The 438396-nt window shown below is 38.8% G+C and overlaps 8 protein-coding genes, 2 non-coding genes and 5 pseudogenes across 42 annotated transcripts; 10 read left to right on the top strand and 5 right to left on the bottom strand.

Moving 5' to 3' along the window:
- Positions 1–6308: 6308 nt before the first annotated feature.
- On the bottom strand, positions 6309–20519 carry RAB11A (RAB11A, member RAS oncogene family). The gene is made up of 5 exons (XM_016141016.2): positions 20339–20519; positions 13870–14065; positions 13446–13639; positions 12444–12524; positions 6309–8203 (listed from the first exon to the last, which is right to left on the bottom strand). Exons 1-5 carry the CDS (start codon positions 20376–20378, stop codon positions 8064–8066), a joined length of 651 nt encoding a protein of 216 aa, XP_015996502.1. The 5' UTR covers positions 20379–20519; the 3' UTR covers positions 6309–8063.
- Positions 20520–20850: 331 nt separating this feature from the next.
- Positions 20851–20922, top strand: TRNAQ-CUG. Its single transcript has one exon. It is a non-coding gene; the product is annotated as a tRNA-Gln (tRNA).
- Positions 20923–45954: 25032 nt separating this feature from the next.
- On the top strand, positions 45955–47789 carry LOC118615100 (annotated as a pseudogene).
- A 27449-nt stretch (positions 47790–75238) lies between these two features.
- On the top strand, positions 75239–180593 carry DENND4A (DENN domain containing 4A). 10 transcript variants are annotated; one of them, XM_036217902.1, is made up of 34 exons: positions 75239–75454; positions 95991–96067; positions 102548–102879; positions 107162–107411; positions 114454–114523; positions 116115–116284; positions 117117–117355; positions 120631–120697; positions 123896–123954; positions 127011–127155; positions 127422–127597; positions 130909–131009; positions 139473–139691; positions 141059–141204; positions 151309–151442; positions 153855–153990; positions 154576–154782; positions 154874–155002; positions 155254–155395; positions 155782–155910; positions 157886–158002; positions 158568–158699; positions 164677–165776; positions 170002–170191; positions 173483–173577; positions 174790–174965; positions 175062–175208; positions 176166–176370; positions 176609–176863; positions 177821–177938; positions 178049–178075; positions 178566–178728; positions 178891–178955; positions 179977–180289. In XM_036217902.1, exons 3-34 carry the CDS (start codon positions 102569–102571, stop codon positions 180111–180113), a joined length of 5757 nt encoding a protein of 1918 aa, XP_036073795.1. In that variant the 5' UTR covers positions 75239–75454; positions 95991–96067; positions 102548–102568; the 3' UTR covers positions 180114–180289. The 10 variants fall into 10 exon arrangements, with proteins under 10 accessions (XP_036073795.1, XP_036073794.1, XP_036073797.1 ...); XM_036217901.1 differs by having other exon boundaries at positions 155779–155910; XM_036217904.1 differs by having other exon boundaries at positions 75240–75454; positions 176172–176370.
- Positions 125292–125410, top strand: LOC118601500 (annotated as a pseudogene).
- On the bottom strand, positions 125940–126718 carry LOC107508900 (annotated as a pseudogene).
- Positions 154164–154282, top strand: LOC118601330 (annotated as a pseudogene).
- Positions 180594–184621: 4028 nt separating the features above from the next.
- Positions 184622–217681, bottom strand: SLC24A1 (solute carrier family 24 member 1). The gene is made up of 11 exons (XM_036217911.1): positions 217338–217681; positions 216905–217063; positions 209235–211242; positions 199698–199751; positions 198211–198319; positions 194162–194248; positions 193037–193128; positions 188907–189941; positions 188085–188174; positions 187044–187210; positions 184622–186095 (listed from the first exon to the last, which is right to left on the bottom strand). Exons 3-11 carry the CDS (start codon positions 211113–211115, stop codon positions 185846–185848), a joined length of 3765 nt encoding a protein of 1254 aa, XP_036073804.1. The 5' UTR covers positions 211116–211242; positions 216905–217063; positions 217338–217681; the 3' UTR covers positions 184622–185845.
- Positions 217682–217790: 109 nt separating this feature from the next.
- On the top strand, positions 217791–245383 carry INTS14 (integrator complex subunit 14). 5 transcript variants are annotated; one of them, XM_036217913.1, is made up of 14 exons: positions 218092–218184; positions 219844–219993; positions 221692–221975; positions 223284–223391; positions 225208–225240; positions 226211–226366; positions 227215–227333; positions 227765–227907; positions 229533–229625; positions 231332–231476; positions 232784–232917; positions 240692–240810; positions 242789–242854; positions 244558–245383. In XM_036217913.1, exons 3-14 carry the CDS (start codon positions 221754–221756, stop codon positions 244807–244809), a joined length of 1590 nt encoding a protein of 529 aa, XP_036073806.1. In that variant the 5' UTR covers positions 218092–218184; positions 219844–219993; positions 221692–221753; the 3' UTR covers positions 244810–245383. The 5 variants fall into 5 exon arrangements, with proteins under 5 accessions (XP_036073808.1, XP_036073805.1, XP_036073809.1 ...); XM_036217915.1 differs by lacking the exons at positions 218092–218184; positions 219844–219993 and adding an exon at positions 217791–217811; XM_036217912.1 differs by lacking the exon at positions 219844–219993 and having other exon boundaries at positions 218077–218184.
- A 445-nt stretch (positions 245384–245828) lies between these two features.
- On the bottom strand, positions 245829–279632 carry HACD3 (3-hydroxyacyl-CoA dehydratase 3). The gene is made up of 11 exons (XM_016141028.2): positions 279391–279632; positions 265528–265570; positions 263619–263692; positions 262278–262442; positions 260852–260903; positions 259086–259196; positions 253891–254018; positions 252273–252385; positions 250970–251076; positions 250241–250372; positions 245829–247502 (listed from the first exon to the last, which is right to left on the bottom strand). The coding sequence occupies exons 1-11, from the start codon at positions 279475–279477 to the stop codon at positions 247426–247428; spliced, it is 1089 nt and encodes a 362-aa protein (XP_015996514.1). The 5' UTR covers positions 279478–279632; the 3' UTR covers positions 245829–247425.
- Positions 279633–287913: 8281 nt separating this feature from the next.
- Positions 287914–338649, top strand: DPP8 (dipeptidyl peptidase 8). Of its 7 annotated transcripts, XM_036238820.1 has the most exons (21): positions 287914–288116; positions 289800–289936; positions 292065–292334; positions 295680–295792; positions 305390–305563; positions 306364–306532; positions 310910–311020; positions 312171–312299; positions 312859–312920; positions 314466–314566; positions 315244–315421; positions 316279–316438; positions 319585–319664; positions 322085–322237; positions 322485–322620; positions 323704–323849; positions 328833–328979; positions 330213–330365; positions 331644–331786; positions 332191–332302; positions 334419–338649. In XM_036238820.1, exons 2-21 carry the CDS (start codon positions 289900–289902, stop codon positions 334539–334541), a joined length of 2697 nt encoding a protein of 898 aa, XP_036094713.1. In that variant the 5' UTR covers positions 287914–288116; positions 289800–289899; the 3' UTR covers positions 334542–338649. The 7 variants fall into 7 exon arrangements, 6 of the variants coding, with proteins under 6 accessions (XP_036094713.1, XP_015996516.2, XP_015996517.2 ...); XM_016141030.2 differs by lacking the exon at positions 289800–289936; XM_016141031.2 differs by lacking the exon at positions 289800–289936 and having other exon boundaries at positions 287914–288220.
- LOC118601155 lies at positions 328110–328240 on the top strand. The gene has a single exon (XR_004950240.1). It is a non-coding gene; the product is annotated as a small nucleolar RNA SNORA38 (small nucleolar RNA).
- Positions 338650–350265: 11616 nt separating the features above from the next.
- Positions 350266–389359, top strand: IGDCC4 (immunoglobulin superfamily DCC subclass member 4). Of its 8 annotated transcripts, XR_004949959.1 has the most exons (21): positions 351571–351677; positions 360372–360722; positions 361240–361381; positions 367464–367600; positions 368960–369100; positions 371651–371806; positions 372627–373040; positions 373580–373744; positions 374288–374425; positions 375326–375496; positions 376496–376732; positions 376890–376991; positions 378891–379074; positions 379786–379913; positions 381423–381593; positions 381846–381983; positions 382720–382825; positions 383278–383506; positions 384277–384438; positions 385007–386614; positions 387078–389356. XR_004949959.1 is itself a non-coding variant. In XM_036217711.1 (20 exons), the coding sequence occupies exons 2-20, from the start codon at positions 360512–360514 to the stop codon at positions 385409–385411; spliced, it is 3540 nt and encodes a 1179-aa protein (XP_036073604.1). In that variant the 5' UTR covers positions 350266–351257; positions 360372–360511; the 3' UTR covers positions 385412–389358. The 8 variants fall into 8 exon arrangements, 7 of the variants coding, with proteins under 7 accessions (XP_036073604.1, XP_015996518.2, XP_036073602.1 ...); XM_036217711.1 differs by lacking the exon at positions 351571–351677 and adding an exon at positions 350266–351257 and having other exon boundaries at positions 375323–375496; positions 385007–389358; XM_016141032.2 differs by having other exon boundaries at positions 351383–351677; positions 385007–389358.
- A 948-nt stretch (positions 389360–390307) lies between these two features.
- IGDCC3 (immunoglobulin superfamily DCC subclass member 3) lies at positions 390308–430288 on the top strand. 7 transcript variants are annotated; one of them, XM_036217778.1, is made up of 14 exons: positions 390308–390662; positions 392901–393206; positions 421374–421518; positions 421893–422023; positions 422461–422598; positions 423920–424078; positions 425247–425412; positions 425682–425929; positions 426134–426298; positions 426590–426781; positions 426908–427012; positions 427475–427613; positions 427766–427985; positions 428275–430288. In XM_036217778.1, the coding sequence occupies exons 1-14, from the start codon at positions 390557–390559 to the stop codon at positions 428494–428496; spliced, it is 2442 nt and encodes an 813-aa protein (XP_036073671.1). In that variant the 5' UTR covers positions 390308–390556; the 3' UTR covers positions 428497–430288. The 7 variants fall into 7 exon arrangements, with proteins under 7 accessions (XP_036073671.1, XP_036073670.1, XP_036073673.1 ...); XM_036217777.1 differs by having other exon boundaries at positions 428272–430288; XM_036217779.1 differs by having other exon boundaries at positions 390415–390662; positions 426614–426781; positions 428272–430288.
- LOC118600953 lies at positions 415778–415896 on the bottom strand (annotated as a pseudogene).
- Positions 430289–438396: the final 8108 nt, after the last annotated feature.

The following is a 438396-nucleotide window of genomic DNA, read 5'->3' as shown; positions in this document are numbered from 1 at the left end:
TCATTAGTGTACCTAATACCTGAGTCATTCCATGGGACAGAAGATTCTGAGATGCTGCTTTAAGCAAGCAAGCAGTCAGACTGTTAAGAATTAAGTGTCTCTAAAAACGGCCATTTGGCCTCCCAAATTTATTTGGCTGGCATTTCTTGACTTAGAATATTTGCTTTCAAGCATCTTTTTTTTTTTTTCATAAATCTTGAGCTTGATATAATATGGAACCTAAAAGTGTAGATAAAATTAGATAAAAGTCGACATAGCAAGTTTAAATTAATTAAAGTACATTATACTTTTTGATGGAACTAAATTGAAATGATGAAAGAATGGACTGTAATTGGCTGCTGTAACATGATGTAAAAACCTTATAGTAAACAGCACATAAGGATATGAAGTGCTTGTACCTCCTACATTAAAAACACCACCTACTGAGATAACCAAAACTGAATTGCAATGAGCTAATGCTCCAGATCCCACTATTCAGTTGTGTCTATGCCTTCCAATACTAATGAACACAGGTAAACTCAGGCTCACATGAGTCAAAGATGGAGCCAACTCCCGAGCCTGAAAGAGGACCTTCTCACAAGAATTAAAGACCAAAAGGGCAAACTGAGGAAACTACTGGCCACCTACACACCGCTCCATTCTGTTAACAGTCCAACCAGTAAAAATACTTGCAAAAAAGTGTATAGAAGAGGAACTAAATGACTACAAAGCTGGAATAGCTGCTACAGGAATGTGGGAGTTCTGAAGCCCTTGATACAAATTGGAAGTGTGCCATGGAACCCATTATTTTGAGCAATAAACAGCAAAAGCAAGAAAAAAAAATGAGTAAACCCCCTCATCCCCACTTCACTCAAGGCTTAAGCAAATGTTACTGTTAGGGAAAAAATATCTAATACTTACACGAATGCTGCATGTGTGCATGGGAGCAAGTGATCAGCAATAGCAAATTTACTTTCCAAAAAAAGCCTTATTAAAATATAAATACTAGAAAATTACTTTGTAGACCCAAGTAAATATTTCTCATACATATGGAGAAAGAAATAAAGATAAGAGACTTACCTCAGTACTTCAGGGCAGCAAGTGCTCAATTATCTTTGTGAACCAAGGATCAAGAATCATGGCGAAGTCACATCAGCAAGGAGAAACTTCATCTCACTCCCAGGTTTTATCTTCTCCCCTTACCCTGCATGTACAGAAATGGCTGCCTGGCGAACTGCAAACAAGCAGCATTACTCAAGTTTCAAGTTTCACCTCTTTTTTTCCGACTATCTTCTGGGCAAATTGAACAAGAGGTGGCATGGTAGAATTGCTAAAGCACTGGGTCAAGAGATCGAGTGTTGCTTGCCCTATCTGGGCTTTTTCGCCTCCATGTGTAAAAAAAAAAGGGGGGGGGAGCACAGAGGGGTGAGGGAACACTAACAACCTTTTAGCTCTAGCATTTTGATTTTTAAAGAAATGTATCACAAATCAAATCAGACAACACAGGAAAAGGGAAAGACAGAGGGTGTGATTAATCTCTGGTGACAACAGCTGTCTTCACATATCTAAGAGTTACTGGTAAACGACAATTCAATCTTACAGAGCAACTGTTAGGAACTTGTCTACACTGTTGCAAATACATAGGGTCAGGGTCAACCTAAACATGGGCATTGTGCAGTTTATTGGTAACTTGGAAAGATCTGCTCAATTATTTTACAGAAACTAGGTTTTCACTCCAAGTGATGTGCATATAATGCGAATGAATAAAGAAAATAATTATTGTACAGTACCATAAATGAGATTATAAAATGGCAATACTTTTTTAAACAATCCAGATTTGTAATATATTTATTCACTGTGCAGAAGGATCATACCTTGTACAAAATAAAATTAATTTCTCAAACTAATTTATAGGAGTGCCTACTATTGTGCTGCAAACCAAAAATGTATCTATAATTTACACCTTAGGTGTAAGGGTAGAACTATTCTATGTTTTGTGTGGTCACTTTAGACAGCCAGAGAAGTGAAACTTATCCCAACAGATGCTTAAAGTTAAAAAGTTCTATCAAATTTATAACAAGAGTATCTTCCTTTAAAGTAATGAATGGGAGCAACATATTCTTAATTCCATGTCCAAAAATTATTGAAAAAATCTCATTAACATCAGTATACTTAGAGAATTTTCCAGCTTTCACAAAGATTTGGAAAGACAACTATTACAGCTTGTGCTCAGCTCCAGAGACATAAAGGTAATTCTATGGAATGAAATAGAGGCAAGTATATGGGCCACCTACTATACATAAGTGCAATGAATAGTTTTCCACTAGTAGAAGTAGTCACCCAGTACGGCAGTAATCAAGCAGTACTCTGAGTGAGTCTGTTTTAGGACCTTTTACAATATAACCTTGTGACCTAACTAGTAAAGCAGCAGCAGAATTGTTATAAAATACAGATGCTAAAAAATATCTTATTGAATGCATTCAATGGTATAAGCTTGAAATTTCTCCTTCGTACTTTCAAAGGCTTGTACATAATCCTCATACTTAAGTCAAATTAAAACCTTTCAATTTGTCAGTTCTCAAAGTTTAGTGGATAATCAAAAGCTATTCCCATTTAATAAAATGGTTAAACAAGAATACATTTTTGCTAGTTAGAGATTATTAAGACTCATTCAGAAAAGATCCTCTACTAACAATCTCAAGAGCTGGAGCTTGACATGGTGAAAGATAAAACACAATTAAGAGTTTTATAAGGCTAAAAAGCATATTTACTGAGAATAGTGTAAGATGATAACTTACAAAGGCTCAGAATACTACCCAATATCACAAATGAAAACCAAAGGCTGCAGGTTGTGTACACAGTACTGAATACTCAAGAATGACACATTCTATTAGTCATTCATCTAACCAGGAGAAAGACAGAAGAGGCCCATTTAATCAGTACAGGGCAAAAGAGAAGAGAAATCTTTCTTAGAAAGAATGGATGGATACTTAAGGATTCATTATACTATTATTTATAATTTTGTATATTTCTTAGTTATAATTTTTAATGAAAAAAATTTTAATCCGTAGGGTAATTCTCAGACTATAGCTCCTCAGGCTAAACTTGAATAAACTCTAGAGTTTGATGGTTCTTCTTTATCACTATGACATGGGGTTGTAGGGGGACAGATAGTAGGAATACAAATGTGAACAAAGCACATTCCCTGTCCTTGTGGATCTTACAATGTGGCAATTTCAAAAGGACAGGAATAAATGGAGGGCCCTGGTAATTAGTTGGAGTGCTGATTATACAGTTTCTTCCATGACTTGCAGAGCTAGAAAGACTCTGAACAGTGGTCCAATCCAAACACACAGAAGGCATCAGGCTCTGGTCTATAGCTACAGCTGTCATTTTCCCCTCATTCTAGCTTCTGCCTCCTAAGACATTGTCCAGCTCAGCAGATGAACCTCCACAGAGTCTTGGGTAAGAGAAAACATGGGGGCCTGAGATCTTACAAAGTACTGTTATTTAGGTATCCACTTAAATACAAACCAAAACTGAGGATCCTGACATCCTCCTCCAGAACTGGTTTCATACCAAAGATAGCCTACAGAAAGTGTTGCTTCCTGGAGATTCCCAGACCGTCCTGTTTCAGGCATGACCTCTTACAATATTCTTAGGCCCATATGATGAAATGCTTTGGCATAGAGGCTAGTAAAATAGTCAGGAACATTAAAGTTAAGAAACCATATCACTTCCCTAGAGAGATGAGAAAATGGTATGCTGAGAGACTGGAAGTTTTCAATAAGGGAATGGGTGCTAAAAGCAGTAATTTATTCATTGGGATGGAGATAATAAGATCTGAGATTTTGTATGTTAGGCAAAGTTCCACTGATTCAAACACAGAAAAGGAATCTTGTTGGCTACTAATTTTTACTACCATCACTAGTACTGGTAACAGAGTAGTCACAGCTAATATACATGACATCTATGCCAGGACCTACCATTCTATGCTTAATAATTTTAAATAATGGAATTCAAATGTTCAGACTACTAATAGATTACTATACTAACAGCCAAATAATGCCATTAATACCATGTGTGCACACAGAAACCTAAATACTTAGATTTAATCATTGGTTCTGTTGGACAGCTAGCTCTGTGGATTGATCTACCTTCTTGCAGATTCCTATTATAATAAAAAAAATTAAACACAAAATGTTTTTAAAAGTTCTCTCCCAGACATGAATATATTTTAAAGTATATATTAAAAGCCAGCAGAATTTTAACAGTTAAGAGTCAAAACACAAGCAGTTCTCAATTTACAGTTGACATAGCAGCTCATCAAGTGCTCCTCTCCCCTTTGCGCACATATGGTACTTTGATGCATATTGTTGAAATTGACAGTCATTTTGCAAATGTTCTGAAAGTATTCATCTTATTTAATGGAGTTAACATGGAAATGAGGGTAACATTCTAATTAAGTTATAAGACCAAAAACATCTTGCAAAGTGTACACTTGATTTTTACTTATCTATTAAATTTAGAGTTGGACTGTATAATTTGGCTCTAGTACCTGAAGAGAGAGTTCATTCACAGAAATACTGAATTAGAGCTGGGATGAACCCAGAAATGATTTAATACAGTCCCAGGTCCCCTCATTAACTGGAAGAAGGTAAGGCTCAAATAAAATGACTACAAGAACTGTGACTAGAATCCAAATCAGTCCACTGCTCTATTGTACCTAACACTTTCTACCTTTTAACTCAGAGAGTTTGCATATTTTCTGATATATGCCTAGTATAAAGGACCTTTCACATATTTTTTCTCTATCTTCCAATTCAATTTTCAGAGAAATAGATATATCAATTAAAATTATCAGAATAACGGTCTCCCTTACATAAATTACATTGACCATACATTTTGTATTACTTTATTGTTACCACCAGTCTCCTACAGTTTGGGGAAACACAACCATTCTTTAAAACTTGACAATGACAACTCTAGTTTTTTTGGTACATTGTATAGGTGAATGTAACAGGTTACCTGTAAAATCCCAGAATACTTCTATGGCACCAGCACAGCCCCAACCAGGAGTACAAAAGTTAGTCCTCTTCCTTTTAGCACTAGTCTGGCTGTTATGCTAACCCATTAAATGATGTGGTGGAAGAAGATCCTTTCACCGTCTTTGTTCACTTTTTTTTTTTTCACACAAGGAATGGATGTCATGTACAGTCTTTATATAAAATTCATATTTTGTTTTGAAATTTTCTGCAAGCTTATGATGTTTGTGAAAAATCAAATAACCAATTTCCATTTTTCTCCTCTGTTTAAAAAAAAAAATAGCTCAATAAATTGATACCTAACAGGTTTTGGGATGAGTTTTTAAATATCCACCCAGTCTTTGAATTATTACACTTCTGGTGTTGGCCAAAATTGTCTCAGTAGGAGTTTCATCTCTTTAAGATAGATGGAAGAGATGATCACAATAGCTCCACCACTGAGAGCATTTGTATTTTGTAAATATAAGTCACTAAAAACAAAAATCAAGATATTCATTTTCACAATAATGCAATAAATATGACTAGCTTTGACAGGCAATACAAACTCTTAAGAAGTCTAACGTTTCTGCAGAACCCTGGAGAACTTAAAATACCTCTTGCATAAGTAACCAGCTAGCATCCCTTCTTAGAATTTAGTATACTCAATACAGTGGCTAAATTAGAAAACTTACCTCACAACTACTATTAGAGAAAAATCACATATAGCACTTGAGAACATTTACATACAAGTTTAAACCAAGTCAAAATGGCTGACTTTTCAGGAGAATAGGTTAAAAAAAAAAAAAAATTTAAAGTTAAACTAACTGAAAAAAGCATGGTCAAGCAGCAAAATACTTCTATAAACTGCCTTGAGCCTCAAGTTGTTGTATTTTAAAACTTGAAGTTTCTTACTTGAGACAGTTTGTCTCCTGAGATCCTATTCAGAATGAAGACACTTGTTGAAATGCAATCAAAGCCATTTTCTAGTAGCGCTTCCAGTTTCTTGAAATGCTCCCAAGATCTAACCATGCCCAAGGCAACATTAAGTCTATACTTTGTAAAAATTCACTTTATTCATTTTCAATTCACTACCTAATTTCTCCACTTAAATGATTTTGTAAAAAATACTTATTACCAATTTTCAGTAAAATAAGTAGTGATGAATGTTCTTCCTGGGGGTCTGGTGACACTTATATATGAAAGTACTAAGATTAATTATTTCCCTTATATTTTTGGTTAATACTTTTCCCAAGAAAAACATAATTGAGCTACATGTCTAAAATCAAAGCTGAATTCACACAATGGTGCCTCCAATTCAATGTTTACTCTGTAATGTAAGGACTTATATGCTCTCATTCAACAGAATCAAATAGTCTACAGCTGCATCCAAAGCATGCAAAGGGAAAATGTAATCTGACAACATAAAGAATAATCCCCCTATAACTGTTTATTAGAATGTGAATATATTCAAAATCAAAAACTAAAAATAAAAGTTGTTACAGAGCATGCATAAAATACAAAGTAGCAATTTACAAATAGATAATAGTTCTTCATACCAATACACTAAATAAAATGACTACAGAAGGAAACCAAAATGACCTACCACAGCAATGCCTTCAGTGCACCCCACACGTCATTAGCATTGCTATAGAAGATTAGCTTTAAAACATAGTAATCTATGCAAGCCAACACACATATATATTTGGGGGATATTCTACCATCCTGAATAGTATCACTTCAGTTGACATAACTTTCAGAATACTGCAGAGTAAGTGCTTAATATTATCCACAAGAAATTAAAACTAAATATTAGTAAGCACATTTCTGAATGAGAAAAACTAGTTGCTCCACTGATTTCAATAATGTAGTGGAAGAAAACTATTTCAGGTCTGTATAAAGGTCTAAATGCATTCTATTTAAACTCAGGATACTATTTCATCTATTTCGTTTTAAGTACTAAAAGAATACATGCCATTAAGTGGTACCACTTGAGCAGATATTAAACTCTCACTTTATTCTTTTGACATACTGAAACCAGATATTTAATTGGACTATATTCCATAATATACTGCAAAACTCAAAAATCGGCATCATTAAAATAAGTATCCATGTCTGCTGGTGTATATGGTGATAAAACTAGGTTGCATTTCATTTAGTGGGAGGTTTTAAGACAAAATTAACACTTCACAATTTGATACTAAGAGCATTAAACCAGTTATTGCCTGAGCAATAAAATGCCACATAATCTACTGCTGGGAAATTAGATAAATTAAATGACTTATCATTAACTTGCACTGCCTGATCATTGCCAGAGGCAACTCAGATGGAACTCCACCAGTCTCTCTAGTTCCCAGACCACTAGGCAGCACTGTTTAACATATGGCCACATAACCATACCACAACTGAAACCATAACAGTCTCTGTGTTTATTAATATAATTCTTGTCCAGAAAAAAGTACCCCTATCTCGAATCAATTTTGAGGCTTACAAAAATCAAAAAACAAAATTTACTGAACTACATAATTCTATTAAGGCATTTTAGATATTCACTTCTAGAATAAGGGAAGAAAACTTTCAAGCTCTCAAAATCCTGCTATTTATAGGGCAATTCTTAGATTTACGGACATAACTGCACTGACAAAAGAGTGTATGAATTGTGAGCTGCTCCTTACACACTACTCTGTGGCAAAATGATAGCTTATTTCTAAAGTCTTCTTAGTTTGATTTGATAAAGACCAAGAGGTCTGAGCTTCAAGTGATCAAGTTCTATTATGTCCTACAGTGACAGGCTCCATGATGAAAGTAAACAATAACTGAGGAATTCAAACATTCAGTTTATTAAACTAAGGCTAATGAAGCCATAGCATGAAAAAAAGCTGCAGTCATTTGGGACGAGTGGATAATTTTATAAAGCTAAAATCAAAAGACTTAAGACATGGAAAATTCATAATATGAGGAAGTAATAAAACACAAAAGTGACCACAAGAATTACAAATATATTTAAATCTCAGACCTGGGAAATGGACTATACACAGCCTTCTAGGGGAGAAGAAAAACACCTTATATGTTCTGACAGCATTGCACCTTTGGCTTGTTTTCAGTGGTTGGTGGAACATGAATAGGAACCACATTGTTGCTTGGAGACATGTCATTTTCACGTCTGTCTGACATCTGCTTCTGGGAAACAATGCGGTATATCTCTGGGGGGAAAAACAAACAGCAATACTCAGTGTGAATAGACCCATCAATAGTGACATAAAAAATACATAGAGGTAGGAGATATATTTGCAGGAAAAACTTCAAGTAACTGCATAGAGAATGCATAAATTTAAAGTTTTATTTTCAAACAGCAACTATCAGAGTTAACCCATATTTTAACAACTTTTCTTAGGGTAAAAAGAGAAACAAAGGTTTTCCATTTCATAGGGAAAGACTGACCAGTCAATTAAATAAATCTTGGTTTAAAGAGATATCGTTTATGGGCTTATATGTAAATTAAACGATGAGAGTATTTTCATTCTACCCTTCCCAAGAAAACCTACATACACTGACACTATTACCACAGAAAAATAAAAATAAATCTGCGCTATCAGACACATTAGGTATTTTTCTTGGCTGTGTAGGGAAATGCACAAACTTCATAAACATGCCAAAATCCCAAAGGACTCTTAGAAAAAGAGGGAAAGATAATGTTTATCAGTGCCTCTTGAACTAAAGCTAAACAGTAATTAAGTACTTATTCAAAACAAGCAGCATAAGATTTTATATGACACTTATCAAAAGTAATAGTTTTGGTCCTAGGACCAAAACTTGTGTCTACCTTACTCATTGCTGTATCTCCAGCATTTAGTAGAGGTTTGATAAATAACTAACTGCATAAATAAATGTTATTAAATTCCTCTATAGCTCGTATCTTCGACATATTTTATTTGGTCTTATATTGCACTGCCTAAGAGTAGTTTCCTCTGACTGGACTGTAAACTCCTTATGAACAGAGATTGTATCATATTTATCCTTGTTCTTCTGGTGCTATCTCCCTCCCCCACCCCTAAAAATAACTTCGAAAGTAAGAGAATACTAAAAATGTGGCAAATTGACATGATATGCCTCCTAGTATGATGTCCTATGAAAAATATAATGTATTCCTATGAATGACATCTATGTATTCCTACCAAAACTGTTTAAAATGAATTTATCATAAGGAAGCAACTAGATAAATTCAGATTAAGAAATACTCTATAACAGGCCAAGACACTTCAAAAAGTTATTTCATACAACACATTTAAAAGATGGGATAAATGTTCTAAACCTGTACTGTCCAATACAGTAGCGACAAATTTAAATTAACTAAATAGAACAAAATCCAATTCCTCAGTCCACTAGCAATATTTCAAGTACTCAATAACAACCTGTGGCCAGTGGCTACTCTATTTGATATCGTACATATAAAACAATTCCATCAATGCAATGTGTGATTCTTGACTAGATCCGAGATTTAAAATGCAAAAACCAAATCTATAAAGGGCATTATTAGTATACATGGGGCAATTTGAATATGAACTGCACATTATACAACACAGTGTAAACATAAATTTTTTAGATGATATATGTATTATGTAGGAGAATGCCTTGTTCTTAGGAGAGAAAATACTCAAGTATTTAGTAGTAAAGTGCCACAATGTCTACGATTAATTTTCTAAAAATTGAGCAAAGTGGGAAAAAAGTCACATGTGGAAATAAACCAAATGTGACAAGTCGATTCCAGATGAAGGGTATTTCAATGTATTATTTCTGTAATATTTGAAAGATTTTTAAATATAAAGTTATGGGATAAAGAGAAAGTGGAATTATTTTTTCAAAATGCTCCAAGACATATCAGCCAACTGCAATATGATCAGCATTTGAATTTTAATTTAAACTGTAAAAAAAATTTGACATAGGAAATTTTAAGTTTGTATAATAAATGATAATAAGAAATTACTGCCAATTATTAAGTGTTTTTGTTGTTATGGGATTAAGTCTTAATCTTCTAGATATACATCATGAAGTGTTTACAGTGAAATGCTGTAATACCTGAGGTTTATTTCAAAATAATGGGGGAGGGAGTAAATGGAAGAAAGACAGGCCATGAACTGATGGATAGCTACATGGGAGTTCATGACACTATCCTACTTTTAGTATGTTGAAAATTTTCCATAACAAAAGAGAAAAAGAAATGTACTAATTGAATTAATACATTTTCTCCAAATTAAAAACTAATTTCTCTAAAGCTGAACAAGCTGTGCTAGTCCACTGAATACGTAAACTAACAAAAACAGTGATAGTGTACCTTTTCTTACGTCATTTTTTTGGGGGGGAAAGGGTGCTAAAATTTCTGTTTGAGAAGGCTGATAGTGGTTCAAAGCTGAAGAACTATCAAGAGGAAAAAAAAGATTACAATAAAGGTTATTAACTAGAATTTTTAAAAAAACGAACAAAAGATACGGAGTCTTACATTATTTTCATTGAAAAGATATGAGACTGGATTGTGTCAAGGGTAAAGAGAAAGACAGTCATTCAGTTAGGCTAGTGGGTAAGGAATAAAAATAATCATTGACTTACTGTGAAACTACGCCATTCATTCTTTATTCTTTGTTTTCTCTCTAATCCCAAACTGAATGGCTCTTCTTTTTCAAGTGCAAATGATTAAATGTGACCCCCTACAAATTTTAACGTCTCTACAAGTTGGTTTGAACATTAAGTTAGAAGCAAAACAAAAAATATTTTGCAGGTTCTTACATGAAAAGCAAATACTGATAGAGAGGAAAAGGCAGATAGATCTCAAAGAACATAGAAAGTTAAATAATTAAATTTAGAGATCTCATTACAAAGCAAGAAATTTGAGCAGTGTTGTATAACTGCCTACAAGTACTACATTCTGTTTTGGAGAAATGGATTATTGCTATACTTGCTCCAGTCACAAAAAGATGTCTGCTAATGAAAATGGTAACAAAACAATTTAAAAAAAGCAAAGTGTTGGGCAGAAAATTAGAAGAAAATCTTTCTTTCAGGTAGAATGGGCACTAAGAGGTTGTACAACTAACTTACTTAATGTCTCCTGTGGCTAGATGTGTCACTTAAAAAAAACTTTGATAAGAAAATAGAAAGCAGATACCTTTCTAGCTGGTATCTGACTGAAGGTTATTTAAGTTGGGGAAAGGAAACATGACTAGCAACTTGCTAAACCAGATGCAAATATTTTCATCTCTCAAGGGCATGTTCTCCTTGAAAACCAAATATGTATGATATACCAATTCCTGTGCAGCTCCTTTTCAAGATGTCCAAAGAATAGGTAAGGTTAAAAAGAAAAGGAATTCTGCTTTATTATTATTGTATCAGAATCTCTTATAGATCTAAATATAAAGTAAAACATTAACATAAGACAACTATAACTATAACCAGTAAAGTAAAGTAAAAAAGACATAGGCCTATTTCTACTCTAATGGAACTATGGGTCAAGTTGCAAAGTAAATTCGAAGTAAGTTAAATGCAACCGTTCCAAATTGGGGAACAAAAAGAGCTAAAATTCTTCAGTGCCTCCAAAAATTGTGAAAATAGCAGAGGCCTGAGTTATTCCACTATAGCCTAGGTCAGAATTTTTTAGTTCTTCTTCAAACCTATTCATTGCTCACCATGTAAGTTTCTCAAAGGTCAAAAAATGCACCAATTTTATATACTGACAAGTATTTAAAAGTGCAAAGCTACAACACCTTGCTTCTTCTGTAACACATCATGAGAGAATTTTACTTTTTATATTTTCATTTAAATTTTTAAGAATATATTTTCCCCTAGCAGATTCTATAACACATCAGAACCAAGAATGCCTTTTCTTTACTGAATTTCAGTAGGGTACTTATATCTTTCCATAGCGAGGATTGCAATCTTTAGCTTAGAAAGTACATCCAAGCATTACTTTGTGCTTATGACCACGAATTATGAAATACATGGATTGCAATATCAGAAGTGAATAAATATTTTTCAAAGTATTTTTCCCACTATTAATGAGATGACTTAGGATGATTAAACAAGAGCTGTAACTAATTTTGTACTCTAACCCAGGGGCCCCCCGACCCGGTACCAGTCCATGGTCTGTTAGAGGTTAAGTGGCAGGCACACAAGCGAAGCTTCATCTATATTTGCAGCCGCTCCCCAGCACCAGCATCACCACCTCAGCTCCATCTCGAATCATCAGACATTAGATTCTCATAGGAGCACTGGCCCCTGGTGCCAAAAAGGTTGGGGACTATTGCTCTAAAAAGCTCTTGCTATAGTAGCTCTCAAATGATAGTCATTCTCAGATACACAGAGATACATAGTTTGGTTTCCTGATTCATTTGTTTAAATTACCTTCCTAAAACTTCCAATTCCCATTGGAATAATCTGAAAACATATAAGTCTTACCTGTCAGAATTGTCTGAAAAGCAGCTTCTACATTTGTAGAATCTAGAGCAGATGTCTCAATGAATGACAAACCATTCTTTTCTGTGAGGAGACATAAAAACTTCAGTTTTGTCAAATATTAATACAAGGAATATGATATACTCAATCCTTTAAAAAGAAAACACTTTTCTAAAACCTAAAGCCTCCCCAACTTCTTGAGCAATAAGGGTACATACCATTCTACCTACACTTTAGATTAAAAATAACTGGGAAATTTATATTGGCTTCTTCATTAAAATTATTACATCTAAATACTACCACCAGAATGAATAGCACTACTCAAAACGTAGTACACTTATCGACTACCCAGTTACTTCCACTCCTTACTGTCCTTCTTCCCATCAGCCGCATAGCTACGGTATGAATATGGATGGGTATAAGTAATCCACTTAGTATTCTATAACTATGTTATTTGAAATACAGCTTCTTGCCTGAAAAACTAAAAAACTGTTATAGAAAACGGCACAATCACTAGTGGAGAGTCACAACTTTCACTAAAAACAGGTTTTTAAAAACAGGTTCTGATTAGATGAATTTATTTGTTAAGAAGAGGGGCAAGAGATAGGCTACATGTCTATTGGTCCTTGACACTCCCTGGTCTACTACTTTTCAGATGTACATAAGATCAGCCTTGGTAAAACACAGAGACATAATGGAAAAAGAGACAGGAAGCACAGAATAAGGGTAGATTTCATCTACTCTATCGAGGGAAAGAAAAAATGGTCTTTATATTTAATTTTTGGCAGCAAAAACTCAAAATGGTACAGTGTTTTTTAATGACTCAAAGTTAAGTGAAAGAGCCACAAAATCGTAACACAGTTTCAAAACAATCCTTGCTGAACATTCGTTTGTGTTTACCTTTCTAAAACTGCTGTAATCAATTATCCTCACTGGGTTATCAAAACTGTAAGATATAACAGTAAGAAAGATTCACTATAATATCATAGAATTCATATCACTAACCTGCAAAAGCTCTTGCTTCATCTGTAGGAACTGCCCTGAGATGACGTAAATCACTCTTATTGCCCACAAGCATGATAACAATGTTACTATCAGCATGATCTCTCAGTTCTTTCAGCCATCGCTCTACATTTTCATATGTGAGATGTTTAGCAATGTCATAAACCAATAAGGCACCTACAGCTCCACGGTAGTATCTGAAAACATAAACATGTATTAAACTATCAGAAAACAACCACAAAGTGAAAGGGAACACCAGGAAGAACTAAATATATGGATTATATATATTTTTAAAACACATACATTTCAAAATCCTAATACTGAAATTCTTAAAAGAAAAAAAACCAGTACCTTTTCCATTACCAAACTTCAGCTAATTCACTTGATGGCAGCCTATTTAACAGAGCTTAAAAACTATGCAACTTACGCTGATGTTATAGCTCGGTATCGCTCTTGCCCTGCCGTGTCCCATATCTGTGCCTTTATTGTTTTCCCATCAACCTGGATGCTTCTTGTTGCAAACTCTACTCCAATGGTGCTCTTGCTTTCGAGATTAAACTCATTTCGAGTAAATCGAGACAGGAGGTTACTCTTTCCAACACCAGAATCTCCAATAAGGACAACTGGAAAGATAAAGAACTTTATGTCAGATGAATGAGGCAAACACATTCAGAATATCAGCATGCTTTCTAGCAAAAACAACAGGGCACCTGATTTTTAAAAAGGGATGAAGTGGAACAGTTCTCGACCTATTACCAATTGATAAAACCCTTTTATTCTTTTTAACCTTTTTCTACCAGCATAATGACTTCTACACATCATCTGCTTAGCACATAGTATCCTATTTTACACATGCAATTTTAATCATAGGTCTACTAGGCACTGATGACAGGCTAATGGATTAATTAGCCATCAATGCTATACCAAGCTTACTACCTTGGAAGGTAGTAATTGGCAAGATAAATCTTAACCCAAATGAACAATTTATGATATTAAAATGTATCAGACATGAAAGCAACAAAGGATGTTAGTGGGTAGTGGAAAGGGAAAGAATACTATGTTCTACTGAGTTTTATCAAAGACTGGGTGTGACCTCAGGACTCACATCTAGGCAAAATGAAATACATTTAACATACAAGGAATCAGGATTATAAACTTTGCCACCCAGATCACAGAAACTACAATGACCCTTTAATAGGCAGGAAACAAGAGATCCCTTCAAAAACAAACACCCCACTAAGTTTAATAGGGTCCCTAAGGAGTTGTTCAGTAGATCTGACTTACTCTGAGTCAAGGCCAAAGCAAGGCAGGCATGCACTTTCACTTAGGATTTCATAAATTTTTTTAAAAACAGGTTCTGATTAGATGAATTTATTTGTTAAGATTACTGTTAGGAGGTAGTTTATTTACTAACTAAATACACAGAAATATTTTTTCACTGAAGGCAGTTCTATACTTCAGAATTTCAAAAACAATGGGGAAACAGGCAGTTATGTTAAAGCATTTCTACCTAAATTTAAAGAACAAAATGAATCCATATATTTATAAAATCTTAGCTTGATAACATTTTTTCCTTTGTTATTTTATAACATTTCAGAAAATATTATACTTATCTCTATTATTGACTACTAATGCTTCCTCTTACTTTTTACTAATTGATTTAGACACCAGTACTAGAAAATCAAACATGCAAGAATAATACCAAGGAATAAGACCATATCTTACTAAAGAGATTGGAATTTGGTGCTGGAGGTGAAGAGGGGGATAAATACCAAAGTTCAATGCCTTCTGGTCAGAGGGCAAAGAGACTCTATTATGCATTCCTCCTTGCCACAAGAGTGATATAAGCTGGCCTCTGGACAGTCTTGTAGGGAGTATATTATCTTTCTCACTTCTTCTATCAGCTGATTCAGTAAGAAATCCAGGCAGCAGTGATTCCATGCAATGCAAGTAGTAGTTATTTGTAGCTGTATAGTCAATTAGTGGGGTCAACCACATTGTGGCAAACACAGATATTATAATAAGTACTTTAATTTGGATACCAGGGAAGATGTTAAGCTTATGAAAGTTAATATACAAAAACAATGTACTTCTAATTTTATAGGAAGGTTGGCTGATATGTTAGTTTCCAAGGTCCACCACTCTGGACGTGAGGTTAAATTGCAGTTTCAGTAATAAAAGTCTACCCTATTAAGAGGATATACTCACTACTGTCTCTTAGTAAAAAAGGCTGGATGTTCTGCTAAGGAACTTCTGAATCATTTCTGGCCCCACACTAGCACTGAGGTATAAAAGCCTCACTTGAAGTAGGAATAGGAAAGAAAAGAAAAACCAAAAAGTTGAAAGTTTCTACTTTATAGGCACTCAGGTATCAATCAGTAATTCAGGAACCAGCCACTTAGTTTAAAGACAGAAAGCAAGACGTCTAGAATGACAACGCCTTTGGTAAATAAAATAAAATAAAAAACTCAAAGAACATCTCTCTCCCATAAAAACTCCAGCACTTTCAAATTTTTGGTTTCTTCCCTTTTAACCACCTCTTTAAATGATTATATTCATCTTCTCCCCATCTTCAAATCTTTATGTCATCATAAAGTAAGTTAGCAAGGTCATTTTCTCCTCCTAAATGTAACCATTTTAACATTATAAAAAATGGTACATTTATGTGAAAATAATTCAAGACTCATTAATGCTTTACACAGTATAAATTATTTCAACTAGACAGGAATGAGAATGCCAAATTAACTAGCAACCTGTTAAAGAATTATATCTTAAATGACAACAGAAGATACCGATTCTTTAAGAATAGTGCTGCTAAGATGACACAATAAGGAAAGCTACTTCTATTCAGTTACCAAATGAGAAACCAAACCAAGAAGTAAACATTTAAAGCTCACTAAAAAAATAATTTAGGATAGATTAAATTACCTAAGCAACAGAAGAGAATTTACTGGCTAAAATTTTAAAAAACAAACCAAAAAACCAAAAGTTCATGGACTCAAACTTAATTTCTAATAACAGTTTCTCTCATTAAGATGGCAATATTTAATTTTTTTTTAATGTGACAAAACTATATGATCACATCCCATAGTTCGAGACAGGAACTTGCAGTGATGTTCCTATTTTCCGTAACTAGTCAGCTTAGGTTGAAAGTGCTTTAAACATTTTATAATTACAGCCATCTATATAATGTGTGTATATACATTACATACACATAAATAATAGCATCTATACATGAACTAGTTAAAGCAATTCTAAAATAATCTGATATTTATTGCCACTTGGTTTAACCTCATTTGATGAATTTTAAGTATCATCTCAATACCTAATACAAAATTTAGTTCACTACACATCCAATATTAGGCTACTAAATGCTATTAAAATTAAAATATACATACTAAGTATCCATTATTTAAAATTTCCACCTCTTCTTCAACCACATGTAGTTTTATACATTCTCTAGCAAACTAATATACCAGACTGAAAATTAATTCAACAAATCAATCATAGCACATCAAACCTATAAGTTATTACCTAAAGGAATAACTGAGAATTGTTTTTTAATAAACAAATTTGGAGATATTTCTCTCTTTCAACTATATTCATAGTCCAACCTCACCAAGAGTCTTTAAAATAAAATATTCAATAAGGCTGAAGTCTAGACATGTTTTTCCAGCCTCAGCAGAATTTAAGTTGCTCAACCAAAAGTTGTGAAAGAAAAACTACCAAGATGCAAGACAGCAAAGTTCCTATGATCATTTCCATTTGACGATCAACTGATGGCTAATTACTACTGACCTGTTCAGTAAGATTAAAAAAAAAAAAAATGGTGCAGATGATGTATCCAGATATTTTCAGAAAATATGATTTTGATTGATGTCTACCACAATATTTGTAAATAGGAACTATGACTGATGCTTATTTCATTTATGTGTCCTACAGAGCCTTAACCACTTTGTGGAATTAGTGTTTAAAATAAAAAATCATTTTTAAAAATAAAATGAATCTTTTCCTCCCAAAGTCTCAATGTTCAGCTGAACGAAAGGTTAAATGCTAAGAACAAATACATAATTTAGAATAACTGTCCTGCCATCCCCACTTTACATTCCCATTTGGACCACTCCATCCTATATGAATCAAAATGTCCCTTCATTTTCAACTGGTTAGAGTTACAAACTAACTTCTGATTCCCTCAACTGTTACGTTTTCTAGGTAAGCCTTCTTCCAAGTAGAGAGCTGCAGCTCATCTTGGTGAATAAATTTCTGTAGAATAAAGCCATTATAAATTGAAATTACCATTGCTTCATTTTAAACTATAATAACTGTACAAATAAAAAAATTGGCTAAATAATCAGTACTGAAGTAAAAACAAAAAGTGACTCATATCCTGTAAGAGATTTTAAAAAGTGGAAATCCTTCTCAGCAGAATTTTTTAAACAGCCCACCTTAAACAGCAAAATGTTCAACAAAATGAAACCATAACCCATGGAAATATACAACACTTTATAAGTTCCTAGGCTTTGATTTCTTTACTAATACTTAAATGCTCTTATAAAGATTTATGGTTAAAAAACTTACAAGAACCACAGTAACTTCTTTCACATTACCATTTACTGAGTACTCACAGAAGCTAAAATTTTACAACCAGTCTAATTTAATTCTCACAACAGTCCAGAGAGGAATATATTATTTCCCTTTCATAAATGAGGGAACTAAGGCTCAATAAAGTTAACTTTATCAAGGTCACGAAGCAAATTTAAGACCTGAGTCAGAATTTGAATCCAGGCTTCAGTGAGTCCAAAGTTCCATGCTCTCAATCCTTGTTAATAGGATGGTCTAATTCCAAAATTAAAATTCCTTAAGCCAATCAAGGATAATACTCTTTGTGAAAGAATAAATGGCTTCTATAACCAATATCTAAGTTCCAAACAAAACAGGAGAAATACTGATAGTCTATCTTGTTTTGAATTAATTATTTCAAAGGTAGCTAGCTGCCCACTGCTACTATACCTCTTTAAAAAAAAAAAAAAAATCTCCTTTTAATGGCTAACCCCAGTCTCGAGTCTCACTTAGGTAATTTCACCAGACCTCAGATAACTTCAGCTAACAGTATGTAAACTAATTCCCGTTTTCATGTTGTATTTGTAAAATGCATTAAGTACCCTCTTCTCTGTAAATGACTTTTCACTATGGGGGTGGGGGTGATACTGAAGCTACTCATCCAATATAATAGAACATTTTTGCCCAGCAGTGTAAGTGGTGATAAAGCTATATCATCAACTAGTATGTCAAGATTTGCAAAGTACTGATAAAGCAAAGAAATATTAACAGCTTCATTTAGTCATTCTTAGCACCCAATGGCAAAGTCAGAAACTGCCATGCTTAACACTCTTTAAACTCCACCCTCCACTGTAAAGCTTTAATAGCGTTTCTTCCTCCCTGGTAATGATCTTTGTTCAGCATCCCACTAATGACTGCCCTCCTAATTCAGGAGCAAAGAAAAAGCATCAGAGTGAGAGTGCATTCACTGGAGGAGGAAAAAAAAAAAAAGCATTTACTGTACTCTTTTCTCATTGCAAACTGTACCCTTTATTGGTCAGTTAAAACACACACACACACACACACACACACACACACTACTAGGATTCTTTCTGGACCACCTAATAATCAGTTCTTTCCATCCACTCCCCACCCTCCAATTTGTTTGGACCAAGGGCATTACAAGTTTCCCTGTCTTATAATAAACATTTAATTTGACCAAAAAGCACACGACCTCCCCACGCAATCCCCCACCTTTTGGGAAAGGTATGTAGCCAACTAGGACCTTTCCCTTCCTGTTCTAAAAACACCGAAAGGTTGAATCCTCCCAGTGCAGCAGCAGGAAGCAACCAGTTCATATGATAAAGCGAGCTAGTATTTGTACAGCACACAACCTTTCCTGCTCAGGAACTGGGCCTTCAGGTCTGGCAAGGATAACAGCCACCACCCATCCGCAACCCCTTCTCGCCAGCACTCAAGAGTTATCCCGGGCTGGTAGCCGCTGGGTAGGGAGGGTAGGGAAAAAAAGGCTAGGTGGGAGACCACATAACTCTGCCCGGTCACTGCGACAAGTACGTGCGTGGGTGACGGACAATCACTCTTGCCCTACCCTCCCCCCACCCTTGGGGTCGCACAGGAGACGTGGGAGAGCTCCAAACTATTTGGGGAAGGAAGGTAGAGAAAGAGCTACCAATCCCGGGGGCAGTGAGAAAAGATTAGTGACTGCGAGAACTGTGGGGCGGGCAGGGGGCGATGGCTCGCTCAGATTTTAACGAGGGCCTAGCCCGTCGATGGAAGATGACCAGGAGAGCTGTCCATCCGAGCAGAGAGAGGGGCTGTGAGGAGACGCAGAGTATCAACTAGCCAGAGGGGAAAGGGAGGCAGATAAAAATTTTTTAAAAGACCTGTAGTGGGAGTCTGCGCTGAAGGCAAGGTGAGGAACGAAGGGAAGGGCGGGTCAAAGCGGTTCAGGAAGGGGAGCAAGCCGGACAGGATGTATATACTGAGGGGGAGGGGGCGCCAAATCCGAAAAATAGATGGTGGGAGGGGCGACCCCTTTGAAGGGGCCCCAGGACCCGAGAAAGACGATGATTTGGAAGAAGGCAACCCGCCGTGGGAAGGGCACCGGTGAGGGGCTCTGATGCTAGCGAAGGCCTCTGTGGAGGTGTGTGGCGAGGACCCCCTGTCTGGGGGAGGAAAAGGGGCTGAGCTTGGAGACCGCAGGACAAACCGCACAGAGAGGGAAGGGCTGAGCGAGGCCGATTTCAGTACAAGGGTAGCCCCCACGCGGGTCCCCCGGGAGCGTCCCGGGCCCGCGAACCAGACTCGGTGGAGAGTGGGAGAGCCCATGACCTCACCTTTGAAGAGGTAGTCGTACTCGTCGTCGCGGGTGCCCATTGCGCGGCCAAGGAGCGAAGGGGCGGGAGCAGTAGTGGTATCGGTGGGACCAGGGGGCGTCGCTGCAGGGGTAACCCGAGCGCAGAGCTTCAGCTGCCGGACCGGGCGAAGAACCCCTCCCTGTCGTACGCCACTTCCGGCGAGCTCCAGGCCCGTAGGGGAAGTACTTCCGGGAGGCGGAGCCCCGACTCTGTGCCCAGGAAGCGGGGGTCGGGAGACCACTGCGTAGGTCTTCAAATTCTTACCTTCCCTAGTAGGCCCGGAAGAGAAACTGAGCCTTTGGACTCTCAACTGATCACACCCCTGGTGGCCACCCACCACATTCTTAGCGGCCTCGCCCTCGTTCCTTGCGCTGTCCTGCCAGAACCGGGACTGTGGGGAGCGCGTCAACCACGCTTTTGAGATTTAGCTTTGTGGATGGGGCGGGGTTCTCTAATAACTAGAGAGCTGAAGGCGGCCCTATACGTGTGGTGGTTCCATGGTGTAATGGTTAGCACTCTGGACTCTGAATCCAGCGATCCGAGTTCAAATCTCGGTGGAACCTACACTGTTTGCTTTTCCTCTGATCAGGTTTTTAAATTTATTTGTTTATTAAGTGATTGCTACACAGCTGCAGTATATATCACCTATTATCGCCTTGAACTAAGTAGGGAAAGAACTTCAAAAAATTTGGCCTTCGCCTACCAAGACCTCAGATTTTCCTCGTTGATTCTGTACTTTCTGTCACCTGAGTGATTCCTAAGGGGTCTTTTCTTTTCTTTTTTAACCTGGGCCCTCTGCCTCAAACCTAATTGAAAAGCTTCGATGAAACTTGATTCTTTTTGCTAGAATTTTCAAATTCCAACCTGAATTCTGGCAAGGGCAGGCGCTTTTCACTCCATTTCTCGGAAATCTCTCTATCTCATTTCATTCAGAGAATTTCTGTCACCCTCCTCAAGATTCATCAAGAACTTCCTGAACCCCAATGTCAATCTCTAAGGCTAAATTATTTTTATAATTAATTTCATTTAACAAGCAGAGCTAAGGATGACGATTTCTATTTTAGTGGAAATGTGATAGAGAGGAGTGATTTGCTGAAGATCATGCAGCAGGGACCCCCCCTCTCCCGCCCCTCTGTATTTGAAGAGAGTTTTGTTATTCCAAAAAGCTTTTCCTATTTATTGCCACACCCTCTATCACCTATATGCAAACCCTCAATTTAGACTTTTGAAACAAGGGTGACTTTAACAAGCAAAATGATGGCTCCCAAGATGTCCACTTTCCAATCCCTAGGAACGGTGACTGTTGGATTACGTGACAAAGGGAAATTAAGGTGCAAATCAACTGATTTTAAAATACTGAGATTATGCTGCTTATCCAGGTGGGTCTAATGTTGTCACATGGATCCTTAAAAGTGGAAACAGGAGGCAGAGGAGGTCAGATGTGGTGTGAGAGGACCTAGTAAAAAATAATTTAAACAGCCAAATTGGGAGTCCAAGCTACCATCCCAAAAAAACTACCTCGAATATCTTATTCCTCAACCTTTTGATTTTTAAAAACTAGACAAAATAACCTCTAGACTGGGCCTAAAGAAGCATTGTATTCCAAACGACTGTTTGCAAAACTAACAGAAAAGCAGACACTATGATCACTGGATTGAAAGTAAAGCTCCTCTTTAGAATTAGTATCACTTTGCCAGCTTATCTGCACCTAAAGAAAGGTCTACCTTCTATTCATGTAATTATTCCCCTCTCCTTTCTCATAAATATTCCTTGCCTTCACTTCCTAATCAGAACACTATTTGGGATTCTTTTTGAATCAGTGTTTTTGAATAGCTATTCTTTTGGATCTCAAAGGCTTATTGCCTCTCACCTTGGCCTTTTATTTATAGGTGAACAAGCTTTAAGAAAGAAAGAAAGACAGAAAGACAGACAGACAGAAAGGAAGAAAGAAAGAAAGAAAGAAAGAAAGAAAGAAAGAAAGAAAGAAAGAAAGAAAGAAAGAAAACGAGAGAGGTGGTAATCTGAAGTCCAAATCACAACGTTCCCTCTCAGGCGACTCGCTCTTCCTCCCGCCCTCGCCCCCCCCCTCCTGTTTTTCCTCCTTCCTTCCCCTTCCTCTCTCTCTCTCTCCCTCCCTCCCGCTCCTCCCTCCCTCCCTCCCTCCCTCCCTCCCTCCCCCTCCCCCGCCCCCCTCCCTCCTCCCCTCCCCCCCTCCGCCCCTCCAGAGCTCACCGAAAAGGAAGAGAGAAGGGGGAAAAAGAAATGTCAGTAAACTAAAACTTGACTAACCTAATTGCAGTTTCAACATCTACCAGGACTAGAATTTTAAACCAATCAGTCTGGAATTTCCTGATCAATAATGTGAAGTAATCTGCATGATGTAAATAAAAGCCCTGCCATTTTCTGTCCCCAAAAGAATGTGACCTGGCCTAAAAGTAATTCATTCTTTTCCTTTGGTAATAATATCCCCTGTCATACCTTTCTTCCTATAAAAGTTTTCCATTTTGTACAACCTCTTGGAGCTCCTTTCTGGCTGCTAGATGAAGTGCTGCCTGACTCATGAATTGCTTAATAAATCCAATTAGATCTTCAAATTTACTTCGTTGATTTTTGTTCTTTAACAGCCTTGACTAGCTCCTGTGGTTTGAAGATGGAGGAAGGGAGCCAGGAACCTAGGAATGCAGAGGCTTCCAGAAGATGGAAAGGGCAAGGAATTGGACTTTTCCTTAAGGCCCCCAGAAGAAACACCGCCCTTGATTTTAGTTCCTATCACCAAGTTCGTAGTAATTTGTTACAGCAGCAACAGAAAAAAACTAATACAGTACCATTTTCAGTGCTTTCTGTGACATTGTAAAGCAATGGAAGATTTATCTAGGGTCTAGATACTGCCTTGTGCAGGGGTGAGCATTATCCACAATGAGGGAGAAGCACAACATTATTCAAACAGCTAAATATAATTTGTACTGCAGACTATTTATAAGACACAGTCCTGGCACTAGTCAGGTAGGTACACAAGATGGGCCCTAGAAAAGGGGAATATCAATAACTATATAGTTTTGAGTAACTAACGAGAGTTCTGGTGATAAGTGCCACAGTGCAGAGACTGAGATAATTAGGAAGAACTCCATGAAGAAGGAGGAGCTAGCATTAACCCCTGAAGGAAGAAGCAGGGAAGGGAACTCATTTGGGGAAGTGAAGGAAATTAGATAAGAACATGTTGACAAGGCCATTAATGTCAGAAGAATAATTATAAACTTTTTCCTTTAAGTCATTTCTCAATGTGTATTCTGAGGTCAGTAGTGTTCCTTAAAAGGATTGCATGGTCAAATAAATTGAGAACTACACACTATCTCTCCCCATCCCCTTAGAAGTTCCTTAGTCCACTGGCATTTTAAAGACTAGCTATGCCGCTCTGAAGACGTTTTTTTAACTGTGTTGAACACAGCATTTACCAGATTCACTAGACCACAGAACTCTTTTCCCATGAAACCCTTGCTAGTACCCCTCTGAAAACTGGGGGAACCATCAAATATTTGTGGACAGAGGGTTGATTGAAGTAACCCTGGTCTTAGGAAAAATAAGCTAGCTGTGGACTGTAGGAAATGGGTAAAGAAAGGCTGGAAGTGTAAATATTAGTTAGAAAGCTATTAGAATTAACCAGACACAAACTAATAGAGAAGTAAGAAAAAAACAAAAGTTGTTGTGGAAAAACATGGCGAGTGGATTCCATAGAGAAGAGAATTAGGATTTTTACTTTCTTGAGTTTTTGAGAAGAAAGGTAGTAATTGCTTAATGTATCTTTTTCAATCTCTCAAGAAATATAGGAATTTAATGTAAATGACTTAAGTAATACAGAAATATAGAGTAAATCCTTAAAGTCTTCTTCTACCTCAATTCCTACTTCAACCCCAGAGATAAAATTACTGCATTTTCTTTTACTACACAGTCACATGCCACATAACAATATTTTGGGGTCAATGACAGACCACATTTATGATGGTGATTCATAAGATACTGTACAGCCTTCACATATACTAGGCTATACCACCTAGGTTTATATAAATGCACTCTATAAGGTTTGCACGACAATGAAATTGCCTTATGATGCATTTCTCAAAATGTATCACTGTCATTAAGCGACACATAACTGTTTATAAAATCAGGTATGCATACTGTCCCTTATCTTGAAAAATCTTTTCATATCAGCCCATACAGACGTATCTCAAGGTAAGAAACAACCAAACCTATAGAGAATTTTAATGAGTTTATTTGAGCTGAACTAAAGGTATGCACAACAATGAAATTGCCTAATGATGCATTTCTCCAAATGTATCACTGTCATTAAGGGAAGCATGACTGTTTATAAAATCAGGTATGTGTACTGTTCCTCATCTTGAAAAATCTTTCCATATCAGCCCATACAGACTTATCTCAAGGTAAGAAACAGACAATTGCCAGGAAGCAAAATCTCAAGGAATTGAGAAAATACTCCAGAAAATGGATGTTTTGCAGCTTATTTTTTTACATTAGAATCAAAGGAGGAGAAAGAAGGAGGGTTACATGAAATCCATTAGGGAGGTGGGAGAAAGCTAGGCGGGGAAATCTCTGGGATTGGATAAAAAGTAAAATGGAGAGACATAAACTTCTTTTACATTGGTGGATATAGGAAAGTTAATTAACATTGACTTCATATAGAGATGGTATGCAGGGGACAAGATACCCATGAGGGGTTTTGTGGTCTCACTCTCTGGTGCAGCGGGTTGTGCCCTGAGCGGTCTGGAAAAGGATTACTCTGATATTCCAAGGGTTATCTTACATGCAAAAAGACAATAGCCTCACTTAAGGTAATGATTAATCTTTGTCAAGATAGTTTCAGGCACATGATGTGACTACCTGCCATGACTTGCTTTTAGTTAGGAAGTTTTATGTTCAGACCATCCTACGTGGTTACTTTTGGTCTCTGCATTTGTAGAGCCCAACATGCTGGACCCTCCGAGCTTTTCACGTTCAGTATGTGGCCCCTTTTTTATCGACACTTATTTTCTGCATAGTTTTCTTTTGCAAGGATGTACCATAGTTAGTACTACCATTCCCTTTCCTTTACCTTTATCTGTGGATATGGTAAACACTGAGAGTTCACTAAATTAAAATCTCTTCTTAAGTCATTTCTTCCTTCCCCACATCCCCTTTAGAGGCTGGAAAAGCCGAGTATTCATTTTGTTTCCAGCTCCTCTGGAATATTTTATATAATAGTGTAAAAATGTAGTAGTAATAGTTTTAAATTTTACACATCTGGTTTGCTCAATAATTTCCACTTCTCTGATAACCAGTGACTGTAAACACTTTCTCCTATGTTTATGAGCCATTTATATACTGTGAATATCCTTGTTAATTTTCTTGTGTTGTTTTCTTACTGATGTGGAGGATCTTTTTATATTTTGCCTTTCAATCCTTTGTTATATATGGCACAAATATTTCCTACAAATCTACCACCTGATTTTTAATTTTATTAATGATGTGTTTTTCCATGCAGAAGTTTTAGATTTTTAATCAAATCTCTCTCAGTCATTTCTTTTATGACTTCCAGGTGTTGCATTTTGCATAAGAAGCCTTTTCCACAACAAGATTATTCAAAAATTTTTTCTTCAATTATTTTTATAATTTTTTACTCCATCTGGATTTATTTATATTGAGGATGATGTGAAGTAGGGATCTAAATTAATTCTTTTCACATGGATAGCCAGTTATTTCAACATCATTTATTTGATCTTTTTCCCACTGATTTGAAATACTTAATTTATTATAAATAAGTTTCACATGTATAAATGAATCTCTTCTTGAATCTTCACACCATACCTCTGGCAGCCACAGAGGAACACTGCTCATATGTCCCTCTAAGACAGAGCCTATTGTGAGAAGTGTAGTTGGCTGACAGTCTTCAGCTGCCATACCTCCAAGATCCACTACAGTGTTCACGCTGAAGCCATGCTCCCTCTGGTCTTTTGCCAGATAATTACTGAGCACAGTAGGGGGACTAGAGCTGGACCAGTTCTGTCCAAAATAGGGCTCTTCTATGAGCAATCTTTCCTTTGGAGCTCTCCATTGGCCTGACTGAGATTTTCTCAGAATTCCATCACAGTCTGAGGCTCTTCCTACTCAATTCTCCTTCCTTCCCTTTCTCCTTGCATAGGTGTTGGACCTAAATTGTGATCTGAAGGCCCTGCTTTCCCTTTTGTCCTTCACAGGCATTTCCCCCAAATGAATCTCTTATTCTAATTCATCTGGTATTGGTTTCTAGAGGACATGACTAATACAGTCTCATTGGTCAAGTTTTCTATTTCTATGCTAACATCACACTGCTTTAATTATTATTGTTTTGTAATCTATGTTGATGTCTCATATGTGGTACTAAATGAGGAAATATTTGTACAGTGTTTAGAATAGTGCCTGCCACATAATAGGAAGCATGTGCATTTGATAAATAAAAATAAATATGGCAACTCCCTTTCACTTTTTTTTTCTAAACTTCGACTATTTTTAAGGACCTTCTTTTTCAGAGGAACCTTAGAATAAACTTCTTAAGTTCCGCAAAGATTCATATTGGAATTTTGATTAGAGTTTCATTATTAATCATTAAAAATGCTTTTTTTTAAAGAAATTAAATATAGAATTTGGACAGGGTGTACAAAAATGTGAGATTCTGCCTATGAAGGTAAACAGAGATAACTGAGGTTTAATATCTATTTAGAAGAATGATTAACGAAAAAAAAATTGAGAAAGAAACAGGAAAAGAGCAAAAATGATGACTTTAGTTTCAGGCATGTTTAGTTTAAATGGTAGGAAAACCAAAAAGAAATATCCAGTCAAAAGCCCAGAAATACAGATTTAGAAATGTCTTAGCCTTGGACTATGTGGAAAAGCAAGAACTGGAATATATCCTACCCTCCACAGTCTAGGAGGCAAATTTACATGATTGTTGAAAACAAAGTGAGGACTGATAGGTATGTGTTTAAACTCCAGTTTAGCCATTCACTGTATCGCCTTTAATAATCCTACTATTCATGCTGAAGCTCAGTTCCTTATCTGTAAAGTGGGCACAAACATGAAGATCGAAATAACATGCATTGTTCTTAGAACCACACCTGGCACATAGTAAATGTTCGGTTAATTCATTGAGTCTCAACTGGGGTCATTTTGCTCCCCTGGGAATTTGATAATGTCTAGAGACCATTGTAGTATACAACTGGGAGGTGTCATTGGTGAGTGGAGACAAGGGATGCTGCTAAACATCCCACAACACATAGGATAGCTCCCTCACAAGAAAGACTTATCTGGCACAAAATATCAATCGAGCCAAGGTTAAGAACCATGAGTTGATAGTAAGGATTACCCAGAGGCCAGGTTTGGAGCATCACCTCTCCATCCTACTTCATTTTCAAGAGGCTGAACATACTCCCACACCGCAGGAATAATGCCCAGGACAGACATACTTCCCTTCAGTATCCCATAACACTGAGTCCAGGGATTCACCAGCTTGACACAAAATACTTAGATATGTGGTTCCTGTTTATTAAGTAAACAGAACTCAGTGTTCTAATTCTTGACTCAAAAGTATTTTTACAATATCATTTACTCTGTAGCTATTTATGAAACTCATATAAGTTTCATGTACATTTTTATAATTAGGTTTATTTCACATAAAAAAAATTTCGAGAGACGTAAACAGACCTTACGAAGTGGTCGAATTGGTTTCCTATGCTTTTTTTTTTTTTTTTACTTTTTATCTTTTCTAATGAGTATATTATAAGGTAACAAATTTTATACAAGATCGGGAAATTCTCAAATTAGATTCTATCTGATTATAGTTACTACAGCACCAACTAGTCTTTAAAAATGCTAAAAATAAATCTAAATATATTTAAGTTATAAATATATATAAATGTATAAAATACATGTATATTATAAATAGCTTAATATTTATACCCAAATGCTAGGCAGCTTAATTATAGATTTTTTCCAATATTACAAAATATGAATCAAAGTAACCTCTAACTTTTATAACAGTTTACTCTTCATATATTCTTAGTCTCCAAGGTTTGATACTCATAAATTATATACTCATATAGTCAAATTATATAGTCATCTTTCAAATATTAAAAGGAAGGACACTTGAGAGTTAAAAGATAACCCACAGTTATCTTTATTTGGATAAAATACTTACAAATCACATAGCTGGTAAACAATTAATATCTAGAATGTATAAAGAACTACAATTCAACAACAATAGAAACAACCCAATTAAAAAATAAGCAAAGGACTTAAACAGACATTTCTTCAAAGAAGGTATACAAATGGCCAATATGCACATGAAAAGATGCTCAATCTCATTAGTCATTAGGGAAATGCAAGTCAAAACCACATGGGATACCACTTCATACTCATTAGGATGGCTATTATTAAACAAACAAACAAACACAAAATAACGAATGTTGAAGAAGATGTGAAGAAATTCGAAATCTTGTACATTGTTAGTGAGAGTGTGAAATGGTGCAGCTGCTGTGTTAAACAATTTGGTGGTTCTTTCAAAAGTTAAACACACAATTACTATATGATATGGCAATTCTACTCCTAGGTATGTACACAAAAGAAAGCACAAACTCAAAACAGATACTTGTACACAATGTTCATAGCAACATTATTCACAATAGCCAAAAAGTGGAAACAATACAAGTTCCATCAACAGAAGAATAGATAAATGAAATGTGTTATATACTAACAATAGAATATTATGCAGCCTTAAAAAGGAATAAATTTCTGATATATGCATGGGTGAATCTTGAAAACACTGCTAAGTGAAATAAGCTTGGTACAAAAGAACAAATACTCTATGATTCCACTTATATGAGGTACATAGAATGAGTAAGTTGTTAGAGACAGAAAATAGAAAGGGGCTGGAGAGCTATTGTTTAATGCAGGGGTCCTCAACCCCCAGGCCATGGCCTGTTAAGGAATTGGGCCACACAGCAGGAAGTGAGAGGCGGGAGAGCAAGTGAAGCTTCATCCGCGTTTGCAGCCGCTCCCCAGCACTAGCATCGCTGCCTCAGCTCTATCTCAGACCACCAGGCATTAGATTCTCATAAGAGCACTGGTTCCTGGTGTGAAAAAAGTTGGGGCCCGGTGGAATAGGTGCAGAGTTCCTGTTAAAATGAAAAAGTTCTGGAAATGGATAGCGGTAATGGTACCAGTACAACACCATGAATGTACTTAATGCCACTGATCCACCTACAAGGGTTAAAATGGTAAATTTTATGATATATATATCCAATGCACACACAAGACTAAAAGGAACTGGATCCCAGTGTTTCAAAAAGTAGATAAAAACGGAAACAGACGGTCAGAATAAAAGGGCAGATAGTGACATAGGCTACGATGAGTTCCTCAGTCTTCCAGGATCCCTGACATTCTGGGGCTGTTTGCCTCTTTCCTGACAGTCTCCCAGAATTTCTATGGGTTGGCTAGCTGTCTAGACCAAATTTACCTTGTTCATCCTCATTCATACAGCCCATAAATGATACCCCTATACCTCTGAAATTCCATCACAGAGTAATTTCTTCGGAAAAGTAATGATTATCAGCCCCCTTTTTCCTCCACACTTACCCTGGAACCGTATGTGTGGTTATGTGGTTACCACTGCCCCACATAAAAGTGTATTGGCTTTGGCATTGTGAGATTCCATTAAGTTCATGCAATCTCCCACATGCATGCTCACTTAGAAGAAAAAAATACCAGACCACCATTTTTTGTTTGTTTGTTTCTCAGTTGTTTATTTGGAAAAAATTAGTAATATAAAAATAAAAATATCGCAATACTAATTCAGTCAGGAAGAGCAAAAAGAAGAGAAAGGCGCACTTTTAGATATAGAGCCAAAGTTTAGAACAGAAGAATAATTACTGGATAGCCCAGTCAATCTACTCCTATGTATTTATTCAAAAGACAGGAAGGCAAATCCACATAAAATTTACATAAAGATGTTTATAGCCGACTTATTTGTAACAGCAGGAGACTAAAAATAACCCAAATGTCCATCAACAGGAGAATAGATAAACAAATTTTGGCATATCCACACAATGGAATACTACTCAGTAATAAAAAAAGAACTACTGATACACACAATAAAGTGGACGAATCCCAAAATAACCATGCTAAGTGAAAGCCACAAGACAAAAAATACATATTGGGTAAATCTATTTATATAAAATTCTACAAAACGCAAGCTGACCTATAGTAACAGGAATCAGATCAGTTCTCTAGAGACGAAATAGGAAAGGGAGAGAGGAAAAGGTCTGAGAACATTAGCAGGGTTGATGGATGGATGTTTGTTATCTTGATTGTGGTGATGGCTTCGCAAATGTATATGTATATCAAAACTTATTGAATTTTACACTTAAATGTGTGGTTTATTGTTTGTTTTTGTTTTTGTTTTTAAAAGAGAGCAATAGAGAGAGAGGAGAGCAAGAGCACGCAATAGCAGACAAAGGTCCTCCCTCATCTCTAATGTTCTTGAATGCAAGATTGGAATACACAGATGCCAAAAAAATAAAACAAAACAAAATTGCTGCTCTCACCCACACTAAGTCACCCCATGTTTCCTTTACCATATCTCTCAGTAGTGTCCCTTTCCATTTCTATTGATCTGGTCTAAATCTTCCTTCCCCATTGTTAGATTACAACCTAGTCCCACGATAAATCCAAAATGCAGATGGCTGCCAGAATAATCTTGACAAAGGACACCTCCAATGACATGATTCCTATTATCCAGAGCCACCATTTGAAAATCTCTATATCTATACCCATGCCTGAAAACGAAAGGATGTAAAATAAAATGTTAGCTGTGGTTATCCACGGGAAGTAGGATTACAGGTAATTCAAAAAAAATTTTTTTTGCTTATCTGGTTTCTATATTTTGCAGTAGCTTTTCAATAAAATATCCTTATTTGTTTTGCTTATACAAAAGGAATGAATATTCATTGTAAAATATTCAAACAACATGAACAATATAGGAGTATAATAAAATTGCAAAGTGAAGCTTATTTCTTTGTTTCCATCAGCACTGTGGTTGCCTTCCCAATATCCACCCCATCCCTGCTATCCAGGAAGAGCCAGGCAGTTTGAGTGGGATTATCACTACTCACAGCTCCAGCAGTGGCTTCTTGAATGGTCTAAACCAGAGGTTCTCAAACCTAACATCCAAACTCTGATATTGTAACAAACATTTCATGAAACTGCCTTATCATCCTTACTTATAAAATCAAAAGATCATATATTGTATCTTATAATCTAAGGAGAAATAATAGAAAAATAATTTTTACATTAGAAGGGATAAGTGTTATTGCAGAAAAAAGTGGAACAGGATAAGGGGAAACCAGAGTTCAGAGCAGTAGGAAAGTGGGTAGCTGGTTACAGTTTTAAATAGAGTGGTCAAGGCAGGCGCCACTAGAAGGTAATAGTTGAGCAAAGAGTTGAAGGAGTTAAGGGACTAATCAGGTAGATATCTAGGGGGAAAATACCCAAGCACAGGGAATAGCCAATGCAAAGGTTCTAAGGTAGAAGCTTGTCTGGTGAGCATGGAGCTATTTTATAAGTGGCCAGTGATATAAACTGGAGTGACTAGTATTAAAAAAAGCAGAAGTAGGAGAGTGGTCAGAGAGGTAACAGAGCCAGATCTCACAGAGACCTCATAGAACATTGTAAGGCTTGTACTCTCAGTAAAATAGTGTGACATTAGGTTTTGAGCAGAGAAGTGTGACATTATCTGACTTACATTTTATTTTATTATTATTTTTTGGTATATTTTTTTATTTGTTTGTTTGTGGGTTTGTGTGTGTGTATGTGTGTGTGTGACATTGGTTAACAAAATCCAGTAAGTTTCAGGTGTAGAATTTAATAGCGAGACATATATATATTACTTTGCGTGTTCCCCTCCCATAGTTAGATTTCTTTCTGTCACCACATATTTGATCCCTTTTACCCCATCTACCTCTCCCTGCCTCCTCCCTACCCTCTGGTAACCAACCACTAGTCCATTGTCTATGTTGATGAGTCTCCATTTGTTTGTCCTGTTCATTTGTTGCTTTTAGGTTTATATCCCACATATAAATGATATCATGTGATTTTCAGCTTTTTCTGTCTGGCTTATTTCGCTTAGCATGATTATCTAGAGGTCCATCAATGTTGTCACAAATGGCAGTATTTCATCTCTTCTTATGACTGAGTAATATTCCACTGCATGTATGTACCACAGCTTCTTCATTCAATCATCTGTCGTAGGATGCTTAGGTTGCTTCCATGTCCTGACCACCATTAACAATGTTGCTATGAACACTGATGTGCAAATATCTTTTCAGATATGAGTTTTCAAGTCTTCGGGGTAAATACCCAGTAGAGGAATTGCTGAATCATATGGTAGATCAATTCTTAGTTTTTTGAGGAACCTCCATACTGTTTTCCATAGTTACTGTACCAATTTGCAGTCCCACCAGCAAAGTATGAGGGTTCCTTTATCTCTGTATCCTCTCCAACATTTGTTATTATCTGTCCTGTTGATAACAACTATTCTAACAGGTGTGAGATGGGATCTCATTGTGGTTTTGATTTGCATCAAAATAGCTAGCGATAACGAGCATTTTTTCATATGTTTGTTGGCCTTTTGTATGTCTTCTTCAGATTCTCTGCCCATTTTTTGATTGGATTGCTTATTTTTTGTTGTTGTTATTGAGTTGTGTGAGTTCTTTGTATATTTTGGATATTAGGCCCTTATCGGAGGCATTGCTTGAATATATTTTCCCATTCAGATTGTTATCTGTTTACCTTGTTGATAGTTTCTTTTGTTGTGCAGAAGCTTTTTAGTTTGATGTAGTCCCATTCATTTATTTTTTATTTTACTTCCCTTGCCTTTGAGGTCAAATTTATAAAATCCTCTTTAAGTCCAATAACCTACATTTTAAAAGGAAAATCTGGCTGTTCTGTTAAGAATAGATTGTAAGGTGGAAGCAGGGAGACCAGTCAGGAGGTCGTTACCAGAATCTAGGTAAAAACTGAATGCAACAGCTACAAATGCAGACTAATATTCAGTACTGTATTTCATGAATCTAAGATGTTTTTGATTGGCAGATATATCTTGATTTCAGAGATAAATTATGCAGTGTGAATTGCATTATGCAGTGTGAATTGCAATAGGCATAGCTGAACTGGTGACTCAAATACCATAAGTGTTGTTGGTTGTTGAAAACGTGATTTTCTGAAATAGTGAACAACCTTTGGTAAAGTTCCAAATGAAACAAAGTACTATTTTCTCTCAATTTACTCATAATTCTCACATCTTTAAGTTCAGTTTATATTAAGAACATGCAAAATAGTTCATGTTTATATATAAAATGGAGTTAAGGTCTAGGTTTAGGTTACTATAAACAGGTTTTATAAATCTATATTAATGTCTAGAAAGACATTAAAAGTCATATAAGATGTGGGAAAATTCTGTAATGTATTGGACTGTCCTGTAAGTTATCAGAAATCTAATTATCTCTGGCCCACATTCTCTAAATGCCCAATCACTGTGACAACCAAAACTGCTTGCTAAATTTCAAAGAGGTCCCTAGAATGTGATGCCAGCATAGTGCATGATTTGAGAACAGTCATGTGACCATCCTATTATGGTCCAGTCAGAGGGAAGTCCTGGACTGTTGGGTGAGGGGAGGGAGACACATGAATGGGCTGGACCTGAGGGAAGAAACCCAAAGGCCCGAATGCACCGGCTACCCTCCCACCACTAGGGGGAGCCAGCTTCAGGATGAGGATTTTAGCTTCTTTTTTTATGTAATATTAAATTGTGGTAAAATATACAAAAATTTACCATCTTAACAATTTTTAACTGTACATTCACATTATTGTGCACCAATCTCCAGAACTCTTTTCATCTTGCAAAAAGAACCTCTAAACCCACTAAACCACAACTTCTCATTCCCCTTTTCCCCCAGGCCTTGGCAGTAAACCATTCTACTTTCTGTCTCTGGGTTTGATGATGCTAGATACCTCAAATAAGTGGAATCATACAGTACTTGTCCTTTTGTGTCTGGCTTTTTTCATTTAACATGTCTTCCAGAAGATTTTACCTTTGAAAGCAACGGGCCAAACAGAGGAAAAGCTGGCAGCCGAATGACGTGGTTTAATCCCTGCCATTAGCCCTTCACCAAAGTACATTTTACCTCTAAGCATTTTTGTTACTTGGCCAATATAGTCCACGTATTATTTAGGCATATTTGTTTCTAATTTTTATCACTTGCAAGTGAAAACACAATAAATGATACCCTCCCCTTCTTTCCTCAAATAGTATTAAAACTTCGGTGCATTGTCTTTCAGACTTTTTAATATACAAATAAAGATGTGTATTTTATTTTTACATAAATGAAATTCTATGTACTGTTAAGCAACTTAATTTTTTCTCTGACAATTTTCAATATTAATAAATATAGATCTAGCTTAAATTCTTTTAGAGCTCCACTGTATGGATGAACCATGGTTTATTTAACCAATCTACTATTAGTAAACATTTAGAATCTTCTCACTGTTTTGATACTGCAAACATGCTATTGTGAACATCCTCTGCACATTTATTTCCTTTGAATATATTTCTAAAGGAAATGCCTTCCCAGTAGTTGTACCAATTTCTATTCCTAATAATAATTTACAAGTTCTTGATTCTCTATATATAGTCTTAAAAATGTAGAGTATTATCCATAACTTTCATCTTTGCTAATATATAAAAATAATATTTAACTTTTATTGTAATTAGGAGTTCTCTTTTGCAAGTGAAGACTTTTAAAAGTGTGTATTGGTTATTTTCATTTCTTTTTGTGTGTGTATTGTCTGTTCAAATCCTTTGTCCATTTGTCTACTTGTGTATTCATTGTTAGCCTAATAATTCATAAAAGCTTTTTATAAAATTAGGGATATTAAATCTTTGTCAATAAAATACATTAAAAATATTTCCACTAGCTTGTTACTTATAATTTAATTTTTTAAATGGAATCTTTTCCATATAAAAGGGTTTTTTTTGCATTATTTATTCTTACATGAGTATCCAATTGTCCCAACATCATGTATTAAATAATCTATTTTTCTCCACTGTTTTGAAATGCCATCTTTATATTTTAAATCTCCACACTAAAACTCCATAGTACATGGATCTGCTTTAGGGCCTTCTATTTTATTCTATCAGTATTTTTTTATACTTGAATGTCAGCTGCTTCTTACAATTCTTTCCTTTCTTTCAAAATTTTCATGGCTTATCTGGAATTTATGTTTTCCAGTTGAACTTTAGAGATAATATGAGAAATTCCAAAGAATCTATTAGGATTTTGTTTGGAATTACATTTCAATTATGGATTAATTTATGAAGAAATGACTTTTTTTGTTGTTGTTGATATTGACTTTTTCCTTCTGGGAACATATATATCTATTGTTCAAGTTTATTGTATGTATTTTAGTAAAATTTTACATTCTTTCTGAAAAGGTCTGACACATTTTAGGTAAAGTTTATTCAGAGGTATTTCAAAGCTTTTGCTATTAATATGAATCAAGTATTTTTATAACTGGCATATGTGAGTGAGTGTGTTTATATACAAACCTATATAATATATATCCCCTTAGCTACCATATGAAGTCTTTAAAAATTTTTTCTTCCTTTTTGAAGTTACCTCAATAGATAATAAAATTCTCTACAAATGATTTTTCCAAATCTCTTTCAAAAGGTATACCTTCTATTTATTTTTTCTATTGCAATAGATAGGGCTTCCAGAAAAACATTTAACAGTAGAAGTAGTGACTGGCATCTTTGCCTTGTTTCCTTTTTTTGAAAATAAGTTTTATTGGAATATAATTCATGTACCATAAAATCTACCCGTTAAAATGTACAATTAGAAAACTAAGGTGGATTCTAAAGGCAAGAACAGCTGGAGGCTGTCAGCTAACTACAACCCTTGCCTCTGACTGAACATCATACTTTTTGCCACATTTTTGTTGTAATCGCTTATGTATATTATCTCACTAAGTTTGGAATATTCTCCATTTCTTAAAATAATATTTTGAATCCCCCAAAGTACTTAGCATAGCTTCTTGCCTAAGTACTTTGGGGGATTCAAAATATTATGTGTAGAATAAATTAATAAGTACCGATCCATTAAGTTCAGGACCTTTAGATAATTCTAGGTGGGAAAGCATACAACATAGCCTTACTAGTAATGTGCTGGTAAATGTTTAACAATTGGTTCTTCAAAGTCCTGATTTCTAGTGTTTGCTGATTTCCAAGGTATAAATATTCCCACCATGGTCAATTTCAATACCCATATGATGTTAACCAAGATGTAAAAGTCCCGAAAGTTTAACAATCAGTCCTTTCAATCTGATACAACCCAGCTCTAGTATACCACTGGTCCTTGCCTTCAAAAAGTTTCTTTTTGTTTGGTTTTTCTTTCCTTTGAGTTTTTATTTATTGAAAGATAAAATTAGAATAATATTAAATGCAGCTTAAAAAAATAATTCACCCATAATTCAACTACTCTAACAGCTAACATAACTCTTTATTTTCCTGTGTTCTCTCCCAGTCTTTGCTTTATGCATACATATTTTAACTAGTAATCATGCAATTTAAAAAAAGATTTTATTGTGGCAACTTTTCAATAAAGAATAAAACAAGGAACCCAAGAACCCATGTATCATTACCTAGCCCCCCAAACATTAACCTGTGGCCAACCCCATCCCATCTACAGCACTAGCTACTTGCCCCCCAACCAACATTTTTTGAAACAAACCCCAGACATCATATCCTTCCATTTGTAAATATTTCAGTAGTAATCATTCAACATTTTTTTCTCCTTTTTTTCACTTGTAGTCTAAAGAACACAAAGACATTAATTATTCAACTAAAAAATATTTAGGTATTCTGATATTGGCAGTGAGAACTGATTTGGCGAACAAGGGAGGAGTGTCTAATAGCTACAGCATCTGAAGAACTTAACTAATGACTCTTTTCTCCCATCCTTCTTTCTGTGATAGAACCTAATTAAAATTTTACATGTTATCATATACACACCAAATCACATATAACATGGACCAAGTCACAGTGTCTCTACACACAAAAATTACCCATCAAAACAAATTTTATTTAACACAGCTAAATCTCAAGGCAGTCATTAGTTATCTTCTCCAATATTAGCTTTTTAAAAAAGGATTTCACTATAACCCCCTTGGATATACTTTATTTTTTAAACTTTCCTTCTGATTATTTGTTGGTCCAAGACAAATTACTGTCTGTCTCCTTCCCTCATTCCACTAATTTATATTACAGTGTCACGAATGCTGTCATCCCTCAGCTCTTTAGAGAAGAGCAGCGTAGAGGAGGCAACATTGAAGCCTAGTTTGAAAAAGAAATTTGGCAAACAAGAAATCCTCATTATTCCCACATTTTCCATATATGGCATTTGACAGCCTTCAGCTGTCAGTCTTTCAGGAATTGCCTTGGCTGCAGAGAGCCACCTCATCCATGGTTACATCCCTCAAGGAACAGTCCACAATACTGAAGTTGGGGTATAAAGGTCTGGTCATTTCGGCCTACTGTTGAGACAACTCTAGGGCCATTTTCACTCTAGAGCTCCCTGCGGGACTAACTGAGGCTGTTGCAGAGCCTGCAACACAGCTCACTTTTCCTGTACCCACTTCTGTTCCCCACCTCGTCTTTCCATAGGTCTTGATGCCAAGAGAATTTTAAAAAATAATCATCCCTAATGCTAAACTCAGTCTCAGAGTGTGCTTTCTGGAGAACTCAACCTGTGACATCTCCACTTACCAATTCTTTCTGACTCCAATGTCCCACATTCTTACCCCACCCACTAAATGTAATTATGCTTCACTATGACTTTTTTCAATTGTATTAAGATACATAAAATTTACCACTTTAACCATTTATAAGAGTACAGTTCAGCAGCATTAAGTACATTCACATTCTTGTGCAACTTCATTATGGCTTTTTATAAGCCTTTAGAATTACAGATCCATAGAATATTAGAACTGGAGAAGACAGAGATCTTTACATGCTCAACTATGCAAATCAAACTATCAAAACTTAGCAAACATAAAGAGCAAAAAACAGAGAAAAGCTGATGAAGCAGGATGAGAGAGAAATAAATAAAGTAGGCATGTCCTTGCCCCCCAGGGCAAGTGAGCCAGAAGTATAAATCCACTTCTCCTGCAGGGACCCCAGTTCCCTCCTGCCTCTCTTAGGCAGGAATCTCTTCATGCTGAGGGTGACTGGATTTGAGGTTTGTATTTCGCTATAACATGTCACCAAACACAAACCAACCATCTCATGTGATCTCAATGAATAAACAGTGATTTGCCCTGATACTAGAGAAAAAATTGTCTGGGTCAGACTTAATAAAAGATGATGTGTCAGGGTTGGCTCGAAGCCTTCCTAAAGGATTTTCAAGGGTAATTTTGACTATATCCAGTTTTCACCTTTTATTTTAATTTTAAAACTTCACCCAGGTAAGATACATCTCCTTTTAAATGTGCCTGCTTTATGGTAGCACAGCATTAACTTATAACAAAAATTGTAAAAAAAAGAAAAAAAGAAAAAAATGATAAACAGAAGCACAAGGGAAAATGACAAACTGAAAGTTCTTTAATTAGAGTACTTACAGGTTTCCCTGCTCATAGGACTCTATAGCAGCACCATCCAACAGGAATATGCTAGCCGTATGAGTAATATTAAATTTTATAGTTAGCCACATTTTTAAAAAGTAAAGAGAAACAGGTGAAATTAATAATGTAATTCATTTAACACACTATATATCCAAAATATTGTTGTTTCAATATGTAATCAATGTAACAATTATCAATGACATATTTTACATTTTTTTCATACTGTGTATTTTGCACTTACAATGCATCTCAATGATCTGACCACATTTCAAGTGCTCAGGGGTCACTGTGGCTAATGACGTCCATATTTGATAGTGCAGGTCTCGGATTTATTCTCTGATAACAGAAATCTCTCATTTCTCTGGAAAGTTTGGTCTAATTGGGTAACATTTGAAGGAAAGATGTGGAAATATATGTAGGTCTGTATCAAAACTTTACATACCAAAATTGAAGATTTCCATGCATCCTAGATTTAAAAAATGGAAAATGGTCTGCCAGTTGGCAGAGTGGGAACCCAAATCAATCCTATTATATACCCTTAGCAGAAGGAAACAACATTTCCCAGGATAGAACATGAATCAATAGTTTCAATTCCCCAACAAGTAATGAATCATTAAGGTTTATTCATTGCAAGGATAATTTACAGTGCCTTCCAATCAAGTCTGTAAATTACAGACAAGAAGTCTATTCTTCAAGCCTCACTGCCTTCCATTCTGGAGGAGAAAACAATGGTTAATAGAGAAGGGATGAAAAAAATTTCCAAGTATTGAACAGATGATTTAATTTAAAACAACAAACTACTTTTTACAACATAAATAAATGAAAGTAAGAGTTCAATTTTTACCACTTCAAAACAAAAGTGAAATATGGAACTGAAAATAGCTTTAATAAAAATGAGACATTTTAAAAGCTTGAACTCCATTTTACTAATTCTGTGACTACCTAATACCAAACAAAAGAAAGGACTGTTTATTCATATACCTTTAGGAAGACACACACACACCCCCCCCACACACACCCACAACTTGGCATCTGACACAGAAATCTTGAATTAAAAATTCAACAAAAAACTCTTTTATAATTAGTGAAACCTGCAAGGTCTTGGCAGCAGCAAACTGTGAAACTGACCTGTTGGAAACACCTTCAAAATTCATGGCAAATAGAACTCCCTGGGAAATAACCCTGATGCAAATAAGCTCAAAGTCAAAAATTACAAGTCACATAAGGAAATAAATCACTGAGAGGGAGATTAAAAGAGGGAGAGGCAGAAACAACAGGAAAAAAAAAAAACACTAAAAAAATGTTCTTCCAAAATTCAAGATAATAGAACAATCTAAAGAGATTTGAAAATAAGTTTTTTTCAAAAATGTTAAGAAAAATTTATAGAAAAACAAGACACTATATAAAAATAGCAATATTATAAAAGAACCAATTAGAAAGTTCATAAACAAACAAAAATAACTATTGTGAAAACCAATAATGGACAGATTACACATTATATTAGGCATAACTGAAAAGAAATTACTGAATTAGATGCTAGATAGAAACAAATGATAAAAAATGCATCACAAACAGATAAAGATATTTTTAAAAACTTAAGAATAAATCATAGACATGAGGGATAAAATGAGAAGATCCCACATACATCCAAAAGAAGTTACAAACACAGAAAATGGGGAAAGATAGTATTTGGAGAAATATGGGTGAAATTTTAAAGATTTGGTGTTTTAAATTGAAGTCCACCAACCAAACAGGAAAAATAACACACCTTCATCTAGACACATCCAAGTGAAACTGTTGAACATCAAGGTCAAAGAGAAAAATCTTAAAACTACCAGAGAGATGATAAACTTATCTTCAAAAGCATGACTACTTATTAGACTTAGAGCAGATTTCTCATGAGCAACAATTGGTTCCAGAAGACTGGCATATCATCTCCAAAGAGCTGAAAATAGACTCTTCTACACTATTATTCAAGACATTTCCAGACATACAAAGATAGAGAGTTACTTTTTACAGGTCCTTATTGAAAGAGTTACTAAAAGATATACTTAGGAAGAAAGAAACTGAACTCTGAAAAAAGAAATAGGTGCAAAAATCAACTATGAGCAAGGGATCTGGTAAATATACTGGTAAACCTGCAAATAGCTTAAAAAGAATAACTAGCTGATAATGTATTACGAATTAAAATTTTAAAAAGAGGCAAATATTCTGAGAGATGCACACAGTTGTAAAATCACCTCACAGTGCAAAAAGTTATAAATACATAAACAAATGGGAAGATACAATTTTTATTAATTCTTCATTCTAACAAAATTATTTTCTACCAATTTTTTTAAATCATGTCTTTAGCCAAATCACTAGGTACCTACTCTCTCTACCCCATCTCCGAAGACTTTTAGTTATTAAGGAACAACAACAACAAAACAATAGTCTCATTCGAAAGCCTAAATTTTAAACATCATTCTGGGTACTGCACAAGGCACATTATCTAGGTACAATCTCAACATTTTAGGAAAGAGATAGACAATTCCTTTCCATTCTCAGGCCACATTTGGCTCTTATCTTAATTCCATCCTGAGATATGTGACTAATAAAGTAAATAATAGCATCTGGCTTTAAAGTCTTTGTTAGTGATAGCATAAGAGCCCTCAAGATAGGAATGATTTTCTGAGACCATTTTTTCCTATGGAATGTGACATTCTCTACTTTCCAAGAGTAACAGTAGAGATTTTTCTAACTGAAATTCAGGAAGATATGATTTTAAGAACATCTGTATTTCCTAACTTGAGCAAGGAATAAAAATATTTTAACTGATATTTTAGCTATGTTTACCTTTGAAATTACTAACTCAAAGGTGTACATTTTTAAAAGAGGGATATCTTTGTGCAGACAATATCTTTTGTGTATCTGTCTCTGTGTATAAAACTCTAGGAATTGTGTTTTAATTTTTAAAAAATACACATCTATTTCTGTGCCTTTCTTTCTTTGAACAACTCCATGTCTCTATCTTAAATGAAACCAACGGAGACTTTCTTTCTGCTTTTCCCTTTTTTGCTCTTTTTATGCCTCTTTCTTCTTTTATTTTCTTTCCTTATCTTTCCTCTATTTCTTTCCCTTAACTTTACCATATTGAAAAGCATTTTAAAATGATTTGTTTGAGAAGTGATACAGAAGAGTACAATTTTCAGATCACATGGACTGGAATTCAAGTCCTACTTCCTCACTTCCAAGCACTGTGGACCTTGAGTAAACTATTATCACCTCTAAGCTTATTTCCTCACTTGTGAAGGGAGGAAATAAAGCCTTCCCCAGACTCATCTGAGATACTTTACCTGATATAAAGTATGTGAAACAGCCAATACGGGGTAAGTATCCAAAAAATACTGGTTCACCTTCATGCTCAAATAGGGTTTTATGATCTTTGTTTTTAATTTTGAAAGCAAATAAATGAAATGTCTATTTCTTCTCAAAAACTTGCTTTATACTTAGCAGTCCTGAACTTAATTTCTTCCATTAATAATTAGTGGGTATTTTGATGGAAAATCTTTTCCCACTCATTACTGTTTCCTAAATTGTGTTCCATAGAACACTAGCATCCTATTAGACATTAAGTCTGTATGCTATACATTCTTAGATTCACAGTGCGCACTAGCCTATTAAAACCAACTCTTCGAGCAATTTCTGTGGGCAACTTTAACTCAGTGTTTTCCATCATTAGTTGACCATACCCATTTTTCATGTAATACCTATTAATATCCTGCAAACATCCAAGCCACCCCTTTTAGAAAATGCCAATCTAAAGAGATGGGTGGACTACACTTCAAACAATTTCCCACAAATATAATTTCTTTCAACAGAGAGATAAGAGCTAAACAGCATCCAATTAAAAGTATGTAATCCTTGGCAAGGGCCTAAACAATTTCAGTTTGGTGTTTTGGATTGTCTTGGTTTTGACTGTTTTATTCTTTTTTTTCTTTTTTTTTTTTTTTAATATGGCTATCAGTTAAAGGACACAAGCTGAGTGCACTCACAGAGTACCAATCACAATGACAAATCACACACTTTTTTTTAAACCTCAGTTTTCTTGTCACGAATGTGGGAGATCAGAGGCTTTTTTACAGGCTGGCTGTGGGGACCCAATGAGATCACTGATATGAAAGTGTAGTCTATACCAGAGCAACCTGGACTGGTTACAAAATAATATTCTTTAGGATGTTGTCAATTGTGGGAGCGAAAGTGAAGGATGGACATTTAGTGGTTCTAAACGGAAATAATCATCACTGCCTAATTGGACAGGGGGAGCTCTTTGAGCTCAGAATCGAATAGGGTATGATTTTTCTTTCCAAAGAAATAAGGGTACACAAAAGACTCAGATTAGATGACCCAGGCCTGGAGATATGGGATAGTCGGAGGAAGAAAAAAAAAATGCACTGCCACCTATCTCATAAGTTGTTCTAAGAGCACAGTAAACATACAATAAAGTTTAGCTATTATTAGAGAGCAGCAAATACTATACTGTTTCAGAAAGACATGTCTAAGTATCTAATAAAAGGTACAGATGCCCACCTATAGAACTAAAATCAGGCAAAATACCCTTAAAATTACCAGAAAGAAAAAAAATCCAAGGAACATACAGAGATCTACTGAAAGAGAAAAATGAAGATATGTTAAGGAAGCATAAAAGTAGAAAATAAAATATGATTGCAAACTAAAATTATACATGATAATTAAAACAATAAACATGAATGAGATGAACTTAATGAAAGAAAATACTCAAATTGAACAAACATACTGAATCAGTCTACAAAAGCCACATATGAAACCGGAAATTGATAAAAGCCAATGTTGGTGATAGTGGGGCAAAGATGTTCTTAAACCCAGTGTTTGTGGGAAAATAAGTTGGTATAACATTTCTGGAAGGAAGTTAGCTTAATTGTATCGAAATGTAAAATGTACACTCTATTGTATTGAGCTAGTCCACTTCCAGAAATTAGCCTGAGGAGAAAAAGGCACAAAAGCAAAAAGCTGAACAGAGGATGTTTATCATTGTGTACTTTATGGTAGAAAAAATGCGAACAACCTAAATGCCCAACAATAGAAGACTGGTTGAGCAAATCATGGTTTATAAATATCCCGGATGGTTGGTGAATATTAACAATCATGGTGTTTATTTATAGTTATTGAGTTGGACATCCATCCACTGCATATTCTGAGTAAAAATAGCCATTACAGAAGAACACGTAAATTATGATCCCATGTGTGTGAAACAGTATACATATACTTCTAAGTGTGTATACTGCCATAGAGTTGTCTAAAGGATGCTCACCAAAATTGTTATGGTTTTTGTTCAGGGTGGTGGGATATTGGGGGTGATTTTTATTTTCTGTTTTGTACTTTATCTTGGGTTAAAGCATTGGTCATAAGAACTCTGTTTTTGTGTAAAAACCTATATGCCTTTAAAGTCACTTCCAGCCCTACAAGGTCTCAAAAGCCTATATGCCTCATTACTATCATTCTCCCAATGATAAACATTAGGAAGGGCAAAATAACGAGTGGCTATCAGGAAAGCCATGCCCAGGCAGGCTTCCTGCCGGGAGAGACCAATAAGAACTAGTTATGTAGACCCGGCCACCATGTCATCTCTAGGGCAGTATTTAAAGCAACACTTAGGACAGGAATTGAAAAGTTACTGAATGCAGGCCCTTCTCTGTTTGTACGTTTGTTTATAAAATTTCTTGGCTTCTATGATGTCTAAAATAGAGCAAGTAAGGGATCTCCCACAAATCAGAAGTATACATTGGCTAATTTCTGGGACTTCCCGAGGCTGCTCTGTGCATTGGGTAGCTGCGCAGGGTAGCTGTCTAGCAGCTGAGGGATATTGCAGTAGTGGCTCTGTCTGCAGCAGTGAGATAGGGTGAGCCTAGGAGAAGCCTCCTAATGCTTTTATTGTTTGACTGTTAAAAAAGAAAGAGAGAGAGCATCAATTACTTTTATAAAAATAACCAAGCTATTTTATAAAGGACAGAGTGGTCAACAGTGCCAGAGTATGATAAGGACTAAGACAGGGTACACTGAATGTAGCAACTGGGAGGTTAATGAGGGACATGACCAAAAACAGTGACTGTGCAGTGGGGGTGGGGGGGAGGTAGAAAAGAGAGGGGAAGTGAGGAAGTGGAGAGAAAGTTTGGACAACTATTTCTGGAAGTCTGGCCACAAAAAGAAGGCAGGAGATAGAGTAATGAGTGACTGAAAGGAGGAATGGGGAGGCAGGAAGAGGTATTTAATTTTTTGTTAGGTTTTGTTTATTTCTAAGATCGGAAAGAGCCTGTAGATAAGAAGTGGATGATTCAGCAAGGAAAGGGGTATGCTCCATAGTGAAAAGGGGGAAGGGAATGAAAACCAGGGCACCAGGAAAGGAGCTGGCTGACCTTGAACAGAATGAGGAATGTTGTAACTGTGGGGAAGGAGGAAAAGCCATGTAGAGGTCAAATGCAGAGCTGACTCTCCAATGATAATAGAGATTGGAATAAAGACAGCCCTGCAGGGGCTAGAACCACTATTTTTCAGAGGAAGGTAGGTATTGCTTTTATCATATAGTTTTGAACTAGGAGCACTCACCCTGTTCAACCCTGAAATGGAAAAACTATCTATGATGGAAATGTTCATTATCTTGACTGTGAAGGTTTCACAGGCATATATACATGTTAAAACTCATCAAGTTATCCACTTAAAATAGTACAATTTATGGTATATCAATTATACCTTAATAAAGCTATAAGCTGTGCTTTAAACTGTCATGCATCAGTCAATAGGGGGCATGATTGTGCATAAGACGGAAAATGGTTTTCCTGGGCTTTAGTTTGATGCTTCTATTTTTCCTGATCTTTTCTCAGATGACAGAGTTCCTACTTACAGGTACTAAAAGAAAGCAATTAAATAATTACAGGCATGAAGATATAAGCAAATGGATGTGTGAAAGTTAGAGTAAAGCTCAAAGCTGCTAAAATACTCTCAGTGCCTAAGTAGCAAGCATTTACAGGCTCAGCCTGAGAAAGAATGAGCTAGCAGGACAAAAACATTTCTTCACAGTCATGTGGAAACTGTGTACGGGATTCTCTGATGGCAAAGATTATAGTTGTTGCCTCTCGGGGAAAAGTTTCGTTACTCATTTTTGTGAATAGGTCAATGCCAGGATGGATATCACACTAGTGGCTGATTAGAGAAACAGAACTGAGAAGGCTTTTTTTTTTTTTTTTTTTTTTTTTTTTTTTTTTTTTTTTTGGCACCACGTGCAGGTTTGAGGACTTTCCTGCATCCTGGGACAGAATAAGCCTTGGCCCCTGACCCACAGGGACATTGTTGTCTCCTCTCCCTCAGTGTAACATTGGGGGCAATTGGTTTCTTCTCTTTGGGTCTCTGTTTTCTCATCTGCAAAATCAAATTGATAGTCTTTATCTTGTCTGCTTCTCAGAATACAGTGAAAGATTCTAATGAAAACACTGAAAAAGTAAAAGGAGCTATGAATGTAAACTCTTAATGCAACTGCAACAATTTGGCAACACAGGTGGTAGTCCCTGGTTTATGAAAAGGTTACACATGCCCTGGGCCTACTCTGCCTCTCCCAGACATTTGTGTACAGTTTTGTTGAGGACACTGGTAAATGACTCTCACCCTGCCACAAGGCCCTCTCTACCATACCTATCACAATAACAGCTGTGCAAAAAGGTTAAGTATCTCTCTTTGGATTACAAACTAATAACATAGAATAGCTAGAATTTGAACCCAGGATTCAAATACCAATGTCTGGCTTACTTTTCTTTGCTATCTTTTAAAACACTAGTTTCTCTGCGGTGGCTTAGCAGTCCTGTGGACCTGTCTCTTGCTTCAAAAGGGTTTGGACTTAATGCACCCAGGGTCATCTCTTTTTCTATCTTCTGACCACCCTCCAACCTCTTTCCCATTTGTAATCTTAAGAACCATTTCAGCCATCCTCTGCCCATGGGACCAGTCAACACCATTTTTTGAGCTTAACTCCTTATTGCCTAGCAACCAGGAACTCCCAGATTCGTTAGAATTATTCCACCAACGTAGAGGCCGTGGTCAACTACCTGGTTAACCTACATCTGCAGGCCTCCTACACCTACCACTCTCTGGGCTTCTATTTTGACCACAAATGATGTGGCCCTGGAAGGTGTGGGCCACTTCTTCCACGAGTTGGCCAAGGAGGAATATGAAGGTGCCTGGTGTCTCCTGAAGATGCAAAACCAGTGTGGTGGCTGCACTCTCTTCCAGGATGTACAGAAGCCCTCCCAAGATGAGTAGGGTAAATCCCAGGATGGAATGGAGCCAGCATGGTCATGGAGAAGATCCTAAACCATTTGGATCTGCGTGCCCTGGGTTCTGCCTGCACAGACCCCCATCTTTGTGGCTTCCTGGAGAACCACTTCCTAGATGAGGAGGTAAAACTCATCAAGATAGGTGACCACCTGACTTACCTCCAGGCTGAGCTGGGCCAGTAGCTGTTTAAAAAGCTCAAGCATGACTAGGAGCCTTTGGAGTCCAGAGGCCTTTGAGGGGGCCCTCTGCATCACCCTGGTATCAGGCTTCTGCATGGAGTCCTCTCTCATGCTTTGGACCAAATGGAAACAATAAAGCTTTTGCAGCAAAAACAAAACAAAACAACAACAAAAACATTAATATCTCTAGTATAGTAGTCATGAGTCACATTGACTAAATTTAAATTAATTCAAATTAAACTAAATAAAAACTTCAGTTCCTCACTAGCCATACATCAAGCACTCAGTAGTCATGTGTTGCTACCATGTTTGACAGCACAGATGTAGAACATTTCTGTGAGCACAAAAAGCTCTAATGAATAGTACTGCTAGCATTTTACAGTCATGCATCAGGAAGATATAGTTAGCACACGAAATACTTCTCTTTACCTGATTCTGTCCCTCTTTTATCATTATTGTCTAATTCTGAATATTCTCTCTAGACTACCTTGAGTCTTCCTCTTAAGTATCTAGAAGGCATGCCTGGGGCTGGCCTGTTGGCTCTGCCCAGCACACAGGGCAGACACTGGATTGTGATAACAAAGACTGATAGCGACATTTTGCCCAAGACCAGGAGACAGCAGCTCTGAAGCAATCTGCAGCGACAGCACCAGTGTGGGAAGTGAACAGACTGTTTCTGCAAATCTGCTGTATTTTTGCCAGATCTGTCAGAGCAGACAGAAGCAGAAAGGATAAAGGGAGGAAGTCAGAAGGGAAGTGAGCAGAAGAGAATAATGGGGCTACAGACACAAAACACTTGGTAATCAAACCGTCTTCTTTTAGGTCTTCCAAGCACAGAAGTTTATCTGTCAAAACCAAGAAGGAGAGAGACTTTATATGCCATTCTTACAGTGGGAGGGACTTAATAGTTACTCACTTTCTTAAAACACCCATAAAACATGAATTTATACAACCCTGGATTAAATGATCTGTGAAAATTACATCCTCCTGATGATGAAGACTCTAGAATTAGTGCTAGAATGAGATGCTAAAAAAAAGGCCATGGGTGACCTCTTACCTTACCTGTTCCTGTCAATACCCATTCTTTTGCCTTTATTCTGTACTGCATATTTAGAAGCCCCCAACTTTGGTACTCACCCTTCCCCAGAAATCCTTTATACCCATGGGAGAGTTATTTGAGGACTGGTAGAGCTTTTGGCGCTCTTTCTAACATCATACAATCTAGGCCACAAACAGTCCACCCCACCTAAATGTAACAAGTTTTACCTGCATTGCTTCTCTGGCTAAGTTCCGCCAGCTCTTTGTGTAATTTAGGAAGTAGCGTCTTCAGAATGTTATAAAACACTCCTTAAGTAATTTGGAGGTACTCTTTTGTAAGGACCTGCCTCACTCATGTGAGTAGTATTTTAAAATACTGCCTCTGGATTCTTGGTCTTTAATTTGAAACTTTTGTAGCTGCTTCAGTACTTTCTTCACATTTGAGAACCTGTGGCCTTACTCCACGTAACACCACACATCTCCCCCTAAGTAACTCGGTTTGTTTTAGTTTCCTATGACTGAGCTGTCACTCTCTGAACTACTGTGGGCAAAGCCCCCTGGAAGGAAAACAGAAATGGGCCTTTGTGGCACCACAAAGGAGATTGGAAACCACTTAAAGGAGCAGCTGGGTGAAAAGTAGCAAGCCTCCTTGGGGTTCCTGGTCCTCCCTATTGGGACACAAATGACACTGGAAGCCTGTGCCTATAGTTTCTCAAGGGTCTGACACTTTGCTCTGTTGTCCCGATGACTCACTGATCATTTTTCAGGCCTTCAAACTGGGTCAACAAACTTTGTTTGTCCAGAGAGCTCCCCCTGGGAGGCCACTCTAAGAAAAGCAGGCGGAATGGGGATTTTTGGCCAGGTGATTCTTTTTGCTGGCTTTTAGCCTGAGGAAATATTATCATTATTCAGGCCAGGTCTGCAGAATTAAAAGCTGCCAAGCATCTGGGCTGGATCAACATACACTAGTGTTATTTGTTATGTGTTAATCACATTGCTAATGCTGGCTCTGACCATTCAAGAACTGAAGAGATGACTTGGTAAGGCCCTAAACCAAGATGTCCACCTCTTATGGATAAGAAAGACAACAAGCTTGTACTCTGAATCAAGCCACGGAAGCTTTCATTGACTCTGTGAGTGTGACCTGATCAATTTCTTTATTTATTAAGCAATGGAGTCATCCTGAGTCAGTATTTCTCAAATTTCAGAAGTCACAAACCACAAGAACATATATATGACTTACAGACCTGAATTTTTATAACTTAAAAGTTTCTCATAGCAGCATTATTCCTAATGGCAAAAAAAAGTGGAAACAAACCAAATGACCATCAGCTGATAAATGGATAAATAATGGAATACAATGGAAGAAATATTTGGCCATAAAAAAGAAATGCTACAATATGGGTGAACCTTGGAAACATGCTAAATGAAAGGAGCCAAACACAAAAGGCCACATATCATATGATTCCATTTATATAAAGTGTCCAGAATAGTGAAATCCAAAGAGACAGAAAGTAGATTAGTGGCTGCTAAGGGCTGGGAATGGGGGAAGGGGAGAGAGAAATAGGTAATGACTGCTAATGGGCATGGGGATTTTTTTTATCTGATTTTAAAAAATTAATTAATTTTTTACGGTGACTGGTTATCAAAATTCAATCAGTTTCAGCTGTATATTTTAACAGTAAGGCATACATATATTTACACTGTGCGTTCACCTCTCATAGTTAAACTTCTTTCTGTCACCACATATTTGACCCCCTTTACCCCATCTACTTTCCCCCTCTCTCCTCCCCCCTCCCCTCTGGTAACCACTAGGGCATGAGGATTTTTCCCGGGGTAATGAAAATGTTTTGGATTTATATAGTGATGATTGTTGTGAATCATTAATCTTGTGAATATATTAAAAACCACTAAATCGTGCACTTTAAAAGGAGGAATTATATGGTATGTGAATCATATTTCAGTTTTTAAAAAGTTATATATTATTTTAGTTGATTACTGAGTACCAAGATAAATATTTTGTCTTTATATCCAGATTCACTTATGAGGTGTCTAGTCAGGTAGTCCAAAAAGTGTTTACATTAACTTGAGATGATCATAAAAGGATATCTAAAATTAAAAATATTCGTATATAATTTCTAGACCCCAAAAACTCATTAGTGGAACTCCCAAGGGTCCATGAACCCTGGCTTGAGAAACATTGACCTAGATAATCTCTCAGGATTTGTTACTCTTTTGCGTGGTGTGTGATGTAGACTTTTCATAAGGAATTTTCCAAAGACACGGCTGGCCAGAGATACTTTGGGATTTATAAAAGTTCCTTGGCTAAGCCTTGGTAGCAAAAGCAAATTATTCCACCTATACTTTAGGTAGTTGATCAAACATGTAATCTGTGGAGATGGAAATTCATAAACCTCATCGTGAAATGAAAAAGGAGTTTGATACCAGGTAATCTAATATGGAAAATCTTCTGAGGAAGGCCTCCCTTTAGGGCCTCACTTGAGTCATGGGTTGACTACCCCTGATTTAAACACTATGCCCTTTCTAAAAAGGGTCCCTAACAATAGAATAAAGATGGATGCTGCCAACTGAAATCAGAGTGGGAAGGCCAGTGGGCATTTATGCAAGCAAGGAGGCTTTCCCACATGGTCTGTTTGGTCATGGGCAAAAGTCAAGGAGTATAGGATGTGGTTTATGGCTGGCTCTCCTACTTAATAAACCGGAGGGCAACTATCTTGACTCTTTCATTTTTTGTTTCTTCGCCTAGAAAAAAATCAGACACTATACCACTTCTTGGCGGTGGTTGTTCAGATGAGTTCAGTTCATCAAACTTTTACTGAGCACCTGTTTTTATGTATTGGAAACTGAGCTACTGCTGGAAGGAAACTTGCATGGTCCCTGCCCTCAGCTTAGTGGGCTGTTATGTAAAGAAACTTTATCTTTAAAGGACTTTGAAAACTATTGAGTGCTATAAAATATATAGTAATGATGTATCTTGATTATCTATTGTGAGTCAATAGTTGGTCTGATTCCTAAATCTGGGTATTTCTCTAATGAGAATATTTTGTAGAATTAAGAATTGAGGCAGTCATTGAATATCATTTACCTAGGTATCGCTCACCATCTCCCATAAAGACATTTTCACATTGTGCCCACTAGATGTCTCATTATTTCGCAAGAAAATGGCAAAGCACAACTTTTCCACCTGTGTCACCAGCCAACTTGGCTAAAATTGCAGCCACTTTCTAGTAACCATTGTGTAAGATGCCTATAGTATAGTTGCCTCTCATTTGAGAAATAAGGGAAAAGATGTGTTCATGGATTCTTTCTTCTTCTCAAAATCCATGTACCTGCAAACTGCTCTCATAAGAAAGCCAGGACTAAGAAGACTAAGTAGAAATTCTTCCATAAAGTGGGTACTAAGACTTTAACAGGCAGCAATACTACATCCTCACTGGTTTTCTGGGCTAGTGTTTAGCTGTTGTCCGCATATGAGCTGATGCCCCCAAACCACACCATTCTATCTGCATGCCCAGGCAGAATGTGTTCTTCCCTATTCATAGGTGTCAGCCAAAGGAGTCATTTTCACAATGCAATCCAGGGTTTCTCCTTGCATTGTGAATTTCAGGTTGTAAATGATTTACCACTGCTTATCCCAATATTTTCACCTTTGTTGTGCATGACTTTTCTTTAGATGGCCGATGGCAGAACTCTTTGCTTATGAATGATCTCAGAGAGGAAGAGACTGATGCATTTAAAAATCTATTGCAACTTTAAAAGCTTTCACATGCTACTAATGGGAGTGTAAATGAATATAACCTTTCTGCAATACAATTTGACAGTATTTATCAAGAATGCACTTTAAAAGTTTGTGTCTGTCAGGATCCCAAAAGGAAACAGATTTCATCCAGGATGGTTCAAACGAAGAGACTTTAATAAAAGAACTACTTACAGATGAGTAGACCAGCTTAAGGGAGTAAGTAAGGGATGCTGAGGTGCCTAGAGAAGAACAGTGGGAAGCTGTTACTATTCCTAGAGATAAAGGGACAAATAATCTTCTGGAATCCAGGAAGAACTGGAATGGTGGAGGAGGAACCACCAAAAAAGGGGGCCGGGCTGGAGGTGGGGAGGAACATGCAGCCACCGACTCAAAGCAGGAAAACCTTGAGAAGGAAATACCTCAACTTCTCTCTAGTCTGGCCTCTCTAATCTCCCTCCTGGTGCTACGCATTGAAACTCAAGGATGCCAAATGGTAAGGGATCCTGAAGATGCAATCTGTAAAGATAGCATAAGAAAAGCAGAGAAAGTATGAGGTTAAGAATACAAAATAACCAGCACAATCCTATAAGTCCATTTCTAGGAATATATCCTAGGGACATAATCATAGATGAAAGCAAAGAATTATGTGCAAGGATATTCTTCACAGAGTTAGATATAAGAGCAAAAAAAAAAAAAAAAAGCAAGCTAAATTTCCTATGGTAGAAGAATAGATGCATAAATTATAGTGTATCCATCTTTTGGAATACCATTCAGCCATTATAAACTTTTTTGAAGAGTGTAATGATATGTGGAAATGCTTACAATAAAATGCTAATTGAAAAAAATAACACAAAATTGTATGCATAGTATTAGCTCGATTCCATGAACACCTATATGCAAAGGGAAAAACACCTAAAAATGTTAACAATATTTCTTATTGATGATGGGACTACATTTTTTCTTCATAACTTCAGTGTTCTTCCTTTTTCTTTTCACAATAAGTAATATGATACTTTTGTGATCAGAGGAAAATAAGTCAATTCAAAAAAGGAGAGTCAGTCTAACTGAAATGGACTCTGTTCAATTTAAAATATTAATAAGAGACACAATGATTGTTTAAGTAATTTAAAACCAGTGAAATGAAAGGTAACCCTTAATCTGTATATATTTGATATCTGGACAAAAAATGAAAAAAAAAAATCAGTCCATTTCAACATAACATAAAATATCCATATACTATTTGATTTAGATTTCTGACTAGACTATACTCTTCTCTTGAATGACAGATGTCATATTAGTTCAGCTTTAGTTGGTACTTTATCTTGCTACTCTGGAAAATCCAAGATCTCTGTAAACTAAAAGTTGTTCCTCATATTGAAATAATAATGTTCTTTCTTTTAAATTTTATACTTCAATGTTAAGTGTCACTTTTAAACTACATTTTATTTTTTACCAATTAGCCAACTAATACACAAATACATTCTTGTTTTAAAGATTCAAACAATACAAAGAATACGAAAGTTTCCTTGTCCACTTGTTCACACTTAGTCTCTTTCCCCTAGGTAACTTGTCTTCAGTTTGTTTATGTAACTCTCAAGACATTTGCTTATCATTTATATGCATATATATGCATGTAGAAACATAGTTTTATTTTCATTTTTTTCTAAGTAAATGATGTTATGTTATACACATTATTCTAAAACATTTTTTTCTCATGTTGAAACTCTACTTTATTCTTTTCCAATGGTTACATAGTTTTTCGCGGGTTGGATATTTTATATTTACCTGACCACTCCTCCTGTTGATAGTTATTTAAGTCATTTTTAGTTACCTGCTATTTCAGACAATGCTGCAGTGAAGAGAATTCTACATGCTTCCATGTGCATGTATGTGAGCATTATTTCTCTATGGGAGCTACTGAAAAATGGAATATCTGGTTTGAAGGCTATGAGCTCTTAAATTTTTCTTGGCACTGTCTAGCCCTCCATAAAGCTTTATCAGTTCACATTTCCAATAAAAAGATGAAAAGATGCCAAGCTTCACTAATAATCAGGAAAATACAAATTAAAATAAGAATAGAACACCATATTTATCATTTTGGGTTTATAAATTTTAAAAAAATTGATAATGCAAAGGATAGAGACATGTATTCCCACATAAAAGTTCTTTTCACAACCAGCATCCATGTATCAGGGAAGGATATACTTGGAGACTTATTAAAAGTGATTACACTAGACTGTTACAATAAATAAGGACATTTCTGTTACAAGATCATAGACTTTTAAATGTGATAACAGCAACCCTGCTGTTCACATGAATTCACCCAGAGCATTTTTATCAGGTATTATTGTTTTATACTTTCTAATTCCTTAACTTACCAAGTAGATAAAAACTTCCCTGTTTTAACAATCACATTTTGTTTTACAGCACTTTTCATACAGCACTTTTCCATAAGTTACTTCAATTGATCTCTGCCTCAGTGACAGTATGAGATGTTATTTCAGATAAGGACTATGAGGGTCAAAGAAATGAAATGGTTTTTCAAGGTCACATAGCCAGTTATAAGTAGAAGGGCTCTGGTCTTCTGACTCACAGTTCCATTAGCTTCCCACTTTCTCAACTGTTTTTAAAACAAAAGACAGTGAAAGTCTCCCTGCCTCTCTGGTAGAGTTCAAGTCATCCAAAAGGAACCACAGGGGGCAGCCTGGTGCAGTGGGAGATATAACAGGCTGGAAATCTGAGAACTGGCTTTTTGTCTCTATCCTTTGCTCCTCCCAGCTCTGTGACCTTTTTTTGAGGCCTCACTGGGCCTCAGTTGACTCTTTAGAAAAATAGACATGATGCTCACACTTATTAGTATGGAAAGAAAAGATGATGCCTACAGTTCCTCCCAGTAGTGAGATTTTATTTAAGCCAAACTTCGACTAGTGTTCCTTCTCAGCTCATACATTTTATGAAATATCATTTTCTGCAATAGATTTATTCTCTGCAAATATGAATCCACAAAGGAAAAACTTGCCATATAATGCTTTCTTTGACTGAAGTCTAAAAATGTTCCCTTATCTTTTCCTTCTTTCCTTCCTTCCTTCCTTCCTTCCTTCCTTCCTTCCTTCCTTCCTTCCTTCCTTCCTTCCTTCCTTCTTACTTTTTTCTTCTTTCTTTCTTTCTTTCTTTCTTTCTTTCTTTCTTTCTTTCTTTCTTTCTTTCTTTCTTTCTTTCTTCTCTCTCTCTCTTTCTCTCTCTCTCTTTCCTTTCTTTCTTTAAAAAAAAAAGCAAACAAACAAAACAAAACAAAAAACCATTATTAAGTAAACTCCTTGCTGAAGGCAAGGGAAATCCCCAGAAAATAACAGCAAATGGTTTCAGGTAGCTAACTGTATCTGAAAAGATGTTTTCTGCCTGGATCTCTTACTACTTGGCATGACTCCAATTCCACCTACATTTTTTTGTTGCCTATTATTACAGATTTTTTAAGTAACTCACTTCCAATAGTGTAAAAGCTTGAAATAAGCCAAAGAAATCAGGAGCTGGAAGGAATCTTAAGAGATCACTTAATCCTATTCTCTATCTTTAAACAGATAGAATATTTTTCCATTTAACAGAGGAAGCATCTGATGCTCAGGAAGTCTGTGACTTATTCAAGGTTTCACAGCTAGACAGTCTCCTCATACCGTACTTATTCCATTCTTACTGCATGACAGTTTATTGGTCATCTTGGCTCTCCCAGAAAGTCACAATGAAAGTCAAAATGAGTAAAACATATGATCATTGGTTGTTTTCATTTTATCACACATCACAAATTCTGCTAGTCTAAATCATATTTTAATGCATTATTTATAAGAGCCAGCTGGTCACAGGTTCAAAGAGAAAATTCTGGAATTTTAAAAGCGTGCTTCGTTTTTCCAGGAAATACACTGCATAGCTTGGATCTATCCTTTACCTATCAGTGATGTGTGGGGCAACCGGATTCGTTAACTTGCATTCTTTTTTTAATGGAGGTATTACTTACATTTGGAAAGGGTACAAATCTTAAGTATATAACTAAAAACATTTTTACATGTGTCCTATAACCACCACCCAGATCAAGATATAGAGATTTAACAGCACCTCTGAATACCGCTTGTGCCCCATGCCAGTCACCACTCTCTGAGGGCAACCACTATTTTAACTTTTATTTTCAGAAATTAGTTTTGAAGCCCAAAACTTCTGTTTCAGAACTTCACATTAATGGAATCACATAGTGTGGACTGTTAGCTTTCTTTCATTCAACATTATGTCTGTGAGATTGTTAACTGCATTCTAAAAATGCAATTTACTTTCTGGCTCAAGTCCTCAGGGAATCTCTCAAATTTCGGTACATAATATACCAGCTGTACATTTAAAAAAAATGTACAGTGGAGAAAAGAACTTTTAAAAAATGATTAGAATAGAATAATCTATCCTGCTCCTGTCACTTTCTACTCTTGCATCAATTTCTCTCTTCATCTCTGCTTTTAAATGGGCTCTGATCCATCCAAGTATTCTCTTTTCTTCTTCCATTAATGGATAAATAACTTATACAATTTTCTTTATTTATTTATGTCCAGCATTCCATAATCATTGGTTTATAGCTGGAAATGACCTTAAGCTATCATCTAACACAGACCCCTCATCAGCAAGAAAACACTATTATCTCCTATTTTCAGATTCAGCAGATATTTACTGAGTGAATATTATCTTCAATGCGTTTTTCTAGGTATTTATTATAGGGGGACTACAAAAACACAGCAAGCATGAGCCCTACCCTCATGAACTTCCAGCCTAGCAGAGAAGCAGCATAGTATAAATATCTACACAGAAGATCATCATAAGATAAGCTACAAAGTGTTAAGTGACACCATTGAGTTAAAAGAGGAAAAAATGCTCTATGAGATCAGAGGGAAAGGTAACTTCTAGCTGGGATGGTGTCGAAAAAGCTTGGTAGGGGAGTATTTGTATTAGAAGGATTTTAAGAAGCAAGATGCCACAGCTAGGCAGAGTTAGTACTGCAGTGATGATGGAGAAGGCATTTAGATAACTGTAAGGACAAGGACATTGAATTGGGAAATCATGCAGCATGTACAAGGAGCAGCAGTGCAGTTTGACCCAAGAGTAGGGCAAGTGATGAAGAAACTAGGGCCCAAGTTAGTTGTGGATTACCCAAGGCTGTAGCACTAAGGGACCCCAGAATGGGGATTGAATCCCAGGCATCCTTCCTCCTTAATGTCCCTCAAATAATTTGATCAAGTCAACGTTTTAGCCACTGTATGTTTTCCCTATAACAGCCCAATATATACTGTCCATTAATTAATTGATTTAACAAACTGATACATGGTGTAAAATATTTTTTTCCAAGCGGGGCATAGGGCTAATATAAAACTGAGCTAAGACAAATTTCCTTTCTCTTTAATTTCTAGAATTATATTGAGTTATACTTTAGAGCAAATACTATAAATAACAGAGAGAATTAAATAAACCACAAAAAAGGATCTCTGCATTATGTTTTTCTACATGACATCAATACACTGAGTCATAGCATTGACTACACATGTGGTTTTTCCATAACTACTTTTACTTATGTTTGAGCAAAGAGTAATATAGGAGGATCTGAAATCTTCTATTCTTGAGCGAAAGTTTAAAAACATTACTAATACTGTAGTACAAGACTCACTTCCTTTTAGCTTATCAACCACCAAAAGACATTTCCCTTGTTATGTCTAACGTAACTATGGGGACACAACACTTTCCATGCAACTGACACACATTATTCTAGCTTAATGCACTCATTTTCTGTGAAAAATTTTTTAAAATTGTGGTTATAATTAAACCCTTGAGCTACTTCGGTATTTCAATGTAAACCCAATACATGCATTAATAAAATTCTTGAGGGAATAATTAAATACCAGGGACTATGGATTCTTTATAATTCCATCAAACTGTTTCTAATTAAAGCTTTGGTGAGAAAGTAAAAAAGGTAATTATTATTTGAACAAATTAGGCTATAGGGTATATAAAGTTGAGTTTTGAGAGTTCTATATCCAGGCACATGGCAGGCCAGACATTCAGACTGCCCTTCCCACTGGAAACAATTTTAAAAGGCTGAATTTTAAAGAATCCTAAACTTCTTAAAAGCACTAAAGCATGGACTAGAAAATAAGGAATTACAAGCTGAAAGAGAAGTTAAGTAGAAACCTAGACAGGTATATGGACAACACTGTCCAGGTGTATAACACTAGGAGGCACCATTTACAGTCTCTTCTTCTAAACAATGCCACTATGACCCTGAGGTCACTTTGCTCAATCTGGTGAACTGCAGCTTTGGCTTCATGGGGAGTGGGGTGAGGGTGAGAGGACAGAGAATAAAGCCTAAAGCTTATAGAATCCTATAGGAGATCTCCCTTCTAATAAAGCTTGGACCCTTTAGATGGGGATAAAAAAAAAAAAACCCCAAAATCAAAAAAACCTTCGTACCCATTCACCCTCAGACAACGAGGAAAATTCCTGCAGAATTAAGGACCAAAAAATTCTGTCCCTGAAAGACCATAAACTTGTGAAAATCTACAGCCAAAACTTGTCCAAATAAAAGCCACAAGCCATTACTATAAATTAAGTAGGCCTCAGGCATATGGGAAAAAATGCAAATCTTCTCTAAAAAATTATCCACAAATTATTTTCTAAGGAAAATGAGCAGCTCACAGTAACAAACACTAATCACCCAAAGAAATAAGTTACTATGTGTGAAAACCAGCAGAAACAATATCCAAGAGAAACACAGAAAACTCCCACAGAGACTTCAGATATTTGAATCATTGGACACAAGTGAAATAACTACTTCTTTTTTTTTTTAAGAAATAAAATACAAAGTGGAAAACACCATTCAAAACAAGAAACTATAGAAAATAGCCTAGTAGATTTTTAAAAATTAGAACTTCTGGAGATGAAAAACAGAGAAACTGAAATCCAAACACAATGGGCAAAAAGATTTGAGTATAATTCATCAAAGAAGAGGCATAGATGGCAAATAAGCCATGAAAGGTTGTACATCATGTCGTTAGGGAAATGTAAATTAAAACCATAATGAGATACTGCCACACACCTGTTAGAATAGCTAAAATAAAATAATCTGACAATACCAAGAGCTGATGAGAATAGGGAACTACTGAATCCTTTCATATTTTCTCAGACATTTCTGATAGCCAATGCACAATGGTACACCCACTCTAGAAAACAGTTTACTAGATTTTATAAGGTTAAACAGAATTACCACAGACATAACCACCTCATTACTAGGTATTGTATCAGAGTGAAATTAAAACTTATGTACACTCAAAAACCTGAACACAAATGTTTATAGTAGTTTTATTTGTAATAACCAAAAATTGGAAATAGCCCATATGTCCATTGACTGGGAAATGGATAAACTAAAGTGCATCTATATAACGGAATACTACTCAACAATAAAAAAGGAATGAACTCTTGATATACACAAGGACATAAATGAATCCCAAAAGCATTTTGCTAAGTGAAAGAAGCCAGACTCAAAAGTCTATATATTGCATGATTCCATTTATATGACATTCTAGAAAAGGCTGTAGGAACAGAGAACAGATTAGTGGTTGTCTGGAGTTTAGGGTAGGGTGATGGTTTGATCACAAAGGGGTAGCACGGAAAAATTTGGGGCACTATATTCCATATCTTAATTTTAGTGGTAGTTTTACCACTCTACACATTTGCCAAAACTTATTTTTACTTTATGTTAAATAACTTAAAAAACAACAATAACAAAGGTTGTCAGACTGGGTAAAAATATAATAGGGTCTGACAGTCTCTGTTGGCCAAGGGCAAACTTGGCTCAAGAAAAAGTTCAGTTCTCATTGTGAACTTTTGAGACTGTGTACCAAAACCTGATTTAAAAAGTGAACAGTATTTCTATTTTTAGACTGCTAACGTCTTGCAGGAAATAAAAACCAATGTGTAGTTAAATATACTTTAATATACCATAGTTGTATGTATCTTATGCCACTGCAAAACATATAGAGACTATGAATCAAAGAATCTTTTTGCTCATTATGTTATTGATTTCAGCTACTGTATTTTTAATTTCTAGAGGTTCTAATTTTTTTAATCTACTAGGCTATTTTCTATAGTTTCTTGTTTTGAACAGGTGTTTTTCACTTTATATTCTATTTCTTTAAAAAAAATTAAATATCTGAAACAGCAAGATGAGTCCTTGAATTTTTCACTTTTAATCCAGCTGTTTTGCCATCAGAGAGCTAATTTTAGAAGGAGCAATCTTCTTATAAAATACAGTGTAATTAAGAAAAGTAGGTTTGGTCTTTTAAAATTTTTCTGAGACTTCTAATTCAGAGTCGTACAGGGTGCTTGGTTTTCTGAACCAAGCCAACAGCCCGAGAATAATCTGAACCACAAATCTAAGGCTAAGCCACGAAACTTTTAGCTAAGGAATCGGAGTTAGCTTCTACTAGAGCTGAATTCTAGTTCCTTCACATTAATGGGCTTTAAAATTAAAATAAAATTGCAAATAATTTTTCTCAATCCATGAAAAACAATATAAAATAAAAATCACAGTGCATGATGGATTATTCTTCCCTGAAAGCTGAATGACTATATTTGCTTTGTAATGTATGTGAGAGGGATATGCTTGCCTGTTCTTGCGGAAGGCTGTGATGGCTCCTCCCCTTGCTTTCTTTTTCTGATAGGATTCGATAGTTGCATGGAACACATTACCACATTTTTTGAGTAATAGTATTTTGTTGTTGTTGTTAGAAGTTAAACCCAAATAGTCTAACCCAAACCAAATAATTTAGTCCACAAAGGCCAGGCTAGCTTTCCCTGTTCTCAAAATAACTAGAACTGAGTACCTACCAAAATCTCCACTTTTCATTGTGCCATGTAGACATTGCCACAAATACAAGATTCTTCACTTTTCAGGTCAAAAGTAGGCCATCCTTTTCATCCCATTACATAGATAACAATAACTTTTCACCTATTAACTAGGAAATAAAATAGATTAAGAAAAGACAATTTCATGTAACTCTTCACAGTTTCCAGTGCTATGTGAAGAAGGATTTATGTGTTAATAACAGCTTATTTATTGATGAGTTTCCACTAAACTACTTTTAAAGATCCTAATTTATAGACTAATTCAACCAACTCCAAGGTTACCTAAAATAAAGTAAGTTATTCCAACGAGCCAAGAACCCAAGAAACTTTTGGTCTTTATATATATATATAAGAAACTTTTGGTCTTTATATATATATATATAAGTTTCTTGGCTTTTGTATCACCTAATTATCATAAAATAGTGCTCCAAGTCACATTATAAGATCATGAGACCGGTGACTGGCTGAACATACCTTCGTGTGGTTAGGAAACCATATTACTGAACTATTGGTCACCGGCTTGTGACATTTTTAAGAAATCTGACAATTTACCCACAACTACTGAAAAAAAGTTTTTTAAGCATTGCTTCAAGTTTCCACATTAAAAATGATCTTATATGTGTAGGAATGGAGAAAAATGTTGAAAATTTACTCTTGCTAGGCTGGCTTTGAGTGGACATATCATGTTTACAAAATGTTTTGAGATGGTCAGATAAGCAGTTCTAATGACAGCATATTGCACAGTTATCATGAGCCATGTGCAGCCTAAGGAGAATTTTCAGTCTATCAGAGTGGCCCACATGTTGCTATTTGTCACTTCAATTTCATATCAGAAATAAAATTGAAAAAAAGAAACTTTGAAACCCAAGCAAGTCATCTGTGGCCAGAGCAAAGAGGCCTCTTCCAAAAAAAAAAAAAAAAACCAAACCAAACCAAAACAAACAAACAAAAAACACAAGAAAAACCAACCCAGAGATCAACACATTTTTGAGAAACAGGCTTTGGTTTCAGAACAGTATTGCAGTTGTTTGATTTATTGCTGTTGCAACTCAAGTACAAAGACATTTATAGTAAAATTTTTAAAAGGTTTATATGCCCTCAGTGATTTTACTATTTTTAAGAGAAATGAGAAATACTAAGGTAGTTACCATGTAGTAATACTTACTCATTTTCGGAAGCTGCATTTTAGTGACTAAAGCAGCACTTGAAGATAATAGAGTTATGTCTTAGTTGCAGCCCTATAACTAAACACTATAGCAACTGAGATACAGACAGGGTACAAGGTAACTTAAAGAATATTCTCCTAAAAAGGCAATAGCTTTCCTTATGAGAAGGAACATGTAAAGTCTAGCAGATACGGTTTCATTTATTCTATTTTGATTGCCTAAGTTTTCAACTGGGCAGTATTCTATTTCGAGGCCATTCTGTTGCAAAACTTTGCTGTGTGGTTATAACACAGCTGCGTCTGTTGTAAACCAGAGAGGACAATAGGAAAAAAAAAAAAAAGGAAAGAGTACTTACTCCATGTAACTTTTCACATGAAAGTCTTCTAGTAGGTAACTGATTTTTAAAACAAAAAAAAAAAATTCTAAGTTCTCTAAGCTTCTATCCTGAATGAGCCCTGTTTTTATTAAAGTTTAAGGTCGTTCCTGCAGAGACTTTAAACTTTTTTTTTTTTTTTTTACATTTTATTTATTTTTCCCCTCCCCACTCTCCTCTGGTAACCACCAGGCCATTTTGTCCGTCCATGAGGCAGAGACTCTAAACTTTAAGACAAAACTGGATTAAGGACAATTAGTGTTCTAAATAAATAATTGTCATCTTTATGATATGAAAAATATGAAGGCCAAGGCAATAACAGCAATGGATCATCATTTATTAAGTACAGATAAGGTATGTAGTCCTATGCGATTTCTCTTGAGGTTTTAAGATTTGAGGTGGGGTTTAGGGATAAAAATGGGTGACCAAAAATTTATCATGTAAAATAATTATCTTGTGTTAAGTTTATTTTTGGCTGATGGAAGAAAGGGAATATGTCTGTGATATTTCTTTTGTAAATACCTGCTTGTATGGATGTATTCAGACATCTGAATGTTTTTGATAATGATGATAATCAATCATTCTATCCAAATACATAGGTTGTCATAAGCTATGTAATTAAAAACTGAGACAACATATATTCACAAAATGAATGATAGGCAAGGTGATGAAAAATTTGAAAAGCCCTTCAATTTCAAGTCCAACAACTGTAGCCATGGTCATAAAATACTCAAAAGGGGAAAATGGTTAAGATGTAGTTGGCGTTGTACTTGGAGTGGAAGGGAGGTAGTTAAATGAAAATTAAAGGTGAGAGCTTTCCCCTAGCACCCCAAAATCTAATATCGTCAAGTCTGGGCCTTCTTCTCTAATCTTCATCCTATGCAAAAATCCCCTTTCCTGGTCCCTCTAAAGTTATAGATTTTTTTAACAAGGATTTTTCAAAAGCTTCTCAGAGACATCTGCAGTTCTTGAAAAAAATTAGGATCAAAATTTCCCATTCTAAGGAATTTAACTGGCCAAAAAGAAAAATATTGAGTGAGGTTTCTTAGGCTTTGGATGTGAAGTTTCCCTGGAACTACAAGCTAATAATAATGGTCCAAAGGCAGTCTTTTCACAAACAAAACATGTGTCACAAACATGTTTCCTGTTCCAGTTCCAAGAAGTAGCAGATCTCACTCTACATGTGCTCAAAATCCAGAACAAACCTTGCTTCATAGACTGTTGCTCTCATTCAAGCCATGAATTTTTTTCTGGCAATTCAAAGCAGTAGTAGTGACAAGAGCAATTATTTTGGAAGATATTTTCTGACCCATTCTAGTTAGCAGTGTAGATATGTCCAGTCTAGATGATATTCTTATTTACTCAAATCAGCTCCTGGTCCAATTATTCAAATTCTTTGAATTTCTTAGTTCTGCGGATTGAGGTGGGCCTTAGCAATCCTTCCTCAAACTTGCATCTGCAACTATTTCTAATAGACTCTAACCCCCAAAAGTACTTGTTTCAACTTCCCCATTGCTTTGGAAATTTCTATGCATCATCACTTTGCATTATTAGTAAGTAGTTCCTTATAAATAGACTCACTGTGTTCTAATCTCTAGGTATCAAGATTTGTTTTCTCCTGATTGCTTTTATACATAGAACTTACTAATATGCTAAAATTTTGCTTTTCTTTAAATATATGTATTAGTTGAAATATTAATAAAGCTTCTACATTAAGTTTTGTGATCATATTAAATTGACATAGGCAGTGTTTCACTTTGTACATATTCTGTAGAAAGATAAAACTCAACCTAAGTAAGTGAAATAAAGGGTCAAGTAAACAATCCAGCAGAGACTCTCCCAAAGCCACAACCACTTTTTACTTTAATTTATAGTTTCATTACTGGCCACACTTTTATTCTGCTTACTTTTTTTAGTTTTCTTCCTTAGATCTATCTCTTACATATGCTTTTGGATAATAACACTATCCTCTACTGAATTCCTCCTTCTAATGTAAGTTTCCCAGTTTCTTTTGAACTCTAGGTGCCCCATAAGATACAAAAGGCAATGTCCTGAAGACCTAGGAATATAATGGTAATGATATTTCTTTTGTCTTTTCAGAGACTTTGCTTACATTGTCAATTATATACTCCTGCTTGTTTTGTTTTATTTTAATGCTCCTTTGTTGGCTTCACAGAGTATAACAGTTTTCAAGCTCAGAGAAATTTTCCTCTATCATTTTCAGTGTAGAAAAGTTGATTTAGTAATAATCCGATCTTTGACATCATTTCTTGTTTAGAACTCCATGAAAACTTAATTAAATCATTAGTCATTAGGAAAATGCAAACTAAAACTACAATAAGATACCATTATACCACAATGAGATACCCCTATATCATTTTAATCAGTTACAATGGCTTAAAAAAAACCCCAAAACCCAAATAACCAAATAAATCAAAACATGGTGATACAAAGTGGAGCAACTAGAACTCTAATACTACATTATTGGTGGGAATGCAAGAGAGAAGAGCTACCTTGAGGAACAGTTTGACAATTTCTTATAAACAAATTCTTATCATAAGACCTAGTAAGCCCCCCTCCTATGTATTACCAAAGAAAAATAAAGGTACATGTCTACACAAAATCCTGTGTACAAATGTTGTAGAGGGTTTATTCATAATTACCAAAAACTGGGAACAATTCCACATGTCCCTCAACTATAGAATGGATAAACAAACTGTGATTGGAATACCATTCAGCGATACAAAGGAAGAAATAACTGATGTGTGCAACATGCAACATGGGCAAATCTCAAATGCATTATGCTAAGCAAAAAAAAAAAACAAAAACAAAAAAAACCCTAAAGGCTACATATTATATAATTCTATTTATTTGTCATCCAGGAAAAGGCAATATTATGGGAATAAAGGTCCAATCAGTGGTTGTCAAGGTCTAGGACTGACCACAAAGAGGCATACGGGAACTTTTTAAGGGGATGAAAATGTTCTACATTTTGATTGTAGTAGTGATTCATAGATGTGTACATCTGCCAAAACTCAACAAACTGTACACTTTAGAAGAATTTATTTTACTATATGTAAATTTTATCTCAATTAACATGATTTTTTAAAAATTGCACAAAAATCTTTATGAAAATGATGGCAATGATGACTATTCTTGCCCCTTGCACCTAGGGATTTGTATTTCCTCATACTTAATTACTGCAAAACTCTTCAAAGAGAATGTCAGCAGAACTCGATGAACTGCTGAAAGATTCCAGTATTGTTCTTATTACATGGAACTTAATAGTAATGAAAATAGGGGAAGAAAAAAATGATTTACAATAAATCAGCCAGTTAAAACTGAAATGTCTATTTCATGAGCCATTAAATTTTGACCAAATTTCTTGTATAAGAGGAAGTGACCTTGTTAACTGTCCTTTCACTACTTCCTGATAATAAGATAAAGTTAAAAATGCTTTGCTTTTGTGTATAGATTTTCTGCAATAATAATTCATTGAAAAAATTTAATTTTAAAATATTTTAAACATAAAAAAAGTGATAAAAGAAACCGATGTACACCCATATACATTTAATAAATGCTATATATGCCATATATATTTAGATACTTCTTAAAGCAAGACAATGCTACAGTTGAAGCCTCAACTTCATCCCATTTTCCAGGCTCCCTCTCCAGAGGTACACACTATCCTGCAGTCGGTATGTATCTTAGTATTTTAGAGATTTGTCCATGTTGATAGATGTCAGTAGATTTCACTTTTTAAAAGTATTGTATAGTATTCCATTGCATGATTATAGGTGTTTAGTTTCTCTCTAGTCATCATTACTACAAACAATAACTTAATAAACATCCTCATAGTGTCTCCTGGTGCATATGTACAAGAGTTTCTCTAGTTGCAGGGGTTTTCCGGTTTTTATGGCCAATACACATGGTAAGAAATAACTTTACGTTCAGACCCTGTAAATGCATATATGCATATAGCATCACAGACTCAGTTGCTCAGGAAGTAGATCTGAGACAGAAATATGTGTGTAGGACTTTTATTGGGGAGTATCCTGGGATCAGCACCTGTGGGGGAGTGAAGGCAGCTGAAATGGGCAGAGGGAGTTTTGAGCTCTAACGAGCTGTAAAGGCCTCAGGTGATCCTGAATTGGCTGCAATGATCCCCCAGAGTAATTTCAAATTGGGACAAGGGGTTCAGGCGTTGATCGGTTACTCAATACAGTTGACCCAGGAAGAGGGCCTGAACTTGGGCAGAGAGTTACTTGCCCAAAGTTAGGCCCTCTTCCTGGAGAGAGTCCTGGAGAAGGACTCATCTAAAAGTTGTTGGCAGCCAACCATTCTAGCAGTTGGGTGAATTAATGCTTCAGTCGTGGAGAGGGAGAATCTAAGTAGCACACAAAAATTCCCAACACAATCCTTACCTTGATAGTTTCAGTTCTATTTCATTTGTAAAAAATGTTGTAACCCTTAAATCGATTTCATAATCCACTAATGGACCATGAATCAGTTTTAAAAAAAGCTTTAGAGTATATAACCAGAAATGGAATTGCTGGATTGTAGGGTATATACATTTTCAATTTTACTAAATATTGCCAAACTGCTTTCCAAAAAGGTTGGGCCATTTGACATTCCCACCAGAAGACCGTGAGAATTCCAGTTTTTCAACAGCCTCAGCAACCTTTGGTAATGCCAGACTTTTTAATGCTTGCCCATCTGATAGATGTATTACTCAGCAGAGAATCTGAAACTCATCCTTTGGTGAAAGTGAAACATTCCCAATATTGTAGCAGACTCACTTCCTGTAAGCTTATCAATCACAAAAAGGCATGTGCATTTCCCTGATAACTGGGTAACATTCAATTTTTAGCTAAATAGCAATCTAGTCTGGCAAAATAAATCTTTCAGTCTTGTAATCTTTGTTACAGTACTTAGCAGAGTGTATGTGTGTGTGTGTGTGTGTATCTGTGTATATATACATGTTTATGTATATATACATACATATATGTATATATATACACGTATGTATATATATGTACGTGTGTGTGTGTGTGTGTGTGTGTGTGTGTATAAAACAGTACAATGTAAAATACCTGCAGGTTGAAGGCAAGAATATGCCCAGGTCCATGGCATCGAGGATTTCACCAGTTTTCAATTTCAGATGTAGTGTGGTTTGGTAGAAGCCTATTGGTCCAGAAATTGTGAGGCCTGGACTCTGGTCTCGTTCACCCATGTGATTTTGTAAATTCACTCCACTTTTGTGATCCTCAGTTTCTTCATCTCCAAAAGAAGGGTTTTCCTGTGTATCCAGCTTACTTTATGGGAACTTTAGAATACTGAATTCTCAGAACTGATATTTATGTAGTAGAGGAATTCAAGAACTGGGAATCTGGTGATCTGGATTCTAGTCCTAACTCTCCTTCCACTTTTGAATGTGTATGACCTAGGACAAATCACAAGTAGGCAAATGGTCATTTTTGGGAAAATGAAATGGTCACTAGATGATCGCTGTTTCCTTTCTGCTCAAAAATCTTTTCTTCTGGGTCAGAGAAACATGAAATTAATTTATGAAAGAGTTATTCTCATAAAGCCATCGTGACATGGGTCAGGTGATACATTTTAAATCCATTCCTAATTGCCTGCTGCACCTCAATTGCTCTATAACTCCATCCATCTAGCCCTACCCTTATCCAATCACCCTACATGTTACCTGAACTCCACCCTTGAGATTTTCCTTTGCAACCAATGACCATTTTTATTACCTTTAAGTAGTTCAATTCCTGCTCCTAACCTTGTGGCAAACAGAGCCTTACAGTATGTGATCATCAGGAGAATGTGAAATAGAAGAATACGTTTCTTCTCTCTTTTTATAACTCCACTAACTCCCCATTTTCTTTTAGCATGGTTTGCTAAAAGTGAGCTGTATCATATATGCTCTTTAACCCAACATCAAGGATTCTATGGCTCTCCTTTCTTCACTGTACCATCCACCACCTTCCAGACAGCACTGCTCAGGCGAACAGGAGTTTGCTAGCACTGCCCTATTTTGCCATCTCTAAAAGCCTTTCTTCCATTTCAGTTCCAATACTTTCTGATAAAAGCCTCATATCAACTTCCCTCCGTTTTCCTTTTCACATAATTTTAAACTCTATAAGTTACTAAACAACATCTAAATTCTATTAAATCAATAAGGTAATGTTTATTAAATTAAAAAATGCTGTTAAAATAATTACAACCAAATATGAAAACATGAAGGGTTATAGCAGAGAATATAGAGAAAGGATGTTCGTTTCTAGGAGATAGTAAAGCGATACTGACACTAGAAAGCCTAAAATAGCCTTAGGAGTGGCTTTGAAAATCTTTTTTTGTTGTTGTTGTTAATTTAAATCTTTATTACTAAAAGCTCATTATTCTCCAAATCTTGAACAAGCGAATTATTAGAGTTTTTCCCTTCTGGATTAACTTTGCCCTTAATATAACTAGCTTGATATAACCGATCCATTTCTTTGTATACACTTTTGCAGGAAAGGAGAATATGGTGCTTATGAACTGCAGAGGCTTAAATTCTTTCTCTCAGTTAAGAGCCTTGTGTCCTGAATCTGAATGTGTTTTGACTGAGATGCTGTCTCCACTATACTAGAGAGGGGCAGGGAAGAATGAAGGATAGGTCTTAATGCTTTCCTCTTCTTAGGTAATATCAATAGTGGACATTGATGAACTTTTCCACTGAGAATAGAAAGAAACAAGGAAGCAAGCAACCTCAAACTATGTCTGGAACAACTGATCATATTTTTTCTTTAGAAAGATTGGCCTGGCAACAAAGGGAGGGATGGATCGAAGAGGGAAAGACAGGAGTTGGGGTATCCAATTAGTTTCTTGCTGCAAAATTTCAGGTTAAAAAGCAAAAGATGTGGGATAGAACTAGTTTGGTGAGAATGGAGATGGAAAAGTGAGGAAGGATACAATTGATGTTAGACAGGTGATAGCAATTGGTTTTGATGGTTAAGTGTTAAAAGAGGAACAAAAGAGGATTTGTTTACTCATGGGTTTTGACTTTTCTGACTGGTGCATGGTGAGTACTATTCAAGAAATTAGAGAATATGGGAGAAACAGGATCGGGAAAACATAATAAGATTACTTTAAAACCGTTGAGTTTCAGGTGCACTTGGGACTGAGCTATCTGAAGTCAGCTGACTACATGATCCTGAAGCATAGAAGAGAGGTACAGACTAAAGATGTGTCTTTCTCCTAATCTGAAGGATTAAATAGAAAGTGGAAGTATTTTATTTTTATTTTTTCAATTGCAGGTGTTTCCCCCTTACCAGCAGGGTTCCTTAAGCCTTGACAATAAAAAATGCTATCCCTGTTGTCTACTCTTGCAGGATGCATGTCTTGGACAATTAATAAAAATAAAAGATTTACAGTGTTTGATTTGCTCAGCTTCATGTTTCCCAAATATCCTAGTTGTAACAACAATGCTGAGTACATGAGAAAAGCTGACTCATATTTCCTGCATGTCAGTACAGATATCCATCCTTCCAAATTATTTGAATTTATGGCCACTTTCAAAGAGAGTTAAAATGTTGGAACAATTTATGAGTATCCCTTTCATCTGTTGAGAAGAATTCTAATACGTCTCTTTTAAAGATTCAGAATAATTTTTAAAAAGCTGTTCCTGCCTTGTACCACTACCACACCCCAAACAATGACATCCTGACTTTTAATAGAAAGTTTAGGTTCTCTCAGGACTGGTTCAAATTTCATCTCTTTGTCACCTGCAATCCCCACAGTAAGAATTATTCACTGAACTCTCCCAGGCTCCCCAGCAACAAGTTTATCCATCTCGCGCAGAACTTCTAATAGTCTCATTTTTAAATTAAAGTTATATGCCTGGTGCTTATCCATCTTTTTTTCCTTCTGTCCCCAGCACAGTGCTTTGTGTATAAATATTGACTGAAATGAATTTGTTAAAAGTTATAAAACTACCATCCTACCATTTAAAAAAAGTCAGGAGGCATACTCAACTGTGGACAATGACAATTAAAAAGACACACTGTATAAAAATAACTTTCCTTTGCTGATCATTTAAAAACTGGAAATTGAATTTAGAAGGAATTGTTGAAAAAAGTAAAAGCATTCACTTGAGGATCTTGAGAGGTGAAAATTTTCAAATTTGTGAAAAAGTGCTGAGTCAAAGTCATGACTCCTCAACTGGCCACCAAGAGGGTAGAGACAGTAGTGGCTCAGACTGCTGCAGCCCTCCTATCCCTGGACACTCCTCTCAAGTTTGTCATTTGCAACATGACATTTCTCACCATTATTCTTATGAGTTATTCAGATAATCTGTCTTTCAAAAGTATTTCATCAAATTTGTGTTGTTGAGAAATAAATTGATAATTTGACAACATTGCTATTAAATTTCAGTTTGCAAACTTAATATACTGGAATGTCATTCTAACACTGTTTCATAGTGAATAGAATTTGGCAACGTTGTTCTGCTCTGGGACACATCCAAAGAGTTTCTAAAAGACTGTAAATTCCTGGTGGAAGGCTTTCTCACCCATAAGGAAGCCCCACGGCATAGATATCAAGAATTACTTTGTAGAAGGCTCCAGATTTTCATTTAAAGGTGTGGGAAACTTCTGGAATAGCAATTGAAGTGAACAGATTTAACAGATGGAGAGGATTAGGCTGTGCAACACCTTGAGGTTCCAGTGCTTTAAACTGTTACTGGTTTCATAGTTTTCCTTCATGCATTGTTCAAACCACAGTATTTAAAAATAACTTCTAAGAAATAGCCAAAGTTCCAGGTATAAACGATTACATAGTTTCAGAAATGGCATGGGGCCCAAATTTCTAAGGCACATTTTTGTATCTGCTGTGTCTGCATTGTTAGATTCTTTTGCCCAAATCACACTTAGGGTTTAGGTTTGTTTAACTGTGACTACAGTGACATGTGCCTAGGATGTTGAGATTACTAATGAGATGACTGACTGTTAAAGGCTCTGAGGTACTTAAAAGCACTTCCTGAGCATGCAGTCAAGTACTGCTTATGTTCTCTACTGCTTTTTAATATGTCTTCGGAAAGTGTTTTCTTTGATTAAAAAAAAAAAAATTCAAACCTTTCAACTTCTGAAACTTTTTAGAATCCCATTCTGTAAACTGTGCTTGCAACTAACTATAGGTCTATAATATTCTGTAATGTAGATGAAAATATTTGAATCTTTTTTTTGCCAATAAAAGAGTGCTTTTTGTTGCTAGTCAAATTATTTGATAAGCCAAGCTACTCCTCAGAGAGGAATTGACCTAAAGTCTCCCCAAAATTAAAACCAATGAAAGGCTAAATCTGTGTCCAATGGGGGAATAGGGGGTTCTCAATTAGACTACTACTCATTTTTACAGCTTTATTGAGAAATAATTGACATACAGAGGACTACCCATGGTTAAGGCATGCAGCTTGATAAGTTTGATGTGTATATACACACGTGAAATCATCACTACAATCTATTTAATGGATATATCCACCATTCCCAAGAGTTCCCTTGTGTTCCTTTATGCTATAACCCCTACCTTGCATTCACAGGCTGGCTATAGCCATGCCCTCATGTTGGATGACATGGGCAACCAGGAGGAATGTTTCAACCTGGAAAAGAAATTTAGCTCGTTTATTTGTGTTAAAACGCTGTATCTAGGATGTACTCAAAACACAAAAAAATTATCAACTCAGTATTTTCAAGTCAAATCTTAATCTTTTGAACTTCATAAGTTTATAGACTGCTGGGTTATTTGAAATGTAAAAACTTGCTTTCCTCTCTCTTGTCCTTTTCTAATCCATTTTTCACAGATGAGTGATTTCTAAAATTAAATTTACCCAGAGGTGGAATCACTTATTTTTTTTTTAATGAAAATTAATAGCATTCAAAAAATATGCATTTAGAGAGGAGCAGGTTGCTGGGTCATTTTGAAGCATACATTTACGAGATCATAGAACATATTTTATTGTTAAGGAACACGGTTTTTCAGTACTAAAAATTAATTGATCCTATGTTAATACTTCTCATTAGTATGTGTTAGCCATCTGAGCTAAAAACTTAAACACTAATCCTTATTTCTTGGGTGGTGGTTGCAAAATTTATATGGTACAGTCCACTGAACCCTTCAATGGGAGCAAATAATCCTACTGATCACCAAGGCCATTTGCTATTTTGGGGTGGAGGGAACTCACCAGAAACCTTTAAAAAATTCATGTATTAGAAAGTAGAATAGGACTTATCGTTTACTGAGTACGGTTTTAGTTTGGGATAATGAAAAGTTCTGAAAATGGATAGTGGTTGCACAACAATGGGAATGTACTTACTGCAGCTAAATTGTACACTAAAAATAGTTAAAATGGTCAGTTTTATGTATATTTTACCACAATAATTTTTGTTAATTCATATCTCGATAGCAAATTTCATTAGAAAACTCAGAGCTAAGCACTTAAAAATAGATTTGGAACTACAATATTAAGAAACTACATATTTATAATAGTTCATATTTTTTTCTCTAGTGGCATATTATGCAAAAATGACTGGTTTGGATTGCTACTTGTAATCAATAAAAAGAGTAATAACTGTGTTTATTAAATAGCATTGATTAGGTTACTATACACAACATTAACATAACATACAAAACACTTAGAAACAAATTACATCATTTAACAATTTCAGTGAAAGTAGTATTTTTCTATACAGTGTTGTGATACTCACACATTTTTTAACAATAAAGTAACTGAAAATTAGAACATATAATTTGACCATTTTAGTGTTGAAGAGGCTCAACCCCAGGCTGTTGGTTTTTGTTTGCTTTGTTTTACTTTAAATCCAGGTTTTTTCCCCCATATATTGCCTGAAATATAGATATAGATGTTAGACCACAAACATCACTGTTCTCGACTCCTTTCTTCTTATAGTCATTCCCTACTCTTCAATGTCTTTCAGTTGCAATTACTATAAAATCCAATCTTGTTTGTGTTTTCCTAGACCTTGGGAAATAAGCCCCCACTCACTTCTTTAGTCTCATACCAGGCTCCTCTTTGCACTATGTATTCCCCTTGCACCATGGACTCCACTCAGTTCCAATATCCAAGCTCCTACCACCCGTTTCTTTGTACAGCCATTGATTCTGCCTTAAATATTTCCTCTTCGTCTCTCACATTTACTGGCTCCTTTTCATCACTCAGATGGGGTTTCCTGGCCACCGTTTTTTTTTTTTTTTTAAGCTATCCTTTTCTTGGCTTGCCCAGAATTCTGTTCATAATCTCTGTAGTATGTTTTCCCCAAAAATGTGATTAAATATTTGTTGTCCCTATTTCTCCCACCAGATCGTCAGTTCCATGAAGGCAGACCTTTTCTGTTTCCCTTACCACTCTGTCTCCTCAGCCTTTGAGTTTCAATGAACGTCTGTTGAATGACTGATAGTAAATATTAGAATAAAAATTTAGGAAAGCTGACCTGAAACCAGAGGGATTTTTTAGGGTCCTATTTCTTCATTTGTCCATGGAACAATAACATTTATTGAGTACTTTCAGGCACTACGCCAAGCACTTAACATGTATTACAGAATTTAACCCTCAGAGCAATCCTGTAGCGGTAATCAACCTTTATCATGCTCATTTCTTTTTAGCGACAACTTGCCAACAGTCACTAATGGTGGAGCCACAGGCAGGTTTAAGTAGGCCATTAATCCAATGTAATCTACACCCTTTCAGTCAACAATAAGTGTTTTAGCCACATACTTTTAGAAAATCCCCTAAATTCCCCATTTTACCTGACCTTCACTACCTTGGGATCGAAACCTACTAGGGGGTTACTAACCCTTCAGGTGTTTCCTAGGGAATCCGAGCACCCTTAGTGGAGGAACCGCCGCTCTGAGAGACACGCAGAGCTCCGGCTAGGCAATGTCAGTATTCCCCTTGCTGCTGCGCAGGAAGGAGACAACAGGGCAGTCGGCTCTACAAGGACCCCTGACCCTCTGGGTAGTGAAAGGGGAAGTGAAGATAAGTCTCGCCCACAACTCCCTCTGGTTGGGGAATCTCCCGACAGGACGGGGAACCACGGCGCATTTTCCCATCAACACCATACGTCACCCGCTGAGCCCCGCCTACCTTCTCTTAGCGTTAAAGTCTCCGGAGCTAGGACCCCGCGACTCTCAACTCCGCCCAGCCTCGCCCCCTAGGGCCAGATCTGGCTCGCGATTGGTCTTTGTGGGCTGTGATCCCCGCCCCCTCCCCTTCCGTCACTGCCAAGATGGCGTCAGTCGCAGCGGCGGTGGCTGCGGCTGCTGAAGCCAGAGCAGGAGGCGGAGGCAGCGGCGGCCGCAAAGGGAGGGGGAGTCCCGTCTGACTGAGACGGCAGGCCTGGGCGGGCGGGGGTGCCGCGCAGGGCGGAGCGCAGGGCTAGGGATGAGCTAAGCAGGCTCAGAGCGCCGCGGCATTCAGCCCCTCGTGTCCCGCCGCCGCTCGTGAGGTGACTCGGCACCGCTCTCCAACCTCGATCCGCTGCTCGCGCGGAAGCCAGCGGTGAGGTGAGTGCGAGGGCGGCGACGTGGACAGCTGTGGCTTTAGGAGCTGTCACGGCCCGGAATCGTGACAGCCGTGGGTGCGGGAGCGGGGCCGACCGGTCTCGGAGAGGTGGTGCGGATGGCTGCGACCTCCGCCCGGGTGGTTTTCAGAGCCCGGCCGTTCACCGCGGGTTCGGACCGCTCCGGGATGGCGCGGCAGTGCTGAGACTAGCACCCGCGCGCCTCTGCGTCCAACGCGTGGAGGGCTCTGGTGTTTTCATTCGGATTTTCCATTCGAGGCTGGCCTGGGGCTCTTGTTGCTGGAAGATGGGGGTGGGGGTGGGAGTGGGGGCGGTAAGAGGGGAGGTCCTGGAACTGGGATTTTGACATACCCATTACGTAAGACGGAGGTGGCCTCCCGGAATCCCACCTGCCTCTTATTTTCAATAGACGGCAGCGGGAGCTTGGCGGGCACCCAGAGGCCGGCCAGGTTTTCTTCTAGGGGGTCTGCTTAGCTTGCCCCGGCCAGGGTGAACTGGGTCAGCGTCTAAATTGGCCAGTCCCCCCACTCCAGTCTTTTTTTGGGGGGAGGGGTGGTGGTGAAACAATTCTTGGTCGCCACCATTACCCGTTGAAGTTTATCGCATTCTGAGGGGAGGAGAAAAAAAAGAAAAGCTTGTGACCTAAAACTGGGTCTCAGCAACAGCTTTTCATTATCGTGCTTTTAAATGACATGTGCTGGGAGATTTCTGTTATTGTCTCAGTTTGCTTTTAATGCAAACGTATGGTTACGCCTTGGAGCCTTAGAGAAGGGTTTTTGTCCTACAAGACAGTTATTTCTTGTTTGCAACAGTAGGACAGGCATCAGTCAACAGGCATATATTTATTTGGGGAGAAAACGCGTGTCAGCTAGCTAATAGACCCGTGAGGGCAGAAATTGTATTACTCTGTGAATATGTTATTCTTGAAATAGTCCACATGTAAAAAAGCAATTTTACAAGATTACAAGCTATTGTTTGGTGTATGTGGTCTCTTTTCTGCCTGTCCTAGTCTGTCTCCTCTCCTCTTGGTGGAAGGAGGTGGAGACACCTGTAAACAGTGTAGCCCAGGTAACACTAATCTATTGTAATACATTTGATATTATTGTAAAAAGTAATCTCTGGGATACCTAAGAATAGGTAGTAATAAGGACTCGGGCAAATTATTTAGTTTATATGTAGAGTAGATAGTTCTGGGATTCAGCTTTTGAAACTTAAGTATCCAGAATTTTTGATCTGTTTGAACCTTGTTTGAATTTATAATGAAACAAAAGATTGTATTTGGCTTCTTTTATGGGATTTCGTTTTATTTTGGCCAGAATTAAACATTTTAGGCAACTTTTACAGCATTTTCACAATTTCCCTTTGAACTGCAGCTCTCAACTATGGCATATATCACCACCATCATCATCATATAGACTATATGTTATATAATTTTCCTTTCCTAGCTGATCAAATATAGACTTACTTCATTGTGGAATTTTATAAGAATGTACTTCTTATGAAAGTAGTAGTAGTGCTAATTGATCTTGACACCAGCCCAATACTGGAATAAATATGAGTAGATTTTGGCCTGAGTTTTGAATTTATGTACACAAATTTACACTTTTGAAAACTGGTGAAGCGATATAAATTTTCCGTTTGTGCAAGAGAGCCAGGAAGCTGATGCTAATTTGTTCTGAACCTTTCCACATGAATTACCACAGGCTTAAATAATTATTGATTCTTAAGCTACTGGAGCATTGGCCTATTTATGGCAACTTGAATAATATTTGGAATAATTAGGGGACTAATTAGAAGAAGGAAGAGATAGAGTATATGACATTAATTCATTAAAAATAATAAAAATGATGGCAAAATTGTAGAAGAAAACTTACTGTTTTCTCATTGATTAATATTAGTTAAATTTTTGGTTACAGAATTTTTCAAAGCAATTTACTTACTGAGAAAACCTAAATTTAAGCACTGGTACAGATAGAGGTATTTGATATGTTACAAATCTTGTGCTATTCCTATTTAAATTCATGGTTTATTATTCTAAGTGAAAAACAAAGTGACTCTAGCAGGAAAATTGATTTGTTCTTCTTGTCCTTTCCGATGTCAGAGACTTATCTTTGTGGGACATTCCTCTTTCCTATCAGATATAGAAGAGAATGACTGAAGGAAAATTGATGAAAATTTCTTTTCTTGTTTGTTTAATTCCTATAGATTATTGCTCAATGGAATTTGCGGGTTGAGGAGAAGTCAAGCACTCCACACTTTATTACTATATATCATAGTTATCACTTTGAATCCTAAAACGGCAATGTAGAACTTCATACATAAAGGATTAATTTATATAGTGTGTCACTATAATAGTGAAAAATTTGTGACAGTCAAAATGTCATATAGAGGGATATTGAAATTAATGACAATTTATGTGATGGATGCAGTTATTAAAAGTCATATTTTCAAAAAATATTTACTGACATGAGAAAGTACAGTATGTTGGGTGAAATATATGCTTTTATTTATATACCATATATATTGCAAAATAATTGGCAGGAAATAAAATAAAAATGCTATCTCTGGATGATAGGATTATAGGTAATTTTTATTTTAATGTTTCTACTTTTCTATGTTCTGGTTTCTGAGTAGTATTACTCTAATAATCAAAAATTGTGTAAAAATGTTTTCAAGGGTCATAGAAGAAAACCCTGAAAATTCCACATAACCACTGTTCCAACAGACAAACTATCTTATGATTTATGTTAGTAAAACCGAGTTCTAAAATATGGTGCTTATGCAATACACAATAATCTTAAGAGCTAATGATTAAGGTTAAGGCATTTTCCTGGTCACCAGCACCAACCTGGTAATAGTTTTACATATGTGGATGCTAATAATAATGAACATTGTTAAACTCCAACCTGAATTTGTGGCTTACACCCAAAATGTTCTGTGTTGACAGTGCCACCTATCGATGGACTGCTTAGCTTAGTTTTTTTCTCATTTCCTCACTGGTCAGTAGCAGCGGTCTTTGAATGTTATATATAAGTGCAAGGTACAGTTCACCCTTGGACAGCGCTAGGGATGGGGGCACTGACACCCCTTCCCCCTGCAGTTAAAAATCCATATGAAAAATCTGTATGATTTTTTGACACTGCAAAAACTTGACTACTAATAGCCTGCTGTTGACCAGAATTCTTACCGTTAACACAGTTGATTAATGCATATTTTGCATGTGTATTATATACTGTGTTTTTAAAATAAGGTAAGCTAGGTAAAAGAAAATTATTAAGAAAATAATAAGGAAGAGAAAATACGTTTTCCATATTTATTGAAAAAAATCCACTTATAAGTGGACCTGCACAAGTTTACACCCCTGTTGTTCAAGGGTCAACTGTACTTTGCTAGTCACTGAGGATACAAAGGTGAATGAGACATGATTTCCATCCTCAAACTGTGGTTGAGAATACCTTCTTTTCTTCTTGGGCTATCAAGGAATATGCTTTTCCTGTTTCACTGCTCATGGCCTGGCACTTCTGGCAATATCTTTTTCCTGGTGCTCATATCCTCTTTTTACTTTCTTTATGGGAAAATGTGTTCTGAGTTCCAGACAGCCAATTTACAAGTACATTTTGGGGACATTACTTGATTGTATGTTGGGGAATTTTATATTCTGAAGGGCTGCATATGTGTTCATCTCTGGCTATTATTATTATTTTTAAGGTGTGCGACAATTTCTTGGCACCTTTTTGCTTCCTTTTAAAAAGCACAAACAAGTAGAAAGAAACAGGGAAGGACAAACTATCAAGAAAAAAGAGGTAGAAAGATATCAGGGGAGTTTTTCTGCTAGTGCTAGTTTAACTGAGAATAATGAGTCATCAAAAACGTATAATAAGAGATACTGTTTCTTCTATATTTTTGGTATCTCTTGGACTCATGTAAAAATACATTTCCATCTGTATATTTAGTGTATATACATACATAAACTCACAGTTTAGCTGTTTTCATTTCCAAATCAAAGCTGAAATATGGAGATTGGAAATTTCTTAAATTTCTTTTTACTTTTGTTGTATCATTTTATAGATGAGACATTTTTATTTTTGAAAGGTTTTTAAAAATACAGAAAATTACAAAAAAAAAGTAGTAAACCTCTTATACACCATACAAACTATTAAAATTTTTCATTTTTGCTTCAGGTATATGTTTAAGATAAAAGAAGTACATATATCATAGTTATCACACTGAATTTTAAAAGAGCAGTGTGGAACTTTATACTATACTGCCGATCAGGTTAAAGTCTCTCTTGTTCTCCCCAATTTCATCCTCTTTCCCCCTCTCTTTGGATTCCCTCCCAGAGGCAGTGGTTATGGATAAATTTGATGTGAATTCTTCCAGTTTACCTTTTCCTGAAATATATATATACGTGTGTGTGTGTGTGTGTGTGTGTGTGTGTGTGTGTGTGTATTTCTCCAAATGCTTTTAAAAAGTGGATTTTAGAGCTATACTCCCTTGGTTTAAATCTTGGTTCTGTTACTTAATAGTTTTGTGACCTTAGGCAAGTTTTTAAATCTTTCCATTCCTCCTTGTTCTCATCTGTCAAATGGGGGTAATAGAAGTGTATACTTATTAAGGTTATTGTGTAAAGTAAATGGTTTATTTACAGAAGATGCTTAAAACTGGGCCTGGCACTTTTTTTTTTTTAAACGTGCTGGTAAATTTAAGCAGCTATTAATGTGATTTTGTCATGGTATACATATTTTGAAACTTGCTTTTTTCAGTTTACTTGTTTCCCCCTCAATCCTTGTTAGCCTTATATGTCTAGTTCATTCATTTTGACTGGTGTGTAGTGTTGTATTGAATGAATAAATCGCAATTTATTATTTCTTGGTGAGCATTTAGATTGTTTTCATGATAAATAATGCCTTATGAATACCCTGAAGCAACATGCCAGAGTTTCTTCAGGTCATATACCTGATTGCCGGGTCTTAGGGTATAAACATTTTTTCATTTACAAGATATTTGTAGGATATTGACAAACAAGTTGTTTCTCCAATTCTTTGCAGTTAGTGTTGTCAGACTCTTTAGTTTTTTTTTCCAATCTAATTAGTGTGAAATGGTATTTCATTTATATTTTTATTTCCCTCATCTTATGTAAGAACATTTTGGTTATCTCTTTAGCGATTTGCCTGTACCTATCCTTTATACATTTTTTATTGAGCTGTCTTCTTCTTACTAATTTGTAAGGATGTTACCAGTCCAAAGCCCATGTGCCTAACACTTCAAAAGACCAAAATTCAAGACGTCAGGGTTTGGAGTAAGAAGTTTATTAAAACTGAAGAGATGGGTCTTAGTGGTGCCTCAAATCCATCTAAAGAAAGTCCAGAGTTCAAGCTTCTTTTATGTCAATGGAAAACAGAAATGGGAGGGGCAAGAGATTATTGATGACCACAGACATCTAGGCAACCAGTAGGAATCTGAGGAAGATTGTGCTTAGTCTGTTGACTCTAGTTGATGTGAGTCCAGTTATGAAATTTCTGTAAATCTTTGATAAACAATATACTCCCTTTATCTTCTCAAGAGAGGCACTTTCTGGAAAGGGGCTATTTTTGAAAAACTCAAGCCACAAACAATTCCTTTAATGATCAGCACGTCTGTATGCAAGAAGCTGTTCACTTGAAGGCCATGGGAACAAAGCAGGCTTGAAAAAGATGGAGTCAGAAAGGCCAAGCAGATTTTTTGTTTGTTTTTAAATGTATTCAAGACAGTTACAAATGTTAGTAAAGTTTTTATTTATTTATTATTAAGTTTACATATCTCTTGAATGATGACCATTATGGACCCAGTTATTGTGAATTTTATGTTATAGTATATTGCTGTTAGTGAACTTTCCAATATACTTTCTTAAAATACATATAGTTAAATTCCTCTCCTTCTGAAACTATGAGATGTTTCAGTAATGTAGTGTAAATATATATATTTTACCTAAAACTATTTAAACTTTGTGAACTTTAAAAATTAATGGAATTTTTATTAATGTAATTCGTACCATAATTTTTCTTTAGTCCAAAATCTGAGTGGCCCCCTGCTTTGAATAGCATTTTCTGTCTCTAAAGTGCTTACCAACTAAGGAATGGAAATGTATACATATGAAATGACTTTAGGCACTTGCATGTAAAATATTATAAACTGTTCATCAGTGTTGAGATTGCTTTGCACAGAACTAACTATAATTTCTATTTTGGTCCACCCCACTATACATGACTTAAAAGACTAAAATCAAGGTTAAGGCAATATTAGCAGCAGCAGCAGCAGCTTCATCATCATCATCATCTTAATTTAGAATTGTTTTACATTTACAGAAAAGTTGCAGGGAGTTAACATATACCCTGCATCCATTTTCCCTATTGTTAATATCTGACATATTTATGTTATATTTATCACAACCAAGGAACCAACATCAGAATATTGCTATTGACTAAAGTCCATACTTTGTTCAAATTTCATTAGTTTTTACTTAATATCTTTGTTTGGGTTCCAGGATTCCATCCAGAATACCACAGTACATTTAGTTGACATTTCTTTTGGCTCCTCTGGGCTCTGACAGCATCTCAAATTTTCCTTGTTTTGATGATTTGACAGTTTCAGGGTCAGATATTTTGTAGAATAGCCCTCAATTTGGGTTTGTCTGATATTTTTTTCAGAGTTAAACTGGGGTTATTGCTTTGGGGGAGGATCACCACAAGAGGTAAAATGCTGTTCTCGTTACATTATATCAAGGGTACATACTATCAATATGATTTATTTCTGCTGTTTTTAACCTCAATCACCTGGCTGATCACCTGGCTAACGTAGTGTTTGCCAGATTTCCCTACTGTAAAGTTTTCCCATATTCTGCTTTTTGGAAACAAGTCACTAAGTGCAGATCACCTACTCAGTGAGTGAGGAGTTCAGTTCTAACTCCTTGAGGAGGGCAATCTACAGAATTATTTGGAATTCTATAAGGGAGATTTTCCTCTTCTCTTTCATTTATTTGTTTATTTATTCAGTCATTGATATCAGTATGGACTCATTGATATTCATTTTATAACTTTAGGGTATAATCCTATACTACTTTATTTATTTTGTTGCTCAAATTATTCTACGTCTTTCAGGTTGGCTCTTGTGACCAACAGAGCATATCCTGTTTTTTCTTTATAGCATTTCCTTAGTTTTTGGCACTACAAGATGCTCCAGGGTCATCTTATATATTCCCTGTCTCAGCCTTACAACCATTTCTATAAGGATCCTTGGTTACTTCTATTAGAGAATAATACTAGAAACCAAGATCTGGGCACTGGGGGTTCTCGTTGCAGCTGGGGTGTCATTGCTTCTGAGCCCTTTCTGTATACAGACCTAGGAAGCATATACTAACCCATTTATTCAAACATATAACTATTTTTCTATCCATCTTTATTTATATGAAGCTAAACATGCATTCATACTGCTATCTTTAACTCTACTTCAGCACTATGTGGTTCCTTTATCTCCTTGCTTATCTGTAAGCCCCCCTTTCTGAAAATAAGAACCCTGGCTCTCACCAGACTGTCTGAGATTGAAATCTGGCTTTGCTATGTGTCTATCTGTGTAGCTCAGTTTCTTCCCTTGTAAAATAGAGATAATGATGTCTTCATAAGATTATTATGAAGCTTAAATTTGTTAATGCAAGTAAAGTACTTAGAACAGTGGCTTACACTGAGTAAATGTTCAGTAAATAACCTATTATAGCTATTATTGCCCTTAGAATGTTTTAATTTATGTATGTATCCTGCCCTCTACTCCCAATAACCTAGAATTAAAGAATGAATGAAGAAACCAACTAATCCTGAGTTTTAAAATGAAAGATACATTCCTAGCTTATGAGACTGTCATGGCAAGTTGACTATTAATCTTTCTAGTAGCTCTAACATTTGGTGTTCTGTCACAAATTTGAAATTGGCATTGATGATTAGCATTTCCTAATTAGTTATTTGAATTTTAACATACTTTTCTTGTTAATAGCACTGTTTAAACTCTAGGAATGCTCTTTATTTACTCTTACTCTTCACATAGGTTGTACAATAGCATTTACCAGCCTTTCTTTTTGGATTAAGATGTGAGGGTGATAGCTAAGCTAAGATTGTGCTATTTGTTAATTTGAGACATAAATCGAAGTGTGTTGTAAAGAAAAATTGAACAAAGGGGCAGAATGGAGAAATTGGAGAACTTACCAACTAGTCTGAGCCAAACCAGCACAGTACCCCTTCACTATTTGGTTTAAAATAAATTCTCAGAATATTAGACACTCATAATCAAATGTAATTTCAGTAAACATTCCAGAGGCAATATAAGTAATTAAAAATTATCAATGCCTCTGCCTTCTGTTATTATAAACAATTGAGACTTGTTTACTTACAATATTTTTTATGGCAATCACTGTGTAATTTTTCATAACCCTTTCCTTCTATCCTAAATTTAATGTCTCCCCCCTCTTTTTTTTTGAATACCAGAATTGTCTATATAATCTTGGTGAATTTGATAGACGTATTTTTGTTTATTCTTGTCTCTGAACTCGCTGTTACATTTGTAGATTTTGTAGTCTGGCTAAATTTTGATTATATGAAACTAGTCAGTGTTTCTTAAAAATGTAAGCTTGTCTTGTTTTGAGAGTAGGAACAGTACAGTTACTGGTATTCATTCTTCTTTGCTATCCACTTGGCAAATATACTGTAACTAGTTTTTTTTTAAAATCTGTATTGAAAAAGGAAACCTTTTACTAACAAACTATCAAAATGAAATAGAAAATCTAATATCAGTCTTGTTTTAGAAGCTAATGTCATGTAATGATTGTGCTATTGGGAAATGCTTCCTGTTTTTTATAGGTCACTATCTTCTGCCGAATATTTTAGTTGAGGACTCTAAAGTGACATGTTTTTAAGAGAAATGGATGTAGATGGATAAGAAAAACTGTATAATGATATTTAGGCTTGTTAGCCTGGACCCAACTATTATTACCATAAAAGCTATACTACCAAATCCTTTTTTTTTTTTTTTTTGGTCAAAACTGTAAATGTATTATTATTATTTAAAAAATAGTTTGTTCTAATAAGCTCTAAGAGATTCCCTGTTCCGCGATCTCACTTTTTTCTGAACTTTGAAATAGAATTTTATTCATACTGACTCACAACTATGCTGAAGTCGGATTTATAGGATGTTGTTTGAACCTGTTACGGGTGCTGAGTATTTTTCATTTTCTTATGCTGAGGAATGCCTGAAGATACCAATGTAACAGTCATTTTTTTTTTTTTTTAAACAAGGCTTTTTCTCCTTCTATGATTAACTGACATTTTGATGTTCCTACTTGACCTTTAACTTCTTCGAGGTTTTTAAAATCAAATTTCTTTGGTTTGTAAGTACTAAAAACAACATTCAAACTAACTTAATAAAAAAAAGAGAGAGAGAGAGAATGTTAATGCCAAGAATACTGAGAATTTCACAGTACCTATAGAAGTACAGCAGGCTTCATGAGGGGGAGGGGAACCAAGAACTGGAAACTTATCAGAAACTCAGGCAACTATTTTCTCACTACCCTGGGGCAGCATGGTCTCTCTGCTTCTCCCTACTTGTCCACTTTATATTTCTCTCCCTGCATGCTGTCTTTTACCACTGTGCATGGCCGAACAAGTCCTCTAACTCTTAAATTCATACATGCACTCATGGTTCTGTGATCCCATTTAAATTCCTGGGAGGAAATTCAGTTTGAAGCAAGTGTCTGTGTCTGGTCCAGTCAGCTATGGTGGATGAAACCAAAGTTTCATTTCAGACCCCATTTTTATGGTAGGGGAGTGCGTACAGGGCATACAACTCTCAGAGGGAGAGGTAAATATACCAAACGAATATCCTAAAAGGTGGTGATTACAAAGGAATACTAAATAATATGAAATAAAATTCAGATTTTTTTTTTGAAAATTAAAAAGAGACCACTCATTGGCTTTTATACAGTAGAAAAGAACTTATTTCACCCTAAATCCATTTGTGATTATTGTGAAAGCAGTAAAAATATCTCCCCTTTGCAAGTAAAAATTAATGGAGCTGATTTTTTAGCTTTTGAATGCAGAATTTGAAGTTTGAGTCATGCTATTTCATGAACACAAATAACCTTATGTTAATATCATTAATACGCTATGTCATTCTTTATTCAACAAGCGCTTACTGACTGCCTATCCTCTGCTAGGGACTGTGCTAAAACAGATATCTACAGATGTAACATTGCCTACTCTCAAAGAGTTCCTAACATAGTTGGCGAAGAGTAGATGTTCACAAAAATGGTTATAGTATTTGTGTGATAATCATAATAGAAAGATATATAGTATACTCTTGAAATATAAGAGAAGAGAATGACACTGTCTCCTGACGAAAGACGTTAGAAAAGGCTTCAAAGAGCAGGTCTCAAATATTATGCAGGAGCTGTCCATTTGAACAGGGGAATTCTGGCAGAAAGAACTGAATTTGTGAAGGTGGTGTGGAGTTTGGTATGACTGAAGTGAATTTTTACACTATTTAATTTATTTGAAACTGAAATGAATATTTATTTTTTCATCTGCCCTTTATATGATAGTGAATACTACTTTTTTCAAAGGAGGGCTATAGATTTTAGACTACTCAAATCATTTTGTTCTATAACTTTGTTCAATAACTGTTACTTTTGAGAATGAGATGTCACTGATCATTTGCTTTCAGACTCCTTTATCAAATTTTCCAATATTGATTGGATGGTTGTTCAGTTTACTTTTATGGTGATTTTTCTTTTTCAAGCATAGACTTCCATACAGTGGATAACGTAAAATGCTAGAGCTTCTAAATCTTATGAAGATCAAAGTTTTTATAAAAGTAAACAGTAAAAACAGTACATAGTATAAGCCTACTGTAATTTAAAAAATAAATCTCTAAATATGATCTATGTCAATACTGAAATTTTACTATTTTAGAGGACAGAGCGTACACACACTATTTTATAAAATGTTATTTTCCATCAGTTTTTCTCCTGTAGAATTGCGCCTACCTTTAAGCAAAACTAGTGTATGCAGTTGTCAGACTGCTTTGTGCTTTTCTACTCTAATCAGTTCATTAATACCTTTACTTCTCTTTTCAATTCCTTTATCCACTCATTCATGATTCCTACACAACCCCCATCACAAAAAACCAACCAACCAAACAACCTCCCCCTCAAACCCAGAGCTCCATAGGTGACTTTTCTGAGAAGTGCCTGAGGTAGATAAGAGAAAAAAGGAAGGTAATTGTGGCCCACTTTGCTGCTTGTGGCAGTGATGGTGGTGGGTGTATGTGTGTTTCAAGCATGTGGTGCATTTTCATATAACAAGCTCCAAAATACCACCATTGTCACCCAGGTCACACTTTGGGATTGTTTCTTATCCTCTACAAATCCATCAGTCTGTGTCTTTTGGTGCTTTTGTCCTTCAGATATGCTTTCAATATACTGTGTAGGAAGAAGGTGATGTATATGGAAAAGGTTATATGCCTTTTATCTGTTGTTCTCTTTGTTTGGAATACCTTTCCATCTCTCTGTTATTCTACTCATATTTCAAGATTTAGATATCTTTTTCTTTTCCGATACCTAAGCTTAAACTGCGTGTCCTTGTGTTTTCTGTGACCATTCCTGTTATATAGACTTATCATTTATTGTAATTGCTTGTTGTCTCCCATCTCTATTATACTCCTGGAAGGCAGGGACATATCTTATTTGCCTTTGTGTTTCCATTGCCTAGTACAGAGTCTGGCACATGACATGATAGGGTTGCCATTTTGGGATTCTTGTATACAAACAACAGAAATGAACTCTGGTTAGCTGAAGAAAAGGAAAAGGAATTTATCGGAAGGATAGTCGTTAGCTTACAGAAATGACTGGAAGATTGGATAACTAAACTCGGAATAAATAGGAAACAAACCAACCAGCCAACCTCCATGCTAGACCATAGCCAAAGTTATGCCCTAGAAATAGCCTTTTAAATAAAGACAACAAACTAATATTTTAGAGAGCTCAATCAGAGGAATGTTTCTGTTTACAAAATTTTTTAATTTCTAAACCATCTTACCCATCAAATATAAGGCCTTATTACAACCAATTTGTAACATTGGCATTATGTACCAGAGTTGAATATACATGTATTATTTGTAGGTATTTTTTTAAATGCATACACTTGTACATCAAAAGACATGTACAATAATTTATGCATGATTTTGTAATTATTATAACCAAATATTAGAAACAAGGCAAATGTCTACTAACAATAGAATGGATAAATTATGGTATGTTCTCAAAATGAAAAGCTATGCAGAAATGAAAATTAATAAACTGCTACAAGTATGACTGAAACTCAAAAACATTGTGGAGTGAAAAAAGCTAGAGCAAAAGAATACATACTATCTGAATCCTTCCATGTTCCATTATATAATAGGTTCAGAAACAGACAAAATGAATCTAATGTTAGGTGTCTGGATACCATTCTTTGGGGAAAGGTTAGAGGAGGATCGGGAGCTTCTCGTTACTGGTAGCATTTTATTTCTTGACCTGGGAGGTATTTATAGTGGGTGGTGTGTTCTCTTTATGGAAATTCCTAGAGTTATGCACTTTTCTGTATGTATGTTATGCCTGAATTAAAAAGTGAAAAAAGCAAAAATCAAAAAACAGACTTATGTATGTGTTAGCTTGAGGAGCACAGCTCAGCAAAAGTCCTAAAGCTGTATGTAAAGTTTTATCTGAATATCTATGTGTATTTTAAGGGAGAGATGATCCATAGCACTAATCAGATTCTCAAAGAGGTTCATGACCCAAAAAATGTTAAGAACCCACATCACCAAAGCCTGCATAGTCAGAAAAATTATCGTTAAACATTATTATGGAAAGCTTGTCTTAACAATGCAATAAATCCTTGCCTCTATGATCAGACCCTCTATGTTTTGGATCCCATCTCTTCTCACTTTTTAAGGTTTTTACTTTTACAATCATGCTCTTTTTCTACTTCATCCTCATTTTCTCTAGCTGCTGGATGATTCCCATTGGTTAACCTCACTTAATTTCATTCATTCTTTTAAAAATCCTCTGTTGATTCCATGTCTTCTACAAGTTATCACTCTATTTTCCTGCTCCTCTTCACATCAAAACTCCTATAAAAGGCTGTATGTCCTTCCTCACTTCCCATTCTCTTCAGTTCTTACAGTTGGGCTTTCCTCTTTTAAACACTTTATTAAAGTGGGTCTTCGCAAGGTCATAGTGAATTGAGTTTTGCTGAAACAAGTGGTTAAATTTTTCTGTTTGGGAGGAAGTTGGGTTAGAGCATCTTAGGTATAGAGAATTGATTTAATCACATTTCTTGTTTCATGGTACACTTTTGTTAGTGGCCTGTGGAGGGCCCTGCTTTATTTTTATTTTATTCTCCTTTATTCTCCACCTTCGCTCTCATTTCCTTTCTCCCATAGGTATTCACTTTAATATGTTTAGCATACCATCTGAATGTATCTTTGAAAACTATAATGCTATTTTGAATATGTTTTCAATTTATATAAATGATATTTTTCTGTAGATTCCTTATTTCCTACTATTTTCATTAAACACTAAATTTTAAAAAAATCTTTGTTGCTGTGTTTACATCAAGTTCATTGGTTCTGACGGCTACACGGTATTCAAATCATGGTATCTGCCTCATTTAAAAATTATTTCTTTACTTATGGACAACTCAATTTGTTTATTCATTCACTCGATGGATATGGACCATATAATATTCTCCAGGCACTGTTCTAGATGCTGATTATATAGCAGTGACTAAAACAGAAAAATTCCTACCCTCATTGAATTTGCAATCTTATGGAGAATGAGAGAGAGATAGTAAATAAAATGAATGAGTCTAGTATGTAGTATGTTTGATAGTGAAAGGTAGTAAATTGAGAAAATTAAAACAAGAGAATATGAGTGTTGGACATGAGAGGTTGTGGACATTTTAAATAGGGTGGTCATGGAAAGCCTCACTGAGAAGGTAACTTTTTAGAAAGAAAGATGGGAAGATATAGCTGGCTTGGCACCTGAGATGCATCTGGCTGAGCGGCATCAGGAAAGGCTATTCCAGGCAGAGTGAGCAAAAAGTATAAAAGTCCCTGAAACTAGAACATGCCTGGCTTGTTCAAGAATTAGTAATAAGGCTAGCATGTTACATGTAAGAGTACTTTCTAAGAGATTTTTTAGTGTGCTAAACTTTGCCTCTTTATTACATTGAGACTTATTCCTGTCATTTTATATTTTCTATTTATCATATTCTCTTATTTCTTTTTTACTATTTTCTAAGGATAAATAAATTTTTTAGAAAGTTATATATTTTTATTCTTCTGGTGGTTGGTTACTCTTTATGTAGTCAGATTCATGTTTATATTTACTTTTGTCTATCAGTTTTTTAAGCTTATTGATATATCTTCCCCTTGAACAAGACATGTATCTTAGTAGGCCCTCATAGGCCTTGATTCTTTCCTTATCTCCGTCCCTACCATGTTAGAGTTCTTTAGCCTTTTGATGTTCAGGATTACTTCCCTTTGGTTTTTTTGTTTTTTGTTTTTTGTTTTTTTCCTTTCTTCCCTCCCCTGACTCCCATTGTTTACTTAACAATAATGAACCTTTAAGTTACTTACTCACCCTTTCTTGTCATATCTCATATAGTCTGCTAGATTTGGTTATCATCTTATTACAATATGTTCTCTCACAGTGTTTCACTCTAAAATTTTGAGTCTTTAAGGATATGCAGTTTAAATAACCTTTGAACAATAGTTTGATTTTGTGTTTAGCTGCTTTTTTGGTAAACCATCTGAGCACTTATATTCCTAATATCTTTATTTCACCGTTGCATTCAAATGAGTTTAGCTATATATAAAATTCCCTTTCTTTCAACACTTTAAAAATATGACTTTATTATCTTCTTAAATCCAGTGTTACTGATGAGAAATCTTGAGTTAGATTTTTGTGTGTATGCGAGTGAACTAATTTTTCTTTTTCTTGCTAGGAATTTTTAGAATTTTCACTTTGAGGTGTTCTTAGATTTCTCTATAAAGTGTCTAGGGTTTTTTTTTTTTCCTTACCTATTATACCAAACTGACATATTGTATCTTTATTATTGGAAATAATTGGTGATTATTTCATAAGTACTTCCTCATCTCCATTTGTTTTTCCTCACCATTTGAAAGTACTGTTATTTAGATGTTGACTCTAATTTTTCTAGCCTCCATATTGGGGGTGTTCAGAACTAATTCTTTTTTTTTCCTTTTAAATACATTTTATTTTTTAGGGCATTTTTAGATTCACTGCGAAATTAAGCAGAAAGTACAGAGTTCCCATATACAGTATATACTTCCCATGTACTGCACCTACACAGACACAGCCTCCTTCACAATCAATATCCCCACCAGAGTGGTACATTTTTTTAGTCTATAAACCTACACTGACACATCATCACCACCCAAAGTTCATAGTTTCCATTAGGGTTCACTTTGTGTTGTACATTCTGTGAGTTTTGACAAATGTATAGTGTATAATGACATATATCCACCGTTGTAGCATCATACAGAACAGTCTCACTGCCCTAAAAATCTTCCTTGCTCATTCTGTTTATCCCTCCTCCCTCACTATTGGCAACCCCTCATCTTTTTACTGTCTCCATAGTTTTGCCTTTTCCAGAATGTCATATAGTTTGAATCATAGTATGTAACCTTTTCAGATTGACTTCTTTCACTTAGGAATATGCATATAAGTTTCTTCCATGTTTTTTCACGGCTTGATACTCATTTCTTTTAATGCCAAATACCGTTCCATTGTCTGGATATACCACAGTTGTTTATTCATTCACCTACTGAAGGACATCTTAGTTCCTTCCAAATTGTGGCAATTATGAATAAAACTACTGTAAGCATCCATGTGCAGGTTTTTGTGTGGACTCGTTTTCATCGCATTTGGGTAAATAACAAGAAGTTTGACTGCTGGATCATATGGTATGAGTATGCTTACAGTAGTATTATGCTACTTCTAGCAAGTCAAATTTGCCTTTCTGTGCTTGAATTTCCTCATCAGCAAAATGATGATATTGAACTAAAAGCTTTTTAAGGTCTTGTTCTGTTGTAAAATTCTGTGAACCTCTAAAGAGGGTATGGTTGTAAATAATCTAGACCAACAGTTTGAGTTTTAAAAAGTATTTCTTGAGAGGATTTTACCAAAATAGAATTAGTTGATAAGAATACAGTTAGTTTTAAATGATTTGCTGTATTCCTTTTCAGAAAAATTGTTCTAATTCATAATGCCATCAACAGTTTTTAAGTGTGCTTGTTTTTCTTACAGTACCAGCATTAGGTTTAATGTTTTTTATTCATATTTGTTAATTTACTGGATATGAAGTAGTACCTCAAAGTTTATTTCTTTAATTATTTGGAAGGCTAACAATTTTTCCACGCATTTTAGTGTATTTGGATTTCCTTGTGTATGAACTGTTTGTAGTTTTGAATTATCTAGTAAGTCCTACAAATCAAAAACTTGTATCAATCAGGTGCTTGTAAACAAATAAATTTGTTATTTGTTACAGTTTTTGGGGAAAAGTGAAAAGGGATTTTTTTTAAAGGTTTAAAGTGTATTTAAAAAGGTAATTAAATAGTTAAGAAATTGAAATGTTTAGCATTAATCAAATGACAGAATTATAAATCTGTGTGCCTACTTTTCAAGAAAGGTGATATTGTCAATCAATACATCTCATTTTAATATAAGTTAGTATAGCTTTATTTTAGATTGCTTGTCTTATGTAAATGCATTTTTAATTACCCCAGTGAATGCTATATCAAGTAGCTTGTGTACGACAGTGAAATAGGAAGAAAAACTAATTATGTGTGTTTGAGAGAAACTTTTAGGAACATTCCAATGGAAACAACAATTCATTTTAGACACCAGCTAACAAATGCTTATCATAATTCAAAGAGGAAATAAGAACTTTGCAATATGAGAGGGGTATGCATATGGGAAATTAAGTTAAAAAAAGATAGTGTGAGAGACAAAATTTAAAACCAGATTTCCCTTTCACTCTAGACTGGTAAGCATCATATATTTGCATTTCATATACAGCGTTGATTATGAACAGATTTTCAGTACAAGATTAGTAGTTGATTTTTGTAGCAATTAGTTTACATGGAATTTGATTTTTCTGTAGAAATGGTAAATCTCATTTCTAAAGTAAAGTGTTTTTACTTTAAAAGAATATAAATAGCATTACAAATTCTCCAGATACCATTTCCCCATTCTTCTTTAACCACTTCCCACTTTTCCCCATTTCTGCAGTTGTTTAATTTTATCTTGTTTATACTTTCCTCCCTTCATCTTTTTTATTCCTTTTCTCACCATAGCTCTTTCTTCAACTTCTTTTTTACTTTACCCTTTTTTCTTATTTTTCGTCATCCATTCTTTTTCTTAACCTTTCCCACGCTCTTCAACCAGTTTAACTTCTTCCACTTACCTATTAACATTTTTTGTCCAACAAAGCCCATTTTCACTAGTTAACACACAGGTCTTCCCAGGGAATTGTTTTCTTCTTCCATTCTTGAAGTATGATGTATTAGAATTTTGAATTAAATGAGAATTGAGCCATAAATTGATGTATTTGATCTTAGGCAAGCTGTTTAACTTATATGCCTCAATTACTTTAATTATAACATGAACTGAAACTAAATCACCATCTACCCTCCTAGCTTTAAAATCCTATGATTCTGTGCTTTTTTAACTTTACCAATTTTTTCTACTGTGCCATACTTATTCATTTAGTAAAGATTTATACACCTACCATGCATTTATTTATATCTGCTGTAATTTATGTGAGGGAATTAAAAGAAATTAAAGAGTTCCTACCTTTCAATTGCTTATAGTCTGCTTGGAGAAATAAGAGGTATCCGTATGTTAACATTCAGTTATTTCCAGCCTGTGCTTGTTCTGTCCAGACGTGATCCATATTCTCAAGAGAAAGCCAGCTACTCTAGTTCCAGCCTATTTTTTACATGAGGGGCAGGATCGCCCCTAAACACAGTAAAAGATTCCTTTTTATGTTCTTGTACGTCTAGAAGTTCCCATTGTAGTTGTTCTATAGTATTATTTTTTGTTGTCCACTCGATTCCAGTCTAGGATTTAACCGTATGGAAAATTTTATCTCAGAACTGAAGAGATTGATCTTCACTGTGATTTAATAGATACACACTCTCTGTCCTTCTCTTTTATGTGCATACATATGTCTATACATTTATGTTTGTATAAGCATGTTCAAATATAGTTTTCTAGATGTCTGAGTCATGTGACTAATAAGTCTTTCCAAACCATATATGCTTATACTTTTTTCTTTGATTCATTTTTTCACCTATTTTGTAAGGCAGTATTGCTTTTGAAGACATTTTCTTTCTCTTTCATAGGCTGTATGTGTTTTCTAGTAAAAACATACCTCTTCACAGAGATTAGAGTAGTGGGAGGAACAGGACTTATAAAAATATAAAAGGTCAACACTAGGGATCCTTGTGATGGAACTGTTTTGTATCTCGATTTTGGTAATGAATACATGAAGCTGCTCATGTAATAAAATTGTGTAGAACCAAACACATCCAAACACACAAATGAATATAAGTAAAACTAAGGAAATCAAAATAAGATAGGTAAATTGCATCAGTGCAGTATTCCACAATGATATTGTGCTGCAGTTTCGAGAGATGTTACCACTGAGGGAAACTGAATGAAAAGTATATCAGATCTCTGTTAGGTCTTTCAACTGAATGTGAATCTACAATTATCTCAAAAGAAAAGTTTCAGTTAAAAATAATGGCAATTTAGAGGAATCTTGCTGAAATATAATTTAACATATGTAGCTGCAGAAAACACATTCACATCACTATGTGAATATGAATTCAGTAAAGTTGTAGGATACAAAATTACTGTACAGAAATTCATTGTGTTACAATACACTAATATTTTGTGAAATATTTGATATTGAAAATGCTACTGTAAATTAATCTAAAATGTTCAACATTGAAGAAATTTTGAGTAATAAATATTAAATTTAGTGGACTATAATCACGGTCAAAACAATTTTCTTACCATATTAAGAAACTCAATGTAGCAGAAAATGTATTTGAAATTGGCTATAGTACATTCATAATTCATAATTGCATCTAAACAAGCCTGATATTCTACAAATAAAATAGCTGTAATTTTCAAAACTTAAAAATATTTTTATTTACATAAAGTATTTCAACAAGAAAATTTTTGTGATAATCTGATTGATGTTGAATTTAAAAAATGTTTCAGCAAGTTAGTATTTACATTGTTTCTCTGCTTCCTGTCGGCAATGAGTTTAGAAATATTTGAAAAAGATATATGCCACTCTACATTTACTGACTGAAAATTTTCAGGGAGTCTGGGGTAGAGTGATGTCCTGGTTTTTAAAACATATATCCATCCTGATCTGTTTTAGCAGTCCAAAACATAACAAGATTGCACTCACATTATTTCTCATTTATTCTCACTCTCCATTCCATTTCAAGACACTTGTTATATCAAGTACCAACCAAGTATGGTAAATCTGTTGCTGCTACTATTTCTCTGTTGTTAGTAGAAAATCCATATTAGCTAAAGCTATGGTTTCTTCCTCTTGATATACTTGTGATTGCTGCGTGTCAACTTGTTTTCCTGAAAAAGCTTTTGACTCTTACTGAAAGTGTTGCGTGTATGTGTCTTCAGCATTATAAAGCTAACCTACAATGTACTTTAAGACTTTGTCAGTGTCATCATTATTCCATTTGTGTTTCGAATTACTTGTAACTACAACTTACTAAATTACTCAACTTTAAGAAAATATGATGATGGCATATTGAGTCCCGTAATACAACATTATTTATTTTGGACAGAAAATCTACCTTCCTTGATGAGATCTTAACCATATCTTCTTTAGGGTTTCTTATAGCGGATTCTATTTAAATAGTATTTTAAAAATTTGTAATAAATGGACAATACTTTCAGGTATTGACTTCTTTGAAACTTGTTATATATATGGAAGGTACTTGAGTTTATATTTAAATTGTTTTAAATGTGTTCATTTTTTCCCTAGGAATAAGACAGTATATATAATACCCCATAAGTGTCATGTTTTTCTTACACTCTCTGCTTCTGTATATTTACTCTTTTGTGCCATTAGTTATTCTTTGATTTTTTTTGTTTTTCTCTCATTATCTATGTGTGTGTGTGTCTGTGTGTCTGTGCGTCCTTGACTGAAATGTGTTTTCTGGAAAAGCTGGAATTTGAAAATAACTTATGGGCTCTTAACTACATGAAAATAATATATGCAGGCATTTTATTTGAAAATTACCATTGTTAACAGAACTTTAAGTATCCACAGCTATCTTAGAAAGATTTGATTGGAATTAATTAAGCTCAATTTTTATTCTTTTCAATACAGTATTGCTCAAACTCCAAGTCTTGCAGAATTCACAAAGTGAAGATCTGGCATTTTGAGAGAAAGACCTTCAGTAATGTGTAAGTAGTTTTTGTTTTTGTATTTTGATTTGTTTCTGCTAGCTGTTTTCTGTATTAAACATTGAAGGTATAATTAACTAGACTTCTTAACAAAAGTTTGGCATATATTCATCACATCATGATTATGAGTAACAAGTGACACAGAAGAACCTATTGAAAGAAGATGTTGTAAGATGTGCCCTGGGTCAATATTAATGACCATTTATTGGAGGCAGCATCCTCAAATGTAAAGAACACAGGATTGAGGGACTTGAGTTCTTGCCCAGGCTCTATCACTAATTGGCTAGGTATCTTTAAGTAAGCTACTTTCTTTGGCTATAAAGTGAGGGATTAGACTATGACTGCTCATAAAATCCCTTTCCCTCTAAATGTCTATTATTCCTATCTTAACTTTTTTTTTAAATAATAAATCAAAGGTTGGTAGTCTTCCAGAAGGGTGCTATCAAATTACATGTTTGCATTTTGATATTTCCTTGTTGATTTTTGTTCGGAATAGGTGTTAAGAGGGGGGAGGTGGTTCCAAAGTAGACAAAAGAACAAGTAAGCTCCCCTTGCTCAAGAAATTTTCCCCACATAGTCCATCAGTTTGAGTTAACAAAACTTTTAAAAAGTTAGATTTGCCTTAGGTGGGTTAAACCTTTTTAAAAGAAAGTTAACATACTATTAAATATGATATTCAAATAAGATTTCTTTCTTTTTAGAATCTCCATAGGATGCTCATACTGAAGGAGTGCTAGTTGTCAAGAAGAAAGGGAAAAGGGACAATGTAGTAGGAATCACATTTATGCATATGAGGCTTTGGGGGAAAAATGATAGGGAAACTTCGGTCATAGTGAAGGCAAGTTTCTGGAATCTGGAAGGGCAATAGGAGAAAAGATGGCTAGAGATTGAATAAAAGTATAGAAAGAGATATGGTAAAGTAGAACTAAACAAGAAACACCTTCAAAGCAAGGGTATTGCTTTCATCAGTATCACCACAGACTCCTAGAATAGCGTCAGATTTAGTACGTATTTATCAAAAATTTATTAAATGAATGAATCAATTACTTATTCAGTAAATTTCTAATTTTGCCAAAATCCTGTTGGTTTTGGTTTTTGTTTACTAGACACGAATCATCTAGTTTATCTATATCTACCCTACATTCAACAACTACAGTATTTAAGGTAATCGAAGTTCAGAAAATTGATTCTGAATTATAAAAAAAAGACATTTCATTTAGTATAACATGCTTGAGAAGGGTTACAGGGTGAAGTATTCATTCGTTTAACAAGTATTTTTTATGCACATACTTATTATACTTTGGATACTATCTGGGAATGGAAAAATGGGATACTGGTTATAGTGTATGTTATTTCTATTTGATGGAATATTATGTATTCATTTAGTATAATTATAACTATAATAGATTAGAAAAATGCCTATTAAATAAAATATATAAATGTTACCCCACATTATAACTGCATTGAGGATTAGAAGGATATTTTCTATTCTCAAAGGAAATTAGGAAACATTGTCAAATATAAACTAAATTTTTTATTGTGAATGGGATTGTTGAATTTCTTTTTCCTTCTACCATTTCGTACAGTTCATAAAGTTTAAATGAAAATCCACATAAATTTAATTTTTTGGAAAAATGTAATGAATGTATGTTGACTAGAAAGAGGAAATATTATAGTGTATTGGTGAAAAGGAAAAGAGCAAAATTACGTTTAAAGGATAACAGATTACCTTGGTTGGAAGAAAAATGAGAGATGAAGTTTAGAAAAGATGGGAATGAGAGTATCTAGTTTTGACACTGTAAGGAAAGAATAACTAGATTAGGCTCTTAACTGTGGAATTATGTTTTTTTAAAAAATAAAATTTCTTCTAGCTTATTTAAGTGAACAAGAGTGAGGAACAGTCAAATTGGTCCATTGAGTTATCAACCATTTTTGTATATGTCTTGAAGTTGTGACTGTTTATCAGGCTATATATGAAAGATATTTTGCTCCTTTTATAATTTTAGTAAAGTTTATAATTTGATAAACTTTTATATTCATATTTTTGTTTTTTCATATATATTTATTTTTATTTTATTTTGTTTTTTACCCCATATACCTCCCTCCTTCCCCCCTCCCCACCTCCCCTCTGATAAGCACTAGTCTATTGTCCATGTCTATGAGTCTCTGTTTGCTTGTCCTGTTCATTGTTGCTTTTAGGTTTATATTTCACATATAAGTGATATCATGTGATTTTCAGCTTTTTCCATCTGGCTTATTTCGCTAAGCATGATTATCTCAAGGTCCATCCATGTTGTCACAAATGGCAGTATTTCATCTTTTCTTATGGCTGAGTAATATTCCATTGTGTGTATATATATATACCACAGCTTCTTTAGCCAATCATCTGTCATAGGACATTTTGGTTGCTTCCATGTCCTGGCCACCGTGAATAATGCTGCTATGAACATCAGTGTGCAAATATCTTTTTGGATATGAGTTTTCAAGTCTTTGGGGTAAATACCCAGTAGAGATTACTGGATCATATAATAGACCAATTCTTAGTTTTTTGAGGAACCTCCATACTGCTTTCCATAGTGGCCATACCAATTTGCAGTCCCTCCAGCAGTGTATGAGGGTTCTTTTTTCTCCTCATCCTCTTCAACATTTGTTATTATAACATTTGTCCTGTTGATAACAGGGATTCTTTAAAATGTTACCTTTGATTTCCACTCTTGCCTTTTCTTGTCCTTATGGTTAGCCTAAGTAGGAAATGCTTAACTACTCTGACCTAATGGAGTGGTAGAAGAGATAAAAAAGAATCTGAATTGATTGGGCAGAGATTGAAAGGGAGAAAAACAAATCAGTCTCCATTAGTTGCTGAATGGTTGTAATGATTTCTTAATTTAGTTCTCATGCACCTTTTTAGAGAATACATATTTCTTGTTATTCTCAAAGAAAATAGATGTGATTTGAAGTGAAATACTAGCTAAGCAGGTATCTGAAATTATAAGAAATGCTATAAACATTATATGAGCTAACTTCTTAAGTTATCTATGTCACATTGAACAAAGAATTGAAAACAATGATTGGTTAATGATGTAGTATTACCTATTGTTACGTCAGCCTGAGTAAAGTTGTTTCAGCATTTTATATGAGTGTGATTATTTAGAGAACTGTTGGATCAGATGCTTGTTTTGTATGACTCTGGGTTCCAAAATGAGTTTAAAGGAATTTACCTCCAAAAAGAAGGAAGAGGGGCATGCAGCGAGGGTAGGAGGAGGGGGAGAAAGAGAGAAAGAGAAGAAATTTACCTCTTCACTGTTTAGAGGTTTTTGCTCTGATGTACTAAACTAAAAGTCCAAGTTTTATGTGTGACTAAGAACGCTTTCTTCTGATGCTCTTTCCAAGTAATTTTTGGTGGCTCTTGCCAATATAAGGTGTTTCGTTTTTATATCTAATTAGTATTTTCCATAAGAATTATAAATTTCACATGTCAATGGAAGTCTCTTGGTTTAATGGAATTGTTAGAAAATACTGTTAATTATTCATTTCTATATTAAAGATTTTCAGTATTTTCTTTGCTTTGTAATTTTTAACAAGGTCTTTCTCCTAGCTTCTAAACCTCAAACTTACTTTAAAAGTAATTGATTTAAAATAAAAAGTAGAGGTGCATTTTCAGAATTATTGACACTTCACGAGTGAATTAAAAAGCATTTAGATCTTTCAAGAAATCACCTGTAATGTTGCCAGCTATGTTCTTGGCATTATATACTTTGTCAGCCTTGCCTTAAAATGTTTTGCCTTCCTTCCTAAGCACTATTCATCCTCAGATGAACAAATGGAAATAACAACAACGACAAGGCAAGAGAACTGTGGTGATGCATAATTTACTTTTGTATCAATAAATGTAAGAGGATTTTATCACCACCTTAAAATTGATTGTTCTCCTATGTATTGATGAAGAACAATAGTTTGTTCCCTTTTAGTAGTTATTTACTATATTCAGTTAGGAATGAAAGCATATTATTATTTCAAATGGCTAAGGCAGTAGCTTTCAAAATGCCTTATTAAATATATTTTTATGTTTTCATGGTAGTACTATTTCCATTCTCTTTCCCTTCTTTCTGATAGCAAGACCTAAGACTAAGTATGAAACAGTGACTATATGCTTTAGTTTAAGTAATGTGAAGTTAGCATCTAGGAAAAAGGAAAATATTTAAATCTCTTCATTATGAAGAGAGGAAAGTTCTCTACCAAGGTAAATTTAAGACTAGTGTCTATCAAAGCTTATAATTTAAAATTCATACACACATAAAAGCACATAAACACTTATAGAGGTCGATTATGGTAATTCGACCTAGTAATTCAACTTTAGTAAGTTTATCCTGAAGAAATGAGTTGTAGCCAGAGGTTTATGTTCAGGTTATTCATCATAGCATTTAAAAAAATTACCAAAATAAGTAGAAGTAATAAATGATCAATAATAAGGAAATAGATCAATAATATTATATCCATAAATAGTCATTAAAAATTATTTAATGAAATGAAAAAAAATTAAATACAGAAGTGCTTTTTAGAAAAGTGCTTTTGTTCTACTCTTTGAGAATGAATAGATAATTAAATGAGTAACACTGCTTGTTTTTTTTGTGGAGCACCTATTATATGCAATCAGCTGAGAGTGACTATTCAATGTTTAACAGAATCTTCTCAGTAGAACAGGTTATTACTTTCTCTTTACTGTCAGTCTAGGAGGCATACCTGAAAAGTTAAAGCCCATTATTTTATGCAAAATTCTTATGTGTAAGGGAATTGCTACATGGGAGCCATATATATCTAAATAAAACAAGAACATATGATCCTTGTTTAGGCTTGTTTCCTAAATAAATGGGGATATTTATAGAGTATATTTGAGCAATAGATTTAGATTTTAAGAAATGTGGCATGAATTCTGGAAACTTATGACACTAGCAATATAGAAAATTAAATGAGTTTGGAATTATGAAAATGGTGATAATTGTATCATAAATAAGTATACTGCATAAGAATGTCTTTGCTCTCAGGTATTTTATCCACAAAAAAAGATTGTTTAAACTAGCATTTTCTAAAGCATGTTCTGAGGATTTTTTCTAGTTTAAGTGGGGAAATAGGGTTCGTTGTTCAAATAGACTTAAGAAATCCTGGGTTAAAGCAAAGTTAATCAGGTACCTTTACCAAAGAACTGCTGACACTTTATTATTTTTATATATTATAAACATATAAAAGAGGCATGTAGTATATATACCTAATTTATTTTTCCACGAAATAATTTATTTGCATTTATTGGAACTAAGTCTAACATGAGACACATGTTGGGAAATTTCTGTTTTAGATTAAGCTTTTTTCTATAACTGTTAGGTAAGTAATGACAGTCTGTGAGGGGGTTGTATTCTCCTAGTTAAAGAAACAAATAAGATTCAAATGATACTAGACAACTGAAGTGTTTGCAAATACATGATGGATTCTACTTTGTGTATTTTTTCTTTAAATTTGTTATAAGCATGCATTCCTATTATAATTTCTGCCTTTTATTTGAAGTTTTGTTTGTTGTATCTGCCGTAACTCATTCAGAGTGGATTTTTCTTTGTGTGTTTCTGTGGTTTTAGAATAGGAGGTCATCTTCAGTTGTGCTTTATGTGTGATAAACCTGGGTTGAAGTGTACCCTCTAGAGCTGTTTTTGCATTTGCTTCCCCAAGGGTATCACTAGCCTGGGAACACAATTAGTGTTAATATCTCAGTTTGGAGCTTCCTGGGACCATACAGCTGGCTTAAGGTCAACCCTCAAATCCAAGTATGAGTAGGACTATTGCTATACATTCACAGAGAAGACTTTTTACCCCTCCAAAGTAGGACCCAGATTGAGGCAATCTTTATCTCCCTGTACCAGTGGATGATTTTTTTTTTTTTTTAAATCCATTCTTTAACTGGGGATACGGTCTTTTGAGGCTTTTGTCTTTATGTAAATGTCTCAGTTCCAGTTCCCTATCTTATGTGGTCGCAAGGCCTTTGTCTCCTGTCGTAATACCTTTTAAGGCACAAACCCCTTGATGACTGAGGAAGTCAGCAAACTTCTTCCACCTATGATAAGCTTACATACGCATTCTGGCCTTTGGTTTCCTCACTCACTGTTCGGGGGCCCTGGGAATTTTTATTACATTTTTACATGGTAAAAAATGTGGGGTTTTGGGTGTTTTTTTTCCTGTCTACTTGGGTAATCTAGGCATCCATATTGCTAAAAATGGAAATTCTTGCATTACTTTTATGATCATAAATAATACTAAATATATTCCCATTTTTAAAAAAAGGCACGCTTTTACCAGTGAAAGTGAAATATATAATATGGATTTGTTTATCAAGGAGGTAGTGCTCTTGTTGTACTTTGTCATTCTTATTTGCACACAAATCACTTGAATTTGTTTGGCTAGATGTGGGAAAACATTAGTCTTTTACTTTCCTTTTAGATGTAACCTCTGTACTGGAAGATGATTGAAGATAAGGGACCTCGTGTTGCTGACTACTTTGTTGTAGCAGGATTAACTGATGTTTCAAAGCCCCTTGAAGAAGAAATTCACTTCAATGATGCCTGTCATAAAGTAGCTAAACCAAAAGAACCTATCACGGACGTTTCAGTTATTATTAAATCTCTTGGAGAGGAGGTGCCACGGGATTTTATGTGTATTGATGTTACCCCAACTGGATTGTCAGCTGACCTCAATAATGGAAGTCTTGTGGGGCCACAGATTTACCTTTGCTATAGAAGAGGAAGAGATAAACCTCCACTTACAGATCTGGGGTAAGTCTTTTAAAAAAAAATAGTTATTGTTATGGATCCAAATAATATCCCTTGTAGATTTTGAAGTTAACTGTTCAGTTTTTTTTTCATTAATAGATATATGGCAGCTTTAGAAAAATAGACACGTTTATTTCTAGAATCCTGTATTCTCTCAATTCATTATATATTTTCAGTGTCCCTTTGTCCTACAGGTTCCCAGCACTTTCATCTTGTCCGAGTTTCTTTCTGTTGACGGTAGGGGAGAGAATTTGAAACACACTTATAAAAAAGTACCAGAAAATTAATGTATTATTTTTATCATAAAATATTTAATTATTTTTAAAGTACTAGAAAAACAATGGCTTTTAAGCAAAGGTTATAATGATCATTGTAGATGGATGCTAAGTTTTTATGTATCAGAGAAGGATCTTGGGATAAATTAGTGCTTTACTTAGGATACTATATTGAATTTGGGGTTCTTTTATAAAACAGCTTTATTGAGATATAATTCATATATCATACAATTCACCCATTAAAGTGTACAGTTCAGTAGTTTTTAGTGTATTTATGGAGTTGTCCAACCATCACCACAGTAAACTTTAGAACATTTTTATCATGCCCTAAAGAAATTCTGCACTCATTTTAGTCACTATTCAATTCTCCCTAACCCCTCAGCTCCAGGCAATCACTAGTCTACTTTGTCTCTATGGATTTGCTTTTTATGGACACTTTATATAAATGGAATTATACTACATATATTTGTGTGTGCGTGTGTGTGTGTGTGTGTGTGTGTGTGTGTGTGTGTGACTGGCTTCTTCCACTTAGCATAATGTCAACATTTATCCATGTTATAGTGTGTGTCAGCACTTTATTCCTTTATATGGCTGAATAATATTCCATCTTGTGGATGCACCACAGTTAATTTATCCATTCATTAGTTGATGGACTTGTGGGCCGTTTCCACTTTTTGGCTATTATAAATGATGCTGCTGGAAATATTTGTGTACAAGTTTTTGTATGGACATATGTTTTCCTTTCTCTTGTATATTAGAAGTGGAATTGCTAGGTCATGGTAACTCTGTGTTTAACCTTTTGAGGAACTGCCAAACTGTCTTTCAAAGCAGCACCACCACTTTGCATTCCTACCTATACTGTATGAAGCTTCCAATTTCTCCACATCTTAGCCAACATTTTGTATTGTCATTTTGATTATAGCTGTCCTAATGGCTGTGAAGTGGTATCTCATTATGGTCTTGATATGCTCTGATAGCTAATGATGTTGAACATCTTTCATGTGCCTATTGGCCATCTATCTGTATCTTTGGAGAAATGTCTGTTCAGAATTCTTTTCCTATTTGTAATTGGGTTGTCTTTTTTTTATTGTTGAGCTTTGAGAGTTCTTTACACACTCTAGGAGCAAGTCCTTACCAGATACATGATTTACAAATATGTCCTCCTATTCTTTGTGTTGTTTCTTTATGGACTCCTTTGAAGCTGAAAAGTTTTTAATTTTGTTGAAATCTGAGATATGTTTTGGTATCATATCTCAGAAGGCTGTTACTAATCTAAGGGTCATGAAGATTGACAGCTAAGTTTTTGACTTAAGAATTTTACCGTTTACCTTTAAATTTAGGTCTTCGATCCATTTCGAATTAATTTTTTGTATATAGTTGAGTAAGAATCTTACTCTTTTGCATATGGATATCCACTTGTCCCAGCACCACCTTTTAAAAAAATGAATTGGCTATAGATATATGGGTTTATTTCTGGACTCTCAATTCTGTTCCATTTGTCTACGTGTCTATCCTTATGCCAATACTACAGTTTTGATTACTGTAGCTTTGTACTAAATTTCTACATTGGAAAGTGTAAGCCTTGCAACTTTGTTTTTCTTTTTTAAGATTGTTTCAGCTATTCTGGGTCCCTTGATTTCCCATATGAATTTTTAGGATCAGGTTGGCAATTTTTGCAAAGATTGTTTTTCTTAAGAGGAATATAACATATATATACAACATATAAATGTAAAAGGATTATATAAATTGAAAGATAAATAATATTTTTAGTAAAGGAGAAACAAAATTTTAAAAGTAGAAAAATAATATTCTCACTAGAAAACCGAAAGGAAAAGACCAAAGGAAGGTTGTAAGTAGCTCTACTTGTGTCTTCAAAATAGATGGAGTGTATAAAGAATGAAGATTAGCCTTCTTATTCCATTGCTCTGTTGCAAAGGGGATTAGCTTTACTTAAATATTATTGTTAAAAATAAGGAAGATACTGAAACCCCTGAAGTCTCATGAAGGGGGCTATAGAGGTTTCATCTCCTAAAATATTAAGTCTGAAAGTGGAAACATATTCATGTTTACAGATGCCTAAGGGAAGATAGGATGAGCTCCTGAAGTTTTTTCTATTTTTAAAAATTCTGTCATCTAATGGTTGATATCAAAAAGTTATTTTAAAAATCAGTCTTTATTCTGTCAATTTATGAGTTAATCGCAGTAATTTTAAATTGGTTTGAAATAGCTACTATATTGTTTCATATGAAGTTTACATATTTAGTAAATGGCTTGGGAAAGTAAGCCAGGCGTCAGATCTTGTTTTCAAAAGATTAGGTAAGTTGCTCCAATGACCATCATCAGAATTCTAGCTTGTGGATAAAATGAAGGGAATGCTGCAGATTCTCTTTAGGGTGTTGGAGTTTCCTAGAGTAGAGGTGAGGAATTTTCCAGGCATGAGAAGGATTCTCCAATAGGAAAAGACTTGCACTGAAATGAATAAATTAACCACTCTAAAAGCTACCCTCATTTGATTATCATTGTGAAGAATATGACATCATTCTTGTTTTTAAAAGCTTACAGTTTAGTTAGACAAGTTATCTAACAATGCAAAAATCAAAAATAATAATACAAGATATATTTAACAGCCCAGTACCTGATTAGAGAAAATAGGTATCGTGTGTATCAAGTATATTTACATTCCATATCTTTTAAGAATTTGAGATAATAAATGGTGGTTCGTTGTTCTCTATATTGTTTTTTTATTGTTTTCAACTGAACAGCTATGTGCCAGGCACTATTTTGGAGACCTTACTTATACTCTCACATAATTCTCTCAAGAGCCTATGAGTTAGAGTTTTAAATATTATATAGCTTAGTAGTATAAGGTTCAGAGAGGTTAAAGACCTGCCTAAGATACTATTACTTGTAACAAGTGGTAGGAATTTGAATTCAGATGTGTCTAACTTCTATTACAATGCCTGCTTTTAAAAATTTGTTTAAAAAGGCAAGATGAAAAGGAGGAGGAGGAGTAACCACTTAGGCTAACATTAGGGTAAACATCGGTGCTATGATTAAGCATCCAGTTTAGCTCTGAATTTTCAAAATAAAATGTTGTGAAAAATATTTTTTCTGATAACCAGGACATAAAGAGAAATTAAAAATTATATTAGAAAAATAATTTGATCAATTTCTGGCACTAAATTTTATTTATATAATGGGATTTTATGAAAGGGAATACTGATTAATGTTGGGGTCGTTGCGTGTTACAATTTCTATAGCAAATGTCCACTTTTTGTCGTAGACCTTTAAATATTTTTTTGACTGATGCCAAGGACTTAGCATTAAAATCAAATCGGTGAATTCTGTGAAAGAATAAATTAATATTATTCAAACATGTCATTTTCTTTGTATCCCTGAGTATTTTAAGTATAGTATTTAGAAGACTGAAGGAATGGATGCCTGACCTACCCTTTATTAAAAGCCTATGATTTTTACCACAAGAAGAAAAAAAGCCTATGTCTTTCACTTACAGTTTTGATTAAAGATAGATTTGATGTCATTTTCTTTTGTTAAAGGCTAAAATTGTCTCTTAAACCTGAGGGAAGTATTGGAGGAAAAGTGTAAAAGCAGGTTCTATATCTTCTGGCAGGAAGCCTTTTGTAAAATTTTAATTTTGGCCATAGTACAAAGTTGCTTTTTCTAAAGAAGATGCTTGGTTTTAGAGACAAAAATAAAAAAAATTAAATCTATTAAACGGAGTGCAAAAACAAGCGCCTAATGTTTAATTGTTGCCATTCTGTGGTTTATATCAACAAACACAAAGGTTAATCTGAATTTTTATTACATTATTTTAATTTTTGGTAGGGATAACAGTTATCTTTTAATTTCATGTGGGACTGCTGTTAAACTTACAATAAGATTGGAATATCTGCTATATTTAAGGATCAGTGCGTGATACCTGTTAATATTACCTTTTATATTTGAGGGTGCTTTGTGTTTGTGTATTTATTTTAATTGATTTATTTTAGGGTTTTATATGACTGGAAAGAAAGACTGAAACAGGGATGTGAAATTATTCAGAGTACTCCCTATGGACGCCCTGCAAATATTAGCGGTAGTACCTCATCACAAAAAATTTATATCACTTACCGAAGAGCCTCTGAAAACATGACTCAGAATACGTTGGCTGTCACAGACATATGTATTATTATACCAAGTAAAGGAGAAAGTCCACCACACACATTCTGCAAAGTCGACAAGAATCTCAACAACAGTATGGTAAGTGACTCTTTTGCACTGATAAAATTAGCCACTGATGAAAAGACCATAATCTAAAATAAGTCTTTGGAAAAAAACATAGCACTGAATTAAAAATATGTTCTTAAAGATGTTGGATATTTTATTTTTAGGAAAGTACTTTAATTGTACTTTCAAAAGGAGCTATGCAAAAAGCCTTTTTTTTAAATGAAAAAAAAAAAAAAAGATTTTTCCCCTTACTGCGAAACTAATGTACTAGCCAAGGTTAATCCCTCCCTCCACTTGTGTATGACTTTTTTGTGAATCATCAGTTTTTCTCTCTACATTGGATTATTTCTTCCAGCATGCAAACCATGTTTTAGTATCTTTTATCTTTTCAAAACTTGACCTTTATATCTTTTGTCTACTGCCTCATTTCACTGTTCGCTTTTACAATAAAACATTTCAAAAGAAGTGACTACATTCTGCCCCCTTCCTCACTTTGACTCTTTTCAATTAGGCTTTTGTCTCCATCATTCCACCAAGATTGCTCTTATTGTTGAATACAATGATCAATACTTAATATTTTCAGTAGGCTTCGACATAGGTAATCACTTCTCGAAACAGTGGCAGGAAGAAAAGATGTAATCTTTTTCTATGTACTGTCTTGCTTTTTCCTCTCACCTCACCAATCATTCCTTTTCTGTCTTTGCTAATTTCTTCCCTACTCCCTAACCTCTACACAACATAGTGCCCCAGGGTTCAGTCCTCAGGCCATTTATCTTTATCATCTAAACTCACACCCTTGATGATGTAGTCATTTAAATACAGGCCATTTGTGGACTACTCGTAAATGTTATGTGTCTAGCCTGGATCTCTCTAATTCATCATCTCTTCTTGGAAATCAAATAATTTAGGTTTTGTGAGTTGTATATAGTCTCTGTTGACATATTAGTCTTTGTTTTTTTTTTTAACAACTTTTTAAAAATGTAAAACCCAGTCTTGGCTCAGGTGAACAAAAACAGGACTCAGGTCAAAGGAAGGCCATAGTTTGATAGACTCTTGGTCTAACTAATCAGTTTCCATTTCCTCTTCCTACAACCTGTTGTTCACATTTAAAACATATTTTACATCATATCATTCTTCTGATTACAACCCTTAAATGGCTTCCCATATCACTTTTAGTAAAAACCAAAGTCCTTTCAGTTGCCTTAAGGTTATATATGCGTGATCTGCAGTTGTTTTTGTCTTTACTTTTTTATTGCTGTTTTAAATTTTAAAAAGAAATGTGTATTCATAAAAAATTTGAGGGGGAACAAATTATAGATCTATGAAGTAATAGGTGTTTCTACCTCCATCTTTTGGAGTCCTTTCCCAATATTAACAATTAACAATTTGATATATGTCCTCCCAGAACTTTTTGTATGTGCATATGTGGAGTATATATAATATAGACAAATTCATCTTTTATTTTTCAAAAGTTAGTAATTTCTATATATTCTGATATAACCTTTTTTTTTTTACTATCATCCATCTTTATCAATATAACTCTCTGCTTAATTCTTCTAATGATTGTATAGTGTTCCATAAAAACAAGTGAAGAATAATGAATACATTATTTCTATTTTTTTCTCCATTCATAATAATGTTGTTTTGATCAATTCTGTACCTTTTTCTTTGTATATTTATTGGCATGTCTCTGGAAGAATAATTACAAGTGGAATTGATGGGTCTATGGGTATGCTGTACATTTTAAAAAATGTTGACAGTTTCCTCAGAAAAGGTTGTGGCAGTTTATATTCCCAGTGGTCATACTGTATAAGAATACTCTTTCCCGAGTTCCACACCTTACCAACACTGGTTGTGATCAACCCCTTTTTAATTATTGACTAATAAGCAAGAAATCATTCTAAGTTTAACTTGCATTTCTTTGGTAATTGTGGAAATCGAGCATCTTTTAATATTTAATAGCTTTGAATGACTGAATATTACCGCACTTTATTTATTCCATCTTCCATTGTAAGACATTTAGATTCTAATTTGTTTATATTTCGAGTAAAGCTATTATATGTAGTTAAAACTAATCTTCAATAAGTTAGGTTTATTGAGCTCTTAGTGCTACACACTATTCTAAGTATTTCACATTCATTATTTACTCAGTTAATTCTCACAACCACTGTGATTGGTATTTTTCCCCCATTTTACAGAGAAGAAATTTTGAAAATTAAAAAGACCATAGACACAAAGAGTTTAGTGGTGGGAGGGTAGGTAAGGGTAAAGGGGGTTAAATATAGGTGACAGAAGATTTGTCTTTGGGTGGTGAGCACACAATGCAATGCACAGAAAATGTATTATTGAATTGTACACTTGAAACCTATATAATTTTATTACTAGTGTTACCTCAGTAAATTTTTTAAAAATGTTGTTACCTGCCCAGGGTTATACCTTCAATAAGCAGTTGAACCAAGATTGAAATCCAGACTATAAGACTCTAGAATCAGAATCAAACTCCTAAAAATTGTTCTGCATTGCTTAATTATTTCCTTATATATCCTAGAATTTCCAGATAATGCACCTGTTTGCTTTTAAGATTTTTGTCGAGAAAGGTTTAACCAGTTTATATTCCTATGAACAAAGTCCGAAAGGATTGATATTTTTTTGCAATTTTGTCAACAATTGAGTTTTTAACCACAAATTTTTGAATTTAATTTTTTAATGATCCTAGAGCAGTTACATGCATTGCCTTATTATAGCTGTGGGGATTAACACTTAGCTAAGATTTAAAAGATTGTACACACATCTCGTCACTTATTAAGTTTTCATGGGAAGTTGATTTTTAAAAGTGTTTATCCTCTCTTCTCTTAAACTAGCAACATGAAAAACACTGAAGGTTTAGATGAAGTTAAAAGAGGAAGAACTGAAGTGTATTGATATATGGCTGGATACAATGCAAATTGAACCTTCATAGCAAGATAGTAAAATAGATCTGTATTTTGTCGTGGTTCAGATCAGTATGGCCTAGTGGTTCAGAGCACAAACTCTCTGGAACCAGAGTGTCTGAATATGAATTTTATCTGACACTTACTGGCTGTATGACTTTGGGCAAGTAACTTAACCTCTGTGTACCTGTTTCATGGTTTTAAAATGATAACAATAGCATTTACCTTATGAATTAGTATGATGATTAAGTAAATTTAGAACTATGTCCCAATACATATAAGAAAGCATTATATATGTGTCACCTTGTTATCTGTAAGTATGTTTCAAATCCAGATTTTCTTAAAGAAAAATCTGCAATTTTAAGGTAGTAGCAGTATTTGTTTAAAATCATTTAATTTTTCAAATGGATATTGATGATATCTAAATAATATCTTAAAAGAATTATCTGCAGCTATGTGCCCCCCTCATTAGATGACTTTTTTTGTTAACAGCTATTCATATACAGAACACCCTATTTTTTTGGTGGAGGAAGAAAATCATGCTAGCAAATAGAGTTTTACCGATCTTATGTGGTGCTGATCGTGATGGCAAGAAGGATTTTTTAACTCTTCCATAACATAATGTCCAGCTTAACATCATTTCAGATTTGCTTTGGTCTTTAGCAAGACTGTACAGGCTCACAGATACTTCCATTTACTATTGGTGAAAAGTTATTTTTGTAGATGTTAGTTTTGGATTCAAATTTAATTGATTATGTCATTAAAACCATTTCTAGATCTTATTAGTTAATCAGAGTGTTCAAGGTTGACTTATAGCATTGAAACTAAAACCTGAGATATGAGTTTCAATTTTTCCTTACTCTAAACATTATTGGTTCCAGTTTTGTCAGAAAACATTTATTCTCTACTGAAAGAGTAAAGGTAAAGTATAACATAGGGTGAACAGAATGAACTCCAACTAAACCTGCTGGCTTTGAATTCCAGGCCTGTGTTTTGGCCAAGTTCCTTTGTTCTTCGTGCTTCAAGTTTTCTCATTCACGAAGTAGGGATAAAGTAGCACTTTATTTCATAGGCTTTTGGTGAAGATTAAATTAACTAATATTTGGAAAGAACTTAGGATAGTGCCTATCTGAATGTTAGCTATTATTAATTATTCTTTTGCTTAATTAGTCCCTTTTATGTACATTTAATGTCTGAGGAAGAGCTTTTCTTTTCAGTTTCATTAGATATAATTGATATACAATAAGAAAGAGCTTTTTATTTTACTTTTCCCCACTGTTTAAGCTTCTCTTAGTTTCTTCTAAGAAATATTACAGGAGTACAAATCTCTTAAATGTTTATTTTCTTATTCTTAAATCTCGTGTCAACCCTAAATATAGAAAAACTTCTTCGATCTTAGCTGTAGGTGCCTTTTTTTAAGCAATGGGTTGTGGTTCGTATCTCTTAATAATCTTTGTTTCCATTGACTTTAAGAGAGCAAATTTAGATCTTTGACTCCGGAATAGATGTACAATGACTTATGACTTATGACTCTCAGAAAAGTTAAAATAGGGAACTTACTTTCATGTCTGCCTAATGTATATGTAAAGAATCAGGAAGTGGTTGGGATTAAATTATGGACACATTGATAATACCCAGTAGTATGATTATATACCTTACTCTTGTTTTGGAAGATTAGGTAGCTTGAATGAAAGCCATCTACTAAGTTCTCAAATGAGGAGAGAAAAAAAAAAAAAAACCAAAAACCAATCTAATGGACATGAGGAAATATACGTTAAATTGTTCAAGTTTCTACATGATTTTCACACCAGGCTTACAGCTTTGGACTCAAAAAAAATCTCTTCCACCTCTCCACCGCCCCCCCCTTCCCCGCCCCATTAAGCTTTTATTTGGAAAGACTGTCAAGAGTTATTAGTTTTTAAACTTTGGATCATAAGTCTTAAATGATTTGGACTTTGATTGAATTAGAATAGAATCACAGTATTTTAGAGCTAGAAGAGAACTTGGGAGTGGTCATGCGGTACAAAAATGCAAAAAATTTTTGGTAAAGATTTTAATCGAGTTTGGATTCACACAGCTAATTTTTGGCAAATCTGAGACTCTCTCTTCAGTTTTTGACTCACTGAGAAATTTTTTATACTCCATCTAAATGGCTCTTGTTTTACAACCTTTCAAGAATGTCAGTATTTGATTTAACAAGTTTATTTAGAAAAATAGAATCATTAACAAAGCAGGTTATTAAACAGTGCACCTAATTCCTTGGTTGTGGGAGAAGGCATCTGAAAGTCCTTATCAGGGTGATCACTTTGTAAGTTATATAAATGTCTTACCACTATGCTGTATACCTGAAGCTAATATAATATCGAATGTCAACTGTAATTGAAAAAATTTTTTTTAAAACAAGACATAAAACATATATTCAGCATATCACCATTTGTTTTAAAATTTGAAAGTACATAGAACAATAATACATACTTTAGATGTCTGTATTTGTATAGTAGAAAGTTTTTAAATGCATGTGAATGAAATACACTAGCTTCAGGCTAGTAATTAACTCTGGAGGACAGAAAAGAATGGAAGATGAGGCTTTAGCTAAACATAATTTTTGTTTCTTTATAAATTAAAATCTGAAGCAAATATGGTAAATCGTTAACATTTGTTAAATATTAGTGGTAAGTAAATGGATGTTTGTAGTCTCTTAATATTGAAACTGTTAATATTTCTTAAAGTAAGTTTATTTTCTCTATATAGTTGTCTTCAGTGCTATGAATCTGTCTTCATGTACTGGTTTATGCTGGCACTCTATTGTATATTCACAAACATGTCCTGTCTCATTCAATAAACAAATATTTTTTAAGTATTTCTAAATGATAGGCACTGTTTTCAGTGCTACATATATAACAGTGAATAAAACTAAGCCCTTACCATTATGGAATTTATATTTTAGTGGTGGAATAATAAATTAGAAAATATACTATATGCCAAATGGTGGTAAGTGCTATGGAGGGGAAAAAGGCAAAATAAGAGAGATAGGGAAGACCAGGCAGGGTAGAGGGAGGCTTGTTTTTGCATATAATGTGAAGAATGAAGGACTGTAATAAAGTGGTCTTTGAATTGAGACCAAAAGGAGGTGAGGAAGTGTGGATATATCTGTGGCCACCTAATGTCATGTGGTGACTGACATCTCCCAAGTTACGTCTTCATTTCAGACCTCTCACCTTAGCTCCATTTGATTCTTCACTTGGATGTCTAATAGATGTTTTAAACTTTATGTCTAAAACTGAACTCCTTTTCTTCACCCCAAAATTTGCTTTACCCACAGTCCCTATCTCAGTTCAAGCTGGGACTAGAAATTTGAGACTCCTTGGGGGAGTAGCTGTTTTAAAGCTATGGGACTAAACGTATGAGATCATTTAGAGGAAGTAAAGAGATCACATTTAATGATCAGGAAGAGACAGGATGCTACAAAAGAGACAGGAGTGGCCAGAGATTTGGTGAAGAGGGACCAGGAAAATATGATGTCTCAAAAGCCAAGAGAAGAAAATATTTCCAGAAGGGGGTCACTAGTGGCATCAAAATCTGCTGATAAGTTAAAGTAAGATGAAGACTAGGAATCAGCTATTAAATTTGGCATCATTAAAATGTTCAAGTGTTCTTTTAAAGAATGGTGGGAATAAACCCTAATTTGGAGTGGATTCAGGAGAGAATGGGAAATAAAGGAAATAAATGGATGTGGCAAATCACAACTCTTGAGTTTCAGTATAAAGAGCTGCAGAAAAATCTGGCAATATCTGAAAGTGGGTCTGGAATCAAAAAGAAAAATATACATATGAGTATATATTAGTTTATCATTTCTGCCCAAAGTTTGGATTTAAATAAAGTATAAATTGTGGTGGCTCACGTTTGTTTTAAAGAGTCAAGTTTTCCTCATATTATTTTTGTTACAAGGGAAAAATATGTTAAATTTTACTTCTGAGAACAGTGGACAATAACGTCAATAAAATGCTGACAAAAATAGCCAATTGAAAATAGCTAACAGAGAAATATGTTACATCTTAGATGATATATACTAGAGAAATTAAAGAAATTTCATTGTATTAAGTTACCGCCTTTTAAAATTAATACTTTCTTTTTTTTTAATTCAGTGGGGATCAGCAGTATACTTATGTTATAAAAAATCGGTGGCAAAGACTAACACTGTATCTTACAAAGCTGGTAAGTATAATTTTTCATGGGATACTTAATATATAAATGTATTATGGGGGCTAGTAAGATTAAAGCAAAAAACAAAACCCGCCTTACAATGTGTTACTGTCAGGACTGGAAACTACAATCCATGTCTTTCAATTCTGTTTTGTTTATATCAATATATTTATTGGATGCATAATGGAAAATTAATATTAAAAGAAGGCGGGGTTTTTTAAACATTAAGTTTAAATAAATAATAAGTAGATGTTCTCTTTAAGTTTTTATATTAGTAGAAAATGTAGAAAAATATTTTTCTGTTAAATTAATGTTTCTTTAATATTTATATTAAGTTTAGTCATCTGTAGTTCATATGTAATTGTTTCAGAATAATAATCTAAAATATAAGAAACTAATTCGTGATTTTATAGTACATAGTTGAAATTTTCAATTATCAGAAACTTCAAAATATCAAACACACTGATCTTATTTGCAAGAGAGCAGATTCAGCCTTTTAAATAATATATTTTTAAAATTACCTTCCTGGACTTTTCTGCCTTTGATATTTTAGGATCTGCATTTCATCAGTGTTTTTGTACTTATTTAAAGCCTATACTGTTGCCTCACGACCCAAGAGAGTAGTGGACAGTTAACTATAGATCCTCATGGGATCTACTGGCTGCCTAGCATATAATTAGAGAATTTTAGAACTGCCTTGGGTGTTAGTATATCCAGTTCATGTCGCTTTATAGCTGAGAAAACCAGAGTCTTTTAGGTATATGATTTGTCTAAAATAACGTAGATATTGGTGACAGACCAACCACTAGTATTCTCAGTTTATCATTTTATCTTTAAGGTTATATCTAGTTAGGGTTTCCACTTGACTTTTACTGTTCAAGGTTAGGGAACCTATTTCCTATTTCTAGTTCTATAAAATCCCATATGAAACTCTGCTTGGAAGATGTGCATTCAAAAGAGGATTTCTGGACCACTTTCTAGACTAGTCTGTTTAACATGAAATCATAGGCCATAGAAACTGTCTTCATATAATTTGAAATTATTCAGAAGCTGGGCTTGAATTGATAGACCTCTGAAGACATTGTTAATATGTGACTCATATTTTTATTAGTATTTTTCTTATATTTGTGCTAGGAGTCATATATATAATATACATGCTCCTGTAGGATATGTTTTTTAATGTGTAAAAACACCTGAGGGAAAATTGTTGAGAGCCGATTAAATGAATATATGCATGTAACCATATTGAAAATTTCAGAGAAAATAGTATATATATATATATATGCTTTAAGGTTGTGTGACTACAAACTTAATTTTTGATTATGTGTATATGTATGTTTCTTTAGGATAATCTTTTCTGTTTTCCTTCCTTAGCCTTTGTGGATGAAGCTTGATAAATATTAAGCACTTAATATAAATAGTTATAATTTTGGAGCATTAAAATATATATGAATCCTACTGAAGCATTCAGTTATTTGATGAACATTTATGTAATGTTTTGTTATTCCAAATGTGTTAAATAATAAAGCATTTCAGAATCATTCAAATTACAGCCACCTAAATTCAAGAGATGATAACCTAATATCTGTTGTTGTTTTTACAGGTCTAATTTGTAGATATCCTCAAGAAGATTATGAGTCATTCTCACTCTCAGAATCTGTTCCCCTATTTTGTTTACCAATGGGTGCAACTATTGAATGTTGGCCACCAAATAGTAAATACCCTCTCCCTGTATTTTCTACGTTTGTGTTAACTGGAGCCTCAGCTGAAAAGGTACTATGTTTTAACCAATAACATCTGCAAATTTTTTGTATATTTTTATTTCTTAAGTTTTACATAAATTGAAGAACAATAGAAAATAACCGACTGATAGAATCTGTTATACATACCTCTTCCATTTGGTTAAAATAACCATATCTAGGGACATCGAAAAAGAATTTTCATTCTGTTCTATATACCCAAATAAATGCTTTTTTTTGTGAATATAGTGAAAGATACTTTTTATCATCAAATGATGATCCTAAATTGCCTCATTTTCTGTGATATACAGAAGCTTTGAAGTAATATAAAACACGTTATTAAATATACAATGCTGTTGAGAATCATAGACAATTACAGTTGGGAGGGACCTTGGAAATCATCTTGTCTAACATCTTTATTTTATAGATTGAAAAACTGATGTCCAGAGAAATTCAGTGAAATGCCTGAAGTTGGAATTTGTATTTCCTTATCTAAAATTTTATCCCACTGTCTACTAAATAATTAATTTCAATCATTTTCTTACAGAGAGTATTGATAAAATTGCTTTCACTCTTTATGCAACATGCAGTTTAATTGAAACACTTTTTTTTCAATAAGGAGTTGTGAGACTAGCACTTGTATAGTTTTTAAAATTTAATTCTGTTTTTTAATGTGCTTCAAGAAAGCAAAGAATAATGTCTTTACTACTATGTTCCTGGTACCTGGCACCTTGCCAGACTCATAAGCATATAATGGCTCATAATGGCCTAGCTCATAATGGCTCATCCATTAAATATTTAACTAATGATGTGACTTGAATAAATGATATAAGGTGTATTTATTAAGCATATTACTTGTTTTCCAGGTTTATGGTGCTGCTATTCAGTTTTATGAACCATACCCTGAGGAGAATCTCACAGACAAACAGAGACTTCTTTTGGGTTTAGCATCGGCAGATGGGAAGTTTGATAGTTCGAAAACAATTCACACTAATAAATGCATCTGTCTTCTTTCTCATTGGCCTTTTTTTGATGCATTCAGGAAGTTTCTGACTTTTCTGTATCGTTATTCCATCTCAGGACCTCATGTCCTTCCAATTGAGAAGTAAGTTTGAAGCCTTTTAGGTTCAAAATTAGATACATCTTTCCATTATGTGTGGTGTATTTGTAGTGGCAATTTAGTAAATTTTATATGGAAACTAAACTTGTCAAGAATTATTTGAGAAAAAAAGTTTGATTGTTTCAATCAGGAGTATTTCTCTGTTATACTTTTACAGTCATGTTATTTTAAATAATTTTATCTCTAAGAAAATAAGTGTTTTATTTTTGGATGCTCTTACGAAGTTTGGAGATCCTAATTGGAATTTTTTTAACTGGCTTGTAATTCTTATTTTACATATAATTGGATTCATTATGAACCTTTAAAATTATTTCTTACAATTTTTAGATATCATGAACTTAAAGGAAAAATTAGATAAGCTCATTCTTTATTCTTTTTAAAATTTTAGTGATTTAAGATTACTAAAACTGAATGTTTCATATAGAAAGATCTGATGCAAATGATATCTAAATATCTCCATTGGCTTATTATTGTTTATTTTATACCATCTATCACTTTATATCTTTCATATTCTTAGGCAGAATTCTCCATCTCTAATGGCAGTTAGAAAGTGGTAGAGTTATCATAAGAACATTTGGTGTACAGGATTATAATTTAATTTTTCCTTGTACTTTTCTACTCTCATCTCAGTATTCTAACACAGCAGTTCTCAAATTTTGTGGTCTCAGGACCCCTTTATTCTCTTAAAAAAGGAGGACCACAAAGAGCTTTTTTTATGTGTTATATCTGTCGATATTTACTATAATAGAAATTAAGATTGGAACTTGTAAAATACTTATTAATTTTTAAAAATAATAAGCCCATTACATGTTAATTATCTTTTTTGAAAACTAATTGTTTTCCAAAACAAAAAAATTAATGAGAAGAGTTACATTATTTTACATTTTTGCAAATCTCTAATGTTTAGCTTAATTGAAAACAGGTAGGTTCTCATATATGCTTCTTTATTTAATCTGTTGCCATATGTTGTTTGGTTGAGTTTTATGAAAAAATGCTAGGCCTCACATGAATATGTAGGTGGAAAAAGGATGGTATTTGAATAGACCTTTTCAGAATATTGTGGAATTTTTTTTTTTTTGGTCGCTGCACCCAACCTTAACCAATGGAGTTTAGTATAGGAATTAGCAGATAATTTTGTCCTGTCCAAAACATTCACGGAGACATTTGGTACATGTCAAAGGGTCCTTGATAATTGGCCTGTCCAAAACATCCATGGAAATACTTGATCCACACCGACCCATCTACCTAACCCCATGTGCCATTACCAGCTAGGCTACTGAGGCAAGAAGGGTTATTATTGTTAATACAGCCACAACACAGTTATTGGACCAATAACACATAGTATTTTTTATGTATTAATCCTGTAAACAAAAAGTATAAATAAGTGTTATACTTTTATACTTTTACCATCTGAACCTAGGAATATTTTCTAAGCTTAGACATTTTTGAAAGAACCAGACATCATGGACAATTTGGTTGGACCAAATATGCTCATGAATGTTTTTCATAAGACAAATATCAAGGACCTTTTAGCATAGACCAAGTGTCTCCAGAGCCATTTTGGACAGGACCAAGTGCCCTGCAAAGATAATAGGTTATTTGCAGTGTGGAATCTAAAACTTTAGTGATTAATTTCCTTTCTCTGTTACATTAAAATCTTTTGGTCTTTCTTATTCTTTGAGTGCAACTTTTACACATGCATGATTTGTAGCATTGTATATTGGTTATTTGGAAAATACTTGTTTTCTGAGTTAACATAGTAAATTTCATTATCAACATTATATACAAAATATCTGCTGAATACCCAACATTGGATAACCTTAATTTATCAGTTGTTCTTTCAAGGAAAAATAGCATTCCGTGGGGAAAAAAGCAGCAGTTAATTTATTTATAACTCAGTCGCACAAGTGCTTTTTCTCAAGATAACTATCATACTTCTATGCACAGCAGAAGTGCTTTATACCTACTTCCCCTTTCATTACACAGATTTTTTTAAATGTACACTACAATGTCAAAATTTAATAAAATTAATATTTACTGTTGCATCAAAGACATTAAGTGAAACAATACAGCTACTAATACAGTTTTGTGCCACTACCTTGATGCATAATAAGATGCCAGAAGTTTCATCTACAATGCTTTTACAATGTCAGTGCAGATATCAACACAGTGAAAAAGGCAAAAGATGTTCTAATATTATTATAAAAATAGTTTTCTGCTGTTCTACTTCAGATAATTCCAGCAAATATGTGTCCTTTGGAACTCATTCCCCTTATCTTTTTTCCTTAGCTTATAAGTACCTTTATGGTAGAAACTGGTAGTATCTGCCTTTTTATAATTCAATTAATGTCTAGCAGTGTCTTATACATAGCAACCAATCAAAACATATTGTAATTTTATAAATTTATCTTGTAATGTTCTCAATCTAGTTGAATATATCTCAGTTCTGAAACCAAAATGATTTTGAAATGTTGTTTAAAAGAAAATTAATGCAGAAACAAAATAACTTATTCCTAAAAAGGTAGAGGATTTTTCAGTATGGTTGCCTTTTTTTTCTTTTCTACAGTGTTCAAAATAAAACCCATCAATCTAACTTTTTATCCATTTTCTTCTAGTGAAAATAAAAACCCCACAAAATTAGTAATCCAATTGTTAACCTAAAAGTGTTAATAGGCATACTCAGAGATACTGCAGGTTCCATTCCAGACCACTGTAATAAAGCAAGTATTCCAATAAAGCAAGTCATAATCTTTTTGCTAGTGGAGAGTCTTGCCTTCTGCTTGTAAAAAAGTGCAATAAAGCAAAACAAAAGAAAAGGAGGTGTATCTGTATATTCATCTTTTAGAAACAAACTCATTTTTCTAGAGCACTCTACGTAGTGTTTCGCTTTTAAAATATGAGCAGTTGACTAAAAAGTATATTACAAATGCAAGAATTAGCTGCTTTGGTAATGTCCACATCTCTGATATGTTGTGTGTTATCTACTTAGAGGGAAAAGTTAAAATAGCTTCTGAGACATTGATAACATAAACGCCGTTGCATGTGGACAACTATTAATATGAAAAGGTTTTGGATTTTAGTAAAAGCAACCTTAATGAGACATGATTTTTGTTTTTTTGTTCACTTGTTTTCATAGTATCAGGGATTTTGATTTTATAGGTACACAGAGAGCTTTTGACTTGGACTTGTGACTTGTTGACCTTTGTAGCACATGGTACTCACTTTGGAATCAATTGGCTTTTTGTTTGTTTGTTTTTAAGGCATATTTCTCATTTTATGCATAAAGTTCCTTTTCCATCTCCCCAGAGACCACGGATTTTAGTTCAGGTAAGATTTTTCTTCTTCTAAGTGCCCTGTTGAATGAGTATTGGCTCTGTCAAAATGTAACATAAAAATAATTTTAAATGGATGTGAAATCAAATTAGATCAAAAGAGAACTAGATGCTATTTCATTTTGGAGTTTGGGCCCTTATTTTTCATTTTTTCTTTTTAACTTTTTCTTAAATAATTTTTTAAATTTTTCAATTATAGTTGGGATACAATATTATATTAGTTTCAGGTGTAGAGTGTAGCAATTAGAGATCTGTATAACTCACAAAGTGGTCACCTCAAGAAATCTAGTACCCTTTTGCCCCATACATATTTATGGCAATATTATTGATTATAGTTCTTATGCTATGCTTTGTACCTCCATGACTGTTTTGTAACTGCCTATTTGTACTTCTTAATCCCTTTCCCTTTTTTCAATGACCGCCCCCCAACCGCCTTCCTATCTGGTGACTCTCAAAATATTCTCTGTATCTAGAGCTTGTTTCTGTTTTTTTTTTTTTTTGGGGGGGGGGTTGTTTGTTGTTATTGTTGTTGTTGTTTTGTTCTTTAGATTCTACATGTATGTAAAATCATATGGCATTTATCGGTCTCTATCTAAATTTCTCCATTCAGCACAATACCCTCTAGGTCCATCATACAGTATCTTTTTCCATCTCTTTACCTTTAGTCTCTGTGTTTCTTAATCTAAAGTGAGTCTCTGTAGGCAACATATGCAAGGGTCTTGTTTTCTTATCCATTTAGCCACCCTATCTTTTGATTGGAGCATTTAATTCTTTTTCATTTGAAGAACTTGTTGATAGATATGTAGTAATTGCCATTCTTTATTCATATTGTTGATACATATAATTTCTTCTTCTTAAAGAAATCCTTCCAACATTTCCTGTAATACTGACTTGGTGGTGATGAACTCCTTCAGTTTTTTCTTGTCTGGGAAGCTCTTTATCTGTCTTTCAACTCTAAATGATAGCTTTTCTGGATAAAGTAATTCTTGGTTGTAGATCTTGGGTCTTCATCACTTTGACTATTTTTTGCCAAGCCCTTCTTTCCTGCAAAGTTTCTTTTGAGAAATTAGCTGCCAGTCTTATGGGAGCTCCCTTATAGGTTACTAACTGCTTTTCTCTTGCTGCTTTTAAGATTCTCTCTTTGTTTCTAACCTTTGGCATTTTAATTATGACATGTCTTGGTGCGGGCCTCTTTGGGTTTATTTTTTGGAGACTCTCTGAGCTTCCTTGGTTATATGTCTATTTCCTTCACCAGGTTAGGGAAGTTTTCCATCATTTCTTCAAATATGTTTTCAACTTCTTACTCTATTTTCTCTGTCTAGTACCCCTATTACGTGAATGTTGTTACACCTGATGTTGTTCCCATAGTCTAGTGAAATTATCTTCATTTTTTTGGATTCTTTTTCTTATTACTGTTCTGATTGGGTGTTTTGTGCTACTTCACCCTCTATATTGGTGATTCAGTCATCCTCTTCATCCACTCTGTTGCTTCCTTCTCATGTGCTCGTCATCTCAGATATTCATATCTGACTGGTTCTCTATTATAATTTACATTTCCACTTTTATGTTTTTTATCTCTTTGTTAAAGTTCTCGCTGAGTTCATTTACTTTTCCCCTATGTTCATTGAGCATCCTTATAATCAGTGTTTTGAACTCTGCATGTGTTAGATTACTTGACTCCACTTTGTTTAGATATTTTTCTGGAGCTCTGTTCTGTTCTTTCATGTCAACCCATTTTGGCTGCCTTTCTGTGTCTGTTTCTGTATACTAAGTAAAGCTCCCAAGTCTCCTGTTCTTAGTAGCATGGCTTTGTGGAGCTTAGTGGCACAGTCCTGAGAGGAGTACAGCTGCAGGCCAAGTTTAGCCCCAGCTGGTGCCCCTCTGGGGGCTACCTGGTAAGAGTCAGCAAGCAATTGACAGATGGCTGCCACTCATGCTGTGCTTAAAGTTGACTCAAGAGACCATGCCAGAAAAGGCTGCCACCAGTGTGGGACTTGGCAAAAACGGGCCCTTATTGTTTTAACTGCCTCTCAGACAGACAACCCTTAAATAAAGGGTTGCAGAGTTATAGAAGTGGATAGTAGTAGGCATTTTGAACACACAAAAAGGAAGTTCTTTTCCTAAATTTGTTCTAAATATTTGAAAGTTTGTACCTTTGGCATTTATTCCCTAGATTAAATGATTAAAATAGATAGAAGGAAAAATTGTGTGTTTTCATATATCACAGGAAGGAATGTTCATATCTTTGTGACAGGGGAAGTTTAAAATGAATACAAATTATTTTCCCCATCTCTTTTCCCAATTGACTGTATCTTTTCTCTTTTGCTTACCTTTATATTTTTATTTGTACTCTTGATATGTAAGTTTCTGCTTATGTAATTGTGTAGGACATGATTTAAATAGACAGTATTTTCATGTGTCATCACTCCCTGTACCTTACTGTATTTATCACAGCCCTTAATGGGGTGTCATTTAAAATTAGAGATCGTTTATCAGATATTCACAAATTTGTGGAACTCTGCATAAATTAAAAAATCTGGATAAAAATAATTGCATTATTATATTGACACAGATAAATGTATAGAAAAATATTATTTTAATAAGCTTTATAGTCAGTTTGCATATTACTTATCATCTCTGTCTTACTTCTTGGTATTTAATGCCAGAATATATATAACACACAAAGTTAAAGATTTGTTTTATAGCAGAATTGGTAAGTTTTTTCTGTTGAGGACCAAACTAAATATTTTAGCTTTTATAGGCTATACTATCTCTTTCGAAACTACTCAGCCCTTCTGTTATTGCACAAATACAGCTATAAATAATATGTAAAAGAATGCGCATGGCTATCTTCCAGTAAAACTTTATTTATAAAAATGGGTGGCCTGTGGATTTGCCGTAGAGGCCATTGTTAACTCTGGGTTTATGATATTAGATGAATAATTTAGTCTTTCAATACAGACTTGTTAAAATAGCATCAGAGAAACATTGAACAGAAGAAAAGTTACAGGATTCAGAATAAGAAGAGTTAGTAGTCAGATGAGGTCAGTGGTCAGGACATATTTTTAGGATCTTAAGTGATATTACAGTTCCTATACTGATGAATGGATATATTGAAACTTCTTGGGCATCATTATTAGTCTATATGTGTTCATCAGAAAGTGATGTTTTAAAGTTTATGTTTGTATTCCAGTTATCACCGCATGATAATCTGATTCTCAGTCAACCTGTTTCTTCACCTCTTCCTTTAAGGCAAGTAAAAATTCATTTTTGTTAGTTTCTCTAAATCTAGTGTGAGCTAAAGTAACATTCAAATATTTTCTCTCTTTCCTAAGTAAAATTTCAAATTTTTATGGCAATACCTATTTAACTGTTTCTTATCTAAATTATTTTTTCTTAGTATGTAAGTTAAAGTTCTAAAATAAGAAAAACTTTTACAGTTGTGTTTGGTATTTTGTATATCTATTTGTTATCATCAAGTACTTACCATTACATAAATAGGTATGCATACATGTAGATTTTGAAAGCAATTATTTTTAGCTTTAAATGTCCTCTGAAGAACACTCAAATGCAATTAATTTTAAATTTAACTTCAAAATAGAAAGAAACTTATAAATATTATACCATGGGATAGAACAATATATTTCATCACCTTAAAAGATCAGATAAATTATGAAGTTTGTTTTTTCTAAAGTACTATTTCTTAAAATTTAATTAACTGTGTAATTTTCCTAGCAGAGACATAATTAAAATATAATCAAGTTATTTTGTAGCATATACCTAAGGGAGACCAGCTGCCATCTTGTACATTAATTTTGTAAGAATTGCAGGTTATTTCATTACTCTCACCCCACAGTGACCAGAGTTTTCTTTACCTTTGTTTGAGCAGAAGATAAACTAGAAATACTTACTGAGACTATATGAAAACAATTCTAAATTACCCTAGGTCCTTTTTTATGGTAACAGCTTTATTGATATATAATTCATACACCATACGGTTCATCCAGTTAAATTGTACAATTCACTGGTTATAGTCACAGTTCTGTAGCTATCACTATAATCAATTTTAGAACATTTTCATCACTCTAAAAAGAAACCTTGTACCTGTTAGCAGTTTACCCTCCCTCATTCCTCCCATTTTTCCATGCGCGGGCGCGCGCGCGCGCGCACACACACACACACACACACACACACTCATGCACACATACACACACACCTTCCCTACTCCTCCCCAACACCAGCCAACAACTAAATCTGCTTTCTGTCTACAGATTTTCCTATTCTGAACATTTCATGTAAATGGAATATATAGTATGTGGTCTTTTGTGTTTAACTTCTTTCACTTAGCATAATGTTTCCAAGGTTTATCCATGTATTAGTACTTCATTTCTTTTTATTTACAACAAATATTTCAGTGTGTGCAAAACCACATTTTATTTATTCATCAGTTGATAGATATTTGAGTTGTTTCCCCTTTTTGACTACTATGACTAATGCTGCTATGAATATATGCAAGTTTTTTGTGGGCATGTTTTCATTTCTCCAAGAAACTTTTGTTACTAGTTTTGCTTTATTTTTTAAAAAGTTAAGTCTATGGCCATGCTACCCTGAACAAGCCCGATCCTGTCTGATCTCGGAAGCTAACCAGGGTCGGGCCTGGTTAGTACTTGGATAGGAGACTACCTAGGAATACCAGGTGCTCAAGGTAAAAATAAAAAATAAGGGATTATAAGATGACAAGGTCCTTGTAATCTGAGGTCAACCAAGGGTTGCCTCACCTAAAAAATAAAAAATAAAAATAAGTAAAAAATAAAAAGTTAATTCGGTGAAGCCAATTATTTAGCGTTATATAGACAAAATACTGGTTGCCTTTCTGCATTATTTACAGTTTAGTATTTTGTTACTATCACAGTCTAAGTTTTATTTATTAATTTGCTTTGTATATGTCATCATTTGGGAGCTCTTGATTTCATATTACTATTACTACAGTAATAAAAATAATCTATTTATAAATCTAAATTTAAATATGTGTATTTACCTTAAGGTGGGCCTAAAAGTTACATAGTTTTTCAGATAATTACAGTGGAAGATGAGCCATATTAAAAAAAATAAAAAACTTCTACTAAAAGATTTTCTTTACTTGGACATTATGTATCATAGGTTGTTTTATGTAAAACAAAGCAGGTGACTTTTTAATATCACAAATAAGTTTAATTTGTCACCATGAAAAGTCTGAATTAAGCAGATTCTTGGACTTGGGGTTCATATCCACCAGCCTATTCAACTTTAGCACTTGTGTCATTATCAAGCATTAGAACTGCTACTTTGACCATGAAGCTTTGTTAGTTTTCCCAATTAAACTTGAGCTTCTTCACCATTTTGACTTTTCTAACAGACATCAAGGAACAGATAAAGAGATTGGCAAGCCTTTTCTAGGTCTTTTCCAGTGCTGTCTGGAGTCAGTTTATTGACCACTTCTTTCAAACTATTTGTCTGCACTTCTCAGGTCATGATTTCCATCATCTTCAGATTTGGTGGACCTGTTGATGATGAGCATAAGAGATCCTCTAATTGTTATGATTTTTAGTAAAACCAATACAGAATAAATGAAGCAAATAACCATCAATAGTGTTGACATGAACATGAGCTTCAGTCACGGTCTGCCATTTTTTGACCATGGAGCACATTTTGTCATGGGTAAGATCCATGCTATGGAAATTAGTCAGACAGTTTTTTCCTGAACATTCTCAGTAATTAGCTTAAATTTTCTAAATGCAGCGTCTTCATTTTGCAGATCATCTAAGCTCACTTCAAAAACATAACCCTTGAGACCACCAGATGGGATTTTGGTTCCTTGAGTTCTCCTGACTAGTGTTTTCCCAATATTTCTTATATTGAACATAGTTGTTGCTTTCACATCTTACCAGTTTTTCTTAGAAAATGAGTCAACAACTCTCTTCTTGGCTCCCTTTTTACCCAAACCTTTCACAAGGCACTTGTTCTTTCCAACCACCATGGTGCTTACTCAGCCAAAAGGGGAAGCAGATGACTTTTTATTTTCCATTTGAATCCAATGCAGAAGAATTGAATGATTTTGAAACCTTATAAAACTTCATTGATTTCATAGTATGTTTCCGATATAGTGTTTTCCCTACATAACGGTAGTAAGCATGTTTCTAAGTTGTATACATAATACAAATCCTACCCTGATGAACTTTTCTTCCATTATTTTGAATAATGAGGTGTTTGGATATTTCTTTCTTTTTTTTTTTTTTTTTTTAATTATATGTTTTTGTTTGGATTGACAGTGGTGGCAAGTTTTCAACACTACTTCAGAATTTAGGTCCCGAAAATGCTGTGACACTACTGGTGTTTGCAGTAACAGAACATAAGATTCTCATCCATTCCTTACGGCCTTCTGTGCTTACTAGTGTGACAGAAGCATTAGTTTCTGTGAGTATCACAGTTTCTTATTGGCAATCAATTGTTTTAAACCTAATTTAAGGCTATTTTAATGTGTAACTAAAATTCATAGAGTAATGAATTTATATGTTGCAAAAAACAATTTTATTTTTCTGACCGTTAACACTAGTTATAATTAATTTGTTATCAAGCATTAGACTTTTAGTATGAATATTTAAAAGACAGGTTTTTTTATGTGCTGATAAATTATGCTTCACTATCAAACAGCTAAATATTCTATTTTTTGTTTATCCAAGATGATTTTCCCTTTCCACTGGCCATGCCCATATGTTCCTCTCTGCCCACTGGCTTTAGCAGATGTCTTGAGTGCACCATGTCCATTCATAGTAGGAATTGATTCAAGATACTTTGATCTCTATGATCCTCCACCAGATGTTACTTGTGTTGACCTAGATACCAACACCATTTCTCAGTAAGTAACATTTCAGTGTTCCTAAACCCAATAGTTTACAACTTCATAATATATGCGTGTAATTGTGTATTTTTTCAATAATCGTTAGAATTTCTTGTAAACTATATTGTTTTTGAATTTGGGGTTATGACCATCTTTGAATCAGCTCTTACTTTGAGAGGATAGATTTAGAGTATTAGATGAGGTTTTGTTGGAAAGATCTTTAAATATTTAAGAAGCTTTATAATCTTATGCTTACTTAGAAATTTAGCAGAAGAAAAATTGAGGTTAGAAATAGAAAAGTTTATTTCTCTTTAATCAAATGAGCATGGGTGGAATCACAAATTGCATTAAAATACTGTTTCCTGATTAATATTTCAATCCTATTTCTAATCTTGTAAACGATTAGAATGCTAATACTTCATAGCAAAATTAATGTTTTTAAATTTTTAAATAACTTTTAAATTATACATAATTTTATCAATTTTATACTTTAGGAGTTTAAGGATCTTATAAGTTTCCCTCTTTTTATTGGAATAATATTTCAGTTGTAGCTACTGGAGCGATACCTTTTATAGATTTTTCATAATTCAGTGTTTCTCTTGTGTCCCTTATTTGCATTTTAATCATAGTTATGCTATTCAGGGAAGAAGAAGTTGATGCAGCGACCACATTAGAATCCACAGGACATACTTAAAATAATGACAAGTTAGTCTATCAATAAAGCCCAAAAGCTAGTATGCCTTTTACAACTTAAATATGTATATGTGAAATAGGTTTTTCTTAATTTTTAAAAGCATGTGTTATATTAAAGCCTTTAGATTTAATTCTGAAACCTTATATTAATTCTGGTCTTGTCATATGTCAAAACCTCAAGTACCTAAATCATCAGAAAAGTTTAGTAAAAAAAAAACTTTTGTTATAAAGTATATATGCTGTCAAAAAGCTTTCAGAGAAAGCCTAACCGAAGTAATGTGGGATGTACTTTGTGCATAAAAGCCGTTTTATATATGGGATCAATAGAATCGAAGATTCTTTACTAGGAACATTTAATTCTTTAAATATTAAAGTAGTATCTCTTTTCTTTGCCAGTTGTTAATGTTACACGACATTGTTTTTAAAAACTGAAATTAAGGGTGGTTAATGAGTATATACTGTGTTTATTATAATAATAAATTTCTTTTTCTCTCTTTTTATATGTTTCCTTAATTTGTTAGAAGAATTTTTTCTTATTTTATCTTACTGTTTTGATCACTAATGAGGTAAAGCATCAAAGAAACATGCATAGTTACATTATCAGTAGTAGTCTTCCTTCTTGATATTATCATCCTTACAAACCTATGGGAGGAATAAACTAGTGAACTAAAATCCTCTACTTTCCTTCATCCAAAATTTCTGGAGCCTCAACCTGAAATTTGAAAGAAAAACAAATCATGAGTATGGAATTTTGGGGTTCCTTTTCCCTCTCTGACTCTTAGGTACATGTAATACAGAGTATATAATGAATATCAAGAAATTTCTGAAGGAATATTAATATCCGATGTGTGTTAGGCATAGAGCTGTATGCATAGCTTAAGTTATTGCATATTACTCTGTATTTTGTGAGGTAGTTTTACTGACCCTTCTGACATAAAGAAACCAAAGCTTAGATTTTTAAGTAATTTATCAAAAGGCACATAGCTTATATTGCTAGAACTGGATTTTGAAATCATCACTGACTGACTCTAAAATGAATACATCTGCCACTCATTATTAGCTATTTATATAATAGTAATTTTGTAAATAAAGTTACCATGAATGAAAATTCAGAAGGCTATCATAGATACAAACTGAGGTACTAAATAAAACTGTCCTACTCAGCCAAGTTTTAGAGTGAAGATGTCAAGGACAAGAGAAAGAAATTACTTGAATAAATAGCAAAAATTAGATGTAGTGAAATGATATCAAGGTATTTTTCATTCATTCATTTATGTTGCAGACATATCTTAAGTCCGCTTTTTTTTTTTTGCTAGGCACTGAGAATAAAAAGGCAAACTAAGTACACTCTTTTTAAATTGCTCATAATCTAGTTTGGTAAGGCAGGCATGCACACAATGAATGATAAGATGCAGTTGGGAGTGCCGTGTTGCAAAGGTTTTCCAAGAAAATAATGTAAATAGTGTTTCTATGTTGTGTTCTCGCTGTAATTCAGGATTCCATTCTTCTGGTCACATTATAAATGAAATAAAACCTTTGCAGCAGGACATCTGTAATTTGACCCTGCCCTATCTGTATTTTTATTCTCATTTGTGGAAAGATAGGAGATATTCCAAGACAGTTGTTCTTTGTCAGCTTAAGCTTTCCCATCCACTCTTTTTTTCTTTGTTTACTTTTCAGAGTGGTATTTGCCCTTTTTGTTCTGTGGGAAGTTCAGGGAACATTAAAAAAATAGTTCAACAAGTTCCACTACACACCTGTGCTATGTTGTCTTTGGTGGTTAGAACATGAGTGATTTACTTTTGCTTTTTCTCTACATTTTCCAAGTTTTCTAAAATGAGTATTCATTGTTTTTGAAATAGAATAAAAGATTTAGTAAATAAAGAATGCAATAAAAAAAAGCTATAGTTGAGTCTTGTCATATCACCATGCTCTTTTTTTCTCCTACCCCATATATAGTTTAAAGAGCATCCGTGTCATAATAGTTATAATAAAAGAGATTATAGGAGTTTGTCGTAGAAACAAAAATAACACTCCTCTTTTATAGTAATAAAAGTATTTTTGGAATGTCATACTTTATTCAACTAGTTTAATATTATAGATTATTTCTTTTCTGAAAGAAACAAAAATAAATTTTACTTATAATTTTAGGAAACTAAAAATCTAGATATTTAAATATACCAAAGCATTTTGATAGGCTTTAGGGATCATAAGTTCATTGAAAGTTTTCTGCAATGCTTTATCATGGAATTTATAAGAAAAATCACAGAGGAGGATTTTCACAATATTTTAGTATCTAAAGACTCTTAAATGGGGTTTGAGTAATGACCACCACATTAAGTTTTGTAATGATTAGTATGATTACAATGCAATGAATCAGTACCAACATAACTTCAGATTTTTGAACTATATTTCATCCAAGGTTCCACCCTCATTTAAATCAATTTTAAAATAGTCAACATTCTAATTTACCCAAGTAGTGTTTTTCTCCTTTTAACTGGAATATTTTGTGTTTTATTTTTTGTTCAATGTGCTTTCTCTCTTCCCTTTTTATATATAACAAGTATATACTCCCCCTACCCCCCCCCAAAAAAAATCCATCTAACAAATATATTCTTTTTGTTATTTAATCTCAGAACTGGTGACAAGAAAAATGTAGCCTGGAAGATACTTCCAAAGAAACCATGTAAAAATCTAATGAACACATTGAATAATTTGCACCAGCAACTGGCAAAATGTAAGTGTCTAACTTAATTAAAGGAAGTAATTTAATCTGAGAAAAGGACTCCAATTTGCTTTTCTTATAAAAGGATACTGTTTATCTAGAGGAACGTGTTTTTATAATCTGAAAGGTGAATGAGCATTATTGCAAAATTTGTTGAAAACTTAATGGGAGATTTATAAAATTTATTTTTGATATCTATCACATTTTCATGGAACCATTGTAGAATAATAAAATTAAAGAAGAGTTAAGGTGGTTGTTTTCTTTAATTTTACCACTGCTGAAATACCATAGAAAAAAAATAAGCATTTTCACTTGTATATTTTCTTCATACATAGAATAGAAAAAATTATTTTTGTAAACATAATACAGATGGTTTCAGTTACATTAGAAAGTGCCGATTTTCAGTGGGGTGAAAGCTAGGTCATATGCTTTCCATCCTCAGTGGATCTTATTTTCAAATATTTGAAAATAGAAGCTTACTGAAAGCATTAGGAAATTAATCAAAATGAAAATTGATTAGGATATGGAATATTTCAGTAAAAAGCTTGTATAAGAATATCTTGACTGTGATCCAGAATTACTAATAAGAAGAATTAAATCTTTGTTTATATAATCCTCTTGGTATTTTATAACAACGGTTCATTCAGGTTTCAAATTTAATACTTATTGTATGAAAAATGGTCAGTAATGGTGTTGCAGTATTCGAGGTTCTCATTTATATATTTGGTGATGAAATATAAACATAGGAGGTGGTCTACATGCTTGAGAGTTGAAGGTGCCTATTAGTATACTTGGAAACAGACATGGTAGACTGTTTACAAAGTAAACCTCACAGGTAGATAATTCAGAAGTGGCTTATCAATATTGGGGTATGAGAAAAATGGCATTATATAGAATAAAATTTTGTCTTATGGAACAAATTCGATGGAATTTAATTTTATCTACCATGTTAATTACTTTCTTAAAGTGCATGCAGTTCTTTTGAATAACAGAAAAGTCCAGCAGCTTTTGTAGTAATATTGTCTTTGCAACTATGAGGATAATAAAGTTGAAAGAAGTACCTTCTCAGAGATCATGCAATTCACAAGGATGAAGCTAATTATTAAAACCTAGACATTCTGTTCAAATGTTTGCATTCTTTCTGATATCCTTTTTCTTAAACTATTTATTTATTTATATATTTATTTATTTATTTAGCCTTTTATTTATTTTTCCTCCTTCCCCCTCCTCCCTCTCCTCTGGTAACCACTAGTCCATTGTCCATGTCCATGAATCTCTGTTTGTTTGTCCTGTTCATTTGTTGCTTTTAGGTTTATATCCCATATATGTGATATCATGTGATTTTCAACCTTTTCTGTCTGGTTTATTTCGCTTAGTATGATTGTTTCAAGGTCCATCCATGTTGTTGCAAATGGCAGTATTTCATCTCTTTTTATGAGTGAGTAATATTCCGTTGTATATATGTACCACAGCTTCTTTAGTCAATCCTCTATTGTAGAATACTTCAGTTGCTTCCATGTCCTGGCCACCATGAATGATGCTGCTACGAACATCGGTGTTCAGATATCTTTCGAATTTGAGTTTTCAAGACTTTGGAGTAAATACCCAGTAGAGGGATTGCTGGATCATATAGTAAATCAATTCTTAGTTTTTTGAGGAACCTCCATACTGTTTTCCATAGTGGCTGTACCAATTTGCAGTCCCACCAGCAGTGTATGAGGGTTCCTATTTCTCCACATCTTCTCCAACATTTGTTGATAAGATGTCCTGTTGATTATAGCCATTCTTACCAAGTGTGAGATGGTATCTCATAGTGGTTTTGATTTGTATTTCCCCAATAGCTAGCGATGTTGAGGATCTTTTCATATCTTTGTTGGCCATCTGTATGTCTTCTAGGGAGAAGTGTCTGTTCAGGTCCTCTGCCCATTTTTTGAATGGGTCGTTTGTTTTTTTGTTGTTTTTAAGTCATATGAGTTCTTTGTATATTTTGGATATTAGGCCCTTATTGGAGGTGTTACTTGCAAATATATTTTCCCATTCAGATGGTTATCTCTTTACCTCGTTGATGGTTTCTTTTGTTTAGCAGAAGCTTTTAGTTTGATGTAGTCCCATTCATTTATTTCCTTGCCTTTGAGGTCAAATTCATAAAATTCTCTCTAAGTTCAAGGACCTTGAGTTTAGTTCCTATGTTTTCTTCTATGCATTTTATTTTTTCAGGTCTTATATTCAGTTCCTTAATCCATTTTGAGTTAATTATGGTGTGTGGTGATAGACAGTAGTCTAGTTTCACTCTTCTGCAGGTGGCTTTCCAGTTTTCCCAGCACCACTTATTGAAGAGGCATTCCTTTCTCCACTGTATATTTTTGGCTTTTTTTTGTCAAAAATTATTTGCCCATATAAATGTGGGTTTATTTCTGGACTCTCAATTCTGTTCCACTGGTCCTTGTGTCTATTTTTCTGCCAATACCATGCCATTTTGATTACTGTTGCTTTATAATATAATTTGAAATTGGGCAGAGTGATGCCTCTAGCCTCATTCTTTTTTCTCAGGATAGCTTTGGCAATTCAGGGTCCTTTGTGCTTCAATACAAATCTGATTTTCTTGTTCTATTTCTTTAAAAAATGTTGATGGGATTTTGACGAGGATTGCATTAAATCTGTATAATGCTTTAGGTAATAAGTTCATTTTAACTGTGTTGATTCTTTCCATTTCTTTGTATCTTCTTCAATTTCCTTTAATAGAGTCTTTTAGTTTTCATTGTATAGGTTCTTCACATGTTTTGTTAGATTTATTCCTAGGCGTTTTATGCTTTTTGCTGCAATTGTGAAAGGAATCATTTTTTCCACTTCTTTTTCTGATGCTTCATTGTTAGAGAATAGGAATGCTATGGATTTTTGAACATTTATTTTGTATCCAGAGACTTTACTGTATTTGCTTATTGTTTCTAGTAGTGTTCTTGTGGAGTCTTTAGGGTTTTCTATATAGAGAATCATGTCATCAGCAAATGGTGACAATTTGACTTCTTTGTTTCCTATTTGGATGCCTTTTATATCTTTCTCTTGCCTGATTGCACTCACTAGGACCTCTAATTTATATTAAATAACAGTGGTGATAGTGGACGGACTTGCCTTGTTCCTGATCTTAGAGGGAAGATTTTTAGTTTTTCACCATTAAGAATAATGTTGGCTGAGGGCTTGTCATATATGGCCTTTATTATATTAAGGTCTTTTCCTTCTATACTGATTTCGTTAAGTTGATGACAAAATCATAAATGGGTGCTTTATCTTGTCGAAGGCTTTTTCTGCATCTATCAATATGATCATATGATTCTTATTTTTTTAAATTTGTTTATGTGATGTATCACATTAATCAATTTGCATATATTGAACCATCCCTGTGTCCCTGGGATGAAGCCCACTTGATCGTGGTTTATAACCCTTTTAATATGTTGCTGTATTCGGTTTGCTAATATCTTATTTAGGATTTTTGCATCTGTGTTCATGAGAGATATTTGTCTGTAGTTCTCTTTTTTTGTGCTACCTTTACCAAGTTTTGGTATCAGGGTGATGTTGGCCTCATAAAATGAATTGAGAAGTATGGCCTGCTCTTCAATTTTTTGGAAGAGTTTGAGGAGAATAGATATTAAATCTTCTTTGAATGTTTGGTAGAATTCACTAGTGAAGCCATCTGGTCCTGGACTTTTACTTTTTGGTAGGTTTTTGATGATTGTTTCGATTTCCATACTGCTGACCAGTCTATTTAGATTTTCCTATTCATCTTGACTCATTCTAGGAAGGTTGTATTTTTCTAAGTGCTAGTTCATTTCTTCAGGTTATTAAATGTCGTGTTATATACTTTTTCATAGTATTCTTGTATGATCCTTTGTATTTCTGCAGTGTCTGTTGTAATTTCCCCTCTTTCATCCCTGATTTTGCTTATTTGTGTCCTTTTTCTTTTTACTTAGTGAGTCTAGCCAGGGGTTTGTCATATTATATATTATTAACCTTTTCAAAGAACCAGCTCTTTGTTGCATTTATTTTTTCTATTGTTTTTTTTGTTTGTTTGTTTGTTTTCAATTTCATTTATTTTGGCTCTAATTTTGATTATTTCTTTCCTTCTGTTGACTTTAGCTCTCATTCGTTCTGCCTGTTCTGGTTTTTTAAGATGAAGCATTAGGCTGTTTATTTGGGCTCGTTCTTGTTTTTGGAGGTAGGCTCGTAATGATATGAACTTTCCTCTTATTACCACTTTTGCCGTGTCCCAGAAGTTTTGATATGCTGTACTACCATTATCATTCATTTCTATGTATTTCTTTTTATATATGTGTATTAATGCTAACTGCATTCTCTGTGCCATGCTCCCCATTTCTTGATCTCTCTTTTTATTTCTTCTCTGACCCAGTTATTCTTCAATAGTATGTTGTTTATCTCCATGTATTTGTGGTCTTTTGGCTTTCTTTTTACAGGTGATCTCTAGTTTCAAAGCATTATGATCAGAGAATATGGTTGGTTTGATTTCAACCCTCTTATATTTGTTGAGGCTATCTTTGTATCCCAGTATGTGCTCAATCCTTGAGAATGTTCCGTGTACACTAGAGAAGAATGTATAAGCAGCTGTTTGAGGATGAAAGGCTCTGTAAATGTCAATTATGTCCAGTTGATCTAATGTATCACTTAAGGATGTTATTTTCATATTGATTTTCTATTTGGATGATCTATCCATATCTTACAGTGGGGTATTTAGGTCCCCTACTACGATAGTGTTTTAGTCTTAGTAATTGTTTTATGTATTTCGGGGCTCCCTGATTGGAAGCATAGATATTAATAAGTGTTATGTCTTCTTGGTGCATGATTCCTTTTATCATTATGAAGTGTCCCTGAGTATCTTTACCTTTTTTTATTTTGAAGTCTATTTTGTCCGATATTAGTACTGTTACTCTCACTTTTCTCTGAATGCCATTTGCTTAAAATGTCATTTTCCACCCTTTCACTTTGAGTCATATTTGTCTTTGGAACTGAGATGTGTCTCCTGGAGGAAGCATATGGTTGGGTTTTGATTTTTGATCCAATCTGCAACTCTGCCTTTTTATTGGTGAGTTCAGTCCAGTTACATTTAGGGTGATTATTGAAATATGAGGTCTTCTTATAGCCATTTTATCTTTTGCTTTCTGGTAGCTCGGTGTTTCCAATGCTTCCTTGTCCTTGTGTTTCTGTTTTCTTTATTTTGGTTGACTTTTGTGGGTTTTCCCTCTGGTCCTTCTTGTTTTATGTTAAATACTTCAGTTGTGAATCTTTGGTGTATGGTTACCATTACCAATATGTAAAGAATAGTTGTATATATACAGTCGTCTCTTTTCTTCTGCACATGCCTTATCTCCATTCCCCTTTGTGAATTTGGATCTTCGAATCCTCCTGTTTTCAGTCATTATTTTCTCATTTGTCCCTGTATGTGCTGAGCATTCATTACTATCTTGCTATAGCAAATCTCTTTTTATTTTAAGCCTATAGCGCCCTGTTCTTAGTAAGGGTTGTACTCCTCTGAGTTTATCAGCCTGCTAGTCACCTTACTCCTAATTATGTTGGTGGATTTTTGTTTTTTTGTTTTTTTTTTGTCATTTTATTTTAGGTGAGCTGACCCCTTTCAGTATTTCCTGTAGTGCAGGCCTCATAGTGGAGAATTTCCTCAATTTTTGTATGTCCGGAAAGATTTTTATTTCTCCTTCATATCTAAAGGAGAGCTTAGCTGGATACATTATTCTGGGCTGGTAGTTCCTTTCATTTAATAGTTTGAATATTTGATTGTACTCCTTTCTGGCTTGTAAGGTTTGTGCTAAGAAATCTGATAATAATCTAATGGGTTTCATTTATAGATTACTGCCTTCTTTCCCCTGACTGCCCTGAGAATTCTGCCTTTGTCATTGACTTTTGATAATTTTAATACAATGTGTCTTGGTGAAGGCCTTTTTTCAGTTGAAATAACTGGGTGTTCTATTGACATCTTGAATTCCAAGCTCCAGCTCATTCCTTAGACTTGGGAAATTCTCGTCCACTATTTGTTTGAAAATGCTTTCTAATCCCTGCTCCTTTTCTTCTCCTTTGAGAAGTCCCATTATTCTTATGTTTCCTCTCCTGCTGGTATCAGCTAGTTTTTGAATTTCTCTTTTATCATTTTTCATTCTTTGATTTCTCTCTTCTTCCTCCTAATTTATTTCTAGATTTCTGTCTTTGATATCACTGATCCTTTCCTTCATGTGGTTGGCTCTATTTCCCAAGCTTGTTATTTCATTTTCAACTCTTGCAGTGTGTTCTTTATCTCCAGAAGGCCTATTCGGTTCTTTTTGAGGGTTTCAGTCTCCTTGCAAAAGAATTCATTCTGCACATCTAGTTTTTTCAATTCCCAAAATTGTTGGTATGATTTGTTTCGGATCTCATTGAGTTTTTTCAGAAGTACCATCCCGAATTCTCTGTCATTTAAGTTGCATTTTTCTATGTCTCTAAGCTTATTTTCTCGAAATTTTTCTCCTGTCTGCGATGGCTGGTCATGTTGATTGTTCATGGTGTTTAATGGACTATTTTTCCTCCTGGCCATTAATGGAAGTGTGTTCTGCTTTTTTTCTTTTTTTCCAGAAAGATTTATTATATAATGGTCCTAGCCTGTTGCAAAGAAGGTGTTTTTCTTTTGCTTTCTAGTAGGTGGCATCTGAGCCTCTTGGATCTCTGCTTTATATAAAGTCTTAATAATGTCTTTTTTTCCCCTTATAGATGTTTAATCATGCTCACTACCTTCAGTCTCAGTTGCTGTCATTGTTAGCAACAGTTTGCTCAGATTCCCCAGGGGCTCTGCAGTAATTGGTCTCAGGGTAGAAGGGGAGGGGCCCTCGAGGTTGGGGGATGGGGGCTGTGGCTCAACCTCAGTTTTGCAACCGAGGCTGGTAACAGTTAACTATTGTTTTTCTGCTGTCCTTGCTTTTCTGCCTTGTGTCCTGATGACGAGGCACTGCCACTGGCCAGAGGCACTGCCACTGGCTGCGTGGAACTCATAGCACTCCGAGGCAGGGCTGTTCAGGGAACTCACCTCTCTTTCTTCCCTCCCCCTCCTCCTATAGGCTGTGAGAGGCAGCTTCTTTATTTCTCCCAGTCTACCGCCAGACACCCGTGGTAGCTCTTATCAGCAGATCCCATGCTCAGACATGCAGGTGTGCAGTTTGGGTGTTTTTATTGAGTTTTAGATGTTCAGTTTATTGTCATTTCAAGGGGAGAGATCTGGGAACGCCTCTTATTCTGCCATGTTTAATCCAATCTCCTCTAATCTGCTTTTTTAGATAATAAGAACTCAAACAAACAAACAAACACCTATCTTAAATGATTTATTGTTCCTTGTATTTTAATTAAATTTCACATTTTTTGAAGCAATCACAAACTTTTTCCCCCTGACCCTTTGAGAATAGATGCTCCATCATTTTCAAATGGAATGTATTTCCTACCAACAAGTGCATCCTGCTACATCGCTACTGCATAACCATGAAAATTAGGAAATTAGCATTCAGCATTACTGCTATCCAGTTATAATAATGTTCTTTATAGTAAAAGAATAAATTTCTGAATCAGATGTTTTGTTTAGTTTCAAGTCTCTTTAGTCTCCTTTTCTCTTAAACAGTTCCTCTATTCTTTTATTTTCTTGACACTTTTGAAGATGACACTTACCATTGTAGAATGGTCCATGATGTGGGTTTGTCTGAATGTCCTCATGATAAAAAAAAAAAAAAAAAAAGATCATGCATCTTTGACAAGAACACTGCAGAAGTTACACTGAGTTCCTCTCATTGATTCCTTATAAGATGGAGCACTATGTCAATTTGTCCCATTATCATTGATGTTCACTTTGATCACTTGGTTAAGGTGGTATCTACCAGCTGCCTTCTCTACTGTAAAGTTACTCTTTTGCTATGTAACAGCTTTAGCACTGAATTGTTCAAGAAGAGGAAGAGGTTTTTTTTTTTTTCCTTCACATTTTAATTCCTGAGTATTCCTCCTATAGGCACTTATATTAAAAAAAAAAAATAGGGAAGGAAGGACTGTTGGTTGCATTTAATAACCCTGTGTCTGGTTGATGTGTTTGTTATGATCTTCATTTATTAACCTGTTTACAGTTCTTTTGGAATATGAACATTTTTTTTCTGATGGTAGTCAGCTAAACAGGGATAATTTTATGTTTGATTTGGATGAAGTGTACTCAGCAGAGCCTGAAAAATGATATGGTAAGCTTTGCTAGGACTTACTGTTATGAAGTTATATAAACAAATAGTTAAGTTAGCTTTAAATTTTATTGAAATATAATTGACATACAGGACTGTATAAGTTTAAGGTGTTCAGCATAATGACTTGACATACACATACAACAAATTTATATTGATACCATTATGAATATTAGTTTTGACAGTTTGGAGAAAGCACTAACACTTTATTTCTTTACAGTGCAGCAGAGACCAAGGGATGATGGACTAATGGACTTAGCAATGAATGACTATGATTTTAATTCTGGAAAGAGATTGCACATGATAGATTTGGAAATCCAAGAGGCATTTTTGTATTTCATGGCCTCTATTTTGAAAGGTTATAGATCATACTTAAGACCAATAACACAAGCCCCATCTGAGACAGCCACAGATGCAAGCTCTCTTTTTGCTCTACAAGGTGAGTGATTGCATAGCTTTACAGCTGTCATATTATTGAGCTTAATCTTGTGATGATTTAATTGTTTTTTGGCTTAATAGCTCATATTTATCAAAATATATACCAATTTTGAGAATATGTGAATATCAACTCTGTTGGTAATCCATTTCCATAGGACTGGTTATTTCTCAGGCACCTTAAATGTAATCCCATTGGGAAAATATGCAGAAGAAACACTTTTAAAAGTACAGAGCTTCCTAAGCATGTACTACTGCACTTATTGTATCACAGGTGTGTCAATATTGATGCTCTTAGCTTTGAGGGCAGCCAGGCAGTGTTGAGTATGCAGAGGATCTGCTGGATGCTCACTTCCAGGCTTGAGCAGTCTCATTTGTTTTACTTCAGTATGCTTAATAAATATTATTTTCAGTCTGTGCCACAAAGTAAAAAGGTTGGGAAGCCCTGGAATATATTTTGTGTCATAATATTTTCACTGTCAATATTTACTTTCTTTGTAGCATTTAACATTTAAAATAGAAATTGATTTAATAAACACATATTGAGTACCTCCAAATGGTAAGCATTGGATATATAGTGGTGTGCAAAAGATACATAATCACAGGAAAAAAAAAAGGAAAGGGAGACATGGTCACTTCTTCCATGGAGCTTATAGTCAAGAAGTTAAGCAATTTGAAAATAATATGACTGAATACTACAGTTCACAACTTTACATCACAGAAGCCCTCGGAGGAATTCACATCGGAGCCTTGATTGGAAGGAGGAGTAGAAATTAGCCAGACAAAGGGAAAGTAGAGGAGTGTTTTAGGCAGAGAGAACAGTTTATACAAAGTCCCTGAGGCTGGAAAGAGTTTGAGTTCATGGTCCCAAAAGAAGACCCAGGTGTTGTATAACTGAGCATAGTGAGCAAGGTAGAGTGTGAAATCAGAAAATAAACTTTTTACTCTTTTTCAGTAAGTAAAATACAAACATAAATAAATACTAGAGGGGATATAACTTCTGCTTTGAAAAAGCTACATAGATATGGAAAGAGAGCATACACCACATGCACATAGCATGCAACACATAAGAGAAAAAAAATAGCAATTTTTAAAATGCTTTCACATTTATTAGTTTATGTTTAATCTTCAAAGTAATGAGGGGATGACAGAGACAATTCTGGATGAGGACTGAATTAAAATTTCTTTCCTGTTGCTCTCTTTGTCAGGTTACTTTCCCTCTCAGAGGTCTTAGTTTTTTTTTTTTTCTGAAAAATGGTGGGGTGTCAGGGGATATAGATAACATGATTGATAAGGTTCCTTCTGGTTCAAAAATCCTATGACTCTTTAAAAATGTTACATATTCTGACATTATAAATTTATGTTGAACAGCTTTCTTAAGAAGTCGGGACCGGTCACATCAGAAATTCTATAACATGATGACCAAAACACAAATGTTTATTCGCTTCATTGAAGAATGTTCTTTTGTCAGTGATAAAGATGCAAGCCTGGCATTTTTTGATGATTGTGTAGATAAAGTAAGTAATAATATGTCTACAGTGCCCTAACTTATTTTGTGTGTTATAAATGTTAGAAATTATAGTTTCTATTTATAACTTTTACTAGCTTTTAACAAAGTCTAAATTATGTTTGGTAGCCTACTAGATATTATAGAACATAAAAACCTCTCAGGAATACCTTGTAGGATCTTACTAAACCATGAGTTTTATTTTAGCAGTCAGGTCTATAACCCTGCCTGCCCACTTACAGACTATCGGAGTTTCATTCAAGCCTCTGGACCTCTAACTTGAGCATTCTTAATTTTCATCTCTCCTTTTTGTCTAAGATGCATTGTCACATGCTGAGACATATAGGCATAGAGCATAATGAATATTTCACATGAGTATTTCCATAATTTGGAAGTGAGTTTGCAACATAAATTAAGTGAATTAATTCTATTTTAAATTCATGTGTGAAACCTTCCCTTTTCCTTCTGTCCTAATATCATTAGGTGGGATAGAACAAGGTGGGTATCCATGCTGGAGAGAAGAGGTTGGGGAATAATGGCTCAGAGAGAGATATCAAAATCTAAATAGAGTGAAGAAGGAGAAACAGCCTAGCATGGGGTGTCAGAGCTCAAGCCAGGTGAGAGCATCCACACAAGCAATAGCCTAACATGGAGAATCAGACGACAAGCAAGATAAAGAGAGTGTCCATGCTGGGGCATAGACTGTTGCAGGGAGTCAGAACCTAAACAAGATGAGAAAAGCATCCATGTTGAGATGAGGACAGCATGGACTGTCATTCTGAGAGATGGTGGGGAACGTGTCCCATTGAGTAGAGACAGCAAGGGGGTATCAACTTGATCTGAATGGGGTGATTCCAGGTTGGTTGGGGCAAGGGATTGGTCTGGAAGGAGTTGTCAAAGCCAAATTAGGGTGAAGAAATCATATGCATGGGAGAGGGGATTGATCAAATAAATAAATATATTAAAGATAAGCAAGTGTCTCACTGTCAGAGAAGAGATTTACAAATAGAGAAAAGGAGAAAACCAGAATGAACCTTGTAGTATTAGAATGGAATTGGAGGTTTGGTGTGATATCATTGGTTTTCAATATGTATAAATAAGTATAGAAGAAAGTATAGGTGTAAGTATTTGTGTCTATGTTTATAAATACATATATGTTCCCTAGCTCTGTGGCCTGAGAGGAGCTGGTATTGTTACCCCCTATAACAATGAGTATACCTAATGCACAAATTTTGGCTCCTAAACACTACTTTTCACAAAAAGGAATGCAGGACTCCTTGGAGAAATGATTGGTCCCAAGTCAAGAGCAAGGAAAGTACAAAATGATCCCTGAAGTAGCTTAGGCTAGAAAACTAGAAATTGCTCCAAGAATGATAGAGACGTGTTTTTATAAAAACAGCACATACATACACAGAAACATAAGCCAATTTGAAAGGACTCCCCCTGGCTACATCTGGAACAATTTGAACATCAAAAATTATTAATAGATTATAACCCATTGAATAAAATAGGAAACTATAAAGTCTACACAGATATCAATTAAGTCTGATGTGAAACAGGGTTTTGCATAGGTTTAAGATACCTCCACACAAAATACATATTAAATACAAAGAGGAAAGAGTAACTTTTTGTGGAACAGAAAGCCTTGCAGGCACCACTTTAATCCAGTGATCAAAGTGAACATCATCAATAATAGGACAAATCAACAGCATATGCTTCGATTAGGCTCCAGTGAGAATACAACATTAATTCTATGATATTCCTGTCAAAGATACATAACCTGTATAATCTCAAGAAAATATCAGACCAACTCAAATTAAGGAACAATCTGCAAAATACCTGTTCTGTAATCCACAAAGTGTCAGGGCTAAGAAAATAAAGGAAAAATTGAGGAACTGTTCAAAAGTAAAGGAAACCAAAGAGATTTGATAACCAAATACAATGCATAGTTCAGAACAGGATGCTTTTGGTATAACATTAAGATAATTAACAAAATTCGAAAGAGTTTGAGTATTAGGCAGTAGTAGTATAATATGTTAATTTTCAGATTCATGTAGTTACATAGGAGAATGTACTTGTTTCTAGGAAGTACACACTATTCGGAGGTGATGGGTCATAAAGTCAGCAACTTAACTCTCAAAAGATTAAAAGGAAAAGGCATTATGTACTTGAAAAGTTATCGTACTTGAAACTTTTCTATAAATTCATAAGTACATTTATAAATGTCATGATTTTATGACCATGATAGTAAAAAAAAAAAAAAAAAAGGAAGAAAGCAAAGCTTTGTCACATATTTTTCTCAACAGTTTTTACTTGTAAGTTTACTTAAAGAAGTCCACCACTTTCAAATTTATGTGACTGTGAAAGAAAATCAGCAATTTTTTTTTTCGGCATAACAGCATTCAGAAATTGGCTCAGTTCTTAATTTGACATGAAAATGGCACTTAGCAGTTAATAAATAAGTACCAAATATGTCTCATAAAAATGAGAAATGATTCTCACTATGCAAGGTGTATGTAGTGGGAAAAGCACTGCATTGCAAATCAGGAGAATTTTAACCCCAGCTCTTATTATACTTGTGACTTTAGTCAAGTCATTTAGTCTTTCTATGTTGGTTTTCTTGTCTATGTTTTTAAAAGCATTGTGAGAAGAAATCGTTATAATTGCATGTCTCACAGTGCTCAGAGTAGTATTAACTAAAAATAGAAAACATGACTATTTTTATATTTTGCTGGTTTTTATTCAGGTTTATAGATTAGTAGTTCATTTGATTTTGTCATCTCACAACAATGTTCAACTTTTGCATGACTTATACATATGAAGAGCAGGAACAAGTTCAGAGCCTTGTGTAGGCATCTACCCTTCTATTTAGAAAACTTGAGGGGTGGTTGATGTAGAGAAATACTCTTTCTCGTGCTGATAGAGAATTAAAAACTAAGGTGCTTGACATCCTTGAAATGCGTAGGAATAGGGAAAAGATGGATATATGCCATTATCTTCTTAGAACTCATAATTTATTTTCTGATAGAAACACTGATGTAAATGGTGATTAGCTGTAGTTCAAATGGTGCAGGGCTACAGCGTTGTGCTAGAAATATGTATTAAATTTATTTTTGGTAGAATGATACTCTAACCACCTTTAGGGCATCACTGAGATATAATATACCAACAATAAATGTACCTTCAAAGTGTACAATTTGATAAGTTTTGGCAAATACAGATTTTCATGTAAACTTGACTCCAAATATAGAACATTCTACCACCCCAGAAAGGATTTTGTGGGGGGAGGGGGGGGAGTTTATTTTCTATATTTTAAATAACCTATTTACAAATGGACTTTTAGAATCATGGCTTTTTATAAGTTGGCCTCTGCCTATGTAGAGCTTTGAAAGCCTATTTATTTTGAGAAGTAATGTCATAGCTCTTTGACAGTTTTGTCTTCCTTACAGCATAGTACCAAGAACTTGGGTTTCAATATTTTAATCAGATTTTTAGGTTTGCCTTATTCAGTGCCTATAAAGTTAAATATTAAGAGAAAAGAATAAATAGAAAAGTATGCTTTAAAAAAGAATTTCTCTAAATCCTCTTTTACAGGAATAATTATGTTGGGTTTTGTATATAAAAAATGATATTTCTGACTACCATTTTGCACTTTAAATGTTTTTCATATATGGTGCTATGGGCTTCCACTGATTATCATATGTACTTACTGAGCTTCCCTTGTGAATAGTGGCATACACTTATGTAACAGTTGTTCCCTGTGCCAAGCTAATTGAATCATAAAGGTCCAAATTAGTGACCAGGATTTTGCTAAGAGCATGCTTTAGCCAATATATTTATTTATAAGGGAACACTGAATTAGTTGTAGGAATCCAATTAATAATGTAGAAGAGAGAAATCTTGTATCGTTCCCTTTTATATCTCACTCATTTTATGCATTTTGTTCACAATTTTGTTTTAGCTAAGAACTCATATTGCAGTATCACATGGTTTAAAAAATACTCATTAATAGTGTAAGGCATACAAGAGTTGTAATTTTGCTAAGTATCTAAGACATCATGTTCTAAGGATTTTTTTTTTTTTTTGCTGATAATTACTGCATTATTTTGTCGAGGATTTTCTGAAAGTAGGTCACCTGTTCTTGATAAGAGTCACTGCAGGACATGATTGGAGTAATTGCCTCAAAAAAAGAAACAATTCCAATAAATATATATAACCATTGTTTCCAGGAAGACTATTTTCCGAAAATGCTATTTACCTATTTGAAGTTAGATCCAACAAAAGATCACTTATATAAAATAGATTAATATTGTACTTAAAGATTTTAATGACTACTAAGAAAGTCAAAACTGAAAATTAAAACATGGTTACTTATATTTGCTTTATTATAATTCAAAGAACTCTTTTATTAGAGAAAATAAAATGTCACAAGATTTAGAATTTATCTTAATAACCTTCATATATAGTTAGAGTAGAGGTCAGTTGTATTCTTGGTACTATTAAGCAGAACTCTCTGAAATAGTAAAAATTATACAGTGCTGTTACTACTTTTCATATTCTAATACCACAATTTAAGTACACTCATCACAGCAAGTCAGTACTTATAATCTGCAATGTCTTCTGAATATCAATAATACTTTCAAAATAATCATTAGTGTGGGGTTATTCCTCAGTTGAGTGACTTTGTGCTTAATTTTTAAGTAAACAGATCCTCTTACCACTGACATTTTAGCTATGGAAAATAAATAATATTAGATATGCATTAACTGCATAAGCCAGTCAATACCTAAGATTGAACAGAAATTAGACATATTTCTCTTTTGTTTTTAGCATATCCAGACAGAAAACATTTGACTGATTTTTCAAAGCTGGATTGGTTAATTCTGAATAGGAATAACAAAAACAATGTATGAGAATTATTTGAGTTTCATGTATGACTAATTTAAGAACCATGTGTTCTTGTTCTTCATATGGTTATATTTTAAATCCCTACAATCTGTTCTTATAAGAAGGAGCTTAACTAAGGGCAGTTTTGTGTAACGGATAGTCTAGTAAGATTTTTCTTGGTCTCTCAAGCATCCCTCTGTGTTTTCTGAGGATATTAATGTGAAAAAATATGAAGAAAATATAAAAATCATTTTATTTTATCCTGTGGGTGTTGGATTTTTTTTTCTTCAAATAGAAGCAGATGTCACTGTGCATTCCACATGACAGAAGTGTCCAACCGATAAATGTAGGAATTATTGCATAGCTATTTTTATATTGTTGGAATGAGATTTTACTGGTATGAAAGTTAAGAGAAGTGTATTTTACCAATGCACTGAATCTACAGTACAACATTTTAATAGACTTTAAAATAATGAATTTGAGAATTAGAGCAGTTGTCCTTGTCCACAGGTATTTTTTGTGTGAACAAAGTGGCTGGAGAGTGGAAAGTAGTTACGTGTCTGCAGTGGGAACGGCTGTTAAATAAATAAATAAAAATTTAAAAATTCGCTCTGTGCTCATAGATAAATAGTTCTCTTGTAATATTCCCTCATGGAGAGAGTAGTTTCCAGTTTCCTTTTTAGTGACCTTGGGTATTTGTTTTAACCTTTTTATTCTGGTCAGTCTTTTCTATCTCATTATCATTGCTACCCTTATAATTAGATTAACCCTGTCTTATCTGTATAAAAATGTTTGCATATGGAGCTTCTCATTTGTTCTTGGGTCATGCATGAATACCATATCCTACTAGGAACACCTATGATTTATCACTTATGTGTTATCACTGACATGTTTCTAATAGTTTAAACAATATTTTTAGGTTTGCTAATAATGTTTTAGGTGTCCTCTGTTTTTATTGAAAGTTTAATTTTTTAACACTTTTTTTAAATGACTAAAGTAACAGGAAGTGTGGAAAATAAAAGGGAGAATAAACTTGGTAAGGCAAATGCCCTAAATAATATTCATTTTACATTGACTTTCAATGTGTTTTACACAATAGTAATATAGTTTCCTAATTTTTTACATAACCAGGTTTTGTAAGCATTTTTAACATTGCTGCCAAATCTCTTAAAATCTCTTTTTACCACATTGAAAGATAACATAGTTTAGAAAGTCAAATAATTTTACAAGACTAGGTCCTATTCTCTTCCACCCCTACTTTCTATTCCCCAGAGAAAACCAATTTCTCTTTTAGCTATTTCTTCAGTCGTTTGCTTTAAGATTTCCAAATACTGTTTTTATTACTGCTTATTTTATAAATTATCTGTTAATATCATATCTAACCACCACCAGTGCAATTCTCCCAACACAGTTATAACATATATTTTAGTTAAATGGTTGTTCAATAGTAATATTATTATCACTTTCTATATAATTATACCTAGACCGTATATATATTATAATTAAACTTCCTTTCACATATGGATTTTATTTTCTCTAAAGTTAATTACTATATTCCTTTGTGTCTACTATTAATTCATCTCCGAACTCTTCTACAAAAGTGAAAAATCTAAAATCTCTCAATTTTCCCAACATATCAGGTAATCTATCCACTTGACTTTTTTTTTAATACTTGCTGGAGCATTCCATTTTTATGTTCCAATCTGATCTGATTGTTTTCTAGTCTGTCATCCTGGGATTTTCCTTGACCATCATTTTGGGAATTATATTGACCTCTCCCTGGAGTTGGATCACCTGCTTTCTGGCTTCAGTAACTTCTTTCTTGGTTTATTTCCTTGTTACAGTGGAACACATCGTCCAGTAGCTCCAGAGAAAGAGTACATGGGAGATAAATTTTTTGATCCCCTGCCTGCTTGTATATTTCTTGATTCTCCTCTAATATTTGATTGCTAATTTGGTTGGATGTAAAATTTTGAGGACATTACTGCATTGTCCTCTAGCTTCAAATGTTATTGAGAATAATGTCTAGTCTAATACCATCTTGATTTCTGATCTTTTGTGCCTGATCTCTTTTTTCTCTGGAATTGTTTAAGATCCTTGATGTTCTAAAACTTCATAAGGAGATGCCTGGTGTAGGCCTTCTTTTCTTTACTGAATTGGATACCTAATGGCCCTTTTAATCTGTGGACTCACTTTAAATTCTGGGGAATTTTCTTGTGTTTTTTTTTCTTGCTTCAATTTTTTCCCCTTCATTTTACCTGTTCTTTTTTTCTGAAATGTGTATTTTTTGGTTGTTGGCTCTCTTAGTCTGATCCTCTTAATTTTCTTCTTTTTTCATTTCATTTTCTGACACCCATATCTACTTTTTGGGAGATTTATTAGATTTTATCTTTAAACCTTTATAGAATACTGTTTATTTCTGTTATCATTTTTGTAATTTCCATATGCTCCTTTTATTGTTTGACTGCTTTTTTTTCTTTTGATAACATTAGTTAATGAAAGCTTTTTTTTTTTTTTAAATAGCATCTTGTCGTTTCATGGATGTAGGCCTATTCGTTTTAGTTATTTTGAAGGATTTCTTTCTCCCTGCATTGCCTTTGCTCATTCTGAATACCTTTTAATATTTCTTTTATTCTCTTTCAAGTTACTTGTTTTCTTTGTGTGATCTTTGGTTGGGGTGAGGCACAAAGAACTCATTGGAACTCTTTCTGGGCAAGTGAGGCTTGGAGTTTCCTTAGGCATAAGATTAATGATGATAAAAGAACACAGTTGTTTCATTAGAGTCCATGTCTGATCGGTATCTTAATTCATATCTTTTAGGCTGCTTAGTTTCCCCCAATAGATATCTCCAGTCTTTAGCCTCAGGAGCATAACTGACTGCCAGTATTCTCAAAGCTAAGTAGGGAAGGTAAATGACTTTTTCCCCTTGTTGTAACATGTAGGCTTTTACTGACTTCATCTGTTTTTCTTAACCTCCTCATCTCTTCCGCCTTTGCCTGGTTCACTCAGATAGACCCAACCTAGGCTTATGTTGCTTTGGGGAGACGTAGTGGCCTTACTGTACTGGGTTGGGCCAGGAATCTGGGAGTCTTTAAATCGAGCTTTTAACTAATATCCCTTCCACCTGTACACCCAGCTTTCAGGGCATCTAGCCTTTTCAGAGGCCCTACAGAGCAAAATGGCTTGCTTTTGTCTTTTCTCCTCTGTCCCCTCCCTGGTTCCAGATATATGGCTTTCAACTTTCACAGGTCATGTCATTCTACTTTGCAGCTTCTAAAATGTTTTGAACTCTGTCTTTGCTGTTGTCCCCTCTCCAGTTCATTTTGTCTTTTTTTTTTTTTTTCAATCCCCTTACTCTCATTTTGGTGAGATTTCAGGAGATATTGAAGATAAATTACTGTGTTTAATTTGACTTATTCAACCAGAAGTCTGTATAATCTTTACTGTTTTCATTTTTAATGATTATGTATTTTAAACATTTATCATGCTTTATTCATTTACCTATTTTTGACATGTAGATGACTTCCAATTTATTGCTACTGCAGTCTTGCAAAAAACATCTTTTATACTGACAGCTTTTTTCACGTTAGGTTATTTTCTTAGACTAAGAATAAGGATGTGTATAATTCAATAATATGTCAACACTTGAAAACGGTATAATTTTAGTAACCAGTATCGCCCCAATAAATTTAATAAAAAAAAGAATAAGGTGGATGTGTTTAAACATAGCTTGATTTCTAAAAAAGACTACCAATTTTGAATGCCAGGAGGGTATGTGATTATTATATTTATTATATTTATTGTATCCTTGCTAGTTTCACCAAGTCAGAGTCTTTTTGACAGGCTAAAAATTGAAAAGTACCTTCTTTTATTTGATTAATTTTTAAATATTCAACAGAAACTGAAATAAGTGTTTATTCTAAAAGCAATGTATTCTACCTTATTTAAATTTTATTATAAGCATTTTTATTACTTCTATAATTTTAAGAAGCAAATTTTATATATTCATTATATTTTAATTGGAAAATAACTAACAATACAAAGAAGAAATTTAATTGCCAGTAACACCACTACCCAGAGGTAGCATTTTGAGGAAGCACACACAAATATATCTGTATAACACACATACTCTCTAAAAATATTCAAATTATATTATGTATATATGATATAGTAGCCTGATTTTTTTGTCATTATTATGTGAACATTTTCTCCTATCGTTAATTGTAATTCTGAAACATGCCTTATCTATTTTATTGTATGGATATACCGTTAAAAACGTTCTTTAATCCTGGAGATCATGGCATGTAATGCTGTGAAGTTATAACCCACAATTTATATAAGAAGATTGTGAATATATCAGCTCTTTATAAGAGCTGTCCTTTTTTGCTATACTCTGCTCTATGTCCTTATCTTAAAATTTTAACCTGTTAATAATTCTTACTCTCACATTTATTCCCAGTTGTTATATGTTAATTCTAAGCTAATAAAGTTCGTGGGTTATATTTTATTAAATGTATGACATCTTTTTTTTTTTAATGTTAATTTTGTGCTCTTTAGTTTATGAGCTCCTTTGGGACAGTTTAGACTCTGAAGTTTTCATTTTTCATAAATATTATCTTACATTAGAGTATCTGGAGAAAATAGTTTTACCAAAGTGCTTTTAACATTGATGTGACTAGACTTTAACTCAAATATACTTCTACATATACTGAAATTTGTTATTTTTAGTATAAACCAAAGATAAAACTCAGTATTCTCCACATATACATATGCATGTGTTTACATTTTTAAAAATGTTATTTCCTTAATACATGCTCATTATTCAAAATACAAAATAGTATAAGAATATATACATTGGAAAATCTGGGTCCTATATCATCCTTGTCTGTTCTATACATTTCCCCTTCTCCATATAGGTAATTACTTTTCTTAGTATTCTTTAGTATTTCTTTATGTTAACACAAATAAAAGATGAATATATATTTTTATTTTTCCCTATTTCTCAAATGATAGTATACTATATACAATGTTGTTTACCTTGTTACTTTCACTTAATTATCTTGGAGAGCTTTCTATAGATAATAAGCAAGAGATCTTGCTTATTCTTTTTTTAAAATAGCTTTTTAGTATCTAGTTGTATAAATGGTTTATCTAACCATTCTCCTATAGATGAACACTTGGCTAACCAAAGTATTATTTTTAATGTATGTTTTTTAAACTCCTTCAGGTGGATATGGACAAGAGTGGTGAAATGCGACTTATAGAACTGGATGAATCTTTCAAAAGTGAACATACTGTTTTTGTAACACCACCTGAGATCCCCCATCTACCCAATGGTGAAGAACCCCCTTTACAGTACAGGTATTCAAGAGGCAGAATGTTTGAGATTGAAAGAGAGAAGCAATCCATCATCTGTGACGTAGCTTTCTAAGGACTGGTATTTTCAAAAATTCAAACTTTACAGATCCCTAATTTTTAGGTGGTAAGCAAGCTTATCCCACATCCATTATTAAATTTTGAGATATAAAAACAAAAAAAAATGTGCATAATATAGGCTTGGGAATGGGAAGCTCTCTCTGTATCTGCATACATATCTATCTGTTCTCATGTCGATTAAATTCAGTTAAGGATCCTCATCCCACTAAAATGCAGCATTTTTGTTACAGAATTTTGATTTGGTTTTCTCACTATTACTTCCTCCCCCCACACACATTGGGGGGAGGAAGTAATAATTACTTGTAACTTTGATTTACAAGTAATTATATCAATTTAGAGTCAACATTTGTGGCCTTGATTTGTATGATACAGTTTTTTGGCTATTAATTTGTCCGTGAGATTTTATTTTAAGTGGTGGAAATTTAGAACTATTGGAATTAATGATTGTTAATTTAGGAAACTTGGTCAGACACAGTGCTAAGTGCTTGGCATTTAGCCTTGAATGATACATTGTCCCTGCTTTCATGTCTAGGGGGAAAGAGACAAGTTACGAGCATAGGAAATAAAGGTTATGATAGAGGTAGACTTATTATACATCTAGGTATATGTTATAATATCCATTTATTATATACTAGAGGTTGTTTCCACTATATATTTATTTTACTTAAAATAGTGTTTCCTTTTAGATTTTAAATTATTTTTTATTCACCAATAATTCTTACTTTATTTAAAGATTCTAAAACCATTTCATACCTATCACTTATTGTCAGTTTATTATTTTCATTGAAAAAGAGTTTTTTAAGACACCCTTATTTATAACCTGGATTAAATTTTACCTTTTACAGATGAAAACATGGTGTAACAGATGTTTGTGAATATTGATTAATTCATAAGCCACTTGATTCCTGTTCTTTTCATCTATTTATGTTATTCATATTACTTTTTAAAAATCTGTCTTTTGTCAAAGACACTTAAAATATTTCTCCTAATTTCTCTCTTCTTTTTCTTTCTAAGCAAACAAACCTATAGTTAAGTTTGTTTGCCTAGGAAGAAATAAAGATCTCATTTCTTTGATCTCTTTTGTACATTATACTTCTTAGACTTCTTTTGGTATATTCACTAATATACTTGTGTTTTTCTTTATGTGGTTTGATTTTAACTTTTTAATTTAAATTTTACTTTTAGATTTAGTTCATTAGTAAGAAAATTGCTTAGCTTTAAAACTTCCCATTTTTTAAAGAATCTAAGTTATTTTTTTTTCTTGAGACTACCCAATATGATTTTGTTGTAATCATATCTATTGTTGGAAAAACAACTTTAAAAAAATGTCTTTATTAAATGCAGTGGATCCTCTTAATAAGAGATTATTTAAATATTTACATTGTCTGTATAAAAGGATATGGCAGTAAGTTTCCATAAGATACCCAGAATCTTATTATCACACATGTACATACAGTGGTTTTCTTTAAGAGACATAGTTTTTCTGAACTTCTTTGCTATTCCTATTTAACAATAAGTCATACCAATATTTTCTTATTCTACTGAATTTGCCTATAGTAATATATAATACAGTTTATCATCTTTTATTATAGTTTTATTTTTAGTTAAAACTATTTATATGCCTTTAAGAATATTATAAAGTAGGTAAAGTTTGTTGCTCAGGAATTTCTTCTGTTTTTTTCAGCTTGTCTTTTTCTTAGCTGCTGGTACCTTTTAAATGCCCAAACACCTTCTCCAGTACTCAGATTAAGCCCACCTCCTCAAAGAGCTACCCATTCTAATCTTTTCTTCCTCTTCTCCAACCTCTTCAATTTTAAATGAGGCCCTGAACCTGCTAGCTAACCTAATAAATCAGTTCATGATAATATGACAGCTTGTCCTGGTGTGTTATATGTTTTTTGCATTTTTTAAAGAGGGATGTTCTACAGTAATACGTTAATCCAAAGCAATACTATTAATGACTATTCTATTCAAGAGTATTGATTTGGTGGGCCCTTTACCAACTATCATATTATCTGACATGTTTGCTATATATTACATTAATATTAAGAAAATTTACTTGAGTTACTTTGTAGTTTGAAGTCAGTTCAACAATTTAAATGTTTCACTTTTTCCACAAGATATATATACTTAAGTTTATATTTAGCTATTACATTTCTAAATATTATAGTAAAAACAACATTAGTATGAGTATTTGTTGAGTATATATTATAGTCTGCTGAAGAAACATAGTTAAAATAAATTCTAAGTTAAGTTATTGGTCATAAATTTTTTTAGCTTATAATCAATATTATCATCTGTGTGTACTTGAGATTTTTTTTTTCTTTTCAAAAACAGCTATAATGGATTTCCAGTTCTTAGGAACAATTTATTTGAGAGACCCGAAGGATTTCTACAAACACGAAAAAGCAAATTGCCTTCAAAATCAAGTAGTCCTAGTAGTCCTTCTCCCATGTTCAGAAGAACAAAACAGGTGCTTTATAATTTTGCATTCGTCATGTAATCAAATATTAGAACAAAAATAAATGATAGTCATTCTTCATTAATATACTTTACTACCTCATATGTAACTATTACTAGATTATTATGTTCCCTAAAGCATTCTGAAGACAATTTAAACCGACTTCAAAAATTTAACTAGTTCTTGTCTATGGCCATGCCACCCTGAAAAAGACTGATCCCCTCTGATTTTGGAAGCTAAGCAAGGTCGGGCCTGGTTAGTACTTGGATGGGAGACCACCTAGGAAGACCAGGTGCTGTAGGTCTTAAAAGATAAAAAATAAGGGATCATAAGCTGACAAGGTCCTTACAATCTGTGAAGTCAACCAAGGGTTGCCTTGCCTTAAAAAAAAAAAAATTAACTAAGTCTCTTATCCTAGAACTTTGTTTTATATGTTATATAATACAAATTCAAGCAGAGGCTTAAATATATAGATTGTAGACAGATTTTGTTAGGGAAACATCATAAAAGCATGTGACTTGCTCAGCATTTAGTTAAATAAGTATGCTTATTTAATTAATGTGTATTAATTAATGAGATCCTTTTCTTTTATTGTAGGAAATTAAATCAGCTCATAAAATTGCGAAGAGGTATTCTTCCATTCCTCAGATGTGGTCTCGGTGTCTGCTGCGTCATTGTTACGGACTGTGGTTTATTTGTCTCCCAGCTTATGTGAAAGTATGTCATTCAAAAGTCAGGGCTCTGAAAACGGCATATGATGTGCTTAAAAAAATGCAGTCAAAGAAGATGGATCCACCTGATGAGGTAACAATTATTCTTTAACATGAATTATTTTTCTAGATTTATGTACATAGATATTTTGTTTCTTTATACTTTTGAACTTACTGTGTTTCAGGTGTGCTACCGCATTCTTATGCAGCTCTGTGGACAGTATGATCAGCCAGTGCTTGCAGTTCGAGTGCTTTTTGAAATGCAGAAAGCTGGTATTGACCCCAATGCCATTACTTATGGTTATTATAATAAGGTAATTACTTTCATTTAATGGAGAAAGAGTGTGTCTTTTGTGATTATATAACCTTTAATGGCAGAAATCATTGTTGCAAGGGTTATTTGGCATTGATTTTAGAGTATCTAAAATATATTTAGTAAATCAAGTAAAAACTGTTGTGCTATTTTGTGTTATGCAGTCTACTTAGGTACTCTTTAGTTTGACTCTAAAGCAAATGTGTTCATTTATAAAAATTATTATACTAATTATTTTATTTTGTTAAACAGGCTGTTTTGGAAAGTACCTGGCCTTCAAGAAGTCATAATGGCTATTTTCTTTGGACAAAATTAAGAAACGTTGTTTTAGGAGTAGCACAGTTCAAAAGAGCTTTAAAGAAACATGCACATTTATCACAAACAACTCTCTCAGGTAATTAAAGATTTTTAAGGGATATATGCATTTTACTTTTTCTTTAAAGTTAATGGACCAGTTACACTTTACAATTTTTAGAAATTTAAAATACTTTCAAAATATTGAATGTTTTCTAGTTTTTATTGCTGTTAAGCAAATTCTGATGTTGGAATATTCTTCACATTTAAAAAACACAAAATTTCACTTTTTCCTTATAATTTAAACTATCAACCATTAATATTCATTAATAACTCACAATATAGTTCTTCGTTACAACTGTATTTTGTTAATTATCTGGCACTTTTCATGTTCTGTATTAGTAGATATTAGTTTGAGCAACAAACTAATGTATTTTTGGTATCTCCCTGAGTAGTAAAATGCTGTCAAATTGTGTTCTTAAGCAGATGGCAGTGACCTGGATGCTGTTAGTCATGGCAGCATGGATAGTGGTCATGGGACACACACTGTGGAGCAGGCACCTTTTAATACAAGTTTAATCAAAGTATATTCTACTGATGATAGATCTAGTACAGGTTTGTGTGTGCTTATGTATACATTTATAGTACATTTTAAAAACTAGATTTGCTAGTTGTTTTTAGATTTTAATTTTCAATGATGTATTTGTCATTTTTTAATTATATATGTCAGGTACTTGATTTGATATTGTATTTAATAACTATATGCAGTTTTATTCATTCTTTATTTGAATATTAATGACAATTTAAGAGAGTTTATTCAAGTATTTAACCCATGATAATCCAGTTCTCTCTGGATGGCACACAATCTCTTTATTATATCACTTTCTTAGGATAAATTCTTTGTAATTTGAAAATGTTATTAGAGTTTTAAAAAAAGAAACTTGTAGGCCTGATCTGAGTTAATAGTACTATATCAATATCAAATTTATTTCATTTAAGATATTATTGGGGAAAGTTGAGTAAAGGGTATACAGGAACTCTTTTTACTGTATTATTTTTGTGACTCCTTATGAGTCTTAAACTATATTAAGGTAAAAGTTATGAATAAATAAATTTAAATATATATAAAATTTCTAGCATTCTAGCACTGAAGATGGCATTAATTTTATTAAAATATAAGATTTGTACATAAGCTTTCTGTAATATTAAAACTAATACATTTTAAAATTTTATTACTTGAATAATTCTTTTCATTATTACATTAAAAAAATTACACATGATTATCAAATATAAGAGCAACCTCTTAATGGCAGAAATTTTAAATTTAAAAATCCAGGCATTAATAATAAAATTTGAAATCTTCTATCTCTGCAAATGATAACATGATTTGGTCTGTTTTCTTTTATGCCTACTTTTAAGAATAATAAATATAAGCTAATTGTGTTGAAATATAATTTTCATAGTTATTCTTCTTTGGCTGACTTTATTTCTTGGTCATACAATATGAATTTAATAGTTATAGTAGGCATCCTCAGGCATTATCTCTTAAAAATTAAGAAATCTATCTGATGTTTCACTATGGCTTTTAAAAAATTATCTTAAAGCAGTACAGAACCTAATAAAAGCATGAATTACCTTAAAATTATCTTCACACTTTTAACTTGTAATTTCTTTGGGAATAGAGCTGAAAATTTGATTAGAAAAAGTACAAACTCAAAAATATAACAAAGATATTAAAGTAGATACCTAGTGATACTTAATATAATTTCCTTAGGTAGTACTTTACAAGTTCATAAAACCATTCTATACGATCATAACAACCTCGTGTATTATAAATCTTGGAATTTGAGATCCAAACAAAAAGATTGTTTGGTTTTAAAATTATATGTGCTAAAATAGAGAACTAGTATTCAAAATTTTGTTTTGTTGCTAATTGAGTGAAAATAATTTGCTGAAAATTATAGAAATCTTCTTTTACACAGCAATTTATAATGTATTAGAAATTTTCTTATATCAGTGTAACTTGCTTTTCTTGACAATAACTTTAACATTAGATTTTTTTTCTCATTCCCATGTATTTGTACTCATGTGCAATTCAGTAATTATTCAATTGATTGTTCAGAAAAAATAATTATCTATAAATCTAAATAAATCCTTTTTTTTTCTTTTTCTTTTTTTTTTTTTTTTGGTATAGTCATTTAGACATTCAGCTTCAGTGCTCCATTTGTAAATGTTCCATTGCAAATTCCCTGCAGATTTTTCTTCTTCATTGCTTAGTTGGAACTCAGACTTTCACCTAGATAGGTCATGGGCTTCTATAAAGAATGTCAGGTTTGTCTAGATAGTATTGTGAATGTACATAGTTACTTTTGATTGCAATATGGAGACAAAAATAAATTTTTTTGCGATTATTCCATTCTTTTATTAATAGAGATAGGGGCCTCTAAACTAATGCTTTTAATTGAAAGTTACCCAGAAAAATTTCTGTAAGTCCAAACATTAATGTGTTGCTCCTAATTCCGGTTCTCACTAAAGAAGTTCATAATAAACAGCATAGGGGTATTTTTCTTTTTTTTTTTTTTTGTTTCAGGTGGCCAGTCTGATCTTGGATATAATTCATTATCTAAGGATGAAGTAAGAAGAGGGGATATATCTACTGAGGACATTCAAGAAGAAAAAGATAAGAAAGGAAGTGATTCTAGCTCTTGTAGGTATTATTTAAGTTGATATTGTATAAAATTGTGACCTTATATTAATAGAAAATACAAGTGACTTTAAGTATAAAAATACCAATTTTATTTTCCACTTTCCCGTTATAACTCTGCTTTCTTCCCATTGCAAGCCCTCTTCACCACCAAATATTCCAACATACAAATTTTCATGTGTGAAGTGTATAGTCTCAGTGGCACAACCCATCTCCAATCAAATAGTACTCTTTTTGCAGTTCTTAAAACAATAGGTTTTTTTCTGAGGCTTAACAATACTTTTATTTTAATGCTTTTGTTAATGGTCTGTGACTTATATTTTCCCCCTTCCTTCCTTCTATCAAAAGCAGTGTTTCACAATGAAAGAAGAAATAGAAAATGTATGCATAGACCTCATGCATGACCTCATGCATGGAATCACTTATTTGTAATTGACAAGTAGATATAGAGGTGTTCAATATTTTATCACCAATTTTGAGAAATATTTAGAAATAAAAGCTACTTCTCTTTATGCCTCCTATGATCTATAGAGATTTCATTTTATTAATTTCATTTTAATCTTTACAGTGTCAGAGATTGAGAGTGCAAAAGGAAGTGCTGATTGTCTTCCTAAGCTCAATTACCAAAGTTCTTCCAGTATAGTTCGCCTCAGTGGTACAAATAACAACAGTGCTGATAAAATAGCAGGAGAAAGCACAGGTGAGTTGAATAGTGTACCTCTGTTATGTGCAGAATGACATATCTGTAATTCTAGTGGATATTTATTTTTTATGTGTTAATTATCCAGGGTGTTTTGTTGTTGTTGTTGTTGTTGTTGTTGTTTATGTATTTGTGTAGCCTTTCATGGTATGGTTTAGTAGCTTGAATTCTACATTTTGTAGTATCCTTTGTTCAAGCTTTTATTATAACAAAGTGTAGGGGCAAACTTATGAGCTACATACTGTTTTTTGAGTTTGGACTATTGGGACTTTTTGGAAGTGGGAAGTGGGAGCAATTGAGATGATCAGTCTGAGTGTACCATATACCTAGCCAGTTTTTAAATGAAGCATTTAGTTCCTTAGTCTTCATATCGTTCCTTTTTTTTTTTTTTTTTCAGAAGCAAAAGGATAGTCTTTCATATATTTTAGGTAATAATATCTAATATTTTTTCTTTTCAAGGTGCTTTTTATATATTATATTAATACAGCAATGCTTATGTTAGTAAGAGGGGATATTAGCACTATTTTAAAGATGTCAGCAAGTCACATAAATTAGCTAGTCAATGGAAAAGTCAGTTTAGGATTCAGAATAATACTTGGTCTCACAAATCTTTCATTAGACCATTTCGTGGGGAGGGGGTAAATGGACAGAAGATTCAGCGTTTCTAGTGTAAATAGTCTGATCACCCAATTACATTATTTTATTTTTGTATTAGCTCAGTTCTGCAGCATGTTACAATCTAAACAAATATTGAAAGACTTCTACTTTTAAAGGTGAAAGGTCTGTTTATAAATGGCCTCGCCATGTGTTTATTTTTCTGCCGCATAGTTAAATATGCTTCTAGCTCAAGGGCAGGCATACTATGGCTCGTGGGCCAAATTGGGTCTGCAGCCTCTTTTTGCAAAGACCCAGAAGCTAAGAATGGGTGTTAAGTTTGTAAATGGTGAGGGAAAAATCAAAGGAATAATAATATTTTGAGACTCATGAAAATGATATGAAATTCAGTCTTCAGTGTTCCGAAACAAAGGTTTATAGGAACACAGCTATGTTCATTCATTTACATGATCTGTAGCTGTCTTACTTTGCATTTCTTTGTTAGATAATTGTTATAACTTAAACATTAAAAGTGCTTTATTTGTTATCATGGAATTGCTTTACAGCCATTTAGTCCTTCCTAATCATCGTCTAAGTAGAACCCTTAATAACTTGTCTTTGGTAGTCTTTTCTTTATTGTTCTTTCATTACTGTCTCTTCATGCTTGCCTTTTTCTTAAGATCATCTGGCTTTTGGTTTTGGTTATACCTATGCTTAACAAGTCAACTTTTTAAAGTCTGTAATAGATGTCCTAGGTATGAAATAGAGTTGTTAGTTTATACTTCAGATTTTTGGCATGAAAACGTTTCATTTGTTAAGTAGTACGGATTTATCACTGCTGCCAAAGACTATATGGGATTTATAGGAATACTTCTTTTTCGGTAATATGTTTCTTGTATACTAGTACATACTGTGATTCAAAGCACTTTTCAGGTTTATTTATGTTTTATAGTACTATATATGTATTTATCTGACAGCTTTTAAAAGATACAGAAATAACTAGAAATATTTTAATGTTTAATTGAATATTAAAATACAGTCACCACCCTATAGTTACTTAATGATTATCTCGAGAATTTAACTTTATTATTATTATTATTATTATTAGTTTCAAGTATACAGTACATCGGCTAGACATTTGTATAGTTTATAAAACAGTCCCCCTGATTACTCTTCTCTCCACTGGCTCTACACCTAGCCATCACATTAATGCTAACTGCATTACCTATGCTGTTCTCTCCATTCCCGTGACCATCTATTAACTACTAATTTGTACTTTAACCCTTCACTGCTTTCTCTCAACCCAACCCCCCTCGCCCTCTAACTGTCCCTAGATTGTCCTCTATATTTATGAGTCTGTTTTTCATTAGTTTGGTTTTTTTTGTTCCTTAGATTCTGCATATAATTGAAATCATATGGTGTTTTTCTTTCTCTGTCTGACTTATTTCACTTAGCATAATAACCTCTAGGTCTATCCATGTCGTTGCAAATGGTAGAATTTCTTTTTTTTAATGGCTAAGTAATATTCCATTGTATATGTGAACCATAACTTCTTTATCCAATTGTCTGTTGATGGGCATTTAGGTTGTGTCCATATCTTGGCTATTGTAAATTGTGCTTCCATAAGCATAGGGGTGCATAGATCTTTACAAATTATTATTTTGGTTTTCTTTGGATAAATACTCAGAAGTGTAATTGCTAGATCAAAAGGTATATCCATTTTTAAGTTTTTGAGACATCTCCAGACTGTTTTCCATAGTGGCTGTACAAATTTGCAATCCCACCAACAGTGTATGAGGGTTCTCTTTTCTCCATGTTCTCACCAACACTTGTTGTTCTATGATTTATTGATGATGGCCATTCTGACAGGTGTTAGGCAATATCTCTTTGTGGTTTTAATTTGCATTTCTCTGATGATTAGTGACCTTGAGAGAACCTTTTTATATGTCTATTGGCCATCTGTATTTACTCTTCAGAGAAATATTTGTTCAGATCTTCTGCCCATTTTTTAATAGGATTGTTTGTTTTTTTGTTGTTGAGTTTGAGCTATTTTGGATATTAACCTCTTGTCAGATATATCATAAGCGAATATCTTCTCCCATTCAGTCAGTTGTCTTTTCATTTTGGTGATGGTTTCTTTTGCTGAGCAAAGAGAATTTAACATTTTGATAAATGTTAATGGAGTTACTGAGAGTTAAACCACAAGAAATTTTACTCTGAAATATGAAAACATAACTCCGAAATATTTTTTAAGCCTAATTCTGATTTTAGTATGTTTTAACTTTTTATCTTTAGCTACCATATTTAGCTATAATATGTCATATTATATTATACTATATTATATCATGGGTTGATATTTGTAGCAGGTGTTTCCCAGCAGACAATATTCATTAAGTAATTATTTTTTGATCTCCTACTTTATGCTACCATACACCAGGTGCTACTAGGGATATAATGGTGGAGGGGGGAGTGCGGTAAAGAAACATGGTCTCTGCCTTTAAGAGAAAGCAGGTGGGAGGGATGGAAAAACATTCATCAAATAATAAGTAAATGTAAAAATACTCTGAGATTAAATACTGTGAAGAAAGGCTATAAATTGCCACAAGAACATATAATAGAGAAACATGTTCTGAGTTTGGGGAACATTGGTTAGGGAAGGTTTCCTTGAGAATATAGTTTTTGAGCATAGATATGAAAAGTGAGTAGAAAACAAATGAGGATAGGGGTTGCAAAGGAAGAATTGAGAGGGAGCATTCCAAGTAGAGGGAAGCAATATGTAAAAGGCTGTGTGGTGGGAAGAGATTACAGCATGTTCAAAGGTCTGAAAAGGGGCTAGTATATCAGCTAGAAATTCTTTCAGCTTTAAGTCTCAGAAAATATGATTAACAGTGGCTTAACAAGTTGAGGGTTTTTTTTTCCTCAAATAAATTCAAAGGTAAACAATTGCTCAAGATGTTGGTTTAGGGGCTTTGCCCTCAGTTCTCTGTACGTAACCATGATTACAATATGGCCACTGGCAACTCTAGGCATCAATTATCTGAGCAAGGCAGAAAGAATCAGGAAGGGGACCAGCAGCCCATTTATCTTCTCTTACGAGGAAAGCAGTTTTTCCAGAAATTCTCAATAACTACCATTTTAATATTACTCTCCAGAATTATGTCATAGATTCACCTGGCCTAAGGAGTTTAAATAATTTACAGCTTTTGTCTTAGAAACTCACAACATCTAGCCTAATCTGGTGGAATTTATCATGTATATAAACCTAGAATCAGACAATTTTTTCTGTAAATGGCCAGGTAGTGAATACTTTAAGCCTTGCAGACCACACACAATCTCGCCTGTTTTTCATATGTGTGTGACGTTTACAACCCTTTCAAAATGTAAAAATCATTTGAGGCTGTACAGAAACAGTTTACAAGCCGAATTTGGCTCAGAGGTGGTTTTTCAATGCCTGGCATAATTTGATAACCAGCTTTATTTGTCTTCAGGCCATAGCATAGTTATGACTTTGCAAAAGAAGCTTGCAAATTTATTTAAATAGAATCCCAGAGTATTATTTTTGGGTTATAAGATTCCTCCAAATCTTTGATAATATTTAGCCTATCAAGTGGAAAGTTTACCAGAATATCAGAAGAACATGTATTCTTAGTTTCTTATGTACTTAACCATAAGCCGATATAGGGAAAAAAAACTTATTTTTTTTTTTAAGTGAGGCAACACTTGGTTGACCTCACAGATTGCAAGGACCTTGTCAGCTTACAATCCCTTATTTTTTTATTTCTTTTTTATTTTTTACGCCTACAGCACCTGCCTGATCTTCCTAGGTGGTCTCCCAGGCAAAGAATAAACTTTATCTCTCTACTATATTGTTTTCCTTGTTAATGATGTAGTTTATTAAACAATATTAGTTTTTAGGCTTTTATGGTCTCTGATATTCCCTTTTATCTCTTATCCTGTTATCTACATACATCACATGGCAGGAAAAATGCATATTTTTAGTAATTGCCTGCTTATAGAGAGCTAATTCTGTGGTATAAAGCATGTAAAGCATACCATAGCTAGACTAATGCTTTAGAAAACTCCCAGGTAATAAGGACGATTAAAGTGATCAAAAATCTAAAGTTCTGCTTTCAGCATTGGTACCTAAGTAATTTGGTAAGGAGCAGTGAATGGTGTTTCAGAATAGAAAGTGACCATTCATATTTGACTGGTATAAACTCGCAATTAAGATGTAAAGCAAAGCAGCACAATAGCCAAAATATGGAAGCAATCTAAATACCCATCAACGGACAATTGGATAAAGAAGCTATGGTTCATACATTCATATATACAATGGAATATTACTTAGCCATTAAAAAAATGAAATCTGACCATTTGCAATGACATGGATGGACCTAGAGGTTATTATGCTGAGTGAAATAAGTCAGAGAAAGGTAAATATCGTATTGTTTCACTTATATGCAGAATCTAAAGAACAAAAAGAACAAACTAATGAAAAACAGACTCACAAATATAGAGGACAATCTGGTGACAGCCGGGGGATGGGGTTGGGCTGGGAGAAAGAGGTGAAGGATTAAAGCAGTACAAATTAGTAGTTAGTTGATGGATAGTCACGGAAATGGGGAGAACAGCATAGGTAATGCAGTTAGCATTAATGTAATGGCTAGGTGTAGAGCCAGAGGAGAGAGAGATCAGTTAGAGGGATTTTTTTATAGACTATGTGAATGTCTAACCAATGTACTGTATACTTTAAACTAACAATAAAGTTTTTAAAAATATACATAAAGCGAAGGTAAAATTGTTTAATCACATCTAGAGTCGTAAGTATTTAGAGTTATTTTAAATAATTTTTATTTATGGATAAAACTAACATAGCTGCCTTTAATTGGGTTTGGTTTAGTGTTTTTGATTTTGTTTTTTATATTTATAGGCAGAAGACTGAGAATCGTAAGGTCACCTAACACAACCACAATTGTATAACCATTATTATTTAATCAGTTTAGTGGCATACGCATGAATTTCTTTTTATTAATATACCAAGGGTAAATATTAATTTTAATTTATAAGTTTTAAGAAGCAGTGCATCCTAATATCTAGGAACATACCCTTTATAGATAGTCAAATCTAGATTTCAGTCCCAGTTCTATCATTTAAAAACTGGGTAACTTTGGGCTAGATAATAAATCTCTTTGAGCATCAGTTTTTTCTCAAGCCATGAGAGTGTTGGAATAATTATTGTAATGTAAGTAATGTGCCTAGTATAGTATCTGTCAACGAGAAAGTATTTGCTATCATCATCTTCATTACTAGTATTTTAAATATTTACAACAACTTATATTAATGCATTACATTTTTCATGGCTAAAAACACTTTTCTTTTTCAGGAAGCACAGCTGAGCCACTCTTAATGTCATCTTTTGAGGATACAAATGAAACAGGAAACATTCAAAGTAGATGCTTCAGGAAAAGACATAAAAGTGACAATGAACCTAATCTGCAGCAACAAATGTCCTGGGGAAACAGAAACCGCAATCTTAGTGGAGGAGTAATGATGGGACTTATGCTTAATAGAATTAACCAGGAAGCAAACCCTGGAGATATGGTTGAAAAATTAGGAGCTGATGCAAAAATTCTTTCACATGTTATTTCAAAAAGCACAAGACCAAATAGTCTTGCTATTGGAAAGCCATCTTTAAGATCAAAAAGAGACAGTCTAGAAAAGGAATCTAGTGATGATGATACACCTTTTGATGGTTCTAACTGTTTATCAGATAAAGTGGATTCTCCAGTCATTTTTGACTTTGAAGATTTAGACAATGAAACCTATGGGTCAAAAGTGGAATATGTTGCTACACAGAATCCCAAGAGGATTCAACGTATAAATAGCAGCTTTTCAGTAAAACCTTTTGAAAAAACTGATGTTGCAGCAGGATTTGATCCTCTCTCTCTTTTGGTTGCTGAAACTGCACAGCAGCAAAAAGAGGAGGAAGAAGAGGATGAAGAGGATAGCAAAAGCGTTTCAACACCATCTGCTAGGCGTGATTTAGCTGAAGAAATTGTGATGTATATGAATAATATGACCAGTCCTTTAACAAGTCGGACACCAAGCATTGATTTACAACGGGCATATGATGATAAATCAACCAGTAAGAAGAGTCCAACATTGGTCAAGGCATGTAGACGATCTAGCCTGCCTCCTAATTCTCCTAGGCCAGTGAGACTTATGAAATCTAAAAGTTATTCAAAAAGTATGGACAGACCAAGGGATAGACTCTGGTCTTCTCCAGCCTTCTCACCCACTTGCCCATTTAGGGAAGAATCTCAAGATGCAGTAACCCATTCATCACCTTCATTTAATTTAGATACACTACTAGTACCTAAACTAGATATTCTAAGGAACAGTATGTTCACTGCTGGAAAAGGTGTTGCAGAGAAAGCAAGCAAATGGTATTCAAGGTTCACCATGCATACCACATCATCTAAGGTAAGTTTTATTAGTATTTTCTACTTTTCCTTTTATCCTTCACCTTTAGAAGTCCCTTACTCATAAGGATGTCTGTTTTTACCTTTCTCCTTAAACACAGCTTTACAAAAAAGACTCTTGCCTAAAGTTTGTAAGTATCAGAATTTAAACTTGAAAAAAAACTTCCAGTGGAAATAAAATTCACAAATTAAGGTTTCTAGTTCAGTTTTGAAAGAAAGTGATTTGAAGCTGCAGTAAAAATTAGTGCTATATGAAAGTGCTTACTGAGCTTCATTATTCCCTTCAAAATGCAGGGGTTTTTTTCAGACACCATGTCCAGCATGCCTTCAGAAATTACCAGCCAGACATAGCATTCCTCTTCCTGGTTAGGATGGAGTAGCTTGTGATAGACCTACGTATTTCCTAAGAGCAAAAAGCTAGATGAAAATGAAAATATAGAAAGTAGCTATTTAAAGTCATCAGAGAACTGCCAAAGCTACTAGAAAGTAGAGGGGCGATTCTAGAATAGAAGCTGAAGTTCTATAGCTGCTTTTTTCCTGAAGCCATTTACTTATTTTGAGCACAGAGCAAGAGGTTTCAAATCCAGGCTTTGCCTTATCAGAGGACTGTGGAGCGGTAAGGGGCCCGGCAGAGCTTTCAGGATCTTGTAGAGCTAGAAAGACAAAATTGGAGACCTTGGAGTCCTCAAATACACAATTTTTTTTCCTTCAAGACATTTTGCAAATATTGATACTGCATGAAACAAGAGGCTAAAAAGATAGGTAGAAAGTCTCTGACAGACAAGAGTTCTCAGAAGTTTCATGGTGCTGGGAATATGGTAACTAGAGTTCATGAGTTGCTGGGCAAAGGGGTGGGGGTGGGGGTGAACACACTAGGCCCTTAGTTGAAAGTTCTGTAGAGCTGTGCCCTAGCAACACTGGCCAACTTGAGGTGACTGAGCCTGACCAAAACTGCAACCTAGGCTTCAGTCAGCTCAGTCTGTGATTAGATTAAAATAATCACACTTTATCTATAAGGAATGAATGTACCCTTTTTGGAGGAATAGAACATTACCTGGAGTCTTTACAGTTTTTTTATATACAATTTTTTATATCCCGTCATTCAATTAAAAATCATTATACCAAGAGATAGTACTTTAAAACTTTTAAAACTTTTTTTTTAAATGATATAAACAAGACCATTAGGTAATGCAAATATTTGAATTAGCAAGGGATTTTGAGATAATTATAATATGTTCAAGAAAATAGAGGGAATGATGAAAATATAGCTACAAAGATGGAAATTTTCACCGGATAATTGTCTGTTTTTAAACATCAAGTGTAAATTCTAGAACTGAAAAAGATACAAAATTAAGAATGCAATAGTTATATTGAATAGCAGACAAAACAGAAAAAGAAAAGCTAGTAAAGTAGAAAATATGCACACTGAAGCATACACAGGAAAAAATTGGAAAATTACAGAAAAGAATGTAAGATTTAGTGAAAATGCTTAACCATGTATGTAATTGAGTTCCAGAAGAAGTTGAGAGAATGGGATAGAATGAACATTTAAAAAGCTAATTGCCAAGAATCTTTCAAAAGAAGATGAATCAAAGATGTCAACTCACGTATTTAGAATATTTACTAATGTTAAGCAGAATAAATACAAAGAAAATCATACTTAGGTATCCAATGTTAAAATAGATGAAAATTAAATACAAAGAGAATCTTAAAAGGAGCCAGAGAAAGGAAATATATTGTCTTCAAAGGAGCAACAGTAAGAAACTGAAAGTTATCTTTTGAATAGAAACTATGACAACAGAATACACAGGAAAGACATCTTTAGAATTCTGAAAGAAAATGACTACCAACCTATTTTTTATACCCAGCAAAAATATTCTTTAAAAATTAAGGTGAGAGTTTTAGTACCACTGTAAACATAAGCCCATAAAGCCCATTTCTCCCACTGATTACACCTAAAAACTCCAGGCAAAATACAAAGAAAAACCATCTAGAGATTCTGAAAAATAAAAGCAGGCAGACCATGAGGAGTGACCTGTACAGAGATGAATTTCCCATTTCCTTTTCTCAAGAACAGGTCCCAGTCACGGTGTGGCTTGGCAATCCTGGCAGCTAAAACTTAAAAGAAAACTAATTATTTCGTGGAGAGAGGAGCCAGGGGAGGGGGCCTCTGTTAGCTAGAATGTTTGAGGAGAATCCAAGAGAAAGGGATTCTTTAATTCTGTGTGTGGCCCACATCTCAAAAATTGAAACACAAATTACAATCTGAAATAATTCAATATGACTACCTGTTAAAAGCATCAGCGTTCTCCAAGGGATTATAACAGCACCCAGACTATACAATATAACATTGTGTAAAATAAAATCCAAAATTTAGTTGATACATAAAGAACCAGGAAAATATGACCAGTTCTTAAGGGAAAAACAATCCTGAAATGTTTCTGGTGTTGAAATTATCAGACAGAAACTGTAAAGTAGACATTATAACTAGATTCCCTGAGGTAAAGAAAAACACATTGACATGAATGAAAAGAAAGGAATTCTCGACAAGAAATAGAAATTATTTTAAAAATGTATAACTAAAAAATGCCCTGAACCTCAGTGGATGGGTTCAGTAGTACAGTGGAGATGACAGATGATAGAGTCAGTGAGCTTAAAAATCAAGTAATAGAAACTATCCAGTTGGAAGAACAGAAGAGAAAAGATTTTTTATAAAAATGGACAGAACCTCAGAGACTTTTGGAATAGTATCAAAAGGTATAGCATAATTGGAGTTGCAAAAGAATTGGAGAAAAGAGATTGTAATAGAAAATGTATTCAAAAAAATAATGACTGAAACTTACCGAATTTGGTAAAAGATTTAGGTTTACAGATAAAAGAGACTCTAAACTATAGATAGACAGGATAAACTCAGAGAAAATCACACCTAAACATAAGCAAACTACTAAAAAACCAAAGATATCCATCTGCTAATAAGAAAATGACTGCTAGAAAAAGAAAAGAATGAAAAATATCTTAAAAGATGTTAAAGAAAAATGACACATTACCTACAGAATAAGGATTTGAATGACCATTTATTTTTCATTATAATCCATGGAGGAAAGAGTACAGTGGAACAACATCTTTAATGTGTATCTAAAGAAAAGACCTGTCAACAACCCAGAATTCTATATTCAGTGAAAATATTCTTCAGAGGTGAAGGTAAAATAAAAACATTTTCATATAAAGGAAAAGCATTCATGGCTGGTAGACCTGTAAGATGTGTTAAAGGAAGTTCTTCAGGCTGAAGAAAAATGATACTTAAAGAAACTTGTATCTTTGGAATGAAGGAAGAGCAAAATAGATGTTAAATAGCTGGTTAATATAAAAGACTACTTTTTTACTTCTTAAGTTCCCTAAAATACTCATAATTGTCTAAAACAAAAATTATAACATTATCTAATGGAATTTTTAATATACGTAGATGTTTTATAGTATTAAAGGGACTCTTCCTACTGACGTTTATTATAATTATTATATATGAAGTGATACAATACTAACTTTAAGTAAACTGTAAATGATTGGGTATGCATATTGCAATCCCTTGAGCACCCACTTAAAACATACAATGAGATGTAGCCAAAAAGCAAATAAAAATATTCAGATAATCTTAATAACTCAGTAACACATGACTAGAAAAAAAAGAAAGTTTTATCTGGGTAGTAGATTTACAAATATTAAAAAAATTTCCTTCATACAAGAATTTGTATCAACCAGATTTTCTTATGGATTATTGGTATAACCAGAAAAAAAATTAGTTTTGGTGTTCTCAAAGTTAAAACTAGTAATATATGTCTTTGAAACCTGGATTATTGTGGAAAAGATTAAAATGTAAACGTAAATGAAATTTTTAAAGGATAAAATTTAATTCTAATGGTATTATTCTGGGCTGAGGTTTTCATTGAGCAAAATTAATAATAAATGGAGATTTAAAGCCAGCACGGTTATCTTACTAACAGGTATTTACTTTGATTTAACTAAAAAATGCTATCTTAAAAATTGATCTCTAGCACAAGGTGGTCCAAATTAGCATGCCCTCGTAAAATTGGTTGTTTTTTAACTCTAGAAGTTGTAATTTTGATTAATTGACCATCTGAGTAATAAGGCATTTCTTCTACCTTAAAAGTAACTTTTTAAATAATAAACTTTAAATCTGAAGGAAAGTAAGCTTATAATTATGTCCTTAGGATCAAAGTTCTGATCGTACCAGTCTTTCTTCAGTGGGAGCCCAGGATTCTGAATCAACTTCTTTAACAGATGAAGATGTCTGCCCCGAGTTGGAAGGAGCTACTTCCTCCCAAGAGAGTGGCGCCACCACAGGGACTAAGGGAATTGATTTCAGCAGAACAAGCCTAGAAAGTTCAACTTCCTTAGAAGGTTTGTCCAAATGGTCTGCCATGCTTCATTTGATATGCGTTACCTTTACCTTTTTTATGTTTTAATTTTATAAAAGATTTGCATGGCACCAAAGTCAAAACAAAAGAGAACCTTCAAGGCACTTTCAGAGAAGTCTAGCTTCCATCCCTTCCCCCTTCATCTTGTTTTCTTCCTATCCCTAGAGGTAACCATTTTTATTATTTTTGGTTTATCTTTCCATTGTTGCTTTTTAAAAAATAAGTGTGTGTGTGTGTGTGTGTGTGTGTGTATTCTTATCACTTCCTTGTCTTCTTACTCAAAAGGTAACATACTATAAATATGTTCCCATTCCTTGCTTTTTCACTGAGTAATATATCCTAAAGATCATTATATATCATCACTTACCATTGTCCCTCATTCATTTTTACTGTTACATAGTTCATCATGTGTCAACGTATCATACTTTATTCTAACCACTTCTCTGTTGATAGACATTTAATTTCTAGACTTTGACTATTACAAATAATCTGTGATGCATATATGTCATATTATATTTTTGCCAGGGTACTTTGAAAGATACTTCAAAATTCTTCCTTGAAGTGATATTGCCACGTTCCCTTCCTCAGGCCTACACTATTTTGCATTCCCATTGGCAGTATATATGAGTACCTAATTCCTTACAGCCTTGTCAACGAAATACGTTGGCAAACTTGGATTTTTGTCATCTGATAGGTGAGGAATGTGTTTCAGTTTAGTTTTCATTTATACTTTTTTATAATTCGAGGATCTGAGTATATGTTTAAGGACTATTTGTATTTTTCTATGCACTGTCCTTTGCCTACATTTCATTTGTTGGTCTTTTTTTTTTTATGATTTTAAAAGCTCCTTTTATATTAGGGAATTAATCCTTTTTCTCTTATGTAAGTGGCAGATACTTTTTCCAAGTTTGTCAAATTTTGTGGCGGTTTTTGATTACACATAAGATTTTATTTTATATCATCAAATTTATCCGTCTTTTCCCTTCTTCCTTCTAGATTTTGAGTCATTTGGAAAGATTTCTTTTTCCCTAGGTTCACCAGTGTTTTCTCCCAATCTTTTCCTCATTTCCTTTGTAACATTTTCTGGGGTCAGCAAACTTTTTTGTAAAGGACTGTATTGTAAATATTTTAGGTTCTGTGGGCTACCATACATCTCTTTTTTTATCACATATTCTTTTTTGTCTTTTTTTTTTTTTATCGATGCATTAAAATGTAAAAACCATTCTTAGGTTATGGCTATACAAAAATAGATTTGACCCCAGATTTAGATATTCAGACCATTTGAGATTTATCCTGGTAAATGATGTGAGGAATGGATGAATATAATATTTTCTCATTTGTACCTTTGCTACTTTAAAAAGCTTTTATTTTGTAAATTCTCAAACATACACAAAAATAGAAGGACTAGTACAATGAACCCCCATGCACCCTTTACCCAACTCCAAGAATTACCAGCAGATGGCCAATCTTGTTTTATCTTTTCCTTTCTCCCCTCCTCTGCCATATTTTTCTCCTCCCCACTGGATTATTTTAATCTCAGACAACCTGTAATTTTATTTATAAGTTCTTCAGTATGTATTTCTAAAATATAAGGATTTTAATGTTATATATTTTTAACTTTTTATTATTTAATTAATAAATTTATTTTTAATCTTAAGTGTTATACATACAATATATACACTTTTATTTTGTAAATATATTTCACAAATTGAGGACACTGAATTAGCACTCAGATCAAGAAACAGAACATTAACAGAATCCAGACCTCCTCTAATGCCCAGATCTAGTCACAACTTCCTTTGTGGATAAACATTATCTTCTAACAGTGTATATGTTAGCATGGCCATTCTATAACATTTTATGGACCCATATAGTATGTGTCTTTTGTGATGCATTCATTTTTTTAAAACAATTGTAATACCACTGTATTTTCTTAAATTTCACAATATTTATTAAATGTTAAATATTTATTTAAATGTTCACAGTTATAAAGCTCTTTTTATAGGTGATTTGTTCAAATTGGAATACAAACAAGGTCCACTTGTTGCATTTGGTTGATATGTCTATTAACTCCCTTTTATCTTTATTCTCTCCCTTTTTCCCTCCCGGTACATATTCATGAAGAAATCAGGTGATTAGCTCCCTCCTCCTTTTTTTTTTAACATCCAAGAACAGTTTGTTGTGCTAAACAAATAAAACTTACTTCACAATATGATTCATATTTGTTAAAATTAATATTCTGTACTGATGATTAATTATATAGAAAAAGTGGGCTGCCCACATAAATGATTAAATTAGTGAAGGGAAATCGAAGGTATTAGAAAGCAACTTTGAACTAGTTTTAGCAAACTCTACAGAAGGTCATTGGGGACCCAACAAGGAAAGAACTGCACTTCGCACCAGCTCTAAGCATCTTAAAGAATGATGTGATGTTTCAGCTCTCTGTCTGCCACTCTGTTTCTCTGTATGGCAGGGCCAGGGACCATTGGTAACTGGAGCTATCTTGTGTCTCACTGTCATTGATTTGCTGAAGCAACCAGGTCATTAGCCTATACTCTCTGTTTCTTGTGAACTGGTAATTTATACCATTACTTTTTTTGAAAAGACCTTTATAAAAATACCAGTGTTCATTTATAAAAGTTAATAACTACCAGGAAAAAATGTATAGAGAAAGTACAGATTACTTTTAGCTTTACTAACAAGATATAGCCACTGTCAACAATTGATTTGACCCTAGAGCTCTCCTTTTTTGTTGTCATTTCAATACCTACTAATATCCCATTGCTCTTGAGAGTATACTTGGAAACTGTATTGTTTAAGAACAACGTGGTACCAGATCCTAAAAGATTCTTATAAGGCAAAGAATTGCCAGTAAATATTTTCATGATTTGAAATGAGAGTAGCTATTTTATACTTCTTAGACCTTAGAACTAAACACCTTCTTATATTTTAAGTGTGGAAAAATAGAAACAGCAAAATAGTAATGACAACTGGAGTGCCTTCTAGCCTGTACACACAAAGTGCTTAATAAGTGAATGGTGAATGAACACACCTCGCACATGGAAATCGGTAGAATTAGAATGTTTCCTTAGATTTGTACTCAAAACAAAATGCATGCATTGAAAAACATTTTTCATTGTTTTTTAATTACCTATAATATTTTGAATAGAATGGCTCGACATTTTATCAGAATTTATGAAAATATAAGATTCTCGTATTCTTTCTCGCTAATATTAATGGGTTTCTTTGCTCTTTGTGTTTTAATAATGAATAGGATCACTGTCAAAGTTTGCCCTACCTGGGAAATCAGAAGTGGCATCTTCCTGCAACACGAGTAATACAAATATCTTCCAGAACTATGCAATGGAGGTACAATTTTAATCAAAAGAGCATCTTTATGTACTACCTTATAAAATGTACATATATTCAGTATTTGTGGTCTCAGAGTAATACAAAGTTAAATACATACCATCTCAAAATTTCAGAATGTATATTACACCTGAATAAACTTAAAATATCGAGTATTTCAGATTAGTGAAGTCATACTACTTTGTTTAGAAAAGTTCCACACTTCCTTTGAGATTTCTCAACATAAAAATGCTTTTTCATTTTCAACAACCAATCTTTTTTATTCAAGCACACCTTTTTTGATGAAAGTACAGGGAGCAGTTTTGGCATTTGTGTCAGCTTTTACCATATGTTTCTCATTCTTTGTATCAATTTGATGTAGATATTTGCTGGATATGCTGCCATATCTCATTGCCTTACAATGAAAAAGTTATACCTTTACACTTTTAAATTTTTTCCTAATTTTTGTGTAAAAATTGCTTCCAAATGCATTTGTACCCACAATTGTTATTGCTATTTCAAGCTACTTTGCCTAAATTTGGAAAATAAATTTGCATGAGGCTGGAAAATAAATGATAAATACTGATGTTGCAGTTTACAAAGTTTCTGATAACTTCAGGAATTTTAATATTTTGTTAATGTAATGACAACATTTATATTTATCTACAGCAACAGTTCTTAAACTGTAGTGACAGACCAAGGATTTTTTGTTATTTTTAATTCCAGAGCTGTTGTGGCTGATACTCTTGTAAAATAAATTGATCATGCACTTAGATATTGCAGCAATGACTAATTACTTTAAAGGTTTCTAAGTCTTTTTCTCAGTTTCTTTATCACAAACCAGTAAGAATTTCTGGACCAGCACTTGTCTGGTGATCACACTTTGAGTAGCACAAGTCTGTAATATATAATTACAAATACCTATTTTGGGTATTAACAAATTAATGCTTGGGTTTACTTTTCCATTAATAAAACCATGGCAGGTTTATAGTAATTATAATGGTAAAGATGCTCATTTAAGTGAAAGTTTCCTTTTCAGGCAGATAAAACTTTTGGAATAGATTTAGCTGAAATAAAGATGAGTATATTATATAGTAAACTGAAGGTAATCTATTTTTCATTTATAACTTCTGAATCCTTCCAAGTTTTAGTTTTTTAATACATTTTTGAATCAAAATGGATTTAGGTCATAATATGCACTAACCTACTTATACATTGTCATTTCTTCCACAGGTTCTCATCTCAAGTTGCTCTCGGTGTAAAACTTGTGACTGCCTTGTCCATGATGAGGAAATCATGGCTGGCTGGACAGCAGATGATTCAAATCTCAATACTACATGCCCATTTTGTGGCAATCTTTTCTTGCCTTTCCTGAATATCGAAATAAGAGATTTAAGACGACCTGGAAGGTAATGATTCATGCTTTTTTTCCCCCTTCATGTTTAGGGATTATGTTTCCTAGAATATCTCTTTTTCTCAGAAATCTCCTTTGATTCACATTACAGATACTTTTTGAAGTCAAGCCCATCAACAGAAAATATGCATTTTCCATCCTCCTTTTCAAGTCAGACAAGGCAGTCTTGCATCTCAACATCAGCCTCTGGTCTTGATACATCTGTTATCTCTGTTCAAGGGAATTTTGATTTAAATAGGTAATTATTATGTGGAACTATATTTTAGCAGTTTCTGATAAATGACAAAAATTAGATGACAATTTTAAGGTTTAAATTTCTATGATTCATAATCTTAAATTGTTCTAATTAAAACAGTATTAAAATTCTCTAATAACCTAAATGTTTAGACAGTTATAGTTTATACTTTATGAATCCCCAGATTTTAAGCTGTGTAATTCTTTTATGATACTGTTTCCTAGTATTTTAAAAGTAAAAACTCTATAGAACACTTGACATTTATAATGAACACCTTTCTCATATCTCTCTCTCTTCAGGAATTAAGTCAGTACTACTATTTTGAAATATTTAATTGTCTAGGAATATTTAATAATCTGAGAAAACAATTGGAGCTGATAAAGGAACTATAAAATTAAATTAAGACCTATATAAGTAAATCTATGCTTAAAACAAAAGCAGAAATCAACTTCATTTTGGAGAAGTGCCAAATACACCATAGGTAGCTGGGCAGATGAAGCCATATTGGTAACTGCATGTGCAAAACAAAATACCTGCATATTACTGAGAGGCTAATGTGACCTGTTTAACCCTAAATGCTTAGGCAGCAAAACTGCAAATCTGTGTCGTGCACTCTTTCACATTAGGTGAGAATCTCCCTTCCCACTACTCGAAGAAATAGATGCCTGCCTGTTTCTCTGCTTTGTATCTTCTAGGTCTACTGTGGTTCCTGCTGTATAAAAATTGTCCACTGAATGTTTTGAATAATTGAATGAGTCTTGAATATTTAAAGTTCAGTGGATAAGAAGTAAATTTAACATAAGTAGACTACTTAAAAATATATACTGTTTCCCAGCTGACACCTGAATTCTTTTCATTTACTTTGCTATGTCCAGATCTGATGCTAAGGAAAAGAACAGGGTCTTTCTAGATGAAATAAAGTAAATCTAGATAATGGTATGCTTTTTTCTTTTTTCAATGGCCAAGCAAATCTAAACTGCTGGAAAATACATGTGCCCGAAGTATTCAGATCCCTGCCGATAGATCAAAAACAGCTATGTCAAAATGTCCAATATTTCCAATGGTCAGGAGTGTCAGTACTTATGGTCCCTTGGATAAAGAAGACACTGGAGGGCAGAAGCTCATTCCTACAGGCAGCCTGCCAACTACTTTACAAGGAACTACAGTATGTATTTTGGTATCTTTAAAAATTCAGACATTTTGATGTTTACATGTGATTTTGTTCCCTTTGTCTTAAACAGCCTTATTAGCTTCGATATTATTATTGTCAAAAAGAGTCTCTTGTCCCATGATACAGTTATACTACATTTCTATTTATATGGAAATCATTGATAGGAATTTTTTAAATGACTTAGTCTCATCAATCTTGTATTTGCCATTTATGGTTTTTATTTATTCAACAGGATTCTTTAGGATTAGAATGGCACCTTCCAAGTCCAGATCCTATTACTGTTCCATATCTTAGTCCTTTAGTGGTATGGAAGGAACTTGAAAGCTTATTGGAAAATGAAGGTGATCATGCAATAACAGTGGCAGAGTTTGTGGACCATCATCCAATTGTTTTTTGGAACCTGGTGTGGTATTTTAGACGTCTTGACTTACCCAGTAACTTACCTGGATTGATTCTTTCTTCTGAGCATTGTAACAAGTATTCAAAGGTATGAGAGTAAAAATTATCTAAAAGATAATGCTACTGTCACCATCGTAATGTTTGCGTAATCCTAATGACAAAATTAATTTTTATGCTATTTTTAATAACCGTCTGAATCATTTGATCAATTAAATTGTTTTAGTTGTGTTTACAAATATTTCTTCTTATAGTCTAGGGGTAAGACAGTCATGTTTTTTAGCCTTCTTATAAAATTTACTCAAAATGGGCTTCATTTTTCTGATAGCCTCAAGAATAAACAGTAAATGACTCTTATGAGAAGTTTGTGAGTTGGCCCCATTCATATTTTATACTCTCTTCAAAAACAAACCTAATACTTCTTTAAGATGTCCAATTCATATTGCAGTAATATGGTACCATTCTCTTCATTCCTTTACTCTGAATTTTTACTTAATATTTAGGTCATTAGTTTGTTATATGTTCACTTGTGTTTTTGATATGTTGTTTTTACTTTTTTACTTATATGCTATCACCACCATTAAATTGTGAAGTCTTTAAGTTCAGGAACATTGTCTTCTTTCTTGTACTTCATATCTATGATTGTGTACATGCTTTGGATTTTCAGTAGATGATGAATAAGTGACCAAAGGCTAACTTAGAGTTATCTGAGCTAGGGTTTTGGACTGATGTAGAATGGAGCTTCTAGATTCATCTTTTTTTGGATTCATTTAATCTGGTTGAGATTGGCCCTTCATGCTACCCTTTCTCACTGATCTCAGTATTTTGTAAAATGTGCTACTTTAGAGCGAAAATAACTTTACTTTAGAGATCATTAGATTCTCAATGCAGCTGATCATCCTTTAGTCAATATAAAATGCATACAAACCATTTTGTTCTCTTTTTTCCCTTGCATACATACATTCTAAAAAATATAAGGATCTTTCTAAAATATTTATAAAACATGATTCTGTAAGGATCATTGATGAATGTTTGTTCTTCAACACAGATTCCTCGCCACTGTATGTCTGAAGATAGTAAATATGTTTTAATACAAATGTTATGGGACAATATGAAATTACATCAAGATCCGGGACAGCCCCTGTACATCCTCTGGAATGCCCATAGTAAGTGCTATCATAGAATTCTGACTCTGTTCATATGAAAGTAATCTCTACTTTAAATAACCTAATGTATAACTGACTTTTATTTTACCATACTACTTTTTGTCTTACAGGTCAAAATCGTACTCTTTTGTTTGAGAGTGAGTGTTAAGTTTGATGTTTCTAGTGCTATCTTCTGTGGAGCTCAAGGGTGTTTTGTTTTGTTTTGTTTTGTTTTGTTTTGTTTTGTTTGAGTAATGCTGTATATATGTGGTGGAGGGGTTATGCTTTATAGAGTTCTGCTTTTAGCACATTGCTTGTCTCAGTTTCTTCTTTTTACACATTTTTTGATTTGTTTCCATCCCAGGCTGCTGATGTAGAACTTCCTCCAGGGGCTGTATTAAGGAAAACAGTGTTTTTAATTTTTGTCTTTGAGGCCACAAAAAGCCTTAGGCCTATTTTTATCATAATTTGTCTTATTTTTTTCCTTTTATTCTTTCTTCATTTTTAGATTTTTTATTCCTTTATCTGTTGCCCTTAATTTATTTTTAGTGCTCTGTAACTTCTGTGATAGTTATCATTTGCTGCTTAATTACATTATTCTTTCTATAAAGAACATTTTCCTTCATCTGTTCTTTTGGTTTTTTACAGCCCAAAAGTATCCAATGGTCCATTTATTACAAAAAGGTGACAGTTCATTTAACCAGGAACTATTGAAAAACATGGTAAAAAGCATTAAAATGAATGATGTTTATGGACCAATGAGTCAGATTTTAGAGACACTGAATAAATGTCCTCATTTTAAAAGACAGAGGTAAGTCATACATCTTAATATATTGTTCCTCTAAACATATTTATATTGTTCGCTTAGTAATTTTTTAGAATTATCTCATGCTTATATTAGCATAAATGTTTTTATAGAGAATATATAGACTATATGCATAGTAATGTCTTCTCCATTCCTTTCCTCCCCTAGGAGTTTATATAGAGAAATACTATTTCTCTCACTTGTGGCACTGGGAAGAGAAAACATTGATATAGGTAATTCAGCATAATATATAACATGTAATATTTATATGTCATGGTATATTTTTCAAAGTGTCTATATCAGTAGTCTATTATTTTAATATTAAATTATATTACTATACTAGAAGAATTGATTATTTTTTATATAACGTAAGAGATACTTTGATGTCTTGGTAATATTAGTATTAATAATGATAAATAATAAAACTAACAATAGAATTTCCATGTGACCCAGCAGTTCCACTTCTGGATATTATACCTCAAAGAATTGAAAGCAGAGTCTCTAAGAGATATTTGTACATCCATGTTCATAGCAGCATTATTCATAATAGCTGAAATGTGAAGGTGTCCATCGAAGTATGAGTAAATAAACAAAATGTGGTATATACATACAATGGACTATTATTCAGCTTAAAAAGGAAGGGAATTCTGACGTATGCTATGACATGAAATAAAACTTCGAGGACATTATGTTAAGTGAAATAAGCCAGTCACAAAAAGACAAATGCTGTATGGTTCCACTTATGAGGTACTTAAGTAGTCAAAATCATAGAGACAAAAGTAGAATAATAGTTGCCAGGAGCTGGAGGAGGGGAGAATAGGGAATTATTGTTCAATGGTTATAGAGTTTCAGTTTATAAGATGAAAAGAGTTATAGAGATGGATGGTTGTAATGGTTGCACAACATTAAGAATGTATATAATAACCACTGAACTTTAGAGTTAAAAATGGTTAGGGTGGTAAATCTTATATGTATTTCCCCACAATTTTAAAATTTGAGGAAAAAATCATTTTAAAAAGTTGGTATCTTAAAGCTTTAAATTTCACTGGTCTGTGTAATCCAGCTCTAAAATGCTATGGACTCTAAAGTCTCCATTCCAGCTCTGAAATTCTGTGATCCTTTAGTTGTTGGAAATAAGCCAGAAATTCCTTCTTGGCCTTTAATTTTGCCATTCTGTAGTATCACAAAACTTGATTGTTGTTAACATCAAATATAAATTTCTTTATGCTTTCATTTCTTTATGAATTTTTGCAGATGTATTTGATAAAGAATACAAGATGGCATATGATCGTCTCACACCTAATCAAGTCAAGAGTACACACAACTGTGATAGACCACCAAGTACAGGGGTGATAGAATGTCGAAAAACCTTTGGAGAACCTTATCTTTAAGATGTGTGTATATACTTCTAACATGTATTGTATAGTCAGTGTATAAAATAACACTTTTAGACTCTAAACTTTTTTCTTCAATTTTTAAAAATGCATTTGTAAATGACTCAGAATGTTCATATAGCTTATGTACAGAATGTTTTAAGAAGAAAATGATTACAAGTGAGAGAGAGCCACTTTGTTTCCCATTTCCTTTTTTTTTTTCCCTTCCCCTCTAACAATCAATTATTTTCATGATGAGAAAATCCCGAAACAAAATTAGTTCCCATAAAATGGAAAACCAATTATGGTTTCTCTTGGAGGTGACAGATTGAAATATCATGTATGGAACTTAAAGAAATGTAAAATCGGAGTATCTCTTGTTTTCATAGACTGTTCAAACCATGAAGTTGTATTATACATATTTTAAATTGTTTATAGTAAGTTGATATTTTTTTAATTTTTAAACTTAATATAGCAAACTTAAAATGAACTTAAACTTATGAAGCAAGCAATTAACTGCTTATTTTCCTTGTCTGCTATTTGAAGTAATTAGTACAGCTGCAGATCTCTATAGCTATCTATATATATATATTTTATTACTTGGGAGAATGATTTTAAAATGTCAGTGCTAGTGTCATTGTCGTCCTAGGATTGCATGTTAGGACTCCTAAGCCTGACTTCAGTGTGCACTGCCCAGACTGACTCACTGAGCCTGTGGAAGGAGAGCCAGAGAGGTTCTGAGTCTACTTCTGCAAAATCAGGTTCAATGTACCATTATTCCAAAATTTCCCTATTGCTAATAGGCATATGGGGAAAGTAGCTTACAAAACCAAATATCAACGTATATTTTAATATTGTACATAATGTACATTTATGTTGGAAAATATGTCAGACAATTCCAAATTTTACCTTTAATATTTGAAATGTTAGGTATGATGCATATCGTACTATATTTATCTGGAACATGACTTACTGGAATATTCTGTTACCGAATATATATATATATATATATATATATACACACACACACACACACACACACACATATATATATTCAATTTTTTTTTTCAAAAGTTGGAGTAATAACTCGCTAAAAGTACAACCAGATAGAATTTCCCATATTGAGGAACTTGGCTGTTTCAATAAGCCTTCAGAATCTGAGGTTTATAGAATCTAAAATCCAGAAATATCCAGAAATCAGACAATAAACTAAACGTTTAAGCACCATGGGTAGACTGTAAAATAGACTCTAAAAAATATTTTTAGTCTCATCCTTTCTGATATCACTTTCTTCAGGTAATTTCTGACCAAAAGTATCCTTTGGCTATTAGAATTATTTATAGATTTTCACTGTGTGTGTGTGTGTGTATGTGTGTGTGTGTTTGCATTTGCACACATTGTCATTAAGGAAGGAATTATCTAGACAATTTCAAAGAAGTTAAAAATGGATAGTACACAATTTGGTGTGTAAAGTTACTAGAGTCCAGGACACTTGGATTAGAGATATGAAATCCTGATCGTTAGAATCAGTTAAGCTGCAGGAAAACCACCTTTGAGTCATACTACCTAAAATATACCAAGCTGAAATATTTCACAGCTTTCTACTCTGGGAAATAATGGGGAGAGTTTAAAACTGTAAAATTTTAGTTCATTTAGTTTGGAGCTGAAATTGCTTGCTTGAAAAATCTGGCGCTATATATATTCCTCACCTTTGTAAATACCACTACAATTTTGCCTTTCTTTAGTATTCAAATCCAAGCTTCACACTCTGAGTTTCATGTTTTCATGAAAATACTCAAGTGAGAGAAACAGTTGAGTGAGGCTTTTGACATTGGCCACAAACATCCCCAGGATTTTGGGGTTCTTTTCTGTTTGTTGTTGTTCTTTGGTCTTTCCCCCTTATAAGAACAGGTTTTGCTGTTGTTTACGTTTCCTTTAACACAATATGTAAGAATTACGGTTTGTTGATTTCAAAAAAAATGAGATAAAGCCCATTCTTTATGGTTCAAAGCCCATTCTTTATGGTCATTTGGAAAAGTGAATATAATTTGTGTCTCCTCCAACCCCACCCCCCACTCCCACAGTTTTGTTTCTGCTTTTGGTTGGGTTTTGTTTCCGCTACTTTTAAATCCCTAGAGGATATTATTTGCACAAATTTAGTCTTTAAAAAAAAAAAACCTAAAACATGAGGTAGAAAGTGGTAAACCCGGCTCAAAAGAAAATTATAGATCACCCTTTAAAATAACTCTGTACGAAGTTTTCTTCAATTTTCTGTTGACCATACATTTTGGAGAATCATGGCCAGCAATGTTGGAGAGAAATACCCTTTGCTACATTATCTGCCTCTTATTTTCTTACTCTTAGTTTTGTTAATATGTTGAATAGTTGAAAATAAATCATGCTGTGTCCTGATATAACTTTTATACTACTTCCTTTCATTGTGTTTTGAATGTCACATATTTGTATTTAATGTAATTTTTTTATATTCAACTTTTTCATCCTATTGTCAGATAGAAAATTATGCAGCCTGTTCATAAGTGGAGTTTTGTCTTTTTTCCCTGATTGTTTGGGGGTTTTTTGTTTGTTTGTCTTTGTTTTAAAACCCTAAAACCACCAGCTTATTTTATTTTCCGGTTTTCTTACATGCCTTCCCATTTTTGTGTGTAGAGAAATGGCCCATGAAAATGTTGGTTCAGCATTTAAGTGATAAATACGTTTTACTTTATGCTGGTAATTACTATGATACTTCAGTGCAACTAGCAGGTTTTACCTGCTCATCACAGTGAAGAGCCTGAAGAGCAGAAACAGTCCCTTTGGTTATGTGGGCATCTTTAGGCCAGGGTGTCCTGCCGGCTCTAGTGACCCCTCAAAGACTGACAGCTTGATCATGAGCCATCTCTTTGGACCTTTCATAGAAACCAGTCCCATTTGCAATGGCATCTTCCCACAAAAAAGGGGTCAGAACCAAGGATATTCTTTGACACATAAGGTCAACCAGTCTTTCATATGTATCTACCAGGCTGTGCCCTAAATAGTAAATTCCAATTCTGTCTGCCTTTGGTACTCAGTCTTTAAATAAATGATAATTATGATATAGACAGTGTTATAAAAGGCCAAACCAATAATTTGATAAAAACATTTTCAGAACTATTGATGGGAGTGCAATTTAATGTTCACAATATATAGTAATCATTTAAACATATACCAATTTTCATAAGTTTGGAATGCAGCCTTTTTTCTGGTACTATATAGAATCTTAACCCATTAAATTAGGAAGAGTTTCACATTTTTAGAAATTTGGCCCAAACTTACTACCAGGGCCATCAAGAAAATGCAAACTCATGGGTGATGAAGAAGTCATCATCTGTGAAGCCACTGTCTTCCAATTCAGAGACCCATATGGGACAGTTCAGAATTTCTAGGCTGAATGGATGACCTAGAATTTGTCCTATATAACTATACAGATCATTTTGCCTATCAAATGAGAGGACCATCTCACCATTATATTGACATTTTAAGATAGTACTTTACTTCTAAAACATTTTAATAAATGTTTAATATAGATTTGTAAATGTATGACAAATTTTAATTTTCAAGCATACCAAATTAACTTTCAGAAGTTATGTAAGTTTCCTATCTCCTTGAAATCTCTTTATTCTCCTTCCTCTTGAATCCCTACTTTTCCATCAAGACCCAGCTTTCATTTTCTGTACTTGACCTTTTCTGTAAAGTGATCAGAACTTCCTTTCTAGGCAAAGAGAAATGCCAGAAATTCAGCAAACTGATTAGGAAAAGTTGTTGGATCATTAGTTCATTTTAATTGTGAAGTGGCTCTTCAGTGCTTTATCATTACGGAACGTTTCACCATCAGTCATTCCCCACTCAGTCATTCTGGGGGAGTGTCAGATCCCAGGCTGTCAGTGAGGATGTGACTTCCCCAAGGTTAGCTGGAATTGGCTGCAGATACCAGATTGGCACCCAGAGTGTTGACATTGGGATCTCTCTTCCACAGGTATTACTCTCTCCTCCTGTTCTTAAGTCATGGCAGATAGAGTCTGGGCAGTGCAGCAGCGTCAGGAAAGAGGATATCTAATTTAAGAATATAGAATTTCAATGTGATTCCATATTCTTAATCAATCTTCTTTTGAGCATTCTAACCAAATGACCTAAAGATAGAGATGAGCTCATCTATGTTTATAAAATAAAATACAATTGGGACTCACAATTTATTGAAATTTAATAAAAATTATTTCCAAAGAATGTGAATCCTGGGGCAGTGAGGCCATTAAATTAACCAACCCATCTCAAGAGGTGGATTATGGACTAAAGTACTTTGAACACAGCCCTTCAATGCCAAAATGTTTAATTTTTTCATATCACATCTGTCCTGCTATCTTCTGGTCTTTGGTGAATACCCTCTCATGTTCGTAAATGAAGCCATATCTACTATTATAATAGTTACCTTTAGCTCCCTTTGCTCTGAAACTAGGGACATGGAACTGTTTCATTTCTGATGTGTCCCTTGATGCTAGTAAAAGCAGCAAGCAGTGGTATTTAATATACAGCACTTCAAATTCCATATGAAATGTTTAAATAATCACACAATTTTTTAAAACACAAGTGTCCTTTACACTAGCTACTTTGGAAGTAGTAATACATTTTTCTCATCATGTTGCCATCATGCTAATAAGCATTTTTGGAATTTCTCCTTTGTAATTGCTTTAACATCCACATGTAAGCCGCATAAGAAATCAATCTTTTTGCTTTATAATCCTGTCTAGGTTAACATACAAAAATAGTATTGCCCCACTGGATCTCTTACTTTATAAATCTGATTTGGCTCTACTGACTTTGGTCTCTCTTTAAAATTACTTCCCTTCTCAACAGGAGCAGCTGTCACTGTTGGGTGAGAATATGCTGCAGGGGGAGAGGCAGTACAGCTGAATTAAAATGTCATTTCACTCAAGGTGACCATTTGATGGAGACAATACTAACTTGGATTTTCTAATAAGTACATATTTTTAAATAGCCCCTAGTTTTCCTTCCCTAATATCTATGCCTTCCAAATTCAAGGGCAAATTACAATTTTTATTTCTTGGGCTACTTATTTTAATTTCATTTTTCAGAAATGCAACAAGAGCTATTATCCTCTTAAGGTGTAAAATATTAGTACACATTTTACTAATGATAATGGATTCCGGTTATACTTCATTTTTTCCTATACCCTTAGTTCCTTAAATTCACCAATAGCTGAACCGGTAATGATTACAAACCTTCTAGAACAGAAAAAGAGAAGACAGCAAATTGGAGTATGTGCTTGGGGCAGGGGCCAGGAGGGTCAGATACAGACCACATCTGCATCCTGTGGATCGGCAGCCCTTGAATGAGCAGGGAACTGTGAGCATGGGAGCTTGTGTAATTGCTACTGTGCCTGTCTCAACCCTCACCCCCAATTATATTCATGCAGAAAACCTCTGAATCTAGGAGTCCTTCTACTCGTCTCCATGTGATAGGTGACCTGCATCAGTCAAGGGATAGGAACTCCACACCTTCAGAGGTGAGAATCTTAATCCACAATGAGCTCGTATGTGTTTCCAACAATAAATTTCACTCCTGTATCACATTTGCATCCAGCTCTCAGCCTCTCAGTTCACTCTCCTGGATCATGTTCATCTTTCATTACTGTAATAAGAGGTACGGTAACTTCTGGCATGGTTTTCTGATCCATGTCAATTTTGAACAACAGTGACTCAGACAGATACAGGACAGGATATGATTCGATCTTCTAACATCACACTGATTATTAGGAAGACAAAGTAAAGGAGGAACATTGTGAAGCCCAGGATCTTGTTCATTCTCCATTTGCATGATGCAATTGAAGAGATCACAAACAGGAGCATGAGAAAAAGCAAAACGATTGCACAAAACAAGCCATTGCTGCTGACTGGAACAGGCTGTAGTCCATTGATAAGAGAGAACAGGAACCAAGGAACAGGCAGACTGCAAGATTGAAGAAACAACGTGAATATTCTTCATGTTTCTAATCATCCCATATACTTAAACAGTATTTTACAATTTACAAAGCACTTTTCCACAAACAAAAAAAATCTGTGAAATAGGGCAGAAAGTATTAGCGCCATTTCACAGATGAGGATACTAAGGTTCAAGGAAATTAAATTACTTCCCTTGGACTCATAACAAAGAGAGTCTAGTTTAAAACTGAAGTTTTCTGGATCTGAGTGTTTTTTCTTCATAGTTTATACTTCATGACTTCCGTGTGATTAACCCAGATCAGTTGATGTGTGACTATAATCTCTAAATTTTTATAAGGCCTACCTCAGCATAACATTTCTTTACCTTCTTTAATGGCCAAGGTTCTATGCTCTTTTACCTACGCAACCCATACATATACATAAATCCAAATTAACAAAACCAAAGCTGCCACCCTAGTCCAGGACATGACTGGGAAATGAAACTATCTCAGATGCTCTGCTCTGACAAGGCTGGGAGGAGGGGTAAGAGGCCAGGTACAGGAGGACACAGCATTTGCTTGTTTATACAAAATGCTTTTCCAGCTGGCAGGAACCCAAAGGCAAAGGAGCAGAAACATCAGGAAGTGAGATTGAGTCATTGTTCCTTCCAACCCCACCTCCACCTTGGAGGTCAGTGTGCGGAGCATTTGACTGTATTTGGCAATGGAAGTTAATGGATTTCATTTTTCAATTCATCTATAAATTAGTTACATTTCAGGCAGCATTTTTGTTCTGTTATACCTTCTGGCTGTGATGAATGAAGGGAGGATACTTTTGTTGCCTTGTAGAAATTAATAATATAAATAAAGGCTCTTTTATTCCATGTATAACGAATGAAACAAAACCAGAAAACAGAGCCAAGGCAAGGTTTTCCAGTCTTACTTAATATGCCTTAGAAAACAATTTTGCCACTCACCCCACAGTGATATCGAATATGTTACTGCCCACAGAGCTTGACACGGCCATGTCTCCCAGGCCTTTCCGAGCAACAATCACACTGGTGATGAGGTCCGGAATTGATGTGCCTGCTGCTAGGATGGTCAAGCCCATAATCTCTTCAGAAATCCCTATTGTTTCACCAACCTGGTAAACAGTAACAGTAATAAGAAACCATGGCAAGAGCAGGTGGAAAATCAGAGGCTCTTCAATGCACCAACCATATACTACTTTGTGCAAACCCAACACTGCCCATGGAGCCCAGCACACTCCCTTGGCCTGAATGAGGTAGGGTGACAGCAGAACTGACAGCTGGGGAGAGGGGCCATAGAGAGAACAGGGCCCCTGCTCAAGGTTTCAGGGAGCAATGGTGCTTGTCTAACAGACTACAAGTCCATCAATGATACTACCTCTCACTGTTATTCCAACTATGGCACCTCTGCTTCTAAAAGAACTACCCCTCCAAGATCTTTTCATGTCAGATTTCCATTTCTAGAACCACAGACACCTGCTATGTGCCAGGAATTAAAAGGCTGGAAATAGTCATATGAGCAATACAACACTGACCCTACTGTTGGCCTAGTGAAGGAGAAAAGCTTATAAACAATGATTACAGCTCTGTGCTAAGTGCAATATTCCAGGTAGAACAGAAAAGCCATAGACACTCGGAGGAAGACTGATAAGGGACAGAGAGGAGGCAAAACCGAGCTTGCTCTCATGAGTGTGTGTGGTTCGCCAGGTGGAGAGGAGTGGGAGATGGATGACAGAGAAAGCAGGAAATAAGGCTAATAAGAAATGGTCAGCTGGAAGCACGCTGTGAAAGGCCTTCTGCATCATGCTACAGGTGAATGTAAGAAAAGCCACACGTGAAAAATACTACATTCACTGGAATAAAAAGTCTGCCTTTGTAAATGATCTAGAAACTACAAATTCGCCTGATCCTCACCATTCCCTACCTTGAAGGAAAAAAGTGTACTTGGGACTTGCTGATGCAGAGTTTTAGTTCCTACTGTTCACTTACCTGGTGAGCCCACCACACCATGAGGTATGAGAACATGGCTATCCATATGATGGATCCCAGGAAGGTGATAACAAAAAACTTCCTAGACTCCTGTTTGAAAATTCGAAAAGAAAGAAATGAGTTGCAGAGGCTAAAGGCCTTTGGCCCTTCAGAGAGGGGCCCAGAATCAGTGATTAGACCTGCCAGAGGAATGAGGGAGAGGATCTGGAGATGTTTGAGCTGAAATCTTTGTTTCTAATGAGGACCTTGAGATGGCTGGGAAAGGATGAGGTTGGTGGTGAATAGGGGAGTCCAGCCAGTGGGGTATTCAGCAGTCACCAAACTGAAGAGAGCTATTCGCTTGCCCTAGAACCAGACCAATCTAGGTAATTGGTTTGGTTCCTGCAACCTCTGCCTGCCCTGCCCCTCTCCAGCCTTCTGGTTGAGTATGTTAGTCAGATCCTTCCCTATAAATAAGAGTGCTGGGCAGAAATAGCACTTATTACTCTGAGTTTTGACAATATCCCTGTGAAATGTGGAGGTGGTATAGTGGCATCGCTCTCATAATAAAACCAAGATACTGAGATACTAGTCAAGGAAGGACTAGCTCACATTGCTTATAGTAGTAGAAATCAGCAAATTCTAGAGCCTCCCAAGCCCGTCGGCATGTGCCCCTAGGTGCATGGTCCCCTCTGAAACTGCAAATTCCATCCCAGCACTTCTCTGCAGTTGAGCCCTGCCACACTGGTTGACCCTGTCCTCTACCTCCTCTTTGGCGAGAGTGCCTAGAGACCCCACAGCCTCCCTGGGGACAGATAGCCTGGGGTATAGCTGGGCACTCACCAGCCTCCGGACATCGGGCACCGTCAGCCACAGCGGGAACACGATGGGCAGGAGGAAGAGGTAGATGGCCTGCTTCTGCCTGGTCTCAGGCCACTCCAGAGACAAAGGCTCCTCATTTTCTTCCTCTTCCTCCTCCTCCTCCTCATCTTCATCCTCATCCTCCTCATCCTCCTCCTCTTCCTCATCCTCACCGTCACCTCCATCACCGCCCCCTTCACCATCTGTACCTTTCTCATCACTTTGGGCTTCACCTTGATCTTCAGCAGTGAATTCCTGCTCTTCCATTTCACCTTCATCACCATCTTTCATTTCACCATCTTTTGTTTGTAATTCGCCTTCACCTTCATCATCTCCTTTTCTTTCTGCTTGGATTTCACTGTCCTCATCTTCACCGTCACCTCCATCATCGCCGCCTTCACCATCTGTACCTTCCTCATCACTTTGGGCTTCACCTTGATTTTCAGTATTGAATTCCTGCTCCTCAGTTTCACCTTCATCACCTTTCATTTCACCATCATCTGTTTGGAGTTCACCTTCATTTCCTTCTCCTCCTGCTTCGGGTTCAGCTTCACCTTCATTGTCTCCTCCTTCTGCTTCGGGTTCAGCTTCACCTTCATCGTCTCCTCCTTCTGCTTCGGGTTCACCTTCACCTTCATCGTCTCCTCCTTCTGCTTCGGGTTCACCTTCACCTTCATCGTCTCCTCCTTCTGCTTCGGGTTCACCTTCACCTTCATCGTCTCCTCCTTCTGCTTCGGGTTCAGCTTCACCTTCATCGTCTCCTCCTTCTGCTTCGGGTTCACCTTCGCCTTCATCGTCTCCTCCTTCTGCTTCAGGTTCAGCTTCACCTTCATCGTCTCCTCCTTCTGCGTCGGGTTCAGCTTCACCTTCCTTGTCTCCTCCTTCTGCTTCGGGTTCACCTTCACCTTCTAGTTGAGTTTCACTTCCTCTTTTCTGTCCATTTTCGCCTTCACCAGGAGCTTTAGCCTCTTCACCAGTTATTTCACCTGTGCCCCCAGCTCCAGCCACATTTCCTTCCTACAATCCAAAGCCAAGAGATTAATGTGTAATAACAACTCTGTTTGTTTTCCTTCTCAGTTTCTCCTTATTATTTTTGTTGTTCTTCTCAGAACGTATCTGAAAACAAGTATGAGGAGAAAACTAGTGAAATTATTTAGCAAAATTCCCTTCACAACATTCCTACTCAATTGTTGTCCAGTCCCTGTTTCCAAGGATGGACAATTCACTGTCTAAAGTAGCTTCTGTCATCTTGACAACTCTGATTGTTTTGAAATCCATATTTTGGCCAAGGAGCTACCTGCTGTTTGTAGGTTTACTCTTTGGAGACACATGGAACAAAGCTAATCACTCTCCTACAAGACAGCTCTCTTCCCTTTGTTAAAGATTCCCTCATGCTATGGCCTGGAGCCTCCTCCCCATCTTGGTGATTACATTCTAATTAGCTTATATCCCATGAGGAGGCCTCTAAAATTAAACAGAACACTGCGCAGAGTCTAATAGGATTATCGCGTCCCTTGTCTTAGATACATTAAGGTTGCCTAATGCAGCATGGTATCTTTTGGTGGTGACATCATATCTCTGAGTCCACTAAACACCTAAACTGTTATATTACTTTATATGTATAAAGCAATGATAATGATATTTATATATTAAGGGATTTATCTGCTAGGCACCATGTTAAGTGGTGGTATAATAATAATATAATAACTAGCACTTATGAGTCAATTAATCTATAAATAGATAAAATTAAACCCATCTGACAGATAGAGGAACTAGAATACAGAGTAGTTAAATAATTTGACCCTGGTCCACATTGCTTGTAAGTGATGAAGTTGGGATTTGAATATGGATAGTCCCAACTGTTGGCCTCTTAACCGCCAAGCTACGCTGCTTTGCAAATGCTAGGGCCGAATTAGATCTTTGGTTCTCAAACTTCATAGTCTGGGCAGTTTATTAGAAATATAAGTTTCTTTACCCTACCTGGACCAACTGAATTAGAATCTCTGAGAATGGAAGCCAGGAACCTATTTTAACATGCTCATAAGTGCTCTCAACAACTCCATCTGCAGACCAGTGTTTGGGGAGCTGTGGACTGACTCTACACACTCTAAAAGCCTTTAATTTTGAAGTTCAAAGCTAATAAGCTATATAAGCTAATTAGGTTAGGCCCTCCACTAACCTAAAACAAGGTGCTGGTCCAAATCCCTTGAACAAATGAGCTGTGTGCTCATGGAGTGCTGCTTCTGTAACAAATTTCATGACACAGCCAACACCTGAGGGATGCAAAGTGATTCTCAACTCTGTTGCATATTAAAATCACCTGGAGGCTTTAAAAACATTCATGCTCAAGGATCCACCACAGATATTCTGACTTAATTGGTTGAGAGTGGGGCCTGAGCAATTTTTAAAGCTTCCCCAAATTCTAATATGCGACCAGGGTTAAGAACACCTGATGAAGTCAAATGTTAATATTTATGGGTCTTTGATATAAATTGGGAATGAAAAGTGAAAAGATTTTAATTTGAAATAATTCCTACCCTCCCTCTCCAGCCCTGTCAGAAAAGAAGTCTTTCTGGAGGAGATAACAAATCATTTAAATTGACAGGTATGGGAGTGTCTGCCCCAGCCTGCACTCTCTTCTCTGAGAACCGTCACCCTTAATACTCCCTTCTGTGTTGGAGTTAAAGTACCCAACCTCTCGCTGTCACAGCTGATGGAACATAGGCTGGATCCCTGTTCCATGACCTAATTTGAATGAATTCTCTCTAGCCTGTAACTAGGAGCCAGTCACTGGGTTATCCTCCTGGGGACTGGAGGACTGGGGCAGTGGTTTAGGGCTATGTGTGCTAATAAGAGAGCAAATGGAGCCAAGCTGCCAGAAGCCAAGTGCTAGAACCTGCACACACAAGAGGAGATGTGAGACAGAGCAGCACATGGAATGAGAAGCCACCAAGGTCACAGATGCTTTCTCAGGCCTAGGTCCAGCTCTTCATGACACCAACCTTCACTTCTTGCCCTGGGATTCCAGGAGATACCACTACATTCTCTTAGTCCCTTTTATTTGAGCTAGCTATAATCGGCCTACTCAGGACACTCATGATACCATGAAGATGTCTTAGACATTGAACCAAAAATTGTTGGCTTAAGGATAAGATATAATTAAGTACTTCTGGGTGTCCAAAAAACAAAACAAAACAAAAAATCAAGGATGGAACTTGCAAAAACTGAATGCTTACTATCAGTCATTCAACCTTTATTGAGCACAGCCAGGGTCAGGCCCTATGTTTCTCTCTGTGGGGGGAGACAGAGACAACCCAGGCTTGGATCCTGCCTTCAGGAACCTCACCACTCAGCAGGGGAACTAAGACTAATAAATAGAGTACAAGGAAGGCAGTGATAAGAACTCTGAGAGAAGGACAATGTACCATGGACATTCAAATGGGGGTGGCAGGGGAGGGGTGGGGGAGAGGGATCAGGGAAGCCTCATAGCAAAGGAGGCATTTTCACTAGCTTGGAGAGAGATCAGGATATATGAAGATGAAGGGGAAAATGCATTCTTAGGGAGAAAACCGTGTGAGCCAAGGCCTAGAGGTAGAAAAGCATGGAGACAAGAAGTCCAGTTTGGCTGGAGCATAATGGAAGAAGAGGCTGTGAGGCTGTAAAGACGGGAGTGTCAGGACTCAGGAAGCCCTGCAGACAAGGCCAACATGCCTCAGAAGGTTCCAAGGTTTTACCCAGCAACCACCCCCCACCACCACCACACACACACACACACACACACACACACACACACACACACATTTTGAGCTGACTGGTCTCACTGTCTCCCAGTTGTTGACAGGTCCCCTAACAGTGATTCCTTATGTTTTTACAGCATGCAGCATGTGACAATTGGCAACACAGTCTCATACATATTATTTCACTCATATTAAAGTATTACAGTGAATTAACTGGTCCCATGAAGTTTTTGATCTTCAGAGAAAGGGCAATGTTACCCCTGAGGAATTAACTTCAAATAGTGTTTCAGACCTTCAGAAAGGAAGGATTTCTGGTCAGCAAGTCCTTCCTGGGACCTCTCAAATTCCTCCACCTGGGAAGAGGCTGGTGCATACCTGACAGCCTGGATCCTTCTCCTGATCTCCCTTGACGTCTGGAGCAGGGGCTGGTGTGACGGTGACCGCAGGGAGCTTGGCTGGCTCCTCCTCTTTAAAGGATGATAAACATGGGATAGGTCAGAAAAGTGCCAGGTTTTGAGGGCAGCTGGCAGAGACTGGTGTGAATGGCTACAGAGCTACTGGACTTGTCCACTCCAGGGTCTCAGAAGGTTTGTTTGGGGAATTTTTTGCTGATAGCAAAAGTAAAATGACATGATGTGACCTGTTGTTACCCTGTCTACAGAGATATCTATAGATAAGAGGACAGCTGGGAAGTGACCGCCCTTGCTCCCCCTGTATTCCCAGACATTTCCAGCCTGGCCAATGTGGCCAAGGATACTGTGAATAGCTTGGGCAGCTGGAGCAGAGAGAGGGCAAAGCCCCAGCCCTCAAGGTCTGATCTTTCTCCCTACCAATTGCATGGAAAGAATCCTGATGACTTCAAAGGCAACAACTAGGAAGTCTTGGAAAGTCTGGAGAGCTAGATTTAAGTACAGGCTCTCTCACATCTCGGCTGGATGGCTTTGGGCAAATCTTTGACCTCTTTGAGCCACCCTTGTCTATAGAATGAAAACGATGATTGCTGCTCTACCCCCCTCCAAGGTTTGCTTGGTACATCGGGCAGGCTTGGTGTGCTGTACATAGCCCATGAAGCAGTAGCTGTCTCACTCTCTCTGTCCCAGCTGCCACACAGGTGCTGGACTTCTGTGTCACCAGACCCCTAGTGGCTTCCTCTCTCTGGGGTTGCTGGTCTAAGACCGATCCCTAGCAAAATTGTCCTTGTGAAAAGTGGGAGGGAGAAGAAATAGAGCCCAATCAAATCAAATTTGGGACAAGATTTAGCAATAAAGAAGTGGGAGTTCAACAGCCCCTGGCCTGACTTCGCCTACCACATCTGAGGAGAGTGTGGAGGGGGGGACGTACAGGGCTCCCTTTCGGAAGTGGGAGGCTGGAGTGCAAGGCCACACCAGATGTCACTCCAGCGGACTGGCTCAGGGAGGCCAAGAGGCCTGACTCAGTCCCTGGCCAACAGGAGGGAGAAAGGTGGCAGGAGAAAACCTGCTGGTCTCGCCATCCTCTCACCTTCTGATTTGCTCTCTGCTTTGGCCTGAGGCTTGGCTTTGGCCTCTTGATTCAAGCTCTCCTCATCCTTGTTCCTGGAGGAGCGGGCTGCAAATGAGAAAGCAAACACAACTGGGACCATGGTATCCCTGCCACACCCTTCGGTTAGGCTGGCCAGCTGGCAACCAGAGCAGCTGAAGTGTGTGAGAAGAGGCTGGCCTAGGAGTTGTGATGTCTGTATTCTAGTCCAACTAGGCTTGTTTATGGTGCCCAGTTCCCAAACCTTTGTCTTAAATTCCCTGCATTGTCACTTACTGGCTGTGATCTTGAGCAAGTCACTTCCCCTCTGGAGGCCTACTTTCTTTCTAATAAAATGACATGGTTAATCTTGGGGACAACAAATAGGATTTTTTTTCCCTTTGTAAACTCAAGTGATGGCTCCTTGTATGCTGAATTGAGGAGAATTCTCATCCAAGCTTGGTAGGAGAGTGCCGTGATTGATTGGGGATGTCTGCAACAGGCAGAAAATGGAGAAATAATAGAAGGGAGATGTGTTTGCCATCCTTGGACTAGATTATCTGTAAGGTCCTTTGCAGCCTTACTTTCTATGAATCTCTTAAAAGCTTTGCTATAACTCCAGGGGCACTACTGGTGGCCATGTTCATGAACTCTCCCTCTCCAGTGGAAAAGAGGAAATAACTGCCCACCAAGCTCCCTGTCACACCCTTTTTGACCCGAGATATCTGGTACCCAAGCAAGGCCTCCTTCCAGATCCTTGTGCACATACTTTGCTGGAGGCCCACAGAGTACTGTGCACAGAATGGTGCTACCTTGATTTCTAGGCAAGGAAAAGTGGGGAGGGCAACTCTCTTTCAATGTGACTATGTTCCAGGTAATATGCAAAGTGCTTTACATGTATAATTTTAGGTGGGAAGCATAGAGACTAAGGTGTAGGGGTTCATAACAGTCCACCTCACAGCCATGTAGTTTGGAAGGGTAAAGACATGTGATGGATCAAAGTGGAAACATGGAATCTATTCTGGATTCCAGGCCGGTTCTGCCTTGTGAGCACTGGGTGACCTTGGAAAGCCCATGTACCCTCTCTAAGCTCAAGTGTTCCCTCTCTAAAAAGGTAACACTATGATATACTCAGAGTAATGGTGTAGGAACCCATGAGAAGAAATAAATAAAAATATGTTAATTGCTGCCATTAAATATTATTATGTTAGCTCAGACTTTGGAGCCAGACAGCCTGGATTTGAATCCTAGATCTGCCACTTGCTAGCCATGGACTAGCTGGATGATTCCTTAACTTCTCTGTACCTCAGCTTCTTCATCTGTAAAATCTTAGGGAGTTGTAAACAAATAAATAAATGTATATGTGAACATGCTTAAAATAGTGTCTGGCACTTAGAAAGCATTATATCAGTTTTAGCTCTGACAACAATGATGAACTGACATTAGTTGAGAGCAGCTGTCCCTCCCAGACTACAGTGATGAGGCCCCACATTCTAGAGGGTTTTGTTAGAAGGGACCCTGAAGGTCCTCTAGTCTATTATTCAGATAGACTGAGCATGTGCAATCTGGGAATCTGAGTGGATCAAACTCTGCCTGGGTCCAGGATGAGAAGAATACATAAGCAGGTTCGGAATTCCCTCCTCTCGACCTGTCTCCTAAACTGCAAATTGGTTCAACTGCAGCTGCCTCTGGCAACAGGCTCCATCTTGCAAAGCCACCACTCTGGCATGTGTGGTCCCTTGAAGTGTTCTGGTGGGCCTGCCCAGGATGTCCTCATCAGAACTGAGACGTCAGGAGGAGAGGACTCCACTGCCTCCTTCACCCAGACAAGTCCAGCGCCCGCCCAGCATTGATCAAGCACCGCAGTCTTCTGTTGAGCAACGTGCGGCTGTTATCAAAGAAGGGCTCCGTGGTTCGTCCTGGGGCTGAGAATATCTGCTGACCTGACTGGAAGGGCTGGCAAGAAAACTGAGTTCCCTTCTTCCCTTGTCATCCCTCATCACACACCTTAACCTCTCATTTCCCATGCCACCAAGGAAAGCAAGTCAGGGCCTCTCTCTGCTTTTCTCTATCTCTGTGTCTCTTTCCATGTCTCTATCTCTGTCTTTCCATAACTTATACACATGCACACTTGCACATGTCTGAGTAAAATCACCAGAAGGGGCATGGGATTCTGGACAAGTAAAGCCCCTTCACAGGGTAAGTGAGAGTTTACACTATAGACCAGTTTTGTGGAAGAGTTAGAACCTTGGAAATGGTGGAAACGCCTGGATAGCCATTTGGAAACAGCATATGGAAACACACACATGTATCCGGAAAGTCTTGGGAACAAAGGCCTTCATCACAGCCCTGCATGGTCCCAGCCCCTCCTGGATGGAATCTCAGGGTGTAGAATCGGGGTCGGCTTCTCTGAACAGGACTGCATCCCAGAGTATGTCAGCAATCCTTCACAGTGAGGGTCGTTCCATGCCCACCACACATGCACATGATGGACCATACATGACTATCTTCCCTGGGACGACAAACACTGGCTCCCCGAGAGCTTGTTTTCTCACACGGCCTCTCAGCTCTCAGTGCAGCGGATCATCTCCTTAGTGTCAATCTCCTTTGACCTCGGCCTGGCCTGGACATCACATAATCCTGTTAGCACAAGTAGGCCAGCTGGCGGCTGTTGATTGTAGAAGTGGCCCAGGCAGGGGGCCCTGTGGTCCCACTGAAGACAAGTCTTTATCTTTATATTTTGCCAGAGTCAGTGATTCCACAAGGAGTGGCCAAGCAAAGATAGCCCAGAGACACAGCTTCCTTCATAACGCCTAGGTCAAGTATGCTCCCAGCACTGATCCCATACAGGCTGCCCGGTGCTATGGACTCCGCTCTCAAAACCCCAGTGGTACTGTTTTTCTGGAGCTGACACTTGGGAGTAGCCTCTCTCAATGTCTGCTGAGGCTCACCTTGGGGATTTTCCAAAGAAGGTTTGATCACCTTGTCTTCGGCTCTGGTTTTCACAGTATTATTTACTTGTTTTAAACATCCAACAACCCAAAATTGTGTCTAAAGAAGAAACTTCAGGGGATGAGGAAATTCTAAGCCCCCCAAATTTGTCCCTGAACCAGAAAAGTCAGTCAGGGTGCTCCTTGGGGCTCATGGGTCAGTCTCTGCTATCATATTCAGCTTAGTTCTCAGCTCTCCTGCCCAATTGCAACTCCAACGCCTTGGCTTCTGTCCAAAGGACAACCTTCCATTGATGGGCCTTCCTACCTGGGCTCCCAGTTCTGCACCAGAGTCACAAGAATGAGAGGCTCAAGGAGAGCAAATGCACACTTGAGGAATGCCTTTGGGGAGCCTGAGAATCATGTTTGGGAACACCTCTCTGGAGTAAAGAGCTAGGAGATAAGACTTGGTAAGGTGGATGGTGAGAATCTCAGCTGCCCTCATCATTTTTCAAGTTAGGCATCAGCCCCTACTGCACTTTGGGCCCTTGCCACCCCCAGAAGTGGTCCTGGCAGCTCCCAGGATATCATTTAGGATTCCTGGCTGGGGGATGGGTTAGCAGCCTTCTTAGGACACAAGAGCTAAATACTAAGCAAAGGGAGGCACCATCAAGGCTTCTGACTGTGAGGCCCTATAGTAGGTACCCCCAGAAGTGGCCCCTGAGCCATGAGTCGAGCTGCCTGGCTGGAGGCTCTGTGTACACAGGGGTGAACTTATGGATGGTTGGCTTTGCAGGGAAGTCACTGAGGGCAGCCCCAATATAGACATGCAGGGCACATGGTACTCATGGCCTCACGAATTGCAGTTGAATCCCTTCATTTTATAGGAGAGGACATGGAGGCAGAAAGATAGTGGGATGTAGATACCCAAAGACCTTAGCTCCTTGGGGCCCTCTCCTAGTGAGTTTTGTGTCTCTGTCTCTAGCCTGTCTCCCAGACTGGCTTTACCGTCCACTGTCTTCTGCTAACTCTCTCTTCCCACTCCCGCCCTCGCCCCACCTGCTGCCTAGCAGTTTTACAGGTCCCAGGGAGACCACGCAGGTCTGAGGAGGCCTTGCTTACCTTCCCCCAGAGGGTCCAGGCTGTGGAGCATGAGCCAGTAGAAGGTGCTGCGGATGGTGCTGTTGTGCAGAGAGGCTGAGCTGCTCCCTCGGGTCAGCACGGACGGGAGCTGAGCAGGAGAGAGCAGCACAGGCCTCAGTGGGCCCCTGCCCGAGCCAGGGGAGGAGCCACCTGAGGGCCTTACTAACCCTGACTTCCTCCCATGGAGATCAGGGTGAAAGCACCGGATCCTTATCATGGCCTCCTCTCTTCCTTCACCTCAACCAGGAGAGTCACTCTACTTTCTTTCTCAGCCTCCCCTCAACTCTTCCATGACTGGCTAATGCTACATATTGAATAATTCCCCAAAGTCTCAACAGGGAGCAACAGACAATGTGTACTAAAGATACCACATTCCCAAGAGTTCATCCATCCTCCCAGCTACACACTCAAAGAAACATATACTCACTCACACATCACACAGACAGACCCACTGCCTATGGGTACAGCCTTTAGCAGTCCACAAAGAACATCATGGTGCTTTATCATCACCATACCCTCCGAGATAAGAAAGGCTATGATCCCCTTTTACAAAAAAGGAAATGAAAACTCAGTGAGGCCAGGTGGCTCATCCAAGGTCATGCAGGGTATAAAGAAAAGAGTCTTCACAAGCACACACGTCTTCTGAGTCCCAATCCAGATCTTTTGCTGCTACCCACGAACTCAAGAGACCTTCACAGGTACATATATACACACATCTGTAGATGCACACACACATATACCACACACACTTATTCATAGTTACACACATAGTAACATCATGATTTACAAGGGAGCATCCAAAGACAAACGTTTGTTCAGTTCCTCCATCCCCTGCCTTATCCTCTTCCCCATCCCTCTGGCTCTGAGCTCTTCTGCCATCTAGTGGCTGTGGTAACATAACACTTTACAACAGGACTAGGGATTTTCTTTAGGCAGGTGAGGTTTCATTCAGTCCCCATCTCTCCTCTTTAAGGTCCCCATACCTCTTCCCAAATACCCCATAGGCCAAAGTCAGCTAAGACACAGTTTTCCAGAAACCTCAGACTCTCCCACACCTAGAGCCCCTCCAATGGTTCTCTTAGGTCTGGGTGTTTCAAAGCCACAGGTAATTAGGTTTTTAATCGTGGCACATCAGGAATATAAAGTTGGACTTGCGTTCATCTAGTCCAGTCATTTTACAGATACAGAACCTGAGGCCCAAGCTCACACAGCTAATGGCAGAATGAGCAGGGACACTCTAGACTTAGCTCTCAAACTAGCACCTCCTCCAAGGCCTCCTCATGGTGCCAGTCCCTTTGGCAAAAAAAAAAAAAAAAAAGCCCACTCCTTCCCTGGCTCACCCTGGAAGCACTCCCAGGAGCTTCCCAGACTTGAGCCCAGCCCAAGGTCCCCAGCATCAGAGCCACAGTGCCCTGAGTCTGTAGCTCTCCCATGTCCTCACTGGGCAGACTCCACATGGCACCCACCTTTAGCTTCTTGTTATCCTGTAGCTCATCCACTGCAACTGCCCCATCACCTGGCTGCAAACAGGGACAGAAGTCACAAGACGTTTGGGAGAGACCCTCACCACAGTCCAGTAACACCACCTGTCTTTCAGTCCCTCAAATGTGCCATCCTCTTTCCCTCCTTGAAGCCCGCATCTCAGAGTGCCCATTTAATTCTCTTTTATAGACTTCTGTTTTTTTCCTTCATAGCACTTTCTCCAATTTATTTGTATGTTATTTGTACATTAGCAAACATGCAAATAAATTGACTCCCCTGCAAGCATCTTTCATTTACCATGTGTGTCCAGCACAAAAACACTGCTGAGTGCTTAGCAAGGGTTCAATAAATATTTAAGTGAAGGAACTGTCTTCGAAATATACCTAATCTATTCCAACTCCTATCCCCTCATGCATGCCTTTTCCCTCTGCCTCATGTGCCTTCTCCACCCTTCAATGTCTATCAAATTTTCAGAAAATTCAGGGTGAATTCTTACATAAGCTTTCCCAAATAGCCCCTTCTGCCCCACCCTCACTTCAGCTCACTAGGACACATTTCTCTTTGAAAGCTATATAACAACACTGAGCATATTTTGTGATACCAAAATCTGGCTCTGTAATTAGACAAGATCAGGCACATGCAGGATGGTATAGCCGTAGATTGGCTCTGTAATCAAATGGGTGCTAGTGTCCTGGGGAAGCTATAGAGCAGCCAGGTGGGAAATGAGGCAGCACTAGAAAATCCAAGATGAAAACTCATTAAGTTTACAGTACTTACTGTCTGGACCACCAGGCTTGCCACTTTGCATTACTGCCTTGTAATGCCATTTTTTAAGTCATTGTTTAACTTTTCACATACATGAGTTGTCTACCAGTTAGACTCCTTTTTTTTTTTCCCGCCATACAGTGATACAGTCATTTCTGTTCCCCTAGCCTGTTGTGTAGTGTCTTATACACAGTAGGTGCTCAGTAAAGGTGAACTGAATGAGTAGATACTCCCAACTGTCCTCTAGTGCTATCTTCAGGTATTAGGGTCACTAATGGCTGTCCCAGTCATTGTCTTCACCTTCCCAGTGCCTCCCCTACCCCAACAACCTCCATGGCCAGAATTAGAACTGAACTTGCTACACTCCCTTCTCTGTTCAGTTCTGAAAATAAAGAAAATACTGCCTGATCCAGGTTACCCATCCACCCATCCACCCAATTTGTTCATTCACTCAGTTATTTCCTGAGCACCTGCTTGTTTGCATGACACTGTGCTAGCACCGTAGGAATAAAAAAGATGTTTAGGACATGGATTCTGTGTCCAGAAAGGAATTGAGAGGAATGATAACACAAACACGTGACAAAATAGAATGTGTTTCAAGAAAAGAGAGGCATTGATAAAGATGCTGTACTGAAATGGACAAGGAAGGCTTCCTAAAGTTAAGTAGAATTTGGGTAAGCTTTAAAGGATAGGGGGTTTGAGTGTGTGGATACACACCGAGTGAATGAATGAATGAATGAATGAATGAAACAACATAAATAACCATTCTAAATATGAAGGGTGCACGGTAGATTTTTCTGAACAAATCCCCTTTCATGACACACCTGTCAGTTTACTGGGAAACTGGAGTCTATAGCACTGACCCCCCACTGCCCCAGCCATCTCCCTATTTATCATGTCCAACCCTCATCCAATGAGTTCTTCTTGGAGGAAAAGAACGATGAGGAGCCAGGCTGCCCTTTGGGATGGCTGGTTCTGTCCACGGACAGGCTGGAGAGACCCACTTTTGTCCCATGATGTACACATCTAATGATTTCTCTGCAATTCAGATTTATTCAAGCCAAAACATTTCTCTGTGAGTCTCAGAATAGACCCTTATTACAAACACATTCCCACATCCACTTCTCACACCACACCCTTCTCCCTCCTCTTTCTTCAACCTCATCACCCCATGTTCTCATAAAAATTAGCCAAGGGGCCAAGGAAACTGAAGAGGATCTCTTCATGCCAGTCAAGCCAGCAGGACCTGTGATGCGTCTTGCTGAGAATGAGCAATGGGATCTGTTCATGGGAACCAAGGGAGGCAAAGGCGATAGGCTTCAGCTTGTCCTCCTCACTTCCAAGTTCCATCTCCCACTGACACGGCAGTTAATCATTGACCTCTCCTCTTCTAGGCCATCCATGACACAGTCCCTGAACCACACATTTTATTCTGCGATTTTTAAAAAACATTCATTTAACAAATATTTACTGAATCTCTGGTCCGAGTTATGCTTTCACCCAGGTTATACGCTTCACTTAGCCCTTCACTCGGTATAGTCTTGTCCCCGAATTCCCTCATTTGTCTAGGCTGGAAACCCAAAAGTTTACCCAAATTCCTTCTTCTCTCTTACAGCCCATGTCCAATTAGCTTTCAGACGTAGTTCCTGAAAGTCCTCAAATTTGGCCTCATCTTTCCACTCTCCTGCCTACAGTCCTGCAACAGCCTCCTGACTTCTGACCTGTTCCTCTTCTGATACATTCTCCACCACTTAGCCAGTGATTTTCTGAGCAAAGCATATTATGTCCCTCCTCTGCACCCTGGGGGCCTACTCTCCTCAGGAGGTAGCCCAGACTCCTTAGCTGAACACACACCAACCTCCAGCAAACCTCTAGTCCAGCCCTGTCTAATAGAAACAGAATGTAAGCACATACATAATTTTAATTTTTTTAGTTGCCACATTTTTTAAAAGTAAAATAAACAGAGAGAATTAATTTTAAGAATATACTTTATTTAACCTAACATACTAAATATTATAACTTAATATAATATTTAAAATATTAATGAGATAGTTTACATTTTTTTCATACTAAGGCTTTGAAACCCAGTGTGTTATACTTACAGCACATCTCATCAATTCGGATTAGCCCAGCTTCAGGAGCTCAGTAGTCACATGTTGCTAGTGGCCACCATATTGGACAGTGCAGTTACAGTCTCATAACGCTCTCTCATTCCCCGGGACCTTACACATGCCTAGAAGACTCCCTACCCTTCATTCAGTCAGCCAACCCCTGCTTGTCCTTCAGGAAGCCTTCCCTAACACTGGGCTGTTGAGCTGCCTACTCTTTACAGTACTACATCCCTCGGTACTTATCCATATCATTACACATAATATGGTAACTATTAGTTTCACTTGTCTGTTTTCCCCAGTGAGGAGGATTTCCTGGAGAGCTGATGAACTTAAACTCTAGGATCCATCTCTCCCCTACATAAACTCTTGCCAAAGCCTCATACTTAATTTTTTAGCAATGGTTTTATATTCTTTTTCTTAGCATGTTAACCTCCAGAAAACATGGATCAACTCCAATTCCTCTTCTAGACTGAGCTCCTTGAAGACTGGGACTGTGCCTTATTTCTCACTGTATCCCCAGGCCCTCAAAGGGACTCAATAAATGTTTGTCAAATAAATGAAAGTTGGAGTTCTTGAGGACTTAATCCTAAAATATCTGTTTCTTTCAGAGTAGCATCAACCAGTCTTTGAGCTTAATTACCATACATTTGTTGGCGATTCACATCTTTCTACTTCTAGCAGACCTTGTTCTTAAGCTTTAGGTCCATTTATGCAACTTCCTCTTAGACATATCCTCTTGAAGGTGACATAGACACCCAAACTCAACATTTCAGAGAAGGAACTCTTGAGTCTCTCTAAACCTGTTCGTCCTCTTGTCTTCCCTCTCTCACTAGATGGCACCGTCATCTACCCTGCTGCTCAAGCCAAAAACCTTGAATCGTGCTCTCTCAACATCCACACCCACTTCATCATAAAGTCCAGATGATTCTGTATTCAAAACATCTCTTAAATCGCTCGAATATATATTTGTTATGGATGCTCACAACAGCCTCCTAACTGGACTCCCTGCTTCCACCTTTATATATCTACAATTCATTCTCTATACAGTAGTTAGGAAGTGACCTTTTAAATATCTTCATTATAACATTCCCTGTTGAGAGTCAAGGAAAACCCAAACTCCATATCTGATTCACAGGGCCCTGCATGAAGCAGCTCCCACCTTCCTCTCCACTCTCCCCTTACTCACTAATCACACTGACCTTCAGTTCTTTCCACTAATGCACCAAGCTCTTTCCCCACTCTGAACCTTTGCAAATACTGTTTCTTCTTCTGGAATTCTTCCCCACGGAACACGGGGGTATTTCCCGTATTCTGTAGATCTCTACTTGGATTTCTCCTCCTCCAAGAGGCATCTCCTTGCTCTTCCTCATTAAAGGGGGCCTGTTACCTACATGCACTCCCCACTACATGCGCTGCTTGTTTCCTTCACGACACTTGTCCCACTCCGAAATTGTCTTCTTAATTTGTTATTCCCGTTTATAATCCACATGCCTGCTCCTCCACACTAAAAAATTTTCTGTTGGATTTATGATTCCAATTTATACAGATGGCAGAGCATCTAGAAATTATGCTGTTCTTTGTAGAATATCATGAATATTTAATTTTACATTTAATCCTATCACATACACTAGGAGAAAATATACTTGTTGCTTGAATGCATGTACAATCAACTACAAAAATAGACACACTCATGAAAACAGCAATATACTGATCCAGGCATGATCAGATGTTTGAATTTTTCTGTTAATATTCGTTTGTTTCTTATGCATTCACTTTGTCATCTGTCTGCTAGCATCCACTAGCAGGGGGACGCTAAAAGCTTAAGAAAATGTTATGAGGAAAGAAAGCCTTTAAATTGAGAATTTCATTCTTACCATCTTTTCCTGACAAGTGGGGGGAAGCTGACTATAATTCAAGGAGTTAAAGGACGGAACCTCTCAGCCCAGGCTAGGATGGGCTCTTTGAGAGTACAGTAGATTTCCTACAGCCTAGCATGGGCAGGGCCCATACAGGCAGGAGGAGACTGGTGGCTGCTAACTGTCAATACCCACCCTGTCTCCACCACAGGCAGATGGCAATACAGGCCACCGATGGAAGCCCTTGAGGGTAAATGTAAACCTTCACAAGAAACCTAAGGAGGTCCCAGGTTTGTCTGCTCAGGGGTCCTATTGGTTAGCATAATAAACTATCCTGCCAGAAAGAAAACAGCCTCCTATGCATTTAAAAAAGAGTAACAGTCTTTCCTCCAGAGTTTCATATCCTGAAGTACATTGGGGGTTTTCCAAGGGGCCCAGACCAGACTCATTCCCTGCCTTGCATTCCTTCTCATCACTAGCAACCCACGGGCTGTCTTCCCAATCAGCTTCTCATGAAAAAGACTGATCCTTTCTGACTAAGCTCATAACTCTCTCTCTCTGAAGAAGGGCCTATCATCCTTCAAATACAGATAAGACTTTTCAGTCAGGCTAGCACCTCAAAATTGCTGTTAGTTGCCCTTCTGTGAGTATGCATGGTCAAGGCAGGTCAGATAGTTATTTTTCACCAGAACGAATACATTGAGAGCTTCAACATCAGGTATAAAGTTTCAAAGCAAACTACGTTAGATTGTGTTGATAAACTATACAAACATTTACCATCTCCATATTGGGGTAATTCCTCAAAGCAATTTATGTCAGTTCGACAATGTTGTCTAAAATATTTTAGGATTTGATTTTTTTTTTTAACCTGTGTCAAAAGACTCTAAAATAGTTATTATGTCTAAAATAGTATCTATGTCTGATGCTATGTCATTTATTTTTTTCTGGAAATACTCTTAAGTAAATTCTGATTAGAATCATTGCCCAAAAACCTTTTATCCTGGTTCTAGATTATCAGAGCAGAATAATGAGTAAAGCGAAAGATCCTCCAGCTCAGAAACTCCACAGATATCAGTAAGGTGCATATTCAGTAAGAAAATGAATTGCTTTCTGCTGATCTCACAGTCTCCAAGTTGTTCAGGTGGAAGAACACCTGTGAGTATATTGCTCTTAGTAAAACACCACATGGCCATTCACATTTGTTTACATATTATCTGTGGCTGCTTTCACATGAGGACAGAGTTAAGTAGTTGTGACAGAATATATGGTCTGCAAAGGCTAAAGTATTTACTATTTGACCCTTCACAGTAAACATCTGCCTATCTCTATACTAGTTCATCTATTTAACTTACAGATGAGCAATCTCAGGCCTGGATGAAAAGCAAAGTGATTTTGTAGCACTTTGCAGTGTTCCCAGTATTACAGTTACTCTTGTCCACGCCTGTCTCTTTTACAGAAAAGGACACAGTCTTTTTATTTCTCACATTGATTTTCATTGATGTGCTTAATAATAAAGGTTCGTTGAATTATATTGACTTACCTAGGGTAACAGAGGTAGTCAGCAATGGAGCCTGGGTTAAAACTCAGATATATAGATATATAAACCAGATTCATGAGCTGTTGAACTTTGGCTGAGTTAACTATCATCTCTGAGCCTCCAAAATGAAGATAACAATCTATTCCTTGTATGGTTTTTATGAGAAATTATTGAGATAATGTAGATATGGAATAGGGCCTCCATAAGTATAGATTCCCTCCCCCACTCATTTCTCTCTTGAAACTGTTAGGGTTTCCTGAAAAAACTGAATCAAATAGTTATGGAGCTTCTGCTAGGAATGAGACCCTGGGTTTAGTCCTTTGGGAGCTACAAAGACTGTTCCCTCTTTTAGTGGAAATGATGAGTCTCCCCCTCTATACATCACCCTAGGCTAGCAACAGAGGAAGAGGATGTCTTTCCTGTTCCCATTTCTCTCCAAGAGGAGTGGATCCCATGGCCCTCGACTTCTCTTTCTGCTACTTAGACTTCCTGAGCAGCTGTGGCTCTGACCTCACCTCCCCAGATATCTTTCTTGGTTCCCTACCACCCTGTCTGGCCTTGTCCCATTTCTCTCTGAATTTTTCACCTTTGGGGTATGGCTATTTAAATAAGCCCAGTTTCCCTCATGCCCACCCCACCCCTCTTCCTTCCTGAAGTGACATTCAAAGAATAGACCTATTAGACAGAGAGAGATATGAACCATTAAGTCAGTAAAAGTGAGTGAGGGAACACTGTATATTTGTTTGTAATTAAAGTAAAATAATTTACAGGGGTGAATACACAGCCTTGCATAAACCACCGGAAGGAATACTAACATAGTTTACCAGATCAAAGATTGGATTTTTAGAGAAATGCTTTATGAATTCAAAACAGAATGGCTTTAATGCCCTCAGTCTATCAGCGCAGTGCAGGATAACTGATCTCCCTCTAACCAGATCACAGATCTTGGACAGCCAAACAAAGACATAAAGACATAAAGTGAAGATGAAACTAACATAATATAAGATTGAATGTCGACTGTAATTGAAAATTTTTTTAAAAAAGAATGAAATATTCAGAAAATGATTAATATTTCAGTTAAAAAAAAAAGATTCAACAAAGGCAATTCTCTCTCTCTTTGGTTATAAAAAATATGGAGTAAAACTCCAAATCTAGATAGTTTTTAAAACAGCTATACTTCTTGAGTTATTTAGACTAATTTTTAGCAGGCAGGAGTTAGTGCTAGAAAGCCGTAACTATAGGTTTTTAATTTGAAATAGATATAGATTTGCTTTCCAGTATAGCTAGAAATTCAATCTGCTTTTTAAAAACAATGCTGTTAATCAAAAATCATCCTGGATCTGTTTCAACAAATAGCTAACAACAGAGGTGTAATAAGCACTATTCTCACTGGTTGGCAAAGAGCTGCTAAGAAAACCTTTTAAGAGTCTCTCAAGCAGGTTACAAATTCTCTTTTGAAATCATGATTACACTTCACTTACTTGGCAAGCTTTGCTTTGATGGTCTGGCTCTGACAAAATGGAAAATTCAGAATTTGTAGAGTTTAAATAAGACAGAATTACTGTGAAGGACTGGGAAGCAAGTCAGGCATTTTGAAAATGGCTGACCTGATGTCTACCAGACAGTAGATGCTTTTCTCAAAGGAAAGTACCAGTCTTTGTGGCCACCATCAGCAAGGCCTGCCCTGAAAATTTCATTAGGAAGAAGACCCCTATTTCTTCATAATAAGTAATGTAACATTCTGAGCTTCCCTTTCTTTTTTAAGCCTCTGACTTCATGAAGCAGTAGTCTGGTGGGAAATAGTGCTGAATGGGGAGTTAGCATACTGGATTCCAATTCTGATATCTGCTGCCTATATCACCTTGGGCAGCACATTTCTCCTTTTGGGGCAATCTGCAAATAAGGTAGTTGGAGCTCTGTTGGCCAGATCAGACAAATAATCACTGTTCTGGGCCTGCCAGAACTGAACTCACTTGGACACAGGACATTACCAATGAAAGTGAAAGCTAGACAGGACCTTTTGGCGATTAGTTGGAGTTTGTCATTTCCCCAGAAAAGAAAAGGGACCTGTCCAAAGTCACACAATTATTTAAAGGCAAAATCAGATTAGAACCCAAGTTTCCTGACTCTCAGTTCCATGCTCTGGCCAGAATACCACATTATCTCAAAAATCCTAAAGGATATATATATTTCTTCTCCTTTGCATCATATGTCTCCTAGACATATCCTCTGAGTTTGTTCTTCATCCTGCCCACTCATCAAAACTGCTCTGGATTAAGTAGCTAAGTCCTTCCACTCTTTGCATGCAAAATTCTGCTCACACCAGTGGCTTCTCTGAGACCGTGACAGGCAGGCTCAAACTCAAACTTTAGGAGCAGGAGAGAATTGGGGTCTGTGATCTGTAAGGTGTCCTCCCTTTGGAATCCCAAGGAACAAGTAACTTTAAGATTAATTTTTAGAGATTGCTTAACCATTTTAATCTTCCAGGTCATTGAATTATCACTGAATTTCGTTGAAAAGTCCTTCATGGGGACAGATAATGTCTTGGAAAGGAATTTTGGGGCCGGGAGAAAGCCACAGGGTTAGAGCTCCCAGTATCTGGTCTCCAGTCAGCACAGAGAGAGGGCTCTGCACCCATGGCTGGCTTCTTGAGATGAGTGGAGCTCCCATCTTCTGCAATATTTTAAAATAAAAAACAAAACCAAAAAAATCTCTCCCCCCTTCCCAAGACCCCATCCAAGCCACCAGACCCTCCAAGTCTGGAACGTGAACAAATAAGGTTAAACAAAAGTGAAGGTGCTGGATAAACTCTAAACACCATGTACATGGAAGAGATTATCATTTTTTCGTGCCTGGTATCTTTTTGGACATTTTCTAAATCCCAGCTCAAATGTCATTTCTAAAGACGCAGTCAGACCACCCTGGGTTCAAATTCTGGCTCCACTGCCTCTTTGTTGCATGACATTGAACAAGTAGTTTAATAGAATTAGGCCTCAGTTTCTTCCCCTGCCAATGGGAGATCATAATAACCATTTTATAGGGTGATTGGGGGATGAGCCAATGTCACTCTTGCAAATGCTCCAGCATAGTGCCTGGCAGAAAATTGGACTCTAAATGTTGAATGAAGAGCAAGGGAACCAGAACACCCATCTCTTGAGGTCTGACCAAGCACTTTCCACTCTTCGAGCCCTGACTTACCCCCACTGTTTTGCCCCCAAACGGCTAGAGAAGCCTGAGCTAGCCTGTTCTTACCTTGTTGAGGTCCCCTAGGGCCATGACCTTGGCCGCTGGCCACTTGCTGAGCTGCTCTTTCACCCAGAACTCAAGCTTCTTGTTCCACTTCATGGTGAACACATAGAAGGCATAGGCCAGCAGCAGCAGCAGGCTTTCCCACCAGACAATGAGGCTGTCCAGGAAGAAGAGAATGAGCATCATCAGGTCAAGGATGTAAAAGGAGACGTCACGGAACAAGGGCCACCAGGTGAGGTTGAGGATCTCTCTGGAGAAAAGGGCACAGGTGCCGATGACAAAAAGGATGTTGAACACAGCAGAGCCCACAATGGTGCCGATGCCCACATTGCTGTGGGAGATGAAGACGCCAATGAGGGAGGTGAACAGCTCAGGGGCAGAGCCTCCAGCAGCCATGAACGTGGCGCCTGCCACATCTTCAGAGATCTGCAGCTTGTCTGTAATGACACCCAGGGCTGGAACAAAGTACTCATCACATACGATGGCCAAGGCCACAAACACGTACATCATGCCAAAGATGTGCAGGAGTACCCAGCCCTGTCGCCGCTGCTCCACACTGAACAGGTCTGGGGGGTACTCTGCCTTGGAGTGGTGGTCTGGTCGGCTGGGGGGCAATGCTGAGAAACTGGGACTGGACAGGGCCGTTGTCAGGCTGGAGGAGGGGGCAGTGGGCATGGCTGGGGCTGGCTCCACAACAATACAGTGACGGACCTGAGTGGTCGGATTTTCCCTGATGCTGGGGGTTGCTGAAGTGCTGGGTCCTATAGATGGTTTCTTTGCCAGCCCCCGGCGCGTGGCTAAGGATATTCCAGTGGTTGGTGCACTGGTTCTGGACGAGGGATTCCTAACCCTCCAAGCAGCAGTAGAAGCTTTGGTTTCCGCTGGGCTGCTGCCTGACACGGTGCTAGTTGTCACCTGCCTCTCAGAGATGGCTGTGGTGTGCTCCAGGACCTTTTCCTGGGAAGTTGAGAAATTGTTCTTTCCCATCAGCTCCTGGAGGTTGGTTGAGCTGTTATCATCCACTCTTCTGGGGGTAGTCAGGGTGTTCTTTTCCACTATACTTTGAGAAGTTAAGACGTTTGTTTCTATATCATTTATCAGGAAAGGTGGGGTGTTATCAATTTCTTTGAGAGCAGTCAGAGTGGTTTCTTCCACTATTCCCTTGGAGGGGTTGGTCTCCAATATTTTGTAAGTTGCCATAGTTTCACTCTCTTTCACTGTTGTTCTAGGGATGATTCCATGGCTCCTTGTCAGTGTCGTGAGTGTGGATGGGGCATAATTGTTTACTATTCTACCGAGTGAGGATGGAGTGTATTTCTTCACCTTGCCCCTGGCTTGAGTTGGGTGGTAGCTCTTCATTTCTCCCCTGGATGTTACTGGGGTATAATTTTTTACTGTTGATCTGCTTAAAGTTAGGGTGTAGTGATTCAGTCTTCCACTGGGTGTGGTTGGGGTGTTTTCCTTCATTCTTTCTGTGCCTGCTGCTGTTGGGCTGTAGTTATTCTCAGGTATTGTTGGAGAGATGCTGGCTGTTGTTCTGGGTGTATTGGGGATGTTTTCCATTGTTATGCCAGGTGTTGCTTCATCCCTGCCCACTGTGGTTTGGGGCACCAGTGTCTCACCTTCTATCTCAGAGCTAGCTTTTGGAGGGTCACTGCTCACGGTCATCATCTCATTGTTGAGGAGGTCCCGGCTGGCAAGTTTTACAGGGTGTTCGGAAGAGACCGCTGCCCACAGTGTTGGGAGGCCTTGGGGGCTCCTCAGGTGCTGATAGGTGGAACCAATGATCAACATTCCCAACAGGAAGAGGAAGCGACTCCAACGAAGCCGTTTTGGCCGAAGTAACCGCCTTTCCTGCACTCCCATCCTGATCAGTTTCCCCATGATGGCCGATTATGCTGGATTACAGAAGGCCTCTCATTCTTTCCATTGGAAGAAGGGAGCTGTGGGATTCAGGTTGGTGATCAGGGAAGATTTCTCCATGAAGCCCAGCCAAAAGATATCCACAAACCTAGAGTGGGGAAAAAGAGGTTATTTGCCCTTAAGAGGCAAGCTGGGACCCACCAACCCTCATCTGGAACAGAGACAATTCATGCAGGGGACTTTTTGGGTGGAAGGCAGTTGGAGCAAAATTACCTCTGCCCCCTACTCCAAAGGGCAATGACTGTTCATGGGGGAAAGAGCATCTGGGGGTCCTCTGTGCTGTGTAGGCCCACCAGAAGCTTAGGTTCCTGATCTGGGTCTACCCAATCCTCCCTCGGCTCCCTGGAAGAGGTCTGCCAGCACTTCTCAGGTCCAAGCCTGAGTTGCTGGGAGCTCAGTAACCCATTGTTGGTGACCCAGGCCACGGATTTCACCTTATCAAAAGCAGAAGGAGGTAAGAAGACATGGTTTTAAGCTTTATACAAAAAGAGGCAGCAGCGGAAGACAGGCAGAGATATCAATGCTCAACATATTTTTTTTCCAACTGTCTTAAAATGATTCTACCATATAATCCAGAGAGAACAAAGCTTAAAAGTTAATGTCATGAAGTTTCCTAAACTGTGTAGTATGGTGGGAGGAACATGGTGACTGGAGTCAAGGGTCTCGATTCCCAGCTCCGCTGCTTACCAGCTGTGTCACCTTGGACAGGCAGAGCCTCACTACATCATCTGTGAAATGGGCACGATAACATATATGCTGATTATGCAAAGATGATCTCGGGAAGGACATCTGGAGAAAGGAATCTAAAGGCCAGGGGTCAAAAGGAGACTTACTTTTCAGTATATCTTATTGTTCAGTTTTAACCATTTAAACTTTTTATTATATACATGTTATATTTTAAATTTAAATTTAGTTTAATTCATTTTAATAGAAAAAAATAGTAATAACGATAGTAAAACCTAGCAACGTAAAAAGTAATAACACTATCTATGTCAGAGGAATTTGGGAGAGTAAAAACACATAAAGTCTGTGAATCAAGTGCTACGTAAGGGTTATTTTACACAAGGACACAGGAGGAAAGAGCATGAAAGGCCCTCAAAGAATCCTCGATTTATAAATAAAGGTGTAGAGGCCCAGTCCAAGTAAATATTAAATTACAAAACAACTGGAAATTTTGCATATGAAATAATCTATTTGAAGTGAGATGAGTAACCCATAGAACCTTAGATTGTTAAGGTAAAAGGAGTTACTGACACTGTTTAGTGGAACTCCTCATTTGAAACTTAAAGAAACTGTTCTCGCCTTGGCAGCACATATACTGAAACATGAAGAAACTAAGGTTCAGAGAAATATGACTTGCTCAGTGTCACAAAGCTATTGAATAGTGTACAGATGAGGCTTTTAATGCCCTAATCTTTCCAGCATACCATGCTAATGAGAGATTCAAATACAGTTGTCTTAAACAGCAAAAGAGGGACAAGCAAAAGAACTACACGATAGGTGAATTTTCTTCTTTATCCTTAATTCCTATAATTGTCTTTCCACCATCTCTTTGTCCACCCTATCCCTTGCCATAAACTCAACACTTCAAATCTCCTACATATACTTTGAAGGGTCTTTCTCTCTGGTGTCCCTGTATTATGTAACAGTTGATCGCCCCTACATAATCACATCATTTACCTTCAAACCTGGACATCTGGATATCTTCTCAATTCCTGAAACTTGTCAGAATCCAGGGTCTCAAAGAGTGGGTCTGAAGCTGGACAGCAGGGACCACCACCCCATTCTCCTGCCCCCAGCTCTCCTATGGGATCCTAATTCAAGGCAGGGTCGGGTGTGAAGGGCATCTCAGGGGAAGAATATCCAATCCGTGCTAATACCTGCCTCTAAGAAGCTTATCGGGACATTGTACAAACTCTGGGTCCCAGGGCCTCTGCCAGAGCCTGAGAGGGTGGGCCTTCCACCAGGTACACAGATGGGTTCTCTGCAAGACCCCTGTAATCAAGGGGGAAACTTGGAGAAACTTCTCAAACGTGCTTCTGAGCTCTGAGGATGAGAGGTAGTCCAGGGTTTCCATGCTTACGGGAGGCAAAAATACCAAATTCGCTCTGTGGGAAGCACGGGAAAGTACCTGGAGATTAAGAGATCAGAAGACCTCAATTAGCTCTAGGATCCATTTGCTACTGTGTGATTTTAAATGAAGATAATAATACCCATCCTACCCATTTGTTGGGCAGATGTGAGAATCAATATTTAAATGAGGGAATATCTGCTCAATTTTGCTATGAACCTAAAACTGCTCTAAAAAATAGCCTATTTTTTTAAAAATGAGGGAAAGTAAAGAAAATACCTCATAAATTTTAAAGCATTTCACATATGCAAAACGTTTTATTAGGCCTAAGGGAAATTGCTAGGAAAGGGCGCACTGACAGATCTCTCCAGCATAGGCTGGGACATCCCAAGATACCCTAGGAGTTGTGCCTCCAGCTCAGGACTGGATCTGAATGAAGTGGAGGGGGTGGGGGGGGGTAAAGTTAAACAATGGGGGTTTCATGACCCTACCCAAGGACTTGGCAGCCATTTCAATAGTTCATCTGACTATGCCTGATGATTACTGATTGCTCCTTTCTCCTCTCCCATTTCCCATGAAGTACATGGATAACACGCTACTTTGATTCCTTTCACCTGAAATAGCAGCAGGCTATCCCTCACAGTCTTCCTTCTGCCCTACTCGAGTGGCCTGTAACAGTAGGAAGGTATCCAGACCCCTCTACTGAAGCACACAGAGTTGCCTACCCCCTGTGGAAGAGCTGTCTTCATCTCTGGGTGTCCTGGGGTTACTCTGGATATTGGAAGCCTGTGTTGAGGGGCTGACCTCTGTCATTACCACATCCTTGCCTTTAGACTCTTGCAGGCAGAACCAGATCTAGTCACTTCCCTTCTCACACATGAACTGTCTAACACAATCTCAGTCTTGTTCAGGAAGATGGAAAAAAGAACCCAATTCACAAGGTGGAATGATGAGTAATATTTTTTTTCTAGAATAATTCCCCTATTTTTACAATGTTATTTATGCAAAATAGAAAATTCGAGGGAGAAGCAAATTTCCAGAAAAGGGACTTCTTTCTCTCATACACTCATATTGCCAAGGAATACTTTCTAGTGTCTAACCCAAATCTCAACTGCTGGTGGTAAACCTGGTTCCTTTTGTCTTGTTCTCATGGGGTTGTGGCACATTTGAAATTCAACGGGCCATAGAAAAGTTTGCTGCTCAACCAAGAGTGGTATGAGTTTGGACAAGTTATTTAACTTCTCAGTGGCTATAAACCTCTAAACCCATAAAATAAAAATTATGACACTACTTGCTTGGTAGGCTTCTTGTGAGGATTAAGTAAATTAATATTTTTGTTATTATTTTTATTATTCTGTTTTTGGAGATTATAGTCAGACTGTGTTAGGGGGCAGCAGGTCCCCACGTGTTCCATTGTGACAACGCTCTACTGTGTATTTACTAACGTGATCACCTGGTTAATGTCAGCAGGGACCACCACCTGCATCCCTTACTAGCAGGTGAGCTCCAAGAGGACAGAAAACTTGCCTGCCTTATTCATGGCTGAATCTCCAGAGCCCAGAACAGTGTTTGGCACCCAATAAATATATTTGTTGATGGACTGAAAAAGTACATCCTAGTGAGGAGCTGCTAAGGGATGGGGCACCTGAGCTACACATGGGGGTTGGAGGGATGCCTAGTCACAGAGGCTCATGGTCTTTCAGAGAGCAAACTGCTGGAAAAGACCAGCACCACCAAGGAGGGGAAGCTGACCTGCTTCGTTCTACAAAGTTGCCTCATTTTATACTCTCTCTGGAACAGGGTGGCAGGACAGGGGAGGCAGACCTGGCACTAACCCTCACAATAATATTGGGAGCTGAGGAAGGCAGGCCTTAGAGCAGGGAGGCCTCCCTCTGCAGATCAAGGCCTTTCCTACAGTTCTATTAAAATAGGAGGAAGAGAGAATGAGACTTTTCACCTGACGTGGAGGTTTTGTGGCTGAGGCTGGTTTATGGTTTATTTCTGGGCCTATATCAGGAGTTGATATTGATCTTACACAGTGTAAAGTGGACCAGATTTGGCAGACTTTTGGTTGCAAAATCAAATGCCTTCAGGGCCTGGGTAGATAAAGTGAAATTAAATTAGCTCTATTAAAGTCAATTGAGAGTAATGAGAGCTGTGTTTGGACAGAGAATGAATAACCCATCAGTAGGCATTCCAATGTAAAACAATTTAAAAATATTAAAGGGCAAACAAAATGGGTCTGGGGGCTGAATTTGACCTACTGGTACTACTTTGCATCCTCTAATAAAGTAACAAACCTGATGCGGATCAAGTCTTCTAAGCTGTTATCCTCAGGTTTCCCATTTATAAAAGCAGAAAAGATGAACTTCCTGGTGAGATTGCTGTAAGAGGTACAGCGAGAACCTGTGGAAAAGCACTCAGATCTGTCTGATGCTGAACTGTGTCGCAGCCCAAGGCCTTATGCTTATTTTGTTTTAATCGTTTATATTATATTGTTTTAGGATAAAAAATGGCTATACAGTTTTCCAATAATAAAATATTTTAAGAAGAGAGAAGGGTCATATCTACAGGTTTTTTTGGACTTTCACTTTGGTGAAAATAATGGAATGTGATTTGGGGATGGGGGAAAGGGGATAGCCTGGAGCTTAGAAGTATGGTTTGGAAGTAGACAAGGTCCAGACTAGAGAAAGCAGGAAGAAAGTCACATGGCAAAGGACAACATGGGAGAGTAAAAGGGAGAGAACAAAAAAAGTAATGTGGGCTTACCAGTTTTCCCACCCTCTCTCTTCCCCTTTTCCTCACTCCTTACACTTCATCTCTGAATATGAAAAATCATGTTGGGACCTAACAGTGAAGATCCCAGGCACCAATCCATGAAATTCCAATTCAGTCAGCATGGCCTGGGAGTCTACATATTCAACATGTGCCCGAGGAGAACTGAATATATGAACCTCCCTTGAGCCCAGTACCTGGACCCTGTGAGTGGCTTGGTATTTCTGTCACCAACTTTTACCCTGCCACAATAGAGACCAAATCACTCTGCCTTTCAAAGTCTCTGTGACAGTGGCAGTTTCAAATCAGGGAAAAAATAAAGAGGATGATAGATTATGCAAAGAATTGCTTATTGTATCTGGAAACATGCAGATACTGAGGGTCTCTTGAGTGGGAAAAAGAAATTAATTAGCCAGCTAAGGATTGAAAGACATTTCCTTTAAGACCTTCTAACTCTTTGTGCTGATGTTCTCTGATTTTATATTCACTCAACAACCTTCTGATTTTTAATGGGATTCTATTAAGAATTAAAAAACAAAAGCACTCAACAGTTGCCCTAAGTGATGCAGCCTTCTTGACAGTTCTACCTTTTATTGCCAGCTTTAATAAATTGCCTGCTTACTTCCCTGTCTCCTGAAAGCCTGTATCCATAAGAACTAGGTCATGAAGATCTGATCACCCAACAACAAACTAATAAATTTAGGCTTTAGGACTAACGAATCAGTCCATAGAACTGAACTGGAACTACCAGGAGAACAGCGACTGTTACTCAACAAAGGCTGAGTCATTAATCACATTAGGGGTAGGTAGACGACTCCCTTGACCACATGTTCTTGGCCACATCCCTCCCATTGGGTAAAAATTAGAAATTATAATCGAGTATTCAGGCTATAGCCTTACTTACCTAGATGCCATGCCTGCTCAAGCATAACAAGGTCTTGAGATGGTGAAGTCAGCCAAGCTGGGGAAAGAAATTCTAAAGCAAATAGGACCTTCTGCAAGCCTTTGGGCCCTGACATTGGCAGGAACATTCCCAGAAATCGACTCTCTTCCTCTGCTATATCTGACATAGGAGGAGACAAGAAAGAACTACAAGCAACTGAAGCCCCGACTCTCCCACAGAACAAGCTGTAAAAAGTCAAACTATTGTTCAGTTCAAAGCATTCTCCCTCCTTGTACCACCCTCTACCTCACCTCATCCCGCCAACTAAAAGAAAAAGAGACAAAGGCCTATGGTCTTCTAGAAGCCTTTCTGTCCCCACCTTTAACTTCTGAGATACAACATGGTTTTTTGAACCACAACTACCCAGGGCCTGCTGGCATTCATTCAGGCCTACCTCTCTAACTGGCATTTCCTGGCTCCTAAATGGTTACAAAGTCACTTCTTGCCCCCCTCAAGCCCCTCACTGAAGCACAGTCTGCTGTGGGGACACCAGGTGGCCAAAGGTTGAGGTAGGTGAGGGCTCATGATGCCTCCCAGAAAAACCTGAGTGCAAATTCCTCAGCAATGTATGTAGGCTAGGGTAGGGGGAACTGACTGAACGTTCTCTCTGCTTCCTCCAAAGAAGGGGTGGGGCTTTAAAGTGAGTAACATGCTGAGGAGACCAAGGGGAAAAGTCTTCACATGTAAATTGGCTCAGGTCAGCTAAGAAAAACACAGCGTGCTTCGTATGAGCACCCCTAATGCAGGAATTATAGTTGAAGAGAATTCTGTCAGCTGGTTCCGAGGATACGAGTAAGGAGTCGAGTGAGTGACGGGGATGAGGGGTAAATATCAGAGAGAGTTAGGCTGGTGCCACCAGCGGGCCCAGGTGAGTAGGAGACAAACGTGTGAAGGGGTCATAGAGGGAGGTGGGCAAGAGGCCAAAGGTAAACGGGGGAAGAGCCTGAGAATGGAAACGGAGGAAGGGAAGGGGTGGACACAGCCAGGGCTCAGTGAAATCGGAGACTTGTGTGGAAAGGGGCGGTTACGAATAAACCATTGTAGACAGTTACTGAGAAGAGGGCACCCCTTAGCGTCCCTGCGGAGCCACAGCCCAAGCCCATTGCAGTCCTTAAAGCCCCGCCCCAGCCCCGCGCGCAGTCCTGGCACCGGGTTCCCTTTGTCGTGCGGCCTTATAGTTCCGGCCGTGGCGCGCGAACGGAAAGTTTATGCGGACGGACTGTGCCGGCGATGGGCGCGGGGTGAGTAGGGGCGGCCAGGGGCCTCAGGTTGTCTTTCATTGCTTTTTAGATCTCCAGGAAGAGGGGTCAGGGGTGGGAAACGAGGCGAGGCCAGAGCCCGGTTTTTCCGCCATCCCGGCGGCCGCTCCGCAACGTATCTGAGGCGCCATTTCCGGGGCCCAGACCCCGGCCTCCCGCTCTCTGGAGCTCGGGGGGTCGCCGGTTCCGCATAAACACCATGATTGCGCCCCCTGCTCAGGCCCTCTACGCCCCTCCTCCCATAAGAGACTTCCAGATCTCTCTCTTTTTTCTTTTTGCTGATTTCAAGGTGAAAATACCCCTCTAGTTTCTATCCAGATGGAGGAATTTTGTATTTCTAGGCTGGCGGTTTAGAGATGAAGTTCTGAGAACTCCGGAGGGACTCATCAGGGCAAGGGAAGTCTGGCTGACTGGGAAATCTCAGGGTTGATAAGGACGCTAACATGAATGAGCGGGCCGGTAGAAATTCGAGTGAAATCATGCTTTGAGAGCTAAACCGCTGAGAATCAATTCTTTACGAATGAGATGATTGTCACCTTCAGGAAATTATAAATGTCTACTGATGGAGACTTGGCATTAAGACCAGATCAGGCGGCTAGATAGGGTTTAGTCCCAGGAGTACTCCTTGAGAAAGAAGACCCCCTAGTTGTCTTAAGCAATGCATGGAAACCGTACTTATGGGAAAGATGTGAAGATGGTGTGGAAGACTTGCAGATGAGAATCAACCCAAGTGAGAAATATAGCCTGCCCTCACAAAATTGCTGGACTGTGTTGGACAGGAATTTTCTTTTATCAAGCCTAGACTGCTTGAGAGAACCATTCTTCGAGAACATTCAGTTTCCTTTTTTTACTTCTGTGCTTACAACCTGAGTACTGAATTAGTTTCCCATGATTTTGCAATTGTTAACAAGGTGTGTTTACTGATGGATACAAATGCATCAGTCTGGAGAAAGAGCGAGTTCTAGAGGTGTCGGCAGAGAAGGCAAGACTTAGCTATGGTCACCCATTCCAGTGTTATAGCAGATTTTATGAGCCAGGAGTGCTTTCTTATACCTGATCTAAATCTATTTTGTTTCCATGTGAGGGTAGTACTACTCCTTGTGATCCCCAACTTTCAATACCATAAAGGCCTCTATGTATGAAAGGGACTACCATAGGAGCTGGATAAACTCTACATGGGCAGAGGCATAGGAGTCCCTGGTCTCTGCTTGAATGGAAAAGAGGAGGAAACGTGTTTCTGATGTCCAGAGTGAAAATTCATCATATATTTTGCTAAAGAATTAATGTTATATCTGGTGATTAGGGGTAGTTCATTAGTCATTATCAAACATTCATCAGGCACTTACTATGTGCCATTTACTGTGATAGGTAGGCTCTGAGGAGATATTGGTGAGCAAAATCTGACATGGTCCCTGCCCTTAGTGAGCACTTGGGCTAATGGAACCAATATTGTACGAGACCTCACTTCAACAACACAGCTGACCCAGAAAGTAAATAAAATTTTTTTAAAAACTGAGTAGATAAAATAGTGTCAAGCCGATACACCTAAGCTCATGCATGCATTTGACCTTAAAACCCTCAGGCTCTTAGAGCCTGTTTGACTTTGGACACAGTTTTAACAAGCTTTATCTGGCTTTCTAGCTCATAGTAGCCAAGAAGCGGCAAATTAGAAAGGAGGGTGATTGCATAGGATTACTGAGAAAAGTGGAATACAAGCTGATGGTCTAAAAATTAATTATAAAGAGGAGGCACCAAAACACAGCACAATAGACTGGATCCCTTGAATACAAGGTATTGTTTTCTTGTATATTATATAACATTCTTGTTTTATGGAACCTTAACAGTCATTATGTAGAGAAGAGTTAAATGGGAAACACAGAATTGGCAAATTAAACTGGATTTTTTGCTGTAGAACTTCTTAATTTAATTAATAAGGCCTGAACTCATTTTTCTCGGAGGATGCCTCCAGAACAGTATTCTGCAGCACACACTTGGGGAAGTGCTGGTGTTTAGATTGGTGATGCCAAGTCAACGTGAGAGCATGAATTATGTTCACAAACAGTGTTTAAGGAGGCACGGAGGAGAGATACGCAACATTGTTCTATCGGAATGTCTGAACATTTTGGAATTCTAAGAAGTCTGGAGAGTATGTCTCCAGACTAATCTTTATTAATGTTGTATACATGAAGCATTACTGTACATGAACTGTATCTTAGACTATTTTGTGGTAAAAAGGCTTTTCCTATTTGACTGAGTCCCTGGCCCCATTTATAACATTGTTCCATGAACTGATATGTTCTGAGTTCCCAATAGCCTATTTACAAATAGAGTTTTAGGATATCACATATTTGCAGTTGGAAACAACTAAAACAAGCAAACTGACCACTGTTAAGTGTTTTGAAGTAAGTTCCAAAGAAGAAATTAGTGAACATTAAATTGCTAACCTGTTTATGTCCATTCAGAGTCTTCTCTAATTACATAAATACAATATGATTTTTAAGAAGTGTATGCATACAATCCTGTGATCCCCTTTCCTTTATTAATACTTTATGTAAATATTTCTGATGTCTACATATGTCTTATTTTCCTTTTATTTATAGCTTTGTGGTATTTCATTGTGCCAATAAGCTATAATTTGCTTAATAATAGATTAGCAGCAAGCTGTGTCCCCATGAGCAGGTCTGTATATCTATGAACATTTTTTTTGAGCACAGAAATGTTTTCTTCATGTTAATTTTCAAGCCATAATTTTAAAGAACAATTAGTTTTCTCCATTTCTTCTACATTTTGACTTTTATACACAATTTCATGAGGTAATGCCAGTTGTCATACATATTCTTTAATTTTGTTCTTTTCCTTCACAGTTAAAGCCCTGTGGCTTGGTTTACGCTCAGTGAGTACTACTGAGACTAGCAGTCTGTGGCTTTTGTCAGGCTTAATGACTTCCAGCTTTCTTTAATTTGGATTATGATTTTACCAGCCCTTTCATTTTTATATTTTGCATTCATTTTAATTTAAAAAAGGGACAAACAACAAGATAATTAAATGTGCAAATACTGTTGTATCAACTAAGATAGTGATGATGCCTGAAAAGACTGATCAGTTGTCAAAAAGCACCACCATATAACAACTAGAAATATTCTTTAGTAAATTAAGTGTTGGAGAGGTGACATAGGAATATTTATTATATTAGGTTGTATAAAATTTGGAACTATGAAACTCAAGAACTAGTTTAATGGTTTTTTTAGTAGAAATAACTTAAGGTGGTCCTTGATTTATGGCCATTTATTGAGTGATGCTAGGAGTAGTCTTTACAATGAAGTAAGCTGCTTGCTTCCCTCCTCCTGAATTCTCTGCAGATTTTCCCTCACCTCAATTTAAATGGGGTTTGCCTTCACTTATTTCTGGAATATTTGGTTAAAATTATGGCGAAAAAAATATTTTTTGTTCTCCATGATTTGCAAGCCTAACCATATTTATTTTCTACAGCATTTCTCTATTTAGAGCTGTCTGTCTACATTCTGATTGGGAACATTGGGATCATTTTCATCATGCCAACAGTAGTGGTAATGGATGTGTCACTTTCCATGACCCGACCTGTGTCCGTCGAGGGGTCCGAGGAATATCAGCGCAAGCACCTCGCAGCCCATGGTTTGACGATGCTGTTTGAGCATATGGCCACAAATTACAAGCTTGAGTTTACAGCCCTCGTGGTTTTTTCATCTCTCTGGGAGCTGATGGTGCCCTTCACAAGAGATTATAACACCCTGCAGGTACGAAAAGGAATGAGTTATTCTATGAACAGGACTCAAATTTATGGGGAGGAAAAGTGTTATATTGTCTTGAATATTTTGATAAGTATATGGCTGTAGTATTTAAGTATAGCTATAAAACAAGAATTCACAACGAGCGTGTTTTATATGTTTTGGTAGAACTATGAGTTAGAACTGAGTTGTTGCCTTTGTTTCTCTTGATTTTCTTAAATTCTCTCAGGCTATAGTGCCCTATTCCCTAAAGTTTAGGATCTTTAGGTTCAACACTTAACTTCTTTTGCTATAAAACTTGAGGAGATGAAAAATAGCACTTTCTTATAAAAACTTATTCTAGAGTAATTCAAAATTCTATTTCCTCTCCAACAAATAGCCTTTGATTTGCAGATGCCAAGGAATTATAATTTTTAAACCTCAGTTGATTGGTATTATCTTTCAAAGATGTGGTCTGTGATATGCCCCAGAATTTACTTTCTGACAACACCTCTAAATCATTAATATTTCCATCAAGGCTTAGCACAGTGCCTTACCCACAGTGAGCAGACTAAGTGTTTTTAGAATTAAATTGAGTAGTTTAATAATTGCTAGGCAGTGAGGAATTTAAGATCAATGTAGTTTGATTTCTTAAATATAAGTAATCAAATTTTGTTAAATCGTTCCTTGTATTATCTTATATTTTTAAGTGACTCAAAAGCTTTTTATTAAAGTTGCAATGCCCTTTTTATAAGTGAGTTAGCTAAGGATTTTGGATGTTCAGCAGTTCTGAAATAGAGAATTACTATATAAATACTGCAGAGTAATTGTTAAGACCAGGAGTCCTGGAGTTAGTGACTGGGTTCAGATCTAGACTCTGCCACCTCTAGGTATAAGACCTAGGAAAGTGACCTAATCATTCTGTACCATAGTTTCTTCATTTTAAAAATAGATTAATAATCTCTAGGGTGTTGTGATTAAATGTACTTAAAGTACCTAGAATGGTGTTTAGGATATAGTTAGTACTCAAATTTGTCATTTTTGTGATGTTTTCAAGAGTTCTTTATTTTAATTATTTCTGTTAAGGTCCACTTCTAAAAATAAAAACTTAGTGGGCTGTTCAGTCTCACCTGATAAGAAGACAAAATGAAAGGAAGCTCTTTTAATTATCTTTTATAGTTGAGGAAGTCTGTTTTACTCTTTTCCTTTAAGAACGCATGCTTAGGGGCTCTCAGAAACAATTTCCCATGTATAACATTCATGCTTTGAATGTTTATGTTGTTTTCTAATCACAAAACAGTAAAGAATAATGAGCACTTTAATTTTTTATTCAATCAGGAAGCACTAAGTAATATGGATGATTATGATAAAACCTGCTTGGAGTCTGCATTAGTTGGCGTTTGCAACATTGTTCAGCAAGAATGGGGTGGTGCAATTCCTTGCCAGGTAATGATCAATACTTTTTCATTGCCCTGAGTTAAAAACGTTAACCACTGAGGTGCCTGGACTTTCATCAAGCTCTGGCACAGCATGCATTGTAATTTCCACAAACTATGTTATATACTATTCGTATGTTTTTAAATAAGGCAGAAAATCAACACTAATATGCTCAAAAAGCAACACAGTTATGCCTTATGGAAAGCATCCTCCTAGTAAATTGACTTCTTGTAAACTAGTATTGTTTCTATAAAACACAAAGGGCTCATAGTGGAATTTTAGAACATTCCCTGGAAGGGGTGATTATAATTTTTTGAGTGATAGAATGGTAAACATCAGTACAATATAGCCTATCTTCATTATCTCAATGTAGTATTTATTCAGCAGACTTTTAACCATTTCACCTGAGTTATCTAAAAAGTGAGGAGCTATGAATGTTATAAAATCGGTTGCTCTTTACTTAGGATCCACAGTATATCCACATTAGAGTATCAAATCAGAGCAGAGTGGTAGCAGAAAAAGAGAATTGGAAGTTTGCTATACATAGGTACTTTGAGAAGTAGTAGCATATTTTAAAGGAGAAAAAAGATTGCCAAAAGGAAAATCATAATTCTGTAGTCTACAACAAGAATCAGCACTTTTTCTGTATTTTAGGCTTTGTAGGTATCTATGGCAACTCCTCAGCTTCAGTGTCATAACATGAAAGCAGCCATAGATAATAAGAAAATAAATGGGCGTGGCTGTGTTCTGGTAAAACTTTATTTACAAAAACAGGCAGTGAGCCAAAGAGTATAATTTGTATTACAGGGTCAAAAGTAGGATTCCTCAGTAGTGCCAGTGGCATCACTAGTATTTATTTTTTAATTAAAAATAAAATTATTGTTGCCTGGGAGTGAAGGAAGGGTAGGGGTTGACTCAAATGAAGCAGAAGTGGTTACATCATTGAAAGCAGTTGTTGGAAATCATGGGTCTGTATACTAAAAAGGTGAATTTTATTGTATGTAAATTATCTCAGTAAACTTAAATTTTTTTAAGTTGCTTTTTCTTATTATAAAACCATTCATTTTTATAGAGTATGGACTTGTGGATAAATGAAGACCCTGAGTTACTACTAAAAGGTTAAATCAAATCACTAGTGGATACTTACTAAAAAAGCTAGTAAATGCCTTTTGATCAATTTCTTTTAAGAAAGAAAAATCTTAGTACCTTACTTTGTAAACAGTGTTTATTTGGTAAGTCAGGCATATAAAATATCTAATTTTCTAACGATATACTGAATAAACAAAGTTTTGTTATCAATATTTACTGAACTGGAAGCTAGTAGGTAGCACAGTTTCATTTGCTACTTCAGTAGTTTTAGAGAAGAAACTCAGAAAATATGTGCACCAGAAAAACGTCTGCCTTTTTATGTTTTTTATTTCTTTGCAAAAAGGAAGAATCTGAATTTGAGATGTACTATATTCTGAGGGCAAGGGACTGAGCCTGAATTCACTGAGACTTGCTTGATGAGTTTTGGGGTGAACAATCTAAAACACTAGACTAGAAGTGAAAGTTATTAGTGATTGTTTTTATAATCAGTTGCTATCATATGGGTTTGTTTTAATATGGAATTTTTTTAACCAACCTTTTAGACAGCTATACTGTGTCTTCATTATCTGAGTAAAATCTATCTCGTTTTGACATTACGTGAAATATTTCGTTATCATACAGTATCTGAAGAAGCTAATGGCAGAAGGAAATTATTTTAAAGCAATTATTGGTACCTAGGAGAAGAAATTACCTTGTAGTCAATTGACTGTCCTTCCAAAAATTTATATCGCTACAGGGGACCTCCACTAAGAAAAATCGGGCTTTAAAAGTAAGTGCCAACCTTGGTACTTCACATAAAACAAGCAACTAATACTACCTTAATGGTCTATTATTATCAAGTTAGTAGGATAGGCTAGGGAGAGCAAAAATAATCCTCCCCTGGAATGCTTGCAAAGTCTGCCCTGCCCCCCGCCCCACAGGATCACTTTGAAGCAATGAGGAAAAGAAAATGCTTTGTAACTACTGAACTACTGTCTGTTGTTGGTATATTTTGAAGGCTTTTTCAAATTACAGGTTGATTAAGAGTGCATTTTAAAGGTCTTGTATGGTTAAATGGCTTTTATAAACACATCTTTAAAGCAGTTGTCATTCTACTTGACCAGGGGTAGAGTTTGTCATCTTTGTCATCAAAGTTCAGACCTCTGTGCTGGTACTTCTTTGGAACACGTAAAATAGGTCCTCGTGCCATTTTTGACATCAGTGCCTTAAGTGCCACCTCCTTATGTAAGAAGTAGGATTCTAGCTTTGGTATAATCAACTAAGAGTTATGAATGTTTTTGTCCTTTTTTTTAAGTGTTCATAGGTAGGTGCTCTTTTAAAAAAGTTTAATTAGATAAAAAAAATACAGTAAAATGCATAGATCTTAAGTAAACAGTTCACTGAGTGTTGACCGATACATGCACTTATGTAACCCCTGCTCCAGTGAAGACATAAAATATTTCTATAACCACACACGGTTTCCTTATGCTCCTTTCTAGTCACTATGCCCCCCATGTCCCACAACCCCTGTTTGATTTATCTTAGCTTTGTTTTATCTGTTCTAGAACTTCATATAAATAGAATCATACAATGTATCTATCATCTTTCACTTGATAAATTTTTGAGATTTATACGCATTGTTGCTTGTATCCCTGCAGAGGTAGATTTTTCACTGTAAATGCGATTAGGAAGAAATAAAAACATTGCTAAGTGAGACTGCTTTAAATAAATATGTTATTTCTCTCACTTTTTGCAAACAGGTTGTTCTGGTAACAGATGGCTGTCTTGGCATTGGTAGAGGGTCATTGCGGCATTCCCTAGCTACTCACAGTCAACGAAGTGAGAGCAACAGGTTTCCACTACCTTTTCCTTTCCCATCTAAGCTATACATCATGTGCATGGCCAATTTGGAGGAGGTAATGCTTTTAAACTAAGTTCTTTGTAGTTTGATTAGATACATTTTAGAACTCAGTTATTTTTTAGTGTGTATATTCCATTAGTATATTGCATGTACTATAACATTGAACTCCACTGGTTTCAGCTGAGGCTGGTCACTAATTGTATTTGAAGACTCTAGATCTTGTTGCTCTTTGAAAGTTCATAGTGTTGCTCCAGCTGTTTCCTGAAATGGTGTTAAATATTTCCCTCATTTAGGAATTTTCATGACCATCCCGTAGGAATGTTGACAGAAATGTGCTTTGATTTTTTTGATAAAGTAATATGACTGATGCATGGTTTATTAAACTTTGCTTCCTGATTTTCTCGTTTACTCAGGAACGTTAAACCTTTCTTTACTTCATACTTTCATATTATCTATAAAATGTAGATAATAATTTGATAATAAGTTCATTCCCTTTTAAATTAAGCATGACTAAATCTATAATGCCTGTAGATACTGACTTCCTTATAGTGACTCAAGCAATTTGAGAGATTAACTTGGTTTGGGGCTTTTCAGAATTGAAATTGCCTTACCAAAAGATGTTAGGAACACTTTGAGGGGAAGATATTGTATAAATACCTACCATGGTAACCTCTGAGAATCTTTGCAGAACTACTTCTGAATGACATAGCTCTACTGGTATCATTTTATATGACATCACTCTTTGGTAATCTTGAGTTAAAATTGTTATATTTTCCTTCTCACATGGTTAAAAAATCATCTATTATATTTATTGTCTGTGTTTTTGTGATGGGTATGACTTTGATGTGCTGATAAAATGGCAGTTCGTGCCACTTTAAAGGGGTCATCTGTTTCGCTTTGTAGCTTCAGAGTACTGACTCCTTGGATTGCCTTGAACGTCTCATAGACTTAAACAATGGCGAAGGGCAGATTTTTACTATTGATGGCCCGCTGTGCTTAAAAAATGTACAGTCTATGTTTGGGTGAGTATATACTTGAGTCTTTTTGCCTTCTTTATAATTTGATAGCCAGCAATAGTAATCTATTTTACTATTTCTAATTGTGTCATTTTATTTTCCCCAAGTAGTACTTTTTTGGGATAAAATACTTGGTAGTAGTAATTTTTAAAAGTTTATTTCCTTTTAAATTAAGCATGACTAAATCTATAATGCCTATAGATACTGACTTCCTTACAGTGACTCAAGCAATTTGAGAGGTTAACTTGGTTTGGGACTTTTCAGAATTGAAATCGCCTCACCAAAAAATGTCAGATTTTATTCTATTTCACAAATGGACACATTGTTTTGGAGTCAGCTCAAAGGGAAAACTAACTTAGCATATTGAAAAAAATTACTTGAAGAAAATTATGTATATCATAGTATTCTTCCTATAACGATTAATCCTCATATTCTAGAAAACTGATAGATTTGGCATATACTCCTTTCCATGCTGTTCTCAAGTGTGGCCACCTAACTGCTGATGTGCAAGTCTTCCCCAGGCCAGAACCTTTTGTTGTAGATGAGGAAATTGATCCTATCCCTAAAGTCATCAACACAGGTAACTTTTTTTTTTTTTTTAATTTCCTTCTTAGTTCTTCTGTTTTCCTGACTTTTTCCTAACCTCTGACTTTCATTCTTCCCTCTCCAGGAGGGTGGAAAAGAAATGTAAATTCCAACACTAGGGTGCTGTTGTCCTCAGTTATACACTTTGGGTGGGAGGATGCATTGCCTAAATGGTGGCAGATTAGTGGTCTTTTGTAGTGATGGTGAGATCATAAGTTAAATCTCCCATGCTAGATAATTATAACCACAAATTACTAGACTTGGATATCATAGCCAGATTCAGTAGCATTGAAATCCTTGAGGTACTTCTTAATAGATACTAAGATTAATTAGCATCGTAATTGAGGTCGGATATGAAGGATTAGACTTGGTTGTGTGACTCTTCTCTTGTATGATCCTGGACAACTCACTTCCCCTTGTTCTTATTGGCTACATGAATGGAATCTCTAGGTGAGTGATGGTCTAAAGTTTCAGCTCTGAAAGTCTAAAGTCTCTAGCCCTGTTGCTTATATATAACTAAAATAAAGCGATGTGCCATGGTTTTTACCTAGTTCACATTGCTGGTGGTGTTTTTAGCTGAGATTGGCGAAGTAAAGTATCAACAGTAACAGGAATAGTGGAGAGGAGAGTTGTCTCCTGTTGGAGGGTGTACTCCTTGAGTTGTGGGTATATATTAAATCTCATTGTTTCCATTGCACCGACAGCACCTAGCATAGTGTCTGATGCTTAGTAGATATTGACTCAGTAATTGTTTAGTCAACAAATGATTCAGATTAAGTCCACAGTAAATGTTCATTTCATTACTATCTTTAGCTGAGTAATTAGCTAATCGGAGAAGCAGATTTCCTGATATATTAGAAGTATGGTGTACTCACCATGAGCCTGATTTTTAAAAAATTGTTTTGAGAATATCAGTGTGTGTATGCCTAGAAGAAAGATTGAAAAGCAATTCAATAAAGTATTAATAGAGGTTTCCTTTAATGAAAATAATGAGCGACTATTTTTTTCTTTACAATTTTAATGTTTTCCAAGTTTTTATACTATTTATATAGTCACAAAAACTTTTAAAAAGTACTTTGGGTTACAACTTTTATTTTTTACTTATTTTAGGTTTTCAACAAATATTTTTGGTCATAAATAGGCTTCTGTAAAACAAAGAAATGTTCATGTTTGGACTGCTACATTGGATTTTTGGAGAATGTATTTCTTTCTCAGGGAAGCATTTTTAATACAATGGCTTTACCCTCCAAGGATGGCTACTTGGATTTGTTGAGAAAGTGTTTGACTTTGACGCTCCCTTGGTGGCCTTAATATCTCTGATTATAGAGGGATTTTACCTTTATACTTTTGCCTTGGCTGGGGACCTAGCCTCATAAAAATAAAGTCTAACCGATTTGTAATATAACTTAAATTCATTAAATGAAAAAACAATTATCCTTATTTCCTGAGCTTCCTAAATACAAATTTATTAGAGTTATCCAAAGAAGCTTCTAATAACCTCCCTAGTCATCATATTTGATTTCCCTACCTGAATTAAACATTGTGTTTGTGAAATCTAGCACATAGAAAATAATGTACTTTTCTATAGCACTAACTAGTTCTATGTTGATTCCTTTTCAGATTTGGAAATAGTGGGGTTTATTGATATAGCTGATATTTCAAGTCCCCCAGTTCTGTCCAGACATCTGGTCCTACCTATAGCACTTAACAAAGGTGAGTTCTCTTCCTATTCCCGTAATACATATGAAGCTCTAAAGTTATTTTTAAATGTTAGTAGGATAGCTCATTTTGCAGAATTTGGGGGAAAGGAATAGTTACAGGATTGGACTGGATTTTTAAAAGTGGAATGTTGCCTAATATACCAGAAAACTAGTTTAGCTACTTTATACTGCGAAAAATATCTTGACACATAGTTACTGTGTTTTGCTTTGTTAATTTATAGTGGAAGTCCTCTTTAGAGATGAGAATGCTTAGCCCCTTATCCAGAGCTCTGCTGAAAAAGCCCAAGTTGTCCTCAGAGGTTGCCTGATACATGTGTAGTCAAATGCAGCTTCGCAAGGGAGAAAATTTACATTTGTTCTGTTCCAGTGCCTAGCACGTAGTAGGTACTCAGTAAATACTGTTGAATGAATAGATGAATCCAGCCTTTTGTGATGCTTATTACTTCAGAATAAAGTCATGTCTCCCAAAATTCAACATCTTTCTTAAGAATGTTAATCTCCAGCACTTTACACTTCTCATTTCTCTGTTCTAGGCTGATCCTCCACTTTATATTCACCAGGTTTCTCCAAGAAGTGTATACAGTTAATCAGGTTTTTACTCACTGTTATGATCAAATTTCATTTATGCTAGTTATCTCAGTTGGAAAGTTGGGTATTCTGTAACCCTCAATCAGACATTCACAGATAGAATCTTAATATGTTCTCACAGATGGTGATCGTGGTGTTTTAATTTACTTTATTGTTCTTGATATTTATGATAACCAGGTTTTCCTTATTTCTAAGGCCCTGGTTGGAGGAGTCTTACATATCCATATATAATGCCAAGAAAAGTGGGGAAAATGAAGAGTTTGTATAAGGAAACAGTGGAAAGAAAAGTATAGGAAGGCAGAATGAGGCTGTTTTCTAAGAGCTGTTAAATGTCAAGCTAAACTGGGCAAATTCTTCCTATTGAATGAGGAAGTCTTTGAATGAAATTGAGCAGAGAGTTCCAGAGTGAAGTTAACTGTAGGAAGATTTATTTGTCAGAAGAATATATGAGAGAACCTGGACTTGGAGAGTCAAGAAGTTTATGGAGTATATACACCTTTCACCTTTGGGGGGTGCCCATCCATGTGCTGCCTGAAGGCTGTCAGCTGAGAATATTCTTGACATCTCTGAATCTGTGGTTCTGTTTAGATGGTGCGTGAAACCCCCAGGGAGCACCAAGTTGAGTGTCCTGGTAAAAACTGTGGAAAGCTGATTTTTTTTTTTTGTATAGCAGCTTCACTGAAGTATAATACCATCTCTTCACCTATTAAAGGGTACAATTAATTAGTTTTTAGTATATTTACAGAGTTGTGCAGCCATTACCACAGTCAGAGAATCAGAATTTTAGAATTTTCACTACCCCAAAAAAGAAACCCTTTAGCTATCAACCCCTAGCCTTCCATCTTCTTTAGCCCCAGATAACTACTAATGTCCTTTCTGTCTCTATAGATTTGCTCCTTCTGGATGCTTCATATAAATGGAATTCATGTAACGTGTGAAAACTGATTTTTATGTGGATGTAGAAAGACAGGAATATGAGTTTTTCTTGTTATATATTCTTTTATAACTCCATATATTTTCCTTCCAAAGCTAGAAACAACCAAGAGTATACGTGGGGTTTGGGATTTTTATAGTAATCTCAGTCTGACCTGTTTTCTTTTCTTTTTACAGAAGGTGATGAAGTGGGTACTGGCATAACTGATGATAATGAAGATGAAAATTCAGCCAATCAGATTGCAGGCAAAATACCCAACTTTTGTGTCCTGCTCCATGGCAGCCTAAAAGTGGAAGGAATGGTAGCGATAGTTCAATTAGGGTAAGAAACTTTGTTTTCCTTTGGTTAAGTGAAAGGGAAAATTAATTTACAAAGTGAAATATTTCCCAGACTTCTCTGAAAAAAAAAATAGAAATGTCTTTGTCACCTTTTTCCTCTCTCTGCCATACCCTTCCCACCTGCTGTCACCTTTTAAACTCTTTAAATTATCCCCTAGAATAAGTACAGAGCAAGCCTATTAATTATATTGCTTTTATATTATATCCTTTCTTAGTTTTCCTCTTTCTTAGTCTATCTAGGAAACTTGGGTTCAGTTACAGCAATGCTACTAACTTGCTATAGGATCTTGTGCAGTATTCATAAGCTATAAAATGAGAAGGTAGAACTAAATGAAAAAAGATTCTGATGTCATTCATTGAACATTTTACTGTGTGCCAGGCATTCCTCTAGGCACTTTATGTGTATTAATTCATTTAATCCCTCACAACAACACTATACAGAAGGTATCAATATTATCACCATTGTATAGATAAGAAAACCGAGGCTTAGAGAGGTCAAGGAACCTGCTCAAGGTCACTCAGCTGGTAAATGAAAGAGACAGGATTCTTACCCTTGCGTTCTGACTCTAGAGCCCATGCTTGTAATCACTTTGCTGTATTCCTTCCCTATGAGGAAAGCCCTTCTAGCTTCTACATTCACTTGCAAAACTATCTGCTTCCCTTTCTATAATACCAGTTAGGAAAGAAGAGGTGACTGGTCATCTTCTAGCCATTACTTGGGGTTGACTGATATAGAAGATCAAGAGGTTAGGAGTCCTCAGAAGAAGCATGGCTCCATTTCTGCTTCAGTTAATATTCCAAAAGGAAGTATGCAGTTCTTATTAGGCATTAGTTTACTGTATTTCTTGGTACCCAAGCTACTTGTACTAGCTCTGAATATGAGAATCACCTGGGACCCTTTGAGAAGTATGAGCAGAGCTGGGTGATGGCTTTGTGCTCTTTGTTGCAAGAGCCTCTGTATTGGTGCTGCTGTGAATGACTCAGGCTGCAGCTAAAAAGACCTATAGCAGCCATTACTCCTCACCACCCCTGCAGCTACTTGCTGCCCTTGTGATTTTTTTCTCTTTTGAGACTGCTTTTGATTTCCATATCTACATAATTGAATAAGAATACATCTCAGAGGAATGGTAATGTTAAGAAGCAGCATTATGCATTTTCAGGTTTAGGATTTGGCTTTAGTAAAAGTAATACATTCCTATGTTGCTCAAGAGAAAAACACAGGTTAGACTTATTTACCTTGACAGTCCCAGGCTTGATGTTCTTCTCATTTTCCATCTTCTCTCTATCTAGTCCTGAATGGCATGGAATGCTCTACTCTCAAGCTGACAGCAAGAAGAAATCAAACCTCATGATGTCTCTCTTTGAGCCTGGCCCAGAACCTCTCCCATGGCTAGGGAAAATGGCACAGTTGGGTCCTATCTCAGGTATAACCCAGATCAGATTTTATTTATCTTGATTTTGTTTTCTCTCTGCTATTCTAAATGGCTCTGACTGTGCAGAGAGCTGTGTGATCTCCCTTATGAGTGTGCTAATGCTGGATATGTACATGGAGAACCCCAAGAGTTTGATGTTAGAACTTTTAACTTTATAGCTTAGGGCAGGGGTCCTCAATTCCTGGGTCACAGACCAGTACTGGTCCATGTCCTGTTAGGAACTGGGCTGCACAGTGAGAGGTGAGCAGTGGGCAAGTGAGTGAAGCTTCATCTGTATTTGCAGCTGCTCCCCAGCACTAGCATCACCACCTCAGCTCTACCTCTGATCTTCAGTCATTAGATTCTCATAGGAGCACTGGTCCCTACTGCCAAAAAGGTTGGGGACTGCTGGCTTAGGGGAAACCAACATTTAGGTTACTTTAAGTACATATAAATGCTTTAATTGCTTATAGTGAAAAGCTACTCTCCATAAGCATTTTTAGTGTAATTTTCAACCCAGGTAACTCTTAGTCATTCCTAGATAATTTAATCCCCTTCCTTCTTAAAACTTTTCCTTTGGCTTTCCCAACATTGCATTCCCTTGATACTTACCTTTTTCTTTGGCAACTTTTCTTTTTCTCATCTTTTTGCCTCATGATTCCCAAGATGTTGTTCTTTGCTTTCTTCGTGTTATTACTCTCCTGGTTATTTCATCAGCCATTATGCTTCATACTCCCCCAGATATATAACTCTAGTCCTGCTTGATCTCTTCCTGGAATTTACATATTGTATTCCCACTTCCCAGTTGGATCTCTCCACCTGGATATTCTTCCAATCCCAAGCTCAGTGTGTTTGTTATAGAAACCATTGACTCTCACCTTTTCCCTCCTAAACTGTTCTTTATTTTTTCTCTTTCCAATGGATGCCTTTGTACTGAGGCTCCAACTGTAGAGTCATCCTTGACTCATTTGGGCCCATTTCAATTTCAGGAACATCTACCAAGCAGCCTATTTTATACCAGGTCTAGGGGATGTAAGAGTTAGCAGGAGTTGCTCAGTCTAGCAGAAAGTGGAATAATAAACACAGACTGACACAAGATCAGAGTTGGCCTACAGGAGGGAATGATCACCTCTGCCTAGAGGACTCAGAAAAATCTTAACAGAGGAGAGACACCCTAGCCGAGTTTGGGGGTGGAGGGGAAGAGGAATTTGCCGAGCCAGTGAAGGAAGAAAGGGCATCCCGGACAAATGGAACACCTATAGAAAAGAAAGGAGCACTGGAGCACAAAGTATAAGAGTAGGAGATGGGAGGGCCAGGTGGTAGGTTAGAGCAGGAGTCCCCAACCTTTTTGGCAACAGGGACTGGTTCGCTCACCTGCCTGCTGCTCATCTGCTGTGCAGCCTGGTTCCTAATAGGCCATGACTTGGTACCAGTCCATGGCCTGGAGGTTGAGGACCCCTGGGTTAGAAGTTGGCAGTGGCTAGAGCAGGACAGGCCTCATTTGAAATGTGAAGAACTGAGACTATCCTGCAGGTACTAGGAAGCCCCTGAAGGGTAGTAATATGGTCAGATCCTTCTAGCTATAATGAGAACAGTAGAGATACCAGTTTGGAGACTTTGTATTCTAGGTTTGGTGCCCCTGGAGTTGTGCAATATGGACAAAATTCAAGTGAGAGACAGTAAATTTGCATTTAGAAAGACAGCTGTGGAGTGTGAATTTGAAAAGGTGAAGTTAAAGTGCTGCAGTTAAAGTCTGATAGTCCTGAAGATGCGAAGGTGAGAACCAGAACAGGGGCAGCGGCTGAGGACAGAAAAGACGGGATCCATGTAAAAGATATTTAGGAGGTAGAATCAACAGTGTTTAGACAGAATAAAAGAGAACAGTTGAGAATGATCTTAGGATTCTGACTTTGGCTACAGGGTGAAAGGTGGTAGTATTAATTGAAACTGAACAGAGGAGGAAGAGTAGATTTGAGAAGAGCAGTCGTTTGTGCATGTCGTGTCTATGCTTATGAGATTTAGGTGAAGGTGCCTAGAGACAATTTCTGTAAGAGTCTGGAATTCAGGAGAGAGGGCAGAGTTAGAAATATAATTTTTAGTTATAAGCATACCCCTCATAGTTAAAATGGGGAGAATGAGTGAAATTACTTAGGGTAATGGTTCACAAATTTGAGTTTTTGTGTGCAAAAATAAACCTGGAGAACTTTGTAAAAATTCTGTTTCCTAGGCCCCACCTACAGAGATTCTAATTCAGTAGGTCTGGATTCAGGCCTAGGAACTTGAAATTTTAATATTACCCAGGTGATTACAATCTAGGTAATTCATACCACACTTTAAGAAGTCCTAGCCTCAGGACAGTTTATAGATTAAGGAAAGAAGCCAAGGACCAGACCCCTAGGAAGAGCCAACTACCGGAGACAGTGGAAAAGGGCATGAGTAGAGCAAAATGAAAAGGAATAAGTAAAAAAAAAAAAAAAGAGGAAAAGTAGTAGAAAGTGATGTTGCAGAAGCCAAGAAAATAAAGGTACTCAAGAAGGAAGTACGGTGGCATGGCCTACAATATCTTACACACATGTGCATGCCATTGAAGCCTAGAGAAGATTTTGACAGAACATAGAAGCTAGGCCAAGGGTCAGCAAACTTTTTCAGCAAAGGGCCAGATAGTAAATACTTTAGATTTTGCAAATCATGTGCAGATCATATGAACTCTGCCATTGTAGCCCAATACATAAATGAATGGGAATGACTGTATTCCAAAAAAATTTATTTATGGATACCAAAATTTGAATTTTATATTTTCATATGTTATAAAATATTATTCTTTTGATTTTTTTTTCCCAGTCAGTTAAAAATATAAAAACCATTCTTAACTCAAAACAGGAAATAGGCCATAGTTTGCCAACTCCTGAGCTAGGATCCAGGGAGTGGGGTTTTAAAGTCACACAGGGACCAGAGACATGTCTTTGGTTCCAAACAAGATAAGGAACAGACATCTCTGAGTAAAGCTGGAAACGTAGGTCTACCCCTTCAGTGAGAGGATGATAAAAATTCTACTGATTGTTTCTACCTGCTTTTCTAGATACAAAGAAATTTAAAAGTTTCCCATGAGAAATTGAAGTCCAAGTCCTGTACCATGCAGACTGACACTATTCAGAAGTGTAGACTTCTAAAACCAAACAGTACAAAGACTGGTTCTGAAGTGATGAAACCCTTGGTGCATCCTCCAGAAGCTAAAATAATGACTCTAAGAATACCTCTGTAACCCAGGGCAAAAGGACTTCTACAGAAAAAAACTAATTCCCTCTGAAGATGAGTTCATGATTTGAAAAAAAGTTTCTGAGTCACATGAGGACTCTTATCTCCTTTGAAGGAAAGCCCACAGGAGGATTAGCACCTTGAGAACTTAATCTGAAAGACACTGTAGAATTTAAATGATTAAAAACGTTTAGAAAGGACTAGAAACCAAGAGGAAAGAAGAGGACACTATGAATCAAGAATCATTTGATCTTGACAGATTATTGGTGGTGTTATTGTAAGAGTAGCTTCGGTAGCTTGTTAGCCAGGAGACAGGTTGAGGAATGGGTTAGAAGTGAGAAAATGAAGATGACAAGTTTGGCCACCAAGAGGAGAGAATTAGGGCAGTAATTGGAGGAGAACACAGGTCAGAGGAAGTTGTTTGTTAGGATGGAGATTCCATACTTTCATGTAGTCTCTCTCTCGTGTTCCTACATTCTCCTACCTTTTCGTTCTCACTGCTCTTGCCTTGTGGCTTCTTTACCTTTAATTTAGCTCAGAGGTCAGCTAACTGGCCTGGCCTCCAGGCCATACTAGCCCACTGCCTATTTTGTAGGTAAAGTTTTATTACACAGGCACACTCATCCCTCATCCTTTTTCCATATTCTCTATAGCTGCTCTCCCGCTTCAGTGGCAGAGCTGAATAATTAGAACAGAGACCATATCACCCACAAAGCCTAAAATATTTGCTCTCTCGCCCTTTACAGAAAGTTTGCCGACCCATGACTAAGACTAATGTGATAGTTTTCACCACAGATTCCTGTCTGTAATCTAAGACAGTAGCTTCAAATTCCTTTCTGTCTGGCTTCCAACCTAGCAATGCTTGGCTTGGTATATACATTCTTCATTCAAATTGAACTGTTGTTTCTGTTCTTTATATTTGTTTTTTTCTTCCTCAAGGTCTGTTCTTTTCAGTGAGTATAGTAAGTGCTAACATTTTATTGAATTTAATTTTTGTATTAGGCACTGTGCTAGACACAATGAAATATATCATTTAATTCTCACAACAGTCTTAGGAGGTTGGGGTTGCCATTATGGTAACAAGTAGTAATTGATAATAAAACCTGCTTTAGAGGGTTGTGGAGAGAATTTATTGAGGCAGTGTGTAAAAAGAGCCTAACACAGTAGACACATCATAATGGTAGATCCCACTTTATTTTTTATATTTATATAAATCCATTTATTTTTGTTTGTTTTTTACTTAGTTTCAATATACGATACATTGGTTAGGCATTTATATAGTTTATGAAACGATCCCTCTGATTACCCTATCTCCCCTCTGGCTCTATACATAGTCATTACCTGACTTCATTCCCTGATTCTGTGCTCCACATTCTTGTGACCGTCTATCACTTTTTTAATCAAAGCAAAGTATGCGAAATAGTACCATTGTTTATACTTATCCCTCCTGCTTCTAATTCTGTTCCTAGAGAAAACTTCTAACTTTCAATTGTTTCTTTTGGTATTTGTTTACATTTCTAAAGAATGTAAGTATGTAACTATTTCTTGACTTTTTAAAAATTTTAATGGTCATTTTTTCACTTTTTAAGGATGACTACTTAGTTCTCTTACCACCACCATGCCTACCCATCCACCCAAGAAGCACATTTTTCCCTTCCTCTATCCTTCCAATGTGGTTATAGTTGGGTTTGTTGTTGTTGTTGTTGTTGTTGTTGTTGTTGTTGTTGTTAAATCAGTATTCTGTACTTGTTAGATGATGTAAATGTTATTTACAACTAAGCCATGTAGTATACCAAATTACATTTCCTTTGTTTTGAAACTCTTTGTCCCCTGCCTCAGTTACTACTTTTTTTTTATTAGATTTTTTCTCTTTTTCCTAACAGGCAACATAAATGTATTCTAACTTCAATTAAAAGGAAGGCATATATTGGAAAGACATTAAGGTTTCTTAGAGACTCTAGGAAGAGAGCCGGGCAGCCAGCCTTCCTCTACTTTCTGTACTTTTCTTTTTCTTTTTTTTTTTTTCCTTTGTTGTTTTCCATGTACTTATAGCTAATTCCTACCTAAGTAAAATATACTCTTCAGATATTTTTGTCAGTTTCATTTTTTTTTCCTTAGAGTCATCTCCCTTCCTCATTTCATAAATGGACTGGTTGTTTTTTCAGCCCATTGCCTAGTTGTCATCCCGAGTTCACTTCTTTCCTATGGATCTCTTATTTCATGAATCCTCCTGAGAAAAGGATACATAAGAAGTAAATGTTTGAAATCTGGCATATTTGGAAATGTCTGTATTTCATCCCTTACAGTAGATTGACAATTTGGTTAAATATGAGTTCTAGGTTGGGAATCATTTTCCCTTTGAGTGTTGAAACATTGTCTGTTGTTTCTTCTGACTTCTAGTGTTGCTACTACTGAGTCTTGTACCATGCTGGCTTTCTGTGCTTTCACTCTAATCTGTTCTCTGCACTCCTTGAGGTTCTTCTTTGTGCCACAGGTGTTCTGGATTTTTAGAATGATGTATGTCGTTGTTCTCTTCATTTATTGTGCTGGGCACTCAGTAGGCCCTTCCGTGTGGCAATTCATATTCTTCAGTCCTGGGAACATGAATTATGTCTTCTATTTTCCCCTCTCTGAATTCTCTGTTCTCCCTTTCTAGAACCTATGTTTATGATTTGCGTGTATGTGATTTTCTTCTACCATTTTTCTACTTTTTAATTTTTGTTCTACCTTCTGTGAGGTTATCTTCAACTTTATCTTGCAACTGTTTTTATTTCTGCTGTCATATTTCTTATTTCCAAGAGTCTCCTGTTATTTTTTCACAAATGCAGTATTTTCTGTCTGGTAAGCCAGTTACACATACAGGTTCCAAACAGGTAGTACAAAATAGGCTGTGATTAGATGTTGGAATGTTTGTTTGGTACTGATAATGAGAACTGTAGGATAGAAAGATCTAGAGAAATTCTGCCAGAAAAAGTTGGGACAACTTCATAGAGAAGGTAGGATAGTATCTTGACCTGGAATATAAGTAAATATAGGTAGTAGGTGAGAGATGGCAGTGGTCGAGTAATTGAAAAAGTATTGTCATTGGGACCAGGCCTACCTGAGTCACTGTGAAATCTGTGAAGGTCCAACTTCTCTGAACTTCAGTTTCCTCATCTTTAATAGAACTAATAGTATTTACCGTCTAGTGTTGCTGTAAGGAGAGAAGTTGTATATGTAAGGTGTTTGGCATACTGTTGGAATTTAATAAACATTCTAAATTTCTTGAGGCCAGAAGAATATCTTCTGTAGCCACACTTCTAGCTTGCTACGAAGTGGGGTCTTACTACAAATAATGAATGAATAAGTTAGTGAGGGAATAAATGAATGAGGAAAGGATTGCATTTCAGGCAGGGGAAATAACAAATAGTGGCAGGTAAGTTGGAAATAAGCATGTTGCATGGGAAAGGACTATTGGGATCGTGGCCTTACTGAAAAAGTTTATACAGAGACAAGTATTCATGGAAATATGTCTGGAAAGCTTGGTCAGTACTTTTTGGAGGGGTCAGGAAGAGGGACTGACAGAGGTAGTGTGGGGCCAGAGTAAAGCATTTAAATTAATGACTAAATAGGGGTTAGAAAGCTTCTGGTTAGTGAAACTGAGCTAATTCCAGTTTTCAACCTGAACATTTGGGATTTAAGCTCCCTAACTTGGGAAAATGATTTCCACTCTGTCTACACCAGAAGGTATAATAATAATAAGGATAAAATAAGCCAATAGATGTTAATATGCTTTATAAGTTTGTACCAGAGTTTCATTGGCTCAAGAAGCCAGTAGAAAAACCCTTGTTTATCCGTGTGGCTATAAAATTAACATGCCTTTAATTCTTTGGAAGCAATAACCTAATAAACTATAATAAAGTAGTGCATGTTTCAACAAAAAGTGTTTTTCCCCTTGCCCTTTTCCTTAACTTGGCCATATATGATTTTCCTTTTTAATTTTCTCAGTGCCTAGACTTATGCTGTCTAATCTAATAGCCACTAGCCACAGGAGGCTATTTAAATTTAATTAAGTAAAATTTAAAATTCAGTTCCTCAGTCACAGTAGCCACATGTCAAGAGTCCAGTGGCCACTTGGGCTAGTGGCAGCCTTTCTATCATCACAGAAAGTTCTGTTGGAGAGTGTTGGGCTAAACGTTATTTAACTGCAGTATGTGTATTTATATATTTTTTAAAATAGTACTTTAGTATTATTGTATTAGTTTTATTCTCTCGGACTTTAATTTATAAAACAGATAAAAGAAGCTGCTTTCTTTAAAAACATTAAGTTGTGTTTTACTTACATGAACCTTGGATAATTATTTGGTCTCCTCCATCAGTGCCTTTCTGTTGAGAGCAAGTTCCCCAACCTGACTAAAGTTAATGGATTTTCTTAATTAGGAAGTATCAGGATGTAGATGATTGAATAATTCAAAGAGCTTCTAGCCTAATTGGAAATGTAATTGATTGTGTTTTGCCAGATGTTGTTTCAAGAATGTCTTTTTCTTTTAAGATGCTAAAGAAAATCCTTATGGTGAAGATGACAATAAGAGCCCATTTCCCCTGCAGCCCAAAAACAAACGCAGTTATGCCCAGAATGTGACTGTCTGGATCAAACCCAGTGGCCTGCAGGTAACATTACTATTCACATTGCTTTCCACTAGGGACAGGAGGAGGGATTCTGGCAGGCAGGCAGACATTCGATTTTATTTTCCTTTCTTTTGATACTTAGTAATTCATTTACTTTTAATGTTTATCATTATTTCCAAAAAGGATTTGAGGTGGCCTACAGTAAAACACGTATATAGCAAAATCATTTTTTACAAAATTTAGAGCAATACAAAACCTAGAGGAAGAGGGAGACAATTGTGCCAGGAACCCAAGGCAAAATGATAATTATATTTGCGCAATTTGGCTCTGAGTTTCCCGCCAACAAGGTCAAAAAAGACATGTAAGATTTTGTGTTAGGTAGATAAGTCTGATAAAAGGAAGCATGTCAGTTCTTGTAGAGAGATACATTTTCCTGACATTTAATTTTAATGTAAAATTTTTAACATGCTGAGGCATTGAATAACATAATGGATGTGATTACTTCCATCCCCACAGTAGAGCCTAAACCATAGTATTACACAGTAGGTAACTGCACATAAACGCTTCCATGGGAAGCCACGATTATACTGTTATCGAGGTATGCTACTTTCAGGAAAGGTAGAGTGACACTTCTTCCATTGACATAAGGTCATTTATATCTATTTTTAAAAATCACTTACCTTCTTTTCTCATTCGAGTACCATATTTTTTGCCTTTGTTTCTCTAGTGCGTCCAGCTCAAGTTAAATGAGAAGAGCAGTCAGGCCACCAGAAGTAGCTTTGTGTTGATGGCATAGTCTCTTCTAGCCTCCTTTTCACGAAGACTAGACACATCCTGCCATGGCTAAGGGGGCAGAGATCACTTCTCTTTGTTGGAAAATCATGTTCTCCCTCTTTCCTGCCATTCTTATCCCAGCACTTCTCTATTGGAAAGATTTCTCCTAAAGTTTTCTGAAATTATTTTTTAAATTTTATTTTCTTCTGGGTATCTATTTTTTTATTGTGGTGAAATATACATAACATTTACCATTTCAGATATTTTAAAGTATACAATTCAGCGTCATTTAGTACGATCACAGTGTTATACAACCATCACCATTATCTAGTTCCAGAACATTTCATTACCCCAAAGGAAACCCTGTGCCCATTAAACAAGTCACTATGTTCTCATTTTTCCCTCAGCCCTTAGCAACCACTAGTCTTTTTGCCTTTATCTATTTACCTATTCTGGGTAAATCACATAAATGGCATATATAATGCATGGCCTTTTGTGTTTGGCTTCCTTCCACTAAGCATAATGTTTTCAGCATTCATTTGTGTTGTAGCATATATCAGTACTTCACTCCTTTTGATGGCTAAGTAATGTTCCATTATATAAATATGCCACATTGTGTTTACCTTTTCACTCAGTTGATGAGCACTTGGATTGTTTTGGTTATTCTAAATAATGCTATGAACATTTATCAAATTTTTTTCTTTTGTTGCTCTGCTGTTGCTGTTGTAACTGAGAAACCATAGCCAAATCCAAGGTCATGAAGATTTACCCCTGTTTTCTTATAAGAGTTTTATAGTTTTAGCTCTTATAGTTAGGTCTCTGCTTAATTTTGAATTACTTGTTTTGTATATGGTGTGAAGTAAGGGTCCAACTTCATTCTTTTGCATGTGACTATCTAGTTGTCCTAGCACCATTTGTTGAAGGGACAGTTCTTACCCCTATGGAATGGTCTTGGCACCCTTGTCAAAAAGCAGCTGGCAAATATATGTATGGGATTTCTGGATGTATTTTTGTGAGATAATATCATTTCTGTCACCAAGGGATTTATTATCATCAAGCATTTTGAAGGAGGGAGGGGCTTTAATAATGTTGAACAGAATGCTGACATTAACTTAGAAGGGATCCTCATCTTGACACTGTGGCTCTGTTATCAGTTTCATTTCTTTAAATGTTTAGAGCCATCCTTTTGTACTCTTTCCCCTTTTATCACAGAATTCTAATGTCGAATTCTTTTTACCTTTGATAGACAGATGTACAGAAGATTTTGAGAAATGCAAGGAAACTACCTGAAAAAACACAGACATTCTATAAGGTGAGACTAACAGTGTAAGAGGATAGGCCGTGTCCTATTATGTGCCAAAAATAAATGGTTCACAATTGTGTGGGGTAGCAGAGTGAACATGGATAGGAATTAGAAATGTATGGCTTGTGCTTTCAGTTTTTTTCATCAGTAAAGTCAGTATAAGTGATGAGTCCATAGCTGCCCTAAAATCCAAGCATGGCAAGTGTTTAAATGGCTCATTTCTGTGCAGAAGGGCTTCTCTGTGTTGGTGCTGCTGTGAATGGCTAAGGGAAGGAGCTGAAGGGACCTTAACTCTCATAGCCCTTAACCCTCCCCACCTCTCCCATTTGGGCATCCAGTCTAACCCTAGGCAACTATTGTATATGACTTCCTGGGATGGTGATTACCCAGAATATTCTTACTGTACTAGAGAAGCTGCTTCCAGAAATGACTTCTAAAATTGCATATTTATGAATTGCAAAAGGGTGGCCTTCTGCAGTCATACCCAGCTAATCCAGAACCGTTGGTAGAGGGAATAAAGTTACAAGGAGTGATGTGGAGTGTGAAGCATTAAGCTCACTTGTTTCTCCCATCCTTCTGGTGTTTGGCCAAAATCAAATTATGCAATGTGAGCTATGCTGTGTTATCAGTTGTGGTCTAGCTTGCTAATCTTAAAATATGGTACACAGAGCCAGCCCCAGGCTGGCCTTTCTTCCAGAGAATATACATGCTGCTTTGTCTAGATGTTATCTCATTAGCTTTAAGTCACTGTTGTCTTCAAACCTTATTTTGTAGTGAACTGATGAAATCAAGCAAGAGCTACCTTAATCAGAATTCAGCCAGAGAGCTGCTCAGCCTATTAACTGAAGCCCATAATCCACATAGGCCCTTGATGACCACTCCTTGGCTACAGTCCCTCTCCCTGCAGAGCTTTCTGCACACGATTGCCAGCTATCTGTTCAAGATGGCACATTTGTACTTTGGCATTCTTCTGAACTTGTCACTTGTTAATAGATGATAGTGGGAAGATGGTCAGAAAGCCCATTCTCTTGTCTGGTTTTATATAATCCTATATATCAGAGCTGGAAAGGCTCTATCAGGCAACTACGTCAGCCCCTGCAATGAGCAATGAAAAGGTTATCCTTCTCATTTTGTAAATGAGGCCACTGAGACCCAGAGAGGCTACACAACTTGCCCAGATCACACTAAGTGGATGATGGGGCACTTCCTGTTTCTCTGCTTCCATCCACATTTTTGTGGCAGTCTTTCAGGTCAGACTTTCTGACTCCTCCAGAGCCTCCTCCAAACATGTTCATTGTCATTCAGCCTGAGGCTCAGAGAGGCAGGAGAGGCTTAAGAACCCTCTGACATTTGGGGCAAGCCTTTTCCATAACTCAGTAACAGGAAAGGTAACCCTCCATAGATTTATGAGTAAATGAAATGATGTATGCAGTACCTCACCGTGTTTGCAATAAGTGCTCATAACTGTGCTGATGATAATCTGTGTTTCAGTCAGCTGTCTTCCTTCCCCAGCTTTCTGATCACCTGTAGAGGAACCGCTTTCCAGTCATGTCGTTACACTAGCAGCATCTCTGTACAAGTATTTCTTCTCATATAAAAATACTTAAGTTCGGGAATCAAGGAGAATGTGTTTTAAGCTGAGCACTTAGAAACTATATGAAGAGGAAAATGCATTTCAGGAAAATTGGCCTTTTTTTCTTATCTCGTTTCAGGAGCTGAACCGTTTACGAAAGGCTGCCCTGGCCTTTGGTTTCCTGGACTTGCTCAAAGGGGTAGCTGACATGCTGGAAAGGGAGTGCACACTGCTTCCTGACACAGCCCACCCTGATGCTGCGTTCCAGCTGACTCACGCTGCCCAGCAGCTCAAGCTGGCCAGTACTGGCTCCTCCGAGTATGCCGGCTATGACCACAACATCACACCTTTGCAGACAGACTTCTCTGGGAGCAGCACTGAAAGAATGTGAAGACTCCCTGAGGCTGCCTCAGAAGTACCTCTTGCTGGTTTAAATGACTCCACTACAGTCTGAGAAGGGTTCTGAAAGGTGGTTGGCTGCTTAGATTTTGACATTAGCTTTCTGGGACTCATTCTCTTTAAACCCAAGACACTTGTTGCTCCCATGATGGGTACATCTCCTGAGAAGCTTGAAGGACTGATGAGCACAGAGCTCTCCCCCTTTCTCAGGAAACCTAACTAGCAAGAGTCTTCTGGCCTCCAAAAGGTGTCTTCTATCAAACATAAGGACATTTTCAAGCTTCTGTCCTTGGAATAAGCAACCTAGACTGTCTGGGCTTGCTAAGTACAAGCCCTAACACCACTAAGTTTCAGAACTTAGAACTTGGGCAAAACTTCGTGGTAACCCTTAGGTGCTTTTGGTATGTATTGAGATACACTTTTAAATAGCAACCATAAATGTATAAAGTTATTCCTGATTCTTCAAGGTATTTTTCTTTTAAATGAAAATATTTCTTCACGGCTTTTTTTTTCTAATGAAAATAAAATAATCTGATTTTCTATAAAAAGGTTTCACTGGGAACTAATGGGTCTTTGCCTTCTGGTTTGTCCTGTCACCTAGATATAATTTCAGCACCTGTGTGGCACAGATTTATGTGCCGTGTACCGATATGTGTTCCATATTGCCTGCCTTGTTTCTGACACTGGTTAGGCCTCACTGCCTAAGCCAAGTTCCATCCATGTAGATTCTGACAGGCCACTGCAGTCAGCTCTAGTTCCAATTCATCAGGTAGCTTCATGACCTTGGGCAAGTCCGGTAACTTATCTAGGTTTTAGTTACATCATCAATGGTTTTCAAATTGCTCGGTGGACCACTTAAAGGAGTAAAGGTATTACTCCCTCAGATTTCAACCTAAGCAGCCATTTTTGGTTTAACATGCTATAATGCTATATAATATATTGTCTGAACAAAGGACTTAATCACTAACAATTTGCAAACCATCAGAGTAAATGATCTTTAAACACAAGTTATTAGGATTTTGACTGCAAATGTTTAATAGAAATACACAATCTTTTGCTTTCTCAGACAGCAATAAAAGGGCCTAAAAGAATACAAGATTCTGCCACAGATGCAGCATAATCTGCAAAGCTGATCTGCCCAATTATACACACCAAGTCAGTTGAAAGAACATCAGAAGTTAATACAAAGAAGTGATGACAGAAGTAACAGACATGCAAAACATCCTTCAGTGCAATGAACTTGTAAAAAGATCAGCCAGCCTATGCTAATCAGATATTTTTAGGTCAAACCAAGTTTCCATCTTGGGATCAGAGAACCAGCGTTACTCATTTAGTCCCCTTTACCACAGGAACCATGGAAATGGCAGAACAGAAAGAGCTACCATGCCTTAAAATCTTTTATACGAGCGTTACTTCTAATACATTTTACTTGGTTTACCTGGAATGTAGTAAAGGAAACATCTTGACAATGGTCAAACTTTATAATGTCAAGATTTGTCTTCACAATGTCATAGTGGGTTTCCTGTCAGGAATCTTGGTTAAAGAACCAGCTGGTAGTTCTCCAGCCAAAGTTCTAACTCTGTTCATTGTCCTACTGCAGACAGGTGAAACAGCAGGATCAAAAGTGTTTTTGAGGTCTAGTCAAAAACAGACAATCCCACCACTTACTCTGACACATACAAGTAAATGTACTCAGCCAGTACAAGGGAAGAAAAATTGAGTTTTTAAGTTTGTGCACAGCCTATATTTTGTAGGTGTGCTTAGTATGGCCTAATGTTTCCAGTTTGCTACAGGCCACATCACTAGCAGTTGTCTTATGGCCAGTTTGACCTTTCTGACCATTATAGCCATTTGGGTTTGGAATTCTTATAATCTCATTATATTCCAACTAATGTTTCATCTTTCCTTAGTGTTGAAAATAGTTCTGATTTAGCTAGGAGTAAAGTGATCATGGTGTTCCAAGGTTCTGACTGGTTTCTCTCAAATCATTCTGTGCCCACACAAGTAAGCACCGTAGTAACACAGTGTTAGGCCGAAAGATTCAGAGGTAATGTGCGTTCTCTAGCCCCACCCAGACTCAGAAATGTTTCATCAATAACTAAGTTGAACTCGATTTTTGAAAAATCAATGCCACCCCACTTAACAAGTAACCCCTTAGGTACAGAATATATTAGGTCCTGCCTGAAATCACTTTCATAGCCTCTTGTAGAGCAAAATAGTCATTTTTTTCACAAGCAATAGCTGAAAAGAACAAATCCAAGTTGTAAGAAAGAACAGCCAGTACCTAGTAGGGTCAGGGCACTGAAGAACTCTCTCAGGCCAGTGAAACAGACTGACAGGGTATGGAGTGGGTGGGGGCAGGGCGGAGTCTGCTGCCACAGAACACAAAAGAACGAACCTGTCATCAGATACCAGGAATCCATGTCATGCAAATACTACGCTAATATAATAAATTCAGGGATGTTACTGGGGAAAAGAGAAGATAGCCTCACTGAGAATTTTATCATTTAACTTAAAAAAAAAAATGTTTACATCAGTACAAGAAGGTAAAACTGTAAGAATTATAGATTAGGCTCAAACTAGCAAGAAGTCATCTAAATCTCTCTTTTTAGTGGATCTTTTTCTTTTTTTGTCCATAGCGTCGCCTGCGCTGCTTATAAAGGTGACGGAAATTTATATATAACCCTGAAAAAGAAAAGAGGCCAATTAGAAATGAGAATCTTTGTATATAACCAGAAGATCTTGGGGCAAGGAGAGTCTCTAGTTGTCTGTTTTTCATATCCCACAGCACTGTGCTTATTGCAGAAAGTTCAACTTATTAAGTTATTCAATTAACAATGCACTAGAGACAACTCAATTTTTCCCCAATGGATTTACAATTTAATTTTCTGCCATATTTTTATTATAAAAAATTTCACGCAAAAGATTAAATCATTGTGACCCCCTAGATTTAAACTTTAACTGTTTATTACATACCCATTCCCACCTCATTTTTGAGGTTTTTCAATGTTAAGTTACAGATATCAGTACACTTCACCCCTAAACATTTCCTTAGAGTTCAATATTCTTTTTTCCTTTCTTTTAAGGTAAGATTAAAATAAAATACACAAATATGAAGTATAGAAACAACCCAATTATTAATTCAAGGCTATTCAATAACATATTAGTCAACAGTTGAAAAGGTATAACACACTTTCTTAGGAAGCACAATTTAGTAAATTAGAAAACACAGGATTTCAGAGTCAGAAAAAAATGTGTTCTACTTTACCACTCAATAGTTCTATGGCTTAGCCTCACCTTAGTTTCCCCATTGTACAACAGAGTCAAAAACACTTTACAGACTTACTGTAAGAGAATATGTTTAGAAAAGCACTTTGATCTATATACAAATGTAACTGGTTCTACCGCTAAATTATGTAAATTTAGCATTTATTCATCCTGAAGAATAAAAACTACATATTCATTGTGGGCAAACTGAGTATAAAACCTTATAAATTAAGAGTGTGCAACAACATAAACAATACAAAGAAAAGCTGTTAAGCTTAGTGCACATTAAAATACTTCTTACCTTTGTAAATTTTTTAAGTAAAATATTTTAAGAGTCTTTCCAATACTTCTTATTCCTCTTTAACATTTCAGTAAGCTCACCTCATGGAGCCTAGTTACAACAATACTAGATTTATCCTGTAATTGAGGTAATGACTCTTTTAATGATTGCATTTTCCAAACTGAAGCTTACTCCCTTCAATGGCCAAATATTTTAACATTTTTGTTAAAAACCTTTCTGAAATGGATTATACCCTTTCTGAAATAGAAAAGAAATGTAATAAAAGTTAACCTTCAGCACATGATCTACACCCATAACGTATATTATTTAGCTGTGTTTCTACCATGTACTGATACCATAAGGTATTAGTCTCTTCTCTCCCAATACCAAATGGCCAAGACCATTGGCCTTTTTGGCTTCTTGGGTTTACTTTTTGTAATATTCCTCTAACTTTTTGGGGTGGCCTCCCTCCATGATGATCCCCCGTAATTCCTACCTACCTCCTGGTATTTCATACCCTTGTGTAGTCCCCTCCAACACTGTACTAGGTTGGTGTGACCAACAGAATATGGGAAAGGTGACAAAATGTCACTTCTGAGATTAGGTTATAAAAGGCAGTGTGGACTTGATAGAGGTGCTAATTATCACTACAGTGGCAATCATAATACATAGATATATCAATTCAACATGTAGTATACCTTAAATAAGTACAACATTATGTCAAATATATTACAATTTAAAAATAAAATATATATTTTAAAAGGCAGTGCAGCTTCTGGATCTCTCTCAGATCACTCGCTCTGGGAAAAGTCATGCCATGAGCAGCCACAAGGAGAAGTACTGTGGCAAATATTGAGGGCTCCTGTCCACAACTGCATGAGTGAGCTTGAAGCAGATCCTCCAGCCCTAGAAAAGTCTGCTAAAACTGTAGCCGCAGCTGAGTTGACAGCTTAACTGAAACCTCACAAGGACCACCTCTATCATACCTCTATGACATGTGCGCTCCATCACATCCATACTGTCTTTTATAACCTAATCTCAGAAATGAAATACCATCACTTTTCCCATATTCCTGACACTCAGAAGCCATCTGAGATAATGTTGTCCTACACTGCTAAATTTGGGCATAATTTGTTTCACGGAAATAGATAACTAATACACTATGTACTGTCACATCCTCTGTTGCTAGGGGATCAGACAGCCATACTTATTTAGGGCCATCCCAAGCCTTTTGTAAACTAAAGCAGGAATAAATTCATAAATTATGTTAAAATGTGTTAGAATTTTATCTAAAGTAAACACTCTTATAGTTAGGAAGGCCTGTAAACCTTTCATATTTGCAAATGATTTAGGTTTACTTCTTTTTCTCTCTTCTTTTAGTTTTTATGAATTAAGGCAAGAATTCATGATTTTATATAAATTAATAAACAAGCAGGTTTTACATGGAGCAGGGGGGCTTCCTATTGTGAGGCAGAAGGCCTTATGACATCCCAGCTACTCAGAGGCCGTTATTGCCTTCTTCCTTCCTTGCTGCCAGTTGTATTATCACCTCTGTAAACACTAGCTGTGGTAAAAGTAAATGAGCTGCTTATTCTATTTAAGAGCGTCTTACATTGTTTTAAACATGCAATATCGTATGGTGAGTTCCCAATGACCAAGAGCATTTCAGAAAGATAACTCAACCACTGGAGATTTGGGGAGAAATATGTTCACACATAGCATATTCTTCTTGTGAGTCTATTTGGCAAAGTAATCTTTCTCTAACTCTGTACTACTCCTTTGGAAATAACCCTGAAGACTTTTAAAATGTTCAAACATTTAACTCTGCCTCCTAAAGAAGTGACAGGAAAAAGTCTATTATAGAGCCAATACTTACCTAAAAATATCACTATAATATAAATCTGAAGAAAAAAGGAAAATCTAACTTTGATTTTCACTGGATATGGCAACGTGAAACTGAATCTTCCTGTTTCATTGAATATTGGTATGGACTGGATCACTGCAACAACTGAAAGCAGAAACAAGAACTTGTTAGAAGCGAATGACATGCAGTCACATTTAATGCCAGAGTCTTCTAACCCCTCAAAGTTTCAGTGCTGGGCTAGTTGAAAATGGTTCCTCCTCTCTTTGTACAGAGAGGCTCATGCCTCTTCTTCCCCCCACCCCCCTAATTTTCCTAAGAAATGAGCCTCTAAGATGAAAATGGAAAGACTAATGAGAAACAGTCACTTGATAACGCTGGGCTTCACTTTCCTATCCTATGAAATGGAAAGAAAAGTCCTGACCTGACTCGCTCTCTAGATGTTTGTCAAAATAAAATGAAATCATCAATATGAACTGCTTCGGAAAGTTAAAACTATCACTTAAGTAAAAAAAAAAAAAAATGCAATACATAACCACCCAGCTTCCAAACCTTAACAAAATGAGCTACTCCCCTAGAAGAGACTGGGTACTGAAACTATGATAGAAGGAAGCCACTAAAAAAAAATCTTGAAAAGTCCAACACCCATATATGGACTAAGGCTATTAGAGGAAGGACAGTACGGCCTATTGGCTTAGCTATTCCTTGAAGCTAAACTATAAAACTTAGAGTTCCTGAAAGTACCTTCTGCCAAACACCCTAGAGGATAAGTAGGAATCCACACAGTGTAACGAAGCCATGTGAGCACCTTCCAATCCATATCAATGCAGTAAAGAATGTAGAAGGGGTACCTATTGAAAAGGAATTCAGACGTTAAAAGCCACATCAGATTCTGAATGCAACCCTAGAGCAACATTCAAAAAGAATCATTTTACAATTAGCCACACATGGCTTCTTCAAAACCAAATTGGGCTATCTACCCAAAAACTCTCATTATACTCCTCCCCTAATCTTCAAAGGATATGAACTCTTTTTAATGATGAACTAAGTTTAAGTCTCAAAAGAACTCTCTCTGGAGTGCTTCGGTATGTGGAAAGGATGTTCACAAGGTTTTTGCCTTTACTCCTAGTTTTGATTGACATTCCATGTAGATAAAGATGACAAACACTTTATCTCTGGATAAATGAATACTATAAAAATTAAGTATATAAAAGACCTCCCATCTAGAACCAGACATACTGTATTTAAAAAAGAGATACTATTAAAAAAATCTCTTTCTTCCCACATAGTTAAAGTTAATACCTATAATCTTTTTCACTTTTGTATTACATAGATTAGAGAGCATATGGGTGCCCTGGGATACAGACCACAGTCAAGACACAATCTCGGGCTGCTACTGCCTCTTTTCCCTCTCAACAGTTAACTCTGCCAAAATACCATCAAACCTAGAGGTGAGGATTCACTCTGCAAAATCCTTGCTCCATGTGACTGAAAAGGGAAGAAATATGGAATATGTATGGTCTGGTAGAGAAGAATACATCTACTTTAACTGAATCTTTTTAAAGATATTTAATTTACTGACAAGTAAAAATGGAAGAATTAGATAAGAGTTCAATTCAAACATCAGTAATCTTGTAGTAAAAAATTCATTTCTACCATCCCTTCTAGAAGGCTGGTCTTCACTAGTTCCATCCAACCTGGATTGCTCCTTCAACCCTGTTTCTTAAGCCCTCTCATGAATTTTTCTGTATGAATGAGTCCTCTCTTTCCAACAACACAGCAAGATCCTGAAGGGTAAGGTGGGTCTTTCGTTTCACTAGATTTCTCCCTCTGCTCCCCCAGTGCCCAGGCTGGTACTATAACCCAATGGCTGCTTTAAATAAACTCTGCCTCACCTTTGTGCAGAGCACACAGATGCAGCTAGAGCTCTCCACAGATGGAAGCTTAATCTCAAACCAAATGAGACCCTCACTAAGACAGCGACTCCCTCAAGAAGAGAGCTGATCCAGGAGAAGCATTCAAACACCATCCTGGTATTTCTACCCACCTGAAAATTTCAATTGTGCTCCACAAATAAAACACAAAGAAAACCACAGCTTTATTTTGCATTTCTTCCACGTTACCAAAGATGATAAACAAAATGAAATTTCTTCCAAGAAACTATTAAAAAGATGCAAAAGAAAGGAAAGAAGGTTAAAAACATATTTTAAATGAACATATAAATGAAACCTAACAACACTAAATTCAAGGTAAATGGAAAAAGATTGAGCTCAACTGGTTTAATCCTCTGCTCCAATTTTGGAACAAGTTAAATGCCCAAACCAAGACTCTCTGGATAACAGTGTTTGTGTGTAAATGTATCATTATAAATAGTGTATTTTTTTAAATACACACATATTTGAACACAGTTTAAAGGGCACTACCAAATGAACATCTGTGTCTTCATAAACCAAATTAAGAAAGAGACTACCACCAGTGTGGCACACCGTCCTTCCCCTACCTGTAAATAACCACTATCTTGTGTTAACCATTCCATTGCTTTTCTTTACAGGTGTACTGCTTATGTATATATTCCTAAATAGTACATTGTTCACGTTGCCTCTTTTTAAATGTTCTGAAATCAGCTATATGTATTTTTCTGTGACTTGCTTGTTACTCAGTGTTATGTTCCCAAGATTCATCCATGTCAATGCATGTGGCATTGCCGAGCTCCCAGAGGCTTCACTCACATTGTAGTCTATGTGAATGGCACTCCACGGAGCCATAGGGTTTGATGATACTAAACCTACCCCTTCCATCTTGCCCTAGAAATTCTACTTGAATGTTTATTTGTCATAGTCCTTGATATACTAAAAACATTAGTCCATGTTAGTAGGTCACTCACTATCCCCCTTTTATTTTTTAAACTAAAAGCAGCCTCTTTCCAAGAGCAAAAACCTAGAAATAATAAGGCTATTGTATTAACACCCTTTACCATGGAACTATATATTAGAATGCCAGAGTTGGTATACCACAAAACAGTAGAATTATTTAAACAGTACTCCAGAAGAGATTAACAAATAATCACCTGGTTCCCCTGAGTCTGGGTGGGTGGTATTTAATAGTATGTAATTCCACAGCTAAATTCCTTCTAGGCCTTTTGACTAAGATCAAGTGTAACTGCGGAGCTAGAAAACAAAGAAAGGAGGACGAAAGGCTTTGATGCCCTGTTCCTAATAATAATCTTCCAAATATTGGGAATCCCCACACAAGCAAGAGACCCACCTTCACATATGGAAGAAAGTCCAAAGTAAAAAGAGTTCCTAGCTAGTACACTGCCTTCATCTACCCAAAGTAGGAGGAGACCAAGAACGTCTCTATCTAAGAAGACGGAAGATAGAATTTTCTGCTCCTGTCTGAGATTCAAGTTTCCCTATTTTTACAGGTCTTTTTTTATCTCTGTGATTTCATGAAAATGTTATAATGAAATGGACCTGATGGCAAAAATCTACTTTGGAAAATGTTCCTGAGGCTTAAAGTTTTCCTCCTTGTTCAGAATAAAATAATGCTATTCCTGTGAAAATAGGTATTTTTACTAATTAAGACTTCTTAGTAAATTGTGGCATACCCACTAAATAAACACTGAGATCTTTCATTCTCCACCCTTGAGCTTTACTATTCAATACCTGCACAAGAGAAGGTATCACTGGTGATGAAGTAACTCCAATTACTGCATTGATAGTTTCCACAACTGCCAGCATCTGGGAGAAATACATCACATCAGCCATGGTGTGGAATGTGTCATAGAAGGACTCTATGGGACAAATATATAGTAAGGGTAAATCAACTGGCAAATTCCAACAGAATTAGTTCTCAAAATAGATAACTCCTTACATGAAAGGAATTTTAAGAAAGGTAAAATAAACGTCCAGTCAGATTTATGTTTACAAACCAACTACGCTGGAGGGAAGCAGGCCTGTGGGGTCATAAATAATCAAAACCCTACTGGCTACCACAAGGTTAATACATAAACCCTGTATGCCCATTTCATTTTAAATGACAAGGAAAAAAAGCATACCTAGACTTCATTTAGTTATTATATGCTGAAAAAAATCTATGTATCAGGCACAGTGATAATCCTTTTCAGATCCATTATCTCATTTAAAGCTAAAACTAAATTACATATATTAAATGCAATCTAGCCTTTCAAAATCTCAAAAATTACATAAACGTAAATGCAGAGGTACAAAAATACTGAATACGATTAATTTTCAAAAATCTTAATTGTGCTTATATACTTAATCCTAATTATTCTTATTCTGAGAATCTATTCTAACTAAAAAAAAAAAATCTAAAATGGAAAAAAGCTTTAGGAACAAGGTTGTTCTCTGAAACATGACTCCTAAGTGCATTAAAGTAGAAACTGTCTAAATGTCTAAGAGTATGGGAAGTTTGAGTAAACTATGGTATATCTACTCTATGAATATTATATAATAATTTAAAATAAATTATTGTTTATTTAAGGTCAGCAAATGTAGTATCAATTCTGAGTGGTTCATAAGATATATAATCCTTTATTTTTCATACTGATTCTCAGCTGACATCCTGAATTCCTACATTCCTCTTTCCAGTGTTTCTCAACTAGGACACCACTGACATTTGGGCCAGGACAATTGTTTGTCCCACACACTGAAGGAAGTCTAGGATTCTCAGCTCCCTGCCTATTAAATACCAAGTAGTGCTTCTGAGGATGTGGCAGAGTTAGGACAATTATCAACAAAGGTGACCCTGTAAGAGCCTCAAAAGAGCATGGTTTTAAAATCAGACGAATAAAAAAGGCCCATTCGAAAACTGAAGAAACCCTCTAAAGTATTTTTGCAAAAATGATCCATCCATTTTACAATCCTGCCACAAAGTCAAGTGTGAAATGAAGAATGGTATAGTGCTACTGCATAATTTTACCAGAAAAACTCCACCAATAAGTAGGTGTAATTTGACCAATTCAAAATTAATCAAATTATTTTCTTCGAACAATTAATGCAAAATTACAATTTAAATTTTACTACATCTTAAGATAAAAAATTTATTCTCATAATTTTAAATGTCCCTTTTCAAGACAAAATCCCAATCAAATCTTTTTGTCACCATTTACAATGAAATTCAAGTATCCTTTTTAAGGAGATTCTCCTTACATGGCACTTTTCTGAGCAAATTATCTTTGAAAAATGAGGACCTCTCATACTTTTAAATGAAAATTGTGACTTAAGATTTGGTATATGCTAGACAAAAATTATATCTTGTGGGCTTGGCCTCTGATTTTATGGGAAATTCATACTTGTTTCAATTTAGGAATAGAAATCTAATTCCTAAAATGATATTATAAAGAATATCAGTAACATTAAAATGCTTATAATATTTAAAAGATGAGAAATTGTATACAGTATGCTTTTAGTTTTTAACCAGAGAAAAAAAGACTTAAATACACAGCAATATTAGTAGCGATGGACAATGGCTTACTCACCTCCAAGCCTTTCTTCCACCTCCGTCCCAGTTTTCCCCCCATTTTCTAAACTTTCTTAAATCAGCACATTTAGTTTTATAATTTGAAAAAAAATATTTTTAAAGTAGAAAGTACTCATATGTTAATGAAATATAGATTTAAATAGTGGTAGTATAAAATGGTATATGCTTTCTCAGCACTATACATCAAAATCTTTAAAAACAATTTGTCCTTTATTCTTATAACTCTACCTCGAGAGTTGTTCATAGGGAAGTTATGTGGGTCTGGAAATATATACCAAGGTGCCAAGAATCTGCTGTTCTCAAAGTTGGGATTATAGTAGAGTTTTTGTTTTATGTCTTTATTTTCTGATTTTCCTGTAATTAACATATTTTTATAATTAGAAAAAAATTTTTTAATTGATTTAATAAAAAGTTTTACTTAACAGAAAGCTAGACAAGCTCAAACAAGAGTTTCTACATAAGCCCAAGAGTGCACTGCTCCTTCCTTCACATATGAAGTTTAGCAAAATGAATGTTTACATGAAAAAACAAGTACATGTATGGAATTTGCCATTCATCAACATCCGTTATGGAATGGAAAAGGAAAAGATTACAAAGGGCAAACAATGACCCCGAGTGCCAGGCCCCAAGTCCTTATTACATCTCTGAGGACTGACAGGGAAGAATTAAACCAGCAGCTGCATTCCAGTAGGTAACCAGGAAGAGGCTTGGAGCCAAAATAGAAATTACAAAGCCAGGCAGCTTACTTTAAACACGTGACCCAGATAACTTGGCAGCTTTTGGAACAGATCACCTAACAATCAGACGACGGTTGCACAGCAACACTCAGAATCCAACTATGTTAGTTTAAACTGCGATTTACAGAATTCCAAGGTATTAAGATGGCTGGAAAAACAACAGGCACTTCTTTCGAATGATTCTAGAACTAACTACAATTCACCTTCTACAAATCTCAGATAGGAAAATTTAGGAGTCAAGAACAAAACAGTCTACAGAATTGTTTTCTCTTTTTAAATAGTTTATATATTTTCCATTGTACTTATATTTTCCCCCATAAGAAAAAAATAAGTAAAAAATAAGTAAAGAAAAAAGTATCCACATTCAAACCATTTGAAAATGATGCATTTCCTTCCCATCTTTTTGCATATATTGGTTCAGTTTTTCCTCTTTTTATAGGGGTGCAATTGATTGGAAGAACATATTTATACGTTACCTCTTTAGCATATCATCAGTATTTTCCCATGTTATTATAAACTCTTTTAAATACTTTGTTTCACAACATTCCACTTAGGGAATATTCTAAACCAATCTCTCACTGATGGACATTTGTCACTAATATAAATAATCTCATAATGTCTTTTTTGAAAAATCTTTTCTTGTAGTTCCAATTCTTTCTTTAGAACATACTTCCAAAAGTGAAATTACCAGGTTCATGAATATGAACAGTTAAGGTTCTTGATTCATTATGCCAAATGATTTTCCAAGAGTTGTAATTATGTACTGTCGAGAGCCATTTTGAGGCACTGAAGAAGTCACATAGATGATAGCCATGGAGCAGCTGCTGAGACTGCTTAAACAACGTTCTAGATAGCAGGGTGTGGAGTTAAACATTACTGACCCTGGAGGGGAGGTTTGCCTCCTAAAGAAATCCTTTTAAGATAGTGGAATGTTTTACAGCCCAGAAAAGGATGTTTGTACCTTGAGGGAAGGATATAGAGGAACTTATGTAAATGTCAGCATTTCTATGGTAATGTACATTGTGCTTTGCCATTGTACTCTGTGCTTTGCTATCGTACTCTGCTATTGTATCCAAAAACTTATATAAAGGCTCTGCTAAATAAACTCGGGGCTGCAGCAGGGACTGTATGCCCTCCCGAAGCGCTTTCCTATCTTCTTTTTTCTTAGGCTTCACCCCCTTTTCAGGTACTGATCGACTTTAGCCGGCTGGCTCCGGCAACGTACCCTCCAAGTAGCCATTAGTGTGTCTATTTTAGCATATGTCCTCTTGATGTAGATATCCTTTTTAACTTAGCATAATTGATAAATAAAAATCTTATTTTCTTAATCATTACTGAGTTAAACAATTTTCTGAATATTAAATTATTTTATTTCCTCTTAAGAACTTTCTGTACATACTTTTGTTTCTCTATTGGGCAGTTTTCCTATTTTTAAATCAATTTGTACAAGTTATTTATATGTAAAGAAATCAACCCTTGCTGGTATTTGTTGTAATTTTCCACCAACCCTCCATCCCCACGCTGCTAACCTCAATATAATTTTAATCTTTAATGCTGTCTAATGGGGTGGTTTTAGATACACAGGAATTTAGATATTTTATGTAGTCAAATATATTGACCTTTTCCTTTATAATTTCTTCTAACACTTTTAAGTTTAGAAAGTCCTAACCTTCCATGAGACTTTTATATACATCTGTTTATCTTCTATTTTAACTTTTTGAAATGTAATTCTTAAATTCTTTTGGAATAACTTTTTTTAATACAATGTGAGGAGAGTTAAACAGATTCCTTGCTCCCTTATATGCTGAAACTTAACCAGTTTTCCTTGGTAACATTATTAGATTTCCCATCCAATAAAAAAGATTGGATAATATGTCCCTTTCCATTGATTCGTAATTTCTTTTATATCATACATTTATAATTCATATATATAATGTAAAAGCTATTCCTGGGCCACCTAATCTGCTCTACTGATTATTCTTAGTCTATACTAAGGTTATTCTTATTTGATTATCATTTTTTTCATAACAGGTAGATATTTCTTCCCTCAAATTTTATTATTTCTTGTTCACGATAAAATTTCAGAATACTTTAGGTCACATTCTCAGAATTTTTTCCATTGTCATTTGTTTTGGCAGGAGTTCTGTTAAACAGGCAAATTAATTTATAAAGAACTAATATCTTTATAATGGTCTTTTCATTCAGTTTTAGAATAGTCCACTTGAGACTTTATTTAGACTCCAAAAGGATGAGATCCCTCTCGGGTTTGCATAGCTTCAGCACTGAAAGCATCATATCAATTTCTCTAGTTATAAATAAACTATCGTGCAGTGAATAGAGAAAGAGATGCTAGCCCAAGATGTGCCCCTGGCTAGCTGTGTGGATGTGAACCATTTCTTTGGCCATCTCTCAGCCTGTTTCCTCACCTGTTACATAGAGCATCCAGCCCTCCGGTTTCACATGCCATGGGAAATAAGAGTTGTGAAAGTACAATGACAGCATGAAGTGCTACACAAATATGGGAGGTCATTATTAATACTAAAGGCAGAGAGCATTAACTTTGGCGAGCAGTGGGTCAATCTACTGAAAAAAGAAAACTAGCATTGAAATCTGGGACTTGCCTTTTCCTAAGATAAAGAACCGCACAGTCATGTTGACAAACATCCAGGAGAATCCCAAGAACTGCACAAGATTATACATGAACAGGTATCCTTTCTTCAAGCTTATAAGAGCTGAAAAGCAAAGCAAAACAGTAAACTGTTACAAGCAGTTGAGCAGGAGAGGGATACATGGGGCATACTCACATGACTTCATCCTTCTTTCCTACTTGGGTGCCTAAGCTCCCACATGTAACCAAAGGAGGAAAATCACAAACTGAGAGGCAGGAGAATAAAGGACATTAATTTTGCCTGCAGCCAAATGTTTGTAAAGACAAACAAATTATAGAGTTAAGGAAGGAGTGAGGGGCTTAGGCAGTATGGCTGAGTCAAGGGTAAAAGAAGGGATAATTCTCAAGAGCAGAGCTATGGAGTTCAGATTCTGCTGCCACAAATTTATTTCTAAACTATAGATACTTTTCCTACACACTTGGATGACACTGAAATAATCACACTAAATAGTAATGTGGTTAAGCAAAAGCAACCTTCAAGGGGCCAAAAATGTCAAACTTTTAGCAACATTTAACTAATTAAAATTTTTTCTTCAAAACTATAAAAATTTATTATACTTCCTATCATAAAGAACTTTCATCAGGAAATTTTATGTGTTCAGATAAAACAGTTAAAGCTTTATTTAACGACTTAAAATCCACATGTAAGAATTTTTACATGCCTTTGAAGTACATCCCTCTAAAACACCAAAAAATTCATTTAAATCTCAAAGTGGCCTTTTTATGTTGTTGTTATTCTTTACCACCACTGTCTCCTTTCCTTTCCTTTCTAAAGGAATATTTCTCTATATTAGTAATTATTCAATCTTTTTTAGAGCAATGAAAACTCTTTTTCAAAAGAAATTTTATTCACAACCCCAATACCTGAAACACAAAAGCAGAGCTGCTCGGATGGAAGTAGAACTGCTTATTTGGCAGTTCCTCCAAAGCATCTCTGAGAATCCCTGGGGTATCGTGGAACGTAGTTTGAAAACCACTGCTCTAAAACCGTCTCCTTCCATATTTATGGCATGCCAAATAAACACCACTAAAACTTGAAAAAGTATGAACAAATGAGGAACCCTTATTTTATTCTACTTTTCAGAGTTAGCTTTATGTATACTTTCATGGACCTCCCTCTATAATGTAAGCTCTTAGAACACAGGAACTATGATGAATTAATCAGCTCCACACCTCAAGGGCCTAGTACAATGCGTGTCATGCAGCAAGAATTTAATAGACAGCTGCTGAATGAATTTAACCTTTGTCACCCAGAAGATAATACAGTTACAGAGTTTCTGTGTAATGTTGGTTAGACAGAAATAGAAATGATTTTCTTTTTAAGGGTAACAACCACACTTGTTTGTGGAAAAGCCCTTAAGATCTCAGCTTGGAGAAAAACACCAGCTGGAAGGAGTGTAGCCTTGGACTTACATGGTATTTCGGCATGTCCATGCGGAACTTGGTGCCACCGAATAGAAGGCCAGCCTAAGAGACTAAAATTCTCCCTTCTACTATACGAGCCTGTTGTACTAAGATTACGTTAGGCCCCAAACAGAAGGGAAATATTAAAAGTAAGACTTTTGATGTGGGTGTGCACATTGCTTAAGCACTGGACATTAAAGATTTCTCATCAACTTGCCGACACGATATTAGCTCTCCTGACATGTCACACTCATCCAGACCCTCATCTCTATCACAGATTAACTCGCAACTACCATAGCAGCAGAGACAACTTACTTTCAGGGGAGCCTTGGCTTTCAAGTCTGAGTTTATTTAGGCGTTCTTCTTCCTAGAATTTGGACAGAAGTTTTCCAAGAACACAAGTTAGGATTCCTGGATGCTTGCAAAAGTCCACATACTAGATAACTGACTGCCTCAAAGCCATCTCCTCCCATTGTGTTCATGCTTCACTGGGGAAAATGTCCTAGCTTATGGTGCCAAAAAGCCTGGCTCATCCTTACGGAAGCACTAGCATCATAGAACGCCCATCCAATGCACACAGAATTAAGCCAATTAGCTGGCTTCCAAACTACAAAGTGAGTAGTCCTGAAATCTTAGAACTAGGAAGACATCCAGATTTGTCACTATTATAGAAACAAAACAGAAATGTAAGGCGGAAGACAGATTGCTATTTTATTTTTTAAGACTTCTAGATTTTTAGCATAATTTTTCCTGAAGCAAAAATTATATCTCCAACATAAGTATGAACTCGGGTTAGTTTTATAGATGGTTACATACAGAAATATTTATAGGTATTTGTATACGCATAGGTGAGTATATACACATGTAGTTCCTTGTTCTGTTAGCTGAGAGGGCCTAGAAGCTATGGTGCCCCAGTAGCAATGAGCATACCTCAGCCCAGATCTTGGTATCCACTACCATTCTCCAATAAAAAGAACAGAGCTCCTTGAGGAATGGCTGATTCTAGGGCTGGCGCAAGGAACATACAAGATAGTTCCAGAAATTAAGGAAGTGTTCCAAAAAAAGCACCCCACGACAATGGAGCTTTGTCAGAGGGACACAAGATCCAACTGAGTTTCAACTGCCAAAGCTAAAACAATTTGAGCAACAAAATAAATAACACAATATTATAGCACAAACTATAAAATGTTCATGAGTCCATAAATATAAATAAGTAGAAGAAAACAGACAAATCTCCCACGCAGAATGATTCCAAATAAAGTATGTAGATATTCCATCCTAAGGATGGGAAGCATAACTCTCTACTCCTTAATCGTGGACTATGCATAGTCACTTTATTCTAAAGAGTAAGACACAACAAGGAAAGGGGAGAGTAATCTTATAGTGAAGAAATCTAACAAACAATAACCTCAGCCACAGGATGAAGATCAATACCAATAGTGATAAGTCATGTTGATAGTATGTACCCATGATATGATACGATAAGAATGAAACCTCTGTGGTCTCTCACCCCTCAAACCAATCACTCAAGTCTAATCATGAGAAAAATATCAAAAAAAATCTCATTGAGGAATAGTCTATAAAAATATATGAGCAGTACTTATATAAAACCAAGTCTCCAGGTCTTTAACTAAATTTGTAACTTGGTCCTTATCCTATCAGACCCTCACAGGTGTCTGAGGTGGCCCAAATAATGTGGGTTCCTCATGATTTCTGTCTAGATCCTAGGGTCCTTACTGACCTTGGCTCTGAGCTCCATTTCTGCATCAGACTCGTCCAGCCAGCGATCAAAGTCGGGAGCCAAAAACAGTGGGCGTTTCTCCTGCTTGGTGAGTCTCTCCCACCACTGACTCACCTTCTTCTGTACAGTAATGTTTACCTGCCTCTGGGTCAGTTTGTAAATCGGCTAAGAGAGAAAATGAGAATGTGAGAATGCTTCTCCTTCCCGCCCCCCATCTTCCCCTAAAACCCGCCCTAAGCCAGTGTGAGTACACGAAGAAGGGGCACTGTAGGCTTATGCCCCTTCCTTCTCTGTTCCTACAAGTCCTAATGCAACGAGAACACCTCATCCAAGGGCTGATATACTGAAGAACCAGTAAGAACAACACTGTTTTTCTCTGATTCCCCAATGAATGACACAGGAGGAAATCAGGAAGAAAAGGCAGACAGTTCTTGGTTATCCTAGAAGAATTCTGATGAACCTCCCAAACCTCCCTCCCATGAAGATGACTGAATTCAAATGGTCCCTAGCATAGTGAGTTCTGATTTTAGAAAGGTCTGCAGAACTGTGGTAGATCAGATACAACTTTTTCACATGGGTTAGCCTAGGGAGTCTTTCTAACTAAACAATAATTCTCAGAGGCTGTCCCAATTCATTATTCTTCTGCATGGCCTCTCCCTGTGCCTCCAAAGTAAGACCCATGACACATTCTCTAGCCCTGCTGACTATTAAAATAGCCAGGACAACTGAAACCTCCAGCAGAGAGACATCAGTATGCTCGAGCCCCCAGAGATAAGTGTAATTCAGAAACTTAAATACACCATCTGTTGGATATTCTCCCTTCTTGTTAGATAACCTTCCTCAAGCTCTGAGAGAAGGGAAACTTCATTTATACATCCAGCATTCTTTCTAAAGATCAGCTGCCTCATCCTTTTCCAATTTCTATGGTCCCAAGTCACATGAAAGTAACACCCTGGTGTGGGCTTTCCCTATCCTATGAAACTCTGCTCTCTGTGGGTACCATACTCCTCGGTCATCACTAAAAAACAAATATCAAAGCTAGAAAAGAATATCAAAGCTAGAAAAGACCCTAGAGAGTACTTATCCAATCTTTCACTTAATACACGAAGAAACTGGAAGTCAAAGAAGCAAAGAGACTTGTTCACCCCTCTAATTAAGTGGCAGAGCCCAGATTTACCTCAACTTCTCCGACTTTCCCATTCCTCTGCAGCTAAACCTCTATAAAATAACTGTGGTCTCTTTGTCCTGATCTTCTTTCCCACAACCCTTACTCCCGTTTCATTAAACTACCAGTATTTATTTCCTAAAATGAAAAGTGAAGCGAGAAAGGAATGAACATACCTCTGGCTTCACAAGGTCTAAGAACTCAAGGTGAAATTCATAGACATTGTCTCCTTTGGCGCCGTGTCCCTGAGCTGTGAAGAAAGAAATGTGTGTTACTATGAACTTGAGCAGAGCAAGGCCATCCAAAAGCTTGGTACAATTCTTCCGGAAGTATACGAATATTCATGGCCCCTGCCCAAATGAGTGGAGGCTTATAAGAAGAGCTACTCAACAGCTAGATAATCTTAGAGAAAAATTTATCTCCATATGTCCTTATGATGATCAGCTCCAGAGTATTTACTTAACCTTACAATGTGGCCCTAAAAATGTCCAGTACAAATAATAGGCAAAAAAAAAAAAAAAAAGATTACAGAAAACAAAGCCAAAGATATCACACCGATATAAATTTAACTTCCACATTTACTTTGGTACTGAATTCAGAGCAGAGAAAAATCAGGTTAAGGAAAGCTGCAGGGTACATGGAAATGCTGAACTGTCTTAAAGAAAACTCTGAATCTAAGACCTCCCAATTAGGGACAGAAATTGGAGAAGCTGACTTCTCCTTTATTACATCCCAAATGGAGCAAAAAAAGAAAAAAAAAATCTTTTCTCAGCTCATTCCTAAGAGAGGACAAATGGCACTGAGAAGGAAGTTCCTGGGCTGACCATTGTGCCATTCCCATGCCTTGGCATGGCTCCTTTTCCCAGAGCCAGCAGGTGCCATGCCTAGACGCTAGTGAACGCTGGACATCCTTTCCCCTCTAATTCTGACTTGTCTATCATTTGGTTCCCTTTCCTCTTCTGGCCATATGTGTTATAATATGCCTAATATTTGCTACAGGTGGCTACTATTCTCTAAGACCATAAATTCCTTAAGGCAGGAATAAGCTCCAAGAAGCAAGATACATTTTTACCGCTTTAATTTCCTTTCAGATGGATAACTCCCCCAAAAAATCTGACCTGCTGCCACAACCGCTCCCATCTTGAAAAGCAGATATAAGAGCCAGGCTGTGTCTTCACGTAAGTATATTAAGGTAGATGGAATCTCATGAAAAACAGAAACTCTTCAATGTTCCATAACCCTAGTCACTTACAAATGACATTCCAAGGAACTAGAAGAGAAAAAGCATAAGGAGAATCCCATCCCCATTGGGTGACAATAAATCCAGACCTACCCTCTCAGGCACAGCAGCAAATGGGATGAACTGAGGAGAAAGGACATGGAGACAGATGCACAGAATCAAAGACTGTCGGAGCTGGAAAAGCTTTAGGTATCATCTAGTAACTGGTCTGTAAGTGTAATATCAGGGAGCCACAAAGTGTCATCAAGAAAATTTATATTTTTTGGTTTCATTATAATGTTAAAAAAAAAAATCATCTAGATAGCTACTTTATAAATGAGTACTACCACACAAGTTCAGTGGCTATGTTTGTACCTGTGTTCACAGCTGCAATGAAGCCAGATATCACCTAAAGTGACCGTATTTAACTCTTAACATGTTTCTCAATCTGGGTGTATGGCCCTGAAGGATGCTAAGGACATATACTCAGGTGACTGTGGGTCCTCTAGTTTAAGAAACACAGCTTATAACCTAATATCCTCATTTTCTAGGTCCAGAGAAGTCAATAAGTTGTCCAAGGTAGTAGTAGAACTAGAGATAAAAGAAAGATCTCTTTATTTCTATCCTAGGATTCTTTTTTGCTATACCTGCTGCCTCTCCAAGGAGAAAGCAGGATTTTAAACAAATTCTTTGACTTTTCTAATCATATATTTGAAAACATTCTAGTTTATCCCAAAGTATTAGAGAGGTGAGCATAAACAGACAGTGAATTAGATAAATAGATAAAAAAAAAAAATTAAAAAAGAAACCACCACTACACCTCTTTAACTGGGTAGAGAGCTGGGAACATTTGCCTGGATACTGACCTTTGAAATGCAGCACATTTTCAGTGATGCTGATGACAGGATTCTGTGAAAAGAGACCAAGGATGAGAGAAGGGTATTTTAATGAGGAGAAAATTTAAATTAAAACCAGGGGCTTACTTCTCTCTGTCTTTTCCCCTTGGGGACTCAACTTCCTACCGTGTACCCACCCCCAGAGAATATATTTAGTCATTTACTCACATCTCTGTGTATGTCTATCTGTACCAGTCTGAGATTGCAGGTTCCTGCAAGAAAGACCCTAAACTACTCTAATTATGCAGAACAATCAAGATATTGAGCCAGTCCATTCCGACAATGGCAAATGGTACAAGGTGCTCTGTGAAGTGTTACTGGGGAATACACAGATCTCTAAGACACAGTTCCTGAGCTGTGGAAGCTGAGAATCTAGTGGAACAGATGAGTCATTTCCTGCGGAAAAAGTATCAAATAGTATCAAATAACATATGCTCAAGGCTAAAACAGTAGTAAAAAGCAGTAAGTGTAATAGGTAGAGAGCACAATGGGAACAGAATGGCTGGAGAAAGCTTCACTAAGCATAAAGCATATATTGCAACATGAAGAATAAATTAACGCTAATAGGTAGAGGGAAGGGCTGAGGATTAAATGGTTGGATGAAAATAAAACATGCAGTGCCTTAACCTCAGGCTTCATACTCTTAACTCCCATCCAAACCAAGACTAGAAGAGAACAAAAATCTCCAAATTGTTCATTGGTTCCCAGAGGTGCCTACATGTCTTTAGCAGCATCAATTACAGTGAAACTACTTTTTTCAGTAGATGAGAAATGACTCACCTACTTCCCAGCTCAAAGTTTATAAACAAACAGCAGCATGTTTCTAGAGCCCTAACTAGTTAATTTACCTTTCTCCTGTAGGCTCAGCTCTCTGTACTCCATCATACCTCAAAGAAAATCAAGTAGACAAGACAGATGGCTAGACAGAGCCGTGGGTGCCTAGATGCTCTATTTGTAGCCAAGAATGTTGGGAAAATGGGAAGAATGAAGGCTTGGAGAACAGGGATTATTTGAGCCGGCTTTATGTTAAGAACCTCCATCGTGGGAGTCTAGATTTCAAACTGAGAAGCTCAGCCAAAGAGGATAACAATCCAGATGATCTTCTCTGTGGCAGAAGGAGAGAGTTAGGAAAGCTCACCAAAAAAGGCTACACTTCCAGGGGCAAGGTTCCTCAGTAAGAGAAACAGTTTTGATGTAAATATTATCGAGAAACAGTTTTGATGTAAATATTATCGTAAATTACTTCTGGTATATCCTAGAAGTAATTTTCCAACCTAGGTTACTTCTTGCCCAACTCTGTTCTCTATACCCTAATTCATTTGGAAGGAAAAGAGCAGGTTTGGGGGTTCCGTTTACTGTCCTCAGACAGATAGCTGTGTGCAACCAAGATCTAAGAGTCTAGCCACAGCACATGTCCAAGAGTTACCTAAGCATTTCTTCGAGCCAGATTTCAGATGCTAACTCAGCAATAATGGGCCAGCTCCTGCCCAGAAGCACACCAGGCATGTCTGGTTCCCCTTCACCAAAGGTGGTGGTAGTAGAGGAATATAGTTCATTAAAAAAAACAAATGCTTATACCAAAAACAAGTTCAAAACTGGAATGGAAGAGAGGCTGAAGCAAAAAATTTTTTTCATTTATGTTTACAAGTGAGATTGGACTACAATTTTCCCTTTCTTATATCTGCTTCATAAAATGAATTAGAAAGGATTCCCTCTCTCCCTTCTCTAGAAATGTGGTAGCTAGCCTTCAAGATGGCCCCCAGTGAGGCACTTCCCCTGGTATTTACACCCTATACAGTCCCCTGTCAACTGACATCAGCAATGATCTGAGTAACACATAGAATACAGTGGAAACAATAATGTGACTTCTGAGGTTAGGTCACCAAAGCCACTGCGGCTTCCATCTATGCGTCTTGGGCTATTCACTCTGGGTAAAGCCAGATACCATGTCCTTACAGAAAATGCAAGTGGTCCTGTGTGGAGGCCTACACAGAAAACTAACTTGTGGACACCAACTTGCCAACACAGTGAGACATCCCTGAGGTGGATACTCCCGGGCATCATATGACCTCAACCACAGCTGACAAATGACTACAAGCTTGTGACGAGATCCCAAGCTACAACGATCCAACTGAGTCCTTCCTGAAGGATCCATAGAACAGAGAGGTGATCAATGATTATTGTTGTTTTAAACCACTACATTTTGGGGTGATTTGTTATGTAATAGATAACTAATAAAACTGAAATTACTTCCTTAAATGTCTGGTAGAACTGGTGAAGCCATTTAGACCTGGAAATTTCTTAGTAGGAAGATATTGGACTACTGATTTATTTAATGGCTATTTAGGTTTTCTATCTCTTTGATATAAACCATCTTTGCTTTCTATGAATTGATTTATTTCATCTTATATGAATTGAATATTCTCTTAGCTTTTTAATGTCTGTAGCTTCTGTGGTTAACTCTTTTTCATTACTGATATGGTTTATGTCTTAATCTTGACAAGAGATCTGTCCATGTAAATTGTCTTTTCAAGAACTAACTTTCAACATATAAAAAAAATCCAATTAAAAAATGGGAAGAAGACCTGAATAGGTATTTCTCCAAAGAGGACATACAGATGGCCAATAGACATATGAAAAGATGCTCAGCATCACTAATTATCAGAGAAACACAAATTAAAATCACCTGATATCACAGGTGAGCTATTATCACAACTGTCAGAATGGCCATCATCAATAAATCAGAAACCAACAAGTGTTGGCAAGGATGTGGAAAAAAGGCAACCCTCATGCACTGTTGGTAGGATTGCACATTGGTAAAGCCACTATAAAAAACAGTTGGGAGGTTCCTCAGAAAATTAAAAATAGAACTACCTATGACCCAGCAATTGCTCTTCTGGGTATTTATACAAAGAAAATCAAAATACTAATTCAAAAAGATATATGCACCACTATGTTTACTGACGTGCAATTTACAATAGCCAAGATATGGAGGCAACCCAAATGCTCATCAACAGATGGCGGGATAAAGAAGTTATGGTTCATATATACAATGAAATATGACTCAGCCATTAAAAAAAAGAAATCTTACCATTTGCAACAACATAGATGAATCTAAAGGATATTATGCTAAGTGAAATAAGTCAGACAGAAAAAGACAAATACCATATGGTTTTGTTCATAAGTGGAATTTAAAGAACAAAATAAATTCACAAAAAATGAAAACAGACTCATACATACAGTGAATAAACTGGTGGTTGCTAGATGGGAAGGAGTTTGGGGGTGCTGGGTGGAAGAGGTGAAGGATTAAGAGGTACAAATTGGTAGTTACAAAACGGTCGCAAGGATGTGAAGTACAGCATAAGGAATATAGTCGATAATATAATGACTGTGTATAGTGCCAGGTGGGTACTAGAGTATTTGGGGGGATCACTTCGTAAATTGTATGTCTAACCCCTATGCTATACACCTGAAACTAATATAAAATAATATGAATAAATAAGAACTTTTAGCTTTATTGATTCTTTCTTTGCTTTCTGTTTCTGTTCTTTTCTTTCTTTCTTTCCTTTAACTTTCTTTGGGAGAATTTGCTTTTTTTCTTCTTGAAATGGATTCGCGAGTCATTAATTTTCAGACTTCATTATTTTCTTTTAATTCATGCTTGTAAATGTAAGCATTTAAATAAATAAATGTCCTGCCCACTCTTACTTTGGTTGTCTCTCTCAAGCTCTGAATGTGGTATTTTTTTTATCATTCAGTTTAAAATATTTTCTAATTTCCATTATCATTTTCTTTTTGAAACATGGGTTGCTGACAAGTGTTTAATTAATTGCCAAACACATGAGATTTTCCAGTTATCCTATGCTATTAATTTCTACCCAAATTACATTGTGATGAGAACATTCTCTGTATGATTTTAATCATTTCAAATTGTAAAGACTTCCTTTAGGAAGCGGTATATAAATGTTCTGAGTGAACTTGGAAAAAATGTATATTCTGGAATTATTAGAGGCAGTGTTCTATATCTCTCCATTAGGTCTCCTGTTAATTGTTCATAATCTATATCTTTATTGAATTTTGTCTTCTTATTCTGTAAATTATTAAGAAATCACACTATAGTAAATATCTATTTCTCCTTGTACTTCTTTTTATGTCCATGTTATAGAGGCATATTACTAGTTACATATACATCTAATATTGTTATATTATCTTCTGGTGAATTGAAACTTTCATCATTATGAACTGATCTTTTTATGTCTAAAAATATATTTTTGCCTAAAACTCTTATCCAATACCAGCATAGCTATATTACAAGGATCTGCATTTGCTTCTCCGCCAGGAACAAGTGCTATCGATCAAGACCACTTTCAACTAAATTCATGGCTTAAGGGTTTTTCGATCTCCGAAATTGTGTAAATTTGGGTAACATGTTCATATGAGAGCCAACTAAGAGGACTTTTTCCTCTACTTTGTTCAGTACTAAAGTATATCCCCAGGGCTAGAAAAATGGGATGGGTTTACATCTAGTTCATCTTTACAAGTGTGTAGTCCTCTGAAGCACAGTTAATGGGGAGAAGGGTTTTCTATTACATAGTGCATCTTTGGTAGGCTTTGATCTTACTTATGGCCCCTGCACTGGCAGGCTGTCGAAACCAAAGTTCAAAGTTTAAGTTTACTCACTTAAGCAAATGTTCTCAAAACAAAAACGGTTTCGGTGTTCAGCTTAATTCTCTTAATTCCCAGTTTATTTTCTAACTTGTTGACTCTTTGATGATTTTACATTTCTATTGAACATTTTTGTTTTTAGCAGAGAGGCTGATGTGCACGATGTAGCCCATCTTTTATTAGAGATGGAATTGTTCCTTGCTTATGAAAAGAGGAGTGAATAAGGAAAAGGGTAAAAGGTGGCTTTGGGGTCAGATGGACCTGGGTTTAAATCCTACTTATATTAAACTTATTTTTATCATTCCTTTTAAATCCACAGCAACTGTCATCATTTTAAAAACAATAACTTATTTAAAACAAAAACAACTTATAAAATAACTTATTTCACAAGATTGTTGTGAAAATTATAATAACATATAAAAAGTTTGGCACTAGTAAACATTCTTCCTCTAACTTGAATGCTCTTCTAAATTTTCTTCCTCTTAGCTTCCATGATTTATTCATTTTTGAGGTCCAGGTCAAATGTTAATTCCTCTTCTCTCCTACTCACTTCCAACCTTAGAATGAATAGCTTCCTTACTACTTTGTCTTCACCTTTATTATAATACTTATCATACTGTTCTGTAATTATTGTTTATTGGTTTATCTGTCCCTCTAGACTTGAGTTCCCTGATAGCAGGGACTGTCTTATTCATCTCTGAATCCTTAATGCCTCAATAACTATTTAATAAACTGAAATCAAACCACTTTACCACATTTTCATAATTTTTGACAGAACTACAGAGTTCAGTGAACTACCTAACTCTTTAGACAATGGTTTCCTTTCTCGTTCAGATTGCTAGTACTTACCTTTGCTGGCATGTGTGATTAGCATATGTGCAGAAAATAGCTATATGGCTAGCATGAGGCTGCTATCTTTAAGAGGGTCGGTTTCCAAGATGAGCCTTGGACTGACACCTGGGAACTTGGCTTCCTTTCATCCCCTAACTAATTAAAGTTGGTTCACTGTGCTTACAAACAATACTACTTACGGTGAACACTTGCCTTCCTTTGGGAGTACATAATTTTGGTACATGTTAGGCAGAGCATACCTAAGTGATCAGCTCCCAATAAAATTATAGATGCTAAATCTCTAATGGACTTCCCTTGGCAGAAACAGCACAATAAATTACTGCATTTATCACTGCTAGAGAAAAGAGTACACTAACATACATCTCCTTACTGTAAGAAGAGGGTTTATGGAAGCCTGTGCATGGATTTCTCCAGACTCCACTGTGGTTTTTTCCCTTTGCTGATCCTGTCATATATCCTTTCATATAAACCTTAGCCAAAAGTATAACTATATGCAAGTCCCAAGAACTACTGAATCACCAAATGTGTAGGTGGGTATTGGGGATTCCCCCCAAAACAGTGTCTATTTTTAATGTGATTCTTCTCAACCCAACATTTTACTTGAAAATGTTAAATCCATAAAAATATTGGAAAAAATGGTGTGATGAATACTCACGTGCCTCTCACCAATTGAATATATTTAATCACACTTGCTTTTAATATGCACGTTTTTTCTAAATCATTTCACAATGAGACGGCAGGTTCATGACACTTCACCCCTAAATATTTCAGCACTGTTTTTCCTAAGAATAAGCCATTAAAGTAGAAATTTTTAAATCATGTTGTCATATTGAATTTTCCAATTCAAATTTACTATTACAGGCTTCTCCTTACATTGTTATTTAATATTTATATTTCCTTTTTTTACAGTAAAAATCTTGGTTCCTAATAACATTAACACATTTACTTGTTCGATCCTAAAACAGTTTCAGAATTATATCAACATGTTTCCTAATAAGCCTAATAAGTAAAGTATAATATTTATTTGAAGTTCTTTTTGTCCTTAGAATATGTTTTACTAAAGAGCTAGAGTACTATATTCAACTGTTACTTGTATTAACTTATTTATCAGTAGTTATGTTATTGACTTGATATGCAATTAGATCCTTTTGATTCTGTTTGTATGTAATGTCCAGATTCGCCATTTTATTTTTTATTAAATTTTATTTTTGAATATGTAAAACTTTCACATTGTTCAAAGCTCAAACTTTATAAAAACATATCTTCAGAAGTCATTCTCACAAACCCATCACCCTCTACCACATTCCTACTCATCACCTATAGGTAACCATTTCTGTAGTTTCTGGTTTATCCTTCCTCTGTATGTGTGTATATGTTTTGGAAAAACAAGTAAATATATTCAGATATTCTTATATCCCCTTCTTTCTGCACAAAAGGTAGCATACAATATACATTCTTAGGCACTTTTTTTTTTTCACCTAAATCAATCCTATCAGTTCATAGAGATCTCGTTCATTGTTTCATACCTACCTAATGTTCGACTGGGTATAGGTACCAATACATATCCTCTTTAATTTCCCTTTTTGGATCCAAATTCTACTTATACTGAAAAACAGCTCAAGGCCCACATCCTTTAGAAAGTGAAAAAAAAAAAAAAAAAAGAAGGGAGGAGGAGGAGAAGACGAAGAGGAAGACAAGAGGAGGAAGAAAGCCTGCTTTGGCCACACTGATCTCTCTTCCCAGAACTCTGAGAACACCATACCATTGATTTCTCTGCTTAACTCCTCCTCCACCGAGAAAATCTTCTTTAAAGAAGATTTAAAAGTTACCTACAATCATTACTTCTTCCTCACCATAAATTTACTCTTAAATCCAACATGATCTATCCACCATGATCTAAGCCTCCATCCCTAATGCTTCACTGAAACTATTATCATCAAGATCCATATATTCTATGTTGTCAAATGGAAGGGACATGTAATCTCATCTTATTCAACCTCTAAGCAGCACTGGACACAGCTGACTACGCTCTACTGAAATGTTCCTCTCTCCTGGTTTCTAGGAGACCACAGGACTCTGTCCTGGATTTTATGCCTCACAGGCTACTGCTTTTCAATCTCCTTTGCTGGTTCTTTCTCCTCTGCTCAACTCCTAATGCCTGAGTGCCTCAGGGCTCAATCTTGGGTTGCTTCTTATCTCTACCAGTTTTTAATATCTATCAGTTTTCTGATATAAGTGGGCGTCTTAAGGACTAACTTGAGCCCAAAATATTTTATAATTCCTTCAGAGAATTATTTATTTATTTGTTTGTTTGTTTGTTTATTTATTTAAGTTCACCACCAAGCACTTTCCACCTAGAGATTTCACAGAAGCTAGTCCCTCTCCCTGTGAAATTCTTTCCTCATAATTTTGCGTGGCTTCTTAATATTTAAAGTCTCTGCTCGAATGTCACCTCCTCAAAGAGACTTTTCCTGACTACTCAGTCTGAAGTAGTTCTCATGGTTCCTTCTATTTTTTTCTTGTTTTACTTTCTTCATAACATTTATTATCTGAAACTATTCGATGAATTTATCTACTTTTATTGTCAGGCTTCCATCACCACCACCAGCCTCAGTATATAAAATTCATGAGACCTAGGACCCTGTCTGCCTTGCTAATAATCAAGTCTTAGAGTCCAAAAGACTGCCAAACACACAGTAAGCATTTATATATATTTGTTAAATAAGTACAGGAAAAAAACATGAGGCTTTTTTGTTTAAAAAAAATCTAAATCTCTACTTTATATATATTTATTAAATAAGTCAAGTACAAAACTATAAGTTCTTTTTCATTTTAAAAAAAAATCTAAATCTCTGGCTTCTGTTTAAAAGATGCCAACTTGGATATGCATTCTTGAATGATAATAGCTACCCCCTTACAATGAACTCAAACCTCTCCAACTACTTTCTCACCCAGCTCCCTTCACTAACATTTATTGAGCGATCCTTATATGCCAGTTATCTTTCAAAGTGTTTCACATTATTAGCACATACGCACACGTGCGGGCACACACACACACACACACACACTCACCACCCTACAAAATAGCTACTATTATACCGATTTTACAGATGAGGAAACTGAGGCTTACAGAGGTTATGGAACTTGAGATTACAAAATCAGCAATGGAAAAAGCAAGATTCAAACCAAGGCAAATGATTGCCTGGCTCCTAATCACTACACCATATTTTGGGCATTTGAATTGGTAACCTCTACCTATACGCTCTTCTTGGGTGATCTCACCCTATCTCAGGTGTTTAAATACTATAACTTATTAACTTACAATTCCAAAATTTGCTATATTTCATTCTAAATGCTCATTTTTTCACATTTAATATCTCTAAAATCAGAATATCTATTACAATTTATAGCAGCAGCTTACAACTGTTTTAGCAAAGCAGCAACCAATACATGGTTGTCACTTGCCTGAGCATCTATGAACTTAGATACTATCCCAAATGGCATGACTAGAAAATTGTAATTCAATATGTTAGTCAATAAACCACTTAGAGGACATTTGAGGAAGGTGTATAAGTCCTGGTTCTTGTTTGGAAACATTTGTAAACCTCTGGTAAGATCAAGAAAGTACCAGCATCAAAACTTATAAAAAGGTATTGATTGCTTGAAAAAATAAATGCCAGAGTACCTTTGTGGGCTTTAGCTTTCTAGATACAGGTGGTTCTGTTTCGTCTATTTTAGCTGTTGTACTTCTAAGTCATAAGTATATGCACATCTTCATCTTGGCTGGATAGTGTCAAACTGTTCTCCAAACCAGTTGTACCAATTAATACTCCCAACTACATAAAAATGTCCCATCACTGAACATCCTTGCCAACAGTTGGTAATGTCAGGCTTTCCATTTTTCACAATCCAATGTTAGAAAAGTATCCTATCATTTTAATTTACATGTCCCTGATTATTAGTGAGGTCAAGCATCTTTTCAGGTCTGTTGGCCATTCTTACTTCCTTTTACTCTAAACTGCCTATATTATCTACCCTTTTTTCTATTGAGTAATATTTTTTTCTTATTGATCAGTAGTTGTTCTTTACATATCCAAGATGTTAGTCATTTGTCAGTGATATGTACCACAGTATCTACTTCAAGCTTGTCTTGAATTTGTCAATCTTTCTCTTGGGTTTATGACATGTATGTCTTGTTAAATGCAGTCTTTCTTTTTCCAAAACCATAAAGACAGTCGCCTATATTTTCTTTTAGTAGTTCTGTGTTTAGGTCATTAACCCACCAGGAATTGACTTTTGTCTATGACACAGGCAAGATCTTATCTTACCTTTCTTGCCATTTGACTACCAACTGTCCCAACAGAATTTCTTGACTGGTTCATCCTTTCTCCTATTAATTTGTAAAGCCACCAATGTTATATGAATAAGTCTGCTAATAGATTCTATGCTGTTCTATTGCTGTGTGTTTCTCTCATTTAAATTTTAATACCACAATAATAATCCCTTACACTTGAATAGCACACTAGAATTCATAAAGCACTTTCAAACTCGTTGATTATGCAATTCAAACCTCAAAACAATTCTGTGAATTAAGTGTTAGTATTCACATATATTTGGATGAAGAGACTAAAACTCATAAAAGTTAAGTGAATTATCCATGGCCACCAGATAGTAGAAGAGCAGAGAACCAATCTCTTCTTTAGTTACCAGTCTTTCCACCAGACTCTCTATGAGGTAAAGACAGGAACAATATCTTTTAAATGGCTCCCAAACAGAGCTATGCACTTTGTCTGCACACAACTAAAACAAACAAACAAAAGCCTTGATAAAGGAACAAAGTCTTTAACAACTATAGTTGTTTGCACAAAACTGTCCTTTATGCTTATCTTGAAAATAAACTCTTACCAAAAGTAAACCTGTCCTAGCCCCTAGGGACTCCAGCTAGCCTTTGTGCTACTGTTCACCTCAAACACAGATAATGTCTTTGTTGAAGTCTACTGTGCACCACTCCTCATCAGTAATGAGTGGTTTCTCATCAGCCACTAGCCCTGCAGCTCTGAAGATAAAATAGAGATTTGAAGACCCAGGGTTCCCTGTATCTCAGGAAGGGAGGGAAGCAGAGTTGATGCCCCCAAACAAGAATTCAACACTAAAATTCACTCACGCATAGCTGTGGGGACATGCTAAAAAAAAAAACAGGGGGCACGAGAGCTGTCCAGAAACCCAGCACCTCACTTAATGAGAGACAAAAGTAGGTATTCCACAAATGGTTTTCATTGAACAAATAAATGAATTGCTTCATCCTGAGCCAGAATCAACAGTTTCACAGAACCTGCATAAAGCAATTAATTAAGAAATTTAAGAAAAAGCAGTCCCTAACATTCAGAAGCCAGCTTGGCAATCACAGCTAGGGCATGTTATTCTTCTATTGCACATAAACAATCTCACAGAAAACCAGCCAGTCAAGGTTATTCTGGGACCTTGACAAAAGGAGACTAAGGCCATTTCATAATTTTGTGTAAGCACAGACAAAAACATGGCCACTATACTATCCACAAAATACCAGACACCATTCCTCTCTTTGTCAAAATAAGTGACAGCTACTTCCCTACCAATTACATACTGTTTTATTCTTGAGCTATGTCTCTCTTCCCTATAGACAAGATTTAGTCAGATGCCCAATCATAAAATTGCCCGCATTTTATGACAGCATCTAAAGTGAATCCCTGTTTCCTTAGACCATCCCCCAATCATCAAAGTCCAAATCTTATAATCAGTTCTTTCTAACACCCTCTTAAGACACCCCACATTTCCCCATGGGTTATGCTCTCTCTTGCTGAAAGGGTAATAGACTCAACTTTTTAATTAGTGTTTTGTTCCTGGCTGTCTTTGTCTATAGGGCATCGACACAGTACAAGTCAAACTAAAAGTCTATGCCTCTCTCTGCAAAGTACTCCCAATCTCAGTTTAACAAGAATATCACCTTATTTCTGAAAAGTCATTTCTAACTAAACAAAAGTAACAAATTCCTTTAACACCAGGAAACTGATTCAATAGTCAACCCCAATTTTACAAATGAAAATACTCATGAAGAACCAAAGTGACTCCATCTTAGGTATAAGACTCCATTTTAAGCACAGGCCAGTTCCCGGAAAAGCCGTAGATAGCAAGCTGATCACCCCACCCTAGACTCAGCGGATCAGAGCAACTATGGAAAGTAACTCTCCAAATTCCCCGCCTTGTTCCTTGGCACCATCACCCAGCCAATCCTGCGAAGCGACAAGCTCGTTGTACCAATCCTGTAACGCCAAGACATCGCTCCCCATGCTTACGATTTTTCCCTTCAAATACCCCTGAAGCCCCATGTTCGGGACCCCCTCCTACTCACTGCTGTGTTGGTGTGCAGAGTGCAGTACGGACTCAAGTCTGAAATAAACTCCCTCTTGCTCTTGCATCGGTGTCGGCTTCTTGGTGGTTCGTGGAGATACGAGTCGGGGCATAACACTCATGCACAAAACTTTTTGTTTGCAAATAATATGCTTCCTTCTAGATAGTATGTCCTTGGAAAACCAAATCTGTCTGATTCAGCTTTGTAAATCTGTAGCATCTCACATGCGGTAGAGCATTTCTTTCGTGAATGGTATTAACATGTTGCTTTTAAACTAATGGTAGCTAAAATAGGTGCCTCAGAATTACACAAAGGAAATCACAGATAAACCAAAAATTCAATTGGAAGAAAAAAAATTATTTTTCCCAAAAAATTTTTTAAAAGATTTCTCTCTCCAAAATAATTTCAAGTTTTCCTCCATATTTACATTTATTTTAACTGTATCTCAAACATATACCTTCATATTTTTAAATATACCAAATATGATTAACATATGTGTTCATATTTCTTAACTTAAAAGGTTTAGATCTTTTAGGAAATGTAAGTATGATGTATTTTTTCATTTGTCCAACTAATTTCCACTGCTTTCCACCACCACCACCACCTTTCTTCCCCCTAAAAATACCTTTTCTGTTTGCAACTTCAAAAGTATCCCAAAATACTACATCCTTATTACCATGATAGACGTCCAGAGGGCAAGGCCTGAGTTTATTTAATTGGTCTACATAATGCTTAACTAAATACTTAAAGAAACTGTCATGACATATATTCTGAACTTCTTTTATTGATTGCTAGAAAAACCCTCTCTAGACAAAGACTGATCCCCTTTGTTTTTTTCCTTTTTTTATTAAAACACCTTTGAGCAGAAGAGAGCCAACAGAGAACATCTATTCATCCTCTTAGGCAAAAGTATAATTCAGCCTGGTCTAACATATTAAATGAAACACTACGCAATGTAAAAATTAAATTCAACAAATTGAAGTCCACAATCAAAGAGCAAGTACCTACCTACATTCTGCCAGACAACATGCCCCAGAAGAGCTGATATCCAAACAAACTCAGAGTTAAGTTGAGGAAAGGTTACAAAATACCATAGACGTCAAGGAGAGTAAGGAGTAAAGATGACTGTAGAAAGAACATTTCAGACTGAAACTCCAGTTCCTCAAAGACTGGAATTCTGGATAGTTACGACAGAAACATGGAGGTACTCAGGTCCTGAGATCTCCACCATTTAGGAGGCTCAGCTTGTTCACATAGTGGGTCAATGAGATAAAACATAAATGCTCAATGTAACTAAAGATATTTTTTAAATTCTCTATACAACTCAGCAAACCTGAGCTCACAGCCTTCAGAACACGGGGTAAAATTCACTTCTTCAAGATCTTCTGGGCTTTAAAATTAACAAGAATGATTTCCATCACTGAATGGTTGGGAAGTGGGTGTGTCCCGTCAGGCATTGGCGGGCCTCGTGAAAGTCCGAAGGGACTGGTTAGACCGTTCAGGCCAGTGCTGGACTTCCAGCCACGGCCCAGCAAGCCACTGTCGCACTGCATCCTTAACCTGACGAGCTCGTCCCACATGCTCGAGAGCCTCTACAAACCCGAACATTGACCGCAGGCCTTCAGGGCCAGGCTCTGGCTCCATCAGGCCTCAGGCTGCGAACAAAGAGAAGGCCCAAGACAACCTTCGAGGTCCGCACGGGACCCACGCAGCACCCGAAGGGACCTGCTGCCCTCAAGGGGTCGTGCGCCAGGCCTGGGTCTGCAGGTGTGTCTCGACAAGGGCCAGCCCCCACCCTGTTGGTGCACTGCAGGGTCTCCTGGGCGCAATGGGACAAAGGGTCAGGGAGTCTGGGTGGGTCCGGGTGGGTCCAGGTGGTTCCTGGTGAGTCCCGGAAGCCAAGGCCCCGCGCGCGTCACGGCCTTTACCTGCACATCACTCAGCTCCACGCGCAGATATAGCTCGCGATGTCGCTGAGCCCAGTAGACATGCGGTGTCAGCACCTGATTCTCCATGGCCTCACTGCCCAGGGCGCGGGGAGACTCTACTCGCTACGCCTTGCTGCCTAGGGTGGTGCGCCGCTGGAGCCAAGTGAACGCAGGCCGCAACTCGCCACGCTTCTGAGCGCCTGCAGCCTCAGAATGTCCCCCTTGCGTGCTGCCGCTGCGCAGTGAAGAGCGGGAGGGGGAGGTCTTTGCGCGAGCTGGGCGGAGACAAAGTAGGGGAGAAGTAAGAAGCGGACCCAGGAGCGCGGCCAGCCACCGCTGGCTGTGGCAGCGTTCCGAGCTGCCATCAGGCACAACGCGCTCCTCTCTCTTTAGGGCGGTGCTTACAAATAAGCTTAAAAACAAGAAACGCAGGAGACTCATAAAAAACCAGGCAGCTTGGGCAACTGGTTTGGGACTGGAGTATCTGGAAAGTCCCTCCCATTCTATCACTCATTAATGCAACATTTACTGAGCGCCTACTGTGTGCTTGGGCCTCAAAGCTAAACACAAGCTACAGCAATAAGACACAGGTCTTGCCGACCTGGAACCCTCAGTCTGTTCAAAGACTTAAGTAATTGCAGACACAATAAGGATGATGACGGTTGTAAGGGAAGCAGTGTGAGAAGAGGCTGGAAAAGTGTTCTCAAAGGGGAGAGTTAAGTGTAAAGGCCAGAGATTTATAGCGCTATCCCACAGAACTTTATGCACTGATGGAAATATTCCATTCTGAGTTGTCCAATAATGTAGTCACATGCAGCTTCCTAGAACTTGAAATGTGGCTAATGAGACTGAGAAACTGAATTTTTTTTTTATTTTATATACTTCCAGTTAACTTAAATGGCCACGTATTAGTGGCTATTCTAGTAAATAGAGCAGGAGATTTCTCTCTTAAAATAGGAAACCCAAACTAGAGAAAACACTAATTTATGTCTAATTTAAACCATCTCATCTATGTCCACTTTCATCCTCAAGTCTTCCACAGTGAGAAAGCAACGTCACTATGAAAACCAGAAGTCTGGGACAAAAATGGAATTTATACTATCGGTTCTGTTAGCACTGGTTTATTTACCAAAGCACTAAGCACAAAAATACAGAGATGAAAGAGAAATGATGCCAGCTCTCAGGAAACATTTAGCTCAGAGATGTGAGAGGTTCTGCCTGCTAGGGGTTAAGGGCATAGAGGATTAAGGTTGCCCCGTATTTGGAAAAGCAGGTAGGAGGTGTATTAGGGAAGTCTTTACTTCAGTGAGGTGTTTGCACAGACACGTATGTGCCAAGGGAATTTATAAACTGGAGATCAGCAAAATCGAATATGTGTGGGACAGGGCAACCTATCAGTGAGGAAGAACTGGTAGTAGGCATTCCAGTTGGAGGCTGATACAGTCTGCCAGGTGTGAGATAAGGAAAGCAGTAAACTTAATAAAATTCAATTATAAAAATAAAATATTTTTGAAATGATGAAAGTATTTTTATTGCATTGTTTTTACTACATTACAGATAAAATAAAGGGTACTTTTTAAAAATTGAAATATAAATTGCATATAGGAAAAGGGCAAATTTTAAAAGTTCAACTTAAACCAAATTTTTATATACATTTATATCTTTGTAATAATGAATTACCACCCAGATCAAGATCTGGAACATTTCCAGCATCCCAGAGATTCTCTCCTGTTGGTCTACCTATGCTTCCCATCCCTTTCCCCCAATAATTACTATCCTGACTCCTATCACCATAGAGTAGTTTTCATCTGTTCTTTAATATCATATAAATGGACTACAGTATGTACCTTTTCGTGTCTGACTTCTTTCATTCAACATAATGTATTTCAGATTTACCTATGTAGTTGTGAGTCAGTAGTTCATTCATTTTTGGTTTTTGTTTTTGTGGTGTAGTATTTCATTGTACAAATATACCACAAATTATTTATCCATTCTCCTGATGATGAAAATATACGTTGTTTCCAGTTTTTAGCTATTATAAATAAAGCTGCAATGAACATTTATGTACTGGCCTTTTGATGGATATATGTGCTTAATTATCTTGGATAACTACATAGGAGTGAAATTGGTAGGTAATAGGATACGTATATGTTGAGCTTTATTAGATATTGCTAAACAGTTTTACAAGTTTTTTGATCAATTTGCACTCCCATAACCAAAGTTTGAAAGTTCTGTTAGCTCTATAGCCTTGGTATTTTCATTTTTAAAATTTCAGTCATGCTGGTGGGTGTTACAAAAAATAAACTAATTTTATTCCAGCATATTGAATCTGAGGCTTATCAATTGACCTCTACACAAGGTGAAAGCTATTGATAAGCAAGGAGATTAAATCTTGCCTTTTTGCCTCAGATGCTCCATAAGAAAGGTTCGGTAGAAAGGGACCTATCCAATCTCGTTCAACCTACTGGATGACTTCTGGGCCTGAGTTTCCATATCTATATCAAATAAGAGAGTTAGGCTTAGTCCCTTCCAATGTTCTATCAGTTATTTCTAAATTTTCCTGCAAAAAGGCCAGCTATTGTGGATCCCTCTCTTCAAGGGAAATACAATAAGAAAAAAAATTGAAATGGAAGGAAGAAAGAGTAGCATCCAGGTAAATTACAAAACTAAAAGATGACTGAGGGAATTGAAAAGCAGAGCCAAAAGGAACTTCCTAAAGTAGGTAGGACAAAGTTTTTATAACACTAATCAAATGAAAATGCAAAGTAATCACAGTCTTTGTGACCTACCTTCTGAACAGCTGCCTTCTCAGGCCCATTTGGCCCAGGGCCATCTCTCCCTTCTCTGCCATAGGTTGCATTTTGCTGATGTTTGCTGTTGAGGAAGCACATACTCAGTGCTTCAAGCTGCTTCCCTGCCTTTGGCAAGAGATAGTATTCTCTTTGCACACCTTTTTGCAGAATCTTCTAATCCTGTGTTGTGGTGCAATCAAATTTAAGACCCACGGAGCCAATTGAGATTAATTATGAGCCTTTATTAGCCAGCCGGCTGGCCACTGACTCTACCACACAGGGTTAGAGGAGATCAGCCCCGGGTCTTTGTTTGAGGCAGTTTTATAAAGCCTCGGACTACATCTTAGAACAAAGAGAGAGTAAGGAAATTACAGAAAGCAGAAGTTAACCGTTAATGTCCTTTATAAAGATAAATGTATCTGGGGAATTACTAGATCAAATATAGCCTGGTAGACAGTCTTGTTATCTGTATTTTGGAATGTTGTGCCTCTTCCTTGGACTTTGGTGCCTCAAGGAATCACCTCCTTGTTACTGATTAACTGGGAAGTTGTCACTCTTAAAATTTCAAAAGAGACAGCTCACAAAGCCCAAAACTACATTAAACAAGTAAACAGTTTACAGAAAGCAGAAGGCGACCATCAATGCAATACAAATACATCACCTCGTACTACACTCCGGTTAATAAGTGAGCAGATTACAGAAGCAGACACTGGCCATCTTCATACCCTATACAATACATTTCCTAAACTCACACCCAAGCAAGTAGGACAACTTCTGGTATCTAAAGATACTTCTTCCCTGTAGCTGACTTAGCGAGTTGGCTCACTTTGAAGATTTTCCACCCTTAACACCTGGAAGAAGTTTTCAAAAATGAGCTATAGAATTTGACTCTTTTGTGTCTCGTGCATAAAAACCCAGCCAGATACCCTTAACCAAAATTAGATTTTGTTGTGGTGTGATCAAATTTAAGACCCTCAGAGCCAATTGAGATGAATTGTGAGCCTTTATTAGCCGGCCTGCAACTGATTCTCCCCACTAGAGAATCAGCCCCGAGCTCCCAAAAGAGGCAGTTTATAAAGTCTAGAACAAGCAAGCAGACTACAGAAGCAGAAGTTGGCTGTTAGCATATCTTTGAGCAGATTACCATACCCCAGTTAACAGAATCAGAAGTAAATCCTTAATGCTGGCTTACTGGAAAATTTTCCACCGTTATCAGCTTCTCTACCTGTACAGTACAAATGTGAGAGTAGAGAGGGAGACTGACGGGATCAACCCGGTCATCTACTTGGGAATCCTGTGCAACTAGTTCAGATCCATCTTTTAACTATGCCAGGTGGGTAAGAATTGCAGTCAGTCATCCACACCCTGTCAAGCCACAGTTCAGAAGCTTGTGCTTCTATGTTTGCCTCTCAGGCTTGCGGAGACAGGCCCTTTCACTCCTTTCAGTCTGCCCTACCTGATAACTTGGCCCTCTGGTCTGTCCGCATGGAAGTGCAGGCAGTTGTTAAGTAGTCTATCATTTGTGTAAAAATAATAGAGTAATAGGAGGAATAATCTCTCTCTCTCTCTCTCTCTATATATATATATATATACACACACACATATATATATACACACACACATACATATATATGTATATATATAGTTTAGATATCAAAAAATTACTGGAAAGTATATATACAAGAAGTAACAAATAACATCAGTTTTTTGTGGATGAGGAAATTGAGTGACTGAAGGACTAGGAGGGAAGAACATTTTTTACTATCTATCCTTTTATAATTCAAGAATTTCGAATCATGATATTCAAAAACAAATATGAAAAAAAATCAGGGGAAAAGTCCCTTTTTTATTAATGCATCTTGGTTTGTACTATGTCCCCCAAAAAGGCCAAAATTGGAAGAAGTGGAAAAACAAACTCCAGCCCACCATATCCTGTAGTCAACCACTATTAAAGTGTGCATTATATGCTTATGATCTGTTTCCTTAATCTCCCTAGAACACAGATTGCCTCCTTTTGATATCCTGTAGCATCTAGCACAATATGTTTCAGAAACTAGATGCTTAAAATTTATTTATGGATGATAATGCCCAGCACTAAAAAAGTTGTAGTGAAATTGGCACACGATACTGAATATAGCTAAGGGCAAAATGAATTTGTGCAATCGTTTTGGAAAGTAATTTTGCAATATGTAGCAAGAAAAACAGATGTTTATGCTGATGGGCCTAGTAATTTCCCTTTGGGGATTTTATTCTAAGAAAATAATTTCAAGCAAGGAAGATGTATATATGAAGATGTTCATGGTATTACATGATAAAACACTAGAAATTACACAAGGAGAATGACCAAATGACTCAATGGAAAAACTGTACAGCAGTGCAACATGGTGAATTATAAAGTAGCATTATTAAAATTACTTATGATAAAAATGACAAAAGTTTCTATTATAACTTTACATACTGGGTAAGATACTGCAAAGTAACTTGTGTTTTTGTTTTCCCCCTTTACAACCCTTGATCTTTTCCAATTTAAGGAGCTAGCGTGAAGCAACCATTGGCTTCTGGGAGTTGTAATGGTAGGAACAGAGAACAGAGAAATCAAATTCTTCTCTTTTAAGCCCAGCTGCACATGTAAGACAGGAAACGTTTGGAATATACATACTGAATAAAAATTATCCAAGTAGAGGAGGGAAGAGAGAGTCAAAATGGAGGTGAGATAGTACCCATGAGAAGGAGCCTGAGTCTTGACCTCACCTCCCTTTACAGGCTTCTCCAAAGCTGGAGGGATAGTAGATCCCCCACACCCATGACAGGTTTAGGGATCAAGGGAGAGAAAAGACCTGTGCTCATGCCCAGGCATTAGTGCAAGACCATAGAGAATCAGTGCCTTCGTGTAACAGTAGTGAGTGGAGATGGAGGTTGAGAGCTGACGAGAAAGGGCCTGAAGCTTCCTGGGTGTGTTGTGGATTCCAGGAACAGAAAGTGTGAACTGACAACTGGATACTTATGGCTAACAGATATTTAATCGGGTGCATCAGGAGGAGAAAGATCACACTTGAAGATAAGCTGGCATATTTGTTTTCCATGGCTGCCATAACAAAGTACCACAAACCAGGTGGCTTAAAACAAATTTATTCTCTCACAGTTCTGGAGGCTAGAAGTCCAAACTCAAAGTGTTGGCAGGTCATGCTCTCAAGACTCCTGCCTCTTACTAGATTCTGGTGGTTGCTGGCAATCCTTGGTGTCCTTTGACTTGTACTAGAATAAGTCCAATCTCTGCTTCTGTTGTCACATGGCATTCTCTGTGTGACTGTGTCCCTGTGTCTTCACATGGCTTTCTTAAGAGGACACTGGTCATTAGATCTTGGGATCACTCTAATATGATCTCATCTTAACTAATTACATCTGCAAAGACCCTTTTCCAAATAAAGTTTCATTTGAGGTTCTGGGTAGAAATGGATTTTGGAAAGACACTATTCAAACCAGAACAGCTGGGACATCTTAGCAGCTCATGTTATAGACTAGGGACTGGCTATCATCCCCTCCACCAGGATTCTTAATTGAATAACTGGGTTTGCCTGGAATTAATTGATTACACATTTTACTATTAAACAATATTGGTCATATATAGGTTATATTGAATTATAGAAAAACTAAGGAAATTAAATGTACACATCTGTGTGTGGCTTGAAACTATTCCTCCTGCTACATATGTCAAATACATATGCAAAACAAAAAAGTTTGTTAGAATAGTGGAATTATTGATGGATAGTTCTTTAATGATGTCAGAAAGTTGTGTTTACTCTAAATTCAAACTGAAAAAATGATGCTTGTTGTTTGGTGGAGGCGATGCATGTATTGCTATCCAACAAGGCTTTGGGCATGCCAGGGTTCCCAGAGTTTTCTCTTCCTTTGATGTCGGTCATTCTATAAATCCAGAAAGATATTAATATGTGTTACTGATTAATTGTGGTCCTGATAAGCCTCCTATCCTCTCCTGTTCTGGAAAGATCACAAGGCATTCTGCTAAGACTCAAATATGCTTCAGTTCAAGCTTTTGTCTATGAGGCCTACGTGGATACATGCAGGGTTGCCAGGGTGCATAGTAGAGATGTTCTGCTCCAGCTTTCTCAGTGTTTGATGCTTTTTAAGCCTACCATAAAGAAAAAGAAAATGAGACTGAAAACCAAGAAATCTTAATTCAAATCTAGTGCAATCTAAAATTAGCCAAGTGACATGTAAACTGTTGCTTTGGAATTATATCGTGGCTCTTTTTAGTTATGAGATTTCCCCTCTCTGAGGCTCAATTTGCTCTTCTCTGAAATAACTATTCACTATCTCATAAAGATGTGGTGAAAATTAAATGAAATTATTATAATGTTTTTAAATTACACAGCACATAATAAATGCTCAATAAATGGTAGTTTTTTCCTGTAAAAAATTAGTCATGTATCTTAAGCAAGTCCTTTACCTCCTTTGGGCTTGTTTTTTTAAATCCATAAAACTTTATATTTTTTGTTTACTTTTTGGGAGGTCTTCTTCCCCTTATTAGAATGTAAACTACACAAAGACAGAGGTTTTGACTGCTTTAGTCACTACTGTACCCCAGTGCCTAGAACAGTGACAGGCACATGGCAGAGATTCAGTAAACACTTCTTGGGTGAATGAAATGAAGTGCAAGATATTTCAGTGTATTTTGTTAGGATGTGCATGTGCACTCAAAGTCTTAAAATATACTTTCAGGTTATGTGCAGAAAATACATAGAGGAGTCCCAGCAAAAATGACTGTACCTTTCTTTTAGGGGAACAATTCAAAAAAGCCTAGGAAAGGCTCATTTAACCTGCATGAATAATTACATACTGAGGAGTGCAACACCATGCTCAAATGGATCTTTTATTAGTGCTATTATAATAAATCCTAATGACACACACCTTTGACACATAGTTCCTGGTAATGGTAGAAATAGGGGAGGCCCAGCTTTTCAACTGTTTTGTTCTATGCCTAGCACTTCCCCAGTCATCTCCCCAGGCTCCTTTATTCTCTTTCAGCCAATGTGTGATGTGGAGTAGGAAAGAAATTATGGGTCAAGGGATCTGCCTCTCGTTCTGATTATAGCAAGTCACTCACTTCTCTGTCCTGGGCCCCAGTTTCTCCATCTTTAGGTATTAGAGTAACACACATGGTTTTCCTTAATTGAAACTAAGTGATGTGTATCTATTTTACAGATAAAGAAACCATGGCTCAGAGAGATTGAGAGATCTACTGAAGATCACTGATTAGTAGTAGAGCCAAGTTTTCTGTCTCCAAGTCCAGGCTTATTTTCACTATAACAATAAAACACTCAGAAGATCTCCAAGGCTTTGGTTTGGTCCCTTTCCTCTCTGTCATCTCCATGAAGGGACAAGGATTTTTTTGTCTGACTTCCTAGCTCTAATCTCAGCGCCTATAACTCTGCCAGGCACAGAGCTGGCACTCGATATATAGTTGTTGAATGAAAAAAAAAAAATGGGTAAGTAGAGACGCGCCACAATTCGTCCTATGACTTCAAGCAAGTCAAGTCGCTTTCCCGCTTCTAGAGTTCCTTTCTGTCCCTCATACACGCTGTCTTCTTCCCGCGCCTCGTTAACTCCTCCGGCCACTAGACGGCACTGTCGTAACGGACCCCACCCAGCACGGAGCGGCGCCCTTCTTGGATCCGCTGCGCCTTCGCTGGTCCGAGGGCAGGTAGCCAGGAACCGGAAGTGCCAGAGCCGCTGGAGCCCCCGGAGCCGCCGCTGCCTCCTTTAACTGCCGCATTCACCGCTTGGGTTACCACTGGTGCTGTCTCGGAAGAAGTCGCTGCAGCCGGGTCGGGAGTGGAGGCGGCGCGGCATGAAGCGGCGCAGGCCCGCACCGTAGCACGCGTCGGGACGGTCCGGGCGGGGCCGGGGGGGAAGGTGCAGTATCCGCCCCCTCTCCTTCCTCTTCGCCCGCTAGGCCTGGACCCCAGCCCACCCGGGGCCTGGCCTCCTCACGGAGTAGCCGCCCCACGCGTTTTCGGGTTAGTCCGCTCTGCGGTTTACCCGGCGCGCCGCCCTGCGCTGGCCAGAGCCAGTGGTGGGGCTCCACTTGCCGGAAGAGGAAGCTGGGGTTATGAAATTGCGAGTTAACCAACGTTCACTAGGCGCCCCCTGAGCACTGGGTGCTGGCCTTCGGAGTTCTGCGTCCATTATCTTAATTGAGCCGCGCTGGGGATGGGAGCTGGGTATTGTCCAGGCTTACAGATGATGAAACGGAACTCTGCGGAGGCGAAGGGATTTGCTTAAAGCCAGACTGTAGCAGATTAGATTTGTACTGAGGTGTTCTGATTCCTCAGCTTGTGTTCTTTCTCTTCCTGAACTCTGGGTCAATTCACTGGCCCCCTCATTCTATTTCACAGGGACAGAATAGATACTTTCCGTTTTTTAAAACCTCTCCTCACACTTCTTTCGTAAGACATCTATGATTTAGTATCCCCCCAAACCCCCTTTTCGACATTATCAGCTACACGTCTCCCTCATTCATAGCTTTCAAGATTTCTGCCCACTCTCTGATAATGTTTCTTTCACCTAGCTGTGGACGCTGAAGAGTGAAATAGGTAGGCTTCAGTGAAGCTCGGGGTGTTTAAGTGGACGACTATTTGGCCCTTGTATTAAATATTAAAGAATGACATTTCAGTGGGTCCAAGTTCAAGAATCCTGACTGAAGCTTTTTTTTCCCTAAGCCAGCGTGCTCTTCTTTGAGTGAGGGGCTTAGTACGTGGGAAGGTGTCTTGACATCTTCGTACATTGCCACAGTGCTAATGTAACTTCACCGAGCTCTCACCACATTACTCTCCATCATTTGCTTGGGCTAGAAGAGCTCAGAATTAAAACCGATAACAAAGTAACAGGTGTAATCACAGACTCTTCTTTTTATTGTTTTCTTTTACCGAGCCAGAATTCAAACAACCTTAACACTACCTTTTCCAGAAAAGTTACCTAATTCAGTTATTTTCAGAGTGTATGTGGAAAGGAAAGAAGCATAAGTGGAATGCACTTAAAGTATATAGTACATTATCTTGTGAAAATCTTAAATTATTAAATGCAAGTTCTCTTGCAATGAAAATTGCTTGATCTGTAATTCTCATCGGCTATTCTACTGAGTCTATTCTTTCTCCAATCTACTCAGCATGTATTGTGTAAAATAATACACATGTATTATGTAAAAGGCAGAGGAACAGTACCAGGCACATAGAAATAAATTTTGTTAATTTTGTTAGTCATTGTCATTTTCAAGGATTTGCAATAGTGAGTAACCTCACATATGTATGCCTTTTATACTTTTTAAAAGTTTTTGCATAATCTTCACTTTAATGTATGTTTAGACATCAGGATTTACACTATTGCTAGGATAGTCTTGAATAAGTTGTGCTGTACGTAACTGAAATAATATAATTTTAATCTAAAATGCAGATACAAAATAATTCAGGCATTATATACTAACCAAAAAGAACCAGTTTTAAGTACTATTTGCGACTTTTAAAATTTAATCTTTTTGGCCACATATGGTTTAATAATGATCAACAGCTTTATATCTTATTTCATTATCCTGGTGAGCAGGATTGGATGGTGAGAAAAGGAAGGACTCCTGTGAGAAGAGAGCAGAATGAGCAAAGGGATCTATGCTTGAACTTGAGTCACTTGAAAAAGATCTCTTTGAATGTGGAAGAGATCTGAGCAAATGAAAATACAATCAGGTAGGCATCAGGGAAGGGCCTTAAGTGAAGAAGGGCCTTATGCACTGTGCTGAGGTTGTATACTGACCCTATTTTCTAATTTTTTACATTAGAAAACTTTGGTCATGTATTTTGAGAATGTATTTGATATGAGATGTTATTGGAAATCTAGACAAACCATTGATTGCACATTTGTATAAATTACTAAAATTATATAGGGTCTAACCTAGTAAGTGCAGGATACACATATACCATAAATAGTAGAATAGTAGCGTCATTTGAACTTTAAAATTTGTGTGGGGAGGTTGTGTGTGTGTGTGTGAGTATACAGAAAAACATACAGTCCAGGGATCTAGTAAAATTTAGGAATACCAGATAATTTTGCTGAATGCAAGCTAATACAACTTTTACATAAGAGATGTCAGTCAAGTCAATGATAACTCAAGAAGTTGGGCAGTAAGACTTCAGAGATCTGTTTGCTTAGCTCCCTGTTCTATTCCCTGGTCCTATTCTTGGAAATGAAGTTCCAATTTAACTGGAGAAGTTGAGGAAAAAAGAGCCCAGTTTGTGTAGCTACTTCTCTCACTTGTCTCTCAAATAGAAGTAAAACTAGATCCATTGATGTATTTGATAGAAAGTAGGCCTCCACTAGCTTTTAGTTGGGCAAACAACCACCACTGTCATAATACTGCCATTTAATATCGATGTGCTAAATACTAATTGAACTAAACTACTTTTTTTTCTGCTGAGCTAGTTGGATATTAATCATTGGTGGGAAATACCCGTTATAATATTGCAAGTTGTATACCTGACATATCTCTCCATGGCTTTTCTGGCCACCTTTGCTGCTATTACATTGAAAATGGTAGTATAATTCACGCTGCAGCATGAAAAAAGATACAATATCCTGGCCATACAGTTCAGTTAATTGTACATGCCATAATGCACACCTAATGCCAACCCACATGAGCTACATCCTTGTGGTTAATAGTTCCTACCATGAACTCCTGTTAACCTTTGATATTGAGCTTTAAAAAAGGCTTTGTATTAAATATACAGTCATGTATCGATTGTTGTTCTAGTAGTAAATTGTGAAATTGGTTGCATAAATGCAATCTCAGAAGGCCAAAAGTTTTTGACAATTCAAAAAGAGCAAATTGCCCCAGAATTTCTGTTTATATTTGTTTCAGTAATGTGAATAAGGCATGTCAGAATAGCATAAGGCTTATAATAACACTTCTGGTTATTTGATATTTGCCCCTGTTACATTTAAATATTGAAATAGATAAAAATACATCCTCTTAATTTGTAAAATAAAACATTAATAGATGCAATATTAACATTGTTTTGGGTTTGAACTGGTAAATTGGGCTGACTTTTATCAAAATATTGATAGTACAATTGTCAAATGCTTTCTGCATCAGCTACTTCAATTAAAGCCACTTGAAGAAAATAACTTTCTCCCATTTAATAATGAGAGTAAAACTTGTATAATCTGTAATAATAATCACATAAATTTCTTATAGTGTAGAGTTACCATAAGTGATTATAAGATAGTGATATCTAGGCATGAGCAGAGGACAAAGAAAAACGTACCAGCCAGTTGTCTTGTTGCTTGGAGTTCCAAGGAGAAGGAAACTGTATATTAAGTGTGCTAGGAAGATGATTACAAGTACATTATTTGCAACAATTTTATTACTGTTCTTATTACTTTATTTTTGTTAGCCGAAGGAGTCCACATTTATTAAATGTGTCACTTTAAGTGTAAAAACACTTAACTCCCTTGGCACATTTAGCTTCACTATTGACATGCTCTTGGATAGAGCATAGCAGCCAACTGGCATATGGCCTGTTTCCTTCCAGTGTGGGAAAGAAAAGAATTTTGTCAAGATATTCCTAAGGAGAGCCTTTCGTAAAGGTTCCCAAAGGGATTTATAGTCACTGTGAAATAGACATGACCTCAATTTTTTAAAAACTCATTTTTAAACAACATGAAGAAGGGGGAGCTCTACTTTTCTTACTGGGTTTCATTGCATCTGTGCTTTTTTTCTTGCCTCCTTAGGGGGTGGAGGTCCCTATCAGGCTGTCATTCTAATCATTTTAAGAGAAGGCAGGCCTGTGAACAACTTCATTTGCTTTATTTTTCTAGGAAAATGCAACATGGCAGCAGCGATGGAAACAGAACAGCTGGGTGTTGAGATCTTTGAAACTGCAGAGTGTGAGGAGAATATTGAATCACAGGATCGGCCTAAATTGGAGCCGTTCTATGTTGAGCGATATTCCTGGAGTCAGCTTAAAAAGCTGCTTGCTGATACCAGAAAATATCATGGCTACATGATGGCTAAGGCACCACATGATTTTATGTTTGTGAAGAGGAATGATCCAGATGGGCCTCATTCGGACAGGATCTATTACCTTGGTGAGTATGAAGTCACACTTTCTGAGAGGAAATTCTTTCTTAATTCAAAATTAATGGCTAGATACAATTGGCACTCAAATTTTGGAGAATAAATAAATGAATCAGTGATGGTTCCGTTAAAGGAAAATAAACTGCTTTGAAGATTTTAGTTTGGGTACACTTTTAATTTTGGTTTGTCCCATTAACTTTTTTTTACTTACTGATAACAAATCATGAATTGATCATGATACTATTTTCAAAGTCATAGATGCCAGAAATTACTTCTTCCTAAAGCCAGTTCAAAATGCCTTTCCTTAGGAATGGTCAGATTAGTAACACAATTAGATCATTAGTTTGTTCTCACTCTTGACAGCTGCTGCTTTCATTTTTTTAAACCAAGGCTGGTTTTGGTCTCTTATTCCTGAGCCCATTCACTCCAGATTTCAGTTCTGTCTAAATTAAATATATTACACCACTGGTTTGCTTTTCTGTTTATTAAATTTTTAAACATAGGTTTCCTCACCTTTCTCGTGTATGTACGTATGTATATTTTTTAAGAGAGAATCTCTTCTGGAGTCCACATCAGTGATTACAGATTAATTCTTTTTTAACAACTCCAGAATATTCCATTATATAATTGTGCCATATTTTACTTAACCAGACCTCTAATAATGGGCAGTAAGATTTTCTGTTTTGCTGTTACAAGAGATGAGGTAGCAAATATCAGTATATTAGATCATTCCATCTATATGTGAATTTACTCATAGGACTAATTCCAAAGAGTGAAATTGCTAGGACAGGTCTTATATTCTGAATTTTGATTAATATTGCTGAATTGCCCCTCCAATGAACTTACAGAGTTTATATTATCAACACTGTATCTATATCTATTTCTCCACATTACCAATAGCAAATAATCAAACTTTTTAATCTTTATCAATCTGATTAGTGAACAGCAGTCTTTCATTGTAATTTTTTTAATTACTACTTTTTAAATTGAGATATAATTTAAAAAATACATATAACATTAATTTCAGGTATACAACATAATGATTCAATTTTTATATACATTGCAAGATGATCACCATAAGTCTAGTTAACATTTGTCTCCTTACATAGGTAACAAGAACATTTTTTTTTTCTTGTGATGGGAATTTTTAAGATCTACTCTCTCTCTTAGTGACTTTGAAATGTGCAATACAATATTAACTATAGTCACCATGCTATACTGTATGTTACATCTCCATATTTCACTGTAATATTTTTATTTCTCTTATGAATGAGATTGAGTATTTTTTCACATACTTAAAAAAAATTCGTATTTCCTTTTCTGTGACTCATTTATAATCATTTTCTATTTTTTATTAAGTTGTGGGTATTTTTCTTATTGACTCAAGGCATTTTGGGGGGTGTAACGAGGGAACTAATCCATTGTGGTATTTTCTCCTGAGGTTTAATTTGTCTTTTGCCTTTAGTTCTTTTGCCATGTAGAAATTTGTGATTTTTGTATTTTTTGATAGTTAAATTTTTATTTTTCTGTAATTTTGCATCCTATTTAGAAAGGCTTTCCCAATTCTAAGATTATATTTTTTAAAATCTTTATTTATTTTAGACGTTCTGTTTTGTTCCATTCATCTATCAAATCAAGTACCAATACTATGCCGCTGCTGCTGCTGTTGTTATTATCATTATAGCTCTATATGTTTTACTGTTTGATAGCACTCGTCATCCTTTATCACTCTTTTTTATACTTTTCTAGACTATTTTTGTTTACTTGTTTTTCTAGAGAACTTAAAATTAGTTTGTATAGCCACCTTCCTTCCAATTCTGTTTATACCATTTAAATTACATTCATAGATAAAATTAGGGAAAGTTGACAATTTAAAATGTTGAGCTTATCAAGAAAGTTTATGCTTTTTCATTTGTTCAAGTCTTTTATATCATCCGAATTAAATTTTTTTTCTCCATATAAATCCATTGTTTTAAAAAATTTAATGTACTTCGAACAGTGTGTCATCAGGAAAGAATGGGAAAGGCCTTTTTTGCTCTTACAAAGAACTGGTGTGTGTACATAGACTGTCTTGGAGATTTTTATTAGTCATAGATGAAGCCAAGGAAGACATTATGGAACAAGGAACAGTTTCAAGAGAGGCCTCTGAAATGATTGTGGGGAATGAATGACTCTTTTTTGAGGATAATAGAGAAACCAGGTTTTTCATATTTGAGGACTGAAGGCTCCTAAAAGGAGAAGGCTAAAGGAGAATGTGATCACATTTTGTAAAATTATGCAATGGTATGAATAGATGACTTCAGTCTTAAGAATTCTGTAACAAAGTAACTCTGGAATATATAAAATAGATTTATGACAAAAGCAAGTGCTGAAGTAAATGTCAACTGATACCTAACTTTTTACTCCAAAATGCAGCACAAACCAAGAAAGGTTTAAAAAAAGTTTAGGAACATAAAGGGATGAAGGAAGATGTGTGTATTTGGGGGCTCATCTCCAGCCTTTGCAAGGGTTAGCATGGAAGTTACCATACCCTTCCACAAACATCCTTCCCTGCCAGTGTCAGAAACACTAGGCTGAAGATCTATTCCAATTGGGAGAGAGTTTCTTGTTCTGTGTGATTTATTTTGTCCATCCTTAACTTTCTCCTAGCTTTTTTGGAAATGATACCTTTCGTGTGCCTTTTGGAGTAGAAGGGCTTTGTTTTACTTTAAGTTTTCTTTGGTTCACATTTTCAAAACCATTTCTATTCTCTCTTGCATATAGCTCATTCTGCATTACTGTGATCTTCCCATTGTTATTGCATAATTTTCACAGAATAGACCAGGCTTCTACTGACTATAGAGATCTCATCTTTCACCCTTCCCCAATAAAAGCCAAAGATATTTTTAGCAAATCAGATTCTATGTTTAATATGCGTACACTTTCATTTGAAATTTATTAGTAATTACAGTTGTAAGACATTTAAAATGAAGAAAAAGTAGAATTTAGTTAGACCTGTGTATATTTCTGAATAAGTACTTTAATGATTCAGGAAAAGAAATTTAGTAATCTGAAGTTGTCACAAAGCATGCTTATTTGGAATTTCCCGAGTCTACTGCCAACTTGTAAAAGACTAACAATTTTAAGTATGTTTTGAGAGAGACTAAGATCTGAATATGAAAATGAAACCTGAGCACATTTCCGTGAAGCCCGAGTTTTATTGAAGAAAATTTCCATGGCATATGGCATGTGTATCTCCTACAGATTCCATAGAGTACAAAATTTTCTAGTACATAAAAGGCATTATATACTTATTACTATGACTGTAGTAGATTACTATTTTTAAAAAAGACAAAAACGATTGTTTTCTTTTATAGCTATGTCTGGTGAGAACAGAGAAAATACACTGTTTTATTCTGAAATTCCCAAAACCATCAACAAAGCAGCGGTCTTAATGCTCTCTTGGAAGCCTCTTTTGGATCTTTTTCAGGTAGTATTAGACATTGTTGTTATTGTGGTTTGGTGTATGTTTTCAGATACCGCAGAAATAAATTTTCAAAAATTTAATTGAGGTTTTATATTTGAAATAGATGTGAATCAAAAGGAATTAAAACATTTTTATGTTTTTGCATTTATAACCTATAATTTTCATTTAATTCTCAATATCTGAAACTAAGATATCATAATCCAGATTTTTTAAAACTACCTTCTCCCTATTTAACTGCCTTTTCCATCTGTAAATTTCCTATTTACATAGTTTTCACATTTTGGGGGAGGAGTTGTTCACATGAAAAAAATAATATTTATTTCCAGAAAGCTTTCTATTTCAATCTTTAAATTCAATTTGTGGTTCTAATACTTAATAACATTACTAATGTTAAGGGTTAAGTAAAGGTACTAAGTTCAGTTTTTGTTTCCAAATAGTATAATTCAATTTACAGAAAATGAAAGCTTAGGTGTTTTTTTTTTTTTCCCCAGTATTTTATTTTTAGACTAAATGTAAATAGTTGAGAACATCCCAAGAACAAGACAATAGTTTGGGTGTGATTGTTTGCGTTTTTGGTTCTCATTTATTTTTATGTTGAGCATTTTCTTAATGAACATTGTATTTGGGCTAAATTTACTAAAATATGATGTTTCTCTTAGGAATTAAAAAAATTACTTCCATGACAACTGATCATTCTGACTAAAATGATTATAATAATGGATGTTGCTTTTTACATGCTGCTTGTGACTTTAAAACAGAAAAAAATTTCTTATTCTAAGACAAATGCATTGAATTGAAATTATAGTAGTTTTTTCATGGAACAATTGGCAAATTAATGAGTCAGAGTTCTTTTTCTTAACTCTATGGAAAATTTCAAATCATACAAAAGTAGAATTACATGTGAGTTAGTTTCAAATGATCAAATCTTGGCCATCAGTATTTCATTGTAGCCCTGTCAGTCCCCCCTCACAGTCCCTATCCCCACTTCTCAGATTATGTTGAAGCAGATCCCAGGTATGTGTTTTCACTCCTAAATAAGTCAGTATGTCTCTCTAAAGGATATAAATTCTTTTTAGACAATACCACAATATCATTACATCTTTAAAAATATAATTTTTTATGAAATATTTAGTGTTCCAGTTTTTCTTAAATAAATTTCCTTTTTTTATACTTGATTTGTTTAAATCAAGATCTAAATAAGATCCATATATTACAATCAATTAATAAGTCTCTTAAGTCTCTTTTAATCTCTTAGTTTTCCTTCCATCCTTTTTTTCCTCCATTGTAGTTTGTTGATGAAAGAGGGTCCATTTTGTTGTTGTAACCTGTGGCGTTATTTGATATGTTCTTTGTTCCCCTGTATTTTCTGTAACTATAAATAAATGGTTAGATCTAGAAGCTTGGTTAGACCTAGCTTTCCTTTTTTTTTTTTTTTTTTTTAAGAATACTTCATAGATTAAAAGAATTGAAAGCAGGGTTTCAAACAGATATTTGCACACCCATGTTCATAGCAGCATTATTCACAGAAGCCAAAAGATGGAAGCAACCCAAAGGTCCATGGACAAATGAATAAACAAAATGGCTTATACATACAATGGAATATTATTCAGCCTTAAAAAGGAAGAAAATTCTGACACATACTACAACATCGATGAACTGTGAAGACATGATAAGTGAAACAAGCCAGTCACAAAGGACAAATACTGTGTAATTCCACATATATGAGGTACCTAAAGTAGTCAAATTTCATAGAGACAGAAAATTAGTGGTTGCCAGAGGCTAGAGGAAGGGGGAAATGGGGAGTTGTCGTTTATTGGTTATAGAGTTTCAGTTTTGCAAAATGAAAAAGTTTCGGAGATGGGTTTCATATTTTGAGTATACTTAACACTACTGAACCGTATACCTACAAGTAGATGAGGTGGTAGCTTTCATGTTGTATATATTTTACTACAACTGAAAAAAAATACTTCATAAATCATGTTGTAGTTTCCATCAAGAGGCAGGCATATAGAGCCTTATTTCTTTTCTTGTGATGATAGCACCTTTTGATCATTGCCTAGATCCATTAATTTATTTATAAAATGGCAATATTTTATCATTCCTTTTCATTTATTAACTGAAATACTGCTATAAAGAGAAACTGCTGTTCAACAACTATTTAGTTATCCTGAGATCCATTTCACAATGGAAAGGCAGAATAATGTTTGATACTTTCCCTTTACCATTTTTCAAATAATTTGTTTCCTGCAGTCCTCCATAGGTGATTAATTAAGGTTTCAGGGAGGGATGTGTGTATGTGTGTGTGTGTGTATCTGTCTGTCTGTCTTCATAAGCTTATAGAAGAAACCTATTTGATGTCTTTTGATCCACCTACAGGTACTCTTATTGTATAAATTGTTTTATTTTTGGCTAGTGGAAGTCTCTTTAGTGTGACATGTCAAATCTTTTTGACATGACTGGTAATTGCTGATAGCTATCTCGCTTTCTGGTTTGCTAGTCAATGCTCATCCTACACATTGCCTGTCTCACACTTGGAATCAACTATATCTTAAAGGAGTTCTGGTTCCTTAAACGGAAGGTGGTATTAAAAGACCATGATCTGAATACTAGAGATGCTCATTATTAATTGAGTTGGTAATTGTTTCTATGTTTGTTTATTAGACAAACTAGGAATACATACTTTGTGTATGTGTGCGTGCGTGTGTGTTTGAAATGTAAATATCAACATGAAAACTCATCAATTTAGATAAAATATAAGGTCAGACTGATATATCCAATTCAAATTCTGCACTACAGGATTTTTGTTAACCTCATTTATCTTGCATATGAATCTCCTTTCTCTGATGCCAAAGATCCAAGATTAAAAAACATAATTAAATATTTACCCCATACTGCATACACAAAAGTTTCATATTTGGGGCTTTTATAAATAATGCTGCTTTTAATATTTATATACAAGATTTTATGTAGACTTATGGTTTTTGGTTCTCTTGGATATATATCTAGGAGTGAAATTGCTGGGTCATGCGGTAACTCTTAATAAATTGTAAGGAACTACTAAATTGCTTTCCACAGCAGTTGCAACATTTTATATTCTACCAGCAATTTATGAGGGTTCTAATTTTCTATATCCCCACCAATACTTGTTTGTCATTTTTAGGAAAGCCATTCTAGTGAATGTGAAGTATTATCTCATTGTCACTTGCTTTACATTTCCCAATGACTAGTGATAAGCATTTTTTCATGTTTTCATTGACTGTATATCTTTGAAGAAATGTCTATGCAGGTCCTTTGCCCATTTTTAATTGGGTCTTTTTAATATTGAGGTTGTAAGAGTTCTTTATTCTGGATGTTAGGCCCTTAACAGATATGTGACTTGCAAATATTTTCTCCCATTCTTTGGATTGTCTTTTTACTTTTTTCTTTTAAGTGCTGTAGTCATTAATTTATTCACATAAAATCAGCCATAATTACCTTTGGTAAGTGTTTAGTACTGTCATCATTTATTTAGATCTATACATTTAAACACAATTACTTTGGTTTTTCTTTTATGGAAGTTAAGGCATTTTTGTGACTTCCCCTTTATTCTGTTCGTTTGTCTTAATCTAAAGTTCTTATACTTCATTTTTAAAAAGTTGCGCTGAAATACACACAATATAAAATTTACCAAATTAACCATTTGTAAGTATACATTAGTGTACATCAGTGGTGTTGAGTACATTCACATTGTTGTGTAACCATCACCACTTTCCATCCACAGAACTCTTTTTGTCGCAAAGCTGTTAAGCCTGTACTCATTAAACAGTGACTTTCCATTATCCCTCCGCTCAGCCCCTGGCAACCATTTTGCTTCCTGTTCCTATGAGTATGACTACTCTAGGTACCTCATATAAGTGGAACTATACAGTATTTATCCTTTATGGCTGGCTTATTTCACTTAGTATAATGTACTTAAGGTTTATCTATGTTGTAGCACATGTCCGAATGTCATTTTTAAGGCTGAATAATATTCCACTGTATGTATATACCACATTTTGTTTATCTATTCATCCATTAATAGAATTTTTGGTTGCTTCCACCTTTTGGCTGTTGTGAATATGCTGCTATGAACATAGATATACATATCTTTTTCATGTTCCTGCTTTCAGTTCTTTTAGGTACAGACCCAGAAGAGGAACTGTTGGACCATATGATAATTTTATTTTTCTATTTTTGAGAAACTGCCATATTGTTTTCCATAGCAGCTGCAGCATTTTACATTTCCACTAACAGTGCACGAGCTTTCCAGTTTCTCCACATCCTTGCCAACACTTATTTCCTGGCTTTTTGATATTATCCATCTTACTGGATATGAGGTGGTAGCTCACTGTGGTTTTGATTTGCATTTCCCTAATGATTAGTGACATTAAGCATCTTTTAATGTGTTTATTGGCCATGAGTAAATCTTCTTTGGAGAAATGTCTATTCTGGGTCCTTTGCCCATTTCTTCATTGGGTAGTTTGGAGGTTTTTGTTGTTTACAGAACAACAAAAATAGTGTCTTGTTGTTTGAATAGAGACCACCAAAAGGGATATGTCCAAGTCTTAAAGGTATCTCTGAATTTGACCTTGTTTAGAAATAGAGTCTTTGCCGATGTAATTGAGGATCTCAAGATGAGATAATCCTGGATTTGGGATGGGTTTAAGTACAGTGATTGGCATTCTTGTAAAAGAAAAGAGAGAGTGATTCAAGATAGACAACAGAAAGTGAAGGCCATGTGGAGATGGAAAGATTAGAATTTAGTTGCCACAAGCCAAGGAACCCCTGGAGCCACCAGAAGTTAGAAGAGGCAGGGAAATATTCTTCCCTAGAGCTTCTGGAGGAAGGCTCGCCCTGCTGACACTTTAATTCTGGGCTTCTGCCCTCCAGAACTGTGAGAGAATACATTTCTGTTGTTTTTAGCCACCAAGTTTGTGATCATTTATTACAGCAGCCCTAGCCAACTATTATGTGTCCTTTGATGCACACAGTTCTAAATTTTGATAAAGTCCAGTCGATCTGTTCTTTTCTTTGATTGCTTGTGCTTTTAGTGTCATAGCTAAGAAACTATTGCTTAATCCAAGGTTATGCAGATTTTCATCTGTGTTTTCTTATATAAGAAATCTATAGTTTTAGCTATTACATTTAGGTCTTTGATCCATTTTGAGTTGATTTTGTATATGGTATAAATTGGGATCCAGATTAATTCTTTAACATGTGGAATCCAGTTGTCCTAGCACCATTCGTTGAAAGGCTGTTTTTCCCCCATAGAATGGTCTTAGCACCATTTTGAAAGTCAGTTGATCATAAATGTATGGATTTATTTCTGGACTCTCAATTCTATTCCAGTGGCTTACATGTCTATCCATTTGCCAGTACCATGCTGTCTTGATTAATGTAGTTTTGTACTAACTTTTGTATGAATCCTCCAATATTATTCTTCTTTTTCAAGATCGTTTTGAAATTCTAAATGAATATTATTAGGATCAGCTTATCTATATCTGCAAAAAAGGCAGTTGGATCTCTAGATCACTTTGCGGTATATTGCCATCTTTATAATCTTAAGTCTTCCAATCCATAGACATGGGCTGTCTTTCCACTTATTCACATCTTTAATTTCTTTCAACAGTGTTTTGAAGTGTTCCATATACAAGTCTAGCACTTGGTTAAATTTATTCCTAAGTATTCTTTTTGATGATATTTTAAATGGCGTTTTCTTAATTTCGTTTTAGCCTTCTTTGCTGATGTATAGAAATGCAACTGATATTTGTATATTGATGTATCATAACTTTGTCGTTTATAATTCTTTTAATATGCTGCTGTATTCAGTTTGCCAATATTTTATTAAGGATTTTTTTTAGATCTTTCAGGATTTTCTGTATACAATGTCATTTTCTCTGTGAATAGAGATTGTTTTCCTTCTTCCTTACTAACCTAGAAGGTGTCTTATTTCTTGCTTTATTGTTCTGGCTAGAGCCTCTAGTATAATGTTGAATAGTAATGAGAGCAGACATCTTTTATTTTTCCTGATTTTGAGGGAAAAACTTACAGTGTTCACTGGAAGTTTTATACTGGAAGTTTTAAGAATTATATTAGCTGTGAGTTTTCATTGATACTGCTAATCAGATTGAGAAATTTTCCTTCTATTCGTTGAGTGTTTTTATGAAAGGGTGTTGGTTTTTGTCAGATGATTTTTCTATGTCTATAGAAAAATTATTATATTAATTTCCGTTATTGTATTAATATGGTGTTTTACATTGGTTTTTATATGTTGAACTAAGCTCACATTCTTGGTTTAAGTCCTACTTTGGTCGTTTATAATTCTTTTAATATGCTGCTGTATTCAGTTTGCCAATATTTTATTAAGGATTTTTGCATCTATAGTCATAAAGGATATTGGTCTATAGTTTTATTTCCTTGTGATGTCTTTGTTGGGTGTTGGTATCAGGGTAATACTGACCAAGGTTGTGTGTGTGTGTGTGTGTGTCTCTCTCTCTCTCTCTCTCTCTCAGAGTTTGAGAAGGATGTGACTTAATTCTTTAAGCATTTGGTGGAACTCATTAATAAAAAAAGCCATCTAATTCGGGACTTTTCTTTTTCTTGAGTCAGTTTTGCTGGTTTATGTGTTTCTAGGAATTGAACCATTTTATCTACATTGTCTAACTTGTTGGCATATTATTGTTTATACAATTTCTTTATAAAACTTTTTCCCTACAAGATTATTAATAATGATCCTCTTTCATTTTGACTTTAGTAAATTGAGTCTTCTCTATTTTTGTTGCTATGCTCATTCTAGCTAAATTTGTCAAATTTGTTAATCTTCTCGAAGAACCAGCTTTTCATGTTTTTAAGCTTTATTGTTTTTCTGTTCTCTATTTTTTTTTATTTTTAACCTAATTTGTATTATTTCCTTATTTCTGCTTGCTTTAGATTTAGTTTTCTCTTTTTTTCTAATGTCTTAAGATAGAAGGTTATGTCATTGATTTGAGATTTTTTAAAATAATTAAACTTTTTTCAGTTACAGTTGACATACAATATGATATTAGTTTCAGGTGTACAACATAGTGATTAGACATTTATATTACAAAGTGAGCCCCCCAATTAGTACCCACCTGACACCATACATAGTTATTACAATATTATTAGCATATTCCCTATGCTATACTTTCCATCTCTGTGACTGTTTTGATAACTGGCAATTGGTACTTGTTAATCCCTTTCCCTTTTTCACCCATCTTCCCAACCCCCGTCCCATCTGGCAACCATCAAAATGTTGAGATCTCTTTTTTAATATAGGCTTTTATACTTGTAAATTTCCCTCCGAGCACTGCTTTTGCTGCATTCCTTAAAGTTTTAGTATATTGTGTTTTGTTTCAAAATATTTTCTGATTTCCTTTGTGATTTTTTTTTTTTTTAACCCATTGGCTTTCTTCTTGTGCCAACATCTGGAAACTGTCAAGGCAGTTAGCTGGAATAAGTATAAGGCTCACCTCATTTGTTTCCCACTTCTCAGGGATCACTGCCCTTTGTTTCTGATGTCCAGTGTCTTAGAAACGTTATTTCATATTTTGTCCATTTTCTCAGTTGTTTCAGATGAGAGGTAAGTCTGGTCCCTGTTACTCAGTCTTTGATAGAAGTGAAAGTTGGTTTCATTTTTAACATTCCATTTGGAATATGTGAGAAGTAGATCCAGTGTTATTTTTTTAGTATGGCTATTGCAGTAATTCCAACTGATCTAAATTTTAAATTAGTAATCACTGACTTTAAAAGTCCCATCTTTTTGCCACCATTTTTTCTTATTAATTTCTATATCAGCTATCTGTTGTAGATTTTCTGTTCTCTACCATTGTTCCTTTTGTTTGTTCATGTTTTAATTTTTTAATATCTGGTAAGGCTAACCTCGTTTACCATAATTGATCTTTTTCACTGTTCTTTTTATCGTATTGTTTGTTATTTCAAATAACAAGTTTTATAATCACAGTTATAAATACAGAGCTATCTTGTGAAAGTTAATTTCTTAGCTCTGAAATTTGTGTTCTGATTCCTAAGCATTAAGACAGATTAAGCAGGGGTAAGTCTAGTGTCATTTAGGGAGAGAAAGATGGAAGAAATTAAAATATAATCATATATTCAGAATTGCTCTGGCTTCAATGGAAACAGTCTTAAGAGATATCTAAAACAAAAGATCAGAATAATTAAATTATATGTTCATTGAATTTGTCAGTTTTTTTCCTATGGGAAACTAGCACACGTGTATAAATGTATGTAATTAAGCGTTAATTTAAAAAACGGTACAATGAATACAAAAAACTAAGTGAATTTTTACTAGAATTTTAAGGTTTTCTCATTTTTAACCACATAACATTATTTTAGATTTGCAAGTATACACCTGTATTTGCCATATTGAAGAATGTTTACATTCAGTGTGCTGGCTTAGTTTTAGATTGATTCATTCCTGCCAAGAAACTTACGTAGACTTCTTTTTAAAGTATACTCCTTGATAGCAGAAACTATGTCTGTTTCACTTATTTATCAAACTCAAAATGTAAAGATCTCTTAGTGAGGGAAATTGTTGATGTAATGTAAGTTAGCACTTACTCGTTTTCTTTATGTTCCTTTTTAAATTTTATACATATATCAAGTAATATTCCTATCTTGGGAAATTCATCATCAATCATTAATTACAAATATTCTTTGAGAGAGATTTTAACAAATGCTGTAGGTAGGAAAACAAAACAACACAGATTTTGTTCTCAAGTGTTTTTTTTTTTTACTCAGAAATACTGAAAAAAGTGAAAATAATACCATAGCCACATGAATTAAAGATACAGTAACTCTTACATAAATTTCAAAGTTGAATACACCATAATGGATCAAAAAACTTTCCTGGATAAGGTTGAATTAGAGCTAAAGTTTTTGGATATCAGTTAACAGTTGGATGGATAGAAAGGACAATGGAAGAGACAAAGCCAGGAGGCAGAGCATCACATATTAGGTTTTACATTAGTGTTATGATCAACCTGACCTAGAGTTTTATTAGCATATTAGTAGATGTAGTAGAAAGATACTAATGATAGCTATTATTGAGAGCTTACTCTGTGCTGATCATTGTGCTAAACACTTTACATATTTTCATCCCAATAAATCTTCACAGAGCTGAAGCAGATGATTTATTACTATTTTGAAAATGAGGAAAATTACTTTTAAAGAAATTAAGCTACTTGCTCAAGGTCAAACTTCCAGCAAGAGTCAAAGCCTAGATTCAAACCATTTGACTTCAAAGTCTTTGCTCTTAACTGCATATAAAACTGCTGAGTTATATTTAGGTAATGTAGAAGATCTTGAATGCCAAACCAAGGTGATGAAACTTAATTCTTGTTCTCTAATGTATGTAATAATCATCTAGAGACCCTTTACCAAAAAATTTTTCAGCAGACCTCCTGAAATTAATCTGCTTAAAGTTGCTGGCAAACTTATACACAAAATGTAGACTCAATAATATTGGGAGATGCTAGAATTGCAGTGCTAAAAGCAAAAAGCAAGTTTTCAGAAGACTAACAGAAAATTTTTCTTTTGCATTAGGCAACACTAGACTATGGAATGTATTCTCGAGAAGAAGAGCTATTAAGAGAAAGAAAACGCATTGGAACAGTTGGAATTGCTTCTTATGATTATCACCAAGGAAGTGGGACATTTTTATTTCAAGCTGGTAGTGGAATTTATCATGTAAAAGATGGAGGGCCACAAGGATTTACTGTAAGTCGGTATTACTACTTGTTTAATTTATTTTGGGGTCATAAAGGTTATTTGTACCCAAATCAGAAAGGTGACTAAACAAACCAAAAAATTCTGTTTACCTATCAACTAAAATTTAGTCATAAAGATAAGAAATTTGGGTGTTAATTTTAAGAGTTAATAATTTTTCCAACGATACAATTTTTAAAATGCTAAAAACTCTTGCTATGTAGGAAGATATAGTAAAGGGCGCCAATGTCCACTTACTGTAATCACTGAGAAGGATTTGGGAGGATAATGTTATCGTAAAGCAATCCCTTTTTGGTTCCTTCAAAAGCTTAATAAATGGTTTTAATAAATGATTTTAAATGTTTGGATTTAGTTCAGGCAATTCTTTATGTTCTCTTAGAACTCTTCTTTTGATGGAATTGTGGCTTTTCTTACATTTTTATAAGAAACTATTTTATGTTGACAAAATTAATTGGAAGTGTTTAATGAATAAAGTATTCAAGAAATAAGTTTTTAATAAAAGTAGTTAATAAACAGTAAGTATTAAACAGGTTTGGCCAACTAAATTTATGAAGTGCTATTATAGTGTCTATATTTCTTCTCTTACCCTTAGTTTTCTAATTCACAGTAAAAAAAATTTAAATGAGTCTTTTCTTATAAATGAAGGCATAGGAAGTATATTTTTCTGGAGAGCAATTATCCTAGTTGACGTTTTATTTGGAATTATTATTCATTTTAAAGGAAGGGTGCTGGCAAATGAGTATATATGTATCAGCCTGATACTTGCCCTAAAATGTTGTTTATTTTTCTAGCAACAACCCTTACGGCCCAATTTAGTGGAAACTAGCTGTCCCAACATTCGGATGGATCCAAAATTATGCCCCGCTGATCCAGACTGGATTGCTTTTATACATAGCAATGATATTTGGATTTCCAACATTGTAACCAGAGAAGAAAGGAGGCTCACTTATGTGCACAATGGTAATGTGTAGTTCTCCAATTCTACTTTCCTGAGAAGTACTTTTCAAATGCAATTTTTTTTACTTACATTTTGAAATTGAAGAAAGCTGGGTGATCTATATATTTTAAATTCAAATCTTTAAAGTTAACAAAGAAAAAAGTAGAAAGGGTAAGTGATACGCACCACCTGTGTAATGCTGCTTGTTTTAATGTTCATTAACAGACAGCACAACAGTAGTACCTCTGACATGATTGTTCTTCTAGCCGAATAAAACTGCCAAAATTTCCCCAAAATTGTTCTCATTAAAACAAAATTTTAATTTAAAAAATAAATCTTGTTTTTGAGAAACAAGCAGAAAAACCTAATACTGTAAAAACTGTCTGAAATTTTTTTCTCCCTTTTTTGGAGACCTTACTTAGTTATTTTGTCATAATAGAAAAAAACAAAACTTTGTAGAACTGTGTATTGTGGAAGTATTTAATTTTTTTTGAAGTGACCATAATAATAGTAAACACTCCTGAAAGCATAGAAAAAATGTGGGTGTTTTTCTCTAAAGCTTTTATACAGTTGAAAGATGGGAAATAGTGTACTGCTTTTTCTTTGAACATCTGACATAGAACTTAAGAATAAACTCCGTAATGAAGGATGGCCATTCTAAAAATTGATTTGTCCAACTTTTGCTTAATTTAATGTTCACAAAGATGATTTATTGAGCATCTTTCTTAATAAATTATTCTAGAATGAGTGTATTGACCGCAGATTTTCATCAGGATAATCAGTATTGTAGGAGAAGCTTTTTCTTGAACAATTTACATTGTTAAACCATTGAATGGGGAGTCAAGAAATCTGTTCTAACTATTCAGTCGGTCAACAAAAATACATTAAGTTCCTGTCTGCCAGGCAATGTGGCAGGAACTAAAGATACGGAATTGAATAAGACAAAGCTCTGGCCCTCAAGGAAACTATATAAACAAATAACAAAACAGAATGATAAGAAGCAAACATAGGGTGGGTGTCATGAGAGCACCAATGAAGATTAGTGATCAGGAAAGGCTCCCCAAAAGAGATGACACCTAATCTGCTCTCAAACAATGACTACACATTAGCAGGTACACTCCAGGTGAGGGGGTCACTTGAGAAAGATCTAGATGCCGAAGGCACCATGGTGTGTAAAGAGTTATAAGTAGTCTGGTGGTCCTAAAGTATAAGTATGAGTCAAGAAGTAGGGAAAATAAAGCTGGCAGATGAGAAAAGCCAGAACAAGAGTAGACTATCTCACATAAATGAACATGGTCTTTATCATGATGTGGGGGTCCATTGATACATTCCAGCAGTTGAGTGTTGTGGTCAGAGTCATGTTGTAGATAAATTATTCTCAGTATTTTGTAAAACTTACATTTGAGAAGCACAAGACTAGACATCAAAGCTTGACTATTGCAACTATCCAGGTTTTATGGCCTAATACTAGAACATAGGATAGAGAAAAGGGAGTGGACTGGGGAAATTTTTAAGTAAAAAGTATGTATTTTGGTGTTAATTGGGTCTCCATTTGGGGTTGGAATCAGAACAGCTACCAATGACAGTAGAAAGATCAGGTCGATAGTAAATCTGGGTTGGAAATCTTTGCAATTTTTTCGTGCTTTCAACAAGCTTTGAACACTCACTATATACTAGTTATTGTACTTGAAGCTGGGACCACAAAGATTTCTTGATTAGGAGTCAAGAAACCTGTTCTAGCTATTCAGTCAATAAAAATTCTAAGTACCTGTGTGTCAGGCAATGTGGCTGGAACTAAGGATGCAAAATTGAATAAGAATTGAATATCTCAAGGAAACTATAGAATTAAGGCATTTTTTTAGACTATTTTTTTTCTGTATAATTGTTTTCCATGCAGGATTATTGTGGAGATTGGCAGAATTTAAAGTAGAAAGCACTGAAACCCTGCAAAATGCTGCAATAGTGTTTTTATTATTTTCTTTTCTGTACATATAGGTGTGTGGTATATTGTTTTCAGGATTAATGTAGTAGTTAAAAACACAATCTAGAGCCAGACTATTCAGTTTGAGTCCCACATCTACTATTTCTTAGCTCCGTGACTTTAAGTAAGTTATTTAACTTACCTTTTTGTTTCTGTATCTATAAAAAGGTTAATTAAGTTTTTTGCTCAAGATGGAGGGTTACTGCATATTACTTTGAAATAAGAAAATAATAAAAAGCATGTTAAAAAAAGTTTAATAGCATACCATCATAGGGTTGTTATGAGATTGTAATGAGTTAATATTTGTGAAGTGTTTAGGACAGTGTTTAGGAATATAGTAAATATTATGTAAGTGTTTAGATAGAATGATAAGTAGAGAATGAGCATCATCACTCTTATTCCCCTATTCACAATAGGTTTTCAAGAGAAAGTCAACTTTTAGATTTGTTTAGTCAATCAGTGTGTATATGTATGTATTCTCTGCCTAATATAATGAAGAAATTTAAAAGTAATATAATACCAGCCTCTACTCTCAAATGACATATCTTACTGGGAGAACAAGATGATACAATTTATTCATGTAATAAATAACTCGTAATAATTGAGATCTGTAGTAAGTGATAGAGAGATACAAATGAATGATACCAATTCTCACATCTAAAGGAGAACAAAATATAAGAGCACTGGTTTGGGCTATATCATTGATTCTAAAATTTTAAAAAATAAAAAATAAAACTGAAAAATGAGCTTAGTTTTCTTTAGCTTGATGATAAAACTCTTTTGGTGGCAAAAGTGACCTGAACTGACCTGAGGATATTTATAATCTTAATCCTACTTACTGTGCCAATTCGTATGTTTGCTGCAAAAATATTGGTGTATTTGATTACAGGGTATTTGATTACCCTGCTGGATATGGTACATAATTATATGGTAGATGTATAATATATGAAAAATCCCCCAAATTCCGAGTTGCAAGCACTTCTAGACTCAAAATTTTTGAGTAAGGGATTATTGGTTCAGACTGCACATTCATATCAGACAATAAGAAAATATCGATAAACAGTAATAATACATTAAAACTTGCCTATAACATTAAAATCACTATGAGATATTACTACTACACACCCAATAGACTGGCTAAAGTGAAAAGGATGAAGAACACCAAATGTTGGAGAGGAACTTTAATACATTGCTAGTAAGAATATAACATAATACAAATGCTTTGGAAAACTTTGTAGCAGTTTATCATAAAGTTAAACATATAACTCCCAGCCATTCCACTCCTAGGTCTCTATTCAAGAGAAATAAAAACCTACATCCACAAAGATTCTTAAACAAGAATAATTATAGCATCTTTCTTCATAATAGCCAAAACTTTGATGAATCTCAAAAGCAGACACACAAAATATATACTGTATGATTTAATTTATATGAAATTCTAGAATATGCAAAACTAACTTATGGTGATAGAAATCTTATCAGTGGAAACTTCTGGGCAGAAATGTACCTTGGCTGGGAAGAGGCATGAGAAAACATTCTGAACTGTTAGTATTCTGTCTTGACAGGGTATGGTTATAAAAGTATATGCATCTTTCAAAAATAAAAGGTACACTTAAGTTTTTGTAAATTATAACTCAGCTTTTTTAAAAAGCTTGTCCATAGTCTCACTATTTGGAGACAACCACATTTTAGTTTATATCCCAATACTTTTTAAAATACATATTTGTATAGCATTTTTATAAATGGAATCACAGTATACATAACATTTAATAATATGCTTTTCCTTAATTTAGGTACGTTGTAAGCATTTCTTCGTGTCATGAAATCTTATATAATTACTCTGATTTTATTTTGTTTTTAATGCAAAAGTTATCTTTAAACTATTTGCTGGAACCTTAAGTGTGAATCAAATCAAAGCTGAGTTGCTCTAATTGAATGAGAGGCAGAGGAAGGAAGAGGAACGGTTAATTACATTATCTGTAAAACCCATTCTAGGTCTAAAAATGTACTTCTCTGTGTAGGAGAGTTACAAATCAGTATGACTCTTTACGTATATATTTTTTTTTTCTGTGGTTCTAACTAAATGGGAAAATTATAACATTTATGGATCACATACTGTGATTCAGGCTTTGTTCTAAGTGCTTCATGTAAATTAACTCATAATTATGAATCTTCATAACTATAAAAGGTAGATTCTTAATCCCATTTACCATTGGAACACCTCAGTGAATTGAAATGGGGTGATTCGTACAAGGTCAGTCAGTAAATAATGGAGCCAAGGTTTGAATTTAGTCTATTTGGCTCCAGAGCTCATCACTATACTACAGCTTCCTTTCAGAACAAACTGAATCATTCTGCTTTGTACCTATGAAAAGATAGAGAACTTCCTGTGATAATTTTGCCTTTTCAATTTGTCTAGAGCTAGCCAACATGGAAGAAGATCCCAGATCAGCCGGAGTTGCTACCTTTGTTCTTCAAGAAGAATTTGATAGATACTCTGGCTATTGGTGGTGTCCAGAAGCTGAAACCAGTAAGGGAGTTCACAATAATATAGGTCAATTAAAATACTATGAGATTCAACTCCCAATTAGTTTAAATGCACAGATTCTAAATCCTGAATAGGAAATTCAGAAGTGATGAAGGTTGGATTCTATCAGTAATTATTTAGAATATACAGGCTGTATCCCACCATAATGAATTCTAATAAAAACAATTGTATTGTGGTTTAGTGGCTCAGATCCTTCAACTAACCTTGCCAGTTTTTCATCTAGAAGCTGTTTTTGGTAATGTTAGTGGCAACAGTGGTGGCAAAATAAAAAATAGCACACCTAAATGAGTTGTAGGATTGATGAGAGAGTCTGCATGAACAGATGGCCGAAGTAGTGTATGAATGGATCAGAAGAAAGGGCACAAATCCCTTTTCCTTGGTGAATTTGCAAGTATTTTACTGCCTGAGAAACCCTTCTGTAAAGCAATGGCTTTCAAACATGTAGACCATGACCTAGTTAGAAATTTGCTTTACATTCTAGCCTAATACACTGTACTTATACAGTAGGTATAAAACTGAAAATAAATTTCATTAAGTAGTACTTATCCTTATATATAATGTACTCATATATATTCTTTGTTGTATTTTTTAAGTGCCATTTATGATCCATTAATAGATTTCATGATCCACTAATGGACTATGGCTAGCATTCTGAACACTTCACTAAGGGACCATGAAAAATAATTATTTTTAAGCCATGTCTTAGATTTGGACATTTAATATGTAAAATATTTTATCATAAGTCTATTTGTTAGAGCAAAATTTTGATATGATTAGAGAAACCATTAAAAAAAGACTATATAAATAGTATTTATTTTATTATAGGAAATAATAGGAATATAATTAAATAATTTATTTTTCAATAAGGAATGCATTTTAAGGTATGCAAGGACCGAAGTCCTTTACATCTGTTTTCCTTATTTAAAAGAGTATCCTTTAGCCAGTAAAAATGGCTTAGCAGTAACTCACCTTGGTACTGCAATGACTAGTGATATTTTCATACATTAAAGGCACCATATTTTAAATATAAATTATTTTTCACAGTGGGAAATATAATACTAGAGGAATGGTCAGTTATGATTACTTTCTGGAATAATTCTTCTAAATTTTTAACATTTAAATTCCTTTTAAGCTCCTAGTGGCAGCAAAATTCTTAGAATTTTGTATGAAGAAAATGATGAATCCGAGGTGGAGATTATTCATGTCACATCCCCTATGTTGGAAACAAGGAGAGCAGATTCATTTCGTTATCCTAAAACAGGTACTATATTCCCTTGGCATTTAAATTCACTCATTTCTACTTTCCAAACAAGATTATCTCTGGAATCATCCAAGTATGGTCAGCATTGATCATTTACAGCCTTAGTAAGGTTGGGATGTTTATTAATTGACGCTGGAGTAGTTTTTTTTTTTTTTTTAACTACAGTCTGACCCTTTTTAATTATTTTCAAAGATGGGGAAGTGCACAAAACTGGTTATTCTGAGGAATGAATGAAAAGGTGTCTCTGCTAGGAAATAGAGATTTTTAAGTGCTTATGTCTTTAATAAATTGGTAACTTTTTCCCATTTTTCTGTTTATAGCATTTCAATTATAAAGTGATACAGAATTTTTCTTCTTTATTTCTTACTGACTCTTGACATTTTTTAGCTTTTTTTTTTTAATACCCTTAAAAACTATGAATTTGTGATAGAGTTCTGAGATTCTTATGCAATAAAGCTCTGACTGTACAATGTTTCTTAAGTGTAAAGAGGATTGATCTGGCAAAACTAATTTGAATAGTTTGGGATAGACACTACTATTTATTTGTCTCTTTCTAAAGGCACAGCAAATCCAAAAGTCACTTTTAAGATGTCAGAAATAATGATTGATACTGAAGGAAGGGTAAGTATAAAATGTTGTTGACTTTTCATGTCATTTGACTAGTCAGTCTAATAAAGATCTTAGATATACTTTTTTATTTTTTGGACTTGTTGAATTTGCTCAGACATGATTTCAGGTTGACCTTATTTTTTGAAAACTTCGTGCTAGTTCCCAAAATAAAAATATGAGGCCATGCATATTTATCACTCCTTTCCAATAATTTCTGCTCTTTGCCTTTGTTAATTCTCTAGATCAGTATTTTAAAAATACTGATTATCGACTGGTGAGTTACCTTCTGTGTTGGATATATGTCTTGGTAAATTAAATATCCCATATTTCTCTTGTAATGCAGTCCATTTGGACAGTCAAACGCTTATAAGCTAAATGCACACAAGCTCGATTATAGATTTAATTGAGATTTTTTAAAAACAGCTTTATTGAGTTACAAGTCACATGTAATACAATTTAAGATGGCTTTTAGTATGTTCACAGAGTTGTGCAGCCATCACCACAGTCAGTTTTAGGACATTTTCATCATGATAATTTCATGTAAATGAAATCATACAGTGTCTAGTCTGGTTTATTTCACTGAGCATGATGTTTTCAAGCTCCATTTGTATTGCACCATGTAGCAGCACCTCATTACTTTTTATCATCTATTAGCCCATTGTATGGATATATACCACATTTTATTTATCCATTCATCAGTTATGGACATTTGTGTTTTTTCCACCTTTTGGATATTATGAATAATGCTACCATGAATGTGTGTGTACAGGTTTTTGTGTGGGCATACGTTTTTATTTTTCTTGGTTAGATACCTAGGAATAGAATTGTTGGGTCATAGAACTGATGTTTAACCTTTTGAGGAACCACCAAACTGTTTTCCAAAATGGCTGCACTATTTTATATTCCCACCAGCACTGTATAAGGTTTTCAATTTCTTTACATCCTTATCAACACTTGTTACTTTTCATCTTATTTATTATAGCCATTCTAGTGGGTTTGGCGTATCTCACTGTGGTTTTGATTTACATTTTCCTGATAGCTAATGATATTGAGCTTCATTTTATTTGTTTATTGGCTATTAGTATTTCTTCTTTGGAGAACTGTCTATTCAGATCCTTTGTTCATTTTTTTAAAAAACTTTTTAAAATTGTGTTGACTAGATTTTAAATAAAAAATGTTTGCTTACCTAGGGCTATTTCACTAATATATTATGCAAATAGTATTTTAGGCTAAAATATAAGGAACTAGGGACTATTATTTTTTGTAGATACTAAAGTCTAAAGTGGTTAAAACTTAACTTTTTCCAGTTATTATCAAGGGTTCTGTTAGTATAAATTCAGGGGCAAAGACTTTTAGACTGTGCTAATTCTGTGTTTTTTTGGCATAAAGAGCACAAGTATCAGTAACCCACAACTTGCAGATTTTGCTATATCCTGCATGCCTTTTGTAAATACTTAAGTCTGAAAAAGTATATGTTATTAAAGATAATGCTTTTAGTAGACTAGTAAGTTAATTATTTATCTAAGTTTTTTATAACTAGATTCCTTTTTTTAATAGATTATAGATGTCATAGATAAGGAACTAATTCAGCCTTTTGAGATTCTGTTTGAAGGAGTTGAATATATTGCCAGAGCCGGATGGACTCCAGAGGGAAAATAGTGCGTATGTTAAATTGTCACCTCTTTACAAATAATTTAGGATCCAGAACTATAGAAATGTCTGTGCTATTATTAGATTTTCCTTTCAGTTGGAGCTGCCTTCACATATAAATTTGTAGTGTAGTTGTTATGCACAAAAATTTTTTCCTGAACTAAGTGGACTTGCAGATTTGTAATCCTATAAGCATAGGTGCATTGCATTTTAATTCTGTCTCTTACTTAGCCATTCATGGTTTCAAAGTGTTGTGGTTAAAATAGTATGACTTTAAGGCTCACATTAAGTGCGTATTTTTTAAATGAATTTAGGCAGAAATATCTGTAGAGCCTTATGTGAAGATGATTATGTATAGTTCTGTATCTAATGTAGACAACAGGAATTTTATGAGGCTGGCATTTTCTCCCTAAAGGGAGAAAACAATTTCAGAGGCCATCTGTGATTTTGAAAATTTAAAGAAAAGCACTTTTTAAAACTCCATTCAAGATTAACTTTGATAAATAAGTATAAACTAATACTTTTAATTAGCTGTTTGTAAATGATCATTTAACATAATACCAAAGCAGTTTTTTCATAGTGATTACAGAAATAACTCACAGGTACTAGGGGACAAAATAGGGAACTATTCATTTTCTGAGAGCTTGCTTTATTTTTGGTACTTTTCTCTTATTTGTTTAAATAGTGCTTGGTCCATCCTACTAGATCGTTCCCAAACTCGCTTACAGATAGTGTTGATCTCGCCTGAACTGTTTATCCCAGTTGAAGATGATGCCATGGAAAGACAGAGATTCATCGAGTCAGTGCCTGACTCTGTGACGCCACTGATTATCTATGAGGAAACAACAGACATCTGGATAAATGTATGCCCGTTCTCCTGTTCTTGGTTAAATATTTTCTCAAAATGCTAAAGCAAATTAAGTTTTACAGCAAACTATCAAAATGAATTTTTAAGTCCAAAATGAGAATATTATTTCTTAGTTTTAACATTTCAAATTGGAATGATGGTTCCGGAATGAAAAGGTTTATAGATGGAAAGTAGATGCCATTGAAATGACATCTCTCTGGCTGCAGATTTGCCCTTTTTTGGGACATATCAGGTATTGAAAACAGCCTCATCAGTGCCTGTGAGAGGAGAGTCTAGAAAGGACTTTCTCTTTTGAGTTGGCAAACTATACCAAAATATACCAGTTTGGGATCGAATTTTGCATTTTCCAATTTAGTGGGAGAAACTTAAACAGATATGAAATAAATAAATCCAGCTCACTCCTTTGCTGTATATAGGCCTTATAAGATTCACCTAAAACAGATGAACATGTCCTTTCCCTTCAACTGGTAAAATATTTCTCTTGGAAACTAATAATAAAATAAAATGCTGGAAAAAAATATTTCTCGGAAAAAAATTTTTTCTCATTTCTATGATAAGATTTTTATCATTAAACTATCGCAAAGGATTACAGAGCTGGTGAATAAGAAAAAGGTTTTGGTCATTTTTTCTCCATTTATGAACATTTATTTCTCAATGAGTGAAGTCTTTGACTAAAGTAAGACAAATCTGAAAGTCCCAGGCAAAATCTATAATTGTAAATATACCGTAGCCTCTAACACTGATAGTTATTTATTCTTGACTATGTTTATCAAGTAATTCTTTCTCTAGCTTAATTTGTTTATGTAGTATTTTCGTTAATGTATATAGTAAATTAAGCTATTCATTTTACAGATCCATGACATCTTTCATGTTTTTCCCCAAAGTCATGAAGATGAAATTGAATTTATTTTTGCCTCTGAATGCAAAACAGGTTTCCGTCATTTATATAAAATTACATCCATTTTAAAGGAGAGCAGATATAAACGATCCAGTGGTGGGCTGCCTGCCCCAAGTAAGAAATTCTTTTTTTTAAAAAAACAAAAAATGTTGGTGGCAGAAGGTGGGAGGGGCAGGGTAATGTAATGTCTCTTTTGTGTACTCTGTAAGCGTCAATACTTGCTTCATTAAACTCAATACATAAGTTAAACTAAAATACAAATGCATGCGTAAAAACAGAACAGAGGTATTTTGTTTTGTTTTTATGAGTATGTTCATTTTAATACTTGCAATACCTTAATTGGAAATTTATATTCTAGGAGTTGTGAGTTGGCATCCACTTTACTAACTTGACTCCAACCCATAGAACAAAATTCTCGATAGATTTATAATAAACTGTTTAATAGTGGATAATCTCTGGATAGTGGGATTACTTAGTTTTACTTTCTACTTTTATGTTGACTAATTTTTAATTTGTTTAAAGTGAACCCATATCATGTTTAGATTTAAAATGCTATTTTTAAAATGTTATATAGTTATTAGATATTTTTAGATACTAGATGTTTTTTATACTGTCGCCATCTGCATTGAAGTTAATGTATAGTTATAGCTCTTCAGATTCATACAATTTTGTTGCCCAAAGTGAAATAAATTACATACTATGTCTGCTGAAGTTAATTTCTTTTAAAGAGTGATGTTTTCCTTCTGGTAAATGTAATACAGATTGGATATATAAGCCTATAAAAGGTAAAATGGTACTTTGAATGCTTGAGGATTTTTTAAAAATTGAATTAATGGTTTTCTGCTTAAGTAGTTTGTTTTGGAATAGTAGGCACTTTATGATGTTATGTTAGATACTTAACTGCCATTTGTAACTTAACAGACTCAACATAGCCTTTAAAAAAAAAACTGGTAAACTATAGCTAACAAAATTTGTCATTTAAAGCATTTTTAAGTGTACGGTTTAGTGCCATTAAGTATATTTATATTGTTATGCAACCATCACCACCATTAATCTCCAGAACTTTTTTCATCTTCCCGAACTGAAACTACCTAATAAATAATACACAATTTAGTAGAAAATAAATAACTCTTCATTTCTTTCTCCCCCTCAGCCCCTGGCAACCACTTTCTATCTCTCTGAGTTTGACTGATCTAGATACCTCATTTAAATGGAATTGTATAGTATTTATCCATTTATAACTGGCTTATTTCACTTGGCATAATGTCCTCAAAGTTCATCCAGGTTGTAGCATGTGCCAGAATGTCTTTCCTTTTTAATGCTGAATAATACTCCATTGTATATATGTATCACATTTTTTTTATCCATTCATCCCTGCACAGACACTAGGGTTGCTTCCACCTTTTGGCTATTGTGAATAATGGTGCTATGAACATGGGTGTACAAATATTTATCTGATCCTCTTTTGAATATATACCCAGAAATGAAATTGCTAGATCTTATGGTAATTCTATTTTTAATTTTTAAAAGGAACCATTATACTCTTTTCCATGGCAGCTGCATTGTTTTACATTCCATTAGCAGTGCGCAAGGGCTCCAATTTCTCCACATTCTTGCCAACATTTGTTATTTTCTGGGGGATTTTTTGGTAATAGTGAGTGTGAAGTGGTATGTCATTATGGTTTTGATTTGCGTTTCACTAATGACTAGTGACATTCTGCATCTTTTCATGTGCTTATTGGCAATTTGACTATCTTTGGAGAAACGGGTATTTGAATCCTTTGCTGGGATTTTAATTGGGTTGTTTATTTTTTAACATGACCTTTAAATATCATTCTTTTTTGGGGATAAATGAGCTCAGTCTTAGGACCTGCAAAGTAAATACTGCCTATGACTTTGCTTCTTTCCTTTTCCTAATTTTTTTAAAAACAGGTAAAACCTTATATATCTAAGATAGAGAATTTCTTCCCTGAGAGCCTAAGTTTAACTTGGCCCATAGTGTGAAATTGTCTTACCTGTGTTCAGAAGTGAAATTCACTTATGGAATTCCAGAAAGTTTAGTGACGAAGACTGGTCAGAGAGCTGTGAATAGTAAATAGTAGTTAATTAAAACAGTATTTGGGGGACAATAATAAAAAGCATAACTTAAAATGTTTTACTCTAATTGAAGGATGTAAGAAGAGCTGTTACCTCAGTTAACATTCATCTCAGAATGCCTAGGCTCTGTTCCTCTCACTGTCTATTTCTGGGCCCCTCAAATTATCTACCTGTTTTTTCCCTTTCCCTCTTTTTTTTTTTTTTTTTTTTTTTTTTTTTTTGTCTTTCCTGCTCCAGGTCTTCCTCATTTCTCTTCATGTCCACTTTATTTTCCTCCTCCTTTCACTTTTCTTCCTTAAGGGGCTATGATATGAAACAATACTTGAGATATATATATATTTTTTAAATAATATTTTCTGGCCATAAAATTTAAAGTACTAAGTTAATTTTTTGTACCTAAGAAAAGAAATTAAGTCAATTTTTTAAAATTTGAGTGAGACCCCTGTACTATCTCATCATCTTAGCCTGCCCTCAGCTGCCATTTCCCACAGCCGTAGCTAGCAGTAACTAGGCAAAGAGAAATAGTTTCCATTTTTTAACCTCTTCCTTAGACCATTGAGAGCCTCACCTACCAAGACAGAATGTCATAAAGACAAATGGGGCATGTTGGCATTTACTATGGTAATACCCAATTTATTTTTGGCAAATGAAAAATAATGGCATTAAAATTTCCCTTCTGTGACTTTTTAAGTGGTTTGTTGGCATTTCTAGAACAAATACCTTGTTGACCCATTAGATATCTTTGTCTCCCCTAAGGTCTAAAAGTTTTTTGAGTTCTTTTCTGGCTTTGCCATAAAAACATATTTTGCAGTTTTTACTTTACTTGCATGGATCATTCCATCATTATTCCAGAGTATTATGAGGACTCATAACTTGGAGGTTTTTTTTAAACTGTGGACTTTTTTTTATTATGGTGAAATTGACATAACATTAAATAAATTAAACCATTTAAAAATGAACAGTGGCATTAATATATTCACACATTGTGCAACTACTACTTCTAACTACTTCCAAAACATTTTCATTACCCTAGACATAACTTGAAATTTTAAATCTACTTTTTTGGGGGGAAAAAAGTTTAGAATACTGTTTTTTATTGTTTCATTTGCTTATAGTCTTGTATAAAGTGAATAATGCTGAATTATAACTATATTTATCTTTAGGTGACTTCAAGTGTCCTGTCAAAGAGGAAATAGCAATTACCAGTGGTGAATGGGAAGTTCTTGGTCGGCATGGCTCTAATGTATGTTCTTTTATTCTATTAATATGTTTAGTCACCATCTCCTGTGTATGCAGTAATAAAAATCAGTAGTACAACTTCACACGAACCCAGTGTTTTGAAAATGATAAGAACTCAAGTTGTTAGAAAGGAAGAATCTTAAGGTATAAATCTCACCCATTTTATAGCCCCGATATTAGATGTATGCTGGTTACCAAAGGTCACCATTTTCAGATACAGTGTTGCTACTTAGTAAGGAAAGGACTGGGCCGTACTTCTCCAGTGGAACAAGTCCTAAATTAAAGAGTTTGAGAATTACTTTTAAATCTCTTATAAACTACTTGTGTCATTTCTACATTAGAAATTGCATTTACTACTACTGAGATAGTGATTCTTTCATTCACCTGTATCTTATTTCATCCACCATCTGCAAAAAATGGTAAACATTTATACAGAACATAGATTGATAGAGAAAAGGAGGGAAATCCACCCACTGTTTGACTTTCAGCATTTAGCTTTCTGTAGTAATTCAGTGAATTTTAATTTTTTTTCTTTTGCCTTTCATAGTACTTTATATTTATTTCAGCATTCAGTTAGGTGGTCAGTTTCATGAGATCTCTAAGAATTCCACCTATTATATGTGTGATACATAGTTAAGTTGATGTATGTTACCAAGATTATGTTGAAGGCCTATGGTTTCCTCTCATTGATTTGGAAATTTATTGAAGGATTGTGTATACTGGCTACTAATAAGAGTCACTTGTAATCCCCAAGGTAATCAAAGAGAAAGAATAAAGATCCAGGTCCCAGGTTTGTTTTCATTGGTAAAAACTTTATAGCATAATAGGCTACCTTTATAGTCTAATTTTCACTGAGAGTCTCATATGGCCTTCTAGTTATATATCCAAATATATTTTTTTTTCTGTTTAGGGACCTTGGATATTATTGTCACCTGAGAAAAATCTTATGGAATTCTAAGTTCTGATAACAAAAAATTACACTAATGTAAATTTCATGCTGTGTAATGATTGGATAATACTGAGAGAACCCCAAAATTTTTATTTATGCAAATCTGAACCTTATTTGGGCAACCATTTTGTGTATCTTTTTTCTTCTTTGTTTATGTCATGCCTATTTATGTACTATGTTTGTGCCTGTCTTTCTTACTCTTCTATATTCCCCTCTATCCTTGCTTTGTTTTTTTTTAAGTTATCTTCCCCCACCCCCCGCCTCTACTTTTGCCAGTGACCTTGTTCCCATGCAAAGATGTCTAATGGCAGTAATTGGGTAAAGATATGAGACTTTTAAGGCTATGTGCTGCTTAGTTTTGAGGGGTGGTTTTTCAAAGTATGGTCTCTGGACCAGCAGCAGTTCATCACCATCACCTGGTAACTTTTTGAAATGCAAATTCTTGGGCCCACCCCAGATTTCCTGAACTAGAAACTGTAGTGGTAGGACCCAGCAATATGTTTAATAGCCCGTCAGGTAATTCTGATACATCTGTAGAATAAAGTAGTTACATGAAACAGAAAAGAACCATTATAGATGGGGGTAAAGAATTAACGAGTTATTTTTCAGTTTTGAAATGCCTGACTCCCAACTGCTAGAACCAGTACCAACCTTTCACATGGTATTAACACATACCTGTGAAGCTTCATGAATATTTGTCCTATCTTCCATATCACTTGTACCCTTTCCAGATATGTTGTATAGGACTATGTAATCTTAGCTGTGTTTATTTCTGTATCCATGTGTGCTAAAAATCTTTAACAATGAAGAAGAAGCTTCCTGGAGAAAATGTAGCATTTAGAAGTACTTGCTTTTAGAATTGTATCTGTGTTTTCTTTAGTGTGTAAAAGAATTTGATTTTATTAAATTTTGTTTGAATAGACTGGTAAAAGATTTTTATAAAGAAGAATAACAGCCATTTCATTAGAATGTAGTGATTCGGAAAGAATATTATGTGAATTCATCTGTGAGTTTACTTGCAATTGAGTTCAATTATTCCCCAGTCCAATAGATAAAAACACTTTTACAGATTTATACAAAAGACCAAAAAGTACTGCCTAAGATAATACGGTACTGAGAAATACACAGGATGCTAAAATTAGGCTCTGTTAAGTATGCATGAATAGTTGACTAAGCTGCAATATAGCTATTATTTTTTCCTATAGAGGGTTGTCATTTTAATTGGTAGGAAACTCTACTAATAGTGTACAACTCTATCTAGTGTCCTTTTTCCTTCTGGACAGGATCTGTTCTTAGCTAGGTATAAGTCATAAACAAACCAACAAGTTTATTAACATCGGTGGAAATTTTTTTAAAAGGAACCACAAGTCAAAGGGTGACACAAATGATTCTAAATAAAATTAGGTATTGTTGGTCGAATTACTGACCTTGCCAAGGTCATACTAGCACTTATTTTTATATTGTTATTTTGACAGATCCAGGTTGATGAAGTTAGAAAGCTGGTATATTTTGAAGGCACCAAAGACTCTCCTTTAGAGCATCACCTGTATGTGGTCAGTTATGTAAATCCTGGAGAAGTGACAAGGCTGACTGACCGTGGCTATTCTCACTCTTGCTGCATCAGCCAGGTATTAGGTCTCTATTTGAAAAGGGTTTCCTGTCATGTAATACTCTTTTTGAATAATATGAAATTGACCTGCAGAAGTTTGATTCTCTGTGGAAAAATTTTAAAAAATTTAGCTTTAACTTCTGCATTGTATATGTACATAAATGATCGGGCTCTTCTTTTCCTAATATAGCATCAGTGCAGATGTAATAGCAGATAACCTTTGTTACTTTTCCATGGGAAAAAGTAATTGTTTCTCTTCTTTCTAGCACTGTGACTTCTTTATAAGTAAGTATAGTAACCAGAAGAATCCACACTGTGTGTCCCTTTACAAGCTGTCAAGTCCTGAAGATGACTCAACTTGCAAAACAAAGGAATTCTGGGCCACCATTTTGGATTCAGCAGGTACTCATTTCCCTGAACCTGATTTTAAGTAGGATTAGTACATTAGTGTGATATGTCCACATTTCCTGAGCAGAGTCTTCATCTCTCACCACTGCCTGTTTCTGAGCTGCTGGGTTTCAGGTTGATCCCACCCCTCCTGTACTATCAACTACTGAATAATATGGATCACCTCCCACTGCAGGCAGGAGCAGGTCTGGAAGACCTTTTTGAAAATATGATTAATATTGTCAGTATATCAGCTAAGAAACCATTTTTTAAGGGAATAACCAGCTGGTAGCTTTCTTAAACTTTTAAAGCACTTGGAATAGCTGTCTGAATATAGGATCAAAGACTCACTCTATATGAGAGTAAAAGCACTGCAAATTATCTATTTTTAAAATTCTTTTTTCAACATAAAGAATGGACTGATTTTATTTATCTTTTAAACCACTTTATCCCCCAATTTTTTTTTCCTGTTAAGTATTCTCACACATTAAATAACTGCTAAGGGGTTAACAATTAATATAAAACCACAGGGTAAAGGTGCTTTTTAATGTCCACAAGCAGAATTTGTAGTATAGTGATGATCTCTGCCCATGGTGATGATCTCTGCTTAGACTATAATATCCTCCAATATACACAGACTTAGGATAGATCTGTATAGTTTTGGTAAACCAAAGACTGATCATAACTTTCTTTTTTTCTGGATTCTGGTTGAGCTTATTCTCTAATAATCAAAACAAATGTTATTTGAGCACCTGCCATGAACATGTTAAATTAAGTTAAATTTGTGCTTCCAGTTTCTAATCAGGTATATGTGTTAACCATAAGTTATACCGAACTGAGTTCTGCATGTAAATACCTCCTAGCTTCCAAGGATTATTCATAATATTCTGTATCTATTTCTGAAGCAATTTGATGCTCATTAGCTTTTCTTTTGTAAAGATAAATGTTCTTGCTTAATTTCTTTCTTATGACCTGCAAGGGGGATGGTCAGTTATTTGTGTGTAAGGTTGCGGGTTTATGGTATCTTTTCCTTGCTCTCAGATTACAGAGCTCTCATAAGAAGGTCCCTTACAAACTCTGTATGTTATTTCCTTGCAGGACCTCTCCCTGACTATACCCCTCCAGAAATTTTCTCTTTTGAAAGTACTACTGGATTTACATTGTATGGAATGCTATACAAACCTCATGATCTACAACCTGGAAAGAAATACCCTACTGTACTGTTCATATATGGTGGTCCTCAGGTGAGTATATTTTATTTTTTATATGTATATATATATATTTTTTTAAGTGATCTGTTTTTTTAAACATCTAGACAGTCGTTTAAGATTTAAGCATTGTTGGGGCTCCGCTGTTAAACTCTGACTTATGATGTTTTAATTATCCAGTTTTGAATTTTAGGAAGCTGGGTCTTGTTAGATGGCTAATTTGTAAATCAGCATCATTTTCCTAATTTCCATTGAGGACTGTAAGTGTCATGGGGAATAGAATATTCATGTCAACAAGTAAATGTTTTGTTTTCTGTGTAGAGAAACATGTTTTGAGAATGAAATTAAATAATTAAATATCTTGGTAAGTAAAAAGTCTTCAAAGATATTTTCAGAAAGCTTTGGTAGTCTAACGAACTCCTCCTCTTTATTTTAAGGATATATCTCAAGCAGACTAGAATACATTTATCAGCTAGTTTTTTGTATTAAATATTAGCATCTCAGTATTAAGTACATTCTACTGACTATCAAAATAAAGTATTTTGGGTAGATGAGTTGGTTAATTGGTAATTTTTTTAAATGTTTATTCTTGATTATATGTCTTACATCAAGCCCTTAAAGAAATTAGAGTATAATTATGCTGTTTTTACAAAGTAACTCTTGGACTTAGTAAATATCCTTTATACTTAAACCCAATTTTTCAGTATCTAAAAATGTATCTAGATGTCAAGTCATCTAAAAGATAAACACAAAATAACTACATAAACTGCAAACTCAGCAACGATGATCTAGTCAAGTTAAATCACTTTGCCATTATTGTGTTTTATAAACAAAACATTAACAATTGTATTATATCATCTATACATAAATCATGAAAAAGTTAAATTAGACTTTTGTTAAAAACTTGAAGTCAAATCTTCGTAAACTATAAAAAAAAGGCTTAATACAAAGAAATTCAAAAGAGAAGTTACAGAACACTCTCAGAAGCTTTATACGTTTTGTTATATTACTTAGATATTAAGGCTAAGTAAGAAGAGTGTTTCTCCTTTCCATGAAGGAATGATATGTGAGATATGTGAAAAATACACTATAAAAACCATTTGATTTATCTAGATTTTAAAACTAAAGGACTCCTTATGTTAGTAATTAAGTTTAAAAAGTGTAAGCCAAATGAAAAGATGCTCTGTATCACTAATCATTAGGAAAATGCAAATCAAAACCACAGCGATAACACAGAGATACCACTTTAGTGATATATGCCCCATTAGTATAGCTATTTTAAAAAAAAAAGGGGGGAAATAACAAATGTTCGCAGGGGTGTGGAAAAATTAGAACTCTCATGCATTGCTGATGGGGATATGAAATGATCCAGTTGCTGTGGAAAACTATGGCGTTTCTTTAAAAAGTTAAACAATTACAGTTTAATCTAGCATTTCCATTTCTGAATGTATACCCTCAAAGAATCGAAAGCAAAGACTTCAACAGACACTTGCATACCAGTGTTTATTGTAGCATTACTCATAGCAGCCAAAAGGTAGAAGCAACCCATGTGTTTGTTGACAGATGAATGGGTAAACAAAATGTGGTATAAAATAGAATATTATGTAGACTTAAAAAAAAAAGAAGAAATTCTGACACATGCTATAACAGGGATGAACCCATAGGACATTGTGCTAAGCGAAATAAGCCAGACACAAAAGGACAGATATTCAATTATTCCACTTGTATGAGATGCCTAGTATAAGCAAATTCATAGGAACAGAAAGTAGAATAGAAGTGTCCAGGAACTAAGGGAGGAATAGGAAGTCGTTGTGTAATAGGTATGGAGTTTCTGTTTGGGATGATGAAGAGTGCTGGAAACAGATAATGGTGATGGTTCCACAACAGTGGGAGTATACTTAATGCCACTGAACTGTATTCTTAAAATAGTTGAAACGGTAAATTTTATGTATATTTTACCATAATAAAAAGAAGTATTAGGCAGTGCAATTAAAACAAAAATGGTTAATTCTTTGGAGTTCTTTATGAGTACGACTGTACTTTTTTACACTTATAGAAACAATTTCTTTCTCAAAGTATTCTCTGGAAACATTCAAATTTGGTGATGCCACAGGAGAATCCGGTGTTTGGTTTGCAGGGAGATTTCCCCAGGAGACTATGTGGTAGAATGCCTCTGGCACTTCAGCCCACTGGGAAATCAGTTAATCCTCTTGTTTGATGCCTCCATCTGGCTTAATTATGAAGAGGATCCTTAATATAAGACCAGATCTTTGTAATGGCACACAATAGCCTTGTGAAATTTGAACAAAGTGGTCCAAACCATGTTCTTTTTTGGTATATTTACAGGTCAAAGTGCTTCAGTTCATAACACAAGGTCAATTACTTCGTCACTAAATATAACAACATCTGTAGTCAAACAAAACTAAAATCCAAGAAAAACAATATCTCCCATTAAAGTCATAAAGGCTTATTTAGTTCTTTAAACTCTTCATTGGTAACAGCTCTGTGTTTAAAAATGTTTATTTGACAAATATTTATTACGCTTCCTATGTGCCAGACATTGCTCTGTAAATATAAATGTACAAAAGATCAGGTTAGGTGATAATAGGACAAAGGTTTTGAAGAATTAATTCCGAAGGAGACTTTTGAATTCTCAGTGCCAGAGGTATTATGTCTAACTATTTTCTTCCAGAAGTAGTAGGCCTCCAGCCACCAAAGGCAGAAAAACTGGCTCTGGGGGAAAATGTTCATATCAGGCATTTGAGACCATCTTCTGTGCCTGACAACAGGTAAAAAAGTGAAGTAGTTTTCTTTAAATGCTCATATTTGAGTTCTTCTGTGCCTACTACTTCTTTTTTCAGCTCCCTCCCTTAAAAAAAAAAAAAAAACCTTTGCCCACCAAAAATCCCCCTTCCCCATGGTAGGAAGGGAAAAAAACATCATTCCCCTATCTCAATTTTTCATTCATTCATTCATTCGGCAAATAGTTATTGAGTTCCTATTATGTACCAGTACTATTCTAGACAGTGAGGATACCACAGTGAACAAATTAGACTAATATCCTACCCTCATAGAGCTTAATGAGGAAAATAATAAGTAGAAAAATACATAACTTCATATAATGAAAGTGTTATGAATAATTGGTTGGAAAGAGGATGACAAAGTGACTAAAATGGAAGTTCTGATAAGAAGGTCAGGGAAGATTTCTGAGGGTACAGAGGCTGAGAAGGAATGAGCCATGTTAAGGATCTGATGGAAGAGCATTCCAGACGGAACAGTATACATAGGAAGCATCATAAATATTTGTCAAGGTCCTGAAGTTAGAATCAACTTGATATAGTTGAAACTAAGGTTAGGTTAGGATACAGTGTGTAAAAGGAAGGAAATGATATGAGATGAGGTCAGAAAAATCACTAAGGGCCAGATAATGTAGCTTCTCAAAGGCAATGGTATGGGATTTAGTCTTATTCTGATCTAAACTCCTTATCATTTGAGGGAGCTAAGCTACAAAATCATATCTGATTTACATTTTTAAAACATCATTCTGTTACCATGTGAATAGACTATAAGAGGATAAGAATAGAAACAGGAAGGCCAGTTCAACAGTCTTTACAGTGGTACTAACATCCAAAAGTTCAGAAAGAAGATGCTATGTACCACTCCCAACCCTCAAATCTAGCCCAGTACTCAGTAGCTATTTTTTGAGTGAAGTTAGTGTTGATTCTTGTTTAACTCCTGGCTGACTTGGTTTTCCCATTAGTTTCAGTGAGAGAAAACTTTTTCATTTTTGCCAGAACATTTTTTGTTGTTTAATATCTATCTTAGTGTCCACCAAACCTTGAACTTCTGTAACTTTCTGCCCACTAAAATCCCCTTTTCCCTAGATAGTTTATTTCTGGTGAAGCTCTAAACTACATTTAATTTCCCAGTCATTTTGAAGTATAGTTTCTAGGGCAATAAAGTGATTTAAGAATTATTCTACCTTTTGACCTGATTTGTATAACAGGAAAAAAAAGCTAGACTGGTTATGATGTTTCACTAAAATACTAAGTTTTCCTGGTACTGGTCAGAGATTATCCCAGAAGAGACGGGTAGGGAAGAAAATTAATCTGTTTAACTTTGTCTCTGCCATTTGAATGAAACAGTTCTTCAGTGTAGAAGTAATTATTTTAGTAACCTTTTCTATAAGGTAGGTTAATTTCCTTGTATGCAATTAATATCTCGGTTATAGTTGTAAAATCCAGTTGCCCAGTAATTGCCCTGAATTAAGTGTGAAGTTAACAAAGAAAAGAAGTACCCTCCTACAAAGGCGTGTCTGTGGTTTCCCGTCTTTGGACACGTAAGAATTGGAGGCAAAGAAATATGGACTTGGAGAAGTCTGGGGCCAGCTTGTTCCTTGCAGGCTCAAGATCAACCATCCCACATAGGAAAAAGAAAAGAAGCAACATAAAAACATGAAAAGATTTAAGTTGATTTAAGAACAAATAGGGGTGGTGGAGAGTTGCTAATAAATGGGCATAAAGTATCATTTATGCAAGGTAAATAAATTCTAGAGATCTTCTGTACAACATTGCCTATAATTAACAATACTATATACTGCAGCGGTCCCCAACCTTTTTGGCATCAGGGACCAGTGCTCCTATGAAAATCTAATGCCTAATGATCTGAGGTGGAGCTGAGGCAGTGATGCTAGCGCTGGGGAGTGGCTGCAAATAGAGATGAAGCTTTGCTGGCTCCCCGCCGCTCACCTCCTGCTGTACGACCCTGTTCCAAACAGTCCACGGACTGGTATAGGTCCATAGCCCAGGGGTTGGGGACCCCTGCTATATTGTATACTTAAAATTTTATTGAGAGGGTAGATCTCACATTAAGTGTTCTTGCCACAAGAAAATAAAATGTTATTTTAAAGGTAAAATAATATTTAAAAATTTAAGTTTTCTACTTTTTGTAATGTCCTGCCTCTCATGCTTTTATATGCTACCATTAATAAATGTTACTGAAGTTGTGTTTCTTCCTCAGGTGCAGTTGGTGAATAATCGGTTTAAAGGAGTCAAGTATTTCCGTTTGAATACCCTGGCCTCTCTGGGTTATGTGGTCGTAGTGATAGACAACAGGGGGTCCTGTCACCGAGGGCTTAAGTTTGAAGGCGCCTTTAAATATAAAATGGTGTGTGAACATATGAACATTTTTCTTTTAAGACATTCATATATTCTGATGCATTGTTTGGTGTGAGATCCCGGAGAGAGTCAGGAGGAAGGGTCTGTGAGCAAGAGAGCACGAGCAGGAGAGAGAGGGAGGGAGGGTTCTAGTGTTAGAGTTTGGGATGGGAGGGAAGATGCAACTTGGCATTCATTAGGCTAGCTTTTGTCTACTTGTAAGTAACTTTGGGGAGCTGAAATAGAACCTTTTTGATACAGATGTAGATGTACTCTCTCTTTCTGTGTATGTCCAGGTTAGCCAGACGGCAGCACTATATAGCTTTCAGGATCCTATACACTACTGAGAGGAATAATTGAGATTTGTTCTGTCCTCTGTGAAGAGAGAAACCAACTGGTTAGTGCCTTCCTTGTGACAAGCCTCTTTCTCTCTACAGGAAGCTTTAAATGCTACCTTTTAGAGATGCCCCATGTCCTTTCTGCTGCTTTGGGAAATGATGAGAATCCGATGTTCCTTTTGCACAGTAAGGCAGTTACTGTGTTTGCCAGTGTATTGGACATGCTGAGTAAGACATGGGGATTTTCTCTCACAGCCAGTTCTTTGACCTTATGTTGTATTCTCATGTAAGTTTTTTTGTTTTTATTTTTGTGTTAGGCTCAGTGAAGTGAGATCGTGTGCACTGGCAGGCCTAGTAATACAGACAAGGGTGATGGTGGTAGGAATTAGGACTTAATAGGACTTTAAATAAACAGTATATTCAGTTCCTAGAGGTAGATGATGGGGAAATAGGGAGATAAGGCCTCAAGAATGATTCCTTCTGCTTTACTATATTACATTTTAAAAAGAAGTAAAATTCGTCAACCACGTAAGGGGACTAATTTTTTGTCTGGGTATGGGAAGGCTTGTTACAAGGAAGATGCTGACCTCTTAGCAGACAACAGAACAAATAGAAATGGGAAGTACCCATATAACATGGGACAGTTTGGGTTGCAGTTGAAACAAACTTTATAACTAAGGAGTAACTAAACTCTAGGACAGGCTAGCAACAGAAGCTATTGGCCCCTGTCTCTAAATTGAGTTTTAAAAAATGTTTTTTGGGCAACAGAATCTCAATTGATAATGAATTCTAATTTAAAAAACTACAGATATTTTTCGTAAAAACATTTATCAGCTTTAAAAGCACTCTTATAATGGGACTTTTTTTGTTGTTAGAATCAGTGAAATTTTCTCTTTTTTTGACAGGGTCAAATAGAAATTGACGACCAGGTGGAGGGACTTCAATATCTAGCTTCTCGATATGATTTCATTGACTTAGATCGTGTGGGCATCCATGGCTGGTCCTATGGAGGATACCTCTCCCTGATGGCATTAATGCAGAGATCAGATATCTTCAGGGTATGTGACTTTATATTGTACTTCTTTTCCCAATAAAAGAATTTTTTGTAAATTGAGACTATGAGAAAATGCTGATTTTCTGAAGGTTTACAGAGTTGGCAGTATTATGGAATGTTAGGGTTTGTGTATTTAATAACCATGTGAGGTAATACATCTATCAACTTGTGCTATCCATGTAAGATAGATGTTTACATATCTATATATTGAAAAAATACTTGTCAACTTGATGACCAGTTTTGGGCCATTTATAGAGATACATGCCAAAGATTATGAGAATTACTCATAATTGCCAAAACACATAAATGTACAATATTGGATTGCAGTCACTTGTTTAACCGTTGGGTTGCAAGCTCTTAGGATACAGTGAGGCACATGTCTGCCATGTGCCTCACTGTATCCGAAGCAGCCAAGCACAGTGCTTGGCACATCATAAGTCCAGAGTAAATCTGTATTAATATATAAATGATGTTTACGATTCTATAAACAACTTCTTAGAACAATGTAAAAGAAAATATATAAAGATGCTAGCAGTTGTTAAGGGAGTAGGAATTATGAGTAGTGGTTTTCTTCTTTATTTTTCAATAACATGATTTTATTTTACAGTGAAAAATAATTTTTATTTTTAAGAATAAAAATGATAGGGTTTTTGTTTTTTCCTTTATATTCAAATAATTTTTATTTATAATAACAATAAAATTCTGAAAACTGCCATAGTTTTCTCAGGCATACAGCTGTCGAGAAAGTGATTAGAATATTCAATATAAAACTGTATGTAGGAGCCTTAAAATGAGGCAAGTGTTTAGTCTTAAATATATATTTTCTTCATTGTTTTAAATTTTGTATTACCAACAGAAGCTAAAAAAAAAAAAAAAAAACTACTGCTTTTCCTATATAAAACTGACACTCCTCTGTTTTTCCTATATAAAACTGACACTCCTCACACATTTTTTCTAGTCCAAGAATCCATTTACACTGAGACATTCATATGTTCTGGTTCAACCTCCCCTTTTAACAAAGGGGCCCATGTTTGTATTTCAACGAGCCCAGGTTAAGGGTTTGGTATTCCACATGTCTGTGGAAAAAGAAACTAACTGATGCCCAAACTATCAAGTTCTTGACCCTGGCACTTGATTTTTTTGAGTAGCCTGAGACCATGTAGGCTCAGTCATGAGGCTAAAGCCTAAGGATAACTTTAGCCTGTAAATTTGCAGTTAGAAATTCCCATTGCTAGCCATTCTTTTCTGGACCACACTTGACTATCATTGTTGTCTTATGTAGGTTGCTATTGCTGGGGCTCCAGTCACTCTGTGGATCTTCTATGATACAGGCTACACGGAACGTTATATGGGTCACCCTGACCAGAATGAACAGGGCTATTACTTAGGATCTGTGGCCATGCAAGCAGAAAAGTTCCCCTCTGAGTAAGTTTAAGCTTTAAAATTAATATTATAAATTTAAAATTATATTTAAAAAGTTGTTAATAAAAATGAAAACTACAAATGCTGTAACCTAGTCTAACATTTATAGAATACTAGAATGACTTGGGTGTTTTGCAAATAGTGTGTGTGATTTATTTTTTTTCTAGGAACATGCCATAATTACTGTCTGTGCTATCTTAAGATACTGAACATGTGATTTTTTATTTGTTTTAAATCTTTCATACATGTAGCATCTGGTTAGTATATTTCAAATTTAATATTGAAAATGTCCAATCCTTATTCTGACCTTACAGTGTAAGTTAACATAGTTAATTAGTTTAAAGGAGTTAAATGGTTTTTCCAAATACTCTATTTTGCCTAATCCTCTGATATTTACATTTCTCCAGACCAAATCGTTTACTGCTCTTACATGGATTCTTGGATGAGAATGTCCATTTTGCACACACCAGTATATTACTGAGTTTTTTAGTGAGGGCTGGAAAGCCATATGATTTACAGGTGAGTTTTTCTAAATTTTCTAAATAAATTTGTGATTAGTGATTGATTACTTTGAAATATAATAGACTATGGAGTAAGGCTGAATTTTTAACTGTGGTCATTCTTCGCTTAAGAGAACTAACATAATAGGCATACTCAGTAGTGCCTCTAGTTGGTAAAAATTAAGATTCTGTTGAAGTCAGGTTGAAAACTGGCCTTGGATTACATGACTTGTGTATCTGTATCTGCCTTCAGTTTGTAATCATGGAAAAGATGACAAGAGTCCTTTTACTATCCTCCTTTGTTTTTCTTCTTCCCTTTGGAAGAGTGAGGAACTGTTACTTGATTTCATTCTCATAAAAAGATTTTTAGGACCTGGTTACATGGTCTTTTAATTTAATTTTATATTGACATTGGAGCAGACACCAGCAAGTTACCCACCTCCATTGCTCCATTACTCAAATGAAAGTTAAAAAAAAACTTTTCCTCCTTTCTACTTGCATAGATTATACGCTCATAAAAAATGAAAAATATGTTTTTTCCTTTTTTATTGTTCAGTTGGCATTTATATAGGTAAACTATGAGGTATTTGTCTCTGGCAGCAGTTATCAAGCATTTTAGTCTTAGGACTCTTACATACCAAAGAGCTTTTGTTTGTGTGGATTATGTCTATCACTATTTCTCATGTAAGATTAAAACTAAAAAAAAAAAAAAAAGATTTATTTTTAAATGATAAACTATTACCTGTTAACAAAAATTATATTTTTATTATAGAGAGTGACTGTTTTCCAAAACATTGCTTTACATTTTGTAAGTTTCCTTAATGTCTGGCTTAATAAGCAAGACACCTGGATTCTCAGCTACTTCCACATGCAATTTGTTGTAAAGTGTTGTTTTGGCTAAAGTATGTGAAGAAAATTCAGCCTCACAGAATATGTAGTTAAGAAATGGGGGGCTCTTTTAGCCTTTTGAGATAATTGTGGAATTCTTCGATACTACACCAAAACTGGACAGTTTCTTAAAGGTTGGTTTTTGTGTGGAATCTGAAACTGTATCTATAAACTTTTTATACTCTTGTTATATTAAAATTTATTCAATCTTGTACTTCAAATGGTCTTTTACCCATGCATTGGTCACCTCGAAAATACTGGTTCACTGCGTTATGCCAGTCTTCTAAATGTCAACTCATTTCATTATAAAATATTTTTTAAATCACATGAATATTACCACTAATCTTATTAGAAAAGTCTCTTGAGTTCATGTTAGGCAGCTCATCAGCTAGTAGTGGTAGATGGAAGTTTTCCAGAATTCTCATTTTCACTTAAAAGCTCAAAATTTGTCATTGGCAACAAATACTGTCAATATAGTCCTTGAAGTGACCAGCTCACTTAATTCATTTTTTGAAAAAATGTTTGCCAGATACCCAAGTCTGAGTTGTCATCCTTTCCAGTTAAAAATGAAGTTCCATTTAAAAAGTGGCAGTTAAACTCACAACTCAGTTGCACAAGTGCTTTTCCTTGAGACATCCTGTAGAAGTGCTTCATGCATTCTTCCCATTTCCTCACCACAAAATAATAAAAGAACATCTACTCAAGATTTGCAATTTAATAAAATTAAATTCTAATTTTTACTGCTACTTAAGTGAAATCGGCTTTTTTCTTTTTTACCGCAAGTATATGGTGGTAAAGAATACTGTGACTTCTAGTACATTTTAATGTCATTGGCTTGATTCATGATAAGGCACCAGCATTGTTACCCACCGTTGCTTTTGCATTATCAGTACAAATGCCAACACAGTGAGTAAAAGCAAATAATGTCTTAGTATTGTACTGAAGGTAGTTTGACCTTGTGTATCCCTTGAAAGGGTTTCTAAGGATCCCAGAAATCTGCAGACCACACTTGGAAAACCACTGGTCTACAGATAAATCCTTATATAAGCCTAGTAGACTATAGGGAATTATAAAAAGAGGAGTGGGGCCTTTAGATGAGAGGTCTGTGTTTAGTATCTTGAAGAGGGTGTGGTGCATGTTAGTGATCCTGTTGAAAATCTGTGGAAAGCTGTGAAAGGAGATATTTTATGATATTTTGATATTATGATATTTTGATTTTTTTGTATTTTGCTTACTTTGTTGTTAAGATCTATCCTCAGGAGAGACACAGCATAAGAGTTCCTGAATCTGGAGAACATTATGAACTGCATCTTTTGCACTACCTTCAAGAAAACCTTGGATCACGTATTGCTGCTCTGAAAGTGATATAAATTTGATCTTTGTAGAACTCTGGTATACACTGGCTGTTAACCAAATGAGGAGGTTTAATCAATAGAGAACATAGAATTGATCATCACATTTTGGTACCTGCCATATAACATCTACTTCTGAAGGTATATTTGGTGCCATGTGGGCATCTATAGCTTGCGGATAGGAATCTAATACCTTAACCATACATACAGAAAATTGAATGACACATATTTCTAAGGGACCCAGAAAAATCTTGAGAATTACTGAAAGAAATAAGACTTAGCACCATGTATCCATACTACCTTATTTTCACTTTTAATAGCATTATAAATCTCATGGACTTAATTAGTGTATTTTTACAGTATACTTCTGAGTTTGTTAAAATATGATATTAGTGATTGGTTTGGTTCAATTCCAGAATCTCTGACTAGTTACAGATTTGATAGCACTTAAATGTAATTGAATAGCTTATGCTTCATTGCTTGGGGTGTATCCAGCATGTTATTAACTAATCACTATTAAACCTATTACTTAACCAGTCATTAATGATTTTTCAAGGAAAACTTAGTGGCCTCCTAAAGACACTTATTTTGTTTCATTCAAGCTCTGACCAGTTTTTGGCCAATTTAAATTGTATCTAGTATAAATAGTTCTCTGATGAAATGACAGAGTGGATTTTTCCTTTCATATAAAGGCGAGTAACTGTATATGTAGCATGGATTTAATTAGTCTTATAATATTGATAATTACAGGCAGAAAAATTTTAATCAAATGATTAGAGCTTAAATATTTGCAGGCAATTTCTTTTCCTTTAGGAAAAGGAAAAAGTACACATTCACTTATATTCTTCAGAAAATTTAATGGTGTCAGTTTCCATTGGGTATTTTCTTATAAAAAATGTTCCAGGATTTTAGGGAGATGGAGGGGAATCTTGGGGAACCTCGGCGGAGTAGGGGATAGAAGGGCGTGGAGGATGACAGGGAGAAGAGAAGGCAAGGGTTTGCTCAAGAACTAAGCAGAAGTATAATTTGACCAAAAATACTCAAAAAAAGATTTGGAAAGTGAAATTTAAACTTCTAGAATGTTGGTTAAGGAAACCAGAATTTAAAAATTACTCTCTTGCCAACACAGTTATAGACTAACATTATTCAGGAGAGGAAAAGTTCCTTGAGAGTTACTGTTGTAATTCTCAATTCTAATTGTTTGTTGTTCTTAATTTTAGAAACCTTACACATTTAGACTTTATTCTTTTAAAATTATTTGAGCATAATTTAGATATTATGAGCTTAAAGAGGTTTCCAGACAACTTCTTTACCATAAACTGATCCCTTATAAGCCATGTCTCTTTTTCAGTGTTTAAAGCCTATAAGCAATTTCTTGAATGGCCATGACATTTCCGTGGGTTAGCCCTAGCTCTTGACTATTAAGGGAGCTCATAGGCTTTCAGGTGCTAATTGGGATCTGTCCCCTTAGAGTCTTGCGGTGCTAGGTGGGTCACATTGGAGCCAGTGGCAGATAAGGCACCTATGAGTTTGACCCTTTTTATCACAAACCTCAGTGTATGGAAAGTTGTTACTAGTACTTTTAAACAATGCTCCAAGAAAAATTGCTTTTTCTTTCTCACCACTACACAGACAGTGGATTTCTCCCATAGAGAGGGAGCACAGCTTCTATTAGTAAGGATGGTGGCTGTGTGTCAGAGGTGGACTTTATCATCATTGAGGGCCAGGTGGGAGGTGGGGGAAGCCCAGAAATGGCAGGGTGACCTGACAGTTCTGTCCTTGGAAAAGGGGTTGGGTTTTGCTGTTTGTGTATTTATACTGTATAATAGGTGCCATGCTTTTTTTCCCTTTTATCTGTATATGTATTGATTTTCTTGTTTATGATATTTTCCATGCCAAGATTTGTTTATATTTTTTCAATGTTAAATTAAATTGATTTGGGTAACTTTTCTTCCCCAAGAAAGTATTTTCCCCCATGAGTTAAGTATATATCTGACTGTTGAAGATGGTTTTTTATTTGTGGACTAGTTGGTCTCCAAGGATCTATCCAAAGTAGAAATGGTATGGACAGTGGCTTTTAGGCAGCTGCTAATCTGAAACCTCTTACCCATTAAGGCTGTTTCTTCAAAATGGCATCTATAATTTTACCAAAACAAACCTTAAAGAACCTCATGTACGCTTGAATTCACAGGTTTTCCTTTTGCATCTTACTTTCTCCTTCCTGCTATCACAAGGAATGCTTGTGTTACAATTTTTAGTCACTTAAATGCCATTCTCCTACTATACGTGGGGGAAATACCTGACTGAATTCACTTGCAGAAAGACAGCTTGACTGAATTTTAATTTTTTAAACCAGTGTGGAAAACATCATAGTCAACTCAAGCAATCAGTAGAAATTTCACTAAAACTATTGGTGCCCCATCTGAGTAACAACTTAAAAGGCAAGAGTATATAAAAGTAATGGCACTTTTGGTGAGAACCAAAAAGCACTAGGTTAAACATCAAACAGGGTTTTTGTAGGCTTGAAAAACAGATGCACTTGAACAACCATCAACAAGTATAGTTGTTTGTGCATTGTTGAGCAGTGGGTTTCAAAATCAAGATTCATCTGAGATGCTTACTAAAAGAAATGCAGTCTTGAACCTCACTCTTAGAAATCTGGATTCAGATGATTTGAGTGGAGACCAGGACTCTGCATTTCTACCAGGCTTTCCCGGTGATTCTAAAGTAAGTCTTTTGTGTGCTACTTTAAGAAACTCTTCTTTAGAGAATGAAGTTAGATTAAGAAAATAATAGGTGACTTTTATACTGAACTGATTTACAAGAACCTAAAACAGTCAAGACAGCTACTCATTTTCGATAACTGTTGGTTCCTTCTCACTCTGAAAGAAGCAGAAGTAGCCTTAATTGTGTATCCCTTTTGTCTGGAGATTCCTTTTGGAATGAAGGTTTTCCCTCTTGTTTCCTGGCTTGTTTCCAAAGCCTGATACAAGAGAATGAATTCACAACGCATGCATTTCTTTTTAAAAGAATGAGTTACAGATATTGATGCTTACTTTTTTTCACTACTTGTTTTATTCCTTACAAAAGGTTTATTCCTATCCCACCTCTCTATAACATTCTCTCCTTAGGCAGAATAATTCCTATAAGATCTCTCGTTATTAGAGAATCATACATTTTTCAAGTTATTTCTTTGATATACTCTAATGTGCTCATTTGTTAGAGGAAGAACCTACATGTTAGAGAAGAAAATATACTCATGGCCACACAACCAGTTAGTATTCGGTTGGTACTAGACTACATCCAGATGTCCTGACTCATGGTAGCTAAATGATATGTAGAAAACGCAAATTTTTAAAAAGTATTTATTAATATATTCCTATGAAACATTTTAAAGATAACATAAAATGGTTAATTTTTCCATTCTAAAGTAAATGCTAAGCATGCTTATTAATGAAGCAGTACTTCTAATTAGTATATGACATTCTGAAGTTAATTAAAATGGTTATACTAAATATGTCTTCCTTGGTGTAGTGGGGGGATTTGGGGATTGGGATATAGAGTAGAGTGCTTGCTTAAACCTGGGAACCCAATTTATAGCTCTTTGAAGTAAGAAAAGAGACATGGCCCTGTCTAAATTGAGATATGTAAGGTGAGTGTCCATTCCCAGAAGACATAAAGGAATAAGGAAACTTCCCTGACTTCCATCTTCCCAACCAATCCCAGCCTCATCTATCCATCTTGCAGCCTAAAATATGGAGACATGTTAGCGCAAGGTGCTGGCTCCTACTTTTCTTATTTTATTAAGAGATAGCTCTAGGTAATCATTTCAGAAGCCCCTCACAGACAGAATAAGTAGTGTTTGTATGTTTGTTTTTAAATAACCCAAATACAAATTTACATTGTATTCAGCACAATTGGAGTTCAGGTCTTTAATTTTTAGAACATAAAGTGCCTGCTGTTCAAAGCATTGACTTGTATAAAAAGAATTGCATGTCTCACGCCAGTAAGTTTATGGGTTTTCTCATTTTCAGCTACATAGCTTTTAATCATGTAAAGCAAAACATTAGTTTTGTTGCATTTTATTACAGGTTCTTTGTTGCAATAAAGATGCTGCTAAAATTAATTGATGTAAATGTTCATTTTCCCCCCTGGATTCTCCATTTGTACAATCTTCCCTTGATTAGTGCCAAGTATGGAGTGATTAATACACATGAACAAGGTCATATGCTTGCAATGGAGAAGGGAGACTGCAAGGTAATTACATAGGGTTTCCAGTGCTCTAAACACTAAGCAAAAGTGTATCTGAACCCAAAAGGAGGTATGCTGAGAACTGCTTTGTACCTGCAAATGGTTCCTGACACCCAGCGGTTGGTACTGCAAAAGTAGGTGGTGCTTGGAGCCAGTGATTAGTATATCCCCCCCTGAGCAGTTGGGAGTTTCAGGAAAGACACTTATTTGGAGTTAATAGCGGTTTCTGCACGTTCTTCAGGAAATTTCAAAGCAGTTTAGTATAATACTTTTTCAGAGGTTTCTTTGACAATTCTCTGGCCTTTCGAAGGTATACTAGAAAAAGGGTCGGGGAAAAGAGGCAGATGAACTCTAAAATTTGGGTTCATCTGATAATCCTTCCAGAACAGACACTTAATCTGGATTCTATAGCCCTCTGGAGTTGTATGCAAAATGTTGCATGAGTGAGTGGTGGTGCATTCTGGGGTGAAGGACTTTGGCTTAGAGTCTCAAAAGGATAATGATCTAACAAAAAGAGCCACTGCTGTATTATGTATTAGGGTCTTAAACTTTTCATTTGTTTATACAAAAATTATTAGGCATAAAAATGATCTTTAAACATGGTAATGCTATAGAGCAGTGCTTCCTAACCTTTTCACTTCATGACCAAAATAAACATTTGTTTAAAACTCTGGGATAAACTGAGATACACTGGGTTAATCTCTTGAAGCTGCTTGCAGCCAGGAGTCCAACTATGCTCTAGAGGGATTAGTATCTCAGCATACCTATAATTATGGCACTCTGGGAAACTTACTACCTTGTTCTCTTTAACTCAGCCTAGATTCATTGCTAATCAAAAATCAGCTTTCAACTTGGCCATAAGCATCCTGCAAAGCCTGCTGAGGCAGACTTCCCAGTGGCTCTAGGGCTCCAGTGCTCCAGAGTCAGATCAGAGCAAGTGCTATGGTCTTGAAGCCTTTGGACTTCCCTTTGGCCTAACCTCACCCACTAGTTGGTTAAGAGGAAACAATGGTTGATCCCTTGGTGCTTTGGGAGGAGCAGAGTTGAAATAGCTGTAGTATGAGAATCTCATAACCATAATTTTCATTTGAGCCTGGAGTGGTTTGAGGAATTACCAGGATTTAAATGCCCATCAATCTGGTCTGCCCACAGATCTGGTGCCCTGGCACAGCCATCCTGGAAGAGCTTGGGCACCTATTGAAATGGATTAGAAGGGATTCAGCTCCATCCCAGGCAATGAGATTGTCGAGTTTGCTGTGTGCTCATTACTGAAAGATGTTCTCTGAATTGGCTTCCAGACTAGAGTTCTTGAAATAGAAGTTTGGGGAAACAGCCAGGATAGTTGTCCTCAGCCAGTTCCAGGAATTCTTCCCACCTTTACTGGAAAAGTACCCTACAGAAGTGACATAGTTTATTTTTAACATTCTACTCACAGGTGACAATTCTTTGCAGGAGGGTCCTCTGGCTAGGTAGGTTCTGGAAACCACACTGCCCTTCTATAAAATGAACTCTCCATGTAGGCTTGGTTTTTGGCCATATATATGGTCATAGTTGCATTCCTAAGCATGAATATGAATGCTACTGTCTGTTCAGCTGGGTACTCGATGTGTTGCCTTGCTAGTTGATTGCATCATTATCAACTGTTCATTCCTCCTCATCCCTATTGCTGCTCCTCCCTGTCTAGGACCAGTAATAGCATGCCTAGGTAACTGCAACACCTCTCTAACCAGCCTGTGTTGGAGATGAAATTTAAAAATCCCAAATGACTTCAAAAAAGCAGTTCTCAATTTTCATTCAGCAAATATTTAGTAACAACTATGTGCCTGGCCTGTGTTAAGCTATGAGAAAACAGATGAAGAGGATAGCCTTTGCTCTCAATAGGTTCTCAGGACTAACTCCGCCTCCCACTTCAATAGCACACCCAGCAGGACACAGCCATTTTCTTAAAGGCACGATAAATTCTCACTTTCCTTCCCCAGTCCCTAAATTGTGCCTGACACTCAAGGCTCTGAGTCACCTGACTTCACTTTACCTCTCCTAGGCTCTTCACTCACAAACAAGCATCCTGAGGGTTTCCTTTCAGTCAGTAGAACACACACTTTGAAGTCAGACTCAAGTTCCTCTTGGAACCGTACTGAGCTTACATAGCAATCTCCTCACCTGAGATAGGCGGCACGGCAAGTGGTATCAGCACTGGCTTTGGAGCCTGTCTTCCGCACTTGCCTCTGCTGCTTGCTAGCTTTGTGGGCTAAAAAGCATGCTTATATAACTTTCTGACCCTATTTCCTGAGGTGTGAAATAGGAATAATAACAACCCTCCTCAATGGATTGTTGTGAGGATTAAATGTATTATACTATAAAGCCTTTGGTGCCTGGCATGCAATAAAAGTACTCAATAAAGGTTATCTCAGATTTAGCACTTAATTTTATGCCATACTGTTTGCCCCTAATTTTGTTTCTCCAGTTAGATTACGGACTCTGAATGTAGGCACTGCATTATACTTGATTAATTCTCTTCATCATACCTTGTTCAGAATCAGATATGTAGTACTCAGACTTATTAGATACTTGAGTACCAAAAAATTTTCAAATTAAAAAAATTTATGTCTCTTATTTAGGGTTGTCTGATTGATATATAGGTTCCTAAGCACCCATCTACTAATTCACTTGTAAGACTGCAAAACAAAACAAAACAAATTCGCCCTGATTTAAGCTTTTAGAACTCCTTTGAAATGTCATTGGAATTCTTATTATTTGTTCTCCACCAAGGCTTTAGGTCTGGACATGTGGTGCTTCTCAAGCCTGATTGCTATTAACAATTGCCTGGGGAGCTTTTAAAAACGCTCATGTCTGAGTTCCTCCTGGGATCAATTAATCAATAAGTGGGATGGGAAGTAGATCTGCCATCTTTTAATTTTTCTTACATAAGCTCTCTAGGTGATCCTAATGTACAACCAGAGTAAAGAGCCTAGGAGGTAGAGTAATGGAAGACTGTATTCATGGAATGTTAGAGCCAGAACAGACTCAGAAATCATGTCATCTGCTGCTTTGCTTTACAGATGAGAAGCTGAGGGCCAGAGCTTGCTAAATTATTATATCGTGGCCATCTCAGCTGCATAAAGAGAGTCCACACTAAAGCCCAGGTCATCTAGCTCTGTCTTCACCTCCCAGAGCAATGTTCTCTCAAACCAGAGCTCAGCAGAGGAATCTGCCAAAGTGAGGGAGCCAAGGCTGCTGCCAGGAAACCACAGGGTTGCAGGCCTTCCAGCCCTTACTTCACCTAGAGCAGCTCAGCTTTTCACTTCGATATGACTGGAGACACATATTCTGCAGCTTTAAAGATGTCAAAGATCAGGAACCCTATATCATTTTACAGGTGTGGAAACAGACCCAGAGAAGAAGACAAAGCCATAGAGCTGTCAGGTGGCAGAGCTGGTGTCAAAAGTCACACGCTGACTAAACTCCCTGAGGGTACAGGCAAGTAAAGTGACTTCCTCAGAGGCACCAAACTAGTTGGTAGCTGAACAGAAACCTTGAATGCAGTCTCTAGGGTGCCTACTAACTTTTCTAAAATCTAAGATGTTACTGCTTATAAGATTCTGTTATCAGAAATATAAAAATGTGAATAAGAATGTATCTTAGAATTAAGGAAATACAGTATTTGCCTGAAATCTGAGTCTCTTCAGGGACTGAGCTCATGCTGAGAAAGCAAATACTGGGTGGGTCTTGGGTATGACTCTCCCTGAACTTGCCCAGAGAAAGAAGGGGGAGCACGGGAAAGACTAGAGAATTTGGAATCTGAAAGACTTGGGTTCGGGTCCATCAGCTGTGATCTTGAGTGAGTTCTTTGCTTCTCTAACCTTGGACTCTAAAGTGGTGTTCTAATACTTCCTGCATAGAGTTGTGCAAGCCCAAAGTACCGAGGATAGGCCTGGCATGAGATGGAGGCTTGGAAGTGATTCATGAAGTTAAAGTTGACACTCCTGCCAGTTGATCTGACTCCACTCCCTCCAAGGAGTGCAAGGCTGCCAGTGGGAGCAGTCTGCTCTCCAGGACCAGAGCCATCAGACCCAAGCCCTGGGGAGAAGATAGATGCTGGGTGGGAAGAGGAACATGACTCAGCCCCAGGGATCTTGGGAGAACAGCAGGTTCTGGAACATGAGCAAGGAAGGGTGGGTACAGAAGCCTCTCATGGGGGTTACTGAACTCTGCTTTGGCTTTAGATACTTCCCACCTGACTGACCAAGGGCTGATCTTCCAAGATTGCCTATTATTAAGATAAAGGTATCATTAACTGTAAGGCCCTTGTTAGGTATAACACATTTTACCTGTGAGCAGGTGACATCTTTCCCTCTGAACATCAGCTGCTAACATTTGTATGGTTAGCATCTCACCACTTACAGAATATTTCTTCATGACAGCATCATGGTCAATTTGTTCTTCACAATAAACTAAAAGACATCAGTTAGGTAGTATTATTATTCCCATGTCCCCCACCACCACCACTACCACCCAGAGAATCAAATTAGAGTGCAGAGAGGTTGTACACCCAAGCATAGTTCAGAAGTGAAATGCTAATCCTGGCTTCACTCACCCATTAGCAAGCAACATGAATTGAGCAGCTGCCATGCGCCTGGCTCATGCTGAGGGATCCAGGGATCTGGGGATGCTCAGAGGAGTCAGACACATTCTCTACTCTCAAAGACTCTCAATCCAGAGGTAGAGATGGACATATAATCAAAAGAGGGTCAGTACAAAGAGATATGTTGAGTGCTGTGTGAGCCCCCAGGAGTAGGCTTTGACCCAGGGAGTGTGCTGTCCTGTCTTTCACTGAACCACTTCCTACTGTGTGATTTTGGGCCGGTTACTTAACCTCTCTGTGCTTTAGGTTCCTCTTCCACAACCTAGAGCTGATGATGGTAATAGTTCATGGAGGTGCTATGAGCTTTGATCTGAGAAAATGCTTGCAAAGCTCCTATTACCTGACACACAGCACTAAACAGACATGAGCAGTTATGTTTCTCTGGGCAGTGGAAAAAGGATGGTCAGGAAGACTGCACAAAAGAGGTGGCATTTGAATTAATTGTTAAGGAGTGAGTTTCTCCAGGTGGGAGGAAGTCATTCCAGGCGAAGAAAATACGCACAGATATAAAGTAAAAAGGGGAGTAAGGGTGGGGAACTGGCACGCTGGGAGGCAGGAACCTGAGGGGGAGTTGGAGGAAATAATAGGAAAAGATGGGATTCTTAGGGATACAGTGTGAAGGGCCTTGAATAATGGGAGCCAAGGGGGTTGTGCCTCTGCCCCCAGCTCTTCTGCTTGCTTCACTTCGACTGGTTAGTTTATCTGAGAGACCAGAGGAGATGGCAGACAATGAGATAGATGTTCCATGGGATAGACATACTTTGATGAGGAACGTGAGGAGGAAGAAGGCTGCTGGGGAGAACACTCCCAGGGGGAGGACCCTCACCCTCAGGGGCCATGGGAGGACACAGTCATCAGCAGAAGGGATTGCAGCTTCCAAAGAGAGGTAGACAATGTGACCTGCATCACTCATCTTTCAGTTCTGCCCATTCTGCCATGATCAGTGTGTCCAGCTGTAGGCAGAGCATCCAGAGACCTCAAGAGAGAGCTGGGACCCTCATAAAGGGGGACCAAAACGAGCCATCTGAATCCCAGACTTGCTGGGCAGGCTGGCCTTGAGCAGAGGTGGCTATTGAGGAGCAGTGGTTCCAGGCAGGAGCTAGCTATTGGGCACAGCATGGCAGTGATGGGAACAGGGCAAATGGAATGGTGTCTTCCTAGAGAGCCGAGGAGGAAGGATGGTTCCGGGCAGGAGGGCATTTGCATTAACAATACAGAGGCTGGCATCAGTTTTTCTTTTTTCTTTTTTTTTTTAGTTTTAATTTTTCATGATTATACAAGCACATCAGGAGTCAAATTCTAAAAAAAAAATTCTAAATAACATGTTTCTAATGTTACTGCGATTTTTTTTTTTTTCAGTTTTCATCTAGTACACCATCCTATGCATTATCTAGTGGCATCCCCGTCCGAAAGATTAGAATATAGCTATTTTCCCTCCCATTTTCACCAGACACACACACTTCCCACTTCCTTCATCTTTTCAGTATAGTTCTATTATAATTTCACTTAGACCAATATTCACTGTTTATATCATTATGACTATGTAAATGTATTCAGAGATGAATCATGTAATAAACTTTGAATCATTTTCATTCATGCAGAACCTTATTTTACCTAGTTAATAATTACCTTTTTTAGCATATGTAGTTATTACTAATTCAATCCCAAACTTGTCAACCTCTCCACTGATTTTTCTGTTTTGTTTAATTTCTAATGTTTCCAACATTTTACTGCAATCTATTTTCATTGCTGATATACAACATATACTTAATGAGTTAAGTATACTTCAGATACTTAATGAGTTAAGTTGGTTTTGATTGGCTAGTAAGAGAACATAGCCATCATTTGTAGTGTCGATTCTTCAGGAAATGTGTTCTGCTTTCCAAGCAATTGATTTCTAAGGGTACTGCAGGCATGACCACCTGTAGAATGCCAGTTTCTGCCATCAAGGAGCTGCTAGTGTTATCTGAGATATAAGACTGAGACATGAATTACATAAATGAAGAAACCACTGTACAAGGCAGAAATAATCCACTGCCTATTGAGTGGTTCAGACAGATGGGTGAGGACTGAATGGTCACCTTGAAGGACTTGATCTGAGTTTTAAGGGATTATATATGTTGCTTCTATTGTGGTAAAATGCATATAACACAAAATTTACTATTTTAGCCATTTTGAAGTGTACAGTTCAGTAGCATTAAGTACACCCACACTGTTGTGCGATCATCACCTTTTCATCCTCCCAAACTGAAGGCTATATGTATTTTTTTCCTAAGTTACATTTACTATCTCTGATTCCAAGAGTAATATGTATTCACTATAATTTAGGGGGGGGGGGGGGAAACAGAAAAGCACAAAGAAGAAAATGAAAATATCTCATAATTCCACAAATTGGTTAGCAATTTGATGAGATAGGGGTGGAAAGGCATCCCAGGTGAGAGGAAACCCATTCCACTGGCAACAGGGGTTTGAGCTTAGGCATAGTGTGGGAGGTAGTTGTGAATATGAAGGGTAAAGATATTATAAACATTTCTGTATTGTGTATTTCCCTTAAAAGGGAAGTAGATCTGCCATCTTTTAATTTTTCTTACATAAGCTCTCTAGGTGATCCTAATGTACAACCAGAGTAAAGAGCCTAGGAGGTAGAGTAATGGAAGACTGTATTCATGGAATGTTAGAGCCAGAACAGACTCAGAAATCATGTCATCTGCTGCTTTGCTTTACAGATGAGAAGCTGAGGGCCAGAGCTTGCTAAATTATTATATCGTGGCCATCTCAGCTGCACAGAGTCCACACTTAAGCCCAGGTCATCTAGCTCTGTCTTCACCTCCCAGAGCAATGTTCTCTCAAACCAGAGCTCAGCAGAGGAATCTGCCAAAGTGAGGTTCTAATAATGAACCCAGTCCAGTAAAGGCTCCGGCAGCTGTTCTGGTTATCTAGTACAATATAACAAAACACCCCAAACACAGTGATCTAAAACAACCACCATTTGCTATCGTGACCATCTCTCACAGTGCTGGGGGTTACCTGGGCTCAGGGTGTCCTATGTGGCTGCAGTCAGACAGTGGCTGGGGTGGGCATCAGGAAGTGGCAACTAACACTAAAAATTAACGGCTCCTGAGCTGGAATAGAGGGGTTTCCACCAGCATCTCTGTCTCCATGCGATCTCCCCACATGGTCTCCCCAGTGTCGCAGCTTCAAGGTGGCTAGACTTCTTATATGGTGACTTAGGGCCCCAGAGAAAGCCAGGTGGCTTTTACAACAAACCTCCAAAGCCACACAAATTTCACTCAGAAGTATCACTTCTATCATACTCTATCCTTTAGAAATGCATCACTAAAGCCGGCCTGTATTCAAAAAGAGGGGAAATAGACCCCACTGGTTGAAGGGAGGAGTGTCAAAAACTTGTACACATATTTTTAAAACACCACCATTGTGGATTCTGTTATCCGTTCTGGAATGATCTGAGTGCCAAAGCCCTCCACTGCTCGTCCTACAGAGTATGTGGTCCACAAATTCTTGATTCAGAGTGCCAGAGCCTACCAAGTGAGATCTAAATAACTCAGGCAAGTGCTTCCCAGTAATATGCTATCATGAGAACTCCCTTAGTGATTTACAACTTTCATCATTTTTACATGCTAAAGGACTATCTTCTTTTTAAACATTCAATTAAAAAACATTTATTGGGATCTTATTATATGCTGTGTACTGTGCTAAATATCAGGAAAACAAGAATGAGCAATATACACATGGTCCCTGCCACAAGGAGCTTACTGTGTAGCAGTAGAGCCAGACAATTTATTTAAAAAATGGTATAATAAAGTGTATTAGATCTTCTGATAGGAGAAGTATCAACCAGCTCACAAAATTTCTTTGGTTCTGCTCTCGCTCATCAAGTTAAAATAGCGTTTCTTGGTGCTTTAACATTTTCACAGGGATACCATGCAGGAACCTCACACTCAACATGTTAAAAAAGCAATGTATCTTCCCTCTCCTCTCCCTTGTTCTCTCCCGATGTTCCTTTTGTTTAATAACATCCCATCCACCAAACCAATGGAAACTGCAGTCCTCTCCTGGTCTCTTGAACCCCACACTGACCTGTCCCCAAGATGTTAATTCTGTCTTAGAACTGTCTCGAAGAAGTTATTTTAAGAAAAAAAAATTAAAACAACATATTGTTAATTGAAAGCAATTTTAACATATTTCAATTGATGATTTAAAAAACCCTCTTCCCCATTTAAGAAGTGATGCATGCTGATTTAAAAATAATTTCAAAAAAACATGATTTGTCAACAAAAAAACTACAAGTCAAATTTGAGGACCAAATGTACACTGAAATTGAACCATAGGATCAAAAATAGACAAAAATTGCTTTCAAGATATGATTGCCTTTTGTACTACAGTAAAAAAACACTTTGAAAATGTTTTAGTCTTAGTTCTGAAATGTGAAATAAAAGATTTTATATTTATTGGGAAGTAGTTCTCTGCAAATAACATTGTAGATAAAATCGGTCTGCCTTTCTGGTAAACAAAAAAGCCAAGATCGAATTATCACTAGGTTTTATTGTTTAAACATTGGCTTTTGGCTTATCAGTGACAAATGACTTTTGATTACAAGACTATAACATTCTTTTCCAATGAGGGTCAACGTAAGGCAAACTTGCAAAATTATAATTTTCTCCTTAGCATCAGATTTCTGTAGTTTAGCTATCAGTCCTCCTCATACTTCCTGTCATATATTTCTCATGGTTTGACATGGCTATAAATTAAACAACATATAAATAACTAAGATGGAAAACAATTTAAGCTGTTTAATGGTAAAAGCCATGACAGTGGCTAAGTATTTTCATTTAAGCATGTTCATCAGCTCTCCCTGGCCCTCTGGCTATGAATACCGCATGCACATTTGAAGGCGTTCCATGGTACCATCTAAAAGCAGACAATAATAGAGTATTTTAATTGATCGATTTAAAAAGAAAAAATTAAAGCAAGTGTCATATCCACTTTTAATGTTATGAACTCTTTGGAATTCCTGGTTAGAAATGTGCATCATACCCCAACCCTCTTGTTTTTCTCACTGAGAAAGGAAGTTATCCCAAATCATAAAGCGAATCAGTAACAGAGGGAGGACAAGAAGGCTTATTCCTTATACTGGATTCGACTGGCCTGAGCCTGTCATACCTCACACCTGCTTTCTATTTGTGTATTGAGATAGGAATACAGAAAAATGAATTGGATTTTTGTGTGTAGCTTCTGGAATTAGCAACACTCTTTATATAGCAATACCTTGTTTTTCATTTATTTATTCTATTGACAACCAAATCATCAACTGCTTTCTAGACAACGTACAAGGCCTTCTCCATCTGGCCTCAACTTCCCTGTTTGGCTTCTTCTCCCACCCCTGCCCTCCTGCCCAGTTCACACCTTCTACATTCTGCTTACTCTGGGTTCTACTATTTGTTTTCACCAGAAGCTTTCCCTGCCTCCCCCCAAGCCCAGCCAGGGTGCCTCACCTCACAGCCTGTATCACATGGTATTATAGTTGCCTGTTTACTTCTTCATCTCTCTCACTAGACCAAGTGCCATGCAAACAAGAACCCTTGTGTTCAACATTGTGTTCCCAGTGCCCAGAGCAGGGCCTGACCCATAACAGGTGGCCCATGAATATCTGTGCAGTTAACTATTGGCTCTACCATGTCTGGTACACTCCCTGTCTCTCACACCACAGGGCCTCGGCAGAAGGTACTTCTTCCCTCAACCCCTGTCCATTCTACCTTCCTTAATTGTCAAGACCCAGGTCAAACATTTACAACATCAACAGTTCTATGAATCCTTCTTCCTCAACACTCTCTACCACACTCATGGTTAGTCCCTTCTTCTCTTGCTTCCATCCTCCTTGACACCCCATGTCACTTAGGACAATATTGTCCCTGTGGGCAGTGACTTGTATGTTTTTTCCTGGCCCTTGGGATCTACACAGTACCAGAAAGTGGTCTAGCTACTTAGAATTCAGCAGTAGTGAACCTAACAGACAAAAAAATCCCTCTCCTCATGAAGCCCACATTCTAGTCGGGGGAACAAACTATAAATAAAACAAGTAAAATGTACAGCATGTTAGAAAAAAGTGGGATAGGGAGAATGGGGGAAGTTGTGAGGATGGGAGGGGTGGGAGGGCAGAGTTCCAGACTTGCACTAGCTGGGCAAAGGTTTAGAGGCAGGAGGGAGGGGGATGGTCACGATCAAGTTTCGACCAGAAGGCTAGTGTGGCTGAAGAGGTGGTGAGCAAAGGAAATGGTGTGGGAGGGGAGGTCAAAGAGGTAGAACAGACCTCCAGATCAGACAGGGCTTTTCATAATAAGGACTCTGGCTTTTGCTCCGAGCTAGGAGGCCCTAGTGGGTTTTGAACAGAGAAGTAACATGAACTTGCTCACATTTTAACCGAATCACGTTGGGTGCTGTATTGAAAAAAAGGCTGAAGGGGAACAAGGACAGAAACAAGGAGACCTGTGAAGGGGCTGCTGAAACAATCCAGGTGAGAGGTGATGGTGCTTAGATCAAGGTGGTAGCAGGAAGGGAAGGTGGAGCGTGAAGGATGTAAAAGTGAACAGTCAAGTATGACTCCAACGTTTTTGACCTGAGCAACAGGAAGGATGGAGCTGCTAGGAACTGAGAGAGGGGAAACTGTGGGAAGAGCAGATTTAATCAGGAAGATCAGAGCTCAATTTTGGACACATTAAATTTGAAATGCCTATTAGACAGCCAATGAAAATGTTGGGCAAGTAGCTGGATAAGTCTAGGGTTCAGGGAAATTGGTCTAGGCTGGAGGTATAAATTTGGGCATCTTCAGTATAAAGATATCACTTTAAGCCTTGTTGACTAAATAATATCTCTAAGAGCAGCAAGTGGAAGTGAGCTGCTAAGTCAAATGCTACTGATAGGCCTAGTGATGATGAATAAATGCCAGATCCCATTCGATCTGCAAAGTACAGGTCATTATTAAGGGTTAACTAACAACAAATGAGTAAGGCACCTACTGGATACAGTAGGCCCTACATCATGGGAACACCGGAGACACAGGGAATAAAGAACCACAGCATCTTGGTTTTGGAAGGGACCTTAAATTGGTCATTTAATCTGTACTCCTCTCCCTATCCTAACCTAAAGATTGAATTCCTAGCTTTAGAAGAAGAAATACTTTTGGGATACTGAGGCAACCAGTCTGGCTAGGACAGAGAAGGCACAATTGAAGAATGAATGGGAAATGACCTTCTGGAGTTAGAAAATTAGGGTTCTTCTAGTCTTACATCTGCTGCTCCCTAACCTCATGTCCTCAGGCAAGTCCTCACTTCTCTAGCCTCAGTTTTCCTGTGTGTACAATGGAAGCAAACCTTCTTTGTCAATTAGGTTGCAGAGATATCTGAATGTGGCAGTCTTTGGGGGCTGAGTGAGTGCCCTGCTGAGTTGGTTATTGCAAGAGCAGCCTAAGGAAACCAAGAGAAGCCCTCAGCTTAGAATGACAATGGAAATGGGGGTGAGAACTGTCATGTCCTCAGTGGGTCTGCTGGTGCAGCATGCGGAGAAGCTAACCAGGATTCAGAACAGGACCTGTGCTGTAATGGACCGGGCTTTGAAGGCAACATAGGGCCATCGGGACAAAAGATCAAGGTCTTGAATCTGCCTCTACTTAGCCTGGAACCGAGATGGGGGAGACCCTAAGGCAGCGACAGGTAAAAGAAACGAAGACACCAAGGCAGAGAGAGACCCGTGGACCCAAAGACAGGGAGGCTGAGACAGACCCAGAAACAAGCGGCCCAACAAGGGCCCAAGGCGACCCGGAGAAGGTGAGGGCCTGGGGTGCAGACCCGAACACAGCAGAGCCCTGCGCGATGCAGGGTCACGGTGCCCGGACCCAGGGTCCCCAGTGGGGCCTCAGCGGCCCTAAGCGCCCCCGCCTCGGCAGCTCGCCCAAGATGGCGATGGAGGGGCGGGCGAGGCGGCTGCAGCCCCGGCCCCCGCGCCGGCCCCCGCTCGGGCCCGGGCCCCCGAGGCCGCGCCCCCGCCCGCGGCGCCGCGCCTCCCCGGGCCACTGACGCCCGGCGCGCCCTCCCCCGGCGGCGGCGGCGGCGGCTGCCGAGGCGCGGGGCGGCGGCGGCTGCGGCGGCGGCGGCGGCGGCGGCCCGGGCCCGGCCCCATGGCGCGGGGGGACGCCGGCCGAGGCGGCGGGCTCATGGCGCTGACCTTCTGCCTGCTGGCCGCACGCGGTAAGGGCGGGCGCCGCGGCCGCGGCTGCAGCGGCTGTGGTGTGTCGGTGCCATGCGCGGGGCCGTGGGGCTGGCGTGCGTCCCGGGACTGGAGCGAGTGTGGGGGCCGTGGGGCACGGGCTGCGCGTCCTGGTCCCTGCCATGCCGGTGCCTGCCTGGGGGTCGGCGAGCTGCGGCCGGGGGCTTTTGCGACTCTTGTCCGCAGGGGGTGTGTGTCCTTGGTTTGCGGAGTCTGGAGTGAGTGAGTGTGAGTGTGTGTGTGTGCGTGTGTGTGTGTGCGCGCGCGCGCGTGCAGAGGGCAAAGAGGGGGCTTCTGCGGGCGTAAGTGTCCGCAGTGCGTGCCACGGTCGCGGCGTAGCATCGCGGGGCCGGGGCGGCTGTGTTGGTGGCTTTCGCAGGGCGGGCTCTGCCTTGCCCGCGCGTGTCTCTAGATTGAGAGTGTGTGTGAAAGAGGAGGGCTATGGGGGTGTGTGTCTGCACCTCCATTTGTGTCGAGACCGTGTGTAATTGTGTTTATGGGGCTGAGCTAATATTTGGCCTTGGCTTTGGGGAGTGTCCTTGCCGGTGGTGGGGGTACAGCAGGAGATTTTGGATTGACTAGGGTTAGTGGTGGTAAAACACTCAACTTTTGCCCAGTGGGTGTGGTCCCTGGGGCTGGTGTGGGGGTGGGAGTTTTACTCCCCCAAACCCGTGGCCCGGAGTGGGCTGGTGAAGGAGGAAGGAAACCGGTTGCTTTCGTGGACGTATCAAGCACTCGCTCTCGGAATGGGACGCGTGTCACTCCTGCCCCACCCCCCAGGGGCAGACCAGGGAAGCGTGGACGAGGTCAGCAAGGCCTCCTCCAACCCCCCGGGCCCTCCCCGCCTCATAGAGGGGTGGGGTAAGAGTCAGAGTTGTTCACACTGGAGAAAACCCTGGCTATGGGGTGCCGGAGTCCCGAATTTCTATTACTAGGGCACCTTCTTGTGCCCCCAGCCCTCTCGCTTGCTTTCTGTCCTGTGTGGGTTTGAGGGGCAGTCCTGGGGCAAAGTAGGTGGTAGGGCTGGGGAGGGGGATGGGCTGCCCTCTTTGTTCACCCAGTTCTTGCCTTCCTTGCCGTGGGGAGAGCTGAGGATGTGTCCGGGGCGAATCGGGGAGGGACTTGGAGGTGGGGGTGGGGAGGGGGATTTCTCCAGCTGCTGCGGCTTTCCAGAGAGACTCAGCCAGGCCTCGTGGGAGGGAGCAGGAATGGCTGAGCGGGGCAGGAGCCTTCGCTTGGCGGGCCCAAGACCCATCTCCAGGAAACCCAAACAGCGGGTGAGAAAGTGAGGAGTACCGCTGAGACCTCTTCTCTTCCTACAGAGACACGCCCCTTTCTAGCCTGACTAGCTGCTTGCTGGAGGCCGCCTGGGGGCAGAGTCCCAGAGGCTGGGCCAAGGGAGTGTGGGTCCGAGGTTGTCAGGGTGAAGAGGGCAGGGATGTGCCAGATAGATGTCTGCCCTCCTGGAGCCCAGAGGACTAAGGAATAGTTGTGCCCATTGTCTTCCGCTTTTCCAAGAGCTCCAGGAACGGGTTCAGGGTCACCCAAAGAAGGCCTCGGAAGTGCACTGGAGCGTTATGAACACTGGTGGGGCCTCCGGCAAGGGGCTCACTGTGCGTGGCTAAAGCAACTACTCTACCTGCCCTCAGTCCCAAACTCTGCTGTATAAAGCTCAGCAGGCCTGGGGACACGCCTATAGAGTTCTTACTAGCCACCCTGATCTGGATGGAAGTCACTCATTAATTCATTTATCCACCAAATATTTACTGGGTACTTTTTTTTTTTTTAGGCTAGCATGTGCCTGGTGCCTGGAATGTAATAAATAAGGAGGCTGACCTGGTTTTCGTGCAAACTTAGAGTCTTGGTGGGGGGAGATCGACAGGTACTCTGAAAAGGTCAGAAAAAGCTTCCTTCAGGAAGCAATGGGTGATTGAGCTCAGTGGCTTTGGGGAGTGTCCTTGCTGGTGGTGGGGGGACAGCAGTTAGCCCTGTAGAAGGATAGTGGTGATGGGTAGTTTTCCAGAGAGAACAGCATGTGCAAACACTCAGAAGTGATTTAGTTTAGAGCATTGAATGAAGCTAAAACTGGCTGGAGTTTAGGGGCAATAGGGGACAGGTTGGGAGGAATGGGACAGGAGCCATGGAATATCAAGGAAGGAGGGTTGGTCCTGGACCTAGCTCATGAAGTGTCTCGTAAGCCCCATCAAGGTCTCTGAGGCCCCGTGAGCCCTTGGTGGGTTTTCAGATCAGCTTTGCATCAGCTCACTCCAGCCAGTGTGGAGAATCGATTGGGCAGGGCTAAGGCAGGAAACTTCAGCTTCTTGGGAGGCTGTTGTAATCCAGAAGAGAGGATGGTGGCAACTAGCATAGTGGCAATTGGGGTGGCCAGAGGAGCTGGATTCTAGAGACATTTAGGAAGTATAATCAGTAGGACTTGAGGATAGATTGAGTTTGTAGGGGATGAGGGAGTGGGAAGTCAAAAATAATAGACACTTCAGCACCCTCAGCATGGCAGAATGAAGAGCTGGTGTTGGGTCAGGGTAGTGACAGCCTCTCTGTCCTCTAACACTTCTCTTGAGTCAGGGATTGGGAACTGAGCAGAAATGTTAGAGGAATGGGACCCCTGTCTGAGGCTGGTGCTGGAATGCTTAGTGAGCTGTTTTCACAGCATGCAAGAAGTGGGGCTCTCCTTTCTACCCTGTCAGAATTTGGAAGGTTTGGAAAACCAGAGATCAGTAGTAGGAGGCCTCTAAGAACATGAAAACTGCTTTATTCTCACCCAGAAACTGCCCTCCTTCCTTCTCTTTCTCAACCTGGAGGCTCAGAGGCCAGCCTCAGTCAGCTGGGATATTGGGGTGACCCCCTCTGATCCCATCTCAGAGGTTAGGTCAAACATAGTTTCTCTTAAGAGTGAATCTTGTCCATAAGTTATCTAAACTGTCATTGATCCTGTATGTATGTTCATAGCCCAATTAATCACACATTATATATATATAAATTATCATTTCCTTTCTTTTCTCCTAAAGGTACTTCTTTCAAGTTAAGTGATCTCACAATTAGAGCACCATCGAACATTAGCACTAAAGGGAGCTTAGAAATAACTTTAGCATGAACACATTTTACAGATGAGAAAACTGAGGAACTTCCCAAAGTCAGATGGATTGGGACTGAGCTGGGGCTGCACCCAGTCTCCCCGATTCCTGGAGCAGCCACACTTCCCTGGGATTTAATACACACATACCCAAGATCAGTCTCTGCACCAGCTCCCCCACCCCACCCCCGCCCCCGGCTTTCACATGAGAAGTTATCAGTTTGGGCTTGGCACCCTTCAGCTGGTATGTCTGGGCTCCAGAATCCACCCTCCTCTACCCATCCCCACCCACTGCCTCCTTTCAGCCTTCACCGAGGTACAGCAACCAGACTTGACACAGAATTCCAGATGCAGAACAGATGTCATTGCCAGGCCTGCCTGGGGGCTCCTGGATCCTTGGGGTTGGGAGGAGAGAAGTAAGAGCAGCTCTGATGAGGGAAGACCCCAGCCCCAGCCTGGTCAGTGGGGGTGATAGGAGCTGCAGGGGAAGGAAAACCAGAGAGAGGATGTTCTGCGCCTTACATACAGAGAAATGGAATCCTTGTTTTTTGGGCTAGCTGGGCGACCAACTACTATTTACTGTCTTACTGCTGAGGCTGAAGCTGAGGCTGAGGCTGAGGCATCGTTTGGATTTGAGGGGTTGTGGGGTCATTGGGGTCAGCGAAGCAGAGGTTCAATAAGCTCTCTCTCAGGTGCAAGCTGGTACAGAGCCAAAACTTCTGGATAATTGGATAAGGGGCTCATTATCTTGTCACGTAGTTTGGAGGACAGAGCTCTGGCAAGTGAGCGAAACATATAGGGAGACAAAGGTGGTCACAGGAGGAAGATATTTTTAATCATACAAGCCATACAGCAGAACGGGTGGGGTATTGAGCTCCCCAGTCCTTGTAATGTTTAAGTACAGAGTTTCTTTCAGTGTGAGTTGCTGTTGTATCTCTGCTTTTTAAGCATTTTACTGGATGTCTGCTCGTTGCCATATAGTATGCTAGGCAGTTTCCATTTACATTATTAACGTCATTCTCAGCCATGAAGGGAGTTATGATTTTTTACAGATAAGGAAGTCGAGGCTTGGAAAAGCATGGGGCTCTATGTAATATCTTTTTGAGTGTGTTTTCATGTGTGTACTCATCTGTTCAATTTATTGAGCACCTACTATGTGCCAGGGGATTTAGAAAGCTGACTAAGACATAATCTTGAGCTTGTCGCCTAGTTGGGGAGAAAAGCAAATAAAGAATCTAGAGTAATAGCTACAATGACCTTGGTGCCCAATGTCCTATAGGTCAGACTAAGGGGAGGTGTCTAAATGAGACTCAGGTATTATAGCGAGAAGGAGCAGCATGATCGATGCATGAAACAGCAGTATGCTTTCAGAGAACTGGAAGTGGTTTGGTCTGGTGAAGACCGAGGGTTGCAGAGACCCAGAGGTGTGGCTTTGCCCTCAAGTTGGCTGAAGTAGGTGCTCCAGCTTCCCCTGTGTCCCAGGCAACCGTCCCAGGCTCTCCTTCCAGCTGTTAGTGGAAGGGGTTTAGTGTGTGGTAAGGGAGGTAGCCAAGATGGGGGTGGGGCGGGAGGTTTCTGGAAAAAACTGACCGTGTCTCCTGGGAAAAGAGAGTGGTGATGATGTCGTGGAGAATCGCCTGTACACCAGAAACAAGTTGTAAATCTGTTGGGCCCTGATATTCAGAAGTGACAAGGCATTGACGTTTATGGCAAGTTCTTGGCTTAATTAAGGAGGCATTGAGGCTTGGTTTCCCTCCCCCGCCCACCTCTTTCCTGAGAGTTCACTGAAAAATGGAACCGTGGCTCTGGGCAGGCCCCACTAATCCCATGAAATAGCACTGAGCTGGCCCTAGGGCTCAGCAGCGAATCTCCTTTCTGTCTCGGTTCTAATTGGCCTCCTCAAATCTAATTTATCCTGTAAATGGGTAAAATAATCTGTCAGAGAAAAGAGTTTGAGAGACAGCCCCGGGGCTCCTAGGCATAGAAGCTCTGTTTCTCTGACAGGGTCTCACCGAGGAGCCTGAGGACTGTGAGAGAGGGAGGCCCCCTCGAGGCAGAAGGCTGGCAGACAGCAAGTGTCTACTGTGTCCGCCCCAATCCTGAGAGGGACAGCTGAAAAATACTCATGGGAGGGGCTTTGGGGATCAGCCGTAGCAGTGGACGGGGGTGGGGGGTGGGGGATGGGAGGGGGGAAGGGGGGCCGGACAGGGGTAGCCACGAAGCCACTGGATAAACAAGGCCCACTCCCCAAAGCATCACTTTTATGAAAATCTTTGCTGGTGAAGAACCACATTTATATTAAATCAGACATTGCTGTGTAATGAGCAGTATGCAAAATGTGCCAAAGGTTTAAAAGAAAATAATTTTGGGCAGTTGGAAAGCCTCCTGGGTATGCTTCTCTCTGGTGATGGGAGAATTTTGATGAAAATGAGAAATGTGGAGACTCTTCATTTGAAGACTGCAGAAACTGAGGCCGAAAGGAGGAAAGCAGTGGACCCAAGGTTGTGCGACACATTCTGAGTCCAGGTCAAGGTTTGTCCCACCATGTCCCATTGTCCCTCTAGGCAAGAAGAATGAACTTCCAAGTGGCTGTGTGATGTGAGACTCAGGAAAACCTTCATCTCAGGAAGGCAGGAGCGGCTTCATGGAGGGCCGATGTGTAAGCTGAGCCCCTGAGGATGAATGCCCTGGGCACAGAAGTAGGGTTAGGCACTGAAGGAGAGAGAAATCTCTTAGCTGGGAGCAACTGGCTCCCAGAGAGATGAGGCTCTCCTCTGGGCCTCAGCTTCCACATCTATAAAGTGGAAGATCCCAGGCTTCGCAGATATTTTCACCCACACGGACTGGCTTGGTCCCCAGACACACTCGGTACTCTCTGAGGGGATCCCCCAAATCTCTCTGCAGGTACATCTCTCTTGGTTTCCCTGTTTTGCTGTGCTGGGTGCTGGGCTCCTCTGAGGTGGAGAAGCCAGACATCTGCTGATCCATGAATATTCAGGAAGGGAATCGGAGCCTCGTCTGTGCTCCCCAGCCAGCCGCCCGGCCCCCCTGGCTGCAGTCCTGCCTGCCGGAGCCCAGGCTGCTGACATACCCAGCAGCTGCTCGGGCCCCAACTGTTCACATTGTTTGTTCAGCGCGGCAGGGGATTTTCCAAGCCCAGGACGTGCTTTTGGGGGGAAGGGGGGCTGCCGGAGGTCTCAGAGATTCGTGTCATGTGGGGCTTTTCTCCCCTGAAATTCAAACTGACTGTTCAGTGGCTGGAACAGGGCAATTGGAAAACGCTGGGCTGAGAGCCCAGGCCCCCATGTTTGAATCCTGGAATCTAGGGCCTCAGAGATAGAAGGGACTGGATGTTAAGAACAGCGATTAGCATTTGTACAGCTCCTTACAGTGCCTTTAAAGACCCGAGTTCCCATTCCTTGATTGATGCCCACTAAACTCTCGGCTGGAGCCCTGACATAACATCATCTTTTTAACCCTCACAGGCCTGGTGGTATCATCTTCATTTTACAGATGTGGAAACTTAGGCCCAGAGAGGTTAAGTGGCTTGTCACACATCTGGTAGGTGGAAGAGCAAGACTGGAAACTTGATATTCTGTGTCAAGGTCAAGTGCCCTGTTTCCACCACAGCAAGTGGCCTGAAATGATGTGAATGCCAATTTGGTTTCCCCAGTTAGAATGGAAACTGGGCGAGGGCAAGGACTGCCTTTTCCCTGCACCCACTGGTAATGCTGAGCCCAGTCGTGTAGCTGGAGGTGCCAGAGGAGCCTTTCTGATGCATTAAGGAAGGCAGAGGCCCGGTTCAGGCCCCATCTGTCCGTTTGTCCTTCACATCGCAGTGCCAGGGCCCTGGCTTCTGCCCTGGCCTCCTTATCTCACCATTTGGGACTTCTCACTCTTATTCTTCTTTTAGGGTGGTGGGAAGGGAGCCTGGGAACAGTCAGAGGTTCTAAGTGTGGGCATATATGTGTCCAGGTTTTGACAAATGTGGCAGAGACTTGGGGAGCATGTGTTCAGGTGTGGAAGGTTGTGTTTATAATTTGTGTGTCTAGATGGTGTTCTGTTTCTTCAGCAATAGGTATATCCAATTCATTGAATAATCCTAAAATCGTAGAATCTCAGACACCACCTGCTACATTTGAGTAAACTAAGGCCGAGAAGAAGTGACCGGCCCAACGCCACACAGCGAGACTGAGACAGAGCCGGGTCTGGGACTGAGCGTTCCTGATCCCCTAGCCAGTGTGCTCTCTGCATGCCCCACATGGCTTTGCCAGCCCAGACCTGCCTGGTAATGAGTATGGACTGATGCTCCTGGTTTACTCTCAGACACTCCATTCTGCCTTGAAGGAAGAAATCAGTCCAAAGGATAAGAAGGGGACCTTGGGCCATTGAGCTTTTATGGGACATGGAGGCCGCAGGGCAACCTTCTGGGAGACACAACTGGAAGAACTAACCGTTTCTCTATGAATAATGGTTCCTAGGTGTTGCTGTAATGTTGGTTAAAATAATAGACATCGGCCTTTGTGTGTTTTTGTTTTAACTCTAGGACAGCATTTCCTTCCTCTGCCGTTCCCTTTCTCTCCCGTTTGTAGCAGTGCTGGCGCTGCAGGCCCTGGTGGGGCCTCTAGAGAGAAAAGATACCTACCTGGCTTGCTCAGGAGGCTGGGTTCTGGCTCTGGCTTGCTGGATGGCCTTGGGGAAATGAGCTGCAGGAAGGAGGGCTCAGCTCCTCCAGCCACTGGGCCAGAAGTGGGTAGGGTTACAGTGGTCAGGACGATCTGCAAGGTTCCAGGGGCATCACTGAGTGCCCACTCTGTGCCAGGTCAGGCACTGGGCTGTACTCCCTTTCCACATATCATTTCATTCGGTGTTCACGAAAGCCCTAGAAGGAAGGAATTTATTTATTTTTTAAACTGAGATACAATTCCCATACCACAAAATTCACCATTTAAGTGTACAAATCAGTGATTTTCAGTATATTCACAAGGTGGTGCAGCCTTCCCCACTGTCTCATTCTAGAACATTTTCATCACCTCAGAAAGAAACCTCATATTTCTTAACTATCACTCCTCACTCTTCCCTCTCCCCAGTTCCTGGCATCCATTAATCTACTTTCTCTCTGTGGATTTGCCTATTCTGGGCATTTCATAGATATGAGATCATACAATACGTGGCATTTCATGCCTGACTTCTTTCACTTAGCATAATGTCTTCAAGGTTCATCCATGTTGTAGCATATATCAATATTTCATTCCTTTTGACAGCTGAGTAATGTATTTATCCATTAATCAGGTGATGGGCATTCGGGTTGTTTCCACTTTTTGCCTATTATGAATAATGTTGCTAAGAACTGCGTGTTTTAGTGAGAGCATCGAGCAGCCAGGGAAGATGGGCACAGAGAAGTGTAGCAGTTTACCCAAGATCACAGTTAGTAAGGGACAGAGCCAGGATTCAGGCTCAGGTCTTTCCATGAGACCTCTTTCTCTACAATTTGTCCCAGCCCCTGGGTGAGTGACCCAGGAGCTGGGGGCCGTGGGAGATAGGAGGACATACTGATGGCCATGGTGTCTCCTCCTCTACATAGGGGAGCTGTCGTTGCTCCGGCAGACAACTGTGAAGCTGAGCTGTGGAACAGGGCCCCTGCAAGTGATCCTGAGGCCAGAGCAGGCCGTGGTGCTGGACTGTAGTCTAGGGGCTGCTGCTGCTGGACCCCCCATCAGCGTCATGTGGAGCAAAGACGGAGGTACTCTGCTGGAGCACGACCACCTGCGCCTGCTACCCAATGGCTCCCTGTGGCTCTCCCAGCCCCTAGCGGCTGATGGCAGTGATGAGGTGGCCCCTGGAGCCTCGGATGTCATTGAGGGCAGCTATTCCTGCCTAGCTCATGGCCCCCTTGGAGTGGTGGCCAGCCAAGCTGCAGTGGTCAAGCTTGCCAGTAAGTGCCCGCATCTGGGGGCTGAGCTGAGACCCAGAAGTTCTGGAATGTGGGAAATGGGATCTCGGTTAGTCACTTGCACAAAGGCCTATCTCTTGAGCCCACTCCCCTTTTCCCTGACTCCCATTTTGCTCTGTAGGTCCCTCCCTGGTATTATTTACCTCACTGTTTATGAGACCCACTTCTGCTGTCCAGCCCACCCTCTTGGGAGCTATTAGGAGGCACAGATCACCATGAAATAATTTTCAGGCCAGAAGAAATGTGCAGTCTGACCATGATGCTGACAATGTTAGGCTGGGGGATTTGCCCACAGCATCTAGCCAATAATCACCAATTCTTATCTTCTGGTGGCCTCTCTCCAACTGTGTCTCCATTGGTCTGAATTTGCTCTGCTCGTGTTTCTATCACCCTATGTTCCTCTCTCTCTGTCTCTGTCTGTCTGTCTGTGCTTACTGTGGCCTCTCTTTCCTTTGCTACTCTCCTATTTCTGCCTGTGTGTCACTGTCCTCATCCCCAGCACTCACAGGCTTCTCTCTGCACCCGGAGTCTCAGACAGTGGAAGAGAATGGGACAGCTCGATTTGAGTGTCATATTGAAGGGCTGCCAGCACCCATCATTACTTGGGAGAAGGACCAGGAGACAGTACCTGAGGAGCCTCGGTGAGTGCCCTGCAGGGGATTGGAGATTGGGTCCCAGTGGGCAGGCCAGTTAGGGCTTGGGGATTCTTAGACTCAGGGTGGCTTCATTTGCTCAGATTGACTTAGGAGCCAACCATTGCCTGACTCTCAGTTCATTTCTGGTCCCTAAGAGAAGTTGGGCAAGAAGTTTTTGCTCCCAGAGAGGAAAGCCCCCTGCCCCAAGCTGTAGAGCTTGAGTACGGAGTAGCGATAGGGTCCTTCAGAACATCTCTAGTCTAGCCATTTGCTGGAGACTGAGGGCCATAGAGGAGCTGTAGGTTACTCAAGGCCACACTATGAGTCACTGGCAGAATGTTTGTTGTTCATTCAGGGCCCTGCGGCTGTTGGAAAGGTATTTTCTTTACAAGGTTCTTCTGGAGTTTATATCCTGGATGCATAACTTCCCTTCCTCTGTCAAGTCTGTCCAGTGTGGCGCAGTATCTAATAAATGGGCTGTGGAGGTCCTTCCTGTTTCACTGCCCTCTCTCCCCATAAAGGTGATGGGCAGATGGAGCAATGCCAGGGAAGAATTTCTAAGGCAGAAGAGAAGCAGAGGCTAGACACAGGACTCGATCCCTCTCGTAGCTTCCTGGGCGGGCCCAGATGTACCTGAAGCATGACAAAAAAGCACAAGGCTCGTTTGCATCTGTGGTCACTGAGTTGGTCTCATGACTTGGTTGTCACCCCATGAATTCTTGCGTCTTTGGAAATGTGGCTCCATAGTGCTTTCCTAGCCACACTATGGTCCTCTCCCTCTATCTCTCTAGCTGTAGTTACCAGCTTACGCTCTCCTGGTGGAAGTGGGGTTCCTTAGGCTCAGATCTCCCTCCCCTGGGACTAACCTGTCTTGAGTGTGTTGAGTTGCTCCAGTTCCTCTGACTTTTGCCCATGTCTAAGTATGAATGAAAATGTAAGAGAAACTTCTAGGTAGAAAAGCCACAGGACACATCTCTGTAACAGTTTTGAGGGAGGAAGGAGGAGGTCAAGAGGTCAAGATATAAACCACCCTGTTGACTTTGGTGATCTGGTTAGCCCCATTGATCCTCAGCAAGTCACTTCTTATTCAGCTTTGTTCTCCCCATCTATAAAATTAAAAGAGAAAAAAAGAAAGAAGTGGATTAGATCATGGTTTCCCAAAGTGTGTTCTTTATAGAACATCAGTCCCTAAAGATGCTTTTTGAAAAAAAGTATTTTGTTGTCAAATAAGGTCAGGAAACTGCCTACAGATCTCCCTCATGGAGTTGACAAGGCCCTAAGAAGTTCTGCACTGAACACCTGTTTAACCAAACACTTTCTAGACTCATCTACCTAGAGCCCCTCTTGCAGCATCCCAGGCATGAGCATTCTAGGGAGTGAACCGTGGGAATGCTGGCTCTGCCTTCCTAGCACTGACATTTTAAGTTCTATGCCGTCTAAGTGTGGAGCTTCTCACCACTGTTTAGTGGGTGCTTCCTGGTTGTTGCTGGGCAAGAACCAAGAGCCTGCTCCTGGCAGACAGAGTGGGAGAGGGCAGAAAAATCTCCCCGTGTCGAAGGTCACGACAGACACCACTTAATGAGAGCTATATTTTCTCGTTTAATTATTATCATCCTTCAAGGCAGGTGTTTCTTATTTTTCATATTACCTCTTTTTGCTTATAGTCCTAGAAGATGCATTTTTCAAATTCCTATAAATGAAAAAGAACAAAAATTGCTCATCATCCTGTCACCCGTAGAAAGCCACTGTTAATGTTGACATCTGGCCTCTGGACTTTTCCCCTGTACGTTTATAAATATTCTCTTTAAAAATTTTGTAGATACTGTTTTTTTTGTTCAGTTACCCTTTTTTTTTTTCCAAAATAAAAATGAGATTATATTGCAACTTTTTTTTTTTTTTTTTTTTTTTTGCTTAACATAATGAACATCCTTTCAGGTCTAAATGTATGGCTATGGCAAATATTATCCCGACTGTTAAATGAAGGAGCTGAGGATCAGAGACAGAAGTACTTTGGCGCAGGTCACACAGCTAGTGCCCAGGTGTTGGATGCCAGAGCCCTGGCATAGATGACACACAAGCCTCTCGTGATTTGGTGGTTGGGGTGGGGCAGCTGCAGTGTCTGAGAAGTTCCTGCTGCAGGTGGGCTTAGAGATCGGGTGGTCCAACTATGGCTCAGAGCAGAGAAGTTACTTCCCCAAAGTTCCTCAGCAAACAGTGGGGTTCAGACCTCATCTCCCGGCATCTAGTTTAGGCATCATTCCATGAAGCCACAGACCTCTCCCAAGAGTCTGGAGCTGCCAGTTCCCGAGCTCTGGGAGTGTTTGCCCCCAAGTCCTCTGAAAAATGATCCTCATCTATAAATAAGCTGGGCTCACATGTCCCAGCACATTGTGTGAGGGGAATAAAGAAATGTCTAAAACAGCAACTTGATTATGCCCAAGGTATGTATTTTTACACATGCAAGATATGGTACATGTACAAATATGCTATTCATAAACTCAGCCCAGTGGTTTGAAGGAGACCATATGCCTTGGTGTAGGGTACGCACATGTGCAGTTAATAAACACACTCTGTCAGGGTATATGTGCATATTTTTTAAACTTATGGTGAAGACTAGACCCTAAGGCAATTCCCTGGTACTTATACTAATTTCTAATGATAGGGGATAATTTTTCTTCCATGGGAAACAGTCATCAATGAGAGCAATGTTTCCCAAATCCCAGGCGTTCACAAACCTCCTTTATAATTTTGGCCATACCTAAACTATTTATACAATCATTTACCTAATACGTTTCTTTAAATCAACTCTCTCTTTTGTATTAACACATACTAAAAAGGAACATTATCTCACTATAGTAAAATGGAAAACCAGCAACATGTACTGTAAATAGAAGGTGGCCATAAAAATAAGTACATAACCATCGGAATAAAAAACATGTGCCTGTGTCCACTTGAAATTATTTTGTTATCATCATTCGCTCACGCTTTAAAAAGCACGGCACTAATGGGCTTAAATGGCACGGGCTCCCTAGTGCAATATTCTGCCCTACCCGCCTTCCAGTGTCCACTGTGTCTGTCAACCCGGTGTGATCTTCAGCTAGTGTTTCTTTTCCCTGGGGGGGGTCTCTGAAATGCTTAGGGTCAGGGCTCCTTGGCCCTCAAGAAATTCAGAGCAGCTGTGTCATTTCTTTTGTGTTCTTGAATCATTGAGTCCAAGTGGCCTTTTGGTGGTGGTGGCAGGGGCGGGGGGAGGTGGGAGGGTTGCAGCAGGCTCAAGCTCAGGCTTGGAAAAAGAGTGATCCCTTCCTTTTGATAGAAGTTGTTTTTCATTCTATAAGTAACTATTCTGTTCTATTTGCAATTTGAATTAATTTTTAAGTAATAAAATAGACTAACTTAAAAGGAAAAAAAAAGACCTACCAACTAAATACAGATATAGCTATTACCATTTTGAGTGCCCCACTCCAGTCTTTTTTTAAATATAAGTATGGTTTATACCATTGTAAACATGTGTTTAGAGTTTTCGATTCATAGGTAATGTTTATATCCATTATCTAATGTGAGCTCATAAGACATTAAAAGGCTCAAAGTTGTGAAATAGGCAAGAAGGGAATTATTTAACCCATTTTTCATATGAGAACCTGAGGCCCAGACATGTGATGTCACTTGCTAAAATCATATGTTAAAGCCAGTTCTCTCCACTGTACTATACAGCTGCCTCTAGGTTAGAGCCTGGAGTTACAAAGCAAAGTATACAAGGGCACATGCTTTTCTCAATTTAGCTTTTTAAAGGTTTATATTTCTAAACTAATAAATATTCACTGTAAAGTTAAACACACACACACACAACAATAACAACAACAACAATAAGAGTCCCCAGTAATTTCACTCCCAGAGAAAACCTCCGTGAGTAATGGAAGTTTTTCCATCCTTGACTTTTTTGTGCATATTCTAACGTATCACTTATTTGTGTTCTAAAAACAGAATCACTTCATAAACACTGTTTTGTGATACCCCTCCCCACTAACCAATATATCTTGGACATCTTTCCAAGCACAAAGCTTTGAAAACTGCATCTTAACAAAACAGAAAAGATTTTAGACGAAACTAATAGTGGTTCCATTTTGTTTCTTTGAGTTGTAGCAACAGCACATTTGAGGAAAGGTATATGTTTGTTCATTGGTTCTTTCATTCAACACACATAACTAAGGAAATGTTACTTGTCAGAGGACATATTAGCTCTTGGGTGCCTGGAGCACAATTTCCCTGGAAAGACCAGGGAACTTTGAGGTTAGGAAGTGTGGGCAGCTGCTGTCAGGAACCCTGCAGGCAGAATCAGCAAGCGAGACTGAGGGAGGATGAAGGGTCTTAGAGGCAAGCCTTTGTTTCCCAGATCAGTCCTGCCTATCCCTCCCCACTTGTCCTTTCCTATTCGTGGCAGCAGGCTGGGTGCTGGCTCAGGATTTTACCTCCAGTCACCCTTTGCGTGCTTGTCTCTTCTCCCCCTCTGACCCATGCTGATGCGGGCAGCATTTGGAGCTGAGGGTAAGATGCTGGGGCATTGCCTTTGAGGCGAGGGAGGGAGTGAAGCAGATTTCTGTTGTTTCTTTAAGTCTTTTGGGCATGTTTCTAGGCCTGTCACCAGAATTGTCTCCCAACACCCTGGCACTAGTTCTCTCCTGTTTAGATTTTCTCATACTCAGTTTTTCCACAAGCCAAGAGATCCTTACCAAGTGCACAGCTGCCCCACTTCCTCTCTGACCTTGGCCTAATCTAGATCCAGGGGCCAGCACCATTTGTTCTTTTGAGAAATTAGAACTCTCAACCTCTAGCTGACCCTGCAGGGATCACAGTTAGAGGATTCGGCCCTACTTGGGCCAGAGCTCACTCTGCTCCCCTCCACCCCGGCCCCTGTGGACATTTTCCTACACCAGTTTACATTGTCTCTCAAGCAAGGCCTCTGGGCCTTTCTAGCCCAAGAGGCTTTCCAACCCTGTAACCAAGAAGGCAGATAACACTACCCTCATCCATCTTGCCTGTCCTCAGTAATGTATGTGTTGACTGGAGTTTGCTGGGGACCATGTCCCTTCCATTGTCTTTCTCAGCCGTCCAAGGGCTGCTGCGACAGGCAGGTGGGAAGAACATGAGATTTGGCACCAGAAGATCTGGGTTCAAGTTTTAGCTCTGCTCCGGCTGTGGGACCCTGGCGGAAATACCATTTTCTCTCCTAGCCTTAGTTTTGTCACCAATAAAACGAAGGTCGTGATCCCCTCTATTCCTGGGCTTGTTTCGAGAGTCAGATAGTACAGTATGAATAAAAGGGATTTTATCAGGGGAAGGAGGAGGTAATATAGGCAGAGGGCAAACAAATTCAAACTCTATAGAAGGCTATATAATAAAAGTAAATCTCCCAGTGTCGGCTCCCAGGATCCCAGGGTCTCTCTCCTGAGGTGACCACCATTACCAGGGAATTCAGTGCCAGTATATGAGTGTACATGTCACCCCCCATACACACACACACATTTCAGCACCATACACATTTTGTAGATCTTCTTGTATCAGCACACAGGGAACTGCCTTCTTTTTAACAGCTGCCTAGCATTTTATTGGATGAATGTACCCAAACTGGTTTAGCTAGTTCCCACTCTATAGATGGATGCTTGGATTGTTGCCAGTCTTTTGCTATTACAGACAATGCTGGAGTAGATATTGTTAAATATACATTTTTGTGTACATGTATGAGAATATCCGTAGGTTAGAGTCCTCAAAGTGTCATTGCCGGGTCAAAAGGCATGGGTAGGTTTGAGTTTAAGATATCACCAGCTTGCCCTTTGAAAGAGGGTGTTTCAATTGGCATGGCCACCACCAAGATGGGAGTAACTTCTCCCTAATTAAACCTTTTGACTTTTGCCAATCAGATAGGTGAAAATGATATCTTACTATTGTAATGTGCATTTTTAAAATTATGACTGAGCCTTGAAAGTGCGACACTGTAGGAATTTTAGGTTGGAGTGGGGTGGGCCCAGGACATGCCACCCTCCTTGCAGAGCTCCTGCCCATCTCACAGGTGCCCTTTCCCCCTCCCAAGGATCATCACTCTTCCCAATGGGGTTCTCCAGATCCTGGATGTTCAAGAGAGTGACGCAGGCTCCTACCGCTGCGTGGCCACCAACTCAGCCCGCCGGCGCTTCAGCAAGGAGGCTGTACTCAGTGTGGCCCCCAGAGGTAAGGGGGCTGGCTGGGCAGGGAAATGGGCTGTTCTGGGGTCAGCCACCTCAGAGCTGGAAGGGGCCTCAAGAGGTCCAAGCCCTGCCTTCAAATAGGTGACAGGGTATCACTCCCATCAGTCCAGAGAAGGCAGTGCCACCCAGAAAGTCAGAGAGGGGGGCTGGACGCCCAGTGCAGGGCTCCCTTCCCATGGAGGCCTGTTCCTTGGGTTGGATGGAGCAGCCAGGGCTGGGGACAGAGGCAAGGAGGGATCTTAAGGTGTCAGTGACTGTAAGCCTTGGTCCTTGCCCCTCTGTATGCCGTAGGGGCTCTGGGCACTGGAGGATTTGCCCCTTGCTTCTTGCTGTGCCCTCTGAATCTGGCTGCTGCAGTCTGGTGCTCCTGTCCTCCCCATTTCTTTGAAAAGTTCCTGTCTCAGGGTGATACAGTAGGAAAGTCACAGGCTTTGGGGTCAGGAAGACCTGGTTTGAATCCTGGCTTCTCTGCTCACCATCTGCATGACCCTGGGCTGGTTATCAAATGTCCAGCTCCAGAGGGTTGTGAGAATCACTGAAATGAGTGTGGAAAGTGCCTAACACCTAGTTGGTGCTCGAGGGATCTTCGGGCCTCTTTCAAGGGCCTCTCACTTGCCTCCCTTTGCCATGGCACCTCCCCCCACCCAGGCCCCTCCGCACATCTCTTCCCAACCCCGCCTTTCTCTCTCCGCCCCCACCCCACACGCACACCTCCACTTCCACCCTGTTTCCTCCTGGCTTAGCTGGGGAGCTGTTCTCGAGGTCTGGTTCGCTCTCCCTCCTGTACCCAGGGTCTCTGCCTCCATCTGCTGGACAAATCAGGTATTCACCAGGCTGATGCAAGGGGCCAGGTCACACTGAGAATGTGGCAAGAATAGGTGACCAGGGAGCCGAAACTTGAACCCACGCTCTGCCTTTCTGCCTTTTCACACATAGGAACCTGAGACCCTTTGGAGAAGGGACTTGTCTCTAAGGTCACACAGCACAGTTATGATAATGATAAGTGCTGGAACTAGAAACTATGACTGTTGACTCCAAGTCCAGACTAAACTCTACTCACGGACTGGTACCAGTCCGTGGCCTGGGAGTTGGAGACCCCTGCTCTACCTGAAGAGTGGGTTTGATTTGGCAAGGAAAATTATGGCTGGTGTGTCAGAGGCCAGGTTATTCCTCTCCTGGCTTCAAGAAAAAGAGCTCTGAATCCCAGTCCCAGCTCTGCGGAACCACGCAGCTGCTTTTCTCATCCGTTAGATGGAACCCTGGCTGACTGAGCATCAAGAGTGGTGCTGCATGTGTAGATGCCAAAATAGTAAGGCTGCCTGCTGGTTTGCCCTCTCTCCAGGGTCCCTGGTGTCCACCAGGGGGCAAGACGTGGTCATTGTGGCAGCCCCTGAAAACACCACGGTGGTGTCTGGCCAGAGTGTTGTGATGGAATGTGTAGCCTCAGCCGACCCTACTCCTTTCGTGTCCTGGGTCCGACAGGGTAAGTGGAGGGAGGGGGCTGGAGGGCATGGGAAAGGAGGAGTGGGGCATTTCACGTGTCCCCGAGTCAGGGAACTATAAGGGTGACTGCTCCATGGGCACCAACCTTTGTGTGGCAAAAACTTCTCTCCCACAGCTGAATGTGGGTGGGGGACCTGGACAAACTTAATCATCAATCTGTGAGGCATATTTCCTTTACTAGGCATTTCAAATCTGCCACTCTCTAGAGTGTTATCAAGATTTTACTTATGGTAGGCACTGGGCTAGCTTCTCCACCTTACTTATTTCATCCCTCACAACAGTGTTACGAGTGTGTGAGAGCTGGAAAGGTGCCACACAGCCAGTGAGCGAGGTGGAATCAGACCCCTACTGTTGCTCTGTTTAATTACAGAGCTGCCTCTTGGTCCACCCAGTGTGCCTCTGCCTTTGTTTGCCTGGCTTCATGCTGGGCACAGTGAATAAAATACCCAGATGAGAGACACAGGGACCCTGCCTTTGAACTCATAGTCTAGATGAGGGAGATAAAACACACAGCCATGAAGAGAGACTTGATGGTATCAGGCAGCAAGTGATAAGTGCCAAGAGGGACTGTGTTATAGGAGATGTTATCAGGGTAATGAGGCCACTGGGCCAATTATCGACTTAAAGTTTACTGAGCACTTATACTGCTCTCCTGCCTGAGCCTCCAAGAGCGCTTGGAAGAGAGGAGGGGCCAGGTCTATTATTCCCAGTGGGCAGATGGGAAGCTGAGGCTCAGGGAAGCAGGTGGAAAGCCAGGACCCAAACTGTAAAGCCAATTCTCTTTCCATTACACTGCTCCCCACAGTCCGGTATGGAAGAAAAACAAAGATAATTTTTGTTTCCATTTGTCGATAAGATGTGACTTGTCCCAAGTTGATGGCAATTTGTATGTTTATATCTCACATTCAAGAGCATATAATGAATACATAAACCAAACAACTATGTACCCCCCCCCCCCCCCACTGATCTGATGAGATGGAACAGTGCTGGTATCTTTATGCCTCTCCAACCGGTATGGCCTCACTGGACTTGTGACAGGTGCCTAGTTAGAGGGTTCCTAGGGCCAGCAGCACCCTTATACTATTGGGGTAAGCCTGGTGTCATCCAGCAGGTCTAATATCACAATGACCCAGAGAACTTATTAAAACTATAGACTCCCTTCCTTCACATCTGGTGAATTATGACCCAGGAATCAAGTGCCCTAGGTCTTTGCTACTGGCTTTAATTAGAAATGCAGAATCTGAGGCCTGCCCTAGACCTTTGCATCTTAGGATCCTTTGCAATTCTGTGATTTGTGTGTACAAGAAGGATTTGAGAACTGTTGTCCCAGAGGTTTCTGACACCTGTGGTTTTGGGTGCTCACTTGAAGGAACTCTGCTAATAGCACTCCTGGATAGAGACTATGAAGAAAATGGCCGCAAAAGGCCTTCATTCCTGACCCAGACACTGCTCTTTTCCCAGGAACTTAATCCACTAAGTCAGAGAAGGGACTTTTGTTTTATTTTCTTCTGATCGCAAAAGTTACGTGTGTTCATTGTGGAAAACGAAAGAAAAGCAGAAACAGAAAACATCCCACTATTCAGAGATAAAAATTGTTAACATATGTGTGTATTTTCTTCCAGATTTTTTCTATGCATATGTACATTTTTCCCCGAAATTGACAGCATGCTGAATTTACAGTTCCAAGTTCTATTTTTATTCAACAGTACATCAAAAGTATTTCCTTATATTTAAAGTTATTTGAAAAAATAATTATAACTATATGATATTCCACTACTTGATTATAGCTATAATTTAATTTGCTACTGTTGAATTTTTAAGTCCTTATCAGCTGTCTACTATTACAGTTAACACTACAGTGATCAACCCTGTTCACATCTCCCCAGGACAAGTATCTACAAATGGAATCTTTGGCTTCAAGGCCAGGGTGGAGCCCCTGCACAGCCCTTTCTCTGTTATCAGTATTTACCCTTTATCTTGCATTGCAACTTATTGTTTTTAAAAACTTTCCCAATTTGATAGGTGAAAATTAACATCTGTGTTTTAATGAGCATTTCTTTGATTATGTGAACTTGAACACTTTTTTGTGTTTCTTGGCCATTTGCATTTCTTCCCTGGATTTTCTGTTCATGTCCATAAGGCAAAGGCTTTTAAAATGGTTTTCATTTCACATGAAGATAAACGTTTCTGTACATATTCAAAACTTTGGTTTTGGTCAGACCTTTCCAGTTATTTCTTGTTCATAGTACTAGGCTAAAACTATACAGGAGGTGTGTGTCCTTGAGAGAAACAAATTTAATAGTAATAGTAATAACTGGTGTACTGAGCACCTACTATGTGCCTGCATTGTGCCAGGAGTTCTCACAAACCTTATTCGTTCCACCCCACAACTAATCTCCCCATTTTGCACACTGAAACACTGAGATTCAGAGAAGGCTTGCAAGTGGAGGGGGGCCCCCCAGGGTCCAGACAGTGAATAGAGGGGCAATCCTCAGCGATTTTCTCCAGGGCTCTACCTCTCTTCCCCTAGACGGGAAGCCCATCTCCACTGATGTCATCGTACTGGGCCGCACAAACCTACTGATCTCCAGCGCGCAGCCCAGGCACTCCGGCGTCTACGTCTGCCGAGCTAACAAGCCCCGCACGCGCGACTTCGCCACTGCCGCGGCTGAGCTCCGCGTGCTGGGTGAGGCGAGGCGAAGACTTGGGTGGAGGGATTTTTTTGCAGGAGACCGTATTGAGGAGAGTTAGCTGGGGCTGAGGGAAGAATGGGAAGAGGGAAGTGGGCACACGGATGTGTTAAAGGAACTGAGGAATGATCCTGGAGGATGAAAAAGAGCAGTGGGTCGGGGGAAGGGTGTTGAGCTCATGGGGAGGAGTCTTTCTTAAGTGTGGGGACTTGGAGGGGACAGACTAGATAATCGAAGTAGGGGACGTGGTGGAAAGAGATTGGAGGATGGACTGGGCAGAGCTGAGTCAGGGAGAGGAGAGGGGCGATTAGGGCCCCACTTGGGTGAGTGGATGGTGAGGAGGGCATGGTCTGGGTGGGACTTAGGTAACGGTGGGAAGGGTGGGACTGAGATTACAGGGGAAGATAGCGGAGTGGTCTGAGTGGTACTAAGAAAACGGGGGGGTGGGTTTGCTCACGGCAGGGATAACTGTGGAGAAGGGTAAATCTGATAGGTGTGGGAGACACTAGACGGTAGGGAAGAAGGAGGTGGTAAATGAGGGAGTGGGGTTAGAACTAGGAGAAGCTAGAGTATTTAAGAGAAGCGGAAGAGGCCTGGGGACAATTCGCGGAAAGGAAGAGAATGGTCAGCTTGGGGCGGGGGTAAATGCAGGAAAAGAGAGAGTACGACACTGCACTAGAGTATTTTGGGGAAGGGGTGCGTCAGGGAGAGGTTCGAGTGATTGGAAAGGATGTGGGAGTCGGTCAGTGTATTTAGGGGAAGGGCAGAACCCCTAGCGGCCGGAGCACGCGCTCAGCATCCCCCTCCCGCCCGCAGCGGCCCCGGCCATCTCGCAGGCGCCCGAGGCTCTGTCGCGGACGCGGGCCAGCACGGCTCGCTTCGTGTGCCGCGCGTCCGGGGAGCCACGGCCCGCGCTGCACTGGCTGCACGATGGGGCGCCGCTGCGGCCCAACGGGCGCGTCAAGGTGCAGGGCGGCGGCGGCAGCCTGGTCATCACTCAGATCGGCCTGCAGGACGCCGGCTACTACCAGTGCGTGGCTGAAAACGGCGCTGGCACGGCATGCGCCGCCGCGCCGCTGGCAGTAGTAGTGCGCGAAGGGCTGCCCAGCGCCCCCACGCGGGTCACCGCCACGCCGCTGAGCAGCTCCGTGGTGCTGGTGGCCTGGGAGCGCCCCGAGCTGCACAGCGAGCAGATCATCGGCTTCTCCCTCCACTACCAGAAGGCTCGGGGTATGTCTGCTGGAAGGGGGAGCCGAGACGCCCCAGCCAAGGCCCACATGGGGACGTACTGAGGGCGGGGACAAGTTGAATGCCTGACTGGTTGCCTGTCCTGTACCTCTGGGGGGTTAGGGTGGGATAGAGTGGGAACCCACAGGAGAGACCCGCATAGATATGGGGTAGGCCTGGTGTTAGAAGGGTTAATGGTGTGGCACATTCCCCCTCAGTCACAATACGTGAGAGAGGAGAGAGGGGATGCTTGTCCCAGGGAAAATGCTTTGGCATTCCTGGAGCCAGCTTATTAAATGCAGCAGGAATCACTTCAATTAGATGCCAGAAGGAACTTCCTAACCAGTGGAGGAATTAATACAGTGGGATTAGAAGCCAGGGAATTTATACCGTCCAGCTCATATTATCTGGAATGATTTAGCTATAAAAATGACTATTACAGAGATTGGGACAATATGAAGAACGCTTAGATAATCTCCAGCTGTCGGGCCTCTCGGGGTGGTCTCACAGCTGTTCCTTTGTCCTCTGTGTCACCACCTCAGGCATGGACAATGTGGAATACCAGTTTGCAGTGAACAATGACACCACAGAGCTACAGGTTCGGGACCTGGAACCCGACACCGATTATGAGTTCTACGTGGTGGCCTACTCCCAGCTGGGGGCCAGCCGTACCTCCACCCCAGCGCTGGTCCACACACTGGATGATGGTAGGGCCTCTGAAACCGCAGTGGGCACCTTGGGACCCTGAGAGTTCCCTGGGGATGATAGCTTGGCATCTCTTTACTAGTGTATACCAAGTCGCTTTTACCTGCCTCATGTCATCTTTAGTGTTCTGAAAGGGGGTGGGCAAAGGTTCTTTTCCCCCAATTTACAGTTGGAGAAACTGAGGCCCAAAAAATAAAGTGACTTGCCCAGGGTCAGTAATACAGCTGGGACTTGAGATCTCAGCTGATGATTCCCATATCATGTGGCCCTTCTCCGTGACCTCCAGATACCATCCATTCAGGCAGAGATCAGAGACAACCCACTGGATGTGGAAGCTTGTGCCCCAAACCTTTTTCAGGGTGGGAAAGATGTCCCCTCCTCTCCAGCTTGGGGCTCCCCTTAGAGGCTCCCTTTCCTCCCTCAGATCCTGGTCCTGGGCCTACTTCTCTGACTTGCTGTGTGACCTGGGGAAGTCTCTGACTGCTCCTGGGCCTCACCTTCCACGTCGGTGGAGCAGAGCTCATGCTGATGTTCTTCTGTCTCAGTCCCCAGTGCAGCACCTCAGCTCTCCCTGTCCAGCCCCAACCCCTCGGACATCAGGGTGGCGTGGCTGCCCCTGCCTCCCAGCCTGAGCAATGGGCAGGTGGTGAAGTACAAGATAGAGTATGGTTTGGGAAAGGAAGGTGAGTGAGGGCAGGATGCGGGCTCCATCGGGCTGGGAATTGTGGATGTGAAGGGTGATCAGAGCTGTTGAGGACCTGAGCAAAATGGGGGAAGTCCAAGGAAATTAGGCAGTGCAGGGGAGTAAGAAAGGTGAACCTGGAAAGGAGGAGTGTGGGCTAGGGGTCAGGGCAGCAGGAGTAAAAAGAGGGCTAGCTCAAGGCGGGAGGAGGCCTGGATTCTGACCCCACCCCCTTTATAGCTACAATGTGTCATCCTGCTGAGTCCCTGTCTGTTTTCTTATCTGTGAATTGAGGCAGGTGGCCTAGGTGATCCCTGGGGATCCAGCGTAAAGAGCAGATGAGGGATAGAAAGGTGGGGCAGTGTTTGTGGGATGGGAGAATGGAGCATTGGGGAGGGTGTATTAGGGCAAATATCAGTAATCTAGGGGAGGAGTATAAAAGAGATAAAGAATTAGGAGAAGGCAAGTGGCTGGGGGACCAGGGTGAGGGTGGAAAGGGAGGAAAGGGTGAAGCAGGGGGCTTTGGGGTAGTTACTAGGGCTTTGGAAGGCAGGCAGTGCTGGATGGCCCTTACAGCCAACCTCTGTGCCTGTGCTATACTGTGTGTGTGACGGGGGTGGGAGGAGATATCATCGACAGCTTATTGGGAAGTGGGAACACCATGCCATGATTGTTTTCACTCTGAGTGAGGCTGATAGCTGCATCAGCTAGGGTGGGAAGCCCAGGAGTCAGCCCTGGAGCCATGGAGTCCACCCAGGCACTGAGGAGCCAGTGCTGAGAGGGCCTCAGGCTCCCATGAGTACTGAGGAACCAGGAACTGAGGTGAAAGGGTCAGTGTAGGGATGTTTGGGTGTTGTGGTCCTCAGGTGGCCTCCCACCAGCGTCTTTTCTGTCCCAGCAGATCAGATATTCTCCACCGAGGTGTCAGGGAATGAGACACAGCTTACACTGAACTCACTTCTGCCCAACAAGGTGTATCGAGTACGGATTTTGGCTGGCACAGGGGCCGGCTACGGAGCACCCTCCCAGTGGATGCAGCACAGGACGCCCAGTATACACAATCAGAGTCACGGTACGGGCTCAGAGGGGACAGGACCAAGCGACATGCATGACTTTGCTTGTGTATGTGCCCTCGGAACCCAGACCCAACCACACACTCCATCAGAGACTTCCCATGCCCACCCCTGCTCGATGGCTTAGGGAGGATGTGTGTAGAGAGGAAGGGCTGGCCTTTGCAGACACATCTGAGTTCAAGTGTCCCATCGTCTGCTTTGTGACCTCCGACAGATCATTCACAACTCTATGGTTTCATTTACTACCAAGGGAGGTGGGAGGATTGAAAATGTGTTGTAAACAAAGCATTTAGTACACAATAAGAACTTGTTAAATAGCAGCTGCTTCCATGACTGTGATTGTTTTGTTGAGAGGCCCAATAGTAGAGTGATTAAATGAAGACAAAACCTGGCACACATACTATCTGTGTGACCTTGGGCAAGTTACTCAGTTTTCTTACCTGTAAAATTGGGATAATGGTATTTACATTATTTGTAGGGTTGTGAGAATAAAGTTAAAATGCACATACAAAGTACTTAGAACAGTGTCTAACACATGATAAGCCCCCACTCTTAAGCTTCCAGTAGGGTTCCCACTCCAAAGGCTCCATCCCTCCTTCCTGGCCTCCTCAACCCTTGCAACCTCCTGTATCCGTGCCTGCAAGTATCCATGCATTCATTTCTTCAGAAGAGTTATAGAGCCTACTCTGTGCTGAGTACCGTCAGCCCTGCCCCAGAGGTACTCCTTGACAATAACCTCTGTGCAAAGGCTTAGCACTCCATCCTCAACACTCTGGGCTTGTGGAATAGTGAGTTTTCCTCTAGACCAGCCGTGGCCTAGCACTTAGGGTGGTAGCTAAGTGGTGATGCAGAGGGAGAAGTCTGGCAAGGCTCTCACTCAATGCTGTCTTCCTGCTTTTTGCTTCCTCCTGCCCCTTCCCCCTTTCCCATTCTTGGCTTCCTTCTTCTTATTTTCCATTCTCTTCTTCTTTCCTGCCGTCTTGCTCCTCTGTCCCCAGTCCCTTTTGCCCCTGCAGAGTTGAAGGTACGGGCAAGGATGGAGTCCCTGGTCGTGTCGTGGCAGCCGCCCCCTCACCCAGCCCAGATCTCTGGCTACAAACTGTACTGGCGGGAGGTGGGGGCCGAGGAGGAGGCCAATGGTGAGAGCCCCCCAGGGGGCCGTGGAGACCAGGCTTGGGATGTGGGGCCTGTCCGGCTCAAGAAGAAAGTGAAGCAGTATGAGCTGACCCAGTTAGGTGAGGAGAGCTGGGGGGAGGGAGCAAGACGAATGTAGCTTCATTAGGGGACTGGACAAGCTGGGTGCAAACGTTGGAGATGGAATCCTCTTTGGAGACAAGGGAGTGACCCCACAGGTTCTTCTAGCTAGCGAGTGATTCCCTTAACCTTCCCCAGTCCCTGGCCGGCTGTATGAGGTGAAGGTCGTGGCATTCAACAAATATGAGGACGGCTATGCAGCAGTGTGGAAGGGCAAGACGGAGAAGGCTCCCACACCAGGTGAGGGGGGCTCATTAAGGGGTTCGTGTGCAGTTCCTTTGTCTTTCCTCTGGGCTAGCCCTGGTTGTCAGGCCATCTAGTAGCCTCAGCCACCCCTAAAACCATACTCCAATGCTCAGGGGTCGTCTTCTAGCTCTAGACAGCCTCTGTCATGGAAAGAAGCTCCAGTTTGTGTACTGTCTTGTAGGCCTGCTACCATATTCTCATTACCCATGAGCAGTGGATAATTTAGAAGATTAGGGCAGAGAGAAACCTGATGGTTGATCAATTGGCTCCTGACCCCAAGTTTGTCTTTTAGACAATTTTAAAAACACGTCTACCTACATTACACTATTTATCACATTGTCCCTCCACTCTAGGCAGAGGTTATCCCTACATGGCCCACCAGAAAGCTGAGGCTCTGAGAGGTAAAGGGACTTGTCCAAGGTCTCACAGAGTCTAGACGAACTGAGACCACTGACTTCCAACTAAAAGACTTTCTACTGCAGTGCACTGCCCGTGGCCCTCTACTGGACACTTCCGTTGCCCATCATGATACTGCCTCACCCCTAACTTCCCAGGCTGATTTCCCACCATGTGGGTTAGTGAAAGGAGCACTCAACCGGGGCCAGGAAACCTGGGTTCTAATTCCAGTTTGTTCACTCAGCAAATCTTTTACTGTCTACTATGTATCATCTTTGTTCTGGGAATTTAGTGATGAACAACACAAATAAGTAATGGAACTGCTGTCATGGAGTTTATTTTATTTTATGTATCATCCTATAATACTATATCATCCTATAATACTAAATATATCTTAGTTTAGGCTGCTGTAACAAAAATACCATAGTCTTAAACAACCAATATTTGATTCTCACAGTTCTAGAGGCTGGGAAGTCCAAGATCAAGGCACTGGCAGAATCAGTGTCTGGTGAGAGCCTTCTTCCTGGTTCATAGACCATAGGCCATCCTCTTGCTGTGTCCTCACATGGCCGAAAGAGGGCCGGAGAGCTCTCTGGGTCTCTTCTATAAAGGTACAGTTGTGGACTGAAAAGTTTGTGTTCCTCCAAAATTTATATATTGAAACCATACCCTCCAATGTAACATATTAGAATTAGATGAGGTCATGAGGGTGGAGCCCTCACGCATGAGATTACTGCCCTTGTAAGAGTCTCTAGAGGGCTTGCTTTCTCTTTCTGTTCTCTGCCATGTGACCATACTATGAGAAGTTGGCGTTCTGCAACCTGGAAGAGGGCTCTCACCAGAACTTGACTGTGCTGGCACCCTGATCTTGGACTCTAACAGCTCCAGAACTGTGACAAATGTTTTCATTATTTATAAGCCACCCAGTCTATGGTACTTCATTATAGTAGCTCAGATGGGCAAAGACAGGCACTAATTCCATCCGTGAGCATTCCACCATATATTCAGGTTTCAACAGTATAAATTTGAGGTAGGGACACAAATATTCAATCCATAACAATATGACAGATACTGTTCTATACACTTTGCAAATATTAACTAACTTCATCCTCATAACAATGCTGCGAGGTATATGCTATTACAGCCCCACTGACAGAATAGGGAATAGAGGCATAGCTGGGTTAAGTAACTTCTCCAAGGTTACACAGCTAGTAAGTTCCAGAGCTGGAATTTGAACCAGGGCAGCCTGGCTCCAGAATCTGTGCTCTTAATTGCCTTTCTCTAGTATAGTCTGCTATATGTATAACCTTGGTAAAAATCACTTAAATTCTTGGGATCCTCAGTTTCCTCATCAGTGAAGTGAGAAACATACTACCCAACACACAGGAACAAAAGAGAGAGGGTAGGAGCAAATAACTGTAAACTGAGAACAGTAAAAATCATACATTTTTAGGATGAGTGTCCTTCCTTCCCCACACTCTACTTTTCACCTTCCAGACCTGCCCATCCAGAGGGGGCCACCTTTGCCCCCCGCCCACGTCCATGCGGAATCAAACAGCTCCACATCCATTTGGCTTCGGTGGAAAAAACCAGACTTTACCACAGTCAAGATTGTCAACTACACTGTGCGCTTTAGCCCCTGGGGGCTCACGAATGCTTCCCTGGTCACCTATTACACCAGGTAAGGATCAGGGCCTAGTGCTATAAAGGAAGGAAAGAAGGCAGCAGGTAGTAATGAGAACAGGGACCCTGGGGGATTCAGGAACTTCTCAGGGCTCACGTGTTACTCTGGGGGCACATTGAGGTCTGATGACCTGATGGTGGAAAAGGAGAGCCCATTCCATCCTATTCCCTTACAACAGAGCCTTGTACTGAACACTTGGGAGCATGATGCAGACAGACCTGTTTCCTCTACCCCAGAGAGCTGGCTCCCAATATGATGGGGAAAAGACTGCCCAGCCGCTCTCTTGAGAGAGCCTCCAGTCAGAAGGAGAGACAGTGCTCACAGGAGCTGCTCATTTGGCAGAGGAAACATCGCATGAAAAGCAATAGATGTATACAATTGCAGCTAAAGTAAAATTACATCAATGAAAAGACGTATCAGAGATGGTTCCTTTGGTGAAGATCGACTCGGATTAATCCAGGAAGGTTTCCTGGAGAAGGGGGCCTGCTTTGGAGACTGGACATGGAGCATGATCCCCTCGGAGCAGCATACATCCAGACCTCTCTGTAGGTTCTCTGGCTGCTGTTAGTGGCCCCCATGCCAGGGAGCAGATACTCTTCCCAGGGCAGGGCCTGGGGCTGCGGCTAGGGGCAGGGGAGTAGATCTGGAGGAGCTGCCCTGCTAAGATGGTGTGCCTGAGAGTACTAGTCCTGTTTCTTGCCTCTGCAGCTCAGGAGAAGACATCCTCATTGGCGGGCTGAAGCCATTCACCAAATACGAGTTTGCGGTCCAGTCCCACGGCGTGGACGTGGATGGGCCTTTTGGTTCCGTGGTGGAGCGCTCCACCCTGCCTGACCGTAAGTGTCCTCTCAGCCCTCTTGCCTCCAATCCATCTTTTACCCGACTCCTTCTTGCCCCAGAAGCCCTCTTCTGAAATGTCCCTCAAGACCCCTTAAGTATCTGTTGTTTGCTGTGCATTTACATAGGCCAGTGTTGGTTACCCATAAAAATAATAATATAGGATTTAGAGGTGTGGCTTCTTTAAAGAGGCTATGGCAAGACCTCACTGAGGGGTGAAGAGGGGCAAGGTGAGGGAGACAGGTCACCTATATTCTGCGTTTGGGTCCCCCATCCTGCTCTTTACACACAGGGAGACTCGAGCAGGTCCCTTCCCCATCCAGGGCCACTGTCCTCATCCATAAAAAGAGAGGACGGGACCATTCACTCTGCAAGTCTGTGAGTCTGGAACTCTTTGGAAACGGCAGTTCAAGACAAGTGGACTTCTGTCTCACAGCAGAGGCTTTTCAGTTCCACCAGCCTTAAGACTGCTCACCTTCCCATCGACTGGAGACCTTTGTCCTGAAATAGGAAAATGTGTGTGGAGTGGGGTGGGGAGGCCCTCCCTTCTCAGGAATTTGCTTTTTTAAAAACTGCTTTCAAATTGTTTCTCACCCTGCTATGACCTGTTTTTATGGTCTTAAACTGCACGTGGAGTTTAGGGAGACCTGATGTTTTCTCAAAGGAGACTTGATGACATTGGGTCCCCAGCACAACTGACCGTGCTGCAGAGGGGAGAGCTCTTTTTGCAGATGTGGAAACTGGAGCTTGAGAAGGGGGATCCTTCAGCCCGTGATCCTGTGGCTCTGTTACACCTTAGAGTCCTGGGTCGCCATTTCACCTCTGCTAAGCCTTGAATACCTGAACCCCCAAGTCTCTGTCCCTTCCCGGCTCACCAGTCACCTTGTGCCCCCCCCCCCTTTCAGCCTTCCTCATTCACCCCCACCTTTCAGGATCAGCTTCTCTAAATACAAGACCAAAGTTGGCCAAGGTGGTGCCTCTTACATAGGGGTGCTCATGACCCTATAGGGCCTTTGCCAGGGGCTGCACAAGGCATCAACCAATTGTACTTAAAGATTTGGGGTGGCAAGAGGAGTTAGGAATTTTTAATGATAAATAATTTTAAATACTATTTTTATGTTAAACTTTACCATGAAATAGATGGCAAAATTAGCTTTAAATTTTAAAATAAAATATAAACCTTCCAAAAATTTTTGAGCCCTGCCCCCAGGTTCTTAGAATACCAGACAGTCTCCTCAACCCTTGGAGGTATCTGGGTATGGAAGTTTAGGGAGCTCTGCTCCAAAGAGTAGGAAAGAGTTTCAGGGAGGGGAGCAGTCCCCCTCCCCAATCATTTTCGAGAAATCCTCCAGTTAAAGACCAGATCTTATTCTGCTTTGTGGTTTGTGGTTTGTTCCATTGAAGGAGGAGGAAGAGAGGCCATATACCCCTGTTCTGTCTCACAGCTGACCCCAGAGCTGGGGCTCTCAGTGACCCTGCCTCTCCCCATCTCCTCCCCTGCACCCCAGGGCCCTCGACACCCCCATCTGACCTGCGCCTGAGCTCCCTGTCACCGTCCACTGTTCTGCTGCACTGGTGCCCCCCCACGGAGCCCAATGGGGAGATCGTGGAGTATCTGATCCTATATAGCAACAACCACACCCAGCCCGAGCATCAGTGGACCTTGCTCACCACGGAGGGTGAGGGCTCCCGCCCCAGGGCATTGGAGCAAGAGCTTCCCCATTCTCTCCCCACTTCCCAAACTCTCTAGTGGTTGGGTTAGTAGTGAGAGAGCAGCTGAGGTTTGTTCCAGGGATTTCTAGGAGGAACAGGCAGAGGCTGTTTCCTGAGTGGGAGTAGGCTACTTTCCCAGTCCTGCTTTCCAGCCTATCCCTGCATCCCACCCCGCTCAACCCACTAGCCTTGCTTTCCCTGCTTCCCCCACATCCCAGGAAATATCTTCAGTGCTGAGGTACGTGGCCTGGAGAGCGACACTAGGTACTTCTTCAAGATGGGGGCACGCACAGAGGTGGGGCCTGGGCCCTTCTCTGGCCTGCAGGATGTGATCACTCTCCAGGAGAATCTCTCAGGTGAGAGGGCAGGAAGGGAGGAGTGGGATCCATTCTGGAGCATCCGAGGTTTCCAGAGGCCCCTGGAGTTGACTTATATAACCTGAAAGCCATCTCTTCCAAGGCCCTGCCACCTGGCATGACTGCACTTTCATTGTTTTGGACAACCGCCCTCCTAGTTTGTTGTAGAGAGAAACATTTTGAAGGGGAAATGGGCGTGGTTCAGTGGTGATTCAGTTGAGAGATTAGATTTTTGGGAGACTGGCTTGGTGTTTTTGGGAGATAACTTTGATTGGAGATTGGCTTGGAGAGGTGATGAACTTTATGGGGTGGAGGTGGGCAGAAGGACTGGCTATGTAATTGGCAGGGCCTGGTGTGAAGTGCAAATGAGGGGCTCCTCATTAAAAAAAATTAGAAAGTGACAGCAGAACATTAAATCAAGCACAGAGGCCTTCTAAGCATGGGCCCTGCATGACTGTACTATTGCACACCCATGAAACCAGCCCTGGTTGGCAGGTTGATAGGGAGGGACCATGACTTCTGGATGTCTAGTGGGGAGCACAGTTGGAGAGAGAGGTAGTCGTGGTCTCTGTGAGGCTGTGGGGTCCTCCTGTCCTTGCATCAGAAGATTTTGAGTATCCAAAGAGTGAGACTCCAGCCAGTGGGCCCCTGAGGAAACCCCAAGAAGTCCTGATCTATGAACCCTGGGCCTCCTCCTGTCATTGACCTGTTCTTTCCCCTCTGTCTTCCCCACCAGACTCCTTGGATGTGCACTCAGTCACAGGCATCATTGTGGGTGTCTGCCTGGGCCTCCTCTGCCTCCTGGCCTGCATGTGTGCTGGCCTGCGCCGTGGCCCCCACAGGTGGGTGAAGGAGCCAGTCTGACCTCAGAGAGGAGAGATTTCCAGAGGACTACAGAGAGGAGAGAGCAGAGAAAGTAGCCATGACTTGCCCTAGGCACCCCCAGGACTCTGGGATGAAGGGACTGGGGGTTTTATACTCATGAGAGTAGGGGTTGGGTTTAAGGGAGCCCCCAGCTCCCTTAAACAAGGGCGTGCATAGGCAGAACTACCTGTCTCCCATTTCCTCTGTAGCTGCCAGCATCTTGGAGAGAAGAAACCCTAAATCTCCAGATGTCTGGAGCCAAGGGAAGAAGCGTCCTATTTGCAGTGTCACAGCTGCTTTTAACAGTTTCTTACTCATTGTACAGACTGCAAACCAAGTCCCAGAGATGGGCAGGGACATAGGCTAGAATAGGTCTCAATCCCAACCCCATCCCTTACTCTCTGATCCCTGTGCCTATCTTTCCTTCCAGGGAATCCCTCCCAGGCCTGTCCTCCACTGCCACTGCTGGGAACCCTGCGCTGTACTCCCGAGCCCGCCTTGGACCCCCCAGCCCTGCAGCGACCCATGAACTGGAGTCCCTTGTGCACCCCCGTCCCCAGGACTGGTCCCCACCACCTTCAGACATCGAGGATAGGGCTGAAGTGCACAGCCTTATGGGTGGCGGCGTTTCAGACTGCCGAGGTCACTCCAAGAGAAAGGTGAGCCTGGAGCTTCGATAGGTTAGTCCCACACTGCAGCTCACTCCTAAATAGGACACAAGGGGGCGTAAGAGCACAATGGATGATCCTGTGAGAAAATTCCCTTTCCTTTTCTCTGGTCCAGCTGCAAAAGAAAAGGCACTGTCTCTTCATCCTCCATGAAAGGGGTTGGCAGGGCTGGGAAGCAGATGGGCCCCCATCCTTGGCAGAATAGGTCAGCCTGGATCTCACAGAAGGAGAGGAGGGCCCCTGATGGGCTTTTTGCAAGTGACTCATGGTGGCCAGAACGCCCAGATCCCTCCTCTTCCTGGAAACTGGGGAGGTGCATAAGATTCAGCCCTTCCCAATAAAGGGAAAAGAGGCTGGTTAGGTTGGCAGTAACTAAGTGGGACTGGGGCCCAGATAAGGTGGGCCACGTAGGGAAGATCCCCTTCATGCTCACAATAGTGGCTCATCCCACCCTTCTCTGATCAGCCTGCTCAACGCCTTGAGTCCTTCCTCACCCTTTCCCTGCCTCTCTGCTGAAGGAGACCCTGCCTGGCTTGGAAACCTGTGGACTTTGCCAAGGCAATGATATTAGGCTTTTCTGCAGGAAGACTTCTTTATCTTCAGTTCACCACTAGACTCTCAGTCCATTCTGCACTCCTCCCCACACCCTTGGGGAGGGAGAAGGCAAGGGGGCCAGAGTCTGTGGATGGGGGTCTCCATCCACTTCCCTCTCCCAGCCAGCCCTTCAGTGCTCCCACTTCTTGCTTCTCTCCCCTGTGCAGATCTCATGGGCTCAGCCAGGTGGGCCCAGCTGGTCAGGTTCCTGGGCAGGCTGTGAGCTGCCCCAGGCAGGCCCCATGCCTTCACTGACCCGGGCTCTGCTGCCCCCTGCTGGAACTGGGCAGACGCTGTTGCTGCAGGCTCTGGTGTATGATGCCATAAAGGTCAGTGTCCTGGGAGGAAGGGGTAAGAAAGGAGAGAAGGGTCCTCATGTTTATGAAGAGCAATAGTGAGTTCTATGGAAACCCCTGATGGTCACTTCCCTGGGTACAGCCAGGAGTCTAGCCAGGAGACCCCTGGAGCCTCTGAAGGTGAGTGGGTAGAAGGCCAGCTACTCTGTAGGAATCTGTGTTTCACCTGGGTTGGGGACAGTCCCTCCACTACCTGGACCTAAGTGAGCCACAACAGAGTTACCATTGGTCTGAGGGTGGCCTGGCCTGAGTGCCCTCAGCCCCTCCTCCTATTCACTGAGGCCCTGCTGAATCCGGTAGTCCTAGAAATCCTGGGCAAGGGCAAATGGTAGTATTTCATTTTTTTTCTGAATTCCCATGGGTCTCATCACCTCTTGAAGGATAATCGGCATGCTTCTTTTACCGACTTCCATGTGACATATACTCTGGGGCGCTGGGGTGGGGCAGGTGTCAGTCTCTAGACCCCACGTATGTTGGTCATTCTTCTGATGATCACTCTCAATGTTGATCACCCTGTCTTTGTGTTCTCTGCTCTGACCAGGGCAATGGGAGGAAGAAGGCACCTCCAGCCTGCAGGAACCAGGTGGAGGCTGAAGTCATTGTCCACTCTGACTTTAGTGCCTCCAGAGGGAATCCTGACCTCCACCTCCAAGATCTGGAACCTGAGGATCCCCTGGGTTTGGAGGCTCCTGACCTCACTTCGGGTGTTGTGGATCTAGGGCAAGGGGTAGACTTGCTGGATAGGAAGCTGGGAGGATGCGAGCAGGCAGCCACTGGGCCAGACAGACTTACTTGCCTGCCAGAGGCAACTTCTTGTCCCTACCCGGACCTCCAGCCAAATGAGGCTCTGGATGAGGCCCCTGGGAACAGCTGCCAGTCAAAGGCCCCCTGTTCTCTAGGAACCAGCCCAGGCTTGTCCAGAGCCCCAGTGTCCTCCTCTGCTTAGCTCCCTTAGAGAGACAGTTGGGGGCAGGCTGATACGGATCATGGGATATGACATGTGTGGTCATGCATGTACACATGTGTACCTTCAGATACTGAGTATCATCAAGCCATTTGGAGCTTCCTAGGGTGATTTGGCTAGAGAAAGAGAGGAAGAAATGGATTATTCACTCCCCCCATACTCTGTGACACATGTGATATATGAGAGACATGTGAAGCATGGCTATGCTATGTGTGATGTACACATATGTGAAGCACATGTGTGTGTGCTGGTTGACGGGCTGGGAAACCTTGGTCCAGGCAGTTGTCAGTACAGCCTAACTGATCCTCCAGATCAGTATAGTGCCCCAGAGTGGTCAGTCCCCCGCCCTGTGGGGCCCCCAACCTCCATCACCCAGCATTTATTACACACTCTGAGAGTGTCTCCGATGCCCTGTCTGACAAAGACAGCCCCAGCCCAGTTTCCTGTCTGGCTGGGCTGAGTGCAGGTAGGCTCTGAATGCCTAACATTTTAGTTGCATCTCCTCCCTCCACCCATCTCCCCTGTCCCAGGTCCCAAATTGAGACGGTGACTCTGGTTCCCCTCAGAGCAACTCTGCATTCACTTTTGAAATTTAGGAAGTGCCTGGTTTTGAACATGTGCTTTCTCTGGCTCTCCCCTCCTTTCTTCCCCTTCACTATAGTGGCCTCTCTCCCAGTCAACTTGCTCTCCTAATTCTAGTGCCCTTCACTTCCTCCCTGATACTCTCTTCTGTTTCTGTGTCTCCTCTGTCTGTCCACCTGTCCTGTCTCTCATGCCTCTCCCAGACTGTGTCATGTGGTTCTCTCACCTTCCTTCCCTAACAACATGACTACCTCATATCTGCTTCAAGGCCATAGCGTGACTCCTATGTCCGCCGTCCACTTCGCCCATTACCCTCCTGCTCCCTCTTCTCTCTGCGCCTCCACATGTCCCCTCCCCAGGCAGACTGCCCACCCCAGTACAAGTTTGGAGAAGACTTTCCTGCTTCCCTGGTATCTTTTTCCCTAGGATTGAGATGGGAGAACTCTCCTTGGAGGTGATGAGTCCCAGTCACACAAGGAGACTTTTGAGATGGGGAAAGGGGTACATGACCCAAAGGCTCAGGATATAATTTCTCCCTCCTTTCTATGCAGGGAGGCAGGTTGGCTGGATGGAGAGGCTTGAGACCTTCCTTCCCAGCTAAAGGTAAAGGGGGAAGGGGAGTGGGAATTAGGGGCACTTAGCCCTGTAGCTTCCCCCTCTATACACCTTGAACATGAGCTGATGGGGTGGGGGTGAGAGGAATCTCATCCTCTTAGGCACTGGAAAGGAGGTCTTTCTTTGCACAGGACAAGGGTGATTGGCTCATTTTGTTTCTTTTTCTTTAAATTCAATCCCGAAGTCATTATCTGTTGACCCATCACACAGGGACAAGCTTGACTTCTATTTCCTGTGTAGAGAAAACAATGTCACTTATTAGATTTTGCACTTCAGCCTCTCATAGGAGCATAGAATGTGGGGTCTTTTCTCCGTAAATGCATCTTTTTAACTGATTGGCACCTTAAGGGTTAACTCTGGCTTCTGGGCCAAATTAGAAATAACCAGTCTATCTTTCCTTTCCTTTCCTTTTTTTTTTTTTTTTTTTTTTTAATGGTGAAATGTCTCTCAGCGGAGTTGCAGCTTCCTCAGACCTTTTCAACATCGTGTTTATTACACTCGGGTGTCACTCACGTTTGACATCCGCACCTACATTTCTTCCCCCTCCCCCTCCTTCAACCAGCCTATGATAACACTAAAGATTATTAATGTTGGTTTTGTATCTCGTTAAGGACAGAATTGTCACTTGTACTATTTCTGTAGTATTCGGTGTTGCTGTGGCTGGCACCACTGTATATGTTTCATCATTGCTCTGAAGGTCAAAAGCCTCGTTTTTATTTTGCCAGTTTGATTTTTTTTCTAAAGGGGGGGGGGGAAACTACCCTGAATTAAATGGCTGTTTTAACAGTAGGCTCTTAGCATTACACCACATAGTCATTTTTCATGTTCTTGTTTAACAGGCACTGAGGTTCTGGTTTAAATTAAATAGCTGCAAATGAGACAATTTATAACCCATTAGGTTGGGTGGAAAATTGTTTCTCAAAAGCAAATAAGTAATAAATCTGGTATCTGCCTATAACTCACAGTTGATAAGAAAGTGGCCATTACTCACTAGTATTATATATAATTTGGGCTCTTGGTAATTTGGAAGTGTTAGGTTTGTGTCTTTGTAGCAGTATTTTTATTAGAAAAGAGTCTATCGGCCTTTTACAGGGTATTAATCCCTTTGTCACCTACCATCATTGCCTTACGTTTTTTGAGTCTCATTTTAAAATCTTCCTTTTTTTGATGCATGACATGTGTAATCAGTACCTGCTCATTTATTTGTCTGTATTTAGTTTATGCTATATTATTTAATTATTTTTCAGCATTTTTTTCTCCTTATAAATATGACACTTTTTAGTGTTAAGCCAAGGCATTGGTCATGTATCTGTCCTTTTAATGAATTAATAAACTATTTTCCAAAAATGTGGCATTCTCTTTTGGAACCAATGTCTAGAATTTCCTCAGCCTTTCTGCGCAGAGAATATATTTCTTCCCAGATGGGAAATGTTGCTTTTTGAGGCTAGAGAGCAAGTGGTCATGGGAAAGAACTGAATCATCTTCCTCCTTCAACAGGCACTTAGGAAAAGACTTAAACTTAGGAAAGATTAGTTCTTTGATGGCACTCTTTTAGGCTCTCTGCAGATTTATTTCCACCTGGATAACACATTTTTTTTGTTTTTTTTTTAAACTTTCTCGGGTGCAAGGGGGAGTGAATGAACAACTCCAGAGATTTGGGGTCTTCTGTATAATTCTGGTCTCCAAAATTGCTGATGGCTGAACATTCACACATCCATGCAAGCTTAGAGACCCATATGTGTACATTTACCGTCACACACAACTTTGTGTCCATTAACTCAAACATGGACATGCAGTCACACACAAAACTCCACACTCACGCTCCACACTTATCTCAGGATCACAGCTGGCAGCTGCTTTACTAAGATCTTTACAGGGCCTGGAATGTGCATGTTTTTCTGCTGGAGGGAACCAAGAGCCAGAGGCTGCCCTGCCCAGGACCACCCCCAAAGTGGCTGGTGGGCCAGACCTGAGGTAATTGACAGATCATACTGAGAGATATTGCACATTTTGCATGGCACAGAATAGTCATTATTTGCATATCACTCTCAGACCAAGGATTGTGATAAAGAAGAATTAAACACTTGTCAAAATGAATTTAAAATGACAGCAGCTCAAGACACCAATTTGACCTCTCAGAGTTCAGGACAAGCCAAGAAGGGGTTGTTAAGAATTCAAGCCCTGCAGGAGGGAGCTCTAGGATTTGGGGCTTAGGGAGCCCCCACCCCACCCCCCATTCCTTCTCTTTCCTATGGCCAATAGAGGCCCATCAGTTCTGCCCTTCCTTACAATGAAATCAGTTTGGGCCTTGGAGTGCTAGTGACTACTAACCCTGAATTTCTCCATTGCCTTCCACTGCTCACATGCCTCAAGTTCTGTCTCTCAGGCTCATCTTTCAATTGCTACTACAGACTAAGGAGTCCTTGGGCTGCACAAACCCCATCATTAGTAAATTTGTTTCTGGAGGCCTGTACTTTACTCATCTACACTAAGGTTAGTTTTATATATGGGTAACATTCCTGGTCCTCAAATTCCAGAGTTGGTATCAAAAGAGAGACTTGTTTATTCCCCTGCCATTCCAGTCCAACATCAGAGGAGCAAATAGCGAAGAGCATCAGGGAGGCAAAGACTACTCCCTTTAAATCTTCTGCTCCTAGAACATAGTAGATGCTCAATAATTTTGATGGGCTAGCCCATCATGCTGGACTCAACAGAAGATCATTTAATAGTGAGTGGTGAAAATTCAAGATCTCTTAGGGCTAGTATGGCTATGAATCCCCTAGGAGACATGCTCACCTTCTATGTCATTCTCATAGGGACCTGTGCTGTCTCCTTATGTGTTCTTTGACATGAAACATTGAGTCTTTTTTGGGTGTAGAAATGCTATGGGGAATTTTAACTCTCAATGTGCTTTTCCAGTTCCCAGGACCTGTGTGGTTTAATGGTCTCTAGGAGTGAGTAGGAGAGATACGATTATCTTTATTTTTCAGGTGAGCTCAGAGGGTGACTGCCTGGATTGGTTGGGCTAGACAGCTCGCAGACCTGGGGTCAGAATCCAGGTTACGTTCGCGTTCTTATTGTCCTGTTGGGTCTGCTCTCCCGCCCTGGAGGAAGCTACCTTCCCAACCTCTCCTACCTCCCCCGTTCACCCAAGCGCCGGAACGCTTCAGTCTAGAGAGGCCAGTCTTGCTAAACGTCCTAGTCTTTGGGTGGAAGGACCGAAATCTCATGGAAAACCGAATCTTTGACAACTTTGTGCAGCTTTGGGGGAATTATCTCGAAAATATAGACTTGGACACGGTGGAACAAGGCGCAGAAGAAAGAGTGGGTCAAAGCAAATCCTGAAGCTTTGCGCGTTTCTCCGTAGCTCGGACCCACTCCACAGTCCTCTAGGTCTTCACTTCCCCAGCGCCCCCCCCCCCCCCCCGTCTGGGTATGGCCCGCTTGGAGGGGGTAAGGGGCTGCAGCCCGGGACGGCGCCGGCCACTCCTGCCATAGTTCAAAGCGCAGGGGGCGCGTCCGCCGCGCAGCCGGGAATGTCCGGCCGCTTAAAGCGCTCGCCGGCTCTTTTGTTCCCCAGACCGGGCCTCCGGGGAGAGGGGGCTGGGGGAGGGGACCGGAGGGGAGGGAAGGGGGGTGGCAGGCGGCGGGCGGAGAGAGGAGGGCGGGGCGGGCGCTGGTGGTGCGAGTGCGGAGCGCGCACCCCGGGCGAGGCTGACAGATCGCCCCGGTAGGTGCAAGATGGCGCAAGCGGCGCTCCCCCGGCGCCCCCGGCGCTCCTAGGCAGGCATGTGGCCCCAGCCCCCCGCCGCCCGGGCTCGGCCCCGGCCGGTGTCCCGGCCCCGGCCCCGGCGCCGGCCCCGCGGGACGCTGTGAGCCGCGAGAGGCCCCGGAGCCGCGCGTCGCCGAGCCGCGCTGACCGTGAGCCCCATGGCTGCTCCGCGCGCCGCGCCCCCGCGCCGCCAGCCCGCGCCGCGCTGGCCCCGGCTCCTGCTGCCGCTGCTGCTGCCGCTGCTGCTGCCCGCGCCGAGCGATGGTGAGCGAGGGCTCCAGCCCCGGGCGGCTTCGGACCGAGCCCCGGGAAGGGCGAGAAGGGAGTAAGCCAGCGCGGGGGACGGACGTGGGGAGAGCCGCTTGGACCTGCGTGGGGACCCCGGGCTGGAGCGACTTGCGCGAGAAGGGAAGCCGAGCGGGACGGGGCGGAGCCCAGGGAGAGGGCACCAGGCCGGGCTGCTAGGGGCGGCAGCGGGATGCTGAGAATGGAGCCCTCCGGCAGAGACTGGGCTCTGTATGAAGCGGCTCCCGGACTCGGCGCAGGACCCCGAGCTCCGACTGAGGGGCAAGGAGCGTGCGGCAGAGCGGGAGCTAGGCGGGCGGGCCGGAGTTCGGGAGAGGGGGAAACGAGCCAGGGGGTACCGCAGGGCTCTGTCCCGTCCGAGGGAGTGAGCTGGGTTGCGCGGAGCCGGGAGGCGGGCACAGAGTAGCCCGCGGCTTCGGAAGCAGGAGACAGCACATGAGGGGTAGGGTGGGGGTACAGAGGCCGAGACCGAGCGGGCTGCGCTGGGCTGAGCGGGCACGTCCTGGACTTGGCGGTAGGACCGGGACGCGGAGCGCGCGACGAGAACCGAGGGAAAGAGGGAGGAAGATTCCCAGTGGCTGCGCGTGGGGAGGAGAACCGAGAGACGCCCGACGAATTGAGGAAGGGAAAGGGAAGCGGACCGAGTGAGCTAATGAGCGAGCGGTGGGGTTGCCCACGTGCCCGCCCTTTCCTGGAGTGTGCACACGCAGCGTCCCTGTCCCCAGGCTCCGGGGTCTACCAGCTTTGCTGCCCACAGCTCCGTCACACCATCCTTTTCTCTCAGTGGCTGTAATGGGGCCAGTCCCAAGGGAGAGGAGTGCAAATCTAGTCTCTTCTTTTCTCACCCCGAGTTCTTAGCAGACACTCATCTGGGCTATGTTCTCCTTCCTCTCAGCTCCGAGAAGCAGGCTATCGAGTCTGCATCTAGGAGAAACTTTAATACCTCAGTTGCTATACTGGGGTTGTTATTGGGGGCTGAAGAGGCTGAAACACAGGTCATGGGAAAGATAGGTGTAGGGGTATAAAGGGATGTGATCCTCAAATGTCTTAAAATATCCCTGAAGGTGGGGGGACCTCCCATAATCTCAGTCCTCCTCCCGCTTTCTCCCCACCCACTTCCCCATCTTCCCTAACCCCGGAGGGCGCTGGTCTGTTAGGAAGGGACACGCTCCAGGATCGCTAGTGCCCTGAGGAGTGGTCTGTGGCTGCCCTTTCAGCCCAGGTGGGTTCGTTCCCTCTGGGATGAAGTTGTAACTGGTCTGGTAAGTTGCTCTTTGGAGAAGTTCGCAATTTGGCATCATGCCTAGGATGGGAGCACTTGTCCTTCCCTTCAGTATTTTCCTGATTCCCCGATCACCCTCGTACTCCTTCTCTTCTTCCTACTCCTCTTCCAGTTCATCTGTCATCTGTGGAAGTGAAAAGAGTGTTGGGAGTAAAGGTTCTAGGAATTACCCTCTTCCTGAATTTTGGGAAATTTGAGCGGACGCAGGGTATCCTCATCTCTTCTTATGACAAAGGCAAAACAACTCAAACCCAGAGCACTCTAGAAAAGGAGCAGTGGAGCTGGGCCCACACACCTTGCTCCCTGCCAGGCATCCACCAGGCCTCAGATAGTTTTCCCAGCAAAGAGAAGCAATGATTTATTTCTATCTCACTTTGTATTTGTCTTTTAAGTTTTCATAGTGAATGTATGAGTCATGTTCAACAGCCCTATGACACAAGCCATGTTATTGTTCTGATTTAAACAGATGAGAAAGACAAGTTGAATATTTTACCTAAAGTCACATCCTGAAAGTCTATGAGGCCTCAGTGCTTAACCAGGGTGACTACAGAAGTGGCAGCAGTTGTGTTGAAATCATTCTTGCCTTTGCATCCCAGGTTTGCAGCTATTAACTGTTAGACCCTGGATAAGTTGCTTAATATCTCTGGGCTTCAGGGTTTTTTTTAAAGATGGAATGGTACAAATAATCACTCTCTCTGAGATGATCTGTTGATTAAGTAAAATACTGCATGAGATGATCCTTCATAATGCATAAAGTTCTACATATTAATAGAGACTTCTAATTAACATTATAGAAAGATGAGGATGGGATGCACAGATCCAGAGAACTTGAAACTCCTGTACATGGAGTTCTTTCTGTCTGCTCATTCTACAATAACCTCTTTTTCCTTTCTCGTCTCCCCTGCATGATGCAGGTCTTGGCCACTCTGCTGAACTGGCATTTGCTGTGGAACCAAGTGATGATGTTGCAGTCCTTGGGCAGTCTGTAGTGCTGGGCTGCACGGTGGAGGGGACCCCTCCGTTGCGAATCACCTGGAGGAAGAATGGAGTGGAGCTGTCAGAGACTACCCATTCCACAGTACTGGCCAATGGGTCCTTGATGATCCATCACTTCCAGCTGGATCGAGGAGGCAGCCTTTCAGACGAGGGTGACTATGAGTGTGTGGCTCAGAACCGCTTTGGGCTGGTGGTCAGTCGGAAGGCTCGCATCCAGGCTGCAAGTAAGTGGGCACCCTTTGCTTTTTTTTCCCCCAGATTGTGGGTCTAAAGAATGGGGAGCAGGTGGAGCAGTTCCATCTTATGCAGCTTTCTAGAGGACTAATTTCTCATCATGGGTCAGTTGAGAGGTGCGTAGCAGTAATTTGTGGTGATGGAATTATACCATATACTCATTTAACTGTTTGAAATATGATTTGACCAAGAATATAGCCCAACACTGTTGGGAGGGGAGGGAAAGAGACTGAATACTTTGTCCAACTCTGGGTGTCTTAGTTTCCACATACCTGTATATTGTGAGCATCTCAGTCCATTGAGTATGATTCTTGCATTTCAAGATAAACAGTTGTCATACTTTATAGGTGATTTAAGAGAATTTTGAAGAGAAATTTAGCTACGTGCAGTTGTTAATTATGTGCTGACTTTTAAACCTTTGGGGTAGAATAAAACTTCACTATACAGATAATGATATTCTGAAGCTTATCAGCAATTCGTTATACAAAAAATATGGTAGAATGATTTAAGCATTATCACAATGATGACATTAACATTATTCCCACTCACTTTCATGCTGATGTGCTTTTTAAAAAACTTCAGCTTTATCGAGGTCTGATTGACAATAAAATCATAAGATATTTAAAGTGTACATTATGGTGACTTGATATCTGATGTGCTTTTTTTCATGGGAAAGAAAAGGCCAGGCACCATGCTTCGGCTCTAGAATTGTGCTTTGCTCGAGCAGATGGACCACCAGTTGATGTGGTAATGAAAAGATGGCAATGTGTTTACTGCCCTGTCCAGCAAAACAGTCTTTTGTTGTTTAATCAGTGCACACTTGTAGGAGTGTGTTGCATAAACCAAAATTATCTATGTATCTTGGAGAGGTAGCAGGCTATGGGGATGGGGGGCCATGGTTGAGAACCACTGCTCTTAAGAAAGGGCAAAAGTTTTGGCAAGTGGAAATGTTCTCCATCTCATATCTCTATACTTCTTTTTAGAGAGGGTGTCCCTTAAAGAGGCTGCTTTAATTTTGCTAGGCAATAATTCTAGCTGATATTTATTAAGCACTTGCTGCATAAGGGGCACCCTATGTGCTTTACATTAATTATCTCATTTAGTCATCATAACAATCCAGGAAGATAGGCAGCTGTCATCCTCCTTTTACAGATGAGAAAACTGAGACTCAGAGGGACTCAAGGACATTCTGGTAAGCAGAGGAGCCAGGGCTGCATGCAGTCTAGGCAGTCTGAACCTTACACCCGCCCACTTAACTCCTATGGCACGCTGCCTCTTTCCTGTCTGATCGCTGACAAGTTTCTTCCTGGCTCTGAGGGCATTTGCACAGTTGCTCTGAACGGCTGGTGAGTGATGAATCGTTTTGAGGCAGGAGCCCTCTCTTTGAGTTTAAGATGCCCCTTTGTTCTAAAGAAAGCTGATGCAGGCCCCCATATGGAGCTCTCTGGGAGGCAGCCCTGGACCTTGAGACTGAATCACTTCTGGCTCAGCGACCCCTCATCCCCGGCCCTCCCGGCGGTGTAGGGGAAGGCTGGTGCAGCCTCTGAGCAGATGGCTGGGTGTGAGGAAGAGAAGCATGGATGGAGGGTAGGGACCCAAGGAAACTTGCGGATGGAAGAAATGAGACTCTCAGGAAGATGACCTCACCCTCTCCCTGGCCTGTGTCAATGCCGAGGGATAGAAAGCCCCTGAATCACTAGCCTAAAATGCTGGGAGATAAATCCCCAGGTGTTTCTATATAGTTAATTGTAAATGTGCTTTTCTATAAATGGTAATACTTTCAAGATGTTTGGTTTCCTGAAGCGCCTACCAGTATAAAAAATTGTGCTGTGGACTCTGACTGAGGGAAATAGCGGTTATTGAGGTTAGCATGATTACATTACGCCTTTAGGGTCCTAGAGACAGCCAGGTGGGGGGTTGCCCCAAACACTGGCAGTCTAATATGGCCTCTCTTTCCCCACAAGGCTGGTGGCCCCATGGGAGAACACTTGGATACCAAGCAACCAGGTGGCTGGATCCCCTTTTCTCACTTCAAACAGGCTGATGTCCCTAGAAACCCCCAAAGCTGCTTAACTGCCTAGGTTTCCTCCTTTGGTAATAACTCCCTGCCAGTGTGCCTGCAGGCACTACAGATGTTGTGTGACATGGGAGGGTGCCTTAATGAAAAGGTGCGAGGAGCCCTCCAGAACCCCCTGTTCCTCCTGCCTGTTCCATAGGGCTTGATGGGGAGGGGGCAGGTTAAGCACCCCTCACAGACACACAGTCCACCCAGAGGACTAACCAAGTGAAGCCGATGGGGTCCAGGTCTGTGTGGGTGGGTCTGCTGGGGCATCTGAGCTCTGGGCCAGAGGCCAACAGCTGGGAAGGCCGCCCCTCTATCGCAGTGGGCTCAGATGCTACCCTTGAAAGATGGCCTGACCAGGGTGAGCTAAACTACGTGGTGATTCATTGGAGGCTTCAGTTCCAAGTATCTCCCTTTCAGGATGGAATGGCTCAGGGTCCTAAGAGTACTCATGCTTCCAGCATGTCTGGTTTCTCTGCCATTTTATTCTGTATGCGTATCATTTAGGGGCTGAAAATTGGGACACTTGTTAAGGAGGAGACCCTGGACAGGTTAACCTCTCTGTGGCTGTTTCCTCACCTGTGAAATGTACATACTACTTTGTGGAATGGTTGCGCGGATGAGTATACCTCACATTTTGCCTAGTACATAGTGGGAGCCAGTACTTTAATCTTCATTTAAAGGTAGTTTCACTGACATGGCCAACAAAAGGAAACTGCCTGAATCTACTGCCAACCCCCAGCTTTCTCCCTCACTGGGCTTCAGTTAGGGAGCACTCCAGGGACATCTATCAGGGAGTGGAATTATTGGAGCCAGAATGACACTTGTTCTATTTTAACCCCTTCCTGAGAGGGCCTGGGGATTCTTCCAAGCTTCTGGGTATCAGCTGAAGCTGGCTGACTTATGAGACCCTCTGCCATCCCTCTGTAGGGCTCCAGGGAGTGCACTTAGGTCACCTGACCCAGGGGAACATGTGCGTTGACTCATCCTTTTGGGGTCTGTGTGCCTGGATGAGTCCAAAGGGGGATGGGCTAGCTATAGGAGTGGGGGTAATTAATTGAGGGACCTACCCCCAGGTCCCCTCAGGCAGAGGTCCTCAGTTCTTGCCCTTCACTTCCTGGCCTTAGTTGTTGGTCTCAGGCCCCTTGGGGAATTGGAGGGAAGAGCAATGTGTTCTAGAGCAGAACTTCTCAAATTTTATTGTGCCTATGAATTACCTGGGGATATTGTTAAAATTCAGATTTTGAATCCGTGGGAGGCAAGGCCTGGGATTTTGCATGGCTAATAGGAGCCCAAGTGACAATGATGCTGCTGGTTCAAAGGGGCTACAGGAGAGCCCATTCCCATGTCATAATCGCTGGTGTGGGGTCTGTGGGCAGAATAGTGAAGTCCACAGAACATGGGCTTCACGGCCAGACCTAGGTGGGTTTGAAACCCAGCTCTGCCACTTCTTGACCATGTGCCCTTAGCACAAGTAACTTTGCCCTCATCTGAAAAATGGGCATAATCCTATCAGCCTATCAGGGCTATTGGAGCATTAAATGAGGTGATGGTTGTAAAGCACCTGGCACAGGTGCTTTAGCATCTGGGAAATGCTCATTGAGTATTATTGTTAGTGTTAGGTATTGACCTCTAGTTTAAGATGAGGTCCAGCCTGTCTCAAGCTGTCTGGGTTCTCAAAGAGCCAGGATTGCCTCCATTCCAGCCTGGGGCTGTCCTGACCAGGCAGGCCCAACAGTGTTTATGAGGGTGGGCTGTGGAGGCCACAAGACCTCAGCTGGGTGGACTTGGGCAAGTCACTGAACCTCTCTGAGTCACAGTTCCTCATCTTTAAAATGAGGAAATAATAGCAAGGAGGAATCTTGTGAGAATTACCTAGGATAATATGTGTTAAGAATTTAGCAGGTATAGGGCACATAGAAAGTGTTCCTTAAAGATTAACTTTTATTATTCTGGGGAGGAGTTAGAGGTGGGAAATGTGAAATTCTAAGCTCCTTTAGTTGTTGTAGTTTCAGCAAAGCCCCTGGTTGAGCCAGACAACTAGAAGGAGGCAGTGGGGTATGGTGAGGGGAGAAAGTCCAGTTCTGGTCCCCTGCTGTGTCTACTTCACTAAGTCACTACTTCTCAGGTCCTCTGTTACCCACTTCTAAAGTCTGAATCATTTTCCGCCAACTACTCTGAAATCTTTGAGCAGCAAGATCTGTAGTTGTGTGGATCTGTGGGCAGAATCTGGGCATAGGTCTGTGGAACCAGGTCTGGGGGGTGGGGTCAGGAGGACTATAGGCTGGAACTTCCTAGAAGTACATATAGCTTGTGTAGTGGGGGTCCATTGTATTTAGGGGGTCCTGGAGAGCCTCTGTCCAGGGTAGTGATTTGTAAAGGGAAGTGGTTCCTGGCACAGTGATTTGTAATCCTGGAGCCCTTTGTCATCTGGAGGTTGTATGCTTAGACCTGACGTGTGGAACCCAGTCTCTTCTCTCTTCCTTGAAGAACAGCTCAGCTGAGGTAGCCCTGAGGAAGTCTTCCTACTGGCCCTCAAGCACACATATCTGCCTAACAACTAGGGCAGGAAGCAGGTGATGCAGCTGAAGCATCCTCACTGGTGTCATGAGTGAGTGTCTATACCTAGGTCATGCCAGGCAACTCACCCATGTGTGTGCCATGGCACAGGGGTAGGTACAAATGGGTGAGGTTCAGGCCTTTTCACCTGTCAGTCAGTACGCCACAGACCAACTCCTCTGACACTCTTGAGAAGCTGTGAGGTATGATGGAAAGGCCCTTGGCTGGACACCAGGGGTCCTGTGTGGCTCTTGGCAAGTTACTAGCCCTGTTGCCCTGTCAGGGCTTTGCTTTTCTCCTTGTAAAATTACTGCCCTAAGGTAGTAAGGCGTCCTTGTCATCCAGCCAGTCCTTAGGACATGCCTGCCTTCGCTGGGTCTTTCCCCAGTCTGTTCTCGCCCTTGCTCATCCTTACCCCATCCTTCCCCAAAGACTATTTAGCTTACAGTAATTTCTTCCCCCTGCTAACACAGGCAGTATTCGTGGTCTGTGGCATTCAGGCTCAGCCTTCCTCTCAGTGATTGGCTGCTTGCATTGTTAAGTAACTGTTTTGTGGCTGATATTCCATCTGTCTCCTCAACTAGATTTTAAGCTCCTAAAGGGCTTCTCTTTCTTTTGTATTTCTCACGTCCCCTGCCTGTAGAGATTGGTAAAAACTAAAAGAACATGTGGCCTTCTGGGTGCAAAGCTCTGTCTCTCTTGTTTCTCTGCTTCTCTGTTGTGTTCGTTCTCTCTCTCTCTCTCTCTCTCTCTCCCCCGTAATTGATAGCATGGCTCAAAAGCTTATGAACAGGGAGGATCAGCAGGAGAATATAACACACTTGGGGCACAGTCATGGGGTAGCTGCTCCTGTGTGTTTATCCCTAGAGGAACTGAGACACTCTCTTCCTCTCCAGATGAGTGCAAATCAGAGACCAAATTGCCTTGTATCACTCATACCTGGGTCTTGGGTCTCCTGCCTTGAACTTTATTCCCTAGCTGGATGAAGCCTATATCCCCAGGCACATTGGCCCCAACTATTGAGGGAGGGCCCCCCTCACTCCCACCCGCAGGACTTGAGTGTGGAAGTCCAACACTTCTGTTTCCCACACCTTGGCTCCACAGTCGCAGGCAGCCAGCTGGCCCCTTGAACACAATGTGCAAATCTTCTCTGTTCCTGTTCCTGGCATTGTCCCTGGCCTGGAGCCTTGGCTGGGAATGTGGGCCGGTGAATAGGAGAGGCATTTGAAGCCTGCAAATGAAACAAGCCCCCAACCCCCCTTAACCCCCTGTCCCCTCCCCACCCCCAGGGAGAAAAGACTTTTTCACTCCTGGCCTTCTTGTATTGCCTTTCTCTCTCCTCTCTAGAGTCCCTGCAGGCTGTGTGTGTGTGTGTGTGTGTGTGTGTGTGTGTGTGTGTGTGTGTCAGAGAGAGAGAGAGACTTTTCACAGCAGCTTGAAGGCTGTTCTACACAGGCTTCACTAAAAGTAAGATGGAACAGAAGGGTACCCAGGATGGAAAACCAAACAGCACACTGCTGTCTTTATTTAATCTGGACTGAGTGATTCCAAAAATGTCTGCCTTGTGTAACTAACCTGTAGCCCCCTAAGATTCTCTGTCCATAGGTTTGATACAACAAGGAACTTAGAGACCAGTAGTGTGTGTGTGTGTGTGTGTGTGTGTGTGTGTGTGTGTGTGTGTGTGTGTGTGTGTGTTGCTACGTGTACCTGTGTGAGTACCTGAGCATACAGGTGTGTGCCTAAAGGAAGTGCATGGGGTCCAGGATTGGGGTTCAGCTCTCCTTGAAGGACCTTGTGGGAATCACTCTTCCTTTGAGCTGTATGGCCAGGCTAGAGAGCTAGAGTGGACAGAACTAGTGCCGGGCAAGAGGCAGTGGTGGATAATTTTATTAGGTCTTGCAGGGAACTGATGCTTACCTAGCCAGCTAAAATGAGAGAGGAAGGAGGCAAGTCCTAGGGTCATTGGGGGAGGGTGGATGGGTATGTGGGCATGGCCACAGTACCTGTGGGAGTCTAGGCCATAGTTTTCTTAGTAATTAGGTGAGTGCCAACAACCTGGCTACACTTAGAGCCTGCTGGCCTGTGTTGTTCCATCCTCCCCCAGAGGACCATTCTTGGATTTCTGTGCTTGCTCCCCCTACCCACTACTTTGTTCACCCTGTTCCAAGAAATTCTAACCCTTTGTAAGTGCCCTCAAATGTAAGGGAAGGGGAGACGAGAAAGTCATCTTTATGGACTGAAGCAGCCCCAGTAGCTTCCTCCGGTACTTGGACAGGTGATATTGGGACCCAGTGAAAGTGGAAAGGGTTGAGCAAAGGAAGGGCTCCTGGCCAAACCACAGGGAGATGGAGTGCATAGGGAGTGTGGGCTTAGTTCAGGTCAGCCAACCATCTGATTCAGGCAGGGGGGTGGAAATTTGGAAGCAAAGGGCTCACATTACAGCATCTCCCTCTCACCTAGCCTTCATCTCTTCTTTTGGATCTTGGTCTCAGTGCTCTTCGACACCCTCATACACTCTGTGCCCCACCTCTGCCTTTCTGCAAGGCCACATTTAGGGTTTTTATCATCCCTCAACCCTAGTTTCTCCTCCCCTGTCCTATCTAGCATCTTCCTTTTTCCAGCTTCTCTATTGTCCTGTCCTTCCTGCCTCTTTCTCCAGTTATGGCGATTCCTGTGTCCACCATCCTCTGCTATGCTTGGAGGGAGATTCCTCTGTTTCAGGAGCAAAACAGGTGAACCCCAGGCCTCAGCACAGAGCAGAGACAGGAAGAGGACAGATTGAGAGGGTCAGGTTCAAAGAGAACCCCAAAGGAAAGGGTCCCTGGCCTCCCCAGCAAGTCGAAGCCTCCCTGGGTGTAGACCTTCACTGGGAGGAATCTGAGAATGCTGGCCTCTGCTTGGGGCCTGTCTCTGAGCCTGGACACTGACCACAGTGGGTGGTGGGGGCAGCTCTCTGGAATGCTGGTGTTGAGTTGCAGTGCAGATGCTAGCAGTGATAATGGGCAGGAACTGGACTTTCTGGTCTGGCTGCTGCCCCCAAGGCCATTGGAATGTGAGGGGGGACCCGAGCAAGAGGCCCCAGGGACTTGGGGTGGGCAGATGGAGACCAGACCACCTAAATGGAGAGGAAGAAGCAGACCACCGGGAGAGAGAACCAAGTTCTAGCCCTGTCACAAAGTTGCAGGCTGCAGCAAAAGCATCCTAAAATTCCTAGCTCATCCAGGACCTTGGAGGTCTTCCCAGCCTCTAGGTCAGATCCCAGGTATCCAGAGCTGTGGGAAAAACTCTGGTGTTCATCTGGTTCAACCTTCTCATTTTACAGACTTGAAAACTAAGGCCCCCAAGGGGGTAACCTGCCCAAGGACTTGGCTGGTCCTCAGCCTATGCCAGTAAGAGAGACTCTTGGGGCCCTCATGCCTCTGCCTTCCCCAGTGCTTCACTGCTTTCTGGTTGGGAAAGGGGGGATCTTTTTATATCTCCCCAAGGCAGACTGACCGGCATGTTTCTGTTGTTCTCAGGTCCTACCCTGCCCCAGGCTTTCTTTGTCTGTGGTTATAGTTCTGGATGTGAGTGTTTGGTTATAGTTCTGGATGTGAGTGTTAACCAGCGAACCTTAGACGGGGGCTCCTGACATCCATGGTATGTTACAGAAGGCCTCTGAGTTTCCCAAGCACAATGGATGCTGAGCTGAGTGGTTTGAGGGCTACCTATGTGCTGGCGCTGGTGGTGAACTAGTAGCAGAAGCAGTCCTAGTAATATGGTTGCACTGTCTTAAGCCCTTTATGTATTAATTTACTTAATTCCTACAACACTTTCATTAATTGGTATTGCTAGTCCTGTTTTACAGATGAGTAAACAGAAGCCCAAAATGGTTAATTAATGATTAATTGTCCAAGGGTACACTGGGAAGCTGGGATTTAAACCTAGGTCTGCATGACCCAAAATTCAATGGCCTGGGTGTCCTTGGGCGGGGGGGGGGGGGTGGTTTAGAGTGTCCCTTGAGAACATAGTGAGTATTCATGCCTCAGAAATAGAGCCACATACCTGGGCACATGCAGGTCAGGGATGGGGAAGTATTGGGAGCAGAGAACAGCTTAGAACCCTGGCCAAAGTGAGAGCCACTTCTGCATGGGCTAGGCTGGGCTACTGGCCCCTCACCCCCATCCACTGCTAGAGGCCCTTGGGGAGTCTGGAGGGACAGTTAGACTGGGATGCTTTGCTTCGCATAGAGTCCTGCCCTACCCGTGAAGTGGGGCACAGCTGGCTGCCGCACAGCTGGCTAGCAGAAAAGAAAATTGGGAGGCTGCTGGGGCTGCTGGGGCTGCTGGAGGTGGAGGTGGAGGTGGGAGTTGCTTCTTCCCCAGGAGGGAAGACAAGTTCCCCTCCCCCTGGGGGCCCCTTGGCTCCCTTTCCCTTTCTTGTTTCCCCGCATAATGATGCTGATTGCTCCACATCTGTCATAATTACTCTTTGTTTGAAAATTCAGAACAAATCACAGGAGAGGAACTGGTGTGGCTTGAGTAGGATCCTTCTCCCCAGGGGTCCTGTTGTAGGGGGGTGGGGTAGTAGGGAAGAGCCATAATCAGCCTGGAGGAGCCAGGCTGCTGATTGTCCTTGTGCTGTCCTCTTGCCTGGGCAAGATGTGGCCTAAGGCCTCATGAAGTTTCATGGCACAGACCCCAGGCTACAGTCCCTTCCTGCTGTGGTGGCTGGAAAATTCTGCTCCTACCCCAGCCTTGGGGAGGGGTCTGCATTGACTCCTCTGCCCTCTAGGCCCCACTGAATGATGGGTTGGACCCAGGCTGCACAGTAACCCAAGCAGCAGCGCAGCAGGGAGGGACAACACAGGGCAGGGGTCCTTACTAGCAAGGGGAGTGGGGCAGTTGTGGCTGGGGTCCCTGGAACAAGGTGAGCATTAGGTCTCTCGAGCGAGAGCCAGGAAAGGGACTCTTATTTCCAGGGAGCACAAAATCGGACCTCTCTGGAGCCTGCAGTGCCTCGGTGCTCAGCGTTTTCATACTTACTCCCAGGCAACCTGACTTCCGGTGAGGGTCCTAGTTCCTGCCCCCACCCCCAGCCCGAGGCCCTTGGTTTAGGGGGCTAATAATTTCTGGGGCACAAGCACTAGAATTCATCCTCAAATTCTACCTGTAATAAAACCCCAGTGCTCTTCTTGCCCAGGGCCGTGGGAGACTCCAGATATCCAAAAGGCGCTGGAGCCAGTGTGAGATGCACAGAGACTTGCGGACTGGTTCTGGGTTCAAGCTTCCTCCCTCCCTTATAGTGCTAGGCCTCAGTTTGTCATTGTGGGAAATGGGAGGGAGTACTGCCCTGTCTTCTGAAGGGGAGCAGATGAGTAGGGTTCCGCCCCGCCATCCACCAATAGAGACACCCTTAGTTTGGGTTTCAGTAATGCAGAGGAGGTGCTGGGGGGAGGGCTGAGTCCTGGAGACCAGACCCCACAGGAGATGCCAAGCTTAGAGGGGACACCTCTTCTAGCCTCACCATTATTGACTGTGGGTCATGGGAAGAACTGGGACTCGATTCAGACACCGTCATGTTTACTTCTGGGCCCTCCCTGGCTCCCTCTTCAGCAACAAGCTGCTTTTAAAATGTAAATAAATATTCGACTCATCCTCGTGGGACTATGCATCCATCAGTTCACCTTCCTGAGCTTCATTTTCCTGTGAGGTGGCAGGTGGTGTAGAAAGCAGCAGATTAGAAGATTCCTAAAGTCACTTCCCACTTCTAAAATTCTGAGACACTGATTAGTTTTATTTTGAGCACGGTTCCTCTTCCCGGACTCTTCCCCTCCCTGCCTCTCTCCAGGTTCAGCTCTCTCCTCTCCCTCCCTCACTCCTGTCTCAGCTGTCCGGGCGCGTTGGGCTGGGCCCTTCTCCTTTCTTAAAAGTCAAGATCAGAGTTTTGCGGAAAAGTTCTCTTGTCGTTTTCACCCTCTTTCGCCGCCTCTACTTGGTGACGGCCCTCCTTGCTCCTACCAGCGCACATGTCCTAAACCGCCCGCGGGGGCCTCAGGGCTTGCGCATCCCGCATGCGCTCCGGGAGCCGGGAGCCGCGTCCCGTGTCGCCAGCGAAACCCGTTCCCATGCAGGGACTCGCTCTCCGCCCGGGCCGAGCGCGGCAGAAAGAGTGGCCGAAGGGAGCCAGGTTCTGAAAGCCACCCCTGTCCCTTGCGGCGGGTAGGGTGACACCCAAGCGGCCATTTCCGACCCAGGGCTGGGATTCCATCAGCGGCCGAATCAATGTGTATTCAATTAACCCTGCGCCGCGCAGTTGTGGGCCGTCAGGTTACCGTGCCCCGACGTGTCTGTGGATGTGAGGATGTGTGCGTGTGCAAGTGTGTAAATATATGTTGCCTATGAGTGTATGTGTTTCCTCGCTTCCTGGAGCCCCTGGCTCTGTGCCTCTTGCCTCTGGGTCACTACTTCCCTGGCCAACCCCGGCCAGAATGGGACGAGACTTTTTTCACCTGGTAACTTGGGGAACTGGCCCTTATCAACTGGGAGACTGGAACTGGTCTTGGCCGGAAAGATGGAGCAGGAGAGTGAAGGTCTCTGGTTCCCAGTCCCCTTTCTCCCAATTGGCTTGAGATTTCTCACAAGGGCCCAGAGCTAGACAAAAGTTTGTGGGCAGACCTATCAACAGGCCAGCTTTAGGAGAGAAAGGAAACAGAGGGGGTTCCAGAAGCTTTATAGAATGGCAGACTTGAACTCAGGAATGGGTGCTTGTCTCCCTACCAGTGCTTGGGAGTGCTCTCACCCCAGGGAAAGACAGAAATGGGGAGGACGTAAAGCTTTCCAGGTTTCATTTGCTGACCCTACTCTCCCCTCCCTCAGCCTCCTTCTCATTTCTCATATCACTGCTGTGGAAGTTGAGGCTCAGAGGAAGGGCCCTGCCCCCAAGTCTTTAGTAGTGTACAGAGCTGGGCTAGAGAGATCCAGATGCTCTTTCCTACATGCTGACTGGCCAAATGGGGTTTGAACCTTAACCTTGGGAATTGAAACCCAGTATTTGGCTTGTGATAAACAATTCTTGTATCTTTTTCTGCCATCTTCATCCCCTTTTGGATTATTTTTGGTTTGCCTCTTACAACCTGGAATGTCACCCTCTTTTTGCTTTAATTTCCTTCATCCTGATTTTTTGAAGTGTCTTAAAATTGTATGCCAAACCTCTAGTACCTCAGAGAAGCTCTGTTTGATTTAGTCCCACTTGCAGATTGCATTAAAATATTCTTCCTTCCATTATGTCTGATAATGGAATATTATATAGAATATATATAATAATATTATATAGAATGAGTCTCAGGATTGAGCCTGTTTGATATTCTGCCCTCCTGTGTTTTTCTGATTTTACTTCTCAGATCAGTCATTTTTCCATCAAACTAACAAAATCTAGATCATTACAAGCAAGCTGCCAAGTATGACATTGATAGGATCAAGATCAAGGCTTTCCTGAAATAAAGCAATATAGCTTTTATTACGTCAATTCAGGAAAGATGCATTGGGCCCTGTGCCCAGCTTTGCTTCTTTGGGGTAGGCAGAATCAGAAGACACAGTCCGTTCTGGGATAGTGAGTGTACAACTTGTCCCTCCCACTGGTCTGCTTACTCGCTGAGGGGAGAGGCTAACTCCTCTGCATCCTTAGTTCTTAGCCTTCCACTCAGCCTGGAGTTGATGCCCGGTATGGGTAAGAGAATGGGGAGCCGTGGGTGTATGAATGGGAAGGTAGGAACACTTCCTGCCTGCTGTTGGTCACTTACCCTCGAACTCAACAGCCTGGGGTTGGGGGGCAGGCAGATAAAGCTGAGTCAGATATCACCACTCCTCCAGGGCCTTAGGGATGGTTTCATCTAAGCCATTCTCCTACGCTCCTGAGTCCCTATGTCAGGAGCTGAGAGCAGCCATGTCTGCATCTGTGTCCTATGTATCTTATCCCTGCCTCTTCTGGTCTTAAAAGGCACCTCTATCTCCCTATTCTGTTCCCTTGAAACACCCTTCTTCCAAGTTCCCATTGCTGGCCGCCTGGGGGAGGAGAGGGGATAAACTGAGCCGAAGGTGCCACGACTTAGTGCTAAGTGGGAAGGGTTTGGCCTTATGACTTCAGACCTCAGTCTTGCCACCCCAGGAGACGGGGCTACTGGTACTCAGTTATCGCAGGGTGGGACACCTTCCAAGGCAAGCTGAAGAAAGTCCCAGGATGCCAGAGCACCGGCCTCAACCCCCAAAGAGCTAACAGGCCGAGTTCCATGCTAAGAAGCATCCCGGTGCCCTCCAGCTTCTCATGCCTCTTGGGAAGGACCAGTCCTACATGTACATGCCAGCTTCTTATTATCTTGAAAAGTAATACCCGTGATAATGGAGCATTCTATGATTGCAGGTTGCCGTGGGAATAGATAGGGGAGAAAAAAACACTCATTATTATATTCATTATCTACCTATCATCATACTCACCCATGGAGCATTATTTTTAAAGTTACTTATGGGCTTGGGTTTAGAGAATACTGGGGATGGGGGTGGGATTAGGCTTCCTTCAAATGTACTTTTTCAGTTAAAATTATTGCATCTCTAATTTGGGCCTGGAGGCTCCTTTTGCTTTTTGAAAAGTGGATCATTTTCCAAAGTATAATTTATCTGGGATTAGACATTCAGGCACTCTTACTGAAATCTGGGCAAACCTTAAAGGCACACATACAGTAATATAAAGTAATAATTATGTTTGTAGTTCTTGTGCGAGTGGTCATTTTAGTCTTATGAAATGAAGCTAGTGGCTTATATAGAATTAGAATAACCTTTGATCTGTTTACTAGCTGTTGTTTCCTTAAATAAATGATTTTTCCCTTTGGAAAGGGACTTTTAGCATCATTCCTTAGAGTACTTGGGTCTGTGGAGGGGACTCAGGGACTGGAGATGGGTGGAAAGAGATAGGCCAGATCGGTGGGGCTCCAGGCCTCTCCCACATCTACTCCATTCACAGCAACTCTACTTTATCGTTTTTTGTTTTGTTTTGTTTTGTTTTGTTTTGTTTTGTTTTGGAGTTCTCAAGACCAAATAACTAAGCAGATCAATTAACTAGGCAGATTGGCCTAAGCAGAGGAGTAATTTATCAACAGCAAACCCTGTGATGCCAAGTGGATTTAAGGTGCTAGACCCTTAGGCAGAAGAAATATTACATTAAGATGAAGATTTAAGGTAATTATAAAGAAAAACGTTATGGGTCACATCTGAGGTTATGGCCAGGTTGATTCAGATTGGGTCAGAAAAAAAAAAAAAGAGCTATACTTATATTTTTCTCTCCTTTAAAAACATGCTTTTCATATACAACCGTTACAACTAAGTGCTTGGTAATGTTAAATGTGGTTGGTCGATCAGAGCAAGGAACAGTTTTGGCTGCTGTTCATTCAGTCTCAACACTGGTGTCTATTCTTTAATTTTATTCTCAAATAAATGGATAGATGGATGGTCCTATTTAAGAGTTTGGCTACGGGCCATCCACAAAAGGTTTATAATCTAGTTTTGAGGACATGGGCTTTAGAAAAGATTGCCACCTCGAAAAGAGCTCTGTGATGTGCATCAAATGTGTGGTACTAACTAAAGGCTGCTGGTGATCTGAGCAACAGACCAGACCTTTTTATCATTTGTTAAGCCCGGTAGAACATTGGAACATATGTATGACATTCTTTAGGCAGAAATAGTCTAAGAGCCCATCAGAAGAGATTAGAAAGTACATGCTTCCAGGAAACAATATGTGAAATTGAAGGATGTTAAAGCAGGTCAGTTCTCAAATCTACAAATCTCCAAGAACAACTATTATGTACCACCTGCCTCTGAGCTAAGTACTCTGAGGGATAGAAAAATAAGACACTTCCTGATCTTGAAGGATGTAACCTCCTTCCCCTCTCCCGACCCCCCAAAAAAACCTTAAGAGGAAGCAGTTTGATGTAGCAGGAAGAATCTGTCGAATGCATAAATAGTGTGATCATCGGTCAGCTTGTCCATCTGCATTGGGGTTTCCTTTAGTTCTGATTTCTAAGCTGAGCCATTTCATATTCTTATACACGGGGAAAAAAAGTGAAATGCCTCAGGCTAGTCCTGTTTCTGGTGATGAATCAGTTTCCACAGACACTGCATAGAACTCTAATCTTACATATCGGCCCATCACTCTTATTGGGCCTCTTCCTTGGATCAAAACAGTGGCCTCAGTGCTTTGGGTATTACATCCAAATTTTAAGATCTGGCTTTGCATACCCTCTATAACTTAGACCTCCCCTTTCCAGCCATTGTCCTCTCCCTCCCTGAGTCCTCTGGCCTCTTCCTCAGTCTAGACTCCCCACAGTTCCCTATCTTCCTTCTCCTTCTTTTCAAAGTCTTTCTCTCCTGCCTTCTATGCTCACATCTCTCTCAGCTGCCTTTGAACTTCTCCAGCCCTTTCAGTTGGTGGCACACAGTTGGGCACTTAGGTATATAAATTCCCAACTCCACCAATTGTTTCATTCGTCCCCAGTGAAATCTAATTAGGCCGTTGAAGGCAGGGCCGTGCATTTTTCTGAGTCAAGGACAGAACTGGGTGACCACAGTAGGTGTCCATAAGAATCTGCTGGTGGAGAAGGCTCTGTGAGGAAACCAGTGGTCGGGTGAGAGGGGAGCCCCTGGGTAGTTCCGTGTCCGCCTGCCCGTCTTCCACGTAAAGAGACAGGAACTGCTTCCTCGGTTTCCCCAGGTGGCAGCTGTGTCCGCTAGGTCGGCCCAGCTGGGGAATTTGCACAGCTGGGGGAGGGGGTGGCGGGAAATGGTGCCTCGCTCGCCCCACCGACATCAAACCCTCGTTTGGCGTGTGAGGACAATGGCTGTCTTATTTTCTCCATTCGCCGTGCACAATGCCGGATTCTCTCATTCACCCGCGGCGGTGCGAGCGAGGTAATTAGCCAGCGCCATTCAGCGCGGACACTATTGCTATGCGGGGGGGCGAGGACGCCCGCGTCGGCGGGGATTAGCCGCGGGCCGGGGTGTGCAGCTGCGGCCACTTCAAAGGGGCCCGGCGGGCCCGGCCGGCTGTGGGAACCGGCGCTGCCTCCCCCGGGAGCCGCCCCTCCGGCTCGGCCCTGGGCCGCTGCGAATGGGACCCGCCGGTCCTCCTCGGCCCGGCCGCCGCCGCGCGCTCTGCTCTCTCCGGGGCAGCTCGGCCCCAAGCCCCCGCGGCGGCCGTTGTCGCCTCCATCACACCCCCACTTTCATCAGGACCTCAAGTACTTTTTTCTTTTGAGTCCCGGGAGTCAAAGGGCAAAGAGGGGAAGGAGGGGGAGGGGCGAGGGGGATGGGAGCTTGACACAAAGCGCTGACCTCGGAGGAGCGGAGCAGATGGTCCCACTTACTCCTGCCGCCGAGTGAGCGGCTCTCAGGGCCTCAGGCTCAGGGCCATGACCCCGCCCGCCATCCGAATGCCTGAACTGGGGCCCTGCGGGGGCTGGGCTCCCACATACTCCTCCACCCGCCCTTCTGCCCACTCTGAGCCTCCTGGCATTGGAGTCAGACTGCCTAGACCAGCCAGCCTCCAGCAAGGCTTGGGGGCCTGGGCCGAAAATCTGCCCTTGTTGAATACTGGAGCCATAGGGAAAAATCAGGATTTTCAAGAACCTGCCAGACCAGGGGTTCCCAATTCTGGCTATGCAGTTCGAGACACCACCCCGAGCTTTAATAGAAATACAGATTCCTGAGCACTACACCAGACCAAGGGATCTGGAGCTCTGGCAGTGGAGTCCAGAAATCTGCATTGCTACCCGACACCCTAGGTTATTATGATACACAGCCAAGTTTGCAAATGGGGGTCTAGTCCAACTTTTTCATTTTCATTGAAGTTGAAACTCAGGTGAGGAAGTAACTTATCTAAGGATAGACACTGAATCATGGTAGGGTGGGGACTTGGGTAGAAGATGATGGGGAATGATCCCCGAGACCGTCAGCATTCAGGAAACAGTTTACGAAGATTTATTATTTACCTTATTATTTATTTGTTCTAGGCTCTGGAGGGTAGAAAGGAAAATTAGACTGTTCTCTGCCAGTAAGGGACTCATAGGCTAGTAAGGAGGATTGCTGTGTGAACAACTACTCTAATATAGTCTAGAAAAGGCTAGGAGAGAGGCACAAGGTGACACATTTGAGGCAGGAATTAATTCTGCCTCCTTTGGGGAATGTGGAGGATGGAGGTGCTACTAGAGAAAGAAACAAACAAGTTTCAGGCAGAGAGGATGGCAGAAGAAATATATGTATGGACACCTATGATATGTCCAGGGAAGGCAAACGCGTCTCACCTGGTCAGAGTACAAATCACATGAAGACAGAATTAGCTGGCATTTGAGGCTGGATAGATGAAACAGGACCTAATAATGAAGACCTTGAATGCCATCTTAAGGAAAGTACCTTAATTCAAGACAATGGAGAACCACCGAAGATGTTTGATGATCGTATCGGATATTCCAGAAGATTAATTATGGATTCTGGAAGGAGGGAGAGAGGACTAGAAATGGGAAGGCCGGAAGAGGGAAGCTGTTACAGAAACACTTGAGAATGATAAGAGCCTAAGCTAAGGCGATGGGATGGAAAGGGATAGACCAGGATTCAGTGACCACTTAGCAACCCCTTGAAACTCCAGGATCCTCCCATGGAATGTAGACCTCTTTCTTCCCCAAAACAAATCTTATTCTGGAATGTTGTTGGAGTAGAGACCCTACAGGCCTTAATCTACTGTGGTTCAGTGTTGAGCCATCCGAGATCTTGTGGAGCCATGAGATGTAAATGTAGCATTGAATCAAAGGTTGAGACTAGGAGAGGGTCCTTTCATGGATGTAGAGGGACTACTTTACTTGGTGTTATCCTAGAATCTTAATATTGGTATGGACCTTAGAGATTTTCTTGTCTATTCTGCCCACTCCCATTTTACAGATGAGAAAACCAAGGTTGGTTTTCTCACATAGGGAGTCTGTGATAGAGCCAGGCATGATCCCTGGCCCCTTTCTACTACCTAACCCCCACTATAATAGTCCCTACAAATCCTAATATATGGCTCTGGAAATTTTAGGGAAGTATCTTTTTGTTGAGTAGACCTCATGGTCATGTGAAAGCAATTTACTTAATAGCTGCAGCCTGGGCCCTCTAACCAGATGCCCTTCCCGGAGGTGAGGGAGATCCGGTGTCCTGACCAGAACAACGACGGAAGTTAAGGATGTTGTAGGCATGGGCAGGTTTACATAAGGAAGATTAGTGACCCTGACATGGGTGGAGACATACAGTCTGTGGAGAGGGGCTCTGCTGGGCCTGGACATTGTCAAGTCTAAGGCAGAGAGTGATTCCCAAGTTGATTCCCAGCCCCTGACCCTGCACCCTCAACTGGCGCTGCAAGCAGATGTGCCTCAAAGGCTGTAGCTGGATGAGACTTTGCAACTTGTCCAACTCAACTCCTGTATTTTGCAGAGGAGGAAACAGAGGCTGAGAATGGGGCTTTGGATTTATCAAAATCCACACATCTAGATTTGCAATAATATTAATGACCTCAAGAGTTTTATGCTAAGTGAAATAAGTCAGACAGAGAAAGACAAATACTGTTCACTTACATGTGGAATTTTTTTTAAAAAACAAACTTATAGATACAAAGAACAGATTGGTGGTTGCCAGAGGCAGGGGATGGGCGGTGGGTGAAAGGGGTTGAAAGGTACAAACTTCGAGTTATAAAATAAATAAATCATGGAGATGTGATGTATGGCACGGTGACTATAGTTAATACTACATTGCATATTTGAAAGTTGCTAAGAGAATAAATGTTAAAAGTTCTCATCATAAGAAAAAACGATTTGGTAACTGTATGGTGATGGATGTTAACATTTGTGGTGATTATTTCGCATTTTATACAAGTATTGAATCATGTTGTACATCTGAAACTAATATAATGTATGCCAATTATACCTCAATTAAAAAAATAAAAATAAATTTTAAAAAGATCACAAATCCAGTTATTAAAAGGATCGAATCAGTCTTGCTGGCTACCTCTCCCTTTAGCCATTTCACCTCCCCCTCCTTCCAACTCACCCCTTGGGAGCCACTAGTATTTCTCAAAACCAAGAAAATAAATTGCTCCTCTATTTTTAAGGCCCCAATAGGCTACAGGAGTAGCCCTGCAGCTCAGACTTCCTGGATTGCTATGTTGAAAGTGCTCAGGGAAGAGCTACCCTGGGATAAATGCCTTGGTTGTTTATTTACCTATGTCAGTTGAACTTAGGAAACTGCTTAGTGGCCAGTAGTAGAGTGGTAACACCACCTTATCTTGGTACATGTCTGCATTAGTTACACTCCGTGAAATCTACCCCAAATCCTGGGAGTGTTCAATTATAGCGAAACCAGCTGTATCTTGGGTATCTGAATGTGAGTAGGCATGGTGCTTATAAGGGTCTGGGATGTTGTGCACCTCTGTTTTTCAATATGAATGTCCTTAGATATCATCAGTGCTGTTTGAGCAGCATTTGAATGTGTGTCTCCCTCACTCTCCAGGGGACTCCTGAGTTTAAATGCCTGCCTTAACACCATTAACTGGCTGTGTGACCTTGGGCAAGTTACTTAACCTCTCTGAGCTTCAGAAGGGCTAGTAATCCCCACTTCTCAGAATTATACCGATTAAGGGCTCTCTAACTTTTGACCATCAGCAGCTTCTGCAGGGCTGTTTTTCAGGGCCCTGTTACTCTGATAGGACCTAAGATGCTGACCCTGGTGCTTTCATCCTTCTGACATGTCTTAGGAGCTCAGGTGGAAATTTCTAAGGACAGGACCTGTGTGATGGAGGGAGTTTGCTCTTGGGGTGCCAGAACAGCCTCTGTGACACAGTAGCAGCCAGTAATTATCTGCTGAATGAATGCTTAGCTTCGGCCCAGTGAGTCTTTGTAAATAGGACAGGTGACTGTATTTCCCAAACCAAAAAACAGGACACATCCTCTGAGTCATTGCCTGTTATGTGGGATGTAAACAGGATACAATATTTGAAATTGAGACTGCTTTTGCAAACCTAGCAGTGGGACCTTTCCCCTTCCCAGAATGTATAAGAGCAGTAGGGCACACCCACCCAGTGTCACATCCAGTCTTTCACTTATGGCAGGCACTCACACCTATGTCCAGGGACACTCCATACCCTCCACTGAAGGCTGGAGGGTGCAGGGGAGAGGAACTCGTGGCTTGATCTGGAGGAAGATCTGGAGCTTCCGAATTATGGGCTAAGTAATTAAAATAGGGCGTTGAGAGGTCTTATTCTCCTTGGGTTGTAAAAACGCATCTTAGGGGCTGCGGAGAGCCCCAGATTTTCTTTCCTGCAGCCGTGCATTGAGCCTTACAGTCCATTGGAATCAAAGATCAGGCCATAAAGGTTCGATGTTCACCAGTACTATAGTGGGCCAACAGCTGGATACAGGGACTTTCCTAAACTGAAGCCAGCCCCCCACGGCTTCCCACCTCTCCCCCATCCGGGCCCCTGTTTGTCAGAGGTGGCTGCTCTGGAGGGAGGGGAGAGATGTGGATTTATGACTGCTGACTTGAAAGACAAAGTTGCCTTTTGTGTTAGAATTGGGGCCAGGGGAGTGGTGAGCTGGTGGTGGAATGGGAGGGTGGCAGGGAGGGGCTGGGGTTCAGGGGCCAGAGGCAGCGGGCAAGGGGCTTGAGGAGGCTGAGGAGGCAGACAAAGGGATCCAGAGGTTTCTCAAAGCAGGGTCACCAGGCAAAGGCCCAAATGAATCAATCACCGCCATCGAAGCTGAGCAGGGCCTCTGAGCCATCACAGCCTTTTGGGGCTGATTGTAAGTACTAGATACCGTCCATCTACATTTATCCAACACCCAAACCCTACACACATCCCTCCCCTCCTCCTCAAAACATACTCTGGATTAGAACCTTACTTCAGCTCTGAGACCACCCTTCGGAAGTCCAGGAAAATAAATGCAAGTCTTTTAAGTTCACACTTTCTCTCTCCCAAATGACCACAGCCTGTCAGTATGGGGATCCTTCCTTTATAGAGCCAAAGTCAAGGCAAAGTGAGGATGCAGATAATTGAGAGACAGGGACAGAGTGTTAAGGAGGGTGAGCCTGGACCAGAGGACCCTGATAACAAGACAAATACTCCAATGGAGACTGTAGGCAAGTCACCAGCCTCCCCAGAACTCAGGGCTCTCTGCCCTTACCTTTCTCCTTCCCGTAGACTTTAGAGATAGGACATTTACAAGTGCTTTGAGGAGTTTAGAGATTATGTGAGGTGGACCTTGGCTGGCCTCCTTGCCCGCCAGGGGCCACTCTGCCTCAGCCGTTGCACTCCGCCAGTGGCTCTGCCTGGTGGGTATGGGTGGAGGTCCGAGTAGCCATCAGATGCCTTGAGTTCAGCAGGTGCTTTAACTACACCTCAGAGAGCCACATCCATCCCCTGGAATGAGCCTGGCCAATAAAGGCATGAGTTTATGGGCTTCATAAACATTTTACTAGAGAAATCAAGGCCTCAATTACCCAATGGCCTCTTCCAACTGACAGCTTGTCTATTGGGGCCTCTATGAAGCCCCCAGGCAGAAGTGAGATAGAAGAAGCCAAGCTCTGGTTTATACCCAACTGCCCTCCCCCCAGCCCATTGACCCCCCTCACCATTCAGGTCTTGCAAATTCTGACTTTACTCACATCTTCATGGAGTTTGAGGCTCTTCCACTAACTTTGTGAGCCTTTCCGAGGGAAGATAGCTGCCACCCCTTCATCCCCCAACTGCCAGCCATGCCCTTGCATAATTTCTCATCTCTCTTTTAAGTCAAGAGCCTACAATTTTCCCTCAACAATAGCTAGCAAGTATTTTCTATTCACGAAGGACTGTGCTAAACACTTTACAAATATATCTCATTGAATCCCTCTAATGTTGCAGCTCTGGAAGCATGAGCTATTATCATTCCTATTTTATAAAGTGAGATTCTGAGAGAGAAACTTGCCCAAGGTCACACAGCTGACAGAGGAGGTGTCGAGTTTTGAACTCAATTCTATATGACTCCAGAGCCTGTACTATTAACCCCTTCACTGTACCATTACCTCAAAAAGCTCTAAGCAGGTATTTCCCCACTAGGAGCAAAAATCTTGCTGTGTAAGGCCTTTTTTGCCATGCAGTGTGATAGCCTTACTAAGATGTGATCAAATATAAGCCCTGTCCGAGGTCTCTGAGTCCATGTGGCCAAGAGGGGAGGGAGCCAGCAGGAGCAAGGCTAGGTTAGTGAAGAAGATGGAAAAGAAACGGGGGTTTTCTGGTGGGGCAGCAAGAGAGAAGGCAGCTGGGAGTCTGGGGTCTTGCCTTAGGTCTGTACCGGCACTGCCCGATAGAATTTTCTGTGATGATGGAAATATGCTGTTGGTCCTGTCCCATAATGCAGCTAGTAGCCACTTACGGCTGTTGAGTACTTGAAATGTGCTTAATGAGTCATAGAAACTGAATTTAAAATTTTTATTTAATTTTAATTTAAATGGCCACATGTGGCAAGTGCCTACTACTACAATTGGACAGCACGGGGTTCTCACCACAGCTGAAGGCTGAAATCTGCTCAAAGTTCACTGGTGATAAAATGTCCTGTGGGCTCATCCCCAAAGAGCTCTGGCTACTTCTAGATGCCACTTTGTAAGGGTGCCTTGCCCATGCAGAGATTGGCTAGAGGAGGGTCTCCAGGCTCAAGGTATCTGAACATCATTTCACATCACAAGTGGCTGAAAGATTTAAAGGTATTTTACCTCAGAAGATGTTTCTCAGGGAACAACTCAGACCTCAGGTATTTGAAGGGCTCTTTGGTCAAGAACACAATTGTTTGTGTCTTCTACAGCAGTACTGTTCAGTAGAAACATAATGTGAGCCACCATAGGTGATTTAAAAAAATTTTTTTAATGCCTACAGCACCTGGTCTTCCTAGGTGGTCTCCCATCCAAGTACTAACCAGGCCCGACCCTGCTTAGCTTCTGAGATTAGACAAGATCAGGCACGTTCAGGGTGGCATGCCTATAGACTGATTTAAAATTTTTTGTAGTCACATTTATAAAAAAAAATTTTTTAAACATGAAGTTAATTTTAATAATAAATTTTATTTTACTTAATATAGCCAAAATATCATTCCAACATTTAATCATTATTTTTAAATTATTAATATTTTTACACTTTTGCACTATCTTTAAAATTTTAAATATTATCATTGCAACTTGTAATGAATATTTTAAAATTATTAATCACATAATATTAATTTTTTCCAATTTTTTTTATTCTAGTTAAATACAGATAATATAAAATTTACTGTCTTAACCATTTGTAAGTTCCGTGGCATTAAGTACATTCATATTATTGTGCAAACAAACCATCACCACTATCCTCTCTAGAACAATTAAATAACTTTCTTTTTCTCTCTCAGCCCCTCGCAACCGTCATTCTACTTTCTGTTTCTATGAATTTGTCTACTTAGTTATTTCATTTAAGTTGAATCATACAGTATTTGTCTTTTTGTGACTGGCTATTTCATTTAGTGTAATGTCCTCAGAGTTCATCCATGTCATAGCTTGTGTCAGAATTTCCATCTTTCTTAAGGCTGAGTAGTATTCCATTGTGTGTATATACCACATTTTGTTTGTCCATTCATTCACTACAACTTGTGTTGCTTCCATGCTTTAGCTAATGTGAATAATTATGCTATGAATATGGGTCTACATATATCTCTTTGAGACCCTGCTTTTAATTCTTTTGGACATATATATACTCAGAAGTGGAATTGCTAGATTATGTGGTAATTGTTGTTGTGTTTTTTTTTTTTTTTTTTGAGGACTGCCATTCCATTTTCCAAAGTGGCTACACCATTTTACATTCCCAACAACAGTGTACAAGAATTCCTTCCAATTTATCCACATGCTTACCAATACTTGTTATCTTTTGTTATTTTTTGTTTTCCGTTTTTTGTTTTTGTTTTTTATAGTAGCCAGCCATCTTAATGGATGTGAGGTAGCATCTTGTTATGGTTTTGATTCACTTTTGCCCAATGTTTAGTCTGTTTTGTTTTTTGTTTTTTTGTTTTTTTTGATACTAAGTCTTTGATACTAAGTATGTATTTTACACCTAAGCCTACCTCAGTTCGGCCTGGCCACATTTCAAGTGCGTAATAACTGGCTACTGTATTGGAAAATGTGACTTAAGGGGGGAAAGTTGGGGCACTGGGTAGAAGCATATGGGATTCAGGCATGTCTCTAGTGTAAGGAAAAACATTATAATCATTGGAGCAGCCTGAAAAGGGACCAGGTTTCCAAGAGGCTGTGTCTCTGGTCATTGGCAGGGATAGATACAAGGAGGGAACCAGCCTCGATGGCCTTTGGAAGAGTCTGTAGTTTATGGTTGTTTCTCTTGAATAGGCTGTGTGAGTAGAGGTTGTGGGTGCCTCAGACCCCTGGTGCCACCAGCTTTTGCAAAGGCTGTTTTGAACTCTCCACACCAACATACCCCCTGGTTGTTTTGTCATCACACACCGGACAGGAGTCTGGCTGTACTCGAAGGGTGGGAGGCTAAGCTTGGGGAGGCTGCCAGCTTTTTTCCCAGCACTCTGTCTCGACCATTCGCTGCCCCCCGGCGTCCCCCTGGAGCCTGTCTAATCAGATCCAGGCCTGACCTTGCCAGAGGTCCTGGACCAGGAGGAAAGCTTCCCCTCCCCTCCCTGAGCTGCTCTAGATCTGGCTCTCAGGAGACCCCTCCCCTTGGGGTGATTTATAGGAATGTCCAGGAATCATTTCCTTCCTGTTTCTGCTCCCTTCCAGGCCAGTGGATTGCTGGGCTCACTCTCTGCCCTTGTCCTTCCTTATGGCCTAGCTGTACCCATGATTGGGGCAGGGAGGGACTGGGAGATTTGTTCCTAGATTGCTTGGGGACAAAGGTGCTTTCTTCTTCCTTTCTTCACAACTGCTGCCAAAGCAGGCCTTTGTCCACCGTGTTGCTCTCTCTGACCCTCACACTTGGAAGGGCCTCCCAGCCACTGCCAATTAGTCCCTCTTATCCCCCAGGTTGAAGTGATGGACCCCAAACTTTGCCTACCTCACTCAAATGTCAGCAGGAGTATAAAGCATCAAGAGCCACAGCCCCACCTCCATGTCTACCAACCACAAACACATACCACAAAAACTGGCCACAAATAGCATCTGTAAACTGTGTACACCATTATCAACCACACAGTGGCCTCCAGGATGACTTGTTCAGTGCTCAGGGTGATCAGAGGTCTGGCCCTCAGCCTCACATACCCATGCTTGTCCAAGGACCCTCTCCCCAGAGAGGCACGCTGAGACACAGCTTCCCCCTGTATCAGTGCCCTGCTAGCACAAGCCAGGGCAAAAACAGATTTGTAATCCAAACATGTCCCACCCTGAGAGGTTGGAGGAGGCCTAAGTGGCACCGAGAAACTTTATCTCCTGACTTCTTAGAGAAAAATTGCTATTACCTGTGAACTAGGAGTGAGCGAAATATTCTAAGCGACCCCAACTAAACTGAATATGGATAAGGGCCTGTTTATGAAGGTGGCTGGAGTCAGAGCTGGAAGGACCCTGACGAAACCTGTTTACCTCTTCATTTACAGATAAGGGGCCTGGCACACTCTGACATGGCCTGCGCAGGCTCTCATGGCAATCCCCTGGACATTTAAGGGATATGCAAGGCTAGACAGATGTGTGAGGAAAAGGAGGGAAGAAGGAGCTTGGGATAAAGAGGACCACACCCTTCTATTGCAACCATCTCCCCTAGATCACACCCGTGTGGCCAACTGGGCTCAGAGGGATAGGATTGAGAAACCACCTCTGGGGCTCTTTAATACTCCTTGCAATTTGTAACATGGCACCAACTCTCAACCAGTGAGAAGATACCAATCCAACCTGAAGTCCACTCTGGAGTTACCTGCCCTTGGAGAGCGAAAAACTTGCTGGAGAATAAGAGGCACCTCCACAGAGGGCCTGGGGCATGGGACTTCTGATTAGAGGTGGGTAGAGCCACCGACTGGCCCTGGGCCTTAGTTTCCCCTTCATAAAATGAAGGGGATGGCTTTAGATGAGTAATTTTAAGTACCTTTAAAGGCATAGCTTCCCTTCAAATGAAATGTTTGGCAGAACTGCAATTAAGTAAACTGTTAGAAAGTTACAAAGTGCTATTGCTCCGATGGAAGGGAAAGTGGAGTTCTGAGCAGGGAGGGGTCACAGCTGTATCCAATGGCCACCAGGGGACCCTTGGGAGTCCTGCTGTGACATGTATTGAGGATCAGACTGGTTCCGTACATATGACCCCATCCTGCTTGAACGTTCCTCTCTAGCATTATATGCAGCCCATGCTGCTGTCATTGTTTAGTTTTGTGGGAGAAAGAGGGGCTAGATAGTAGAGGCCCTACTTTTTCCATCCTCAGTGCACTTTTAAAGAAGCAGCCCTTTCCCTCTGCTCAGGCCAGTTCCTAGCTCTAGGCTCCTCCAGGGAGCCAAGAATGGGGGCTAGAAACACAAAAGGATTGGTTCCTTAATGAGGAGGCATCTGTAGTCAGCAGAGCCATTAGTCCCCGCCCTAGGTCCCTGGGGCTCTTTGAGCTCCTCTCCAGCTGGAGTGAGGAGGGGGCAGGCAGCTTCCCAGCTCCTAAATGGGCAGGGCCCCTGGGTCACGGACAGCCAACACAAGAGCCTGGGTGCCTTCTCTACTCCCCAGGCCCTCTTCTAGTCCTTCCATCCTGGAGGATGAGGGGCAGAGAGGCCTGGAGGTAGTGCCTCGGCCCCATCCCCAAGCCCCTGGGCTGACCTGCAGGCCCTTGGCCAAATATAGCCTTTGGTCTGAGACGGGGCAGGCTGGCTGACCTCATGATGCTCCCTGGGGAATCCTCCCACGAGCCTGGTGGGGACTCCAGCTGGGGCACTTGCTGCCACCTCCTGCCACCTTCTGCTCCGAAGGCCCAGAGATACTGTTTGTTAGGGCTACACCTACATGGGGACACGTGTGATTAATTACACGGTACCAGAATCACACACCAGCCACAGGAGCCAAGAGATACAAGCCCCCATTCACACCCAGTAGTGGACATTTATACCATATATGCAGGGACATCCATGTCTTCCAGGCAAACACAGAACCACATTCATGTGTGAGGAGGCACATACACCCTATCAGCCATGCTCCCAGGAGGCCCCAAAAGAGGAGGAGGCAGGGCGGGGGATTTTTATGCATGTTTATATTTAATGAACCACATGCAAATGAGATGGAGAATGAGCCACAAAAGAGTCATCCCCGAGAGGCTCTGGGAAGAAGGGCACAAAGACTCAGCCTTTCCGGGCTGCCTGGAGTCTAGGACAAGCCAGTGGATTGAGGGGGCCTGAGACAGGGTGTGCCCACCCACACCAGAGAGCTGGGAGCAGGAGCCAGGACCAGCTCCAGTGCCCCTGCTGCTGTGGGAGGGGGGATCCTTCTGGGAGGGGACGACTGTCCCAGTTGATGGTGTGCTGGAGGGGAGGGGCTTACTGCCTGGACAGATGGTGAGCCGCCTTCCTGCACTTGAAGCAAAGTGGATTTTAATGAAATCGCAGCCCTGGTGCTGAAGCTAGGAACCCGAGTGGGAGGGGCCCCTTCCCTGAGCTGTGCAGGGTGGGGTTTGGGGATGAGTGGGGATGAAGGTGAGCAGGAACACTTGACCAGCCTAAAATGGGTGGGGGGCATGCACCACAGCCCCCCTACACAGGCCTCTGCAGACCAGACTTTAAGCAGTTACTTCAGATTCCCTAAAGGTGGGGAGGGGTCCCCTGAATATTTATGACGCATTGAAATGTAGATTGGTAGGTCTGACAGACTTCTGAGAGGCTTGTCACCTTGGATGGATATTATACCACCCCCTTGGGGTGCATCCAAAAGCTGCAGAAGAACTGGGGGCGGGGGGTGAGAAGGAAAGGCAAAGAATGCCAATACCACTGGGCGCTGGTAACTAGTGTCTAATGACAGGTGTTCTTGCTGCGCAACACTGGACTAACTGCATCCTCTCTCTGGGCCTCAGTTTCCCATTCTGTAAAACATGCAGTGTAATACTTAGGCCTTGCCATGGGGAAGTTTATAAAAATAAATTGGAAAGCAGTGGAAAAAGTAGTCAGGTGGACTCAGGAGCAGGACTTTCTCTGACTGGCTTTTGAGGGTCGGCAGCCCAAGATTTCCTGGTTAGAGGTTCGTCACCCAAACATTTGTCTAGACCTTTCTCTAAGTGTCCCAGTCCAGCCTGTACCACCCCCTTCGGGGGGGATGTTTTCCAGAGTGGAAGGCAGGGTAAGTGCAGATGTCTCTCCAAGCTGATGCCCAGTATCTGCCAGATCCAGGAAAACCACTGCCACTTGGTGGGGTAAGCTCCAGGGTTCCAGGACACTGGCCTGTGACAACCCCCCCCCCCAACACACACACCCCTCCCCTCTGCACCTCAGCAGTGTTCCTCACCTACTCACATCTCCCTTTCTTTCACCAGCCATGTCAGACTTCCATGTGCATCCCCAGGCCACCGTGGGTGAGGAGGGCGGCGTGGCCCGCTTCCAGTGCCAAATCCATGGGCTTCCCAAACCCCTGATCACGTGGGAGAAGAACAGAGTCCCGATTGACACAGACAATGAGAGGTGAGCCACATGTGGGAAAGCTGGAGGGAGGATGAAGAGGTGGGCCTGGGTCCTGGGCCTTGAAGAAGGACCACCTGCAGCCTCCAGGGAGGGGTTTCAGCAGCTGTGTTGACACTGACTGACCCCGTGGCTTGCTGGACCCAGATTTGATGCTCATGGGTGTATCTGTGAAAAGGACTGTGTATGATTGTTGTCAAGACTGGAATTGTGAGCGTGTCCATCTTTGAGAGTCCCAGTGTGTTTCTCTGATGACAGTCACATCGGGACAGTGCCTGGGAGACATGTGTGTGATCCTCGGTGTCCCTGTGGCTGATGGTGCCAGTGGCTGTTCTGCTGGTCAGCTGTGTGCCCCCCCCAACACCCCGACACAACAGGTACACATTGCTGCCCAAGGGGGTCCTGCAGATCACAGGACTTCGGGCTGAGGACAGTGGCATCTTCCATTGCGTGGCCTCAAACATTGCCAGCGTCCGTGTCAGCCACGGGGCCAGGCTCACTGTGTCAGGTGAGTGTCCTTTTCCCTGCCTAGTTCTTCCCCCAACAGGCCTCCTGACTTCTCCCTACCCTCAAATAAATCCCCTTTCAGCTGGCCCCTGGAGACTTATCAGTCAAGTGCATACGGAGCATCTTCTAAGCCTAAAGCTCTGTGCTCAAGGTGAAGGTTCAGGACTCCAAGGCCTGCTTCCTGGCTCAGTTCTACCTGGGGAAGCCCAGCCTCTGCTTATCCTGGGGGCTCTCTCATTGCTAGAAGCACTGCAGGGCCAGGAGTTGAGGGATGGGTGGGAGCAACATCCCGGGGTCCCTGGCATCTCCCCTCTGCCCACAAGACCTGTTTTCTGGGCTGATATTTATTTTACACCCCCTATGTCCTGGGTTATGGATGGGGTGAGGAGGTAGGAAGGGTACCAGCTGAAGTGAAGAAACGTGGCATCTTCCTTCCAGGCTCAGGCTCTGGAGCCTACAGGGAGCCAGTGATCCTCGTGGGGCCTGAGAACCTTACCCTGACTGTGCACCAGACCGCGGTGCTGGAGTGTGTCGCCACGGGCAACCCGCGCCCCATTGTGTCCTGGAGCCGCCTGGGTGAGCCTCATCCCAAAGCCCCAGCCTCTCCCACCCTGTCCCACCTCCTGGGAGGGCCTGTCTCATCACCCAGCTCTAGGGGCACTTTGAATCCTGTTTGTTCTCCATGGGGGTCTGGTCTCTGCAAGGTCTGGGGAGGGGTTACGTTTCTTCTCCTTGGCAGTACCAGGGAGGTCCGCCTGCCCGCTGCATTCTCCCTCCCCCCTGTGCTGCTGGCTTAGCTCCCTGGGTTACCTTGTCCAGTCCTGAGCAAGCCCCTCCTCCCTGCTTCCCTCACCCTCCAGAACCCCTCTGCAGCTTTCAGCGCCCCGTCCCTGTCCCTTCCCACTCATCTCTGCCCTCTACAGCCTGGCCAGACACCCCAGCTATGAAATCCCAGATGCCTCAAAATCTCAACCAGTTATCACACCCTTACTGTGGGCCCCCCAGTCTCTAGTCTGGCCCCCTAAATCCCTGGCCTAAATCCCTAGGCAGCTGAAGGAGAGAAATGAAAGGGTGCAGATGGGTCCACATTGTCTGAGTAGAAAGGTCACTGGGGGAAGGAGAGTCTGGAGGGATGAAGTGGGGTGGGCATTCACAAGGAGACTGCATCACATTGTGGCAGCTGAGTGATCAGGGAAGGAGGGGGCAGCAGGCCAGATAATGGAGTAGATTTCACCACTTCAGGGACTGAATGGGGAGCTGTCTCCTTGCATTCTGACTGTGCTAATGTGATCCTGGTGGGGGTAGGGGTGGGGTGGAGGGAGGGCATGGTCCCTGGGAGAGGCGAAAAAGAGCCTCTACACCATTAGGAGGGGGCCCAGAGGCACTGCAAAGACCATCTGGTCCGACATTCCCCAAAGCACGATCCGATCTGCCCGGGAAAAGAATGACTTGGTGGTCTATCAAGTTTAGAAAACAGTCAACTGGGTCCTTTTGCTGCAGGACTCCTCAGAGCCTTTATATTAATGGGCACTGTGACAGTCCAGGAGTGGAATGGATATTTGACTGTAAAACTTTTTTTGAGACAGGCCACACTGTAAAAATCCATTTCATTCAAATCCCTTACTTTCCTGATTGAGAAACTGAGAGAAACTTGGAGGTCACCAGTGAGTCAGTGGCAATGCTGGAAATAGGACCAGGGTCGCTCCTGCTAGAGGAATGTTTTCAGTTCTGCCCACATCACCTCTGCGGTGCTGATGTGATGCTTGGGGGGAAAGGTGTTGAGTCAGAGATTGGGACCCCTGGAGGACGAGTGGATCGGCAAACACTCTGGAACGTTCACGATTTCTCCTTCTTCCACACCTGACTCTCCCTCATGTCCTCTCTCCTTCTCTCCCAGATGGTCGTCCCATTGGGGTGGAGGGCATCCAGGTGCTGGGCACGGGGAACCTCATCATCTCAGACGTGACCGTCCAGCACTCGGGTGTCTATGTCTGTGCAGCCAACAGGCCTGGCACCCGGGTGAGAAGAACAGCACAGGGCCGGCTGGTGGTGCAAGGTGCGCAGCCCCCCACCCCCAGGAGAGGAGGGGGAGGGGCTTCCCCACAGCCTCCTCCTTCTGCCCTGTTCCTTGCCTCATCAGCACCCTTGTCCCAGCCCCAGGCCCCTAGACTCACCCAGGTTCCTATACTTGCCCCTCCCCGGGTCCCCAGGCCAGGCCAAATGGGCAGCTCTCTTCTCTGCCTCGGGAACGCGCGTGTTGGGAATGGGAGGACATTCTTGGTCGTGGTCGCCTGTGTACCCCTTCCAGGTGCCAGCACGACTTCTCCAGTCATTTCTACTTCGCAATCTCGGCGGGGGCCCCACCCCGTGTCGCTCACATGTGTCCCTTGCGCCGCGTGCTGTTTTCATTCACACGTGTGGCACTTTCACGCTCACACCTGCCTGCTCGCTCTCAGCATGTTTGTCATTTTCACACTCACACCCCAGCTCCCGCCTCACCAAGGGACGTGGCCTCCACTCCCACAGTTTGCAGGGCCTCTGCAGCTGACTTGGTCCTTCTATCCCTCCTCCTGCCCTGGGGCTCAACCGTCCCCTTGGACTGGGCTTGAATTCACCTTCTCCAGTTGGCTGTGGCTGTGGCCTCATGGAGAGCCGCGGAAAGGATGGGAGAGAGGAGTATTAGAGACTTAAATGCCCGTGTGTTTAGCATTCCATGTGCTGTTAATCTGTCCAAATGAAAGTGATGGAGCATTTCATTTCTCGGGTGTTAATGGAAACTTGAGGCTTGGGATTGGAGGAGAGGAGAATTGAATGTAGGGGCGAGGGGGGCTGGCACCGAGGCCTCATCCATCTCGCAGTCATTACCGCCTTCGAGGTGCAGCCAAACCTATTAGCACATTTATTTATTTAACAATTTCCCGAACAGGGAGCTCAGCTTGATTGCTTTCGGATACAAATGTCAGTCTTTTAAATAGTCATTAAAATGGAGTCCTCTCTTGGGTCTGCCTCTGGGGTGGATAGAGGTGGGGCCTGCCATCATCTCCTGGAGCCTGGGCCACACCCGGAGGGTTTTTCCAGGTGCGTGTGTTGGGGACCCACCCCGTCCTTAGCAGACCTCCGTCCCACCCCCTCTCCCCCTTTCCTCATCCCTTCACTCCCAGCCGTCTCATCCTTCTCCACCTGACCCTTACTGCTCGTCATGCTTTTCTGTGCTCCCCACCCAGCCCCTGCAGAGTTCGTCCAGCACCCCCAGTCCATTTCCAGGCCAGCTGGGACCACGGCCATGTTCACCTGCCAAGCCCAGGGTGAGCCACCTCCTCACGTCACGTGGTTGAAGAATGGACAAGTGCTGGGGCCGGGAGGCCACGTCAGGCTCAAGAATAACAACAGGCAAGCGAGAGCTGTGTGCTAGGGCTGGGCCTGCGGTTGAGTGACCTGGGCAGGCTGTGCACCTCCCGCTGGGGAAGAATGCTAAGCTGGGAGTCTAGAGACTTGAGTTTGAGTCTCAGGTCTGCCACTAACCCCCTGGGAGACCTCAGAGGAGTCCTTTGTTTTCTAGAGGAGTTCAATTTCTTCATCTCTCAAATGGGGAGATTTGGCCAACCTACAGGGGTACTCTGAGAGGAGAAGGGGACCTGACACTCTCCCTCCCCCTGCAGCACGCTGACCATTTCTGGAATTGGCCCTGAAGATGAGGCCATCTACCAATGCGTGGCCGAGAACAGTGCTGGCTCCTCTCAGGCCAGTGCCAGGCTGACTGTGCTGTGGGCCGAGGGGCTGCCTGGGCCCCCCCTCAACGTGCAGGCGGTCTCTGTATCGTCCACTGAGGTCCGCGTGTCCTGGAACGAGCCCCTGGTCAACACCAGGGAGATCATCGGCTATGTCCTGCACATCAGGAAGGCTGCTGGTGCGTAGGGGCCGCGTGGGCAAGGCTGGCTCTGCAGCTGCTTCCTCTCATTCACTATTTCTTATCTCTTTCCATACTGCGTGTCCTGACCCAGCTCCTTCCATTCTTTCTCTCCCCTGCACCCTGGCTGCCCTCATTTCAGCAGTGCCCAGAGGACTCCCTCGTTCCCCTTACACTCCCTCGCCTTACCCTTTGCCTCCCCAGACCCACCCGAGCTGGAGTATCAGGAAGCAGTCAGCAAGAGCACCTTCCAACACCTGGTGAGCGACCTCGAGCCCTCCACTGCCTACAGCTTCTACATCAAGGCCTATACACCACGGGGGGCCAGTTCAGCCTCTGTCCCCACGCTGGCCAGCACCCTAGGCGAAGGTGAGGCGAGGCCTGGGTGTGGAGTGCAAAACCCCAGACACTCAGGGTATTAGAGCAGAGTCATCACGCACACTTGTTCAGGTTGTAGGCTGCGCTGCACGGGGTGTTTCGCCCTGAGGCTGAGTAGGGCTTGGGTCTACCTGGAGGAAGGTGTGTCCTTTTCTAATTCATGTAAAGGTGCTGTTTGAGCAAGCTAAGGTCAGAAGCCAGAGAGCTGTGAGGCTCTTGAGGGTCTGGGTCATAGGGAGAAGGTGGAAAAAGCCCTCACGTCTCGGCCTCCTGTGCCCTCAGCCCCTGCCCCACCCCTGTTGTCAGTTCGGGTGCTGGGCAGCTCCACCCTGCAGCTGCTATGGGAGCCCTGGCCCCGGCTGGCCCAGCATGAGGGCGGCTTCAAGCTGTTTTACCGCCCAGCAAGCAAGACCTCCTTCACCGGCCCCATCCTGCTCCCTGGAACTGTCTCTTCCTACAACCTCAGCCAGCTCGGTGAGGCGGACACAGCCCCTGCTGGGGGAGCTGGGCAGGGGTGCGGTGCCTGAAGCCAGGCGGTGGTCACCTCTATTTCCCTGCTGGGGGCTGAGGGGTCACTTAGCAGCCCTGCCTTTCCCCCAGACCCCACTGCAGTGTACGAGGTGAAGTTACTTGCCTACAACCAGCATGGGGATGGCAATGCCACGGCTCGCTTTGTGTCTTTGAGGGGAGCATCTGAGAGGACAGGTGAGGGTTGTGGATGGGGTGTGGGGCTAAAGACTGGCACTCAGGAAAGGAGGCCAGGGGCTGAGGGAAGAGGGGAGCAGGTACCCAGGGAAGAAGGTAGGAGGGTAGAAGAGTAAGAACAGAGGCTTAGATTTGAGTTTGAAGTTCGGTTGTGCAACATTCTAACTGTGTGACCTTGGGAAAGCTACTTAACCTCTCTGAGCCCCAGTTTTCTCCTCTATAAAAGAGAGACAATAATACCCACTTTGTAGAGCTGCATCGAGGATATACAGTGTTATTACCAGAAGCTAGCACATAATGCTCAATAACTAGTAAAAAACAAAAAGTTTGGGCTGGAGTCTCTTAGGCAAGTGCAAAGGGTCTGTGGACTTGAAGCTGAGAGTAGCTGAGGGATAAGGAACCCCCAGAGCTTAAGTGCTTCAGACCAGGAGAGCCACAGCTCCCAACCTGCCTCCCTCCCAGCCCTGAGCCCACCGTGTGACTGCCGGAAGGAGGAAGCCACCAACCAGACGTCCACCACAGGCATTGTCATTGGCATCCACATTGGAGTCACCTGCATCATCTTCTGTGTCCTCTTCCTCCTGTTCGGCCAAAGGCGCAGGTGGGTGCTGGGCCAGGGAGGCGTGGCTGCACTGACATGGGTAGGAAGGCCTAAAGAAGGAGGAGCTGCAGGGGAGCGGAGCGTTTGGGCTGTCTCTATCCTTCTGTTCTCACTCCCACATCTCTCCCCCTAACTCTTGGCTCGCCCCTTAGGGTCCTCTTATGTAAGGATGTAGAAAACCAGCTGTCCCCTCCTCAGGGCCCCCGGGGCCAGAGGGACCCTGGAGTCCTGGCACTGAATGGGGCTGGACGAGGAGAGCGGAGCCAACAAGGCCGAGATGAGAAACACGTGGACATGAAGGAACTGGAGCAGCTGTTCCCTCCGGCCGGGGCGGTGGGCCAGCCCGATCCCAGACCGAACCCCAGATCCGTGGTGAGTGCCCCCACCTTGAGCAGACCTCCTCTTTCAGGCTCTGACCACCTTCCAATCCTGCCCTCCCTTCACCTTGGCCACAAACCTTGGTCATCAGCCTTTGCCAGGCTCCAGGTTTTCTCCAGACACGAAACATGGCCAGGGCACGTCTCTGTGCCTCTGAATCAGGGAGGCCTGGAGACCCAAAGGCCTGAGTAGGATCGTGTCCAGAGCCTAATCCCCTGATCGGGGGACTTGCGGGCCTCTAGCCCTCATGCTGATGCCTGTATGATTGGCCCATCCCCAGCAGAATCCTGCAGCCCCGGCCCTGTGTGAGGAGACCCAGCTCTCCATGCTGCCACTTCAGCGGTCCGGTCTTCTGGAGGAGAGGACGTCGGAGGCCAAGGCCCCCTGCGCAAGCCCCATGGCTGCCCGGCCACCCCAGGACGTAGGCCCTGGCCATCTCAGTGAAGGACAGGCTATGCAGCCTTCCACAGAACCAGCTGCCCAGCCAGCTCTCTCGGGACAGTAGCCAGTGTCTGGCAGGCTCTGGAGGGGAGAATCCCCCATTCTCAGGTCAAAGGCAAGATTTCTCCTGTCATGTGGGATGCAGATGGATTTCCCTCCTGACTGCCCCTCAGGTTGTCAAGACCTAAAGTAGCCTTGTCAGGGAACCCCCCAAGGACCTGGAGGGGTCCCTGCAGGAGTCCCTCTTTTAGGCTAATGCCCCCTTACCTCTGCTTGGTACCCACATGACTTGGAACTGAACTAATGTTTTCCTTTAAAAAAACAACAAAAAAACTTAAAATGAAAAAGAGAGAGAGAAAGAGAAGAGAGAGGAAGGTGAGTTAGATTCCAAAAATATGCCCCTGCTGTGGCTGGGCCCCTGGCATGGTCACCCTCTACTGACCTTGTTTTCTCAGGATGGATTTTTGCTGTTTTGGTTTTCAGCACCTACCTCAGCCGGAATGAATGTCCTTGGGGGAGTGGGCCCTGGCCTCAGCCCCCTTCCCCCACAGAACCCCAAATGCACTCCTACCTCAAGTCCCTTTATGGGCACCCCTCCCCCTCCCCACATTGTTGTCCAGAGGTTTTTAAAAAAAAAGAAAAAAAAAGCAGAAAAAAAAAAACACTTCCCCCATTTCCAGGTGTGAAAGAAACTGTCTACCTCAAGGCTTACTGGCTCTTGGGCCTGTGTCGTCACTGGATCCTCCCTCCTGGCTCCTCCTCCTGCCCACAGCCCCCTATCTCTCCCCCAGAGAGGAGGCCAGAGGCTAAGTCACCGAGGGTAGGCCTCTTGGGGCCTACAGAAATAAAGATGGAATTGGTCAAAGAAAATGTGAAAAAAAAAAAAAAGCCAAAAATGAGAGGAAAATTTTTTCCTTGAAATACAAATTGTTGCTCCAAACTAGCCACCTCTCAGCACGCTGCCAGTGCTCTGTCTGGTCTTGTCTGTTCTCTCACGTTTTGACCCTCTCAGTCAACTCGTGCTCCACTGGGATCCTGATGAGCCTCTCCCCGCCTGGGCTTCGGGAGAGTGGGCTGTCGCCCTGCAGCCTGCCTCCTGTCCCGCCCAGACAAAGAGCCCTGGAGCAGGCCGGTCCCTGGAATGTACTGTGTGTGTGACGGGTGTGTGCGTGGGTAGGGGCCAGGGGTCCCCAGCAGAGGTGTCCCATGGGACACAGTCAGCTTGACCCAACCCCTGGACAGTGGAAACACCGCTGTCAGCAGATGTGGCCGGAAGCTATTTTTATACAATGTGTGTTTAAGGATTTTTATGTTCTTGTGACTTCTTGTTTCTCTTTTCTGTTGTGTTGTTCTTTGAAATACTTAAAGAAGAAAAAAGAAAACCAAGGAAACAAATACCTATTTTTGGTTACTCTCAAACATTTTTTAAATAGCAGAAAGAGAACTTTTTTTTAAAGGAAAAAATGATAAGTGTATTTCTTAAGTGTGAGATTAGCCCCTAAAATACCTGACCCCCAACCCTCTAGGGGCCCCCACCCCCAAACTTTAGTTAGTTAGCTGAAGAAGGTAGACTTTGTGATGTTTTCATAGAAGACTGGAGTTGTGTCCATGTGGACGCGGAAAGGCAGCCCGCCCCTTCTCACAAAGGCTGGGCCTGTGCCGAGGGCTCCCCAAAGCTCCCAGACGGTGTCCCCACAGTGGCTTCTCTGCACCCCCATTTATCCCGGAACCCCTTCTCCTGTGGGAAGGGTCTGAGGTAGGAGGTGGGAGGTAAGGGGACACCTGGCCTGACTTCGCCTGACTTTTGTCACATCCTACTCATTTCGACTGAATAAAAGTCCTGTTGCCAAAGTGAACCTTGAGTTTTTTGGTGGCTGTGTCTGGTCCTGGGAGCAGAGGTGAGAATGTTGGGAGAAGGGTGGCCAGTGGGGTGCCGGGCCGTTTTCTCACAGGGTCAGAGCCCGGAATCACAGCAGACTGCTGTGTACCGCTTACAGGGCACCATGCACGCTAAGTCTTCACGACTGGGGAGGCTTCCGGGGTCCTCACAACCTCCCTGGGAGGTAGGTATTCTAGTTATCGTCATATCCATTTTACGGAAAAGATAAGCCAGTCATGGCAGGATCAGAGTTCGTGTCCAGGCTAGGCTACCTGGTTCCAGGGTCTGCCTTTCAACTACTGCTCCATGCCTCCTTAGCTGGTAGTGAGGAATCCTAGACCAGTCCCTCGGCTCTGTAGTGACAATCTACTAACAATGAGTCAGGTGGTGTGCAGGGCTATGTGCTTTTCATGCATTGTCTATGATGAAGGACTATTTTCCTCATCTTTGAGGAAACCGAGGCTCCAAGTGACTCCAGAGCACTAAATCAGAACCCCCAGCCAGGCCTCTGCATTTCTCCCTGTTCTCTCCTCGGTTCTGGCTCCTGAAGCCAGGTGTCTGGGGCCACCGAGGCTTAAGATAGGCCAAGAGAGACTTGGCTTCAAGGTGGTTGTGCTGACGAAGATCTGGATCAGCAGGCCTCAAGCTTAGTGAGAATGTCGGTGTTCCCTCGGTTGTTAAATGGAAAGTCAGGGCTCACTGCTGGAAGGCTCTGGAGGGCTGGAGGGCTGGGTTCTGTGTCCAGAGGACTTTTTGAAAGGAACAAACCAGGATAGTGGTTTGCAAGCTGGGTTCCCTGGCTGTGGCTTAGGGGCCTGGGGCACCTTCTCTGGGAGGCTCCACTCTCCCCGCTCACCCTCACCCAGAGCAGCTCCACTCTTATCTGTCTTATATGTTGGACTCTTTGTGAGAGTTCATTGGAAAAGAGGGTTCTGCTCCCAAAAGAACATTTGAAAGGAAAGGCCCTGGCCTGGGGGTCAGGTCAGACCAGAACTGGTGATGGTGCTGTGGATGCTGAACTGAGAAAGAGACTGAGGCCACCATGGTACCTGTCCTGCATCTCCAAGGAAGTGGTTGACTTTCCCTGGTTTTCCCAGAGGAAATAACTACCTCACCTTTCTCTGCATGGAACTTGGCAAATACAGGAACTCTTTAACAACTCCAGCAGTGCAAGGGCTGCCTGGGGAGGTGGCCCATTTGTCATCTGGTCAAGCAGACCCTGCAGGAGTAGGAGAGTAGACCGCATAACCTCCAGTGCACCTGTCCCCTCCAAGAATCCAAGATACTAGTGCCTCTCCCAGGAAGGCATTGAGTAAACATTTAGAAACCACTTAATATGACCCATGTAGATGTATGCAAATTGCACACAAATTACATGCAAATACAAGCAGGACCTGACACACATGCTATCTTTGGGCAGAAATCAGCAGCAACCAGGGCTTGCGACCTATTCCAATTAGCTACTTGCTCTGTTAACAAACCACCCCACAACTTAGTGTTTTATCCTAACATTTATTTTGTTCACAACTCTGAGTTTAGGCAGGGCTCAGCAGGACAGCTGTCTCTGCTCCACTCGGCAGCAGCCAGGCAGCTTGAAGCCTGGGAGCTGAAATCATCTGAAGGCTCCTGGCTCACATATCTGGTGGCTAACACTGGCTGACAGCCCCAGCACCTCCGTGTGGCCTGGGCTCCCTCACAGCATGGTGGCTGAGATCCAAGAACAAGTGTCTTGAGAGACACAGGTGTAAACTGGCTCAACCCTAGCCCTAGACATCACACAGTGTCACTTCTGCTATAGTCTATTCATTAGAAGCAAGACACCAAGGTGGCCATATTCCAGTGGAGGGAATTAGATTTCCCTTTTTGATCATAGTTAAAGAGGAGTGAACATGTTTTACCACGAGACCACTGAGGAGGGACAGGTAGAGAACGAATGTCAGCTGTGAGGCTGGGAGAGTGGTGAAAGATCCCCAGAGCCCCTGGGGCTGATGGGAGGGGACAAGGACACAGCCCGAGAGGGCTGCTGCTGGGGCTGCAGGAGGACAAGGAGTTCTCCTGATGCCTACATTAAACCCTGTTCGCGGGTCTCATCCTGATTATTAGTGAAGATCGGTCTGGCGTTCCAATCCTGAGGCCACAGGGAGGAGGACCAGGCAGCCGTGAACACCTGGAAATGGGCTCCTCTGCTGCCTGCTCCCTCTCCTCAAGCAGTGAGGGGTGGGAGAGCCAAGGGGAGCTGGTGCAAGCCTGAGATTCCCACCTTCCCGGGATGGTAGATGTCAGAATGACAGCGCTGGAAGGGACCACTGACCCCTCATGAGAAAGATGAGGCAACTGAGGTCCAATGGGTAGGAGTTGCTCAAGTTCCCAAGGAAGTTAGAGGTAGAGTCAGGTCTGGAAGCCAGGACAGCTGCTCCCCACCTGGGCCCTTTCTACTCAGTGGAGCCAGGCCACAATCACAGCCCAGAGGGAGGGAAGAGTGAGAAGTATGGGGTTTGGTGGTAAACATGGAGGGCAGATGGACTATTACCTAGAGACTGGGGGTGGGGCAGTGAGGGGAATCACCCTGGGGGTCTGGTTTGGAAACAGGAGTTGGAGGAGTAGGAGTAACCATTGATGGGCGGGACTGTCCTGAACTCTGGGTTCAGGCCAGAGTCAGGGAGGGGGACATCTAAACCCATGCCTTGCCCACAAAGAGGTATTATAAGGACTAATTCTGAGTTCTGTTGCTCCCCTGGGCCCTCAGGAGCCACCTGGGGCAGGGAGGGAGGCTGAGAGGAGGGAGGAGCCAGGTCGATCTGGAAGGGAAGGGCCTTGCTCCTTGAGCTCAAGAGGGATGTATGCTGGACTTGGAGCTCCCAAGCACATGGATGGCCTGTTGGTCACCCTGTGCCATGTGCCCACCACTGCCATGATCCAGGGTCTGGCCCTGGCCTCCACTCCAAAATGCCCACGGCAGACCCTGCAGGAGTAGGAGAGTAGACCACATAACCAGATTCTGAATCAGGTAAGTTTCTTTGATACGATCCCAAAAGTATAATCAAAAAAGAAAAACTAGATGAATTAAACATCATAAAATTTAAAAACTTTTGTGCTTCAAATGACATAATCAAGAAAATGCACAGACTATAACAGAATGGGAGAAAATAATTGCCAATCATGTCTCTGATAAGGGACTTATATCTAGGATATTTAAAGAACTTATAACCTAAAGAATAATAACAACTCAATACTAAAAAGACAAGTAATCCAATTTAAAAATGGGCAAAAGATCTGCATAGACATTCTTTCAAAGAAGACACACAAATGGCCAATAAGTATATGAAAGGAAAAAAAGGGTAAACCCGCAGAGTTATCACTTCACTCCCACTAGGATGGCTAGAATCAAAAAATCAGGTAATATCAAGTATTGTTGAGAATGTGGAGAAATCGGAACCCTCATAAACTGCTAGTGGGAATGAAAAGTGGTACAGTTGCTATGAAAAATGGTCTTTCGGTTCCTTAAAAGTCTGCATATATAGTCACTATATGAGCCATCGGTTCTATTCCTGGGTGTATATTCAAGAAAAATGAAAACATATGTTTACACTAAACCCTGTACACCGATATTCATAATTGCATTGTCTATAATGGATAAAAAGTGGAAACAATTTAACTGTCCATCAGCTGATGAGTGAAGAAACAAAATGTGGTATATCCACACAATAGAATATTATTTAACAGTAAAATGGATGAACTTTGAAAAACATTATGCTAAGTGAAAGAAGCCAGTCCCAAAGGACCATCTATTGTGTAATTTCATTTATCTGAAATGTCCAGAATAGGCGAATCTTTAGACTGAAAGAGATTGGCGGTTGCCTGGGGCTGGAGGTCGAGGGGAAAGGAAGAGTGATTACTAATGGGCGCAGGGTTTCTTTTGGGGGTGATGAAAATGTTCTAAAATTGTGGCAATGGTCACACAACTCTGTGAATAGACTAAAAACCATTGAATGGCACACACTTTCATGGGCGAATTGTATGGTATGTGAATTACATCTCGATAAAGCTATCATTAAAAAAATACTTGCTGCTAGGACTCAATGAGATCATAATAAGTGAAGTGTGCAGTCTAAGTGTTCAAACGATCCCATTGTCACAGGAAGAGAACCAGGGGTGAGCAGGGCAAAGTGACCCAAAGTGGACGGTGAGGGGCGGGATAAAGTTGAAAGTAAGCGTGAAGAGACCTCTGCACCTAGCCTGGCCTCTCTGGAGCGGAAGGAGCCTCTGGACACAGCATCCAGACCTGGAAGCGCTATGCTCCTGGGAGAAAGGCTGTTACTGGAGGGTTTTGCTGCCACCCTGTGGAATTAGTGAATATTACAGCTATGGAGACTAGTCTGATCTCTACCCACATCTGATTGAGGCCAGCAGTTAAGATATGCTCTGCCCCCTAGGGGAAAGACAGACTTAGCCAGCCGACAGTACAAGCTTGGAAAAAAAAGTAACTGCAATCGATCTATATACTTACTTGCATGGGTACTAGCAACAAGCTGTAGAAACAAGAAAACGTGATTCACCGAAGTCTGGGATTAAGGAAGGCTCAGAAGAGGACTGGAGAAGGGGGAAAGGACACTCAAGGCTGAAGACACAGCATGAGCAAAGGCTTGGAGGTGTGAACTGTATGAAGTGAAAGCCAGCCAGGAGGCTATCACTTGCTGCATGGGGCCTGGCACGTAGTAGATGCTCAATAAATGTATACATAAATGGTTACTAGATTTCCAGAGCATATGCTTTTTGCACAGTTGATATGCCTTAGGAAAGCCTTATGTGGCTTTCTAGGTGGAAAGGGAACCCAGCAAGAGGGTCAGATAGGCTGGAGTGCCCTCAAGAAAGGGAAAGAGCCTTTATAGAGTCCTTAGTGCCCCAATGACAATGATGATACCTCTGTCATTATTTCTCGTGGCATTTGATAGAATGAATACCACTAACACTACGTCGTCTGAGTCTTCTCACAGCCTTGTACTAGGCAGGGCTCAACTCACTGTCATCCTCCCATTTAAAGGATGAGGAAATGAAGCCCAGAGAAGTGAGGTGGTGGAGCTGGGGCTCAAGCCAGGGCCTCCTTGTTCTCAGCCCATGCTTTCTGCTGACTTCTTATCTGTGTATTGAGGAGGAGGAGGCAGAGAACTTGGAAACAGGTGAGGAGGGAATGGTTTAAATTGGCTAAAAGAGATTTTCTTTTGAATATCGAGGAGAGACCCAGGAATGTCAGACCCTGAAGCAGGAGGATTGGGCATGTCCTAGAATGCAGGTTGGGTCAGGAAGCTGCCATAGCTCCCCGTTGCTCCCAGAGCAAGTCCAACGCCTTTGGCCTGGCATTCAAGGCCCCCTCACAAGTGACAGTGTTGCCCAGTAATTAAGGGCGCTGGCTTGGGTTTGTAATCTCTACTCAGCCGCTGTCCGGCTATGTGACTCAGTGGATATCCCTTAACCTCCAGTGCCATTTTCTCATCTATAAACTATGGATAAAGATAGCACCCACCTCATAGGTTGTTGTGAGCGTAGGCAAGTCATTTATGTAAACTACATTGTAAAGCACTCAGGACTACGCTTGCTATTATTATTATGTATTATTAATCAGAACAGAGCCTATCATCAACTCCAGTCCTCCAAGTTGCGTTCCTGGCTTCTCTGGAACATGCTGTGCCTCCAGTCCTTTCTGCAAGATGTCCCTTCAGCCTGGAATGATACCATCCCACCATGCTTTCTTTCCAGATCCTTCCAAACATTGCCTCTTCCTGATCCTTCCTCATCCTCTCCAGCTAGGACCACTTCTCCTGCCTTTGCCCTTCCTCTGCACCTTGCTTAACCCTCCCGTACAGAAAATCTTCTTCTGCAGCGTAATATGCACACGGTGTATCTGTCGTCTCTGCTATGAGAACTTTGGATGTGAGTTTCCTAAGGTCAGGCCCTGTGTCTTGTGTCTTTATGACCCACCAGTGCTGTCATGGAGCAGCACTCACTGCTGAAAAAGTGCTTGTGGAAAGAAGGAGGGAGGGAAGGAGCGAGGAAGAAAGATGAAGAGAAAGGAGAGATGAAAGGTGAATTAAAGATGACATCAAGAGAGACGTTGAGAAACCAGCTCTGGCTCCACTGATGCAACGATTCTGAGGGAAAAAACATGGACACTGGAGACTGGGTGATTTGCAACTCTTGCATGGGTCTTAATTTTGTTCCTTCAGCCACAGCATTGAAGCAGACTTTGAAAACCTCGCCATGGCTCGGGACTTGCTATGTAGCCTCTCTGAAGCTCATTTCCTCATCTGTAATAGAGATAATCATGGTACTTATCTAATTGGGTTGTTACAAGGATCAAATGAGAAAATAACTGGAAAATCCTGGGCACCTGGTCCATAGCAAGAACCCAGTATATGCTGTTATGATGGTGATGGTTCAATGACTCTAAGAATTCCAGACATGTCCGAATAAAGGGCTGAACACTGCTGGGGAGGGGAGGTGCTTTCTAAGCTTGGAGAGGTGCCTATTGTCCTAGGGCCCAGCCCAGTGGTCACACAGAGGTCACACAGTGTTTCTCTGGGGCCTTCCCACCCGTCCCCCCAACGAAATACACAATGAAGACTCTTGATTGCTTGATTAAAGAAAGCGGATGCACAATTAATTTCAATTTTAGAGCCACCCCCCAACCACCTTTCAAAAAGAATTGCACACCCTATTCCAATTTACACACTGAACCAACATGGAATTTTCCAGCGGGTTCTGAAGGCTTTGAAGTGACCAGACCAGACTATTGATTTATTTCCAACTAACCTCTCTCTTTGAACCCAGAAGGGTCAAGGTTAATTATATAATAAAACTGCGCCCAGCTGCCTCCTCTGAGGGGGCAGGGAGCCCCCAGACCTTTCTGAGCCAGCTAGCGGTAGATCGTATTTCTGATCCCTTCCCCCGAGTTCATTTCCTTCATCAGGGCCCATTAAGAAGAAGGGGTAAAAAAAAAAAAACCCAACCCCCTCATTTCCTCCCTGAGAGATAAATTTTAATTTGCTGGAAACCAACAAAGGGGATCTAAGCCATATTCCAGGCTGCACCCTGTGGTTGAGAAATCTTGCTGGGAGCACCTATTCTGGAGCAGGCTGGGAAACAGGGTAGGGTAGGGGTGGGGGTGGTAAAGGGAAGCAAAGGGAGGCAGACCCCCAAGTCTGTCTCACCCACACATGGGGAGGAAGCCCCCAGAGGAGCTGACTCTGCAGCTGCTTCCAGCATGGCTGGTCCTGGTTAAGCTTTCCTTGCTAGCTGAAGTGAGTTAGTTAACCTACTGGCCACAGTTTCTCCTGTGTGTACACGTTCAGTCAGCCCTCAACGGCCACATGAAGCGAGCACTATCGTAATCCCTCTTTCCTGGATGATGAAACAGGCTCCTAGTGTTAACAAAACTGGTTCCAGTTATCACAGGTAGGAAGCAGCAGACCAGGATTAGAATCCAAGCTTCTGTTCTTCTCGTTACACAATAAATTCTCTTCCCTACTTCCTCCCTCCCCAGGGAAACAACATTGTAAATGTTCTTTTTATTTGCATCATCAAAAGAAGAGAAAATGTTCAAAACTGTTAACTAATAGATAGTCCATTATCCAATGTCCCCAATTGTTCCAACAATATCCACCTCAACTGTGTCTCCTAGATCCTGGATCCAACTAAGACTGACCCACTCTCTGGCTGTCACGGCTCTTTCCCCTCCCCGGTTCCAGCACAGCAACAGCCTTCCCTGTTTTGACTGACAATGACATTTCTGAAGGAAGAAGTTCAGTTGTCCTGCAGAGTGATTCACATTGTAGGTTTGTCTCATGTTTCCTTCTGACCAGAGAGTCAAATAATATTTTTGCCATAAACAATTCACACATGATACTGTGTGTTTTTTAGGGCATCACATCTGGAGACCCATGACACCAGATGGGGAGAGACCCAAGATTTTCAGCTCAAAGGTGGATGGATACTTGTCCTTGACCTCCTGGAGGCTCTTCACTGTGGAGGGAAGGAATGTGAATGGTTCTGCATGGGGGCGCTGTTAGCATTAGCCACAGACTGTACCCT

This window comes from Rousettus aegyptiacus, unplaced genomic scaffold, assembly GCF_014176215.1.
Source record: "Rousettus aegyptiacus isolate mRouAeg1 unplaced genomic scaffold, mRouAeg1.p scaffold_m13_p_3, whole genome shotgun sequence".
Lineage (NCBI taxonomy): Eukaryota > Metazoa > Chordata > Mammalia > Chiroptera > Pteropodidae > Rousettus > Rousettus aegyptiacus.
This window is presented reverse-complemented; position numbering and strand designations above follow the sequence as displayed.

Coding starts and splice junctions, on each gene's coding strand:
- SLC24A1 (XM_036217911.1), bottom strand. CDS start 211,115: ATGGGGAAACTGATCAGGATGGGAGTGCAGGAAAGGCGGTTACTTCGG. Junction 198,320..199,697: donor AGGATAACAAGAAGCTAAAG/GTGGGTGCCATG, acceptor TCTCCTGCTCAG/CTCCCGTCCGTGCTGACCCG. Junction 186,096..187,043: donor ATATTCGATATCACTGTGGG/GTGAGTGGCAAA, acceptor TCAATCTTGCAG/TCTGCCTGTTCCTTGGTTCC.
- DPP8 (XM_036238820.1), top strand. CDS start 289,900: ATGTGGAAGAGATCTGAGCAAATGAAAATACAATCAG. Junction 319,665..322,084: donor TTGGTCGGCATGGCTCTAAT/GTATGTTCTTTT, acceptor TTATTTTGACAG/ATCCAGGTTGATGAAGTTAG. Junction 328,980..330,212: donor GCGCCTTTAAATATAAAATG/GTGTGTGAACAT, acceptor TTTTTTTGACAG/GGTCAAATAGAAATTGACGA.
- DENND4A (XM_036217901.1), top strand. CDS start 102,569: ATGATTGAAGATAAGGGACCTCGTGTTGCTGACTACTTTGTTGTAGCA. Junction 116,285..117,116: donor CTGGAGCCTCAGCTGAAAAG/GTACTATGTTTT, acceptor CTTGTTTTCCAG/GTTTATGGTGCTGCTATTCA. Junction 155,396..155,778: donor ATCACAAACAACTCTCTCAG/GTAATTAAAGAT, acceptor TGTGTTCTTAAG/CAGATGGCAGTGACCTGGAT.
- IGDCC4 (XM_036217709.1), top strand. CDS start 351,608: ATGGCGCGGGGGGACGCCGGCCGAGGCGGCGGGCTCATGGCGCTGACC. Junction 367,601..368,959: donor ACTCAGTGTGGCCCCCAGAG/GTAAGGGGGCTG, acceptor CCCTCTCTCCAG/GGTCCCTGGTGTCCACCAGG. Junction 373,745..374,287: donor GGTCCACACACTGGATGATG/GTAGGGCCTCTG, acceptor CTTCTGTCTCAG/TCCCCAGTGCAGCACCTCAG.
- INTS14 (XM_036217915.1), top strand. CDS start 221,754: ATGCCAACAGTAGTGGTAATGGATGTGTCACTTTCCATGACCCGACCT. Junction 223,392..225,207: donor GTGGTGCAATTCCTTGCCAG/GTAATGATCAAT, acceptor ATATCGCTACAG/GGGACCTCCACTAAGAAAAA. Junction 227,334..227,764: donor AATGTACAGTCTATGTTTGG/GTGAGTATATAC, acceptor CTCATATTCTAG/AAAACTGATAGATTTGGCAT.
- RAB11A (XM_016141016.2), bottom strand. CDS start 20,378: ATGGGCACCCGCGACGACGAGTACGACTACCTCTTCAAAG. Junction 12,525..13,445: donor TGAAGCAAGAGCTTTTGCAG/GTTAGTGATATG, acceptor GTCTCCTCACAG/AAAAGAATGGTTTGTCATTC. Junction 8,204..12,443: donor TTTTCAGACAATTCTGACAG/GTAAGACTTATA, acceptor TTTTCCCCCCAG/AGATATACCGCATTGTTTCC.
- IGDCC3 (XM_036217777.1), top strand. CDS start 390,557: ATGGCTGCTCCGCGCGCCGCGCCCCCGCGCCGCCAGCCCGCGCCGCGC. Junction 390,663..392,900: donor GCTGCCCGCGCCGAGCGATG/GTGAGCGAGGGC, acceptor TGCATGATGCAG/GTCTTGGCCACTCTGCTGAA. Junction 425,413..425,681: donor AGGCTCAAGAATAACAACAG/GCAAGCGAGAGC, acceptor CTCCCCCTGCAG/CACGCTGACCATTTCTGGAA.
- HACD3 (XM_016141028.2), bottom strand. CDS start 279,477: ATGGAGAATCAGGTGCTGACACCGCATGTCTACTGGGCTCAGCGACAT. Junction 262,443..263,618: donor TAGACCTTGTGAAGCCAGAG/GTATGTTCATTC, acceptor TTTCTCTCTTAG/CCGATTTACAAACTGACCCA. Junction 247,503..250,240: donor TATTATAGTGATATTTTTAG/GTAAGTATTGGC, acceptor TTTCTTTTTCAG/GGTTATATATAAATTTCCGT.